Source organism: Puma concolor, chromosome C1 (assembly GCF_028749965.1).
Source record: "Puma concolor isolate L17-30 chromosome C1, mPumCon1.1.hap2, whole genome shotgun sequence".
In the NCBI taxonomy this organism is placed as follows: domain Eukaryota; kingdom Metazoa; phylum Chordata; class Mammalia; order Carnivora; family Felidae; genus Puma; species Puma concolor.
Window position 1 is genome coordinate 194994991 of NC_141674.1, and position 576716 is coordinate 195571706.

Here is a 576716-nt window from a genome sequence, read left to right on the forward strand (position 1 = left end):
AATGTCCATACATCCGTAAGTAGCAAAAACTGAATTGGCTGTAAAGACCATTCACAATTCTAACAAAAACAATTTTTTTTTAGATCAGTATATGGAAGAGATCAAAGAAGGCAAGGACCGAGGGCTCTGTAGAAGAGGTGTCAGAACTCAGGTCACTGGAATTGTGATAATTGCCGCGTCTACTGTTGTGATTAAAGGACCCTCGCGGGAAGAAGTGTGGCAGCAACAAACTACAGAATGTATCACGAGAACAAACCTTGCGCATCTTGCCTGACTGAGTTCTGGATGTTCTGGTGCATCATGCAAGGGGAGTTCTTGGGCTTGCCAAACGTGCATTACAGAGTAAGTGAGAGATTCTGTTCACCAGAGACAGAGGCAGAATCCAGACTCAGAGCCTGGCGACCTGTTTGCTGCCTCTACTTAGCCTTACGCAAAACACATTTGTCCTTATGAACTCAGCCCTCACGTGAGGAAAGCGTTTTACAAACCTTTATGAGCCAGGTAAGACGTGGTCCCCTCTGGTTTTGTATGTTTCGATTAACAACTGTTATTTCATGCAGTTGACAATGTTAAAAATCCATTATAAATGTATAAAAATAAAGAAATCCTCTCTAAAATTTCCTCTTATTGATAGTCTCGGGTCTCCCCTACCTTGGTGGCCCCAGAATTGGTAGAAGAATCGGCTCCATACATTTTAAAGACTTCCTCAACTGGAAGACTGTTCTGTTAAAAAAAACAACAGCACCAACAAATGTATTATCATGTCATGGTTTTTCTTTTATTGCGACACAAAGCAATTGTAGCTCCAACATGCACAGCATCATGCCTGGATAGCATGGGCACTAAATAAGTAATTTCTGAATAAGCAGGTGAATCAGAATCACCTGTATCCAATTATTTATGTCTTTCATTCTGTTGTTGTTTTTTTTTTTTTTGCCTTTTAAATGAAGGTTTTCACAATACCATACAGGCATAAAAGACTTTTTACTGTATCTTTAAAACCGGAACATTTAATATTAGTAAACCTTAAGCATTTAGGAAGAGCGGTTGAAAAATAAAATAAATATGCATTAATATCAAAATGCACATAAGTAAATATAAAATCCCCATATATGCAAACAGTGTTCTTTACCTTACCATTAAGATTCCAGCGTAAGATGATAAAATCATTGCTTCTCTTTCTTTCCGGTTTGGATATGTGGGTCTGCCATGAAATGGCATTTTCCTAAGGGGGAATAGGAGTAAATAACAATGGAAGGTTTATTTTTGGGTTTTTTGGACATCTATTAAGTTTATAATAATAATCCATAAGTAATCTCCAATGGCCATGTGTTATGCATCTATTTACAAAATTAATGTGGTGAGGGGCGCCTGGGTGGCGCAGTCGGTTAAGCGTCCGACTTCAGCCAGGTCACGATCTCGCGGTCCGGGAGTTCGAGCCCCGCGTCAGGCTCTGGGCTGATGGCTTAGAGCCTGGAGCCTGTTTCCGATTCTGTGTCTCCCTCTCTCTCTGCCCCTCCCCCGTTCATGCTCTGTCTCTCTCTGTCCCAAAAATAAATAAACATTGAAAAAAAAATTTTATAAAAAAAAAAAAAAAATTAATGTGGTGAATCTGCTCTCAGTAAAGTACACACTTAGAATTCTGAATCTTCCAACAATGGTGATGAATTTGCCTTCGTTGGTCCATGTTTTCACAGCTAGCAACCACTGGCCACTATGGTGGACACTTAATGGTTTTGCCAACCCATATCCTCTTCCCCTTCTTGATGGAGGGAACTGCTTTACCCACTGTAAGCCTATGTGCTTCTAGGGAAGCCATGAACACCCCTAGATTCCAAGGGTAAACACTGTGGACTAAGCTAGTCAGCGTATTCCATGCCCCCCACCCTCCACCTCCAGACAAATCAGGGGCTGAGGCACAATTGAGACACAATCCTGTGATTTTTTTAAAAAATCTATTCTCCTTTGGACTGGATGTTGCAATAAAATGGGCTGAAATTAAGAATAATGTCCACCCAGGGGAAATAGTCCAGAAGTAAATCCTGATGACACGATTTGAGTTTTGAATTAAGCCCTGCCTAATGCAGACCAACTCATGGACTTTTCAAATGCAAAGTTAATAAATTCCTTCTTCCCTCCTCTTTTGGGGGGTGAGGCTTGAGTCTGGATTTTCTGCTTATTACAACTAAACCCTAACTGATACAGCGAGCCAGGACAAGGTGTGTGTTCTAAGGCAATGGAACAGAAAAAATAACTGGCCTCTGGAATAAGCTATTCAATGCTGTCTTCATTAGTTCCTTATTTTTAAAAAAAAAATTTTTTTTCAACGTTTATTTATTTTTGGGACAGAGAGAGACAGAGCATGAACGGGGCAGGGGCAGAGAGAGAGGGAGACACAGAATCGGAAACAGGCTCCAGGCTCTGAGCCATCAGCCCAGAGCCCGACACGGGGCTCGAACTCACGGACCGCGAGATCGTGACCTGGCTGAAGTCGGACGCTTAACCGACTGCGCCACCCAGGCGCCCCAGTTCCTTATTTTTAATCAGTTGAGTGGGTCTGCCTGGCAAACATGGCAGAAAATGCCAATAATCCTGGAAAGGATTGACACAGCTGTAATTCAAACACCTCAGCCCAGGTAGATATTTAGCTAAATGCTTAAGAAATTGTGTTTGATAGTCCTTAGAAAGAGCCTTTACCCACAGAATTGACCGTTTTAAAAATCATGGCATGGGCACAGTAAAGTATGGTCCATATTTCTAAGACAGAACATTATGTGGGAGAAGGATCTTCATCCGACAGAAACCAATGCGTAGATACAAAATATACAAACAAGTATATGAGTTCTCCAAGTTGACAACTATAGGGTTTCTTCAGGTTTCTAGCTGGAAATGGATGGATACTCATCCTGCAGTGTTTTCAATGTTTTTTTTTTTTTAATGTTTATTTTTGAGAGAGAGAGAGAGAGAGCGTGCGTGCGAGCAGGGGAGGAGTGTGAAAGATGGGGACAGAGGATCTGAAGCAGCTTCTGTACTGACAGCAATGAGCCCGATGGGGGCTTGAACCCATGAACTGTGAGATCATGACCTGAGCCTAAATTGGACCCTCAATTGACTGAACCACCCAGGCTCCCCACCTTGCAGTATTTTCAAATCAGAGTGCCTCGTGGTGGATGATGCCAGATAGAAGTTTTCTCTATCACTACTCATAGTCATACATTTGAAAGAAAGAAAGAAAGAAAGAAAGAAAGAAAGAAAGAAAGAAAGAAAGAAAGAAAGAAAGAGAAAGAAAGAAAGAAAGAAAGAAAGAAAGAAAGAAAGAAACCATTTCCACTTACACTTTCTCCCACTCCAGCCAAGTGAAGTCTTCCAAGTGATCCAGCCATTGCAAAGCAACATTGATGGCCAAGTCATAGTGTGCCTGGGAGTGGGAAGCAGACAGAAAAGGGATGGGCTTAGACGTTGGCCGAAGCACTCCCTGGACCCAATGATAATGGCACTGCTAAGCCTATTCTACTACATTGTCACATCCACAAAGGTGAGGATCATCAGCTATGTCCAGTAACCTGATTCCCAGACAGAAATATTTAGGGATCTTCAGTCATTACATTTACCTCTCACTAGAACTGATTTTTGTTTTTGATTTATGGTGACAGGAAAAGAAAGGATGGATTCTTGGAAGGAAACGGGGAATCAGGGAATCTGGGTTCAAATCTAGGTATTGCCAACAACTCATGGCATATCTTCGGGTAAGCAATTGATGTTTTCAGCACCTCACTGTCCTCAAATTTTAACATAGGAAAAAGTGAAGGTGGGGGGAAGAGGGCCTCAGAGAACAATTTTGAATTCTGTGAACAGAACGTCAGAAATGTGCTCCCAGGGGCACCAGGGAAGTGGTGTGTCCACCTGGGGTGTCACGGAGATCCCGGGAGGCTTCAGAGAGAGGGCTCTGGTGGAGCTGGGGCTTGAAGTATGAGGAGAATTTCGACAGGTGGAGGACTCGAGGGTGGAGGGACCAGAATGAGCAAAGGACTAGAGGTAGACCCCAATGAGTGGCTTGCTAAGAGTCTAGTATGCAGTAAAAAGCTGAGGAGCACTTCAAATGTTCATTCCTTGCCTGCTGACCATCTTTTCCTGGTAATTTCTAAGCATATTCACCTTGTCCCCATCCAAATATTCTTTCTCCTCTCTCTACCCCGCCCCCCTTCAGAAAAGGGAAGGTTGGTTTTGTTTTCGGGGTTTTAGATGGGTTCTAAGGTTCTAACCTTTTCAAAACAATGTACAGTTGACCCTTGAACACCCAGGGGTTAGATGCACCCACCCCTAAAATCTGTGTACTGTGAATAGCCTGCTATGGACTGCTATGGACGGTAACATAAACTGTCAATCAACACATATTTTATATGTTGTGTATATTATATATTGCATTCTTATAATACAGTAAGCTAGAGAAAAGTTGATTAAGAAAATCATAACAGAAAATACATTTACAGTATTGTACTGTATTTATTAAAAAAATTCTGTGCATAAGTGGACCCACACAGTTCAAATCTGGGGTCAAATCAAGGGTCAACTGTACCTACTTCTTCCAGTGACTAAACAAAACTAGAGAGTGAACAACAACAGCAAAAAGAACTGTGATTGGTGGTTGAAACCTAATGGAAAGGTTGATGCAGGACTAGCTGTGTGGGCGTGGCCTGTTTGCTCATTACAAATACAAATTCCCCAGCCAGGCACCCCCAACTTCCGGAATCAAAAGGGCCTTGCGATGAGACCTCATTAAAGTTTGAAAGCACTTATCCGATCGATTTAAGTTCCCCATTTAACATGTGCACAGAGATGTACTTTAGAACACCAGGCCTAACTGTTTATTCAGCTCTAGGGAAGTCACGCAGGGACCAGGGACGGAGGGTAGGGCAGGGACACATCCTTTCTTCCTTAATAGTGCAAACAGGTAAGCATAAAGAAGCTGAGGATTTACTAATTTCTTGTGAATTAGGCCTTTACATAATTTCCGTGAAGGGAACTTTCATTACAGAACATGAATCTGAACTTCAACATTAACAATGATGAAGGATTTTGATTATTCCATTCTTTGGTTTTCTCCATGAATGCAAACGTAAGTAAGTAAATAAATAAATAAAATTAGAGAACTGCATAACTTATTTTGTCAAAAAAATTGTTGAACAACATGTATGTAACGTTTAACTTTGCATCCATTTTGCTTTTTAATCTTTTCTAGGAGAGAAATAGCCAAGAGCAAAGAGTCTTATAACTTGGACTTTCTCGTTATTTTTGCTTTCAGTGTAATGAGTCGAAAAGACGTTGTGGAGGACTCTAGGATGAGGACACTACGGGAGGATCAAGATTAGGCTTATTTAGGATATACATTAGGTCCTAGCTCTGTCCCCTGAACACAAAAAAACACAAATGTGACTTGCGTCGGCATGCCTTTCTTTACCATATCATCTAGAAAGGTGAGTTGCCTTCTTCCTTTTGGGTCAAATTCATTTTCCCGAAGTCTGATGCCAATATAATCTCCCCTTAAAAGCAAGAGAGCAGCATTGAACCATTGGGAAAGAGAGGGGAGCTCAGTTTGCCGAAGCGCGCTCTTTCCAGTGCCTCCCCTCCCCCACCAAAACCCAAGAGCTCTGGTAGCTCAGCCAATATTCACTTTGAGTTAAAAGGCAATTCTGCAACGGTGCAGGTTTAAATGTTCAACCACTATGAGCTTACCTCACATTTATCTAAAAATAAGACTCCCGTAGTCGGAACAGGATTCATGGGAAAGCAGGAGGCGGGGCTGCGTCACAAATTCCCACACGCCCGAAAAGGTTTTACAAAACCCAAAGGATTGAGATCCACTGTTTAAAACAAAAATTCCCTTGCTGCCCGTGTTAAACTCAGGCAGAATGTCCACAGTTGAAAAATTCCAGCTCTGTGATATTCTGTATGGATGTATTCTCTCGCCCTAAGGCCCCTTTTCCCCCATTAGAAAGCAAATACCCTGAGGAGGAGTTATACAGAAAAGCGTACCAGAAATTCCACTTTTAGTGTGTCCTGTGCGATCCTTCCCTACCAGTGATTTTAATGAGGGGTCCTGGCAGGAAAACAGAAAGTGGTTTACCGCTCCCCGCCCCCCACCCCGCCTTCCAGCCCCCCAGGGAGAAGAGCCAGAGGGACCTGATAAGGAAAAAGGATTCTGGCTCCCCGAGTCTATCTGCACACTTTTACATAAGGCCAGTTCTGTTTTCAAGGTCTTTACCAAGCACTATGGGCAAGTTACTGTGGGGGGTGGGGTGGGGTGGGGTGGGGGCTGGGGGTGGTAAGTTTGTGTCTGGTTTCTTAAAGTTCTGAGTCACTAGGCTAAGATTTAAAAAAAATTCTCAAATTTTTGCTTTCTAATTCCAAGGCAATTTATTTAAAGTAGCCTAAATGTATTCTTTAGATATAAAATTATACTTATATCAGTTTTGAAATGCCAGTTCTACATGGAGGAATTGACATTCCTGATAATAGGTTTTTTTTTATTATTATTATTATGTTGGCTTCCAAGCCCATACATGTAATTATGTGTAGTCCTACATATTTTATTCCAGTATTTCTTAAGGACTTGTTAAAACATAATTATCTTAGTAGGTAGAGAAAGGACATTGGATGAAGACTGTGATAAGGTCTTTGATAAAAAGGATATTATTGTTGTGCCTATAATATATATGAAACAGAACAGCCTTTTCTCCCCTTTTCATATGGTCTGTGATTTTCACCAACCTCTTAACAAAGTACCAAATCATAGAAAAGCTACCATAGGAGAAAAAAGATTTTTCCATGGGAGAACTTGGCTTTTTTTTTTTTTTTAAGTTCAAATGGCAAGAACAAGGAGATCAATTATTTAGTTGATAAGACTAACAATGAAAGAGGCAGGCTACACTTATAAATGTACCTTTGGGCACATTTTGCAGAAATCTCGCCTGTGTTCCTGGCAGGGCCCTTTCAAAGGCACACCCTGTCCAGTAGAGGCAGCCTGGCCTGGGGGTTCAGCTGTCAGGTTCCAGCATGGGGATGCCTCGGATGTGCAGTGCACGGTCTTGGCAGAAACATCTCTCCCAAGAGAGTCAGCATCCTGCTTTGCACCACATGTGAGGCTTCTCAGGCAGGAGGCAGAAGCCAGATCATCTAGCTTTCTCCTATAGTCCAGGAATCCATTCTTCTCTTAGATTTTTACCCTCTGCCAATATCCAAACCATCGATGACCTGAAACCCACCAAATGCCGAGTGTAATAAACGAAAGCTTATTCTCAATCATACTTACAGGAGTTTTTTCATTTCCTTCTTTAGGAGCTTTCTTTCCATGATTAAGGCTTGTCCAGATGAGCAGATATCTGTAGCTTACACTGCCCCTGATATCCTTGGGGAAGAGTCAGCCTCTTTGAGCCTACAAGCTACAGCAGCAAATCAGAGAGAATTTGAGTTAGGGATGCTATCACTCCAAATACCAGTCATGGAGTCCTAGACTCTGGAAGGGATCCGGGAGTGTGCAGAGCTCAGGCCTCTTATCCAGCCGGTTCCAGGTTGGAATTAAACTGGCTTGGGGGTGGGAGGGAGGTGCACTGTACCTTGAATTTGTCTGACACCTCTTATTCTTTCCAAGTTTCCCAACATTCACCATTTACTTATCTTTGCAATAAATAAGCAAGTAAAATAGTCATGGCTCATGTAATAGTAGATGAGACTATTTGGACAGAAACATCCAAACATGCTGTGATCTGAACATGTGAGTTCTGTGTGCATTCCACACAGTGACTCCCAGTGAATCCACCTTGGTACAATGGCTCATAATGGAGTTTTCTATACAACCTGTGTACAACTTCCTATGGCCGGTGGGTCCTGGAAAGAATACATCATCATGGCAAAGATGAGGCCATGTCTTCAATTCTTATCTCCACATTGAGCCAGAAACCGGAGTTTAGGTGATGGCATCAGAAGGCATTTGAGGTCACAAAAAGGAGTTTATTAAAAAAAAGCATCACTTTTAAATGGGACATCTAAAGAGAGGTATAAGTAGAATATCGACTATGTCCACAATGTTTTATTTCTTAAACAAGATGGAAAGCAAATTGTGATGGTTACTTTTATGTGTCAGCTTGGCTGGGCCACTGTGCCCATATATTTGGTCAAAAATTATGCTAGGTGTTTCTGTGAAGGTATTTTTTGTATGAGATTGACACTTAAATCGATCAACTTCGAGTTGAGCAGATTACCCTCCATTATGTGAATGGGCCTCATCCAATCAGTTGAAGGCTTGGATAGAAGAAAGATTGATTCCTCCCAAATAAGAAAAAATTCTGCCAGAATAACTCTCCTTCGAGTCTCCAGCCTGCCAGCTACCCCTTCAGATTTTGGACTGGCCAAGCCACCACAACCATGTGAGCCAATTCTTGACAGTAAGTTTCTCTTGTACATGTATATACATTATACATATATACATATATGCTCTGTTTCTCTGGAGAACCCTGAGAACAAATATAAAAAAATGTTAACATTTGTTGACTCTGGGAAGATGAATCTATAGGTGTTCATCATATTACCTTCTGTGCTTCTGAAATTGTGCATGTGTTTTTAAATTGCCACCCTAAGTACGGTTTGAATAAAACTTTAGAAACTTCTGGGAAAAAATGTAGTCTGTAAACTACATTAAACATGATGCTTGATTTGATTCAGCTCTCTAACAATAAGCGGAGAGAAGACAGGATGTCCTTAATTTACATGAATTCTTCACCAGACCAAATTAATTATTTTGGACCATTCTTGCTGCCACTGCATCTGCTTCAGTCTTGGATGGGATGTGGAAAAGATAAAAGCGGGGGGAACAAAGTAGGAACATTCCACAGGAAATGAATGAACTGTATAGACAGTGATATAGCTCTCTAGGAGAGTCAAGTGGGAGAGAATACTATAAGCCAGAGAGGGGACCTCATAACCGAGAGAAGGAAAAGCACTGGACGGGGGAGGCCAGATGCCAGGATGTAGTGTCTGCTGTACCACTGACTGACTGGCATGGCTGTGGCCAAGCTTCTTGGGTCTTCTGCATTCCGGTCTCAGGTGTTGTCTAAAAAATGATGAGCCTCGTTAATATCACCAAGAGCATTTTTCACCCTACCACTCGAAACTTCATAAAGGCTAGCACAAATTATGATTCTTCTGATTCACTGAGTTGGAAATGCATTTGTCGGCCGAACATTTGTCTTATTTCAATTCGTTCACAAGGGGGCAGATAGGCTCCCTTAGCTTTGATGCTTTTTTAAAAAGCAAAAGACTTAGCATTTGCTTTAACCCATTCTTGTTTGTAATTCTGAGCCAGCCCTTAGAATTTCAGACTTAAATTATAAAATATGCATTTCTTGCCCACTGTGATAACTTCCCCTTGGACCACCCTCCCCAACGCCATTCAACGTGGCATAATAAACAAAGGTTTAAATCTTAAAAATATGAGCGAGCCTCACCCCAAGGAGGTCCAAAGACCTAGTAAGCTAGCTGTGTCACCTTGGACAAGTGAATTTTCTCTGTGTTTTTCTGTTTCCTCTTCTGCAAAACAGTCATTGAATGATTGGAGAGGTCCCTTCTAGCTGTAGAGTTCAGTGACTTCGTACATTGAGTAGCTCTGTGTGGTTGAAAGGGGGCCATTTGCATAGACTATTTGGTTTAAATTTGAATTCAGCCAGTCATTCTTCTTTTCTGTCTACAGAGCTTTAACAAAAACCAAGACTCTGGCTGGAAATACACACAAAGGGTCTAATGGAAAGATGTTAGCTGTCTCAGGCATTAGCTGTTTCATAGAAAGAAACCCCCCAGAAGTCACAGCCCACATACTCTGTCAGAATATCATGCCCTGAATATCTGTAAATATCTGTATACTCCATGCAGATCCCTTCCCTGCACCCCTATAGCTATGATACAGGACTCTCAGATTGTGTTCTATTAGGTGCCCAGCCCTTAATAAATTCCCCTTTCAGAATCTCTTACCAACCAGAGACGGATTCTGGTGCTTTTGTTCTCTCCCTGCTTCTGGAGGCGTGCTGGAGCATTGAACATCATCGTCTTGGGCTGGTGCTCACAGACATCAGAAAAACACATGCCTTTTTTTTTTTTTTTTTTTTGGTTGCTAGGAAACAATGACTGAATGAAAATAATTTGTTTTTACCCATCCCCTCCCTTCCTCCAACCCCTGCCATCCTGCAGGGGAAAGAATGTCATATATTTAGACAGGGTTGTGATCCTGACCTGGAGTTCACGTATCTTTTTACCTGAACAGGCTTCGGTTTCCCACCTAAATGATTAATCGGAAAGCCTAGAGGATGCAAGAAGTCCCCCTCCCCTCCCCCAGGGTTTTTTATAGCACTTGGCTGCAGACCCAGGAGTCAACTGACTGAGCAGGGATTTCTGGGGAACGTATGCCCTGAAGCATTCAGGGTGATTCCACCTGATGACAGTGCGGTGGGAGTCCTGAAGAACCATCACCTTGGTGCAAGGCATCACCATTTCCCCCCTGCTAGGGGGTCTCCCTGCTCACACACTTGTCTCTTCATCCTGAGTACTTCTTCCCCTGCTTCAGGCTTGCTCACAGTTTTCCACCGCTCTTAGCGGAAGACCAAAACTTGCCACGGCCTGTGTGCAAGTCTCCCCCATACTCCTGGACAGAGCAGAGTTTGTTCTGGCCCACTGACACCTGGGCGTCTGTTATCAGGAGCACTTCCACTCCTCCCCACCGACCAAGTCTCTTGGTTACTTGATGTCTCAGGTGTTCTATGAGTGACAGTAAAAACTCTAGATCTGGACTTTTCTAGAACAGTTGTTCACTCCACAATGAATTTATGCTCTATCCAGACCTTTCCAGGTTTTATGAACCTAAAGTTTATACAGTTTGAATTTTATGCAATTTAAGAAAAAAATCATAAAATTGTGAATACAAAATCGAGTGTTTTTTAGAACCCTTGATCACAAGTTTCACTTTTTTTTTTTTTTTTTTTTTTTTTTAGAGAGAGAGAGAATCTTAAGCAGGCTCTATGTCCAACACAGAGCCCCACACGGGGCTTGATCCCATGACCCTGAGATCATGACTGAAATCAAAAGTTGGATGCTCAACCCACTGAGCCACCCCAGGTGTCTCAAGTTTTACATTTCAAAGAGTTGACAAATACCACACATTAAAAATATACAAAAAAAAAAAAAATCACAGTATTAATATTAACTTTATTATTAACTGACATGCCCTAAAATTCTTCTTCTTTTTTTTTTAACATAATACTCTTTGATTACTTCTTAATATGACCGAGATTTTGGGGTCACCTGGGTGGCTCAGTCAGTTAAGCGTCTGACTTCAGCTCAGTTCGTGAGTTTGAGCCCCGTGTCGGGCTCTGTGCTAACATCTCAGGGCCTGGGGCCTGCTTCAGATTCTGTGTCTCCCCCTCTCTCTGCTCCTCCCATGCTCATGCCCTGTCTCTCAATAATAAATAAATGTTAAAAACATTTTCTTTAAATACGACCGAGATTTTATAATATTATTTTCTATTGAGACATTAGAAAGACAATTCAGTCTTGCCTCTAGTGTGGCTGTTCACAATTATTTTTAATTGTAAATAAAATACTAGAATAAACTAGAATTTGTTTTTCAGCTTACTGACTCCTGTTGGTGATGCCTACTCTATAACGTTTGCCTCAGTTTTTTGCTCCCAAGATGCTCCTTGCCAGAGGGCAAACCCTGGAGAACTCCAGCCTTGACCTTGCTAGGTCTGTTCACCCCTGCCTCCCTTCCCCTCTCCCTATCACCACAGCTGAAGTCACTGCAGCTGGTCCAATAAGACTAAGATCTATCAATTGCAGTGCTCTCCTCCCCAGCTTCAGTCCTGGAAAACCCAGATAGGGTCTCGGTGCTCAATGGACCAACAGGGATTGCTTGTTGCTAAGACCCAGCATTGGCGGAGGTAATGGTAGCAATGTGCCTTGCACCAATGCCAGGGCAGCCACCAGGAAGGCATGGAGGGTGGTGCCTAGGCTGCCTAGGTTGCCTCTGCTCACTTCCCCCATGGGGAACTCGTGCAACCTTTGAAGAACCCAAGAAAGTGAGGAGCCCTCCACATTGGCTGCTTTAGCTTTGTGAGAAAACCCACTTCTTCTTATATTTCTTATTCTCAAGACATTAAATTCAAAACAAAATGCAACAGCCCAAAGCACTTTTCTACCACATCAAGAAATTCTCAGTTCTCACAGCACATCTTTGAGGCAGATATAAAAATAATATTCATGTTTTATACATAAGGAGACTAAGGGATAGAAAGGGCAATGATTTGTCGGAGGAAAAATCCACTTGGGGTCTGACTCCCCAAGGCGATGCATCTTCACCAGACTTTTTGATGTATTCTTCAAACTTTCTAAGATTCCTGTAGTATTCAAGATATCTGCATGTAATAATATTGACTTGATGTTGTGGAACATTTCCACAGAATGTAGATATGAATTTTTCATCGTCATCAAGACTTATATTTAAATTACTGAAAAGTAATACTATTACACAATAGACAACGGAGTGGCAAGTATGTGATTTTGGGTAAGTTGCTCAATTTCTGTACTTTATTTCCAACTTCTGTAAAGTGCAATGAAAATCTATCTCATAGGTTTCCAAATGTTAGAAATGTCGTATATTTGGCCTAGAACATTATAGGTCTGTTATAGGTTGTTGTTATTATTATTATAGTTTTGCAGCTTAATCAATTAAATTTATTCATCCTTTGTTCTTTAAAATGTATTCTTAGCAGATTTGTATTGAATCCCCTTAGATAGATGGTAAGCTCCCAAAGTGTAAACATTATGTTTTCTATCTTTGTGTTCCCCAAAAGAGAGGCACAATGATGCTTTGCACATATCACGATTCACTAAATATTGTCTGGCATGGGGAAATTTTTTATGTCCTGAACGTAATGTAAACTCTGAACACATTTAGCAAATAAAAGCTCTGCTCTCTCATCTGTAGGCATGTTCTTGCCCTTAGTGGTCGAACAACTGGGGAAGGGGGGTGGTCAGCAGGGGTTGACCAGATGGTAGTGTTTTTAGCATTTGCATTTGGTAAGGAGAAAAACCTGTATGCACATGTAAATAGCTTACGGCCAGCCACCATATGTGAGCATACAGGTTTTGCATGGGGGGGAAAAAAAGAGATGAGATTTAGTAATCTCTGTGAACACAAGAGACCAGACATTGGAGAGTTACAAAGCTCTGACTCTACTCACCCTAGGATTTAGACATGTCTGAGCAGATCTGGGCAAGTCAGGAGGGCCACAGATTTGTACACCAAGATTCCATTTGCATCAGTGGTTCTCAACATTGACTGTACTTTAGAATCACTCGAGGGGCTTTTAAAACTCCCTGGATCAATTAACTCAGAATCTCTGCGGGTAGGACTCAGGCATCCATATTCTTCAGATTTCTCCAGGGTTTGCAATATACAGATCAGGCTGAGAATTACTGGCCCGTGAAAGACTGAGGAATAGCCTAAGTATTTGGGGGTGCCATATTCAGATCCCTTTCACCTTGATAGTCACTGTGAGTGCAGAAGTGATATTTCCTTTGGTGGGCACCAGCTGCCATCTTTCCTTGGGGGCAGAGCCACCATTTTATTTTATTTTTAATAAAAAAAATAGTTTTTAATGTTTATTTATTTTTGAGAGAGGGAGAGACAGAGCGTGAGCAGGGGAGGGGCAGAGAGAGACACACACACAGAATCTGAAGCAGGCTCTGAGCTGTCAGCCCAGAGCTTGTCGCAGGGCTCAAATTCATGGACCACGAGATCATGTCCTGAGCCAAAATTGGGCACTTAACTGACTGAGCCACCCAGGCACCCCAAAGCCACCATTTTAGACTTAGCAAGATATGTTATACAGGACATTCGGCTGCATGTAACAGAAACAACCTTTACCTGTCAACTTTAAACAGGTATCTTATTTCTAGACCAACATGGATCCATATCTTTTTCTTCCTATCATTAGCTTGTGAACATCACATTTATATTACATTATAATTCAAGTATTTTTGGTATTAAATTTCAACAATTAAGATATACTACCATTTTTATAAACCTCTTTTGAGTTTTTTCTTCTTATTATGCTACAAGCCTCTAAACGTGGAAGTGCTGTACTATTCTGTGGCTGGCTTCATGAAAGATACACAACAACAGGGCAAGGACCATGACTTCAAGAAACAAACAGTGAAGAAGTAATAGGTAATATTGCCACCTTTATTTTTTTCCGAGCGAGGTTTTGGAAGCGTGGTAGGGATTGGGCTGACCCAGAGGTCATGGTTCTCAACCAACCTAAGGAGATAAATCATTCTGAAATACTGCTTTTGCAATAGTATTTCTTTTTTTAATGTTTATTTATTTATTTTGAGAGAGTGTGTGTGCATGAGCTGGGTACAGACAGAGAGAGAGAGAGAGAGAGAGAGGGAGGGAGAATCCCAAGCAGGCTCCACGTTGTCAGCGCAGAGCCCAACAGGGGGCTCAATCTCACCACACAAGATCAGGACCTGAGCAGATAACAAGAGTCTGACGCTCAACGGGATGAATCACTCAGGCTCCCCTTTAGTAGTCTTTCTTGAAACAACAAACAACTTAGAAATTAATCTACTAATCCAATAAGAAGGGATAAAGATCATGCTTCAAGTTACCATTGTTCTCTTATCTAAGAATAGATACTTTATAGAACTTGTTTTTTTTTTATTTGAGAGAGAGAGTATGTGTGTGCACGTGCAAGCAGGGGAGAGGGGCAGAGGGAGAGAGAGAGCACGCACACGTGAAGAGGGGTGGAGGGAGAATGGGGGAGAGAGAATCCCAAGCAGTTTCCACACCATCAGCACAGAGCCTGATGTGGGGCTGGAACTCATGAACCGTGAGATCACGACCTGAGCTAAAATCAAGAGTCCAACACTTAGCTGACTGAGCCCCCCAGGCACCCTGGACTTGGTTTTTAAATGTAACCTGGGTGTACATTTAACGCAGGGGCTGGGTTAAATATATTTAACAGGGGCCCCATTTAATGGGGCTGAGGTAGAGTTTGTAATAGGCTTCTAATTGTGATAAGGAGCAATGTTAATAGACTCGTTCTTTACCAGAGTTGAGGAAACCTCAGTTTCCCACAAACCCTCCCCCCAAAGCTCATAAAGTTCCACAGGGGCCTCCTGGGTGACTTGTGTAGTTTTATTCTGCCACTTCTGCAGTTGGTCTCTTGCTTCCCTGGTCACTGCCAACGTTTTCACTTTCACCTCCTTCAATCCGTGTGGCTTGAGACTCAGGTCACTCTCAGCTTCTTAGGACTGAACTGTAATGTCAACCCCCTTTCCTGGGCCAGACTCATCCTGCAGTCACCTCTCTCAGGTATGGAGAAACCAGCCCACACATACCCAGGTTCATTCCTCCTCACGGCTTACAATGCATTACAGTCTGATACTCTTGGTGACTCAGATTCTGATTATTTTTACTTCGTTGGATGTTGGTGTCTTAAATAGCTTTCTCTTTCTAAGCCTCTGTTATAAGTCTGTGTTTGAGAGCAACCTGAGAACTCCTGGGATTATCCATGTATATACTCACAAATGACTGCTCTCCTTCTTTTGCATGGTTCTGTAGAATCCTTGAACTAAGCTTGAATCCCTGAACCAAGTATTTTCACTTGGTTCATGGTATGGATTCTTTCTGTGGTCTCTTCCATTCCTGAAGCAATTAGATCCCAGGATCCTGGGTGAATATTCTCAGGAAACCCTAGGTATGTGTGAATTTGCCACAGTTATGTGATTTAGATTTTTCTCTCTGAGATCCCTGTTTCATAAAGAAGGTCTTTGTAGGGAAGTAAACAAGATTCGGGGAGGATAGTCAATATAGCCAATTTAATTATTTTTACATTTCTTTTTAAAAGCTATCGGTTAAAATGCTTCAAACAATGCTCAAACGCGCTCTTGCTAAAAACTCCAATGGCATGGGGGCGCCTGGGTGGCTCAGTCAGTTAAGCCTCCGACTTCAACTCAGGTCATGATCTCGCGGTCCGTGAGTTCGAGCCCCGTGTTGGGCTCTGGGCTGATGGCTCAGAGCCTGGAGCCTGCTTCCAATTCTGTGTCTCCCTCTCTCTCTGCCCCTCCCCCGTTCATGCTCTGTCTCTCTCTGTCTCAAAAATAAATAAACGTTAAAAAAAATTTAAAAAAAAACTCCAATGGCATGGAGATACATTAAGTCATGTGGCACAGCCTCCTTCCATCTCCCAGCAAACTTTTTTCCTCTAGTTGTAAGCATTATGAACATTTAAGTATGTGTCACTTGAGTCATAACACAAAGCCTTTACATACATAGGTAAATGTAGAAACACTTGTGACGTGTGTCTCTTTTCGTGTAATGGGATTATAGTGATATTCTGTATAGTTTCCCCACCCCCTTAAAACCTCCTTAGAAAGCTCTCCTTATTGGGATATATAAATCTGCCTCATTTCTTTGAACTGCTGTGTACATCCCATAATATTACATCATAATATATTTAACAGTTCCTCTAGAAAGAGACCTTTGGGTTGTGTCTAGTTGTTTGCTGCACTAAGCAATTCTGCAGTGGCATCTTTATATAAATACATATTTAGCTTTGTGAATAAGCATGCCCTTAAGATCGATTTCTTAAGTCGAAATTGCCGAAAGTGGAATTGCCAACTCAAGGGATAGGTACATTTAAATATCGATAGAAACTGTTAGAATTGCTGTCTCTATTTCCTCTTCCTCTGACAAGTGAGTGTAGAGTCTATCAACTAATTCTTCTGGTGCAATTGGCGGATCACCAGGATTTTGCATGAACAGCCAAGGAGCGATTTTGGCAAATATTTCAGAGTACGTTGGACTCTCGGGCAGTCTTTCAACTCCTCGGTTACGGATTCGGATCCAGACATGAAACAGGCTTTGTGCACCTCTGGTTTCTGCGGTAAGCATTTCCCTTCATGTCTGTGAGGTTTCTTTCATAATGCCGCGTTTTATTAATAATACTTGTAAGGCACACTTTCTAGCCTCAGCAGTAGTTTGTGTTCCGACAATAGTGTGGTTGTCAGGTCAGTTGTAAATATCTGACCTGGATTGTACTGAGAAAACCCTTTCCTTCCTTGTTAAAGACTCAGGCAGGGGCAACTGGAACAATTTTTCAATCTTAAAAATCATTCCCTTAGGCTTTCCCAGAGCTTACGAGGGAAGAGAGACCTGATCAATTCTCAGTTTACCTTCGGTGAATAGCGTCAACGCTGTTGAGTGTTGGCTTCCCATGACTGCTAAGTCCTTCTAAGTCTGCTGTCCTCTGGTCCCTGGAATAACCCCAGTCTCAACTCTGCAGGACTCTCCATGTTTCTTGAGCTGGGGAATTAAAATGCCATAGCCTGTATGACGCTTTGTGCCACTTCACCACAATACATTTTCTGTAGTGGGGGGAAAAGCTGTGGAAAATGAACGTGCACTCTCTACGTTACGTGGACTGGTGATGGGGGGGAGGGGATGGCGGTAAAAATGTGTGGAGTTTAGAGATACTTTAGACTCAGAAGTAGAAGGGTGAGGCAGCAAACATAACAGTTTAAGTGAATTAACGGAGCACTTGTCGAATGCTTGCTAGTTGCAGTATATGCTTATTTCTATTTCTGGGAACAACCTTATGAAGTAATGCCTTTTCTTCATTTTGAGATGTGACACTGAGGCTCACAGAGGCTATATGACATGTCCAGAGCCTCATGACTAGTAAGTCATTTGCAAGAGTCACGCTATATTTGTCTTATTTCAAAATCCTGGCAGATCTCACCACAATGCAGCGTGCACCAGTTTATTGTGATAAACAATAAATTATTTTTTTTAGTATAAGTATATCCCAAATATTCCATCTGGGTATACGTTACTAAAAAAAAATTATTCATCATTAAAAAATTATTCATCATTTATCTGAAATTCAAATTTAACTGGACACTCTATTTTCTTTCTTTTTTTTTGTTATGTTTTATTATTTTGGTTTGAGAGAGAGAGAGAGAGAGACAGTCCTAACAGGGGACGGGCAGAGAGACAGAGACAGAATCTGCAGCAGGCTCCAGGTTCCAAGTTGTCAGCATAGAGCTTGACTTGTGACTCAAACTCACAAGCAATGAGATCATGACCTGAGCCGAAGTCGGTCACTTAACTGATGGAGCCACCCAGGCACCCCAGGACATCCTGTGTTTTCATGTGCTCCCCCAGATGCCCTAACCTATTAAGAGTCTAGAACAGGGGTGGTGGATGGGAAGGGATGGAAATCTCTCTTCCCTCTCTCCATTTTCTCTTTCTTTCTTTTCTTTCTTTCTTTCTGTGCCCTCTTTATATTTCTTCCCCTGATTTCCCTCAAGGTAGCATGACCCATACCTTGTGATATTCTTGCCTATACTCCGGGTTTTGATTATAGTTCCTAGAAAGAATGTGGCTGTTTTCACTGACTTTTACCTTAAATCAACTGGCCTACTGAGGGCGGTATGAAGCCTCTCTCACTTCCACTTCGGACAGCAAGTTTAAAGATTGCCAATCTCCATTTTAGATAATGCAAGAGAGATGTTCTTTAGGATTAAAGTTGTCAGATTTTAGCTCGATACAAAAGCTGTTCTGAAGAGAGGATATGCAAGAGACATGGGGTAATTATGCCCGACTGTGATTAGATCCAGAATTCGTACTGATTGTAAATCAACCAATATCTGCAACCATGTGGCAAGCACTGTTTGTGGCTCTCTGCAGGATTCAGAGATAACATCCTAACCTTGAAAGGAAAATAAAGGCACTAAAAGAGAAATAGGTAGAGGGGCGCCTGGGTAACTCAGTTAAACGTCCCAGTCTTGATCTCAGCTCAGGTCACGATCTCACAGCTCATGGGTTCGAGCCCCGCGTCGGGCTCTGGGCTGACAGCTGGGAGCCCAGGAGTCCGCTTCAGGTTCTGTCTCAGTCTCTCTGTGCCCCTCCCCTGCTCACGCTCTGTCTCTCTGTTTCTCAAAACTAAATAAACATTAAAAAAATTTTAAAAATAGAGAGAAATATGTGGAAATAAATGGCGCTTTTCCAAAGCTTGAAGACATCTGTGGACACCAATCTGTGTGCCACTGGCACACCACCAAGATTGGGACATTTTAAAATGGTGGCTCCGGATGTTTAGAAGCGGTGACGTCACAGACTCATGTGGTCAGGCCAGGGATGTATCTGGGTCTCAGACAAACTTGTTAGTGATGCTTTTCTGTTTACCATCAACCTCAGCGTTAAAGAAACCTTTGTGACTGCCCGGCCCGGTTTGCTTCTGGCTGCTCTTAGCCCGGTAGCTGGTGAGGCCCAGGCGGGCCCAGGCACCGTGTCTACCCCCTGTGTCTCAGGGGCGAGTGGGAGTGTTGGCTGCAGCTCTGTCTGGCGCAGGGGAGTGGAGGACTGGTTGTCCAACCTCACTGCCGGTGCGCAGGGCCAAACTTAGGAAACCTGGGAAGCGGGAAGTTGGTCTTCAGCCCGCCTCCGTCTCGTGCCCCACCTCTGTCCTTTGGTCTAGCGTAGCTGTAGCTGTCACGTCTCTACTTCCTCCCTTCCAGGCAGCGAGCTGGGGAGCGCTGGTCAGGGAGGGCACTGGTGGTTCACCATTTATCGGGAACTCTTGGAAGCCTAAGCGTCCTAGCAATGCACAGGGAGGCGTCCTCGTGGTGGAATTTTAGACCCCGCGAAACCACTATTGACAACCTTCACGTCATCCTTCAGACGTGGAACTCAGAATCGCTTCTGCGGATCCTGAACATGACAGTCCAGGCCCTCGGGCCCCGAATGTCCCTGTGCTTCCCACAAACACATCTTTTATCCTCATCTCCATATTCCTGCTGCAGTTGGACATAAACTGTCCACCCATGTCAACAATATTAGCGTCTGCGATAACATCCCTTTAGATATGCTTCAAGAATTCCAAAGGACTTGGAAGAAACGTGGCATTCTGGTTTGGAAGGGTGCTATCAAACAGTTCTGAGTTTCCCTCTTTATTTTTGGGGGGGGGGGTCTGTGCCTCCGTGCTGCCTGAAAAACTATCGGTAGAAACAATCTTCCCTGAGTTATGATATGTGTGGACCGGTAAATGTACTTTGGCATAAGGGGCTATTATTGAAATAACATGAAAAAGGATTTGCCAGTCTTGAGCAATAATGCAAGATATTTGGAGTGTTCTGTTTTTACTCTCTTCTTTTCTTTTTTTTTTTAATGTTTATTTTTGAGGAACAAGAGACAGAGCATGAGTAAGGGGAGGGGCAGAGAGAGAGAGAGAGAGAAACACAATCCCAAGCAGGCTCCAGGCTCAGAGCCGTCAGCACAGACTCGGATGCGGGGCTTGAACCCGTGAACCATGAGATCATGATCTGAACCGAAGTCGGACACTTATCCAACTGAGACACACAGTCACCCCTACTATCTTCTTTTCTAGTTATAGAATTAATGCACATTTATTGGACCATTGTAATAATTACAGAAAAGGTATATCAAAAAAAAAAAATTCCTGTTCTTTAAAACCTTCTTTCTTCGGAAGGATAAGGACATTGTCTAGGTGTCTTCCATGCCTGTATACTCAACCTACTTAATATTACAGAATAGATAAAGTATCGCTTCTCGGCCTTTTGGCTAAGATCAAGTGCAGAATCGATAAAGAACAAAAGAAAATATACAAGGGCTAGAAAAATAAAGAGCTTTATTATTTTTTAATGGAACAAATTTTGACCCCCAAAGTGCTTTTTTTTTTTTTTTTATCATTCGAGTAGTGGAAAGTGTATTTGACACTTGACATCTCTGAAAAGATGAAATTTAGACTTTTAGATTGGCAGTGAGGTAACTTTGACCCCTAATCTCCAAAAAAAAGTTGTTTTCTTCAAACTAAAAACCTAGGCACTGATAACAAATAACCTTAGCCCACATCAATCTATCTTTGGAGGAGTGAGTTTAGGAAACAAAGTTGGAAATAAATTCTGAATAACTTCAAATTATTACGCTGGAAACGCTATGCGAGGCTCATCAACAGGCTCCAAAGGGAGTTCTAAAAGAATTTGCCTACAGGGGGCGCCTGGGTGGCTCAGTCAGTTGAGCATCCTACTTTGGCTCAGGTCATGATTTTGCAGTCTGTGGGTTCGAGTCCCGCATCAGGCTCTGTGCTGACAGCTCAGAGCCTGGAGCCTGCTTCAGATTCTGTGTCTCTGTCTCTCTCTCCTCCTCCCTGCTCGTTGTCTCTCTCTCTCTCTCTCTCTCTCTCTCTCTCTCTCAGAAATAGCCATTTGCAGCAACATGGATGGAACTGGAGGGTATTATGCTGAGTGAAATAAGTCAGTCAGAGAAGGACAGATGCCATATGTTTTCACTCATATGTAGAACTTGAGAAACTTAACAGAAGACCATGGGGGAAGAGAATGGGGGAAAAAATAGTTGCAAACATAAAGGGAGGGAGGCAAACCATAAGAAACTCTTAAATACAGAGAACAAACTGAGGGTTGATGTGGGGGAGTGGGGGATGGGGGAAAATGGGTGATGAGCTTTGAGGAGGGCCCTTGTTGGGATGAGCACTGGGTGTTGTATGTAAGTGATGAATCATGGGAATCTACCCCCAAAACCAAGAGCACACTGTATACACTGTATGTTAGCCAACTTGACAATAAATTATATTTTAAAAATAAATAAATAAATAAACATTAAAAAAAAAGAATTTGCCTACATATGTGTGATGATGGCACTCTGAGAATATTATGGCGCTGTTTCAAAGGGGTCTATTTAATTTTTTTAATGTTTATTTATTATTTTTGAGAGACAGAGCGTGAGCAGGGTAGGGGCAGAGAGAGAGGGAGAGACAGAATCCGAAGCAGGCTCCAGGCTCTGAGCTGTCAGCACAGAGCCTGACGTGGGGGTGGAACTCACAAACTGAGATCATGACCTGAGCTGAAGTTGGACATTTGACTGAGCCATCCAGGCGCCCCATGTTTATTCATCTTTGAGAGAGAGAGAGAGAGAGAGAGAGAGGGCAAGCATGAGCAGGGAAGGAGAAGAGAGAGAGGGAGACACAGAATCTGAAGTAGGTTCCAGGCTCTGAGTTGTCAGCCCAGAGCCTGAGGAGAGTCACAAACCCACAAATAGTGAGATAATGACCTGAGCGGAAGTCAGACGCTTAACTGACTGAGCCACCCAGTTGCCCCAGATCCTGTTGAAATAATTAATGGCAAAATGAAAGAATCTCTGTTCTTACACTAGCACCTTATCATTGATTGACTGTTTAATAACTGTCTATGCTAGTATTCTTTATTCTTTTACCAAATTTTCTGGACTATTCTTGCATGTTTTTCTTCCCAACAGAGTTTAATTGCTTTTTCAAATTTTCTCCCCTTTTGGCTTTTGATTGAAAAATGCATTCCACCTTTAAATTTGTGAATGCTGGACACTTTTATAGTATTGACCTACCATGTGCAAATACACTATATCTTTCCACTTATTAAAAAATCTTCTCATGCCCAAAAAGAGTGAGTTCTCATTTTTAACAGCAAAAGTATAGGCATTAAAATTACTGGAAGTAATTACTTCCAGTAATTTTAATCTATAAGAAATGAATTAGTTTCGGATTGGAAGTCTGGAGTCGTAGGTACTAGTTCCAATTTTACCATAGATTGTGTGGCTTCAGGATGTGGTCAAAGGATAACCAGAGTTCAAACTAACCTAGTCCATTATCAGCGGCTGGACTGGAAGGAAGCTGGGTCTGTAACGGTTGGATAAGCTTTAGGTAATCATTATTTTCTTCAAGAAGAGATGAAATACTACCTCCATGTCTGCAATACCTCTTCAGCAATTTTAAAATCTGAGCAGTTCTGAAAGCTGAAAGGTTTTAATAATGTAATCTGAATGGATATGAGGCTATAGATTTTAATCCGTCCCATAATGAGAAGATTCATGTCTGGTTGTAAATGTTTTGTGTTTGAGTACAGGCAACGAGACCCTTTTGCAGGTGGTTTGTAATATGCAGAATATACCCCTTGTGACCTTTCTAACACCTAAAATCGTGGCTCAAGTTTCAAATAAAGGATTCAGAATCTTTAGGGGCGTCTGGGTGGCTCAGTTGGTTAAGCGTTTGACTTCGGCTCAGGTCATGATCTCACAGTCCGTGAGTTCAAGCCCCACGTCGGGCTCTGTGCTGTCAGTTCAGAGCCTGGATTCTGTGTCTCCCTCTCTCTCTGCCCCTCCCCCACTCACGCTCTGTCTTTATCAAAAAATGAATAAACGTTAAGAAAAAAAAAAGGAATCTTTAGTTTAATAGATCGCCACACTTTAAATCTTTATGATGACTGTTTTAAAACCACAATTTCTGGGAACGGCTGTTTCTTGATTCAAGTGAAAAATTATTCAAGTGAAAAATTTCATTGAATAAATGTTCTTCGACATGGGCTTTGGTAAAGTTAATGAACTAAGTCTTTTTCTGGACACAAGCTCTAAGTGTTGAGTGCTGAAGAGTGCTTAAATCAGCCTTTCTGTATAAAAATAAATACCATCCAGTCTATTCAATGCCTCCACGATTTCTTCTAGACTTGATGCTAATTCTAAAGCCACATACTATTCTGGGCAATGCTCTGAAAGTGGAATTCTATAAAGAAGATCATTCAGAAAGATGACAGAGATGATAAATACTCTACTGTAACCCTCTCCACCACAGGGTTCAGACTGAACGAACTCACTATTATAATCACTATAACATAGCAGTATACAAATTAATCTGAGGAAATATTTAAGAATTTAGTGAGAGGATTTTTTTTCCCTCTAGCTTTCCTTTTCAGATTCCCATTTCCTAAGTCTCTAGTTACACATTCTCTAATTTATTATTTGCTTGGTTAAATCCAACTTCTCTGTTACCATTTTTTAAAGTTTATTTATCTGAGACCGAGAGAGTGGGAGAGGGACAGGGAGAGAGGGAGAGAGAGAATCCCAAGCAGGTTCCACGCTGTTTGTGTGGAGCCTGATTCGGGGCTCTATCCCATGAACCATGAGCCGAAACCAAGACTCAGATGCTTAACCTACCGAGCCACCCAGGCACCCCTCTGTTACCATTTTTTGAACAGGGCTTAGTCTCATTTCTGAGTGGGTTCCAACTCAGAGTGAAAGGTTGGTAGGTTCTGTAGGTTGTTTTAAAGGATACTTTTTATTGGTCTTCAGAGTGAGAAATGGATGTAGCGAGTGATGAGCACAAGCCCTGGAATAACAGAGACTGGCATTTTCATCATAGGTCCACCCGTTACCGCTGTAGGGTGGGGAGGCGGAGCTCAATTCAGCAGGGCCAGGCCTACTGTGATGCATATACAAGTTGTGCCTTGTTCTAGGTCCCACCTCACTGAGAGGGGTGTAATGGGTTGAGCTGTGGTCCCCCAAAAGATGTCAAGTCCTAACTTCTGGTATCCATAAATGTGACCTTGTTTGGAAAAAGGATCTTTGCAGATGGCACTAAATAAAGGACCTCGAGATGAGATCATTCTGATTAACTGGATGGGCCTTAAATTCAGTGACAAGTATCCTTATAAGAAGAAAGACATAGAGAAGAGAAACGTGGCAAAGTATTTCTTCACCTAAAGACATGGGTGAGGACTGGAGTGATGAGTCTACAAGCCATGGAAGGCCAAGGATCGCTGGAAGGCACCAGGAGCTAAGAGGGAGGCAGGGAATGATTCTCCCTCAGACCTTCCAGAGGGAATCAGTCCTGTGGACAATTGGATTTTAGACTTCTGGCTTCCCCAACTGTGAGAATAAATTCTCTTGTTTTAAGGCACGAAGTTTGTGGCGATTTGTTGCAGCAGCCCAGAAAATGAATACAGGTGCTTTTTCTAAGGCATTTCAGGGGGCAGGGAAGCCTTTTTATAAAATTGTGCAAAAGTTTCTGTAGAGCTAGCAGTGGTCCTGAGTCCCATTATGTGACCCCTGCCCACCTCTATGGTCACTGCCTGGCATTCTCTCTCTTCGCCCCCATTCTCTTGGCTAGGTCCTTTTTGCCAGGGACAACCTTCAAAATTCAGCTCAGGAAACTCCTCCTTTGGGAAGCGTTCCCTGAGTGCCATTTCCCTACCTCTAGTAACACATCCCCCTGAGTACCTCCAGGTCGCGTCTGTTCCGTCATCTACTTACAATATCACGTTGGGTTCTCTGTTTACCTGGCTTGCTCCTCCTGCGGTCTATGAGCTCCTTATGGACAGTGCGGATGCTCTTGGAGCTCTAGCACCTGGCAAAGCTCTTGCCTCATGGTAGGCACTTCCATGTTGATGGAACCAATGGAAGAAAGATTGGGTGGCAGGTCTACCAGGATTGTGAGTTGAGCATTGGCGAAAGCAACTCCAGCATGTGTTCTTGTCTTTCCACACCACCAAGCGATTCTCCACGTCTCAGCAGACACTGACCAGGTGTCCCACAAATTTAACTCAAGTCTGATACTATCTACCTGGAAATGGTATTGGGTCTCATAGGTTAAAGGCTTAGTCTCACAAGACTGCTGTCACTTCATATGCCTGTCACCAGTCCAGTTGTGTGTGACCTGTGCTTCTGACCGACTGGCTGTAAATCCACGATCCCCTCCCTGAATTCTATTAATTTGCCAGTGTAGCTCACAGAACTCAGGAAAACAGTGTATTTACTACATTACCAGCTTACTAGGATATAGGTCAGGAACCACCAGATGCAAAAGCTGCAGAGGGCAGGGTATGTGGGGAGAGGCACGGAGCTCCCATGACTTCTCTGAGAGCACCCCTCTCCCCAAATCTCCATGTGTTCACCAGTTGAGAAGCTCCCCAAACCAGGTACTTTGGGGATTTTTATGGAGGCTTCATCATGGAGGCATGATGGCTCATTAACTTGATTCGCAGCCCCTCTGCAGAGAATGGGGGCGTGCAGCTGAAAGTTCCAAGCTTTGGATCATGGCTTGGTCTTTCTGGGTACCGGCTCTACATACAGGAGCCCAACCGAAGTCGCCTCACTAGAACAAAAGATAGTCCTATCATCCTGGAAATTCCAGGGAATTTAGGAGTTCCTCATTAGGGATCAGGATCAAAGACCAGAATTAGAACAAAAGATGTTCCTGGTATTCTTTTCACTTATGAAATTACAAGGGTTTTAGAAGCTCTGTGCCAGGAACTGGGGGCAGAGACCAATACATATGTTTTCTATTATTTCACAGCAACAGAGGCTAAGCCATGAGATGCATCTGTCCAGTAGAAGGAGTGTCTTTTTCCAGTTCACTATGGAAGGTGCCTGTGGGCTAGAGATGGGCACATGGTGAATGGAGGATTGATTTATTTGGGGTAGTAGCAATGCTGTGGCTCCAGAATTTTTTTTTTCCTGTTAGTAAACTATCCTGGATAATTCACCAAGCAAAGATAGGACCCTTTAGGAAATTTATAGAATAAAAGTGTGGTTCCAACCTCAGTAAGTATGGAGAATTTCCTCAGTAGTAAACATTCGTGGAGTATTTCTAATAAACAGAAAGTTAGGAGGTCAGAAGTTCTGTAGAAGGAGAAGGAATGATAAGACTTGTTTTACTTCCAGGCTGCTTAACTAAATGTTTCCTACCAGCACTTTTCCCCAGTGAGCAGGTAGGGTTCTGATGTTGCCAATCCTTTCCTATTCATCTCCAAATTCTTTAAATTAAATTAATGTTGTGTATTTAAACAGTACTTGTAACCTTATTCTTCAGTTAACTTTGTAATGATTTCATCCCCATCATTGTGGCAAGAAACACAGGTCGTCACCCTAAAAATATGGGCTCTAAGTCAAACTACCTGGGTTTGAATTCTACCTTTGCCACTTACCATCTGTGGTGGCTTATATTTTCCCAGATGGCCACAACAGTTCTTCTGTCCCTTATGCTCATCTTAGAAGGAGATCTCAACACGTCTTAGAAGGAGATCTCAACACGACTCTCATCAAGGTTGGGTGGGGTGGGGGAGGGGCCAGGCAGAGGGCGAGGGGGGAGATTTCTCCCCTTGAATCGGGACAGGACTGTAATTATTATAGAAGTGAAATTGTATGACTTCCAAGATGAGGCCTTAAAAGGCACACATGGACTATTACTCAGCAGTAAAAGGAACCATCAGCCCTAACTATTGATGTGTGCACAGTTGGATGGATCTAAAGAGCAGTATATGTACTGAAAAAAGTCAGTCTCAAGAGGTTACATACTATCTAATTTTATTGAGGTAACATTCTTAAAGTGATAAAACTATAGAGATTGAGAATGGGTGGTTGCCAGGGGACAACTATGGGGCTGGAGAGAGGTAGGAGAAACTATAAAGGGATACATGAGGGAGTCCTTTGGTGGAACAGTTTTTTAGCTTGACTGTGGTGATTATATACATCGTAACATGAAATCAAATTGCACAGAACACAGACATACACGCATGTACACATGAGTACATGTAAAAACTGGTAAAACAGAGTAAGATCATAATCTAATTAATAGCATTGGGCAAATGTCAATTTCCGGGTTATGATACTGGTCCACAGTTAAAGAAAATCTCATACTTGGGGGAAACTGAGTGAAGGATTCATAGGACTCTATATTTGCAGCTTCCTGTTAATCTATAATAACTGAAAAAAATTTAAAGGCAGTACAGCTTAAAATTTTTTTTTCTTAACATTTATTCAGTTTTGAGAGGTGGGGGGCACAGAATGCTAGCAGGGGCGGGGCAGAGAGAGGGGAGACACAGAAACCGAAGCAGGCTCCAGGGTCCGAGCTGTCAACACAGAGCCCAATGTGGGACTCGAACTCCCAAACTATGACATCATGACCTGAGCTGAAGTCAGCGCTTAACCTCCTGAATCACCCAGGCACCCCAAGGCAGTACGGCTTTTACCTGTTCTCTAGAGACGCTTGCTTTTAAAGCCCAGCTGGGATGCAATGGAGGAAGTCCAGGCAATGTGGAAAGGTCATGTGTGGGGTTCTTGATGATGACCTCATCTTAGGTCCTAGCCACCAGATGCACGAGTGAGGGAACACGACAAGAAACGACTTCAGCCACAGCCACTGTCTGCAACTGCACAGCAGACCCCAAGCATGAATCCCAAAGTGAGAGCTGCCTAGCTGAGTCCAGTCGAGCTTTAGAACCAGGAGAGGTAACAATGAAGTAACTAATGTGGTCTTTACAAAAATGTTTATTCTGAGAGAGAGAGAATGCGGCGTGTGCACATGTGAGTAGGGAAGGCGCAGAGAGAAAGGGAGAGAATCCCAAGCTAACAGCACGAAGCCCTACTCGGCCTACAGGGGACTCACAAACTGCAAGATCATGATCTGAGCTAAAGTCAAGAGTCAGACGCTTAACTGACTGAGCCACCCAGGCGCCTCTAATCAATGTGGTTTTAGACCACTGTGTTTTGAGATAATTCACCATGCAACAAAAAGATGAGCGGAATACCATCAGTGTGATCCAGGCACGTCTGTGCCTCAGTTTCTTTATTTCTGAAATGAAGAAAATAGTAGTAGTACCTGCACCACAGGGCTATTGCAAACATGAAACAAGTAAGACTTGAAGGCAGTGTTTAGTGAGATTGATAAATATTAGCTATGGTTATTATTACTGTGGATCCAAATTATAACAAAAGGGCAAGCAAGATATGAAATAGCCCATTTCTCTCTGGGTCAGCTCCAGAATGACACTAAATGACTCGTCCTCTCTTATCCCCAGAGATTGAGAGTGAACAGCGAGAACTTGGCAATAGAGTGGCTTCTATCTTGAGCACATCCTTAGATGACCTCTATCCTCTGGTTTGCCTGGGGGATAAATATAAATATAAATGATGGTTTTATTAAGTTATCCCCTCCCCCTCAGCCTCAGAGGAAGTAACTTCTTTTCTTCTATATGGATAGAAACCTTTAGAGCTAAAAGTGTTTGTGGGTGCTAATCTGCTCCTTGCGGTCAAGGGATGTTCTTTTATGGAAAATATCTGCTGCTTGAACAACACTTGAACTATTTGGTAATACACAGCATTATGAAAGGCCTTACTAGCCCTTTGCCCGATATGTCATTTTGGTTAGAGAGGGAGGGAGCCAAAACATAAGAGACTCCTAAAAACTGAGAACAAACTGAGGGTTTATGGGGGGTGGGAGGTGGGCATTGAGGAGGGCACCTGTTGGGATGAGCACTGGGTGTTGTAGGGAAACCAATTTGACAATAAATTTCATATTGAAAAAAAAAAAAAGAAAGGCCTTACTTCTCATTTTCCAAGTTGAGCACAGGGTGTGCTAAATAAGATTATCTTAAGGTGCCCTCTTCACTATACCATTTATTTTAAAAGAATTACAATTCCCACCCTACCCTTATCTCCTGGCTACATAGTTCCTGCCAGTTTCCCTATGGGTCAGGCCAGGAGACAGACAACTTTGGAGAGAAGATCCACAAAAAAGGGAGGCAGGATTGATTACGAGGAGCCTGGAGCCCGGGGTCCTGAGACCACCCTCCCTAGGGAATCTGAATTTCCTTTCCAGGGCTAATGTCTGGTCAGAAAGTAAGGAGGGGCTGTTTCACCCAAGGGTGCTGCCTGCAGCCACCTGGGAGGGCAGGGGTGTGCTGTAGGAGCCCTCAGGAAGCATTTGGAAAAGTACTTAGACTTCAGACTTTGGAAAATGCCCAATCATTAATCCTTAGGTGGCAGTTCTTGCCCCTGATCTGTATGTGTTTTTCGAGGTTACCTTGGAATCTGGATCCACTCTGGCTAACTCAGGCCAGTCAATCTTGTCAGTAGTACTTAATCCCTAGATAGAAATGAGAGAAAATTGATGTGTGGGACTGAGGGGAAGTGGGGGGATGTGGAGACGAATAGTGGGGGAAGCAGAGGTCTAGACACACACACACACACACACACACACACACACACACACACACACAGATGATGGAACAGTTTCTGCATCACCAATTTGAACCCTGTTTATCTGAGTTATCACAAGCCAACATTAAAATATAACCTGGGTTTACTACATCTTCCTGCTGTAGTTGTCATGGTATTGATAATGTATTTACTGATGTATCTTTAAAAAAATTTTTTTTAATGTTTATTTTTGAGAGAGAGAGAGAGAGAGAGAGAGACAGAGTGTGAGCAGGCAAGGGGTAGAGAGAGAGGGTAGAGAGAGAGGGAGACACAGAATCTGAAGCAGGCTTCAGGCTCCGAGCTGTCAGCACAGAGCCCGACGCGGGGCTCGAGACCGCGAATTATGAGATCATGACCTGTGCCAAAGTTGTATGCCCAACCGACTGAGCCACCCAGGCGCCCCTCCTGCTGTATCTTTGATTAATGACCATTACCATTAAGGTTTTCACATCCAAAGTGGCCTTATTTTTTTAAATTTTTTAAAACATTTTATTAAAAGTTTAGTTATTTTGAGAAAGAGCATGCAAACAGGGGAGGGGCAGAGAGAGAGGGAAAGAGAGAAGCCCAGGCAGTCTCCACACTATCAGTGCAGAGAGCCTGATGTGGGGCTTGATCTCACGAACAGTGAGATCATGACCTGAGCTGAGACCAAGAGTGAGATACTCAAGCAACTGAGCCACCCAGGTGCTCCCCAAAGTGGCTTTAAATGCAAATGTGCATTTTATCCAGGAGATTCAGGGGTGGGGGGTGGGGGATATCATAGAGTTGCCTGCAAATGAGGACAAATATCCCAACAGCTAGAGAATCAAGAACTTCTGAGTTACAAATGACCCTGCTTTATAAAGGACCACAGCTGGCCCTGCCACTCTCCTGACCCCTGTATTGGGAGTTCTTAAAGGAATGACAGTGACACCAAATCCACTTTATTATTTGAGAGAGTTTCTGGGTCCAGAAGTGGAAGAAAGGAAAGAAGTTGAAAACAGTTTGGAAAGTGGACCTTAGAGAATCTCCCACAAACAAAAGCTGCCGATGCCAGCAGGGGGGTAAATAATACACCTTAAATCGGATCCATCAGGAATTACTAATCATCATCATCATCCTCTTTTTAGAAGGAATGCTATTAGCCAACCAAAACCTTGTGTAAATTTACTCTAGCTGGTGGCCTTTTCCTAAACCCTTTCCATAGTTCTCGAATTTTCCCATTCATAACAATCACCTAAGATGTTTGTTAACCTGGAGATTCCTGGAGTGCTGCCTTCAGAGGCTGGTTCACTAGGTGGGGCCCAGGAATCTGCATTTGTATATCCTATTGGGAGTCTCCAATTAAATTCTCCAATTGAGTGTTCTGCCCATCCTGGTGAGTCCTCTATGGGCCTTTGGCTCGTAATTTGGGAAACATTTTATCTAGATGCATGGAGAAAATGGTAGTTTGGCTTGTATTCTGCTACTTACTAGCTAACCCTGGGCACCTAAATTACTTTTATTCTCTGGGCTTCAGTTTCCTCCTGAGTAAAATGCAGTGAAAGATTGTGGTGGGAAAGAATTAAAAATGCATGTAACAGACCACACACACAAATGTGAATTCCCTCAACCTTTACCGCAGCTACAGACTGAAGGCTTACTCCACTGCTTCTGCAAGAAATGGTGTTCTAGTGCCAAACAACTGATTTATCCAAACTTTTGAAACGTGGTCTGATTGCAAGCTTGCTACTTGAACCTGGGACAAGGTTAACCTTATTTATGGAATCCCATGTGTCCAGAAACAACTTACTTTCTCTTTTTTTAAAAAATGTTTATGTATGTATGTATGTATAAATGTATTTATTTATAGAGAGAGTGAGCAAACGAGCAAGCAGGGGGTGGGGCAGAGAAAGAGAAGAGAGAAAATTCCAAGCGGGCTCTGTGCCTGTCAGTGCAGAGTCTGACACGGGGTTTGATCTCATCAACTGTGAGATCAGGACCTGAGCCGAAACCAAGAATCACCCAAACAACTGAGCCACCTAGGCACCCTGAAACAACTCATTTTCTAATGCTACAGATTGTCAGCATAAATGCTGAAGGCATTTATTTTGCAAAGAACTGTCTCTCTACTGCTTTTCCATAACTCGTTTCCATGGGGTATTTCCAATTATGCCTCCCCACCACTCCCACATGCCTGGAGTTTGTCACCCTCTCCCCCTCTCAGAACTCTGTAGGGATTCACTCTTTTCTTTGTATTTCTTTCCTAGTCCACCCTATCTCCCAAAATATTAACTGATTTATTTTCCATAAGGTTAACACATATACTTAAGACATAATCATGCCAATTGAGACTAAAAGTTCAAAAGTGCCTTGTCACTTTGTAGCCCACTGCCTAGGCTGGTGCCTGGCACACAGTGGGCCCTCAGATAGTTTTGTCGAATGAATGCATAAGTTTAGAGTTTCAGTAGGAGCCGGGGTTAAGAGCTTTATTCACTTGCTCAGGTGATGCCCTTTACTTTGTTCCCACACCGATAATGATTTATTTCATTGCCTTTGTTCAAGGTCATTCCTAATCAGAGATGGCAGAGAACGTCAGTTCTGAAGATGAGAATGTTGTAAGCTTCATACACATGAGTGAAACATTTATTTAAAAACCTTGGGATGAGGGACACAGGAGTACAGATGCATAGGGGCACTTGCACCCCAATGTTTATAGCTGCACTCTCAACAATAGCCAAATTATGGAAAGAGCCTAAATGTCCATCAACTGATGAATGGATAAAGAAATTGTGGTTTATATACACAGTGGAGTACTACATGGCAATGAGAAAGAACGAAATATGGCCCTTTGTAGCAACGTGGATGGAACTGGAGAGTGTGATGCTAAGTGAAATAAGCCATACAGAGAAAGATACCATATGTGTTCACTCTTATGTGGATCCTGAGAAACTTAACAGAAACCCATGGGGGAGGGGAAGGAAAAAAAAAAAAAAAAGAGGTTAGAATGGGAGAGAGCCAAAGCATAAGAGACTCTTAAAAACTGAGAACAAACTGAGGGTTGATGGGGGCTGGGAGGGAGGGGAGGGTGGGTGATGGGTATTGAGGAGGGCACCTTTTGGGATGAGCACTGGGTGTTGTATGGAAACCAATCTGACAATAAATTTCATATATTGAAAAAATAAAATAAAATAAAGTGTTATTTAATTGCAATAAAATAAAATAAAATAAAATAAAATAAAATAAAATAAAAACCTTGGGATGATCAAGAGTTGCCAGTGATTTTTTTTTTTAGTTTATGTTCACCTCGATCTCTAACATCTGAGTGCCTACCCCTTTCTGTGTGAGTTAGCTGTTCCTGTGACTTTGACACTGACCTACCCTGTCTTTCAGATTGTTCCTTCTTTGTCCTTCACAGATGTTTCTTCTGGCTTCCTAAACGTGGCCAACCAGTGACCATCTATTGTTGTCCTTTTGCCCCTTTTTTTCCTACAGAGGATCTGTTTGCAAGACTTCGACTATTGTCTGCACCTCTGGCCCTGACTTCAATCCTTCCTCAGATGCTGCTTGAAACTCCCCCGCTGGGTGTCCTGTCTCCAATTCATTGTCCATGACTGAGTTCGTCTTTGGTTTGGAAGCAGCCATCTTCTTGAGACTTCTCTTTTTTGATGGTGGTCCCTTAAGTGACTCACTCATCCAGCCTCAGAAAAACAGATCTTTAAAATGCATTTTCTTCTTTTTATTTTGAAGACTATCAGTGAAATCTCTGACTGCTGATTAGATAATGTAGAATCTAATATACTGCCACTCCAAAGACATGTAAAACAGCTTCTACCAAGATAGAAGATGTACTGAATGTTGTATATTGACTCTAAAAACACAGTTGAGGGGCGCCTGGGGAGCTCAGTCGGTTAAACACCCAACCTCAGCTCAGCTATGATCTCATGGTTTGTGGGTTCGAGCCCCACATCGGGCTCTGTGCTGACAGCTCAGGGCCTGGAGCCTGCTTAGGATTCTGTGTCTTCCCCTCTCTCTCTGCTGCTCCCCTGCTTGCACTCTGTCTCTTTCTCTCTCTCAAAAATAAATAAACATTAAAAGAAAAAAGGTTAAAAACAAAGCTGATAAAGAGATTAAACAAAATGGTTCAGAGCTCTAGACTATATAATACTTCTTCCTAATATGTTTACAATAGACATAAACTAAATAAGATAGATGCTGGATGTTTCATTGGGATATATCCATTGGCAGGTTTTTAGGCTGAACAGATTCTGGTAGCAAAGAAGGGAGTGCAACAGTAATCCAACCAGCCTCAGAAATCATTCCAATTGAAAGTCATTCCTACATATAGATTCAACTATTCTCAAGTGTATCAGGGCTATTTGAATATATCAATCCACTGCCTTCCAGGCTCCATGACTTCCGATGAGAAATCAGCTGTTAATCTTGTTGAGGATCCCTTCCTTATGCAAGACAAGTAGCTTCTCTCTTGCTTTCAAGATTTTCCCCTTGTCACTGACTTTTGATAGATTCTTCTTAACGGGCTGTGGTTATAGCTATTGCAGGACCAGATGACCTCACAGTTATTGCAGTGGCCTTATAACTTTAATCCGCGGCTTTGAACCATATGAGGTTTACATCAGAAAAAGCACACGGTATTAGCTGCGTAAAAGATAACCCACTGACTGGATCCTCCTATGCTATTTACATGCAAAATAGTTAGTGGCCTGCTATACCTCAAAGGTGACTGACACTTCATGTAATTAAAATAACCACCTGCAAACTATTTCAAGTGGAAAGGCTTACGTCTTTTGACTCTGAGAAGGTATCCCATGCGTGTCTTTGTTTCTTATGCAAGCACTAAAAGCATTCCAAATGTACTGAGAATCCAAATGGGTTACTGTCTCATGTACAATGCAAGCAGTAAGATTCAAATGCCACATCTGTATATAAAATCACTAATGAGTCCACTGCTGGAGACTTTGAGAAAGCTGTGGCCTGCAACCATTTCCCAAAATTGGAGAATTGGACTAGGAGTAAATGTGTGGGCAGGGAAATTCCATCCTTTGTCTCAAATCTCCTCCCATGTTCAGCTTCGAGTTTATGAAGCAATTGCATCAGGCCTGACACTTTTCCAGCAACTGACTGAGGAAGTGAAGCATCACCAAACCAGGTGAGTTAGTCCCAACTGTGCTAAAGGGCAAGGATTACAGCACTCATAGTCCAGATAAAGATATTGCTTGTCCTGCCATAGCTTTAGGAAATCTGGAGAATATATTCATGGAAAATGAGACCCAAGTTAACTCCAAATAAATTCTAAAAGTCATCCCCATTTTAGTAGTAGAGAATCTTACTAAGACACTGTAACAAAGTCAGTGACTCAAAACCCAAACTGCTTGGCTCCTAGAGCTAGGACAATGTGAGTACCTGGTATAGCCTGACCTGGAGGGAAGTACCCCCATCTAGAGGTTGTGGGTCTTTGGAGACACTGGTACACGAGAGATTGTCAGGATTAGAAGACATACTCCAATCTGTTTGTTGGGTGAATTGTGTTCAAAGATATAAGAAAAAAAAAGGCATATAAAGAATTTGATCCAGATGCCAGAACCAGATGAAAAACTTTGGCTGAGATCTAAGTTGTAAGTCTGGATGGAATAGTATAAGTAACTAATTTGCAGCAATGTGTAGGCTGCCTCAAACAATAAAAAGAGCCACGTGATTGAAAAAAATAAAGTCACTGAGTAATTCTAGCAAATGGGGTGACCGCAACCAGAAGATACGGCACATTTTAAATGGGTGAAAGTAGCTCTACGGTATTAGAATCAGAGTTCAGAGTGAAGGTTAAATGTTTAGTTTCTATTGTACGATGTAAACATTTCAAGGCTTACTTGGGAAGATCACAGTATTAAAACCCTGAAAGGCTCTTGAAGTAGGAAGGAAAGTAGGAGAAAAAAATTTCTAGGGATTTGAAAATAGGAAAATGGGATTCAGTTAGAAAATGTCTCTAAGCTTAGTCTCTGAACAGGTAAATAGTGCACAAGCACCTTGCAAAACAGAGCAAGGCCCACCAGCAAGAGGGGAATTCTTTTTTTTTTTTTTTTTTAATTTTTTTTTTTTTAACGTTTTATTTATTTTTGAGACAGAGACAGAGCATGAACGGGGGAGGGGCAGAGAGAGAGGGAGACACAGAATCGGAAACAGGCTCCAGGCTCTGAGCCATCAGCCCAGAGCCCGACGCGGGGCTCGAACTCACGGACCGCGAGATCGTGACCTGAGCTGAAGTCGGCCGCTTAACCGACTGAGCCACCCAGGCGCCCCAAGAGGGGAATTCTTAAAAAAAAAAAACAACATTTATTTATTGTTGAGAGACAGAGCATGAGCAGGGGAGGGGCAGAGAGAGAGAGAGAGAGAGAGAGAGAATCTGAAGCAGGCTCCAGGCTCTGAGCTGTCAGCACAGAGCCCAAAGCAGGGCTTGAACCCACCAACCACAACCCACCAACCACCTGAGCCAAAGTCAGATGCTTAACAGAATGAGCCACCCAGGTGCCTCTAGGGTGAGATGAATTCTTATGCAGAGATCACCTGAGTGCTCTACACCCAAATACTCCTAACAAGAAAGTGTCATGGATTCATCAAGGTGACAGAAGCAGGGTCCCAAAAGCCAACTAAGGATCCTCACACATATCTGCTCTTAATTCTTAGTGTGTGATCCAGGTGAAATTACAGGGAAAGAGCACCTTCTTAGAGAGACACCTCATAGCTTATGTTTGAAAAGGTTAGAGACAGTGTGACCAGCATATGTCACTCAGAGGCAAACCAGAGGCTTTGACAGGAGGGTAAGTGGACACTGGAGAAAAAGTTCTTGATTTGCCCCAGGAGAATGCGGCCCTGTGCAATTTGTCCAAGAGATTCAGAACAGGTTTCCTAATATATTTGTTAACCTTCTTATTGTGAAATAAAGTTGATAGAGTTAACCACATAAAGCAAATAGTTTATTACAAGGCACTCTTGTAATTATCACCCATGTGAAGAAACAGACACTGGAAGAACCCTTCAAGCTCTCCAAGTGCCTGTCACAATCATACTCTGCCCTTGCCCCCATTAATTATTACCCAAGTGTGCATCCCACACACTATACTTTAGCCTTGATAACAGAATTTAAAAATATACCCATCTCCCCAAAGGATCCAGGAATTAGTGACCCTCGCACTCTACTGCCTTCATTTGCTTCTAACCCACACCTGTCCATTAATGCTAGCATTAAATTGTTAAATAGGTCTCTAGCATCCAGAGAGCCATTTTGAAAATGACAGTATTCCAACACATTCTACAGAGCCAGTGGGGGTGGGGGTGCTGTGGGGTCGGGGGTAATGGAAAGGAAGGAAAGGACCAATACATTCTATTGGTAGAAAAGGAAGATCACATCTAAAGGCCCATCTCAGAGACAGTCTCACGGAGGTCTTCATGCTGCATAGCAAGCCGTATCAGTGTCTTTCTCTACTCAAGTGAATTGCTCGCAAAATGCTGTTACAATGCCAACAGGACCTGGTTTGATGAGATTGCCAATGGCCAAATCTGAGGCACTTTAAATATCAAAATATATTATGATAGTATTAGATTATAACCCATTGAATAACATTTTATTTATTTATGGGCTCATTAGCCCATATTGATATGACTGAATGAAAAAATAAGTGGGGATGTCTGTGTGTGCCTGGGTGGCTCAGTTGGTTAAACATCTGACTCTAGATCTTGGCTCAGGTCATAATCTCATAGTTTTGAGATCAAGCCCTGCATCAGGCTCTGTGCTGACAACATGGAGCCTGCTTGGGATTCTCTCTCCCTCTCTGCCCTCCTCCTGCTTGCATGCACGCTCGCTCTCTCAAAATAAATAAACTTAAAAAAATAAGTGGGAAGAAGGGACAATTGCTCTTTACAGTCAAATGTAATATTTATAATATATATGACAATTACAGAACACATGATGGAGTTATAAAATCATCAATGGATGTTAAACTATGGGCACACTGTGAGAATGAACAGTATAGTTACATAGCATCTCCCTACATGTAACTTCTGCTCAAGAAGGGGGAAAATAGTAAACTCACAGTGGAGAAGAAAGGCCAATGACTACCTTATCCTAATGAGCAAAGCCAGCTTCACCAATATTGGGACAAACCAATATATGTCCTTCTCCCTTTTTCCCACTGTAGTCCACTGTGGATACTATTATCACTTCAATGGTATTTCTGCCAGAAATGCAGAACTTGAATCTAATTACAAGGCAACATCAGATAAACCCAAATTGAGGGACATTCTACAAAATAACTAGGCTGTACTCTTCAAAAATGTCAAGGTCTAGAAAGACAAAGGAAGGCTTAGGAACTGTCATAGGCAAAAGGAGGCTTAAGGGATGACAACTAAATGATATGATCCTGGATTGGACCTTCAAAGGAAACCTGTAAAGATTATTGGAGCAGTTGCTGAGATTTGAATAGGGACTGTATCGTATTATATTAATGTTACATTTCCGGACTTTGATAATCATATTGTGGTCACATTAAGAGAATGTCCTTGTTCTTAGGAAATACACACTGGATTATCTAAGGGTAAAGGGGCACAATGTCTTCAAATCCCTCTGAAATGGTTCAGGAAAAAAAAAGTGTGTGTGTGTGTAGGAAGATGAGAAACAGAATAACAAATGGTGCAAAAGTAAAAAATAGGCAAGAGATTATGGGACTTCCTCATACTATTTTTCTGTAAGTGTGAAATAATATCAAAATGAAAAGTTACAAACAATGCTATGCTGTCTGCATACACTGAGTCTGAGATACCATCCAGTTATTCAAGTTTCTTGTTCCAGAGGAATTAGCAGTTTGGATGCTGTCTCCCTAATATTAAGAACAGGGACTATGAAATAAAATTTGATAGTAGACAGGTAATAAAAGTACAAAATTTTTAGCAGTATTTGTATAAACACTCAAAGTCATTCTTAATATTTTTTATATTAGTTTCCTATCTTACCTCCTGAACGGGAACAGACAAGACCCTTAATTTGGAAGAACTTTTCATGATAGAAATATTCAAGTGCAGGATGGGAAACCACTCGTCAGGAGTGACTTAGGAGGACTGTATGTATCCGGGAAAAGTACAGGGGAGCTGTGATTCTAACTGTGAAGATTAATTTTTAAGTATTCTCAGTTAAAATTCTACTTAAGAAACAGTGCTTGCAATTTAGGGAGTTTCAAAGTCTGGAACCCCTGCTTTCTGTCCCTGCATCCTGCCGCCTTCAGTGTTCTGCAAAGCCAACAGTCATTTTCCAGGTCAACAGTTCTGATCCTGATGTTGTTACAAAATAAACCATCAGCCTCTGGATGTATTGGTCAGCAGCTGTTCATTTGCTAATTATTTTAGGACATTAACTGGTTCATGGCCAAATACAGATCCTGATAGATAGACATGGGGGCGGGGCTTTGCAGCCATGATCACTCATTTGATCTTCAGGATGTTTGTGAGTGCTGGAGGGACTCATCCAATCCAATGTCATCACTCTGTTCCATGTGATGCTTTCTTTCTCCATCTAAACCTGCAAAAGGGCAGGTCTAGGAGAAAGAGCCCGAGCTTTGCTACAAGGATTCCTGGCTTCCAGGCCAAAATGGCCATTGATGTATCGTGTAAGCCTGATCAAAGCGCCTCTGGAGGCCTGTTTCCTTCCCCATAGTACATGGGTAATGCTGGGATGCTGACCAGCCTTTCTCCAGGTGGGAAACCTCCTTTCCCTCGTCCCCTGGGACCCACCAATCCCCATCCATTCTTTCCTCTTCTTGGAGACCCTGCTCCCTCCATCCCCAGTGCCATTGCCCCAGTTCAGAACCTCATCATTTCCCACCCGAAGTATTACAATACCCTTACAACTGGCCTTCCTTCCTTGACTGTGGCCACCACTCCCTCCTCCACTACTATCCGTTCTTCATAAAAGCTGTGCTATTTTTTTTTTAATTAAAATATGATCATGTCCCTCTCTGGCTTCCTATTCACTTCACTGGCTTCCTATTAACTTACATGATCATACCTATACTCCTTACCATGTGCCCAGACTTGATTCCCTAATATTCCAGTTACCCCTTTGTTCTGTCTTTGGTCTTCTTTCCCCTTCATGGTAGGATCTACCTCTTACTGTTCACACACCCATTTTCCCCACAGTAAACTCCTTCAGGGCAGAGACTTTTTAAGATCGAATTCCTGTGCCTAGGACTTAGCACGGTGCCTGGTACCTAAAATATACTCGGTAAATAAAAACCCAAGACTAGTCGTTAGCACTTGATTTTAATTAACATTAACAGTTCAGATGAAGAACAGACTAGAATAGTGTTTAATAATCAACTTCTGAAAAATCACATTTTATAGAAGGGAAATAAAACAGGCCAACAGAAGTCCAAAAAAGGTACAGCTTGTATTATTGCACTTGGAAGAAATACGCTGCTCAGGGTGGCAGAATACTCAGGCCACACAAGGCTGGGAGGATGAGACAAACACAGGGGACAACCCCCAGGTAGTATTTATTTTGGATTACAAATGCTCCGGTGGCCTCAAAAATATTTAGCTTTTTCCAAACATTCAAGAAGAGCTCATTACAAAAGTGACTGTGGCATCTCCAACACGTTTTAGTCACACCTATGCTCTTCGTCCCAAATTACAGGCAAGTTTAACATAACAGCTCTACCTCCTGTAATGGGACATCTGATACACCAAAACCACCCAGCGCCCGGGCCACGGAGAGCGGGGAAGGGAGTGAATTTTTACTTCACATATGTTTTAGGGAACGATACTATGACTAGAGGTTACCCTTTCAAGCACTCTTCATTTTGGTCATTTGTATGGGAACATGAGAAAAAGTGACAATGAGTACAAATGAGTATTAAAGTAATTCCTAGGCTACTAGTAGAAAATAAAATTTAAAAAAGTCCCCTGCCACGTTCACGAGGGTGGCCTAACCATATGTGTAAGAAAAAGGCTGTAAACTTATAGAAAAGATACACTCTGGCTTCTAAACAAATTACAAAATTGATTTTACCTTTACCCTTGAGTGTTATACAGGAAAATGTAAACCAGTGGACCTAGTTACCAAAAAAAACACATATCCTCCTTAGGTGAGGGACGGCCTTAAAGTTTGGCCTGAGCTAGTTTTATATTCAAGTTTTCTCCGAGTTTGTCCATGAACTCAAACGTATTCAAGTAGTCAGAACGCTGCACGCTAATAAAGGAGGAAAAAGAAAAGAAGGTTAATTAGTTGGTCTGTGATCTGGGAGCAAGTAGAGGAAAAGTCCTAGAAATGCTACGTAGGTGACATTTTATTTATGTCTAGAAGAAAACTATTTAATATTAAAACAAGCTATAAATGTATGGCTGATGACTGTGCCCAAGGCAGATGGGGCTGACCCAGGCTATAGACAGCAGGCCCGCACGCACCTTCATAGGATGTCTCTTGCCCTGAGTTCTTTGGGGGTGAAACTATCAGAGAGGTTCAGTTCAGACTAATGCTTGGGAGACCGAAATCATCCCACTTGTTATTCCTCTTCTTAAAAATAACAAAACCACTGGCCGCAGTCACTTACTGGATAAGGCATGAGCCTCCTTAAAAAGAATAAAACCTATTCAGGGTACAGCCATGCTTTTATCTACATTCCCACAAATTGTTACATGTCTTGAAAAAAGGTTTAACGCTCTTATTTTTATCATTGTCTTACTTAAAAAAATGTTTATATAAGGGACTGGCTAACATAATCATGCTGATAGGCTACAAAGATGGGGTGCCCGCGTGGCTGAGTCAGTTAAGCATCTGACTTCGGCTCAGGTCATGAACTCGCGGTTCGTGAGTTCGAGGCCCGTCCCGAGCCCTGTGCTGACAGCTCAGAGCCGGAGTCTGCTTTGGATTCTGTGCCTCCCTCTCTCTCTGTTCCTCCCCTGGCTCGCACTCTATCCCTCTCTCAAAAATAAAGATTAAAGAAATCAATAGCCTTGGAGGTCCCTTTCTTTCAACCGCCTATACTTTCTTGTTAAATAAAAACGGAACCTTGTCATCCAATAACTGTCAACTAGATCAGAGGTCAGCAAACTGCAGTTTGGCCCATGGACTCAACCCAGGCTACAGCCTGGTTTTGTACATAGTTTAATTGGAACACTGCCACATCCATTAGCTTTTGTGTCATTGGTGACTGTTTTCCTTCCACAGTGGCAAAGTTCAATAGCTGTATAGTTTTGAAAAGGCTCTATGTTCCACAAAGTCTGAAATGCTTACGGTAGACACTTTACATATAGTTTCTGTTGACCTCTCAACTAGGTAGTAAATAACAATTTGTTTATTTCTGAAAAGCACTGATGTTTTTGAGCCCAATAAAGATAAGTGGTAATTTGGCCACGGGGCTCAGGGAATCTCATACTTACTTGGGCAAACCTTTAATACAAGCAGCCAAGTCCTTGGTCATGAAGCCAGCCTCAATGGTCTCAATACAGACTTCTTCCAAAGCCTTTGCAAAGAAGCTGAGCTCTTTATTGTTATCAAGCTTAGCTCTGTGGGCTAATCCTCTGGTCCAGGCAAAAATGGAAGCTAAAAAAGCAAAACAAAACAGCACTCAGACCAGACCAAGAGGGATTCCCAAATGTTTCACAGTTCTCAAAAACAGAACAATTATTTTTTCTTTTTGTTTAGCTGACTGATTCCATTAGATGTTATCCACATAGGCTATAAGTTTTATAAGAATTGGAAATATTTTGGGGTGCCTGGGTGGCTCAGTCGGTTAAGCACCCAACTTCAGCTTAGGTAATGATCTTGTGGTTCATGATTTTGAGGCCTGCATTGGGCTGAGAGACTTGGAGCCTGCTTCGGATTCTGTGTCTCCCTCTTTCTGCCCTCCCCGGCTCGTGCTCAGTCTCCCCATCTCTCTCAAAAATAAGCATTAAAAAAAAAAAGAATTGGAAATATTTTACTGAGTAGAAACTTTAAAAAATGCCTGTCTTTTTGTAGAGATGTCTTGGGTTTTGTTAGAGCCTTAAAGCACATTTTCACAGTGTGCTTGTAACACTTGAAGCTTAAGGGATTTACTAATTTGGAATAGGTCACAATCTCTTCTCTCTCTTGTCTATGTTGGCCTCCCTTCCTCTTTCCAAGCTGTAATCTCTTTTTAAAGTGCTGCCCTTGAAACCCAGTTAGAAGGATCTATCTGTGTGGCTTTTAGATTCTTAGCCATCTGGGACGTTTCGCTGTACCAAAGGAAAAGGAAAATGCTTGCTGACAACATTCTTCTCTGTAATGTACATTCTACCACAAAACGGAAAAGCATATACTACATTATGTATATTTCAAGAAGCACATTCATGGGCGCCTGGGTGACTCAGTCGGTTAAGTGCCCAGCTCTTGATTTTGGCTCAGGTCAGGTTTGTGAGATTGAGCCCCGTACCGGGTTCTGTCCTGACAGTGTGGATCCTGCTTAGGATTCTCTTCCCCACCCCCACCTCCCCGCCTCTCTCTCAAAATAAATAAATTAATTAAAAAAAAAAATAGTACATTCAAACAGCTCTTACTAGAACAGACCCGATGCTTGGTGAGGACTTTATACACAAAGCATTGGGTAGCCAAAGGAACATGTCTGATTTCCTTTAGAGATCTCCACTCTCTGGCTGGAAATCAAGGTAGCAGAAAACACTATCTTACCAATGGGATTGGTGGACGTCTCTTGTCCTTTCTGATACATGCGGTAGTGACGTGTTACAGTCCCATGGGCAGCCTCTGCTTCCACTGTCTTGCCGTCTGGACAAACCAGCACGCTGGTCATCATGCCAAGAGAGCCATAACCTGTATGCGGCAGAGCGTGAAGTACTGGGTACAAGTGCGGGAAGAACACTGGGTCTCTCGGAGAGGAGAGGTCTCAGCAAAGCAAATAAACATAAGCATGTGTAGTCATCACCGATCCTTCTGCCTTTCAGAAAGACGGTCCCTGCTCCACACCCCAGGATCAGGGAGTCTGGAGGGGCTGCATTTCTTCCTCACTTATCTATCTCAGAAGCACCTGCCCCATGATGGAGAGCTCAGGGTCCACCTGCTTATACTGCACCCTAGTGCTGGGACTTCCTCGCTACTGGGGCTTGATTTTCTTATCTGTAAAATGGGAATAAAAGCACCTCCTTCATCGGGTTGTTGTGAGAATTAGATGAATATACATATTTTTGTGAATATATGTGAAAAGACTATATATTAACATTCCTTAGAATAGTACCTGCCACAGAGTAAGAGCTCTCAGTATATTGCTGCTATTCGTATGTGCAGATGCTCTGCCGTTCTGGGAAAATAAAGACTAATGGGATTTGTGTCCTGCCATCTTTCTGCTCAGATTCACTGAGACTGGAGAGAACAGCAGGTTGAAAACAGGATGAGATGATCCAAGCACATCCCTCTTGCCCTTGCTGTCTGTAACAGCCCCACAAACAGTCCTATTCTGTCAGAGAAGGACATTGCCACTTTTAAGTCCAGAAAATTGATTTTCCATCTTTTATTCATTTTTTTTTACCCTTGAATTCAAAGAATATTTTTCTCCATTTTTGCTACCTCCCAAGCCTCTGTAGAGTTAATAATGCAAATGTATCATAGGCTGTTACTTTTGTTTTCTGGCTTGACAGTACATAAATAAACAGTGGTTTTGTTTGTTTGTTTGTTTTCTTTTAAACTCATCTTTGAGTATCGTTACAAACTTCTGCAAGGGATTAGTAGCTCCTTTCATATCATTGTGTTGGTCTGAGGCTTTAGTAGACTCTCAAATGTTTATTGGTTGGAGAAGGTCAGGAATCATATCCATAGTGAGTCTGTCGATCTTTAATACTAGGAGACACTCAGTACCACTGTCAAAACTGGGGACAAGAAATGGTGAGTCCAAAGTAGTTCATACTCTAGAAAAGAATGCACGTGAGGACGGCCTTGCTGCCTTTTGACTGTTCAGCTGCACTGAGGTCTCATTTATCTATAGGCTCTGCTCCAGGTATCTCGTCAGTGCATTAATGGACAATACACTTCAGAAGTCCTATTCCAAAGTCCTTTGAAATATCTTGACAACATCCCTCCAGAGACACTCTTCGCTGCTACAAACAAGGACATTTAGAAACAGTGGAGAGATTTGGGTCCCTTTCCAAGAAATCCAAGAAAACAAGGAACAGTTTCCCTTATCCACCGTGGAAGCCTCGTAAAGCACCACTCCTTCCTCTAAGTACTCAGCACAAAGGATTATGAGGATGTGGAGAAACAGAAGGAGAGTAAAGAGAGTCGTCTAAGTCATTTATCGGACATCAAACTTCTCTTTAACTGGGTTCATCTACTGATTTTCAAACTGGTAGGAGATACTTAACTTTTCATAAGAGAAAAGAAAAAGTAGCACTTCCTGGGGAAAAGCAAACATAATTAAGGTTAACACACCATTTATCAGGGAAGATTCGAGTTTGCCATGGGTAACTGAAATTGAAGGGCAACTTGGTACTGAAGCAATCGGGGCAGAGAGAGTTTCTGCCAGAGAGTTTCTGCCGATCTGGCCCTTCCCTCTGGCATGGAGCCCCCGGTTCTTGGAATTTCTGTGAACAGCCCGGGGGCTTCTCTGCTCAATTCCTTGTGTCAGCTGAGAAGATGGAACAGAATGGCCTGCACTGCTAACACTTTGTGATTTTACAAACAATGGGCTGCAGAGAACTATCCCGCATGACCAACGTGATGCAGGCTGAGTTCCACCTCTACTTGGTCCTTCAGCTCCTTACCTTGGGCCACGGAGTCCGACTGCACATCGCCGTCATAGTTCTTACAGGCCCAGATGAAGCCCCCCTCGGATTTCATAGCTTGGGCCACCATGTCATCAATGAGCCTATGCTCATACCAAATATTTTGGGCTTCGAATTGGGATTTGTACTGCCTAAGAAGCAAGAGAGAAAAGGGAATTAAAAAGGAACTGGTTTTGGTAGGGACAGCACCTGCTTCTCCGAAGGGGGTGGGATGGGCCTAGAAGCAGCATTTTTTAGTGGCAGCAGCACAGACTTGAGAAGCTGATAGACCTAAGCTCAAATCCTGCCCATTTTCTAGCTGTGATCCCCCAAGTCCCCTGCCTGTCAGAGCAATCTCACCTCCTTTGCAGAGATGTGAGAATGTCCCCAGCATTATTTTTAGTTTTCACTACACTGCTGATCAGATTCTAGAGACATAGCTTACTTTAAGAATGTAATAATGTATCTCTTGGGAAACTAGGACAGCTCCTGGAGTTGGTATGGATGGGTAGCAGAAGAGGAATTAAGATGTCTTAAGAAAGATACCTAAAACCCAAGCCCTGGCCTCAACACGTGCACCTGAAAGGGAGTTGTGCCATCTTAAAAGTTAACACATGCTCCCGTGTTGTTGAACCTGAAGCTGTTATAAAAATAGACTTGAGTTCAAATAGCCCCCGCAGAGCTCTAAATCACAACAGGCTTCAGAAAGAGTGAAAATGTGCCCAACTTAGAAACTCATATGTTTGAAAAATCAGAATTTTCTTTTTATTTTTTTTAAAGATTTTATTTTTGAGTAATCTCTACACCCAACATGGAGATTGAACTCAATCCCGAGTTCAAGAGTTGCAGGCTCCACCAACTGAGCCAGCCAGGTGCCCCGAAAAATTAGAACTTTCTATCAGTCACAGGGCACCTGCATTCAAATATTAAACAATTCTGGCTCTGAAAAAAATAAACGTGGGACCCTTATTTGAAAACATTTACCTTGTAAAAGCAACTCAGAAGTGCTTTTGTTTCATGTCTGTTAAATCTTAGTTTTGCCCTTAACTTTATGAGACAGAGATGGTTTTCATTCCATTTGTCCCAGAATCAAAGGGATAAGGATGCAAATTCTATACTACAAATGCCAGCTTATTGTAGAAAAAGGAAAAAAGGAAAAAACTGTAGTTACTTGTCATATATTTCCTGAAAGATGTCTTTAAAACGTCCATCATATTTCTTCAGAATAGTGTTTTTGGTGCTCAGATACAAAGGCCAACTCTTAGACAGAGCCATCTGGAAAGAACTGTGTGCAAAATCTTCAATCGACTTATCTTGATTGTACATCCCCATGGCAACACCACCACCTTCTGTTGGGGGGGGGACACCAATGAGAGGAGAAAGGAGAAGGGTAAATGGGGTAGAGTTGTAACAAGTCCAAATCCACCTACCACCACCCAAGCACCCAATCCCCAGCTCCCATGTCTGGGCCCAGGCTTCCAAAAATCCCAGCCAGGCTTCAAACGTGAATATTCCATGAGTTCCTGGGGCAAGTGGTTGGAACAAAGTCACCTCTCAGTAAGAACATTCTAACTTGTTTTGAAAGGGCAATAGAAGAGAGAAAAACATGGTCTATAGGATCCTGAAGATATCAAGATATGAAAAACTACTGGTATGAACCAGAAATACACTCAAGAGGGGGTGAATATCTAGGCTGTCTTTCACACTTTTATTATTTTTTTAAGTTTATTTATTTTGAGAGAGAGAGAGAGGGAGCATGAGCAGGGGAGGGGCAGAGAAAGAGAGAGAGAGAGAGAGAGAGAGAGAGAGAGAGAGAATCCCAAGCACTGACAGTGCAGAGCCTGATGCAGGGCTGAAACTCACGAACCGTGAGATCATGACCTGGGCCGAAATCAAGGGTCAGATGCTTAACTGACTGAGCCATCCAGGTGCCCCTGTGTTTCACACTTTTAAAATTTCATGTGTTTTTTTTTTTTTAATTTTTTTTTTCAACGTTTATTTATTTTTGGGACAGAGAGAGACAGAGCATGAACGGGCGAGGGGCAGAGAGAGAGGGAGACACAGAATCGGAAACAGGCTCCAGGCTCTGAGCCATCAGCCCAGAGCCCGACGCGGGGCTCGAAGTCACGGACCGCGAGATCGTGACCTGGCTGAAGTCGGACGCTTAACCGACTGCGCCACCCAGGCGCCCCTAAAATTTCATGTGTTTTAAACTCTAAGTGTGTGCTCCATCCTCAGCCACTGAAAAAAATTTGCATTTCAAATACTGAATGAGAATTCTCATAATTTCCTGGAGGACACTGAAGATTCATACCCCACTGGCAGAAATAATTATGTTACATGTAACCACTAGTGTTTCATAACTCTTTATTAGTTGAACTCTGTAATTATTGGAAAGTTAGAACTTGAATCTGTGCCACTGCCCAGGGCCAATTTAGCCTCAAAATGTGCAAGGCCAAATCCTGCAGGACTAGATTCTATTAAAATGATATTATTTAGAGGAGGCAACAAGAACACAGGCTAAGTAGGCTTTGAGCTTTTGTTTGTGTGAGTGCTTTCAACAACTTCAATAGTGGAGAAAGAGGGTTCTCTGTTCTTTCAGCAAACTTTGGATGGCATTTGCCATAACGAACCTTTGAGACAGCAGGTGGGCAAGAAAAGGCACAAGACAAACGTTCACTTAAACTGAATAAATACTCGGACCAAGAAGAAAATTCAGCACATCTATAACGCAACCATTTTCAATACAAACCCTACCAGAGCAAACAGGCAGATTACATGACAGGTGACATGGGATTATTAATGTCTGATTCATACAATTTATGCACAACAGATTCCTGCCAACCTTCCCTCCATGTTTTAAGAGAAGTGCAAGTATCTACCTGTCTTTGCCCACATGCATTTCCAACTAAGTGGCTAGTGTCTCTTGTGTCTTTATTCCACACCGTGGGAAGGCACGGAAGTCAATTACTTCTCCATGCTAGATTTTGGGTCCTATAGAAATGTTGTAGATTCCAGGTTGTATTTTTGGCAGCCACATAACTAAGTTTTAAGAAACAGCAATGACATTGTCTAAATGATCTGTAAAAAATTAAAAGAGGGAGCTCGCGACGGACCTACCTTCAAAGTTGTGTACCAGGTATGTCATTTTTTTGGATCCATCACTTGACGTGTAGGTTATCTCTACTTTTCCAGGCCCAGGAACGACAAAATCAGTGGCTCTATACTGTGAAGGGGGCGGAAAAGGTATAAAGAAAATAAAATAGCCTTTCAAGAATTATAAGAAAAACAAAAATCACAGAATACAGAGCTGGAAGATACCTGGACCAAAAGGGCAGTGTGGCTCAACCTTCATATATTTGAGAGATGGGAAAAAAAAGGTCCAGAGCTTTCCCAAAGCAAGCTAATCCTAGCGTACGTTGAAAACCAGTATTTATTGGCTGCCTACCATGTACAGGGCAGTTTTCTGAGCATTGATAAAAAGAGAATAACATCAAGCATTTTCTCTTAGGAAGCTTATAACTCAATAAAGACATACGAAAGTGAGAAGCAACATAAGAGCTTTCAAATGGCAGAAAAGGGACTTAGATAAGAAATGCAACACGATGACAGAGAGAAAGAAATGACCATGACCTGGAGGTCAGGGGAGTATTCCCACAGGGGGGTGACAGCACACTAGCTACAACATTGATGGTGGTGAGACACAGCTAATGCTTTGTCCTCACTGACAGGCACTTTAAGTGACTGACTACAATTATCTCATTTCATCTGAGTATTACATTGGTCCTACAAGGAAGGAACTGTGATATGGTAGAGAGAACACATCTAACACATCTAGGGTCTAAAGACTTGGGATCCGATCCTTAGACCCACAGGACTCAGTCTACTATAATTCATGGTTGTTATTACTACCAACACCAGTCCAGGATTTATCCAAAAGCAGCAGTGATTGTGGAAGTAGCTGCGACACTTTGGTGGCCCTTAGGAAAGGACCTTACGAGGACAGTCATCTTGGCTCACCAGAGTGAGCTACTCTAGGGAAACACGTGCCCAGCCCATATTGGGCATCTGTCAACTTTTGCTGCACTGTACCCTCTTTGATGATTTAAATTAGAATAGTTTCACAGTCAGGTACCAGTCAACCCTACTTACTTACGTTTGTATACAGTAACACTGACAACGGCTGGTAGAAGAGCTGTAAATATCTTTTCTACCGAGAGTGTGTTTCTGCCACGTAAAGTTTTTCCCTATGGGTGGTCATTTATTCCCATTTCTCAAAAGGAAGACATGGAGGCACCAAAGCACCACGGATACTTTGTAGAGGTTTATGTACAGTTAAATGATTAGGGTTGAATCAACCTGAGGCTTAGAATTTTCAATCTGGACTTTAATAGAGAATGACCATTCTTCCAAGTGACTGATACCAAAACAATTGAGATAGGCAGGAGGAGGGGGACGGGGGAGGTGAAAAAGACAACGCTGCGCTCAGAAGAACTTAAGAGCAGTATTCCCAGGATTGGTGAGTTTGTAGCGCTGCGGTCTACATTTTTCTCTCTGGGGCCTCCAGGAGGGACCTGTGAAAGGTTTGGCCAGGACGAAGGGGTAGTTTGAACCACAGGGTGGAGCAGAGTGAACTGACCCTCAAGGACTGACCCAGTGACTCTGTCCCCAGGAACAGAGTGGTCAGCCTGGCCACACTGCTTTTGAGGATGGCTATGTCGAAGCCTCTGGATCTCAGTGTTCGAGGTTCTTGTTTGAAAGGCTCTTTCAAGACATAAGCCGTGCCTGCTTCGGCAGTACGTATACTAAAATTGGAACGATACGGAGAAGATTAGCCTGGCCCCTGCACGAGGATGACACACAAATTCGTGAAGCTTCCGTATTTTTACAGAGGGTTTCTGGAGGGGGATGGGCTAAATGGGTAAGGAGCACTAAGGAATCGACTCCTGAAATCATTGTTGCACGATACGCTAATTGGATGTAAATTTAAAACAACAACATAAATAAATAAAGCTAAAAAATAAAAGACATTAAGCCGCTTTTTATGAAAGACTGAAACCTCTCTTTCAGCACCGTGTTTATTCAGTTGGTAATTTTTCTGTTTAACTTGGTAATGAGCTGACTTGTGTGAAAGTACAGAAACTATACTTTTTTTGTCCCCCATGTAGGAAAAGGAATATTTTAAAGAGAATGCTTTCAACTACTGCATCAGTTTTTCTTTTTATGTATAAAGTCATGTTCAGTACAATCTTTGGTGGTTCTCAACCCTGCCTGCCTTCTGGAATCGCCTGGGAGCTTTAAAATGCCTGAAGCCCATGGAATTCTGATTCAGTTGGTGTAGGGTAAAACTCATGCACTGGAATTAAAACAAAAAAAAACCACATTTGTTTAAAAAGCAAAACAAAACGAAAACTGAAAAACCCAGAAAGGGATCTTATTGCATAGCCAGGGCCACTAAAGAGCCACTAAACTGGATTAACCATGGGAAAGGACACAAAAATGGCAATATAATACAGTTTAAGTGCAAAAACAGATACAGGAAGAAAAAAACCCATCTGAAAAAAAATCACTTGTGTTGACACAGGTACCTATCTGTAAGTTTATCTATATTTAGGTATACCTAAATATGCCTAAATATACAGATATACACATACACATTTCTCAATTTGGCATCTCGCTTAAAGGGAGTAGACACCAAAAGAATAAAACAGAAAACCAGAACTTCTAGGCAGCCACAGGTCATGAAAAAAAAAAAGCATGGAAAACCAAACCATGCCAACATGACTTACTTGATCCCCATAAGCATGACGACCTATGATGATAGGTTTTACCCAACCGCTCACAAGACGGGGGATATTTTTGCAGATGATAGCTTCCCTGAAGACAGTGCCGCCCAGAATATTTCGGATGGTGCCATTTGGTGACTTCCACATTTGCTTCAACTTGAACTCCTCAACCCTCTTCTCATCGGGGGTGATGGTAGCACATTTGACACCAACGTTGTACTTCTTTATAGCTTCTGCAGCATCCTTGGTGACCTGGTCGCCGGTGGCATCGCGATTCTCTATGCCTAAATCATAGCTGGGAGGGAAAAACCGTGAAGTGTAACTCTCCAGGCAAAGTGATGAGTGATGGAGGTACTATTGGTCTAAGGTAACTCATTAGTTACCATTCTATCACCACACACCATTCTATGCATGGTGATGGCACGCGGAGCCTGCCCCGCAGAACGTGATGGTTCAAAACACACCCAAATCTGCCAACCTTTAGGGTCAGTGCACCCTGGACACAGAAGATGGTTGTCAACCAAACAAAGCACAAAGAGAGGCTAAGACTCTGGGCCTCACCTGCCTGTGGTGTGGGAAGACGTTTAGAAGGCACCTGAATAGAAACCATTGTGCTCTGGCCCTTTGTGTGCTCTTTACCATAAAGAGGCAATAATAGCACAGGAGCAGACTTCCTTCCATAAAATTAGCATAAAAACAGAAGCCTAAGCACCTTATTTTTTCCTTGGTAAATATTGTGTGTAAAAATAAAGGGGTCAGAGGGTTTAAAGGATTTTTTGTATTCAAGTGCTGGGAGCTATACATGTGATAGCTCACTCAGAGAGTTATAGCTTAATATACACCAACTCCCAGGCCGCAGGTTATTCAGAACTGGAAAGAGTGCTGATTGTTCATCAGGCACAGAGAACAATTAAAGGCTTATCTAAAGTATGAAACAGTTTGTCAAAAACAGGAGAGACAAAACGGTGACATAACAATTCGTGTTGTTTTCTGAGGCTTTAAAAACGTTTTTCAGCTTTCAGAACTTGTGAAACCATTAACACTTTGTTTTTCAGTTCCTTTTAGTTTTTGTTTTCCTTTCCTTAGCTATCCCAACTTACAGTGTAAACGCCAAGGTAGCAATCTTAAGGTATTTCCAAATAAAAATTATTCCAAACTGCTTTGACCTTGGGTAATTCACAGAAGTCTAACAAATCCATGGACTCTCTTATCTTCTGGCATAGGAAATGCTGAATGTTTACAAATGTCTAATCCTAACTCAACTAGGGACTGCAGTCAGCACTTTTCATGTTCGTAGGAACCATTTTTCATCAGCAGCATCTACCAGCAAAGTAGTGGAATTTTTGCTTCTCTTTTAATATTTCTAACAGAAAAGAATGAGTAAGTGGTCTGGACCCCTGTATAGCCTGCAGAAAACAAAAAACAAATCACTCCACTCCCCTCAAAAAGAACCCATGATGTAATAATAATAGCAATTTTGAAACAACTTAAAACTTGTTTGAGCCTCCCAAAATTCTTTACTCTGCAGATAGTCACTGTTCTCCTTCTAGGCATAATGACTGTCCTCAAAAAAACTTTTTTACAATGTTTATTCATTTTTGAGAGATGGAGAGAGACAGAGTATGAGTGGGGGAGGAGCAGAGAGAGAGAGAGAGGGAGACACAGAATTCGAAGCAGGTTCCAGGCTCTGAGCTGTCAGCAGAGAGCCTGATGCAGGGCTCGAACCCATGAATCGCTAGATCTGAGCCGAAGTCGGATGCTTAACCAACTGAGCCACCCAGGCGCCCCCATAATGACTGTCCTTTAAAAGTCCTTATGCCCCTAAGGCTAATGAGGCTTAAAGCTTCTTTGCAGCTATTCTACAATTTGCAAATACTCTGCAAATTCACTTATTGCCATGTCAAGTCCTGAAACAGGAGAGTGCTCATAAAATGCTTCTTTAACCCACTTGGATGATGTTTTTTATGCTTCATTTCCTGTATGCTTGGTGTACCTCTGCAGGTATTTGCTTCTTCTCATGGTTGCAATATAGACCTTATCAACGGCTGAGGCTTAGAATAATTAAAAAGGGTGTCTAGTGACACCACGTGAATGAAGTATCTACACCTAAGCAAACAACAGGTCCTCAAGATACAGTCTTATGAATAATTCCGGGTCAACGCAAACACACTTAGAAGTGCCAGCAGTCCGGCTGAACTGTGTCGGTCAACATTTTGCCATGCCAGGCTTCAGCCACGGCCCCGTTGGAAAAATTCTGTCTCTACCTTGTTCAAATGCACACAGAGCATGAGCAAGGTTATGAAAATCACAGGGAACAAAGCAGAAAGAATTCCACAGAGACTTTCATGCCTATTTCCAAACATGGTAAAGACAGGGCAAAGGCTCAAATCTTTAGAACACAAAAGGTTTAAGGGATTGTCTACTGAAAGGTGGGGGTTGTGTTAGATAATTTCAAGGGTTCTTTCTGTGCTACAGTTGTGTGAAAAGGGCAAGAGCCAAGGAATGAACAGGGGGAGAGGTCCACTGACTAGTTAAGCAGAGTGATAGAAAACAGAGATAGGACAAAACTGTGTGAACTACATTTACTTTACTGTTCGGTAGAGAATGTACCTCTATTATTTTCCCTTCCACTGATACCTTGTGCTACTCTTAACCACTGATTTATATAAATAGAAGAGGCTTAGAAAGAGCTGAGAATCTTTGTTCCCACCACAATTCTCTTCTGTGGAACAATGACAAGTCCAGTTTTTCCAGCAGTATGTTAAAATTAAAACAGAAGATTCATGCATAGGCATCCCTCCCTCACAAGTTTTATTCCTAAGATACAGCGCTAGCTCTGTGAAACAGCTAGTTATATCCTGAAATCACTTAGATTATGCTTTCTGAGCTTGCTGCTTAGAAGACTGATTCATTTACCTGTGTAGGTCCAGTTCCACGTAGGGAAAAATGAGTTTTTCTTTAATCAACTCCCAAATGATTCGTGTCATTTCATCTCCTTGCATCTCTACCACAGAACCGCCACGGATTTTTTGAGACATTTTGACTTCAAGAAACCTCTCAGAAGAACAAAAGATAGGACACAGGTCTTCTCGTTTATTTCACTATAGTATAAAACAAATTCAAACATTTTGGTGACTCCTAAACACGAAACTGCATAAAAAACTATAACAATATATTTACCATTAGAATTCAGCACGTTCTCTGTAAAAAGCACTGTTATGTGCTTCATGTGTGGTTTTTGAGCCAGCCCTCACAACCCTGTAAGCTGGAAATTATTTTCCCACTTTGACAGAAGGAAAATAACTTTCTCAAGGTTGTCCCACTAGAGCGTGGGGGAACCAGATTCTAACATGTCCTTAATGATGTAATCATCACTCCTGATGGGTCATCTTGTAAAATGAGATTATTTCTGCAATACCATGTTTATTTGAATCCTTCTATCCAACTTCTCATTTTACTGTACCCTCAAAATGAGCAAAATGATAGGTGCTATTATTTCCCCTCCTTTAAGAGGCTGTTTTATTTAAAAACAAAACAAAACAGGGGCACTTGGGTGGCTCAGTTGGTTGAGTGTCTGACTCTTGATTTTGGCTCAGGTCATGATCTCATAGTTTGTGGGATCAAGCCCCATGTCGGGCTCTGTGTTGACAGTGCAGAACCTACTTGGGATTCTCTCTCTCTCTCTCTCTCTCTGCCCCTCCCCTGCTCATGCTCTCTCTTGCTCTCAAACAAATAAATACACATTAAAACAAACCAACCAAAATAAAACAACTATGATTGAAGGGATTCAATGAGTTCTTTAAACCACGTTTAAGACTAAAAGTAAAATATGAAAAATTTCTTGTGGAATTATGTTTTCCTAGAGACAAAATGGATATTGGGGATGTCACACTAAATATAGAAGTGATTTCTCAATTCAGAAAAATCTGTATATAGAAGGGCTGCTGCCCAGGACCCAAGCATGTCCTGTCCTGTTCCTCAGTATCCTAACTCCTGGACTGTTTCTGGGCAAATGTAAGCTGCCAGAAGGTGGGACAGAGAAATGGAAATTTTCCAGGAAGAGAGGTCTTCCTGGGATGTGAGGGTAGCAAATGCAAATTAATCTGATTCCCAGAAGGAACAGGGTACACCCTCTGGAAGAAGTCAAACTATGAGGCTTAACGGTAAACCGTGTCCTGGGTGTGTTTCCAGAGAGGAGGAGGGGCCCTGAGTCCACTGCAGGTAGGTATCTGTTCCCTTTCATGATGCTCTAATGGAAACTCTTTCCCCAGGACAATATAACTGAAAATTGCTTTTATCCTCTGAAGTTATCAATAAGACTGAGGCCTGAGAACTGTTTTAAGTAACTATTAGGTAAGGGGCTTATAAGCGGTATCACTTGACAAAGTTGAACTGAAGTAATTTGACCTTTTTTTTTTTTTTTAAGTTTCTTTATTTTTAAGAGAGAGAAAGCACAAGTGGGGGAGGGGCGCAGAGAGAGAGAGAGAGAGAGAGAGAGAGAGAGAGAATATCCCAAGCAGGCTCCACATTGCCAGCATGTAATTTACAAGTGTAATTTACAGTGGAGCTTTATATGATTCAGTCATGCTGAGCCCACTGTCACATCTGTCCTTGTATTTAAAACAAAACAAAACAAGAGGCAGCAAACTTATCTTAGTCTTGATACAGTTCCATGGCCACATTCCTACATAATATTATATAAGAGTTATGACTTGGCTATTTTTCCTTAATGGCAAATACAATTGATAGGTCATATAGCATCCTTGAAATTTTGATACTGAGTAATTGCATTTTTAAAACTACTTCCTTCTCAGTCAAAACAAACATTTACTGCAGTAATTTTTCTGTATCTTATAATGCATAACTGAAACATTTCAGGAGTTCCTCACATTATCCATTAAAATTTTACCACGTCCTAACTAAAAAAGTAAAGTCTTGGGGCGCCTGGGTGGTGCAGTCGGTTAAGTGTCAGACTTCAGCCAGGTCACGATCTCGCGGTCCGTGAGTTCGAGCCCCGCGTCGGGCTCTGGGCTGATGGCTCAGAGCCTGGAGTCTGTTTCCAATTCTGTGTCTCCCTCTCTCTCTGCCCCTCCCCCATTCATGCTCTGTCTCTCTCTGTCCCCAAAATAAAAAACGTTGAAAAAGTAAAGTCTTTTTGGGGTGCCTGCGTGGCTCAGTAGGTTAAGTGTCCAACTCTTGATTTCAGCCCAGGTCATGATCTCATGGTTTGTGAGTTCCAGTCCCACATCAGGCTCTGCACTGACTATGTGGAGCCTGCTGGGGTTCTCTCTTTCTCTCAAAATAAATACATAAACTTAAAAAAAAAAAAAAAAAGGTAAAGGTAAAGTTTTTTTTGTAGACCATGGTTTCTTTCAAGGTCGGATATTATTTCTTTTAGACTTAAATTCCATGGGGGTAGGCTTCAGGCCCCACTGGATTCATTTCTCTAACCCTTGCTCCCCAGATTCTCCCTCTCCACCCAAACCCTGACTTCAGAAGGAAGGACTTTTCCAACAGGCCAGTTTAGTGACTCTGAAAGCAGCTGAATTCCCATCTCCTGACACACTTGTGTAATTGCACAAGATACACCTGGACTAATACAGAGTAGTTTAAGGAGAAAGTTGCTTGAGCTTAATTTTCTTTGCATCAACCCCAAATTTTTAGCCACATTTTTTTTAAAAAGCAGAGTTCATGAACTACAGTAATTTCTCGGCCAAAAATAGTCTCTTGCAGAGAAGAGCTGCGCTGAAAGAAACAAGGAAGCAGTTGCAGTTTGTTGTTGGAAATATCCCTGACTCATTCCCTTGCAGTGCCTCCACCTACTCAAGACCTCCAGGACCAATTAAATGCAGCATTGCCACATCAAGAAGTACAGAAGGGGAGAAAGTACTAATTCTCACCTTTACAACTTCTAATCACCCCAACTTCCTTCAATCTTGCAGACTCAGATGAGTGCAGTTTATTTCCTAAAACAAAACAAAAGAGGAATAGAAAAACTTAACGATCAAAATACGCCTGTCAGGAGGACTTAGCTGTTTTTAATACCGGCCAGACAGCCCAGTTTATCTGGTTTAAAGTACAGAGCTGAGTGTACCCAGTGGACCAAAGGCCAGTTTTAGGTGCGCGGCACCTACCAAATAAAGGTTAAGAGCGCACAAATATCTCTGCCTGCCCACACACTGGAGGGCACGTCAGTGGGCGCGTCCCGGGTTCGTCGTCCGTTAGCGGTCTTGGGGTTTGCAGGTCCTTAGGTGACGCTGTGACCAGCGGGCTCTAGGCCTGCATGCGTCCTTGTGGACGTTGTGCAAGAGGGCTGCAACCACGCTTGCTCCGCTCCTCTCCCCAGGTCTGCAAGCCCACCCCTTCCTTCTGCTGCGCAGGAACCTTTAAACCTCTGGCGCCAGGAGCATGCCGGGGGAACTGGAGATCCGCTTGGGGGCGAAGGGGTCTCCTCCACCTCCACTCCGCCCCCTCCACGCCCCCGAGAGGACGCTTCCACTCTACCGCACTGCTAGTTCCAGCCACCTGAGTTCGCTGCACACGCCCAAGTCCATGGCTTCCACCTTTCTTTGCATGCAGCTCCCCACTGCCGCACGTTTTCTTCTCCCTAAACCCAAAACTTAGTCTTCCACGCATACTGGCATTCTCCCACCGCTCGATTTTCCTTTCTGCATGCAAACCCGGCCTTCTATGTGTCACTGCAAGCAACTCTGTGCCGCTCAATTTCACCTTTCCGAGACCAAGAGCGGGCCTTCTCCACACTCTGGCATCTAGGACCTTCTTCCCCACGTCTCTTTCCCATACACAGGGATCCAGCACCTTCCTCCTCCCCACGTCTCTTTCCCACTCCCAGCCTGGATTTCCCCCGCTTCCTTTCGACCAGGGCTCGCCGCTAAATTTCTCCCTCCAGACCCAAGATCTGAGCTTTCTTCCTTTTTTCCCCACTCCAGCCATTGGCGGGCTCTCAGAGCCTCCCCGCAAAAGCCAGGGGCCCGAGCTGCCCCTCGAAGTCTGCGGTTACCTGCAGGAGAAGGTACGCGGGAGATAAGCCGGGGGCGCCACAGCCACTCACACGTTGACGCTCACAAGGGTCTACACTGGTAATGCCAGCTGGGCCCCAGCTGTTTCGGCTTCTGACACCGCCTCCGCACCAACCCAGGAGGCGGCCGACAGGGCGGAGCCTTGGCAGGGACACGCTTTTGTCCCCTCCCAGGCCCGCCCCCTCAGCCCATCCTCCCGGAGCCCCGCCCCCTCCACACCGCCAATCATCGCGCGCCGATCGCTCTGGGTGGGCAGGGCCGGGTCCCGGAACTTCTGGGCGAGATCTGCTGCTGCCTTCTCTGCGCTCGCGGTGTGGGAAGGGGTCGCAGCGCCCCCTAGACTCGGCCCCGGAACCCGGCCGCGGAAGGACGTGAATGCCATTTGCAGTCTTGCGACCAGGGAGCGCCAGGGTTGTAGTCTAAGACCCACGCCGCCTAGGGCCTTGCGGAGTGAGTTTCCAGGTTCTCAGTGACTGCAAAGGAAAGACTTCCGGCGCTACTTGGGTGTGCGGTAGACCGGAACGAGCCTTTGGCAGAAGGAGGAGTGTGGGCGGGAGTAGGCAGTATGGGGTCGCTTTGGGGGCTTCTCGGAGCAACTAGAATGCAAAGAATTAAATACACAGGTAGGCATGCCACGGTAAATTTCCGCTACTACGTCTTCAGAACTTCTGTACCTATATTTCTAATTACTGCTAAGTACATACTATCAATAAGCCCAGGTGTCATTTGCATTAGAAGATAAATATAGGAGATTATTGTCTGGATTCCAGTGAAGTTGGAATAAAGATGCGAAGCCTTAGGAAACACTGGAATAAAAAAATTCTGTCAGCTACAGGAATTATTTTTGTGTATTCCTTACTCTTGAAAACATGGGGGAGGGGCATTTTAGACAGTGATTTGTAGTGGTTGTAATGCTTGTATATTACTGCCCAGGATTCAGTGTCCCAAAACTTATTTTAAAAAATTTTCTCGGGGCGCCTGGGTGGCTCAGTCTATTTAAACAGCCCACTTTGGCTCAGGCTCAGATCATGATCTTGGGGTTGTGGTCCTTGGGTTCCAGCCCTGCGCTGGGTTCTGTGCAGACAGCTCTCTGCCCCTGCGTCGTTCTCTCTCTCTCTCAAAAATGAATAAACATTAAAAAATAAATAAATAATAAAACATTTTTTTCTCTAATATCGGATTACAATTACTCTGAAGATAAACCGGTATGAAGGTCATTACACAAGGTACATTTTGAACACTAGAGGGCACTGATATTTTTCCCAAAAGAAAAGTAAAGGTGGGGGGGGATACATAGCATTGCATGTGCTCATTTTTTAAAAAAATATTTTATTTTCAAGTAATCTCCACACCCAAGGTGGGACTCAAACTCACAACCCCTAGATCAGGAGTCACATGCTATGCCACTGAGCCAGCCAGGTGCCCTGCACTTGATTTTTGAAGTGGATTAATGGAAAGTAGCAGTTACCTCCATTTATTCTTGTAGAAATGATTATAGAGGTATATAAGCTTGTATTTTCATCTAGAATCTGAGACCCAAAGTCACCTGAGATTGTAAACTTACTCTCATTTTATATCAGGTTCACCCTTTGCCTACTACTAAAAGTATATTCTTTCTTGTTTCAGAAAGGATTTAGGGAAGCCTTCAAAATAACACAATATAGCACGATAAAACACATTGAATATATGTGAGGAAAACGAGGAAAAGATAGAATACATATAGGAAATTATACAGAACCAAGATTAATTGAATCCCAAAATGTATTCCATCAAATCCTAAACACTTCTGGAGATGGGCTGCAAATTTGGCTCTGAGCCACTGTGGGACACCTATGGATGGGCATCTCAGCATCCTAAAACAGTGTTTCCTAAGCCAATAACACAGGGACTCCTTTTTCATTGAAAATATTTTCTTGTAGATCCCTAGAATTGATTTTTTTACTGCATATATGTATATGCAAAACTAGGTATATATATGCTCCTTATGCTGATAGCTCTTATACAACTAAAAAATAAATTTATAGACAAAATGACTAGAAACAAAACGATAAGATAATACATTACCCATTGACAACATTAACTAAATGTAACACATGATGTTTGCTTACATTCTTGCTGTTTTGAATTTAGCTTGCCTATTCTGGGTGTCGTGTGAGAATTCATTTAGCACACCATTTTTCTGTTTTGTTAATATTGCATGCCTTGACATCATTTGTTTTTCATTTGGCCAATGAAAAAATCTGGATATTTTAATAGGAGCTGGTCCTATTTACTGTTGTACACACAAATAGAAACATGGGCTATGAAATTTCTGTCAGTATTTGGTGATGAGACACTCATTCAGATAACAGGATTGTCAGAAATAGTCTAAGGCATTTGTGTTTTCATTTTGATGATCTAAAAAAAAAATGCAGTGAAACATTCTACCTTGTGGAAATTCACTTTATTGACATTTATTGGCCATGAAGATTATGAGAGAAAGGACAGTAAAGGTGATCTCTGGGCATGGGGTTTGGGTGACAGGGTGCCCTTCAACAAATACAGACAGAGTCACAGATTTTCATGAGTTGAGTTTAAGATGTGTTAAATCTGAGATGCCTGTGGGACAGCCAGATAGAGATGTTATGGAGGCATTTAGCTGCATCTGCAGTTCACGAGGGGTGTCTGGGCTAGAGAGAGAAATCTGAGACTCTTTAGCATTGTTATGGGCTAAAGTGTGTGTCCTTCTTTCCCTCAAATTCGTATGTTGTAGCACTGATCCCTAGTACCTCAGAACGTGACTGTGTTGGGAAAGAGGACCTTTAAAGAGGTAATTAAGGTTAAGTGAAGTGATATTGGTGGACCCTAATCCAATCTGACTAGTGTTTTTTTTTAAAGTTTATTTATTTTGAGGGGGGAGGGGCAGAGAGAGAGAGAGAGAGAGAGTGTGTGTGTATTAGAGCACTATCATAGAGCACTATCAGTGCAGAGCCTGGCATGGAGCTTGAACCCACAAACCATGAGATCATGACCTGAGCCAAAATCAAGAGTCAGACGTCAGATGCTTCACCAACTGAGCCACCCAGGCGCCCCTGGACTAGTGTCTTTATAAGAAGAGGAAGTTGGGACACATGTGCATGCACGGAGGGATGATCATGTCAAGAGGCTGCAAGAGGGTGGCCATTTATTTGCAACCAATGACAGAGGCCTCAGGAGAAAGTAACCCTTGCAGGCACCTTGATCTTGGACTTCCAACCTCCAGAACTGTGAGAAGTAAATTTCTGTTGTTTAAGTCACCCGATCTGTGGCATTTTGGTATGGCAGCCCTAGCAAACGAACAAGCACGTGTTGATAGTCGAAGCCATAGAATTTAAGAAGCCATAGAATTTAGTCATAAACTAGAAGTATACAGTAAGAAGAAAAGTCTACCTCAGTGAGAATTCTGTGGAATACTCAATACCTTTAACAGCTAAGTGGAGGAAAAGTGGCCCCCAGAAGACAATGGCAAGGATTATCTAGGAGGTGGTAGAAAAATCAGCACAGACTGATGGGAAACAAAGAGAAAGTTTCTAAAAAGGAGGGGGTACTACAGAGAGGGCAAGGAAGACAAAGCCTGAAATTAATTTTAGCAAGTGGGAAGACCTCACGAATGCACCTTAAGAAGCATAAATCTATCAGAAGGATTCTGCTAGAAGCCTTACTATAGAGGATTGAAGTTTGAAAGGGAGGTGAGGGAAGGGAGACAAAACTTTTTCAAGAAGATTGATCATGAAATGAAGAATGCTCTAGAAAGTCTTGGCATAATTTTTAATGATTGCCTAATTGCCCATCACTTGACTATATTACTTTCATGTTATTTGTGTTCATTGGAAATTTGTTTCCTTCTTTATTTATTACTGTTTTGAATAATTGTGAAAAACATATTTAGCTATACTTTGTACTCGACTCCGTTCCTTAGGCACGACTGATAGAATTGTAATTGTTGGATCAAGGAGTATGAACATTTTAAAGGCACTTGTTAGATCTGTCAAAGCATTTTCTAGGAGGGATATACCTATTTTTTTTTTTAAATAGTATTTATTTTTTATTATTTTATTTTATTTTTTTAATTTTTTTTTCAACATTTATTTATTTTTGGGACAGAGAGAGACAGAGCATGAACGGGGGAGGGGCAGAGAGAGAGGGAGACACAGAATCGGAAGCAGGCTCCAGGCTCCCAGCCATCAGCCCAGAGCCCGACGCGGGGCTCGAACTCACGGACCGTGAGATCGTGACCTGAGCTGAAGTCGGATGCTTAACCGACTGAGCCACCCAGGCGCCCCGGGATATACCTATTTATGTTTTCATGTGCAGTGAATGTGAGTGCCACTTTCATTACTTCCTAGCCAGAACTGAATTTCATGATTTTTTAAAAATGTTTATTTATTTTTGAGAGAGAGAAGGAGAGGGAGCATGAGCAGGGGAGGGGCAGAGAGAGAGGGGGGACACAGAATCTGAAGCAGGCTCCAGGTTCTGAACTGTCATCACAGAGCCCGACGCGGGGCTCGAACTCATGAAATGCAAGATCATGACCTGAGCTGAAGTCAGAAGCTCAACCCACTGAGCTACCCAGGTGCCCCTGAATTTCATGATTTTTAAAAATATCTTTGTGTTCCTACTAAAGAGAATCAGGGATCCTTACAGAACTAATTTTAGATCAAGGATAGTTCAAGATGAGTCTGGCATATTTTATTGGGTAAAAAAGTAAGGAAGTGCTCAAAAAGTGATGAAGGCATGTCAAATGTACACAGGAGCTGCTTGAAGGGGCTCTCACTGGGCAAATTAGGGACAACTTGACTATCAAAAAGAGTGGTGGCAGTAATGAATTATAACAGTGTAAAAAAAACCACAAGTCTGTACTGATACTGTTAAAAGATAAACTGAGGCATATTAAAATTTCTAAGAGTTTATTTGAGCAGGAATGGGACATTGCCAAATGCGAAATGATCGGAAGCACTCCACCGACAGGAGCTAGGGGAAAGACTTGTAGAGGCAGAAGCAAAGCAAGAACATTATTTGACTGACCACATCTTAGGCGGTTGCATATTTAGGAAAGCCTAGGTGGCTGTTGGTGATTGGTTGTCCTTAGGTTTCAAATTCATAACTTTTGAGGCATTCTAGGCTTCGGTTTTGGTAGCCTAAATCATTAGAACCATCTCATTCTGGGGCCTTCTAGGTTGGTTGGGCATCCCACTCTTGATTTCTACTCAGGTCATGATCCCAGGGTCCTGGAATTGAGCCCTGAGTTCGGTTCTGCACTGGGGCCTGCTTCTGCTTCGGATTCTCTCTCTCACTTCATCAGCCCCTCCCCAACACATGGGCATTCTCTTTCTCTCTCTAAAAAAAAAAAAAAGAAAAAAAGTCTCAGACTAATGGCCTGATGGCCTCCTTGTTTAATGAATTGAACAATACGAATCAATATAAAAAAGAAGAAAAGGAAAAGTTATTTTCAGTACACATACAACTAATACATAATACAGGAAGGAATATAAGCATAGTACCATCATAATAATAGAATCATAAATATGTGGGAGGTTTGTTAGAGGTCACACCCAATAGCTTGTGCCTTTTGACTCAGGTAGGTGAGATTCTCTGCTGAGATCAATAGTCAAGGTAATGGGGCACGAGGAACGGTGTGATGTGGAACAGTAGTGACGGAGGGGAGAGGGGGCAGACTACCCACTCTGAGGATGATTGCCGAGGGACCCAGCTGAGGATGGTGATCGGGATTTCCCTGTAGTGGTATCAGCCTTCAGGTTTTGACGCCATTCTCCATCCGCTGAGGAGGGCAACTCGAGGAAAACTGGGTAGAGATTTGCCAAAACTCTTGAGGAAAGGGCCTGGAGAATTGAATTAAAATAGCACCTCACTTTGGGTTTCATTAACTTTCTGACCTCCCTGCCAAGTCCCACCGTTGGGGTCAGCAGGTTTTGGCGTGTTGTCTTCAGCTAAGGGCACAACGCTCACAGCAGGACAAAAAGATGGATTAATGCTAGCCAGGCTGAGCAAGACCAGGCTTGGTAATTTTCTTGGCACCCAGTCTTGGCAACACACAACTTGAATGAAAACACTAGCTGTAGAGCTCCCATGACTTACTCTGGGTAAGGCGCTGTGCCAAAGGCTTTACGTGCCATGTTTTCCTTAATCTTCAAAAAAACTGTCCGTGAAGTGGGTATTGTTATCAGCCCCATTTTACAGTTAAGAGGGCAGGGGCCTAAGGAAGTTAGTAATTTGCTTAAGGCCACCTGGCCAGTTATTGACGGAGTCACTTAAGTGTGACAACAGTCGTCGCTCTCCTGAGTGTCAGTCCCTAGGAACGCTGAGAGCGGTAACATATTACGAGAGCCCATGTCATCGAACACATACGGTAACCGCGGTGGCCCAGCCAGCACCCGTCCGGTGACCCGACACGCGTGATGCTCACGCATGCAGTCGCCCTGCCTTCCTCTGGGAAGGAGGAGGCGGCCTAACCAGCCAAGCTGTCGAGGACGACTCTATCTGAACTCGACTCTTTTTGCCTGGGCGTCTGATCCAAACGTGGCGCGGACGGGAAGAAGAGGGCGGGGCCGGCGGCCGGGAGAATTGCGGATTGGAGAGAAGGAGGGACAGGGGGCGGAGCCTTCGGGGGAAGGGAGAAGCCGCATCAACCATGTAAGTGGCTTTGCTTCCTGCAGCAACCGCCGGCGGCCCGAGTACCCCCGTCGCTGCGCTCCGGAGCTGGCTTTCCGCGCCTGAACGGGGTGAAGCGGCGACCGGGGTGGAGGGTGGCCGGCGGGGCCCAGGCGGGAGGCGCAGGTAAGGGAGGGGGCCTGGCGCGCGGCCGGCTGGCGCTGAGAGTGAGGAAGAAGGCCGGTTTGGGGAGCTCCGGGGCCAGAGCCGAGGGGAAGGCTGAAGTGAAGGCGAGAGCTGAAGCTTCACCACCGTGGCTGGAGGCCGGACTGTGGCCGAGGCTGGGCAACGAAGGGCAGAGAACCGGTACCTGCAGCAAGCCGGCTCCCCGATTCCCCGGTTGCCCCTGGTCTGGGAGCCGGGTGCGGCTGTTCTTGAAGAGGTTTCCTTGGAAACATTTGAAGTTCTCTTGCCCCTCTCTTGTCCCACTCTCAGCTTATTTCGGAGGTGCACAGTCCCGTTCCTCCTCCTCCTCTGATGGATCAGCTCCTAGTCTGTGTGTCAGAGGTGCATCCGTAGACTGAAAAAGAAAGTTCTTGAGCTGCAGAAAACGACACCAGTAGTGGGTTTTCAAATATGAACAGACCTCTTTAAAAATATTTGTTTCTTCTACTTGAGTCCATCCCATTACTACCTATGTTTCAAAGTCTCTTGAGGAGGAGACTTGATTTCCCATTTAGTATTTTACCTTTGCTTATAATGTTCCCAGCAAAAGGGTGAGGATGAAATGCGATGGATGTTTTTAGAGAATTAAGATATGTCCAATATAGAGATTATTTTTAAGATATTCAAGAGATATGAGAAGTGCTAGAATTCTGTAGAAAGCAAGTTATTTATGTTTATCTGAGATGTGTAGGTATGTGTTAAATTATCATTTATTGATTCAGTGCATACTCTGTTTTAAAACCAGAGGTAGTGGTTTGATTTTGCACTCTCTTATTTCAAACTTATTTGAATCTCCTTTTCTGCCACTCCAAAACTTTCATTCTATCAGGATTCAAAAATAACCTTAGTTGTTTGTTTGTTTGTTTGTTTTGGTTGGGTTTGGGCTTTTGACAAAGATTGGGCAGGTCATCTGTTCTGTGGAGCAAAACAACTTTCCCTTTTTCTTTTCCTGTGGGCTCCCATTTTCTGCTTTCTGGGAAGAGTAATGTGGATCACGTTGTGGTCTTCCTTTAGTGTTTCTGTTGGCATGTTGGTAAAAAATTGAACAACAAAATCTTTGTTGATGGAAACTGACAATTCTAGTATTCAGCTGGCCTGCATTATTAGATATGTCTTGAGTATTTTTAAAAACTGTATTTAGAAATTATTCAGCTGATACTTGGATTTTTTCATCCACTATATTTTGAAATTGGCCAGTGGATCTGGCCTGTGTTCTACATGGAATACCTGATTAGCCTTCACATTGGCTTCATCACCGAGATAGTGTGTGGTGGGGTAGCCTTCAAAGAAGAGGCAAAGTACTGGCATTTGGAAGGCCAGGTTAATATTTCTAATTGCCTGTCAGCAAGGAGGCCTAGTTTATATCCCAGACAGTAATTAAGCTGCCAGAGAATAAGAGTTGTAAGGCAGTTTTTTCAAGATCCTGGTGTCATTATGAAATTGTTAAGATTAGCTATGTGATTGTGTTTATGTTTCAGAGACTGCACTTGCTGAGCGTTTTCGTGGTAATTTTTATGCTCACATCTCCAAAGCTTATTAATAGTTTTGTATATGGGTGACCCTCAGTAGTAACGCTGAGATTCTTCATGCAGATTGCTAACTCTGCTTCAGATGCTACTTATGTCACAGTAGAATGTGGACTGTTTTTCCAAGCCTGAGGGTGGTTGTTGCAATCACACAATCCTTTGTCTTTAGTACTCTTTTTTCTTCCCCTTCCCCCCCCCCCCCCATTTTGAGTTGACACGAATTCGTTTAGCAGCTTGCTTCAGAATCTTTTATGCTGGAATATGGATTGTCATGATGATTTAGAATTGTTGACTATTCTCCCCAATAGACGGTGGTATTAGAGACCCTTTCTGTCTCCCTCCATCTCCCTCACTCCCTCCCACCCTCTCCTCCTTTCTCCCTCCTTCCTCTCTCTTCTCCATCTCTCTCCTTCCTCCTTTTCCTCAACACTCCTTCCTCTTTTTCTTCCTCCTCTACTCCCCCCCCAATACCAATAAACATTTATTGCCAAATCATGTTCAAGTCCATGGTTTCATTTCTGCTTTAATCAAATTATTAATCAGGAATTTAGATAGGCTGGAATTGAAGTCTGTGAAGAGCTACAATAATAATTTCGATCTAAAGAGGAATTCTGGGATAAAACTTGGGGTGTAATTACAGTTCTACCACTGACTGACTAGTTGTGTGACCCTCAGGAAAGTCACTTTAGGTTCAGTGTGCATTGGTTGCCTCAAAGGCAAAGTGTAGTAAGGCCAGCTCTGTGCGCTTTCCAGGATTTTTGTAAAATTAAAACAAGGTGGTAGATACGATTTTGAAACTGAAAAGCGTTTTGTGGGAGTGTGATGTCCTCTTTGTAAGATATAAAGTAGATGACAAAAATCAAAAGTCATCTGTAGTACTTTAATGACTACAGTTATGCATAGTTCATGGTTGTCATTAATTTGAAGTGTTAAAGAGACATCAGTGTTTTTCTCTACCCTCCATCTGGTGATGTGCTTACCTTTACTACTTTGGTTCAACTATCATTTTTGGTTATTTAAAAAAAAAAGCTCTTTAAGATCTTCATTTTAATGTCTATATGAGGTTATGCTTAAAAGGAGAAAAACCAGATTCACGTGCCTAGGAGGAGAGATGACAGGAACAGCTTGTTGATTTGAATAGTTCTTGAGGAGATGAGGCACGGTTTGAAGAAATCTTTGAGGTTGTACAGAAATGTCATTAAGGGATGACTGTTTCATTTTCTTTTCTTGGAAATATTTATGTTTTATATTTTTAAAAGAAAAATTGAAATAAATTAAAAATTTTTTTTGAGGAATTAATATGGTTGTGTAAAACCAGTTTTCCTTATAACTTTAAGCAGCTGTTGAGTTATCTCTTTTTCCAAAAAAAATGTTAAAATGGAAAAGATATAAATTATGTGAAAATGCTTTTTATTTCTTTTTTCCTGCTCACATTTGTACCTTACCTCCAAATTACTAATAATTTTTATATTTTCTGTAGATTAAATAGCAATGTTGAAAATTAGATTGGCTGTGTAATCGTAGTTTCAGTTGTCTGACACCCTTCCTTATGATCTAGACTGCAGTGTTTTTAAGCCTTAATTTGCAATATATACTAAACTAGATTTATTTACTCTTTGGTTTCGGAGATCAGAGTTTTCAGAGTCAGATTTCCAGATATTTAGGTATGCTGTTTGGAATCAAATTTTGGGCTTCCTTAGGAACTCCTATCTTTTGTTTTTTAGACTCATGAAATGGCCACAGATGATAAGACTTCCCCAACATTGGACTCTGCTAATGATTTGCCTCGATCTCCTACTAGTCCTTCTCATCTCACACACTTTAAACCTTTGACTCCTGATCAGGACGAACCTCCTTTTAAATCAGCGTATAGTTCTTTTGTAAATCTCTTTCGATTTAACAAAGGTAAGACTTGTTCTTATGGATCAGAGAACCTGTAATTTTGATTTTCTAAAATTCTCTTGTTCAGCTCAGCTTTCATGCTGTGTTTTGCAAGAATGTGAAATATCAACAAGGAGATAGCTTTAATCATCGGTCACTGGGGTTTGCTGCTCAAGAGAAGAAAGCTAGAATTTTCCCTGTAATCTTATTAGTTATTGGTAACTGAAGATCTGAATTGAAAAATAATGTTAAAAGGAGATCCCTCTTTGAAGGTAGCATTTTTTTTCACCTTTCTTAATATGTTTCAACTTTCTTAAGTTCACAGAATGGACTTTGTTTTTATGGGGGTAAATAGCCAAAAGATTTTAATTAAAGCCATAAAACTAGAAGACTCAGCACCTGGGAGGAAAGATTCCTATTTTTCCAAAATTGAAACTGTTAGCACGCTTTTTGACTTAAACCTGTTAGATTAAGATGTAAGTGTAATAATATCAAGTGAAAAGATACTTTTTACCTATTTATATAAGGAAATTTAACATCATGCAGGACTTTTATTTAATCAACAGTCTATTCCAAACAAATGCATTGCCCTCAAAACTTCCATTCCAGGGTCAGGTCCAGGATTACATACTGCATATAGTTTTCATCTATCTTTTGTCTCCTATTCTCTGTCTTGTGAGATGGACATTTTTGTAGAGAACACGCCAAATATTTTACAAACTGTTCCTTAATTGGGATCTTGCTTATTTTTATTTCTTTAATTAAAGTATAGCTGACACCTAATGTTACATTAGTCTCAGGTGTACAACATAGTGATTTTGACAAGTCTATACATTATGCCCCACTCCCCCAAGTGTAGCTGTCATCTGTCACCATACAGCTTTACTGCAGTACCATTGACTATATTCCCTATGCTGTATCTTTTATATCCATGACTTGTTCATTCCATAACTAGAAGGGAAAAAGTACTTTTTAAGTGAGCTCTTTTGAAGTAAGGTATTTTTTACCTGGAAGAAAAATTTTAAAAAATAGGGGCGCCTTGGGTGGGTCATTCAGTTAAACATCTGACTCTTGACTTCAGCCTAAGTCATGATCTCACAGTTCCTGAGTTGGAGCCCTGCGTTGGGCTCCGCACTGCCAGCATGGAGTCTGCTTGGGATTCTCACTTTCTCTGCTGGTGTTTTCTTTCTCTCTCTGTCACTCAAATTAAGTAAATAAACATTAAAAGAAAAATTTAAAAAAATATGGCCTATTATCTCTGCTTTATATTTGGCTGTATTATTTGAAATGCATTAGAAAGTAATCCCTCTTGTAAGGAACTTGAGGGTTAATAGTTTAATTAGTTCAGAAGAAATTTTAATAGTATTAACAGACTTTTTTTTTTTTTTTAAGTTTGTTTATTTATTCATTCATTCAGAGAGCAGGGGAGGGGCAGAGGAGAGAAGGAGAACGAGAATCCCAGCAGGCTCAGCACTGTCAGCACAGAGCCTGACAGGGGACTTGATCCCATGAACTTGTGAGATCATGACCTGAGCCAAAACCAAGAGTTGGAACTGACTGTGCCAACCCAGGTGCTCCAGTATTAACTGACTTTTATTAGTAGTCAATTTAAAGTTCTATGAAATCTCCTCCTGTTAGTCCATTTTTAAGGTAATGACTTTTTAGAAAAATTTTATTGTTTGCTTTTAGATTTACAGAAAAATTGGGAAGATGGTACAGGATTCTCATATACCCCCACACCCAGTTTTCCCTGTTATTAACATCTCACGTTAGTATAGTGCACTTATTACAATTAATGAACCATTATTGACACAGTATTATAAACTAAAGTATGTGTTTTATTCATTCTTCAGTTTCTACCTAAAGTCCTTTTTCTGTTCCAGGATCTCATGTGGGATTACACATTATATTTAGTCATCATAAGACAATAATCTTTTTGTTTATTCAGCAAATGTTTATTGAGTGCCTATTATCCACTGTTGCACTGTTTTAATAGTGCATGGGATCTATCCCATAAACAAAGCAGATAAAAAAATTTTCGCCTTTGTGTGAAGCTTACATTCTATTTCCTTTAATATGCTCAAGGTACTTCTAATGAAAAAGTGAAACAAACTGAAGATCACATGCCAAGGAAGAAATATTGGCCCATAATTTTGCCACTTTCTTGAATATCTTTTTTTTAAGCTAATTTTTAGTTATGCATACATTACATATATACATTATCTTCAGAACAGTTTTATCTATTCCTTCTCTTTGCTGAACTCTGAGTCTTAGTTTTGCAAATAATGCCAAGCTTTCCTTTGCTACAGAGAGAGTGGAAGGGGGCCAAGGAGAGCAGCCGTCTCTAAGTGGAAGTTGGGCCAGCCCTCAGCTCCCTTCAAGAACACAGTCTGTGAGGTCACCTACACCTTATAAAAAACAGCTTAATGAGGAACTCCAGCGGCGATCTTCAGCAGTATTAGGTGAGACAGTGTTCTTATTTCATTCCTTTCTGTGTGTTAGATTTTTCCAGACATTGTGTTTCCCAGGTTATTTAGTGACTTAACTTTTCTGCTGTTTGGAATAGTCAGGTGCTCTTCAGAATTCATGAAACTGTTACCTAGATAGTGAAAGAATTTGTTGATACCTAAAAAAAAAAAATTCTTAAGCGTTTTGTTAAATTTTAACTTAGGCCAAGCACAGATATCTTGACTGTCTTTTTGATTAATTACTTGCTTGGGTTTCAGAAGAAAACAGTTTGCAACATCCCCAGGAGAATACAGGTTAGTTTCAACTTTGTGAATTAATTCTGCATCTGTTCTTGGGATGGCTAGTGTAATGTGGTGTGCATGCCTCTGGCTGCAGAACTCTCAACTCCGTTAGTGGGCTGCCCCTTGCTCTTGTCCTTCTGTCCTTGTTGGGATGCGGACTGTCATTGTGGCTGGAGGGATGCGGACTGTCATTGTGGCTGGATAAGCTGAGCTCTTGCCTGTTTGTTCTCTGTCCTGGTCTACTGTAGTCATCTCCTTCATTTTCATGCTTTTCTGATGAGTATAGGCTGGGGATCAGTGTCTGAATGAGAGACTAGACAAAGTCAGTTCTATGTTAGATTCTATGTTAGAGTTCTATGTTAGTCAGTTTCTGTTAGATTATTAAACTCAGCACAGTGGCTTGCCCAGCTCAAGGGGGCAAAAGAAAGGCAGTGAGAGGTGACATAATAGAGGGGGCAGCATTGGAAGTCAAGTGTCCCTGAACACCAGATCTTGTCTTGTCTGGCCAGTCTTCCCCGTGAGATCCTCCAGTGAAAAGTGGGCAGGCACAGGTAATGGTGGTTGGCGAGAGAGCTCTTCTAGCTAGTTCAGATTCAGTTTACGACCTCCTAAGGACTGGAGTGGGGCGGGCTGCATCACCACTGCAGGTTTCCCAGAGCAGTGAGCCTCTGCCTGGGTTACATCAGCCACTTGGAAGGAAGAATCAGAAGGTGGGAAGTGGGGGAGAGAGAAAGGAGGCCATCCTTACTTTAACCTTTAAGCTCAGTAAGCTCCTTTGCTTTTGAACCTGACCTCTGGCAACACTACTGTTTTTGTGGAGGGGTCTGACTAAATCCTATGCTGAATTAAGCATAGAATTTCTTTATTTGTCAAATTGAGGAGTTGGGCTAGAATCTGATCTCTTAGGGGTTACAAACTGACAGCCTACCACACCTTGTCGTGGTGTTTTGATGAACTTGAATTTAAATATCACAAGGTGGAGCTTGTAATGTCTAGTTTGCTGCAATCCCCACTACTCCTTACTTTCTTTCAACTCCGTTTGATTCTTTGATTGTACCTTAGCTGCTAGAAGCATTTAAGCTTCAGAAGCCTGAGACTGACCGATCAAGTTCATTTTTCTTTCTTTCTCTCTTTTTTTTAAATGTTTGCTTATTTTTGAGAGAGAGAGAGAGAGAGAGAGAGAGAGGGAGAAAACGAACATGAGCGGGGAGGGGCAGAGAGAGAGTGGGGGCCAGACGATCTGAAGCGGGATCTGCACTGACAGCAGAGAGCCCCATGTGGGGCTTGGACTCACGAACTGTGAGATCATGCCCTGATTTGAAGTCAGACACTTCACCAACTGAGCCACCCAGGTGCCCTCAAGTTCCTTTTTGTAACAAAAGGCTGCAATTCCACAATTTATTTGCTATGTGACTTTAGGAAAGTCATTTAATTATGCAATATCCATTTTACAGGAGAAACAACTAAGGTTATTTAGGGCAGAGTGCTAGACCAGATTTCCTCTCAGATCTCTGTCACCTCCATCGGATACTTGTGATTCTGTTGGTTCCAGGAACAGTGCCGCTCTTCCTTCTCCAGTGAATGATGCTATTAGTACTCTCTTATACCTCTAAGCAGCTAGAAGGGGCTTCACGATTATTTGTTGTCCCTGCATGGGAGCACAGCTATTGGAATTCTAACAGCTTCGTCTGCCTCTTTTTTCAACTCAAATTACAGAGAGTTGCTTTTTATTATATTGTGATATTCAAAATTTTGGTCATTCTAATACTTGTACCTTTTATTCTAGTAACAACACATCTGAGTTATCTGCTGAAATTAGGGTAATACTATTTATAGAAAGGTAAAGTTTTTAAGTTTTCTAACAGGTACAGTTTCAATAATCACTTCTGTGATTCAGTTGTCTTTGGAGTTCTTTGTCAGTTTAGAGGCCAACCTCTCATTTCTTGGTAATCCTTTCTGTCCCATCCAGCCCAGACAAAGAACAGCTAAGGCAACTAGCAAATAAGTGAGTTTGAGAAGATTTAAGGTGGTGTATTTTCCATCCTGATCTGCCATAGGTTATTAGGTTAATGAGTTTAAGCTAACAGAGATGTCAGCCTTTTTGTCAAGCCACCTTCGCTTGACTTAGGTTTTGTAACTGCCAGAGCCAGGAATAGGTGGTAGCTTCAGTGGTAATCTGGCTGCAAAATGAAATAACATGACAGCTTTGGTGGGCACACCCGTTTTGGCTACAAGACTGAATTTGGGTTTGTTTTACTATTGATAGGACTGGCATAAGTATTGCTATTTAAAGTGTAAGTGATCCCTTCCAGTTGGAGATGCAGGGTTAAGGAGGTGGCAGGAAAGGGTAGGATTGGAGTTCTAGCAATTCTTTGGCATTTTTATCTGTTTAGACTTGATGGAGGGACTTTTGTGGGTAAGTTACCACCCTGGATGTTCTGAACTCTGTCAGAGTCTTTGGGGGCTGGGTTATTAAACTTTCTGATCATCTGCTCAATGAGGCTTAGGTGGTTTGTGTGTAGACTGAACTGGACTGTTGCTTACTGTTTGACTATAGAGGCTAAGCTAGGTTAACTCACAGGGGTTGCCTTTTCTTCTGCTAAATTTCTAGCCGGTATTGATTATGGCTTGGGACCAAAGAGCCCAATAAATCATTAATGAATTTTGGGGCCATTTAAGCAGTACATCTGGCAGAGGCCTCAAAACTCTCAGTGGTCTTTTTAGACAGTGCTTGTGTTAGGTAGCCCTTACTTGCCTATGAAGCAATGTTTTACATGGTAGTAAGAAATACTTCCAACAGCCTCTTACCTTTATAAAGACTAGTTTTTTTTTTTTTTTTTTTTTAAATGTTTGCTTATTTTTGAGAGAGAGGGAGACAGAGCACGAGCGGGGAAGGGGCAGAGGGAGAAGGAGACACAGAATCAAAAGCTGGCTCCAGGCTCTGAGCTGTCAGCACAGAGCCCGACACGGGGCTTGAACTCATGTACTGTGAGATCATGACCTGAGCTGAAGTTGGATGCTTAATCGACTGAGCCACCTAGGCACCCCCTATAAAGACTAGTTTTAACTTTCAATCCATATCACTGGCTGGGAGAACATAAATTTATGTTAATAGTAAAAGGCACTATACATCACATATATATCTTCATATATGCCTTGTTTTTGCATAGACAGTAAGGACTAATAACAAGGTTGCTTTTTTTTTTTTTTTTTTTTTTTTGGTAAATCTGACTCAGACACAAGAAGGAAAGCAGAGCCTGCCTTTGGAGGTCATGACCCTCGTACAGCTGTTCAGCTTCGAAGCCTCAGCACAGTATTAAAACGCCTCAAGGAAATCATGGAGGGGAAAAGCCAGGTACTTGAGAAGATCATTTATCAAATATTTCTATGGGCCTCATGCCATACCCACTAAAACTGGCATAATGCCGTCTGAAAGAATGTCCAGTTAGTACTTCCTTCAGCTATGAATGTGTATTTTTACGTGTAAATTCTTAATTTTATAAATTTTTTTCTCCTTTATGGCTAGTGCTTTTTGTTTTAAGTTAAGTGCTTTTCTGTTTAAGAGGTATTTATTTAGCCCACCGTCAGCGAATAGTCTTCCATAGTTTCTTCAAGAAACTTCATTATTCATGTGAAGTTTTGGGGTCAAGCTTTATTTTTTTCTCATGGATGTCTAGAGGGACCCAGCACCAATTTTGGTTTTGAAAGACCATTCTTCACTGATGGCATTATAAATCTTCTCACGAGTCCACATAACATGTGTGCGGGTGTACCAGGGCTCTCTTTTCTGTTATATAGCTCCTGTTTTTTTCTATCCTTGAACTGATTTTCTGTCTAAAATTACCATAGTTTCAGAATAAATTTTGATGGCTGGTAATGTAAGTCCTTCAACTTTGTTTTTGTTTCAGATTGCCTTGGTCATTTTGGCCATTTCCATTCCCACATGAATTCTCGAAATGGTTTGTCAGTTTCTGCAAAAGAAACCTCGTAGGGTATTGATTAGCACTATATTTGTCATTGCATCTTTTCATATTTTCGATTTCGCATATTTTTATTGTTATAGGATAGCGACCTGAAGCAATACTGGATGCCAGACAGCCAATGTAAAGAGTGCTACGACTGTAGTGAGAAATTTACAACCTTTAGGCGCAGACACCATTGCCGCTTGTGTGGGCAGATTTTTTGCAGTCGTTGCTGTAATCAAGAAATCCCTGGAAAATTTATGGGCTATACAGGTAAATGCATTTCATTGAAAGTTTTACAGTTTTTAAAGATTGTAACTGTAAGTCGTTATAATACAGGACCAATGTGAAGCCAGTTTTTATTTTGGAGCTTCATGTGTGAGACATGGGGGACACAAGTGAGGGAGATACAGCTTTGTTTTAAAGGACTTTACAGTCAAATAATAAAGTAGGTGGACATGTTCATAAATAACTAGGGTAAAAGATAGTGTGCCATAGGTGCTAGCAAAGACCATAGGAGTGTTAATATTTGTTAGACAAGATGGTTAGGGGACATTACTAATGTATATTACCACGAGAGTTTTCATTTTACAAAGTGCAGATCTTCCTTGAGTTGTATGATACTGTGCTTTAGAAAATTGCATCTTACTCATGTTCTTTCATGAGTTGTAGCAATATGGAGATTTAAAATTATATGTTGAAGCAGAAAAAAATAATGATGTGTGGATTTATACAGTGATTTGGGAGTGCAAGGTGGACAGAAGTTTCCAAAAAGAGAAACCCTCTCGGCGTCTCTCAAATTATTTTTGTTACCATGCAGATCTTCCTCTTAGCTTTACTCATTTTTTTTCCCACCACTAAACTGCTACAGATTTCAGAGTTCAGTTGTCTCTCATCAGGATTATGGCTATAGCCTTTAAAAGATTTTTTTTTTACCTTTAGTTTTTTGTTTTGTCTAATTCCTTTTCCACATTCTGGTCATTATTCTTTGTTAAATGCTAATTTGATCATGTCAGGATATTCCCCTGCCTGAAACCCTTTCAGAGCGACCATTACCCTTAGGATAAAATCCAGTCTTGTTAATATGGTTGGTGTGTCAGTTTCCCAGGGCTGCCATAACAAAATACCACAAACTGAGCAGCTTACAACAACAGAAATTTACTTTCTCACAGTTCTGGAGGCCAGAACTACCATAATGGCTCTCACTCCACAGGTCAGGGAACTAATGTAGAGATTCTGCCATTTGCTGAGTATGTTTATTCCAATTATATATTTGAGAACTGAGGAATAACGACAGAATAACCACTGAACCCACTAGAAGATGGATCTCAGCTAAAATGCTGTTGATCAGCTGACCTCTGTAAGCCCCTACTCTGGCAGACTACAGTAAAATGTTGGGTCCCTTGGAATTAGTGTCACTTAAGAGCCAAAGTCCAGTAACTTCCCCAAAGTTTGACTGTTAACCTTTTTCTCAATGCACAGTCACCCTGATAAAAGGGTCCCTTTTGGGGAAGGCTGTATACATTTTTGGCAGTGTAGCGGAGTTCTTCCTCAAGGGGACCCAGCCTTCCTGCTTCATTCATGGAATTCGAGGTCTATAAATGGCTCAAGTCTGAGAATTGAAGGGCCATGACTGTTTTTGATTTAAGTTAGACTACTGTCCACTTGATCTAGAGTTCTTCTACAAATCAAGTAAGAATTTAGTGGACTGCCCATTGAATTCGCTTCTAGGAACACCATGATCAATGCCACAGGTCACTATAAGTCAGACTATTCTGGTTGCTGCTTTGACTCTACTGTCTATTGTGGTATGCATGCCCACCTTGTCATTGGCAATGAAGTGCCATCACTCGGCCCCCGCCACCCTGGGATCTAATGGTCTCTGTTGCATTTAGGTTTTCCAATTCAGTGGCAGCAGTTTTCCCACTGTAATTTCTGACCTACAGAGAACAGTGACCACAAAGCTCTACAGGGATGCTGGGGCTCTCCTCACAAATTTATTTCTCATGGTCATGAAAAGCATAGGCTCCAGATCCTCCTGGGTGAGTGAGCAGGTCTTGCTCACTCTTGACATTATAATCCTCTCTTGACATTATAATCTTCCTATTTCTTTGCATCCCTTCCTTCATTGTATACCAGGGCAGTTCTGGCCTTTCAGCTTCTTTTAGTATAGGCTGCTTTTGGTCCATGTTTTAGCCAGGCAACCAACCAACCAACCAACCAACCAGACTCTTAGAGCCCTTTTTTTTACCCCTCAAGCTACGATATTCCATCCAGAATCTTTGCTTAGTGGGCTCATATCAAAAATCAGCTTGGTCCTACTTTATGTTCTTTCCACTATTCTATATCTTTGATGTGTGCTTCCACACGTATTCCCTGAGTTTCTGTCCCTGTAAGTTTGAAAAATCATGTAGTTCTTTTGGAGTGTAGTGCACCTTCTCATGGGTCACACTATACCTTACCTTTCGGGGCTTGTGGGGACTTGAGTCATGTTATAACTCTAGAAGCAAAGAGGGTAGTGGGAGTGGGTCCTGAGGAGAATAAGCAGTATTTGGTAAGGTAGCAAACTCAGGCCATTTTGGATTTCTCAGGCAAAGCAGGGTTAATCTCTGACAGGGTGCGAAGGCTAAGAAAGGCAAACAAGACTCAGCAGAATTTTGGGGTTTAGTGTTCCCCGCTTCATCAGGATCTTTTCATATATCCCCATTCTACTTTTCAGGATTCCATTCCTTCCTAATCAGTGCCCTTATTTTAGTAGCAGTCATACTACAAGATTAATAATTCAGTGTGCGTTGTAATTTAGCCACTTGCAGGATGAAACTCTTAGTTTGATTTTCAGCTCTTTTGCTATAGGAGATAGTGGTTTCTTTCAGGGAAGACATAGGAACTTCTAGGTAATTTGTACAGTTCTTGACCTGGGAATTTGACTTCCTGAGGTCATCCTTTTCTTTCCCCCACTTTGTCTAGTGCAGTTAGGAGCAACCAGTCTATCTCATTATACCCGCTAAATTGACAAAAATCTTTTAAGATAGGAGGCCCACCCACTTTATGGAGGGTAATCTTAATGTCAACAGATTGTGTACGTTAATCATATCTATAAAAACCCTTCGCAGCAACAACTAGACTACTATTTGACCAAACATAAAGTTGACACATAAAATTAACCAACTCATTGCGAATGGGATAAGACATGCTGGATGCAATTGTATGTTGTAGTTGTGAATAAACGTAAAAGTACCCGGAATAATGTATGGCACATGGGAAGGGATGAATGAATATCGAACAGTTATTGGTGTAGTAGCAGTAATATCTCTGTATCTGTCATGTAACTTCTTCATTAGATGTGCCTTTCACCACAGCCGACAGTTCTTTGGTGGGAGAGCTGTCTCATCGATCTTTGTATCCCATCACATAACACAGGCATGTGTTCAGCAGGCACTTGCTGATGAAGATTCTTCATGAAATGAAAACTTTCAAGTTCAGGCTTGGCTGAACTGTGTTGGTCTGGTCATTTTTATTCTGATCGCTGACTGGTTAAGGGAGCTCTCCTTAGAGTAAGAAACAAACCAAGCCTTTGTTGTGGGAACTTAAAGACCTTTCTGCAGGATGTGATTTCACTTCCTTACTGCAATTCTACTTTGGTCAGCTGATGGTGGTATGTCCTAACACTGTCATTTATCCCAGACTGGAGGTCACTTTTTGTAGTCCTGTTTGCAGTGGATATATTTTTCTTTAGTTTTAATGCAACAAGTGGTATTTAATTTTGCTTAAAATATATGCATAACTTAACAAAAACTGAGCACTACGTAGTTGTAGTGTTAAAATGAAAAAAACCTAAAACACCATTTATTAATGTTTATTTATTTTTGAGGCAGGGAGAGAGCATGAGTGGGGGAGGGACAGAGAGAGAGGGTGGTACAGAATCTGAAGCAGGCTCCAGGCCCTGAGCTGACAGCATAGAGCCTGATGCGTGTCTTGAACTCACAAACCATGAGATCATGACCTGAGCCGAAGTCGGCCGCTTGACTGACTGAACCATCCAGGTGCCTCATAAAACACCATTTACTATACTTGGTAGTAATTATGGTAAAAACAGAGTACAGGTGCTTTTAAGAAATCTTCTGTTCCATGTCACTTCAGTTTTCTAATGCTAATGGTGAAAAAAATTAAGGTAGAATTGTTAAATAACATGTTATTTGTGAAGTTTAGTTATCTGACTTTTTTTTTTTTTTTAGTACACTAAACTGTTACAAAATCACATGAATAGTGGTTACAGAAAATCAGGGTAGAAATGAAAACATATTTGGGTGGGGCTGTGTTCTAAAAAAATTTACAATGTACGAGAGTATTAAATTACCTTGTTTGTTCTCTGAAGAATATTTCATTTCCATACTAACGTTCATTATAAGAATTTCTGTAATAGTTTCACCTATGTGCTTCATACTGTGTGTAAGCCCATTTTCTGTTTGTTTTTACAATGGTGCCCCCTTGTGGAGGCCCCTGTTAGGACTTCACAATGGAGACCTCCGTAATGCTTTCCTCTTTTCCTCTTTTCTTGCCGAGGAAAAATATGTTGTTTTCATTTGTATTGGTTATTTACTCTATTTGAATTTTTTTTTTCCTTGAGCCTACTGCCCCTTGTTTCACTTTTAGAATCTTGAAAAATACATTTTTTTTTTTTTTGAAAAATACTCTTTTTTTTTTAAGTTTATTTGTTTTTGACAGAGACAGAGTGCGAGCATGAGCTGGGGAGGGGCAGAGAGAGAGGGAGACACAGAATCTGAAGCAGGCTCCAGGTTTCGAGCTGTCAGCACAGAGCCTGACACGGGGCTCAAACTCACGAACTGCGAGATCATGACCTGGGCCAAAGTCAGATGCTTTTGACTGAGCCACCCACGCGCCCCGAAAAATACTCTTTTAAAAATAGAGTTTTCTAGTATCAGAGTGCTATTTTCTTAACTCATTAATAAATATTTGAGGTAATTTGGATGCGTGGGTGAATTTATCATAATGATGGTTTTTAAAATGTATAAATGAGCCAACAAAATTATTTTGCATTTTTAAAACCTCTGTTTTGGTGGTCTTTACTTGAAGACGTTTTCCTGTTACTCGAGTAACTGTTAACCCAAGAATTTAATGTGTTGTGTTAAATTGTTATTGTTATCTTTTGAGTTAATTTTCTTTTTTTGTTTTCCCTCTTAGGGGACCTCCGAGCTTGCACATACTGTAGAAAAATAGCCTTAAGTTATGCTCATTCCACAGACAGTAATTCCATTGGAGAAGACTTGAATGCTCTTTCAGATTCCGCTTCCTCTGTGTCTGTACTTGATCCAAATGAACCTCGAACACCTGTTGGAAGTAGAAAAGCCAGCCGCAACATATTTTTGGAGGATGATTTTGCTTGGCAAAGGTACTATCACTTAACTACAGTTTTATTTATATTTGAGAGCTACAGATAGTCTTGTGACCCATGAGAGCCTTCAGTTAATATTTATCTCCTTTTATTATTTCCTACAAATTCCCCACCTTTTTCTTTGGCTTTCTTCAAAAGGATCACAGAATGTTTATCGTGATTATATTGACTAATTAGGATGTAAGCTCTGCAAGAGGAGAGACTTTGTATCATTCTTGCTCACTGTTCTACCCACTGGCACCGAGAACAGTGTAAGGTGTATATGTGATCTTGATAATATTTCTTGAATAGGCAACAGAAGTTATTGGGATTAATGATTTCTTTTTGTTTTGAAGTTTATTTATTTTGAGAGAGGGAGAGGGGGAGAGAGCACGAGCCAGGGAGAGGGAGAGAGAGAGAATCCCAAGCAGGCTCTGTGTTGTCATAAATCTTGAGATCATGACCTGAGCTCAGATCAGAAGTCAGGTGCTTAACCAAATGAACCACCCAGACGCGCCCTGAGATTAATTTCTAATGTAGCTTTCTTAGAGAAACAGAATGCTGTTAAGGTTTGTTTTTATAATATGTGTAAATGGAATTATATTGCCTTCCTAAGGAACATTTCATGTTTTTCCATAGGTCTAAATATGCTACATCGTCTGCTAGTGAAGGATGTTTTTAACTTTTAGAAGTTACCTGGAATTGTTTGAATTAGAATCATAAATTCATCAGTTTCTGATTGTTTTTTGTTAGCTAAGTTATATTCTTATGCGTAACAGTAAATCTGGCCATGTCAAATAGCTTAGAGTTTTAATTAACTTCTTTCTTACAAGTTATTTTGTCAATCACCCCTTAAAGGTATGAGGAATTAATACATAACTAATGAAGTTAAACAGAAGTCAAGAATTACTATGTTACAGCTACATTCTATGTGTATGAATCTTAGGGACATAATGTGGAGCACAAAAGAAAGGCCCATATATAACAGTGATTATTTATGAGGTTCAAGAATATACAAAACCACACTGTCTAGGTATACAAACGTGGTAAACTTAAAGAAAAGGAACAAAATGCTATATACAAAATTTACAACCATAGTTTCATTCAGAGCCCAGAGGGTAACAGGATTGGGTAGGGGAATATAAGCATCTCGGAGTCAGTGCTAATGGTGCATTATTATTTGTGGCATCATGATTCTTTATACATTACATGTATTTTATAAATTTTAAAGATTGATTCTACACTTAATAGAACAATAAAAAATGTAGGAATTCTTAGTTCTTGCTTACATTAGCTAGTAATGCCTTTTAGTTGTACCTGGCCCTATTGTGTGAGCCCAGAATTGGCAAGTATCATCTAATAAACCAGATTTTGAAAGCTTCTTGAGAGATGTAGGATTAATGTCAAAGGTAGAATAATTTTAGTTCTGTGCTGATTGATGTTCATTCTCTTTTTGGTTTTCTCATCTCTGAGATAGGCACTGCTTTCTCCTTTTGACAGATGGAGAAGCTGAGGTTCAGAGAGATTGAGTGATGGACCCAAGTTCATACAGCTAGTCAGATGGAGAGCCTGCACTTGGACCTAGGTTTTTCCGATTCTGCAGTGCTATTCCAGCGGGTTATGGGGACTGAGAATAAAATACTTGAATTCAGGATTTCCCCCCAAGGTCACTTCAGTTTTGTGTATATGATTGATGAAGGAGTGCTGGGAGTACCCATCCAAGCAATGTATTATTTTAAGGGCATACTATATACTTAAACTACCAGTCTTTTGGCATTTGATGCACTTAATGTAAAAAAACATAGTTTCTACCTTAATTAAAATAAAATAAAACTGATGCATAATTTCATCATTGCAGGGGAAAACAATCAGCTTTTATTAAAAAAAAATTTTTTTTAATGTTTATTTTTGAGAGAAAGGGAGACAGAGCGCAAGTAGGGGAGGGGCAGAGAGAGAGGAAGACAGAATCCAAAGCAGGCTCCAGGCTCTGAGCTGTCAGCACAAAGCCTGATGAGGGGCTCCAACGCACGAACCACGAGATCATGACCTGAGTGGAGCCGAAGTTGGGCGCCCAACCTACTGAGACACCCAGGCGCCCCACAATCGCCTTTAAATGTTAAAGCACTTCATTGAAATTGGATTTGCTTGTTACTGTCCCAAAACACAAAAGCATCTCCATATTTTTCTACTTTCTTTATAGTTTGATTCATCCAGACTCCTCAAATACTCCTCTTTCAACAAGGCTTGTATCTGTTCAAGAAGATGCTGGGAAATCTCCTGCTCGAAATAGGTAAGCTGCCAAATGAAAGCTTTATATTCTGTGTTTGAATTTTTCTTTTTTTCATAGTAATGAGAAGAACAAACAGATGAAAATGGGTGAGATTGATTGTTATACTTTCTTAGCTCTAAAAGCTGAATTAAACTGTTGTTTTCCCTTTTGCTAGTTAGCTCTGGCTTGCATTCTCTTCAGTATCTCTTTTCTAGTATTTTCCACTGGCTTCAGATCTTGGAACCCACAGCCTCCTCTTTCTTCTAGCTTAGCAGATGGCCTTATTTTCTATTTCATAGGGAAGAGAGGAGGTAACAGATGGGCACTTCCTTAACTCTTACCACCACTTACCAACTTGATTACATTTAGAGCTAATTTTTTTTTTTTTTTTTTTCTTTTCTACCTCTTGACCAAGCTAATTCTCCATTTGTATTCTGGATCCCATCCCTGCTCATTTTTTATTAATTATCCTATTGATGTTTGTACATTAATAGTCATTTTGCTGACTTCTTACTGTTAGCATTTAAACAAACTCAGGTCACCTGTTAAAAACAAACAAAAATTTCTCCTTTATGGTTCATCTCTAGGGCCTATATTCTCAATTATTTCCTTTCTTCTTAGCCAAAGTCCTTGAAATAGTTGCCTGTAGTCGTTCTATACCTGCAAACTTCCTCCTCAGTTTTCACCTTACTAGATCTTACTAATGTTCACACCTTTTCACTGAAAATGCTTTCTTTTTTACAAGCTTAAGTGTTGACTAAGTAGTTATAAACCTGGAGAACTAGACATCTGAATGACTATGGTTTAACATACTTTCAATTTGTTCTTTCGACAAGTATCATTAAGTACCCATAAACTAGATAGTGGAATACAGCAGAGAGTCAAACACAAAAATTGAAAACACAAATAAGCAATAAAGCATAGGGGTAGAGGTTGAGATGTTAAATAGTGAGGTCAGGGAAGACCTCACTGAGAAGGTGACATTTGAGCAAAAACTCAAGGATGTGAGGGAATGAACCATGTGGAATGTTCACCATGTAGAAGAATGTACCGCAAAAACAGGAAACGACAAATTCCTAGAAGGAGCACACCTGGCAAAGGGTAACAAGAGGTCCCGTGTACCTGGACTACAGTGTTCTTACAGTTAAGTGTAAGGACTTTGTCATTTACTCTGGGTGAAATGGGAAGCTACTGGAGAGTCTGTTTTAAAAAACTTAAAAAAGAATTTTTTTTTTAATGTTTATTTTTGAGAGAGGGAGAGAGAGAGAGAGCATGAGCGGGGAAAGGGCAATGAGAGAAGGAATTAGAGGATCTGAAGCGGGCTCTATGCTCACAGCAGAGAGCCCAATGCAGGGCTCAAACCCATGGATCCTGAGATCATGAACTGAGCAGAAGTTGGAGCTTAACCAACTGAGCCACCCAGGCGTTCCACCCCTTAAGTTATTTTAAAAGGATCTTTATCTTTGACCTGGGGAGAGCAGTTTTTCAGTTAACACCTGGTTTTGAATGGCAGCCTTGTTATTAGCTGAGTTCTCTTAAATTACTTAATCTCTGATTCTTGATTTCTTTATATGTAGAATGGATTTACTAGTACCTACTCCATAGTGTGCCTGTGCAGATTAAATGAGTCATATAGTATCTATCTTACTGTAGATGCTCCTGCCTTTTTATCCTTTACATAGAAGCTAAAATTTGGGTTCAGTTTTTCTAAGTAGATGCTAACTAAATTTCTAGCTATAATTTTTTAATAAATAGAAGCTTGCTTGATGCTGTTGATATTCCACTTACAAATCATTTATCTGGTAACTTTGCCAAGAGACAAAATTAAGGATATTATGTCAGAATATAATAAGAGAGGAAACAAATTTTCACTCATTTTTTAATTGATCAAATTCAAAATATAATTGAGGATAACAACACAGGTCTAATAAGAAGAAAGGAATTATTTTGGGGGGTAACATTTGCTTAGTGGGGTTCAAAGTTAGTATTTTATCAGAACATTATAGATGTTCATCTAAAGACGCTCTTAGTTTATCTGGTATAACAAAAACTATTTAGTCTGTAGGCCATAGTTTGCTGTCGCTGATCTGCAAGATTATTTTTGCATTTAGTCTGTGATTCTTTATATTTGTCAGCTAAAAAAACAAAAACAAACAAAAAAACCGCACATGAATTTTCAGCATTTTAACAAGAATTTGTATATGTTTTCTTTGAAATATTACTGATATATGAACTACATTTGTCATTACTCTCCTGTAATCTTTCCATAGTGCCTTTCCTTTACACTTATTCTGAAGTAGTTTTAAACTAACATAGAAGTTGGAAATACAGTATAGAGAATTTTTAGATAACTTTTCTGTCAGCTTCTCCCAATGATAATATCATACATAGCCATCATAACTGCATTTAAAAGTACCCTTAATGTTGCCAAGTAAGCATTTATTTAAAAATGAATTTTCGCTGTAATTGATCGATGAAGAATTTACAATTGTGTTTTCACTTTTTGTTTTTATTTCCAGATCAGCCAGCATTACTAACCTGTCACTGGATCGATCTGGCTCTCCCATGGTGTCTTCATATGAGACATCTGTCAGTCCCCAGGCTAACCGGACATACGTTAGGACAGAGACCACTGAGGATGAACGCAAAATTCTTCTGGTACTGGTCCAGTATCTTTGACCCATTGCTAGTTTGAGCATGAAGATTGTTTATTTTATTGATTTTTCTTTTTAAGAAACCTACAAAAAGCTACTTAGCATATAAGTTAATAGAGGAAATAAAGTTTTTATTATAATCACCTAAGAAAGTGGTTAAGCATTGCATGCTCATATATTTGTATTAATATTTGCTTGACCCCTTTCATCTGGGAAGATCAGAATTCAGGTATCTATATAATAAGAGTTCCACTTTTAGTTAGGTCCCAGATTGCTTTTAAACTTTGAAAGATGTTTTGCATACACATGAAATGCTTTGCGTACATTTACTATTGTAGGTTTATATGAGATAATAATCAGTTGTTTATTGAATTTATCTGTGTGTCAGATAACCGTGTTTCATCCTGTGAGTGACTTAAAGAAATGAAAATGGCTTCTGTTCTCAAGCTTACAATTCAGAAGGTAGAATTGAGGCTGATGGACAGGTCCCAAATAGTAAAACAAGTAATACTTTAATAATAAGAAATACAAAGGTCCTTAGTAGTGAGGGAGTCAGGAAAGGCTTTCAACTGAAGGGCTTGACCCGGACCTTGAAGGATGGAATGGATTTAGGTAAGACAATGAGGAAAATAAATCTTATTTAAAGGTGTGACAGAGTATAGAGGTGAAAAGGAACATGACATTTTCCATGGACCAAAGTAGGGTTTATTAGTTAGGTGAGGTTGGGGGGAGAGATTAAGTTAGAGTCTGTGGGCAGTGAGAATGAAAGTTACTTGGGGTCACCTGGTAGAACATGGTGGGTGAATTCAGCCTTTACAAGTTTATTTTTGAATCTGTAGGTGCTGGGAGTGTTTTTGAGCAGGGAGTAATGCACTGAAGGCCTTTCTTCAGGAAAATTCACCAGACAGCTAAGTATAGGTGAGAATGGTGAGAAGCTGGTGGAGTGAAGGCCACAAGAAACAGATTAGTGTGACTGATGATTGTGTCCTCTTCCTTGCCCTGTCTCCAGCGAGGAGTATGCAGTGTTGTACTTAGATAACTAGGGGACTGATCATACACGCCATTGACTGAAAAAATTGATTAGGAATGGTGGCTTTTAAGAGAAAATGTTATGTTTGAAATTAGATGAGCTGAGTTCAAGCTGTTCCCCATGCACATGTCATTTCTGTTAAATCAAGGGAGTTAGCTCTGACAAATTCAAGTTGAATTTCCTTTTATGAGTCTAAAAATCACAGGAGAGAATTTGAAAAGGTATGTCATATCCTTCTCAGGAGTAATTATTTGCTTATAATGTGATTTTAGGACAGTGTTCAGTTAAAGGACCTGTGGAAGAAAATCTGCCATCACAGTAGTGGAATGGAGTTTCAGGATCACCGTTACTGGCTGAGAACGCATCCCAACTGCATTGTGGGAAAAGAATTAGTCAACTGGTTGATCCGAAATGGGCACATTGCTACAAGGTAATGTAATCTTAAGAAAGACTTTTTGACATTTATTTATTTATTTATTTATTTATTTATTTATTTATTTATTATGAGGCTATAACATTGAGATATAAGTAAGAGGAGCAAATGTTGTGTTTTGTGAATAGGGTGCTATTTGTTTCTGCATTTGGTGCTTAGGGTGCTAATTAGTCACCCCTTCTCCCTCCTGGCTTTTAGATAGCAGCAAATAGATGCAAGGAGCCAAATGGGGTCGCAATTTACCTTATTTATTAAAAGCAGAAGTTTGTAGTAATTCCCACAACACAAAGCTCTCTGATTAAGCAGGATGGGGGAATGTAGCTAGATATTAAAAAGCACAGTGGATTCTCCTGCTACTGTTCCCTAATCTGGACATTACAACCTATCTTGGGAATTGAGTCCATAAGTCATGCCTGGAGTGTCCTAGCTCGCCTCATGATTCATTTGTGAAGAAGAGACAGGTCCTGTTACCTTTCAAGATATCACATCCCTAAGCTGTTCTACTTGATTAGATTAGCTGTTGCTCCTTTCCTGGGAAGAAACAAGTATGTAGGAAGAGAGAGTAAAAGGGTTAGCAGTGAAGCCCTGGGTTCCAGTTGTGCCTGTATTTCTCTTAGTTTTGTGCTTTTACTCAGTTTATTTAATCTCTCTGAGACTTAGAGCTCTCAATTCCAATGTGAGGAAAATATATGGTCCTGTGAAGAAGCCCTGAGGATATTATTTCATAATATGGGCTAAAGAGATTTATAAATTGTGAAATGCCGTATAAATAAAATGTGTCTATTTCATGCATTTATGTATATATATTTCATACCTATGTCTGTAATACGTGGTATTGTCATCTCATCAAGACTGTAAGCTCCTTGAGGGCAGGAACCATGTTATCCTTTTTTTTTTTTATTCTAGTAAGTACAGAGGTATGCTCGCACTGAGCACTTGAGCACTTCATACGTGTTTGTTGTAAATAAAATTAGTTTTTGGTAGGACTGCCTTATCAGCAGGTTCTCCTTTATTCTGGTATCTGGAAAAATCTTTTAATATAGCTCCAGGTCTTGCTTCTTTTACCCCTCACCTCTCCATGGACCATCTGAAATTTCAAATGATTAGAATGGAAAGAAAATTCATCTTGTGTCTCATCTTGTGCCTGTGAAATTATCCTAACTTTTAAAAGTTTTAATTTTTTGGTCTTAATTCAGGGCACAAGCTATAGCAATCGGACAAGCCATGGTCGATGGACGTTGGCTGGACTGTGTCAGTCATCACGACCAGCTTTTCAGGGATGAGTATGCGCTGTACCGGCCATTGCAGGTAGTTTTCCGTGTCCGCCAGTGAGCACATAGCTCGCTTGGGAAGTCTTTCTTGATCAGTGGGAATAAAAAGTAGTTGAATTACTCACAGATACATTTTCCTAACATGTTTTCTCTGTTGTTTGAAAGTTAAACACAGGTTTACTTGGTAGCAGTGGTATGAAAAACCAATTGGAATGAGACACTTTTCAATTGGTATGGCTTTTCTTAAGCTTGACCCTGTATTATCGTTGCCTGTTATTTACCTTTAATGGTTTTCAGTTTTACTGTGCCTGTGGTTTCAGGACTAAGAGAGAGTATATGTAATTAAATGATTGAAAAAATTTAGTATCACCCATGCAGTAGATTTTGATGCATTAGCAGTATTGTATAGCAATGGTAAAATGATGGGTGTGTATATGTCTTTTAATTAGGGAAGTGGAAATTATTTAAAATAGAACTTTTTAAGCAGATAAGCTTTCACTTTTGGTTTATGTTAATTTGTTGTGTATAATGTTTAGTCGTACCTTTGTGAGCTAAAAGTGGAAACTCAAAGGTCAGAAAAGACAAAGGTATGGTATTATTTGTTAAAATTTAACAGTTGCTTTCCAGAATATGTCCTAGCATTGACATAGGATTAGAATAAATTCTAAGCCATGTTCACTCTCAGGACTAAAAAGGATGAAATGAAACACCGTAAAATCTGTATATTATGTTCTGCTCATAGTGTGCTGCCTAAATCTACTGATTAATGAGAATTATAATTTTAAGAGTGGAATTGTCAGCATAATGTTGGTTTGCAACTTAGTTTGTATTAATTAGCTTATTTTTATGTAAATCTCTTTAGTGGTTAGCTTTGTGGAAGTATTGGGCTAGCGTTTATTTGTAGTGTGACAGCCTCACACTGTTGCCGTTGAAAGTGAATGACTTGGCTTTTGTCTTGATCTTTCCAGAGTACAGAATTTTCCGAGACCCCTTCTCCAGACAGTGACTCCGTGAACTCTGTGGAAGGACACTCTGAGCCATCGTGGTTTAAAGACATAAAGTTTGATGACAGTGACACGGAACAGATAGCTGAAGAAGGTGACGATAATTTGACTAGTGAGTTTAAACTTTCTAACATTTTAATTTTTATGACTCATTACTGTGTATGTCTGAGAAAATGAATGTTTTGTTTGTTTAGTTGAAAGAATCCTACTTTAAGTATTTTGGCTCCAACTAAATGTAAACATCTGATAGCAATCCTTGTTCTAGATACAGTATTTTCTTAAGAAACCAACTTGTTAGGCTACTGGCGTTTTCAGATTTTGCCATAGTCTCTAGTTTGCAGCAGCTTAAAAATAACTCTGAGCTAATAATATCGCAGCAGACAACTTTCTCACCTCTTCACTATGATATCAGACTTTCTCTCTGCAGAACCTCCAATATATTTCTCCATTTAAAAAATTCATTTTATATTTAATATGTTCAAATTTTATTAAGGCTACACAGAAGTACGTGAAAATACTGTATCCATTTTGGTATTGCACATTGGGCTTGTATATTAAAAAAACATTTTTCTCCTTTCCTCCAATACCCTGATGAAACCCGTTTTTACTCCCCTCCTCTCCCTATATTTCTTTCCCCTCCCCAACACTAAAAGATTCTGCCAGTCCTAGCAAGCGCACATCAGTCAGCAGTTTCCAGTCCACAGTGGACAGTGACTCAGCCGCGTCCATCAGCCTGAACGTGGAGCTGGACAACGTGAACTTCCATATCAAGAAGCCCTCCAAGTACCCACATGTGCCCCCTCACCCTGCTGACCAAAAAGGTAGGAGGTAGTCACCGTCTGGAATCCAAGCACAGGCTGGAGAGCTGGGCCGTAGGATCTCACGCCAGCCTGTCCTTCTGGCTTCGTCGGTCCCACACGGCGGAGGGGACGTGGTGTGGGTTTTGTTCCACCCTTTCTCATTTTCCCCACACCCCCTCCCCACACTTTTTTTGGTCGGTTCCTTTTATTTCTCGTTTTCTCCCTCAGTACCACCACACCCAATTTAAATAAAGCTTGTAGTCTTTCAAAGGAACTACATCAGACTGCTCTTCCCTGTAGCATAATGTGCAACTTCCAAGGTGGCATTTCTTGGCATTTATAACATGGACGTTCTGCTCTATTCATTTCTCTTTCTTTTTTTAACGTTTTAAAGCCTATATGCTTGTGCTATTAACCAGTAATGTAGTATTTCACTAAACCTTTTCAGGTGCTTGAACTATATTCGGTGGGGGGCGGGGGGATATTCACCCATTCCAAAACATCTTTCTACTAGAATTTAAAATGCTTATTATGGAAAGAACAGACCGAGGATGCAAATTTATTTCCTGATATCATTGTATTTTTTCCATGGTTTCTAACTGTGAAGAAGCTTCTCACAGATATTTGTTTGCGGGGAAGGATTGTGTTGATCATACTCGCACGTGTACTTCCAGGCCACGTACTAGTCATTATTTCCCTTTGTTAATAAATATCATTCTTGTGTCCACCTCAGAAAAAATGCTTGTTATGTTTATGCCATATTTGTGAAAAAGTTTTCTTCTCTGAGTGATACAAAATGAATGCATTATTTTTAGCTGTCTTATTTGAAGCTGTATTCTACTGACTCACAAACAATAATGGCCATATTCAAAAGACATTTGGTATAAAAGGAAAAATAAGGTAAAGCATTGCTAAAATCCATTAGTGGCAGTACCTAAGAAATGAAATGCTTTTTTAAAATGGATGTTGAGGTTTACTCTTTTGGATATAATTAAAAGCCAAATTTGAGGTGCCTGGGTGGCTCAGTCGGTTAAGCATCTGACTTCAGCTCAGGTCATGATCTCATGGTTTTTGGGTTCGAGCCTGCATCGGGCTCTGTGCTGACAGCTCAGGGCCTGGAGCCTACTTCAGATTCTGTGTCTCCCTCTCTCGCTGCCCTTCCCCCGCTCGTGCTCTGCCCCCCCCCTCAAAAATAAACAAACATTAAAAAATGTTTTTAAAGCCAAATTAAATTTTAGCCCTAAAGAGGCATTATGTAAAAGTAAATAATGTAAAAGTAAAAAATACGTAAGTAAATAAATAATTGTGAGGTTTCATTATGTTGTAGTAACTAAAAAATCATTATTATAAAGATGAAACAATTTGTTCTATGATTTCACCTGAGGTTTGGATTTTAACATTTAGCTCTCTGAAGTTGAATTGTTGCCTCAGATTGGAAATGCTTGTGTAATTCCTTGCTACTTCTTATTTTGAGTGTAAAAATATGGTCAGAAAAGAGAAATTTTTGAACCTAAACATCTATGCTAAAATAATTGGAAACAAACCCCCATTTCTACAACAAATTTCTCATGGTTGTCAATATTTTTTTTCAAGTTTATTTATTTAGTTAGAGAGAGAGCATAAGCAGCTCCGTGCGGTCAGTGCAGAGCCTGACATGGGCTTGAACTCACTAACTGTGAGATCATGACCTAAGCCGATATTAAGAGTTGAGTGCTTAACTGACTGAGCCACCTACATGCCCCTCATCGTTGTCAATATTAACCATATTGACCAATATGGTTATAATAATAACCATAATAACCAATATTATCCTCAAGGAGTGGTAAAATAGCGTTTAAGAGTTACAGTAATGGGGGGGGAAGGGTAGCAAACCATAAGAGATTCTTAACGATAGAGAACAAACTGAGGGTTGGTGGGGGGAGGTGGGTGGGGGATGGGCTACATGGTGATGGGCATTAAGGAGGACACTTGTTGTGATGAGCGTTCTGTGTTGTATGTGAGTGACGGATCACTAAATTCTACTGAAGCTCATATACGCTATATGTTAACTAACTAGAATTTAAATAAAAACTTGAAACAACAAAAAAGTTACATTAATAAAAATGTTTGTCTTATTCAAAAATAGAAGTTTAGAGAGGATGCGGTAAAAGAGGAGACCTGACTGGCATTGAACATGAGTAAGATACAGGTCTTTATGGGAATCATCAAAAATTATAAAAACGGTGGAGAGCATTTGGGCGAGTGTGAAAGGACAGTCCACTAGACACGGACATTCTGGTGACATGAACGGTAGTCTGGTCCCCTGGAGCACACTGGGTGATGCTTTTGTATTGGAAATGACAGGCGTGGGTCAGAGGTGGCATCTGTTGTGACGGAGGATAGCTCTTCTCTGGACGAGTGTGTTGGCGATGCAGTCTTGTTTTGCTGAAAGTAGAATGTGAAATACATGTTTGACTTGATGTTGATTTCACATCTTGGAAAGTTAAGGAAATTATGAAAACCATGAAGAAAGTGACCGGTCATTATAGATTTCATTATAGCAAAAGGTGGACTGCTGGGCAGTTAGACAATTTGCTTTAGACGCCTGACCTTGTAATGTTGGGAGAGGAATGAAATAAGAAACTTCGATAATGAAATTTGTACGGTATTTTTACAACCTCAAATTGTATCCCTAAGGAATTTTAAAGGGGAAGCATCTGCAGTTGAAAAAAATCACCATGAATCTTTTGCAACCTCTCTGCTCTCAACCCTTTAAAAAGATGGTCTGCAAAAGTTGTGAGAGATAACCTTTATATGAGGATGAATCTGAAAGTGGGGGCTAGCACTTAAAAAAAAAAGGGATAGTAGAAGTCTAAATTGCGCTGATGGATGGACTAAATGCCAAGGGCATCTCAGAAAAGATTTGGTTTTTAATGTTTATTTTTTATTTTGGGGGGGGATGGGGGGAGGGGCGGGGGGCGGGGCAGAGGATCCAAAGTGGGCTCCACGATGACAGCAGAGAGCTGGATGTGGGGCTCAAACTCACAAACCATGAGATCATGACCTAAGCTGAAGTTGGATGCTCAACTGACTGAGCCACCCAGGTGCCCCTCAGAAAAGATTTTTAAAGTTGTGGTGTAAAGAAAGAAAAAATAATGCCAGTGATACGAGGAAGTTTATGTAATATTAATTTAAGCTTCCCCCCTCGCCTCCATTGAGATAATCTTATCAGGAAAGAACTTACATGGTTAAAAGGAAAGTGAAGTCCAAGATAATGAGAATATAGGGAATGCCAGGTTTTTAAAAAAAAATTTTAAAGTTTATTTATTTTGAGAGAGCAAGAGAGAGCAAGCACAAGCAAGGGAGAGGCAGAGAGTGAGGTAGTCGCGGAGTCCGACATGGGACTCTGTCCCACAGACTGCGAGATCATGGCCTGAGCTGAAATAAAGAGTTGGATGATTAACAGACTGAACCACCTAGGTGCCCCAAGAATGCCTGGTTATTTTAGTCTTTTGTCAGGTTCGGTCAAAATATATACTAGATTATTTAAAGAATTTAGAGCTGTGATCATGGGGGCCAGAGTTTGTTATCTTAGAATTGTGGAGAAAAGGAGAGGGTGGAGAAAAGGATGACTGTAGTGACAGAGGCAATAAACTTTTGAAAAAGTAGGTTCTTGATTTGACATTAGAAGTTGGCAAAATTGGGGGCGCCTGGGTGGCTCAGTCGGTTGAGCGTCCGACTTCGGCTCAGGTCATGATCTCACTGTCCGTGAGTTCGAGCCCCATGTCGGGCTCTGTGCTGACAGCTCAGAGCCTGGAGCCTGTTTCAGATTCTGTGTGTCCCTCTCTCTCTGACCCTCCCCCATTCATGCTCTGTCTCTCTCTGTCTCAAAAATAAATAAACGTTAAAAAAAAATTTAAAAAAAATTGGCAAAATTGTAGAAAAATTTAATGAAAAGAATGTACTGTTGTATTTAGAAAGGGGAGTGGTGGTGAGTGGGCACCAGTGTTGGTTTACTATAATAAGTCTTTTCAAAACAACCCTATTTCCTTCTTTTATGGTAGTAGGAGATTGGTAGGTCAGGAGACTGTGGTGGATCCTGTTGTCTTTGATGTTAATAAGACATTTAATGGTCTCAATAACTTTGTGGACAAAGAGGACAGTTTTGCACTTATATACTAAGGAGGTAGTTATAGACAATAGTCATGTTTACCTGTTAATAGCACAGACTCGAGTCTCTATGAGTCTCTGTACAAAAAACACACATAAAGAGATTAGTGTGTTTGGCAAATGTAGGAACTTAAGGATGTCACTCTTAATATAACACATGGATTTGTACTTTAATGGTTGTGCCAGATATTGAAAGAGTAACCTGATATCAACAGAAAAGGGATGCTCATAGGTTATGCTGTAGGGCTGTCTATCTGTATTCAGTTCTTGCTCAACAAGCTTGTTTTTTTTGGTCAGCACTTTTAATGTTTTCCAGATTCACAAATTTTTAAAATATGGAAAGAATAAATAGCACATTGGATAGCAGAATTGAAATCTAAATATCTTTATTTTCTTAAGCAATCGACTGAGGCTAATAAGATGAAATTTAACACCTTTAAACAAAAAATAATGTAATTAGGCTTAAAACATCTACTATTCATACTCTGGAGAAAGTTGTCCTTTTTTTAAAAAAAAATTTTTTTAATGTTTATTATTTTTGAGAGACCAGAGAGAGCGTGAGCAGGGGAGGGGCACAGAGAGAGGGAGACACAGAATCCGAAGCAGGCTCCAGGCTCTGAGCTGTCAGCACAGAGCCCAACGCAGGGCTCAAACTCACGAACCGTGAGATCATAACCTGAGCTGAAGTCAGATGCTCAACCGACTGAGCCACCCAGGCACCCCGAAAGTTGTTCTTAATAGTTCGTGTGATGTTGTCTGAGAGAAATTATATTTCTTTTGTATATGGCTGAAGGAGAAGCTAGGTTCAGGAGTTAGGAGTAGTGAGCTCTTGCTGCTGGGCGCTGGGGGTGCCCAGGTGGTGTTGAATGTCCACCTTTCAGAGTTATTGAGGATCGATGCCTACATTGGATGAAAGGTTAGGTACCTTGGTGACTTCTAAGTTTCCTTTTAATTCTGAATCTGAAAAGAGAAATCTAGATTTGACATTTTAAAAGAATGGTAAGGAATGTAAGGAATCCTTCAGCCTATTCAGTAAGAACAGAATAGAAGAGATTCAGCATCAGAAAGAAGGTAATTATTAAGGTCATTTGCAACCTAGAGAGTCTAAAATTTAAGGACTTTCTAGGTGTTCATGGACTTAATAAATGTTTCTGGCTTTCACAGTTCTCTCCTGTTAGTTTTTAGCATACTAACAAGAATTATCCTTTGTCTGCTTTTCTTGTGAAGTTGAAATACAGTATTGTGTTTCTTCTGCATTGTGGTTAAGATTAACACTGATTACCAGAAAGTAAATATCGTCAGAGTGAACTGGTAGTAAAGTGAAAGAATAAAACACTCCTCTGCCTCCGGTTTTCATTCCTCTAAAAATACAAATGGGAATGGGTGGTTTTTTAGCTTTCCATTGAAGTTAAAGGTAATATTTATTAACTCTTTTCTTAGGAATCATCCTCTATCTTCTGAGGCTAAGGAAATTTGGATTTCTAAAATTGATTGACATATCTGCACTTAAAAAACAATCTGCTGTTTTTTTATCTTATGTAAGCAAACCCCTCATTTTCATAAGCTCATAAAACTGAAACAGTGGGATCTTGTTTGATTAATTATTCACTGGTGGTAAAATTTGGAGAGTAGTACAATTAAAATACATTTTATTTTGTGTTGAAGCAGGATTCTGAACGAGTCTTGACAAGTTTGTGAGTAGAACCTAGAGAAGTGAAAATCATAGCTTCCATAAGCCTCTAGATCTAACTTCCCATTTACAGGAGAACATAGCAAGTTAAACTGCCCCATGAGGAAGCATTCCGATCAGATCCGGAATATGGGACATTCCACAGGACCTTTGGCCTGGGTTCTTTCAAAATTTAATATCATGACTAAGTAAAAAGGTAGGGAGTTTGCTCTGTTCTAAAAGAGAATGAAGGGAATGCAATGTGTGAATCTTAGTGGATCCAGGTTTGAGGCAAAAAATTTATTAAAGCATTTTAGGAACATAAATTCAAATGTGCACTAACTTGACAATATTAAGACATTGTCAGTTTTTTTGAGTGTATAAATGGTATTGTGGCTATGAGAAGAATGCCCTTATGTTAAACATTTTTTTAGTGTTTATTGTTGAGAGAGAGAGGGAAAGCGAGCAGGGGAGGGGCAGAGAGAGAGGGAGACAGAATCTGAAGCAGGCTTTGCGCTGTCAGTGCAGAGCCCGATGTGAACCCCTGAATTGTGAGATCATGAGCTGAGCTAAAGTCAGATGCTCAACCAACTGAGGCACCCAGGTGCCCCCAAGAATGCTCTTATTTTTAAGAGATGCACGCTGAAGTATTAGTGGTCAAGTGTCATGATGTGTATAATTTCAAATGGTTGGGGAAAAACATACATATATGTAGAAAGAAATCAGATGTGGTAAGTTAACAGTTGTTGAATATGGGTGAAGGGTATACAGGATATTCTGTATGTTTGAAAATGATCACTCCTGGGGGGGGGTTAGGAAATATATATTACATACGTACATATATATAAAAGTAAATGTATATGAAAAGTAAAGCTTGCAAAGCCAATATATTAGTTGAACAAACAGGTTGGCATTATTCATTCTGTGTGGGAGGTACAGAAATGAAGTATAACATCTATTTTTATTTGTCCACGTACTTGATTTATTGTATTTGAGTTGGCACACATGAATTTTCTATGTAAAACTTTTTCTCTGCTTTCTTGTTCAAAGGATGATCATATTGGCTTATAAACATAATGACTTCTGAAGCTTGTTTGTTATAAGTGAAATCTATTTAAAACACTTAAAATACGTTGTGGTTTAGTTTGCATAGTAGAAAGAACCTAGAAAAGTTACAGGGGAAGTGAAGAATAAGTTTCACTTGTAAGAGAAGTATTTAATATTCTGAAAGTTCTAAAAGCACACAGCGTGTATTCAGTTATCTTCTGGCAACTATTTGGCAGTGTTTGGTTAGAATTTTGAAAAACTGAAACTCTAATTCAGAAACTCCTAGAAATCCTGATGAGTTATCTCTATTCCCTGCCAGTGTCACTTGTGTATTAATTTGCTTTATAGCTTGTAGTCTGAAATTAAAAAAAAAAAAAAAAAAAAACCTTATATATTTTTTCAGGTGGCTTCTCTACCCAAGAACTACTTTGTGTATAGACAGAGTCATTATCTGTGAAATCATACAGCTGTTCATGAGAAAAATAGTGTAACTTTTTTGGCTTTTCATGCCTAAATTACTGAAGATCTCAATTTTTGTAAACTGGTTCAGCTTTGATAAGGGAAAAGCAATCTGTTAAAAGATTATCTGACTTTACTGCTTCAAGGTTCTTTTGAGTTAATTCAAGTCTTTCAAGTCTGTTAAGTTTAGTATGAAGTGTGTGGAATAAGTCTAAAGATGCTTTTTAGCCTAACGCTCTCTTGAATTGGCTGGGCAGTGTTGGGTTTAGTATGAGTAATACTTCGTGTGTAGGTGTGTTCTCTGTATAATTACGCTGGCAAGTTACAGTCATAAGTCTCTGCTTTTCTTCCCACTCTCTCTGCTCTCTCCCTGGTATGCAGAGTATTTGATATCTGACAATGGAGGACAACAACTCTCAATAAGTGACGCCTTCATCAAAGGTAATTTTCTCAAAAGCTGTACACGGGATATTGTGTCTTGTTTGTGAGGATGTGCTTAGGGCCTAGCACACTGATTGGCACAGAGTAGGTACCGCAAATAAATTTGATTGTTTTAATATAATGGGAACACAGTTTTTGATACGTATGGTGACTCTGAGAATGTTGGGAGTGAAGAATATAAACTTGGACTTGGTTTGAGACAGGCTATCTGATCTGAAGGGTAATTGTTTAAAAGCTTTTAAATAGAATTTGCATTTTATTCTTTTAAAATTTTTTTTTTTTTCTTAATTTTTTTATTTATCTTGAGACAGAGAGGGACAGAGCATGAACAGGGGAGGGGCAGAGAGAGAGGGAGACACAGAATCCGAAGCGGGCTCCAGGCTCTGAGCCATCAGTACAGAGCCCGATGCGGGGCTCGAACTCCTGAACCGCGAGATCGTGACCTGGGCCGAAGTCGGACGCTCAACCGACTGAGCCACCCAGGCGCCCCTGCATTTTATTCTTTTAAAGGCATACATAGCTTATGCTTTCCAAATCATGAATATAATATTAAGTATTGACATACATATCATCAAGGATTCTCAAACCTGTCAGAAAGCCTCCAAGGAGATCTCATCCAATTGAGGATGCTGCTTGCCCTGTGGAACTGGGAAGAGAAGTGGGCAGAGGAGATAAAGAACTGATTCTGCTGGTCCATATCTTGGGGACGGAAGGCAGTATGGAAGAGTAGTCTTCTCTTACACCTTCCCTACTTAGCTTACTGTGGAGTACTGACATGCTTAATTAGTTCATAACCCTCCACAGCCTAGACCTTAGACAGTGGGAGGGCTTCAAATAAAAGAGAAAAGGTGGGGCAGGCTGGTGCATGGGGGGCCATTCGCAGCTGATCTCAAAATTTAGCAGGGTTTCTATATTCACCTCTGAACACCTGGTTCAACCAGAAGTTGATAGGCCCGCTGTTTACATAATTAAAATGTACAGTTTTTGTTCCTTGCATGTGGACATGTTCTTTACTTCATAGTGCTGGATCGTTATGTTGGAAGCTGTTTTGTTTGGTTGGTTGGCTTTAAGAGGGGGGAAGGATGAGAGAATTTTTGTAAACGTTTCCCACCTCTCCATTTATTCAGTCACATTTTTCAGTAGTTATATAGTGAGCATTTTTTTTTTTTTGCAAAACTTTTAATGTTACCTATTTATTGTTTAGATCCACTTTCATTCTTTTTAAAAATTTAAAGATTTTACAAAATTTTACATAGATTGTTACCATGTTTTAATGTTTCTTTGTAGTTCATTTTTGGGTTTGACTTATAAAAATTTGGCTTAAAAAAGGCCTTTGTTTTTTATATTGAGAAAGAAACACTATTAAGAATTGTCTGGATAAACTTTCTACACTGTCACATGCTGGTTCAGACGTATCAGAGCTGAGCTTTTCTCTTTCAAGTTCAGCACCCACACTATCACATGTTGTTCTGCCAGCATTCAGAGTTGTGCTGAATGTAGTTTTTAGTTTGCGTTATTATAAGGAAAGCTGGCCTCCTTTTTTAATGTCCCCAGCTGAATAAAAGGACTATAAAAAAATCTCATTTGTTTCTCAGAAGCCATATTTAAAATTGTTGGCTTAAGAGTCCTAGTCACTTACGTAAATTTGCTTTCTGGTGTTCTGTCTCTGATTTTGGCTGTTATGAGTTGATGATCTAAGTCAGACTTAATTTTTTTATTTGTGTACTGACACATCCTTGCCTTTTTATACCAATAGTTTGAACTGACAGACTTTAAAAAATTTTAAAGGATAACTTGGCACTTTCTAAACCTGTAAGTATATGGTATAAAATGCAACAGCGAAATACAATTTCTTATTTTATACTTAGAATCCTTATTTAATCGTCGAGTTGAGGAAAAATCCAAAGAGCTGCCTTTCACACCTTTGGGTTGGCATCATAACAACCTGGAGCTGCTGAGGGAGGAGAATGGAGAGAAACAAGCCATGGAGAGGTTGCTGTAAGGCAGTGAGCTTTTTGATTTTAATTTTCCATTTTTATAATGTTCGGTGACTTGGTGGGCATATGCATAGTAGCTTTTCTTCCTCATGAAATCAAAAATACTAAGATTACTTAGGAAATAAAGCCTATTCTGATGAACTTTCTTGTAAGAGTCCTCAACTGTGATTGTCTGTGCCCACTGTAATTTGCGGGGTAAAATTTCATTGAATTAAAGGGGTTATCTTAATTGAATATACTCACAGATTTCTTAATTGAATATACTCACAGATTTCATTCCTGTGCAAGATCATTAAGGCGCAGATAAAATAAGATTGACTCAAACAGATCTTCAAGCCCTAATTCACATGCTTATTTCTTTGTAGAGTGCCTGTTGATTTTCAGAATTCTTGTCTCTGGCGGTATTAACTCTGCAAACTTCTTTCTTGTGACATTTTTGTAGCTCAGCTAATCATAACCACATGATGGCACTACTCCAACAGTTGCTCCATAATGAGTCATTGTCACCATCTTGGAGGGACATCATTGTATCACTGGTCTGCCAGGTTGTTCAGACAGTCCGACCTGATGTCAAGAACCGGGATGATGACATGGACATCCGTCAGTTTGTCCATATTAAAAAAGTGAGTTCCGCTAATGCTTTTCTAATGCTAGGTGCTGATCGGTGGGCCTGGCAGTAATTTGGCTCTTAATGGTCATCTAAAGGGGGTTCTCGGTGAGGAGGGGAAGGTTTTTCTGCCTGATATGTTTGTTAACAATGAACTCAGTGGTCATGGAAGCCACTCATAGGAAGTGAGAGGTGAATGGAAGGGGTGAGTTGGGCATGGAGTGAATTGGGAAACCAAGCCAATACGGTTTCTTCCTTTCTTGCTTCCTTTTGCTTGATGTGTCGCCTATGAGAAGACCTCTTCCCACAGATTACTGTCACTGTTCTGAGGAAAAGCAGTGTGTAATTACTTTATTTAGCTGGTAGTGGAGTCCTGTATATATTTTTTGCCTATGACGTTTGACTTAGTAATGGTTTTACTTGCCAATTTGTTCGGTCAGATTAGTATTTTAGAGCACCAGCTAATACTGTAGAGAGTGGGAAATGGGTAAATAGACAATCGTGCTAGATGCCATTAATTATTGGTTGAAAGGAAGAGCTATATTCTGGAACTTCTGTTCTGATTTGATTACATAATAGTTAAAATTAAAAATGGAACTAAATAATAACATCCAAACGACTGGATTCTAAGGATATATTACTGAGTTTTGTTTTATTTCATTAGATTCCAGGTGGAAAGAAGTTTGATTCTGTGGTTGTCAATGGATTTGTTTGTACCAAAAATATTGCACATAAAAAGGTAATGTGATCTTTTCCGACAGTGAAGGTCAGCAAACTATGATTGTGTACCAAGCCAACAAGTTGGGGTACTAACTTCTAATCATAGAAGAGAAGGAGAATGGATATCAAGGAGTAGTTTAGCAGTGTCTGCTATAGGGGTGAAATCTTGGAGGTTCAGGAAAGGTCTCCCAGAGCTGATGATGATTAGGATTTGGGTAATAGGAACTCATCGGACAAAAGAAGGTAGGGGGAGGGTGGGTCAGGCTTCCAGACCAACAGAATGATAGGATGCTAGTATCATTTCTCCCTTGACCCTGCCACATCTTAGGGAGACAAGGTTTCTCTAATAGCCTGGAGTCCTTCCAGAGGCCTAGAATTTTAAAACTTTGCTGTTTTAGGGCTGAGCTGCAGAATTATCACTGATATTCTGTTATCTTTCTTACCTTCTATCTCTGCCTTCAGGCCTGAGGCCTCTTTCTAGCACTAACACAAAGAAATGGGGTGAAATAACCTGGTGTGCTAAAGAATCTCTGAGATCCTAAGGTGCAAGATGAGAAAGGAGATGACGTTGGAGGAAGCAGGCAAGGGCTTTGTATCCCAGTAGGGGCCTTGAACTTTATTCTGAAGGCCACTGATTCTCAAAGTGCATAGTACATTAGGGTCACCTGTGGACATAGTTAAATATGTAGAGTCCTAAGCCCAACCCCTAGAAATTCTCATTCAGTATAAGGGAGTTGGTGGGGTGGGGAGGTGGGGTTGCTTTTAAAGTAGGTGTTCCAGATGTTTGCAGTGTCATTTGTTGCTCCTCACATTTTGAGAAGCCATCAGTCTAGCAGTGCTCTCAAACTTGCTGTGCTTCTGAATCACTATGGGAGCTTACTGCAAATAGAGATAACCTGACCCCCCACCTCTGGGAATACTGATTTGGTTACTATGAGAGCTTAGGCAGATTTCTAGCCTGAACGACTAGGTGGGTGAACTGCAGTCCTATCTTCACTCTTTTCTAAGCAGAGACTAATTCATTTTTGGTAAAGGCATTAGGCTCCTGAAAATTATTAGTGACCATAGATAAATAAAAGTACGCTTGGATTTGAACTATTGTCAGTATTTCTACATAGAATCTTATTAAACCAGGCACATTACCCATCAAAGTAGTAATTTAAGCCAAATGAAATGATCTGTGTTGAATTAAAAGGTAAGTATGTTGAGATTATCTCCAGAATTGAAAGTTATATGTGGGTGTGGTAGAAACATAGGCATGAATGACTGTCTTGCTCCACTGACCATATTTAGAGGTAGTCTTTAATTTGTAGTTGGTAAAAAATCCCTAAATGTAGTTCCCCAACTGATGAGTCACTGTTTCAAGATCATTTGCCAGTTTGGAGTCTACAAGCACGGTCAGTCTGAAACCTCCATTGCGGGACCCAGGCTCTTCTGCCTGTGGTTTTAGTTACATGGATAGGGTGTATTGTTGGAATCTGTGCTCCTGGATATGCTTTAAGGTTTTCCTTTTTAAACTTTTTACCCACTTTGGCTTGCCAGTTTATACTTTCTTGGAATCTATTCAGGGGGCATTTTCATTCTTTTCTCCCTCCTCTGTCCTTGAATTTTAGAAAGGTTAAGTTAGGCTTTCAAAGTTGCTGATTTCTATGAGTTTATAAAGTATCCTGTCTTTAAGCTCCTCTTCTCCATACCCAGGGCTTGATATCTTTTCTTGCAATATTAAAAAAACAAAAACCTTTTAAGAGAGTATAGAGCCAAGTTTTTAGAAGTCTGCATTGCTCTGAGCTCATTATTTGTTTTGAAAAAATATATAAGAGAATACCACAAAAGAACTAAATGAGAGTATTTCATTACAAATATAAGGAAATAATCTATTTAGGAGGAATTATAAACAGTGTGAGTTTAGTGATTAAAGGAGGTCTGTAACATAATAGACTTTAAAGTCTTTTAACAAACTTCATCTTTTGTAGATGAATTCTTGTATTAAAAATCCCAAAATTCTTCTGTTGAAATGTTCCATCGAGTATCTCTACAGAGAAGAAACTAAATTTACCTGCATTGATCCTATTGTGCTTCAGGTAAGAACTTCTTACTGAACAGTGATCTGGAGGGATGTTTGTGTACTGTAGTGCCTGCAAACACTTAGAACTCTTTCCAGCTGCTTAAATTGGAGGGGCAAAGAAACTCGATTGCATTTGTTTCATTAAAAACATTTTTTATAGGGGCGCCTGGGTGGCTCAGCTGGTTAACCATCTGACTCTTGATTCCAGCTCAGGTCATGATCTCATGGTAATGGGATCAAACCTCTTGTATGGCTCTGCACTGACAGCGCGGAGCCTGCTTGCGATTCTCTCTCTCTGCTCCTCCCCCGCCTATGCTCCCTCCCCTCCCGCCCAATAAATAAATAAACTTAAAAAAATTTTTTTTAATTTATTAAATAATTATAAAAGACATTTTTATGTATTACTTTGGAAGCTTACCAAAACCTCTGTCACTCCTCATTTTTTTTTTTTTTTTTTTAAATTTTTTTTTTTTCAACGTTTTTATTTATTTTTGGGACAGAGAGAGACAGAGCATGAACGGGGGAGGGGCAGAGAGAGAGGGAGACACAGAATCGGAAAGAGGCTCCAGGCTCTGAGCCATCAGCCCAGAGCCTGACGCGGGGCTCGAACTCACGGAGCGCGAGATCGTGACCTGGCTGAAGTCGGACGCTTAACCGACTGCGCCACCCAGGCGCCCCTGTCACTCCTCATTTTTATTTATATTTATTATTTTTTAAATGTTTATTTATTTTGAGAGAGTGCATGTACTTGCAAGCGGGGGATGGGGCAGAGAGAGAAAGAGAGAGAGAGGAGAGAGAGAGAATCTTAATCACTGGGCATGATCTCACATGCTCACATGTGAGCATGAGATCATGACCTGCGCCGAAATCAAGAGTTAGATGCTTAACCAACTGAGACACTGTGGCACCCCTGTCATTCCTTATTTTTAGAGTTTCAAAGTGTTAAGGGGAACCTAGAACTTTTTGGGAATATACGGAAGAAAAAGTGAAAATATGAATTCTGGCCTCTGTGCGCACCTGGGTTGTTGATTTACTTCAAGTATTTTTCTAACTTACCAGATTCCCAGTGGCAATACCTGGCTTTTCATATAGTCTGTTCTACTAAAACGCTTGTTTCTGGAACACCAGTTACCTTGTACACAGCTGGTAAAGGGGAGCAGCATCAGATGGAAGTTGTGTTGGTTTCTATGTGATTTTTCTTAGCTAAGGGGACCCAGCATGGCTGCAGTAGGATCATAACCGTCATAACCCTCAACTGGAAAGAAGAATCCGCCTCAGCTTGGCTGCTACCAAGGCAGGAACCCTTTTGGCTCTTTTTAAGAAATTCAAAGTGCTCTGCTGTTGGAAGGACTCTCTCCCTGGAGGGAAGCACCCCTAGCCCTGGGTGTTTCTTAATGGCTCCACTGCTCAGAGCTCCTTTTGTGGTTGTACTGTTGCAGTTGCTTTTGTACACTTAAAATTTCCCTTGAGGCATGAGGCAGCCTCCAGCTGTGCTGAGCTACCCATTGGGGCTGTCCACATTCTCTCTCAAAGTACTGATTATTTTTGTTAGCGCACTGGATATGAAGTTATATTGGTCTAAAAAGTTTTTTGCCCCGACTTCTTTTCTACCATAAATACTATTAATTTTAATCAGCAGTTGTTCAAAATGGGAGGTTTTCAGGAATGTGTCTGTAATATTATAGTAGAAACACATTCAGTTCCAGAAACATTTAGAGAAACTTGAAAATTCGTGGGTGATAGGCACATTTTTCTGAGAGTGGTAGGAGCAGTCACTTTTGTACTGAATTCATAGACACCAACAGAAGAAACTTCGTTGTGGTTTATGGAACTCTGCTCTATTGCTTAATGAACTCTGTTACTTGGGGCTCTTTCCTCTTTAGAATTCAGTTAGAAATAAGGGCAAATCAGGGGTTCTGCCTATATCATACCCTCTCTACTAGCTCTGATGTACTGTGCCTTCTCAGTGGTGACCTGAAATAAGGAATTAGGGGAAACACAATTACTGTTTGTGGAATCTCAGATTCTTTAATGCTGGGAATTTTCTTGATCTCAATGAAGCGGTCCGTGGAAAACTTTTATAGGATCAGATCACAACTGCATTGATTGTAAGGCTTATCCTGATTGCATTTGTTAAAATGTATAAAATTATAGGTCTTGTAATTGATGAATTGGGTAGCTGAAATCCACAGGTAATTATTTACAGAACATTTATACTTAAATTTGTTCACTCCATTTTAACTCCATTCTTGCAAGTAGGTTAACATACTAAGGTCTTTTTGTGTTAGAGAAGTTTGCTCTGGGCAAACATGTATCTAAGAGACATGATTTAATTCACATAACCTAAAGCATCTTGGTTGTGCTTTGAAACATAGTTTCTTATACCTCTAATACCTGCCCTATAGAAGTTTTTAGTTTGAATTAATATAAAGCATCAGCTTATTTTTTTTCCTCCTTTTTTGTTTGGTCCAATCAATGTGGAATAAGCAAAGAAGAAGCTGAAATTTTGGTTCATACAGGTGTACCTCAGAGATACTGCAAGTTCGGTTCCAGGCCACTGCAGTAAAGCCAGTATAGCGATAAAACAACTTAGGTGACTTGTTTGGTCTCTCAGTGCATATAAAAGTTATGTTTACACTGTACTGTAGTCTTTTAAGTGTGCTAATGGCATTATATCTAAAAAAAAAAAAAAAAGGTATACATGAATTAAAAACACTTTACTGCTAAAAAATGCTGACCATCATCTGAGCTTTCAGTGAGTTGTTCAAAATCACTGATTACAGAGTACCATAACAGATATAGTAAGAATGAAAAAGTGTAAAATGCTGTGAGAATTTCCAAAATGTGACACAGATATGAAATGAGCGAATGCTGTTGGAAAAATGGTGCCAATAGACTTGTTTGACACAGGGTCGCCACAGACCTTCAATTTGTAAAAAGTGCAGTACCTGCGAAGCACAGTGAAGCAAACTATAATAAACAAGGTATGCCTGTAATTAGAAAGAGGATGAGTGACAGAGGCCAAGCAGGTAATTACCCTGGGGCTTTACAGTGTCTTCACAAAGCTGGCACTACTGGTGAAATTATGATATTTGGAAGTTTTAGGTTTGAGAACAAACGGCTAAGAAAGAATTCTTGAGACGTTTTCGGTGTAAAGAGGTGATTTTCTTACAGCGTGGGGAGAAAGAGGGAAACAGAGGCAAAAGAAATGTAACTGAGCAGAAAGAGCTGCCCTGGGATTGTGAGGAGTGACTGATTATATACTTTTTAATTAGTGAGGGTTAGGGTTAGCACAAGTCTCTAAGGAATTTGGAAGCAAGACTTTCTGGACCTTGACGGGCTAGTTGCTGTTAAGATAAGGTTACATTTAGTCTTTAGTAAACCATAAACATTGAGGCACTAAGGCAGCCCTGAGTTCCTTGAAGAAGGTCACACTCTGCATGTTCAGGTATCAGTGTGCTGTAAGCTGTTAGGAAATTTAAGTTACAGTTCTTTTGCCTTTGTTTCCCTCATCACTACTAGGTCTGTTGGTGTGCCTCTGCTCCATTTCATGCTCATGGCCCACTTCCTGATATTCTGTCCTTGCTGGGCCTGGCCCAGGCCTCCTTTGAACATGGTGCTTCATGTGCAGTCACGATAGCTGATTATAGTTGGGACTGAGAGGAAGTGTATTTGCCATCCCTGTGCCAAAGGCCAGAAATTAAAAAAAAAAAAAAAATCAACTTATTATAGTTGCACTTTTGAAGCTGCACAGATAAAATCATTGAAAATGCCATTAAATGACCATTTGGTAAGTAGAGTAGGAAATTAACACGTTTCAAGGGAAAAAATCCATTTCGTTAATAATTGGAGATGTTGAAAACATACAGTAAACAGAAGTAAACAGAAGACGGTAGAAATGTACTTCATAGTGGTGGGTTCATTGCAGGGAGTAGGCTCATCCATTGCTGGCGGCACTGACCATGAATACAGACTTGCTCAAAAGACACTTCGGGCGTGTGGAGCAGAAGTGACAGACATGCACACACATTCAAGTGTCTCCTTTCTGGAGCCCATATATTTTATGAAACAGTCAGTGATTTGTATTGTTTTAACTCTGGTCATTGTTGGTAGTATTCATTTGCTTTGAAAATAAGCCTTCGTCAAGAAATTGTATTAAGTGGTATGTTTTAGGTCTTTATAGCTGTTCTAAGTAGAAGATGATCTTCTGGGAGATTGAAATGAGGAAGAAGCTGAAATAGCATCTGTTAGAGAGTTATTTATTCCAATACCAAAGAAGAGCTACTCTAGTTAATTTCAGAATGTAGTAGGGGGATTCTATATTTAAAGAATGAGAAATTGCTTTCATGGGGGAGTTAGGCTCACTGAGGTTAGGTTTGTTTGTTTTCTTTTAATCTCTAAGAGCAAACTAATTGGATTCTTGGCTTTCACATTATTAGTTATTAAGAATTGAAAATCCTTCAAAGTACAATTAGTGAGTCAGAAAATGGAATTTCTCCTAAAACCCTTTTTTATTAGCATAACCAACAGTTCAGATTTATGAATAATATTCTTGGTTGTGTTTGAACTGACTTGCTTATAGACTTATTTGGAGATGAAGAGACTTAGTCAAACCCTCCTGATGTTTTAATATTTGTAGATCTTGAATTGAAGCAGGTATAATATTTTTGATGTTTTTTTTTCCTTAGGAAAGGGAATTCTTGAAGAATTATGTTCAGCGAATAGTTGATGTTCGACCTACATTGGTTCTAGTTGAAAAAACAGTGTCTCGGATTGCCCAAGACATGTTACTAGAACATGGCATTACTTTGGTCATTAATGTAAAATCAGTGAGTGTTCCTATTTTTCTATCATTTAAAAAAAAATCTCTGTTTTTAAATTTATATGCATCATATTGATATGCAGGGATCTTTGATTATCTGTTTGGTCTTCCATATATATTGAAAGTAGGACAGTAAGCACAACAGTCGTTTCTTTATTTAAGACTAGAGAATCTCAGACTGGAGGAAAGGGTAATAAATTATATAGCACTCATTATGGTTGTAACACCAAAGATGTAATAGATAATTGGTAATGAGTAGTATTTGTTGAGCCTTTGTTTTGTTTGGGGAATTGTACAAGTAGAAGATGCTCTCTCTCCTGAAAAGCTACCCTCTTCAGAATAGAGGCCACTTCTAGGAAATTTCCTGTTTCCCCCAGTCCTGTGCCAATGCACAATGCTCACATGTCTTTTAATAATGTTATTAATACGAGTCTGGTTTGTTTTCGTGGGAACATATTGATCACTGAGCAACTACTTATAGTGTAATCTAGAATCAAAAATTATTATATAATTAAAATTAAGAAAATTAATTGTGAAGTTTATGTCTAAATTTTTCCTATTTTCCAGATAAAATTTACTAAGAATTTTATTCTCTAATTTTGTAATAAAACGTTTTTCTGTGTTCTAGCAAGTTTTAGAACGAATCAGTCGGATGACCCAAGGTGATTTAGTAATGTCGATGGACCAGCTGCTTACAAAACCCCACCTGGGCACCTGTCATAAATTTTATATGCAGATCTTTCAGTTGCCTAATGGTGAGTGATCGTTAGATAGATTGACCTGAGATTGGAGAATTGAAGAAATGAGTAAACTCATCAGTACTACAGTGTTTACTTTGTCCTAATTTCTAATAATCCATTAATAGTGTTTAGTTATAATACTAATATCTATTAGCAGTGGTTGTTAAATGAAGATTGGTAACTTTGGTCTTACTTGAAAGTTTTTCTTTTGTAGAGGTCAAGATAATGAAATAATTCTGTCTGGGCTTGTGGAATGCCAACTATGTCTTCTTAAACTTTTTATATGTTTATTTGTAGAGCAAACCAAAACACTGATGTTTTTTGAAGGCTGTCCACAGCACCTGGGCTGCACAATCAAGCTTAGAGGAGGCTCTGATTATGAGCTGGCTCGAGTTAAAGAGATCCTAATATTTATGATCTGTGTAGCTTATCATTCTCAACTAGAAATCTCCTTCCTCATGGATGAATTTGCTATGCCTCCTACGTTAACACAAAACCCTTCCTTCCATTCTCTGATTGAGGGGCGGGAGGATGAAGGGACCACACAAGAGCCATTCAGCGGAAGTCCCCTCCCCCGGGAGCCTGACTTTCCTTCAGAATTTCTGCCCTCCGATGATAGCAGTTTGCTAGAATCAAGGATTGTGTTTGAGAAGGGTGACCAGGAGAATAGAAGCATTCCACAGGATGTTGCCTGTTTGAAGCATCAAGAGTATGCCACAACGGCTTGCCCCACAGGGATCCCCTGTGCTCTCTTTCCATCGGTCCCAGAATCGTTGTTGCCTCTGCATGTGGACGACCAGCAGGATGCTGTGGGCTTGGAGCAGCCGGAGGCTTTGCAGCACCCAGATGAGCTACAGGATCCCAAAAGCCAGATGAGAGCCTTTAGAGACCCTTTGCAGGATGACACTGGATTGTATGTTACTGAGGAGGTTACCTCTTCTGAAGATAAACGAAAGACTTATTCTTTGGCCTTTAAACAGGAATTGAAAGACGTGATCCTCTGTATCTCCCCAGTAATCACATTCCGGGAGCCCTTCCTTTTAACTGAAAAAGGGATGAGATGCTCTACCCGAGATTATTTTGCAGAGCAGGTTTACTGGTCTCCTCTCCTCAATAAAGAGTTCAAAGAAGTGGAAAGCAGGCGGAAGAAGCAGCTGCTTAGGGATCTCTCTGGTCTTCAAGGCATGAACGGAAGTGTTCAGGCCAAGGCTATTCAAGTCTTGCCCTCGCACGAGCTAGTGAGCACTAGAATTGCTGAGCATCTTGGGGATAGCCAGAGCTTGGGTAGAATGCTGGCTGATTATCGGGCCAGAGGAGGAAGAATTCAGCAAAAAAATGTAGACCCTTTTGCTCATTCAAAGGATGTACCTGGTACTTCAAGTGGCAGATCAGGAAGCAAAACTGATGGTGACGAGGAGAAAGGGTTGATTCCGAGTGATGCAGTGTGGTCAACAAAGGTGAGGCAGACACTTTGGGAGCTTGTGCAAATTTAGAAAGTGTTGAAAAACTTGCTGTGGCAGGGTTAAAAAAAACCCATGAATATGACAGATTGCCTGCAGATTTATTATGTATTTCTTCTTTTAGTTTCGTTTTTTTTTTTTTTTTTTTTTTTTTTTTTTTTGCCTGGAGTCTGTTGGGTCATGTATTGCTTTCAAATGTATAGGGTAGGATGGGGCACCTGGGTGGCTCAGTTGGTTGAGCATCCGACTCGTGATTTTGGCTCAGGTCATGATCCCACGGTCATTGGATAGAGCCCTGGGTCGGGCTCTGTCCTGGGTGTGGAGCCTGCTTGGGATTCTCTCTCTCCTTCTCTCTCTGTCCCTCCCCTGCTCGTTCTCTCTCCCTTTCTCTCTCTCTCAAAATAAACATAAAAAAAAATAAGAGTAGGGGCGCCTGGGTGGCGCAGTTGGTTAAGCGTCCGACTTCAGCCAGGTCACGATCTCGTGGTTCGTGAGTTCGAGCCCCGCGTCGGGCTCTGGGCTGATGGCTCAGAGCCTGGAGCCTGTTTCCGATTCTGTGTCTCCCTCTCTCTCTGCCCCTCCCCCGTTCATGCTCTGTCTCTCTCTGTCCCAAAAATAAATAAACGTTGAAAAAAAAAAAAAAGTATAAAGTAATGAAACTTGAGTTTTGAACGTTTCATGCTGAGCTCACAATAAAGTAGGAAGAGCTTTGCCGTAGGGAGAAGGGTGGAGCCATGTCAAATTTGTGGCAGGGTAACTTGGGTGTGGTGTGATGCATCCTTGATCCTTTTAATGATTATGAGGGAGAGCAAGATGAAGGTTACTATAGAAAATTGATGTGTTTTTAGAAAATGTCAGATTTATTTAGCATAAAACACTTTGCATTATTTAACTATGAAAGTGCCCTTTTTTTTTTTTAACGTTTATTCATTTTTGAGAGACAGAGATAGAGTGTGAATGGGGGAGGGGCAGAGAGGGAGGGAGACAGAGAATCCAAAGCAGGCTCCAGGCTCTGAGCTGTCAGTACAGAGCCTGACGTGGGACTTGAACTCACGTAGCATGAGATCATGACCTGAGCTGAAGTTGGACACTTAACCCACTGGGCCACCCAGGCGCCCTATGCCCTTATTCTTTTTAAACAGAAATTGAGGGGAAATTAAGATTTGCTTATGGACATACTGATGGTGGTTGTAATAAAACTAATGAAAACATCCATCTCTAAATGAGGATATGAAGTTGTTTAATAGAATAAATAAGAAGATGTTTAATTTCACTGGTAGTTAGGGAAGTGCTAAATAATAATGGTATATACTATTTTCTGTTCGGTACATTATTGTTTGTGAGATTGGCAAAAAAAGAAAGTGGTAAGAGTCATGGTTAACATGGTGTGGAAAATAGCTATAATAAATTTTATGTAAATTTGTGTTTATATACATTTATGTAAATTTATAGAAGATGATAGGGAGATCTGTTTTAGTTTCTGTGTGTGTGTGTGTGTGTGTGTGTGTGTGTGTGTGTGTGTGTGTGTGTGTGTGTGTATACATACACACATACACATACCTATGGTCCAGGATTCCAATTTTTTAAAATTTTAATTTATATTTATCAAATTTTTATTTAAATTCTAGTTGGTTAACATGTAGTGTAATATTGGCTTCAGAAGTGATTAAGCACTTACATAGAACACCCAGTGCTCATCACAGGTGCCCTCCTTAATACCCGTCACCCATCTAACCCATCCCCACCCACCACCCCTCCATCAAACCCTAGTTTGTTCTCTGTCGTTAAGAGTGTCTTATGGTTTGTTTCGCTCACTCTTCCCGCCCCCCTTCCCATGCTTTCATCTGTTTTTCTTTTTAAATTCCACACATGAGTGAACTCATATGGTCTTTGTCTTTCTCTGACTTATTTCGCTTAGCATAATTCACTCTAGCTTTTCCATGTTGTTGCAAATGGCAAGATTTCATTCATTTTGATGGCTGAGTAACATTCTCATTTTATATATACATATATATATATACATACACACACATACATGTATACACACATATACACATACATACACACATATATATGTACATATATATAAATATATGTATGTGTATATATATGTATATATACCACATCTTCTTTATCCATTTATCATTCGATGGACATTTGGGCTCTCTCCATAGTTTGGCTGTTAATAGCATTGCTATAAACATTGAGGTGCATGTGCCCTTTCAGATCTATATTTTTGTATCCTTTGGGTAAACATCTAGTAGTGTAATTGCTGGGTCGTAGGGTAGTTCTATTTTTAACTTTTTGAGGAACCTCCATACTATTCTCCAGAGTGACTGCACCAGTTTGCATTCCCACGAACAGTGTGAGAGGGTTCCCCTTTTCCACATCCTTGTCAACACCTGTTGTTTCCTGTGTTGTTAATTGTAGCCATTCTCAGGATTCCCATCTTTTATAACCTATTCTGCAGATATAAGTAAGCATCTTATGTAAGGATGCTTACAGTTTGTAGGAATATATATGCGAGGATGTTTGCTGAAGCCTTGTTTCTAGTTTTTTGCAATAAAAAGGATGAGTTGGATCTCATTGAATAACCCAGGTAGAGCCTGTGATACATTTTCAAGGGTTAAAAAGCAAGTAGTGTTATATGCGGAATCCTCTCATTTTTATAAAAACACTATCACCTGTGTATTCTTATGTGGGTGTTTTTGTGTGTACATGCGTGCGAGCTAGCAAAAAGAGGTCATGTTTTTAACTGTATAATGAAAGCAATCACTTTGGGAGGTAGGGTGGCCTCAACAGAGGAGAGGCTTTATGTACTTCATGAATTTCTTCACTTAACTCTGTACTATTTGATTTTTGACAGAGAGCACCTGTTGCCTTTGTAATGATCAAGAACAGGTATAAAGTATAAGTAAATAAAGACCTGAGAGTTTTTCTCAGATTGATGTTATATCCAGCCATCAGTTCAGACTTTTTTTTTTAATGTTGATCTATTTTGAGAGAGAGAGTGCATGCGCTTGGGTACAAGCGTGAGCAAAGGAGGGGCGGGGGCGGAGGGGGAGAGAATCCCAGGCGGCTCCATGCTTCAGTGCAGAGCCTGACACGGGCCCAATCTCATGACTCTGGGATCGTGACCTGAGATGAAATCAAGAACCTGATGCTCAACCGACTGAGCCATCCAGGTGCCCCAGTTCAGACTGTATCATATGGACTATTTAGTCAACTATTTACTTCCCAAATAATTCAATGCACTTTTATAAGTAAAAAAGAGTATTGAAGAAAACAAGCTATACATCTGTGTGTATTTTTAAGTTAGCTTAAGGTTTTTGCACTGGTTTGTCTCAAAAATGAGCTGCTCTTCTTCCTTATATTTAGTTTCTGGTAGTTTTCAGTCCTCTGTGGAACCCTTACAGTGAGGACTGGAGGCTTCACAAGTCAAGAGGAATGTGTTGGATATTAGAAGCTTGCGTCGGGGTTGGAGCGTGGTGCCACTTGGGGTGCTCATCCGTTTCTTCCCTTTCAGGTGGACTGTCTGAACCCTGTTAACCACCAGAGACTGTGCGTGCTCTTCAGCAGCTCTTCTGCCCAGTCCAGCAATGCCCCCAGTGCCTGTGTCAGCCCTTGGTAGGGTTTTCCTCTTGCACTGTTGCATTGTATTTAAGAACAGAATTCCAGCAACTTAAAAAAAAAAAAAAAAAAAATCAGCCATTACGATCTGTTTTTAGGTTCATGGCATGCTGCTCGTTGTATATGAATTGAGAGAACTTTTAAACTTGTGAATTAAATATGAAATTTGTGTAGGTTCATGAGAAGTAAATGAAAGGTACCTTGAGTAAGAGTGAAAAGGATGTGAGGGATGGAAGGACATTTGTACTTGTAAAAGTGAGAAAGTTGATGCATAAGAGCTATTTTTTTTTTTTAAGATTTTTTATTTTTAAGTGATCTCTACACCCAACATGGGGCTCGAACTCACAACCCTGGAGATCAAGAGTCACACACTCTACCGACTGAGCCCACCAGGTGTGCCTGTAAAAGCTAGTTTTAAGCATTTTGATGATAATGTACAATTTAGGCAAGTTTTCCATAAGGCATCATTTTCAAAGAAGTGGTCAGTCTTTTGCCTTATTAACGGATTTTGTCCTAAAACTTAATTCTAAGTAGATTGATAGAAAAAGGCTACTTATTGCATAGTTTTATCTTTAGTTTTAAAAGTACTCTGGAATGTAGCTGCTTGTTTGTGGAGCACCGTTTCCTTGACAAAATGTGTTCTGTATTTAATCTTGGTCTCCAGAAACACTTATTGCTTCCAGTGAGATCAGGGATCCTTCTGGTTCCCGTATAGCTCTAGCGGACTGACTTGGGGCTGGGGAACCCACAGGAATTTTCTCTGGGGGTTTACGGACTCCTTAGGTCAAGGCTTGAATAAGATTTAGGCTACAGCAGGGCTATAACCAAATTCTCTTATTTGTGGGCATTTATAAGTCAGGAATTGGCTCTCCCGGAAGAATATGAGCTGCTGCTGTTCTTGCTCAGTAAAGGTATGAGGACCAGAGAGCAAGAGACAGGAGTTCTGTTTTATGGTGATAGAGCAGAGGGCTCTGTGAAGGAAGCTTTTATCTCTTCCTGGCTCATATCTATTTTACTCATTTAATGTTATTGTTTATGCATCCTGATGTAGTTTGATAAGATGCTAATGGACTGGGAACGGATAAGGAGCTAGTCCAAACCTGTTTTATCAGCTGAGGTCAAACCTGTTCTAGAAGAACAGCAAAATATTATCTACTCTAATACTGCCTTCTAGTCACATCTAACAAGTAATCAGTTTGTAGTCTCATGAAGTATCTTTGCTGTGTGGCAATTCTTACGATATGTTCCTGAGAAATGTTGTCTTCTTTTAGGATTGTAACAATGGAATTTTATGGAAAGAATGATCTTACATTAGGCATATTTTTAGAGAGATACTGTTTCAGGTAAGAACAAATTTTCTCTTTATGTTTCATGTATGCTTTTCAGATGCCCAGGATTTCAACCTAAAACGTGAACATTAGTTGGAGTATTGTGTGGCCTTCACTGTGATACCACACTCTGTATACCATACAGAGAAGGAATTTATTTCACATTCAACTCCAGGATATCTTATCCAGTTTGTTCCTCAGTCTTTGTCTAATTACACTGCCATCCCTAAGACTTTATTGTAGGATGTTTATCTAGAGAGTGATTGAAATGAGAGGCAGGAGAAGCATGAGAACAGCTAGACCTGGGTTTGAGTCTTAGTGCTGTCACCTGCCACTTAACATGATCAAGAGCAAGTGATTTTTACCAGCCCCCTTTACAGGGAATAACAAGCTCCAGATGTGTCATGGGCTTGACTAGGTAAAAAAAATGAGTTGATATTTTAAAAATGCTAAGCAAATAGAAGGTGCTCAATAACTGGAAACTATCACTGAGCTGTAGCTGAAGACAGGATGCTCGGCTGCAGACTCCAAGCAGTGTGGGTGGCACCCCGTGCGGATCGTCCACCGGTCAGCGTGACTCCGGAGAGGATGCTGCTCTTTCTGGAGATGGGGTCCAGTTAGCCAGTATTCATTCTACATTGCTCCTCGGTTTCATGGTTAATGTGAGGACTTTCTTTTTGTCAAAGGCCTTCTTATCAGTGTCCTAGCATGTTCTGTGATACCCCCATGGTGCATCATATTCGGCGCTTTGTCCATGGCCAAGGCTGTGTGCAGATAATTCTGAAGGAGTTAGATTCTCCAGTACCTGGATATCAACATACAATTCTTACCTATTCCTGGTGCAGAATCTGCAAACAGGTAAACGTGCCCTGTTACTGTAAATTTCATACAACATTATTTCTTTTTTTATTTGCATAGTTCTTTTGGGAGGGGGTGGTCTGTATTACTTTGGATTTATTTGTCATTGGGCTCTTATTTATTTTATCTTCCAGTGCTGTGTATTCCATTTAGTGTTTGTTTATTGAAGGTTCCATTTTAGAATTTATCAGTCATTATACAAAATATAAATACCTTGTTTGGTAAAATTATGGAGATTATATTTTGACAATTCTCAATTATGCTTATTTATTCAGCACTTATTTAAGCACCATCTATGTGCCAGGGACTGTGTAAGGGCTTGGCATGGCGTCTGTCCTCTGGGGAGGAGAAAGACTTGTAACACAGTAATTACAGCACGCCAGGATGTTTGTGGCTATTTGAGCCTATATCAACATTTCTATCTTAAGAGATACAGCTGAGACCACGTTTAAATTGATCTCTGCTGGTTTTCATGTGCCATGTGAAAAGGACCATATTTGAGAAAAAGGAGCATGTGTTTTATTTCTTCTTTTCTTGTTTAACTCTGGAGGAAATACTTGGTGACAATATTATGCTTTCAGTATTTACTTTTTATCCAAATTATTTGCAGCAAGCTTATGCCAACTTTAACCTCATTGGCTTATTTTGGAGTGTGTTTCCAGAAGACACATATGAGAATTACAGATAAAATAATAGTGTGACCTATGTCAGTATCAGTGGTTGAGGAAGCCAAAATCAAAGTCTTTTCCTTCTGCAGTAGCACACATATAGCCGTGAGATCATTTCTTGCAATGATCTTACTTTTTATACTTGTTCTTACAGGAACAAGTATGGTTCCTGTTAGACAGCTGGTAATATTTTGTTGCGGAATATGTGAACTTCTATAGATTGAGCAGTGAATTAAATGAATAACTTAAATTTGATTTTTATATCTTACATGCTTTGGTGTGTATACTTCATTTTAAAACAAAAACTTCTGCCTTTGGGGCTATGTTAGAAAGGAAAAGGTAAACAGTTTTTGTTACACAAAGATGAAAGATTTCCATGTGTAAAAAAGTTATAATATGACCAAAGAGTAATATACTTAATATTAAACTCCTGTAAGGCATGATAAAAAAAGGGCACAAAGCAGTTTCACACAAATGGCCAGTAGACGTATGCAAATAAATTTGAGTTGTTAGTAGAGAAGTGTAAATAAAACCAGTGAAGTGCGGTTTTATTTTGTTTTTAAGAAATCACATTTCAAAGATTTATAATTCCTGAGATTGGTAAGCAAGTGGGGAAATTGGTATTCTCAGATACTGTTGGAGATTGTGTAAACCAGTGCACCAATTTTGGAAGACAGTGTGGCAAAAAGTCTCCAAGACCGCATAAATATTCATGCCATTTGACCTACCAATCCCCACTTTTCTTAATTTATTCCAAGGCAATAATTATGGATATTTGTAAGTGTGTGTGTGTATATATATATATATTCATCGGAGCATCATCAGAATAAAGAAAATCTTGTAATGTCTTAAATGTATATCAATAGGGATTGGTTTAATGTGTCCGTATAATGGGATATTCTGTGGCCATTGAAATCAAGTTGTATAAGAGTATTTTATGTGGGAAAATATTTATGATACATTGTTAAGTAAAAATAATACAGGGTTATGAAACTAATTATAGGAAAGACTTTTTATTTACAAATATGCTGGCTGGGTACCTTCTATGAATTCATTTATTTGTATTTGTATGTATATATGTCATGAAAGTAAAATACTAGCATATTGCATGTCCAGCTATCCCTAACTCTATCCACTTTAAACCTTTCTTTCTTTTTCCAGTTTTCTGCAGTCAAAATATATTAGATTTGTACTAGAAAAGAAAAATTATTTTTTAAAAAAGAGATTCTCAGTATGTGGTTGCATAACAAGTGATTTATATGAATTTCAGGTAACACCAGTTGTTGCTCTTTCCAACGAGTCCTGGTCCATGTCATTTGCAAAATACCTTGAACTTAGGTTTTATGGGCACCAGTACACTCGCAGAGCCAATGCTGAGCCGTGTGGTCACTCCATCCACCATGATTATCACCAGTATTTCTCCTATAATCAGATGGTGGCATCTTTCAGGTAGGAAAGTGACCTTATACATAGTCACCTAGTCCCTAAAGGCTTTGTAACATTTCTTCTATAACTAGATCGAATTAATTTGTGGTGTGTGTTGTTCCCCACTCCCACCCTTGCAAATGCAGAGGGTCATACTCTGTGCTAAGAGCTTTCAGTGTTGTCATTTTATTTAATCCTTATTTTAAGAAATAGGTATTATTATTAACCTCACTTTTGAGCTTACAGGTCACCTAGAGAGCTGGCGAGGGATGAAGTTGTGATGTGAACTAGTAGATCTGCTGTACATGTTAATCTTAACCACTGTTTTACATGGAAGCATTGTCAGAATTTTTGTTGAGACATTAACTAGCATAAGGTTAATTGGATATTCCAGATAGAGCTAAAATCACCAGTTCAAAGAATGGGTCCACTGTGGTGCTAAATGATCTGAGAAAGCCTTCAGGTTCTGCCTTCAAAATATATCCAGAATCTGAACACTTGTTACCATCTCCGCCACTCCCACTCTGGACTGAGCCTCTGTTGCCTTTTGATAGATGATTGCAGTGGCCTCAACCAGTTTCCCTCTGGCCTTGCCCCCTGCAGTCTGATCTCAACAGCAGTCAAGTGATTTCCCTCAGTGAAAATCTGCTTAGGCCACTCCTCTGCTGTAGAGCCTTCTTCTGGGTGTCTGTTTCAGTGAGGGTGGAAGCCAGAGCCTATTTATGGGCCTGTGAGCTCCTGCAAGCTCTGACTGCTCAGTACCTCCTCTGGGTTCTCACCTCCTCCTCCTGTCCCCTCACTGCAGCCTCATTCGTACCAGGGAGGATCCTGCTTGGGAGCCTGGTGCTTGCCCTTCCTTCTCTGAACCGCCTACTCCCCAGATACCTGCCTGCTTTTCCTTACTTCCTGGGTCTTTGTTCATATTTTACCTGAGCTGACTCCTCACCCCTAGCACTCCCTGTCTCCCTTTCCTGCTTTATTTTTCTCTGTAGCACTTACCATCTGCAATAATGTATATTTTAAGTATTTGTTTATTCCTGAATCTCCTTATTTCTGAATCATGAGGGCAGGAATTCTGGCCCTTGTTGAATGCTGTATCCTCAGCATCTAAAATAACATCTGACACAAAATAGGCCTTCAGGAAATACTTAGAATTAGAGCTTATTTCCTTTGGGAGCAAGAGCTTTAACCGTGAACCTACTGTGTGGACAGGTTATAGCATTTATTAGACAACATAAACTCGTGGGTGGAAAGACTCTTAAGGGACTCATGAGAATAAAGACTGATGAGGAATCCTCAGGAGCTGGGAAAGTGATGTGCTCAGGAGCTAATTGTAGAAAGGGATTCCTCTCATTCATAAAGTTTATTTCCCAGCCATTGTTTTTTATTAGCCTCAAGGGATAAATGATGACATCACAGTACAGTGAAGAAATAAACAAGACAAAAACCCTTCTAGAATTGGGGAGGGTATTATAATGGATGAAGTTGTCTTCAATATTTTTATAATTGTTGTAAAATGCTATTTTACAGAAACTTTTTCTTCTGCCTCATAGGATTTATGATTACCTCTACTCAAGATATTAAAGTATTTTTTACTTTTCTACTATTACTTGTATTTTTTTCTCTCAGTTATTCTCCCATTCGGCTTCTTGAAGTATGTGTTCCACTCCCTAAGATATTCATTAAACGTCAGGCCCCATTAAAAGTGTCCCTTCTTCAGGATCTAAAGGACTTCTTTCAAAAGTAAGTTTTAGTTTCTTCGATCATCTTTTTTTACAGATTTAAAAAAAATTGTAAATATTTAAAAATGTCAGGTTTATTCATGTAGCTTTTTTTGAAATCATAAATATTTTTAAAGTTTTTATTTACTTATTACTTTTTAATATAATTTATTGACAAATTGGTTTCCATACAACACCCAGTGCTCATCCCAACAAGTGCCCTCCTCAGTGCCCATCACCCACTCTCCCCTCTCCCCCACCCCCCCATCCACCCTCAGTTTGTTCTCAGTATCCAAGAGTCTCTTATTACGATTGGCCTCCCTCACTGTAACTTTGTTTTCCCCCCTTCCCCTCCCCCATGGTCTTCTGTTAAGTTTCTCAAGATCTACCTATGAGTGAAAACATATGGTATCTGTCTTTCTCTGACTTATTTCACTTAGCATAATACCAACATAAATATTTTTCTAAATATATGTTGCATATATGCCTGTTACAAAAAAGAAGTAAGACTGCATAAAAGTATAAAAAAAAAATCAAACCATCTTAGACATAAAAACTGTTAAGATTTTGATGTACATCCCTTTAGGTCTTTTTTGTTTTGCAGAATTGTATATGATTCTTAATTAGGTTAAATATAGTTAAAGTTTTGTGTGTGTGGGGGCGCCTGGGTGGCTCAGTCGGTTGAGCAGCCGACTTCAGCTCAGGTTATGATCTCGCGGCCCGTGAGTTCGAGCCCTGTGCCAAGCTCTGTGCTGACAACTCAGAGCCTGGAGCCTGTTTCAGATTCTGTGTCTCCCTCTCTCTGACCCTCCCCCCTTCATGCTCTGTCTTTCTCTGTCTCAAAAATAAATAAACGTTAAAAAAAAAAAAAAAAAAAAGTTTTGTGTGTGTGATTTTTCTTTTGATAAGAGATTAGAAGATTTAATTCCAACTTTTCTGAAGTGTTTAACATCCGTGTTTTTATCAGAGTTTCACAGGTATATCTTGCTGTTGATGAAAGACTTGCATCTTTGAAAACCGATACGTTTAGCAAAACAAGAGAGGAAAAAATGGAAGATATCTTTGCACAAAAAGAGGTAATTCGTTTCTCTGACAGAAACTCAAAGGTTAACTGTTAACTGTTAATCAGAAGTTTCTTTTGGGGGTGTGTGTCCTCACCTGCCCGAATTGTTTCTGTTCCGTGTAGATGGAGGAAGGCGAGTTCAAGAACTGGGTGGAGAAGATGCAAGCCAGGCTCATGTCCTCCTCCGCGGATGCCCCACAGCAGCTGCAGTCTATCTTCGAGTCCCTCATTGCCAAGAAGCAGAGTCTGTGTGAAGTGCTTCAGGCTTGGAACAACAGGTATGCTTTGCGCGCCTGGGGCTTCTTTAATGTTTGTGCAAAATTTGCTCTGCCGTGATGTTTTTAATGTAAAGGCCTTTGTTAATAATGGATGTTACATTTTGCTCTCAAGTTGTAGAAGGTTTTGTTTTTCTGTCACCACCCCCCCTTCACTATTTAAAATATATGTGCTAGTCATGGGGCACCTGGGTGGCTCAGTTGGTTAAGTGTCCGACTTTGGCTTAGGTCATGATCTCGCGGTTCGTGAGCTCAGGCCCCTCATCAGGTCAGGCTCTGTGCTGACAACCCAGAGCCTGGAGCCTGCTTCGGATTCTGTGTCTCCCTCTCTCTCTGCCCTTCCCCCCCTCGTGCTCTCCATCTCTCAAATATGAATAAATGTTAAAAAAAATTTAAAAAATACATATGCTTATCTTTAGGTAGTTTGTAAAGATAAAGAAACAAAGATGAGAGCAGCTTTCAGTGCTGTTTCAGATACTGAGGAGTGTGTGTGCTTATTGCATGTGATGTAACTGAATTAGTATTCCATGGAGTGATTATTGGTTTTTAGGCTAGGGCTTTCAAGTATGTTATTTATTTATTTATTTTTTAACGTTTATTTATTTTTGAGACAGAGAGAGACAGAGCATGAACGGGGGAGGGTCAGAGAGAGGGAGACACAGAATCCGAAACAGGCTTCAGGCTCCAAGCTGTCAGCACAGAGCCCGATGCAGGGCTCGAACTCACGGACCGCGAGATCATGACCTGAGCCGAAGTCGGCTGCTTAACCGACTGAGCCACCCAGGCGCCCCAAGTTATTATTTTTCTTTTTTAATGTTTCTTTATTTATTTTTGAGAGAGAGAGAGAGAGCACAAAGAGGGGAGAGGCAGAGAGAGAGGGAGAGAGAATCCGAAGCAGGCTCCAGGCTCTAGGCTGTCAGTACGGAGCCCGACGTGGGTCTCAAACCCACGGACTGTGAGATCATGACCTGAGCCGGTCGGACGCTTAACCGACTGAGCCACCCAAGTGCCCCTCAAGTATGTTATTATTTATACCTTTATTTAAATGTTTATTTGGGGAGATATTTCCCTTTAATGTTTATTTAAAAGTCGAGTTGGATTATTATAGCATTTATTTATTGAGCACTTGCATTATGCTAAGCAATAAGTAAGGCACTAGGTGGACGTTTAATCTTTTTTTGGTCTTGTGAATCCTACAGTGTGTATATACTGTTTCCATTTTACAGAGGGGGAAACAGTATCTCTAAGAGACCAAGGCATTTACCCAAGTTGTGTAGTTACTAATTATCAGAGCTGGTTTGGAGCTCAGGTCTGTTGGTCACTCAAGCTAGTGTGTTTTGGTTACATTATGTTGTTTCTTATAATAACTTGCTGTTCTTTTATAACTATAGTCCTATCACTAATAGCTCTTGATTAGTTGATTAGAAAAAAACCAGAAACTTAGTTATACATAATTTTCATATCTATTGCAGTCAAAGTAGGAAATCTAATTGTTTTGGTTTCACAAAATTTGTAAATGTTATTCAGGATATTAGAAACAAACTATTCTCTTCCCCCCAACCCCTTTAATTATAGATTGCAGGACCTTTTCCAGCAGGAAAAGGGTAGAAAGCGACCTTCAGTTCCTCCAAGTCCTGGAAGACTGAGACAGGGGGAAGAAAGCAAGGTAATGAAATGTAGTCTTTGGTCTTCCATTGATATAAATATTATAGTTAATTTCATTTAAGACGCTCACAAGTAGTAATTTAATACGTAGATTTAATAATACTAAATAGTTTTTCATTTTGCAGTTGTGAGGTTTCCAAGAGACATGACCTGGATGAATTTTTTATCTTGCTTGAAATAAAATTGTTATAATTCGTTCATTTCAAACATTTGTCAAAAGCTACTGTCTATGGGCTTCACTGGAGAGAGCATCATGGTTGCAGTAGGTCTCTAAAGGAGAGATTTTGGACGTCCTGAGTGTATAATAGAGTCCTAATTTATTTTAATATATAGTTTTGTGTGTTCTTTATTTCTGTGCTTAAGTGGGAGGTTTTTCATGAGGGGTAGTTTTGCACATTGATTTCATTGGCTTTTCCTAACTGTATTAGTTTTCTCTTGTTACATAACAAATGACCACAAACTTTGTGGCCTAAAACACAAATTTATCTTCATGGAGGTCAGGAGTCTGGCACGGTGTGGCTGGGATCTCTGCTCAGTCTCACATAGCTCCAGACAAGATTTGGTTCAGGGCCGTTATCTGAGGCTCAGGGTCATCTTCCAGGGTCCAGGCTGTTGGTAAAATTTAGTTCCTAGTTGTTTTAGGACTGAGGTCTCACTTTTGCTGCTGGCAGTTGACCAGAGCCCATTCTCAACTCCTAGAGGCTGCTTGCTTTCCTTGCTGTGGGCCCCCTTTCATCTTCACACCTTCAACAATGCATGGAATCCTCATGCTTCAGATTCCTTAGTTCCTCTTCTCTGACCTTTAGATACAGATTTGAAAGGACTTGTGTGATCAGATCACTGCCTGGATAATCTCTCCCCATTTGAAGGTTAACCGATTTGGGACCTTGAATACATCTGCAAAATCCCTTCACAGCAGTATTTAGATTAGTGGGTGAATAACAGTGGATGGGGGATGTGTATGGTGGGGGGGGGCAGGATTCTCCGGGGCCATCTTAGAATTCTGCCTATCATACTAAGTAACCATATTTTCAGATAAGTTACTAATGTTAGTATAGTATAAGGACTTAATAATACGATGAGGGACTTTGAAAGAATTTTTTTTTTTTGTACAAGTGTGTAATAATATCTGTAGAGAAGTATTTTCATGGAATGATAAATTCAAGTGCCTTAGATCTGTGTGTTGTTTAGAAATACATAAATGAATTCTTCCTTTTTGTCTCATAGCTGTGTAGGAATTACTTTCCCTTAAAGTTAGGTGAGAGTAAGAGTGAGGGTTACTGAAGATGGTTTGTGTATTAGTATTTGCGAAGTAATCTGGGGCTATTAATGGCTAACACAGACTGTTAATGGCCTTCCATTTGCCCACAGAAGAAACGGCAAAGCTAGTTGTGTAAGACCTTTGATTATAATATGTACATGCAGAATTAAAAATACAAAATCATTTAGTAGATGATCATCTTTTTGAAGACTTGAAAGTTGATTTGAAAGTCTGTAGCACTGCCTGTATTTTCACTTGATAACTAGTTTTTGAATAATTTAGGCACTATTCTAGGTTCAAGACGTATAGCTGTGAACAAAGGCCATAGTTACTATCCTTGTGGAACATTTGTCTGATTAGGAGGAGACTGATGATAAACCAGTGGACAGTAAGCTTTTTAAAAAAATGGAAAAAAGGCTACGAAGAAAAAAATAAGGGAGATGGAGAGTATTGCTAAGGGAGTGGGTGGTGGTGGGTTATTTTATATAGGGTGGCTGGGGGTCTCTCTGGAATGGTGAGCAAATCTAAGAATGTTCTAAATAGCCATCTAAGAAATGACTTTGTAAACAAATTGTACACAGGATTTATAGTGATTCTAAATATATTTCACCTATGTGTAATGGGACTTGAGTAAGTCCAGTGGAAAATAAAAGATTACTAAATTTAATGGGTAATCCTAAGTAGTTCTTAGATGCTTTAATGCTAGGAAGTGAGCCACTGTTTAGAGCACTGTTCACAGAGTGTAGTTAAAGGACTCCTGAGGGTTTAAGTTACTTCCATGGCCTCTGCAAGATTTCCCTTTTTCAATTACGTATCTGTGTGAGGCTAGATTTTCTTTATATTTTTCAGTCATGATAATATAGCTCAATAGATGAAGTGCAGAAGCCAGAGATAATATCTAGCTGTCTGCTAGACATTAAAGTATTTGTAAAAGTGTCAAACAATGCTACTTTTACCAATTTTTGATAGGTATTTTTTAATTAAATGTTTACATTAACATGTAAGGGTTTATTATTTTTAAAATGAACTAATAAATGTATATTCTAAAACTTTCTCCGTTTTAATTTTTTTAAAAAAGTTTTATTTATTTATTTCGAGAGAGAGGGAGAGAGAGAGAGCAAGGGAGGGTCAGAGAGAGAGAGAGGGAGAGAGAGAATTCCAAGTAGATTCCATACTGTCAGCAAAGAGCCCGATTCAGGGCTCAAACTCACAAACCGTGAGATCATGACCTGAGCTGAAAGCAGGAGTCAGATCCTTAATCGAATGAGCCACCCAGGTGTCCCAGTTTTCATTTCTAATAAGGTAAAAATCAAAAGCTATAGCTCACATAAACAAAAGCTGAGTACCTTAATTCTTAAGAGGTTTAAGATAAGGGGCGCTTGGTGGCTCAGTTGGTTAAGCATCTGACCCTCGTAAGTATCTGATTCTTGGTTTTGGCTCAGGTCACAATCTCATGGTTCGTGGGTTTGAGCCCTGCATCAGGCTCTGTGCTGGTGGTATGGAGCATGGTTGGGATTCTCTGCCTCTTTCTCTGCCCCCTCCCCTTGTGCTCTTTCTCTTTCTCTCTCAAAATAAATAAATTAATTAAAAAAAAAAAAGGAAATTAGACAAAAAAAGAGGCTTAAGGTTAGAAAATTTTAAAAATGTGATTTTAATGTTTCCTTAAGAGTAAGGTATTTACTTCTCTGCAGATAAGTGCAATGGATGCGGCTCCACGAAATATTTCTCCAGGACTTCAAAATGGAGAAAAAGGTGGGTCCTTGACTCTGTAATCACTTGCCACTGGATTTAAAGAGATTCCTTAGTCTAGAAGTTGTTTCCATGGCTAATTTTGAGAAGATTTTCTGATGCAGTTGTTACAGACTTTTTTCTCCCTTCCTGTATTATAGCACTGTCAGTGTATCTTAGAGTATATAGCAAGAAGATCAATGAGGAGGTAGAAATAACACGATCTGTTAGGGGAAGAGCAAAGAAGAGAAAGAAATTGAATTTTTGTTTTGCTTGTTCCCAAGTCAGCAGGTTTCACTGCAAAAATATTAGAAAGTTTAATTTCTGTTTTCATGTCACTAAAATCTTTTTCTAGACCTAAGCTGTCTTTCACAGTATTTCGTTGAATAACTTGGTGCCATCCTAGAAAATTTGTAGGGACATTACCTTGGATCGTCTTTGTGGAATGTGAGCTCAACTCATAATTCTTGATATTTTTCTATTATGATTCAGTAAACTTTCCCCCTGAGAATGAGCACATGATTTTTTTCTTCCAATGGTGTCTTGATTTTATTCCCTATTAAGTTGAATGAACTGAGATTTAGGTAACCAGTTATGGTCTAGTCGTAAAGAATATTGATAGGAATCAGACTTGGGTGGCCAGCCACAGTGCTGTCACTAAGAGCTGACTGAGGTCAACTCATGTAACCTGTTTGGATATTTGTATCTATGTCTGTTAAAAAAATTTTTTTTTTAAGTTTATTTATTTATTTTGAGAGAGAGAGAGAGAGCATGAGCAGAGGAGGGGCAGAGAAAGGGAGAGAGAATCCCAAGCAGGTTCCGCACTGTCAGCGCAGAGCCTGATGCAGGGCTTGAACCCACAGACCCACGGGATCATGACCTGAGCCAAAACCAAGAGTTGGAGGCTTAACCGACTGAGCCACCCAGGCGCCCCTGTATCTATTTCTACACTTGATCTTAGCCAAAAGGCCGAGAAGCGATTCCCTGTATCTATTTCTAAAATGTGTGTTAAAATGGCCTAAGTCATTTTTAGGAAGCTAAAATTCTTTGGTTTAGGAGGCAGAAATATGAGTTGGCATTTAAAAAATATTCCTATTAGGTAGACATGGGCTCAGCGTTTTTGAATGACTCACTGAAGTCTGTTTTTCTTTAGAGGACCGCTTCCTGACCACCCTGTCCAGCCAGAGCCCCGCCAGCTCGGCGCATCTGCAGCTGCCTACCCCCCCGGAAGCCCTGCCCGAGCAGCTGGCGGGAGCACCCCCTGAGCTCGATACAGCCAGCAGTTCCGAAGGTACAGTTGAAGTCATTTTTACTGTACTTCATCCGAAAGAGAACACTGTGAATGCTTTGATACAACGCTTTCTTATCTCTTAGAGTTTGTACGTTTTATCTTTCCTGGAAGTGCTATTTTAGTTCCAGCTTTTTACCGTATCACTTCTTCAGTTGGCGCTCCTTGACATAGGAATATCTAAGGAGCAGAATGTTATTCTGCTTCATCTGTTTTCTGGGAATATTACTTTCTTGAGTCCCACAAAGCACATGGTTTTTGCCTTGTAAGAAAATAAGAGAAATTGCAGCCATTTCTCCCACAACAACTGTTTATTTCACTAATGGCAAATTTATGCCTCGTTTCTCTCTTTCCTTGCTTTCTGTTCAAAGCAGTAACTACTTAAGTAGTGTAAACTTTAAAAATAACTTTTAGTTTTTAATTTTTTTAAAAGTTCACTTATTTTCAGAGAGAGAGAGAACAAGTGTGCGACTGGGGGAGGAGCAGAGAGAGAGAGAGAGAGAGAGAGAGAGAGAGAGAGAGAGAGAGAAGAGAGAAGAGAAGCCCAAGCAGGCTGCATGCTGTGAGCGCAGAGCCCAATTCAGGCCTCGTGGCCTGTGAACTTGAGATCATGACTTGAGCTGAAATCAAGAGTAGGACGCTTAACTGACCGAACCACCCAGGTGCCCCCAAAATAACTTTTAAACTGCAGTTAAACTCCGATGTCACAGCCACAGTGCATATAACTGAGTTGAAGTGATAATAAGAAGAGCTGTGGCTACGTTCACGAATGCTCAGGCAGTAATTTCATCATGGCTGCTGCCCGGCCCCTGCAATGATAAAGCATCAATTATGGGATGGTTCCAATTTCAGAGAGGGTGAAATGTAAAACAGTGTGATCTTTGGAGTCAGTGCTATGTATGCTTCACTGTTGTTTCCTCTTTCATCCCCAAAGAGTCCTTATTCCTAGATCAGACATTTTGTACCATAATTGGTAATTATGGTGTGAATACATGTCTGTATTCCAAAACTGGCAAGGAATAATGTTGATACTTTATACTGTTTTTTACTTGTTCTGAATATTAACTTATAAGTAGAATATTTTTTATCCTAGATGTGTTTGATGGACATTTGTTGGGATCCACAGACAGCCAGGTGAAGGAAAAATCAACCATGAAAGCCATCTTTGCAAATTTGCTTCCAGGAAATAGCTACAACCCTATTCCATTTCCATTGTAAGTACTATAAAAGTCAGTGGCTGTTGTTGGGTGGTTTTGTTTTCACTTACTTTTAAACACCTCGTTCCAAATATTTATTCTTTACGTATTTAAATATATTTATTTAACATTATGCATACTTCTCAAATTATATTTCCATCATAGTAAAAGAAGTGTCTTTTGGTATAATGTAATTTATAGAATTATTATATAGCAACCATCATATATAGTAGATGAATGGGTGAGAAAAACATTAATGTTGCTTAATGCTTAAGATTACTAGTTCTGAAAATAATTGTTTATACCTATATATAAATATTATATCTATCTATATCTATCTGTCTGTCTATATTAAAGACATACTGCTACATCTATTGATCCCATAGTCATAAAAACATACTGCTGGTTGTGTATGAAGATGACAGTACTGACTTACAACTTTCTGGGACATGGTACTTTTCGGTCAATGAATTACAATGACCTGTACAAGTTTTCATGTGATCTTGTTTGTACTGGGCTCACTGAGTAGGAAAGAAAACAGTTTGGCTGTGAGTTTTTTCCCCACTGGTTGATCTGTGTAGCCATCAGATGCTGCTCCTTTATGCTGCTCCAAGTGCATCCAAAAGGTGGACATTTGTTCATAAGACCTTTGTTCTTAACTTTGTATTAATTTATTAGTCAATATTTAAATGTACTGAGTGCCAGTTCTCATGCCCCAGGATGTAGAACAAGATTAATACGGAAAATCACTGCTCTTGGGAGCTCACCGTCTCAGGGAGGAGACAAGTAGAGATTTACACTACAGTCTGTGAAAGTCCCTGTTTTCTCTACTTCAGACTTGACTTAGTTTCTTGACTAGGTTGTTGTTCCTCCTATTGTATGACCTTTGCCCATGCCCTCACTTTCTTCTTTTGTCATTACTCTGAATTCTTTTTCAGGGAAACTTTAGACTGTCCCCACTAGCTCCCTGCCTCAGCCAGATTAGGTCTCCTTGTTACATGCTCTCATGATTCCCTCGTGGCGCTTACCACAGATAGTGATTGTATTTATTTGCAGGATTATTTGATGCTTTCACATCTTGTTCATGTTAGGTGCTTAGTAATGGTTTTTCTTTTCTTTTTTTTTTTAATTTTTTTTTTTTTAACATTTATTTATCTTTTTGAGAGACAGAGACAGAATGTGAGTGGGAGAGAGGCAGAGAGAGAGAGGGAGACACAGAATCTGAAACAGGCTCCAGGCTCCGAGCTGTCAGCACAGAGTCTGACACGGGGCTTGAACTCACGAACCGCGAGATCATGACGTGAGCTGAAGTCAGAGGCTTAACCGACAGAGCCACCCAGGCGCCCCAGTAATAGTTTTTCTTAATATTGTGTTTCTGGCACAGCAAATAGCTGTTAACACGAATAAATGAATGCCTCCCTAGGAGCTTTAGGGTGGAGGTCAGGGGATCAAGATTTGGGTTAAAATGGAGTCACACCATTGAGTTTCCATATGATAAATAGGAGAATGGCTGTGTTAAATTATTTCTTGTTGGACTACTACTAGACTTGGAGCTGTGTTCATCTCAAAAAGTATTTATAATGGATAGCAGAAGTGTGAAAGATTTTGTTCTACTATAAGCCTGAACAAAAAGTCTTGTAGAAACTGTGTTATATTATTTCCTCTTGGAAACGTGGAAAGCGTTGTATAGAGTAACTATTCTGGAACCCTCCAATTTGAAAACCGATCTGACAATTTCCAATTACCTTTAAAAGCTTTCTGTTGATAACATTTTCCTTGGCTGTTTGGTTAAATTCTACATACATTTTGGCTTATTTAGTTATATTCTTGTTAATTATGCAGTATTTACCTAACTTAAAATTGTCATGAGATTTACTTATAATGTGTTAGTGGTTTGTGTAGATGATTTTATGCTAATTTTGTTCTTCTTTATTTGAAAATTTTGAACAGTGATCCAGATAAACACTACTTAATGTATGAACACGAACGGGTACCCATTGCTGTTTGTGAGAAGGAGCCCAGCTCCATCATTGCTTTTGCTCTCAGGTATTATTCATGGGACTTTTCACCTGTGATTAGATCTTTATATTTTATGTATATTTACTAACCATCTTATTGTTGAGTTCTTTTATAGAGAGTAGGGAAGAATGGTTAAATATAAACAAAAATACATATTCTTAGGGCACAATAGCTTGTTCTTTTTGTGTATGAAAGTGTATTCTGTACCCAGATAATAACAGGATGATTCTTAAGCAAGCTTCTACTTAGTAAATTGACTAGGCAAGTTATTTACTCACCTTTATATCCTCTAAACATTCTCTGTTCTACTGTGTATCCCTTCCTTACATTTACTTACTGATACACTAGAATGTCTTATGTCGTCTGAGTTCCTTTTTGTGCTCTCAATTTCCTTCTTGCTTCCCACACGTAGCAGGTAGTTTCCTTACTAGAGTAATGCCGTTCCTATGCCTTAACCCCTTACATGCTCACAGTTATCATGTGTTTTAAACAAGCATTCCTCTATAAAAGTATTTATATCTTCTGTCTAAAAAGACAGCACTTTTAATTTAATTTAATTTATTTATTTATAATGTTTTTAATGTTTACTTATCTCTGAGAGAGAGAGAGAGGGAGAGACGGAGCACAAGGTGGGGAGGGGCAGAGAGAGAGAGAGAGAGAGAGAGAGAGAGAGAGAGAGAGGGAGAGAGAGAGAGAGAGAGAGAATTCAAAACAGGCTCTAGGCTCTGGGCTGTCAGCACAGAGCTGGGAGATCATGACCTGAGCTGAAGTCAGACACTTAACCTGTTGAGCCACCCAGGCGCCCCTAAAAAGACAGCACAGACAATATCTTGGTAGTGACAGAACTTAGTTTAAGTATAATCTAAGATGTTTAATTAAAATTTTTTTTTCTGTTGGAAGACACTGAAATTTAAAATTTTCTTTTTATATATTATTTACAAGAAGGCTGCTTATTCAACAAATACTTAAATGTCTATAAGATGTGGTATACTAGGTATTGGATATGTAGAAGTAAACAAGGTAGATTTATATGCCTTAGCATTTATTAGAGTTCACGCGTTTGGGTAATGAGGAATTTCTTTCCTTTAGGAGATTCCATATGACAATTTTTTTTGTTTTGTTTTGCCTTTTGGCCTTTATGAAGTTAGTATTTGCTTCTTACTTTATTGCTTAGTCTTGCTACATTAATAGATAGAAAGGTAAGAAAGCCAACTAAATAAAAAATTCCTATTGTACTGTTAGGAATGGAGTATACTAGTAGAAGTCACTTTCTTCTAATGTCTTGGAAAAATAATACATGCTTATCTTGTTCCCTGACATCTGTCTAAATCAGGGCTCCCAGACTGCTAGTCTAAGAGTTGAATTTTTTTTTCTTCAAGTTTAGTACCTCTAAGTAGAAGAACATTCTCACGTTCCTTTTCACAGTTACACTAAAGTCTGAAGTTTTATACTTTAAATTACCTGTTGTATTCCTGAAGATATTTGGTCTAAATATTAATACAAAGGCTTTCACAATCACCGTTTAGGATATTGATACTGGTTGGTGTGTTGGTTTGTATTTTGCAGTATTATCTGTGAAGATGACCTTCTTCATGAAGCTTCTACTTGATAACTTTTGTTAGTTGACTCAAACATGTTTAGTTATGGGTACACAAAACGATTGTATTTCTGTAATGCAGAGCTTATTCTAAAGTATATGATTTATTTTGAAGAGAAGTTTAATGTTTAACATGTTGCAACCTATTTCTACCCTAAGTTGTAAAGAATACCGAAATGCCTTAGAGGAATTATCCAAAGCGACTCAGCGGAACAGTGCCGAAGAAGGGCTTCCAACAAATAGGTAATCTGTGATTGAGTAGAATTTATTTAATTTGGCTATATGTCATCATTTTTTTAGTTTTTTATTTTTATTAAGTTTATTTTGAGAGACAGAATGTGAGTGAGGAAAGGACAGAGAGAGAGGAAGACACAGAATCAGAGGCAGGCTGCAGGCTCTGAGGTGTCAGCACGGAGCCCGACATGGGGCTTGAACTCACGAAGTGTGAGATCGTGACCTGAGCTGAAATCAGAGGCTTAACCAACCGAAGCGCTCAGGCGCCCCTATGTCATCATTTTTTAAATGCTCATACTTCAATTTTATTGTAATAGATTATCAGCATGAAAGTTTCTAGGATACTGACAGTGGCATTCAAACTTTAGGCAACAATTAACAGAACAAAATTCAAGGATAGCAAAAGGCCTTCAGCGGTGCTTTTGGATAGTAGTTTTCTGATCATGGCCATAGACGTTCAGTGTATATTGCAGATTTAAACTTTCAGCATTTAAAATTCTCCTTATTGTTTTTATTTAAATAATAGTAACTTGTGAAATTAGTAACCCACTGCTTTACTTTGTAATTTAAACTACTTGTGAATTTTCAATAATAATTAAACGTTCTAATAGTTCAAAAACAAACCCCCCCCCCCCCCCCGCCAAACTGGTTCTTTTAGTATGTTCGTTATTTTACACATGTAGACAGAAATTGTCGTAGGCTCATTATTTTCTTATTGAAATAGGTTTTTGACTTTCACTAATGTGACACAATTTGATCTGATTTATTAATGTGGTAACGAGACTGAGAAATACGAAATTGGTATTTTCTGTAATTGTTTGACTTACAGGTGCTAATATAGCTCTAATGGACTTGGGGAAAGTATTATAAAAGGCTCTGCTGTCATATATTTTCTGTATACTTTCATAGTTACAACATTTTGCTTCAGAGGAAGATCTTTCTTCTGTGTTATAACCTGTGTTTGTATGACTTATGAATTGAATTTTGGATACTGTGGGTGGGGTTAGGTGGGGAGTTAATTAATGTAGGAACCATTTTCTGTGTGAGTAGTATGAATCTAACTTTTCCTTTTTTTTTTTTTTTTTTTCTTCAGTACTTTGGACAGCCGACCAAAGAGCAGCAGCCCTATTAGATTACCTGAGGTCAGCGGAGGACAGACAAACCGTACAGCAGAAGCAGAACCACAGCCAAGTAAGATTATACATAGAGGAGTAGTTATTATTAGTTTTATTTATAATTATGGTTTGAAGAAGAAAACATTAAATAAGAAATAGCATCTGGCAAGAATTTATTACTTCTGGTCTTTACAGTATTATATGCATTAATAAATTTTTGTATGCCCTCTTTTATACATACTTTGCTTTCGTTTGATCTTTACCTGATTTTTGGATTTGAAACTTCTAGAAACTCATAGGTCTCTGCAAAAAGAAGCAGAATCTGCCTCAGAGTTTTCAGTTTGAAGTATACAAGCTAAGAGTGGCTTTAAAAAACTTAAACTTTTGTGTTTTGAAACTTAAAAAAGTTTTTACAGTATTGTTAGCATTGTGAAAAGAACTTTTCATGGGTCATGTCCTTTAATCCCCATAATAACTACTAAGAATTATTGTATATATCCTCAGTTTTCAGAAAGTTAAACTTAAGTACCTTGCTCAAGATTACAGAAGTAGCTGGAAGGTGGGATTTGAGCATGGATCTCTTTGGCTTTGTCAGGAATCTATTCACTACAAATAGCAGAAGACTCAAGTGACTACTGGGGCTTAACCAAATAACAGTTTATTTTTCTAAAAAAGCAACATCCGGAGGCAGGCATTTGCTGGCATTGGTTCAGTTAGTCAGCATTGTCATGACAGTAGAGGGGGTAGTTTCTTTATGATTCTCTTAAATTTTCCTCATGATCAGAATGTTCCAGTTCATGTCTCCATTTAAGGCAGAGAGAAGGGAAGTAGGTATAAGCTGCAGCTGTTTCCTGTGATGAGGAATACAGAGGCTTCCCCTGCAGTCTCATTGGCTAGCGAGGAGTCTTGTGACCACCCCTTCCTGGAAGGAACAACAGCGCTGTCCTGGTTGCTTATACAAATCGTGATTCGTTTTCTGGGGTTCTCCACATTGCCACCCCAACCAGAATTGCAGTTCTTTCAGCAAGGAACAAGGTGGGCTTGGATATTAAGGAGGCCATAATGGGGTCTGCCACCCTAAACTAATAAGCACTTTATGAATGACATTTTATGTGGATTTTATAGATGGTAAATTGAACAAGATTAGAATCATATATGCTAAGCTCAGACATGATACATAGATGATATATATGTATATACCAAATTCAAAACTAGGAATAAAATTACAGAGTGAGCTAGGGCGCCTGGGTGGCTCAGTCGGTTGAATGTCCAACTCTTGATTTTGGCTCAGATCATGATCTCATGGTTGGTGGGATTGAGCCCCTGCCCTCCCTCCCCGCCCCCCGCCTCCGGGATCTGTACTGACGGTGCAGAGCCTGCGTGGGATTCTCTATTTCTATTTCTCCCTCTCTGTCTCTTCCTCTCCCCCCACCCCAAGTAAATACATTAAAAAAAGGTATGTAAGCTTTGGCCATCTTATACTAATTTCTGAAAAATGCTGAAAAAATCTTATATTTTGCTGTGTTAAAATATAGGAACACAAATGGTACAGAGATATTACCTTTAACTCTGAATTCTGTTTTTCTGTAGAATTTCTCATTTTGATATATAGCTACCTGAACACTGCTCTTCTTTTATGTTTCTGATAATAAAAGTGCTTGACTAACCACCTCCCCCCCAAACCCATAAAACATATGGAATAATGTTATTACCTTCGTGTAATGGGTTCTTGCTAAGAAAGGAATGAGTTGAAAATCGTTTTTTCCTTTTCACCTGTAGTGACCTGTACTGAATATGTTACCTTTTATTTTTAGCCAAAAAGACTTCTGGAATGCTGTCCTTCTTCCGAGGGACAGCAGGGAAAAGCCCTGATCTCTCTTCCCAGAAAAGAGAGACCTTACGTGGAGCAGACAGTGCTTACTACCAGGTTGGGCAGACGGGCAAGGAGGGGACGGAGAATCAAGGTGCTGAGTCTCAAGGTGTGTTAAAGGAAACCAAATGAGCTTATTTTAGCTGCTTGTGTTCTTTCTAGCCTTAAGTAGTTAATTCTTTTTTTTTTTTTTTTTCCAACGTTTATTTATTCTTGGGACAGAGAGAGACAGAGCATGAACGGGGGAGGGGCAGAGAGAGAGGGAGACACAGAATCGGAAACAGGCTCCAGGCTCTGAGCCATCAGCCCAGAGCCTGACGCGGGGCTCGAACTCACGGAGTGCGAGATCGTGACCTGGCTGAAGTCGGACGCTTAACCGACTGCGCCACCCAGGCGCCCCCTTAAGTAGTTAATTCTTACTGCTGAAACTCAGACATTCGCTGTCTTCTCATGCCTCAGTATGGCAGAGTGGAAAAAGCATGGTGCTGATAGAGGCCAGATGTTATTGCTGTCACTTACTGTGTGGTAGAATCAGAAATCCTTAGTTTCCATACCTGTAAGGTGGCAAAAGCAATGTCTTCTGAGGCTTACTAGGACTGAGTGACATTACACACGTAAAACATGTAAGTCACAGTATCTATTCAAATGTTTTCACTCCACTACCCCCTTAGACATTTCCTTTCTTTTCCAGTCTCTATAGGGTTGAGGGCATTGATGTCTGCCTTCATTTTGATATTTTAAAATGTGTCTACTTGATTGTGTTTGGATATGAGGTTAGACCAGACATAGGCAAATCATGCTCACCTGTTTTTGTAAGTAAACTTGTATTGGAACATAAGCACACCCATTCATTTACTTATTGTCTGGCTGCTTTCATGTTGTATTGAAAAATTGAGTAGTTTTGACTGAATAAAATACTTACCATCTGGCCCTTACAGAAATAGTTCGGTGACCCTGGGTTAGATCATGAATTAGTAGTCTACAAGATAGCATAATATATTTTCATTAGTACTTAAGCTATCTGTTTAGGATTCTGTAGGCTTCTGTTGGGCTGTAATCCTTGGAAGACATTGGTGCTTAGAAAACTAATTTTGAAATGTGAGACATAGAGGATTGTTTCTTCTAACTATTAAAGTATGTTCCAAACTTGCAATAATTAGAGTAGATCTAGACACACAAATCAAATATAAAAAATTGCTCTGAGGTAGACAGTAGTATATTTTATGTATTATATGTATATCTTAGCGTATAACAAAGAAAGCATCTGGGAATGCAAGCCGGTGCAGCCACCCTGGAAAACAGTATGGAGGTTCCTCAAAAAACTAAAAATAGAACTACCCTACGACCCAGGAATTGCACTACTAGGCATTTTTCCAAGGGATACAGGAGTGCTGTTTCGAAGGGACACATGCACCCCCATGTTTATAGCAGCACTATCAACAATAGCCAAAGTATGGAAAGAGCCCAAATGCCCATCAATGGATGAATGGATAAAGAAGATGTGGGATATATATACAATGGAGTATTACTCGGCAATCAAAAAAAAATGAAATCTTGCCATTTGCAGCTACATGGATGGAACTGGAGGGTATTACGCTAAGTGAAATTAGTCCGAGAAAGACAAAAATTGTATGACTCCACTCATATGAGGACTTTAAGAGACAAACCACATGAACATAAGGAAAGGGAAACAAAAATAATATCAAAACAGGGAGGGGGACTAAACAGAAGAGACTCATAAATATGGAGAACAAACAGAGGGTTGGTTACTGGAGGGGTTGTGGGAGGGGGGACGGGCTAAATGGGTAAGGGGCATTAAGGAATCTACCCCTGAAATCATTGCTTCACTGTATGCTAACTAATTTGGATGTAAATTTTAAAAAAACAAAACAAAATAAAATAAATACAAAAATACTAACTTTAAAAGATATATTCTCCCCTATGTTTATTGCAGCATTATTTACAATAGCCAAATTATGGAAGTAGCTCAGTGTTCATCAACAGATGAATGGATAAAGAAGTAGCATCTATACCATTTATATATGTATATATTGCAACAACATGGATGAATGTAGAGGCTATCATCCTAAGTGAAATAAGTCCGAGAAAGTCAAGTACCATATGATTTCACTCACATGTGGAATTTAAGAAAACAAATGAAGAGAGAAAGAAAGAAAAAAGACAAACATTCTTAACTATAGAGAACAAACTGATGGTTACCAGAAGGGAGGTGGGTGTGAGGATGGGTGAAATAGGAGAGGGGGATTAAAGAGTGTATTTATCATGATGAGCACTGTGTAATTGTTGAATCACTATATTGTACAACTGAAACTAATAAAACACTATATATTAACTACACTGGAATTAAAATTAAAAAAAGATTATCCATCAAAAAAAAAAGCATCTCAGGCTATTGGAGAAGCATTATTCCACACACAGGGAAGACAGTCATAAACTGAGAAAGAAGTAATGGAAACTTGATGTAAGAGCGGAGTTAGTATATTACTATCAGAGGCATCAAATACAAGAAAATTATTCTTCAACCTGAATTTCTCTATTTTTCATATGAAAATTGATGTTTCCAAAGGTACCTATATTTTTGTAATAGTCTACACAAGCTTGTACATATAATACTTTCTTGAGAGTGATTTGACCAGGATAACAGGGGGTTGACTTGTTAATTTTTATTATTATGTCGGGGAGGGGGGGAAGCAAAATGAACTGGTAACCCATTTAAAACTTTGGCTTAACTAACGATATTAAACCTTGTAGATGAGGTAGATGGAGGAGATACACAAAAGAAACAACTCATAAATCCTCACGTGGAGCTACGTAAGTAAGAGATAAAATACTGATGGTGCAGGGATGGGGACTGTAATTGAGCAAACTGTTATTTAAGGCTTCTAGTTTTATACTAGATAAATATCCTGTTTCTTAGAATAAATATTAAGTCTGTGTCCTGACATAAGCTTTATTTAATCTAGATTTAGTTTATAAAATAAACATTATTTAGTTTATACAGAAACTTAGTTTAAATTATAATTTATAATGATTTGATTTCTAACGTTTAAGTAATTATTATGTAGTCTAGAGCTATAGCCGTGACCAGGTGTCTAGCACTGTGTGTGTGTGTGTGTGTGTGTGTGTGTGTGTGTGTGTGCGCGCGCGCGCGCGCGCCAAAAACGTATCATCCAGAATATGTAGTAAAATTTAAGATGCACAATGAGGAAAATACAGTAACCTATAAAGTTAGAAATGGGTCTTATTTCATGGTTGATTTTTCTGTAAGGTCATAAGGTGCATTTTAATTTTCCTTGAGGGTTACTTTAACAGAACTGTGATGAACAGGGATGTAGATGTGGCGTGAGAAATGCTGTCATGAAGAAAACCAAATGGTCGCATTTGTTGGTGGTGGGAGTGAGCAAGAAGGAAGAGAGATTTTTGGCTCATAAAAGCCCCTCACCCCCCTTTTATCTTTAACACTTCTGTTTATAGAATTTTCTGACGCGAATGCCAAGTTTTACTGTCGGCTCTACTATGCGGGAGAGTTTCATAAGATGCGTGAGGTGATTCTGGGGAGCAGTGAAGAAGATTTCATTCGTTCTCTTTCCCACTCGTCGCCCTGGCAGGCCCGTGGGGGCAAATCAGGAGCTGCCTTCTATGCCACGGAAGGGAAGTCTTTTTATCTTCTACTGACTGAGTAGTAGCTATCTTTTGCCCTCAGATAATTTAGGACTCACTTAAATTGAGGTTGTATGATACTGCCAGTCGTCAAGCAAGGGTTTCTTTTTTTATGGTTGAAAGGATGTAATAATTTTTAAGAGTGTACATATGTGTGGTGTGTATTTAGAGACAGACATTGATCCGATCCTTGCTAAACTCTGATCTGGTCCTGACTTCTCCAAATGTAAATAGTAACAGAGAATTTCTAGAAGAGTCAAAAGGGGTACCTCAGAGCTGGTGAGAGAAAGATAAAAATACAAATACTTAACTTGAAAATCGGAAGGCCAGGTTCTTCACCTGCAGAGGTATTATAGAAGGTGATGACCGTTTGTACTTTATGTTCCGTTCTCCATACTCTGGGAGCAAAATTATTTGAGAAAATGCCGCAGGAGGAATGTTGCTTGATACAAGCTTCATAACTGTGACTTACTGCACTGTTAACAAAGGAGTTTATAAAATTTTACTTAGTAGTTAGCACTCAGTAAGTAGTTTTACTTAGTATCTAGTTATGAATTTACGTGTGGTTCTTGACTACATAAATCCTCAGGAACCTGTTGAGCCCTCAATTACTTGAGAACTATATTCTATTTATTTATTTGTTTGTTTGTTTATTTATTTTTGAGAGACTGAGAGAGAGAGACAGAGGATCCGTAGTGGCTCTATGCTGACAGCCGAACTCACGAACTGTGAGATCATGACCTGAGCTCATGTCAGATGCTTAACCGACTGAGCCACCCCAGGCGCCCCATTGAGAACTATATTCTGATTAAAATTTTCTCTTGACATTAGAAAATATCCCTTAAAGCTATGAAGCAAACAAATCATTTGGGATCTTTGGAATGATTTATTATAGATTACCTCAGGAAATACTGTGACTGAATAAACACATATGACACTTCTACCTTTTAGATGATAGATTCATTTTGAAGCAGATGCCTCGTCTGGAAGTCCAGTCTTTCCTTGACTTTGCACCACACTACTTCAATTATATTACAAATGCTGTTCAACAAAAGGTAGAAATCCCAAACCTTGGTCCGTAATTAGAGTTTTCTGGGCTTTTTCATATCCTGAGAATTCATCCCAATGGCAGTCTTTTCCATGCTAAAATAGGGACAGGACATGACTGGATCTCTGTTATGTTATTAAAGTGTGAGAGAATGTAGTCATTTCAAACCCTCTTTGCTACCTTTGCCAGCCAGGAACCAAGAGATCTTGAGCAGGTTGCATTTAGTGTGTGTGTGTGTGTGTGTGTGTGTGTGTGTGTGTGTGTGTGTGTGTGTGTAGAAACATTAAGATTGAATGATAATGCCTGCACATTAGAATTTGTAATTTTGTTAAGACAGAAACTAGAAGTGTTTGTTAAGACAGGTGTATGGATCCTTAGGTAGAAAGAGAGGCAACCAGTGGTTCAGGTTTGCCCACTTGACATTTAGCCATGATCTTCCCAGTGAGTGTATAAGGGAGTCACATAGATTGTTTTTCACTTATGGTTTATTGCATATTTTAGGGGAAATTATATGTCATAGTAAAATTTGTGATTTTGAGAAATTGTAAAGCCTTATCCTTTGGGCAAATATTAAGGATCATTAATGTTTTTATTGGCATTGCTGTTTTACTTTTCACTTGCTTCTGAGATTCAAGGGTTTAAGTTTCTTTCAAGGCCCTCTGGTCCTATTAATAGAACATTAGTTTGGATATTACATGGATAATCCAGATATGGGTATTAAATTACAAATAATCATTTTTGATAAGAGTTGACTTTCTTTTTTTTTTTTTTTTTCTTGATCAGAGGCCCACTGCATTGGCCAAAATTCTTGGAGTTTACAGAATTGGTTATAAGAATTCTCAGAACAATACTGAGAAGAAGTTAGATCTCCTTGTCATGGAAAATCTTTTCTATGGGAGAAAGATGGCACAGGTAAGGATATTGAACTATGCAAGCCACTTAGCTACTGGAAACTTTGGCACTTCTGGTTCCTGATTATAAGGAGTTAGAGAATAACATCTTATTTAATAGTATTAAGCCTTTGTTGCTAGGCCAAAGTTTGTTAACTTTGGAATTGTTGAACCCTGTAGGAAAGAATAAAGAGGAATATTGTAGATGGGTCCTAAAATTTAACCTCTCCAATATCCTAGAAACACAGAATTACAGAATTAGAAGGCAGATCTGTTTCCATCATCTCTGTTTTAAAGATGAAGAAACTAAGACCCAGAAAAATTTAAGTTTTTGACAGTCACACAGATACTACCAGCACTCAGGTTGTTTTAGATTCTAGAAAAGTACCTTTCGAGAGTGTTGGTCCTTGAACTGTTTGTCCCTAGTCTGGTGAGGTAAGGAGCTTATACTAGAATATAATTCAATGCACTGCTTTCTTCATTGAGAGTGTGGTGCTGTGCTGAATGAACAGTGTGCTTAATGATGCAACTGTTTCACATTCTAGCACTAGCTCCTTATGTTGTCATGAGCCAGCGACAATTGACTAGCATTAGTCTGCAGAATACACTTCATGTTGCACTGATCTAGGACCTAAGTCCCCTGACCTTTGAGTGTGTGGCTTTTACTACCCCAAAATTTCTAGAGACCTGCTGTTGCTTCTACATTGCCGTAAGTATTGCATAGGGTTTTGGTATCAAAGCTGTAAGTTTCCTAAGACTGTTTGCATCTGTATTTTAACTGCTTTACGATTCAGTGATATACTTTTGGAGTTATTTGTTAATGTTTCTTAAAGTTGATTAAGTGTGTTAGTATATTTCTGAAATGTTTGAGTAGTTGACCACCTAGGTATTAATTTTCAATGATGAATCATATCACCATTTATTTTATGTATTGAACAGTTATAATGCATGCATTTAATGGCTTCTATAAGTTATGATTAAGTTTTAAAATTAAATTTAACAGTGTATATAATGGTATGGGCTATAAAGAGTCTTTCTGCATTTCCAATTTAATTACATTAATTCATTGCACAACTCATGCATAAATAACAGAAAATTTCCTTTCTGCTAGGTTTTTGATTTGAAGGGTTCACTTAGGAATAGAAATGTAAAAACTGATACTGGGAAAGAGAGCTGTGATGTAGTCCTGCTGGATGAAAATCTCTTAAAGATGGTTCGAGACAACCCCCTGTATATCCGTTCTCATTCCAAAGCCGTGCTGAGAGCCTCGATCCGTAGTGATTCCCACTTCCTTTCTAGCCACCTCATTATAGATTATTCTTTGCTGGTTGGACGAGATGATACCAGCAATGAGCTGGTAGTCGGAATTATAGGTAAGTCGGCAAGCATACCTTCTAGTTCATGATTGAAGCCAGAGTATATTTGAAGATTATACTCAGCCTGATCTCGTAATAGCTTGTTAAATATTTTCACCAACTTACACTTGAAAATTCACAATCAATAGCTTTTAAATTCTAGTTACCTTGTATTCAGTGTCCTCATTTTCATTTTCATTATCTTTACCAAAAACAATCTGTATTGAAAAAGTTACTTGTAAATGAAGCGCTGTGAAGTTGTAATGAGGATTGAATGAATTAATATGGAGACAAACCTTGGGGACAGCACCTGGCAGTATTGTTAGCACTCAGTAAACATGGTAGAAGTAATAGTAATTCCTGTCGTTATTTTCTCACACTTACTAACGTAGCTTTACTGCCAATATTGCCTCCTGTAACAGATTATATTCGAACATTTACATGGGACAAAAAGCTTGAGATGGTTGTGAAATCAACAGGAATTTTAGGGGGACAAGGTGAGCAGAATTTTTGTTTATTCTTTAAACTGTTCTTCTGCCTTCCTTATCAGTTAACATTTAAAAAATGGATACTTTTTTGGGGCACCTGGGTGGCCTCAGTTGGTTGAGCATCTGACTCTTTTTTTTAAAAAAAAAAACTTTTCTAACGTTTATTTATTTTTGAGAGACAGAGCACGAGCAGGGAGGGGCAGAGAGAGAGGGAAACACGGAATCGGAAGCCGGCTCCAGGCTCCAGGCTCTAGGCTCTGAGCTGTCAGCACAGTGCCTGATGCGGGGCTCGAATTCCCGAACCATGAGATCTTGACCTGAGCCGAAGTCAGATGCTCAACTGACTGAGCCACCCAAATGCCCCAAGCATCTGACTCTTGATTTCGGCTCAGGTCATGATCCCAGGGTTGTAGGATCAAGTCCTGTGGCAGGCTCTGTGCTGAGCATGAATGGAGCCTCCTTAAGGTTCTCTCCCTCTCCCTCCCTCCCTCTGTCTCTCGCTCTCTCTCTTCCTCTTTCTTCCTCTCTCTCTCCCTCTCTCCCCACCCCCCCGCTGCCTCCCTCCCTCCCTTTCTCTTCCCGCTGCTCTCCCTGCTCATGCTCACTCTTTCTCTAAAATAAAAAAAAAAAAAAAAAAATTAAAAAAAACCCCCAGAAATAAAAAGTGGGTACTTTTTTAAATTCTAAAAAAGTAAGTGGTTATCTCTGATTTTATCATTTCCCAGATGATCAAATAATAAAGGGAATTGCGTAGGTGGGGGAATAATTGGCTTTAAATTTGTGTTAAGTTGCCAAGGGTTCTCAAGTTGAGAAGTTACCCAAAAAAGGCCATAGATTCTGAATAAGAGGTTGTCTCTAATTAACGCTTCAATCTTCAAAGTTCTCTGAGCACTGCCAGCTCCATTTGTGCTTTCAGACATTTCGCATCTCTAGGCAAGAGCCAGTCTTTTAAAATGGAACCCCCTAGCAGGAAGGACCTGTCCCATGTCATGGGGCACAGTGAACACCCCTCTGTCCTTTCTGAGACTGCTGTGGTGTGTGTGTCTTTATGGCAGTTTTCATGAAAGAACATAGCTGTTCAGATCAGTTGTTGATCAACTATGTAACAGCTTTTTCCCTTTGCTCTTTTCATAATCTCAGGTAAAATGCCCACCGTGGTCTCTCCAGAGTTGTACAGGACTAGATTTTGTGAAGCAATGGACAAGTACTTCCTGATGGTACCAGACCACTGGACAGGCTTAGGTCTGAACTGCTGAAATAGACCATGAGTGAAAAGGTGCCTGGAACAAAGGACCAAAAAATAAGCTACATGTTTTATTTCTTCATCACATTCTCCACAGTATGCCAAGGCCTTTCCGTTCTGTGGTTGTGTGGGCTCCGTGTACCTGAAGTGTTAAAACTCCATGGATTTGCACTTTGATTTTGATACCTACAAATTAGCTGTCCTTAGGCCGGGAGGTTGCATGAACATTTTTCCACTTAAGCGGGAATATAGACCCATTTCAAAGGATTAAAGACAAACGTGTGGTCAGAGATGAGATAGGATAAAAAACGGGTTGTCAGACTTGTTAACAATCCTGTTAAGAAAATAACGTCTCCTAGATTGTGAGTTTCCTGGCATCATGTTGGACGTATTCTTTACTTAGAAAGCATTTGTAGAGCTGGTGACTTTGTGTTTCTTATGTGACAATGTAATGTTATGTATTATCAGAATTTATGAAATCTTTAAAAAATTCCAAATTATACTATTAATGGCCAGTAAAACAGATTGACACAATCTGTTCTTGTTTTATTGAAGAATTTGACTTAAATTGGGAACCCTGTTGTATGTTCTTATCTTGCTCTGGTTTTCAGTATGCTTGATGTTTTTTAGGTTCTCTCTTCTCTGTGGATGACAGGAGACTATAGCTATTAACTCGAAGCCTTCTTTTGGAGCTGTTTTTTAAGCTTGTTTGTAACTTTTTTGCAATTAATATGTTCAACTACACTTATCTGCACCTGCTCATCTTGTAGGTTTTCCTCCACTTTCAGGGAAACAGTAAATGAGTCTATAGTGACTAAATTCCCAAAGGGAGAATTACTAAGGATTTTTTTAATGTAAAAAATGAATTAGACCTTATCCAAGAAATTGGGTGAGAGGTAGGCACTCGCTTGTTTTTTGTAAAGGTAAAGTGTCTTTTTCAATACAGATAGCAATTTAAGTGGCATCTATAAAACTAAGAGGTTTCTAGTGTGGACATCCCTGTTTCTTAACTTTCTGTGCCAGTTTCTAGGCCAGTTCTGATTATTGAGAAATGTTAAGAGATAAAATATTTGTAGTAAGGAACTTCTTGTTTAATAGAGTTTTGTTTGTTTTAAAATATGATCAGATAGAGTACTAAACTAACTATCTTTGGGGAAATAACAGAACGCCAAATATTTCCTCGTGGCTTCTTTCCCTAACAAGGATACTTGGGGGATTTATAAAGTTTTATATAAAGTTCTATTCTTTTCAGGCTTTCCTGTAAGAGCACATTTCTATTGTAACTTTCACGAAACAAGAAAAAGGAATCTGGGTACATTCCGGTTACAGAGACTTATAAGTATGTGAAATAGGAACATTTTGGAAAGTGTGCTTTAGAGAATGAAAACATTAGTTTGGTGTTTGGTGCTTATTGGAAACGTGGTTTCTTTTGAACTAGAAACAAGTTGGCCAAGGACTTAAAACTGATGATAAGCTTAAAAAAAAAAAAAAAAAAACAACCGGCAAAAACCTGGGTGTGCCTTTTGAAAACACACAGAACACTGGTGGTTTTAGAGGAGAAAAGGACTGCTTCCTGCAAGAGAAACATTGGAACATTGTTAACTTCTTGTGAGTCCAGGAACAATGGATCGTGCATCTCATTCTGAATGTAAACACGTTTTGTCTCTGTTCTTTTTTTCTGTCAGGATACTTGGGAGTATTTATCTTGTCCGTTTCCTGCACCCCCAGTCACGCACACCTCCACAAGGTATCTTCCCTCAGCTGTAATCAGGTCGTTTCTCAGTTTTAGTCTCAACACTATGTGTATGCGTAGCTTGGATCCTTCACTGGAATAACTCCTGATAATAATATGTCACGTTGATTTTGTTTGGCTTGCTCATGACTTGAAAGATTATTTTTTAAAGCACTGCTGCCTCTTAGATAATTCTGTGGCTAAAAAAATTCCAGGATAATATAGTCTTGAAGCAATACTTGCTGCCTTGCAAGGGTGACCTGTCCTTTTAAAACTGTCTTAATGCAAGGGAAATTAATTTGTCATGAGTGGTAGAACTATATCCTCAGCCCTTGCTGCTTTTGTTGAGGCCACTACCATATATATATACATATATATATATATATAAGGTGTTTCAAATAGCATGCTCTTCAGTGGTAAGCATTGAATGACTGCTCGCCTCTCTTGAATTCCCTTTCGAGGCTTGGACGATGTCAATGTTCGAAAGTTACAACTGAGGAAGATACCAGAGTACTTTCTTCCTTAGAATAAAATATGAATCCTAAGAATAACTGATAGTAGCACAAGAAAACTATGTGAATGTGTTGCATTGTATAAAAATACTATTTATAAATGTGAAGGTTGTTGATGCCATCAAAACTTTATGGAAAAATAAAAAGGATTTCCTTTTTTCTTATCCAAGCCTGAGAAAAATAAGGGGAACCAGCTATTGCAAGCCCTTTTGTAGTCTGTTGAATAATTTAAATTTCTAGACATTTAAAATTTCCTACAAAATATGCTGCTTATAATTTTTTTCTTGATCCAGTTGTGAGTGCTTTTCTAGCCTTGGCTTTTATTGGGTTTTGTAAATAGGGTCGTATTGGTTTTGGTGGCATCAGTGTCTCCTTGGCATTTTACCCATTAGCAGTGGGCCTGTATAAAACTGCCAAGGAAAAGTAACCTACCTGTAGAAAGTTTGCTTAGCTAGCAGAGTGAAACTGTTGTGAATGAGCCTGGTGGGGAAACAGGTCAGGCCATTCATTATTCCTCAAGTGTTAACATACTGACTTATGCAGTATTCAGACCATCTAGTGCAATGCCTTTTTGTTTGTTTGTTTTTGTAACACGGGTGCAGTGTATTATAGAAAAATAAAGATTACAATCATGAGCAGTTTTATTAATGCTGCTGTGCTGGTTTTGTAAAAAATGTACATTATGCCTTTTGACAGGTTTAATTTTAACTAGAGAAATGACATTGTAAATCACAATATCCTCTTTTAATTTAATATGAAAAATTCAATTAACAATATTGAAAATACTTACTGTATTATATTGTATATATTTCTCTACCTTGGTTCTAGCTGTTTTATATGATTGACATGTTATTTAAGAGATAAAACTGCCTTGACCTTTTGGAGACATACTATAAATAAAGAACACTTACAATAAACTGAGAATCAACTTCAGTTTGTTTTGAATCGGCTTCAGGAAATTAACAAGGGGAGATGGAGTTTGGGGCCCAAACCTCGCCCCTCGCCCCTCGCCCCTCGCCCCTCGCCCCTGGCCTCTAGCCTCAAAGCGTTGCCTTCTGTTCATTCTCTTCCCCATCATTTTTCCCCCTGGAGAATTTAAGTCTTTCACTAGTAAATAGCCCTTCCTTCTTAAGTCTCAGAAAGGGGGTCTTAAACCTGTGTGTTTGCGTCTACCACTAATGGCCTCGCCTCTTCTGTCCTCCTCCTGGTCTTCATGTGTTTCCGTTTTCCTGGCGGGACGCTCAGGAAAGCCAGGGAGGGCCGAATTCGCCTCTCTGGCAGGCTCTCAGCTGTTGGCTGCTCGCAGAAGTGTTCAGACAGGACCCGCCTGCCTGCGGTGGAACCGCTGTGCTGGTGGAACCGCTGTGCTGCAAGCTCGCAGCTGTGGAAGCGCGCTCCCCTTCACCGCGCCTGGGCTCCCCCGGGGCACAGCGTCGCCACCTGGCGGCCGCCACGTCGGCTCCTGCGGCCCCGCCTCTGCCCTGCGGGGAAAGAGACCGTGCAGGCACCTGCCAGCCAGTGCTCTGTTCCCACTAACGTGAAGGAAGTGTCTTGTGTTGGAAATTCATTTCTTGTACAATTCCTGGGTCAGTGCTTAACAAAGTTAAGATTGTTAACCCACGTTTAAAAACTGTGGTTAAGACAATCCCAAATGTATCATCTTCACCGCGTTTAAGTTTATACTTTAGTGGTGTTAACTATACTCACGTTGCACTTTATACCCCCAGCACGTACTCATCTTGCAGGCCTGCAACTGTATCCATTTAACAACTCTTCCTGCTCACCCTGGTCTCTCGTGACCATCCTGCTTTCTGTTCCCGTTAATCTGACCACTTCGGGTACTTTACGAGAAATCAGACAGGATTTGTCTCTCTGGGGCCGGCTTATGTTGCTTAGTGTACTATCCTCAAGATTCATTCATGTTGTAGCATTTCCTCCCTCTGTTAAGTGCTATTCCAGGTTGAATGATATTCCATTGTATGTAGGCACCACATTTCTTTTTTCATCATCAGTGCACCTTTGAAATTGCTTCTGCCTCTTGGCTGCTGTGAATAATGCTATCACAAACATGGAAATTCAAATGTATGTGCAAGATTCTTTTAAAAACTTCTTTTAGATAAATATGGAGAAGTGGGATTGCTGGATCACAAGGCAGTTCTATTTTTTTTTTTTAATGTTTTGAGGAACCTCCACACTGTTTCCCCTAGCAGCCCTACTGTTTTACGGTCCCACCCACTGTACACAAGGGTACCAATTTCTTCACATCCTTTTTTAACACTTAGATACTTATTTTGATGGTAGCCATCCTAATGAGTGTGACATAATATCTCATGTGCTTTTTCTAAGTTTTTTCTTTTTTAATTTTTGTTTTTAAATTTCTTTATTTTTGAGAGTCAGAGCACGAGCAGGGGAGGTGCAGAGAGAGAGGGAGACACAGAATCCAAAGCAAGCTTCAGGCTCTGAGCTGTCAGCACAGAGCCCGATGTGGGGCTTGAACTTACGGACCACGAGATGATGTCCTGAGCTGAACTTGGATGCTTAACCAGCTGAGCTACCCAGGTGCCCCTCTAAGTTTTATTTTGTTTTGTTTTGTTTTTAATTTATTTTATTATTTATTTTTGAGGGTGTGTGTGTGTGTGTGTGTGTGTGTGTGTGTGTGCGTATATGTGCACATTTGTGAGTTGGGGAGGGGCAGAGAGGGAGAGAGAGAATCCCAGGCAGGCTCTGCACTATCAAGGCAGAGCCAGATGCAGGGCTGGAACTCACGAACCACGAGATCATGACCTGAGGAAATCAGACACTTAACCCACTGAGCCACCCAGGAGCCCCTCATTGTGGTTTTGATTTGCATTCTTCTCATGATGAGTGATGTTGAACATGTTTTCATATGCTTGTGGATCATTTGTACATTATCTTTGGAGAAATGTCTATTCAAGTCCTTTTGCCATTTTTAATTAGACTCCTTGATTTTTTGTTGTTGGGTTGTAGGAGTTCTTACATGTTGTGGATGTTAACCCCTTACCAGACATAGGATTTGTTAGTATTGTCTCTCACCCCATAGACTGCCATTTCAATCTGTTGATGGTGTCCTTTGATATGCAAACGTTTTTAAGTTTGATGTAGTCCCGTTTGTCTCCTTTTGCTTGTGCTTTTGGTGTCATAACCAATAAATCTTTGCCAAATTCAGTATCTTGAAGCTTTCCCCCTGTTTTCTTCTAACTTCACAGTTTTAGGTCTTAATGTTTAGGTCTTATCAACCCTTTTGAGCTTTTTTATATGGTGTAAAATAAGGGTTCAACTTCACTCTTTTGCATGTGGATATCCGGTTTCTTAACACCGTTTGTTGAAGAGACTGTCTTTTCCCCATTAAGTGATTTTGGCACCCTTATCGAAGATCACTTGGCTATATAAGCAAGGGTTTATTTCTGAACTCTTTATTGTATCCCATTTATTTATGTATCTGTCCCTAGGCCAGTACTACACTGTTTGCTTCCTGTGGCTTTGTAATATATTTTGAAGTAAGGAAGTGTGAGATCTCCAACTTTTTTTTCTTTTTCAAAATTCTTTTGGCTATTTGAGGTCCTTTGAGATTCCAAATGTGTTTTAAGATGAAATTTTCTATTTTTACATTAAAAAAATGCCATTGTCATTTTGATAGGGATTATGTTGAATCTGTAGATAGGGATTATGTTGAATCTGCTTTGAGTAATATGGATATCTTTTTTTTTTTCTTTTTAAAAATATTTATTTATTTTGGGAGAGAGAGAGGGTGCAAGTGAGTGTGAGTTGGGGAGGGGCAGAGAGAGATATAGAGAATCCCAAGCAGGCTCCAGGCTGTCAGCGCAGAGACAGAGACAGAGAGAGAGATAATCCCAAGCAGGCTCTGCACTGTCAGCATACAGCCTGATGCCGGGCTCGATCTCTCAAACCGTGAGATCATGACCTGAGCTGAAATCAAGAATTGGACGCTTCACCAACTGAGCCACCCCAGGCTCCCCTGGACACCTTAACTATATTAAATCTTCCAACCTGTGATCATAAGATGTCTTTCCCCTTTTTTTGCTGCCTTTAATTTCTTTCCCCAGTGTTTTGTAGCTTTCAGAGTACAAGGCTTTCACTTTTTGGTTAGGTTTATTCTTAGTATTTTATTCTTTTTGATGCTGTTATAAATGAACTTGTTTTGTTAATTGCCTTTTCAGATTGTTCATTGTTAGTGTGTAGAAGCACAACTGATTTTAGTGTGTTGATTTCATATCCTGCAATTCTCCTGAATTTATTTTAACATGTTTTGTGTGTGTATATACTCTTCAGGGTTTTTTACATATAAGATGATGTCAATTGCAAATAGATCTTTTTATTTCTTCCTTTTTAATTAACATGCTTTTCTTTTGCTTTCTTGCCTAATTGCTCTGGCCAGGGCTTCAGTACTATTTTGGATATAAATGGTGAATGTGCACATTCTTGCCTTGTTTCTGACTTTGGGGAAAAGGTTTCAGTGATGCTAGCTGTGGACTCTTCATATATGACCTTTATTATGTGGAGGTAGTTTCTTTTTTTTTAAATTTTTTTTTTCCAACATTTATTTATTTTTGGGACAGAGAGAGACAGAGCATGAACGGGGGAGGGGCAGAGAGAGAGGGAGACACAGAATCGGAAACAGGCTCCAGGCTCTGAGCCATCAGCCCAGAGCCCGACGCGGGGCTCGAACTCACGGACCGCGAGATCGTGACCTGGCTGAAGTCGGACGCTTAACCGACTGCGCCACCCAGGCGCCCCTGTGGAGGTAGTTTCTTTATTTGCAGTTTGTTGAGTGTTTTTATCATGAAAGTGTGTTCAGTATTGTCAGATGCTTTTTCTGCATCGATTGAAATGGTTAAGTGGTTTTTATTCGTTCTATTAATGTGGTATAGTGCGTTGATTGATTTTTGCGTTAATTAAAGCATCCTTGCCTCCTGAGGATAAATCCCATTTAGTCCTGGTGTCTGATCCTTTTAATGTACTGTTAAATTCAGTTTGCTAGTATTTTGTTGAGGATTTTTGCATCTATATTATCAGGGATAGTGGCCTATAGCTTTTTTTTTTTCTTGTTATGTCTTTCTTGGGCTTTGACATCAGGGTAATGCTGGCCTTATAAAATCAGTTTGGGAGTATTTTCATTTCTTCAGTTTTTAGGAAGTGTTGGTATAGGGTTGGCATTACTTCTTTGAATCATTGGTAGAATTCAGCAGTGAAGCCGTCTGGTCCTGGATTTTCTTTGTTGGGAGGTTTTTGATTATTGATTCAGTCTCTTTACTATTTATAGGTCTGTTCAGACTCTCTTTGATTCAGTGTTGGTAGATTATATATTTCTAGGAAATTACCATTTCTTGTAGATTACCCAGTTTTTTGGCCTATAATTGTTCATAGTATTCGCTTACGATCCTTTTCATTTCTGTGACATTAGTTGTACTGCCCCTCCTTTCATTTGTGATTTTACATATTTGAGTCTTTTTTCTTGTTTTCTTATTTTTTTTTTCCAACGTTTATTTATTTTTAGGACAGAGAGAGACAGAGCATGAACAGGGGAGGGGCAGAGAGAGAGGGAGACACAGAATCGGAAACAGGCTCCAGGCTCTGAGCCATCAGCCCAGAGCCCGACGCGGGGCTCGAACTCACGGACCGCGAGATCGTGACCTGGCTGAAGTCGGACGCTCAACCGACTGCGCCACCCAGGCGCCCCTTTTCTTGTTTTGTTAATCCAGCTGAGGGATTGTCAATTTTGTTGATCTTTCCCAAAACCCAGCCCTTTTGTTTTTTTCTTAACAATTTTTTTTCATGTTTATTTAATTTGGAGAGAGAGCAAGAGAGAGACAGAGCGTGAGCAGAGGTGGAGTAGAGAGAGAGGGAGACACAGAATCTGAAGCAGGCTCCAGGCTCTGACCTGTCAGCGTAGAGTCCGATGCGGGGCTTGAACTCACAAACTGTGAGATCATAACCTGAACTGAAGTCAGATGTTTAACCGAATGAGCCACCCAGGCACCCCTGTGGTGTTTTTTCTATTCTCTACTTTATCTCTGTTGTCAATCCTTATTTCCTTCCATCTGCCAATTTTGGGTTTTGTTCTTTTTCTAGTTCGTTGAGATGTAAAGCTATGTTGTTGATGTGAGACCTTCCTTTTTCGGTGTACGTGTTCATGCCTGTGAACTTCCCTCTTCATTCTGCTTTCACTACATCCCATAAGTTTTGGTATGTTGTGTCTGCCTGTTGATTTGTCTCAAGATATTTTCTAATCTCTCTTGTGATTTCTTCCTTGAACTTGTGGTTGTTCAAGTGCATGCTGTTTATTAATTCTTGTGTATTTATGAATTTTCCAGTTTCCCTACTGCTGTTGATGTGTAGTTTTATTCCATCATGGTTGATAAGGATACTTGGTATGATTCCAATCTTAACAATTTGTGCCCAAAAGAGAACTTCTGTTCTAGAACATGTATTCTGATGTCTTAGGTTAAAACAAAAGAGAAGGTAGATATCCAAGGAAAGTGTTTTGAAATTGAATGTCATGGAGTGAGAAAGTGACTAAATTACCAGTTGTTAACCCAGGAATTTTCCCCAGTGTCTTCACCTATTGAAAGAAGTTTCTTTTCCTTTTTTTAAAATCTCTATTCCTGATTTAAAAAAATTTTTTTTAAATACTTATTTATTTTTGAGAAAGAGAGACAGAGCATGAGTGGGAGAGGGGTAGAGAGAGGGGGAAACACAGAATCTGAAGCAGGCTCCAGGCTCTGAGCTGTCAACACAGAACTTGACACAGGGCTCAAACCCACGAACCATGAGATCATGACCCGAACCGAAGCTGGAGGCTTTAACCGACTGACACCCAGGCGCCCCTCTATTCCTGATTTTTAAAACTGAAAACAAAAGCTATGAGATGATAATTTTACTGTAGTAAATGTCCTTTAATGCATCCTTGGAGTTAGCTGTCTTGAATTTGGCTCTGATCGGTTATTATTTACTGACTGATTACATTTAAACTTTTCAAGTTTGTCAGAATATGTGTAACAGGACTGAGAAAACTTTTAACTTTATAAATTCTCACCTTTAAGACATTGATTGCACTTATATGGCTCTTAGCAAAGTATCATAAAAGCTGCCCCTGCTTTTATGGTTGAGGGAGGAAGGTATTTTCAGGGAGTTGGCTAGGGTTAGAAATGAACCCAAATGAGGTTGCAATGGTGAGGAGAGGCCAGTAGAGGGCTCTGAAGTACTTGGTTCTAAGATTTCTGAATTCTTTAGAGCAATAGGAAACCCCTGAGACAAGGGGACCCAAGTCCCAAAAATCTTTACCAGAGTCCCAAGTGCCTTCTAGGCTTCTTTTTGACAAGAGTCTGTTATATCTTAGAATATTTAGTTTTCAGATGGAGGTGTAAGTTAGAAATAGTTTAATATTTTCTACTCAGAATTGTAATTCTTTTTTTCAAATGAAGGTAGCATTAACAGCTTTTCATTTGAAAGAGCACGTATTTGATAAATTTGCTGTCCATACACCACTGAAATAGAGTCATAAGTACAAATGAGTGACTATCAGAAAAAGGACATTAGGAAAAATTAGGAAAATCTCACAATATGAACTTTAATTAATAAGAATATCAGTATTGGTTCATTGTGACAATCGCCCCTTAGTAAATGTAAGATATCAATAGTAGGGGAAGCTGGGGGTATGGAAACTGTCTATACTACCTTTGTAATTATTTTTCTGAAACAAAAAAACAAAAAATCCAAAACAAATAAGTGATGATATTGTAGATAGGAATAACCTCACTTTAGAGATGTGATCTTAATGAAATTAAATGGGGAGGGGAGGTCTTTTTGTCCTTTACTGCTATTATCCTATTAAAATACTTTCTTCCTTCCCCAATTCAAAGAACCAACCGTTCTTTAGAAGGATATAGGCAAGTGAAAAGAGAATACACTTCCATTTCTGATGGCTTCTTCCCACCATCTTGCCGTGGGCAGTTTCCTCGTGTAGGTAAGAGCAGTGCTGTGCTGGGTACCTATCAACTGCAGATCTCTGGGGCTCTCTCGCTGCGAGGCCCTCTCCCTTCCAGACTCTGTCCCATGAACTCAGCTGCCTTAGGTCTTCCCCCAAGGACTAGAACAGGATCCTCCTCAGTTGCCCCTTTCTCTGCTTTGACCTAAAAGCTTTTTGGGCATAATCTGGGATAAACTGGGCTCAACCTCATTTGTTTCTCACCTCTCAAGGATCCGCTGTCCTATATCAAATGTTTTCACTCATGTGGATCTTGAGAAACTTAACAGAAGACCATGGGGGAAGGGAAGGGGAAAAAAAAAGTTACAGAGAGGGAGGGAGGCCAACCATAAGAGACTCTTAAATAGAACAAACTGAGGGTGGATGGGGGAAGTATGGGAGAGGGGAAATGGGTGATGGGCATTGAGGAGGGTACTTGTTGGGATGAGCCCTGGGTGTTGTATGTAAGCCAATTTGACAATAAATTATATTCATAAAAAAACCGTTCAATATGTTTAAAAATTCTAAATAAATGGTTTAAAAACAAAAAAGGATCCACTTTTTTTTTTCCTTTTCCTTTGCTGGCTGATAACCAGTTTTGAAAAACATTGTTCTATGTATTTTTCCTGGTTTTCATGATGGCTTCAGAAAATCTGGACCCTCCTACCTCACTTTGGTGGAAGCAGGAGCCCAAAGCAGATGGAATTTATAAAGATTATATCTAAGTGCTGTGTTGAAATTGATACAATGTTCCTCTGTCAAAGTAAAAAGTAATACCCTATTTATGACTGTTTTAAAAATGATTAAAAAAAACCCTATCTCAGGGGCGCCTCAGTGGCACAGTCGGTTAAGCGTCCGACTTCAGCCAGGTCACGATCTCACGGTCCGTGAGTTTGAGCCCTGCGTCAGGCTCTGGGCTGATGGCTCGGAGCCTGGAGCCTGTTTCCGATTCTGTGTCTCCCTCTCTCTCTGCCCCTCCCCCGTTCATGCTCTGTCTTTCTCTGTCCCAAAAATAAATAAAAAAACATGGAAAAAAAAATAAAAAATAAAAAAACCCTATCTCTTCTAATTGAAGTCCTATTATCTGCAACAAATTAAAATAGAGAGATAATAATGTAACTAGGAGAGAAGATTTAAATTCAGTGTGCAATTATATGCCTTGAGGTACCAGCAGATAATTGTCATCCTGTACACAGGTACGCATTATCACCTGGGCAGAGCATGTTCCGGGGAGCAAAGAACCCTGAGCCAGATTCCTGGTGTTGCCACCATGTCTGCCTTTTAGCTTCTCATCTTGAAAATGCTGGGGAACTTCAAGGTTGTTTAAGAATATATAGGCATAACTAATTGCTCTGTAGCTTATTGGCCACAGACCTTGGTAGGTACTTCTAGATTTTTCCACAGAGAATTTCATGGGCATTTCTATTGCTAACGTGCCGCGTGATCGGAGAGAAACCCATTTGGCAGTTCCAGCCAGCCCCCCCCCCCAATACTCTGATTGTCATCATTGCCTACGGTAATATCACATAAAGTACCAAACTACAACATACCATTAAGGAAGTGCTCCGTAGGAGAGACCAGCTCAAACTGCTAGCGGGAGAGAACACCCTGATTTTCTAGAAGTGATTCCTGTAGCAACATCTGTTTCAACTGGTTTCACACCACCAGTGTAGAGGGGCCCTCTTTTATCTTCTCTGTGCGCACCTCTAAAGACCCATCGGCGGAAATTGGAGAAATTTTGCTCTTTATATCAGAGATCTTGCCTTTTCCTTCTGCCTTTCAGAAGTGAATGCATTGTAAGTAATGCTAAATAAAATGGATGTGATGGCTCTGAGAGATCCAAGCTCTTCAATTGTAACAGAAGGTGGACACTCACCACCTTCGTCTTAGTCCAAGCCTGGAAGCTGCTGTCCAGTACATTCTGTCTGGCGGCTGCAGGAGTGGGACTTTTATCTGCTAGTCCCCATGAACGTGGTGTGTGCAATTCACAATAGTGAATCAGCCACACATTTCTGTTGTCTGCTGCTGGTAATTAATACTTTCGCTCGTTCAGTCAAGAAACTTGCATGGAACATGTACTTTGGACTGGTTCCTGCTGCTGCGGAGATAAGAGTCCCCACTCTCAGTCTCAAGGAGCTTACAGTTCAGTGGTGGAAATGGATATAAAACAAATAACCAGATGATTACTTGGAGTAAAGTCGGATAAATGTCTGTTTTGTTAGTGGAGGTGAACTTTATTCTCTGGGAATGTTTATTCAATTGGCTACATGCAAATTTGCCGATTTGAAGTATGCTATGTTTAAGTGACTTGAGAAGAGATTTGTTTTTACTGTTTTTTAAAATGACTTTATTTTATTTAGAGAGAGAAAGAGTGCATGTGTGCAAGTGGAGAAGGGACAGTGAGAGAGGAGGAGAGAGAGAGAGGAGAGAGGATCCCAAGCAGGCTCCGCTCTGTCAGACCAGAGCCCGACGTGGGGCTCGAACTCATGAACTGTAAGATCGTGACCTGAGCTGAAATCAAGAGTCGGATGTTTAACCAACTGAGCCACCAAGCACCGCTTACTTTTTTAATTTTAGAGAATGTTAGTTACAAAAATATTTTATTTTTTTCTTGAAGATGTACACTTGAGGCAGTTTTCCTTGTAAAGTATTGCGTTTCCCCATGTGAATGTCAAGGAAGAGAGAGCTTAACACGAACAGCTAATTTTAAGCATCTGTCATGGAACCTGAGTTGCTCAGTGAGGAAGGTTCTCTAGGCTAACGCAGGAGGATAACTCAAAACCCTTGTGAAGATGCCTAAGTGTCCCTGTGAAGGCAGGGACCTTTCTTTGCTTCTTGTGTCCTCCAAAGCAGTTCTCTGCATAGTTGAACTGGAGACAAGGCCGTGGCACTCTCAGGACAGAGCGCTAATTATGCACTCACGGTTTCTTCCATGTGAGCTCCCCTGGTTTGACTTGGTTTTTATCATGACCCTTACTGGTTGACCCAACACATCTTTATGCCCCAAGCAACTCTCCAAATAGGCTACATGTACAGAGTCCACCAGCCTAGGAGATGATCTAGTTTGAGGAGTCTGCCCAGTAGAAAGACTCCATGTTGGATGGTACCCAGTGGATTCAGTCAGATTCTCTTTTTTGGTCATTTTGATTTGCAGAGGAGGCAGTGGAAGCAGGGACTGTGTGTAAGCTGAGGCAGCAGAGGGGGAAACGGAGAGGGCGTCTGGGTCATGAATATAGTGGGCTCAGTAGAGGAGGGGGTGAGAGAAAGCTGGCTTCTGAGGGGCTGACTGGATGTTGTGTCTCGAGCACTTGTTCGAGTTGTCTGAGCGGCCACTCTCTCATGAATAAGGATGACTTTTCTAGCTCCGCAAGCCCATAAAGATCCTAGGGTTTCCTTTCTTTCTGGCATGTGCATAACAGATGCCCATCAGATGAGGTGGGCATTGCCTACTCCTCATAGTCTGTAAGAGGCTAACACAATATTTAGACAGTGATAATTCTAAAAGGAATTATTAATGCTTCCATTACCATATTACACATTGTAACAACATGCCGACCTCTCTGTCCTATTCACATTTAGCCTTATGCTGACTCTGTGTTTGCAAATCAGTAATGCTTGCATTTTTGCCAATTTATTTTATTTTATTTTTTTTATATATGAAATTTATTGTCAAATTGGTTTCCATACAACACCCAGTGCTCATCCCAAAAGGTGCCCTCCTCAGTACCCATCACCCACCCTCTCCTCCCTCCCACCCCCCATCAACCCTTAGTTTGTTCTCAGTTCTCAACAGTCTCTTATGCTTTGGCTCTCTCCCACTCTAACCTCTTTTTTTTTTTTTTTCCTTCCCCTCCCCCATGGGTTCCTGTTAAGTTTCTCAGGATCCACATAAGAGTGAAACCATATGGTATCTGTCTTTCTCTGTATGGCTTATTTCACTTAGCATCACACTCTCCAGTTCCATCCACGTTGCTACAAAAGGCCATATTTCATTTTTTCTCATTGCCACGTAGTACTCCATTGTGTATATAAACCACAATTTCTTTATCCATTCATCAGTTGATGGACATTTAGGCTCTTTCCATAATTTGGCTATTGTTGAGAGTGCTGCTATGAACATTGGGGTACAAGTGCCCCTATGCATCAGTACTCCTGTGTCCCTTGGATAAATTCCTAGCAGTGCTATTGCTGGGTCATAGGGTAGGTCTATTTTTAATTTTCTGAGGAACCTCCACACTGCTTTCCAGAGCGGCTGCACCAATTTGCATTCCCACCAACAGTGCAAGAGGGTTCCCGTTTCTCCACATCCTCTCCAGCATCTATAGTCTCCTGATTTGTTCATTTTGGCCACTCTGACTGGCGTGAGGTGATATCTGAGTGTGGTTTTGATTTGTATTTCCCTGATAAGGAGCGACGCTGAACATCTTTTCATGTGCCTGTTGGCCATCCGGATGTCTTCTTTAGAGAAGTGTCTATTCATGTTTTCTGCCCATTTCTTCACTGGGTTATTTGCTTTTCGGGTGTGGAGTTTGGTGAGCTCTTTATATATTTTGGATACTAGCCCTTTGTCCGATATGTCATTTGCAAATATCTTTTCCCATTCCGTTGGTTGCCTTTTAGTTTTGTTGGTTGTTTCCTTTGCTGTGCAGAAGCTTTTTATCTTCATAAGGTCCCAGTAATTCACTTTTGCTTTTAATTCCCTTGCCTTTGGGGATGTGTCGAGTAAGAGATTGCTACGGCTGAGGTCAGAGAGGTCTTTTCCTGCTTTCTCCTCTAAGGTTTTGATGGTTTCCTGTCTCACATTCAGGTCCTTTATCCATTTTGAGTTTATTTTTGTGAATGGTGTGAGAAAGTGGTCTAGTTTCAACCTTCTGCATGTTGCTGTCCAGTTCTCCCAGCACCATTTGTTAAAGAGACTGTCTTTTTTCCATTGGATGTTCTTTCCTGCTTTGTCAAAGATGAGTTGGCCATATGTTTGTGGGTCTAGTTCTGGGGTTTCTATTCTATTCCATTGGTCTATGTGTCTGTTTTTCTGCCAATACCATGCTGTCTTGATGATGACAGCTTTGTAGTAGAGGCTAAAGTCTGGGATTGTGATGCCTCCTGCTTTGGTCTTCTTCTTCAAAATTACTTTGGCTATTCGGGGCCTTTTGTGGTTCCATATGAATTTTAGGATTGCTTGTTCTAGTTTCGAGAAGAATGCTGGTGCAATTTTGATTGGGATTGCATTGAATGTGTAGATAGCTTTGGGTAGTATTGACATTTTGATAATATTTATTCTTCCAATCCATGAGCAGGGAATGTCTTTCCATTTCTTTAAATCTTCTTCAATTACCTTCATAAGCTTTCTATAGTTTTCAGCATACAGATCCTTTACATCTTTGGTTAGATTTATTCCTAGGTATTTTATGCTTCTTGGTGCAATTGTGAATGGGATCAGTTTCTTTATTTGTCTTTCTGTTGCTTCATTGTTAGTGTATAAGAATGCAACTGATTTCTGTACATTGATTTTGTATCCTGCAACTTTGCTGAATTCATGTATCAGTTCTAGCAGACTTTTGGTGGAGTCTATCGGATTTTCCATGTATAATATCATGTCATCTGCAAAGAGCGAAAGCTTGACTTCATCTTTGCCAATTTTGATGCCTTTGATTTCCTTTTGTTGTCTGATTGCTGATGCTAGAACTTCCAGCACTATGTTAAACAACAGCGGTGAGAGTGGGCATCCCTGTCGTGTTCCTGATCTCAGGGAAAAAGCTCTCAGTTTTTCCCTGTTGAGGATGATGTTAGCTGTGGGCTTTTCATAAATGGCTTTTATGATCTTTAAGTATGTTCCTTCTATCCCGACTTTCTCAAGTGTTTTTATTAAGAAAGGGTGCTGGATTTTGTCGAAGGCCTTTTCTGCATCGATTGACAGGATCATATGGTTTTTCTCTTTTTTTTTGTTAATGTGATGTATCACGTTGATTGATTTGCGAATGTTGAACCAGCCCTGCATCCCAGGAATGAATCCCACTTGATCATGGTGAATAATTCTTTTTATATGCCGTTGAATTCGATTTGCTAGTATCTTATTGAGAATTTTTGCATCCATATTCATCAGGGATATTGGCCTGTAGTTCTCTTTTTTTACTGGGTCTCTGTCTGGTTTAGGAATCAAAGTAATACTGGCTTCATAGAATGAGTCTGGAAGTTTTCCTTCCCTTTCTATTTCTTGGAATAGCTTGAGAAGGATAGGTATTATCTCTGCTTTAAACGTCTGGTAGAACTCCCCTGGGAAGCCATCTGGTCCTGGACTCTTATTTGTTGGGAGATTTTTGATAACCGATTCAATTTCTTCGCTGGTTATGGGTCTGTTCAAGCTTTCTATTTCCTCCTGATTGAGTTTTGGAAGAGTGTGGGTGTTCAGGAATTTGTCCATTTCTTCCAGGTTGTCCAATTTGTTGGCATATAATTTTTCATAGTATTCCCTGATAATTGTTTGTATCTCTGAGGGATTGGTTGTAATCATTCCATTTTCATTCATGATTTTATCTATTTGGGTCATCTCCCTTTTCTTTTTGAGAAGCCTGGCTAGAGGTTTGTCAATTTTGTTTATTTTTTCAAAAAACCAACTCTTGGTTTCGTTGATCTGCTCTACAGTTTTTTTAGATTCTATATTGTTTATTTCTGCTCTGATCTTTATTATTTCTCTTCTTCTGCTGGGTTTAGGCTGCCTTTGCTGTTCTGCTTCTATTTCCTTTAGGTGTGCTGTTAGATTTTGTATTTGGGATTTTTCTTGTTTCTTGAGATAGGCCTGGATTGCAATGTATTTTCCTCTCAGGACTGCCTTCGCTGCGTCCCAAAGCGTTTGGATTGTTGTATTTTCATTTTCGTTTGTTTCCATATATTTTTTAATTTCTTCTCTAATTGCCTGGTTGACCCACTCATTTGTTAGTAGGGTGTTCTTTAACCTCCATGCTTTTGGAGGTTTTCCAGACTTTTTTCTGTGGTTGATTTCAAGCTTCATAGCATTGTGGTCTGAAAGTATGCATGGTATGATTTCAATTCTTGTAAACTTATGAAGGGCTGTTTTGTGACCCAGTATATGATCTATCTTGGAGAATGTTCCATGTGCACTCGAGAAGAAAGTATATTCTGTTGCTTTGGGATGCAGAGTTCTAAATATATCTGTCAAGTCCATCCGATCCAATGTCTCATTCAGGGCCCTTGTTTCTTTATTGACCGTGTGTCTAGTTGATCTATCCATTTCTGTAAGTGGGGTGTTAAAGTCCCCTGCAATTACCACATTCTTCTCAATAAGGTTGCTTATGTTTATGAGTAATTGTTTTATATATTTGGGCGCTCCGGTATTCGGCGCATAGACATTTATAATTGTTAGCTCTTCCTGATGGATAGACCCTGTCACTATTATATAATGTCCTTCTTCATCTCTTGTTACAGCCTTTAATTTAAAGTCTAGTTTGTCTGATATAAGGATGGCTACTCCAGCTTTCTTTTGGCTTCCAGTAGCATGATAAATAGATCTCCATCCCCTCACTCTCAATCTAAAGGTGTCCTCAGGTCTAAAATGAGTCTCTTGTAGACAGCAAATAGATGGGTCTTGTTTTTTTATCCATTCTGATACCCTATGTCTTTTGGTTGGCGCACTTAGTCCATTTACATTCAGTGTTATTATAGAAAGATATGGGTTTAGAGTCATTGTGATGTCTGTATGTTTTATGCTTGTAGTGATGTCTCTGGTACTTTGTCTCACAGGGTCCCCCTTAGGATCTCTTGTAGGGCTGGTTTAGTGGTGACAAATTCCTTCAGTTTTTGTTTGTTTGGGAAGACCTTTATCTCTCCTTCTATTCTAAATGACAGACTTGCTGGATAAAGGATTCTCGGCTGCATGTTTTTTCTGTCTAGCACACTGAAAATCTCGTGCCAATTCTTTCTGGCCTGCCAAGTTTCAAAAGAGAGATCAGTCACGAGTCTTATAGGTCTCCCTTTATATGTGAGGGCACGTTTACCCCTTGCTGCTTTCAGAATTTTCTCTTTATCCTTGTATTTTGCCAGTTTCACTATGATATGTCGTGCAGAAGATCGATTCAAGTTACGTCTGAAGGGAGTTCTCTGTGCCTCTTGGATTTCAATGCCTTTTTCCTTCCCCAGTTCAGGGAAGTTCTCAGCTATTATTTCTTCAAGTACCCCTTCAGCACCTTTCCCTCTCTCTTCCTCCTCTGGGATACCTATTATGCGTAGATTATTTCTTTTTAGTGTATCACTTAGTTCTCTAATTTTCCCCTCTTATTCCTGGATTTTTTTATCCCTCTTTTTCTCAGCTTCCTCTTTTTCCATAACTTTATCTTCTAGTTCACCTATTCTCTCCTCTGCCTCTTCAATCCGAGCCGTGGTGGTTTCCATTTTGTTATGCATTTCGTTTAAAGCGTTTTTCAGCTCCTTGTGACTGTTCCTTAGTCCCTTGATCTCTGTAGCAAGAGATTCTCTGCTGTCCGCTATACTGTTTTCAAGCCCAGCGATTAATTTTATGACTATTATTCTAAATTCACTTTCTGTTATATTATTTAAATCCTTTTTGATCAGCTCATTAGCTGTTGTTATTTCCTGGAGATTCTTCTGAGGGGAATTCTTCCGCTTGGTCATTTTGGATAGTCCCTGGCGTGGTGAGGACCTGCAGGGCACTTCCCCTGTGCTCTGTGTTTGCAAATCAGTAATGCTTGCATTTTTGCCAATTTAAAAGAGTGTTAAACTGTATTGCTTGAAATACTGTGATTTTAATGTAAGCTAGCACTTTAAAAAGTATTACAAAATTAACCAGGTAAGCCTGAGAAAGGATTTTATTGTCCATCTTATTTTAGAATAGTTTTATTTTATTAAAAAATATTTTTTAATATTTTTATTTATTTTTGAGAGAGACAGAGACAGAATGCGAATGGGTTAGGGCAGAGAGAGAGGGAGACACAGAAGCAGAAGCAGGCTCCAGGCTCTGAGCTGTCAGCACAGAGCCCGACCCGGGGCTCGAACTCACGAGCTGTGAGATCATGACCTGAGCCGAAGTCGGACACTCAACTGACTGAGCCACCCAGGCGCCCCTAGAATAGTTTTATTTAAATCAAAATGCCTGCTGTTCTATTTTAATGCGTTTTGTACATTTAATTAAAATCAGGACTGGGGGCGCCTGGGTGACTTAGTTAAGCATTCGACTTTGGCTCAGGTGATAATCTCCTGGCTTGTGGGTTCAAGTCCCATATCAGGCTCTGTACTGACAGCGTAGAGTCTGGAGCCTGCTTTGGATTCTGTGTCTTCATCTCTCTCTGCCCCGGTCCCTGCTCTCTCTCTCTCTCTCCCTCCCTCTCTCTGTCTCAAAAATAAATAAACATTAAAAAAATTTAAATCAGGTCTGGAAAATCTAACGATTTTCATCAGATAGGAAAATGCTTTTGTAACACTTGTCCTTGTTTGAAATTGAAATTTCATGTTTCTGTAAGAATTGATCAGCAGAAGCTCAGGTACAATCAGTAAATTGATCTGTAAAAGAGTACCCGCAGGGTTTTAACTATTTTTGGAATTGCTTCCCAGCCCACACAGGCAATTAAGTAAGAGTAAGAAAAAAAGGAAACACTCATCTGAATCCTCTATTAAAGTCTAGGTTCCACTCCAAGACACAACATTTTATTTTTTGATCTCATAATATTTAGCATATGTGTCGGTCATATTCACATGTATGGGCTCTGTTTTCTGCAGTATTCCAATTCTCCTTCTAGCTTTCCTTATTATGCACTCCCATTCCCTTCCACCTCCTTGTGAATAAAAATGCCTCTTTCAAATATCTAAATTACATTTCATTGATAACTACGTTCAGTTCAGCACCTAACGCCTCCTCTCTCAGGAACTTGAGAACATGTGTTTTTTTTTTTTTTTTATTATTATTTTTTTAACGTTTATTTATTTTTGAGACAGAGAGAGACACAGCATGAACGGGGGAGGGGCAGAGAGAGAGGGAGACACAGAATCGGAAGCAGGCTCCAGGCTCTGAGCCATCAGCCCAGAGCCTGACGCGGGGCTCGAACTCGCGGACCGCGAGATAGTGACCTGAGCTGAAGTCGGACGCTTAACCGACTGAGCCACCCAGGCGCCCCCTTTTTTTTTTTTTTTTTAATGCAGTATCCATGAACATAAAACCAGGAATTCAGAGTAAAATGAGGGAAAATTCAGTTATTCAGCTATATTTGGTCTCCCAGACAGAGCTGGTATCCTTCCTTAGTGCTAAAGACTGACTTGAACTCTAACAGAATTCAGATCTCTTTTAATTTAAGTATAGAGCCAACTCAGTGGCCATGACATTCTAGGGCTTCCAGGTAGAATTGACTTTGCAAGGCATCTGATAATGTATGTGCTTTCCCTAGTCCCCACTGCTCTGTGAATTTAAAAACATTTAGCAAACATTTAAAAATGATCAACCCAGGCTTTTCACATGCAAATGTTATAAAAATTAAAAAACATATAAGTATATACACTGGAAATATAGTGGCCTTTTCATGGAAGTTTAAGAATTTCATAATGACATGGAAAAATACAGGAAGGCAGGGTGCCTGGGTGGCTCAGTTGAGTGTCTGATTTCGGTTCAGGGCATGATCTCACGGTTCGTGGGTTCCAGCCCTGCATTGGACTCAATGCTATCAGTGCAAGCCCTCTTGGGATCCTCTGTCCCTCCCCTCTCCTCTGCCACCCCTTCCCCACTCACACACACACACACACACACACACTCTCTCTCTCTCTCTCAAAAATAAACAAACATTAAAAAAAAAATACAGGAAGGCAAGAAGGTAGCCAAATTATTAAGAGTTGTTGCTACATTTGTATTGGGCTCCTGCTAAATTAGCTTAAATCCTGAAATCACAGGCAAGCATTTACGGCTAAGTTAAGACGATGGACGTTCTAAATAGAGCCCAGTCTATCATTGTGTAGATTTTGGCATTTCTCTTTTTTGTTTGGTATCTTGTTTTTGATTCATCTAGTTGTCAAATCTTTACTGACTGAAAATAATGACTCACATATAAGGAAGACCCTCTTCTGCAATGGAAAGTTATTTCTGTTCCAATAAAATTCAATAATAGCTACTTCCTCTCAAACAGGAGTAATGCAGTACATTATAGAGACACCTGTTCTCAGCTATTCTCTTTGGATTCTAACCAGTTGTTACTACAAAGGATGTAAAAGATTCCTTTGGTGCAATCAAGATTTTTGTTCTAATCAACCATCGGCTTCATAAATCATTAAGATAGTTTCCATCTTAAATTAGAGGTAAAATCACGGCCTATTTGTATTAATCAAAGTGTATAATTATTTTGTTGTTTTCCTAGAAAACAATTTTGTGTTCATTTGCTGTTTGTTTGCTAGCATAATATTACAGACCTGTATAGCCTACCTTTAGTAATTTCTCTATTCTGTAGATAAACATAAACCTCTCTAGAGGATAGTAAAATTACTGAAGGTAGGTTCTACAGTATAATATTATGCTAGCAAACAAATTGCAAGTGAATGTAAAATTTTTCCAGGAGGGAGGGGGGAGGTATTGTTTAACTTATGACATCGACCCAAGTAACTGTGTTCTATTTGTTCCCAAACCAGTCTTGAAAGGAGAATTTGGTCTCCATTAAGCTTGAGCAGAATACTTCCAGTAATGATTGTACAGCCTCCATTTTCATGAAGTCACCATCATAGAAAATTGATTAGGCATATTAAATATTTCCAGGCTTTAATAAAATAACAAACGTGAATGGTGTTAAAATCAGTACAATGAAAATCTTCAGAAAAATATGGTTTACTTGATAATGAAGCATTAAAAAGGATGTCTCCTTTCATTTTTCTGACTACTTCCTTCTTAAGCTAAACTTGGATTGAAATTTTTTTTTTTCCTAAGGAGGCACCATAACATGATGGGACGGGATAGCATGATGGGATACCAGGTTTGGTAGGGAGGAGGGGACAGCACCCCTGGGTTTCGATTTCAGCACCCACCACAGACGAATGCTGTGGCCTTGGCAAGTCACTTACCTTCACTGAGCCTTGGTTTACTTGTTTATAAAATGGGGGCAATAATAGCTACCTTATTAAGTAAATACATAGGAGTGGAATTGCTAGGTCCTGTGGTTAAGTATATGTTTATAACGAGAAGGAGTTACCAAACTGTTTTTTACAATGGTTTTACCACACTTGATTTTTAAAAGAAGTCATAGATTAGCTATTTTGATGCTGTATGTCCACCACCTTAGAGAATCAAATAGCCTCCCGATCAGTGTGGGAAATTGTGTGGGAAATGCATGGAGAGTGTGGATGGACGAAGCAGGTGCACAGGAAACTTGGGCTGGAAAGTTTTGCTTTAGTTTCCTTATCCCGCTGCATTCCAGAGTCAGATCTCTACTCACAAGCAGACGGATTCTTCAGCCTTCAGGCCCTTTTCTGCTCTAGTAACTGAACCATCAGTTGGAGGCAGGAAGAGCGTAAGCTCTTCCAGGGAAATTTTGGATGGCTGTACAGGTCACCCCAGCTGCCAGCTCAGCTGGACATTTATTAGTTCAGTGCTGACTAGTATTCTGTTACTGTCTGAGGTTCGCTTCCTGCCGTTGGTGTGTGCCCTGGGTCATAAGGCTGGGTCCTCAGCAGTGACTCCACGCCAAGCTCCTTGCTGCACCTTCCCATTGCCGTCCCCTTGGGAGACCTGGGGCTTCGGCTTATCATTGTTATTAGTCCCTTCTGCCCAAGAACTGCACCTACACACTAATCAGTTCCCTCTTTCTGTTTCACCCTGATGGGCAGACTTAGGGATGTACGGAAACCTTTCTGCAGTAAAACTGTTAGGTTGTCTAGAAATTCATCAATGAGAAAAATACCTGAAGGGAAGTAGTCAGAAGCTGTAAGGTGCTAAATATTTTTCTTTCTTTTAAGTGTAATGTTTATCAATTGGTTTTTAAACCTTGGGCAGAAATTTGTCAGAGGGTACGGATGTGAAATGAAGGTGTGTCTGTGTTGGTTTGCAGCCTCGGGAGTTCCCTATCTGAATCTGAACCTGGCCCCCGTGCATGGGATACAAGAAGACACTGAAGAAAGGGGCAGACCACTTCACGTTGGTAGGTGGCAGTTTTGATACTCGAGGAAACTTACATAGGGGGCTTCTCTTGGGCAGTTGCAAGATGAGTGGATCTCTACAGCCTGGCCCCCTGCTCCCCACTCTCACCGTGCCCACCAGAATCTTAAAAGTTTATATAGAGGCCTTAACTGGGTTCGGTCGTGTATACCACCCAAATGCTCTCAACCACACATTATTCTCTCAAGGTTGCATCCTTGAAATGGCTCCAGCTATGGGAATGGGGGGCAGAATGTACATTTCAAGGATATGAGAGATGGTGAGTTTTGTGGGTCCAGCTTGCATGTCAGCCGGTGGTCATGTGGTCTCGATGACCTCCTCCAGCGATTTGCTGTCTCTGTTGAACTGCTCACTGGTCACCACGAAGAGAAATTTAGGGGAGTGGTGTTCACAGCTGAAGAGAGATAACATTATCAGGGACCCCACGGCACTTTAGAATATGTAAGGAATTCCTTAAATTTTCTGGTAGAATTACTGCAAAAGGTAGAAATGCTTAGATTCTTCTGAAACTCATACCTCATGCTGTGATGACTCTAACAACTCTAAAGCTTGATTTTATTCTGGCCACATTTTGCAGCATAGAAAAGCACGGGTACTTTTAACCTCTTTACCTAAAATTTTTTCTGACCTGTAAATGATCCCAGGAAAGCAATCTAGAAATACAACGTTCCACTGAAGTAATGAATCGGGAACATGTAGCTTGCCAACAGCTAAACTTGAGCATGATTATATGAGTGTGAGGACTGGTGTTCATCATCCCTGTGAAAACGGGTTGCTGTCACTTCCCTGCTGAGACCCGGGGCGCATCCCAGTCCCATTACTGAGCCTCAGGGGGGACCCACATGCTCGGGGCAAGACTGATCTCCTCCATGTTGAATGACTATTTGCCACGATGAAGGTAGTATTCTGAGAGGAGCAAATGGAGAGTGAGACATGGGAAAAAGTCAGGCTTTTCCATCTAATTAGGACCCTTTCTGTGTCAGCTAATAGTAAGGAATGAATGTTTCCACCTAACATTTACTGTGAAAACTAGCTGTCCAAACCAGAGAGCATCTGACCAAGCAATTGCACGTGTCGCATGGAAATAAGTGCACAAACCTGTTAGCAGAGTGAGCTCTGTGTGGGGCACACAGGTATGAGCAGGTGTTTTGGTTCAGGTAGGGCTTGGCCAGGTGCTTGACCAGGGTTTGGATTGGTGGGAAGAAAGGGTAGGTGTCTCATGCCAAAACCCAGCCATGCCAGTGGATTTGAGGACAAGTGAGTAGTTATTTGTGTCAGAAAACCCAGTAAAAGTAGGGCATGGTGATATGGAATCCTTGAAAGTAGGGAGGCTCGATATCCAGTTTGAGGCATGTTGACGAGGGGCTCTGGAGATCTGAAGAGAGACCTGTGAAAGCTTTTTCAAAGTCTGAAGTTGGTCAGCAGAATGAGTAAACCCCAAACATCTGCCCCTTCTGTTACCTCTCCCACGAGGAATAGCACCCCTGCTAACAACTTGGTGTAAAGACACACACACACACACACACACACACACACATTTTTCTCTTGAGAATGTTTCTTTTAGATGAATTGTTTTTTAAATTAAAAAGTGACATAGTCCCATAAAAGAACGAAGCAGTTAGGTGCTCACCCCCAAAGGAGAGATTATTGTTATGTCTGTATGGCAAACGGATTCCGGTTGAGAGTTTTGGACTGAAATAAAAGAGCGTAAGTGAAAACAGCAGGAACATTTGAAAACCACACATCTCTCTTCCGGCACTCCCTTCCTAGAACAGAAATAAAAGACTTGTGCTTTAAAATATTGGATAGAGAAATTTTATTTGTACTTGCCGTTCTCCAAGTTACAATCACTACCTGATAGTGGTAATACTTTTGTTTAGTACCCTTCTTTAAAAAATACAGGGGAAGTGACCTGTTCCAAGAAACGGTGTCCTTTAACTCAATTGTGTGTGTGCTGTGATTATTTTTAAAGTGGCCTATTGAGTAAAGGATATGAACAGGTCACTTACAAAACAAGCAGTAAATGTGGCTAATAAACGTGTTAAAAAACGTTCCTTCACTAATACTCAAAGAAATGCAAATTAAAATAATGACATGCCATTTTTGCCTGTCAAATTAATATTTCTGAAAATTGTTGCATAAATTTTATGGCTAGGATTGCAAGCCAACACATTTTGGGCAATGGAGGCACATAATAAAAACTCTAAAGATGTTCCTGTGCTTTGACCCAGCATTCCTACTTCTAGACTTTGCTCTGTGGTCATCTGGGAGAAAGCCTGATGAGGTCCAGAGGTGTCAGAGCAAAGCAGTCCTTCCCTCCCCTGGGCTGTAATCTTTTTTTGCAGTGGTTGATCCTCTAATTTTCAGTAATACCAGTCAAGCTCCTAAGTCAGATCTTTTTATAGGACTCTGGATTTGAAGTCGAATCAGGCTTTTAAACGTGCTGTGGCTTCTCCTGGCTTCATTGTAAAAAACCTCTGAAGAGCTAGACACAGAAGATAAAAAAACAAAAACAAAAAACAAGAATCCTTGACAAATAATTTATTGCCAAAATTACTAAATACTTGGTCAATAGGGCGAAACGGAGGAAAAACTGTAAAGAAGCTTTCTCTTATTAAACAAAACAACTCTACTCATTTGAAACACACGTGAAGAAACCGACCACCCTTTTGCCTTGACTCAGAGACCCAAATTTCTGGGCATTCATTTTCACCAGATTCTGTGAGTAATGACTTTTAGCAGCTAGATCACTGTTCCCCCACTCGCGATTCTCCTGTGTCTCTTCAGATACAGAAAGTTCCTGAAAATATTTGAATCATCAAATCTTTGATTCATTTCATATATCTGGCACAAAGAGGTGTTCTCATTATCTTATGCCAGAGAGAGTGAGATTTAGACTTATGTTCGTTGTTGTATTCATCTTCTGGACATATGAATTAAGCCCTGATGAGGTGTACTCACTTAACTCACATTGACATGTGTATACGTATATGACATTGTATTTGTATTGTGATGTATTTAGATGGAGGTACACACAGATGACGATACAAGTAGATGCAGGCATAGTATTGACATAGATACAGCACAACTGTGTAATTACATATGTATTTCATATACATCTAGACTGTATCCACACCAATACCTTATTGAGTTGTGAGGCATAAATAAGTTGATACATGTGAAGCTCTTAGCATAGCACTTGGCACATTGCAATCAATAATAGTTAGAGAAAGAGAGACCGAAAGATAGATGCAGAGAGAGGCAGGGAGAGACAGACACAGAGAGAACCTGCTAATAAATGTAATTGATTTGGTCATATCTTAGTTTAGGCTGCTGCAATAAAATATGGAATGAATGGCTTACACAACAGACATTTCTCAGTTCTGGAGGCTGGGAGGTCCAAGATCACGGTGCTGGAAGATTTGGTTCCTTCTTCCTGGTTTGTAGGTGGCCACCTTTTTGCTGTATCTTCCCATGGCGGATATCTATCTATCTGTTTACCAATGATCATGTATCTATCTATCTATCTATCTATCTATCTAACCTAATCTAATCTGTCTATCTACGGATATCAGCTTTCTTGTGTCTAAGAGCTAATCTCATCATGGGGGCTCCACCTTCATGACCTAATTAGCTCCTGAAGGCTCCATCTCCAAATACATCACATTGGGGGTTACATATAAGTTTTGGGGAGACCAAACATTCAAACCCATAGCAGATAAGGCTTTAATTTTAAGGTTAAATGGCAATTTGTAGTCTATGTTCTCTCTTTAAAAAAAATTCTTCTACTTTTCAGTTCTTGAACTTCCATAGGCAAAGGAACAACAGTTTGACTAAATGTTTCTGCTTTTTGAGATCTGGATTGTTATTTGGACTACTATAATCATGAGCATCCTATAGTCTTATATTTGCAGAGATGGCACCTTGTATTTTTAAAACAGTTTTATTATTTTTTTTATTATTATTTTTTTTTCAACGTTTATTTATTTTTGGGACAGAGAGAGACAGAGCATGAACGGGGGAGGGGCAGAGAGAGAGGGAGACACAGAATCGGAAACAGGCTCCAGCCTCTGAGCCATCAGCCCAGAGCCCGACGCGGGGCTCGAACTCACGGACCGCGAGATCGTGACCTGGCTCAAGTCGGACGCTTAACTGACTGTGCCACCCAGGCGCCCCGAAAAACAGTTTTATATGTTGTGTCAAATTTGGTTTCTCATGAAACGTTCTATGAGGTAGAAAAGACATATATATTTATTTCACAGATAAGCTCCCGGTGGAGTCCAGGGTGCGTTAGATTACACAGCTAGAACATAGTGGTGCTAAATCCTAAATAAACAGGACTTTGTCCCAATGCACATTTGTGTGTCCCCATCCCATGAGGCAGTACATTGCACCCTCAAAGGAACACCCTCCTGAAAGTCTCTACCCTATTCTACTCTTTGTCCCTACCTTCCTGATTGCTGAAGCCCCTGACTACTGTTCTAGTTCCTTTAGAAAAGGGCCTCAGAAATGAGGAGTCACTTAATTACATTAGAACTTTATCCCCCTCTTAAAAGTGTGGCTCCATTCTTTGCAATTAGATGATCATTTTCCATAATGAAAATGACTGAGGCAAAATATCGCTCAGGTGCTTTTGCTTCTTTATTCTGCCATCATACTGTTATTACCTAGAGGATGTCACACTATTGAAATCTTTTCACTTGACTGTTCTCTGAAGGGGAATTAACGACATCTGTCTCAGTCACTAATTACATCATTGCAACAACTCTGATCCAGACGTCCCTCCCCACCCCCTCACCCCTTCATTTTACAAAGAACAGGAAACCGGTGGACAGGTGTTAAATAACTTCTCCCAGGATCACAGATGACTCCGGCAGTGGCAGAACCTGGATGTGGGTGCAGGGCTATCCCACTCAAAGTCAGTCCCCCAATACTATGCCATGCTTCCTCAGAACATAGGCTACACGGCTGGGGATGGAGGCCATGAGTGAACTCGTAACAGTTGAAGACTTCACCCTTCAGTCTGCGTTGGTCCCAACACCATCGAAGCTACAATTCCACATATGATTTCTGTAAGGTGTTGCCTTGGGTGATGTTCCAGGCCTTTGCTCAACACTGTCTGTCATAGATAGCTTTTTTTCTGTTGCGTCCACTCCTGGGTTCCATTCCATCAAGGCTTGAAATAACCTGTTAGATCGTATTTATTTTCCTATCTACCTACTACTATGTGGGTACATAGCTATTGTAAATCCTGAAGTCCTCTATCTTTGCATAAAATGCATCATTATAAATTGTGTGCATTGAATGTCCAAGTAATAGTAATTTCTCTGCTACAGACATGTTGACATAAGAATCGCATTATTTAGGCAAAATGGAAATGGTGTACTAAACACGACTTTTGAAAGAAAGCTGTCAAGGGATGCCTGGGTGGCCCAGCTGGTTAAGCGTCCGACTTCAGCTCAGGTCATGATCTCATGGTTCGTGAGTTTGAGCCCTGCATTGGGCTCATCAGCACAGAGCCCAGAGCCTGCTTCAGATTCTGTGTCTCCCTCTTTCTCTGCCCCTCCCCTGTTCATGCTCTGTCTCTCAAAAATGAGTAAACATTTAAAAAAAAAATTTTTTAAAGAAGAAAGAAAGCTGTCAAAGACTGTGGCCAAACTATTAGGAGAAGATACTGCAACTCACTGCTCAATATCCTTAAATTTCTGCTTCTCTTGATGTTTGGTTGAAATTCTACCCCCAGCAGTTTCAAATGCAATTTTTAGAGGAGAGAATACAAACCCAGGGTCTGGTACCCAGTCTGGTACTCATGGACATAACCAGCAAAATCCTGTAGCACAGACTCCTTGGAGCATAGCACACACTTAGAAAAGCAATGGAAGATTATTTGAACATTTCATGAATATGTTGAATTGAATTAAGTAGCCTTAGCATCAACATCCTTGCCCCCTTCTTCTTAGAATCAAGAGATTCTGATTAATAATTATAGGGTGTTCATAATGGAGATGGTCTCATTATATCTGAATTTAAGCATTAGAGAATATTACACATTCAAGATGTTAGAAAAGACTAAATTTCTATTAGGCTATTTTCCATTACTAAGAATGTTAGAAATATGCCATGCTTTTTACAGCGGTACATTAAAAGCAAGCACACACATAATTTATTAGGAAAAAAATCTCTAAATAGATTGTCTATACTCCTTAGTGTAGGTCTACAGCATTATGCACCATTTCATTAAAATTCTTCTCATTATTTTTAGCTCTTGCCAATTGTTCTGCTTAATTAACTCAATCAATTGTGGATTACTGCCAGTTCTGTTTGCAGAAACCATGGCAGTTTATTAACTCTCATAAATGCCAAAAGATAGCAGAAGCACTGGAGGACTGATAATTAAATGCATCTTTTAATTTCTAGCCTACAAATACAATTTAGTGCATGTTAATTTGCAGGTTGTCAATGGAAAGCAGGTTGACTCTGGAGTGGCACTTTCCTCAAAGTCTAAGCTGTATGTGGCCCATGAGGAGAAGTTAGTGTATCAGGGTTAAGGTGACTCTGGCTAACATAGTGTTCTCAACACTGATGTATTTGTTTCTTAGGGAGAGAAAGCGTGAGCACTAGAGGAAGAGAGAGAATCTTAAGCAGACTCCACGCCCAGTGTGGAGTCCGATGCGGGGCTCTGAGTCATGACCCTGAGATCATGACCAGAGCTGAAATCGAGTCGGACACTCAACGGACAGAGCCACCCACATGCCTCTAACATTGATGTTTTATTGCAAATCATCAAAGAGAAAATTTTTAAGATTCTTGAAAGAAGATTTTTAAAAAAAATAGCTATATTGCAATAATCTAGAATAGCCATCAGCACATAGTAAGTGTTAAAGAAATATTTGTTGGAAAGATGAACACATTGCTTTTAGTCCTGTCTTTGAGAGGGTACTAATATTTTTCTTGGTCTCCAAATACCATGTACCAGAAAATAGTTGTTGAAAGTAAATATTTTTTATCCAGTGAATAATAATCATTGTAATACATGTGATTTATGACTAGAAAGCAATTTATTCATCCAGTCTAAAAATAATGCTCAACAATAGAAACTTAATTTTTGGGGTCTTTGTTTCTTAAGATTCTTTAAGCCATAGAAATCTTGGAAAACACTGAATTTACCACCCTAAGCACTTCATTCAAAGATACTAGTTTCTTTTTCTTTTAGAATGATGTATTTTAAGTTTTAGTGCACATGTATCTTCTTGAAATGGTAATGTTTACTTAATTTTTAATATGTAGCATTTAGGTCCCACACTTAGCACTCCTTGGTATTGTCTAGAAGGATCTGTTGCCAGATGGCCGTGAAAGCCAAACACGTCCTGTGCAAGAAATGGACTGACAAATTCACTGTGGGTTTATAGAAATGCTTGGTTGGAAGTGTTTATTTGTTTGTTGAAGCTAGATCAGTGTTCCACCCATTTCCAATTACTGTGGTGATTTAGTGGATGGGTTAGATGTATGTCCTTAGACATAGAGCCTGAAAAAAGGAAGAAAGCATTCAAAAAGAAAAGCTTTTTAAGGCTCATGATATCATTATTAAGGGAGTCCTTTTAGAGCCAGTATATGAGGTATATGGACGTGGTTTAGGAACATAATTAGACTGCTCTGTTAAAAATATTTAAGGGGACTTCTCTCTTCCCCAAAGTTATTGTATTACTAATTAATTTGCTATCTTGATTTTGTGCCATTTGATACATACCTGGGACAATTTGGTTCTTAAGGCAGAGAAGAGTTGTCTCATTGACCTGTGTCCCTTGTGATAACATAGCAAAGGCTTGAATTATCACATTACACCGTCTTGAATACTAGCTCTTAACCAGCACTAAACTTGACCAATGATTCAAAAGATCAGGCGAACACCAGGCACAAATAAAATAGTCTTTTCTTGGAGAAGTTTGAGACCATTCAGTATGGCTTTTAAAATGGTCCTACTCTTATGCAGTAGGAGGAGCTTTGGTTTAGATGTAATAGACAAGACTCTTCCTAAGCAGGGTATGTAGAAACATTGTTCAAACAAAGGGAGTCATTTGGGTTAGGGAACATCTCTTCTTCATATCCCATTGATTAACTGTTTGCATGAACAGCCCTTGTTTTGCAACGAATTGTACCACCAATAAATCTGCAAATGCTAAGTGTATTTGTAATAGACAACCTACATAATTAAGACAAGTCCTCCCAAAACATTCTGCAGATACAGATCATCTTTCCACTCCTAGTAAGTACCATTAGTAAGTTTACTGGGAAGTCTGGTCATCAGTGTATGTGCAGGAATGGGTTAACTCAGTAGGCTTGGGGTGCTCAAACCCTGCACATTCCCAAAAAAGTTCCTGGGAGATGAGATCTGAGTTTTTGGAATGTTCTTCTGGATAAGAGTGGTTTTGTATGCCTTAGTTTGAGCAGATAGTTTATGCTAAAAATGTGATCCCAGGCAAATGCCTATTTTTGCTTCAGTAGGTGGGAGGCTGGAGTAGGTTTCAGTAAAAACCATGGGCCCCAAAGCTTGGGTGAGTGTCCTTGGTTTGCAGTGCTCCTCATGAGTTGTCACGTTTCATTTGTGGGAGAAGTAAGCTTGTCTGTGCAACTCTACTGGGAGAAGACGCCTGGAAGCTTGTGTTTGATTCCTCCTGAACTTTGTTTTGTACTGCGTCCCTTTGTTGAATTTCATCTGTATCCTTTTACTGCCATGAACTGAGACCATGAGTATAACAGCTTCTGAGTCCTCTGAGTCCTTCTAGCAAATCACCCAGAGTGAAGATGGTGTGCTTGGAGACCCCCAACACAGCACATTTGAAAGAGAGTTGAGGTTTGACTTTTCTTTCAAAAAAAAAATTTTTTTTTAATGTTTATTTATTTTTGAGAGAAAGACAGAGCTCGTGGGAGGGGCAGAGAGAGAGGGAGACAGAGGATCTGAAGCGGGCTCCCTGCTCAGAGTGGAGAGCCCAATTTGGGGCTTGAACTCATGAACCATGAGATCATGACCTGAGCCGAAGTCAGACACTTAACCAAGGTTCCCCCGACTTTCTTTTCTGATAGAAAGTTTGCCTGCCTTCAACTTAACCTTTTCTTTCTCAGCGTGGAGCTCCAAATCCCTGTGTAATGTCCCTCCAGCCCTTTATATTGACATTCTACTCCCTCTGTCTCTAGAGACTTAAACCTTCATTAATAATCCCATAGGGGGAAAAAAAAAGCACTTATTTCAATAGATCCTCAATCTCTAGCTGTTACTTTTAGTTATTTGGCCCATGTTGTTTCTGCAGACAATGCTGCTCTTTATAGCCTACTAAAATAAATATTATGGTGGTTATATGTCCAGAGGCTGGTAGCATACTTGCTTATGGCCAACAAAACAAAATATGAATTCTAAATAGTAATGTTCGAATTTCCCGAAATGTAAGGGGATAGAATTGACTTCAGTAGACTTTTCTCTTTAGTAATATAATATCCTGAGAAGCAGTTGCCAAAAAATCTGCTTAGTTATTTAATTAGTCATCAGTACCTATCTTTGGGACCACCTAAAATGAAAAGATATGTTTATTTATACTGCAGTGGGATATTCTTAAATTTTCAAAAATGGCAAGAGCTATTTGAATGTCTCATTAGAACCTTTTTTCCCCTAATATTAGTTTAGCCTGGTAATGCAGTAAAAACAGCAACATTGCCCAGATTGCTAAGGGATGGCTCTGAATAAATTATATTAGTGGTTACATTGGTATTAGGTTTATTATATTATCTATAACTTTTTCTACAGACCCCATTGATTTAATTTAGGGAAACTTATTTTAGATATGGAAAAAATCAGACAATAACTTAATTTTATCTAAATATTTTCAAATTAAGCCAATGAGAGTTCAATAAATAATTGCTAAGAATAATTTCTTTAATTTTTCAGCCTATTTATGTTTTATTGGAAATAGGATGTATGTGTGTTATGTTCAACTGAGCAAGGTAGTTTTTTATCAAAAGATATTTGGTGTCTAAATGGATATTTAACTACATGTATTTGTATCTCTCATATCTTTCCTAAAAAGCAAAACAAAGTTTTTTGGAGAAGATAAATGCACATTTCATAGTAAATCTTAATAAATATTTGACAAGTGTTGACTTCGTATTTGTGGAGTAGAAACCAACTGGATAGGATACGAGAGGCGGTGGGCCTGTTTTTGTAGCACTCTGCTCGCCCGTCCATTACCCCAGGTGTGTGAACGATGCATAACAGGGTTATGCCATGCTTGGGTATACTGGATGTGTGTATACAAATTATACAAGGAAGTCATTTGTATTCTTGCGTACATTGAGTTTCTTCAAGTAATTCATCCACTCTGTGGTCTCAGCCTCCGCTTGTATCAGGACTGTTCCTAAATCTGTCTTCAGGTCTGTCATGGTGGCCCCACTCCGATTCCACGTTCTCCTCTGTTGCCATTCTCCCCCTCCTGCCACCTGTATGTTCCAACGGTCCCGAAACACAACATCAAGTGTTAAAGATGAGCATTTCTCCCCTGGCAAAGCAGTATCCTTTCCTGCCTTCAACACTGTTCCCATACTTTTGGGCTCCAAGACTTGCAAAAGGTATTGAAAAAATTTTTTATTTATTCTGAGAGAGAGAATGCGCATGAGTAGGGGAGGGACAGAGAGAATCCTAAGCAGGCTGAGCACTGACAGTGCATAGCCCGATTTGGGACTCCACATGAGGCTGGATGTGGGGCTTAAATTCATAAACCCATGAGGTCATGACCTGAGCCAAGATAAAGAATCTGATGCTTAACCAACTGAGCCACCCAGGCATCCCCGAAGGGGATTTTATATATATACACACACACACACATATATATATCTATGTGTGTGTGTGTATATATATATACATATATATATATATATAATGTATATATATATTTTAATTCAATTTTTATTTTTTAAAATTTACATCCAAATTAGTTAGCATATAGTGCAACAATGATTTCAGGAGTAGATCCCTTAGTGCCCCTTACCTATTTAGCCCATTCCCCTCCCACAACCCCTCCAGTAACCCTCTGTTTGTTCTCCATATTTAAGAGTCTCTTATGTTTTTGTCCCCCTCCCTGTTTTTATATTATTTTTGTTTCTCTCCCCTATGTTCATCTGTTTTATATCTTAAAGTCCTCATATGAGTGAAGTCATATGATTTTTGTCTTTCTCTGACTGACTAATTTCACTTAGCATAATACCCTCCAGTTCCATCCACATAGCTGCAAATGGCAAGATTTCATTCTTTTTGATTGCCGAGTAATACTCCATTATATATATATATATATATATATATATATATATATATATATGTGTGTGTGTGTGTGTGTGTATATATATATATATATATATATATATATATATATATACCACCTCTTCTTTATCCATTCAGCCATTGATGGACATGTGGGCTCTTTCCATACTTTGGCTATTGTTGATAGTGCTGCTATAAAAATGGGGGTGCATGTGTCCCTTCAAAATAGCACACCTGTATCCCTTGGATAAATGCCCAGTAGTGCAATTGCTGGGTCGTAGGGTAGTTCTATTTTTAGTTTTTTAAGGAACCTCCATCCTGTTTTCCAGAGTGGCTGCACCAGCTTGCATTCCCACCAACAGTACAAAAGAGATCCTGTTTCTTCGCATCCTCGCCAACATCTGTTGTTGCCTGAGTTGTTAACGTTAGCCATTCTGACAAGTGTGAGGTGGTATCTTATTGTGGTTTTGATTTGTATTTCCCTGATGATGAGTGATGTTGAGCATTTTTTCATGTGTTGGTTGGCCATCTGGATGTCGTCTTTGGAGAAGTGTCTATTCATGTCTTTTGCCCATTTCTTCACTGGATTATTTGTTTTTTGGGTGCTGAGTTTGATAAGCTCTTTATAGATTTTGGATACTAACACTTTATCTGATATGTCATTTGCAAATATCTTCTCCCATTCTGCTGGTTGCCTTTTAGTTTTGCTGATTGTTTCCTTCGCTGTGCAGAAGCTTTTTATTTTGATGAGGTCCCAATAGTTCACTTTTGATTTTGTTTCCTTTGCCTCCAGAGACGTGTTCAGTAAGAAGTTGCTGCCGCCAAGATCAAAGAGGTCTTTGCCTGCTTTCTCCTTGAGGATTTTGATGTCTTCCTGTCTTCCATTGAGATCTTTCATCCATTTTGAGTTTATTTTTGTGTCTGGTGTAAGAAAGTAGTCCAGGTTCATTCTTCTGCATGTCGCTGTCCAGTTTTCCCAGCACCACTTGCTGAAGAGACTGTCTTTATTCCATTGGCTATTCTTTCCTGCTTTGTCAAAGATTAGTTGGCCATACGTTTGTGGGTCCATTTCTGGGTTCTCTATTCTGTTCCATTGATCTGAGTGTCTGTTCTTGTGCCAGTACCATACTGTCTTGATGGTTACAGCTTTGTAGTATAGCTTGAAGTCTGGGATTGTGATGCCTCCTGCTTTGGTTTTCTTTTTCAAGATTGCTTTGGCTATTCGGGGTCTTTTCTGGTTCCATACAAATTTTAGGATTATTTGTTCTAGCTCTGTGAAGAATGCTGGTGTTATTTTGATAGGGAGTGCATTGGATATGTAGATTGCTTTGGTAGTATCAACATTTTAATAATATTTGTTCTTCCTACGCAGGAGTGTGGAATCTTTTCCATTTTTTATTTTGTATCTTCTTCAATTTCTTTCATAAGCTTTCTACAGTTTTCAGCATATAGATTTTTCACCTCATTGGTTAGATTTCTTCCTAGGTATTTTATGGTTTTTTGTGCAACTGTAAATGGGATCAATTCCCTGATTTCTCTTTCTGTCACTTCATTGTTGGTGTATAGGAATGCAACCGATTTCTGTGCATTGATTTTATATCCTGCAACTTTGCTGAATTCATGAATCAATTCTAGCAGTTTTTTGGTGGCATATTTGGGTTTTCCATATAGAGTATCATGTGTTCTGCGAAGAGTGAAAGTTTGACCTCCTCCTGGCCAATTTGGATGCCTTTTATTTCTTTGTGTTGCCTGATTGCAGAGGCTAAGACTTCCAATACTATGTTGAATAACAGTGGTGAGAGTGTCTTGTTCCTGACCTTAGGGGGAGAGCTCTCAGTTTTTGCCCATTGAGGATGATAGTAGTGTGAGCTTTTCATATATGGCTTTTATGATGTTAAAGTATGTTCCTTCTATTCGGACTTTCTTGAGGGTTTTTATTAAGAAAGGATCCTGTATTTTGTCAAATGCTTTCTCTGAATCTATTGACAGGATCATATGGTTCTTATCCTTCCTTTTATTAATGTGATGTATCACACTGATTGATTTGTGAGTATTGAAGCAGCCCTGCAGTCCAAGTATAAATCCCACTTGGTCATGGTGAATAATTTTTTTAATGTATTGTTGGAGCCAGTTGGCTAATATCTTGTTGAGGATTTTTGCATCCATGTTCATCAGGGAAATTGGTCTATGGTTCTCCTTTTTAGTGGCGTCTCTGTCTGGTTTTGGAATCAAGGTAATGCAGGCTTCATAGAAAGAGTTTGAAAGTTTTCCTTCCGTTTCTACTTTTTGGAGCAGCTTCAAGAGAATAGGATAATAATAAGGAAGAATAAGGAAGAATTAACTCTTCCTTAAATGTTTGGTAGAATTCCCCTGGAAAGCCATCTGGCCTTGGACTCTTGTTTTTTGGCAGATTTTTGATTACTAATTCAATTTCCTTTTTTATGGGTCTGTTCAAATTTTCTATTTCTTCCTGTTTCAGTTTTGGTAGGGTATATGTTTCTAGGAATTTGTCCATTTCTTCCAGATTGCCCATTTTATTGGCATAGAATTGCTCGTAATGTTCTCTTATTATTGTTTTTATTTATGCTGTGTTGGTTGTGATCTCTCCTCTTTCACTCTTGATTTTATTTATTTGGGTCCTTTCCTTTTTCTTTTTGATCAAACTGGCTAGTGGTTTATCAATTTTGTTAATTCTTTCAAAGAACCAGCTTCTGGTTTTGTTGATCTGTTCTGTTTTTTGGTTTTTTTTTTTTTTTGTTTTGATAGCATTAATTTCTGCTCTATTCTTTATTATTTCCTGTCTTCTGCTGGTTTTGGGTTTTATTTGCTGTTCTTTTTCCAGCTTCTTAAGGTGTAAAGTTAGGTTGTGTATCTGAGAACTTTCTTCCTTCTTTAGGAAAGCCTGGATTGCTATATACTTTCCTCTTATGACCACCTTTGCTGCGTCCCAGAGGTTTTGGGTTGTGGTGTTATCATTTTCATTGACTTCCATATACTTTTTAATTTCCTCTTTAACTGCTTGGTTAGCCCATTCATCTTTAGTAGGATGTTCTTCAGTGTCCAAGTATTTGATGCCTTTCCAAATTTTTTCTTGTTGATTTTGAGTTTCATAGCATTGTGGTCTAAAAATATGCACGGTATGATGTCAATCTTTTTGTACTTACTTAGGGATGATTTGTGTCCCAGTATATGGTCTATTCTGGAGAACGTTCCACGTGCACTGGAGAAGAATGTATGTTCTGCTGCTTTAGGATGAAATGTTCTGAATATATCTGTTAAGTCCATCTGGTCCAGTGTGTCATATAAAGCCACTGTTTCCTTGTTGATTTAAAAAAAAATTTTTTTTTTAATTTTTTTAATGTTTATTTTATTTTTGAGACAGAGAGAGACAGAGCATGAATGGGGGAGGGTCAGAGAGAGGGAGACACAGAATCCGAAACAGGCTCCAGGCTCTGAGCTGTCAGCACAGTGCCCGACGCGGGGCTCGAACTCACAGACTGTAAGATCATGACCTGAGCCGAAGTCGGCCGCTCAACCAACTGAGCCACCCAGGCGCCCCTCCTTGTTGATTTTTTGAGTAGATGATCTGTCCATTGCTGTCAGTGGGGTATTGAAGTCTCCTATTATTATGGTATTACTATCAATGAGTTTCTTTATGTTTGTGATTAATTGATTTATATATTTGGGTGCTGCCACATTCGCCACATAAATGTTTACAATTGTTAGGTCTTCTTGGTGGATAGACCCCTTGGTTATGATATAATGCCCTTCTGCATCTCTTGATACAGTCTTTATTTTAAAGTCTAGATTGTCTGATAAAAGTATGGGTACTCTGGCTTTCTTTTGTTGCCATTAGCATGATAGATGGTTCTCCATTCCCTTATTTTTGATCTGAAGGTATCTTTAGGTCTAAAGTGGGTCTCTTGTAAACAGCATATAGATGGATCTTGTTTTCTTATCTATTCTGTTACCCTGTGTCTTTTGATTGCAGCATTGAATCCATTGATGTTTAGGGTGAATACTGAAAGATATCAATTTATTGCCATTATGATGCTTGTAGAGTAGGAGTTTCTGGTGGTCTTCTCTGGTCCTTACTAATCTTTGTTGCTTTTGATATATATATATATTATATATATATATATATAATATATGTATATATTATATATATATATATATATAATATATATGTATAATTTTTTTTCATCTTTTCTCCCCTCAGAGATTCCCCCTTAAAATTTTTTGCAGGGCTAGTTTAGTGGTCACAAGCTCCTTTAATTTTTGTTTGTCTGGGAAACTTTTTATCTCTCCTATTTTGAATGACAGCCTTGCTGGATAAAGAATTCTTGGCTGCCTATTTTTCTGATTCAGCACACTGAATATATCCTACCACTCCTTTCTGGCATGCCAACTTTCTGTGGACAGGTCTGCTGCAAACCTGATCTGTCTTCCTTGTAGGTTAGGGGACTGTTTTTCCCTTGCTGCTTTCATGATTTTCTCCTTGCCTAAGTATTTTGTGAATTTGACTATGATATGCCTTGTTGATGAATCTAATGGGGGTCCTCTGTGCTTCCTGGATTTTGATGTTTGTGTGTTTCCCTAGGTTAGGAAAGTTTTCTGCTATGATTTGTTCACATAACCCTTCTACCCTGTTTGTCTCTCTTCCTCTTCTGGGACCCCTATGATTCTGATGTTGTTCCTTTTTAATGAGTCACTGATTTCTCTAATTCTTAAATCATGCTCTTTTGCCTTAATCTCCCTCTTTTTTTCTGCTTCATTATTCTCTATAAGTTTGTCCTCTATATCGCTGATTCTCTGTTCTGCCTCATCCATCCTTGCCGCCACTGCATCCATCCGTGATTGCAGCTCAGTTATAGCATTTTTAATTTCATTCTGGCTATTTTTTTACTTCTTTTATCTCTGCAGAAAGGGATTCTAATCTATTTTCAACTCCAGCTAGTATTCTTATTATCACGATTCTGAATTCTGGTTCAGACATCTTGCTTGTATCTGTGTTGGTTAAATCCCTGGCTGTCGATTCTTCATGTTCTTTTTTGGGGGTGAATTCCTTCGTTCTGTCATTTTGAAGGGAGAAAAGGAATTAATGAGGTAGAAAAATTAAAAAAATATTAAAATTAAAAAAATATTAAAATTAAAAAATAAAAACACACACACACAAATCGAATAAATGATGCTAGATCCTAGGTGTGTTTTGGTCTGGGTGTTGAAAGTGGTTTGACAGATTAGAGAAAAAAAAAGTGGGGGAGAAAAAAAGGAAATCGTTTGAGAATTTGAAAAAGTGAATACACTGAAGTAGACTAAAATGAGATGATGGAAGTAAAATAGAATTTGAAAAAATATACACAAAGTAAAGAATATAGTAGAAAAAAATTAAAGAAAAATATTTTTAATAAAAATTAAAAATAAAAATGGATATTTTCTTTTTCTATATTCAAGAAAAGAAACAAAAAAGAGAAAAAAGTAAAAAACAAAGGGAAATCACTTGAAAATTTGAAAAATCCGGGGTGCCTGGGTGGCTTAGTCGGTTGAGCGTCCAACTTCTGCTCAGGTCATGATCTCACGGTCCGTGGGTTCGGGCCCTGCATCAGGCTCTGTGCTGACAGCTCGGAGCCTGGAGCCTGTTCTGGATTCTGTGTGTCCCTGTCTCTCTGACCCTCCCCCATTCATGCTCTGTCTCTCTGTCTCAAGAAAATAAATAAACGTGAAAAAAATTTTTTTTAAAAAAAGAAAATTTGAAAAAGTGAATACACTGTAGTAGACTAAAATAAAATGATGGAAGTAAAATAGAATTTGAAAAAAATTACCCAAAAGCAAAAAATATAGAAAAAAATTAAAGAAAAATATTTTTAATAGAATTGAAAGTAAAAATGAGGTTTTTCTCTTTTTGCATTCAAGAAAAAGAAAAGAATAAAAAAAGAGAAAAAAGAAAAAAAGGAAATAGTTTGAAAATTTGAAAAGGTGAATAGACTGAAGTAGACTAAAATAAACTGATGGAAGTAAAAGAGAATTTGAAAAAACTTACACAAATTTAAGAATATAGTAATAAAAATTAATGAAAAATATTTTTAATAAAAATTGAAAATGAAAATTTTTTTCTCTTTCTGTATTCAAGAAAAAGAAGTGTAAAAGAGAAAAAAAAAAGAAAATTGAATAGATGGACCTGCTAACAGATTGAAGTAGGACTGAAATTACTTCATTTTTCCCTAGAAGTCAGACTTGTAGCTGTTTATAGTCCATAAACTAAGCAGGCGGGGAGACTTGTGTTCTTGAAGAGCGAAGTTGGCCCAGTTGGTCGGGGCTCAGGGTAAAGGCTCCGCTCTCCACTAGATGGCGCTGCTAGCCTACTGGGGTGGATTGTTGCAGGGCTCATAGGTGCATGTGCATATGCGCATGCGCGGGAGGGGTGAAGCGGCGCCACCCAGCCACCCACTCTGTTCTCCCAGATCAGCAGTCGTGCACCTGTCCTCTGTCTTCAGCTCTCGTCCACTCCCTGCTTTTTCACTCTCTGTGACCAGGCCCCAGACAGTACCTCTCTCCCGAGTTTTATCTCAAATGCGGCTGTTTTCCCTGGCCCCTTACTTCTGAAGGACTGTGGCTTTGACCCGTTCCGGCCCTCTGTGCGAGGGTCTCACTGAGCAATGGCTGAGTGAGCAATGGCCGAATGTCAGCTGCACCCCGGAACGCCCGCTGGACCCTGCTGTTGCCAGTGCCCTGAGACTGCGGCCAGGTGCCAGCCCGCCCCAGAAAAAGTTCACGAGACAGTGTAGCAGCAGCTTTTCAGGGATTATGGAAAATCACAACACACATCTGGCACCAGGCTTCACCCTTAAGGACCTTGTTCCAGCACCAGCGAATGTGGCCGTTTTCTGGGGTCTGCTGGGACCAGGTGGCTTCAACAGTCTCTACCAAATGTCCTTCCGGCAGTGGAACCGCTTTTGCCCGTGTGGCCTGAGAACCTCCTGGACCGCACTCTGTTCCTGGGGATTCGCCCTTCCCACCAGAGCACCGCCAGGTATGGAGCTGCGGAGTTGCAGCCTTTGCGCTCCCCTTGCTTACAGTCTTAATGGAATTTAAACCCTCTCCTTTCTCCCTTTTAAGTTTAGCCCCTGCGGCTGTTTCTGATTTTCCACTTTCTCTCCAGCTGCTTTTGGAGAGGGGTGCTTTTCCCGTATTCTTCCCCCCACCCTACCCCATTCTCGGTCCTCTCTCGCTTGCAAAAGCACCTCCCTTCCTGCTCCTTCTCGCTCCCCAAGTTCACGTCTCTGCGCCGCGTACCTGCTGAATTCTGTGGTTCAGGTTGTGCAGATGGTTGTGTTCATCCTCCAATCAGTTTTCTAGGTGTGCAAGATGGTCTAGTGTTGGTCTGGCTGTATTTCATGGACGCGAGACACACAAAAAACTTCCATGCTGTTCCGCCCTCTTGGCTCCTTCTCCTGCTGAAGGGGATTGTTTTTAACCCCATCATCCTTTTTACCCTCTTCGGCCTCCTCTGTTAACTTAGGCATAGCCACTCTGCACGCTCAGTCCCCATGTTTCCTCTGAAATCCTCTGTCACCTGCACAGGGTTTGGTGTCCCTCTTGGGAAAGCATTGGAGACAACAGGATTGTTTCCTTCGAAGCTGTCGTGCCCGACACACAGTGCCTGCTCTGTTCTAGTTCCTCCTAGGAATGGCTGGCTGACACTAGTCCATGGTTCCCCCTCACTGCATCCGTTCTACACAGAGCAAACGGAACTTTTCCCATGCAAACATTTAAAAAAACTATTTATTTTAAGGGAGGGAGGGAGGGAGGGAGAGGATGAGTGGGGAAGGGCAGAAAGAGAGAGGGAGAGAGAGAATCCCAAGCAGGCTCCATGCTCCGTGCAGAGCCAGAAGCAGGGTTCCATCTCATGACCATGAGATCACAACCTGAGCAGAAATCAAGAGTGGGAGGCTTAAGCCACCCAGGCACCCCTCCCACGCAAACGTTTTCGTGTCTTAACTTTGCAGTGGCACGTGACTGGCTGCCATGCCATTCCCAATTCCGTGTCTTAGCCAGGGATTGAGGGACTCCCAGCCCCTGCTACTTCTCATCTTCCTGTCCTTACTGGCAAGGCCATTTTCCTCTTGTTTCCTTGTACACATTCTGTAATATGGTTCTATTCTGTAATATTTATATGATATAAATATTATAAATCCACCCAGCTTCGTGGTGAGTTCATGCCATGGGAAACACATAAATGCCCTCTCCCTTTGTCATATCACCTCAAAAGCTTTGCAAATCTTCGCACCTCCTAGAAACCTTCTTCAGGTATCCTTAGCCCCAACCCGATTACTCCCTCGCTCTGTAGCCTGTAGTTATTTTTGTAAGACATTATTTTGGCTATGTTGATATTTTGCTTTGTTATATACATTCTTTAGGCCACAAAGAATATGTTCTATTTCTTTATCAACATTTACTTCTTTTTTTATTAAAAAAAATTTTTTTAAAAAAAAAATTTTTTTTTTTCAACGTTTATTTTTGGGACAGAGAGAGACAGAGCATGAACGGGGGAGGGGCAGAGAGAGAGGGAGACACAGAATCTGAAACAGGCTCTGAGCCATCAGCCCAGAGCCCGACGTGGGACTCGAACTCACAGAGTGCGAGATCGTGACCTGGCTGAAGTCGGACGCTTAACCGACTGCGCCACCCAGGCGCCCCATATTAAAAAAATTTTTAACGTTTCTTTGCTTTTGAGAGAGAGAGAGAGGGAGGGAGGGAGGGAGGGAGGGAGGGAGGGAAAGGGGCAGAGAGAGGGAGACACAGAACCTGAAGCAGGCTCCAGGCTCTGAGCTGTCAGCCCAGAGCTCGACATGGGGCTTGAACTCACAAGTCGTGGGCTCATGACCTGAACCAAAGTCAGATGCTTAACCAACTGAGCCATCCAGGCACCCCAATATTTTCTTCTTAACAGTGAGCATCAGTGTCTAGAAAGCAGTTAGTGTAGATTGCTAACAAACTGTCATGACTCCTGAAGGCCTAAAAGTTTTAATGAGATTGCCTTCTTCAAGATTTTTTGAGCACCCCCCCTTTTTTTAAATAAATAGAGAAACAATTACATGAAACATCTCAATGTTCTTTCCTAATCCGTCTCCAAATTAAAGGGTCATTCTTCTTCTTATCAAGGTTAAATTTCTCTTTTAAGTGTTATTTTGTACATTCTTGGGAGCATATGGCTCCCTCTGCTGAGAGACTCAAAAAATAAATCACTCATAGATATGACATACTGCCTGAAGTGTGACTAACTCTTTAGTTTAACCAGAATCTCTTTAAAAACAATGTGATTCTCGTAGAAAATTGTCTTTGTGGGAGAAATGAGAAGATGAATGAGGAGGCACTTAGTAGGTCTGTGGAGTTTTATGCAGATACTAAAGTGCATTGCAGAAGGGTAGGGTAGGCTGGTAGGCAAAGTGATGGATGTGGAAACAGAAGACCTGGGCTGTGGTCTCTACCTCCTGCTGTGTGTCCTTCTGCGAGTCACTTAACCTCTCTCTGTGTTGCAGTTTCCTGGTTTAAATGGTACCGTCACCAAAATGGGTGCCTTAGTCCTCATCTCGTAGGGCTGTTTGGGCTGTTTTGCTGACACAAACATTTTGCAAGATATGGATGTATGAAGGGAATTTATAAAATGTGTAGATATTTTATAGAGCACTATAAAATACAAGTCCTTGTCATCGTCACTTGTGGCCATTTAATCTATGCTGTTGGTTAGTCCAGTCAGGTGTTTTCCATGTAAATCTCACTACCCCAGGTATCCTTTTATTGAGGAAATATGGCTATAGATTTGTAGAGGTGATTTATATATTAGGATGAAGTTCTCAGATTTTTCAACTACTCATATTCTGTGGCATTTCTAAAGAAGAATCTCAGTTCTTAGAAATTCTTGACAAAAGAATGAGTCAATTCTGAGGAGGCCATATGATTTTGGAAAGACAAAATGGAGTGTTAGGGTAGAAGGGGTTACCTGTCCAGTCAACATTTGGCCAGGGTTGAGTCATGGTCACAAGTGAGCTAACAATGAAACCAAATTGTTCTCATATCCCATGCCGGCAGCTAGATGAAAAATTTTAAAAGACTTTATTATTTTTTTAGAGCAGTTTTAGGTCTACAACAAACTTAAGAGGAAGGCACAGAGATCTCCCTTATGCCCACTTCCCCCACACATGCATAGCCTCAGTTTTGTCAGTGTTCCAGATTTTGGCTATTCTAAAAGATGTATTTCATTGTTATACTTTGACTATCTCATTGTTATAATTTTTATTTTATTTTATTTTATTTTATTTTATTTTATTTTATTTTATTTTATTTTATTTTATTTTATTTTAGTACCTATGTATGTGAGAGAGTGAGAGTGGGGGAGGAGCAGAAAGATAGGGAGAAAGCTGGAGCCTGATGCGGGCTCACACTGGAAGATCATGATCTGAGTCGAAATCAGGAGTTGGATGCTTAACCGACTGAGCCACCCAGGTTCCCCTGAATTTTCCTAAGGACATTGATACTGGTTTTTCAGAGCAGTACTTTTTAATTTTAGTGAAGTCCAGCTCATCGCTTATTTCTTTCATGGATCATGTCCTTGGAGTTGCATCTAAAAGCCACCACCATACCCACGGTCATCTAGGTTTTCTCCTATGTTATCTTCTAGGAGTTTTATGATTTTGCATTTTACATTTAAGTCTATGATCCACTTTGAGCTAATTTTTGAAATGGGTGTAAGTTCTGTGTGTAGATTAATTTTTTTGCATGTGGCTGTTGAGTTGTTCCAGCTCTATTTGTTGAAGAGACAATCTTTGCTCCATTGAATTGCCTTTGCTCCTTTGTCAAAGATCAGTGAGACCCTATTTGTGGGGGTCTGTTTCTGGGCTGTCTATTGGGTTCCACGGATGTATTGTCTATTCCTTTGCCAATACCACACTGTCTTGATTATTGTAGCTTTACAGTAGGTCTTAAAGTTGTGTTCTCCAACTTTTTTTCTCCTTCAATATCTTGTAGGCTATTCTGGGTCAGTTGATGGTGGCATCGTGTTCAGTTATTGCTTTGTGACAAGCTAACCTAAATCTTTCTTTTTTTTTAAATGTTTATTTATTGTTGACAGGGAGAGAGAGAGAGAGAAAAAACATGAGTGGGGGAGGGGAAGAAAGAGAGAGGGAGGCACAGAATCTGAAGGAGCCTCCAGGCTCTGAGCTGTCAGCACAGAGCCCAACACAGGGCTTGACCCTACGAACAGTGAGATCATGATCTGAGCTGAAGTCGGTTGCTTAACTGACTGAACCACCCGGGCGCCCCAGGCTAACCCAAATCTTAATGACTTAAAGGAACTACCACCACTAATGAGCTCAGAAATCTGTAATTTGATCAGGGCCCATCTCTGCTTCACAGAGCAGTAGCTGAGGCAGCTCGCCTTGGGCCAGAGGATCTATTTCGGACACGGCTCACTCTTGTGGCTCCTGAGTTGGTGACAGTTGTTGCCCGGAGTGTCAGTCAGAGTTGAGAGCTGAAGTCCTCAGTTGTCTCCATGTGAGTTTCGCTGTGGGCTTTTTGGACTTCCTCAGAGCATGGTGGCTAAATTCCAAGAGTGAAAGGGAGTCCTTAGAAGTGGAAGCTTCCAGTTTCTTAAGGCTAGGGTTCACTTTCACTGTATTTGTTGAACAGTCACAGAACCCAGAATCAAGGGAAGGAGACATAGAACCCCACCCCCCCGACCCCCAACCTCTCAGATGTTTCAAAGAATTTTGGGGACATATTTTAAAACCTCTACAGATAGAGCATATAGAAAGAAAAAACAGAGGGCAGAAGTCTTGGAGGAAGAGCTCGGGGTATGAGTTAGATACTGGGAAAGAGGTTCGCATCTAATTTTCAAGAAACAAGTGAAAACCACTGGGCATTTAACAAGCGAGGGCAAAGGGAAATTTGAGAGAGAGGAAGTGGGATGGTGCCACACACATAATTGCCCAACTTCTTAATTTTCCTTAGGCTTAATCTTGACTGAGGTGGGCTTTGAGTTTTTTAATTACTCCCTTTAATCCTCAGCAGGAAAAACTTAATATTTGCTGTTGCTTCCTTTTCATTATTTTCCCTTAAGCTACAAATTAATTACCGAATATTTTAGAAGACTTTGCATATTAACAACTGTAACTCGAATGTGATCGCTGTATGAAAGTGTCCTGTAAATACTGTCTCACTGTCCTTTGTGTAATTTTGTACAGCTGATAAGTTTCTTTGACATCGTTGCCTCACTTAATTCTCACATGAACATTTGAAGCCAGTTATTAATAATAACAACCATCCCAGATTAAACAGACGGAAAGCCACATGCATATGAGCCCTTGCACATCAGCTTGGGGTCCAGGCAGAGGCTCCCTCCTTGTGGAACATTTTTTCTCTTCCGAGTAGCTGACCTACACCTGTGTATAGATGGCCAGGCTTTTCCTTGCTGCTATCTGCCTACTTCCTGAATGCCAGCCCGAAAGTCCCCTGATCTAAACCTTGGAGGCTTCATTTCTTCCAGCTTCCCAAGTCGAACTGTTACATGCTCAGAAGGAACACTGCCAACAGCTTGACAGGGGCCTCTGACATCTGGGTTTGATGAATGGGATTCTATCCTGGGTAAAATGGAGAGATGCTCTCTTAAACTCTCTGCAAGCTCTGCTTTAATTTATAAGCCCCTTCTAACATAGCAACCTTATGTGGTGCTGAGGTTGTGATTTTAGAGCCATCAGCAAACTTTCACCCTCTGTCCCCCCTTCGAAATGTCTTTCCCATTAAAAAGATGGATTCTTGAACACATCATGCTATGTTAACATATTAGGTACCTGGGAAAACTGTTAAATCGCCATTTAAAATATCTGCTACTTCAAAAAAAAGTTTAAGTGTAGAGTTATGAAATAGTGAAAAAGAACTAGAAAAAACCTGATGACAAGATATTTTATTTATTTATTTTTTAAATGTTTATCTATTTTTGAGAGAGAGGGATGGGGGCGGGGGTGGGTATAGAGAGAGGGAGACAGAGGATCTGAAGCAGGCTCCTCACTGTCAGTGCAGAGCCCGATGCGGACTCGAACTCACAAACTATGAGATCATGATCTGAGCCGAAGTCTGACATTTACCTGACTGAGTGTCCGAGGTACCCCTGATGAAAAGATATTTTAATTTTTAGTGTGCAATTTCTTTCTTGGCATAGAAACTAAGGAAGGAACTATCAAAGAAAACATTGATAGATTCAGATACATAAAAGCTTTTAAAAATTTTCTGCACTGATTAAGCATTACAAGTGTTTAATTGTACAAATAATTAGGCTGAATATAGCGTTAGAACAATATTTTGGTATTTATACCAGAGAAAGATTCAATAGTCTAAATATAGACAGTGGTTTTCTACATAAGTAGGAAAATTCAGACTCAGCAGAGTCCTTTGCCCATTCTGAAACTATGGTCACAAGACAAATCATTGATAACAATAATGATTAATACTAATCAATACTAATACAATACTACTCATAATAGCTAACATTTATTAAGTATTTCCCCTGGATTAGACTTTGCTTTTCATACTTTGTGTTTGTTAACTCATTTAACTTTTCGAACAAACTTTTGCTCGGGGTTACACAGCTAAGACACAGCTAGGATTTCAAACGCAGGCTATCTGGCTTCAGATAAATGCCACTTCATTTCTTCCATCAAGAGGAAAGAAAAGATTTTCAAAAGAACGAATGCAATTAATTACCCAATAAATATATACAACAGGCAACTGTATTAGCAAACTAAAAAATAGAATTAAGGCAATAATGACATATCATCCTTGTTAAATGGATGGGAGTCTAAAAAAATAATAATACTAATGAAAGCAAGAGTGTAGGAAAATGCTCTACTGAGATTACAAATAAGTTCACTTTGTAAATACATGTATACACGATAAACTTTAAATTTAAGCATATGGTTAACAAAAACTTTGATTTAAAATTTTAAGATAATATTCAATGATTTACATTAAAATACCTGTTCAAGGAAGTTACCACAGTGATATTTTTGTTTCTAGAATATTTTTTATAACTTTTTGCTTCCAGAATATGTTATCATACAATAAACATATAGAAAGTATGGAAAATTAAATAATAAAACTGATCCAGCCCAACATTCTTATTGAGTCTGTTTGTTTCTCCTCCTTTAAAAAATGTTATATACACTAAAAGGCCAATTTTACTTTAAAATAATTATGTGTAGACACAAAATTAGATAAAGGAATTTTGGTTGATTTTTATTCTCTTTATGATTTTTCTGCATTCTCAAAATTTGCTTTTGGAGCAGATATTATTTAAAAAAGTGTGACTAAGAATATGTATGTATGTATGTATATATGTATTTATTTATTAGACTCAGGGAAGGGGGAAGAGGGAGAGAGAGAATTCTAAGCAGGTTCCTTACTCAGCACGGAGCCTGTTATGGGGCTCGATACCACAACCCTGGGATCATGACCTGAGCTTAAATCAAGAGTCAGACACTCAACCAACTGAGCCACCCAGGTGCCCCAAGAATTTAAAAATATATTTTAACTTGGGTTTCCAGAAAACGATAGTAGGCTGGGAATATATATTTGTTTCTACTTCCTGTGTAAAGCCTCATTGAAATGAGAGAAAACATATATATAATTGACCCTTGAACATCATGATTGAACTACAAGGGTCCACTTATATGTGGATTTTTTTGGTAAATCCAATTTAGTACTGTAAGTGTATTTTCTCTTCCTTCCTTTTCTCAATAGCATTCTTTTGTGAAATAGCATTCTTTTCTCTAGCTTATTTTATTGTTAAGAATACAGTATTTAATACATATAACATACAAAAATACACATTAATTGACTGTTTAAGCTATTAGTAGTTAAATTTGGGGAAGTCAAAAGTTATACATGGATTTTTTTTTTTTTTATTTTTAAATTTTTTTTTTTCAACGTTTATTTATTTTTGGGACAGAGAGAGACAGAGCATGAACAGGGGAGGGGCAGAGAGAGGGAGACACAGAATCGGAAACAGGCTCCAGGCTCTGAGCCATCAGCCCAGAGCCCGACGCCGGGCTCGAACTCACGGACCGCGAGATCGTGACCTGGCTGAAGCCGGACGCTTAACCGACTGCACCACCCAGGCGCCCCTATACATGGATTTTTGACTGACTAGGGTTCAGTGCCCCTAACCCCTGCATTGTACAGGGGTCAACTCTGTACAATGCAGGGGTCAACTCTGTATTAAAATTGTTTTTCTTTAATGTTTATTTATTTTTGAGAGAGAGAGAGAGAGAGAGACAGACGATGAGTGGGGAAGGGCAGAGAGAGAGGGAGACACAGAATCCGAAGCAGGCTCCAGGCTCTGAGCTGTCCACATAGGGCCTGATGTGGGGCTCAAACCCACAAACCATGAGATCACGACCTGAGCCAAAATCGGACGCTTAACCCACTGAGCCACCCAGGTGCCCCTGTGTTTTTAAAGAATCAAACTTCATCCTACTGGAAAACATCAAAGACTGAGATTGGTACACTAGAGTTTTTGAGAAATTTCTGGAATGCTGAAAGCAGATACAACTGCAAATACACACACGGACACAGACCCACACACACTCACAGACACGCACATACACACAGACACACAGAGACACAGACACAATCAGAGACACAGCAACAACAGCAAAAACCATACACAAACTTGGGATCAAAAAGCTTGAAGGGACTTAAACAAGTCATTAAGGCAATTAAATCACATTGATTAATTAATCTCAATTTAGTTAATTATTTTAGCACTTTCGTTGCCCTTTCCCCAAATCTAGAGCAGCTGATAGCAGGGATCTTTGCTCCTAGAATAAAGCTTTTCCAGTTAGTCCCTAGAGACAGTGTGTGGGTTTGCTCAAGAGCAGCTCAGAAAGGAGCACTGGAGCTTGAGCAAGCAGAGCAGAGCTTGGGAAGACACCTACACTCAGAAATGGAGTAACAACAACCAAAACAAAAGTGGTCTTCCTTACAATAAGGCTGTTCTTGTGCAATTGAGGAAGTCGGGCTAACACCCTCCTGTCCCCATATCTCCGCTTTACAAAGTAGGCTGCAAACGACATATCAGATAAGGGTTAGTATCCAAAATCTATAAAGAACTTATCAAACTCAGCACCCAAAAAACAAATAATCCAGTGAAGAAATGGGTAAAAGACATGAATAGGCACTTCTCCAAAGAAGACATCCAGATGGCCAACCGACAGATGAAAAAATGCTCAACATCACTCATCATCAGGGAAATACAAATCAAAACCACAATGAGATACCACCTTACACCTGTCAGAATGGCAACATTAACAACTCAGGCAACAACAGATGTTGGTGAGGATGCGGAGAAAGAGGATCTCTTTTGCATTGTTGGTGGGAATGCAAGCTGGTGCAGCCACTCTGGAAAACAGGATGGAGGTTCCTCAAAAAACTAAAAATAGAACTACCCTACGACCCAGCAATTGCACTACTGGGCATTTATCCAAGGGATACAGGTGTGCTGTTTCAAAGGGACACATGCACCCCCATGTTTATAGCAGCACTATCAACAATAGCCAAAGTATGGAAAGAGCCCACATGTCCATCAATGGATAAATGGATAAAGAAGATGTGGTATGTATGTGTGTATATATATATATATACATATATATATATATATATATACATACACATATATATGTATATATATATGTGTGTGTGTGTGTGTATATATATATATATATATACACACAGTATTACTCGGCAATCAAAAAGAATGAAATCTTGCCATTTGCAGCTATGTGGATGGAACTGGACAGTATTATGCTAAGCAAAATTAGATAAAGACAAAAATCATATGACTTCACTCGTATGAGGACTTTAAGAGACAAAACAGATGAACATAAGGGAAGGGGAACAAAAATAATATCAAAACAGGGAGGGGGACAAAACATAAGAGACTCTTTTTACTTATTTATTTTTTTAGTTTTTAAAATTTACATCCAAATTAGTTAGCATATAGTGCAACAATGATTTCAGGAGTAGATTCCTTAGTGCCCCTTACCCATTTAGCCCATCCCCCCTCCCACAGCTCCTCCAGTAACCCTCTGTTTGTTCTCCATATTTGTGAGTCTCTTCTGTTTTGTCCCCCTCCCTGTAAATTAAAAAACAAACAAACAAAACAAAACAAAGTAGGCTGTTGAGCCACCACCCCGGCCCCTTTGTCGCAGAGGATAGTGCACTTTTCATGGAAGAGAGGTAAGTATTGGGCTATCAGACCTCACAACTGCCCCGGGGAGCCCGCGCCAGCTGCATGTACCAGTCTAAACAGTGGTGCTGAAACTTCATCTTGTATGAGAATTACCAGGAGCTTGTAAAAATGTAGATTTCCAAGTGCCATCCCTGGAGATAGGGGTTCAGCAGGTCTGAGGTAAAGTCAAGAATGTGCATTTTTTAACAAGCATGCCAGCTAATTCTGACACAGGTCAGTATGTGACATAGGGGACCTACAAAAGACAACAATGAACAACTGCAAAAACAAACAAAACAAAACTGCCAGAAGTCAGATCATTTCCTTGGGGCTATGATTTGCTTGGGATTGAATCCCTTTAATGATCAAGACCCTGTTTTTCATTGTGGGATGATCAGAGCTGTCACTTACCTTTCATTGATTTTAAGGCTTGACAAGATATAATTTGCAAAGAGATTTGTTGGGTAAGTCACTCCATCAACTCAACATAAAGGGTTTTTTTTTTTTTGTTTTTTGTTTTTTGTTTTTTTTTAAGTTATTGGTTTATAACTGAGCTTAACTAATTGCTCCTAGTTTACCCACAATATCAGCAATTTAATATTTTCCAGCAAGGGTCACAAATATCCTGATGATCTCATAGCAGTTTGTGTTATTATTTTTTATTTTACCTAACTTTTTCATGTAGCATGATTTAATATCTTCAAAATTTTGAATAAATTTAGTCTAGAGCCTGGGGATTTTTACCTGTTTGTATGAATGAACCATTTAAATAGCATAAGTTTTACACAAATTGATTGTAAGTTCCAATATATAGGCCTGTTTTATTTTACTGAACATCTAGTTAATAAACAGCTGACAGTTTTGGGTACCCTTTTTACTGTAATGCAGGGTTTCTCAACCTTGTCACTATTGACGTTTGGGGACAGGGATTTGTCTGTCACGAGAAGCTGTCCTGTGGATTGTGGGATGTGTGCCAGCATCCCTGGCCTCTACCCATGGCATGCTAGTACTGTGTAGTGTGCCACATGAAACATGTGTCCAGACACTGCCAGGTGTCCCCTGGGGGGCAAAATTATCCTTGGCTCAGAACCACTGCTGTAATGTGCGGTAAATCATTTTCAAGTTTAGGGAGGGCAAACAAAGAAAAATAAAATCTGGCTGGAAAAGTGTTTCTGGTTTTGTGAATTCTAAGGAATATGGAAAAAAAATCTGTAATAATACTTTTGCACAAATAGAGGGGCACATGATTAGTAGTGACACAACAATAGAATATCTGGACCTTGGGGCACTGGGGTGGCTCAGTCGATTAAGCATCTGGCTCTTGATTTCGGCTCAGATCATGATTTTACAGTTCCTGAGATTGAGCACTGCATTGGGCTCCGTGCTGACAGTGTGGAGCCTGCTTGGGATTCTCTCTCCCTCTCTCAAAGTAAATAAATACACTTAAGAAAATAAGAATATTTGGACCTTGGGCAAATGACTTACTGTCTGTTTCCTTATCTGTAAATATGGCTAACAATAATGCCTATCTCTCACAGTTAATGGAAAGATTAGTTTTAGGTAAAGTTCTTAGAAGAATAATGGGAATGGAATAAATGACTTAATGCTATCTATCAGTATTATTGCTATTGCCATTCTTTCTTTTTTTTTTTTTAATTTTTTTTTCAACGTTTATTTATTTTTGGGACAGAGAGAGACAGAGCATGAACGGGGGAGGGGCAGAGAGAGAGGGAGACACAGAATCGGAAACAGGCTCCAGGCTCCGAGCCATCAGCCCAGAGCCTGACGCGGGGCTCGAACTCACGGACCGCGAGATCGTGACCTGGCTGAAGTCGGACGCTTAACCGACTGCGCCACCCAGGCGCCCCGATATTGCCATTATTTCTTGCTAGAGTAGGATAATATAACAGGTAATAATTCTAAATAATTTAATCAAACTGAAGATGTTAGATAATAATCACCACAGAGAGTGAATAAATCTTTGATAGAATAAATAGGAAGTGAACTATACTTGGTAATTTTACAGGTGTGTGCCTGTGTGTATGTTGTATAATTTAGATTTTGCTGCTTCCGAAGAGCACGTGAGATTTTTCACAATACGTATACATAATATAAACAGTGCTATTAAAATAGATAGGAGTAAACATTTTTAGACATGTAGAAACAGACATAAAAGTTATCCCTTTCTAGTGTTTTACAGTGGTCAACCATTAATAATCTACAAATTTTAAAAGCAAACCCAGTTTTCACTTTGGCACTCCCGTGAAAGCCAATTGTGACAAATCTCAGATCTTCATTGTCAAGAGGAGAGGGAATTATTTTGTTTCCTCTATAAGAATCATTCTTTCTCAACTGGGTCAGATCCTGGGAGACTGAATATTCCTGAACTCAATGTCTGTAAAGCAAGGTCTTTGGCATCTTTTATGCCTGTAAGAAAAATAAGGAACAGGTTTTGTCCCAGATGAAGATGTTTACACACACACACACACAACTATAAACGAATGTCAGTTGCGTTTCTTTAATGTCTGGACCCAAAACTCAAAATGATGCAAAGAAATTTTGACCCAGAGATTTCTGCTGGAGTAGAATCTCTCCCACACCCTCCCCCTCTCTTCCTCCTTTCCCCCTTCCTTCTCTCTCTCTCTCTCTCTCTCTCCCTCCCTCTCCTTCTCTCCCTCCCTCTCTCCCTCCCTCCCTCTCCTTCCCTCCCCCTCCCGCCCCCCACAATTATTATAAACAGTGGTTAGGAGAAAGGCAAGCAGAGAACTTGAGAGGGTTGTGGACAGTGCTTAGCACACAGGTGCAGCACACCACACTACCCAGGGCCTGCCTTGGCTGGTGGCTCTTCTGGATAGCAGGGAACTTTGAGACCACTCCCCGAGGACCCAGGGCTCCCCAAGAGACAGCGGGTTGGAAGCCGGTAGAGTGGACAGAAGTAGAGACGGCGGGAGCTGCGGGTGGCGGCAGCAGCGCCCAGGGTCCGTGGCCCTCGGGTCCTCTGGGCTGCGGGACGCAGAGACTTTGAGGAGGAGCGCGAGCGTCCCCCCTCCCCTCCTGCCTCCACGCGGGGCGCGCCGGGATCGGGGGCGGGGGGGTGGTGGTGGTCCGAGAGCGCCCCCCTCTCCCACGCGGGCCTCGCGGGGCGGTGAGTCAAGGCCGGGAGCCGAGCCGCTCTCCCCTGCAGACCCGACCGAGGCGCGGGCGGCGGCGCGCAGGACGGGCATCCGAGACGCGCTCCCGCCGCCCCAGCTGCGCTGCGCTCCCGGCCACAAGTTTGCCCCGCGTTGGCCAAGTTGCGAGTGGGGAGCCTCTCCGGGCTCCGGGGTGAGCGTCCGTCTTCTCGCTCGGGCTGGTCCGGGCATGGCCGGGCCGGGAGCCTCGCCCCACGTCTGGGGGTGGCTGCTGCTCGGAGGTTGCCTTCTCGTCGGAGCCCAGGTAAGAGTCCGTGCCCCGCGGCATCTGCTTCCCGGAGCCTCGGGACGTGGCGTTAGGGAGACGGAGACCGAGGCGCGTTGGGCTCACGCTGACACATCCGGGCACACACACACACACACACACACACACACACACACGTGCACCCAGCAGGGTTTGACAGGCATTTAGTGGAGCTGCAAAGAATTACTTTCGGTGAGGGTCCTGGGGTGGGTACTATTCAGACCACCGTCTTGGCATATGCAAGGTGAAGGGATATTCACGGGTTCTGGATCAGGAAGCGACGCTGGGAGGTGAATGAACTTTTCTTCCCCTTACACTCCTTGGTTCTCATTTAATTAATCCAAATTATTTTTGTCTGCTGGCAATTTACTGTCACTTTTGAGAACTTAAACTTCTAGGATTGATAGTAACTACTACTGAAAGCCGGGATAACCGGCTTTCCCTGATAGAGAATCACGTATCATTAATGCGAAGATGTTAGATAGAAGAGAAATACAGTGTTAAATAAGGCTCAGTTTGCTAATGTTAAGAATCAGTGATAGTTGTCATTTTGTACCGCTAGTACTGTTTAGAGATTTTCTGGGTGAATTTTTTGAATGGAACCTCTATAATGTGCAAATTACAATTCAACGTCACATTTTTTTGAGTCAAATAAAATGTAGGGTTTACACTCAGCTTTTCAGATGAACTGTAAGGAGATGCGTGTAGTTGTGGGTGTAATGCAGAAGAGCCCTGTGAATTTAAGCTGTATCAACATTATTTCTCTCTTCTTTTCAGCAGGGGGCGCACCTTGACCATCAAATGGAGCCCCAAGTGTTTCTGTGTTGTGTTTTGTTTTTTTGTGTTAGTTTTTTTGTTTTACGTTCTTTAACCATGAGAAAATCAAGGCATTGATTTATGTACTGATACTGTCCAAACTTACTACTATGTTTTTGGCTTTCAGATGACCAGTTTATGTGTCAATTATCCTAACAGCGCTAAGGTAAAGGGAATAGTGTTCTGCTAAATACTGGGCTTTTCCTAGCATGACCAGGATGTCTAATGCAAACTACTTATGTTAAAAAATCAGTCAAACAATATGTGTGTTTTATCTTGACTAATACTATTAGCAATTGTAGGGTATGCTCAAACCTGAAAATTTTCACTAACACAACAGAAGGAATATGAGCAAATGGGAAAAAAAGACACGCTAAGAATTTGTGGTGACAGCTATGGAACTCTGGTGATCTCTAATATATTTCCTGTGTTTCTGTCTCATAAAATACGAATAATGTGCTTAAAAACATTGCTTCCTTGTATAAAGGAAAAATTAACCATTTGTTTTATTCAGTGTTCTAGATTGCTTTTTCTAAGGGAATGGGGAGATATCGATTAGCACAACCCCCCACCCCCACCCCCAATCACTATGGGATTGTGGGAAGAATTTTTCCTTTACTTTTAGCTTTCAATAAAACAATAAGGACATTTGGATGCTTTTTCTGTAATTTTAAACTATTTACATCTTGAGCCATATAATTCCTTGTTGTGGGGAGTGTCTTGTTCATGTAGGGTATTTAGCAGCGCCCCGTCCTTCCCACTAGATGCCCGTAGCATCCCCTGACACCTGCCCAGTTTTGACAACCAAAAATGTCTCTAGATTTTGCCACATGTCCCTTGGGAGGCAAAGTTAGCTCTGGTTAAGACACATTGCTTTAAACTGACTTCAGTTTATATTTATAAATTAAGAATTGTATGAAATGACAGTTTGTGATAATATGTTACATTTTTGGCCCCTTAAGCAAAATCTGAAGGTTAAGCGAAATCTGGAAGTGAAAAGAAAGTGATTTAGGTCAACACACTGACACCTTCTCTGATATTCAGTTTCTTCGTCTTCATTCCCAGCTAATATGTATATTGAATTTAGAGAATATATTGAAGGGAATGCATCAAAGCAGAAAAGCTTGTGTAGAACAAATGTTTAACATTCAGTAAACATTGGATCACATCCCAAAATAGATAATATAGACTAGTATCTGTCAATTGTTTTTAAATATCTCTGTGATTTTTGGTTGGTGAAATTGCTGCCTTGGCCTGAACGCACAGTTCAAAACCCATGCATTCACGCCCCAGGTGTTATTACAGTGCCCAGTAATGCCTTTCCTAAAGGCAGCTGATCATGTGGCAATGGGGAGCACTGTATAAATATGTGTAGTATTTTGTTTACTGTGTCAGTGGGTCCTTCTGGACACAGGCTCTGAGATGGAACTAGTGTTACAATTAGATTTATTTGGTGGGGGGATAATGCCTCTGAAAGAGAAGGGAGTGAGAAAGTAGGATCGGACAGGGAGAGCTTCACATCAGGATGCAAATCTGCCAGAGTCTCGGCCAACCTCACACAGACCTCAGGGGTAAAGGTTGCCCATCGGAGGAGTCCCACGTGGTGATAAAGTGGCCAGCTCCTAGTACTCCCACTGTTGCTTATTTACTAGCTCAGGGTTGTTTGTGTAATTGTATACTTGGCCCCAGATCTGAGACTGGCATTTGAAAGTCCGGCAGCTGGAGGCTGTCAGGCAACCATACTTCTTACAGACAAATGGTTGATTCTTTCTTGAATGACTATCTCAGTGTCTGCCTTCCTTACAAAATTATCAAGGAACAACATTGGGTTTGCTGGGCTCGAGAGTCAGCTGACTCCACATGATTCAGTCACCTACACCAGGCTCCATGGCTGCAGATCAGTGTGGCTCTGACAGTGTATGGGCAGGGAAGTGAATGCAAATCCATCATCACAACTGGAGAAAATTCCTAGAAGATCATGACATAGTGGATGGAAGTATATATGTTCTATAGAGTACTAGGTTTGAGCAGATACCAATGGGCAGGTTTTATTTTTCAGTAATCATTTCAGGGACATTCTGGTGTGGGGGAAGGAGCAGTAGCCTCGGAACCCAAAAACCATGTTCAAATTCCTCCTCTGATAACATGAAACCTCCTTGGGCATGAAACTTATTCTCTCTACTCTTCTTTTGTTCACTAAGAAGGATAAGCTATACTGACCTTCTAGTGTAAAGATTCAGAGTCTACTGGGGAATCAAATCTCTTACTTGTGGGGAGGGGATGATAATCAGTGATAATATTTATTTACCTACCAAGTACTAAATACTGTGCTAAACATTTTAATCTATTATAATCTCATTTAATTCTCACGGTAACTTTATGAGATAGGCACTGTAATTATCCATTTCATGAGAAAATGGAGCTAAAATATGTTAGGTAATATTCTCAAGTCACACAGGTAACAAGTAGAGTAGTTATGATTTAGACCCTAGCTTCTACTCTGAAATTCTCCCTCTCACTCCCCCCAGATTGATGCTCTCATTGTGGAGATCAGTTTGGCACTGCTTAGCTAAATTATGTCTATTCATACTTTCTGTCCCAACAGTATTCACCCCTGTGTATATATCCCAAGGAATTTCTCACACAAGTCCATAGTGGTTATTGCAATAATTCTGTGGTGTTGGGGTCAACTGGGTGTTCTTAATGGGATACTGTGAAACTTAAAAAGCAGTAGATTCAAGGTACACAAAATAGCATATATGAGATCCTTTCAAAGAGGATAAGATATGGCATATAAACAATGAGATCTATGACATAATTCCATTTACATACATTTAAATACAAGCACACGAAGCAGCAATATATATTGTATAAACATCGAGATAAAAGATATATGTGTATATGTCTATTCACACAAGTGGTTGCATTTGGGAAGGTAGAGAAGTAGGAGTGGGGTATAGAGGTAAAAGGGGATAGATCGATAAATAAATAAAATGAGTAAGCCTACAGCCTGTATGTCAATCTCTGTGTCAGTTGGAGATTGTGGTGATAACAGATGTAACTACCAACAAGCCATCATTGGTAGATTTAAGAAGGAGGACAGGGGCGCCTGGGTGGCGCAGTCGGTTAAGCGTCCGACTTCAGCCAGGTCACGATCTTGCGGTCCGTGAGTTCGAGCCCCGCGTCAGGCTCTGGGCTGATGGCTCGGAGCCTGGAGCCTGTTTCCGATTCTGTGTCTCCCTCTCTCTCTGCCCCTCCCCCGTTCATGCTCTGTCTCTCTCTGTCCCAAAGATAAAATAAACGTTGAAAAAAAAAATAAAAAAAAAAAAAAAAGAAGGAGGACAGAATGAGGACATAGGCAGCTTCTCCAAGATGGTAAGCTAAGGGACTGTTCTTAGCAAAATCAAGCTGAAACTTGCCTGGATTATGTCTGCATTGTACTTGTTTCCATAAGCACTACTGTAGTTAAAGATCCAGTGGTTGGTTGGTTGTCCTTCTGTCCTGTTGACAGCCAGGATGGTTTCATTGTCTTCTAGTCATAGGGGAAGCCTTGTAGCCCTAAGGCGGTGGACTTCTCTGTGGCTGCACTGTGGGTAGAATCTTCAGCCCTGGCAGCCCAGAAGCTCCAAGATGGAAGGGAGCTAGATATGGCCTTTTCCTGCCAATGCACAGAGAGGTTTCATGTCTTTGGAACTTCATCAATTCTTTGTGAATAAAAATACTATCTTTCACTGATGTTCACACATTCCATTTATTTTCCCGTCTTGAGCTTCAGTTGGTTTTGTCATGTACTAGAATCCATGTTCTTTCTTTCTTCTGGGGTTTTTGCCTTCTTCCTGAGTTACTCTTTATATCTTTTAACAGCAATGTGACTTTAGGCAGCCCATTGTACCTTTTGAGTCTTCGTTTCCTCCATTCTAAAGTGATGGGCAATAATGGTGTTTATCTCATGGGATGTGAGAATATTGAATTGAAAAGTATGCAAACCGGGGCGCCTGGGTGGCTTAGTTGGTTAAGCAACTGACTCTTGATTTTGGCTCAGGGCATGATCTTACGGTGTGAGATTGAGTCCCACGTCATAGAGCCTGCTTGGGATTCTCTCTCTCCCTGTCTCTCTCTCTCTCTGCCACTCACCTGCGCATGCTCTCTCTCTCTCTCTCTCTGTCTCAAAAAAATAAACTTTTTCTTTGAAAAAAGAAAAAAAAGAAAAATATGCAAACATGCAAAAGCCTTAAGGCATCTAATAATGAAAATGCCAGATCTTTTCTATAAGTAGATTGGCTAAGGGCTTTTTATTGGATAATTATTAGATTGAGATTTTTAAAATTTATTTTATTTATTTTTTATTTTTGAGAGTGAGAGCGCAGGAGCACAAGTCAGGGAGGTACAGAGAGAGAGAATCCTAAGCACCCTGTCAGAGTGGAGCCAGACATGGGGCTCAGTCCTACGAACCACGGTATCATGACCTGAGCAAGCTACTGAGACATCCAGGCACCCCAGATTGAGATTATTTCTAAACATGACTGGGAGCCACTAAAGGCTTTACGTGTGTGTGTGTGTGTGTGTGTGTGTGTGTGAATTTTTCAAGGTTATTTTCTGCCTCCAACACTGTTCCTTCTATTCCTTACAGTTTCTCCTTCAGAACCCAATTATATTCTGACAGCAATTGGACATTTTATTCATAGTGTTTATTAATTTATTAACAAATTATCTTCTGAGTATTTATTAATGTGAGTACTTGATTAATATCTGTCTTCCCCTTTCAAGAAACCATTCTGAAGACAGAGCAGCTAATCAGAAGGCAGTTGCACTCATTCTGATAACACTGGTGTGTCTTTGTAGAATTGGAGATGCAAGTAAGCAGAGGGAATCAAGAGGTAGTTAGAAGGTACATTCAGGTGAAGGAAGAGTGGGTCGGGGCAGATATGATGAGTGAAATTTTTAGATAAGCTGTGTGTGAGGTACCTGAGTTATTTAGTAGATGGTTGGATATTATAAAGCTTAAGAAAAGCTCTGGATTAACATCAGCACTTCATAGGGGGTCCCTGAAACCACATGTGTGAATGATATTCTCAACGAGACTACAATGGAATTAAAAGCGCTGGCTAACTTGTTTAAAAGAGGGTATGCAGATAGGTTTTTTTGTAAGATTACCCCTGGATTGTAAACTCACAGGGGACAAGGGACTAATAAACAATTTGGAACACCTTGTGACAATTAGCATGGTGCCTTTGGGTAGCATACATGTTTGAATGAGATCATTTGTATTTCTTTCATTTTAAGAAAACTCATCCTCTTTGATCCCACTTGGAACTGAAGTCTCTAAGCATTTACTTCAGTTTTAATTTTAAAAATTAAACACTCTCTTTTAAGGGACAGAAGTAACTGCCCTGGGTACAAAGGATGTCACAGAACCTGCATCTTTCTAGTCATGGAGATGGAGAGAAAAGTGCTGTTGGTCTCTAAGAGAGTTCAATGTTTCCAGAGCTCTCTTGTCCTAATAAGTGATAAACAAGCAGGCTCAGTGTTGAGTCTGACTGTTATTCTATTGGCTGATGGAATTTTATAGATGCTCAAAGAAAGTAAATCATAGCTTTTTGGAGGGGGACAAAAGTATATAAAATGGTTAAGATGATGGACTTTGATATAAGAACTGAATTTGGAATCTATGTTTCCTACTCTCTAGCTATCACTTAGCATCTCAAAAACTCAGTGTCTCCATTTGAAAAATGGGGATGACCTAAGGCCAAATTTATTGAGTTGGTGTGTGGGTTACACATCATGAAAACCTCAGGAGAAGCATTTAATGTAGTACATGTCACAGAGTTTGCTCATTCTCCCTGCCATCATCGTCATCATCATCATCATTTTGATTATGTTTTCTAATTAGCTACTGTTGGTATAGAGAAACTGTTATTTTTAGTTATTGATTCATACCTACCAAGTTTATTCTGGAGCAGTAACAATTTTCTCCAATAACTATATCTGTTACTTCTTTTTATCTTTTGTCTTATTGCATTAGTTAGAACTCCCAATGTAATATTGAATGGTAGTAATTATTATAGGCATTCTATCTTGTTTATTATTATTACTTCAACTGGGACTTCTTCTAAAGTTTTATCAAGTATAATATTTGCTCGTGTTCATCAGTGCTAATTTTATTGGTTTGTTAAATGTATGGCTCATGTAGAAAGTTCTGAATTACATCATGTATGATTTTTGTTTTAAAATCATAAATGATATGCTATTTCTTTAAAAAATGTCTAAAAATAGCTGTTTTGATGTTCTGCCACAGATAGTGGACTACATGAGGGCAAGAACTGATTCTTAATAACTTTCTACAGAATATGGTACCTAGTAGATACTCATTGAATATTGGTAAGTGTTTGCATGATCGTAGATAGAAGAAGTATTATATATTGCTACTTGAATTAGCAAATAAGTCAAATACTCTTGTTAATGATAACATACGTATTGGGTGCCCCTGTGTGGCTCAGTTGGTTAAGTGTTTGACTCTTGACTTTGGCTCAGGTTATGATCTTACAATTCATGTGTTTGAGTCCTGCGTTGGGCTCTGCACTGACAGTACAGAATCTGCTTGCTATTCTCTCCTCTCTCTCTCTCTCCTTCTCTCTCTGCCCCTCCCCTGCTGGTGCTCGCTCTCTCTCTCACTCTCTCAAAATACATAAATAAATAAAAAAAAATAAAAAAAACAAGATACGTAGCTATAATATATTTAAACACCTAGCAAACAAACAGAAGTGTTGCTTAACACTCTGGCCAAATATTCGTGTGACTAGATTGGAATGGACTTCTATGTGTCATTAAGGCAAACTTCTGTCTTTCCTTTATGAAACCATTTACATCAAATTGCAAACTGGTTGCAATTTCTTGAATAAGAATAGTTTATATTACTTGTCACTTTCCTTACTTATATAATGAGGCTAGTGCTGTTTTCTATGAGAAAAAAAATTCAGTTATTTTTTAAAAATACACTTTCTGAGAGCAAAGATTATGTTTAACAATGCATTTAAACCAATTTTGTGGGCATGAGATATGTCTAAGCTTGCATATCCTTCTGCCCACACTACAAGAGAATCTACCTTCAGAAAGGCACTCATGCATATAATGAGCCCAAGGTGGAACTTCTCCTCTGAGCATATATTCTGGCATCTTATTTCCTAGATGAATAAAATCAGTAAGACATGACATCCGGAAGCTTTTGGGTAGTCATGTAAGTGAAAGTTGAGCACAGTTTTCATGTGGATTAATTGAAGTTAGAGATATCTAAAAATTAGAAGAAACCATAGGTGGACACATGGGGCTTTCCCGCAGTCTTAAAAATGCCTTTTAAAAATCAATCCACAAAATGCAATATACTTCTGTTTCTCACCAGATTGGTCATATATAAGTAATGGCATTTTGTCTGTGGGTCTATCACATTTTTTTTTTTTTTTTTTTTTTTTACCACTCATGCTAATTGTGTAGTAAGTGCCCAAGAGCCACACTGTAGCTCCTGACCTACCTGAGGGCCAGATCCATGGCTAGGGTTTCTTTTATTTCTATCTTCTGCCACAGTGTCTATAAGTAGTGTTTTTTCCATGAAAGGTCTTGGTAGATACTTGTAGAATAAATATACTCAACAATCCTCGCTGCAAAACCAGCACAATGAGTGGTGTCGAATGAGTAGAAAACTGGCTGACATCTTTTCTGTGAACAGGAGGTACCCTGCAAATAAAATCCTTTTTCCCTAGGTCTTCTTGTTTTCAATTTAGCAAAATTACAGTGGGCTACTAGGTATTACCTTTATGGTGTAGGCTCTCAAAGGGATTAAGACATGGCCTCGTTCTCCAAGGAGCTTCCACTCTAGAGGAGACCGAATGCCAACAATGCAAAGAGGAGTTCTGTGCCTTCTGTCTCCCATCCGGTGACATCTGTCCATTCTCCTTCTCTCGTGTATTTTGTCTTTTACTTCAGTTGTTTGTGCAGTGTAGACAGAAGGTCCTCAACTAGAGATGGGAAAGGCCTGCCGATCTCTGCCAAAGGTTCTCATGTTCAGCACTTTTTTTTCTTTTTTGCTTCATTAAGTTTATGTTGGTCAAATATATGTAGAAAGTGATAAAAGTATAGACTTGGTGGGGCACCTGGCTGGGTCAGTTGGTGGAGCGTGTGACTCGATCTCAGGGTTGTGAGTTCTAGCTCCATATTGGGTGTAGTGATTACTTAAAAAATAAAATCTTTTAAAAAAGTATAGGCTTCATAATACTAGTTAATATTTATGCAGTGTTCACCATATAAAGGCCTTTAACTAGATTCTTTATATGGATTACTTTCTTTAATCCTCACAACAACTTTAAGAGGAAGGCAAGAAGCATTTAACTAATTATTTTTATTAAAACATTTTTTAAACATTTATTCATTTTTGAGAGACAGAGTGTGAGTGGGGGTGGGGCAGAGAGAGAGGGAGACACAGAATCTGAAGCAGGCTCCAGGCTCTGAGCTGTCAGTGCAGAGCCTGATGTGGGGCTTGAACTCACAGACTGTGAGATCATGACCTGACCTGAAGCTGGATGCTTAACTGACTGAGCCACCGAGGCGCCCCAAGAAACACTTTTTGAAAGTGTTTATTTTTGAGAGACTGCAAGTTGGGGAGGGACAGAAAAAGGGGGGCAGAGGATTGGAAGCAGGCTCTGAGCTGACAGCAGCAAGCCCATTGTGGGGCTTGAACTCACAAACCACAAGATCATGACCTGAGACACAGTTGGACGCTCAACAGACTGGGCCACCCAGGCGCCCTGGCAAGGAGCATTATTATTACCTTTCCAACATCCATTTAATTCCTCAGCAACTTTGTGGCAAACAAAGACAAGTGGTAGAGGAAGGATGCACAGTGGAAAAAAAAATCCAAACCTGAAAATCCCTACCCTTGTGAACTTTACATTCTGTCATTCTTTTGAAGCCTGCTCTACCTGTGGTTTCAGATATATGTGCCAAGAAATTTCCCTAGGTTATCTAGTCAGATGTATATTGGCACAATTTTACATTGAAAGCAAGATAAGATTTGTGCTTTAATTATACAGATACAGGAAAACAAAGAATACCTTATCCATTGAACAACATCTTTCTATTTAAGTTTCAGCTATGTGAGGTGAACAAGTTCTAGAGGTCTGCAGGACAATATGGTGCTTATAGTCAGCAACATGGTATTGTGCACTTCAAAGTTTAAGAGGGTAGATCTCATGTTAACTCTTTGTACCACAAAAAACAAAAACCAAACAAGAATCACAAGGACACTTTGGAAGATGTTGGCTACGTCTATTACCTTGATTTGGGTGATGGTATCATAAATGTTTGCATATGTCCAAACCCATTGAATTGTACCCATTAAATATATGCAGTTCTTTGTATTTTAATAGTGCTGTTAAAAAAAAAACCACACACACACACCAAAATACCTTACCCAACAAACAAACAAAAAACCCCAAACAGGGCAAAATGGGTGAAGGTTGTCAAAATAACAAGTTTTAAAATAAGTTTTAAAAGTTTTAAAATAAGTTTTAAAATAAGTAAGTCATGGGTTCCTGGGTTGCTCAGTCTGTTGAGGGTCCAGTTCTTGATCTTGGCTCAGGTCTTGATCTCAGGGTTGTGAGTTCAAGCCTTGCCTTGGTCTCTGTGCTGGGCATGAAGCCTACTTGAAAAAAAAAAGTCTTTTAAATAAGTAAGTCATGAGGATGTAATGTATAGAATGGTGACTATAGTTATAATACTGTCTCGAATATTTGAAGGTTGCTAAGAGGATAGATTTTAAAATTTCTTATCACAAGAAAAAGAATTTTGTAAATGTATGGTAATGGATGTTAACTGTATGATTTGATATTTGTATATATTGTGGAATGACAAATCATTATGCTATATACCTGGAACTAATACAACATGTTCCACATGAGTGAAGTCAGATGATATTTGTCTCTCTGACTAATTTTGCTTAGCATAACACATTTTATTTCCATCCACGTTGTTGCAAATGGCAAGATTTCATTCTTTTTTGATTGCTGAGTAATATTCCATTGTGTGTGTGTGTATATATATATATATATATATATATATATATATATATATACACACACACACACACATATACATACATGTATATGTGTATATATGTACATATGTATGTATATACATATATGTATATGTGTGTGTGTGTGTGTGTGTGTATACCATATCTTATTTATCCATCCATTCATCCATCAATGGACATTTGGGCTCTTTCCATACTTTGGCTATTGTTGATAGTGTTGCTATAAACAGTGGGGTGCATGTGCCCCTTTGAATCTGTACTTTTGTATCCTTTAGATAAATACCTATTAGTGCAATTGCTGGGTTGTAGGGCAGTTCTATTTTTAATTTTTTGAGGAATCTCCATACTGTTTTTCAGAGTGGCTGCACCAGTTTGCATTCCCACCAGCAGTGCAAAAGGGTTCCTCTTTCTCCACATCCTCACCAACATCTGTCATTTCCTGAGTTGTTAATTGCAGCCATTCTAACAGGTGTGAGGTGGTATCTCATTGTGGTTTTGATTTATATTTCCCTGGTGATGAGTGATGTTGAGCATTTTTTCATGTGTCTGTTAGTCATCTGGTTGTCTTCTTTGGAATGGACATGTCTATTCATGTCTTTCGTCCATGTCTTTACTGCATTATTTGTTTTTTGGGAGTTGAGTTTGGTAAGTTCTTTATAGATTTTGGATACTAACCCTTTATCTGATATGTCATTTGCAAATATCTTCTCCCATTCCATCAGTTGCATTTTATTTTGTTGATTATTTTCTTCACTTTGCAGAAGGTTTTTATCTTGATGAGGTCCCAATACTTCATTTTTGCTTTTGTTTCCCTTGCCTCCAGAGACATGTTGAGTAAGAAGTTGCTGTGGCCAAGGTCAAAGAGGTTTTTGTCTGCTTTCTTCTCTAGGATTTTGATGGCTTCCTGTCTTATTTTTAGGTCTTTCATGCATTTTGAGTTTATTTTTGTGTATGGTGTAAGAAAGCGGTCCAGGTTCATTCTTCTGCTTGTCACTGTCAAGTTTTCCCCTTGCTAGTTTTTGTTTGTCTGAGAAACTCTTTATCCCTCCTTGTATTTTGAATAACAGCCTTGCTTGATAAAGAATTGTTGGCTGCGTATCTTTTTGATTCATCACATTGAATATATCCTGCCACTCCTTTCTGGCCTGCCAAGTTTCTGTGGATAGGTCTGCTGTGAAACTGATCTGTCTTCTCTTGTAGGTTAAGGATGTTTTTCCCCTTGCTGCTTTTATAATTCTTTCCTTGTCTGTGTATTTTGTGAATTTGACTATGATATGCCTTATTGATGGCCAGTTTTTATTGAATCTACTGGGAGTTCTCTGTGCTTCGTGGATTTTGATGTCTGTGTCTTTCTCCAGATTAGGAAAGTTTTCTGCTGTGATTTGCTCACAAAAACCTTCTACCCCCTTTTTCTCTCTCTTCATTTTCTGGGACTCCTATGACTTAGATGTTATTCCTTTTTAATAAGTCACTGAGTTCTCTAATTCTTAAATCATGCTCTTTTGCCTTAGTTTCCCTCTTTTTTTTTCTGCTTCATTATTCGCCATAGTTTTGTCTTCTATATCACTAATTCACTGCTCTGTTTCATCCATCCTTGCCACTGTGACATCTATTTGAGATTGTTATCTCGGTTATAGCATTTTTAATTTAGTCATGATTAGATTTTACCTCTTTTATCTCTGCAGAAAGGGATTCTATGCTTTTTTTCTACCCCATCTAGTATTCTTATTATCATGGTTCTAAATTCTAGAATACATCTTGCTTATATCTGTATTGATTAAGCCCTGGCTGTCATTTCTTCCTGTTCTTTTTTTGGGGTGAATTCCTTTGTTTTATCATTTTGGAGATGAAAAAGAATTAATAAAATAAAAAATGAAAATTAAAAAATTAAAAACAACACAAAAAATCAAATAAAGGAAGCTAAATCCTAGGTGTGTTTTGGTCTGCTTGTTAAAAGAAACTTGATAGAATAGAGAAAACAGGGAAAGAAAAGGAAAAAAGTAAGAAAAAGTTTAAAAATTAAAAAAGTATATACAATAAAATGGAATAAAATGAAATGAAGAAAGTGACATAGAATTAAAAAATTACAAAAAACAAAAACATAGTAAGTAGAATTTAAAAAATTATTTAAAAAAAATGAAAAGAATAAATTTTTTCTTTCTGTATCCAAGAAAAAGAAAAGAGAGGAGAACAAAGAAAAAAAAATAGACCAGCAAACAGAATGAAACCTGAATGAAGTTACATCTAGTTTCCCCTAAAATTCAAGCTATGAATCACTTTATAGTCCATATACTCAGCAGGCAGAGAGACTTGTGATGGTCCTCTAGGGCATTTGCTGTGAGGGTGCAGTTGGGCGGGGCTTGGTGTAATGGCTCTGTTCTCCACTAGGTGGCCCTTCTTAGCTTACTGGGGTGGATCAGTGAGGTGTGCGTATGCATCTATGTGCACACACAGGAGAAGTGAAAATGGATTCACCCAGCTTCCTAGTCTCTGGCACAGGAACTCTGAGCTCTGAAATTTCTGACTCTGTGCACCCCTGTTTATAGAGTCCTAATGGTATTGAAACCCTCTTCTTTCTCCCTGTCAATGGTTTTGGGGAACAGATTTCTTGTTCAGTCCCTGGTAAGTGTTTCCACTCTTTCTCTTTCCACTCTTTTGGAGGGAGAGCTTTTCCTGCACTCTTCTCCCCTTTCTCTGTTCTGTCTCTGCAAAACCAGCTCCCTACTTGGGGCGCCTGGGTGGCTCAGTCGGTTAAGCCTCCAACTTTGGCTTGGGTCATGATCTCATGGTTCATGGGTTCAAGCCCTGCGTCGGGCTCTGTGCTGACAGGTTGGAGCCTGGAGCCTGCTTTAGATTCTGTCTCTGTCTCTCTGCCCCTCCCCTACTCTCTCTCTCTCTCAAATATAAAAAACAAAACGTTAAAAAAACCCCACACGAAACAGCTCCCTACCCTCCGTGGCTTCTCTCTCCCCCAGTTCACCTCTCCTCACAGCATACTTGCCAAGTTCTGTGGCTCAAGTTATGCAGATTGTTGTGTTAATTCTCAGATCAATTTCCTAGGTGTGCAAAATGGTTTGGTGATGATCTAACTGCATTTCAGGGATGAGAGAAGCCAAGAACTTCCTTGCTGCTCTGCCTTCTTGGCCCTTCCGCCTGTCTCTCCATTTATCTGTCCAAATGTTTGTGTCCCAAACTACACGGATCTCACACTGTCTTGTCAAATATAGCTCTCTCCCACTCCCCTATCCCCCCACCCCCACCCCACTGGGTTAAATTTTACTTTACCTCCAATAAGACCATGTGGATTCACACTTCTTCCTGATTTAGAAACCCTTTATTATTCCCGTATCTGCTGAGTAAATTCCTCATTACTTGTTATCTCTTCCTCCTCCTCCTCCTCCTCCTCCCCACTATTACTCATTCAACTAAGAACAGTCACACCTTGCCTCCTCTCTTTCATCCATAAAGCCAGCTATTATGTGATTGGTGGTTACATCCTTGTATCAGAAATCAAGGAAACCAGAGTTTAGTTCCAACATTCATCCCCCCTGTTTTTTGAGGGGTCATAGATGGTTTCATTTACAAGCTCTCATAGTAATTTTCCTTTATTCTCTTAATGTACATGCATAATTGTTATAGCTAATGAGTGCACAGAGTTTCTACTATGTGAAACTTACCTTATAGTTTGTGGGCCTTATTATTGATGGTGATTTTTACCTCATTGCTTTTGCTGGAAATTAGCCTTCTCATTCTCATTGGATATCAACCATGTATTTTTCCCAGTCACTACTCCTTCCCAGGAATCCACAGCTATGCTGCATGACAGATGTGTTGCCTCGGGTGGTGACACCATAGATGCAAATGGATGGAATGTTGGCCAATGCAATTTGGCCTGCAGCCTGATTTTCTGTATCTCAAATTCTTGTTGCCAACTGCTTGAAGGAAACAGTCATCCTCTTGATGATTTGTTATGTCCCCAAATAGGGCAACACTGTTTTTTTGGGTGAAAGTAGCTTATTTATTTTGTATTGTACTGTTTTTTTTAGGTTGTACAATGTGATTCTTTCAAAGGTGTACAACATGATGATTTCATGTATGTCTACATTGTGACATGATTATCATTATCAAGGTCATTAGCACATCCATCACTCACTTTTTCGTTCATTCTTTTTTTTATTTTTATTTTTTATGGTGAAACACTTAAGATTGACAGACTTACCTTGGAGATATTATGGGTTTGGTTGCAGACCATTGCAATAAAGTGAATATTGCAATAAAGTGAATCAAAAGAATTATTGGGTTTCCCAGTGAATATAAAAGTTATATTTACACTATACTGTAGTATATGAAGTATATAATAGCATTATGTCTGAAAAAAACAATGTACATATCTTAATTACGAATACTTTATTAATAAAAAAATGCTAACCATAATCTGAGCTTTCAGTGAGTCATAATCACTGATCACAGATAACCATAACTAATATAATAATAAATGAAAGAGTTTGAAATATTGCAAGTATTACCAGAATGACACAGAGACATGAAGTGAGCAAATGCTGTTGGAAAAATGGTGCTGAAAGACTCACTTGATGCAGGGTCACCCCAAACGTTTAATTTGTAAAAAAAAAAAAAAGTATCTGAGAAGCGCAATAAAGTGAGGTATGCCTGTATTTGAAATCATGTGTTTCCCCCTAATTGCAGAGACCTCATTCAAAGCTTTTGACCTCATTCAGCTTTTCTATGTTCATAGAAAACTTCTCAAATTCTTAGTGTGGAAAGATTTTGAAAGCCATTTCAGATGTAACTAACTAATTAGGTTTTTAAATAACTAAAAATCTTGAGCCAACTTTGCTGAGATTTGAAAAGGGAGCTTTTGCCTTGAGGATTGAATGTTGCACAAACCTGCCTGATCTTATGTGCATAGTTTTTAACTTGGCTACCTCTGAATTTATGTTTTGATGGCAACTTTGTGTAAAATAAGTAAATTACTTTTGAGGAAGATACACATAGTTACTTCATTTGATTGTCAAGGGAGTTATTTTAAATTAGTTGATGAGTAATAGTTGACAATTAGTTTCTTGCTTAGGAGATCTGGTAATGGGTGGGAATTTAAAAATTCTCAGTTCTAATTGGGTTTCATTGAGAATAATAGGGAACCTTTCATATTTATAGAAGTCTGTAAATTATGGGGAGCTACCTAATGCGTGGTTTCTTTTGCATTCACATTCTTTGCCAAGTAGTCTTATTATATTTGAACTTAATTTCTTCAAATTAATAGATTCTATTATGTTTCATTTAACATTTAGTTGATCTGTCATGGTTATAATCATTAATAAACTAAATACAATTCACTAAAAACTATTATATGAATTAAAAAGCTATTTTGAGAAAATTGTAGATTCACATGCAGTGTAAGAAATAATACAGGGATACTGTATACCTGTCACCCAATTTCTCCCAGTGGTGACATCTTTCATAACTATAGTACAATAACCTAAGCAGGAAATTGATATTGATGGAATCTGCCTCTTTAATTCAGATGTCACTGGTTTTGTATATATTCATTGGGCATGTGCGTGTGGGGGGCAGTTTTATGTAGTTTTATCACACGTAAGCAGATACACGAGACTTACCACCACAGTTAAAATACAGAACAGTTTCAACACAGGAATCCCTTCTGCTCTCCTTCTATGGCCACAACCTCTTCCTTCTCTTCCCTTGTCCCTCCCTCCCCCAATACCTAGCAATGGCTGATCTGTTCTTTACCTCTATCATCATGAAATTACTTAAGAAACTAACATTGCTTTTTCTAAGTAGTAATTGGACTCTACACATACGTAATAAATTCATGTGGTTAAAATGAAAGAGAAAGGGTGAATGACAGGTGTGAAAAATGACAGTTCTGTGTGATCACATTTCTGGTGTTGCCTTCTTAACTGATTTTGAGCCACATCACAGATAGATACATTATATTCTTTTTTAATATTTATTTAGTTTGAGAGAGAGAGCATGAGAGAGTAGGGGAGGGACAGAGAGAGAGAGAGAGAGAGAGAGAGAGAGAGAGAATCCTAAGCAGGCTCCTTGCTGTCAGCACAAAGCCCGATGTGGGGCTCCATCCTATGAACTGTGAGATCATGACCTGAGCCAAGATCAAGAGTCAGACACTCAACTGACTGAGCCCCCAGGTGTCCCTGGATACATTATATTCTTAAACTGCTTTCAGTTTGTTTCCTGAATGAACAGAGTCATGGGAAGTTTTATGGTTGCCTAATGTGAAAAATGGACTGGACTTTGGATTAGCTCTGAGTTAGAGGACAGTTTGTGAAAGGATTAAAAATCTTGAAGGGTGACTGGGTGGCTCAGTCAACAAAGCGTCTGACTCTTGATCTTGGCTCAGGTCATGATCTCATGGTGTGAGATCCAGCCCCGTGTTGGGCTCTGTGCTGATGGTGTGGAGACTGCTTGGGATTCTCTCTCTCTCCCTCTCTGTCTCTGACCCTCCCCCACTTATGCTCACTCTCATTCTCTCTCTCTTGAAATAAATAAACAAACAAAAATCTTGAGAAGTCTGGACGCTTATGTTGTGGTGTGTGTGTGTGTGTGTGTGTGTGTGTGTGTGTGTGTGTTTATTCTGTGTATTTTATCCATATAACTTGTTTTACTTTGAATTAAAAAAGGACAAATGGGGAAACACTTTCATAGTTGGTGTTTTAATTAAAGGTGGATGGTTCAAAGCTATCATTTTCCTTTTCTTTGTTAGAACCCAATATTACAGACAATAAATTCTAAATAATTAAAAACATGTTTCATTCTCCATCTCACTTCACAAAATAAAAACTTTGCCTGCTCTCAGGGACGCACACTCCTGAGAGTGAAATCAGTATTTAAGAAAGTAAAATAAAATATTAATAGGTCTATATGAACTCTTTTGAGGCCTGTGTGAAAACACGGAGTAGAAAGTTAATAAAACTGATTTATTATTTGGCCCAGGAAACTAGACTATATGAAAAGTCCTGAATTCCAAACAAATTTTTTTATTATAGACAAGCTCACCTTCCTTTTGGAGTATGGAAAGTAGAATGTCTAAAGAAATTCATTCTCTTTAAACATTCTTTCAATCCTTTCTGACTTAGAGTCAGATTTGGTATATAAATATTACAATAACTTCCTAAGAAGGCATTATATACATTAAGGAAACTTCATTTTATAAAGGAGATATTTTTGCAAAATTATAAAATCATCTTTGTTTTTTGCAACCTTTGTACCTTTGTTTTTTGCAACCACCTTGTGGCAAATCTTCATTTACTAGAATGAGGTAATATTTTAAAATATTATATTGTGTTTTTTCAAGTTAGGTGGATTCTTTTTTAAAATATTAACTTATTGAGATAATTGTAGATTCATATGCATTTATAAGAAATAATACAGAGTGAACCCTGTACCCTCTACTCAATTTCTCCCAGTGGTAACATCTTACAAAACTATAGTACAATATCACAACCAGCATATTGACATTGATCCAGTCAAGATACAGATATATTCCATCTCCAAAAGAATTGCCTTTGTTGCCATTCTATAGCCTCCCTCACATCTCCTTCTCCTCAGCCCTGGGGCAACCACTAATCTTTTCTCCATTTCTATAATTCACTTTGTGTCCTCTCTCTTTTTTTCTTTGTCCGCTTGCTAGAAGTTTGTCAATTTTATCATCTTTTCAAAGACATAGCTCTTTGTTTCATTGACATTCTCTACTGTGTTTTTTTTGTTTGTTTTAATTTTATTGATTTCTGTTTTTATCTGTATTATGTCTTTTTTTCTACTTGTTTTATTGTTAGTTTGCTCTCCTTTTTCCAGATTCTTGGGGTGGAACATTGTGTTATGAGACTTTTCTTCTTTTGCAATGTAGGTATTTAGTGCTGTAAATTTCTCTCAGCGTTGCTTTAGCTATGCCTTATGCATTTGGATATTTTGTGTTTTCATTTTCATTTAGTTCAGTGTATTGTTTTGATTTCCCTTGAGCCTTCCTTTTTGACCCATGGATTATTTAGAAGTGTGTTGTTTAGTTTCCAAGTGTTTGGAGATTTTCCTGTTATTCTGTTTTTGATTTCTAGTTTGATCCCATTGTGGTCTGAGAACATACTCTGTATGATTTCAGTTCTTCTAAACTTGTTGAGATCTGTTTTATGGCCAGGGATGTGGTCTGCCTTGATACATATTCTGTGAGCACTTGGAAAGAATGTGTATTCTGCCTTGTTGAGTGAAGTGTTCTATAAATGTCTATTAGATCTCTTGGTTGGTGGTCTTGTTGAGTTCTTTTATCTCTTTGTTGCTTTTCTGTATAGTTGTTCTATCAATGGAGAAAGGAGTATTGAAATTTTAAACTGTAATTGTGGATTTGTCTATTTCCTCTTTCAATTCTATCAATTTTTGCTTCACTTTTTTTTTTTTTTTTTTTTTTTTTTTTTTTTGATGCATGCACTTTTACGATAGCTGTGTTTTCTTGGTGGAATGACCCTTTTGTCTTCATGCAGTGTCCGTCTTGGTCTCTGGTAAGTTTGTTTTCTCTGAAGTATACTTTATCTGGTATTAATATAGTTGGGGAAATAAGGGTGTCAATAGAAGTTAAGGTTCCCCAGCCAGCTGCTGTTGGCACCTAAGATGGGGCTCCTTGTTACTGATGGGTGGGGACGGGAGTTGTAGGCTGTTGGCACCTAAGATGGGGCTCCTTGTTACTGATGGGTGGGGATGGGAGTTGTAGGCCCTATGTGGTCTCCACTGACACCACAATGGGGTGGCCTTGTTGCAGGCTGACTTACTTGCTACTCGCTACTCAGTCTTTTCTGACAGCACCCCAGAGGGCGGATGGAGGGATACCTTGTTACTGCCAGCAGGGGGTGGAAGTCCAGGCTCCCCAGTAACACTGGAAAGGCGAAGGCACTTGTCCCAGAGCAGTGTGGGTGAATGTCCTGGCTCTCTACTTTGCTCTGAAACTATGTCTGGAGAGAGTGTAGGGTCACTTCCTTACAGTCCGCCAAGGGTAGAAGACTAGGCGCTCCACTTGGCCTTTGAGGTGTCAGGATAAAACTGCAGCTTTTCTCCTGTGGTGTTTGGCTTAGATTGGGCTATTATTGTGTGAGAGTTTTCTGTCTCGTCAGGCTCCTCCTTTCCTTCTTGGCTATAGAGAGCAAGGTTTTCTGGAGGCCTTTTTTTTTTTTTTTTGGTCAGTGTCTCTTGGTGTTTCTGAGTTACCAGCTTCTCACCTCCAAGTCCCAAATACATGAGGCAAAAAGAAAACCCAGAGAATTCACCACTGTGTTGTTCTTTGGGATCTGAGGTCCCTAGCTGGTCTGCCTTCTGCTCTTCACATTTCAGAATTTTATCTTATGTTCATTTTATGTATAATGTCTAGGGTTTTTAGTTGTACTTACTGAAAGAAATAGAGAAAAGTATATCTACCCCATCATGCCAGAAGTAGAAGTTCCAGAATGCTTCTTTTCAAAAACATCTAATTTATGGGTGCATGTTTACTTAAAAATGGAATAAATGTGAATATTGAAATTATGAAGATTTGCATATTCTGACTTTAACCAGTCAGTATCTGTAACAAGAACGTTAAGTACTTTCAGTAAAATACATCGTTTTCTTTCACATTGTAAATGATCACTTGCCCAGGAAAAATTACTAACATCTTGTTTTTACTAAATGTGCCATTTTGTTTTGGATGCAATCGTTGCTTTTGGAGTAATAGGCATTGAACATCAAAACTCCTCTTCTGTTTTAAGCACACTATGATTTTACTGTCTCTCTATGGTGAAGAACACTTGTAACTGTAACTAAGGAGGGAGAGAAAGTCATATAAAAGATGTTAAACATTTCCTTATTCTCAGTTGGAATGACTAAAGAGGAATTTAAAAGTTCATGAATTAGCACATTCTACTCAAACTTGCTCCTGGTTAAATTGGCCACATGTGTAGAGTAAAATATCTGTAGAAGCTAAAGTTTATATGATGCTTATGTTCCTGAAAAGATGATCCCAATAAAAAGGCTAAGTCTGCACAAAAGAAAACAAAAGCCTCATTTGTTCAAATAAAAATTTACAAGGGGTGATTTGCAATGTTCATGTTTGATAACTGAAGTCAAATTTCTCTGAATCAAATTTTTAGTTTTGAATGTTGGGCACAGCTTACCCAGTGTTTTCTAGGATTGAGGTACAAGAAAATAACTATTGAATTGGAAAAAAAACAAACAACCCAGCCAAAAAGTAAAGCAAAACAAAATGTGAATGGTGCCTGGCTGTTTCTGGGGAATGAATGGGAAGAAGTTAATTTTCCTATCATGCTCACTTAGATGACTCATCGGCTTCCATTTCATTCTCCCTTTTGGTACGTGAGATTTTTATGGCTCACTTTTAGTGTAGCTACTTTTAACTGAGAATCTGTATTGTGTTTGCTTGATAACTAAATTATGGTATGTATTCCAATCCAAAAAAATCAGTTTTTGTTTGTTCTCTCATTTCATAAGTATTATTAAAATAAATGTGAGAATTTGAACTATGAATATTATCCAGAAATCTCTAAAACTATATTCCAGACTATTCACTGAGCAACTCTGTATTGTAAATATGTTAGGAAATAATAAACTCATAGTTTTCAGAAATAAGACTTATTTTTGATGCTGATATGAGTTCTTACGATAGATATTTTCTGTCTTTCCCATTTCAAGTTAACCTGCCAGTGTATCATTTTATATGTTATTTAAAATCATAATTATTAGTAATCTCTAGGTGTTTTTATGCCTAATACAAACATCCATTTCTAATGTTCAGTCCCTAATGTCTTATTGCAAAACATAAAAAGGTTTGTTTTCCTTATTTCCTTAAAGGAATGATTCTAGAGAGTAAGTATTTACAACCAAAAATTAAAGATTCAAGGTTTACAAAGGATTGTGTTATTGGGAGTTTGTCACCTAGGTAAATTGATAGGTTTTTCATCTCATTTGATTTAAGATGAATGGATAAAGGAAATGTGGTGTATATATATATATATATATATATATATATACACACACACACACACACATATATATATATATACACACACACACACACACACACACACACACACACAATGGAGTACTACTTGGAGATCCAAAAGAATGAAATCTTGCCATTGGCAACAATGTGAATGGAACTAGAGTGTATTATGCTAAGCGAAGTAAGTCGGTCAGACAAAGACAAATAGCATATGATTTCACTCATATGTGGAATTTAAGAAATAAAACAGATGAACACAGGGGAAGAGAAGGAAAAATAAGGTAAAAACAGAGAGGGAGGCAAACCATAACAGACTCTTTTTTTTTTTTTTTTTTCAAAAATAAGGTAAAAACAGAGAGGGAGGCAAACCATAATAGACTCTTTTTTTTTTTTTCAACGTTTACTTATTTTTTTTGGGACAGAGAGAGACAGAGCATGAACGGGGGAGGGGCAGAGAGAGAGGGAGACACAGAATTGGAAACAGGCTCCAGGCTCTGAGCCATCAGCCCAGAGCCCGACGCGGGGCTCGAACTCACGAACCACGAGATCATGACCTGGCTGAAGTCGGACGCTTAACCAACTGCGCCACCCAGGCGCCCCAAAACAGACTCTTAAAGACAGAGAACAATCTGAGGGTTGCTTGAGGCGGAAGGTCGGGGCGGGGGAGATGGGCTAAATAGGTGATGGGCATTAAGGAGGACACTTGTTGGGATGAGCCCTGGGTGTCATATGTAAATGAAGAATCACTTCTGGGTTCTACTCTGGAAGCCAATACTACAGTGCATGTTAATTAACTTGAAATAAATAAATAAATAAATAAATAAATAAATAAAATCTCTAAGCCCCTAGGAGAAAACAGAAATGCAAAGTTCTGGACCCTACTATTGTTAATAAATCTACAAAAACCACAATACTCAGTATTCTCATTCTGGAAAATAGATGAGCACCTGCAGAAAATTGCAGTTGACTACAGATACATTTATAAATTTTTTGACACCTCCCTTTAAAAGGTACAGATTAATTCCTCTCCCCCTGAGTGAGACTTGGTGGCTTGCTTTTTAGCTAATGGAATATGATGGGAATGACCATGAGTGACATCTGAGAGTAGATCATAAAAGGCATGGTGGCTTTCTCCTTGCTTTCTGGACTCACTCATCTGGTGGGAGCCAATTGTCATGTTGTAAAGACACTTAAGCACCCATAGAGAACCGTAGGGTGAGGAACTAATGTTTCCTCTTAGCCGTTGAGAAACTTAAGCCCTCTGCCAATACCTGTGTGAGTGGACCACCTTGGCAGTGGATCCTCTAGTCCCAATCAAGTCTAGGTAACCACATCTGTGGCTGAAGTCTTGGCTGAAACCTCATAAGAGACTGAGTCCAAAACCACCTAGCTAAGCTTATCCCAAGCTGTGAGATAATTAATGCTTGTTGGAAGCCACAGAGTTTTGGGTCAATTTGTTATACAGCTAGAGATGACAAATACAGATTTTTTTGCTCCTTAAATTCTGTTCTTTTGGAATCACTCTCAGTACCAAACGAATTGTATCATGTTAGATGGAGCGTGACTTTGTATTGAGTTTTCTGGAAATTAATTGTGGTTTAAAGAGATATGTGTGGGTGCCAAGTTGACAGAGGTAGATTTTGGTGGCTTTGTAATGTGTCAGCTTAGCTGTTTAAACTGCATTTCCCAGAATCCCCATTCCCTTTATGTTTCTGGTTAGGGTGACACACAAGACATGCTTTCATGAGTGTTGGAAGGCAGAAGTGAGGCAGCAGCCATTTTGTTTTTTACACTCAGATGGTCAAGGGAGGTGCTTTTGTATCTCACACGCATTGTTGGCTGTCTATTGGCTCATCTCATTGTGGGGGATAGCAGCCAGGCCTGCAGCAGATTCATATTTTCCTGGCTTCTTCTTTAACTTCTCTGATTCCTGGGCTGAGTGTGTTTAGGTCCATGATAAAGAATGCCAGTTTCTGTGGGACACCTACAACATGAAGGCTGGAGGCCCCGAGAACTCACGTGCATTCTACTGTGTCCTCATGGTTCCAAGTTCTTCCTACTCTCTCCCTCTCTTTATATTCATCTCTTTTTAACTGCCTGACCTGCAGATTTCTAGCTCCAGCATCAGACCAAAAAAAAAAAAAAAAAAAAAAAAAAGGCCTTCTAGAAACTATTTAGTCACCTCCCACAACTGTTTAGTCAAATCCTTGTAACAAGTACTTACTTATTCTATTCTATCTTTACTTCTATTTCTCTATAAATCCTAATCTCTTATAGTTCTGCTTCTCTGATTGAAACTTGACTAATAGAATGATCTTCACCATTATCTTGTACCTTCAAGTATGTTGGTTGTCAAACCCATTAAAGTTAGTGCAAGAACCACAAAGTGTCCCTGGGAAACACAAGGATTACCAGTCCACCACCTCCAGAAATAAATTCTGACTCACTGAGTCTGATGTGCAGCATAAAGATCTACATTTTATATATGCATCAGATTCAGGTTGTCCAAGCAATAGAATCTGAACAAACAATTATGAATATTTGGTCATATTTAAAATATATTTCATTGAAATAAGGTTTTCCAATAGTAGAATTTCCTCTCCATTACTGGTGGTGCTAAAGCCAAATCTAGATGAACTCATCCAAGAAGAATTTATTATTCACTTGCTGTAGGTTAGAAGCATGTTTCAGGGTGGGAATCGGTATCAATGTATCTGATGAAAGATATCTTGTAGAATGTTTGACTCAGATAAAAGACTATTTCAGATAGCTGGCTATCAAAACTTTAATTTTCAACTGTATCAGTATATAATGAAAGGTTATATCATGGCTTAAAAAATGTAATGGAAATATTGTTCTGTTTGTATTTTGTTCATTTCTACAGCTGGATTCTGGTGGCACCATTACCATGGAGGAGCAGATTGTCCTTGTCCTGAAAGCTAAAGTACAATGTGAGCTCAACATCACAGCTCAGCCCCAGGGAGGAGGTAAAGGTGCTGAAAACATCGTGTCTCCTTGTGTCCCTACCTCAGTCCTCCCAAAGACTTCAAATTCCCCTTTGGAGTTGGTAGTAGGGAGTTCCTCATCACTCATTGCATGTTTCTATGTGGAAGGGCGTGGTAGCAGAATCGTGTTCTTCTCATCTCCTTCACTCCAAGCTCTTCCCTTCCAATGGACGGAGTGACTTGCCTGGTTTCTGAATTTCAGAATAGCCTCTGAGCATGTGCACATCGGTTTCTTTCTCAGGCCTCTCTTTGGGATCTGTTTGCCTGCAGAGAGTGTGCTCGCTGGTCTGCCCTTAACGTAAGCTTGGAGGGGCAGGCTCTGTTCTGGTGGGTATTGCTTGCAGTTTTAGGTAGTACATATAAAGATCAGAAGAACAAACAAGCAGGCCCTTTTATATGTACCTAGGCCCTGTTCTCAAAAAACATTTTCTCCTTAATAAGGTGATTATTTAATTTCCATCTGCCTGACTCTTTATGCAATTTCTCAATTAATTCCAAATTCAAGTGGGAAACTGAAAAAACAGAACTACAACACTACAGGTGAGCTTGCGGTGGCTTTGACGCTCTTGGATTGCTCTACTGTTGGAGCTGTACAGGAACTATGGCTCGTGGTGGTCCTCACAGCCTGGTGGTCACTCATAGTTTACACTGGGGCCATTGAGAAAAGCTGTTTATTGGAATATTTGGAGGAGTGGGAAAACTATAATGTTTTATATAGGAAAATGCCTTGCCTTAATAGTTGAATATATTTAAAGAGTCTTTTTTTTTTTTTTAATAAAGGGAGCTGCAGTTTACTGAGCTTCCCTAAATTCCCAACATTCTGAATGCAGCAGGTAATATCTTTAAAGCTATGCCCTATAGTGAAATATCTGGTTTGATCTACTTCATTCTAGTCTCCAAATATTTAAGAAAGTTTAAAGTTTATCAATAACTTCTCCTGCTTGAATAATATAAGCAATTTGAAATACTTTAATTGCTTCCAAATTGTATGCTATTGTCATATAATTTTTAAAACTTTTTTTTATGTTTTTATTTTATTTTTGAGAGAGACAGAGTGTGAATGGGGGAGGGGCAGAGAAAGAGGGAGACACAGAATCTGAAGCAGGCTCCAGGCTCTGAGCTGTCGGCACAAATCCTGATGCGGGACTCAGACTCACAGACTGTGAGATCATGACCTGAGCTGAAGTCGGCTGCTTAACTGACTGAGCCACCCAGCGCCCCGTATTGTCATATTATCTTATGTTAATTAAGTCATATGATTTTATATTAATTGTATATTATAATTTTTGTTCAAGCTGAAATATGTCTTGCAAAATTTCTTTCTGTTAGAACTTACTTGCAGCAAATGCTCTCAGTTTTTGTTTGGCTGAAAAGGTGTTTATTTCAGTCTCAATCTTCAAAGATACACTTTTTCTGGACATGTGACCCTTGGTTGGGAATTATTTACTTTTAGCACCTGAATACTATTTCATTTTCCCCCTAGCTTCCACTGTTATTGGTGACAAATCAGTTTTTGGTCTTTTTTTTTTTTTTTTTTTAATTTTTTTTTCAACATTTATTTATTTTTGGGACAGAGAGAGACAGAGCATGAACGGGGGAGGGGCAGAGAGAGAGGGAGACACAGAATCGGAAACAGGCTCCAGGCTCTGAGCCATCAGCCCAGAGCCCGACGCAGGGCTCGAACTCACGGACCGCGAGATCGTGACCTGGCTGAAGTCGGACGCTTAACCGACTGCGCCACCCAGGCGCCCCAGTTTTTGGTCTTTGATGATGGTTAGTTTTTCCTCTCCGACTCCTTTAAGAGCTTCTATTTGACTTTGATGTTCTACAGTTTTATTCTGTATCTACCTGTGGATTAATTTGATTTCTAGCGTCTGAGGGTCTGTGTCTTTATTCAGTGGTGGGAATATTTTGCTATTTTGTCTTTGAAACTTTGTTTTCCCCCGTTCTCCTATTGTGTCCATCTGGAACTTTATTTAGACAAATGTAGGACCTTCTTATGCTACTCTTTGTGTCTTCATGTCTTATGTATTTACCTTTTCTTTGTTTCTCTACTGCTATTTTGGGAATTTCTTCAGATATGTTTTCCAGTGTGCTGACTCTTTGTTCAACTTTGTCTAATGGCTGTTTAATCCATCTACTAAGTTAATTTTGATTATCCATTTTTCGCATTCTAGAATCTTCATATTTAATTTTGATAGTCTTTTTATCTTCAATATCTTTTCAACTTATTCTTTTTTTCTTAAACATATTTTATATTCTGCATTTGATAATTCTAATATCCATAGACTTTGCTTGTCAATGCGTATTATCATACATGGTGGCTTTATTTCCTGTGTGTCCAATGATTTATGATAAAGAACTCATGAGGTCCTCATTTAAAGCACATTTTTCCAGAGACAATTTCTGTCTGCTTCTGTGAGGTGCCTATTGACCTACCTATGTCTATTTTAAAATATATTTAGGCTACACATGAGTGTGAGCTTGTGGTTAGAAATTTTCAAAGATTTTTTTCTATAGTTTTCTATTCATTTTTTAAAATTATTATAATAGTTTTCCATTCGAATTCTAAATGGAGCCAGGAGTGAAACAAGCCAATCTCTTTCTGAAGGAAAGCTTTGTTTCTTGTTCCTTCACTAAAGGGGTCATTTTTTTGGGGGGGATCCTGTTATACAGGGGTTTTCTGTTCAATTTTTTGACTACATCAGGCTTCAGGCTCATCTTTTGTTACCTGAACACAATCATAATCCAAGCTGTAAGCCAGCAAATCAGTAGAGGCCTCCAGGGTAAAGCCCCAAATGCAATGCCTGCTGAGCCTATGGAATAATTTCTAGCCTCAGTGTTATTCCATTCATTTATAAATTTTTTTGACATTTATTTATTTTTGAGAGACAGAGAGAGGCAGACTGCAAGTGGGGGAGGGGCAGAGAGAGAGGGAGACACAGAATCCAAAGCAGGCTCTGAGCTGACAGCACAGACCCGGACGCAGGGCTCGAACCCACAAACCGTGAGATCATGACCTGAGCTGAAATTGGATGCTTAACCGACTGAGCCACCTAGGTGCCCCTTATTCCATTCATTTATAGCTAGCAAAACTGTGTTTTAAGAAAGCAAGTTTTTGTATTAATCCAGTCTTTGTAGTTGCCTTATACTAGAAAGGAGCTCTCTGACACTAAAAGTGTCAGAAAAGAGATTTATTCATGCCACCTGTGAAGAACACTGATTCTGATATCTCAAACATGCGGGGCTACTAACAAGAAGTGACATCACCATAAAGGGATTTATAAAGATTATTATCTATCAAGGCTAAATGAGCTATTTTCTATGGAGTCTCATGAAATTTTGAGCTGGAAGATGGAGACTAGCTAGTCCAACATTGTTATCTTCAGTGTCCCTTTAAGAGTTCAAGAAATATATTCTGTGCTTACCGTGTATTGCTTCTGTAGTAAGCACTGGAAACAATGAATTGTTTCTGTCCTTCCCCATGATGATGTCCTTGCCCCATGAGGTGATGACCTAGTAAGGGAGGTAGACATCTTTCAGTATGGTGTGTGAGTTTAACAACAGAAGCATCCTAACTACGGAACCAGTGAAAAAGTATCTTAATTGATTGGGGATGAATGGAGGAGGCTTCCTGGAGGAATAATCATCTCATTTTAAGAGTAAAGGAGCAGGAATTAGATGTGTAGAGGAGAGTAAAAGGACATTCCTGGCAGAGGGAATAGGATGGGCAAAGGCAAGCAACTATGAATTGGTGACATATCACGTGAGTGACACGTAAAAAGAATAAATGATCTGGATATAAACTTATGTAACATCTAAAATTTCTGAAGGTGTGAATCATGTGAAACATGTAGATGAATAAATATCAGAAGAGAAAAGATCCTTTCTGTGAGACCTTTTCCCATACAAATAGGATAGAATTAAATCTGGTCAAACTTTGATTTACTTTTCAGTGAAAAATTATGTGTAATTATATGTAAATTGACTCAAAATTTCTTCAATTTGTGTGTAAGAAACTAGAATGACATTTTGAATTCACTGGCTAATTTAAGAAATTTCCATTTTTAAATTCTCTTAAAGTTGAGAGATGCATATCAAAATATTTAGGAGTGAGGTGTTATGCTGTCTGCAATTCACTTTAAAAAGCCCACAGCAAAAAATAAATTCGATGAAATAAATATGGTAAAATATTAACAGGTCAGTTCTAGGTAATGTATATATATGCAATATTCCCTGTTTTATTTATGAAAAAAATTTTGTAATAAAAGGAAACATTTTCCCATGTCTATGAAAGAAAAGGAAAAGTAAATGCAAATACCTAGTTATAAAACGATTCAAGTAGTTAAAAACAAAACTCAAAATATTAATGGTCCTGGTTCGATTTCACAAATGTGGGGTTATATTGTGTTATGGGTAACTGTAGAAATGAAAAGAGACAAAGTTGGAGTCTCCAAATTTTAGATTGTTCTGTGTAAATATCACGGTTTGAGGAGCTTCACTAATAAGTAGTTTGTCCTGGCATACGGAAAAGATTACGAGGAATGTAATTAATGGTGTAATTTGTAAAGTGAGTCATCAGGCAATTAATTAGTTTCTTGCTAACTAATGAAAGTATTTACTCACATGAAATGTGAAATGATGATCAAAGAGGAGATGTTAATTTAAGATCTCTCTGTATTATCTTTGTGAGGTCATGGCTTCCCCAATCCTTTCAACCTTTGTGAATATTTATTATTATCTTTGTCAAAGGGCCACCAGAGAGATGAACACAATCTACAGAAACATTATTTTTGGGGGATGTTGGTTTTCTGAATTTTGGGGGGTATGTGTGTATGTGTGTCGGGTAGTATCTTGCAGGGAACTAGAAAAGTGTCCCCTTTAGAGCATGAAGAAAATGTCAGCAGATTTGGCTCCATAGCAGTTTAAAAACTACATAATTATAGAATAAACTGGTCATTGGATTTTAAACTTATAGTAAGACCTTATTCCATCATGTGACTAACTCTTGTCAGAAAATATCAAATGACATTGCAGCATACATTGTATAGGGACAACTTGTTACCAGAACACAGGAACGCACAAGAAATGTTTGTCCACGTCCAATTTATGTAGATTGCACAATAGATATCCAGTAAAGGATCGGACAGTCCAGATAAATAAGGATGCATGACTTGTTAAAGACAAAGTGAATGGATGGGAAGCCATGTGGAATGTTATCAAAATACAGAAGAGTGCTTAGGGTAAAGTTGATAAAACAGACTGATTCATTGCACTCTGCTTACACAAGAAAGGAAAACAAAATGCAGGTAATGGTAGAAAGAAGCCGGTGAAGCTGTGCACCAGAAGCAGGAGCCAGTGTGATGGGTTCCTGGGTTGCTTGTGACATGTAAAGGCCAGGCTTTTATTATGTGAACAAAGTGAGGCTGTTTCCAAGAAAACGTTCTCTTTTATAGGAACAGTGTGGGCGAGGGAAGACATTTTCTTTTTCTTCTTGCTTCAGCGGTCCCCAAAGCAAATCAAGTCATTTGTTTCCATGTGATATGGAGGACACTAAGAAGATAATTTCAGGTTTATGCTGGATTCTTTTCTGTACAGATCAGTGTTTGCATGACTATTCAAAATTGAACAAACAAGTTGACATCATGAACATTAGCTAGAACAAAATTCCTCAGCTACAGTTAGTGCAACTGGTAACTGAAAAATTGAGAGAGTTATAATGGATAGTACCTGTAGTAGCAGAATAAGGGTACCCAAAGATGTCCGTACCCTAATATCTGGTGTTATGCCTGTGTGTGCTATGTTACATGGCACAGGGGCATTGCAGGTGGGATTATGGTTACGGGCCTTAAAAATAGGGAGATTATCCTAGATTATCTGGGTGGGCTCGGTGTAATCTCATGGTTTCTTCAAAGTGGCAGGAGAAGGTGGGCAAATAAGTAAGGGAAAAGGAGAGTGGAGGAGACACTTGAAATGTGAGAAGAGTTTGACCTGCCTCCTGACTTTGAAGATGGAGGAAGGGGTCATGACCAAGGAATGCAAGTTGCTGCTAGAAGCTGATAGCCAGCAAGGAAAGGGGGAGCTCAGTCCTAGTTCAACTCACTGGGCTTCTGACTTCAAGAAATAGTGAGATAGTAAGTTTGGGTTATTTGAAGCCATTACGCTTGTGGTAATTTATTTTGGTAGCAATAGAAAAATGAATACAGCACTCATTACAAGTACTCTTATTTTGAAATGGAGGATATGTTCTCTTCTTGGAAGTTTCCACACAGGTAATGGAGAGGAGTCCTGAAGAACACAGTGTTGGCACTGACTGACTTTATCAAGTCCATGTCAAGTGCTGGGTGGCTAATGCGTGGAATAAAACAGAATTCCCCACCTTCAGGGTCCCTGTGGTTTCAGAAACCAATACTAAAATAACACTTCAGGGGCGCCTGGGTGGCGCAGTCGGTTAAGCGTCCGACTTCAGCCAGGTCGCGATCTCGCGGTCCGGGAGTTCGAGCCCCGCGTCAGGCTCTGGGCTGATGGCTCAGAGCCTGGAGCCTGTTTCCGATTCTGTGTCTCCCTCTCTCTCTGCCCCTCCCCCGTTCATGCTCTGTCTCTCTCTGTCCCAAAAATAAATAAACGTTGAAAAAAAAAATTAAAAAAAATAAATAAAATAACACTTCATATTGGAAAGCAATGACAGCTCAGGCAAAAATATAGCAGGAAAGGGGATAAAGAGTGTTTTGAATGTAATTCTAAATGGGGAAAGTTTACTCAGAAGTAGCAATGTGAGTAAAAGTCTGTAGGATGGAGGGTGCTAAGTGTTGAGGCCATGGGGGAATTGAACTGAGAGGAGAGCAGGAGGACTTTAGCTAAGATAAATAAATAGTGGGATCTTGAGGGGCTTTCAAACATTTATAATGTCTTTATAAGTCTTTAATGTCTTTGTAAGACTTGGCTTCTGCTGGGAGTGAGATGGGAAGCCTTTTGGAAGATTTTGGCCTGTTTTGTGAATAACTGAAAGGAGAGGAAGAACGAATCTGGAAGCCAGATTTATGTTTCAATGAAAAATTTCTTCAATTTATGTGTAAAAAACTAGAATGGCATTTTGAATTCACTAGCTAATGTAAGAAATTTAAATTTTCAAATTCTCTTAAAGTTTGAGATGCATATTAAAATATTTAGGAGTCAGCTGTTATGCTGTCTGCAATTTACATTAAAATACCATAGCAAAAAATAAATTAGATGAAATAAATACGGTAAACTATTAGCAAGTGTCAATTCTAGGTGATGTATATATGTATGTATGTATATATATACACACATACACACACACACTCACATATATACACTATTGTCTGCTTTACTTATGAAAAAAATTGTAATAGAAAGAGAACAAGCATTTTCCTCATGTGTATGAAAGAAAAGAAAATGGAAATGCAAAAACCTAGTTATAAAATGATTCAAATAGTTAAAAGCAAAACCCCAAATATTGATCCCAGTTTGACTTCACTAATGTGTGGTTATATTGTGTTGTGAGTAACTATAGAACTGAAAAGAGAAAGTTGGAGTCTCCAAATTTCATTTCATTTTTTTTAAGTTTATTTATTTATTTTGAGAGAGAGAGAAAGAGAGGCAGAGAAAGAGGGAGAGAGAGAATCCCAAGTAGGCTCCACACTGTTAGCACAAACTGACATAGGACTTGATCTCACCAACTGTAAGATCATGACGTGAACCAAAATCTAGAGTTGGACGCTTGACTGACTGAGTCATGCAGGTGCCCCAGGAGTTTCCAAGTTTTAGGTTGTTCTGTGTAAATATCATGGCTTGACAAGTTTAGACCATGGGTGTGACAGTGGAGATTGTGAGAAGTGATTGGGTTCTGGATGCATTTTGTCCATTCAGTCCCCTCCCCACGCCCGCCCCCCCCCCCCCCCCGCCACCCCACTCTGTATCTTTATACTTGATTCTTGAAGAAAGTAGATTTTGTGAGAATTTTGTTTAAGATGAGTGTTAGACTTAAACAAATGTCTAGAATTATTGGTAAAAAAAAAAAAAAAAAAAGGATCACTGGTAAAAAGGCAAATCCAAATCTTGGAGCTTATCTGTGAAGCTCAATCTGTTTCATATATCATATTTTTTAACATCAATTTTTTAAAATCTAGAGTAAAAAAATGTAGCTACAACTGTAGAAGCTGTTCACAATGAATTCCAATGTTTCTTATATATAGTAATTGCTATAACTCATATATACTGGAATCACTAAAATATTTTTAATTTATGCAAACCAAATGTTCTTATTAGTGGACCTTTAAGGAGGCTGTGTGGATGAATCTTAGGACATTTGCACCTAGTTTCACAACTACTAATTTGTTTTACATTTTGCTGCAGGTATTTTGAGTGCATTTAGTGTCTGGTTCCAATTGCATTTTTGTTTATTTGCTTTTTAATTTTTTCCTTTATTAGAGGGAAATTGTTTCCCAGAATGGGATGGACTCATTTGTTGGCCCAGAGGAACAGTGGGGAAAATATTGGCTGTCCCATGCCCTCCTTATATTTATGACTTCAATCATAAAGGTATTGAATTTTTCTGCAATGATTAATTTGGAATAGAAATGTACTTTTCCCCCTAATGGATGCCAAGGGAACTGAGCAATCTCAATGTTTTTCTTCGTGTCTTTACAGGAGTTGCTTTCCGACACTGTAACCCCAATGGGACGTGGGATTTTATGTACAGTTTAAATAAAACATGGGCTAATTATTCAGAGTGCCTTCGCTTTCTGCAGCCAGATATCAGCATAGGAAAGGTAATGATATTGGGGTGTCTGGGTGGCTCAGTCGGTTAGGGATCTGATGATTTCGGCTCAGGTCATGATCTCACGGTTTTTAAGTTTAGCCCTGTGTCTGGCTCCACACTGTCAGTGTGTTTGGGATCCTCTCTGTCTGCTCCTCCCCATCCTATCAAAATAAATAAACTTAAAAAAAAAAGGGAAAGGTAATCATATTTTTGTATTTGCAAACCCCTAAGGGAAAACAGAATAATATTTTTATGCAGTTCTTGGTTGTCAACTACTATATGTAAAAACCTTTTTATTCTGGGACACAAAGATTATAAAAGATAAAAGTAAGTTTGGAATCTTTTTAGATATCTAGTTAAGGAAAGGTGTAGGACCTAAAACATTCTGTATTTTCTTTAGGCTAGAGTTATCTGGCTGAGATACAGGCATATATACTAATAAATATGTGTCGGTGTCTATTATGTTATAGCACATTATGTTTATGTTATATTGTATTATGCTATATTACATTATATTATGTGTAAAAATTGAGATAGGTAGTCAGCAGCAGGATTCATGACTTGTTTTGTTACCTATGAATGGTTCCATCTCATTTCACTCTATATTCCTGAAGGAGATTTGTATTTTTAAGATGTATTTTTCATTTCATAAGATTAGCCAGTAGATGATTTCATTAGTATATGAAAGATTAGAGTTGTAGAATTACAGAGCAGCAAGGGCATCCTATAGGTCTTCCAGACGACGCCTTAATTTTACACGTGAGTCAACTCAGAAGCAGAGACTTTGGGTGTTAGATTGACCCAGCTCGCTGATGACAGGATCTAAAGTGGAATCCTGTTCTCCAGATTTCTCATCAGTGCTGTTTACAGTATAGCAATCATATGTAAACTTTGGAAACTTCTAGATAATCAATTTTAAGTGATATATATGCTGTAAAAGTCATGCTTAAATTCCTATCACTCAGCCCTCGTAAGTAAAATTCTTGACGTATATGCATATGATGTTAGGAGTGAATATGATAAATGGATGTATAAATTATTTCTATGGTGGACCTGAGAACAGTCTATAATACATAAACTGCCAGCATTAGACATTTTTCTTTATGCTTCATTTTTTTTTTTTTTTAGTCGGGGGTGGTGAGTAGGGAGAGCAGGAAGGGAAGCGGTGAGTTGAAGATGTCTTTGATTTTGCACTACTAGGATTTCCTTTCTTAACTTTCTTCTTTTCTGACACATAGTGCTATCACCTTAATGAACTCTAGTAAGTTGCTGAAAGAACTTCAGCTTTATATTTCATTGTTGACAAGCTTCTTGCATAAAATTAGTCAATGTGAGGAGATGGTGTATTCCACTATGGAGCTAAAACTAACAATGAGTTAATATTAAATGCTTCAAAATAATTTTAATTTCATTGACACAAGTAAACAGTATTTACTGTGATGAATTTATTTGTGCATTAAATGATGATGCAAATCTTCCACAGGTTTTAAATGGCCATTCAGTTAAATCATGGTTTTATTTACACTGAACTCTACCCTTACAACCACTCTTTGTGATTACTATATATTCCTACAACCAAAGTAGCCAAGGATGGTAATACACCCAACTATGTACTAGTTCATGTGAAAATGATCTAAACATTAGCTGAGGAGCACTTGGGTGGCTCGGTCAGGTAAGCATCCAACTCTTGATTTTGGCTTAGGGAGTGATCTCCAATGTTTGTGAGTTCGAGCCTCATGTTGTGCTCTGCACTGACAGTGGGGAGCCTGCTTGGGATTCTGTCTCCCTGTCTCTCTGTTCCACCCTGATTGCTATCTCTCTCAAAATAAATAAAAAATAAGCTTAAAAATTAACTAAAAATCTTGATGAATTTTGTTAGCATAAATAATTTTATCTCCTTAATTAAAAATATAAAGAGTGTTTTCTATTGTTTACAACCTTTAAGCAATAATTTGAGAAAACTTAAGAAAACTAAATATCCCCTACTAAGAAAACTGGATATCTCCTGAAGTTTTGATATACTCTAGGGCAAAGTGATATTACTTATTTATGAGGTATTAATTCTTAATGGTTGTAAGGAGAGCTTTTTATAAGGAATAAGAAGTAAAAACCAAAAGAGTGTGCATTAAGAATAAACATTTCTATTGAGGAAAATAAGATGAAGATATTTTACACATCTATTGTTTTGTTCCTTAAATAATTTCCTTATTGTTGGCTTGACAAAATGAGACAGTTACTATTAGTAAAAAGATGGGAAGGAACTCTTATGATAAGCCGTAAGGTTATTAAATTTTTGAGAGTATTATACTTAAAATAGTAGTATACTCTAAAAATTACCATATAATACATCTCATTTCTAAAGGCTAAATGAACTTCTGGGAAGCAATTTAGCAATATATATGAAAAACACTTCAAAGTGGTCATAACCTTTCATCTTATAATGTTATGTCTAAGGTTCGAGTATAAAGATTTGGACTGGGGGGAATTGAATGGACAAAATGTTCATTGAACCACTAATTATTATAGTGAATATTCTGAAGAATATAAGTTTTCAGTGAAGCACCTTCCAGAGGTGCTTATATATTATAAGCTTATATTAAATAAGCTTATATAAATGTTTTTTATAAAGACTTTGTGGCCTTAGGAAGTTCCTTTGTTATACAGTTCACAGAAAAAAAAAAAACAGGTAATAAAGTTGTATGTATATTAAGAATGTAGATGTTCAAAACAATAGAAAATGCTTCATAGAGATAGAATGAAAAGAAATACACAAAATACAATGCTTCTTTTTGGTTGGTAGGAATTCAGGAGATTTTTGCTCCCCTCTCTTTTATATTTTACACATTATCCAAATATTTTCTATAGAAGGTTTTAATATTTTATTAATTGATAATAAAATGTAGTAAACATTTTTAAAAAGGAACAAGAGGCAAAATCTTTTGTTTCCAGTTAGGATGTAGGAAGCTGTAGGATGTAGGAATATATTGAATAAGATGCAAAATTGTTAATTTGTAATAACTCATGATGAGCTACGGATGCCAAGAACTCTAAATGATCCTAATTCTGCAAGTGGGAAAGCCCTTCCTATAAGAGACCTGTGACTGCTGTTTATCGCTGGGTTTGTAGCAGAAGAAGAACAACCACACCATCGAAGGGGACAGAAAGAAAAGAGCCAGGCTTTTAAACCAACTTTTAACAGACAAGGGTTGGCACGAGGGCTTAGATTTCCAAGAAGTGAGCCACATTCACAGTGAGCTTTCACCCAGCAACCAGTTGTTTCCCATGGGGCCTCACTGAGTGTGTGGAGGCTGTGTGCCAAAGGCTGGGGGTAGCACAAGTGGGCTAAAGGAAATCCCCCAAGAGTGTATAGGGCTCTCAGAATGAGAGGCAGCAGTTAGCCAAAGGCATAGGACAGAACAGAGGCCCCGTGGGGCCTTCACTAGATGCATAATTGTACAGCCCATATGCCAGGGAAGGGCAGGAGAGCAAAGCAAGATCGCTAGCAACTCAAAATGCCGACGGATGGTTCAAATAGCTGCACAAGTTCTGTGGCTTGGAAAATGTCAAGTGTGCTAAAATCCATATAATGGCCACTAGAGGCTGCTGGTGCTAAGATCTCCAGGTCTGCTGAAGGAATCTTGATTCTGCTCTCGAAACCTAAAACCAGGATAAAAGGAATCACAAAAAACATAAAACAAAAAACTACAGCAGAGCTCAACTCAGCTTAGCAACAGAGTAACTCAGCCTCCCTAAAGAGCCCTGACAGAGGAAAAGGCCTGCCCTTTTCAGGCTGTTACCATCTTATACTTTAGTACCTGTTATTCAGTTACTTACGGGGCCTGGAATGTAACACAAATTATAAGGCAGGAACCCAAAATCTCTAGTAAAAATAACAGCAGAAAAAAACCCCAGATGATCCAGATGTTGGAATTTGCAGATGAGTACTTAATAATAACTATTAGAAATATGTTAGATGATTTAGTGAAAAAGGTACATAACAGATGGAAAAATCAGATAAATAAAAACTTTAAAAAATAACAAATTCTAGGGGTGCCTGGGTGGCGCAGTCGGTTAAGCGTCCGACTTCAGCCAGGTCACGATCCCGCGGTCCGGGAGTTCGAGCCCCGCGTCAGGCTCTGGGCTGATGGCTCAGAGCCTGGAGCCTGTTTCCGATTCTGTGTCTCCCTCTCTCTCTGCCCCTCCCCCGTTCATGCTCTGTCTCTCTCTGTCCCAAAAATAAATAAAAAACGTTGAAAAAAAATAAAAAAAAATAACAAATTCTAAAATTGAAATATTCAGTTCAAAAATGAATTCATTTGATATTCAACAACACACTGGATACAGCATGGTAAAGGATCAATGCACTTAGGGGCGCCTGGGTGGCTCAATAGGTTAAGCGTCAGGCTCTTGATTTTGGCTCAGATCATGATCTCAGGGGATCATTACTTTGAGCTTCAAGTCGAGCTCTGTGCTGACAGTATGGAGCCTGCTTGGGATTCTCTCTCTCTCCCTCTTTCTACTCCTCCCCCACTTGCTCTCTCTCTCTCTCTCTCTCTCAAAATAAATAAGTAAACTTAAAAAAAAAAAGAAAATCTTAAAAGCAGAAAAAGAAAAATGGCACATTATATCCAAGGGAATAGCAATAAAAAAGATGCCTGCCTTTTAGTCAGAAACAATGGAGGCCAGAATACAATGGGATAACATCTTTAAAGTGATCACATGCATTAAGATAAAAGTAAGAAAATGATGCATTGCAGACAAAAAATATGAGAGAATCTTTCTCATACCTTCAGTATAGGAAATAGTCAAGAAAGTTCTCTAGGGTAAAGAGAACTTTACCAGACGGGAGCATAGATAGGTAGGAAGGAATGAGAGGTACCAGAATGGGTATAAATGTGGATAAAAATGACAGACTAGGGGCACCTGGGTAGCTCAGTCGGTTAGGCGTCTGACTTTGGCTCAGGTCATGATCTCCCAGCTCATGAGTTTGAGCCTCATGTCGGGCTCTGTGCTGACAGCTCAGAGCCTGGAGCCTGCTTCAGATTCTGTGTCTCCCTCTCTCTGCCCCTCCCCAACTTGCTCTCTCTCTCTCTCTCTCTCTCCCTCAAAAATAAATAAACATTAAAAATTTTTTTTTAAATGACAGACTAAATCAATAAACAAAACTATTCTTATTTATTGCTGTTTTATATCTAATCTTTATATCTGTGTCTATAATTTAATTCATTTAAAAGTCTATTGACTGCTTAAGGCAAACATAATAGTCTCTTATTAGGGTTTATAAATTATGTAGACAAAATCTAAAAGGGACATAGTCTGGGAAGCAAAATTGAGTATACAATTGGAAACTTTAGTTTGTGAGATAGTTCAATATTATGTAATGTAGGCTCTGATGAGTTCCAGATGCATAATTGCTAAAAAATAACACAAGTGCAGTTTTAAGAAATAATTGGACCTCCACTCCACAAATGGAAGGTAAAGAAGTAGGTATAGAGGAACGAAGAAAAGGTAAGACATCCAGAATGCAAATACCAATGTGTTATATTTAAACCCAACCTTAGCAATGATTGTATTCAATGTAAATGAAGTAAACAGTCACTTAAAAGGCAGAATGGGTAATAAAAGTATGGCTTAATTATATACAGTCTTAAAGAAATGTACTCTAAATAGAAAGATACAGATGAATGTGAAGATAATAGATTTGTTGATATCAAAAGGGGGGATAAGTTATATGCAGAGCATACCTTAAGCATAAGAGAGTTGGTGTGACTAACTAGACTTTTTTTTTTAACCAAACAAAATTTTATTTGTTTTTAAAGGTTCTTTTCTCCTCACTCTGCATTTGACCTTGTAGCCTCCCAAATGGTTGACACATATCTATGGGTAAAGACCCAGCACAAATTCATGCTGAATGTGTTTATAGTCAGGGTTTTTTTCAGACACATTTTTTTAATTTATTTTATTTTATTTTTTAAATTTATATCCAAATTAGTTAGCATATAGTGCAACAAGGATTTCAGGAGTAGGTCCCTTAATGCCCCTTACCCATTTAGCCCATCCTCCCTCCCCAAATCCCTCCAGTAACCCTCTGTTTATTCTCCATATTTAAGAGTGTGACTAAGTAGACTTTAAGACAGTATTATCTATGTGGAAGGACATATAAGAATGATAAAAGAATCCATTTGCCAGGAGGAAATAACAATCCTAAATATGCATGCATCTAGGGGCTTCATAAAACAAAAATTGTCAAAGCTAAAGGGAGACATCATCAAATCCCATCATATTGGAATTTATAAAAATGCCATTCTGTCAGTAATTGGTAAAACAACTAGGTAAAAACTTCCATAGAATATCTTTCAAATAATTTGATTAAAATGACATTTATAGAATACAATAGCCAAACACTACAAAATTCACATTCACATTCACATTGATTAAATTCACATTTAATCAAATAATTTGATTAAAATGACATTTATAGAATACAATAGCCAAACACTACAAAATTCACATTCTTTTAAATTACACACCAAAGGTTCAAGTGTCAATAAATCTCAAGATTAAAATCATACAGAGTCTATTTTCTCAACACAAAAGAACTAATTGAATTCAACTAAAATAAAATATGTAGACAGTTGACAATATGTGTTGGAAATATGTGACCCATGGCAAAAGTTTAAACTGAATAATTATCAAAGCTGAATATATCAAAAATTGGGGGAAACAGTAAAAACAGAGCTTTTTTATAGCATTCAATGCTTAATTAGAAAAGAAGAAAGGTAACCATTCAATAATCAAAAGTTCCACATTAAACTGTACACAGTAATACCTACAACAAAAGGAGACATCAAAATGGAATTCTACAAAATTTTCAAGTAACCCCACAGCGTGGCAGGAAAAATAAAACAGAGAAATGAAAAATAGAACAACAGAAAACAAAAAAAATAAAATAATGGACTTAGCCTTAACATATCAATATTATATTTGAAAAATGGTTTAAATATACCAATTAACAGAGATTGAAGAAATCTATTAAAAAACACGATCCAAATGTATGCTGTTTACAAAGTTTGGAACATTTCAAATATAATGCTATACATAGGTTACATACGTACCATACAATACTATTTGGCATAAGAAAGAACAAACTTGATACATGCAACAGCTTGAATGGATCTTGAGGTCATTACTCTGAGTGAAAAAACCAATCTCAAAAGGTCTCACACTGTATGATTCTATTTCTATAACATTCATGGAATTACAAAATTTTTTAAACTTAAAAATTTTTAAATATTTATTTTTGAGAGAGACAGACAGAGCACGAGTTGGGGAGGGGCAGAGAGAGAGGGAGACACAGAATCTGAAGCAGGCTCTAGGCTCTAAGCTGTCAGCACAGAGCCTGAACGGGGGCTTGAACTCACAGACCGTGAGATCATGACCCGAGCCGAAGTCGGAGGCTTAACCGACTGAGCCACCCAGACGCCCCTGAAATGACAAAATTATAAAGGTAGAAAACAGATTAATGGTTGCTAGGTGTCAGGGATGCTGGGGAAGAGGGGGGTAAATGTGACTCTAAGGGACCCCACTCTGTGGTGGTAGAATAGTTCTGTATCTTGATTGAATTGCTGGTTACAAAAATTTACATATGTGGTAAAATGATGTAGAATTATAAACACACACATTGCACCATGTCAAATTTCTGCCTTTGACATTTTAGTATAATTACGTTAAGATGTAACCACTGGGGGATACTGAGTGAAGGATACATTGGACGTTTTTTACTATCTTTTCCAGTTTTTGTGAATTTATAATCACTTAAAAAAATTAAAAAGGAATGGATCATTGATTCATGTAACAATATTGGTGAATATAAAAAACAGTATGTTGACAAAAACAGTATATACTATTTAATTCTTAGTCTAAGAACGGTCAAAAAATACATGAAGCACATGAACAGATGATGCCAATTTGTGATGACAGAAATTGGAACAGTAGTTACAAGGGGATGAATGGTGGGTGGGTTTCTGGACTCTCAAGGGGCACAGCACAGCTGGTTTGTCAAACCCATCAAACAGTTCATTTGAGATCTGTATTTTATGTAAATGACAGCTCAATAAAAACTTAAAGAAAGCTAGAAATAGTATTCCAAAAATGACATCGTTTTTACCAGTTTCCTCTTAGAATAGCCATGTAATATGTGTTTTGTTTACTTCAAATATCACATTAGATATACAGCTCCACTAATTAAAGTGGACAGCACAAAAATTCATGAATATTGCAACATTTAATTTTCCCTCAATTAAGCAAGAAATGTCAAAGATTATTATATCTTTAACTCTGACTTGAATTTAGGAAGTAAAAGAAAGATCAGATGGATAATCAATGTTCTGTAAATGGGATAACACATTGCCTGTCTGTAAACAGGGGAAGACATGATTCTTAAGTTTATGCACATCTACTTATTTGTTGAAACCTGTTTTTCTAATTAAATCTCTTCCCCTTCAGCAAGAATTCTTCGAACGCCTCTATGTCATGTACACAATTGGATATTCTGTCTCCTTCGGTTCCTTGGCTGTGGCTATTCTCATCATTGGTTACTTCAGGTGAGTGATCCCTTACCCCTTTTTCTGTGAAGGGACAGGTTCTGTTTCCTATGTATAGAAGATGTAAAGGTGTCAAAATTTCTGCCCCCAAATATTTTTCTCAGTGCAAGTTTTTGAATTCAGCCTAGTGTTATGATATCATTTGGCTTTGAAGATTTATTTTTATGAGGAAATTCAGGGTTTTTGTTTTTGTTATTGTTTAAAAACTAAAAAAATCTTTAAAAGCATCAAAGCAGTATGAAACCAGTAAGCCAACAGATCTGCAGGACAGTGTATTGTTTGCAAAGTGATGCATGCAAAGTGGAGCAGAATGAGTTACAAAAATTTTCATTCCTGGTGCAAAGACTTCATTTTTCCCAAATGATTTTCGTGCCATTGGACAGAAATTCATTTAAAATGATTTCCCAAATTATCTGATGAGATAATCATATTTATTGCTTCTGTTGTGGTTTATTTTTTATCCACTGGGACTTTTGCCCGATTCAATTCAACTTAATCTAAATCAATACAAAATTTTGAGCACCAGTATGGAGATTAAACAGTGCACAGCATGTATGGGAAAGGTATACTCATGATGTTTGCAGCTAGTTTGTGACTCAAGTAGCTGAGAAAACAACTAGTATACAGTGTGAGAAGTGCTATGATTCAGGTGGTGGATGGTAATTTGGGAGGGCAGAGTAAGAAGAGGAGGAAAGACCTCCCAAATGAAGTGAAATCTCAAAAGACACAGGAGTATAAATAAGATTTAACCAAAAAGGACCATTGGGGAACAGAGTTTATATCAAGAAAAGATTATATCAGGAAAAGCATGGAATATTTGAGAATTCAGAGTTGTGGTGTAGGTAAGTGATGGGCAGTGAGTGAGACAGGAGAGGTAAGCATGGTTGAGGATGTTTTGAGACCTGAAGGTTATATGAAGAAATTTGAACTTTATCCAAAGACCAATGAGGAGCCATTGAAGAATTTTAAGCCGAAGAGTGACATGAAAGGTCACTTGTAAGGTGGAGGGTGAGTTGGTGGGGAGCAAGATAGGAAGCTCATTTGGAAAAGGCTGTCAGAATAACTCCGGACAAGAAGATTGTGGCCTGGCCAACAGCAGTGGCTTTGAGGATTGGCTAGAAATGGAAGGTTTTGAGGTACATTCATTAAGACAATACGATTTTAAGAATTTAGTGCTAAGTTGTGTGTGGGAAAAGAGATGAAGGTAGATGACATATTTAAACAACAAAATGTTTTATGCTTTGTTTCTGACCATCTTACAATCCCCTCTTCCTTGAAAGTTCTCATATGTATTTCCTGTTTTGTCTTTCTCTTTTGATTTATCATTATCTAATGTACTATCTGATGTTTTACTTATCTTTTTATTTATCTCTTCCTCTAGAATGTAAAGCTACATACGAGCATTAATTTTTTTCTGTTTGCTCATTGTAGCATTCTTAGTAGCTGCAATGTACTTGATATGTAGTGGTGCTTAGTAAATATTTGTTGAATTAATAAATAAATGACTAGTTTAATATTCCAACTACTTCTTCTAAAATGATTACTCCTATTATGGTAGTATAGTTTACATTTTCAAAACTTTTTCTTTATTGATTCGCTAGTCCATCTACTCAACAAGCATTTTTCTCTACCATATGATAGACTGTTTTTAGTACTGATGGAGGACAAGTTAAGATATGTTGCAGACTGGAAAAGGAGTATATACACCATTGAGAGAGACTGACTCATTAAATGATTATCAAATCAAATAATGTTAATACTATAATACAGGTTTTTATAAAGGGTATTGGGAACACCAAGGAGCTAGTCCAAAACTGACTAGATGACAGAGAGAGACTTCCCAGAACAATTGACATGTGAACTGATATCGCAATGATGAGAAGGAATTCAGTACATTCCAGAAGATGGGAACGGAATGTGCAAAACTCAGAGACAGGAAGGAGCAGAGTAGATGCTGGGAACATAGAAGAGTCCAATGTGAAGGCAGCATTTGATTCATAGGGAGAAGTGGCCAGGTAGTAATGGCCAGGAAGAAACTAGATTTAGTGGCACTGGGTTTTGCAGGCCCTTGTCAAAGGCTTTGAGTTTTGTCTTGTAAGGGTAGAGAATAGGGAGCTAATGAAAATTTTAAAGTAGAAAGGGAACACAATAAGATCTGTAAAATTATGAAGCGGTTCTCAAAACAGCCTTGTGAAATTGGCTTGGCAGTATTATCCCATTTTAGAGACCAAGTAACTGAAGCTCAGTGTCCAAGGTCACAAGGTCACAGGTGGTCCAGTTGGAAACAGAACCTTCATCTTCCAACTCCTATCCAGAGTCCATTCCATTATACTAAGTGTAGCTCTGGTTGTTTAGAATAATAGGTGAATATTTATGAGGAAAAAAGCTACATAGAATTTCGGGAGGATACAAATCACTAAGTAGTAATTCTTCAATTTACATGGTAATTTATTACTCTATTTAACAAATTCTTTCTAGATAGTACTTTTTATACAGCTACTGTATTGTATAGAATGGTATACAAAAATTTGAGAAACTCTGTCTCACAAAACAAAGTACTTTTTTATAGGATAGTAAATCATGTTGAGTCTTCTAAAAGTCAATACCTATTTATACACTCTGATGGCACTATTCTCAGTCAGTGGTTTCCACAGACACCTGAAAACCTATCTGGTCAAATCCCACTTGCTTGTGAACAAACTCTCCCAAAAGAATCAGTGAGGAGGACTATCTGGGCAGAAAGGACATGCATACATGTCCCTAACATCCTAACAAAACACTTCCAAAATGTCCAAATTTAGCTCATTCTTATTTGGCCTACCCCCTCCTATGTTATGAAATATAAAAATATGTTATTGGATTAAAAATGTCTTGCTACCTTACCTTTGTGTACTTTGTCTTTTCTGTAAGAGAAGTAGGATTGTGTCCATTGTACAGGGAGATTGTACTGTCTCACAGTCAAGCAATGGTAGAGCTGAAGCAGATTATACATCCTTTCCTAAGTGTCGTTTTTTTTTCTCCATCAAACTTAAAAAAAAAAGGTCTCTTTTGGAGTTAGCTTTTTGCAAAGGAAATTAGTAGTACGGTACCTACTTCTAAGTAAGTTATGACTTGTGTCTAAGATTCTTTTATGAACTCAAAGCTTTTTCTATTAAAGTAAGCTTGTTTACTCTTTAACATTACTTGGAAATAAAGTTGTGTAATGCTAGCAAAATATTTTACTTTTTCTTACAGAGAATGTATTGAAAATGTGAAAGTTCCACTGTTAATATTTATCCCTTTTCAAAATGGTTCTTCATTAACCATTTATTACTTTAATATATAGTTTAGTATAATGCTACAGTATAATATAGTATAATAATTAACTGCTAGATCAGAAGAAACATGGTAGCAGATCAGGATAAATTTGAAATCATTATCTCAAAAAGTTACATTTTAGTTTTTGATCCCAGTTGTTTCTATTGGAAATATATAGTAATGGGTTTCTGTCTTTGTTCACACGTACTATATTTTATCCTTTTGTGGAGGAGTGTGGGCTCATTTATGTATTTTCTTTCCCCATTTCTAATTTCATCCAAATCGAAGTACTGAATTTTTTTTTTTCCATAGACGATTACATTGCACTAGGAACTATATCCACATGCACCTGTTTGTGTCTTTCATGCTGAGAGCCGTAAGCATCTTCGTCAAGGACAAAGTGGTCCATACTCACATAGGAGTAAAGGAGCTGCAGTCTCTGGTAATGCAGGGTGACCTGCAGAGTTCCATGGAAGTGCCTTCTGTGGACAAGTCACAGTATGTAAGTGTTTTCACCATCTTCTCTCATTACTGATTCATGTAACGTTATAGATATGTTACATTTTATAGTCCACTAAATATTAACTTGTTTGGGCTTATCTCATCTCTGAGTTAACAAAAATAGATGACCAATTTGTATAATGTTTACTACCTCAGTTCTGTCCTCAAGCTTCACACCTAGTTACTCATCATTGTAGACTATTAAAAGTGTTTGGGCTCTTTCCTCCAGAACATTCTGGCATGGAAACATCAAAAATCACATGACTGGAGTGCATTTGGTGTATGGCTTCTAGCCGCTGTCGTGGCTTTCAAAAGTAAAAAGCCCACTTGCAAAACCAGAAGTGTGGGATTTAAAAGCCCACAACATTTAGTTTCTTTATTGTAGACTCAAAGACTTGTTCAAATATAAGACGACAGAGTACTTGATTCTGTTCTCAAATGTCCCGGGGTTATTTAGTGACCAGAATCACACAATATATTACACAATAATTCAGTTAATTAGATCACTGATGCAATATATCTGGAAATCAAGGATACTAGTTTATATGCCTTGATGGTATGAATTGATACCTTTTCTGTGTCTTTGGCCTTTGCCCTGTAACTTTGTAGGCCCTCCTGATTCTGATTCTGGGCTGGCTTTGTGACTTGTTTTATCCAATAGGATGAAGTAGACGTGGTAGTGTGACAGTCGAGGGTAGAGCTCTGTGAGTGAGCCCAGCCAAGATTAGCTGAACCTGGCCCAGATCAGCAGAATCACGTAGTCAGTCCACAGAATCATAAGATGTATTAAATGTTTATTGTTTTAGCCATTGACTTCTGGGGCATAAAAAAGACAAGAATAAAATAAACTTATGGTAGAATAATGGCTAATATTTCTTCTTTATGCTCTTCTGTACTTTCCTAATTTTTTCTGATGATTAAGTCTTATTTTGATAAACAGGAGAAATTAAGGAAAAGTGATTTTTTGGTAACTTCTAATCTTATTTTAAAAAAATAGAATCAAGCCCATAGTCTTAGAGATGCGGTCTTAAAATAACTTTGTTCTCTCTTCCAGCAGTCTTGGCTTTCCTAGACACAGGAAATAGATTATAAAAAAGAAATGGAGAACTGCTTTTTGGTGGTCTGATATTGCATCTAGCACAGTTTAGGGTTCTAATATGATGCAATTCTGGTTTATTTGTAACAGATTGGGTGCAAGATTGCTGTTGTGATGTTTATTTACTTCTTGGCTACAAATTACTATTGGATCTTGGTGGAAGGTCTCTACCTGCATAGTCTAATCTTTGTGGCATTCTTTTCGGACACCAAATACCTGTGGGGCTTCACCTTGATAGGCTGGGGTAAGGTATTTATGTCTCCTTTCCATTTAAACTGGATTGTGGATTTGAGGACTTTCTGTTAAGCCTATCCTTAGCATACTTTCAGCCATTTTCCTGAAATCTCTCCCCATTTTATCTTTATACCTCCTTTTTTCTCTTCCATTGTTCATTGGGGAAAGTTATTAAGATCAACTCTGTAAGCCCCTCAGTGGTAAGAAACTTTTCGTGTTTAACTTATGGTTGGTGTTCTTAGGCCAGATTCTTGAGAGAATTCTTTGGCAGGAATATAAAAGACCACATTGTTAGCCATAGACATTTAGAACTGCTATGCTCATGTCTTATGTCAATGTCCTGATTTAGCAATAATTTCATTCTAAATATTTTGATTTTTAAATTTCGAAACTGTACTGATACATCATTGGTAAGTTGGTGAGAATTCCAGGAAGGAATTTATGAGATTGCATCTCCATTGCATTTAATGATACAAATTACAAGCTAATTATGTGGACTTATCACATCTTTTGGAAAAAAATATTCAAATTACTTTATGCATATGTAATTAAAAAAAAAGGATAATCAGCTCACATTCCAAAAATGCCTTATCAGTACTAGACTGGACTAGGCACTAACTCAACATGACATGGGGAAAAGGATGTTGCTTTTTTGTCCAAATTTAAGAGAACTTAAAACTCTTATGTGGCTGCAATTAAGAAACCTCATGATCAACAATTGCAGATCTCAATTGTTATTTTATTTTATTTTTTTAAAGCTTATTTATTTTGAGAGAGAGAACACACACACACACACACACACAAACGCAGGCGCGCGAGAGTGGGGGAGGGGCATAGATAGAGGGAGAGAGAATCCCAAGCAGGCTCCTCACTGTTAGTGCAGAGCCCTATGTGGGGCTTGAACTCACAAACCGTGAGATCATGACCAGAGCTGAAATCAAGAGTTGGACGCTTAATCGACTGAACCACCCAGGCGTCCTTCAATTGCTGTTTTAATATTCAGATTATGAGGTGCTTGGCATTGGAAAAAAATTAACTAGGTGGTTCAAGATTACATTTGAAGGGCTTTTTTTTTTCCTTGTCCAAAATAAGAATATTTCTTTGCTTGTTTTGCCTTAATATTGTTTTAACATTTGAAAATGTGAAGTAAGGAATATTGAATTTCCTGCTAGTTAAGGAATAAGATTTAAGAAAGCAAAGGGTCTATTTACTATAAAATTTCATTTATTATGAAATGATTGTTGTGAATAAAGTTTTATTTCTGAAGGCAGCTTGTCTGTTTTAAAGCTCTCCCTTTGACTACCAGTTACTAAAAATAAAAAAAAGATGCCATTTTATTTTTTTAGAGTACTTTGGAAATTTCCTCAATAGTGTTTGGCAGTTTGCCTTCAAATCAAAATTACATCTGTGTACGTACATAATTACTAGAAGTTGTAAAGGTGTTGATAGAAAACATTTGTCTGAGTTACATTTTATATTTTGGATTTCAACACCACTGGTCACACATAATAAATTCTTTTTTCTCTGTTTACTTATTGGTTTGATGGTTAACTCCCCTATTAACTCTTATTTGGTGAGGGGCACCTAGGTGGCTCAGTTGGTTAAGCCTCCAACTATGGCTCAGATCAACATCTTGCAGTTTGTAAATTTGAGCCCCGTGTCGGGCTCTGTGCTGACAGCTCAGAGCCTGGAGCCTGCTTGGGATTCTGTGTCTCCCTCTGTGCCCCTCTCCCTCTCACTCATGCTCTGTCTTTGTCTCTGTCTCTGTCTCTCTCCAAAATAAATAAACATTAAAAAATTTTTAAAAAACAGAATTTTAAAAAACAGTCCAGTGAGCTTCCATGCAAGTATGAATTTCATACCTTCCTTTACAACTCTTACTCAATTGTCCACAAGAACTTTGACATTGGAATTATACCTACAGTAGAGAAGCATCATTACTTGAAATCTTCTTTTTATCAAATGGTTTAAGAACAAACATGAAATCAAGTAGGCTTCACATGGAAACTTTCTTTGAAAAGCATTTTACATGGATATGTCATGTGCACTTAACCACAGTCTGAAACACTAATAACCAATCGTTATAGAATTACAGTTCTCCACTTAGTCTACCTTCTGACTCTCTTTGCAACTCCATTAAAAAAAATGCTCTAACCCTCAAAATGCTCTCCTCATTGTCACTCGTCTTGCTTGTTCAATAATATATAATAAAAAAAATGCTCTAGTCTAGGGCATATATAATTATAGGTGTATATTTTTAAAAATCTCTCTCCAATACTTAAATGCAGTTACCATTTAATGAAGTAAATGACTAAGACCATTTAAGTGATAGACTATTTTTCCCTTAGCGCTGACAGTCTGATTGGAAAATATCATTTTTATTTCTGACTCATTTTTCTAAATTCCTATAAGAAAAACAATGATCAACAACATTATAGCTGCTTTGCAGGATCCTTGGCTGGAAATAGTTTAGGGTGAATCCAATTTTGTGCTTTCTTCCACTGATGTGACTTATGAGCTTCATTAGAGAAGAGAACTTGCTTGGATTCCTATGTTACTCATTGGACCCAGTCATTATAACTTTAAGCTCTCTTTGGCTAAATAAATACTCAGAACATTATTGCTCACATTATGGTGATGTGTGCAGCTCTATCATTTACATTGATTTTGCTGATTCTTAAGAATAAATTGGAAAGGAAGGAAATTACAGTCTAAAGAAGAAGAGATGCCATATCTGACCTTTAGTAAATTGAAGGCAAATGTTTAAAATAACTGTTTTTACACATCTTCATCACAAAACAAGATGTATACCAAGGAGTAAAGGCAAATTCTGATGATGACTACATTTCTTTTCTTTCAACCAACCACATTTGTAATTTTTCCTATTCCTGCTTCAGTTTTCTCATAAACTGGGCGCTTTATTCTTGGTTCCATTTTGTTCTTTCATGAATGCATTATTTTTCTATATATTTAATTCTATATTGAAAAGGTATCAGTCTTATTCATTCATCCTTATTGAATGTAGTCATTTACCTCTATAGTAGCAACCATTCTTTTTTTTAAATTTTTTTTTAATGTTTATTTATTTTTGAGAGAAAGAGACAGAGCATGAGGGGGAGAGGGACCGAGAGAGAGGGAGACACAGAATTGGAAGCAGGCTCCAGGTTCTGAGCTGTCAGCACAGAGCCCGATGTGGGGCTCGAACTCACGAACCGTGAGATCATGACCTGAGCTGAAGTCAGACACTCAACTGACTGAGCCACCCAGGTGGCCCTAGTAGCAACCATTCTTAATTTTCAACTGTTAGATAAGGTGCCAGGATGTACATATTATCATATAAGATCACCTATCCTGGTTCTACCAATTAGTCATGTCTCTTTTGCCAAGCTTTCATGTAGAATATTTTCATATTCTGTATTCTCTGAAAATAATCAGGAGAATAGTCTGTATAAGCTGATGTCAATTCAGCAAATATTTTTTTGATTATCCAGTTGGGAGTAAATATAATTGAAATACAGAGATATGTCGTAAAGACTACACAAGAAACATGCAGTCTGACCAGTAGGTCATTTTGTTTTGTGTTTGCCTGTTCTGATCAGATGTATTATATTCAAAATATTTGATCTATAAGACCTGTTCTCCACAAAAATTATTTTTGTAGTCAAATGATACCTTTACACAATTAAAAATCTAGAAATGCCATTTCTCCCATCCTTCATGATTTTTAATTCCCTTATTATTTCTACTGAAGATTGTCTTAAAATTACATTTAACAGAGTCAATAAAAGATCTATATTTTAGCCTTACCTTATGTAAGGTACAGAACAAGGTTTTCAGATGTAATTTGAAGTTTTACTCCTAACCATTTAAAATTACAGGCGCCTGGGTGGCTCAGTTGGTTAAGCTTCCGCCTTCAGCTCAGTGCACAATCTCATGGTTTGTGAGTTCAAGCCCCACGTCGGGCTCTGTACTGGCAGCTTAGAGTCTGGAGCCTGCTTCGGATTCTATGTCTCCCTCTCTCTGTCTCTGCTCCTCCCTGGCTCTCTCTCTCTCTCTCTCTCTCTCTCTCTCTCTCTCTCAGAAATGGGTAAACATTAAAAAAAATTAAAATTATGTGGATGATTACCTCTTTAAAAGAAAACAAATTATGGTCAAGTTTAGATTTCCGTACATAGCGATTATGTAGGTTTATCTCAGTGGGTTCACCTGGTTTTAAGATTTCACCTCATCTCCACCAGTTTGACCTACAGTTTCTGCCCACTGGCAATATTTAATTCAGTAAGCATATTTTCTTTTTTATTGTAACTCTTTTATTTCAGACTGTCCTTTCCTGCAGTACATTACTGCATTTTTTTGGGTTATAATAAAATATATTTTTATATATATTTAGTAATAATATATATATATATTTTAATTTTGTTTAAATGTTTTTATTTTAAAAAAAATGTTTTTATTTATTTTTGAGAGAGAGAGAGAGATAGAGCATGAGCAGGGGAAGGGCAGAGAGAGAGGGAGGCACAGAATCTGAAGCAGGCTCCAGGCTCTGAGCTGTCACCACAGAGCCTGACATGGGGCTCGAACTCACGATCTGTGAGATCATGACCTGAGGTGAAGTCGGACGCTTCACCGACTGAGCCACCCATGCGCCCCAATAATAAAATATACTTAAAACAAATTCTTCTGTTTCCTGTAGCAATTCCATCTCAGGAGGAGGTAGCTCTTCTAAAGTTTCAGAAGTAGACACTCTTCCTTGTAACAATGGAAGACTTTCAAAGGTTTTGCAATTTTCCTGACAAAAAGATGTGCTCATTCAGTATTGGCTTCAAATCTCCTCAGAGTTGAGAATGATTCTGCCAAAATCATAATGGAGCCACTTCTAAGTTCCTTAAAGAGATAGATAGGCAATGGAAATGGAATTCCAGCATTCTGTGGTGGGTAGAGCGGGAACTGGGGGTATAGCCTGGAACTTCATGTCTGAGCAGTCAATATGTTGACTAGATTCCCTGGGGAATCAAGATTTCTGGTTATTAAGATATTGTGTGTCTATAGCTATTCCAGGAATCCCATGTCACGATGGGTCTCTAATTTTTAGAACTAACTTTACACTTCATGATCAACCTATTTTACTATTGTAAAATAGTACTGGCACCACAGGAGGAGAATAAGGATGAGGCAGGGCTTTATGAAGCCTATGAAGTATCCAAAACGAGATGAAACTCCATAGACCAAGACGAGAAGATCCTATTTACTGCCTTTGGCTTCAAAGCCTCCCTGTTTTATGTGTGGACTGCTGCCCAAGTTTTTATTTGAAGAAAGGTTTTAATTGCCTAAGCATTTTTGACTACTGTTAATTAGTCCCAAACTTCATTTTAGTTTTTTAATTTTTTAATTTTCTTATTATTAAATTTTTTAAAATTTTTATTTGTTTTTGAGGGACAGAGACAGAATGTGAGTGGGGGAGAGACAGAGAGAGAGAGGGAGACACAGAATCCAAAGCAGGCTCCAGGCTCTGAGCTCTCAGCACAGAGCCTGATGCAGGGCTCGAACTCATGATCTGTGAGATCATGACCTGAGTGTAGTCTGTTGCCCAACTGACTGAGCCACCCAGGTGCCCCCAAAACTTCATTTTAAAGGGGAATAGTAATGGAGCCACATGAGAACCCATGTCTATTTTTTTTTTAATTTTTTAATGTTTATTTATTTATTTTGAGACAGAGAGCATGAGCAGGGGAGGGGCAGAGAGAAAGGGAGGGAGAGAGAATCATAAGCAGGCTCTGCACTGTCAGCATAGAGCCCAATGCAGGGCTTGAACTCAAGAACTGTGAGCTGAACTCAGGAACCTTGAGCTTGAACTCAAGAACCTGAGCTGAAATCAAGAGTCAGATACTCAACCTAGTGAACCACCCAGGCGCCCTCCACCCCTGTGTTTACTTATTTTTAGACCAGAGATTGCTTCCCTCTCAGAGTCACTTATTTATACTGACATTTTATGAAGATTACTCAGCTCTCAAGGTAAATGTATATATTGAGTAACATTTGAATTTACAGTAAATTTACTTAAATTGGCATTCAGACTCAAAATAACATCTGAATTTCAAGCATTTTCCTCTATACTTATGTGTTCCCAATTATGTAATGATGTGATACCAAGATTGGTAATCAAAAATCCTTAAATCCCCAAAATGGTTTCAATTCTTTTTTCCTCCATGGTTGCCTCTGTGCTAGCATTGTGAGTGAGAGTCTTCCAAGAGGATGAGAAAAGTAATTTCATGAAGACATAGTGTCTGATAGAAGATATTTGTTATAATGATCATCTAAAGCAGATTTCCAGCTCAATCGTCCTTGATCGATGTGTATAGAACATTATTCAGGAAATTGCTTGTTTGGGAGATTGTAAAGGAAACAAAAGATAAAGACCTGTAAATGAGAAAATGTGAAAATTCTGATCAAAGGCAGACACTTTTTTAAAATAGCCAAGGCAGCAGAACAGTAAAGAGAGCTATGTCAGGGCTCTTTGAACCACCCTGGCAGAAGGGGCCAGGCCGTCTTCGTTACACAGCATCATTCTTGTTTCCTCCTCAGGGTGCTGACTGATAACTGAAGTTATGTTATTGATTTTGCATCTCCCTACAGAATATGCCTCAGAAAAATGGGAATATTGTTGATCTGTTTATTGTTTTATTTTCTGAAAGTAGAATAATCCTTGACACATACATGGGCACTTAATAAATGCTTACTGGGTGGATGGTTGGAAGGATGGTTGGATGGATGGATGGATGGATGGATGGATAGGTAGATGAGTAGATAGATGGATGGAGAGATAGATAAAATATGTGAACTGAACCTAAGAAATAATCAGAATTGGGTAGATCTATTTTTTTTGTTTATTTATTTTTGAGAAAGAGATAAAGAGACAGAGCATGAGCAGGGGAGGGACAGAGAGAGAGAGACGGAGACATAGAATCCCAAGCAAGCTCCAGGCTCTGAACTGTCAGCACAGAGCCTGACGCAGAGCTCGAACTTGCCAACCATGAGATCATGAGCTGAGCTGAAGTTGGAAGCTTAACTGACTGAGCCACCCAGGTGCCCCCTGGGTAGATCTATTTTGATAAAAAACAATTTTCTGGAACATAGAATTTGAAATTTAGATGTTGTATGCAAGCAATAAATAAAATTGGAATACGGAGTTATAAAATTAAATAACCACACAGTCAGGCTGCCGTGCTGAGGTTAAATTCAATGAGATGATCACCAGGGAGGCCAAAACTTTCTCTATTACAGGGCACCATCTTATTTTCACTTTTAATGGCATTTTTCTTCATCTGAACCTATTATTTTTCACTTTTTTGCTAAAAAGGAAAACTCAAAAAATTACAAATGTGTTTTTAAAAGTAAAGAATTTAATATTGTGTTTAATAAAAATGTCCTAAGTTAGATTAAAACTTTTTCTCTCCCCTTGTAAAGTGCTTCCTAACTTCTGCAATGTTTTCATTATGCTCTGTCTTTCCTTTCTTCAAACCACTTTCATAAATTCCACAGAATGAGAAGCTGTCCATCCAAGCCTTTGGTCCTGTTTTGTCATGTTCCATAAAAGTTATGGTTTGCGATTTTTTTTGTGATGTCAGAGTCTAATCAACTATAACATGGACTGAACAGTCAGCCTTTACTGTGGGCACACTTTATACACTTGTGGAAAGTCAGTGTAATAGATTTGACATTGCAAGCTCACTTGGTGTTTATCATTTATGAAGGACACATATTTCAGCGCTCAAAGCCTCAAAGTAACATAGGGTTCACCCTTCGCTATGGTCTTAATGCATACATATGCTTGTCTTGAGCCAACATGAACCCCCCTCAAAAGAAGAGGCTACACAGATTAAAACTTCCTAGTATAGCTTCTCTAATGGCTTGCACATTTAGAATGGCAAAGCTCTAATTTTGAACAATAATAGCCTCCCTGTAGCATCTCATGAAGTCTGTGGCTTCATTCCTCCGTGAAGGCTTGTAGCTATCAGTTTGGCAAGAATCAAAGTCCAAAGCTCCAACTGCTACCTGCTTCTGACTCCAGGAACTTCTGTCCCCTCCCCATATGGCTTGATCCTACATCCCTCAAGGGGACATTGGGCCAACCTTCAAATCTTCACACTCTCAGGGGCAAATGACAGCAATGTACCTGGCTCATTTCTCAGGGGGGTCAAGAGGAAAACTAAGAAGAATTTTGTGTTGATATACCCATATTTTTTCATGTCTATTTTCCTCTCTAAACTTTTAGTAGTATATTTTTATGTGTGCTGAGTATGAGATTAAAAATTCCTTTAATCTTAAAGCAAGTATGGTCCCTGAATCCCTTTTTGATTACAGGGTTCCCGGCAGCATTTGTTGCAGCCTGGGCTGTGGCGCGAGCAACTCTGGCTGACGCAAGGTGAGTGAAAAAGAAGAGGTAAAGAGAGAGCCTAAAATTTCCTAAGACTCAGTCTTCCTGCCTGGAATTTACACTGGCTGCTGTTGTGGACCACATTTCCTTTTATGGACATCATGTAGGAAATTACCTTGGTGGAATTATAGCCTTTGATACATTACCAGCAAGCTATCCATCCCAGAGGTCTTGGGACAGAAAGACTCACAGACCAGATTAGGATGCTTGACCTCTCTGGTTTGTAATATCATTTTAAAACATATTGTAAGAATTCAAGGGGAAGGAGATAGGTAAGTTAACATGCTTAAGATAATGGTGCAAGCATGTGGAAGGATCGCACCACATGAGTCATGGGACAGGCAATATTCAGATCTCCTCTCTCAATCTGTCCATGTCAGCCGTCCCCACTTGATGGTGTGGTTTTGAAGACCAGAGATGTGGTTGCAGCAAGGAGACCCACAGACAGAAGGTGCCCTGGGCCAATGACACACAATTGCTTTCTCGTATTGATGAGAAGAAAGTATACTTGTTCATAGTTATAGCTGGCCAGTTAGCCTGCTAAACAGCTTTGGGTTTTATTTGTGTTCCTTGGGCAAAAAATACATGGGCACGGGTTTCACCAATCAGTGGTGGAATTAAGATGTCAAGGATATTGAGCACTTCCTGTCTATCAGGGGTATTTTGTGTCTCATATATATGGTGTATCATGAATATATAGTGCCCAGTTATACTTATGTTTAACATGCATGGGCTCCACTTATTACATACTTATCTCTATTTGATGCAAACTATGGGTTTCATCCAACCCGTTTGGGGTTTTTTGGTCTTTTATAGCATAATTAAATGTTTTCAAAAAATAAATGCACATTGGAAGTGATTCACTAGGATTACCAAGTAGCCTGGGGCTAATTTGAAGTACAATTTTATTATTATTATTATTTATTATTATTAATATTTAATGTTTATTTGAGAGAGAGAGAGCAAGTGTGTGCGAGTGCATGAGGGAGGGGCAGAGAGAGAGGAAGACAGAGGATCTGAAGCAGGCTATGTGCTGACAGCAGTGAGCCTAATGTGGAACTTGAACTCATGAACTATGAGATCGTGACTTGAGCTGAATGAAGTCCAATGCTTAATCAACTGAGCCATGCAGGTGCCCCTGAAGTAGCATTTTAAAGTACAGTGCAGTGATGGTGAATGATGGTAAAAGACCTTATTTTTAGACTTACACAGACCTGAGTTCAAATCTTGGTTTAGCTGCTGTTAGCTTCAAGACCATGGGAAACACACATGACCTCTTTGTACATCCGTTTCTTAATATAAAACAGAGATAATAATGTATACATGACATTAATACAGACAAAACGCTTAGCACAGCCTGGTAGCTGACAGGCACTAAATGCGGACATAATGAGGAAGGGTTCAGGTGCAGGTAACTCACAGGCCTGTTCTACCACTTGTTGGTCTGTGACAACAGATGTACTACCTGGCCTCTTTCATCAATGAAGTGCAGGTAAAATGAATATTACTCTTCACGGCATTGTTGTAAGATTGAATGGGAATGTATGTAAAATACCTAGGGTTTTGGAATAGAGTTTGGAATAGTAAGTACTAAATACTTATTAGCAAGTATTATTCCCTTATTTCATTAATTTATACCTATATGTAATGTCTGACCAAAAATAATGTTTTTGTTATGTTATTCCATTAGAAAGCAGGACTTATGTTTTCATTAATCCTAACTGATGGTATTTATCCTATCAAGCCAGCGGAGCCTTGATTCTGCTAAAGTTAGAGCTTAAAAATGAAGCTGGAGGGGCGCCTGGGTGGCGCAGTCGGTTAAGCGTCCGACTTCAGCCAGGTCACGATCTCGCGGTCCGTGAGTTCGAGCCCCGCGTCGGGCTCTGGGCTCTGAGCCTGTTTCCGATTCTGTGTCTCCCTCTCTCTCTGCCCCTCCCCCGTTCATGCTCTGTCTCTCTCTGTCCCAAAAATAAATAAACGTTGGAAAAAAAAATTAAAAAAAAAAAATAAAATATGAAGCTGGAGAAGAGATGGGGGCCACATCTTCCAGATCTTTATAGGTTACATTAGGATGGTTGTTTTCTTTTTTTTTCCTTTCAGTGACAATGACAACAGATTTGCATTTTATAAAGATCATTACCAGCATGAAGGGAAAAATGGGAGAAAAGTAATAATAAAGATGACAGCTAGCATTTTTTAAAAAAATTATTTACTTATTTTGAGGGGAGTGGGGAGAGGGGCAGAGAGAGAGAGGGAGAGAGAGAATCCTAAGCAGTTTCCATGTTAGGGTGAGCCCAATGCAGGGCTCGATCTCACAAATCGTGACATCATGACACGAGCTGAAATCAGCAGTCAGATGCTTAACTGACTGAGCCACCTAGGCACTCCAGTAGCTAGCATTTTTGAATGATACCCACATTCCAGGCACTTTCTAAGGGTTCTGTAACTATTAGTTTAATTGAACTTCATAACAACTCTATGAGACTGAGGCCAGAATAGTTGTACCCAACATTGCACAGCCACAAGTGGTAGAGAAGGAATTTGTCTAGACAGTCGGGCTCCAGAGGCTCTCAATAAATACCATGAGCAGAGTAGATGTTTCTTTTAAGACTAGTGGTATTTTTATTTTCTGTGGGGGAGGAGTGTTGTAGAGGGATTCCTTTTACATTATCACTGACAGCTGCTCACCCTTCAGTTGCTTCAACACCTCTGGTAATGAGGGATGCAGAGGGGACAATGCCCATTGTACCCTGGGCAGTTTTTCATGCCTTCATTATATCTGCGTTTTGTCCTTCTACCACTTGTAGTTCTATTCTCTAAATCAGAAATAATTCATCGCCTATGATGGACTTTTTAATAGTTCACATTTTTTTGCAAGGTATGAGCTCATGCTGGGGCATCGGTGTTGTATGTAAACATACAGAGCTATTTACTAGCACGTGTTTCTCTCATTCACATGATACGATTAAATCTACATTTCATGGTGTTCAGAAAGGAAAACCATAACTACAAGTAGTCTGCAACTTCAGTATGTTTTGAACTCACTATCCCACCATGTAAAATCTTCCTTATCAAATTCCTGTAGCATTTTGTATGTATATTCTGTTATTTTCCCTTTCTTACATACTATCTTATTTCTCTTGATGTGCATGTATAACTGTCAGATTTGAAAAAAAAAAAAAACCTATGAATTACAAACGGGTAGGAGTGAATGTCTCTGTTTTATAATAGAGAACTCTTCAATGCTTGCTGATCAGTTGTTATGGATCTATTTGGCCACTTTCCTCCATTTGCTAAGTGTCCCTTGAGCAAGATAAAGTCTGACTCGATGCAAACTGTGAGTTACCAGGAGATGCATTTTCTCGTCCGTTTGTTAATTGTGGCTATTTCCCTTAGCCTCAGACTTCCCATTTGTAAAATGAAAATATTCTTGGTGATGAGTAAGGTTGTGAGTCTGCAGGGGGTAGATTTGAAAATCAGATGAGAGCCCGTTTATGAAAGGGCTTTGCAAACTCCAACTTCTATGCAAACATTAAATTTGCTAATAATTGAGGGTTAATGTTATCAGCATTATCATTATTGCTATATGTATACGATGATACTGGAAATGTCAAAGAAAACTTACAGTGTCTGCTATTTGATTTCTTGCGGGGTGGGTTGAGTCAGCAAAGAGGTACTAAATAATGCTAAATAATTTTACCCTGAGATGTGTAACCATATAAATTAGATTCGGAATTTTAGAGAAAATAGATCCTAAGGTATTTTTTCGTTCAATCCTCTCATTTGAGAGATGAATAAAATGCCTCCCAGAGACATCAGGTTACATCTCCAAAACCTACGGTCAGCCTGTAGCAATTTTGACTCATTCATCGGTTCAACAGATATTCCAAGCCTTGAGCATAGAAAGCAAGCAAAAATATTCACAATGCATTTTATATTGAATTAGATAATTAGTTTTCTTAGCGATCTTTTATACTTTCTTGAAAATCATAAACTGAATCATACACCATTAACAGTCATATGTATTTTTTTTTTAAGAAAAAAAGAATTATACGTCTATTGTTTTTGAGGCAAAACATCCTTTAGGTACACAATATTTCAAAAAGTACAACTGATACTGAATATTGCTCTGAAACAGTTGAATTAATGCCAAAAAATTAAATATAAGTTAGATCATGTGACTCCTCTGTGCAAAACATTTATTCCTGCCTTACTCAGAATAAAATTTTGAATTTTATAGTGTCCTGATCTGAACGTGATAATTGGGTTAAGGGGTCAGTTTATATTTATTTTGCATATAAAATAAAACTGTATTATCACATACATAGCATGATTTCAAAGTTGCCTAACTTGATTTTTCATGAAATTCAGCTTGTCTCTGGATAGAAAGTTTTTGTGGGTTTTCTTGAGGGTAATCTGACCTACAGAGAGTGCTCTGCCACAAAGTTCAGCTTTGGAGCCAGCTTGGGGCATCCTCAAAGGATGAATGGGATCTCTGCTCCTGTCTCTAATATTTGAGATTCTTCTTTTTTCTAATCTGGCCTTCCAAAGCTAGAACTCTGATTTTCTCTGTAGCCTTGCCTATTAGAGGTAAGCCGACCAGACTCAGTTTTGGAAGATCCTCTAAATGCTACTGAATACACAAAAGAAGTCTTACAGTTCTAAAATTCTATCAAGTTATTTGGCTAAGCTAGGGTAAGAAAATTGAGTAGTTTTGATTGGACAAATGAGCTTAAAAAGTGAGTATATTTGTTTCTCTTTATTTTTACTTAATGAAAGCAACCCCCCCCTCCCCATTAGCTACCTTATTACCTTCTCCCTGCTCATTCAAAGGAGATGAGATGCCAACAGGCAAGGTGGGACCCAGTGGTGCAAAGAACCAAGAACGATAGCTTCTACCATTTCGAGGAAATCTGCATGGTTCCCAGGGCTTCTGCACTTCCCCTGCTCTTGTCACATTGTGAGTTGTGGGTACAATGTGCTGTTCGGTCAGCCGACTCCCTGGATCTGTTCTGGCAGAACAGTGCCTCTCCTATTCCCGGTTCTGGCTCCAGGAAGTCCTAGTTCCTAGTTTCTAGTCAGACCCTTGTGCCTCATGCTCACTACTCAGAACTGCATTTTTAGTTACATTCATTTCCGCATTTTTGAGAGTGTTAAAATTTAATTTGTGAAGTCTGAACAGAGGGTAGTTTCTGAGCCATGTTAACAAACACAGCATGAGCTGGGACATTGAGGAATGAATGAATGAAAAGCAAGGATTAATAGTGTTTTCTTAAAAAAAAAATCTGACATCTCAGTTGCCTTTCATATCAAAGGGTGAATTTGAAACTTTGACATTGAAAATTATCAAAGTCAAGTTTTTCCTGTTTCCAGAGGTAGCTGGTTTTGACCTAGTTCCAAATAGAAGTATTTTATAGAGCTGCAATTGTACAACTGAACTGAAGTGTGTTAGGAGACACCGTGATGAAATGTCATTGAGGCAAAGAAAGAAGATTGTGGAGATATTACCAAAAGTCAAAGCAAAAAGAAAATTTACAGAATTCAAGAACTTTGCAGCTAGTGAATCAGTGTTCAATTTATATTCATACAATATATGCCACTTTCCATTTAGTAGGAAGCGTTTTTCGGGTAGCGTGATAGACATTCTGCACAACTCAGTCACGCTTATCTTTCCTGTATGGTTGAATAACGTGAAAAATACATGCATGCAAATAATGCTAGGAAAGGCTTAATAATGTGCGAGTGCAAAATCTCCCTGTCTTTGATTTCCATGTTATTCAAACTTCAAGTCCATTGATTCTGCAGATTGCAGTGTATCAGGGTCAGGATTATACTTTGGTCTTGGGGTCTAGTTGATTCTACTGTGGTATATCTTTCTAATGGAATGCTGTGCTACTGAGCTGTCTTGGTACCGATAGGAAAAGAAATAAAAAATGTACTGTTAAAAGGAAAGAGCCAGTTGCAGAACAGAGTATACATTGCACTTTTCATAGGGTAGGGGAAAATAAGATATAATGTTTGGATTTGAATATGCATAAGAAAACACTAGAAACATATACAATAAAGTAATAAAAGATGTGATGTATACGGAGAGAGATGGGCAGAGGAAAATAGGAAGATGGGAAGAACTGAGATGTCTCAATGGCTGTCTTTTCATATAGTTTGATTTTTCAAATGGGAATGTATCACCTGTATGAAAATGTTAAAATTTAAAACTATATGGTCATTACATATATACTGAAAATGTTTTACCTTCAAGAGGTAGTTGAAATTGCTTTGTATTATCCATAACTTATTCATTAATTTAAAAGTGACTTTTTGATAAGTTTATCATCTAGAATTAAAAAATTATCCTTATATCCTTAATATTTTTTATATAATTTCATTTATTGTCCCTACAACTGATGCTAGGTTTTGTCTAAGGAGAGAAAACCCAAGAAAGAAGCTTTTAGTTATGTATCTTTAATGTATAAAAACTGTTTAAAGTGCTACATTAAAGTTTCAAGCAGAATTAGTTTTTCTCAACGCTGTTCCATTTATTCCAATTTCACCCAATCCCAAACCAGCCTGGGTGAGACTGAGTGAACTTACTTTCGATTCAATTCAATCCAAAAATATTTGTCAACTACCTACATGCTCCATATTATTCTAGGCACTTATACTACATCAGAAAATAAGAAAAACGTTCCCTGTTCATGTAGAAACTAAATTCTAGTTGGGATGGCAGTTGAGCAGAAGATAAACATAACAAATAGGTAAATCATATAGTGTTTTTATCAAGTACTGCTAAAAACAGGCTTTTTACAGTCAAAGGTAAAATCATGGATTTTATGCTAATGTAAAATGAGCGTTGTCAAAGATCTTTAATTCACTAATTAATGAGGGAACGAGTAAGATGTTATAACTGGTTCAAAGAAGAAATATAGGAATCACACGCTTATATTTAGCAAAATGAACACTGAATAAATTTATAAATACATGCAAAAATTCAGTCTTCATAAGGCAATAATCAATCATATTCCACCAAACACAACTAGTTTTCATTTCTATGTATAAAAATCACTTGCTTCTAGTTTTCTAACGCATATCTGTCAACAAGGATCATTTGCATTACTGTCAGTTTTTAATGTTTATTTTTGAGAGAGAAAGAGCATGAGCAGGGGAGAGACAGAGAGAGAGGGAGACACAGAATTCAAAGCAGGCTCCAGGCTCTGAGCTGTCAGCACAGAGCCCAGCTTGGGACTCGGACTCACGAACTGCGAGAGCCGGTAACGTGAGCCAAAGTTGGATGCTTAACTGATTGAGCCACCCACTGTCAGCTTTTTATTGCATTTCGATGGATAAGAATGATTCACATTATTGTCAGTATTCTACAGCATGTGGAGTTACAGAATTGCTGGAACTTTCGGAAGTGAGAAGACTTTCTCATTCCAGTGATAAGAAAATGAAGTATCAGGTGTACCACATTTAGAAGACAATAATTTTTTGTGGTTCTGGAACTGTGGTTTTGACTCTTGTTGATATAAAATTAAACAATATTTATAATGCTCCACAGTTCATCGTATGGAAACCAAGACCCATTACACATTTTTTCACTAGTTTGGGTATTTAATGAGATGTGTGTGTGTGTGTCTACTTATCTTTCAATCAAAAGCTTGGGACGGGGGGGAGGGGGGTGCGCCTGGGTGGCTCAGTTGGTTAAACATCCAACTTTGGCTCAGCTCATGATCTCACAGTTGGTGAGTTCAAGCCCCACATCAGGCTCTATGCTGATAACTCAGAGCCTGGAGCCTGCTTCAGATTTGTGTCTCCCTCTCTCTCTCTGCCCCTCCCCTGCTTGCATTCTGTCTCTCCCTCTCAAAAATAAATAAACATTAAAAAAAAAGCTTGGGACAGGAATGTTCAGTAAAACTTAAAATGCTACTTGGTTCTCACTGCCTATTTGCTTGTCAATTTATTCATGAAAATTCTTTTCATATCTCAGATGCTGGGAACTTAGTGCTGGAAACATCAAGTGGATTTATCAAGCTCCAATCTTAGCAGCTATCGGGGTGAGTGTAAAAAGCCTGTGTAGTAGAAAGAAAGGAATAGGATGCATAATTAAGTTGCTGCTAAAACTGAGAGAGAGTGTGTCTGTCTCTTTCTTCTACAAAGGTTTAGGAGACTCGCACATTATAGCAATAGCTGTTGGGAGAGTCTGGGCTAGGATCATACCAGTACTTGTGGCTGATGCTGAGATCTATGCAGAAAGCACAGACCTTGCTTTAATCAGCTAGCACATGGTTAAATTCCAGGGCTTCAAGATATCTGTGACCATTTACATGTTCAAGGAGTTGGAAGGTCCTAAAACTCTTCTTTCTTTACATCTGTTATATTATAGCTCCACTTTACTGTTCTGATCACCTGGTAGTAAGTAGGTCAGGAGGAGAGGACAAATAGTGGGAGAACAGAGGAATTACTGGGAGAAAGAAAAATGATAGGACGCTTCATTATAAAGCATTGACTAAACCTCTTCCTTGGCATAATGTCTTCCAGTAGTTAAGAGGATGCTATGTGGAGACATATTCCACAGAATCCTGTCTGATATGTAATAGAAAAAGACTGGAGTAGGCAATGTGTATTGCATGGACCTTATCTGCCTATAATATTTCACGGGTGTATTATATCTGTGTTGTGAAAGAAAACAAAGTTACACTTCTTTGTGTCTGACAAAACTCACCAAAATGTTTACTCTTGACTTTCCTTGAAGGCTTTATCGCTTCTCTGTGGTTTGGTGAAGAAATTATACCATCTCATGTTTCTTGTGTTAATTCAAGATTATAAACATCTTAATACAATGACTTATGTTCCCATATTAACTGTGAAATCATTTGAAAGTAATGTAGGAGTCTAATTCTTAATGATTTTCTTTTTTTTGTCTTTCTTTGTTCTCCAGTTTCTTACTTTTCTCATTTTGTTTTCTGTAGCTCAATGCATCACCCAGTTTGTCATTATGTTGCCACACTGGATACAGAGGGACAGCTATTAATGGGACTGAGGTTTTGTAGTATTTATCCAGACTCAGAGAAAAGCTTGTTTATCTCATAGGAAAAATGCAGAAAGAAAAATAGAAAAGATTGAAAAGGACTCTTCATTTCAAAAGCCCATTGGTGTAAGTGCTTATGGGGGAAATAAAATGTAGAACACTTTTAGAGAAGCCGGTTTGTATCCTTGAGAAAACAGCATATTAGCAAAGTAGAACAGATTCTATGTCATAGGAGAAGCTATAAACGGACTGTGGGTAAATGAATGAACGACTTACATTTATAAACTCTTATCATTTAATTTTAATTTTAATGAAGGGCTGCTTTCTTAGTCTGGGGATAAACCACCCCATCAAACCATTTGGTGATAAACTATATCCCTGGGGGAACATGAATGAAGTTAAAGATACAAGTTCACTTTATGAAGTAAGGTCTGGTGTTTACCACTCTGATTTCCCTTTTATCCTCTAATACTCTATCCTCATCTGTGCTTCCCCACCTTTCATTTTCTTTCCTCCTAGTTCCTCCTCTACTGGGTTCGCTCATCCATCACTTACCATCCTCTTTTTAAGGGGTCTTCTTACTTTTAGTGTCTTCAGTGCTTTGTACTAGAATTGTGAAATAAGATATAATTAAACATTATATGAAAATGTAGGTGAGTTTAAGAACATCAAGTGTGAGTTTTCATTTGCTGGAAAGAAAAGACCTGTGAAAAGTCTAAGAGATCCTCGCAAAATTAATAACTGAAGCAGAGGACAGTGGAGAAAAGTAAATCATAGGACGTCTTCCATTGAAACCGTTGATTTAAAATTTTTTAAATGTTTATTTACATTTTAGAGAGAGAAAGAGAGAGAGAGCGCACAAGCAGGGGAGGGGCAGAGACAGAGGGAGATGCAGAATCCAAAGCAGGCTCCAGGCTGTCAGCACAGAGCCTGACCAGGGGCTCCAACTCACAAACTGTGAGATCATGACCTGATCTGGGAACGCTTAACTGACTGGGACAAAGTGGGATGCTTAACCAACTGAGCCACCCAGGCACCCCCAAAACCATTGATTTTTTAGCCAAAGCTTTGTGTTTTTGTGTTTGTTTGTTTGCAGATCTTAGTTACATTGTCAACATGGATGAGAAGTTTATTTGCTGAGGTTTCTAAACTGAAAAGTAAAACAGTAAAGTTAGGTGATTATGGAGGTTCTTAGAAGATTCCCCATTGGGGAAAGAGAGCTAGAAATGATGGTACACTCAATGCATTTTGAAGAAAACTTAGGGGGAAGCCACTTTCATATTCTCGAACTAAAATTATGACAGCTCCAAAGCAAGAATTCTTAAATGTTTTTCCAATATCACAACACCCATTTTTTCTCATGAATCAGAGAAGATTCAAGAGAAGCTTTGTGTTCTTTGAGCGACCATTTTGTTTTAGTATTACAATTCAGTTATCACAGTTCCCTTTAAGATCCTCTCATTTCACTGTAGAACCAGTCTGTAAGGAAAGAGGTGTGCCTGAACCTTGTCCTCGTGTTCTGAGCGATAAGGCTCCCTCCTCTCAGCTCCTCAGTGTCCTGAAGCTGGGAAGCATGACAAATAACAGCAAACACTGCCCAGTGCTTACCTTGCAGTGGGCACTGTTTTAAGTGCTTTATTTACATAGATTTATCTAATCTTCCAGAAGAGGAAACTGCCCGAGGTCACACAGCTAGTAAGTGATGGAGTAAGTGGCTAGTAAGTGGGGATTCTAACTTCAGGCCCACTGTCTCTACCCAATGAACTCCTTGCACGTATAATAAAATCTAATGTTGCTGATAGTCTAGAGAAGCCTCCGGTCACTAGTGCCTGCACCATTTACATGCAGTACCTCAGCCACATTGTTTTCCTTTCAGATCCTTGAACTTGTCCACCTCTGCCTCCTCAGGGCTTTCCCACATTCTGCTCTGTACCCCTGGAAGGTGGGGATGTGCTTTCTTCCGTTCCTCACTTTAAATGCCACTTCTTCATTGTGGCCTCCTTGATGCCTCCAGTCTAAATTAGGTCACACCTGTCATAACCCACAGAGCAAGGTGAGGTTTTTTTCCTTCTCAAGATCATCACAATGTATGAAGCTCCTAATTGTTGAGCGTCCATCTTGCCCTCTAAGCTGCAAGGATTATGTGATCAAGAACCATATTTTCCCTAAAATTCTATATTTCTAGTGCCTAGCAGGTTTCCTGGTGCAGAGTGGCCACTCAATAAATATTTGTTGAAAAAATAAAACTGTGTGCGAAGTAGATGCCCCGGGGAACTGGTAAGAGGGAAGAAGTGAAATGAGAGCACCAAGCAAAGTGCTGTGTAATTTCAGAACCTCTGCATTTCCTGTAACCTTTTCATTTCCAGAGAAGGTAACTAGAGTCCACACAGATAAAGGTCACAGACAGTGTGACAAAATAAGACTAAGCACGGTTTTGACCATGTTCTTGTCACTTGCACTCCAAAACGTGTCAAGATTGTTTCTTGAATTTATGGGAAAAAGGTCTTTCAATTTTTAAGGCAATATTTATAGTTTTTACATATTAACTTTGGAGAAAATATTTGTTTTTCAAACTTGCATTGCATGTGGCAGGGTTTTATGTAATTAGATATGCTCCATATACGCTCTCAGAAATTATTTGCCAAGAATTTTAAATATAGGTTGGATCCCTCACTTAATTCTGGCTTTGGATACTGGAATAGCAGAGATTCTATTAATTGGAATTTTGTGTATCTGGGAGTAAAATCTGGGAGTAAATGTGATCAGAAGTTCTAAGCTATATATAAAGCAAACTGAATTTAAGAGAACATAGGAGTTTATAGAGAATAAGCATTTATAGGTTCTAACTTGAAGAAGTCATATCGAGAGAATCGAATTTTAGAGACTTTAGTATAAATTTAGGATGAACCACTGTATTTTGGAATCACACAATCTAAAATTATAGCACTGTTGTTGGCTTTGTTTTATTCACAAGTGTTAAAACCATGTTTAAGAGAACATCAGAAAACATTAGAAAACATTCATTTTTTTTGTTCTGAAAATAAACATCTGCCAATATAACAATTTGTTATTCACCTGCAACACGCTGTTGATTTGAGGATGATTAAGAAAAAATTCTTCTGTATAACATCAAACTCTGAGAGGAATACTTCCTGGTCGACAGCAGAGACGGAGCGTTGTTTTGGTGCTGGGCCTTCCAGAACATCGATGGAAGGAAGAAGAGGGCACGCAGGGCAGCATGGTCTGGAAGAAGTGGTAAAGATTTAGTTGGCGGATGTAATCCATCCTGACCAAGGGGGCCACCGCCCCCGGAGACAGGAGGATCTACATTCACACAGGAGGCTAAGGGGCAGACTCCTAACCCTGGAGATGCTGCAGGACAAGTGTGCTCCTGGCGAGCTCCCAAGGCAAAGAAGGATGGGCCAGGTCAAACAAAGTCCATATTCTTCCCACATTTGCTCATTAAATACTCAGGTTTGTCTCCTTCAGGGCTGGAGAGAGTGAAGGGGAGAACGGAAGTGCACGTCAGTTGAGCAGCGCCCCCTGGCAGGGACAATCGGGACCAGGAGGAAGCACCCCTCCCCCGCATGTGTCCAAAGGCAGAGATGAAAATTGCAGGGGCCCAGAGATGGGTTTATAGAGGTTTTACAACAGTGGGCTTTCCTATACATAAATTCTGACTTCTTTCTCTGAGCATGTCTTTTATGATAGACACATAGAAGTGAACACTCTACATGAAAGGGGGATATGCTGATTTCCCAGAATATAACTAGGGCTTGGAGAGGGCATATCTCACGCAATTATTCATTCACTCATTTAACAAGTCCCGATTAAACACCGAGAACATTGCGGGTGCTGGGTGAGGCAATGGCGGTGATACGGTGGGGCGACATACACCAGTTCCTCCTGAAGCTTAAGCAGAGTGGGTGAGGCAAACATTTAAACGTGACAAGTGCTGGGGTGAGGTTGGAACAGCTTCCGAGGAAAGCTGACATTCAGCCTGAAGCCTAGGAAAATGAGCTACCCTCGTGAGGGAGGGGGGGCAGAGGGAGTGAGAGAAGGATCCCGGCCAAGAGGGCTCTGGGAACAAAGTCTCAGAGATAGCCTGCGGGGCCAGAGGTTTCCAGGCTGAAGTTTTGAGTTCTTTGTTTTAATTCATCTGTGCTTCACTTTGAATCCATCTTTAAATTTTTAATTGAGAGAGAATCTAATGTTTACATTTGCATTATTTAAAAACCACATTTGCATAAAATTGATTCTATATGTGACTGGTTTTAATGCTGACGAGGGGGTCATTTTATTCACCTTCTCGGTTTTGGTTTTTTTCTTTGTTTTATCTGTGCTTTGCCTGAAGTAGACCTTTAAGCAAAATTTTACAAGAGGTTCACATGAGAGATGCGAGGACTCTCTAATTTTCTCTTAGAATCGTGTCTTCATCTTCTAAAATAAAATTGAAGAATCTCACCAGGACGCTTCTTCTTGGTCTCGTTCTTTTATCATTCCATTTGCCCCGCGTATAACGTCATTTTTCTGTCTACAGGCTCAGATCTTCCTTTGGCGCAGGGACTTCTCCCTCTTATATTTTTATTGGTTTGTTCAATTTATCATTATCTTTTCTGCAGAAGGAGAAATAAATCTGCAAGATAACTTGCAATTCCCTGTCATCCACACAGGCACCTCTCCCCTCATTGTGTGGGTGGTTCTCTCTGTTCTTTACCTCCGGTGTGGGAAGCATCTTCAGTGGTCTTCCACATTGCTGGATGTGTTCTCCTGCTTTGTTAGATCTGCTGTTTGCTGTTTCGAATACTGATTTTAAGACTTGATTATATCTTATTTTATTTAATTAATTAATTTATTTAAAACTTTTTTTAATGTTTATTTATTTTTTGAGACACACACACACACACACACACACACACACACACACACATGCACACACAGTCAGGGATGAGTGGGGGAGGGACTGAGAGAGAGAGAGACACACACACACACAGAATCCGAAACAGGCTCCAGGCTCTGAGCCGTCAGCACAGAGGCTGACTTGGGGCTCGAGCTCATGAAACGTAAGATCATGACCTGAGCAGAAGTCAGATGCTTAACCGACGGAGCCATCCAGGCTCCCCAAACTTGATTATAGTTTAGATTCTTTACAATCTTTTCTTAATCCACCCTGCTCTTTAAGTTTCTGTCTCCATCTCAATCTGCGGTAACTCAACTCTATTTTACGGACAGTACGGTGCAGTGGTTGAGTGCATGCTATTGCGTCCAGGCGGCAAGGGCCTCAGGAGGCCTCTGTCACGTGCTGGCTGTGTGACTGGGAATAATTTGTGTAAACTGTTACTCAGGTTCCTCATCTGTAAAATGGGGCAATAATATGCCTATCTCCTGTGAAGACTGAGTCACTTTGCGTAATACACTTAAGTGGTCAATAACTTAGTTTCTAATTACCCTTTATTCTATACTTTCCTAAATTATTCACAGTAATTATTTGGAATGTCACCCAACTATTGTCGCAGGTATCGGCATATTTCGTTAGCTGATCTTTTAAGGCAGCACATTTTACTCAATCTTAGTTTTTCTTAATTCTTTCCATAATCCACTTCCTTGTCCTTAAATGCATCGTCTTAGTTATTAAACTGATGTATTGGATGTGTGTATTTTCTGTAGTCAAATTCTTGGGAGTTTTCAGTATTTATTTAGTGTGGTCCGCTGGCCAATTCCTGGTCGTGAGCTTTTTAATATGGATGGAGTTTAAGGTTGGCCTGCCTGAAGCCATCTACAATTTTTCCTTTTCCAGGAATGGGAAATGACAAGTGATAGTCCCCAGTTGGCATTGCTTCCATAGCTATGCCAGCTTTAGTTCCTACCACTTCGTCCTTTAAGGGTAATTACACATCATCGCTTCTCACCAGTTTGACTCCCAGCTGCACTGTATCGCCTGGGGCTGAAGTCATAGGGAGAGTAGAATTAATGAGGCCTGACATGAGTGACTGTTCACAAAGTAGCACTCATGTGACATCTGTGAGCAGCTCTCACCCTCTTATTGAAAAAGATTTTGTGTCTTAGGCACCGGCGTGGCTCAGTCGGTTGAGCATCTGACTTTGGCCCAGGTCATGATCTCACTGTTCTGGAGTTGGAGCCCCTCATCAGGCTTGCTGCTGTCAGCACAGAGCCTGCTTGGGAGTCTCTGTCCCCCTCTCTTTACCCCTCCCCTGCTCATGCATGCTCTCTCTCTCTCTCTCTCTGTCTCAAAAATAAACAAACATTAAAAAAAAAAAGAGAAAATGATTTTACGTCTGGAGCCAGGTGTTGCGGTGGGTGAGGATGAATGGAGGTCCTCAGCTCTCATGTTTTGCATTTTTTTTTATCCTCCTGAAGAGAAGGTATAAGATAGTGGTTAAGAATTCACACAGACCTGGGTCAGATTCCCCTGATAGCTGGGTAGCTTAGGTCAAATCAATTGATCTCTTTGGGCTGAAGTTTCTTCATCCATAATAAAGGGACCTATGCTTGTCCCATATTCCTGTGAGCATTTAAACTCAGGTGTTCAATAAATGGCAGTTGTTACTGGCCTGAAAAATCCTTATTCTTCCACCAGCTCACAGTGCACCTGTGTCCTTCCTCCAGGGTATGGGGCTCAAGTCTCAGCCCCTAGTTCTTGTACGAAGTGTGAAATCAGTGAGAGGTGAGAGCATAGTCAGTAGGTAGGATGGCAAAGAAGGTGGCAGGGGGCTGAGGGCTGATGGAGACGATCAGCTGGACCCAGGAGAGGGGCACATGAATCACCCCACAACCCAAATTCTTCGAATTCCAGAAATGGTTGAAAACTCGGCAAGTTTTATTTTCCAAGATCCAGAACTTGATCAGTCCTCTCTTCCTGCTGTTCATCTGCCGCTAACACAAGCCCACTCTTGGCAACCCACATTACCGTTATTCCTAAGTAGTGACACTTTCTGGACTGCAGGCATCTCCAGGGCCTCAGGCCTCTACTTCCCTATGACCCTAGACCTGGAGATCTTTTCTTTTTCTTCATTTTGGATCTCTTTTCTGATTCTTGTGGCCCTCAGACATAAAAGGGCTTATCCTACCAGCACCTCCCCAACATTTTTAAAACCAGAACTTGATTGTCTCTGGGGTTCTCACACCTGTAATATTTCAAATTCAATCTAACTGCCTCCAGTGGGGACCTATTCTTAGACAGCATCTTGTTTTGTGTGTGCCTGAGAAGTGTTTTTAAAATATTGTTTTAATTGAAGTGTACATGACATACAGTGTTAGTTTTAGGCGTACAACTTAATAGTTTAACAATTATGTACATTACTCAGTGCTCATCAAGATAAGTGTGCTCTTAATCCCTTTTATCTATTTCATCCATGCCCCACATCATTTGTTTTTTTTTAAACGTATATACTTCACTCAGTACTTTTCATATGTCATAAGAAGGACAGCATCCCCCAAACAACTCTATACAGAACTGTATAACAACTGTATAACAACTTTATACAGAAGCTGGGAACTCATTTCAAAAAGGGCAGGTAGTTACATTTGTATAACTATTATCCTTTATTCTGCCAGTCTGCCACAGGACTTCATCTGAACTTGGGTTTGGAAATTCCCTATGGATTCTGGCAGATCATCCTCTGGCATTTTTAGTTTCCAGTGCTGTTGCAACTTTTTATCTCTGTGTTTTCATGAGGGCAACTCAAGAATCACTAGCTGTCCAGTATCTTATCTCAGAGTCCCTCTTTCACATATATGGAGTGGGTAATTTATGGTTTTTGAATACAAAGAAGTTCAATTTGTATAACTTTTTATAAACATCTTGATGGCTAAGTTAATAATTCTTTGTAATATTACCTTCTCTTTCAGCTCAATTTTATTCTGTTTCTGAATACGGTTAGAGTTCTGGCTACCAAAATCTGGGAGACCAATGCAGTTGGGCATGACACAAAAAAGCAATACAGGTAATTCCAGGACAGGCATCTACCAGAGGAAATATTTTGGTTACTATTTAGAGTAAAGAACAGGTATTGATTGATCTGAAATGTCTCTGAGAGATAAATTTGTGAATATGAATTTTCACTTGGTTTAGTTATGCCATTTATCAGAAATGCATAGATATATTTTAGGAAAATCTAAGTAATCCAGAACCTTCCTAATGTGCTTACATTTTAAGTATTAAGTATAATTTTTTTTTATCTGTTCTTAGCAGATTGGGATTTTCCCATAAACAATGTGACTACCCAGAAAATCTCTTGTTGATGATCTTAGCAGACAATTTTATCTGTGTTCTTTTTTTTTTTTAATGTTTATTTATTTTTGAGAGAGACAGAGAGAGCAAGTGGGGGAAGGGCAGAGAGAGAAGGAGATAGAATCTGAAGCAGGCTCCAGGGTCTGAGCTGTCAGCACAAAGCCCAACACAGGGCTCGAACCCACCAGCCGTGAGATCATGACCTGAGCTGAAGTCGGATATCTAACCGACTGAGCCACCCAGGGGCCCCTCTGTGTTCTTAAAATAATATGTCATAACTGAAAATATCAAGAAGGTGGGTTTGCTGTATTGTTTCCAATCTGTCCATCAAACTGGCCCCTACCAAATATAAATTTTTAAGAACGTTCAAATACACTGAGCAAGACACATTATTCAGTCTTTCATGAAGAAAAGGGCAAATTGAATGTTTATGATCATTATCAAGCTATCTTAAGGGTATTCCCACTTTTCCCAATGACAATTTTGGGAGTCCCGAATAATAACAGCCTCTATCCAATTGTGCACACATCCAGTGGTCAGGTGGATGTGGATTGATCTTTATAATCCCAAAGTAATAACCACTTCTTTCTGTCTTGGATTGTTAGGAAGTGCTGTCTGAGACACAGAAAGGAAGAAACCATAGTCAGTATTTTGGTTCAGTGTCACAACTGTTCTCGAAGCCCTTTGTTGAATTATTTCCCTCTACTGTGTAGGCAACTTTCACTGTCAGGCAGAAAAGATGATGGGTGTAGACTGGAGTCTGGGATAAGACACACACTGAACAAACCAGTAGCTGCAGGCTCCAATTATTTTTAATGTGCTGCAAGCAGTATTATTATAATATAAATTGTGCCTAAGAGTTTACAGTGAAGGACCTTTGCCATACTAATATAGCCTGTCTCCTGTCACATCCCACTGATGAAGACAAAGGCCAGGGGATGACAGAACAGTGGAAAATGTAAATAGCTCTTCAATTTTCTCCATAAAGTGGAAAAGTACAAAGGTTTTTGAAAGCTGCTTATTTCTCTAGTTCTGAATAAAACCTCCTTATTTTTATAGTTCTAAATGATGTGAACTTGAACTCTCAGTTAAAAGTTACCAAAGAGACTTGAGAAAAAATTCTGGAGAGAACAAGGGGTGAATTATCTTAAAACATAGTTTGAATAGACAATATTTTGAGTTCATGCATGGGAGAGTAGTTCTCAAAACAATGGAAGAGAAAAATTCATCAAGGATTAAAATAATGTATTCAGAATTCAGAACAAATTTTTAAATAATCTGGGGCCCAGAAGTGTTTTAAGTTTGAAGTGATTAATTTGAACAGAGTCTAGACTAATGTCAGGTAGTCAGGGAAAGTATTTTCCAGCCACATACATTTTTTTTTTAATAACGGAAACACCCTTCGTATTCTTACTAGTGTCTAAAGTTCAAAATGTGGTGAGGAAAGGCTCTGTCTTTCTTTTTATTTACCACATCAGTTATTTTAAAACAAGACTGGTGTGTAGAAAATTAAATAATATATCAGATTTAACAGCAAGGCTGATGCATTTTTTGCTTTTTTAAAAAAAAAATTAAATGTTTATTTAATTTCGAGAGAGAGGGAGGGAGGGAGGGAGGGAAGGAGGGAGAGAGAGAGAGAGAGAGAGCGAGCATGAGCAGGGGAGGGGCAGAGAGAGAGGGAGACACAGAATCTGAAGCGGGCTCCAGGCTCTGAGCTGTCAGTGCAGAGCCTGAAGCAAGGCTCAAACTCACAAACTGTGAGATCATGACCTGAGTTGAAGTCAGATGCTTAACTGACTGAGCAACCCAGGCACCCCTGCATTTTTTGTTTTAAATTAGAACTCAATCCCCTTGCAAAGTAAGAAAAGATTGCCAGAAGTGGAAGAACATGAGCTATGAGAAATGCAAGATTGAATGGACAAGAACATTGGAATGTTTTGGCTAATTTGACTTTCCATTCAATGTTAGACAAAAATCGTATTTATTGTTTATTATTTTTGGAATAAATTCAACCAATGTCTATTATGCAGTATGATAGTAAAGAGGGCAGATTTTAAGGCTGAATCCTGTAGTCATTGTCTGACTTTAGGCGAATACTTTGCTTTTCCGAGCCTCTGTCCTCATCAGGCTATGGGATGATAACGGCTCTTACATGGTTGGCAGAATAAAAGGAGGCAGCCAGTATAGTATGTAACAGGGGCGTCGTAGGCAACAGCTTCATTGACTGAGTGCCCTTTTTGTGCCACACAAGAATTCAAAGTATAAGAAGACATGGTTTCTGTGTGCAAAAAAATTTAAGTGAGTGGTGAGAGAGAGAGAGAGAGAGAGAGAGAGAGAGAGAGAGAGAGAGAGATTTAATTAAACAAAGTGAGGACAGTACCCAGTAGAGATGCACTTACAAAGTGTTAGGTGTATAGATAAAAGGAGAAGATTAATTCAAGCTCAAGAGGGATCGAAAAAGGCTTCAGGGAAATAGTAGTTTTTTTCAAAAAGCTAAGTTGACTCCGACAAGGAAAGTAGAGATCTTCCAACACTTTTCACCTGGGGAGAGAGCTGTTGCAAGAATTGAGTATCTATTTTCTAAATAGGACACTGAGTCCCACAGACCCTTCGATTCCTTTACATTCCTCTCATGGCTTTGCCCTTGGAGGCAGAGCCGCCACCGTGTTTTCAGCAAGCCAGAAGGCCACGTTCAGTTGGTGCGTCCCTGATCATCTCACTAGGCAGCTGTGCCTTTTCAGAGAGCCGGGCTGCGAAGATGTACAGTGTGCGTGAGTGACCAGATGGACGCCGAACAAATCAGTGCCCAGGATTGCTGAAGGATTTGATGCGAGTGCAAAAATCCATCTTTATAAGCGAACAGATGACCCATGTATCCATCGGCCTGGTACATGCCCCTGCTTCAACTTACCCCTGGCACTGGAGGATAAATTTTCAAAGAGGATGTAATCATAACTTTTATACAAATATAAATGAACACACTTCAAAGATCTTACTTAAGTCATTAATGAAGGAACTGGTAAGACATTACACATGCTTAAAAGGGAATCATGAAGGCTGAAATGAATTTACAAATGGATGCAAATTAGTAAAACTTGTTAATATCAACAGGGCTAAAATTAGTGACGTTCCACTGGGCACAATTTACATTTCTGTGGACAGGAATTATTTGCACTACTACGGTAGGCCAATTTCTAAGATACATACTTCACCTTCCCCACCCCCTCCCCTGCTCCACCAAGATTACCTTCCCCCTGGTGTACATGCCTCTATAATCATCCTCCATACCCCTTCTTGAGCAAGACCTGTGATAGGACAGTTTCTCCCTTGCTTAGGTTACATTACAAGGCAAAAGTGATGGGGTAGTGACTCCTGTGAGTGACAGCCTGGAGAGAGATCCTCCTGCTGGCTTTGAAGAAGTAATCCCACGTGTTGTGAAGGCATATGGCTAGGACCTGAGGACAGTCTGAGGGCAGCCTGTAGGAACCGAATGATCCCTGGCCAATAGCCAGCTCCCAGTCCTACAACTTCAAGGAGCTGAGATCTGCTAGCAGTATGCATGAACTTGGAGAAGAGCCCTGAGGTCCAGATGAAAACACAATCCTGGTGGCTGACACCTTGATTTTGGCCTTGTGACACCCTGAGCAGAAGATCTATGTACATCATGCCTGGACGTGAGGCATATAGAAACTGAGAGTGAATAAATGGATATTGTTTATGTCACTAAACTTGTGATAATATGTTACATAGCAATAGAAAATAAATTCAATTATCATGTTTGCTACAAATTAACTTTTACCTCTACAGAGTTGTAAAAGAGCCTAGTCATAGAAAAAGAGAAAAAACAGATGGCTGAGCTAGCAGGATTCCCACTAAATTGCAGTCTTTGACAACTGTTTCTTGCTCTGCTTTGAACCAAACTGTCCCTAAAATTTTATATTTGTGCTCATTTCACAATGTGTTGCACTTCTTTCCTCCCCCTTCCCTTCCCTTCCCTTCCCTTCCCTTCCCTTCCCTTCCCTTCCCTTCCCCTCCCTTCGCCTCCCTTCTCCTCTCCTCTCCTTTCTTTCTTTCTTTCTTTCTTTCTTTCTTTCTTTCTTTCTTTCTTTCTTTCTTTCTTTCTTTCTTTCTCTTTCTTTCTTTCTTCTTTTTCTTTCCTGTTTTAACCTAGTTTATGGCTCCTAGTCACACACAATAGGAACAATCAAAGTTAGCTTGAGTTTGAGAATATCTCCAGGGGGATTTATCCATTCATCTTAAAAATATTTTTTTAACTTAATGTTTATTTATTTTGAGAGAGAGAGAGAGAGTGAGCAGGAGAGGGGCAGAGGGAGAGAGAGACATAGAATCTGAAGCAGGCTCCAGGCTTTGAGCTGTCAGCACAGAGCCCCACGCAGGGCTCAAACTCACGAGCTGTGAGATCATGACCTGAGCCGAAGTTGGACACTCAATGGATTCAGCCACCCAGGTGCCCCTATTCAATCATCTTAAAAGAGTAAATGCAATTTCCTTTTCAGGGTCATGTTAAACAAGACTTGTAAAGTTCTACAAATGTAGTTAGTGCTGTCCCCCTTTATCTGATTAGACTGAATTCCGATGTCATGAAGTTACTCACAGTGTCTTGCTCATTTATGCAGTGATGGAAAAGGATAGTCACTTGTCAGGGTTCAGGAGGACAGGCATATCCCAAGGAGCCTCTGAAAGTTGAAAGGTTTAGTTAGGTCAGAGAAATCCATGGTCTTACCATGGATGCTGCCTTGAATGAAACAGACTTAAGGTAGAATTTTCAAACTAAGTAGACTGTAGATGAGTCAAAGTATGAAGTGTGGGGCTAGAACAGCACAGGGGAAAGCCCATAGGCCACTGGGGAAACTGTGAGCCTGAGGCAGAGCAGATGGCTCTGAGACAAGAGGAGCAGATGGTCTAGGCACTACTGAGAGATACAAGAGGCAGAGGAGAATGAGATGGGACACATATGCAACTCTAAATGTCTAAGTTAGGCTTTTGAATATGATTTTGTGGGACACCCAGGTCCTGCAGGAACTGATAAGATGGTTATGATAGGAAAGTGGATGTGTCTGGAAGATGATCCCTATGAAAGCCTTAGACTATTATAGCTCTTATAAACTTCTGGGCTCTGTAACTCATTTTAGAGGAAAGAAAACCGAATCCCAGTCACTTAGGAAGTTAATGGCAAATCTGGAATCTGAATCCAGTTCTGTTTAGTTTTAGTCCATTGTGATCTCTGCTTATCCACACTGTTTATTTCTAAGAAGGAAACTAGGTAATTATATACATAAGTAAACAAATAAAGAAGGAAGGAAGGAATGAAGGAAGGAAAGAAAGAAGGAAGGGAGGGAGGGAGAAAGAAAAGTAGCTGGAGGAAAGACCAGTAAGAAAGGGAGAAGGTTACAATTGTTTGAGATTACTGGGGCATAAATGATTTCCAAATAAGGGAATATTTGAGGAATAAGAAAGAAGCCAGGGGCACCTGGGTAGCTCAGTCAGTTAAGCATCTGACTTTGGCTCAGGTCATGATCTCGCAGTCCGTGAGTTCGAGCCCCGCGTCGGGCTCTGTGCTGACAGCTCAGAGCCTGGAGCCTGTTTCAGATTCTGTGTCTCCCTCTCTCTCCGACCCTCCCCCGTTCATGCTGTCTCTCCCTGTCTCAAAAATAAATAAATGTTAAAAAAAAAATTAAAAAAAAAGAAAGAAGAAGCCAGATTTGGCAGATTCTTGGATAAAAAGTACAAAAGAACCCCCTCTCCCCCAAAACCCCAAAGCCAAACACCAGAAAATGATGTGCTGGGGTGTACTAGTTATCTACTGTGCAAATGAATTACCACAAACATAAGTGGCTTAAAACAAAAAAAAAAAAAACTTGCTATTTTAACGTTTCGGTAGGTCAGAAATCTGAGCATGGTTTACATGGACCTCCTCCCTCAGGATCTTTTATAAGGGTCAACTGAGATGTCAATCAGGGCTACAGGCTTATCTTAAGGTTGGACTGGGGAAGAATCTGCTTCCAAGTTTATGAGATTATTGACAGAATTCAGTTTTTTCTTGGCTGTTCGCTGATGCCACCCCACCTTGCCACATGGGCCACTCAGTAGACTAGCTCACAACATGGTTGCTTGCTTCATTGGACCAAACAAGGGAGAGGCTTTGCTATTAAGATGAAAGTTACAATCTTATGAAATGTAATCACAGAAGTGACATCCCATCATTTTGCCTGTAGTCTGTCAATTAGAAACAAGTCCTAGGTTTCTGTCTATACTCAAAGGAAGGGGATTAACAAGAATGTAAATATTAGGTGGGGAATCACTGGGGGCCATTTTAGAGTCAACCAACATACTGGAAACCTGGGGTTCCTCCAGATACACAAGAAAATATATATGAAAAAAGTAGTTAAGGGAAATAAAGTCAAATTGCTTAGCTTGCCAAATAAAGGCACACAACCTAGAACTGTAGATAATTTGTAGAATATTTACAGACAGCAAAAAACATTGGCCATATGCAGCTTATAAGAAAATATGAAATGATTAATGGAGATCCAACTGATGAAGAAACTAGGGAGCAGTTAATTTTATTTTAATTAAAAAAAATTTAGTGTTTATTTATATTTAAGAGAGAGAGAGAGACTGAGCACAAGCAGGAGAGGGGTGGAGAGGGAGATAGAATCTGAGGCAGGGAGTGAGCTCTTGAGCTGAGCTGTGAGGTCATGACATAAACGGAAATTAAGAGTTGGACACTTAAGTGATTGAGCTACCCACGTGCCCTGGGAGTAGTTAATTTTAAAATGAACAAAACAAATCAAAATGTGGTCTGTGGAAAGTAAAGATAATTAACATGGATGGAAGTAATACTTGTTTAAGTCTCAAACATAGAAGTTACAGTAAATTTAGGGCAGCAACAAAGGGCATTTCATAGCTTTATGAAAACAGGATCTGTTAATCCAGGAGAGTGGAAATGAGATTAGAGAGAATTAAGGGATAATAATCATGGGAAGTAAGAATAAACAATTTGATTTAGTATAAAAAATTTAGCTTTTAAAAAAAGTACTATTTCCCTTATGCCTTTCTCAGTCCCTCTCGAGCTTGAATTAATCGTTCCGTTTTTTCTATTTAGTATAAATGTGACAGGAAGAGGAGGGAGGGGGAAAAATATCTAGCAGAAGCCACGGGATCTAAAGAGACGGGGAAAAAGTCAGCCTCTCCTAAGCTTGGTTTTTTTTGCAAGCCATCTCCACGGACCGGCACTCTAAGTTGGTTAATAAAAAGGCTTCTTTCAGGAAACTCGCCAAATCGACCCTGGTCCTGGTGCTGGTCTTTGGAGTGCACTACATCGTGTTCCTGTGCCTGCCCCACTCCTTCGCTGGGCTGGGCTGGGAGGTCCGGATGCACTGTGAGCTCTTCTTCAATTCCTTTCAGGTAGACAGCTCCGGCTCTTGCATTGTGGTACCCACCCCCCCCCCCCCCGCCCCCGCAACTTTTTTCTCTGCTCCTCTCTCAGACTTTCATGCACCTGTCTCCCAGGGGGCCACGGAAGGGCGTTATTCTCTGGAGCCTATGCTTTTAACCTCTGCCCACAGCAGGAGCTGCTTCTCACCAAGTCTGGGCGGTGAGACAAGAAAGCATATTGCTGTAAAATATGGAACACGTACAGAGCAGGGACTTCTGCATGTGTGTATGGAAAATAAACGAAAGTCAAAGAAAAACAAGGCAGGGAGGAGGCAAAAAAGGGAAAGGGAGACAAAGAAGGAGAAGTAGCTGCTACCCGTTTTATCTCATTTGAAAATATGATTACTGTCATCACTTACATGGCTTACTGCGGACACCTCCTTCCTCTGGGGCACTCGCTCGCTGCCACCTCCGGTCGCCTTAAATCTAGTCTCCATATATAGTCTGGAGGATCTTAAAAATAAATTTGATCGTGTCACTCATCTACCTGAAGTACCCAGAGTTTTCCCATTGCACTCAGAATAACATCCAAATGCCATTTGCTGGTGTGCACAGCCCTATGTGGCAGGGATCCTGCCCGACTGTGACCTCGCGTCACACTGTGCTCCCTGTCACCCACTGAGTTTGAGTCACGCTCCTGCTTCCACACTCTCTGTTCCTCAAACTCATTCCCATCTCAGGGGCTCATACTTGCCGTTGCCTTTGTCTGGAGGGCTCTCCCCACAGCATCCCCAATATTCACAAGGCCTGGCTTCTTCTTGTCGCTCAAACCAGCTTAAATGCTATCTCTTCAAAGCGCTCTTCATTGAGTTACCCATTCAATATACCTTCTCCATTCCTCTCTTTCACATTTTGTCTGCATAGCCCTTATTATCTTACAATTTTCCAGCGTGGCTAGGTGTTTATGTTTTATCCATCTGTATTTCCTTCTAGAATGTAAGCTCTAAGGGAAGAGGGACCCTGTCTGTCTTGATTAAATTGTTCACCCCTGGCATGCTGAGCAGTTTGCACTGTAGAGGCTCAATAAATACTTTTGAATGAGTGACACAGAAGTTTCTTTGTCTTTTTGCCATATGATAGCCTATGTCTGTAGTTTCCAGCATTCACAATGTATAAATACCTAGTACTCACCAGGTGCTATTCTGTGATCCTTGAGTGACAACATACATGAAGCTAATAAAATGGGAATCAATTCTTTATGGATCTTACAGTGTTTTATTCAGTTACTTGTTTGGTTCAGCTGACACCAAGGAAGGATCTCAGACAAATATAACATAAACTTAAAGATTTGGAAACATCAGGAGAGAGTAGTTCATATAATTTTCTGAAGGAATCATACCACCACCCAGTTTTTCAATTTATATATTTTGACACAAGACACGTCAGTGCTGTGATCGTCATGAACTGTCAGCATGCTAACGTTCTGTTTTGTTCCCCAGGGTTTCTTTGTGTCTATCATCTACTGCTACTGCAACGGGGAGGTAGGTTTGATGGAGCCCCGGACACCCCACAGGTGTAGGTCCGAGTCAGCTTGTAAATGGCCATCACAGTGTGGCCTGAATCTCTTCAGGATCCCCAGGAGTGACAGGAAAAAATGAGCAGGGAGAAAGGGGATATTTCGATCATAAACTATTTTGAGAAAGCAAGAATGAATGGAAATAAGCTAAAGTCTTCCTCTTCTAGCACTTTTCAATGTTAATTCAGTTGCAAACCCTGATATCAGAAACAAAAACAAAAACCCAAACACCATGCAACTCGTTGGAATGTAAATTGATACTTGGAAGGACAGTGAATTTCATATTCCAGTTAATACATAAACTTACATTCAATTTCGAGTCCTATAAGAAGCTAAAAAATAAGTTTTCTTGGGACAAGTCCATGAGAATATTTTGATATTTTAAAAACCACACGATGGTGACGGGACACTTTTAGTTCATTGAGGGGTTGGCTGGAGAGCATTAGCCATGCTGTTATCAGCTTACCAGGTTTCCACTGCTTTCCATGGAAATTCCAACTAAGCTCTCTTCTGGTAAATGGTAATAGCAGGAGAACTGAAACCTCAACCACAAGATTGGGAGCAAGAGCCCCACCCTATTAAGAAGTCATTTGCAGTGCCTGTTTTTCGTGGTACGGGCTTCTTTCCCATTTTTTCCTCCCTCAGTATGCCTGTGCAAAGTCACAGTATTACATTTCAAGTTGAGTACCTTCCATGCCATTCCTCGGGCACAGCTGGCACTATTTACCCCCCCCCTTCCACCCAGAATCCTCTGTTCCCTCTCCCACAAGTCAGATGTTTCTATGGGCTGCATGTCAGCTTATATTAAAATACTGATCTTGGACAGGACCCTTTACCTCTCTCGGAGCCAGTAATAATATGTAGAGGTTTTCTGAGGTTGAGGGAGAATATGTACATCATTCCCTGGCACACCGTGGAAACTCGGCGATTACTATCACTGAAGGGCAAATATCCGTCTAACAAGGCTTCAGGCTCCCTGATGGTTTCTGACGCACAATATTTCCTGTGACAGGTTCAGTCCGAGGTGAAGAAGTTGTGGGGCCGGTGGAATCTCTCCATCGACTGGAAAAGGACGCCCCCATGCGGCGGCCACCGATACGGCTCCGTGCTCACCACCTTGACCCACAGCACCAGCAGCCAGTCGCAGGTGGCTGCCAGCGCTCGCATGGTGCTCATCTCTGGCAAAGCCACCAAGACAGCCGGCCACCAGCCCGACAGCCACATGACGTTACCCGGCTATGTCTGGAGTAACTCGGAGCAGGACTGCCTGCCACACTTGATCCACGAGGAGACCAAGGAAGGTAACGCCAGGCGAGGAGATGAGATTCCAATGGCGGAGTCTCCCAGGCGGTTGGAATTCAACCCAGACCCTGAAGGAAGCAGAGGAGAAACGGAGGATGTTCTCTGAGTCAACATCTGTGACTTTAAAGAGCTGGTCCCTCAGGTTGTGTGAGAGAAGCTTGGCTGGCATTCCTCTGCTTGCGCCCCAGAACTGAAAATTCAGGGTTCAAAGTGTTATTTCACAAAAATTTTCAGGTTGCATGAATTTGATCCTATAAATCCTAAAGACACAAAAGAAGAAGTGTCAGTGGAGTAGTTTATTCTCTTATGTTGGCATCAAGTTCTCTTCCAAATTGTTGTGCGACAAATTGCTCTGTGATTGTTCATTTTTCTGCTGCTCTTGTGTAGAAAACGTTTCACTCACTTGGCTCTGGTTTTCTCTCATAAATATCACCCTAAGTATGATAGAGATCATTCAGTATGTGTCGTTTCCCTTTTCAGATATGAGCATTCTGTTTTTCTCTTTCTCATTTTAAGGTACTTCTACCGTTGCATTTCTTTGGGGGATGCAGGGGAGCAATTAGGGTCTGAAGATGTACGTTGAAACGTGAGCTAAGAACACACACACACTGGAAAATAAGGGGCTGGGCTTTGATAAGATAATACATTTGTGACATATTTGTTTCTTTCTAGGAACAAGGAGAATTACTCAAAAAAGTATTGCACATATTCCTTCTTTTGAATGTCTCCTTTGTGACCAGCCAAATCTCAGGTCTTCTTCACTCCTCTGTAAAGCTTGACATGTCACACGGTTTTCCCTGTTAGCTTGTGTCTGCAGGCTGATTGTGTTTGTAATCATTTGTATCGCTGGTAAGACACACAGCATCCGTGCCTTTTGTTCTTTGTTCTGTTGCTACATTCCAAATGGCATGTGGGATAAATTAAAAGTTTGTTTTAAAAATACATTTTGGGTGAATTGTAAAAATTTTCCCTCGGCATCTAACTTTGTTTTTGAGAACCAACTCAACATTCTTTCTTCAAATCGATGGAGACTGGCATGTACCTCCAGCACGTCCCTGAACTTGAAACCTCAGTATATTGCAGCAGTGGAACATTGACTGAGTGTATGTTAGGTACCCAGCATCCCGTTGGTTTTTATTTACAAGCATTAACTTAATTTAATCCTCACTACAAACTTACTGTTAAGTTGTGTCACTGTCACCCTTATTACAGATGGCAATGTGACTCACCGAGGTGGAGTAACTTGCCCACGAGTGGCACAGCTAGTCATGACAGAACGTGGCTTAAGATACAGAACTACGGACTTGAACCCCTGTTCATGACCATTAGGCTCCACTGTAACCAATATATATGTTGCCCATTAACCAATCAAAACATTCAATTAATTTCTTCTGGGTAGAGAGTGCTTAAGAACCCTTATTATGTCTTAGCCTCTGAACTTCATGAAGTTTCCACTCTAGTGGAGGAGACAAATGTATGTAGGACATGAAAATATTACAGAGCAATGCGTTTCTAAGTGAAACAACACAGGTCAAGCTGATCTATCTCATTTTGCTGAATGATTTACCCAACATGCCACTAGTGTCATGATGAATAAGGTACGCTGAGGTCCACACACTTTTTCAAAAATATACTTTCCTGCTATGTTCATTCTTGCCTTCCTCTTCTGTGCCACACAGAGGTAATTTCCTTCTCATCCTGTTTATGGAGGTGCCATTTGCAGATTTAATTTATTTGAGTCTATGCTTTAATGTCACACGCCATGCTGTCTCCTTGTCAGGAGAGAACCATCATGGGCTGACAGATTCAGTTCTATAGCTAGTTTTCTGTAAGTCTTTATAATGTCACTTAACTTCATTTGTTCAAGTTTTCTATCTTTACAATGAAGGTGGGGCACCTGGGTGGCTCAGTTGATTAAGCGTTGGACTCTTCATTTCAGCTCAGGTCATGATCTCACAGTTTGTGAGATCAAGCCCTAGGTTGGGCTCTGGGCTGACAGCATGAAGCCTACTTTGGATTCTCTCTCTTCTCTGTCTCTGCCCCTCCCCTGCCTATGTGCTCTCTTTCTCTCTCTCAAAAGAAATAAATAAAAAAATAAACTCTTTAAAAAATTAAATGAAGATAATACCTGTCTGCCTTACAGAAATGTTCTGATGATAAGAAAAATCATATATTGAAAGCACTTTGTAACATAAAAATATCATACAAATATGTGGTTTGGGTTGTTGTTATATTATACTTTCAAGTTAAAATCTGGCTTTGCCCCATTATAAAAGACCTCCTTGGTCAGTGCGACATAATAAATTTTAGAATACATATATTTTGATAACATGGAAAATATTAAGGGTTCTTACTTTCTAAGCCAACCCCACATTCTAAAGCTACATCACTTGGGGTACCTGGGGGCTCAGTCGGTTAAGCATCCAACTTTGGCTCAGGTCACGATATCACGGTATGAGTTCAAGCCCTGCACCAGGCTCTGTGCTGACAATCAGAGCCTGGAGCCTTCTTTGGATTCTGTGTCTCCCTCTCTCTCTGCCCTTTCCTTGCTAGTACTCTGTCTCTCTCTCTCTCAAAATTAAACATTAAAAAAATTCTAAAGCTATGTCACTACTTCTTTATGGTAACAAGTGTGAGTATAATTCTTTATGTTAACAAGTGTGAGAGTAACCTAAGTTTTCTGTATTTAAAAATTTTTGTTATTTTATTTATTTTTTATTTTTTTAATTTTATTTTTTTAATTTTTAAAATTTACATCCAAATTAGTTGGCATATAGTGCAACAATGATTTCAGGAGTAGATTCCTTAGTGCCCCTTCCCCATTTAGCCCATCCCCCTCCCACAACCCCTCCAGTAACCCTCAGTTTGTTCTCTGTATTTATGAATCTCTTCTGTTTTGTCCCCCTCCCTGTTTTTATTTTTGTTTCCCTTCCCTTAGGTTCATCTGTTTTGTCTCTTAAAGTCCTCATATGAGTGAAGTCATATGATTTTTGTTTTTCTCTGACTAATTTCACTTAGCATAATACCCTCCAGTTCCATCCACATAGTGGCAAATGGCAAGATTTCATTCTTTTTGATTGCCGAGTAATACTCCATTGTATATATGTATCACATCTTCTTTATCCATTCATCCATTGATGGACATGTGGGCTCTTTCCATACTTTGGCTATTGTTGATAGTGCTGCTATGAACATGGGGGTGCATGTGTCTCTTTGAAACAGCACACCTGTATCCCATGGATAAATGCCTAGTGGTGCAATTGCTGGGTTGTAGGGTAGTTCTATTTTTAGTTTTTTTTGAGGAAACTCCATACTGTTTTCCAGAGTGGCTGCATCAGTTTGCATTCCCACCAACAGTGCAAAAGAGATCCTCTTTCTCCGCATCCTCACCAACATCTGTTGTGCCTGAGTTGTTAATGTTAGCCATTCTGACAGGTGTAAGGTGGTATCTCATTGTGGTTTTGATTTGTATTTCCCTGATGATGTGTGATGCTGAGCATTTTTTCATGTGTCAGTTGGCCATCTGGATGTCTTCTTTGGAGAAGTGTCTATTCATGTCTTTTGCCCATTTCTTCACTGGATTATTTGTTTTTTGGGTTCTGAGTTTGATAAGTTCTTTATAGATTTTGGATACTAACCCTTTATCTGATATGTCATTTGCAAATATCTTCTCCCATTCTGCTGGTTGCCTTTTAGTTTTGCTGATTCTCTCCTTCACTGTGCAGAAGCTTTTTATTTTGATGAGGTCCCAGTAGTTCATTTTTGTTTTTGTTTCCCTTGCCTCCGGAGATGTGTTGAGTAAGAAGTTGCTGCGGCCAAGATCAAAGAGGTCTTTGCCTGCTTTCTCCTCGAGGATTTTGATGGCTTCCTGTCTTACATTGAGGTCTTTCATCCATTTTGAGTTTATTTTTGTGTCTGGTGTAAGAAAGTGGTCCAGGTTCATTCTTCTGCATGTTGCTGTCCAGTTTTCCCAGCACCACTTGCTGAAGAGACTGCCTTTATTCCGTTAGATATTCTTTCCTGCTTTGTCAAAGATTAGTTGGCCATACGTTTGTGGGTCCATTTCTGGGTTCTCTATTCTGTTCCATTGATCTGAGTGTCTGTTCTTGTGCCAGTACCATACTGTCTTGATGGTTACAGCTTTGTAGTATAGCTTGAAGTCTGGGATTGTGATGCCTCCTGCTTTGGTTTTCTTTTTCAAGATTGCTTTGGCTATTTGGGGTCTTTTCTGGTTCCATACAAATTTTAGGATTATTTGTTCTAGCTCTGTGAAGAATGCTGGTGTTATTTTGATAGGGAGTGCATTGGATATGTAGATTGCTTTGGTAGTATCAACATTTTAATAATATTTGTTCTTCCTACGCAGGAGTGTGGAATCTTTTCCATTTTTTATTTTGTATCTTCTTCAATTTCTTTCATAAGCTTTCTATAGTTTTCAGCATATAGATTTTTCACCTCATTGGTTAGATTTCTTCCTAGGTATTTTATGGTTTTTTGTGCAACTGTAGATGGGATCAATTCCCTGATTTCTCTTTCTGTCACTTCATTGTTGGTGTATAGGAATGCAACCGATTTCTGTGCGTTGATTTTATATCCTGCAACTTTGCTGAATTCATGAATCAATTCTAGCAGTTTTTTGGTGGCATATTTGGGTTTTCCATATAGAGTATCATGTGTTCTGCGAAGAGTGAAAGTTTGACCTCCTCCTGGCCAATTTGGATGCCTTTTATTTCTTTGTGTTGCCTGATTGCAGAGGCTAAGACTTCCAATACTATGTTGAATAACAGTGGCGAGAGTGGACATCCCTGTCTTGTACCTGACCTTAGGGGGAAAGCTCTCAGTTTTTGCCCATTGAGGATGACATTAGCACTGGGTCATTCATATATGGCTTGTATGATCTCGAGGTATGCTCCTTCTATCCCGACTTTCTTGAAGGTTTTTATCAAGGAAGGATGCTGTACTTTGTCAAATGCTTTCTCTGCATCTATTGAGAGGATCATAAGGTTCTTGTCCTTTCTCTTACTGATGTGATGAATCGCGTTAATTGTTTTGCAGATATTGAACCAGCCCTGCATCCCAGGTATAAATCCCACTTGGTCGTGGTGAATAATTTTTTTAACGTATTGTTGGAACCAGTTGGCTAATATCTTGTTGAGGATTTTTGCATCCATGTTCATCAGGGAAATTGGTCTATAGTTCTCCTTTTTAGTGGGGTCTCTGTCTGGTTTTGAAATCAAGGTAATGCAGGCTTCATAGAAAGAGTTTGGAAGTTTTCCTTCCATTTCTATTTTTTGGAACAGCTTCAAGAGAATAGGTGTTAACTCTTCCTTAAATGTTTGGTAGAATTCCCCTGGAAAGCCGTCTGGCCCTGGACTCTTGTTTTTTGGCAGATTTTTGATTACTAATTTGATTTCTTTACTGGTTATGGGTCTGTTCAAATTTTCTTTTTCTTCCTGTTTCAGTTTTGGTAGGGTATATGTTTCTAGGAATTTGTCCATTTCTTCCAGATTTACCATATTATCGGCATATAATTGCTCATAATATTCTCTTCTTATTGTTTTTATTTCTGCTGTGTTGGTTGTGATCTCTCCTCTTTCACTCTTGATTTTATTTATTTGGGTCCTTTCCTTTTTCTTTTTGATCAAACTGGCTAGGGGTTTATCAATTTTGTTAATTCTTTCAAAGAACCAGCTTCTGGTTTCTTTGATCTGTTCTACTGTTTTTTGTTTGTTTTGTTTTGTTTCGATAGGATTAATTTCTGCTCTAATCTTTATTATTTCCTGTCTTTTGCTGGTTTTGGGTTTTATTTGTTGTTCTTTTTCCAGCTCCTTAAGACGTAAAGTTAGGCTGAGTATCTGAGATCTTTCTTCCTTCTTTAGGAAGGCCTGGATTGCTATATACTTTCCTCTTATGACCACCTTTGCTGTGTCCCAGAGGTTTTGGATGTGGTGTTATCATTTTCATTGACTTCCGTATACTTTTTAATTTCCTCTTTAACTGCTGGTTGGCCCATTAATTCTTTAGTATGATGTTCTTCAGTCTCTAAGTATTTGTTGACTTTCCAAATTTTTTCTTGTGGTTCATTTCGAGTTTCATAGCATTGTGGTCTGAAAATATGCATGGTATGATCTTGATCTTTTTGTACCTACTTAGGGCAGATTTGTGTCCCAGTATATGGTCTATTCTGGAGAACGTTCCATGTACACTGGAGAAGAATGTATATTCTGCTGGTTTAGGATGAAATGTTTTGAATATATCTGTTAAGTCCATCTGGTCCAGTGTGTCATTCAAAGCCATTGTTTCCTTGTTGATTTTTTGATTAGATGATCTGTCCATTGCTGTGAGTGGGGTGTTGAAGTCTCCTACTATTATGGTATTACTATCGATGAGTTTCTTTATGTTTGTGATTAATTGATTTATATATTTGGGTGCTGCCACATTTGGCGCATAAATGTTTACAATTGTTAGATCTTCTTGGTGGATAGATTCCTTGGTTATGATATAATGCCCTTCTGCATCTCTTGATACAGTCTTTATTTTAAAGTCTAGATTGTCTGATAGAAGTATGGCTATTCCGGCTTTCTTTTGTTGACCATTAGCATGATAGATGGTTCTCCATTAGCTTATTTTTGATCCAAAGGAGTCTTTAGGCCTAAAGTGGGTCTCTTGCAAACAGCATATAGATGGATCTTGTTTTCTTATCTATTCTGTTACCCTGTGTCTTTTGATTGGAGCATTGAGTCCATTGACATTTAGAGTGAATACTGAAAGATATGAATTTATTGCCATTATGATGCTTGTAGAGTTGAAGTTTCTGGTGGTGTTCTCTGGTCGTTTCTAATCTTTGTTGCTTTATATATATATATATTTATATTTATATATATTTATATATATATATTTTATATATATATATATATAAATATATATATATATATATATAAATATATATATATATATATATATATATATATATATATATATATATATATATCTTTTCTCCCCTCAGAGAGTCCCCCTTAAAATTTCTTGCAAGGCTGGTTTAGTGGTCACAAACTCCTTTAATTTTTGTTTGTCTGGGAAACTTTTTATCTCTCCTTCTATTTTGAATGACAGCCTTGCTGGATAAAGAATCCTTGGCTGCATATTTTCCTGATCAGCACATTGAATATATCCTGCCATTCCTTTCTGGCCTGCCAACTTTCTGTCGATAGGTCTGCTGCAAACCTGATCTGTCTTCCTTGTAGGTTAGGGAACTGTTTTTCCCTTGCTGCTTTCATGATTCTCTCCTTGCCTGAGTATTTTGTGAATTTGACTATGATATGCCTTGTTGATGGTCGGTTTTGTTGAATCTAATGGGGGTCCTCTGTGCTTCCTTGATTTTGATGTCTGTGTGTTTCCCCAGGTTAGGAAAGTTTTCTCCTATGATTTGTCCACATAACCTTTCTACCCCTATTTGTCTCTCTTCCTCTTCTGGGACCCGTATGATTCTGATGTTGTTCCTTGTTAATGAGTCACTGAGTTCTCTAATTCTTAAATTGTGCTCTTTAGCCTTAATCTCCCTCTTTTTTCCTGCTTCATTATTCTCTGTAAGTTTGTCCTCTATATCGCGGATTCTCTGTTCTGCTTCATCCATCCTTGCTGCCGCGGCATCCCATCCGTGATTGCAGCTTAGTCATAGCATTTTTAATTTCATTATGGCTACTTTTTACTTCTTTTATCTCTGCAGAAGGGGATTCTAATCTATTTTCGACTCCAGCTAGTATTCTTATTATCGTGATTCTAAATTCTGGTTCCGACATCTTGCTTGTATCTGGGTTGGTTACATCCCAGGCTGTCATTTCTCTGTGCTCTTTCTTTTGAGGTGAATTCCTTCGTTCTGTCATTTTGAAGGGAGAAAAGGAATTAATGAGGTAGAAAAATTAAAATTAAAAAATATTAAAATTTAAAAATTAAAAACACACACACACACACAAATTGAATAAATGATGCTAGATCCTAGGTGTGTTTTGGTTTGGGTGTTGAACGTGGTTTGACAGGAAAAAAAAAAAGGGTTGGGGGAAGAAAAAAAACAAAATAAGGAAATCGTTTGAGAATTTGAAAAAAATGAATACACTGAGGTAGACTAAAATGATGGGAGTAAAATAGAATTTGAAAAAATATACACAAAAGTAAAGAATATAGTAGAAAAAAATTAAAGAAAAATATTTTTAATAAAAATTAAAAATAAAAATGAATTATTCTTTTTCTGTATTCAAGAAAAAGAAAAGAAAAAGAGAAAAAAGATTAAAAAAAGAAAAAAGGAAATCGTTCGAAAATTTGAAAAGTGAATACACTGTAGTAGACTAAAATAATGATGGAAGGGAAAGAGAATTTGAAAAAATTTACATAAACGCAGAAAATATAATAAAAAAATTAAAAATATATTTTTAATAGAAATTGAAGGTAAAAACGAAGTTTTTCTCTTTCTGCATTCAAGAAAAAAAAAAGAAAAGAAAAAGAGAAAAAAAAGGAAATCGTTTGAAAATTTGAAAAGTAGAAGTAGACTATAATAAAATGATGGAAGTAAAATAGAATTTGAAAAAATTTACACAAACATAAAAAATATAGTAATAAAAATTAAAGGAAAATATTTTTAATAGAAATTGAAAGTAAAAATGAAGTTTTTCTCTTTCTGCATTCAAGAAAAGAAACAAAAAAAAGAGAAAAAAAGAAAAAAAAGGAAATCGTTTGAAAATTTGAAACGGTGAGTAGACTGAAGTAGACTAAAATAAACTGATGGAAGTAAAATAGAATTTGAAAAAAATTACCCAAAAGTAAAAAATATATTAATAAAAATTAAAGAAAAATATTTTTAATAAAAATTGAAAATGAAAATGAATTTTTTCTCTTTTTGTATTCAAGGAAAAGAAAAGAAGTGTAAAAGAGAAAAAAAAAAAGAAAATTGAATAGATGGGCCTGCTAACAGATTGATGTAGGACTGAGATTACTTCATTTTTCCCTAGAAGTCAGTCTTGTAGCTCTTTATAGTCCATAAACTAAGCAGGCTGGGAGACTTGTGTTCTTGAAAAGCGGAAGTTGGCCCAGTTGGGCGGGGCTCAGTGTAACAGCTCCGCTCTCCACTAGATGGCGCTGCTAGCCTACTGGGGCGGAGTATTGCAGTGCTCGTAGGTGCGTGTGGGTATGTGCATGCGCGGGAGGGTGAAAATGGCGCCACCCAGCCACCCACTCTGTTCTCCCAGATCAGCAGTCGTGCACCTGTCCTCTGTCTTCAGCTCTCGTCCACTCCCTGCTTTTTCACTCTCCGTGACCAGGCCCCAGACAGTACCTCTCTCCCAAGTTTTGTCTCAGCTGCGGCTGTTTTCCCTGGCCCCTTATTTCTGAAGGACTGTGGCTTTGACCCGTTCCGCCCCTCTGTGTGAGGGTCTCACTGAGCAATGGCCGAGTGAGCAATGGCCGAATGTCAGCTGCACCCCGGAACGCCCACTGGACCCTGCTGTTGCCAGTGCCCTGAGACTGCGGCCAGGTGCCAGCCCGCCCCAGAAAAAGTTCACGAGACAGTGTAGCAGCAGCTTTTCAGGGATTATGGAAAATCACAACACACATCTGGCACCAGGCTTCACCCTTAAGGACCTTGTTCCAGCACCAGCGTATGTGGCCGTTTTCTGGGGTCTGCTGGGACCAGGTGGCTTCAACAGTCTCTACCAAATATCCTTCCGGCAGTGGAACCACTTTTGTCTGTGTGGCCTGAGAACCTCCCGGACCGCACTCTGTTCCTGGGGATTCACCCTTCCCACCAGAGCACCGCCAGGTATGGAGCTGCGGAGTTGCAGCCTTTGCGCTCCCCTTGTTTACAGTCTTAATGGAATTTAAACCCTCTCCTTTCTCCCTTTTTAGTTTAGCCCCTGCGGCTGTTTCCGATTTTCCACTTTCTCTCCAGCTGCTTTTGGGGAGAGGTGCTTTTCCCGTATTCTCCCCCCGCACCCCATCTCTGTCTTCTGTCCTCGCCCAAAGCACCTCCCTTCCTGCTCCTTCTCGCTCCCCAAGTTCAGCTCTCCACACCGCATACCTTCTGAATTCTGTGGTTCAGGTTGTGTAGATTGTAGTGTTAATCCTCTAATCAGTTTTCTAGGTGTGCAGGATGGTTTAGTGTTGGTCTGGCTGTATTTCATGGACGCGAGACACACAAAAATCTTCCATGCTGTTCTGCCGTCTTGTCTCCTCCCTCTAAAATTTTTATTTTATTTTATTTTTATTTTTTTAACATTTATTTATTTTTTAGACAGAGAGAGACAGAGCATGAACGGGGGAGGGTCAGAGAGAGGGAGACACAGAATCTGAAACAGGCTCCAGGCTCCGAGCTGTCAGCACAGAGCCCGACGCGGGGCTTGAACTCACGAACCGCGAGATCATGACCTGAGCCGAAGTCGGCCGCCCAACCGACTGAGCCACCCAGGCGCCCCTAAAATTTTTATTTTTTAAAAAATGTTTACTTATTTATTTTTGAGAGACTTATTTTGTGAGAGAATGCATAAGCGGGGCAAGGACAGAGAGAGAGAGAGAGAGAGAGAGGGAGACACAGAATCTGAAGGAGGCCTCAGGCTCTGAGCTGTCAGCACAGAGCCTGATGCAGGGTTCGAACTCATGAACTGTGAGATCATAACCTGAGCAGAAGTCAAACACTTAACCGACTGAGCCACCCAGGTGTCCCACCAATGTTTTCTTTAAAGTTCAGGTACTCATTAATTAAATAAGCCTTCACTTAAATCCTATTACGTGACAGATACTATGCTGTGTGCTGGGGCCATGACAGAACATAAGGCACAATGTATTCCCTGGAAGGAACAAAGAACACCTCAGGTACATGCTAAGGCTCTTTGCCTCATCTGTGTACACACATGTTTCTTCTAGGTTTTGATGTTTGCATCCACTTAGACAATAGGTTATACCAGTCTTGATTTTATCAACTAAAATATCAGGTAGTTATTAAGGATTGTCTTATCTACATTCAGAGGCCCATTATTAAGTTGCCGACCTTGAAAATATGAATGATTCCACATAAAAATTATGTTTGCTGAATTATGAAAATATCAGACAATCATATGAGCCAACAGCTGCTAGAGCTGGGTGGTGGCTGGCCTCTACAGACGGGACAGCAATGGAGCGAGTGCACCAGATGCCCACCTGGCTTCATCCATTATTTCTGTGACCTGTCTGGGCTCCAGACCCCTTTAATCTACATCTCCTGATGTAGGCAGTACCTTACATCAGACTTTAACAACAGTTTTCTAAAATGTTCTTGTGGGGTGGAAATGCAAGCTGGTGCAGCCACTATGGAAAACAGTATGAAGGTTCCTCAAAAGAACTAAAAATAGAACTCCCCTATGACCCAGCAATTGCACTACTAGGTATTTATCCAAGGGATACAGGTGTGCTGTTTTGAAGGGACACAGGCACCCCCATGTTTATAGCAGCACTATCAACAATAGCCAAAGTATGGAAGGAGCCCAAATCTCCATCAGTGGAAGAATGGATAAAGTAGATGTGGTGTGTGTGTGTGTGTGTGTGTGTGTATATACACACACACATATACACAATATACATATACAATGTATATGTACATACATATGTATGTATATACATATATAATATATACATATACATATATATACATATATAATATATACATATACATATATATATACATATATATATACGCACACACACACAGACACACACACACACATACACAATCGAGTATTACTCGGCAATCAAAAAGAATGAAGTCTTGCCATTTGCAGCTATGTGGATGGAACTGGAGGGTATTATGCTAAGCAAAATTAGAGAAAGACAAATATCATATGACTTCACTCATATGAGGACTTTTTTTTTTTTCAACTTTTTTTTAAATTTATTTTTGGGACAGAGAGAGACAGAGCATGAACGGGGGAGGGGCAGAGAGAGAGGGAGACACAGAATCGGAAACAGGCTCCAGGCTCCGAGCCATCAGCCCAGTGCCTGACGCGGGGCTCGAACTCACGGACCGTGAGATCGTGACCTGGCTGAAGTCGGACGCTTAACCGACTGCGCCACCCAGGCGCCCCCGTATGAGGACTTTAAGAGACAAAACAGATGAACATAAGGGAAGGGAAACAAAAATAATATAAAAACAGGGAGGGGACAAAGCATAAGAGACTTATAAATATGGAGAACAAACAGAGGGCTACTGGAGGGGTTGTGGGAGGGGGAATGGGCTAAATGGGTAAGGGGCATTAAGGAATCTGCTCCTAAAATCATTGTTGCACTATATGCTAACTAATTTGGATGTAATTCAAAAAATAAAATTAAAAAAAATGTGCTTGTGGGGGTGTCTGGGTGGTTCAGTTGGTTAAACATCCGAATTCGGCTCAGGTCAGGATCTCATGGTTCATAAATTTGAGCCCTTCATTGAGCTCTGTGCTGACAGCTCAGAGCCTGGAGCCTTTTTTGGATTCTGTGTCTTCCTCTCTCTGCCCCTTTCCTGCTTGCACTCTGTCTCTCTCTCTCTTTCAAAAATAAATAAACATTAAAAAAATTTTTAAGTGTTCTTGGGGAGTGAAATTCTATATCATTTTAATTTGTCTAATAAAGTTAAGCAACCAAGTGTGTTTTTGTTTGTTTGTTTGTTTTGCAACCAAGTATTTTTATGTGTAGTGGTATTTAGGCTTGAAACCACAGTTGTGTTTAGATGAGTGTATTAAAAGAAAAATTCATTCCACGATTTCTGTGCTTTCATACCCCAACCACACTATTTATAGCTTCATTTTCTAAGTCATCTCTCTGACTTGTTGCCAATGTAACAGATATTTTTCTCTTTGGAAATACAGTAAGTTCTAGATGCAAAAAGGACTAAATTGTATGGTAGGTTACAGGGGTGGCTTGTTGACATGGATATTATATTTTGAAACCCTGTTTTCCCCGTAGCCGAAGGAAGTCTGATATCAGAGACAACAAAATTCCATTGCCTAGTGTAAACAAGAATGATTCTGGTCACATAACTCTTACTGTCATGGCATCGTCTCTTTCTGCTCTTGTTAAATAGAATGGAAATACCTTTGCTAAAGTTGCTGAAAAGTTCCACGGTTTTTAAATTGTTGGAAGAAAATGCACGAGGTATGTTTGAGTTGGGGTCTATTATTTACAGCTAGAGATTAAAAGTATATAATTCAGAGGTGATCTTCCTTGGAGATTATGGCAGGTAGAATAACCCCTCCCCCCAAGATATTTGCCCACTAATTCCCAGAATCTGTGACTAAGTGGGGCTCCTTGGCAAAGAAGAATTAGGTTGTATAAGGATTGCTAATCAGTTAACCTTAAAATAAATGGATTACTTGGGGGTCCTTAAAAGTAGAAGAGGGAGGCAGAAGAGGAAGTCAGAGTGATGTAACATGAGGACTGCCTCTTGTTGCCAGCTTTGAAGATGGCAGAAGGGGCCATAGGCAATCTCTAGAAACTGGAAAAGGCAAAGAAACAAATTCCCCCCTAGAACTGCAGGAATGCAGCCATATTGACACCTTGAGTTTAGCTCAGTGAGACCCTTGTTGGACTTCTAACTTACAGAACTGTAAAATAATCAGTTCGCATTGTGTTAAGCCACTGAGTTTGTGGTGATATGTTATGGCGCACCCATAGAAGCCTATTACAGAGCTTTATATAGATGACCTGCCTGGGAAGAATTATAATGGTTGGTTAGAATTACGCTGAATAACTGCTATTTGTCTGTTTGCTTCATGAAGATCACTTATTTTGCTAGTGTTTATGGTGTTTTATGTGCTGCACTTACAGGGAGGAAAGTTGTCTCTTTGCCATTTAACTATAACTCTTTTTTTTTTTTTTACCAGTGATTTTCATTTTAGAAACATACTTTTTTTTTTTTTTTAAATCTATAAAGGGCATTCTCATCTTTTCTAAAGAGTTGCCAAGTATCTTGTTTTATGAGTTGGATTTCATTCGTTGTCTGTCTTTGGACCTGCTCTGCATATGTCCTCCACCTTCAGTCCCCCTCCATGAGACACACAGGGACTCAGTTGCTCAGTAAAGCTCTCACCTGCTCATTTAGGGATGTTCAAAGCTGAAAAGATGGCCCACCCTGTGGGTAGTTTAGAAATAGCATAGGAACTGAGCTCAGCCTTTTCTGTATTTTGTATTGTATAATCATAACACGCTGTGAAGTTACCACCATTTCAAAAATGTAGAGAAGTTAGATGATTTGCTCCAGATCAAAGGGGCTGAATCTGGATTTGAACCCAGTTCAGTTTGACTCCAAGGGCTTTGATTCTTCTCTCATGCATATGGACCTTTTTACTTTCTTTATCAACAAACTAGTAGTATGCCAAGTAACCAAAGAATAAATAAGAATTCGTTTTAACTGTTGTGATAGCAAATTATTAATAGTTATGGAAATGTGAAAAATAATAGCATGATTATAGTTTTTGGTAAGAACATTTTAATTTCCCAGTATCTTATAGCTATCAGAATAAAAAGTAACTTTTTAGTCTCAATTCTTTTTTTAATTCTAGCCAGAATCTCTAAGTACAGATATGGAGATCTCAATCCTGTTCTTAAGCTGCCTCATGAGACCATGGAAAACTTGCCCACGTATTGTTGTAAGATGACTTTGAACAATTTATCTTCAGATTACTCATCTTTATGGCATTTAAAGATAGCTTTTATGTGGGTTTCCACTTATTCACTATTACAGAAACCACTCAGAGCAATGGAACTATCTCTAAATGGTGCAGAAGCCAGGCACAATGGCAAACGTCCTCTTTCACTGACTCTTAGTTTGATGTTGTTAGCATTTCAATTTTGCTCCTACTTAGACCCATAATCTCTTCCAATGCCACATTTCATTTTGGGAGCATACAGGCTCATTTGATTAATGATTTAAATGGCTGAATAGGAAAACAAATTTAGTATATGAAGCCATGAGTTTGTGTAACCTTTTTTTCCACCTCTCTAGGACCAGTGGATTCAGCAGGTTCATGCTGATCAAAGACATTTCTTAAGTCTGCCCACTTTAACCTCCCCAGAGCATGTCAACAGAGATCTCTGTCTCAGAAAAATGCCAGTCTGAGAAGGCAAAAAGAGTCGGTACCCCTGAGTTGCCTTAACTTATGCAGCACTGGACGCTTTCCCTTCCATTCCAGTTGGCTATCATAGCATCTAACATTTTCAAAATTACTGTAAGTTGTAAGAATGCCTCAGTAAATCATAAGAACTCTTTAAAATTTGTGCATCAAAATATAACAATGTGTGATTTAATCTTGTTGGATCTCGTTTTGGGGGGGGGTCTCATTATGGACAGAATAAACCAGAAACCAAGAAGATTTTCACAGTCTTTTTTTTTTTTTTTTGCACACAAAGAAAACGGTTTCTTAAAATAGGACTACTTAAGCAAGTAATATTTCCCTTAAAAATCTCATATTGCCTCAGTTCGGTCATGAGAAAAACAATAGGCAAACCTAGTTTGGGGACATTTTACAGTGTATGTGGCCAAGTACCTCTCAAGGTTGTCAAGGTCATGAAAAGAGAGGATAGACTGAGAAACTGTCTTGGTCAGAGGAGACTGGAGAAACATGACAAGTAAATGCAATGTGTCACCCTTACTGGGATCCTGGGACAGAAAGAGAACAATAATGTAAAAATTGGTAAAATCCAAACAAAGTCTAGAGGTTAGTTAATAGTAAATATGCCAATGTTAGTTTCTGAGTTTTGACAATTCTGTAATGGTGATTAATATAAAATGTTAACAAAGGGGAAACCCATTGTCAGGTGAGGGCTATACATGAACTCTCTGTACTATCTTTGTGAATTTTTCTGTAAATATAAAGCTATTCCAAAATCAAATTCTCAAAAAATCTCATTTTAATAAATTAGGAATCAATTTAGGAAATTAGTATGGATATTATCTAATTCCACTTGAAATTTTCCATATCAAATATCTAATATGATTTCATTGAACTATAACAAAAAGCACACACCAGCATCTTTGGTTTACAAATATATCTAATATTAATCCCACTTTTGAGAATAATAATTACTGAATGCCTTTACCTGAAAATGTTAAATATTTGTTTTTAGCTCTTCCCATAACAAACCTTCTACCTCTTTCACATTCACTAATTATAATGCAAATTTTCTAGTTATAATTCAGTCTTAGGATTTTGAAACCCTTGGGGAAAAATAGCAAATGCTGAAAGTGTGGTCTGGAAACCTTAATTTTTGGAGTAGTCATTCATTTTGTTACTATTTCCTCTCTGGTAAAGCTCCCCTCCCCCAACCTTTTGAATGCTATCTTTATTCTAGTTGAATTTCTGTTACATTGAAGAGACTGGAAAGGAACTCAACTCCTGTAGTTTTATTGTGTCAGTTGGAACTTCATCAAGCATACAACACGCATTCTTCTGTGTGTTTCCTATTTGACAAGTCCCCTTTTGTGAAGGTATCCATTTCTATATTGTAATCTAGATCACATATTCCCCTTTGGAAAAAAGTGGTCAAAAGAATTCCATTGTTTTCCTCTTGCTATAATTCTCATAGATAGATAATACTTAGGAAAACATTTATACATACATTTATACATTCTGTTATTAAAGTTACATTTATACATTCAGTGACTACAGTTGGAGTTAAGTAATGTGTAGAAGTTCTTTGTAGAGTTTTAGGCTGTGCCCTTGCAATCTTGGAAATTTCCACCTGAGCGACAGTGATATACATCAGCTCTTTGGTTTAATCAACATCCATTGAACTCTGATTGAAAGCCATACATTTAAGATAGGGAAATAACAGACTGTCCCTACTCTCAAGAAGCTCACAATCAAATGTAAAGACTGTTATGAGAGAAGATAGTTATGGGGCCACAAAGGGGAAGTAGTTGGTTCAGACATGGAATAAGAGGCAGGCCTCTTTGGGGAAGTAAAGCAGAGTCTAAAGAAGAGTAAAAGTGCTAGAAACTTCTCTCAGGAGGAAGGTGTTCCAGGCAGTTGAACTTGCAGGTGGAAAGCTACAAAGGTGTGGGAGAATGTGGTACGTTTGGGGATCTTTCATGAAGTATAAGCTGGGAAGACAGAGATATCAGAGATGTGGCTGCAGAGGGAGGCAGGGAAAATACTGGTAAGGACTTCTGTTCCTTCTATCTATAATCTAAAAGGAATCCCTAACAGAGGTAAGCAGGAAGGGAGCAGGTATATATTTCTAAGATAACTCTCTGTATGAGATGAACTAGAAAAGTTTAAATAAGTGTGAGGAAAAGCAGTTAGGAGGTGAGATACAGGAGTCTGAGGGGTATGAGAGATACAGGGGTATGAGGAGATCAGTGGAAATGGGGGGAGAAGGTATTTAAGAGGTAGAAGGCAGGTGGAGGAACTAAAGAGGAAAACTGGTAATTCCAGAGTTGGATGTGCTGAGTTCGAGAGCTCTGTAAGTCAAAGGAGCCTGCGGATGGAAGCAGAAGAGAAGACAGAGGAAAGTCCTCTAAGGGGGCGACATGACTCTCTGTCGTGGCTTCAGCAATCCTCAGCAGCAAAAGTCTACCTCCCAGCCTGCTGAGCAAGCATTTTCCAGAGTTCTTCTGGCTATGCCACTGAGGCTTTTCTAAGTATTATCTATCAGGTTCCAGCTCAAAAAAAAGAGCCATAGTCTAATAATTCAAGGCTGCCAGAAGAGGGAACGAGCCTCCATGGGAGTGATGATCTGCCTCCCTTTGGAGGCTTGGGCAGAGTAGCAACCAGTTGTTAGGAGCTGTATGAATATTCATGAACAACCAAAGGAATATTGAATAACATAGCCTCTGCACTCCTTTCTGTCTTCCTCATTCTGATCAGAAGTAGCAGATCTGTGTCAGCCTAAATAATATTCACATAAAAAGGAGAGGTTTGTATCAAGCTATGATTGGTTCCAGTTAATGGATCAGAAGAAAAATACTGTAGAGGGCATCCTGTGGTTGACGCCCATCACCTGTTCTCTTTCCTTCTGGTAACAACACCCCCCAGGTTCCTTTGGGAAACCACCCCCTCCTGCATCCTTAGTCATGTGATTTGGGTGGAATTGACTCTACTTACAAGTCCCAGATGGGACCTGTTAGGCTACAATCAAACAACTTATTTCTTCCCCCTGGCCAGTTATTGGGTTATTGGCCATCCCATCTGGCCAGATGAGGGTATAACCAGGGAGAAATCGGTTGGGCTCCCAGGAAAAAGAAGCTGTCTCCCTTACTGGACTGATTGTTAAGACACGTGCCGGGAGCATAGTTTGACAGTAAAGCCAGCCCCGAAGAGGCAAAGCTGACGCATGTATCCTGGTGGCTTTGTTTCAGGTAGCAATTCCTTTACCTCACATATAATCTCTTAAATCCTGAAACCAATCAGTGCCTGATTTTATTTACTTATTTGCCAGTTGAAGGCTGTCTGCCATTTTCAACCCAAAGTTATGTTGATATGAAAAGTCACACTTTATTTAGAAGGTTATTTTATTCATTCAGCAAATATTTATCATGTGCCAGGTTGTGTCCCAGGATTTGGGATTAAGGCAGTGGATGAGACAGACAGACTCTTTATTCTCAAGAAAATTGTATTCTTTGGGAAAAGATAGCACAGACTGCAAATAAATGAAGTCTTGCACAGACGAGATAACCCCAGATTGAGTTAGCTGTTATGAAGAACATTAACAGGGTGATGTGATAGAGAATAATGTTGGGGGAAATGCTTAAGATACAGTAGGTCAGACAAGGCCTTTTACTGAGGATGTAGTTTCTGGGTTGAGACAAAAAAGCAGGCTATGGAAATATGTTTGAGGGAGATGGCATATAGCAAGAGCAAAATTCTTTATCAGGAAAGAGCTTTCAGTATTCTAAAAATGTAATGAAAATCAGTATTAATTGAAGATAATGAGCAAGCAAGAGAGAAGGCGTGACTGGAGAGGTGGGTTTGGTATACTCCTCTAATGAATAAAAATGACCCTCTATTTTTAACCCTGATGGATTTCCATTTCATTCATAAGTCATTCATTTGACTAATACTTATGCCTTTTATGTACCAGGTTCTGGGATACATACAACAAATAAAGGAATTAATAACTCAGAATTCCTGTTTCAGAGGATCTCATCATCTCTAAAATCTCTTTTCACCCAGAGCCTCTAGAATCTCATGCACTTTGCTGTTCAGTGTTAACAGCCCAGGGTTTGTAACTTGAGGACTGTCTCCTCACATTCCTCACTAGCTCTGCCAAGCACTGTGGTTCCTGCTTCACATCCTATTACATCTTCTGTGTTACTTTCTCATACCTAAACCTTTCCTTACAGTTGAGCTCCCCACTTTCCCCACTTGTAAGCAGTTTTCTAATGCAAAGACTGATGTGCTTTCAGCACAAATGCAACCAAATATGGCATATAATTTGTTGTCATAGTGGTCGGTGATCTTAGCATACACATGCTTCACAATGTAATATATATTATGCATATCTTTTTAAGGTTGTCTCATGTTTTTAACAACAAATTCAGGAATTCCATACAGAATCTAAAACTATTCTAATGGTGTTAATGAAGATTATATGTTTATGAGATTTTCTATAGATTTTCTAAGGCAACTTAAAGCCAGACTGACAGATTATGAAAAATAACTAAAGAAATTTGCATACGCACATAAATCTGCCATCAAAATGGGGAGGCCCAGAAAAAGTAGCCTTCATGTTTTTAGCACTGCTACAAGCAGCTTTATATATTAGTATCAGAGAGAATATGAGAAAAGCGATGATTAAGACAAACAAGATAATCTTCACTGGCAAACAATTATCAGTTGTTACTTTATAAAAAGTTCTTGAGCAAGATTAAGTGATACATGCCTTTCAATGGACATAATTTTATAATAATGAAAATAATATTTAAAGACAAAATGTTGAAGAATCATGAGGCAAATCCAAATGTTGAAAAAGTTTGAAAGCTCTGGAATACCAAATTTGATTTCATGTAGTCATTCAGAATGCTGAGACAAGTGGTTCACCCCAATGTAGCCATTGTCCAAGTGTAAAAATGAATATGAATTTAATTAGCTTCACCTGACTTTCCCTCATTTATTAACTGTCTTTAGGTTTCTAAAAAATGTCATAAAGTAGTAGTATGCATTTAGCTCTGTAACTATAAATTTTATATTCATGTAGATAGATGGATTTAATGAATAGGCCCTTTATCTAACTGCCACCTCTGTTATGCTTTTTTTTTTCTTGAGGGTGACCTGTATATTTATTAATGTTTTTTTAAATATATGAAATTTATTGTCAAATTGGTTTCCATGCAACACCCAGTGCTCATCTCAAAAGATGCCCTCGTCAATACCCGTCACCCACCCTCTCCTCCCTCCCATCCCCCATCAGCCCTCAGTTTATTCTCAGTTTTTAAGAGTCTATCTTATGCTTTGGCTCTCTCCCACTCTAACTTCTCTCTTTTTTTTCCTTCCCCTCCCCCAGGTTCCTGTTAAGTTTCTTAGGATCCACATAAGAGTGAAAACATATGGTATCTGTCTTTCTCTGTATGGCTTATTTCACTTAGTATAACACTCTCCAGTTCCATCCACGTTGCTACAAAGGACCATATTTCATTCTTTCTCATTGCCACATAGTACTCCATTGTGTATATAAACCACAACTTCTTTATCCATTCATCAGTTGATGGACATTTAGGCTCTTTCCATAATTTGGCTATTGTTGAGAGTGCTGCTATAAACATTGGGGTACAAGTGCCCCTATGCATCAGTACTCTTGTATCCCTTGGGTAAAATCCTAGCAGTGCTATTGCTGGGTCATAGGGTAGGTCTATTTTTAATTTTCTGAGGAACCTCCACACTGCTTTCCAGAGCGGCTGCACCAATTTGCATTCCCACCAACAGTGCAAGAGGGTTCCCGTTTCTCCACATCCTCTCCAGCATCTATAGTCTCCTGATTTGTTCATTTTGGCCACTCTGACTGGCGTGAGGTGATACCTGAGTGTGGTTTTGATTTGTATTTCCCTGATAAGGAGCGACGTTGAACATCTTTTCATGTGCCTGTTGGCCATCCGGATGTCTTCTTTAGAGAAGTGTCTATTCATGTTTTCTGCCCATTTCTTCACTGGGTTATTTGTTTTTCGGGTGTGGAGTTTGGTGAGCTCTTTATAGATTTTGGATACTAGCCCTTTGTCCGATATGTCATTTGCAAATATCTTTTCCCATTCCGTTGGTTGCCTTTTAGTTTTGTTGGTTGTTTCCTTTGCTGTGCAGAAGCTTTTTATCTTCATAAGGTCCCAGTAATTCACTTTTGCTTTTAATTCCCTTGCCTTTGGGGATGTGTCAAGTAAGAGATTGCTACGGCTGAGGTCAGAGAGGTCTTTTCCTGCTTTCTCCTCTAAGGTTTTGATGGTTTCCTGTCTCACATTCAGGTCCTTTATGCATTTTGAGTTTATTTTTGTGAATGGTATGAGAAAGTGGTCTAATTTCAACCTTCTTCATGTTGCTGTCCAGTTCTCCCAGCACCATTTGTTAAAGAGACTGTCTTTTTTCCATTGGATATTCTTTCCTGCTTTGTCAAAGATTAGTTGGCCATACGTTTGTGGGTCTAGTTCTGGGGTTTCTATTCTATTCCATTGGTCTATATGTCTGTTTTTGTGCCAATACCATGCTGTCTTGAGGATTACAGCTTTGTAGTAGAGGCTAAAGTCTGGGATTGTGATGCTTCCTGCTTTGGTCTTCTTCTTCAAAATTACTTTGGCTATTCGGGGCCTTTTGTGGTTCCATATGAATTTTAGGATTGCTTGTTCTAGCTTCGAGAAGAATGCTGGTGCAATTTTGATTGGGATTGAATTGAATGTGTAGATAGCTTTGGGTAGTGTTGACATTTTGACAATATTTATTCTTCCAACTCATGAGCATGGAATGTTTTTCCATTTCTTTATATCTTCTTCAATTTCCTTCATAAGCTTTCTATAGTTTTCAGCACACAGATCTTTTACATCTTTGGTTAGATTTATCCCTAGGTATTTTATGCTTCTTGGTGCAATTGTGAATGGGATCAGTTTCTTTATTTGTCTTTCTGTTGCTTCATTATTAGTGTATAAGAATGCAACTGATTTCTGTACATTGATTTTGTATCCTGCAACTTTGCTGAATTCATGTATCAGTTCTAGCAGACTTTTGGTGGAGTCTGTCGAATTTTCCATGTATAATATCATGTCATCTGCAAAAAGCGAAAGTTTGACTTCATCTTTGCCAATTTTGATGCCTTTGATTTCCTTTTGTTGTCTGATTGCTGATGCTAGAACTTCCAACACTATGTTAAATAACAGCGGTGAGAGTGGACATCCCTGTCGTGTTCCTGATCTCACGGAAAAATCTCTCAGTTTTTCCCCATTGAGGATATTAGCTGTGGGCTTTTCATAAATGGCTTTTATGATGTTTAAGTACGTTCCTTCTATCCCAACTTTCTGGAGGGTTTTTATTAAGAAAGGATGCTGAATTTTGTCAAATGCTTTTTCTTCATCGATTGACAGGATCATATGGTGCTTATCTTTTCTTTTATTAATGTGATGTATCATGTTGATTGATTTGCGAATGTTGAACCAGCCCTGCATCCCAGGAATGAATCCCACTTGATCATGGTGAATAATTCTTTTTATATGCTGTTGAATTCGATTTGCTAGTATCTTATTGAGAATTTTTGCATCCATAGTCATCAGGGATATTGGCCTGTAGTTATCTTTTTTTTACTGGGTCTCTGTCTGGTTTAGGAATCAAAGTAATACTGGCTTCATAGAATGAGTCTGGAAGTTTTCCTTCCCTTTCTATTTTTTGGAATAGCTTGAGAAGGATAGGTATTATCTCTGCTTTAAATGTCTGGTAGAACTTCCCTGGGAAACCGTCTGATCCTGGACCCTTATTTGTTGGGAGATTTTTGATAACTGATTCAATTTCTTCGCTGGTTATGGGTCTGTTCAGGCTTTCTATTTCCTCCTGATTGAGTTTTGGAAGTGTGTGGGTGTTTAGGAATTTGTCCATTTTTTCCAAGCTGTCCAGTTTGTTGGCATATAGTTTTTCATAGTATTCCATGGTAATTGCTTGTATTTCTGAGGGATTGGTTGTAGTAATTCCATTTTCATTCATGATCTTATCTATTTGGGTCATCTCCCTTTTCTTTTTGAGAAGCCTGGCTAGAGGTTTGTCAATTTTGTTTATGTTTTCAAAAAACCAACTTTTGGTTTCATTGATCTGCTCTACAGATTTTTAAATTCTATATTTATTTCTGTTCTAATCTTTATTATTTCTCTTCTTCTGCTGGGTTTAGGGTATCTTTGCTGTTCTGCTTCTATTCCTTCAGGTGTGCTGTTAGATTTTGTATTTGAGATTTTTCTTGTTTCTTGAGATAGGCCTGGATTGCAATGTATTTTCCTCTCAGGACTGCCTTCGCTGCGTCCCAAAGCGTTTGGATTGTTGTATTTTCATTTTCATTTGTTTCCATATATTTTTTAATTTCTTCTCTAATTGCCTGGTTGACCCATTCATTCTGTAGTAGGGTGTTCTTTAACCCCCATGCTTTTGGAGGTTTTCCAGACTTTTTCCTGTGGTTGATTTCAAGCTTCATAGCATTGTGGTCTGAAAGTATGCATGGTATGATCTCAATTCTTGTGTACTTATGAAGCGCTGTTTTGTGACCCAGTATGTGATCTATCTTGCCACCTCCGTTATTCTTGATTCTACTGGAATCTAGTAGGGGCACATCATAACATTACAGTGAAAATTTGTGATGTTCAAAAGAAATAAATAACGTTCTAAACAACGATTAAGCATGAAATATAGCATATAAATTCAACCATGTAAACTGTGAGACACAAGCTGCAGTTTGATAGGGAGTTTGTGTAAACATCAACACTGCATGTCAAGATGGAGAGAAAAAACAAAGATAAACAAAGATATGCCCTCTCATAGCATGACCTAGCAACAGTGTGCCAGGCATATGGACTGTGCAGCTATAATCAGCCTCTGCTTGTGACTTGACTAGGGTGCGGGTGGGGACATGTGTAACAGGGTGAGGGAACATGGTGGTGATCAGAACCCCCTCCTGCACTCATAATGAGCTACTACAACCTATTTTGTTTGTGGTCAAATTGTTACTCTCGCCAAATGATATCGTTGTGATTGTAGCAACATTTATTTTTATTTTTATTTTTTTAAAGGTTTCATTTTTAAGTAATCCCCCCCACCCCCAATGTGGGGCTCCAACTCACAACCCCAAGTTCAAGAGTCACACATTCCACAGACTGAGCCAGCCAGTCGCCCTGTAACATTTTATTTAAAAGTCTCTGACTCCATATTACTGTAACCAAAAGCAGAATTTTTGAAAATCCACATTTTTTAGGCTGTTTTCCAGTGACTTCATTTCCTCAAAAAGGACTTTGTTGTGTTAACATAAAATGAAATTCACCTATTTTCATTATGCCACAAAGTGAGTTTTGACAAAAGCTCAGCCCTGTCCACTACCACCGCCCTCAGCAATATTTTCTTCACCTGGAAGAGTTTAATTTGTGCCCCCCCCCATCACTGCCCTGCTGCTCATTGAACTAGACAACCACTAATCTCCCTTTAGTCACTACAGACTACATTTGCCTTTCCAGTGTTCCATACAGAAGTCATCACACATCACGCTGAATTCTCCTGCTCAGCACAATGCTTTTTTACATTCCGCCATGTTGCTGAGGCACCAGTAGCTCGTTCCATTTATTGCCGAGTACTATTCCATCACATGGATGTATAATAAATTTTTTTTTATTCAGCTGTTGATGAAATGATGCACGTCTCCAGTCATGGCTATTCCAAAAATAAAGCTGCTATTCATATATGTAAACAAGTCTTTGTGTGAATATGTGTTATTTCTCTTAGGTAAGTATGGAGGAGGGGAATTCTAGTCCTGTGTGAGGTGTGTATTTAACTTCATAAGTAACTATTAAGCTGTGTTCCAAGTTTGGTTGTATTATTTTGTACTCACACTAGCCACATACGAAAGACTTTAACTTGGGCCATTCTGCTGGGCACAGAGTAAAATCTTACTTTAGTTTTCATCAGAAGTTCCATGAAGACAAGTGATGTTGAATATGTTTTTTCATATTAACTGTCTGTTCATGTATCATTTTTTATGAAGTAACTATTCATATATTATTTTTCATTTTTATTAGGCTGTCTTTGAATTGTTGAACTGTAAGACTTTTTTTAAATTTAAAAAAATTTTATATTTTAGAGAGAGTGGGACAGGGGCAGGGGAGAGAGAGAGAGAGAGAGAGAGAGAGAGAGAGAGAGAGAGAGAGAGAGAATCTTAAACAGGCTCCACACTCAGCACAGAGCATGATGGAGAGCTCAGTCCCATGGCCCTGGGATCATGGCCTGAGCTGAAATCAAGAGTTGGGCATTCAACTGACTGAGCCACTGAGGTACCCCAAGAATTCTTAATATATTCTGTATACTACTCATTTTTAGATAAAAGATTTGTGGTTTTGTGAATATTTTCTGTCGGTGCTTACCTTTGTATTTCCTAAATGATGTCTTTTGAAGAGTAGAAGGTTTCAATTTTGATGAAATGCAATTTGTCAAAATGTTTTCTTTTAATGATTTATGGGTCTTGTGGCCTGAAGAAATCTATGCCTACTCGAAGGTCACAGGAATTTTCTCCTATGCTTTCTTCTAGACGTGTTAGGGTTTATTTTTTTTAAGTTTATTTATTTTGAGAGAGAGAGAAAGAGAACATGTATGTTCGCAAGCAGGGGAGGGAGAGAGAGAATCCCAAGCAGACTCTGTGCTGTCAGTGCAGAGACTGACATGGGGCTTGATCTCATGAACTGTGAGATCATGACCTGAGCAGAAATCCAGAGTCCCATGCTTAACAGAATGAATCCCTTGCTGAAAGTTTTTATTGCAAAAGGTTTTTAAATTTTGTCAAATATTTTTTCTATTTCCAATGAGATGTGTATCATCTTTGTTTTTCAATATGATGAATTATATTAATCAATTCCCTAATGGTAAACCAGTACTGCATTCCTGAAAAAAGCCTTTTTGGTCATGGTATATTATTATTTTTATAGCTTGCTCTTAAAGACATTTGCAACTGAATTCATGAGGACTATGTTTGCTAGTTTTGGTATCAGGTCACTCAATATCGGCCTCATAAAATGAGCCAAGGTCTTCCTTCTTTCTCTGTTTTTTGAAATAAGTTGTATAGTCTTGGTATTATTTCTTCCTTAAATGTCTGCTATAATTTACTAATTAAGTCTCTGCATGTGAAATTTACTAATGAAAATGTTTTACATTATGAATTCAATCATTTTAATATTCAATATGGGACAATTTGGCTTCTCTACTTCCTTTTGACTCACTTTGATCATTTGTGGTAAGGTATTAATAAATATGTGTTAATAAATATTAAGGTATTTATTACTTTATCTAAGATATCAAATTTACTAGCATAATTTTATTCATAATTCCTTAATTATCCTCTTAATGTCTGTAGTTATTATGTAGTTATGTTCCCTCTTTCATTCCTTGTTTTGCTAATTTGTATTTTCTTTCTTTATTCTTAGTACAGCTAGATGTTTACAAAAAATTTCAAGGCTTTCAAAGAACCAGTTTTTAATTTCCTCGACTTTTCTCTATCTTTTGACCACTTTTTATTTCATTGAATTCTGCTCTTCATTATTTTCTTTCTATTTTGGGATCAATTTATTCCTATTTTTGTAGGTTCATAAAGTAGAGACATTCATTTTAGAACTTTCTTTTCTAAATAAGCACTTAAGGTCACAAATTTCTTTTCAGGCACTGCTTATTAGCGCTGCATATATTTTAATATGTTGTATTTTACTTATTTTTATTCTTTAAAAAAAGAGCTTAATTTGTAGAGTAATTTTAGGTTCAGCAAAATTGAGAGGATGATTCAGAGCTATCCTCTATTTCCTTTGCCCCTTCATTATCAACATCTCCCACCAGAGTGGTACGTTTGTCACAACTGATGAATCTATAATGACATAGTGTCACCTAAAGTTCATAGTTTACACTAGGGTTTGGTCTTGGTGTTTATACATTTGTCCAAACCCATAGAATATATGGGACATGTTTCTACCCTCACAGTATAACACCGAGTAGTTTCACTACCCTAAAAATCCTCTGTGTGATGCCTGTGCATGCCACCCTCCGCTGCCTAAACTCTGGCAACCACTGATCCTTTTACTGTCTCCTTATTTTGCCTTTTTCAGAATGTCATATAGTTGGAGTCACACAGTATATATAGCCTTTTTGTATTGGCTCCTTTTACCTCTTATTGTGCATTTAAAACCTTCCGTGTCTTTTCATGGTTTGACAACTCATTACCTTTTAGCTCTGAATAATATTTCGTTGTCTGGATGCAGCAGTTTACTTATCAATTTACCTACTGAAAGATGTTTTCGTTGCTTCCAAGATTTGGCAATTATGAATAAAGCTGCTATAAACATCTGTGTGTAGGTTTTGTGTGGAGTTAAGTTGTCAACTCCTTTGGGCAAATACCAAGGAGCATGATGTTTTGCACTGTATGGCAAGAGTATGTTTAGTTTTGTAAGAAATCACCAAATTCTTTTTTGAAGTGGCTATACTATTTTGCATTCCCACTAGCATCCTCATCAGCATTTAATATTGTCCCTGTTCTGGATTTTGGTCATTCTAATAGATGTATAGTGTTATTTTATTGTTGTTACTTTATTTTATTTATATATTTTTTAATTGTTTTAATTTGCAATTTTCTGATGGCATATGATGTGGAGCATCTTTAAAGATGTTTATTTGCTATCTGTATGCTTTGGTGAAGTGTCTGTTAAGGTCTTTGGCTCATTTTTAAAATTGGATTGCTTTCATATTGTTGAGTTTTAAGAATTCTTTGTATATTTTGGGTAACAGTTCTTTCTCAGATATGCCTTTTGCAAATATTTACTCCCTGCCTATGGCTTGTCTTCTAAGTCTCTTGACAGTATCTTTCATAGACAGAAAATTTTAATTTTAATTAAGTCCAGCTTACTAATTACTTCTTTCACAGATTATGCCTTTAGTGGTGTATCTAAAAAGTTATTGTCAAATCCAAGGTCATGTATATTTTCTCTTATGCTATGTTTCAGGGTTTTTATAGTTTTGCATTTACATTTAGGTCTGTGATTCATTTTGTTACTTTTTATGAAGGGTATAATATGTGTGTTTGAATGTATTTTTTGCATGTGGATGTCTAGTTTTTCCAGTGCCATTTGTTGAAAAGACTATCGTTGCTCCACTGTATTGTCTTTTCTCCTTTGTCAAAGATCAGTTGGCTGTAGTGTGTGAGTCTATTTCCAGGCTCTCTATTCTGTTCCATTGATCTATTAGTCTGTTCTTCTGCCCATACCACACTGTCTTGATTACTGTCACTTTATAATAAGCCCTAAAGTCAGGTAGCATCTGTCTTCCAACTCTTTTCTTCTTCTCCAATATTGTATTGGCTATTCTGGGTCTTTTGTTTCTCCATATAAACTTTAGAAGCATTTTGGCAATATCTACAAAATCATTTTCTGGGATTTTGATTGAGAGTGCATTGAATCTGTAGATCAAATTGGGAGAATTGACAACTTGACATTAATGAGTCTTTCTATCCATAAACGTAGAACCTGTCTCCATTTATTTAGTTTTTTGATTTCTCTTACCAGTTTTATAGTTTTCCTTGTAGAGACCTTGTATATTTTTATTAGATTTATGTCCAAGTATTTCATTTTTGGGAGTGCTAATGCAAATGACAATGTGTTTTCAATTTGAAATTTTACTTGTTCATTGATGGATGTGGGAAAGTGACTTTTGTGTCTACAAAAGGTTATATTCTATAACCTTGCTATAATTGCTTATTATTTCAAAGACTGCTTTTTGTGGCTTCTCTCAGATTTTCTACATAGATAGCCATGTGATCTGTGAACAAAGGCAGTTTTATGTTTTCTGTCCCATTCAGTTGTCTTACGGCATTAGCTAGGACTTCTGATATGATATTGACATGGAGTGATGACATCCTTGCCTTGTTCCTCATCTCGGTGGGAAAGTTTCTAATTTCTGAGGATTAAGTATGATGTTAGTAGGTTTTTTTTTTTGTTATTATTCACAAGTTGAGGAAGTTCCTCTCTATTCCTGGTTTACTGAGAATTTTTATCATAGACGGGATTTGGATTTTGTCAAATGCTTTTCCTGCATCTATTGATATGATTGTGTGATTTTTTTTTAGCCTGTTGATATGATAGATTACATTAATCAATTTTCCAATGTTGAACCACCTGTGAATATTTGAGATTAACTTCATTTGGCTTTCGTATATAATTCTTTTTACACATTGTTGGATTCAGTTTGCTAATATTTGGTTGAGTATCTTTGCATCTGCTTTCATGAGATATATTGCTCTGTGTTCTTTTCCCATAATGTCTTTGTCTGGTTTGGTATTAGGGTGTTGCTGGCCTTTTAGAATGAGTTTCTTCTTTAAAAACATTTTCTAAACTGGACAGTTACATGCAAAAGAATGAAACTGGACCATCTTCTTACACCATACACAAAAATAAACTCCAGATGGCTTAAAGACCTAAATGTGAGTCCTGAAACCATACAAATCCTTGAAGAGAGCACAGGCAGTAATTTCTCTGACATCGGCTGTAGCAACATTTTTCTAGATATGTTTCCTGAGGCGAGGGAAACAAAAAACACAAACTTTTGGGACTACATCAAAATAAAAATTTTCTGCACAGTAAAGAAACAGCCAAGAAAACTAAAAGGCAACCGATGGAATGGGAGAATATATTTGCAGATGACATATCCAATAAAGGATTATTATCCAAAATATATAAAGAACTGATACAATGCAATACCCTAAAACCAAATAATCCAATTTAAAAATGAGCAGAAGACATGAACAGACATTTCTTCAAAGAGACGTACAGATGTCCAACACATGAAAAGATGCTCAACATCACTCATCATCAGGGAAATATAAATCAAAACTACAATAAAGTATCACCTCACAGCTGTCAGAATGGCTAAAATTAACAAAAGAAACAACAGGTGTTGGCAGGGATGTGGAGAAAAAGGAACACTCTTGCACTGTTGGTGGGAATGCAAACTGATACAGCACTGTGGAAAACAGGATGGAGGTTCCTCAAAAAATTAAAAATAGAACTAACTACCCTATGATCCAGTAATTGGACTACTGAGTATTTATGCCCCAAATACAAAAACACTCATTCAAAGGGATGCATGCACCCCTATGTTTATTGCACTATTATTTACAATAGCCAAACTGGAAGCAGCCTAAGTGTCCATCAATAGGTGAATGGATAAAGAAACTGTATGTATGTGTACACACACACACACACACACACACACAGGAATATTATTCAGCCATAAAAAAGAATGAAATCTTGCAATTTGCAATTACATGGATGGAGCTAGAATATAATACTAAGCAAAATAAGTCCGTAAATGAAAGACGAATACCATATGATCTCACTTATATGTGGAATTCAAGAAACAAAACAAAGGAGAGAGAGAGAGAGAGAGAGAGAGAAACCAAAAAATAGACTTCTAACCATAGAGAACAAAGTGATGGTTACCAGAGGGGAGATGGGTGGGGAAATGGCTGAAATGGGTGACAGGGATTAAAGAGTACACTTATCATTATAAAAAAAAAAGAATGAATAAAAATATTTTGTAATTTCTCTTGCAATTTCTTTAAAATTTTTTTTTAAAAAATGTTTATTTATTTTTGAAAGACAGACAGAATATGAGTGGGGGAGGGGCAGAGAGAGAGAGAGACACAGAATCTGAAGCAGGCTCCAGGCTCTGAGCCATCAGCACAGAGCCCAATGTGGGGCTTGAACTCACGTGCCATGAGATCATGACCTAAATTGGACGCTTAGCCAACTGAGCCACCCAGGTGCCCCTCTCTTGCAATTTCTTGTTTGACCAGTGAATTACTTAAAAATGTGCTGTTTAACTTCCAAGTATTTGGAAGACTTTTCAGATATAGTTCTAATTTCTAATTTACTTTCATTGTAATCAGTGAACATATGTGTTCTGCTTCCTTTCTTTTACATTTATTGACTTATTTTATGAAACGTCATGTGGCTTATCTTTGCTAATATCCCACATCCACTTGGAAACAATGTAAATTCTGCCATTGTTAAAGAATTAATTGTAGTGAATATGGAGTTAAATCAACGTTGTATGGTTAGGCATAGAATATTGTAATATTAGTCACTGAGGCACTCATTATTAACATTTTTTGATGGGACTTTTGGGGCTCTCATAGGAGATGCTTTTAATTTTAAGGTGCACCCATGGATTAATTAATAATCCATGTGATTTTCATCTGGAAATGATTAAGGAAGCAGGTGTCTTTGAATATTTGAAGAGCAGTGTAGTCACACTCAATTTGCACCCAAATCCACCATAGCTGCTAAAAATGGTTTTGTCCTTAATTAAATTCTTATTTTGAGTGGAAACAGTTTTTCCTACCAGCTAGGGAAAAGCTAGGGCCATATGCTTGGAAACTGTGACAGTGGCCTTTATGTCATGCCTCAATAAGAGACGTAATCTCACATGGCATAGGCATTAATATAAACCACATAAAATAATATTTTTACAAACCCAGAACCAGAGCAGTGCTCTGGGGAGGGGAGATTGACAGGAAATGAATATAAGAGAATTTTCTAGAGACATGGAAATATTTTAGTTCATGATAAGGTATATACAGGTGTATATATTTGTTAAAATTGTACATATAAGATTTCTTAAAACGTATTTGTTTAAAGCAAAAAAAAAACACCCCAGTATATTGTAAGATTTACAACATGTAGAATTTTACTTCATAAAATAAGTATAAAATGATAAAAAAATTTAAAACCTTACTGTGCGCATTAATTTTCTGGGAGTCTGATTGATTAGGCCTATCATAAAACCTAGGAATTGGCATGCTTAGCAATCATTCTGGGTGCTTCTTTTGAAGATAGTTCCGTGGCTCATATTTTGAGAGATAATGGACAGAAAAAATTACAAAGAGGGAGGACGCTTTCTGAAAGAAGTAGGAGTTTAGGTAGGTATTGTAGAATAGGAATAGTTAGATAAGCAGCAAGCAGTTACATCCATTTTGAAGAGAAACACTCATTGCCTGAAAATTCTAACATGTAAGGACCCATCCACTTCGTAAATTTCAGTCCTATTGTTATTTGGTTTATAGCAAATTAAGAAAAACACAATAAGCTGGCTACTGACCCGTGTGTAACCATGGTAACCTTTTTAAAAGCATAATTTTCCTGAAAAGAAAGTAGCAAAAATGGCTATGTAACCAACAAAATATCTCTTTGAAACATCCAAATGAAAATTAGAGAGGAATTGGATGTAGTGAAGCATGGAATTGCAACTCAAAGAAATATAAGATGGTTTGTCTACTAATCTTTCCACAACTCTCACTTAGGGATAACAGGCAAGATAAGACGTTTTCTTCTTTTCTTCAAATATGTCATCATGATTAATAGTGAGTTAGAGGTGTCCTGAGCTGCATTACAGTGAAGGACTGAACTTTGTACTGGTGCATTTAGAACTTGAGGATGAACATGGGTATATAATTCATCTACAAAGGATGTGTAATTCATATTACAGTAGGTACATCATGTATTAAAACTGAATGGTGATTTCCATATCAGTTAGGATAGGTGATTAAGAGGTTTGAGGAAATGTCAGGGAGCATCATGTTACTCTCTAAATCTAGTGGTGTTTCATATTCAAAGCCTATGTACTTATTTGTTAGTAACATAAAAAGCACACATAATCATTACAGTAATGGAAAAAAGCCATGACTCTAAATTAGGAAGACCTGAATTCAGATACAAAGGAAACAAGCATAAACCATTTTCCCTCTTTCTCATTTTTACTGTGTGTGTGTGTGTGTGTGTGTGTGTGTGTGGCTGTCTATATTTGTATGCTTTTAATTTTATTTTTAGTTTTTTTTAAGAGAGAGAGCACACAAGCCGGGGGAGGGGCAGAGGGAAAGTTAGCATCCCAAGCAGCCCCCATGCCTAGAGTGGGGCTCATTCCTACAATCCTAGCATGACCCCAGCTGAAACCAAGAGTTGGATGTTCAGCTGAGTCACCCAGGCACCCCTGTATTTGTATGCTTTTGAATGAAGTTGGTGAGAGAGTTATAAGTATAGATAAGGAAGTTTTACATAACTTACCAAATGCAGTGTCATTTAGATAAACATGGTAAATATGTAGTGATTTTATTAAAAGCTGAAAATTAAAAAAACTAATCAAAGATAGCTTAATTAACACAGAAATACATTCGAATTTATTTAAAAGATGTCACATTTAGTAAAAATATTCCACAGTAACTGTGTGTACAAATAAGTAACAAATAAGTAAGTACTGTGATTAGTTTTAAAATTTATGCATAGATTTAAAAACCTGAAGCACCCAGAGCATGTCACAATGACACTGTATTGGAAGTGACGTGTCCTCCTCAGATAAGGTGCATAATGTTAAATTAGTGGCTTGTTGAAAGATACTGTTAAAAAATAGGATATTAAAGCACAATACTCAAATACCTGTGCACGTTCACACACAGTGACATTAAGAATCTAAAAAAAAAAAAAAAAAAAAAAAAAAAAAAGAATCATTATTCCTGAATAAGAATAAGGGGATTTAAGACATTTCAGAATTCTAATCCAGTGAGAACTGGTTACTTCTTTTCATGGTGTCCTTTCATTCAAGAAAATGATGAAACCTTGGGGGGACATGAGGGCCTGAACATGAATGGGGGAGCAAAACATGAAATATATTTAAATATGAGAGATGACCAATGAGTGCCCAATGCAGAAAGTCCCTAAATCAGGGTCTATATGGGAAAGGAAAACAATATTTTTATCATGTTGCTTTGATCAGTCCTTACTGGATTATCACTGGGTTTAAAGTTCTATGCTCTACATAAAAGCTCAAGGTTTCAAGGAGTTGCTGCTGAGACCTAAAAACTTCCTTCTTTTCCATCACTGTTTATATGACTACAATTGCATTCTATCTATAGCTTGAATGAAATATTTCTTTTGTGAACAATAAATAACACCACTTCTTATGAAACTACCTTAGGCCAGCGGCTCAGTGCTCTCTGGGTACTAATCCTTCACAACCCCCCTTCACATAATGAAATTGATGCCTACTGTGTGACCAGGCAGGATTTAAACTTCATTACCCATAGGTTATTAATAAATAATATTGCTAATGATAATTGACTTGCTCTAATTGCAATCTCCTTGTTCAACAGGACTTAAACCAGAACGCTGGGGAATTAACCTCATTTAAGTGGAAACAGTACAGGGCTGGGAGCCACAGGCTGTGTTCTAATTCAGCTCTGGAGCAAGCTGGCTATTCAACCGCCATGAGCTTGCAAGGTATTCTATTTTAAAACAGGTAGGTCACTTTTCAAGCTTTTTATCTGAAACTTCATGTCTAAGAATATTCTATCTGGATAATACCTAATATTTCCATTTGGAAAATGATTCAGTAAATGATTGGACTTAGTGATGTATTTTTAATGAGGCTTTGTTTTGTTCTGTCATGACTTTTGGGGGACTATTTCCACATCTTGCTCTGACTTTTGTTACCAGTTACCCTGGTGGTGGACAGCGGGGTGGAATGTGGGTCCTCCAGGAGTGGGGGCCCAGAGCAGGAGCTCTGTGCAGCACAATTTGCCTCTTTTTTAGGGCACTTTGACGCTGGCAGGCAGTGATCACACGATAGCACTGGTTTTAGATATTTGGTTTGCTCTCGTGTAGGCAGTCATTTGTCTAGTTTTTAGATGATCCCAGTGTTCCACAGATGAGCAATAATTAAACACTTTGTCAGAAATTGTTGGTTGCCTTAAATCATGAATTAATAAAATATAATTTAATTAGAACATTTCCTGATAAAAGGATCAGTGATAGGGGTGCCTGGGTGGCTCAGTTGGTTAAGCTTCTGACTCTTGGTTTCGGCTCAGGTCATGATCTCGTAGTTTGTGAGTTTGAGCCCCATGTTGGACTCCATGCTGTCAGCCTGGGACTCTCTCTCTCCTTCTCCTTCTGCCCTTCCTCTGCCCTCTCTGTCTCTCAAAATAAATAAACTTAAAATTTTTTTTAAAAGATTAAAAAAATGAAAAAAAGGATCAATGATAATTCTTAAGGTATGAATGTGATATTAGTACATATAATTTATACATTTTGTATATAATTTTATACATTTATACATTATACATTATACTTATTGAAGCAGTGAATCTATTCTTGTGACAAAATATGCAGAAGTGATTTCCTTTAGAAAACTCACTGACAAAACCTTTGACACCACTTCCTGGAATATGGGGCTACTAAGATTCTATGTCGAAGCAAAGTGGTCCCAGTTAATATTAGGTTCAAGGGGATGAAGATAAGCTTGGTTTCCCTTATCTTTGTTGTCAATTTGAATATTACTCCAATCAGGCCCTTATTTGGTCCTTGGCAAATAAAAGCTTAGTATTTTGTAGTTGGATTCATAAGACCGAGTTATGTGTTAATGTAATTGTATGTGTTCTCTATTTTAAATAAAGCCGTTTGTATTTTGGTGTTGCTCTCCTGAGTAATGTTTTATTACAAACATGGAGGAAGACTAAATGTATTCTCCATCTTTTATTTATTTATTTAAAAAAATTTTTTTTTCTTCAACGTTTTTATTTTATTTTTGGGACAGAGAGAGACAGAGCATGAACGGGGGAGGGGTAGAGAGAGAGGGAGACACAGAATCGGAAACAGGCTCCAGGCTCCGAGCGATCAGCCCAGAGCCTGACCTGGGGCTCGAACTCACGGACCGCGAGATCGTGACCTGGCTGAAGTCGGACGCTTAACCGACTGCGCCACCCAGGCGCCCCTCTCCATCTTTTAAAAGCCTCACATTTTAAAATGAAGTAGATCTCTAAAATAGTTGTTAAATCAAGGAAGAAAGAGATTTTAAAAGTGTAGGGAAAATGGAAAGTCTCATGAAATTAGGGTACATGGATGCAGGCTTTTAATGCTCACTGTGTTAAGCATACCTCAATATTTTGTTTGTAACTTCTTACTATGAACCAGCCAAAGAAGTCTTAGGGATGATGCTGTTCATTATATCATTGCGAGCAGAGCCTGCATTACAAAGAGGAGATTTTGGTATTATTAGGGCTGGAAATATCTATCATTCTGTATACTTCTATTATAATATTTTATCATGCTCCCAGGGAAATACACTTTCCCTAATAGGTAAAATTGTCCAATAACTCAAATTATAGATTTTATTTTCCGTTTCTGTGGGTTGTTTTGTTTCTATGTATTTTTCTTCTCATCTATTTCTATTCACACAGGTGCAACCACATTGCTTCCCATTCCTGAGAAAGTGAATGGAGCTAGAAAGATGTGTTTTTCATTTGTTTTGTTTCAGAGACTGCACTCTTACAGCAAGCATTTTACTAAAGGGGCAGGACTTATGTAAAAAAAAATTCCCAACTGACACTACAATACGGGAAAATATGGGCCCTTCTAATTTTGCTGCCAGGAACAGTTTGCCTCTCAGGCATGAATTTTAAGGGCTTAGTCAGAACTATAGGTATGGAAAACATTCTTTTATTTTGTATAACTAGGGTAACTCCTCCATGTCAACCAGTTGGCTTTAGAGTGGCTGTTCTCAAGGTGAGTTCCCAGGACCACTGGAATGTCCTCAAGACCTTTTTTTCAGGTCCATGAGGTTCTGGTTTTTCTAACCATGTATCTTGGTGAGGCTGGTTTTCTTCATATGCATCACCCCAAAACAACACATCACAATAAATTGGATGCAAAAGCAGGTATTAAAACCCAGACATTAAATAGATTTTATAAAAACATAAGAGCTATTCTTACTATTTTGTTTTGTTTCTCACTATTTTTTTCCTTTACATTTTAATTTAAATTTCAGCTAGTTAACATACAATGTGATATTAGTTTCAGGTGTAGAATTTAGTGATACATCATGTACATACAAATCCAGTGCTCACAAAAAGTGCCCTCCTTGATGCCCATCACCTGTTTAACCCATCCCCTACCACCTCCTTTCTGGTAATCCTCAGTTTACACTCTATAGTTAAGAGTCTGTTTCTTGGTTTGCCTCTCCTCCCTCCCCACCACGTTCATTTGTTTTGTTTCTTAAATTCGCATGTGAGTGAGATCATGTGGAATTTGTTTTTCACTTATTGCCTTATTTTGCTTAGCATAACACACTCTAGTTCCATCTGTGTCATTGCAAGTGGCAAGATTTCATTCTTTTTGATGGCTGAATAATGTCCCAATGTCCCAATAATGTCCCAATATATATATATATATATATATATATATATATATATACATACACATACACACACACACACACACACACACACACACACACGTTCATACCACATCTTCTTTATTCATTCATTAGTTGATGTACACTGGGGCCATTTCCATAATTTGGCTATTGTAGATAATTCGTGCTGTAAATATCTGGGTGCATGTATCCCTTTGAGTCAGTATTTTTGTATCCTTTGCTTAAATACCTAACAGTGCAATTGCTGGATCATAGGTTAATTCTATTTTGAACTTTTTGAGAAGACTCCATACTGTTTTCCAGAGTGGATGCACCAGTTTGCATTCCCACCAACAGGGCACGAGGGTTCCCCCTTCTCCACATCCTCTCCAGCACTTGTTGTCTCTTGTGTTGTTGACTAGCCATTCTGGCTAGTGTGAGGTGATAGCTCATTGTAGTTTTGATGATCAGTGATGGTGAGTGTCTTCTCATGGGTCTGTTGGCCATCCGTGCGTCTTCTGTGAAAAATGTCTACTCATGTTTTCTGCCCATTTATAATTGGATTATTGGTTTTTGGGTGTTGAGTTTTGTTTAGAAGTTCTTTATAGATTTTGGTACCCTTTATCCAATCTGTCATTTGCAAATATCTTCTCCCATTTGGTGGGTTGCCTTTTAGTTTTGTTGGTTATTTCCTTAGCTGTGCAGAGCTTTTTACTTTGGTGAAGTCTCCACAGTTTATTTTTGCTTTTGTTTCCCTTACCTCAGGAAACATAGCTGGAAAGAAGTTGCTATCACTGATGTAAAACAGGTTACTGCCTGTGTTCTTCTCTAGGATTTTGATGGTGTCCTGTCTCACATTTAGGTTTTTAATCCATTTTGAATTATTTTTGTGTATGATGTAAGAAAGTGGTTCCGTTTCACTTGTTTTGCATGTAGCCCTCCAGTTTCCCAGCACTATTTGCTGAAGAAACTGTCTTTTTTCCATTGGATATTCTCTCCTGCTTTGCCAAAGATTAATTGACCATATAATTGTGGGCCTATTTTTAGTTTTAATATTCTGCTTCATTGATCTATGTATCTGTTTTTGTGCCAGTGCCATACTGTTTTGATTACTACAGCTTTGTGATACAAATTGAGGTCTAGAATTGTGATACCTCCAGTTTTGTTTCTGTTTTTCTTTTTTTTTTTTAATTTATTTTGAGAGAGTCTATGAGCAGCGGAGGGACAGAGGAAGAGAGAGAGAGAGAGAACAAGAGAGAGAGAGAGAGAGAATCCTAAGCAGTCTCCGTGTTGTCAGTGCAGACCCTAACATGGGGCTCGAACTCAGGAACAGTGAGATCACGACCTGAACCAAAATCAAGAGTCGGATGCTCAACTGAGTCACCCAGGCACCCCTGTTTTTCTTTTTTCGAGATTGCTTTGGCTATTCAGGGTCTTTTGTGGTCCCATACAAATTTTAGGATTGTTTGTTCTAGTTCTAAAAACAAAAAATGCTATTGGTATTTTGATAGGGATTGCATTAAATGTAGGGATTTCTTTGGGCAGTATAGACATTTTAACAGTATTTGTTCTTACAGTCCAGTAAGCATGGAATGTCTTTCCATCTGTGTCATCTTCAATTTCTTTTATCATTGTTTTATAGTTTTTAAAGTACAGGCCTTTCATGTCTTGGGTTAAGTTTATAATATCCTCATTATTTCTTGAGCATTTGATAACTACAAGACCAGTAAGTTTTTATGCCAAAGGGATGATTTTTCATTCATTGATTTCACCATTCCATTTGAAATTTGATTCAAAGTCTTTCATGCTTTTTTCTTTCAGGAGAAATAAAAAGACAAGGAAATGGATCATTTCCAAGAGTCCAGGGAAAGCTTTGCATTGTGTAACATAATAGATTCTTGAAGATGAGGGCTTTGAGATCTTTGTGTTTTTGATTAATGTAAATAGTCCAAATCTGTAATAACTTACTGACTCAATATTTAGAGTTGTGAGTATTGTCAAATATGAATAGAAAAAGTCACTCTCTTAAATTATATTGTCAACATCTTTACCATTACTTAGAGAATAAAGTCCCTTCTGTTACATTCTGCTGGTCATAGAAAGTCAGAAACCCAGACCAGATGCAAAGAGTAGGAAATGAATCCTGTTTTTTAAGAGGAACTGCAAAAATCATATGGCAAAAGGACTGGAAATGAAGATTTGCAGCTACTATTACAATTTACTGGAGTCCTTATGAGTGTCCTTTTCTCATTTTGTAGTTGAGAAAACAAGGCCGATCAAGGCTAAGCAAGCTGTCCAGGGAGATACAGTAAGTGGCACCCCTGGAAATGGACTTTGGGTCCAGTAACCATATTATTTCACCATGCTGTCCCTCCAAAGGAGTGGTAACATTTTAACTAATGTGTTTGGTGTTTAAGCTCCAGAAAGGAAAAACTAGGGGACATTAGGGCTCATGATAAGTAAACTTGCTTACTCATTTTTGGAAAGATGGTGATCTTAGACACCAGTTAAATTTCTTATACCATTAGTAAGTTTTGCCTACATCAGGTATTTTCTCTGATTTTGCATGGATAGTAAATTGGCTAATAGAGAACTACTAGCACCCATAATTCCCCTTTCTCTTGTCATTATTACCCAGGATATTATAATATTATACTAATAATGCTGAGTCAAATATCCTCAAACAAGATTAATCAGGGTGGACTTGAAGTTGATGTCTTATTTCATTTATAAGCATTTCTGAACCAAATGTTATGTCTGTGTGGCAAGGTTAACATGTCAGAGGGAACATCTGGGAACAGGTTCAAAGGGATCTCTTCTCTATTGCATGTAATTATAATGTCATTCTGTTTTCTTGGAGAGAGTAGTATTACCTACTGTAATAAATTATATTCCTAATGAGCAACATAGGTCACACTATGATTTTTCCCCTTTGTCTTCTTTCAGTGGACAGTAATCACAATTGCATAATTTCATAGTTTTGACTATTCTTACTCTATTTTAGCCTCTCCAAAGTTAGTCTGTTTCATGGCATATTATCCTTTTCTCATGGTGAATGGTTCTGAGTTTGATGAGCCTCTCATTAGTGTGCTGTGAATAAAACACTCCAAAATCCTAGGCCAATGGCAAACTCTCCACACTGATGTCCTCAGACTTTAAAATAAAACCTGTCCTCCATATCTTCTCAAAAGTTAGCCAGTGATTCCATTTTAAGCAGGAGGAGGAACAGATAAGAAACATGAAAGTAGTAGTGATTAAACATAAACCAATTTCTGACCCAGGGGTAACTGGGAACGTCACCAGAACCTCAGTCATCTGACTCATGGCCTGTCCCTTAACACTATTCTTTGCCATTTAGAATCCTGGGAGGTGTCTTTTTTGTGTTGTTGAATGGCACCTGCCTCCTGACCATGTTGGGGCATCCTTTTCTTTCCAATAATCACTGAATGGCTAGTGTGTGCTTCCTAAAGCTGCTTCAGCACCTTTCTCTCATTGTGGTGGCCGTTCTTTTGCCGTGCTCCCCTGGTCACTGCATCGAACTAGATGGGAATCATTCCCCTGTTCCCCCATTTGTATAAAACCACCTCCCAGCCCAAACAGACTTGGTCTGTGGGCCTTCAGTTTCTCAGATATTTCTCATGATGTTGTTCTCTTCAAACACTGATTGATCTAATTTATTGTCACTTTCCCTCTCCACATTGTCTCTACCTCCATTGTTATCCAGAACTTTGGCAAGTTTCCTAGGGGCTGAATCAGATGATGACTTGAAGAACTCAAAATTATTACTCTATCCAAAAATCCAACCAGAATTCTAAGAGCAGGGGCTCAGTGAGGTTAAGCATCCAACTCTTGATTTCAGCTCAGGTCATGATCTCACAGTCTGTGAGTTCGAGCCCCATGTCAGGCTCTGAGTTGACAGCATGGGATTCTCTCTCTCCCTCTCTCTCTCTGCCCCTCCCCAGTGCACATGTGTGCTGCTTTCTCTTTCTCTCAAAATAAAAAACTGGGGTGACTGGGTGGCTCGGTCAGTTAAGTGTCCGACTTTGGCTCTGGTCATGATCTCGTGGTCCATGGGTTCAAGCCCTGCATTGAGCTCTGGGCTGATAGCTCAGAGCCTGGAGCCTGCTTTGGATTCTGTGTCTTCCTCCCCCTCCCCTGCTCGTGCTTTGTCTCTCTCTCCCAAAAATAAGTAAACATTAAAAAAAACATTTAAAAAAGAATTTATTTATTTATTTATTTATTTATTTATTTATTTACTTTTGAGAGAGAGAGAGAGAGAGAGAGAGAGAGAGAGAGAGAGAGAGAGAATATGAACTGGGCAGGGGCAGAAAGAGAGGGAGACACAGAATTTGAAGCAGGATCGAGGCTCTGAGCTGTCAGCCCCGCATCGGCGAGGCTCGAACTCACAGACTGCAAGATCATGACCTGAGCCCAAGTTGGATGCTTAACCAACTTAGCCACTCAGGCACCCCCTATCCCCCTGCCTCCCCCCCAAAAAAAAAGAATTCTAAGGGCAAACTAAATTTATGTACCTAGTCTGTGTCCTCACTTACAATGACCTTCCTTCTCTTCCAATCCTCTGTTATACAACCAAGGAGGGTAAGGGGCAACCACTGTTTTCTCTTTGGGCTATATTAGCCCAAAGACTCTAAATCACTGTGTTCCTTCTAAGGCTTACTATGTCTGCTGCAGCCCACCTGCTTCTGTTTCCTGAGGCACTCCAAATGGTGTAAGGGAAGACTGTAGTGGTAGGATCTCTGACTCAGTAGACTCATCTGAACAAACTCTGTATAAACTCTTCCTCTCTTAGCCATGTTGTCTCTTGCTTTATTAAATTGTCATTGTAAATTCCTACCCACTGACATATTGGGTGTACCTGAATCCCCAGATGTTGCAATGATCAAATCACTGTAATTTCTGACAGCTGGATCGGGAAATATCCAACCTTTGTCCAGCAAACCTGCCCAGATAAATGAATCACAATCAAACTGACCTGAGGGCTGTATAAATCAAGCTACACTTCACAGATTTAAGAAGAAAGTATCTTTAAGCCCTTAAGTTGATGAGAGAGGGAACTGAGACGAAGGCACTCGGTTCTCAAATACTGACTCTGGATAGGGCTATCCTCATTCTAGAATGGATGAATAAAACCATCCAGAGAAGCTTGATCTCAGAGAGTGCCTTGCTATGATTAACAAAAATGTTAGAAAACATTTTTTGAGGCCTTACAAAGATGCAGAATACATGGCTGAAATGAGACAGCAGCAGGAACCTTGCAGTGAGAGATGTGGAAAATTATCTGTCCCATATAGGAAAACAATACAATGACTTCTTTTTGTGCCATTAATGTAGATTAGACATGCTATAGGCTCCAGAAGTGCTGAAAAATACAGCTAATATCCTTTAAATACTTGAATTCATGAGAGAGTAAGAGAAATCTCAGAGGAGACAAAATTTATTAGGAAATTCATACTACATCATTTGCTTAATTTTGTTCTAAACACCTGTTGGTTGGTACAATGACATGTTTTCATAAAATAAGTAATTTAATAAATAATTCAGGAAATAGAAGGTGATAGAAAGGTGGAAGAAATTGGAACATATTTTGATTAATCACACTAATGTTTTAATTTTTAATTGTATGTGTTAATTCTGCATTTGATAAAAATGATACCTTTTAGTTTTTTCAGCTCATTGCATGCTATCTTAAAATGGTAGTCTATTATTGGAATAGTCAGTCTCTTTATAAAAAAGGTATTTCATTCTTGCTAGCAAATATATGGTGTTTTATATTCTTCATCCCCTCCAGATATGTTTCTTTGAAGTTCTTCAAATAAAATGTCTACTTTTGAGCTGATACAACAGTTAGTTTTATTGTAAGATACATCATCAGTGCGGCAGACTTTTGTCAACTTCAGAGCTGCTGACCCTTTTGTGAATACTTTTCACAAAATATTTCCCACACAGTTCGTGTTGCTGTCTGAAGTTAGAAGCCAACTCAGTCTCTCCGAATCACTTTCGTATGAGCAGAGACATGTGATCTGAGGTCTGTCAATCAGACAAACTCACAAGGCTTCCGTGAGGCAGTGAATACCCTGAAGAAGCAGGCTCTTCACAGAATGGAGCTTATAGGTTCATGTTAAGACGGTGCTTCTGGCTGGTGGGCTTCTGGCTCCTCTGCCCCCAAATGAACCCTGAACAAACTATAAAGTAAAGGAGATGTATAAATTCTGGAAACTCAGAGTAACAGAATCAACAATACTGAAGGAAGCCCTGGGGAAGCTGGAGATTAGTGGAGAGCTGTGAGGACCTGTTTCCACAAGGGCAGTCAAGGGAGACAAACTTTTGAGTTGTGCTCTTGCCTCTCTCCCTGACTTTGCTCTGGTGCGGTCATTATCTGCCTCTTCACTATGTTGCCGGCAGGGAAAAATCAGGACAGTGCAAAACTTTGCTAGGCTGGATCTCTAGCCCCTCCACTTTACAAAAGGCAAGTACCAGGCAGAGTGGTGTCAGAAGAAAACACAGGCTCACCATCCCAAACGACAAGACACCTGAGGACTACAGCTATCATGAAGAAGGAATAACGGCTAAGCAGCATATGCCCTCTCAAACTGGATTGATAGTAGAAACAGAACAAAAATAAAAAATAAAGCATATTAAGAATCCTTGAGTAGATAAGGAAGACATTAGCAAATGAAAACAAGAAATTTAAGGACAATGAGAAATTACAAGGAAATGGAAATATAACTTAGGAAAAATCTACTGGTAAAAATAAAGCATAAGACAAAAAGCGGGAGGGACACAGGTAAAGAATAAGTGACTTGGAAGATTAGCAGTCTCTCAGAAGGCAAGAGGAATGCATAAAATAAAAGAAAATCTAAATATATTGATGACGTAAAGTGCCAGCATATAGGTAAAAAGGGTGCTAAGAGGCGAGGTAAAGAACACAGAGAAATGAAAACATTTGAAGGAATGATTAGGATAAGATTCTCAGGATTTAAAAAATATTCTCAGGATGAGAATATTTTTGGAGTGTCAGGTAAGAGAGAGGAAGAAAAACTAATACCTCTACATACATTACAATAACATTTAAGAGAATTGCCAAGTGTAATTCTCAAAAGTTAAATATGTGGTTCTTACACAAATATAGAATGGGCAGTGTCATCAAAGACTTTTTTCAGCTAATGAATGAGGAGACTCGTATGATGGTAAGTTTATTCAGAGCATTTGAGGGACAAAGATTTATATGTGGATTAGGAAAAACATTTTTAACAAAAGAATGTTAGAATGAGACTGCTAAGTTTATACAAAATAGTTAATGTTTTATAGGATGATAAAACCATAACCTGTGTGGCTATCTTTTTCTAAAGGACAGAAGTCTACAAGTTTACATGTAACTTCAGGGTCTGAGCTATAGTAAAAGTAAAGAGGAAAGTCAAACACTGGTATATCCCCTAAGTAACTAATCCTTAAGGATTATTAAACAGTGTCCCAGGATGACACGGGGAGGACATGCCTCCCACATTTGCCTTATTTCCCAATTGGATATTTTTCTTCCTATCTGGTCATGGATATAGAGGTAACAAATAGATTTCAAGTAAATAGATCCTCCAAGCTGTCATTCTTTGTGTTGACCTCTCTAGATCATTCTTACCTAAATCTTTTTTACCTAATCATTCTTACCTAAATCTCTCTTTTGTTGTTATTTCTGTTTTTATCATGTCACTTTGGGCAAGTGTTCGCATACATTGGCCTGATTTTAAACATTGTAATTCTCTACAAGGGAGAGTCGCAGTACCAGACAATTTCCTTGAGTACCGTGAACTCAGCAAAGCTAAACTTAATTCTTTTCACTGTACCATTTAATAATATAGGAGTTAAAGTAGTTTCGTATGCACCAGACTTCACTCAGGAGACTTGTTTTCGAATTCCCATTTAGTGGATATGGGGTGGTGGCTAGTATCTTGTATTTTTAGCAAGAAGACCCAGGAAATTTTGAAGACTGTCCTCTCACATTTGAGAAATATTGATTTAGGTTCTCTCAGTAACTTATAAGCAGGGTCTATTTTCAGTATGCCCTAGGATCATTGTGTTAAAATCAAGTCCTGTTTATTCAGGGCAGTATGGGACATAAAGAATGTAGAGGCCACTGATTTTCAGATGTAAGTCCTTTGAAATTGGCTGGGAGCCTATAAAAAAATGCAGGTCCCTAGGGTTCAGCTTCTTAAAAAATATGATTTAGGAAGGGTGATATGGGTTGTGTAAAACTGAATTTTTAACAAGCAGCTCAAATATGACTCTTTTTTGAAAATGTTTATTTTATTTCATTTTATTTTTTGAGGGGGGGAGGGGGCTGAGCTGTCAGCACAGAGCCAGATATGGGGCTTGAACCCAGAAACTGCAAGGTCATGACCTGAGCCGAAGTCGGACACTCCACCAACTGAACCATCCAGGTGCCCTTCAAATATGATTCTTATGAAAGTAAAGACCAAACTTTGGAAATGCTAGTGGCAATCAGTAAAATTTGTCAGTAGTACTCATAGCCTCCTTCCCCCAAAGACTGTATTAAAACAAACAAAAGAAAAAAGTTTCATTTCCCCTCTAGAGATAGTGCTAATAAGATGTAAGGAAAAGAGTTTGCTAATGAAAGGAAGAGAAGCAATGGTTATGTATAACTTGGGTTAGATAAGCTCTAATGACTTCTAAGTTCATTATAAATGTTTTCACCATGTCCATTAAGCATGTTAGGATTATTAACACTTTTCAGAGCCTGATGATTCTATTTTTTCATGTTAATAAAGGCTAATAATTCAAATATACCTCTGTTTTAATAGAGAACATTGGGTAAATACCTAGAAGCACAATTGATGGATCATATGGTGAGATAAACTCTAGCTTTGTAAGCAAACTGTCTTGCTGCCCCAAACTGTCTTGCCAAGTGGTTGCAACATATTGGATTCTCACCAGCAATGGATGAGAGTTCCTTTCGTTCTTCATTGCCACACACAACTGGTATTGTCAGGTGTTGTAGATTTTGGCCATTCTACTGGTGTATGATGCTATCTCATTGTTGTATTAATTTGCATTTCCCTAGTAATAAATGTTGTCGAACATCTTTTCATACGCTTGATTGCCATCCGTGTATCTTTTCTGGTATGGTGTCTGTTCAGATCTCTTGTCCATTTTAAAAATTGGGTTCTTAATTTTTTCATGGTAAAGTTTCAGAATTTTTGTATATTTTGAATACAAGTCCTTTATCAAATAGGAAGTTTGAAACTATTTTCTTCTATCTGATTTAAAAGACAATTGCATAAAATTTTCCAAATAAGGTCACATTGTGAGGTACTAAGACTTAGGACTTCTGTAGAAATTTGAGGGGACACAGTTCAACCCACAACAACCAGCCTAGATCAGTTGACAGCTGGACTTCCTCTAGACATGTGAACCAGCCCAGCAAAAATCAGCAGAACCACCAGGCTTTATTGAATAATTCACGAATCAGGCCATAGGCTCAGTAGTGATAGAAAGGACTTCCAGAGGGCTACAGAAGGGGAGAGAGTTTTAAAGGCAGAGAAAAGTTGGGACAAGGAAGTCACAAATTTAAAAAAGGATTATTTTGGGCAAGGTCCCCTTTCTTTGGCAGAATGTTAGGGTCTATGAGGAAGATTACCTCATTGATGCTAGCTAGAAAATTTCCAACTGGCTGGTTAGGATTACATATTGGGGAAAGGTTGAAACTGCGGTTGGGTCAGGTATTAAATGTTGGGTTGATGTTGTGGGCCTAACCCAAGTGCCACACATTTTGGGCCCATTGCTTTTTTTTTTTTTTTTAACAGTTCATTTATTTTTTGTTTTTTTTTAAAGCATCACAAAAATTATTTTAAATCTTTGTGTTTTTTCTGAGTCTTAAATGAGACATTGTCTATATAATAGTAAAATTCAAGATTAGATTTCATCGAATGACATTTGGTAAGAAGAAAATGACCTTCAAAAACTGTTGGACTCTGGGTCTGTATCGAAGAAAAAAGAACCTGAGGGAAGTGAGGCATTGCTGGGCAATGTGATTTTGCTTCAGAGAAGTCATCCATTACTTGAATTTAGTCTAATCTAAGGGTCGTGTTTACTTTTCGCTTTTCATTTGTTTCATCCTTTTATTGAAACAGAAGACTTAGGTTCTTTAGTGAATGAGGACACAACCTTCTAAATAGGCCTGTGACCCCAAGATGAAATCTTGGGGGTCTTGCAATAGAAATTCTGTTGTGAATGGCATCCTGGCTTGAGTTTCCTTTGTGGTTCTGACTCCAGTAGAGAGAAGTAAGTGCCCTGCCAAACGCAGCAAAACTACATGTGAGTGGTCAAGGTAATGAAGAGTATCTCCATCCCCTCTCCACCCAAGAAAACGAATCAGGACACTTACAACAACAAAACAACAATAAAATGCAGTACACTGAAGCCTGAAAAGTGACCAACAGATAAAAATTCAGAGCAGCCCAATACCTCCACTATGTGTAAAGTCCCAGGGACTGTGTTGGAATCATTATTTTTGACCAAGATTCTTTCAAAAATCCTATATCTAGGATATAGGATTATATCCATTATCTATTGCTATATTATGAACAACCACAAAACCTCAAGAAGCATTTTGCACCCACATCTGTAGGTTGAAAGGGGAGTTGGCTGATCTGGGGTGAGGATTGACTGGCAGCTCTGCTAATCTTGTCTGGGCTTTCACATTCACCTGGGAATCAGCTGAACTAGGTTGGGCTTAGCTGGCTGAACTTGGGTCTGCTCCATTGATCTCTCATCCTCCTCCTGAGACCACCCCAGCTAGGCCAAACATATTCCCCCCGTGGCAATGGAAGAAAGGCCAGTGTGCAAGCTAGATCACTTAGGTGTTCTTTCAAGGCTCTGCCTGTGTCCCATCTGGTAACATCCCATTGGTTAAAACAAGTCACATGGCTCAGCAGAAACCAAGGGGTGGGAAAGCATGGCCCATCCACAGTGGGAAGGCATTGCATACTTAAGTGGCAAAGGAGAGGACTTGGAACAACTCTCTAGACAATCACATTGAGACTGAGAGATACAAGTTTTTCACAGCCACTCCAGCTGATTCTCTACACCCTGAAATTTGGGAACTTCAGGCTTAGTGCTGTGGTTCTCAGTGCTAACTGAATCATCCAGGGACTTGAAATTTTCTGATGCTTAAACTCCAACCCCCAGAGATTTTAATTTAATGGGACGTGGACATTGGAATTTTAGAAAGAAAAAAAGATTCCTGGTTAAGAACTACTCTCCTAGAAGAATTTGAGTTTCAGAGGAAATCACTGCTATGTTTTTCTGCTCTGCTGCAATTTTAATAGGGATAAATCAGGGGAAAGTATGAATGGAGAACCAAATCTCAGAAAAGGAGCTCTAAAGACAAGTCAAAAACAAGGCTTTACTGAATATCTCCTTTATGCTCCTGGTGTTTGCTGGCCACCAGGGAAATTGTGGCAGATCCTAGAGGTACAGACTTGCCCACATGAAGCTCAGAGAATCCCCAAGAAAATGGATGATCAGTAAATATTTACAAATTATTAAATAATCACAAGCATGCAAAGTGCTGCAAAATACAAGTACAAGCTGCTCTGAGAGCAAGTAACAGAGACCTGTTTTCAAAATGCAAATCCATCAATCCCCGGAAGGAAGATAGAATAGCTGAACAGGAAAGAAAGGAGATATATTAAAAAGCCAGAGGTATAGCTCTACTTTATAACTAGTGTCTCCTCTCAAACTGTTTTTGTGCCATTCCTACTTAGCCAGCCTGTCTTAAATTGCATACATGCAGGAGTCACTTAGAATCTCTAAGAAATGTGAGAGCTGGACCATTAATAACACCTTTGCTTTGGCGATGAGCTGGAATCCGGGCAGTCTGTCAGATTTAACTTCCTTGTTGATCTCCAGCTCCCTAAAGACTAAAGGTTTTTATATGATGTAATGTCTGTCATGTGAACTGCATTGTGCCTAATTATGTGATTCTAAAGCTGACCCCAGCTTCACAAGCGAGACTTGGCAAAATTTGTGACCTTTAAATCAGAAGTAGGATTATAATTCACTCAATCTGGCTAGGCTGCTATTTGGGGTGGTATTCCTAACATAGGAATATGTTAGGTGAGAATCCTAACATAAAAATTCAGCCCGAAGAGAAGTATTGTCAGCAAAAAGAGATTTTTTTTGTTGTTGTTATTGTTCTAGAATAATGCATCTGTCCTGCCACTTTACTTCAAAAATTATTATAAGACTTTTAGTTACTCCATATTTAATCAAATCTATGTTTTCTACTTCATTAGCAATGTGTTCATTGCCATGCTAATTATTAGAGACATTAACTGTGATATTCTAAATGACTTTTTGCTATTTTACCTTCTTTGAACATTTAAAAAATTATTTAAACATTTTAAATTGAAAGATGCCAATATTTTCAATTTTGCCAAACCATGGTCAGAAAATATATATAGTGCCATTCAATAGTTGAAGCAAAGTTTTTTTTTTTAATTTAATTTCAAGTTAACATATAGCATAGTATTGGTTTCAAGAGAATTTAGTGACTCATCACTTACATGTAACACCCAGTGCTCATCACAAGAGCCCTCCTTAATGCCCATCACCCATTTAGCCCATCTCTTAACCATCTCCTCTCCAGCAACCCTCAGTTTGTTCTCTGTTAAGAGTCTTTTATGGTTTGCCTCCCTCTCTGTTTTTATCTTATTTTATTTTTCCTTCCCTTCCCCTGTGTTCATCTGTTTGAAACAAACTTTACATTAGCCTTGCCACAATAATAATTATTTTTCCCTCATGGAATCATAACCTTTAAAAAATCTTAACTCTATTTTTAGGCTGCTGCACTTATCAAATTTAACATTTAAATTTGACATGTGTATTAGATTTCTATTGCTGTGTGACAAATTACCACAAACTTAGTGGCTTAACACAATACACATTAATTATATCATAGTTTCAGTGGATCAGGGATCCAATTAAGGCTTAGCGGGGCCCTCCATGGTAGGGCTTCTCAGAGGGCTGTAATCAAGATGCTGCCTGGGGGGTGGGTTCTTATCTGGGGGCTTTGCCCTCTTCCATGCTCAGGTGGCAAAATGTATTTCTGGCAGCTGTAGAACTCAGGGAAGTTTACTTCTTCAGGGCCAATAGGGGCCTATCTTTCTGAGGTTGCACCTTTGAAAGCCTAATATAGTTCTAAAATGTCCTCTGATTAGATCAGGCCTGCTCAGGATGATATCCCAGTTGATTAACTGCTAAGTAACCTGGTCACAGGAGTAAAATCCTATTATGTTCACAGTTTCTGCCCACATTTGAAGGGAGAGGATTATATAGGGTGAGTACGATGGTGGGTGGGAATCTTGGGGGCTTGTGGGATCTGAATGTCCCCAACATTCGTATGTTGAAATTCTAACCCACAAAAATGATGGTATTAGGAGGTGGGGACTTTGGAAAGTGCCTATGTCACGAGGGCAAGGCTCACACGAATGGGATTAGTGCTTTTATAAATGAGGCTCAGGGGACATACTTTGCCCCCTGAACTTGGAGAGAACTTGGAGAGAAGTTGAGAACTTGGAGAGAAATATTTTCGACACAGAAGAGGGCCCTCGCTCAACCATGCTGGCACCCTAATCTTGGCCTTCCAGCCTCCAAACCATGAGTAATAAATTTCTGTTGATAAGCTGCCCAGTCTGTAGTATTTAGTTACAGTAGCTGGAATAGACTAAGACAGGGGCCATGTTAAAATTCTGCCTATCACAGAGTGAAACTAAGATTTCATCTTTCAAAGAAAAAATTTTAACTTGGGGTTTTAAAAAGTTTTATTAAATTCATGTACAATATGTACCCTATGTATTTATTATGTTTTACTTTGCAATTCACACATACACACACACACATACACAAATACTCATTCAGAAGTGCACTTGTATGCTATAGTGTAGTCAGTGATCATTCAGAAGAGAATATTTGGTGAATGACTTCTTTCAACTGTTCTTGAGCCCACGTTCTCAATGCACTTTAAATCAAAGGCCAATTTCAAGGGTTTATAAAAAAGGAATTTAGTTGTTCATCAGCTTGTTGAAGGGTGGAGGGAATACTGAATCAAGTCAGTAACCAGTTGCTTGATGAGTAAAATGTTATTTTCATTCAAAAATGACATGTGGCTAAAGTTGAATCATTTTCTTCTGCAAATATGTTTACCTTACCAAAAAACAGTCTCTCCAAGAAACTAACACAAAATCCATTAGGAAGTCAATAGAGTCTGATTAGGAATTACTTCCTAATGTGTGTGTATGCATCTTTTCAGGGGGAAAAAAAAAGACTTGCCTATTTTTCCAACATCATTATTAAAATATATTACTAATAAGAAAATACTGTTTGGAGACCATTGAAAATTATTCTGGGGCTCCTGGGTGGCTCAGTAGGTTAAGTGACCAACTCTTGATTTTGGCTCAGGTCATGATCTCATTGTTTCCTGGGTTTGAGCCCCTTGTTGGGCTCTGTGCTGACAACACAAGGCCTACTTGGGATCCTCTCTCTCCCTTGCTCTCTGCCCCTCCCTGATCATGCTGTCTCTGTCTCTTTCAAAAATAAATAAATAACATTTTTTAAAAAAGAAAATCATTCCAGCTCATGAAAAAAGATCATTTTGGAATTTCATATTCCTGTAGGGTTTAACTACACTTTCCTAAAATTGGTCTTCCCATGCTTTTTGCAGAAATAAACCCAAATAAATATATTAATTTTAATTTAATTATTTGACTGGTATGAAAACTATTTTAGGAAGACTCTTAAAGGTATCTTTATAAGTGATCTGAAGAGTTCTTTTAGAATTCTTTGTATCACAAAATAAAAATTGATAGATTTTCATGGCTTTATTTGTTTTTCTTTTTTTTAAAAATAGTTTTATCTGTTGGGGTGCCTGGGTGGCTCAGTCGGTTAAGCGTCCGACTTCGGCTCAGGTCATGATCTCACAGTCTGTGAGTTTGAGCCCTGCGTCTGGCTCTGGGCTGACAGCTCAGAGCCTAGAACCTACTTTGGATTCTGTCTCCTTCTCTCTCTGCCCCTCCCCACTTGTGCTCTCTCTGTCTCTCAAAAATAAATAAATGAAAAAAAAAGTTTTATCTGTTAACCATGAAATATAAGTTACATCCTTGCTAATATTTCACAAATTTAAAGAATGGAATTAAGGGAGGTAATGAAAATTAATATAATAAAATTGCAAAATAAAAAAAATATTAATTGGAAAGTCATGACAGAACACAAAGGAGGAAGGCAGCTGGAGTTGAGGTTAAAAGATAGGTCTCTAGTTTGGTGTTAAGCATTCTTGAAGCCAGTGAAAAGGGGAAATTGAATCTTAATATTGATGCAGGCAGGCTATGTCCGAGGACCCAGAAGCGGGGGTCCCATAGGACCAGCCAAGAGGGTCCTTGGCCTCATGCAGGATAGAAATCAAAAGAAATCAGAGAAAGTGAAAGTAGAGTGAACCAGAGAAAGTATAAGCAGAGTTGATTGAATGGAGTAAGTGACAGAGGATAGCAGATGGAGTGTCTGTGAGACTCAGAAATGAAAGAAGCACGAGTCTTGTTGTTACTTGGAGTTAGGGGTTTATACTGGAAAGGGACCTAGGGTACGTGTTCCTTCAGGATCCAGGGTAGTGTCTAATCAAAGGCAAATGCCAAGTGAACAATAGGTGTTATTCCATAAATCACCAAAGGTAGGGGATGTTGATGCCAGTGGCAGAGAGGTTTGTTCAAAGCTAATGTCCTGGAACAGGTTTGGGATCTGGCTCTTAGATGTTATTAGGTGTTTGGGACCTAGGACAAAACTCAGAGAATGACTAACTTTTTTGCTTTCTCCTTAAAGTGGGAACATAGCTTCTTTGGCTTTCAGAAATGGGGCCTGGCAAAAACAAAAACAAAAACAAAAACAAAAACAAAAACAAAAACAAACAACAAAAACACCCCGCAAAGATGGAGCCTTTCTAAGATGGAGTCCCTTCAGCTTTCCTATATCAATATGAACACAGAGAAAATTTTCACCCTCTAGATCCTTAGAGAGAGATTCAGTATGATTCATTCATTCATTTCAAAAATGTTTCTGAGTGACAACTATATATCAGGCACTGTTTTAGATGTTAGAGTTATAGCAAAACAAAAGTAGGAAATTCCTGCTCGTATGAAGTTTACATTTACATTCTATTTCAAGGCAGAAGATAATGTTTTTTAAAAGGTGTATGTCAAATGGTGATAAGTGCTATGAAGAAAAAAAAATGAAGGCAGATAAATGGGAGTGGAGAGAACGGGTAGATGGGAAAGTGGTGGTCAATGAAGAGTTCCATGATGAATAACATACTTGAACCCATACTTGAACCCATACTTGAAAGCACAAGGGATTGAACCATGTGGTTATTTGGGCAAAGAGTTTTCCAGGCCAAAGGGAAAGCAAAAACAGAGGCCATGAGGAGGGAGCATGTATCAGTGGTTCTATGAATAGCAAAAAGGCCAGTGCAGTTGGAAGGGAGTGAAACATTTCATTCTTAATGAGATGGGAAGCCATTTGGAAGGTTTAGGTAAGTAAATGACATGACTTAACTTACATTAAAATTTTTAAAAAATATTTATTTTTGAGAGAGAGAGCGTGCACACATGCGCGCACGAGTAGGGGAGGGGCAGAGAGAGACGGAGACATAGAATCTGAAGCAGGCTCCAGGCTCTGAGCTGTCAGCACAGAACCCAACGCGGGGCTTGAACTCACTAGCTGTGAGATCGTGACCTGAGCCGAAGTTGGACACTTAACCGACTGAGCCACTCAGGCGCTCCCTGAATATATTTTGAATAGAGAGGCAATTAGTTGCTTGTGGAGTATTAGAGAAAGAGAAGAGTCCAGGAGGGATTTTGGTTTGGGATGATAAATTTGAAATGCTGATTAGACATGTAAGTGGATATATGAAAGAGACATTTGACTATTCAAGTTTGAAGGTCCAGAGAGAGATCAAAGCTAGAGATATAAATTTAGGAAACATCAATGTGTGCGTTCTCTTTAAGGTATGGAACCAAATGACTAAGTGGTGTGGATAATGAGGAGGAAGAGTCCTAAGATTGAGACCCTGTGGCAATTTAACATTTGGAGAAGGTGATCAATTGTTCAGCAAGTTGAGACCTAAGAACTTCTCACTCTACTTGTTAAATAGAGGTCCTAGTCACTGGTGACATTGACAAGAACACTTGCTTTGGAGTTATGTGGATACAGTCTTGATTGGGGTGAGATCAAGACCGAACAGAGGGAGAGGAAATAAGGGTGGCAAGTCAAGAAAATTTGTTTAAGGTTTTGCTTTAAATAGAGCAGAGAAATAAGGCAGTGTTTGGGAGGAGAGAGGTGGACAAAAAAAAAAAAAGCTTTAAGATGAGAGATGTTACAGAATGTTGTGTACTGAAAGCAATAATCCAGTAGACGGAAAAAATAATGGAAGAGCCAAAAAGAAGGGTAGATGATGCTCAGAAGAGCTTGCACTGGTGTGATGCATAGACTGATGTAGAAGGGAGGGTTGGCTTGATCCTGCATGAATGTGCCTGTTCTCCAACAGTCCCAAAAAGAGTGAGTAGAACCAATGGGTGAAACCTTCTTTTTCTGGAGAATGGGAAAGGAGCTTGCCTCCCTAGAGGCTTCAGAGGGGTCTAGCACTGCCAGCTGGCCTACAACTGACCCACAGTACTCATAGTCCCGCGTCATTCTTTGTCGTAGACTCCAGGTCTGAAGTGCTCTCTTGTCCAGCAACATAGCAGATGCAGGATTAAAATGCAAGAAGGCTAATGTCCAGGAGGAGACAAGAGCCCTGAGTAAGAGTCCTTGCTCTGTTTTTATTAGGATCAGAAGGCTTACAAGTGTGATGGACTTGCACAAAGAGACAATGGAATCGTGAACATTAACTCATGGGTGTGGGGAAAAGGGGTTTTGAAGATATGCGGGGTTAGGGGTTTGGGTCAATACAAAACAAAATCCTGGAGCTGGGTGGAAGGTTGTTTACAGCAGACATGAAGCACCACCTCGGTTTACCTAAACTGGCCTAGGGGACAAGGACAGAGCCTGCTACCTCAGGGTCAGCAAGGCACCTTTCTTTTGCTAATTAGCTCCAGCTCTGGGCAACTTTGTGCTGCTACAGTCTAAAGTCCTGTTTTTCTGTTTTTGTCCTTCCTTCCTGTGAAAGCAGCTTTCTGCTATTATACTAAATTGGGGGGCGTTTCTGCCCTGAATGCCTAATCTTGTTTAACTCATTTTTGATGCTTTCATCCTGAGGCTTCCTATTCCTATACCTTTGTCCTATACTGGGGGCCTTTGCCCAGTTTGCCTAATCTTATTTACCTAATCTTGTTTACCCAAATTTGGGTGTGTATATCCTATGACTTTCTAATTCTTTATGCCTTGTTAACACATGGTGCAATCCCAAACAGGCTCCACACCATCAGTGCAGAACCCAATGTGGGGCTCAAACTCACGAACTGTGAGATCATGACCTAAGCCAAAACCAAGATTTGGGTTCTTAACTGACTGAGCCACCCAGGTGCCCCCTCCCTCATTCTTTATCTTTTCCATATTCTGCATTACAAAAGCTGGGGCCAGAGAAGAACATAGGATTCTCTGTATAGGATGAGGCATGTAAAAAATGGAGCAAAATTCTCAGTGTTGTCACCACTTTACTCAGATAATTGCCAATGTCTCTGTCAAGCCTAGTGTAGAGCCTTACCCTAGAATAAACATAAATCAGCATCAGGAATGACATAGTATCTCCACAGAGTAACTCTATGAAAGGGAGGTTTGAGGAGCCTTTTTCCCTGGTGTCTCATAGAGACTTTAGACTTCAAGCTATTATTAGTCTGGTAGGAAGAGCTCTTGACAGGTCTTAATAATATGAATGAGTAAGTAGCACTGTCCAAATGGGCCTTTGCTTTTCAGGAAAAGAACACTGAAGTGCTTTCAAGTCTTGCTTACTAGATTCTGAGCGTTTTGTTGGCTGCTCTCTTGGGAGTGCCCTCGAGTGCCTGTAAAATCCCATGTGGTGACAGAGAGCTCTGAGCATGCAGACAAATGTCCCCAGGTGCATTATGATTCACACCTTAATTGGATCCTACTTGCTAGGTAAACTCTATAATCAAAAGCTAAATGGAATAAATTAGCTATGAACTCTTGGTGTCTTCTCATTCCTGGGCTACCCCCCGTAGTTTCACGATCACAGGGAGTTTTGTATTTATCCCAAAGTACTAATTTTCCAAACCAATAATTTCAGGCTGTAGAAATCAGGCTTGATTGCATCATTATTTCTCCCACTACTTCTCAAATTCTTTTCTTTTTAGCAATGCAACTTTTCAAAAGAAAGATTACTGATATAAAGCTAATATAAAACTAATCAAAAATAGGTAAGAGCAGATGGACATGATTTCACAGTTTAATCCTAATTTGGATGATATGTATCACTGTTTAAGAAGCATACCCTGAAACTTCTGTTCTCCATATGTATATGTCTATAATAATTTTATGATTTGAATTCTATCTTCTACATACTTTTGCACAGTTCTGTTTTTTTTCAAGTTTATTTATTTTGAGAGAGACATGGTGTGAGCATGGGAGGGCCAGAAAAAATGAGAGAGAGAGAGAGAGAGAGAGAGAGAATCCCAAGCAAGTTCAGTGAGGTCAGTGCACAGAGTGCGATGTAGGGCTTGAACTCAGAAACTGTGAGATCACGACCTGAGCCAAAATCGGGAGATGGAGGCTTAACACACTACACTACCCAGACGCCCCAACAGTTCTTAAACTTATGCAGTAAATAAGAAAGACACAAGAAGATTTTCATTTAGCAGCTATGTCGTCAGAAGACCCGTGGTCCAAGTCCCAGGTCCACCTCTTACATGTTGTGTGACTTCGGTGAATCACTTGATGACACAAAACCAGGCTCCATCTATCCACTAACCTAGAGTGTGCACTTCCTTTTTGACTTTTGCTCTTGCTCCACTTGTTGATGTTTTTCTCCCCATAGAGACAAAGGAGAAAGGTTTATAAAGGAAATAAGAAAAATAGTAAATAATGATTGAGAGAGAAGATCAAAGTTACACTGTTTGAAAAAAAATATGCAGTGGAGGTGGCCTCTCTCATCTCATTCTTACGTAGCAGTTCTTTTCTTTCCTAGAATGACTCCTTCTTCATAGAATAGAAATAAGGGCACCTGGGTGGCTCAGTTGGTTAAGCATCTGACTTCGGCTCAGGTCATGATCTCACGGTTCATGGGTTCAAGCCCATGTAGGGCTCTGTGCTGACAGTGTGGAGCCTGGAGCCTGCTTCCGATTCTGTGTCTCCCTCTCTCTCTCTGTCCTTCCCCTGCTCATTCTCTGTCTGTCTCTCTCTCTCAAAAATAAATAAACAATAAAAAAATTTAAAAAAAGAAACAAAGGTCTTCAAAATCACATGTACTTTTGTAAGATGAATACAAATCTAAAAAGGGAAAAAGTGGAATTTTTAAGGAGCAAAAGATTTCCCCTCTTTTTTTTCTTAGAGTGTTTAGAAAACTTTTATTTTTGCATTCTTTCTTTGTTCCTTTGATATATATGTAAATCTTTCTTTTTTTTTTTTCAATGTTTATTTATTTTTGGGACAGAGAGAGACAGAGCATGAACGGGCGAGGGGCAGAGAGAGAGGGAGACACAGAATCGGAAACAGGCTCCAGGCTCCGAGCCATCAGCCCAGAGCCCGACGCGGGGCTCGAACTCACGGACCGCGAGATCGTGACCTGGCTGAAGTCGGACGCTTAACCGACTGCGCCACCCAGGCGCCCCTGTAAATCTTTCTAAAAACCAAAAAGACTTTTGCCAGCTTTTCAATCGCACCATGCATTTTTCAGGAACTTGGGAACTATCTCTTTGAACGTAAATCTCAAGGAAGAGAAAACCTCTGTTTCCCTATCTTCACAGACATTTGACTTTGAATGCTGGCTCCAAATTGTGACTACCTTTCATAGAGTTGGGAGAACTTTTATTCTTTTGGATAAAGGCAATTAGTGAACACAAATTGCCCTTCAATTAACATGTGAATTTAAGATGAGCTATATGTAACACGTGGTGCTGTCAAAGTCCCCCTACTTGAAGATTAGCTGTTGTTTATTTTGGGAAATGGTCTTCTACACAGCCTTTGACTCCTACACCAAGGGGCCTTAAGCCTGAAACACTTCCTTACCTGGAGATAAAGAGTTCTCACTACCTGTTCTGGGCTTATCACCTTGTGTGGGAATATCTTTCCCCATTTCAGGCTAAGTGTGTGTTTCTTTATTTTGCATAAGCATGCACACATATAGCACCTGGCCAACCCCACTAATATAGATGATCCTTGACTTTTGAAGTTTCAACTTATTGTTTTTCTGCTTTATGATGGAGCAAGAGTAATACCCATTTGGTAGAAACTACTTTGAATTTTGAGTAGTGTATGGCTAAACAACCCATATACTTACAATCCTTACAACCATTCTGTTTTTCATGTTCAGTACAATATTCAATACATTACACGATCTCATGTAAATTATTACATCAAGTCAACACATATTATAAAATAGGCTTTGTGTTAGATGATTATACCCAACTGTGGGCTGATGAAAGTGTTCTAAGCACATTTAAAGAACACTAGGCTAAGCTATGATGTTTGGTATATTGGGTGTATTAAGTGCCTTTTCAACTCCCATATTTTCAATTTATAGTGGGTTTACTGGGACATAATCCCATCGTAAGTCAAAGAAGATCTGTATAAGTAACTAAAGGTCTTTTTTCATTTTTGCCTTGTTGCTTTAACTGGCTACTCCAAAACCTTGCCACTCAGCTCACTCTCCTCCAGCCCAACTGAGCTCTTACAGAGTAATGGCATTATTTTTCAGAGACAAAAGAACAAAGTCTTGCTTACAAAGGCAAGCATTGGTTGAATTTAGGCCAAGGGAAAGTGAAGGTATTAAACTACACTTTGGCTATTAAAATGAAGAGAAACATAATGCCCAAGTAAAGAAAAAAATTTAAATTTCTACTGTAAAAGAAAACTTTAAACTTCAAAGATAAGTGAGATTGAAAATAAAAAACACATCACAATTCTGTGTTGCATATGTGTATGCATATGTATGCATGTGTATTGTTTAATACCAGTCACTCTTCATTTATGATGCCTTTGTGACTTTCTTGTTTATAGAATGAATTGGTATTAAAATAATATGAAAGCATTTCTAGAAAATGCTCCTTGACAAGAACTTGATTTGCTTATGTACTTCATAATACAGAACCAATCCCTCTCAGTCCAGACATGGTTATTGAATATTCTCTATGTGTCTGAAACCATTAAGTCTTCTGATAGGGGGAGGAGTTGTTATAAACTTAACCTTTGACCTCAAGAGTTTAAAGAAACCATAGTAAGAGCACTGAAACAAATAGAAGCCAGTTGGATTGTGCTGGCAACAAATTACTTAGAGCTTGATTAGAGCTGGAGATCGGGAGGATTCCAGGAATCTGATGGGCATTCACCAGAAGGCATCCCTCTTCCTCCTCCTCTTCACTGCCTCACTTCCCAACTAGAATTACTCTATTCTTTTATTTTAGAGAGAAAGTGAGAGCAAGCGGGAAAGCAAGGCAGAGGGAGAGTGAGAATCTTATGCAGGCTTCACACTGAGAGTGGGGCTCAATCCCATGACCCTGGGATCATGACCTGAGTCCAAATCAGGAGTCCGGCACTCAACCAACTGAGCCATCCAGGCATCCCTTAAAAATACTCTATTTTATTATTATTTTTTAAAAGTTTATTTATCTATTTTGAGAGAGACACAGCATGAGAAGGGCAGGGGCATAGAGAGAGGGAGAGAGGGAGAATCCCAAGCAGGTTCTGCACTGCCAGCACAGAGCTGGACGTGGGGCTCAAACTCATGAAGCCATGAGGTCATGACCTGAGCCAAAACCAAGAGTTGGATGCTTAACCAACTGAGCTACCCAGGCACCCCAGAAATTCTCTATTTTAAATAATTAAGGCTTTAACTTCAAATAGGATACATGGGGTACATGTTAAAAGGAAGGTCCCTCACTGCTTTGGTCAGTGTCCCTGCTGTTCCTTATCTTCTCTCTCTTTCCACGTTTCCACGTGTAGTAAAAGGAAATAGATTGCCACTTCCACCCTGAGTATCAGAGAGACATCATCCTTGTATACGTTTCCTTCACACCATGGGGTGGCCTCTCAGGGGCTATATTGTGGATCATTGCTGGACTATTCTGCCCATGACAGATCCTTCTAAGATTGAGGACCCAGGGCAAGACAGAATATTCCTCCTTTTCAATAGAATTTTAATGTACTCACTGCACATTATTTTTGCATACAATGTGTTATTTGGAGGGTGAATGGTAGCATAATGCTTGAGTTGGCATAACAAAGATCAGCTCATTTTCTCATCTTGTGCCTCATCCTTGATTACTGCTTTGTACCAGTTGAGATATGTGACTAATAGTTTTCAGTGTATCAATGACCCATTATGAAAAATACCTTTTTTCTCTAGTTATTCTCTAGTTATTGACGTAGACAAGCTTAGTTCTGCTATTTTTGAAATTGTTTATTTTTATTTCATTTATTTATTTATTTATTTATTTATTTATTTATTTATTTATTTATTTATTTAAATGTTTATTTCGTTTTGAGACAGAAACAGAGCATGAGTCGGGGGAGGGGCAGAAAGAGAAGGAGACACAGAATCCGAAGCAGGCTCCAGGCTCCCAGCTGTCAGCACAGAGACCGCCCCGGGGCTTGAATCCACAAACCATGAGATCATGACCTGAGCTGAAGTCGAACACTCAATGACTGAGCTACCCAGGCACCCCAAAATTGTCTATTTTTAAAATTCAGTCTACTTAACCATTATTGTGGACTTTTGCTTAATTTTCAAAAAAATTAAAAACCATACAGTACACAAATTCTTGTTTTATTTCTGAAGAGAAAATTAGGACAACAGCCTTGAGAGACAGAACATAAAAAAAAATCATACCTTTTGAACAATGCATCTTTAAAAAAATAGTCATCCTTTTCCTTTTCTGGAATGTATGTATGTGTGTCTCAAAACAGTGACTGAGACTATTCTTTTACTGAGATTGACTCTTCATGAAACTGCATTTCTCCAGATAAAATTTTGTAAATGTTATTTATTAATCTTATAAGTGACCTATTAATATCATCTGTTTAAATATTGCATTGCAAGATGTAATAAATATATGCCATTTAGCCATAAAAACTTTTAATATTTAACAATTCTTTTTCCAGAGTTGTATTCTCAACAGTCCTAAGTAAAAGCAGCTTTTGTTGTTGTTGGCCATGTTATCTTTATGAGAAAATACAAACACAACGTTTTTCTGAATTTTAGAAGACTGGTAATGCTTTACATAAGTACACTCTAGTCACTATATTCCTCTTGAGGAAGAAGAGCATCTCCGCCTTAATTATGCCAGAAGGCCTGCGCCCACTCACTCCCCAGCCACAAGCCCTTAAGGGAGCAGGAGTTTCTAGTCTGAGTCAGCCCCCTGAGTAGTCTTGGTTCACGGCAAGCTGGGTCACTGTGTTATGCATCTGCACTGTTCACTGTGTTTCTCTTGACCTTCATGCTTGTCACGTTTCTAGGCGGCACTTGATTCCTCAGGGAAGAATGTTCACTTTCTACATCTTCCACTTCATCCCGCAGAAATGTCAAAGCAAATCAGCCCCAAACGTTTTGGAGCCTAGGCTGTCTTTCTCTGTTCTCATGAGAACTCCTCCATGGGAATACTAGAATTTTCCACTCCCATAATTTATAGTTTGAGAGGAAAGGGGGATTTAAGGGTGTAAATTATAAACCATTTGGCCCTGCTTCATGAGGTTGACCTCTACAAATGTTGTCACTTGGGCCTCTGGATGGATTCAGCCAGGGAGAGGCACTGACAGGAGATTGGAGTATGGGAGCCAGGTAAGTTTGAGATAGTCTTCTCTTTTCCCCCAGGTTGGCCAAGGTTTGGGCACTGGCTACATTTCCGCAGATGATGATTCCTGTTAGCCTCGTTTCTAAGGTTCTCACTGTGTTCTAGTTTTCCCCCTTGACCCATCAGGCCTAGAATGATAAAATATTCCTGTTGTTACTAGTCCCTGGGTACCTCATCTTCCCTTGTTTCCTTAACCTTGTCCAAACTTCTCTAAATAGTCTCTTCAGGAGATTTTCTTTTGTTCAACCCTTTGCGTGTATACTGGTTTCCTGCCAGAATCATGGCTGATAAAGCGTAAGTCGGTTTAATTATTTAAGTATAAGCTCAGGTATCCCAATGTAATTTTAACTGAGAGTTCATCTCTGTGGAACTTGTACTTTCATTAGTGATTTGTACTTAGAGTTCCCAGGAAAAGAGGGATGGTTTGCAGGGCTGGATTCTGGCATTCCTGGGTCCCTGGCAAACGTCACATCCTAGTACTGACCAGACATCACCCTTGACTTCTTATCTTCATTGTTTCTGAACTTTGACATTTCCTGGTACATACCAGGCATTCAGTAAATAATAATGAAGTGAATGAATGTTTTCACGAAGTTATACATTGTCATATTCATATGGCACATGCAACTTTGTATTTTTTCACTCGACATTAGAGCACAATAATTTCTTGTTATTAAAGAAAATTTGACAGATATTTAATGGATATATGGCAGTTCAATATACATATGTAGATGGCACAACAGATCAGTCCTCTTCATTCTTTTGCTGAAAGGAGAAATGCTTGTCTTATCACTCTTGAGAGAGAGAAACTCCCAATTTTATTTCATAGTTAACTAATGTATGGGTCTCAGAGACCAAATAATTCATATACGAGTCATGCCATTCAATTCTATTTTCCAAAATTGATATGCCAGCCTTCCCCATTAAACAGCCAGTGCAGGAAGTCACATTGCTAGTATCAAACTAAAAAAACAAATAACCAGTTATTTTTGTAGCAGAAAATGGGTTTATTCAGGAAGAGCAGACACTTGTAATTCAGGACATGCAAGCAATGGCAGAACCTTAGGTAAGTATGAAGAGTCAAAGGGAAGGTCAGCTTTTATTATGTTTTAGGAGGACAGTGGGGAGGGTTGTTTTGAACAGAAGTTCATTGGAGAAGAACAAGAGTTCAAGGTTGTGGTGGTTTCTCATTGGCTGTAAGCCGTACTTAGTGTGCTGTTGCTGGGACACAGAGAGATCTTCCTTTTTTTTAAAAAAAGCAGAAGAGAAATTTTCTTCCTCATTTTTTTTTTTATTTTTTATATATTCTCAAATTAGTTAACATACAGTGTAGTCTTGGCTTCAGGAGTAGAACCCAGTGATTCATCTCTTACATATGACACCCAGTGCTCATCCAGAAAAGTGCCCTCCTTATTGCCTGTCACCCATTTAATACACCCCCCACCCCCATAAACCCTCAGTTTGTTCTCTGTATTTAAGTCTCTTATGGTTTGCCTCCCTCTCTGTTTTTATCTCATTTTTCCTTCCCTTCCCCTATGTTTGTCTGTTGTGTTTATTAAATTCCACACATGAATGAAATCATATGTTATCTGTCTTTCTTTGACTGACTTATTTCACTTAGTATAATACCCTCCATTTCCATCCACATTGTTGCAAATGGCAAGATTTCATTCTTTTTCACCACTGAGTAGTATTCCATTGTGTGTGTGTGTGTGTGTGTGTGTGTGTGTGTGTGTGTACATACACATCTTAATCCATCCATTAATTGATGGACATTTGGGCTCGTTCCATAATTTGTCTATTGTTTATAGCACTGCTACAAACATTGGGGTGCATGTGACCCAGAAGAGAAATTTTTATATGAAAAGTATCCTCCCTTGTTAAGATAAGAATGATCTTCCTTTTCTCTGCTGGTTGTGCAGTCTACAATGAGTGATATGTGCACATGAACTCCCCCTTCAGGGCCTCTGGACTCCACTTTATTTATTTATTTATTTATTTTAAATTATCTTTTTTTTTTTAAGTTTATTTATTTTTGAGACAGAGAGAGACAGAGCATGAGACAGAGAGAGACAGAGAGAGACAGAGGGGGCAGAGAGAGAGGGAGACACAGAATCGGAAGCAGGCTCCAGGCTTTGAGCCATCAGCCCAGAGCCCGACGCGGGGCTGGAACTCATGGACCGCGAGATCGTGACCTGAGCTGAAGTCGGACGCTTAACCGACTGAGCCACCCAGGCGCCCCTGGATTCCACTTCAAATGAGGCTTTTGTTAAACTCATTTTTCACACCAGTTATGTCACTTGCAAAACAAAACAGGAGGAGCATCATTGTTGCAGCCTCACTTGTAAGATGTGTTTGCACAGCGATTTACTGCCTGTTCACAAAGTGGCAGGACAGTGGTCCAGGAGGCCAGCCGAGAGAGGGAACATCACTGCTCTGTGTGAATCCTGGACTGGCCGGGTCTTCACAGACCTGGGTGTACACCAGCAGACCCACATTAACCTGATCCATAAGAGAGACATTAGGCTGGCATCCAGCTACCCCGCAGCCTCTCAACCCACTCCCAATTCCTGGAATTCTATTTTGAAAGTGGCGGTTCTCAAAGCACAGCACCCTGAACAGAAACATCAGCATCACCTGAAGAATTTTTAACATACAAAAATTTGGGCTCCTCTTCGGACTTGTTGAATCAGAAAATCCGGATGGGATCCAGCAATCTGTGTTTTAACAACCCCTTCAGGTAATTCAGATGCTGAAGTTTGAGAACCGTTTGCTTAAAGCACTGGTACTTAAAAGACAAGTATTCATTAATGGAATGTGGACGTTCGGAGTAGTTTTGAGAGGAGATGGAAGGAAGTCGGAGGAGGGATCTGGTTTTGAAGTGGAAAGAGGTCTAATGAAGTGGTAAAAAGTAGGCTTTCAGGGAAGCAAATGCCTCAGTTCATTTTCTTTACTTCACAGAGAAAGTAGCTGAAAAAGTTGTACTTGACTATTATAGTGAGTTTAAAATGGTCCTTTCTTGGCAGGAAATGAAAAATGAGACAGGGAAGGACAATAGGTTCCAGAAGGGAAGATATTAGTTGACATGTGTGTGTCCAGGCATCCAGCACTATGACGTCCATCCTTCCAAGAGAGGGAGGCTTTGTGGGTCACCCCAGCCTTTCCAGACTCTCCAGACCCGGGTCCGTTGAGTTGTCTCAAGACTACTTTTCCTCCCTGAGCAACCTCTGCAAATACCATGAAGTCTTGAGAGCACAGGGACCCATTCCTCGATGCTGTAGGGCCTACATCAAGTTGAGATATTATGTGGACAGAGATAATTATGGTAGGATTTACAGAAAACCCACTCCTTTACCTGCCCTGGGTGATAGGGTGCCCTTCCTATAAGATCTATCACCACATAATACAAGTACCATATTATTAACAAATATAATAGTAATAAGTACAATTTTTGTAATCATCACTAGTATAATCAGAGCTGGTTGATAGCCCCCTGAGCTCTGTTGAGCACTGCTTCTCAGTCATTAGTGCCCATGAGAATTGCCTGGATCTAGTTGCAGTGCGGATTCTGATTTAGTACCATCTGGATCATGACCCAAATTGGGGCCAATAATGTGGAGTCCCTGGACCACACTGTGAGTAACAAAGATATGGAGAATGAGAGCTATGCCAAGTTCTTTTCCTAGTGGAAAAAAATAGAGCATATTTCTGCTCATCACAGTTTCTCTGGCAAGAGGACTTTGTGGTGGGTATTATGGGATGTACAGGTTAATTTGTACCAATTTTGCATGGAGCCAAAGAATAAATGGGCATGTCAGTCCTGCTTTACATTCAAAATCAGAAATCACTGGTGATTAATGGTAGAATAATTAAGCTTCTGTCATAAATTGTGAAAGCTTCAGTTCTCAAGCCAGCTTTTATCCTGTAGAACTCTTGCAGAAGCAATCCTCTCTTCAAAGCAGTGGGGCAACAATGAAAGGGACCATTGTAGCCCGTGTATACTAGAAAGCATCAAGACAGTATACTTTGGTTTTTTTAAAGTTCATTTATTTATCTTGAGAGAGAGCTGGGTAGGGACAGAGGGAGAGAAGAAGAGTGAGAGAATCCCAAGTAGGTTCCATACTGTCAGTGCAGAGCCAGATGTGGGGCTCAAACTCACGAACTGAGATTGTGACCTGAGTCGAAGTCAAGAGTTGGATGCTTAACCAACTGAGCTGCTCAGTTGCCCCAAGACAGTGATACTTTCTAAACGTCAGTCCTGGGGAATTAGGTTAGTACTTTCAGATTTAATTCGACAGGGCCTGCCATACCAGAAGTCCTGATTGACAATTAAGATCTAACGTTGGTGCTTACTAGCTATGGAGAATTAGCTAGTAACGAAGTTGAAGGTGCATGTAGTGTCATGAATTAGATGAAGAACTTCTAAAAACTGAGTGATTCACCCTGTTCCTGCCTGCTGATGGGACATTATTCAGTTGACTTTTAGTGGCTGTAACAATCCAACAAAATGTTCTCCTTTTGAATTTTACTTAAGACTGCCTCTGATGCAAATCAGATGATTGTGGAGTTATACAAACAGAATAAATATCAGTTAAAGTAATTTCCTTTTTACTGTTTCATACTTAACTCGTGATGACTATGTATGGTATGTATATGTGTGTGTATATATACATATACATACATATACTTTGCCAAAGAGATAAGTTAACTATTGACCTTATTTTAAAGAGAAAGGCATTGCCCTAATGTCACAGATTTGTATGGTATTTACTGAATAAAAATTTAGAGTAAGAGGCTCCCAGTGTGGTGCAAAGCATGTATCATGCTGTTCTTCTGAGAAGAGTAAATAGCTTAGGTGAGGAGGAACAGAGAAGACGAACCAATCGTGAAAGCTACAATTATATTGATCTAGTAGTAACCATTTCACTATAACTCAATGTCAGTAGAGTTTCTTTAATATTCATTTTATGGTCTGAATATTCATTTATCCTCTTAGTTCTCATTTGTATATAGAGCTGTTGTGGAAGCTGTTGTGGAAGTCGTGAATGAGGGGAGGCCAGAATACCTGTGGTAGGCAGAATTTTAAGATGGCCCCCAAGATTCCTACTCCCTGGTGTAAGTGCCCTGTCTAATCCCTCTCCTTGAGGGTAGGCATGACCCATGAATGGGTTGGAATTTAACTTCCATGATTAGGTTACATTTTACAGCATAGATAAAGAGATATGGAAGGTATAATTAAGGTTTCAAGTCAGTTGATTTTGAGCTCATCAGAAGGGAGCTTGTTCTGGGCAGCCTGAATTAGTCAGATGAAAGCCTTAGAAGACTGGGCTCCTCATAGAGGGACAGATGATCTCCTACAGGTCATGAAGAAACCTGTCATGAACTGCCTGCAGAGAGTGACCACCTCTGGGAAACAGGGTCTCAGTCCCACAACTGCAAGGAACTGAATTGTACCAGCAACCTAATAACAAAATGCAGCTCTCTGTCTCTGAAAGATTTAGATCTGAAATAAAATGATATACACTGGTTGAAAACCAAGAAATTGGACATAAAATTGTACTTCTAGTATCATGGAGGACTTCCTGCTATAGAGTAAATGAATTCCACACAGGCAAAACTTCTGCATTCATTGATGGATATCCAACAGAATGCCGTGGAGACAAAACAAAATAGAGCTAGGATTGGGGGACAAGGCAGTAGTCTTCTGGGTGGCATGGGCTTGCCCTGGAGATGACCATGTATGTAAAATCATAGTTTAGCGTATGAATCTTGAGCTAAGTATTGGAAAAGTTGAGTTTGGTATTAAAAGTAGAAATAGTAAGCTAGAATGTAGAAGGTAAAGTATGTGTAAAAGTGGTCCCAATATTACCAGCAGAATCAAACCGTCTTTGGAGGAAAATTTTTCTAACCCATATGGAGTAATTAAATAAAAATAAATCATCACTAAGGAATGAAGGTAACCCATCAAGTGTAGGAGTCAGTGGAAACAACAGGATCCAAGACCTACAATGTTGGAATTTTAAGATGTCGTGTATATTAGCTATCCAGAAACTTATTTATTTATCTACCTATTTGTTATTTTACTTATTTATAATAAAATAAGTAAATAACAGCACACTATGAATATTTTTGTGCCAATAAATTTAAACTTAGACAAAATACATAAATAAATACACAAATATTTGCAGTCAGCTGACTCATCTGACTCACAGGTAAAGAGGGAGACAATATCTTAGAACTTTTTCAAGATTCCAAGAGTGAAACATTTTCTTATAATGAACTTCCCAGATCCACTGGGTTTTTAAAGGCATATTCTAACCCACTTCCAAGAAATAGATCTGTCCAATCTTAAATAAAACCTTTTAGAGAATTGACAACGAATTCACTAATTAATCCTGTTATTTGTATAACAAATACTTTGGTTCCAAAGTAGAAGAGTACCAAATTAAAAGAAATTTATTTTATTTTATTTTAATTATTTTTAAAAAATTTATCTAAATCCAGTTTGTTAACATATAGTGTAATAATGGTTTCAGGAGTAGACACCCAGTGCTCATCCCAAGTGTCCTCCTTAATGCCCATCGCCCATTTAGTTAATCCCCCCCTCCAGCAACCCTCAGTTTGTTCTCTGTATTTAAGAGTCTCTTATGGTTTGCTTCCCTCTCTGTTTTCATCTTATTTTTGCTTTCCTTCCCCTATGTTCATCTGCTTTGTTTCTTAAATTCTACATATGAGTGAAATCATATGATGTTTATCTTTCTCTGACTTATTTCACTTAGCATAATACACTACAGTTCCATCCACATTATTGCAAATGGCAAAATTTCATTCTTTTTGATGGCTGAGCAACATTCCACTATATATATATATAATATTCATATATATACAGATGTATATGTATATACACCACTTCTTCTTTATCCGTTCATCAGTTGATGGACATTTGGGCTCTTTCCATGTTTCGGCTATTGTTGATAGTGCTGCTATAAACAGTGGGGTGCATGTGCCCCTTTGAATCTGTATTTTTGTATCCTTTGCATAAATACCTAAGTAGTGCAATTGCTGGGTTGTAGGCTAGTTCTATTTTTAATTTTTTGAGGAACCTCCATACTATTTTCCAGATTGGCTGCACCAGTTTGCATTCCCACCAGAAGTGCAAAAGCATTCCGCTTTCTCAGCATCCTTGCCAACATCTGTCATTTTCCTGAATTGTTAATTTTAGTCGTTCTGACAGGTGTGAGGTGGTATCTTATTGTGGTTTTTATTTGTATTTCCCTGATGATGAGTGATGTTGAGCATGTTTTCATGTATTTCTTGGCCATCTGGATGTCTTCTTTGGAGAAGTATCTATTCATGTCTTTTGCCCATTCTTCACTGGATTATTTGTTTTTTGGGTGTTGAGTTTGGTAAGTTCTTTATGGATTTTGGATACTAACCCTTTATCTGATATGTCATTTGCAAATATCTTCTCCCATTCCATCAATTGCATTTTATTTTGTTGATTGTTTTCTTCACTTCGCAGAAGGTTTTTTATCTTGATGAGGTCCAAATAGTTCATTTGTGCTTTTGTTTGCCTTGCCTCTGGAGACATGTTGAGTAAGAAGTTGCTGTGGCCAAGATCAAAGAGGTTTTTGCCTGTTTTCTCCTCTAGGATTTTGATAATTTCCTGTCTTACATTTAGGTCTTTCATCCATTCTGAGTTTATTTTTGTGTAGAGTGTAAGAAAGTGGTCCAGGTTCATTCTTTTGCATTTTGCTTTCCAGTCCAAATAAAAGAAATTTAAAAGAAAAGAAACCAATCTTAAACCAGTGAGATATGAGGAAGATAATATACCACGATGAATTAGTATTTATCTCAGGAATGGAAGGGCACTTTAATATTAGCGAACCTATGAATATTATTCAACACGTGAACTCATGAAAGGAGGAAAATATATAATTATCACTTTAAACATAAAGAAATATAATAAAATTCGAACCCACTTATAATAAAATAATAATAATAAAAACTAGGAAGAGCAAAAAAATATCCTGAACCTGATAAATTTTATCTACTACCAGTGAATGAAGAAACATCATTCCTAAAGGAAAATCACAGAAACCATTTCCTATAGAATCAAAAAAAACCAAGAATGCCTACACTTACAGCTTCTATTTATCATTTAACTGAATGTTTGAGACAGTGTAGTAAAACATAAAAAGGAACTTAAATATAAGGATTGAAAAGAAAAAAATGTTATTTTGAAGATAAGATCATCTACATAGAAAACCCAAAATAATCTGACATATTGTCAGAAATAAGAGAGTATATTATAAGATAGTACACCGAGAGTATGAACATAGTAAGGTGGCAAGCCTTTAGATCAATACAAATGTATTAATAAGGAGTCCTTTCTAATAAATGATGACAATTTCAGGTATGGGGAATGGTCCACAGGACATAGTTTCATTTTTCAGGAAGATCAATCTCCCTATGCCAGGTGGAAAATCATCTTTAAAATCCTAGATTTCTGTAATTTCTTTTTTCTTTGCACCTTTCATCTTCAGATCAGTGGTGAGGTTCTGGATACCAATGTTTCTTCTGGTTTTCTAGTCTTTATTCACTAAAGGATTCCATCTTTCTTTCTGTCTCCTGGGACATGTAGAAAAGAGCTCTCTATTCTAACAAGAGTTGACCTTCATGATGTTATTTTCCAAAGGAGGCATGTTCTTCCCATTCCCCTCTCAGACATCCTCTTGTGACTTGGAGATCAGTGCTTCCCAACTTTGTGAATTTGTTTCAAAGAAAGTTCATGGGTTAGTGGCACCTCAGCAGAACATGAGGACAAACACATTGAGCTGGAAGTCAGGTCCATCGCTAAGTGTGTCGATGTTCTTCATCCAATGCTCTAGGGTTCAAAAGACCTGAGTTCTAGATTCATGGAAAATCAATTCATCCCACTGACCCTCTGTTACCTCAACTGTAGAAAAGGTTTGCTTGTCTCATGGAGGTTAGAAACAAATAAATGATATTATAAATGTGACTGAATTTTGTGTACTAAAATTCTGAATTAATTGAGAGTTATATGGTTATATGGGTTATTCCTTTATTTTCTGTCCAGTGCCATCCACTGGTAAGATAGACATAATAATTGCAAAGAATAAAGTAGCCTGGCTTCAACTATCATGTGATGGAATTAAAAAGACTATGTGTCTATAATCCTGAGATACAAATATGTATCATTAAACTAACTTAGAATCATGATCTCAACTTTGCATCTCAGGGAAATTATGTTAAGGTTGCCAAGAAAATTCTTCTTCCTATTTTACAGATGTGGAAAAGAGTAAAACAGTTTGCCTAGATTTTTGGAAATTGGGTGTGTAGGAGATGTATAATCCTGTTTTGGTAGAATTCTTCTTAAATATATTTTCTTCAGAAATAAATTGCCTCACTCCCAGTTTGTTCGTAAAGCACAATTACTCTGAATAACTACTTTGGCTAGTCTAGAGATTATGAAGCTATATTATTCAGTGTACTGAACAAAAAAACCCACTAACCAAATAAACAGATGAAAATGCTTGGTTTGCCCTGTATAATGACGAATTTCTTGGGCGCCTGGGTGGCTCAGTTGGTTAAGAGTCTAACTCTTGATTTTGGCTTAGGTCATGATCTCATGGTTCATGGGTTTGACCCCTGCATTGAGCTCTGTGCTGACAGTGCAGAGCTTGCTTGGGATTCTCTCTCTCTCCCTCTCTCTCGTACCCCCTCTCTCTATCCCTCCCCAGCTCACACTCTCTCAAAATAAATAAACTTAAAAAAATGATGAATTTCCACCAGTTTCCATGGAGGGCTTGAAAATACTTTATCACTAACATAGCTATAACTGTCACTCATTTGACTCTTTTCTTCTGGTGAAGGCAGAAAATTTAAATTGTTGAACGAAACTCCAGACTTCTAATGTAGACTTTGTTGAACAAGTGCTGTTCTCTGGGGAATATATGTAGATGTTTCATGTCATTCAGAGTAGTTCTTATTCAAATGTGAGACACTATGTTACCTCCATTATTAGCTTATATTCTTATACTTTGCTTCAGCATATAAATTAGATACCACTTAAATATCTTAAATTGAAGAAAGACAATCTTACAAGAATGTTAACATGAATAATTGGCTCAAGTTTGTTAAAATTCTTCTTTTGTGTTTCTTAACTGAATATTTTTGTGCTCGTTGTGGTAGTTAAACTGACTGAACTCATGAGCAATGTTTTTTTAAAAATGCTGGGAGTTTGGAAAGAATTTTTTATGCAAGATAGATTAAAAGAAAATATTTGTAAAATAAAATTATACTTTTTCTTTTATGAGTTCACAAATATGTAATTTTATTTTTATAATATTTTGTAATTATAAAATTATATTTAAAAATTTAATTGTATAATTGTAATTAAGTTTTAAATTCTAAAGCTATATCTTTACTGTTTAATTATTACGTTATAAAATTATAATTTAAATGTGGAGTGAGTGGCAAAACCATATGGAGTAATTATCTAATTTACTTTAAATGTAATTTCATTGTTCATCTCAGTAAGGTATATCCCAGGGACAAAAAGAACTATAAAAATGCCATACACTGGTTTCTTTAATTACAATGTTTAGGATAGTTTTGTTTTTGTTACTTTGAGGCCATTTCATGTGAATTATAGGATAACCCACATGAATAATTATGAGAATAAGTAGTTTCAGTGTGGGTAAGAGGCTACACAGTTGTAATATCAGAATTTAAGTAAAACTTGTAATCTTGAATTTGAGTTGGAACTGTCTATCAGTATGAACTTAGGATGCATTTTATCTTTAAACCAAACAAAAGTTTTTAAAGAACCTATTTATTTCTATCTAATGAAAAGGCCTAAAAACAATGGCCAACACAGTAAGAATGATCACCCCCCACTGCATGAGTTGTGGTATCTAAATACCATCATTCATTAAAGAAATTAAGAGTCCTTTGGAAAAATGGTTGGACCCAGGTTTGGAGAAAAAATTTAAAAATATAAAAGATGAGCCTTGAATGTCTTGTCAAACCGGAAAGTGAGAAAACCATCAAAGGACTCAGAAGACATCATTAAGAGACTTCCATTGGCAGAAGATGGGACACCTTCAATGTCACTAAGACTAATACCATCAATTTATTATTTTTAAAAAATGTTTGTTTATTTTTAAGAGAGAGAAAGAGAGAGAGAGAGTGGTGAGGGGGCAGGGGTGGCAAAAAGAGGCAGACACAGAATCCAAAGCAGGCTTCAGGCTCTGAGCTGTCAGCACAGAGCCCAATGTGGGGCTCAAACTCACAAACTGAAATCATGACCTGAGCTAAGTCTGACATTTAACCAACTAAGCCACCCAGGCACCCCACCATCAGTTCATTATTATACTAAAAATTATTGGTTGCATTTGGACGATAGTAGGGAGTAAGTCATTATTCTGAAAAAAAAATAGTAAATAAAGAGAAAAAATTGAATATTTGTCTTGCTTTTTCTTTATGGATTGATACAGGGAGAAAGGTTTTCCATATAGAGGTCTTCAGTTAACAAGTAGAAAAGGAACAATAGATTCAGAGCATTACTATTCTGGAAACCTTAATGAAATGATGAACGTTATCAAGAATTTTCAATAGCTGCTAATATACAAAGCAAGAGACAACCAGGTATTTTCTGCCTCCTGATGGATGTACCCAATACAGCATCTGAAGTATTCTTGCCAAAATTCAACCCCGAATTTGATCACTTATCCGGATCTAACTACTAATTTATGAGAAACACAGGATATAGGATTGTGTTAAGCAATGTGGGTGAAATCACTAAAATCTATACTCTGGAAAAGTAGGAAAAACAACTCAGGTTTTTTTTTTAACAAGTTAATTGCAAATAAAAAAGAGGATAAGTTATAGATTAAAAGTGCTGTATGAAAAAAGCCGCTATGAAATGTGTGCCTTCTTTGGATCTTGATTTACAAACAAACTGTAACCTGTTTGTCTGTGTGTTGTTTTACTGGAGAAATCTTAGCAGATGATATCTCCTTACTCACATTTGTATATGAGTGGCATTTTCTTTGTGTCTCTTGCTGGTATGAATGACTCATTCTATGTCATCTGATAGACGGTCATTTTCACCATGAAGGTGAACTTTTTTGGGTTCAGATTCCTGCATGTGTCTCAAGCGTTCCCCTGGGGAATATAATCATAGTCTTGTGCTAGCTCAGCTACTGGGGCTGTCTACTTCAGCCATGTGGGCTGCAGCTTATAGTGATTAAATTCACTGTCTGTGACATCACAGACGTAGAAACCCTCCTAGGGATTCACCATTAGGGGCCAGTTTTCTTCTTGAACCCTCAATACATTAAGGCAGAGGACACACTAAAATGGAATAACTGAAGGGGTTTAAAAAGGAGACAAAGGGGAAAGATGTGGGCAGGGCTTAGGAAAAACAACAAGGGATAGTGTGGAATGTGGAAGCAAGAAATAATGAGGAAGTTTCCATAATCCACATTGGCCTTGCTGACAGCCTCCAGTAGAAGGCAAAGGATAAATCTATCTGTAATCATTATAAGATCCCTGGGAAGGAAAAATTACTCTTAGTCATTAAGAATGTTGTATTAGATACTTTTCTTGGGCCCTCCCAGTTGCCTCTCTGGCCCTCTATTGTCTCATTCAAAGATGTCCAAACAAGATGTAAAGAGGCTACTTTGAAAATGATTGCACATTTTGCAAATTAGAGCCTCATTGTTATATTGAAAGACTTGCTTTGAAAAAGTTTAATTGGGTTTTAAGTCCATTCACATGATCACAATAATTTTCAACATTACAGTTGTCTATGACTGAAAAGAACAATTCTTTATGTCCAATTGTAAATGTTAATATTGAATTGTAGTAAAAAATTGTGTTATTTTCTGGTCACTGTCTTAGAAAATAATGTTTCTTATCTATAGAGTGTGTCTAGAGGTGAAGAGAATAGAAAAAGACTGTGTACAGCCACTTTAAACCTCAAACATGTATTTGCAGAACCAGGTTCAAAGTTATCAAAGTTTTAGAAATATTTATTTGGAAGTTTTACACACATTTAATATTAAGTATCTTCCCTAATACTTAGTCTTTCTTCTCTTAATTGTATAATATAAAGATCTACTCTCTGCAAATTTCAAGTATTCAGTATTAACTATAATCAACATACTGTACATGAGATTCCCTAGAACTCATTCACCTTATAAAAGAAAATGTGTATCATCTGACCATTATCTTTTCATTCCCCCCACCCCCCAACAATCACCATTCTTCTCTGTGGTAACTATGTGAGCTGATGATGTGTTAAGTAACTTGATGAAATAATCATTTCATAATATGTATGTATATTAAATCATCACATTGTACACCTTAAAGCATCACATTGTACAACAGAAATATAGGCAATTTTTGTCAATCATACTTCAATAAAGCCCCCAAATACTGTTTTATATGCAAAAAATTAGAATGAATTTGCACCAAAGCCTATATTTTCCCAAATCACCACCAATTTATACCAGCATCCTGTCAAACTTTGTCATTTACTGTATCTGAAAAAAAACCTTTGCAAAGTACTGCAATAGATCACATTAAGAGCCAGTGACTGACTTAAGAGAGAAATTTCTCCCAGGCTTTAGTTGAGATTTCTTTCACTTCAGGTTTCTCACTGTCAGAGAAAGGAGTTGCAAATAAGGAAGCAGAGAAGGGCTAGAATGAACACTGTGGTGTTGGATTGGAAATGGAGGTATCAGGATATTCTGATGGTTTTTAATACAGTTAGCTATAAAGGTAAATGTTAAAGCAGATCTATCTATCTATCTATCTATCTATCTATCTATCTAGTGATGTATATGTTTATGTGTGCTTATGCATACAAATATATCCTACCTCTGCCTGCTAAGCACCGACACACAGTACCTGTGAGCACACTTGACACTCAGATTTTGGTTCTAGCTACCACTCTCTAATAGAAAGAACCAGGACTCTTTGGACAAATGGCTGATTTCAGGGCTGAAGTAGGGAAAGTACAAGATTAGCCTGGAACATATTGTGCCAAAAGTTAAGAAAGTGATAAAAAATGATGGGCATATGTTAAAAAACATAGGAGCCAACTGAAGCCCCCAATGGCCATCATAAAATAATGATAATAATGAATTATAACCTATTCAATAAAATATGAATTCACGAGTTCGAAGTAATATAAGTAATTTTAAAAAATCAGTGGAAGAGAAGAGAAGGCTCTTCCTTAAAACAGAGTTCCAAGGATTAAATAGAGAGAATGACAAAAGCAGAAAATGTCATTTGGCAAACACCACAGTAATTGCTTCCGGTAAGAATCCCCAAAGGATGCTGGAATTAGTGGCTGAAAGTGTGGTGGAAAACAAAATACTGGAACTATGAACTCTTAATTTATTTCCCCATAAGATACATATTAACTACAAAGGGAAAAACAGTCATTTTATGGTGGAAAATTAGACAGCACCTGTTGTGGGTTGAATTGTGTTCCCCCTCTCCAAATTCATATGTTGAAATCTTTATCCCCACTGCCTCAGAATTTGATCTTAACTGGAAACAGGGTCATTGCAAATGGAGTTAGAATGAGGTCACACTGGAGTAGGATGGGCACCTAATTCAACATGACTGGTGTCTTTATAAAACAGAGAAGTGTGGACACAGATATACAGAGATGCCATGTGAAGATGTAGGCAGGATCAGGATGAGGCCTCTAAATGCCAAAGAATGACAAAAATTGCCAGCAAACCATCAGAAGCTAGGAAGAGGCACAGAACAGGTTCTTTCTCACTGCCCTCGGTAGGAACCACCACTGCCAACAACTTGCTCTCAGACTGCTAGCTTTCAGAGCTCTGAGACAATCAGTTTCTGTTATTGAAACCACTCAGTGTGCTGTACTTTGTCATAGCAGCTCTAGCAAATGAGTACACGGCCTTAACCGTGTGATCATATTTAACATCACCAGCAGTGCAACAAATAGACATTATGTTTTCCCCACAGAATGTGCCAAAAAGACACAACATCATTTCTGTGGGATTTTGCCAATAATGCATAACCTGAATTTCACAACGATGAAATGATAGATAAATCCACATTGAGGGACATTCTATAAGATAACGGGACAGTATCCTTCATAAGTGTATTGGTCATGAAAAACGAAGACTAAGGAATTGTTCTAGATGAAAGAAGAGAGAGGGGTGACATATAAATAGAATGCTGGTTCTAGGTTGGATACAAGACCAGAAATAAGTCATTTAGTGGAGCTATTGGAAAACTTTGAAGGAAGTCTCTAGATCAGCTGATATTATTATATCAATATTAATTTCCTCATCTTGATAATTATACTATAGTTATATAAGATGTTAATATTTAGAGAATCTTGAAGGAGGGTGTACAGATATTCTTGTACTATTTTACACCTTTGTGACTAATAGTTTTCAAAGTAAAAGTAAGAACACTAAAACAAAATGAAACAAACCCCAAAACAAAAAGTTATGCTTTAGATGCAAACCAACAGAGAAAAAGATTTTCCCTTTATCAATCTGCAAATTAAACCCTTACAATCCTGTGAGTGGGTTAGAAGCAATTCTGCAAAATTATGTGTTACCCCCCATGGCCTTATGCAATACTATATCCAAGCCATCAGAGCCCAATAATTTGGAAATAAGATTCAAATATTAATTTCCTCTTTTATGTCATTTACAATTCTTTTTCCAAGACTACTTCTGTGATTTTTAAGTTGTTTTAAACTCATTCAAAGATAAGAATCAACTCTTCTGATTGTCCAAAATTGCATTTAAACATGGTAAAATTGAAGGTATGTCTCATTATCTTGGGAAGGACTTCACAACTTTCATAGCCACAGAGAAGTTTATTGGCCTTTCAGATAATTAGGCAACCCTGGTGGTAGACAGAAAATGTTTTTTTTTTTTTTTAATTTTTTTTTTTTTTACGTTTATTTATTTTTGAGACAGAGAGAGACAGAGCATGAACGGGGGAGGGGCAGAGAGAGAGGGAGACACAGAATCGGAAGCAGACTCCAGGCTCCGAGCCATCAGCCCAGAGCCCGACGCGGGGCTGGAACTCACGGACTGTGAGATCGTGACCTGAGCTGAAGTCGGACGCTCAACCGACTGAGTCACCCAGGCGCCCCCAGAAAATGTTTTGATGTAGCCACATGATTTCTTTTTTTTCCTTCCTCATTTTTTTTCCTCCCAAGATTTTATTTAAATTCAAGTTAGTTAACATACAGCGTAGCATTGGATTCAGGAGTAGAATTTAGTGATTCATCACTTACATACAACACATCACAAGTGCCCTCCTTAATGCCCATCACCCACTAACTCATCCCCCTCTAGCAACCCTCAGTTTGTTCTCTGTATTTAAGAGTCTCTTATGGTTTGCCTCCCTCTCTGTTTTTCTCTTTCTTTTCCTTTTCTTCCCTTACGTTCATCTGTGTTTCTTCAATTCCACATATGAGTGAAATCATGTGGTATCTGTCTTTCTCTGAGTGACTTATTCGCTTATCACAATACACTCTAGTTCCATCTGTGTCATTGCAAATGGCAAAATTTCATTCTTTAATGGCTGAGAAATATGCCATTGTGTGGTGTATATATACCACATCTTCTTTATCCATTCATCAGTTGATGGACACTTGGCTATTGTTGATAGTGCTGCTATAAACATTGGGGTGCATGTACCTCTTCAAGTCTGTACTTTGTATCCTTTGGATAAATGCCTAGTAGTGCAATTGCTGGGTCGCAGGGTAGTTCTATTTTTAAAAATTGTTTGTTTATTTATTTTGAGAGAGAGAGAGAGAGAGAGAGAGAGAGAGAAAATGAACACGAGTGGGGGAGGGGCAGGAGGGAGAGAGAGAGAATCCCAAGTAAGCTCCATGCTGTCAGTGCCGAGCCCGCTGATGCAGGGCTTGATCTCATGAACCATGAGAGCATGACCTGATGCAAGATCAGGAGTTGGACACTTAATCAACTGAGCCACCCAGGCACCCCAGGGTAGTTCTATTTTTAACTTTTTGAGGATCCTTCATACCGTTAAAGCCACCACATGATTTCTTAACATAGCATGGTATCTTCAGCAGAATTCCTGATGAAGAGAGTTTGAGTCTCTTTTCAGGGAGCAGCGATCCTTTTGGATAGAAAGGTTGATGGTACGTACAGCGTGCACACAAAATAAAGAAAGAATTTTCAGCCTTTTCAAAATGGGAACTTTTAGTCTTCTATATAGGCTGGACTTCTCAGACCTTATTTTTGTTTTGTTTTTGTTTGTTTGTTTTTGTGGGGCCCAAGGGGATGTGTGGTAAGGTTTCAGAAATGTCTGGAACCATAAATGAAGCACATCTAACATACAGATAAATAATATTTCTCAGTATGTTTGGGTATTTGGTGTTGTCACAATGGCGGCTGGTAGACGGTCCCTACCATGTCACACAATTAACTTACAGTTAAGTTTCTGAGATGATGTCTGCAACTGAGAGCAAGAGAGAGGCTGTATCCCGAGACACTCAGGTGGATAGATTAGAGGAACCATGACTTGGGTTGAGTTCCCTAGAAGGGAAAATAATTACCATATCTGTGTGTTCATTCAGGTTGGGATGTCATTTATTTGCCGTAGGACTGTGATACACATCTTTCTATTGGTGATATGAGTGGTTATGTTCTTGTGGTGGCCACATCCTAACATGACCCCCAGTGAGTCACACCTTTGTATAATATCCTCCACTGGAGTGTGGTTGGGTCCTGTGACTTGCTTCTAACCAATAGAATAGGGCAAAAGTGATGGGATGTCACTCCCTAGATTAGGTTACACTATATAAGACTTCCTCTTAGCAGATTAATAGACTTTCCTTACTGGCGTTGAACAAGTCAGCTGCCATGTGCTCCGGGCCTGTGGAAAGGATTGAGAGTGGCTTTTGGTGAATAGCCAGCAGTAACACAGGGACCTCACTCCTCTAGGTGCAAAGAGATGAATTCTTCCAATCACCCGAGGAAGGCTGGCAGTGGATCCTTCCAGTAGAGCCCTGGATGAGAATATAGCCCCAGCTAACACCTTAATTTTGAGTAGTAAGATCCTGAAGTGGAGAGCCCAGCTAAGTATACCCAGATTCCAGACCCAAGGAAACCCAAGAGATACTACATGAGGGTTGCAAGCCATTAAATTTGTGGTAATTTATTATGCATCAGTTGAAAACACACTCTCTCCCTGCCCAAATCCTTGTATTAATTACCATGAAATACTTGACCTTACTTGAATAGATGGCCACTTATTTGTCATTCACAAGAGGCATGGAGCGGTTCCTGGTTGTTTTTTGTTTTGTCTTGTTTTTGCTAACAGATAGAAATGGTAGATATTATTGTAAATTTAAATGTAATCAATTATACACAAAAAATGGTAGCTTCTCCAGCACTAAAGATCAGGCATTTAAGGAATGTTCACTGACATGAGAAAATGCCTGTGGCAAAAAAATCATACTGTTCACCATACACTCCATATGTTTTCCACTTCTCACCCCCCTCCCAGGGGCCATGTGACTATTCCATGCCATTTACAGTAAGCAGAAATAAGTTTACTTCCAGATTGAGGTAGTGAAAAGCCTTTGTATGAGGTTAATTCTTTCTTCTCCTGTGATGACTACTGCTGTGGCCTCATGTTCCAGATGGCCCAGCTAATGATGCAACGGCCCTCAGCCTCTATCCTGGAGACACTTTCGGAGAGAAGTGTCTGCTGTCCTGTATGGTGCATCTAGCTTGATAAAAAAAATTAAAGATTTGTTATCATAAATCACTGGGATTTGGCGGTTGCTTCTATAGCATAATCTAACTTATCCTTAGTAAGTCAAATGCTGTTATAGTAAGTTTAACATACATGATAAAACATTGTTTCATACAGAGAAAAACTAAAACAAATAGAAAGAGGATGGATATTTACTAAGAGGTCAATAGCGGCTATTTCTAGTTGGTGAGCTGAATGGTGAGACTGCAAGCAATGGCTAATTTCTTTGTCATATGACAAGTTTTCCAAAATATTTGTGGTAAACACACTTGCATGGTGCATGTATAAACACACACATGTATTATTATCTAAAAAATAAAGGTTATTTTTTTTTCAACTAGAATCCCCAATGAGATACCATAATGTTTGTTTACTTAAAGTTTTCTTTTTATATCTAAGTCTTCCTAAGTACTAAATTTTACCAATCACCAGGGTAACATGCTATCCCACACCAAGATACAAAGGAACCGTTTGATATTAGTGTTACCATGAAACTGTTCGTGTATATTTTCAAGGCTTTCACAAATAAAAATAAAGACCTAGGTTTCACTGGGAAGGAATAATAAAGGAAAAGTGGGGGTATGATAAAATTATCTTACCTCCTGGAGCAAAACTGTAAGCCATTGCTTTCTTTTTCTTGTTCAAGACTCCAAAACACCAAAGGCTAATGAAATCTAAAAAAAATAATGTAGCAACTACTTAGGGGTATAATTTCTGACAATTTTTAAAATTCTGAAGTCTTCAGATTTCACCAGGGGTGGATAATGTCTGAAAGGCACCTCTTTAAATATTTGAAATAGCTAACTTTGGTTCATTCTAGATAGAGTTAATATTCCCATCCAAATTCTCTGCAATTAAAAGAACTTGATCACAGATGGAGGGAACCAAAGACAAGGAGCAATGGATTCTGACCTTTAGCAGCATCTCACTTGTCAATCTGTCACTTTTAACTAGCAGATATTTTTTTTTTGCCATTTCATGAGAGTAATCCCTGTTTTTAGCTTAAAATCAGAGAAATGCTAGGTAATACAGTATAAAACTTTTATAAAAAATAGACTATTTGATAGAACATTGTACCTAGCCAAACTATTTCTCACCCAAGGAAATGGAGCAGACAAGTCTGGGTCTTTTCTGAGGACTTCTCAACTGAATAAACCAAATGGGTTTTATCTTGAGACTGTGCTTTGGGACCTGTCTCCCTTTTGAAGGCAACCACACACACACATTCAGTCACTCACTCACTTATACATTTTATGGGTAAGAATACCTAGAATTTAAGGAGCGCCTGGGTTGCTCAGTAGGTTGGGCATCTGACTTTGGCTCAGGTCATGATCTCACAGTTTGTGAGTTCAAGCCCTGCGTTAGGCTCTGTGCTGACAGCTCAGAGCCTGGAACCTGCTTGGGATTCTCTGTCTCCCTCTCTCTTGCTGCCCCCCCCCACCCCCCACCGACTCATGCTCTGTTTCTCTCTCTTCAAAAGTAAATAAACATTAAGAAAAAAAAAACATACCTAGAATTTGAGAGCAGCAGAAATGTGTCTTTGACCTTCATTACTCTATAAGAAGTTTACCAGAAACTGGATTTATAGTCAATTGTGCTGGATTGAACCACGTGTATAAAGAATGATTCAGATTATTTAGAGATTCTTGCTGGTGTTTTCATTCTATGCTTCAAACATAGTTAACATTCCAATTCTAGAAAGATGACTTCTACTTCTGGCTCAACTACATTCTGATTTATGAAACGATCCATAAAGTATCACATATCACAGTACATTCTTTGATTCCACTGGCATGGTTAGCAAAGGATCAAATGCCAAGCTGGCATTACCTCATAAGGAAAAAGATGTTTGCACACTATTTCTCATGGAATGAAGGAATCAAGCACTCTTGTTTTCTTCCATTGCTATGGCCCTTCAAGCAACACCAATGAAAATGGAAAATTCTGGCTTTCTAAGTTAGCTGATGACTATTACAGCACTTGGGGTTTTTCGGGGGAGTGATTCTAAGTGTGTTTTCGCTGCTATCTGGTTGAGTGCTAGCTCTAATATAAACTCACTTGTATAAAAGACACAGTTTTCCCAGCCTTCTTTTCTCTCCAACCTGGAGTTCTGACTTTATTATCTATGCTTTCGTATGACTGATGAAAGAACCAAGTCATTTTCCTAATTGTTCAGTTTTTACTAGCAAATATCCAGTCTTGAACAGAGGAACTACGTGCAGAAATGAATGAAAGCAGGGGTGTTCAGCAGAACTCAAATGAATTGCTTACTTATATCCTATATATATTTCTTAGTTAATGAGACCTACTGGCTGCTGGAAAGACAATTGATGAGAATTCGGACACAATAGATTGCTCTCCTCTGTTCAATATTTTAGTAGCTGAAGTGGAGTGGCGAATGTGTTACAGGCAATTTTTTTTCACTAATTGACCACTGATTTTATATTGTGCTTAAATAGAAACAATATAAAGACACAATTCTACTACGTTCAAGTTAAAATAAATTTTATAAAACTTGATGCTAGCACAGGTGAACAAACGGGGCATTTAAAGAGGTGGATAAACAGGGCATATCTACAGAGCCAGATCAAATATTTTAAGCGGTTTTGGTTTTTCTGTGAGAAAGTGAATTTCTGTACTTTACCCCAGAGACCCCATTCCTTCCCTTTTTATCTGCATGGATTATATTTACATTGTTCACCTGCAAATAGATCTGTGGGCTCTGGAGGTTCTGTCAATATCAATGTTCTATAGCATTGGAGGAGGGGGTGGGAGAGAATGAGAGAGAAAGAGCGAGTGAGAGAGAGAGAGAGAGAGAGGGAGCTAGTCCAAGTGCAATGACTACTTCCACTACTGAGGGGTCTGCGGAAGGTCGGGTTTACTGTGTTCCTGGTATACTAATATCTAATGTGTGGAATCACTAGTGTTAGGCCATAGAGGACAAATTTGTTCTCTGATTGGCTTATCCTGCCCCACAACTAAGCAGCAAAATAGTGCCTTATAAATGAGATACTTTATTCAGTGGATGCCCTCCACCGAAGGTTTATGAGCTCTGAGGTTTATGTATCCCTTTCACTAAAATCCCTGTTGCGCATTGTGAAAGAAGGCAGGATTGTTTCAGTAGCCGCCTAAGTCAGAGATTCTTCAAATTCACCTGCACCTTAGACCCACATGGGACCCGTGTATATTAACCTAGAACCTCAGGGCACATGTTGAATGTAAGTATTTTGTCCATCTGTTCCAGCTATGTCTAATGAGAGGCAAGATTGAGAATCCTTGCACTTGAAAATGCTCATGGAAGGCAAATTGGGGAAAGAGCACTAGCAACGCAGGGTAACATGGCCTGACTCCAGTGCTCGGCTGTGCCTGGGCAGAGGAGACCTCCAGACACTGGGAGCAACAGGGGCACCTGGCTTTCCAGGTTCCACAGAAGAAACAGGCAGTACTGGGGTCAGTAGGCTCCAGCATGGCTTTAGGGATGTTGGACGACAGTGCCCTTGATAGGACCAGCTGGGTTCTGGACTTCAGTGAGTAGCAGGAGCGGTGACCACGCTGAGATGGCTCACACAGCATCCAGCCATAGAATTCTCTGTTACAGATGTGGCTGGGGAGATCCCACAGGGGAGGAACAAAGGGGAAAATGTCACATCTGTAACACATGTGAGATGTGCCCTGGAGATACCAAAAAATGACTTCAGGAAGAGCTACAGGGCTTGAAATAATGAGCAGGAACAAGAAACATAAATGCTGTTAGTTACAGCTAATATGATCATATTTTCCCCTGGGCTGAAGGGGCCTATTTATTGATACAGGGTAATATACTCAAATATAAGTTTTAAAGTAGTAAACAAACTTTGCTCAGTGACTCATTAGGCAGATAACAAAAGTTATTCAACACACCATGGTTTGGCACAGACAATACACCTGTGCTAATCCTGTTTGCCTGCTTGAAAAAAAAAAAGGTGTTAATGTAGGTGTAAGAAGCTGCCTGCCTTAGTGGTTAAAGAGCATGGTCTGGAATTAATCTGAGTTCTGGCTCTTACAATTAGCGATGTAACAGTATTTCAACGTTTTCATCATTGAATTGTGGAAATTAAATGAGATAACACAGTTTGGTGTTCAGTTAGTACCCGGTACATAGTAAATTTTCAATAAATAATTAGTTTTTTTCATATGCTTTAATATAATTCAGTGAACAAGACGGATTTAGAATCTTAATATTTGGATTTGGCTTGTTCTGCTTGGGTGTTGTCCTATTTTCCAAACATAGAGTATGAAATACACATGGTAAGTTGCAAGCTATTTTTTAGTGGTTATGATAATAAAGTGTGCATCTTTAACTTATCATGATATATTTTTGGCTAATATTACAGTGCTTTATAAACAATGTCAGAACTTGATACCAGTATGATTTCATTTTCTCCTCTCCCTGCCCTTTGTGATACTTTCAAAAGTAATAAACTTCACAACATATTGTTATTATATATATATTTTTAAATCAGAACATAGCCTTTTAAAAATATGAATATAAATTCTGACTATATATAGAAAATATGTGTTAAAATATTATATATTTGTATTCTGAGTATATACATTGACTATGTATTAAAATTATTGCTATAGACATATTTTGCTTTGGTCTTACTGATTTTCTAAGATATTTTGATTGATATCTTTCATAAATCTTGGAAAATTCTTGACTATTCTCTGTTTTGATACTGTCCCAAAGATCCTGATATATATATATGTATATATGTATGTATATACATATATACATATATATATTTATATATATACATATATATGTATATATATAAATGTTTATTTTTGAGAGAGAGAAAGAGACAGAGAATGCAAGTGGGGGAGGGGCAAAGAGAGAGGAGACACAGAATCTGAAGCAGGTTCCAGGCTCTGAGCTGTCAGCACAGAGCCCGAGGAGGGACTCAAACCCACGAACTGTGAGATTATGATCTGAGCCGAAGTTGGATGCTTAACCAACTAAGCCACCCAGTCGCCACTTGATACTTCTATTTTTTATTCCCTTTGGGGAGAGGGGGCAATTAGTTTGTGTAATTTCTGTTGATCTCTTTCCAAAGTCACTGAGGCTTTTTTTTCTGCTGTGTCCAATCTGATATGCCTTCAAATGAGTTTACTGATCAATGTGAAAATTATAACTTCATATCTAGCATTTTCATTTGTTTGTTTTTCAGAGTTTTCTTTCTCTGCTGGCATTCTTGGTCTGTTCTTTAATATGACATGCAGTGTAGAGAACATTTCTATCTCCCTAAAACCCTCCTTATGGCCCATTGTAGGTGATCCTGTCTGTCCATTAGCACTGGGCCTGAGGCATCTACTGATTTGCTTTCTTTCACTATAGCTTGTCTCTTCTATTTATCTTTCCACTTATTTAAGTCAATCACTTTTTAAAATACTTTGTAGTTCTTAGGGTATTCATCTTACATATCTTCTTAAAAATATGTTCCTAAAAAGTTTTGATGCTGTCGTACCAAGAGATACACGAAAAGGTGTTCAACATCACTGACTAATTGTCAGAAAAATGTGAATCAACACCACACTGAGATATGATCTCATACTTGTTAGGAGGGCTATTCTCAAAAAAATAGAAGGTAAGAAATATTGGTGGTACACAGAGAAACTGGAAACCTTTTACACTGCTGGTGGAGATGTAAAATGGTACAGTTGCTATGGAAAACAGTATGGAGTTTCCTCAAAAAAATTAAAAATAGAAGTACCATATGATCCAACAATTCCATTTCTGGGTATATACTCAAAGGAATTGAAATTAGGATCTTGAAGAGACATCTGCATCCCCAAGTTCATGCAACACTATTAACAACGACCAAGTTATGAAATAATCCAAATGTCCATATACAGATGAATGGATAAAGGAAATGTAGTATATACATACAATAGAATATTGTCCAGCCTTCAAAAAGAAAGAAATCTTGTCATTTGGAACAACATAGATGAACCTGGAGAACATTAGGCTGAGTGAAATACTTAGTTATAGAAGAACAAACAAGTTGCATGGTTTCTCTTATATAAGTCACCTGAAATAGTCAAACTTATATAAGCAGAGAATAGAGTGGTGGTTGCCAGGAGCTAGGGTGACTGAGAAATGGGAAGCTGTTCAATTGGTATAAAGTTTCATTGTGTACTGAGATATATGTTGAATAGCATTGTGACTGTACTCAACAATTTTGTTCACTTAAAAATTTGATAAAATGCTGATTCGAAGGGGCACATGCACCCCAATGTTTATAGCAGCACTATCAACAATAGCCAAATTATGGAAAGAGCCCAAATGTTCATCAACTGATGAATGGATAAAGAAGATGTGGTATATATCTACACAATGGAATATTACTCGGTGATGAAAAACAACGAAATCTTGCCAATTGCAACAACGTGGTTGGAACTAAGAATGTATTATGCTAAGTGAAATAAGTTAGAGAAAGACAGATATCATATGATTTCACTCACATGTGGAATTTGAGAAACTTGACAGATGGATATAGGGGAAGGGAAGGAAAAATAAGATAAAAACAGAGAGGGAAGCAAATCACAAAAAGAGACTCTCAAATACAGAGGACAAACTGAGGGCTGCTGGAAAGGATGTCAGTGGGGGGATGGGTTAAATGGTTGATGGACATTAAGGAGGGCATTTTGGGATGAGCACTGGGTGTCATATGTAAGAGATGAATTATTGGATTCTATTCCTGGAGCCAAGGCTACACTATATGTTAACTAACTTGAATTTAAATAAAAAAAATTGATAAGGGTAGGTAAGTCTCACGTTTAGTGTTCTTACCACAAAAAAGAAGACAAGTAAACAAAAAAGGAGACACAAAGAAACTTTTGAAAGTGATGGATATATCTATTATCTTGATTGTGGTGATGTTTTTCAAGGGTGTGTGCATATGTCTAATCTCATCAAATATGTATAGTTTTTGTATATCAATTATATTTTAATAATATATTTGAAATTTCATTTTCTTACTGTTTGTTACAAATATACACAATTACAACTAAATTTGTAAAAACATTTACCTTGCATCCTGTTATCTTGCTAAATTTAATTATAGTAACTTACAGATATGTTAGGATTTTCTACATAAGTAATCATTAAATCTGTGTGATTGTTTTATTTTCTTCTCCCATCTTTGTGACTTTTTTCTTTTTCTTACATTATTACACTAGCAAGGATCTTCAGGGTCATAATAAATTAAAATAATGAGATGAATAGCCTTGCCTTGCTCCTAACCTAAGGTAAAGAGCTGGAATTTCAGTACCGAGTGTGATGTTACCTATAGATTTTATTTTGTAGATATTTTTAACTGGTTGAGGAAATCCATGCTATTCCTAATTTGCTGACAACTTTTACCATAATTAACAGTGGAATTTATCATATGCTTTTACGACATCTATTAGATTGATTACATGGGTTGTCTTCTTCTTTTTAATGACTACTTTTTTTAAGAGCGGTTTTAAAATTGAGAGGAAGGTACAGAGATATTCCAAATACTCCCTACCCATCCCACCCCACCCCACATGTATAGCCTTTCCTATTATCAACATCCCCCACCACAGTGGTATATTTGTTGCAGTTGATGAGTGTACATCATAATATTCATAGATAATGGTATTGTCATTCAGACAATATATATCAAGTCATTGATATATGATATCTAAAATAAACTAAAAACCTTATACAAATCTAGATTAAATTCAAGAAGAAAATCACCATTAGTTACAAAATATTATCAACACATCTTTGTTCATTGAGAAAACATTTTATTAACCAGGAATGTTAGATAAAGGTTTAAATAAGAATCCATTTAAAAGATAGCATTTTTTGGGATATATTATTGATTGAAACTTAGGTTGATTAAAAAAAATTATGTTTATTTATTTTTGAGAGAGAGAGAGACAGAGTATGAGTGGAGACACACATTCAGAGACACAGAATCCGAAGCAGGCTCCAGGCTCTGAGCTGTCAGCACAGAGCCTGATGTGGGGCTTGAACCCACAGACTGGGAGATCATGACCTGAGCTGAAGTCAGAGGCTTAATCGACTGAGCCACCCAGGCACTCTTAGGGTGATTTTTTAACAAAGCTAAATTATTGTAATTATAGTTATAGTCATTTCATTTAGAAATGACTTTAGCTTTAGTGTTTTATTTATTATTGTAGTTTAAAACTTAAAATAATACCAATTAGTCTTTTAAATGTGAATAAAATGCCTCTTTTCAGAATGTTAATCCTTTATTCCACAGAAAAAGATTGTTGTTTTTGTCCTAATACTCTGTGTGTGTGTGTGTGTTTAAATTTATCTCCAGCTGTCAACTTCTAAATCAGTATGATAAAGCATTCTGAGGGGAAGTCATATTTTTGATAACTTATCAAGTCATAGATATTCCAAGGAACATTTTCTTATTTCCAAAAGTCAATGTTAGCAAAAGACAAATATTTATGTGTTTTAAACTTCAGCTTATTTTGTTTGTCTCTCAGCTAAAAATGTAAGCAAGAAGAAAGAAATGGTTATCTCAGTGATGCAGGAGAGCAATGTAAGAAAGTAAGCTATAAAAATAATAAATATAAGTTGGAAAATAACATTAAGTTTTGACATCACAGAAATATACACAGAAATCCCAGGACAGCCTGATTTATAGTTTTGCTGTGTCTAAATGGTTATTGATAATAATCATTGAGGAAAAGTTTTCACTTCCCATATCTCAACTGTAGACTTTTGGTTTTATAATCCATCTAGTTCAGCTACCTCATTTAACAGATAAAATTATTGAAACTCAAAGATTAAGCAATTTACTCATGATTACATAATTGTTTAGAAATAGCTGGTCATGGGCTTCTGACTTCCAATTTCATTAAACTTGACTGTGTCTTACCTCTTTGATTCCAGTACATTTAATCTTGTTGTTTCTAAGTATTCTTTTAACTGTATTTGTTGTGCTTAGATATTTCTCATTTAAGAAACATATATTTTTTCACAGATCAAGCCCTCAGTTTTCTTAGGGACCTACTGTCCAGTGTTGGTTCATAGCATGGCCTATATAGTGAAACAAACCTGAGTTAGAATCAAGGCCCCACCACAGTACTGTTTTTGTGATTTAGGGAAATTATTTAACCTTTATAAACTTAAGTTTCCCCAAAGCTGTTAAGGCCAAACTATTGCTTTTATTTATCAGGTAAAATAGAAAAACTACACGAGCTATTATTATATCACTCAATCGGCCTGTGTACTGTAAACCTTCGATAAATATGATTTCAGATATTTTGGTGAAAAGACCAGAAAATCAAATAACTTACTTTTAGATAATGCCACTCAGTACTATTTGTTTTGTAAGTGTGTATATACTTGCAAAGTACATACTTGCAAGTGTGCTATAATAAAATTAAAAAACAAAGTAATATTTGTATCTTCCTTGAGGAGTGCCTTACTTACTGAACACAGCTCATGAAGATAGAATATAGGGATATGGAGCTGGGGTTCAACAGATATTTGAGAAGTGTTAATTTGGGTCAGGTTCATGGAGGATGTAAACTGAAAGAAGAAGAGCACACATTTTGCCAACATAAAGGAAGAAGGACATTCTAAATAGTAATAAAAGCAGGTGAATTAGCTCAAAACTTTGATTAGGGAAACCAGGTGTATAGTTTCTGACTATAGGATACATCACCCAAAATAAGTTTTTAAATTTATTTATTCCTTATTTCCACTGTTTTAAGACAATAAAAACAAAGATCTCATAAAGCAACATAAAAATAAGAATAAAGTGATAAGAGAGTCAGAGGGAGAGGTTCTTGACCATATTTACTGCCAAGAGAAACTTTTTTTGAACAACTATTGCTGTCATGGGAAGCTTTGTTGTGTCTGGATCTTTCTCCAGCCCATTTATTGTGTTCTTAACTTCCTTATCCTCCATTGTTATTCCACTGCCAAATAAATTTTGAGTCAGTAATTGTTTCTTATCCATATTAACATGGTATTTGAACACAAAGAATACTAAACTAAGGTGGTCAAAATCAGATTGGGGTTTAAGACTATTATATTGCTTATGTGATAATTTACTTTAAAATACTCCATTTGAATTATATGATGCTAGTGGCTAGGTATTTTACCTTTAATATATAACCTTGTATATATTGTAGTATACACACTACAGTAGGATAGTAGCATTTGGAAGATCTTAGCTAGAATATCTTACTCCAATTTTGTTTTCATATATTCTTTAAATATTTCAACAATCTACTCTAAAAGATTCACTAATTAGTTTGAAGAATGTTAAAAATTTAATTGGTGAAATGAGTGAAGTTCAAGATATAAGACTGGCTAAAACAGTGGTATATGCACTATTACCTTCCATGATCCAAGTACAAGATCATTAAGCCTGGCTGCCTAGCACTTATACAGTGTAGTGTTGCAGACCTTAGAGATTTATTTAGTAGTGTGTATCCTGCATGTTGCCTGTTGCTTGTCCCCAAAATGTTGGATGACCTATCAGGATATTTTTTATACATAAAATTATAAGATATATCTGTCTTTATCTGTCTGTCTGTCTGTCTATCTTAGAATGAGGATCTCCTGCATCCTGTCGTGGGCTTGTTGGAGTGAATCTGGATTGGAATTTCTTAGTGGCTGAGCATAAAAAACAGGCTGCGTGGCTTTTTTTTGTATCTTGCTAATAAATGTTCATAAGTTTGTCATTTGCTTTTACTATAATGTAACAGAGAGATTATTGGAGAAGGAGGTGCCTAAATTTTTCTTTCTTCTAATCACCAGAGGTCACTGATACTTATCCTAAAGAACTTGGTATTACTAACTGCCAAATGAGCTTGGTAAGTGCACAGCGCAAAATCTTTGAAAAAGTATGAGAATACATTCCATATTTTCCCCTAGAACCTGAATGTCTAGCTGCCTGTTGATGACCTGACTTTTTATGCCTTCTCCCCATGATCATTCATAACATGTGAGGTCAACTATAGAAAGAACTATATCACATACTTCTTTTAAAGCATATTTTAATAGAAAACAAACTATGGACCTGAAGTAGAATTGTAACTTTTTTTAGTACAGATATACGAAGATCTATTGAAAGAAATGAAGGACATCAAGCTGTTGGACTTCGAAATTTTTGAGATTTTATTGGCCAGTAGGATGAGACCAGGAAAAGATAGAAGTCATGACACAAAAGAACAAAGATGATCACTTTGAACAACAGAGTTTTTCTAAGTCCCTGCTGTATAGAGAAACACTGGCAGAGAGGTAGAAGATCTAAAATAGAACTTCGTGCCTTTAAGGGGTGACAACAACAGGAATGTAAGTAGAAGACAATGAGGAAGTCTTAGATGAGAAATCACTGTGTGGTTAAGTCTTAGAAGAAGACTTAAACAGAGTGTTTTCTTTCCCTTTTCTTCGTTTAATTAAGGAGTTTCATCTCCTCTACAGAAAAGAGATGGCGTTAAGAAACTTATTTGGAATTGGGGTATTAAGAAGTATAAGGACTGACTGAAATGACTGTAAATGGGGCAAGGATCTCTCCAAAAAGATCCCTTCTACCTTTGGTTCCTATTGTCTGTTTTGAGAGCACTCTGGCTTTTGGTCCTTTTATTTCTGATCAGTATTTCTTGGACCCAAAGTGCACTCAACACCCAAATATAATTTTAATATCAATGAATGAAAGCCAGAATAAAACTGGCTAGTACTCAACTGCTTTATCTACTTCCAAGAAATCATTCTTTCAGGAAATAGGAAGTGAGACTTTTTAAAATTAAAAACTGGGGTGAAGAATTATTCTTTTCACTTTTGGTTGAACGAGCTCTGACCTTTATAGTGTATTATTCAAAGATCTGAGATTTTAATAGCACACCCCTCTAGCTATGTTTCTTAGCTTTTTAATGAAAGCTAAAAATGCCCTTCTTTCTTCTCCTTTTTCCATATAAAAAGATGTATTTTTTAGTTGCTGAAGATCTGAAATCCTATAAGATCTACTTTCCCAGTTTAAACCTTATCTAAGGCATTTAGCACTTTACATTTTAAAACATGTATATCAAATGAGATAAGATTAAGGCAAGAATCTAAAAGGGGAGAATCTGTAATGTGACTCCTAGATTAGTCTAGAATACCCCATGGTACAAATTTAAAATACCTTCTGATATCTCTGGTACTTTTCACGTCTAAATCATTGATAAGTATTGCTTGAATATTAATTATGTGCTCCTTTCTCTTCTATATAATTAAATAATAGGAAGTGAAGGATAAGAAATGGTCTATGCATTCTCAGCCGCTTCTGACCTGTTGGAGTTTATTCTCCTGTATTGCTCATATGTAGAGACCTTGCATACATAGTCCAATATTCCCCGAGTATTATAGTATTCTGGGACCTCCCTTTGCTTTGATGTCCTAATGAAAGAGTTCACACTCTGTGTCATGCAAAAATGGAAAGCAGAATCCTTTGTTTATATTTTTCAAGATTCTACCTGGTGATTTTCTATCACTTCTTGCCTTGAATTTCTCTTCCTTACTCAGTTGATTCCTATCTGTGAAGATACCTTCTTAGGCTGCTGTCCCACTTTATTTTGTTCTTCAAGTGTCCTCTTCAGCTTCATTTCTTATAGTACCACTAACACGAGGCTCTCGTGTAACAGTCTTTTGCTGGAGATTAGTAGATAATAGGAAGACTTAAGCAAAGCACAGAAACAAATGAAAACAAGATCAAATATCTTGAATTTCACCATTCAGTTCCTTTTCAGAAAATTGGTTTCCTTTTTTTGCCCTGGCTGCTACCCTGGTTACTGGACTCCTTTACTGAGTTTCTTTCTTTCTCTCTTTTCTCACTCTGTCAATTTTTCTCACACGTTTTCCTCTTCAAATCCCAAAGCAACCAAAACTTCTATCTTGAGCGCCTCATCAGTCACTTTACAAGTCTGTTTTATCCAAATCAAGAAATTCAATTTCTTTTTAAAATGTATTCTCTTATGTCCATATTTGTTCTGGGCTTTCACTTTCACACAAAATAACCCCAAGCAGATCTTTCCAAACTAAAAGCAGTATTTACTGAAATGAGGAAATCAGTTTGAAGATGGGTTCCATTTTAAATGGTGCCATTTTGTTTTACCTACCGGCATATATACACGATTGTAAATTACAAACAGTTTATATATACTGTTTACTGAATTCTTAAGAGAACACTGTGGATAAGTATAATACTTCCGCTGGAGATTGTACACAGGCATTCCACATTTATTCCCAGCACCTTCTAGTGCTTGTTGTGTGGGGGCTAAAAGTCCAAGAACTGCATTTTCCCAACTCCTTTGTCAGAAGGGTTGTGCCAACTGGATGCATTACACAAAATTTGGAAGATAGAAGGGAGGTAGCAGTCAGTTTTCCTCCAACACCAGTGGGCTTTGGCAGGCAGAATTTATGTAGCAACAAACCTCCTCATTTCCCTACTAATACTGGTTTTGGGGAATGTCTAGAAGTGGTGTCCTGAAATTTTCTGAATATGGATTTAGTGGTTTTCCAGCTCTTCCAACAAGTTTGTAGTATTTAATTTCCACACTTAGATCTGTACCAGTTAGTTTTGTCTTTATAAATGTTACTTAATAATTCACCCCAAAATTCAGGGGCTTAAAACAACTCATGTATCTGCAGTTTGTCTCAGGTTGGCTGACCTAAGCTGTGTGTGACTAAGCAGTGTGGTTCTGTTTTAAGTTATCTGTCCAGCTGGGCTTGGCTTGGGCAACTCTATGCCATGTATGTGCAATCTTGGCTCTCTGTGGAAGATGCAGAAGCTACCTAGCTGGAGAGGAATTCTTATGGCAGTGGCAGAAGTACAAGGGGGCAAACAGAGACATGCAAGGGTTCTTAAATCCTGGTTCAGAATGCTACCTTGGTACTTTTGTCTACATATCACTGGCCAATGCAACTTACATGTCTAAGCTCAAAGCCAAGAGCTGGTGGAGCATAGTTTTTGCAGCAGTTATGCCAATGGTGTTAGTAACAAATATCCAAATTTATGGAAAAGACTTCTGAGACGCTGCCGAATATATTCCTGCAACATTTTAGTAACAAAAGGGTACAGTGAAGCAGGAGAAAGAAAGCACAAACACATTAAAGAGGGCCAAGTTGCTCGGGATAAACTTGGTTTTTGCATCATAAACCACTAGGAGATGCATGAGATACCTTGATTTCAAAGAAGTCATAGTCTCATCTGAGGAAGAAAGGTCTTTTATACCCCACTGGCCATATAGCTAAAGGCAACCTGTGTGATCAAACTCAATGAGAGAAATTCACAGAACATAACAAAGCCAAGAGTAAACCACCAATGCATGTATTTCCTATAAAAAAAATACTGACAAGTTCACACAGGCTTCTGTTTGGTATGTTCTGAACTCTAGCACAGGACTACGCTAATGATTTGTTTGTATATTCTCTTCAGGTCTTGTTAAGGGTCAATACCATGATTCCACAATTTCTCGGAGAAAAGCACAAGGTTGTAATGCACACACTCTGTTAATGTCGAGGTCATGGCAAAGATGTGGAGAATTGAAATCTGATGCTATCTCCAGACTGATCATGTCAGAAGTGAGCTGATGTGTGCTGGTGTCTGAGAATTGCTTGTTTGTGTGGGGAAAAAACCTCCACACATTTGGTGATCACTATGAGCACCGGATTACATTCATGTGAGAATCCACTTCAAAATTTCTCATTGCTTCTGTTTTTCTAAGAACAAAGTCCAAGCTGCTCACCATTGCTTACTAAAACCTTTTTCATTTGCCTTCTACATGCCTCTCTAGCTCTATCTCTCACTGTGACCCCTTTATTCTACCCTCTTGACACAGGGAACCACCTATACGGATTTCTAGGATTACCTCAGTTGTGTCCTGCTTGCCCATATTTGTTTACGTTATCTTCTCTACCTGGAATGCCTAGATCCCTTTCCTTCACCTGCCCAACCTCTGCTCACTATTTCTGATCATTTCCCAGCTGCTTAGATGCCTCCAAAGCACCTTTTTTTATAGTTCTGGCATAGGCACTATTATACCTCATCATAATATTCTTCTAGTCAGTATGTGTGCTTGGAGACTGAACTATTTAAAGACAATGGAATGCTCTTTTACACCCTAATTCCCAGTGCCTAACACAGCAATTGATGTTTATCTTTTTTCAGCAAATATTTATTGAGCAAATACTATGTACCTGCTGCTGGGCTAGGTTCATGAAATGCACCATCAACAAGATGCTCAATGACCTCCCAACAGGTGAAATAGGCCATAAACAGGAATTTGGAATGCCAGTTAGCCAATGAGAGCTGCTATAAGATCATAGAAGCGAAGATGTAGTTTGCTTCCTGTAGCTCTGAGAATTATTAGAAGGAATCTGGCAGGCAATGAAAGGGGGGCTTAAGTTAATACTATATTTGTGGGCTGACTGAACAATTGAATGAATTACCTGGATGAATAAATGAATGAAGAGGGAGCTTTATCTTCGTGAATAATTTTTTCCCCCCCAGGAACCAGTGAAAATGACAGGCTTCAAAAATAAGAAGTTCTATTCATAGGGCCCTGAAAGCCACTTTTTTTTTTTAATGGCTTTCCAACAGAGATAATGTTGGCTCATAATGACAAGATTTGAGAGCTTGCCTCTTACAGGTTAATTTGAGTTACGATGATTTAATAAGGGTATCTGGTTATTTCCTTATATCAATGAAGTTTCCTGTAGATAGATAGGTATCAGAACTAAAGAAAAGGATTCAAAGACTACAAAATACATTATGGAATACTTGTATAGAGGATGCTAAAGAAAGTTAGCAATATGCTTCATGCATTTCCTTAGAGATAGGCATTCCATATACATATTAACATTATTGTCAAATATTAAAATGCAATATGTGGTAAGGTGAAAATCCCTTAGATCTGTAGGGTGTGAACTCCCTCTAATTAGCTAGTTTTCTACTCTGAATTTCAAGTTCTCTATTAATTATTTGTGCTCCATCATGGAATATTTTTGTTGTTGTTGTTCTAAAATTTAGTGTCTCTGATAGAGTGGGTGCATTAATTTTCTACTGTTACATGACAAATTACCACAAACTAGTAGTTCAAGGCAACACGGTTTTGTTAATATTGCACAAAATGTTAAAATATCTCATGTTCTTCAGGACACTATTCAGGGGGGCTCAGCTGGGTTCTCCATGTAGGGTCTTAGGAGCTCACTCAGGTTGTTGACGGAATTTAGTGTCTTGTGGCTTTAGAACCGAGGTTCCTGTTTTTGTATGAACTGTTGGCCCAGAAGCCTGCTCTCAGCTCCTGGAGACCATTCTTAGGTTCTTTTAATGTAGCCTGCTCCATCTTCAAAGCCAGCAAAGGGGTGCCACCTTCTTCTTGTGCTTCAAATCTTTCTGTCTTCTGCAACCAGACGCAAATACTCTCTTTGCTTTTACGGGGCTCACATGATTGGGGACCACACCATAACCACATGTTCCACCTACACTCGAGGAGAGAAAGTTATTCAAGGGCAAGGGTCATTTTGGGGTCATTTTAGAATTCTGTGTACCACAATGGGGGTGAAGAAAAGTCTGTGGGTAAACCTTACTTCCACCTAGAGGAATGTTGCACCCAACCTGTGTCCTCTGAATGTCTCATCTTAAAAAGGGAAAACCCCAGTCTTTCCCTCCTATTGTAGGAGAAAAAAAATCCTCAGTTCAGTCTATGCCCTGTATGTTTCTTCCCTGTGAGTTTCCTTTACTTTTACATAAATACTTCACTTCTGACACTTCTGATTACCAAATGTGTGGAGATTTTTTTCCCCACACAAACCAGCAATTCTCAGACACCAGCAGACATCAGTTCAATTCTGACACTATCTACCTGGAGACGGCATCAGATTTCACAGATTAAGGGCTCATCCCACATGACTTCCCCCTGGCCCCCCAACTTCAGATGCCAATAGCAAGCCCAGATTGTCACGCCGGCTTCTGATCAACCAGCTGTAGATCAGAGGTTCCAAAGATTCCTCCTCAGGTTTGATTAATTTACTAGAGAGGCCCACAGAACTCAGAGAAAATTTAATTTACTTTTACCAGGTTTTTATAAGAGGATATGATAAAGGATACAGTTGCCCATCCAGATGGAATGGAGATGAGTATGGCAAGGAATGTGGGAAAGGATGCGGGGCTTCCCTGGCCTCTTTGGATGCACCACTTTTCCAGGACCCTCTGTGTTCACCAACACAGAAGGTTTCCAAACCCTGTCCTTTTGTTTTTTTTATAGTGGCTTCTTTATACAGTCATGATTTATTAAATCAGTAGCCATTGGCAATTGATTCAACCTCCAGCCTCTCTTGCCCTGGAGGTTGGAGGGGTGGAACTTAAATTTCCAGTTCTCTAATCACAAGATTTGTTCCCTGGCAACCAGCCCCCATTCTCAGGGCCAGTCCAAAAGTCACCTAATTAACATTACAAAATCCATTTAAATTGCTCTCCTCCCTTAGGAATTTCCAAGGGTTTTAGGAGGTCTGTGCCAGGAACTGGTGGGCAGAAAACAATATGTATTTTCTATTATCTCACACATCTGAAAGGGCCACCCAGGGAATTTGCCAACCGAGAGCTGCTAATTTCACAGGGAGGAATGTTTCTGAAGAGGTAACTCCATTTCTGATACAGGGCTTGATTTTCCCAAAGGAGAGCTGCTGTTACCAAGGCTTAAGATAGAAATCAGAAAATGTGTACTCTGTTCTCACTTCTGTTACAAATCGAGGAAGATCTTGTATAAGCCACATATATATTCTGCTCCCTATTTATTCAGGGAGTAGATCTTCTTGGCATTATCAAGAAGTTAAAAGATCAAATTTAAGAATCAATTTGGAGTAGGAAATGAAAGAGATTATGAAGAATAAGTTTGTGTTGGATTACAAAGTGTGAAAACTTCCAACTCTTTGACCTTAGAAATGTGATAAAAACTCTCAAAGCATTCTTTGATTTTGATCAAGGTACCGTTTAGGAACTTTGAGTCACTGCACAGAATTTTATTTGACTAAGTAAGCGTCCAGCTAGTTTCTAAGTTCTATATGCTCTTGGCTAGTTATAATGAAGTCCTTCAGTTTGTCAACACAGGCCACATGCTGAATTCCTGCTGGAGTTTTACTTTAAGAAAAAAGTCTATCTCTAGAAATGACTGAATCTGCTTTTACTTGTCAGAAAATGAAAGTTGTACAATGAAACCAAGCTCATTGCTCAAATGCTTTAATTTTTAATTTTAATTTTTTACATTTATTTATTTTTGAGAGACAGAACACAAGTGGGGGAGGTGCAGAGAGAGGGTGACACAGAATCCAAAGCAGGCTCCAGACCCTGAGCTGTCAGCACAGAGCCTGTCGCGGGGCTCGAACTCACAAACCGTGAGATCATGACCTGAGCTGAAGTCGGACGCTCAACCGACAGAGCAGCCCAGGCGCCCCTCAACTGCTTTAAATCAACTCTACTATCTTTGTTTTATGTCAAATGGACTCAAGTCCATTTTAAAGCAAGAAGTTTGTTCTTTTGAAAATCTCACAATATTCCAATCTTTTAGGAATCTCTTTTACTTTCAAAAAGAGGCTTGACATAACTTTTCAGGAATATATACTGAAAAATCTGAGAAAAATGCTTACAGCTTCCTATCAGAAAGAAAAATCATTCTTTGTCTCCCCTAGGCCCTAGAAAATGTGCAGTCTTCTCTGAGAATGAAGTCTGAACTACATAGGTTATATAATACTTAAAAGATGCATTTGTCATCACCAATATAAAGAAGGTTTGTAATGGGAAGCCTCATTTTCTGCATGCAAAAAGGCAAAAAGGAGAGAGAACTTCTGAGTTAATGAAAATGAATTTCAATCAATTATCTATTTACAATTACTTGCAAGAAATCCCTTCCCATTGCCCAGACAGAGCACTAAAAATTTATTCTTTTCCTATACCATAGAAGCATCTTATGTGAAACTTCAAATTTAGTGTAACTTTTTTTCCACATTGACTATCCCCTCCCCTTTCAACAATTCCTTCTTTCATACCATCCCTTCTACCATCTACTTCTTCATCATGTTCTTTTCTTATTGTTTATAATGTTTTATTTATTTTTGAGAGAGAGAGGAAGAGTGCGAGCAGGGGAGAGGCAGAGAGAGGGGAGACACAGAATCCAAAGCAGGCTCCAGGCTCTGAGCTGTCAGCACAGAGCCTGAAGCGGGGCTCGAACTCACGGACTTAGAGATCATGACCTGAGCCGAAGTCGGACACTCAACCACTCAACCCAGGCGCCCCTTCATCATGTTATTTTTAAAAAAGTATTAAAATTCAATAGATACATCCTCTTTACAACCCACCTATATACAGATACATTTTCACAGGAAATTATTAAAGATCCAAAAGCTTTCAAAACCCAAGGAAATCTTCTCTCATGTCAGGCTGTCATTATGATAGACAGTGGGGAAAAGTTAATTATCAATTTATTGTTTCAGTTTTTAACACGTTTTCCAAGAATGGGAGGCAGGTTATTTTCATGTATCTACTCAAATCACAGGGGGGAAAATACATTCACACATAGCTTCTCCATAGTCTCATTTCATTTTTTTAACTAAAAATGGTGTTCCCCACGCAACTTATTCAACTTATTCAAAAGTCTTGGTTGGTGCCGAGTATATTTGGGTTATTTCCATACAATGATTCCAAATCAAGTAAGAAATTTGTTCTCATGGACAGTAGTCAAAAGAATGCATCAAAAGCTATAATGGCATTTCCAAAAGAAAGTAATCCCCAAAGCCCTTCTGAAAAATGGCAGTATTATTGGAAACTTTATTTATTTACTTTTTTATTCATTCATTCATTCATTCATTCATTTATTTATTGTTTATTTTTATTTTTTTGAGAGAGTGAGAGAGAGAGAGAGAGGGCAGGGGAAGGGCAGAGAGCACAGAGCCAGACTTGGGGCTCGATTTCAGGAAACAGGAGATCATGACCTGAGCTGAAATCAAGAGGATGTTTAACTGACTGAGCCCCCAGGCACCATATAAGCATTGTTTAACTACCCAGCAGAGCTACTTTGAAAAGCCAGTACACATGTTTTTAATTAACTTGTTTAAACACTGAGACATATACTATATATATTAAAAATTCAGTGATGTGAACTTCTGACATTTTTCTTAGGTGGAGCATGAACTCTTGATGCCTGACTACATAATACATGAAAAACACATCTGAATTCTTACCTTCTGAAGTTTGCTGATGGCCTTTGGAAAATTCAGTGGAGGGAGTTCCATTCCTGTCTCTGACCAGCCCCCTCTTCTACAACTGTGAGTTGTGCAAAGAAGGGACTCCAGACTATTCTTAACTCTGACTTAAATTTTTAAAAGAAAGAGGGAATTTTGTCCATTTTCTTGCATTATTTTAAGTAAAGCCACTTGTATTTTCCTGTGTAAAGATTTCTTTTAAAAATGGGATTGTTTCTGATCTTTCAAGACTTGTAAAGACTTAATTCAAAACCTAGTTGCAATCAGGATGTTGATCATACCCACAATGGAAACGCACATATATACTTGAGTTAGTGTTGTCTGGAGACCTGACTGTATCATTTAGGAAGTTTTTATTTGCAAGTTACAGAATACTCAATCTAAATTGAAAGAAAAAAAGTGAATTTTATGTAATTCAACAGTCCAAGACTAGATATACCTTTAGCCAAGTTTAATCAGCCAAATCCTGATTAAATCCATGATTTAATCAATGCAACTAGTTCCAGTTTCTTTCTTTATCTCAATGTCTTGCTGTGTTCAGACAGTCAAGATTTTATTAGAAAATGACTCTGAGGGGTGCCTGGGTGGCGCAGTCGGTTAAGCGTCCGACTTCAGCCAGGTCACGATCTCGCGGTCCGTGAGTTCGAGCCCCGCATCGGGCTCTGGGCTGATGGCTCAGAGCCTGGAGCCTGCTTCCGATTCTGTGTCTCCCTCTCTCTCTGCCCCTCCCCCGTTCATGCTCTGTCTCTCTCTGTCCCAAAAATAAATAAAAAACGTTGAAAAAGAATTTAAAAAAAAAAAAAAAAAAGAAAGAAAATGACTCTGAGATGTGATTAAATGTGCAAGGATATTATTAGGGGAAGTGACTATGTGAATGGAAATGGGAGGAAAGCTGGGAGTATCTAGAGAGCCATCAGACTTCAATGCTGCGAAGGCCAAAGAGAGAGAGACAGAGACAGAGATAGAAACACAGAGAGAAAATTGGTAGAAGTGTCCTAGACATCTGTGCAATGTAAGGAAGTCTCAGTAAAGCTTTCTGGGAGTCCCTGAGCTAAAGTCAATGAGCAAAAAATATTCTGTGTCTCCTAGGAGCTCAATCACCAGTGGGGAGCAGTGCTTGGTACATCAGACCTTGTCACAAGTCCAGTAATGAGTTTCAAAATGCAGCTCCTGAAGTTCCCTGTCGTGTTCGTATGGTAGGAGGTCTGTAGGCTCATTCTGTTGGCAAGTTGTCCCATCACAATTCCAAGAGAGCTGCCAGTAGACCTAGGGCAATGAGGATTCTTATTTATATTCATTGAGAAATAAAAATAAAGTCAATGTCCCCCAAAGTTTAAGGTTCAGATTCAAACCCCTTTAATGGTGATTGGCCCCCCCTGGTGATATGCTCAATCTTGACCTACTCGCTATAGCTGGGGTCTGGATACAGTTATTGGCTTAAACCCAAGAGGGCATCTCTGGAACTGAAAGAGATAGTCCTTCCCTGTATCTGTTGCTTAGCAACCCTGGATAGGTTGTTTTTGACTACATGTGAGAGAAACTGCAGCTCAAATTAGCTTAAAAATGAAGATAGTTATGATTTTGTGTAATAGAAAAAAAGAGAACGTGGGTTCTGGGAATGGTTCAAATATTAACTCCATCTATTCACAATTATCTAGCAATTAACTTTATTAACAGGCTTATTTCTCATGAGGTTTCAAGATGTCTATCAGTAGCAACTGAGGTAAAATGCTCCCTTCGTTCATACCAAGCATAAGAACCAACCATGGAATGAAAGACAGTCACCTCAGCCTAGTTGGGCCACATGTTCATCATATACCTATTCTTGAACAAATAAGGGCTTACAGGAGAATTCTATATTCGTTTGGCTCACACCTGGCTTCTAAGGTAACCACTGGAAAAGAGGACAGGACCACTATGATTGAGTTGTAACAATCAGCATCTGACCTTGAGCTGGTGATGAGATCAGTTTCCTTGAGCCATACGGACAGGGCGATAGTTACTTTTATGTGTCAACCTGGCTAGGCTGTGGTGCCCAGTTGTTTGGTCTGCACATCAGTCTTGTGAAGATAGCTTTTATGTGTGGTTAAACATTTTATCAGTCAACTTTGAATAAAGTAGATTACCCTCTATAATATGGATGGGCCTCATCCAATCAGTTAAAGGCTTTAAGACCAAGGACTGAGGTTTCTCAAAGAAGAAATTCTGCCTCAACTTTGCAACTTAGAAATCTTTCCTGGGTTTCCAGTCTGCTGGTCTGCTCTTCAGATTTCATTCACAAGGACTACATTAGCTCTAATTTGAATTTTCAGCCTGCCTGCCTGCCATACAGTTTTGACATGTCAACCCTCATAGTGGTATGAGCCAGTTCCTTAAAATAAATCTCTCTCTCTCTCTCTCTCTCTCTCTCTCTCTGTCTCTCAATCATTAGTTCTGTTTTTCTGGAGAGCCCTGACTTAAAGACCACATGGGAGAGGATTAAATACTAGAACAGAATTTTGATTTCTACGAGAAGCAAAATGGAGGAAATGGCTGTACAGTTGTCAATAATAACATTTCTTACACTGCTAGTAACTCCCATCAGGAAATTTAGAAAGGAAGGAAGAATACAAACAGGTGCACTGACAACAAATGGTCCTACAACAATGTAGGGTTTTCCTATCAAATTTTGTTGATAAAATGAATTAAACTTTAGTACATTTTGATAACTGAGGACTAATCACTCCTAAAACAAAACACCTATAGATTTCAATTTCAGTTACATTATAAAGGAAAGGCTCAGCTCACCTAGTTTTGGTTTGAGTCTTAGGACATGCAAAGACAATCTGACACACCATTTGTGAGAGAAAGAAGCAGGAAAATGTAACTGGTACTTGAAAAAATTAAATAAATGACATGTAATAAACTGTGCAGGTTAATCTCTAAAATTATTGTACTTATTGTCATTATTATCTGATTTTATGATGGCTAAACCATTTTCTCACAAATGATATTCTTTTTAGTCTTGGTTCCTGTGATGGAGAGAGCACACACGTTAGACCAGAATCATGCTTCTTGCATGGAAGGTGCACCTTTCCACCATTTCCAACCTGCTACTTCTTGCTCTTGACCTTGGAGGTTCCTAAGAGGGGTCATTGGAACAGAATTTGACAGTCCCTGATGAAAAGAAGTAACTTTTTATTTTTTATTATTTATTTATTTATTTTTACTTTGACACATGTATTTACTGTGTAGGATGACTACTGCATCCTAAGGATCTACACTTTTTTTGAAAATTTTATTTATTTACTTATTCATTCTAGAATAAACCAGCTCCTCTGTGTTCAGTCACACCTTTTGTCCTGCAAAAGGTCACTTCTTTCTGCTGAATGCAGTCATTTCTTCAGTGTTTATTCCCTGATTCCTAAAAGAAAGATTTCCAATTCACTCTAGTACCTGTTCCGTGTTACGTCATACTGAGTGGCAATAGTGGCTGTGGCTAAAAGACAAAGTAACCCAGAATTCGCTTACTCAGATCAGACCAGCTCTCAGTTCAACCACTCACTGTCCTTTCCCTGCAGAATCCTTTGGGTTTATTTCCTTCCCTTTCTTCCCCTGATTAGCTCATCATGCTTCTGGTTTAAAAGAAAGAAAAGAAAAAGAATGGGGCTAGTATAAATGACATTTTAAAAGTAGATATTAAATCCTGAAGTTACTATGAGAGCATTTCCTGGACTGTGAAATAATTTACCTGTGAATTTAAAATAGAAATGCATTAGGTGAAATCCTATCAATATGTCAGGAGGCATTACCAGAGTTCAGAGAACCAAGAATTTCTGTTCTAGGATATTCTTGTCTTATTTTATGTCAGTATTGCCAGTTCAGGTTTTCAGGGAAAACCAACTATGGTAGGCTGATTTTTACTTTTCAAGTATCCTATCAAACTAATATAGTATTCTATAAGTTTCAAGTACACTAACTCTAAATAAAGAAAAGAAATTAACCTCACATTTATTGGGCCCTTACTCTGTGCCAGACACTGTGTTTCTCTCAATATCTCCATTTTACTGATGAGACAACAGAGGCTCAACAGAGGTTAAGCAAACTGCCAAGTTCACACCAATGTCAGTCTTCTATAGTCTGCTGAGCTGAATATTCCAGTGCCTTTAAATGTGTTTCATTGTGAATCCCCAGATTAATAGAGCAGTCATTTTCAGGGAGATGAGAAAGTCACCCCCAGATATTGAACAGCCAGTTTTCAACAAGGGGGCAGATTCATATACAGCATCATACATTTCACCAAGGGGGGCAGATTTGTATACGGCATCTTACATTTACTTTCTAGATGATGAAACTAATAGTTTGAGAAAGTAGGTAGGGAGCCCAGAATCATGTGGGTGTGAGTAAGGAGCAAGGAATTAAAACCAAATACTTCTGACCTCACTTTCCTCCACTGGGCAAAAGAGGCATCACCTTGGGTTAAAGTGTTTGAGACTTCAATGTACCATTGTTACTGGGACTAAGTGATTAGTATCCTTGAATATCATTTTGTAAAATTTGCAAAGCACTTAAGAGCAAGTAATGATAAAGACCAAGAAGAGGTATGTAGAAATTCAGAGACTGAGAAACATATCATGTCCTCTCCCCACATATGGATAGGCCAAGAAAGGTTGGGTCCCGTGAAAGCAGTTTAGAAAATGCTCCATACTCTTGTGTTCATAAATCCAATATAGTTAAGTAAAATATTAATCGGGTTGGAAGAATCCATTTTCCTCCATGCATGCTCCTTCTCCCTGTCTTATATGATGTCAATATCAGGGCATTTTCATTGTGAAATAGCAGCTTTGAAAGAATTAATTAGGGTCTTCCTTACAATGCATTAGGCCATCCCACCTTCCTTAGCATTACTGTGGATACAACACACATATAAGGAAAACCCTAAGTATGTTTGAATTGTCTTTTATAGCAAGATCTGAAAGTTATGTGACTATATTTCTATACTAACACATACTATGAGAGTGGACAATTTTAATTATTCTAACAATTACTTTTCAGTTTATTCCACCGTAACAAATATTTTTGGATACCTTTCATGTTTCACGTACCAGACTAATGGCTAGAGATGTTTAGGTAAGCAAAGCAGCACCTGTGCAGCTGTCCTTAAGGAGACAGATGGATAAACAGATGGTTCCCACATGCTGGGGTAGAGATAAGAGAAAGATATAGGAGAGCACAGGAAGGTGGGAATATACAGCTGGTAGACTTTCTTGGATCAGATGATTCAGATTCTGAATTCATAGACTTGTTCATGGTCTGATCTCTCTGTGGCTCTTGGCTCTTAGTGAAAGAGGACATGAGCGTTCTAAGTTCTGCTTCCTTGCATATATTATTTTTGTGTTTGCGTCTTTCTTAGATAACTTGTAAGTTAACTTAGAAGGGGGAACAATGTGGGTTTTTAAAATTATTTTTAGAATTTATGATAAACAATTAGTTACATCAGGAAAATATTTAATACATTCAGAAACTGACCTGAATTTTGAGCTCCTATTTAGTATTCTGTAAAGTGTTAGAATTTTTCTTTTCTTCCCCCTTTTTTAAAAATTGAAGTTGAAGTGTGCCTGGGTGGCTCAGTTGGTTATGCGTCTGACCCTTGGTTGGGGCTCAGGTCATGATCTCACAGTTCGTGGGTTTGCGCCCTGCATCAGGCTTTGTGCTGATGGTGTAGAGCCTGCTTGGGATTCTCTCGACCCCTGTCTCTGCCCCTCCCCTGCTCATTCACTCTCTCTCTCTCTCTCTCTCTCTCTCTCACTCAATAAATAAATAAATAAACAAACTTAAAAAAATTGCAGTTAACACAATGTTACCTTATTTCAGGTGCAAAACATGGTGAAGAATGTGGTTTTTAATGTGGGTTATTCTGAGTAAGATGTACTTCTAATATTACACTGAGATGAATGTAACCATTAAGTGTACACCACATGTGTGATATGAATTGTATGTTAAATTTGATCTGGAGATTTATAAATTTTTTTAATGTTTATTTATTTTTGACAGAGAGAGAGAGAGACAGACCATGAGCCGGGGAGGGGCAGAGAGGGAGAGAGGGAGACACAGAATCCAAAGCAGGCTCCAGGCTCTGAGCTGTCAGCACAGAGCCCATCGTGGGGCTTGAACTCACCAATCATGAAGTCATGACCTGAGCTGAAGTCAGACGCTCAACCAACTGAGCCACCCAGGCATCCCTGAGCTGGAGATATATAATTTGATCCTATAAAGCTGATTTTCAAGTTACTATTTGTGGAGAATCAACCTTTGCAATTTATCTCATTCCCATTGTTCAGTAAATGGGCTATTTAGGTCTTAAATCAGAGCAAAGGTTTTTACAAGACCAATAATGTTCATTAGCTGTTACAAAAATAGTTCATTAAGAGAGTGAGGATGTAAAGAAGTTAATAAATAGGTCAAAATTTGGGGAAGCTTACCTTAAATCAGGATTTAAGTTATCTCCATGTCTTTGTTGGATGTGCTCAAGTATTCTAATAAACATGCTAATGGTGGACAGGAAAGCAAAGTTTTCGATGAAGTCACAAATAGGAGGATACCTAGCCATCTGAAAAGATACTCCACCTCATTCATAAGAGAGATGTAAAATAAAACAATACCGATACATTAGCTTTTCCTTTTATATGGGAAAATGCAGCATTTCAACAACACACTCTATGGGAAAGAATAAATAGATACTATGATATGTTGATGTTGAGATTGCAAAATGGTGCAATACCAGTGGGGGAGGATTTGGCAGTTATGTGGTGTATAAATTGATTACTGATGGCTAGCAAACTACACTGAAACTTTGTAGCTTCAAACAACACATTTATTCAGCTTACAGTTCTGTGGGTTGGAGATTTAGGCTGCACTCTAATCATGGCTTAGCTCTCACATGTCTGTCATCAGCTGAGGGCCAGCTTTGCTGATCATGACTTACACATCTCACATATCTGGAGCACTGGCTGAGAAAAGCAAGTTGACATGGTTCTGTCCCAGGTGGTCTTTTAGACTTCAATAGACTTGACTGAGCTTGTTCACCTGATGGAGGCAATGATCCCAAGAAAGTGAGCAGAAGTGTCGCAAAACCTTTTGAGGACTGGAATCAAAATTTCATGTAGTTCACTTTCACCACATTATACCGGCCAAAGCAAGGTAAAAAGCCAGTCCTGATTCAACCAGTAGGGAGATAGCCTCTATTTGTTGAAGGGAAGATTTGAAAAATCTCAAGACAAGAGTGTATAAATGCTATACATAGGAGAATAGTTGAGTTCATTTTTGCAAATAATGTACCATATCCAGTAAAATGACAATTGCCTTTACCCTTTGACAAAGAAATCCCAAGTCTAGGCATTTACTTTATAGGAAACATGAAAAAGTCATATGTATAAAACTGTTTATTGGAACACTATTTATTGTCTTCTAGAAAAAGACAAAAAACAGCCCAACAGTCCATCGATAGTCAATTTGCTCAATAAAATATAGTGGACCCACTCAATGGCATATTGGGCAAGAGTACAGGGGAAATAAGTGATAGGAGTTCAACATTGTTGATTAGTTTTTTTTCTCTACTTTCACATGTGTATCAACCGTTTCATAATAAAGAGGAAAAAGTGGACATGATTCCTTTTTTTGTGACCAGATACACACAAAATTAAAAATAAATGAAATAGAAACTGAACCCCGTAATCAACTTCTTGTCAGAGGATAATGTCTTGTTTCCTAGAGGTAAGCTATTTACATCTCAGGTGCTGTAAACAACTTAGCAGCATTCCAGAAATACTCATCAAAATTCAAGTTTTCTTGGCTGAGGGAAAGTTTCTTCAATCAGTAAGACTGACAGCATCTCCCTAGGGGTACAAATGTTACAGGAAGAAAATAATTGCATGTTCAGAGTAAACATTCTCCAACTTTTCGACAGCCCACATCTTGTTAAATAAACTACTTGAAGTGAGTTTTAGAAACCAGCAGTTGATGTAAAACAATATGGTTTTCCCTTTTTGACATGTCTTTTTTTCTTTGCCTTTGTTATATCAGCACTTTGTGTAAAACATAAACTGCTACTGTTTATTAAGACACCACACATCCAAAAGTTTAGCTCTTATCCTGAACATAGATTGTCCATAGATTTTTTTCAAAATAACCCTCTTCTCATATCTCAAGTTTCATGAAGAGCTGCTCTCATCCAACTATTTGACAAATATTTCCAACCACACAAGTTGCCATAAAATATCAGAAGTGTCATATATTTAAGAGGGAAAAATCTCTCCCCTGGAGTCCCTCTTGGGGCTGAGGAGAAGGATTCTGTTGTATCCCATTTTTGGAATGGGAATTTATTCTGAGGACTGAGCAAAGGCCTATAGATGCGTTGACCAGTCAATAAAGTAGAAAGCATTTTGTGTTTCCAGTTTGCCAAGTTATCCTTCTAGACTTACAACACTGAATATTATAACAGTTCCAGAGAATCATTACTTGGGCTTGAGATTATCTGACCTGTTTTGGTAGGTGAATGAGTGCAGTGAGCAGACAGCAAGGCAACATTAAAATTTTTTTAATGTTTAATTTTTGAGAGAGAGAGAGACAGGGCATGAGTGAGGAGATCAGAGAGAGAGAGAGAGGGAGACACAGAACCCCAGGCAGGCTCCAGGCTCTGAGTTATCCACACAGAGCCCAATGTGGGGCTGGAACTCATGAACCATGAGATCATGACCTAAGCCATAGTCAGATTCTTAACTGGATGAGCCACCTAGGTGCCCCAGGAGGCTGCATTTTACAGTGACTTTGAGTTTTTTTTAACCATTTGCAACTGATCTCTTCATTCACTATGCTATTAAAACTTTTAATGATTACCAGATTGTGTAGCTTCTTCTCCATATTTATTTTCAGTTGATTGCCATTTAATTTTTTTTCATCAATTTACTTCCATTAGCTCACCAGGAGCCTCCCTTATCTGTAAACTCCCCCCTTGTTCATCCCACACTCTCCTTGAACATCTCTGACCTGTTTATGGGTTAGCCATCAAACTGATCCTTGAGTTTACTTATAAGCAATAACATGAAGCATATGGTAGCCAAAAATGTATAAAATATCTTACACTTCCAAAACAAAGTATTTCTTTGTGAAGCACTGAAAAACAATTATCTGGATGAGGGCATTGGATCATATGGATCTCTAGTCTTTGAAAACACAAATTGCAGCTGTGATAAAAAATGCATTCACCAAAAAGAAATTCTGATGTTAAGGCAGATGGGGGTAAAGAGAGAGAATAAAAGAATAAAAAATTGAAGTTTATGGATTTTAATTCTATTTTATAATTGCTAAGCTATTTTAACCAAAGGACCAAAATATAATAAATTTCAACTATCTTATTTCATATTATTTTACAGAATGAAAAGTAAATCCAAAACCGGAAATCACAAAAAGGAACAGGATTAGTGATTGTAGATTTTTTGGGGGGGAGGGGCTTGCTATTAACATACTCATTTTAACAAACTTGGTCCTTAAAGAAGTTAATCAGAAGGAAAGATGTGACTAAAAAAGAATTTCAGTGGAAGTCAAGTTCTCATCTGACACTCAACTTCTTTGAATTACCAGCATTAATATCCTTAGTAGAATCATCCCCATGACACGGATGTCAGCAAGAACATCAAAGTATTTTTAAAACCTAGAGAAATGTGTGCCGATCAATTAACTTGTTTTTAATCTGTGATTCTCTTGTATGTTAAATTAAATAGGTAATTTTGTGTAAAGCAGACTCCTAAAAAATTGAAGTCTGTGTTTTTGAAGAAGGAAAATGAAAATACTGAATTGAGGTTAAAGTTAGCTTAGAGTCCAAATAAAATACAAGAAATTTTATCATGTAAAAAAGTGAGAACATAACTAGTATGATTTTGGCCAAAGATACTGTGGCAGAGAATATTTAACATGAGTCAGAATTGTGTTGCTAATTAGCTGAATGACTCTAGGTAGCTCAAGTCAAGGCTCACATTTTCCTTCCTACAAAATAAAAAGTTCAAGCTATTTAAGCTTATAGAATATCTTCAAGATATAAAAATCTATTATTTCATTTTATCATAGGGGAAGATTTAAAATTTATCAGCCAGGGGTGCCTGAGTGGCTCAGTGGGTTAACCTTCTGACTCAGGCTCAGGTCATGATCTCACAGTTTTGTGAATTTGAGTCCTGCATTGGGCTCTGTGTTGGCAGCACAGAGCCTACTTGGGATTCTCTATCTCTTTCTCTCTGCCCCTCCCTCACTTGCACTGTCTCTGTCCCTCTCAAAATAAATTTAAAAAAACTTTAAAAAAATCCCGAAATGCAGCATCCATATGAATATACACTTGTGGTTGTATTGGGCTACCTTTTTACATGGGATGTTTCTCAGATTACCTCTGATTTTAACAGGCAAATTAACTCATCATTCTGATGAAGATCTCATTAACAGAAAAGTATTGTTCCTTAGAAAAAGGTGTTTCAAAAGCCTTACATAATTTTAATGGATCTCAAAATAATTATTCTACCTACTCTATCAGGGAAATGAAGTAACTTCATGATTAATATTTTGCTCTTTGTGAATATCTCCTTTCCAAGTTCCACCATAGTTAACTCTAATGTCCAAAATTTTTCTCAAATATTGCCCCAATATTTTCCTTAAATAACTTCTACCTGAAACATGAGACTTGTTTATCTATAGCAGAGTTAAATCACCATGATTATAAATTTTTTAACAGTAAAAGTTAAAAGTGGAGTCAATGAATTATTCTTGATTATTAAAATTCAGAAAGAAGAGTAAAGTCTCCATAAGGAATATGAAGTGATGAAAAACAAAATTCTTTAATAGCTACTGTATTTAACAAAATAAATGTGTATATTATATAGTATGTTAAAGGTGATTAGTACTACAGAAAAAAGAAAGTACAAAACAGGGGAGAGTGATCAGTAAAGCAGGGGGAGGGGCAGAGAGGAGAGAATCAGTTTCAGATTTAAATGGAATGCTCAGGAAAGCCCACATTGCACAGATATCTGAACAAACACTTTAGAGATCAAAGAGTTAGTCATGAGGGCTTATAAGGAGAAGAGCATTCCTGATGGAGTGCAAGCAGTGCTTGCAAAGGCTGTAAATGAATCTGGTTCATGGGAGAAACAGCAAAAAAGAACATTGGGGCTGGCAAACAAAGCAAAGAATGGTAAGAATAAGGATCCGATAGATAACAGGGAAGGAAGAGTCTTTGAAAAGCATTGTAAAGACTTGGCTTTTGTTCTGAGTGAAACATGGGGCCTTTGGAAAATTTGAACAAAAAAGTAATAAGATCTGACTTGCATTTTAAAAGGATCAAATTTTTGTTGGTTGTATTGATAATGGATTGAATGAAGCGGCAAGAGCAGAATCAAGGAGCCCAGTCAGGAGGCAACGTCAGTAATCTAAGGATAAAATGATGGTGGCTCAGAACAACATGATAGCTCAGAAGTCATGAGCAATAGTCAGATATTGATCATGCTCTGAAAGTAGAACCAAAGGATGGTTGTATTTACTTCCTGGGGAAGGCTGAGCTTATACCAAGTGTTCTGGTACTGAACTGAATTCCCATGATAGAGTTGAAACTCCAAGTGCTTGGGCATCCTCTCCTTTTCTAATGAGGGTGGAAGGTCTGGAGGAGCCATGTTCTTAGGCCAGTGTAGGGTCATTTTGGACCCCAGTTGGGTTGGGATGAATTCACTCCATATGTTGTCTTCATCATGCACCCTCCTGATGGATGTTCTTTTATCAAAATAAGAAATGTATTTCATGTTAATGTGAAATCAAAACTTATTTAGTAAAGGAAGTCAGTTGCAATCCTCTATACATAATTATTATAAAATGTTGTCCACTAAAGCATCTAGAGGCAGTATAGAGTAGAGGTTAATGAATGGCATGACTTCAACAGCCAGACTTGCCAGTTACAAATTCTGGTGCTGATATTTTACTGGCCTATCTTACTTACCTTATTAATCCTATCTTACACCATTGTGCATTGTAGATTAATTTACACATGTAAAGAACTTAAAACATTTTCTACATAATGATAAGCACTATATAAGTATATGCAAGTATTATTATTTCCTTTTGATGCTGGGTAAATGTGATGTTATATTACAGTGCTACCACTGTCATCGAACACTTCTCATCAAACCTTCTCCAAACTCATTAGATCCCCAGCTAATTCCTCATCTATGAAGATAGTTAATCGCTACCTTTTGCTCTTCTTTGCACATGTATACACCAAAAAAACCTGGTTACTGTATGACTTCAACTCCACAAGAATGACTTTAAATCAACTACCTACAGGTAGTCCCAGTTAGAGGTCCTACGATTATCCAAAACATATTTTAAATTTTTTAAACGTTTATTCATTTTTTGAGAGACAGAGAGAGACAAAGCATTAGTGGGGAAGGGGCAGAAAGAGAGAGAAACAGAATCCGAAGCAGGCTCCAGGCTCTGAGCTGTCAGCAAAGAGCCCGACACAGGGCTCGAACTCACGAACTGTGAGATAGTGACTTGAGCCGAAGACAGTCACTCAACCAACTGAGCCACCCAGGTGCCCCTCCAAAACATATTTTAAACTAAATTTAGAGATTTTTGTTGTTGACAATATGGCACACTAAATATTATGAAAAGTTCCTGGTACCTGAAGTCAAAAAATGCTCAATAAAAAGATTTTTAAATTGCCATTTTAAATGAATTGATAAGCTTACAAGTAATCTGCTGAGTGCTAGATAAAGGCCACATTCTTGGAATAATTTCACCCCACCCCTGATGGAAGTCAAGAATGCCACCAAACATCCAAGAAAGATATTACATTTTAATCTTATGTAATTACTTACAGAGAATAGAGAATAGAAAAAGGGAACACTGTAACTTATTAGCTTGCAAAACCTCAATACCAAAATTTGATAAATAGAATTTAATATCATTCAAGAACAGAGATATAAAGATCCTAAACAAACAATGGATCCAGTACTGAATGAAAAAATGATCTTATGTTATCAATGAAGTGGGGTTTATTCTACGAATGTAAATTAGATTTAGTATTGTATAAACAAGTAATGCAGTTTCCCTAGGAATATGTAAATGGAGTAAACTACATTAATATTTTACTAGATGCAAAAGACATTTAATAAAACCAACATACATTCATGATGAAATCTCTTAGCAAACTAGAATTAGAAAGGAAAGTCATTAATATGGTCAAGAGACTATACAAAAAAAAAAAGCAAAAGTCGATCATGAAGCATTGAAAAGTTTCCTTTTGAGATCAGGGACAAGACAAGAAAGTCTACCTCTACTCCACTTCTATTCACTCTTGAACTGGTAATCTCAGCCATACATTAAGTTAAAGAAAAAGACATAAAAAATATAGGATTAAAAAAGAAAGGTGAAAAGCTATCATTTTTGCTTTACAGATAACATGATTTTGTACAAAATATTGGAATCAATAAGAGAGTTTTACAAAGTAGCTGGACACAAAATTCAGTTTGAGAAATTTGTTGCATGTGATATATTTCTACAAACCAATTATAAAGGTTTAGAAAATATAGTTTTTTAAAAAGGTAAACACTTAAAATAGTACCAAGAATAAATATAAGGACAGATGTTCAAGGTCAATAATATACAAAATAATATCAATACAGTGTGATAATAAAAAGAAAAACTATCAGAAACCTTGTTAGTCTTGAGCAAATCCTTCACAAAAGAAGAAATCCAACTCAGTAATAATCTTATGGAAAGAAGGCATTACTTTAGTAGTGATTAGAGAGATGCAAAATAAAAACACCCAGCGGTTACACAAAAAATACTGACCATCATGTGTTGTTGAAGATACTCATCAAAGAGATTTCTCCCACAGTGCTGGTACAACCACAGTGGAAAAGAGTTTACTTAGAAAAGTTGAAAATATGCATAATCTCTGACCTGGTAATTCCAGTCCAAGAGAAGGTTTCTTACGTGTGCACCAAGAAAAAAATATAAAAATGTTTATAAAAGTCCCAAGATGAAAACAACCCATTTGTCTATTGATGGTAACCAGATAAATAGTTTAGGGTACATTCATACAGCAAAATACCATATGGCACTGGAAATAAAACTATAGCTGCTCACTAACTTAGATTAAGCTCACAAACAAAATGGAGGCTAAAAGCAACAAGTTACAAAGGGAAGCGTGTAATCAGAATTCATTCATAAACAAATTTTAAAATCAGACAACATTAAATTGTATTGTTTAGTAATGTGTGGTAAACCATAAAGAAAAATAAGGACCTTCTTATACAAAAAGAATAGTGGTTACCTTTACAGGATGGAAAATGGGATATAATCTAGGAAAGGTAGGCAGTGGGGGTGGCTTCTAAAATATTAGTAATGTTGGAGCACCTGGGTGGCTCAGTCGATTGAACATCTGAGTCTTAATTTTGGCTCAGGTCATGATCCCAGGGTCGTGGATCCAGCTCTGCGCTAGAGCTGCTTAAGATTCTCTCTCTTCCTCTGCCCCTCTTCCTGGCTGGCACTCTCTCCCTTTCTAACATACATACATACATACATACATACATACATACAATTTTAAAATAATAAAAAAATAAAATCTTAGTGATGTTGTGTTTTATAACCAAGGTAATGATAGCAGGGGATTCCACCGATGATTATTTTATTTATCTATTTGTCTATGTATGTATCCATCCATCCATATATACATGTATCTATTCATCTGTTCATCCATCACTAATCTATCTAATATCTATCTATCTATCTATCTATCTATCTATCTATCTATCTACTACCTATTTATCTATCCATCTCTCTTCTTCTGGAAATATTTCACAATTGAAGAAGATTTTTTAAAATTCTAATAGCTATGTGCTAATTAGGTAAACTATGTGCTTATTTATTTATTTATTTTAACGTTTATTTATTTTTGAGACAGAGAGAGACAGAGCATGAATGGGAGAGTCAGAGAGAGAGGGAGACACAGGATCTGAAACAGGCAACAGGCTCTGAGTGGTCAGCACAGAGCCTGACGCTGAGCTCGAACTCACGGACCGCGAGATCGTGACCTGAGCCAGAGTCGGACGCTTAACCGACTGAGCCACCCAGGCGCCCCAACTATGTGCTAATTAAGAAAACTCCTTTAGAATGTCAACTTACTTGCCAGATTTTTCTGAGGTATTCTGTATTAATATCCCCCCTGGATGACTAAATCATTGTAAAGGAAAAGTTTCTGTAAAGTGATGTAATATAGTATTTGAAAAGATAACCTTCAAAGATGAGGCTTTGCAAAATGCAAATTATTATCTTGCTTTGAAAATAATTGCAGTGGCCTGTCATTACTCTTTTTTTTCATATAAAATAAAGGCAAATTGGAAAATATGGTTATAATTTAAAAGAATTAATTTTTAATTATTAATTTTATTAAGCAGTCATATGTATGTATTACTTTTCACAGACATTTAAAGCTAAAATATATTATTTTTGCTTCTTTTCTAGCTACTGTTAAGATTTAATTAAATGAATGTCAACAGTAAACAAACCATCTCTAAAGGCTGTCATGAATCATAGGAAAATCTCAAAGACACTTGATTTGAATTCTCTCAAGTACAAAAATAATAAATTCAGTCTCACAAACTTACAGTGAATGAGTGATTTAAAAAAAACAAACAAACTTGAAAGACCTATTTTCAGAAAAATTCCAAGTGACAGAGGTTTCAATTGATCTATGGGGGAGAATATTTTTCTCTCCCAAGTGTCTCTCTTAAATTGGCCAACACAGACACTTATTATTAGATCTCTCCTACAACCTATGTTGAGATATGCGCTAATGAAATGTAAAAATTTACCTTCCCTTGAAGTAGATTCAAGAGTCAATGGTATGTGTGCCATTTCCTAGCAATGATCTCCAAGGACTTTGGGACTCAACCCTTCAACTAGAAATTAAGTGAAATCCCATTCTTTATTTGTGGTGTAAAATTTACTTTTGAAACTCTTCATTTTTAAATATAAATGCATTGTGAAGGAATATAGACAAATCTAAGGAAGGTTTGGTGTAGTTTTTTATATGTGTATACAAGATGCATTTTGAATGACCAGGTGTGGACCACTAGATCCTAGGTTATTAGAAAAGAAATCCAAATGGAATTAGAAGTTGTATCCACTGCTTGAAAGTACCTCCCAATGGAAAGGAGAAGGCACAGACCTTGCAAACTACAAGATGAATATGGTAATGGGCATAGACACCAAGGCAGCAAGGGTGATTCTAGAAGAATGAGCCAGAGACCCACATAGAAGGCAGTGTATGGCCCAATGCCACCTAGGGCTCAACACTGTCAGGTCTGAGGGTTTGAGAATGCACCTGGTTTTAGCATTTCACTGTTTATATTTTCCCAACACAAACAACTCTTGAGTCATCAGAGAAAATGACATTGTCTTTTTTTTTTTCATTTGGGGAACAGAACCTACATTTTTGGGTCAAAGTACCTTTTTCATTTTAACCTAAAAGCTGTTATCACCTGTTAAGTCAGCACATTGTGATGCAACAGAGAAGACAAGTTTGTTGGATATGAGTATGTGAGAGATTTGGTAGGCAGGGAGTAGGTTCCATTAATGCAGCAACTATCATTTCATTTGTAATTAAAAATACAAATGTCAAATAGTAGTGAAAAAATGAATTTGCAGGGGAGAAGATATGAATTGGAAGCTGTCTTATCTACTGCTGATTGGTACCTGAAGAGAGATACCAAAACCAAAGTAAGTTAGGTTGCATCTTCTGAATTCTTTACATTAGATTCTTAACATAAAGGATAGGACATTTTCTAGACCCTGTGACCACTGTTAACTCCATAACACAAGAATTATGGTTGAAATTAAATATTTACCCTCACTCATACTTCAGATTTATATTTGAGATAAACATCATGAAATCAGACATTCTGAGGCAGATCCAGCATAGAGAAAAATATTCATTTTTTTCCTTAACTTATTGACATTTAATTTATTTACTATGAAATATAAGTATACGCTTTGATGGATTTTGGCAAACATATATACTCATCTAAAACAACAACAGTCAAGAATAGGGAACATTTCTTTTTTTTTTTTAATTTCTTTTATTTATTTATTTATTTATTTATTTATTTATTTATTTAATATATGAAATTTATTGTCAAATTGGTTTCCATACAGCACCCAGTGCTCATCCCAACAGGTGCCCTCCTCAATACCCATTAGCCACCCTCCTCTCCCTCCCAGCCCGTATCAGCCCTCAGTTTGTTCTCAGTTTTTAAGAGTCTCTTATGCTTTGGTTCTCTCCCACTCTAACCTCTTTTTTTTTTTTTTTTCCTTCCCCTCCCCCATGGGTTCCTATTAAGTTTCTCAGGATCCACATAAGAGTGAACACATATGGTATCTGTCTTTCTCTGTATGGCTTATTTCACTTAGCATAACACTCTCCAGTTCCATCCACGTTGCTACAAAGGGCCATATTTCATTCTTTCTCATTGCCACGTAGTACTCCATTGTGTATATAAACCACAATTTCTTAATCCATTCATCAGTTGATGGACATTTAGTCTCTTTCCATAATTTGGCTATTGTTGAGAGTGCTGCTATAAACATTGGGGTGCAAGTGCCCCTATGCATCAGTACTCCTGTATCCCTTGGGTAAATTCCTAGCAGTGCTACTGTTGGGTCATAGGATAGGTCTATTTTTAATTTTTTGAGGAACCTCCACACTGTTTTCCAGAGCGGCTGTACCAGTTTGCATTCCCACCAACAGTGCAAGAGGGTTAAGAATAGGGAACATTTCGGGGCGCCTGGGTGGCTTGGTCGGTGAAGTGTCTGACTTCGGCTCAGGTCATGATCTCACGGTCCGTGAGTTAGAGCCCCGCATCGGGCTCTGTGCTGACAGCTCAGAGCCTGGAGCCTGCTTCGGATTCTGTGTCTCCGTCTCTCTCTGCTCCTCCCCTGTTCATGCTCTCTCTGTGTCTCAAAAATAAATAAAACGTTAAAAAGAAAATTAAAACTAAAAAAAAAAAAAAGAAAAAAAAGAATAGGGAACATTTCTACCACCATAGAAGGTCCCCGTGCCCCTTTTCAGTCAATATCCCCTTCTCTCTGACCTCAGGAATCATTTTTTGGATTTCTACCACTATAGATCAATTTTGCCTATTCTAAAACATCATATAAATGGAATCATTATGCATTATTTTGTGGCTGGCTTCTTTTGCTTAATATAATATTGAGCAATTCACCCATGTTGTGCATTTCGGTGATTCATTCCGTTTCGTTGCTGAGAAATACTCCAGCAATATATGTGGTACATATGAATATACCACAATTTATTTATTTTCCTGTGGTTGAAAATTTTAGGTTGTTCCAATTTTAGCCATTGTGAATACAGTGGGGTTGTGACTTTGTTAAATTACCATGTGTTAAGTAGAGCCCCAGGGTGTGAAAGGGTGAGCCAGGTTTCATCAGACAACAGCAAGGGAAAGTGAAATAGAGTGTATTACTCACAGGAAGGGAAGGAGGTACACAGGCAAGCCATTCGGGGAGATCAAGGCAGGGTCCAGGGAGAGAGAGCAGGGCAGGACCTGGGCCCCATGTCTTCATTGGTGTCTTGAGGGTGAAGTGCTTTAGAGTTCCCAAGCTAAGGCAGAATTTGACAATTTAAAACAGTAAGTGGGATTTTGGTAAGCTTTGGGTGGGGTGGAGTGGGGTGTCCCTTCTAAGGGAAGGGCATTGACAAGGGTCATTGAGGTAGTTGTATCAGGAACTTATATTTACCTGTGACCCTGCAGGCTGTTCCCTAGGTCATGCACCTCCTGGAGGGGCTAGCAGCCAGTTCAAAGCTCCTGCATGGTTCCTTGGCCACAGGAAATAGATGAAATGGATGCGGAGGCAGCAATATTATGTAGTTCAGCTAAACTCCCAACAAATGGCTACTAGTATCTTTGGACAATTCATTTTGAGAATAGGTTTAATTATACAAGAAAATGACAAGTAATTTTCAAAAGTCAAGTTTGTCATTTTTCGTCTTACAAATGATAGAAGAGATCCATTTGTTCTACAGGCTCACCATTTGGTATTTCCAGTCTTTCTAACAGCAGCAACTCTAGTGCATATGTAGTGATATTTCAGTGTGGTTCTAATTTGCATTTTATTGATGACTAATTCCATTGAGCAACTGTATATGTGCAAAACAGCCAATCTGATTATCTTCTTTTGTGAAATATCTCTTTTATACATTCCATAAATAGAGTTGTTAAAATTCTGAATTTTGATGAAGTCTACTTTATCAATTTTTCTTTTATGGGTATGCTTTCTGTGGCCTAGGAAATTTTTGCTTGCTTCAAGGTTACAAAAATATTCTCCTGTTTCTTTTATGAGCTTTACAGTGTTGACTTATGTTTAGGTCTATGATCCATGTCAAAATAATTTTTGTGTATCATGTGGGGTAGGGTTGAGCTTTTATTTTTCTTTCTAAAACAAGGATTTGAAGTCATTCCTGCACCATTTGTTGAAAAGGTTTTTCTTTTTCTTTACTCATTGAATTGCATAGTAACATTGCTGATAATTTATTTTACACTGTTGAGAATATATTGATCAAATATGAGTGTGTCTGTGGTTCCATTGATCTATTTGTCTATCTTTACACTAATACCTCACTGATTTAACTTTATCGTAAATGTGAAATTCTGATAATATAGGCATTCCAACTTTGATCTCTCTTTTAAAGATTGTTTTGCTATTGTAGGTCATTTTAATTTCAGTATAAATCATGTAATCAACTTTTCAACTTCTACCAAGAAATCTGTTGAGATTTTCTTTTCTTTTTGTCTTTTTAAATGATTATTTATTTATTTTGGGAGAGAGAGTGTGAGTAGAGGAGGGGCAGAAAGAGAGGGAGAGAGAGAAGATACCAAGCAGGCTTCGCGCTGTTAGCACGGGAGCCCGATGTGGGGCTCAAACTCAGGAACGGTGAGATCATGACTTTAACAAAAACCAAGAGTTGGACACTAACTGACTGAGCCACCCAGGTGTCCCTGTTAAGACTTTCTTTGAGGAGGTATTTGCATATTGTTATCTTAACGATATTAAGTCTTGTCATATATGAACATAGTTTAGCGCTCCATTTAATTAGATCTGTATTTTCTCTCAGCAATGTTTTATAGTTTTCAATATGGTAGTCTTTCATATTTTTTTTAAATTTCTTCCTAAGATTTTATATTTTTGCTTACTAATGAAAATTAGTTCCTCATTTTTATTTCATTTTATAATCATTTCTAATGTACAATTTTTTTTTTAATCCTGGATCCTACAACTGTTTTAAGTAACTTTTAGTTTTATTAGATATTCTAGGAATTTCTATTGATGCAACTATGATATCTGCAAATAGAGACTGTTTTACTTTTTTGTTTCTAAGTTTTATGCCTTTTTTTTTCTTTCTTCTTTGTACTATATTTCACTGGCTAGTGAAATATTGCACAGAGATTTGGAGGGGGAGTATTCATTAATTCACTATGCTGTTAGCTACACATTTTTATGGATGACTCATATCAGAATGAGTTTTTTTCTGTCCTTAGCTTGCTGAGAATTTTTTTCATGATTAGTTTGAATTGTTTCAAATGCTTTTTCCACATTTCTTGAGATAATCACATGGTTCTCTCTCTCTCTCTTTTTATATCACGGTGAATTATACTGATTTTATTTGAAATGATAGACCTTGCATTACAGAGATAAACTCCACTTGGTCATGATGTATTATCCTTTTCACATATTGCTAGATTTAATTTGCTAATATTTGATCAAGGACTGTTGTATTCATGAAGTTTATTCTGTTAGTTTATACTTGCCTCATTGAACAGGTCAAGAAGTATAACTTCTCTGCTTTCTAAAGGAATATTTTTGCATATTTGATATTATTTCCCCCTTAATTATTTGATAGATTTCACCAATGAAATTATCTGGGTTTGGAGTTCCCTTGGTGTGAAGGTTTTGGTTATGAATTCAACTTCCTAAGAGCCATTCAGACTTTCTATTTCTTTTTTTTTTTTTTAGTAACTTGTGCTTATGAAGGACTTTGTCCATTTCTTCCAGTTTTAAGTGTATCGTCATCAAGTATTATAACATTCTTTTATTATTCTTTAGATATTTGCAGGATCTTTGTAGTGATACTTCCTCCTTTTTCCTTATACTGGTTATTTTCTGTAAGATTTGGTGTCAGGGCCTATGATGTGGTTGATCCTTTAAAAACAGCATTCTTTCTGTGGCCTTTCCATTGCAAAGCATCAGAAGGCCCCCTCTGGATCTGCCCCTACCTAGGTGGGCCTGATAGAATTGCTATAAAATGAGTGAACTGCAAATATTAACCAGCATGTAACAACATAAGCTAAAGGGGTACCTGGAGGACTGGGCATTTTGTTGATTAATTCAGGGGGCATAAGGTTGAGAAAGGGAGATATTATGGGCTTGAGGGCACTTTCTCAGGACACAGTACTGAATACCTAGCAAACATCCCAGTAGATGGTTCCAACTTGCTGCCCCTGGGGGCCTGGAGATAGTAATGGCTCATCCAAAGTGATGTTGCAATGCTTAAATTCCTGTGGGAGAAAGTGATGAAGAGACTAAAAGGGCCAGGGAAGTGAGAATGCTGAAGTGGATAAATTATGTGAGAACAAAGGACATATTCAAGTGTTACATTTCCCAGAAGACATCCATTTGCACTGGTAAGAGAGTCACCAGCATGTTCAGTTGTAGCTGGTTAGGCCAGCACTGTTGGTCTGAGAAGATTCATGGGGTTTGGTTTGTTAATGGAAAGGAGTATGAAGAGAGGATGCAGTTAATGGCTCTTAACCACCCAATGCAAGGTGTTTTCATCATTGCAATGACCAGCAAGATCAATGGTCTTTACCTTCAGAGGAACATGGAGATGGTAAATGGAACATGGCCTTCCTAGAAGAAATAGATGGACAGTTAACAAGAGTACTGCTTAATTTGCAAGATCAAAAGAAAAACAGAAGGGAGCTGTGAGGTTACTGTTAATGGATAAAACAGAGCCAAAGGATATTAATTGATATCCTTACAATGTGTCCCTTTCATCATATTACTAACCATGTGAGCCCCTCATGATATTTCATTAGATGTTTGATGTGGGAGATTCAGGAGAGAAGCATCAAAGGGAAAGGCTGGAGAAGGTGCAAGGCCTTAGGACATGTTTGCATAGCTGAATGCAGCTGCAGCTCCTAAGGAATGCCTAGAGCCATTAACATTGTCCAAGACCAGATTCTCCTTCACACCTGACCCTTCCTAGTGATATAGAAACCAGTTAACTCAAATTCAACCTTGAAAAGCTAAACCATTAGATTGATTAACATACTTGCTTAACTGACTTTATGTAGTCTTTAGCAATTATCCTAATAAAAAGAACCTTCATTCTGGAGCTCATTCCTACTTGAGTATTAGGACCTTCACTTAACTGCACTTTGTTTGCAGACTCATCTTTTTCGACTCCGGCTATACTCCCTGCTACAGTTATGCCTTTATTTATCCAGGTTTCTCCCATTTCATCAGTCAGTTGGCTCTTAAGCATATTGAAATTTAATTAATAAACAATTCACTTCAGTTTTTCCTGTGAAACTGTTCTCAAGTCTTTGAATCACAGAGCTCTGATGCTTATTAATTTAAGTTTTCATTGTACTGACAACCACAGTTTTTAATTCTGCACTTACATACCGGGTAGCAATTGGCTCTTGTTTACTACTGGGAATACAGTGGTAACGGAAATTTCCAAGTCTGCATATGTTTTGATACGTGGCTCTTACCACTGTCTGTCTCATTTCTTTATATTTATTTATTATGAATAAAATTATAATATCTATGCCAAGATAGCAAGCATGGTTCTATCCAAACTAAGGATTTATTTTTATTTCACTCTACTGCACCTTTCAAAATCTCTGGGATAGCAGGACAATAACAAGAATGATTTTCTCCTTTTTTATCTTCTTGATCCTTCTTTATTTGCCATTGTACTCAGGTACTTTCTGCTTTGTCATTTTAAGAGTTGAATAACTTTGGCTTTGGCCTTGGGTAATGATTTTTATATATTGATTACTTAATTTATTGGATTTAATGTTGCTTAACAAGTTTCTATTTTATAGCTAACACTTAAGTGAGTGCTTAAGGCAGAATTGTTGCTAATCCTCCTTTCAAGACCATTTCTTATTTTTTTAGTTTTATTAAAAAAAATTTTTTGAGACATTGAGACAGAGCATAAGCAGGGGAGGAGCCTAGAGAGAGGGAGACACAGAACCTGAAGCAGGCTCCAGGCTCTGACCTGTCAGCACAGAACCCAACGCACTGCTCAAACTCACAAACTATGAGATTGTGACCTGAGTGGAAGTCAGACACTTAACCAACTGAGCCACCCAGGCGGGATTTCCTTTTTTATTCCACATTTAATTATTAAAAAATACTAAGATATTTATGTTAAGATGGTTATTTTTCCCCAGCAGAGAAAGTATTTGCATTTGAAAGTAGCCATTAAGATGAAACACTTTTGATGTTAAGGAAGCCTTGTCATGGGGCACCTGGGTGGCTCAGTAGGTTAAGCACTCAACTTTTGGTTTCAGCTCAGGTCATAATCTCACAGTTCATGGTTTCAGTTCCTGTGTCAGGCTCTGTGCTGATAACTGTGGAGACTTCCTGGGATTCTCTGTCTCCCTCTCTCTCTGCCCCTCCCTGTTCATATTCTCTCTCAAAATAAATAAACATTAAAAAAAAAGGAATCCATGTCATTTAAAGCAGAATAATTCTACTTAACTCTGTGGAAAGTAAATTCTCTTCTATTTTTATCTTCAACCTTCCAAATCTGTGTATCCAACATATAAAATAGGTTCCGTCCCAACCCTCCCCTCCAACGTCATCAACCACCAAGTTGAACGATGTGAAGTAACATAAAATTGAACAAGTGGCCTGTCAGCTGAAGGCAGTCATTCTTGTCAACACTGAGCAGAACACTTCTACAGAATCAATAACAAACTCAATTTGCTATAGGGTACATATAGTAGATAGATAAGACAAAGGGGAAGGAAATGACCATATTAAGAAAGAAAGCCATATGTAAAACTAGTAATGACTTTTCCATTGAATTGGTAATTTCTGATTTATCACAGACACGTGGCTGAGCAGTACTATTCCAGCTTTCTCTTCAGTCTGAATTTCTGGAAAGAGAAAATAATGGATGATTCACAGTTATATTTCAGATTGTATTAATAATCCTCATCTGCAAGTGATCAAAACCTAATTTAAATCAGCTTAAGCAAAGAAAGGGATTTATTACCTCATATAAATGGAAACCCCAAAGGAGGCAGCTATTCAGATGTGGCTGGATCTTAGTGTTCAAACAATGTCATCAAGTCTTTATGTCTTCATCTTTCAGCTGTCCTTCGTCTGTATTGATGTCATTTTCAGACAGGCACTCCCATGGTGGAAAAGGAGTCTCTCACAGCTCCAGGCTCTTACATTTACTGTTTAGTAACATGGGGAGGGAAAGAGCTTCTACTCTGCTAGCTCTGACGGAAAATGCAAAACAAGATTCTATTTGATCTGGATTGGGTCATGTGGGCAGAAGAACAGAGGTCAGACTACCCTGCCTGCTCAAAATACCCTCATGAAATAAAGAGTATGTTACCAAAAAAATGGAAAAGGAATATTAGACTGGCAAAGCTGGAGGTCTCTACAAACGCCCACTTCTCCTACCCTTGAACTATCCCTCCTTTCCCGGTGGGTGAACCGTTACGTTATGATCTGTAAATTGGGAGAGCACATTTTGCATAACTGGTGCTACAGCAGCCAGTTCCAGCCTTAAGGAAAGGTAGAAAAAGAGTTGTTGCCCTAGGTGGAGAGCAGAGAGGCTGGAGCTTCTTTGTACTCTCTGTGCATCTATAACAATCTCTGTATATACTTCTACCCCATTGTATTCAGATTTCTGCTGCCCATATGTCTTCTTCACTATGCCAAGAATGTTTCCAAAGTAGGGAATCTGGCTATTCATCTACGTATCATGGGTGTTTAGCCCAGCCTCTGACAGTAGGTTCTGATATGCTTGTTGAATAAATATATAAATGCCAAAATAAATAATTTTTAAAAAGGCAAAGTTTTTATTTTTATTTTTTTGTATATAAAAGAGGATTCTATTTATACAGCATTCTAGGAAATTCCAACTAACACATACCAATGCAAATTTTATTTTAATTACATCAGTGTCATGACTAAAATGGGAGAAAGAGGCCTGTCAGTCTTATTTCAGAATTTATGAATCCAATATTTTAGTACCAAAGATTTCATTCTTATTGTTGTAAATGAGAATAGAAAGCCCTTAAATTTGTATGGTACTTCACGTTTTCTTCAAGGAACCTTTACTACCATTAGCTTTTTTGGTCTGAAACAATTAGTTTCTTTATCTTTGATTTTCTGTAGTTTGAAAATAATATACCTAAGGCACAGTGGTGTTTGTTTGTTTGTTTGTTTGTTTGTTTTGTATTTTTCCTGCTTGGTATTCTCTGAGCTTCCTGGATCTGTGGTTTGGTGTCTGACATTGGGGAAATTCTCAGTCATTATTGTTTCAAATATTTCTTCCGTTCCTTTCTCTCTTTCTTCTCCTTCTGGTATTCTCATTATGTATATATTATGCCTTTTGTAGTTGCCCCACAGTCCTTGGATATTCTGTTCTGGTTTTTTTTTTTTTTTTTTTCTTTTTTTCTCAGTCTTTGATCTCTGCTTTTTGGATTTTCAAGAATTCAATTAGTGTATCCTGTAGTTCAGAGATTCTTTCCTTAGCTGTGTCCAGTCTACTAATAAGCCCATCAAAGGCATTTTTCATTTCTGTTACAGTATATTTTTATCCTTAGCATTTCTTTTTGGTTCTTTCTTAGGATTTCCATCTCTCTGCTTACATTATTTATCTGTTCTCATATGCTGGTTCTTTTATCCATTAAAGCCCTTGGCATATTAATTAAAGTTGTTTTAAATTCCTAATCTGATAATTCCAACATCTCTGCCTGGTCTGGTTTTGATGCGTGTTCTCTTTAATATTTTGTTTTTCCTTTTAGTATGCCTTGTTATTTTTCTTTATAGCCAGGCATGATGTACTGGGTAAAAAGAACTGCTGGGGCCCTTAGTAGGTTAAGCATCAGACTGTTGATCACAGCTCAGGTCTGGATCTCAGGGTCTTGAGTTGAAACCCCACATTGGGTTCTGCATTGGGTGTGAGGCTTACTTTAAACAAACAAACAAACAAACAAACAAACAAACAAACACTGTTGCAAATAGGCCCTTAGTGATATGGTGGTAAGGTGTGTGGGGAGGGGAAGTGTTCTACAGTTGGTCTCAGTTGTTTAGTGAGCCTAAGCTTCTGAACTGTGAACTTCACAAGTGTTTCTCAGTTTTTTCCTCCCTGGTTAGGTGGGGCAGGATGGGTAGGGTGGGTTGAAGTTTGGTACTTCTCTTTCCCCAAGTCAGCTAGGCTCTGATCATACCTCCTGCAGATTAGGCTTTGGTTAGCTATTTTCTTCTGAGGGCAGTCCCTGTTAAGAACAGAGTGCTTGCTCTGGCATATTTCAGAATTTTTCCTTATTCCCTGTTATTGCCAGAAGACCTAAGGCATTTTTCTCCAGTTAAAAACTGTGGGAACCTGGCTGAACTCCTGGAGGTAAATCTCACAGTATTGTAGGGCACCCCCTACAACTGGGTCTCCCTGGACTTTATAACTCTCAGAATTGTCTGCACTGAGCCTCCAGTATTTTGCCAATTACGAGTCAGGTTTTCTTTCTTCCTCTAGCTCTGGTTTCTGTGACAGTTTTTACTTGTAAGTCTCTGCTCCAGTGAGCTGTGACTTGTGGTATTCACCTGTCTTTCCAGTTTTGGAGGCAGTGGTTTGCCTTGCATCCCTCTCCCCACCCCCTTCTCTTATAGATCCAAGAAGAGTTATTGAATTTTCAGTCTGTTCAGCTTTTGCTTGTTGTTAGGACAGAATGGTAATTTCTAAGCTCCTTACGTGTGGAACCAAAAACCAGAAGTCCAATAAGTTTCTCAGAGCTGTAATTATAATTTTTATATTGCAGATGAGGTACAGTGAATTTAAGACAGATTACTGTGGGTGCACAGCTAATAAGTATTTAAGCCAGTAGAAAAGCTAAATATTCTTGTTCTATAATGGATTGGGTTTGTCCCGTGGTTCTTCTCCATTATGGGTAGTATATTGCAGCATGAGATCCCAGGACATCTGAAAATAAATAAAAGCCCTGAAAAGTAGGAAAATGTGAAAAAGGGGATGAGTGAAGTCAGCAAAGTTACAATGCCATTGATTCATGCTCTATATTAAGAAAACACACACACACACACACACACACACACACACACACACACACATACACACACATACACACACACATTTCCTAGACTGAAGACAAAAGTTTAATCAGTCATTCATAGAAACATAGATCAAGATTTTCCTTGGGAAAGTATATTGAGAGCTTTTCACATTGTTGTGGTCCAGAAATCAAGTGACCATAATGTAGAAAAAAAGAATACAAAAAGAAAGATGACTAGGATGCAGAGACCCTAACCATTCCAGAATACATGACACGTAGAGTTGTTATTAACAACTTAAAGGCTCAGTTTGGGCTTGAACAACACTAATATCAAGATTATTCAAACAGAATATCTTGATATGAGCACTTCACTCATATTACTAGTAAAAATATAAAGGTCAAATACTGCTCATCTCAAGGTATGATCTTTGCTGGTCACTGGAGATTTAAATAATCACAGAAATGAGTGCGAACTACAATGGGCAAATTTGGGCATGAGAAATGGAAGCATAGCTCAAAGGTGGCAAAGCTGAGCATTTTTAATGGTGCTGCCTGACGAGCATTCCTCTTCTCTATTTAAAAGATGGAATGAGTATGTAAATAGCTTGGCAATAAAGCCTTTCATAAATAGAATCTGACCAGGGTGTCCAGGATCTGTCCCAGCCCCATCTCTCACTTTGTGAAGTAGGACTCAGGGCTACTGACAAACAATAGTCAATAGGGATCTCTGTGGTGATGGATGGTGGCTTAATAGATCTTGGTGAGCAGGATTCTTTAATCCTGAGTATGTGTGTAAGATCCAGGGGATAAATGGATACCTCAAACTGGACAAAAATGTTGTTTGCATGAACTTGGAGATATTGAAAGAGAGGAAATAGAGCTTTCTTTATAATATCGAAGACATTTTTGGCAAAAAGTTTAAGAACCACTGTTGTGGATTTTCACTGACTGTCCTCATAACACCTCTTGCAATGTAATTACTCTAAATCTCACATGCTTCACCTATAACATTACTATTAATCATTTCTATCTCCCATTTCCCCAAAGCCATGCCTAATATTACATATATTAATTTCAACACTAAATATTACATTACATTCTAAAACTATTTTTTCTATATGAATGAGTTTGCATTTATGTAGTCTGACATGCATTCTAATATTTCCTGGACTATTTGAATAATGTCCAGTTTTCATATAATTACTTTCTCTCTTTTTTGCCATTACTCCCAAAGGTACTCAGGTTGCTATTTAAATTCCAGATATCCAGGAGAAAGACTAAATGGAGACAATGACTGTAGTTTTTCTCCCTTTTAATGTCTTTTCACTTGGGACACATGCATTCTCAACATTGACAACCAGCTGCCATGTGTAACTGAGATAAGGGCTTTCTTTGATCACCCCCCAGCCTGAAGCCCTATCTCCTTGGGAACAGTGACACTCTTAAATCTTTGCCAGTTGATAACTGATCGCTTTCTGCTGTTCCTCATGACATATGTTTTCTTTCATTATCATCTTTTTTATTTTGTCTTATTTGCTGCATAACATTTTCACACATGCATATCTTTTTTTCTCCTCATAAGTTACACACTATTAAAATGAAAGAATCATAACTCTTCCTACATTGTATGTTTCCTAGTTCTTAATATAATGGATACCAGGCATTTTATTTATCAAGTAAAATATATCAATGTTCTCATGCCCTATAATCTTTGCATCCATTAAATTGATCACTTCTTCCTCAACTCTCCTTAAGAAAAGAATTAGCAAGAATTTGGTTAGAATTTTAGGATTTGGTTCCATATCTACTATAAGCCATAGGTCAAAGCCTACAGGTTAGCAATTCCACGTTTCTTTCTCACTGCTATCTTTAAAAAAATTTTTTGTTAATGTTTATTCATTTTTGAGAGACAGAGTGTGAGTGGGGGAGGGGCAGAGAGAGAGAGGGAGACATAGAATCTGAAGCAGGCTCCAGGTTCTGAGCTGACAGCACAGAGCTTGATGTGAGGCTTGAACTCACCAACCATGAAATTATGAACTGAGCTGAAGTTGGATGTTTAACCTACTGAGCCACCCAGGCTCCCCTTACTACTATCTTTTAAATAGTGAGTCTCAAATTCAAATGCCTACAGAGGCCAAGCAGATGACCTGTGTGTGTATTTATGATGAAGCTTTTAATAATTCCCAGGATACTCAGTGCTATCATAAAACAAAGGAGCTAGAAAAATGAACATCCCTGATGCTGTACTATGTATGTGTAGGAATTAGATAAAATGTTCTTTGAAGAGAGAAGAATAGCTCATTAGTGGCCTCAATTAGGTCAGCCTATTAATCTCACAGAGTGGCAGTTCCACAGCTGAAGCCAAATGAAAGAACCTTCAGAGACATTCACAGGAATCCAGGAGTCCAGAGGTCCTGTGTTATCATCAGATGTTTTCTGGTCCATTAAACAATCACTGTGACCTCAGGGGTGCATCAGGGAGAAGAGTAATAACAGGAAGACAATAAAATTGCCTAATTGGGTATTCATGATGACAGTTGAGATCCTCCTTCAGGCACAAAACACAAAAATGTGGTTGAATCAGTCAGTAACAAAGGGAGAGAAAACAGAAGGGTAAATGTTCAACACATAGGTAAGCTATACACAAAGGAGGCTGGATTGGCATGGGAGAAATTAAAGGAAGATTTGGAAAACCATGCAGATCTTCATAGCTCTTTAGGAACATATTCTATTCTCTAAAAAGGATCAAGATAGTTTAAAATCAAAGAATGGTTCTAGCTGAGGTTAAATATAATATGAAAAGTAAAACACTGATATTTTATTTTTTATGCTTTTCTGTATTTTTTTTTACATAAGCATGTAAAAACACTGATTATGTAAATCATTAGTTTTATGTTTTTATGTTGTTGTGTAATGATCAAACATAGAAAAGGCTTTCTCATGGGGTTTTTGGGAGACAATTCTCCACAGGTCTCCCAAATTTCTATATAGTTTCTGAGCAGTTGTACTGACTGCCCTTTGTTCTAGACTATCTTTCAAGAATGCTTGTATAGTCCATAGCTTGGGTTACATAGATAGTTTCTTTCCTGGAACCAGGAGAGGGTTTGATTATAGCCTTGGATAATGGAGATAGTTTCTCTCTGAGCAAAGGGCAGGCATGCTTACTGCCCATTTTGAGTTCCCTAAGCTCTGGGTTCCTCTCCTGTAACACAATCTATCATGTGTTCAGTTACCATCTGGCCGTCTTCATTTCCCTCTGTGGGAATTAGACTCAAGGAATCACTGCAAAAAATGCTGATAAGTTGACCTCCATTATTGCTGAGTAATAAACTGTTTCTTGTCTCTATTTCAGAAGTCTTGTGTCTTCTATCAATGTCCATAAAATCATATATTTAAACTATTCACAGCTCTTGATAAAGTTTAATTACTCCTTAGGATATATCTTAGCACCTTCTTTCAATGAGTTGACAAAAAGCACATATAGTACATGGCTATGTACTCTTTGGCTAAAGCATAGGGCTTCCTTTTTCTTTCTCTTTCTTTCTTTCTTTCTTTCTTTCTTTCTTTCTTTCTTATCTTAGTTTACTCTTACTTGTCTTGTCTGATATTCAATGAACTGTATCTTTGGTTCCTTTTCAGTGATAGAAAATCATTTATTCAAGTTGCCATTTTATCAGAAAAACAATAGGTTAGGGTATTAGCACAGTTTAGTTGTATTTCAACTTGTTTTACCTACCTAGACTGGAGTAGGTTTATAATTACTTTAAAATCTAAGACTATCATTTTTGTGTGTGATTCCTATGTCAGCTATTCCATTAAGAATTTATCTAATCATTTAAAAATTTCCAAAGGAAAGAATTGTCTTTTTGCTTGCTTGTATTTCTTTAAATAAATTTAGAAAATACTTCAAGAGTTACCATTACACAACTAAAAAGCTAAAAGTAAAGATGGAGAAGCAAGAACACTTAAAAATCCAAGGAAAGTCTTCTTTTACCAGTAGTCCCAATTGGCTGGCAAAAAAAAAAAAAAAAAAAAAGGGAAACACTCCAGTTTTGAGGTGGGTGGAAATGTCTACTTAATATTTAGCTACTAATAAGTCCATAATCTATGCTCTATATTAGTGTTTGTTTATTAACTATTGCAATACATAACCATAAATCTCAGTTACTTAACAAACAGGGCAAACCTTACTGTATTCTCGTCCGATATTAGTTGATTAGTTGATGGATAGGCTCAGGCTCCAGGGAGGCCCTTAGGTACCAAGGATTCATTATGTGACTACTCCACCTACTAAGATCTCCAGCAAATCCTCTACATAAGTCTGTCAGCCCAGAGAAGAGAAAGAGAGGAAATCAGATCTGCTTTCCATTATGGTGGCAGGATGGGTTCCTTAGGAAGAACCCTCGGAGATGAAGATCTGTGTTCAAGAAGTTTCCTGGGGAGTGCTTTTGGAATCAAAACCTGGAAAAGAATGAAGGAAGTATAACTGGGCAGAAAGAAGACTTAAGCTGTGATGCCGTCAAAATAAAGGCTTCTGCTGACCCACAGGGAACCCTGGAACTCAGATTTGTCCAGAATTTAGAGTAAAAGGCCAGGACTTTCTACCCATACAGCGTTATCACTGAATGTGGTTGTCCCCAAGAAGCAAATGCAGTCCTTGGAGGAAGTGCAGCTCTCTTCAGGTGAGAGCCATCACTGGAAGAGGCTATTTAGCTGTGAGCATTGAACTGTCAACACTGACAGCAGGTAGCAGAGTGAGGGCTTCAGTGCTGAAAAGGGAGATCCGAGTGGCACAACACAGTGTTCACTACAAATATCTTGGCTGGAGTTGACTTGTATCACTTCTGCTCACATTGCAGTAGTGAGACCTAGTCACATGTCCCCAACAAGCTCTGAGGAGTTGGGGGAGTGCTGTCTACAACAGTGCTGCTCAAAGTAAACTGTTCTACTAAATCCTTGAGACTTAAATGAAAATATAAATCAACACATTACTTCCTTCATTGGTAAAGTTTTTCTGGGGAAAAAATGTTAGCTGAACTTAACTGTGTGCTTAGTGATGTAGTTGATTCATAGTCTGCTCTTAGTTCTTTATTTTTGTTTATTTGTTTATTTTGAGAGAGAGAGAGAGTGCATGTGAATGTGCTTGCGCTTGCACCTGAGTCGGGTAGGGGCAGAGAGAAAGAGAGTATCCCAAGCAGGCTCTATGCTGTCTGTGCAGAGGCCATCTTGGGACTTGATCTCATGAACCACGAGATCATGACCTGAACTGAAATCTAGAGTCAGTAGATTAATTGACTGAACCACCCAGGTGCCCCTGGTCTTATCTCTTCACAGCATTATGAGTTACAGAGTTCATAGAACAGTGCCAAGCACCACACACTGAGGACTAGCTGTGTGCCCAGGAAGAGGAGAAGGCATGGATATAGTGAGTGCTACTGATCTCTACCACTTCCTGGTATGTCTGCCAGCTAGCTTCTGCCTGTACCATTCTGCTCTGTCCCCCATCTTGATTGAGTCTCCTTGCGTCTCAATTAATTTTATAATCTGAGATCACCAGTTGTCTCTTCTCTTCTCTTTGCTGATGTTACATTGACTTTCAGCTGCTGGTGAGATGCTACTCTTGCTGTTCCTTATTTCCTAACTCCACAACACAGGAGGTGCTGTGAACTTTGGCGAAAGGACTTATGAAGATTATTCATACAGCATTGGGACAATGATGCTGGAGGCAGGTATAGGAGATTCTGGAAAATCAGGGGAAGAAAATAAATGTGTATGATTTCATTTTAAATGTTTAAATTTGTTTTAAAGGCCAACTGTTCCTCAGTCTGCTCTTTCACCTATTTTCAAAAAATAGGTAGTCCTAAGATTCTTTTATTAAGTTCATTGGGATGATCTTGGAAACTGAAATCCAACAAAGTCAGATGATTTTCATGTATAATAGATTTATGCCTCTTAACTATTTGATAGACCCTACTACAGAGAAATCTCTATTGGAGTTTGAGTAGTTTCAGGAGGTTGGAGAAAATACAAGAAGAGAATAATTTAGGATTTGGACACAGAAGCCATTTATAAAAGAATGGACAGAATGTCACTGAATGGTGTCAACAGATTCTACCAGACAGACCACATGCTTAGATCAATGGTGACTGCAGAATAAAAAGCTCTGACGCTGTTTGATGGGCTGTTATTCAACTAATGTAAGAAAATTTTGTGCACCAAATAATGACAAAGTGGAAAGGATTGAAGTCCTTAAAAGACTGCCCTGCATAGTGGTAACCCACTATCAAGAAACACTCACCTAGGTACTACACTATGAAAGAAAAACGTGTTTATTGTCAGACATATTTAGGTGACCTTGGACAACGTCTTCTTAGCTCGACTATCAAACATTCAGTATATTTGATGGTCAGATTCTCAGAGGTGTTAAGTTTCTCTCAACTTTATTCCACACATCTTCGTGTCCTAAATAAAAGGTGAATTTTTCTTATTTGACTAAATAGTGTCTTTTACATTTTCATTCTAATTTATGCAATTTCATGATAATAAAAATAAGGAGTTTGTTTGTATGTTTGTTTGTTTGTTTGTTTGTTTATTTATTTATTTATTTATTTATTTATTTATATTGCTTAGGGATCCTTTAATCTTAACTCCTAACTTGTGACAAATGTTTTTATTTTATTATTTTATTTTATTTTATTTTATTTTATTTTATTTTATTTATTATTTTTACCTTGCAATGACGAATACTCATCCCAAATTTTGCTACACTGGTGTGTGGCATTATGAAATTTGTGCCCATAAACTTTATAGCTATTTTGGGGTAGTTTCTTTTTTCTAAAGAACAAGAGTCTCGCATCATTCAGTTATACTATTGTTTATCACCTATCAATTCTTCTCTGCAGAAATGAATTCACTGAGATAACTACAGTATGATTATTTCTAATGACCAGACATTTAGAAATGACATTTTAACCTAATGTGGCATAGCTTCTTTTAGAAAAAATCTAAAACATAAAATTGTAAATACGTTTTGATTCAATCAGTGTTGGCATACAAGGTTCTGATCAAATGGGATGCATTTGAAAAGCTGTAGGTTTTCAAACATAAATTCAGACTGCAATTATACATTTTTATCTTTTATCCTCCAAAGAAGCTCCATGAAAGAGCAAACCTTCTGTTGCCAGTCACTTCACTTCTGATGAATGGAAAAAGACATACAGCTTCAGAACCAACTATGCTAGTTTAGTTAAAAAATTACTCAGAAAGTATCCTCAAAATTGAATCGGATGACCACATCAAAAAAGTCAACATGTCTTTTTAGTTGCTGGATGACTTTGTACTCTTAAAGATTATTGAAGACTTTTGTTCATGTGGATTATATTTATAATATTTATTATATTACAAATTGAAAGTGAGAAGCTTAAAACTATGAAGCTTAAAAACTATTTATTTATGAAGAAAATCCTGCTTTATCAGATATGTATAGTTGGAAAAGGTAGTTGTATTTCAACAAGTTTTTCCGATAATTTCAGAAATATACACCAAATCTCAATAAGTAGTGGCTCCCTAAAGATGAGTTCCAAAATCCAAAATCAAAAAGCATATCACTGAACTATGCTACATTAAAATATGTTGTTTTATCTTGTACTTCAAATAGATCTTTCAACCATGTAAGATTTTGAAACATCCGGCATTGGTTATTTTGGTTATCATGGGTTATGTATTTGGTCGTCCTGAGTTACACCGATCTTCCTAATGTCAAATTTAATTATTAACATCAAAAAATAGTTAGGATCCAAATGCATTCAACATAGTTAAGGTTTTATTTATGTGTTTTGCGTTGTCTGAGAATTAAGACTCTTAATATTTATTTTTCATTTAATTAGATCTACCTAACCCCAGAGAATGTAAGTAGAAGCCATATGATATGAATCAGCTATCATGTGAGATTGGAGGCTATGTATAATAATACTAAGCCTGGGGCACCTGGATGACTCAATTGTTTAAGGATCCGACTCTTGATTTTGGCTCAGGTCATGATCCCTGGGATTGTAAATTTGAACCCTGTATTGGGTCCATGCTGTGGAGCCTGCTTGGGATTCTGTTACCCTCCCCCCTCTCTGCCCCTCCCCTGCTAGCTCCCTATCTCTCTCTCAAATAATTAAATAAACATTAAAAAATTAAAAAAATAGTAAGCCTGTTAGCATATATAGAAATAATAGATTTTTTCTTAAATTCCACCTTTCTATCTCATTATGAAAATGTAAAATATATTGTGTCCCTCTGCATCACCTGAGATGCTCAAATTTATGTTCTTTTTTGTTTTTTATAGTTGCAGAAAAGTAATTGAAACCTAGCACCAAAAGGGCACAAAGTGGAAAGTCAATGGAGGGTAAGATGCTGACCACTCATAAATTCCACATTCTACTTAAATTTGTAATGGTAAAAAGTACAGGTATAGTCCCTTGCTCACCTGATCACTAAACACCAGGGTTGACCACAGTCCTGGGTTCATACCACTTCTCACCACTCAATGCCCAGGTTCTACGTACTGAAACTCTAGCCACCATCATTTTTCTCTCTAGAAAACCTCTCTTAGTGTCACTGGGGATTGTTTGTAATTCTTCAAAACCATGAAAATGTATAAATCAAAGATCCAATAATACAGAAAAGAGCTAATACCATGAGCCAGACACTGTTTTAAACAGTTTATTAGATTAGTTAATCCTCGTGATTACATGAAAACCTATTATTATTTCCATTTCATAGATTGGGAAATTAAGGCAGAGAGAGGTTAGCTTACTCACAGTCAACCACATGGAAAATGGGAGGGTCAGAATTCAAACAGAAGCAATCTGATACCCAAGCTCTCACTCATAAACTTATGCGATATTAAGAAAAAGGTCTGGTTAAAGTGAGAAAGTTACTTCTAAGCAGAACAAATACCCCTATTTTCATCTTAGTATATAGTTTTTAACTACCTAAGTCTTTTTATTTTGTTTTACTATTTTACTTACAACATTATTTTATGCCTGATATTCCAAAATTTCGTATTTAGTTAATTTGTCAAACTATGATTTTTTTTCAGGTCTTTAGCAAATAGGGCAACATACTATTTTGGAAATTTATATTTTAGTGTAATGTTAAACTTACAGAAAAGTTGCAAGAATAGGACAAAGAACTCAATATAGCTTTTCCAAAATTCACCCTTTGTTAACATTTTCCCTAATTTTTCATCATTCTCTCTTTCCTTCATTGTTTTGGTTTTTTTTTTTTTTTGAGACATTTGAGATTGAATTGCTGAAATGATGGTTTTTCACTCCTCAATCTTTCACAGTGTATTTCCTAAGGATATTCCCTTGCAAAATTACAGTTCAATTATTAAAATGAGGAAATCTACATTGGTACAATACTATTAATACAAGTAAATGTTCAAATGTTGACAATTGATCCAATAATCAACTCTATTATTCTAGTTTGCTTTTTCCAAGTCCAGCATCAATCATGAATCACATTTAGCTGTGATCTTTCCTGAGTCTTTTGATCTGGAACAGTTCTTCAGCCTTTCTTTCCCTTTCCCTTTCTTCCCTTTTCCCTTTCTTTCTTGATCTTGACAGTTTTATGTGTCAAGTAATTTTGTATCATGTTTCTCAAATTTGGCTTGTCTGATATTTCCTCACAGTTGGATTCAGCATATTCATTTACAGATGGAATATCACAAAATGTGTTTTTCTCTGTATCACATCAGAAGCCACATGATGCTGGTTAGTTCCATTAGTTGAGGTGGACTTTGATGACTGGGTGATGTTCTCCAGGTTTCTCTGCAGTAAAATTACTATCTTCCCCCTCTATAATTGCTAATTAATTTGTAGGGAGTTATTTCAAGACTGCCATGTAAATATTCTCTTCTTTATCAAATATCAGTTTTTGTTTGTTTGTTTGTTTGTTTGTTTGTTTACCTCCACTCCTTTTTCATTTGTCTCTTTGGTGTCTGGGTTCCAGCCAGGACACCTTGCCTCCCTCCCTGTATATTGCTTTCATTCTAAGATCATCTGTGACCTCCTCCATGGCAATTTCAGGGGATTTGTTTTTATCTTCATTTGTTTAAATGCCCTGACAGTTCTTAACACTATTGACTTTCTAACTTCTGAAACTCTTCATCCGTCATTTATATAATACTCACTTTTTCTTTCTTTTTTTTTTTTGCCTATCTCCCCTGCGCCCCACCCCCCACTACGCCCCATATCTTTCATCATATCTTTACTGTGGATATTTCCAAATGCCTCACTGTGGGAACTTCTCTCAATGGTTTCACCTCCTCTGAATGTTGGCCTTCGGTGTATCCAGTTTATTCGTCTGGATCAGTGGAGAAATAGTATGGAATAAGGAAAAAAATATGGTTGCTAAAAAGAGAGGTTGTGTAGAGAGATGTCTTCCTTTAAATCCTCATTCTTCAACCTACTATCCCTGTAGTGTTGGTATTTTATTAAAATTTGCAAAGCCTTAGTTCTCTGGGTTCTTTGTGGTATCCCTTTTCTATACTGTGTCACCTGAAACATGGAAAGCAGACCCTTTCAATCACACATCTACAATCACTTACATTTTCTATTATTTTCTCTTTATCAGAGAAATAAGGAAATGAATCTTGGTTATATAAATTCTTGAAAGTCCTTCAGCCTTCCCTGGTTTCTAAAACTCCCTACTTCTGTATTTCCAGGTACCCCTTCCTTAGGCTCCTGGTCAAATTCAATTTCTCGCCCTTTATGAGACAAAGCTCTTTAACTCCACAGTCTCTTCTCTGCTCCAGGAACTACTCCTGCCCATGTAGACCCTCTCCTGGGCCCTGCAGACCATGTACCCTCCTGTGGTCCAGAACCGATGATGCAGGGATTTTCATCTTTCCTGATTCCTACCCTCACTGATGTTAAAGAGATTTACCCACCTACTCCTACTAATGTGAATCTGCAACATCCCTTAGAAGACAGAGTTACAGTCTTGGCATATCATATCATTTTTGTATATACAAATATATATTTCTATAAAGAGCTTTAGAAAATATTGAATTTAGAAATACTTAGAAATATTTAGAGAATATTAAATAGAGCTTATATCTCTAGGCTGTGTGACTGTAAGATTTTTATGTTCTTTATGCTTCAAATTATCTATTTTGCAATGGGCGCATGTTACTTCTATAATCAGGAATTAAAGTAAGGAAAAACTCTCCCGTCCTCCCATCTTCCCTGGCCTTCAGTTCTGTATTTCCAAGAGACGATGAGATGCCTCCCCCGGGCTTATCAGAATTCACAAACATGCCTGTTCTGTCAAATTAGCTTTGCTTCCCACCAACTCCATTAAGCCTCCTTTCATCTTTATTTTCCCTATTATAACAGACCCTGTGCTCAGTGCCGGGCCAATCTGTGAAATCGTACATTTTCCTTCTTTTTATGTGTTCCCATAATAAGTAACAAGAGAGGTATTCTGGCATTTAAAAAACAATAGTGTGAGACCTGGAATTTAAAAACTCTTCCAAGCACTAAAATGAGTTATATATGTGAACAGTGTTTCCACTGTAGAGTGCTGTAAGTCATATGTTGGTATATATTAGTTTTTATTTTCAAGAGTTTTGAAACTCCTCAAAGGTTTTGTTTAAGGAGTTGCATTTTGGGAAATATGGCCCAAAATAGTTTGAAGAAAGATGTTGATAAGAGGCTGGAAATGATGAAACATACCAATGTTTGTTGTAGGCAACCTCTAAGATGGCCCACAGTGACCTCCACCTCCTAGTATTCAGGCCTTTCTCATGTAATTCCCTCCCTCTGATAGTGGGCTGGTGACTAGAAGTGACTCACTTCTAACACATAGAATATAGCAAAAGTCATATATATGTCATTTATGAGATTAGGTCATGGAAAGGCTATGTTCTCTCTCTCTTTCTCTCTTTCTCTGTCTGGGGAGCAAGCAGCTATGTTGTGAGCACTTCTATAGAGAGGCCCACACATCAAGGAACTGATGTCTTTGACTAACACTCACTGAGGACCTGAGGTCACTCAACAACCACATGAATGAGCTTGAGAGTAGATCCTCCCTGAGTTGAGCCTTGAGATGGTTGGAATCCTGGCCAATGCCTTGAATGCAGCCTAGGAGAGACACTGAGTGAGAGAACCTAGATGTCATGTCAAGATTCTGGATCCATAGAAACTATGCAATTATAAATGTTTGTCCTTAAAAGCTGCTAAATTTTGGTCAGTTTGTTACATAGCAAGTATATTCATATGGCCTGGTGAAAAATTACACTTTATATATACTGCATAAAATAAATGTTAAATGTTTTATACTTATTTAAAAATTTTTTTAATGTTTATTTATCTTTGAGAGAGATGGAGACAATGTGAGTGGGTTAGGGGCAGAGAGAGAGGGAAGCACAGAATCTGAAGCAGCCTCCAGCTCCAAACTGTCACCACAGAGCCCAACGCAGGGCTTGAACCCATGAGCTGTGAGATCATGACCTGAGCTGAAGTCAGACCTCAACTGACTGAGCCACCCAGGTGCCCCAAATGTTTTATATTTATTATGGCGTGCAAGTGAACAAGCTAATTATTCAATATTTTTGAACTGGCATATAATATTTTCCATACACATTTGTCTGTATAGTCTACATGTTTATAAGTTTACCGGCCATGTGGTAATATCAAGATACATCTGAATTTTCATAATGATTAAGAGTGCATTCTCTAGAACCAGACTGCCTGAGTTTTATCCCGGTGACCTTCTGCAAGTTTCTTTACCTCTCTGTGAAATTGAGAGACTAATAATGTTTGTCACATAGGTTTGTTGTAAGGATTACATAAATTAACACAGGTGAAGTGTTTGAAATAGAGCCTAGCACATAGTAAAAGTTTCAATGAATGTTAACTAATTTTTCTTCTTCCTTTGTTCTCCTCCTGTTGGATGGTTTAGTTGCATCCAACTTGTGATGCCTTTTGACCTGCATCACTGATGCCAGCTGGTTGGCTGCTTCTGGATTTCTTGTGGCCCTTTTGTCAGGGTGTCTTGTCAGAACACTTGGCAAATGTGTATCAAATGCCCAATGCCTGCCACGTTCTTGAACGGCAGCTGTACAGAAGAAGTAGAAGAAGTCAAGAGAGATCTGACTCCAAACTCACGTCTGCTGCTTCCTGGCTTTGTGATTGGGCAAATCGCTTTCCTTTTCAGTTTCCTTGTCTAGAAGTGGGGCTAATCGTCATGGTCTCTTAGGGTTGTTAAAAGTATTGGAGGCGGGGAATATGAAGATAATGTAAGTTGAGCCTGTGGCATATGGTCAGTGCTCAATAAGTTGAAGCTGCTACTTCTCAGCATGTGGCTAAACCCTCCAGATGCTGTACCTTTCCATCTACGTCAGGCTCCTTCCCAGGGCCTTCAGCTGGGACTGCTTCTTTCTCCGTGGCTTATTCTTTATGATATGAATAAGTCACTAAAGGGCTTTGTTTATTTATAAATGGTAACTTACTCTCTCAAGTGGCTGTAGTAGGACAGATGTCTTCATGTTAAAAGTAATCGCTTCTCAAAAGATGTCAAGGGTAGAATTTGTGAGGCCTGTTATATAGTTCATAACGTGTGTCCGATAGAGTCATCCGAGGATATTTTTGAGATGGACTACCCAAGGCCCTAAAAAAAAGGATTGTGATTCAGCAGGTGTGGGATGGCATTTGTGTTTCAGAAACAATTTAAAGCAAGATACTCAGAGCAAATCAATTCTCAGCTCCTGTGAGGTTTCTCTAATCTGGAATCAGATGAAAAACACTGATGCCCCGTCTGAAATTTTCAAGGCTGCATTTGAAAATGTTCTCTCCCCTCAGAGTAAGTTTGAACACTTGACACTAAAATATTTTGGCACTTACTGATTTTTAAATCAGAAAGCAATTCTAAAGTTTTATTAACAAAGCCATATTTCAGGAGAGCAACAGTAGCCAATAACACCAAACATATATTTAAAGTAAACCCTAAATGCTGATTATGACAAAAAATCCAATAGTTTTTATTTAAACCATATTGACTGGCAGGGCATTCACTTTAGTGAAGACCAATGGTTCTCAAATTTGAGGGAGCTTCAAAAATCTCCTGGAGGCTTGTTAAAATAGATAGCTGCAGCTCATGGCCAGAGTTCCTGATTCACCAGGTCTTGGGCAATGCCCAGGAATTTGCATTACGAACCAGTTTCCAGGTGATACCGATGCTGCTGGTAAGGGACCACACTGTGAGAACACTGCCCTAGCCAAAACGTGAGGATAGATTCCTATTGGAGAATGGTGACAAAAGTCTCTCTCAGCTGTCAGGTAGACAGAGGACTACTGACAGTCTTGGGAGGAAATTTACTTGTGATTCATCTATATTTTGTAAAATGTTCAGTATTTCCTTTTGGGAGAAAGAACTGAAACGACAAAAGAACATAGATTTTTTTTCCCCAAAAAATCTTAAAAGGGAGGACCCTGGAAATAAACATTTTTGTGCTTCCTTCAGGAGTTTTTATTATGCAGTGCAGACAACTCATAGATTCAATCATTTCCCAAGTTATATTGGCTCCCCTGTGCTCTGTTGAACACATGGAGGCACACAACATGCCTGCTCTCTGTGTGGCAGCTTGTGGTTTCTAAGAGCTCATGATCCTCTCTGATGCCCAGCCTGAAGAGAGAAAATCTGCAGCTTTGCTCGCAAGCCCGGAAAACACTGCCCCACCCCCAACCCCCCAATAATCCAATGCTGAAGGGGTTTCAATTGAAAAGTCTTCTTGTCACTCAAAGTTCTTTCCCTGACCACCTGAAGGTCTGCTGGGAGATCATTAATAATTAATAATCAATTAATTATTAATCAACCTAATTAGCAAATTGGCTGACTCTTAGAATGAGTCACTATAAATAAGCAATAATACATCTTGGTTGGATTATGTTTCCCCAAAAGATGTTGAAGTCCTAACTTTCAGTACTTGTGAATGTATTTATTTGAAAATAGGCTCTTTTTAGACAATCAAATTAAGATAGGGACATTTGTTCTCCGTATTTAAGAGTCTCTTATGGTTTGCCTCCCTCCCTCTCTGTAACTGTTTTTTCTCCTTCCCTTCCTCCATGGTCTTCTGTTAAGTTTCTCAAGTTCCGCATATGAGTGAAAACATATGATATCTGTGTTCTCTGACTTATCTCACTTAGCATAATACCTTCCAGTTCCATCCACGTTGCTACAAAATTTCACTCTTTCTCATTGCCACATAGTATTCCATTGTATATATAAACCACATCTTCTTTATCCATTTGTCAGTTGATGGACATTTAGGCTCTTTCCATACTTTGGCTATTGTTGAAAGTGCTGCTATAAACATGGGGGTACATGTGCCCCTATGAATCAGCACTTTTGTATCCTTTGGATAAATTCCTAGTAGTGCTATTGCTGGGTTGTAGGGTAGTTCTATTTTTACTTTTTTGAGGAACCTCCACACTGTTTTCCAGAGTGGCTGCACCGGTTTGCATTCCCACCAGCAGTACAAGAGGGTTCCTGTTTCTCCACATCCTCACCAGCATCTGTTGTTTCCTGAGTTGTTCATTTTAGCTACTCTGACTGGTGCGAGATGGTATCTCAATGTGGCTTTGATTTGTATTTTCCTGATTAGGAGTGATATATATTTTTTTAAGTAGGCACCACGCCCAATGTGGGGCTCCAACTCATGACCCTAAGATCAAGAGTTGCATGTTCCACTGACTGACCCAGCCAGGTGCCCCTAAGCTACCTAGTTTGTGGCATCAGGTTATGGCAGTTCTAGAAACTAACATGGCATTTATTTATGAATACAAATATTATTGTTACCCATGATATTGTCATATTTCCACTTCATTAAAACTTTTCTAATTTTTTCTCACTGTTAGTTTTATTTGGTATTAACTGTCAGGGAAAGCAGAGTGCATTTTAATAAATAGTTGTTAATATGATTTGCCGTGTACTTTGAGTGGGGAAAAAAGTGTTCTGAGTGTATTTCTGTACTTGTTTTACTTCTATAGGCACTTGTGGCCTTAGGTAATTAACACTGCTTACACATGTTTTTGCCTAAAATGAAACTCACTTGTCAATATATTTAGGCAGATCCTAACTTTACAAATCTTTCTCCTCAGAGCAAAAGGCATTTTTTTTTTTGTAGGACAGGCATAAAATTTATTTTTCTAAGTGGTGAGTCAATTGTCCCAAAACCACTTAAATGTTAGCTTCTATTTCCTTATGAGACACTCTCTAAAGGAAGCAAATTTTATCTTCAGTAGGTTAAGAGATAAAGGTTTTTGTTTTTGTTTTTGTTTGAAAGTTCATGTCCTAAGGGAGAGAAAAGTCAGAAGAAGAAAGTCTATCAGATGAAAATGTCAGCCAACTATTTCATATTTTACCCACCAAAATGTGTCCTTTCTTCCTCATTCATTCTCTCATCTTCCCCCACTCTCATACCTTAAAGACCACAGTGTAAACAATATTAAAGGAACAGTATCTCACTTTTCTTCAATAAAGACCCAAATAATAAACCAGTTTTCAATTTTTTTTTTGAAGCGCCAAAACCCTCTAAAATTGTTTTATGGCACTTTGTGTAGTGAGTCATATCATGTAGAGGTCATGGGTGCTGTAATTAAATTTTTTGTGCAGTGAGCTCTAGAAAATTTCCACCAAACCTGTCATTTCTTTGGAACTCTTTGGGATTCACTGGTATAATAGCATTCTCCAAATAATTTCTTTTTTTTTTTTTTTTTGAAATTTTGGTTCCTTATTAATTCCTACAGGTAAAAATGATACATTTTCTGATCTCTCAGTGAGGTGAAAGGCATACAGTTGTTTGTTGCCTCAGACTCCACCGACTGGTAATACTGGAGGAGATTCAGGTTTCTGTCTTCGAAGAGCTACACATCTTCTCAAATGTCAGTGTAATGGTGATGTTCTGACCAAACTGCCAAGTCTACGGTTAAAACCCAAGAATCTGGCTGGCATATGACAAGTTTTCTCAAGATCATGTCTTGTCTGAAAAAAAAAATCAGAACATAAAGTTATTCAGAGAGCAAAACATTTGCCATTTCTGATTTTGAATTTTGTTAAATGCTTGGGAAGTTTTTGCCACCAGGATGAATCCACAAGCCAAGCTTTAAAAACTTTGACCTTCAATTTATTGCTTCTAGGCTTTTTGTCTCCCTGTGCATCCCTCTCTCTCTCTAACCCACTGAACTTATAGGCCCATAGGAGCTGTAACCACAGAGCCTCTGGTTCTGTGATTTTCAGAGCAAAGTTTTCTAGGTTCTTCTCAGTTTTTTGATTATTCTTCATCAACATCTATGAAATACTTTGTGCATTTGTGATTTACACAAAATATTATCCCTTTTCCTGGTTGTTGGGATAATTTGTCCTTGTGGACTTGAGAGAAGCTGGATATGGTAGACACCCCAGAAGACCTTTTATTCGTTTCAAGACTAAGAGATTAAAACCCAAGAAAAGAACCCTGTTATTCTGATCCTTCATTCTGCCCGCAGTGCTAATCATTGCCTCTTCATAAGCCAAGAAGGAGAATTGCTTATGTTCACCCTCATCTGAACTCCCACCCACAGAAGTCACATATTATCTTCAAAACAGGGTCATCTTATTGTTTAAATGTAGGTCATATGCTAGGAAATATAGCGCTAAATCAATGATCTGTTTTCCAGCTCTCCACCATGAAAGAAAAATCATATGAATTTTACTTTCTGTGGGGGATAAGCTTAGGAATCCCCTGGGCTTACACAATGGGTTAACAAGGCATAAAGAAATACAAAGCCATAAAATGCTCACACCCGAGTTTGGGTAAACCAGATTGGCACCTCAAGAATGGGGGGGGGGGGGGAGGTGCAAAGACACCTAGAGAATAGGGAGGCACAAAGGTGCCAGGAATAGGGAGGTGCAAAGGCACCCCAAAATAGGAAGTGCTGAGCTCCCAAAAATGTATAGAGAGAGGCAAAGGCCTGAAATAGAAACAGTGCAAAGGTGCTCAATACATAGGAATAACAAGATTAGGTATTCAGGGTGAAAGCACCCCAAGTTTAGTACTATAGCAGAAAGCTGCTTTCATAGGAGAATAGGGCCAGGTTGGTGAATTGGACTATGGACCACTGTGCTGCTGGCAAAGCAGCCCGGAGTGGAGATGGTTAACAAAAGAAAAGGTGTCTTGTTAACCCTGAGGTTATTCCCCCTGTCTGTCTCATCCCCAAGACTGGCAAAGATAAACAGGCATGGCACCTCCTGTCTGCTATTAACAAACATACACTCATCTTCCCAGTGTCTGGAATTTGTTTTATATTGACCCAAACCCCAAACATTGTATATCTTCAAAGCCCCCTTTTCCCCCTCACATCCTCAAGTTAATGTTCACAGTTTCTTTTGTTTCTTTGTGCACACCCATCACATTTGTAAGCCTTCTGATCTGAGTAAATACCAGGCAAGGACACTTATTTGGGGCTCTTGTCTTTTCCCCAGACATTGGCCATCTCTTGTTTTAATCCTGCATGTGGTCTTTTGCTGGCCAAAAGAGAAATTTAGACCCAGAGTCTATGACAACTTTCTAAAAGAAAGGGCACAATCATAAGTAAATCTAAGAAAAACAAAATCACAAATTCTTATAGAAGTTGTTTGATACTATTTTGTTTTGTGCATATTATATGTTGTTTGAAGTCTGAGGACCTTCCTGGTATTGGCTTTCCTCTCACAGAGAATCTATCCATTAAGAATCAGTGTGGTTTTTTTGTTTTTTGTTTGTTTTTTTGTTTTTGTCACTGAAAGGTAGGTACAAAGGCATCAGTGTAATTTAAAATGAACTTGCCCTACCATGTACCAAAAAATGCCTCGTTTGATGGGGAACCTAGTTGGCTCAGTTTGTGAAGCGTGCAGCTCTTAATCTTGGGGTTGTGAGTTCGAGCCTCACACTGGGTGTAGAGATTACTTAAAAAGATAAAATCTTGAAGAAAATGGCTCAATTGAAAGCTCAAGGCTTTGGAAAGGCTTATTCTAAAGAACTTGCTCGTTATGTCGCCTGATTTTTTTCAGTTTTAGAAAACTACCTTTGTTGTCTGTTAAAGAACAAACATTTGCGGAATGAATTTGAAGATCTAATTTCCTTTATTCGGTGATTCATGAGTGGGGGGAGTGGGCAGTGTCCCTTCTAGTAAATGGATAGGTACTCAGAGGAGCTATACAAAGTGAACGTTTTTTAACAGGCAGAAGGAGGGGTAGGGGTCAAGGAGGTTGTTAGCAAAAGGAAAGATTTTTTTCAGGCCATGCCATCTTTTTGGGAGGGTGGGAATGGGAGGGGTTTTATTATGCAGATGACCTCACTAGTACTGATCAAGAAATTGAAGATTGACTGTTTAAAGGTGACATCTCTGGGGGCGCCTGGGTGGCGCAGTCAGTTGAGCGTCCGACTTTGACTCAGGTCATGATCTCGCGGTCTGTGAGTTCGAGCCCCGCGTCGGGCTCTGGGCTGACAGCTCGGAGCCTGGAGCCTGCTTCCGATTCTGTGTCTCCCTCTCTCTCTGCCCCTCCCCCGTTCATGCTCTGTCTCTCTCTGTCCCAAAAATAAATAAACGTTGAAAAAAAAAAAAATTAAAGGTGACATCTCTGGGCAAGGTTGAAACTGCAATTAAGTCTTGGTTTACTGTCATGGGGACAAACAACTCTATTTAGGGCCAAATGAGAACCAACACAGTCTATTCAGAGTTTTCTAGAGCAAGAGAGTTAGCTGCCATCACTTGTGTTTGGTAGAGGCTCAAAGGCAGGCAGGGGTGAGGGAAAGTTTTATAGTGACAAAAAGGAAGATCTTACGTATATTCTGATTGGAGGTTGTATACATGGAGAAGCTGGAGGCAGATTAATGAGAAGGGTTATGGGATTTGTTTGGGAGCACATTTGGCTTTCTCTGGTTGATCCTGAGTTGCAAGCATGGACAAAAAATTAAGGAAGCTAGCAGTCACTAAGTCCTGATCATTTTGGGCTGATGCCTGCAGAGGTTGCTGCTTGCGTCAGAGGTCTGTTGTCATATGTAGTCTGGCCATTGTCCATTTATGTATTCAATGTCTGGTATAATATATTGAGCCATCGTCCTTTTGATGAAAATTTCCGTGTTTTATTTTTTTATGCTCTATTATAAGTAATGCGGGTATTTCAACTTGATGAAATTAAATGAGTGTCTCAATCAACAGATATGCAAATTCCTTTGTTTCAACAGATACTTTTATCTGGCCCTCAAAACTGCCCTTCTAATTTACCTAATTATACAATTGTGAAGCTTCGTTTCAAATAGATGAGTTTGAGAATGCTCTTCTCTTCTAAAACATTGATTGATGAAGATTGAGTTAGACATATTCTATTGACATTAATTCTAATGAGATAATTTACAAGTGAAAAAGAAATTAGGAATCATAAAGCATCAATAAAGTGATAAATGGATTAGGTCAGTTTGGCTATTTTCCATTTACTACTTCTGTGTTGTACTAAAGAAGAGCATTGGCAGTTAGGATGAGATTTCATAATCCAGTTGGAAAGAGCATAAATACTTTTTTAAATAGTAAAACCCAAAATGCCTGGAGTAAGAGCCAAAGGAATAAAGATACTTTATACACAATTAATGGAACAAGTATGAGAGGAAATGAGAAATGAGATACAGGCAAGAGATAATAAATGGGCTTTAAAATATTAAAAGACACCTGGAATGGAACAGAATGTAAAAATTGGAAAAAGCAGTGTTTTAAACATTTGAAAAAAAAAAAGGATGATACGATTCTGAGTGTCTCCTTATGAAACATTATGCTATAGGAGGCATTAAGAAAATCAGAGGTTCTAATCTCAGAAACCTCACAATTTGATTAACATAAGAAATGTCAATGGTATAAGTAAATAGAAACCAACTCAGACTTCCTAAAAGAATAAAGAAATTTATTCACTCATGTGTCTGCAAAGCCAAGAAGAAAAGCAAATGCCAAGGTGGTTTGACACAGTGGCTCAGCAAAATCAATAAGAATCTGGGGACTATTTGGTTTATTTGTTTTTATTTTCTTCACTTCAACTTTCGTAATGTCACCTTCATTGTAAAAATGTCTTTCCTCCTGAACCAGATGCTTTTGTGCCAATAGCTCTCCAAACAACTTGTTTTGTCTCCAGACGTTGAAGGAAGACCTGAGTTTTGCCTTCATAAGCTAACTTTGGTTCATTTGTCCATCCATGAACCAACTGCTTATGACAAAGAGGATGGGAATGTGTGACGTGTCTTAGACCAGTCAGGGCTCACACCTGAAGTTCTGAATGGGGACCATGCAGCCATGTGTCCTGGCTGTTACACAATGGAGGAGGGCAGGTTCTTAAAGGAAAATCTGGGCGCTGTAGGCAAAGGGGAAGGGAGGATTGATGATGGAGCTAGACTGGCAACTAAAACATGTCCACTACCCTATCCCGGTTGAGGGCAGTAGTCGAGTGTGTAGATAACCCCAACCCCCGGTGGACAGAGTGTAGCAAGTGTTCTTTTTTTTAAATTTTTTTTTTCAACGTTTTTATTTATTTTTGGGACAGAGAGAGACAGAGCATGAACGGGGGAGGGACAGAGAGAGAGGGAGACACAGAATCGGAAACAGGCTCCAGGCTCTGAGCCATCAGCCCAGAGCCAGACGCGGGGCTCGAAGTCACGGACCGCGAGATCGTGACCTGGCTGAAGTCGGACGCTTAACCGACTGCGCCACCCAGGTGCCCCGCAAGTGTTCTAAAGTCAAACGAATATGCATGGGAGGGGTCCACATTTACATGAGACCGTTTTGCTTAAATTTTGTCAAAGTAAGCTCCTTTGACTTTTATGTTATTTGTTTAGTATCTTCCTATTGCTAAAAGACCATTTTCAAAGTAGGGTAAAATCAGGACTCTTGTACACATCTTGTACAGATTAATGAACGCAAGTTAAAGATTTTCTTTAACTCATTAATGAGGAGATCTATAAGGTATTATAACCAGTTCCAAGTAAAAGTTCAGAAAGTACAAACTTATTTAGAGTAAAGGAATACTGAAGTGAGTACACAAATGAGGACAAAACTAGCTAGGAAAGTCTATTGAACAGAAAAGAATTTGCGTGTCTGTAGACAAGAATTATTTTCCACTGTTATCAGTTATTGATAATTTACAAAGGTGCAAAATGGCTCCCATAGAGTCACAGTCATAAAGAGCAAATGGGTGAGCTATAAGTAATGCATAATTTTCTCCCGAAGCACACATTTTCCTATACTGTGGCTCCAAGAACATTCAGGTTAAAAAAATTATTTTAATGTTTATTTATTTTTGAGAGAGAGAGAGAATGGGGGAGGAACAGAGAGAGCCAGGGACACAGAATCTGAAGCAGGCTCCAGGCTCTGAGCTGTCAGCACAGAGCCCAATGCGGGCTCCAATCCATGAGTTGTGAGATCTTGACCTGAGCCCAAGTCAGATGCTTAACTGACTGAGCCACCCAGGCATCCATACATACATCCAGGTTAAAAAAAAAAAAAGTCCGTTAACCTTCCTGAAAGGGAGGTTACACTCAATATTTCTTTATTCCCCAATCATGGATGTAAATTTATTCGCTATATATACCAGTGAAAGGAAGAGTGGTGTGTGTTCATTTGGAACACAGTTCAAGTGTAAAAGGCAATAAGATTACAAAGTGGCTAGAATTAAATCAAGACCATCATTATTGGCAAAATTATAAGACTTCCATTTTGTGAAATTTAAATACAAAAATATAAAGATTTAAGGGCTTTTTCATAGGCTTAGTGCCAAATCGATGAAATTATTTAACCCCTAATCACTATGCTGCAGATTTCATTAAGCTTGCATGTAGTTTTGAAATAAAAGTGCTTGATTGAATTAAAGGACAGTTCAAACACAGGTCAGAGATTTTAGCTGATTGTAGTGTAGGAGGATGGTTATTAAGGACCCTAAGGAAGTTCCATCCCTGGAGACTTCCCACAGGAGAAAGCCTATTCCTTGCCTGTTCAGCTTGCTCCAGGGGCATCTCTCTTTGTAGCTTAGCACTAAAGCCACTCTCAGGTAATTTGCTACAGCATAGGGAGAGAGTGCAAGAGTGGACTTGCCTTTCTTTGCTTCTACCTCCATAACCTCTGGAGCAGAGAAAAGAACAGAAATATGTTTCTCAAGAATGAGAGAAAATAAACCAAACGTTTTAATCAAGCAAACAGAATTAGGAAATAGAATCATTCTCTTCTCAAGAGACGATGCTCTTTAAAATTTGACTTTGCTAAAGAAACAAGCATGAATGCTTCCTTTCCATTTTCAAGGTGCAACATCTTTATATACACAAAGGCATTCAAGCTTAAAAGGAGAGGCTGAAAGAGTCTGAATGCCTGTTTGAGTTTAGATACAGCATCTGAAGCAACCCACAGGTAAAGCGGATTCTAATCAGATACCCCAATTACCAATTACCCAGACCTGGATTTGTGTGTGTGTGTGTGTGTGTGTGTGTGTGTGTGTGTGTGCGCGCGCGAATGTGAATGTTGTTTCCTTCTAAATTAATCTTTTTTCCCTTCCAACTACAGTTTCTTTTTTTTTTTTTAATTTTTTTTTCAACGTTTTTATTTATTTTTGGGGCAGAGAGAGACAGAGCATGAACGGGGGAGGGGCAGAGAGAGAGGGAGACACAGAATCGGAAACAGGCTCCAGGCTCCGAGCCATCATCCCACAGCCTGACGCAGGGCTCGAACTCACGGACCGCGAGATCGTGACCTGGCTGAAGCCGGACGCTTAACCGACTGCGCCACCCAGGCGCCCCCCAACTACAGTTTCAATTCAAACAGAATCCTAGCTGTACTTTGTCTTTCACTACCTCCAAAAGAGGCCACAGAAATGGGGAGAGAGCTAGCAATCATTCCTCTCTCTATGAACCGCCATCTCCAGAAATTTCCCTAAAGGGTCAGTCTACACTTTTGGAAACCAAGATAAGCTTATCTCCAAAGGTATGTGGGTTTTTTCCTATACTGATTTCTATAAATTTTTCCAGCTGGCTGGAAAGCAGGTACAAAATATACTTTTACACTGATATATTTGATGCTCTAAACTTCTTTCCTGTGGCAAATATTCTACTGATGTATCTATGCTACAACTTGCTTCAATTATTCTGCAGGGTGTGCCAAAGACTCTGAGGAAGGGGATGGGCTCAGAAAGTCTTTGCTGCTCATTTGCCTTCCGAGTTGAGAACAGTCGCCACCTTGACTTTAGCGTAGGATAATCAAACTGTATTATCCAGAGTTCTGCTTACATTTTTATAGGAATGAGTACTTTTGCATCTGTAATCCAATTCATATTACATATTTAATATGCATCATTCACCTGTTTGGCCCATCTCTCCACTCCCCTGCTCTGACAACCACCAGTTTGTTTTCTCTGTATTTATGAGTCTGTTCCTGTTTTTGTTTGTTTCTTTGTTTTGTAGTTTAGATTCCACATATAAGTGAAATCATATGGTATTTGCCTTTCTCTGATGTATTTCACTTAGGTCTCTGCCCCCCACCCCCAGATCTATCCATTTGTTACATATGGCAAGACCTCATTCCTTTTTATAGCTGAGTAATATTCCATTATATATCACATATATAACACATCTTCTTTGTCTAGTTATCTATTGATGGATATTTGGGTTGCTTCCATGTCTTGGCTATTGTAAATAATGCAGTAAATGCAGGGGTGCATATATCTTTTTGAATTAGTGTTTTTATTTTCTTTGGATAAATACCCAATAGTGGAATTATTAAATCATATGATATTTTTATTTTTAATTTTTTGAAGAACCTCCATATTGTTCTCCACAGTATTTTCATCAATTTATATTCCCACTATGAGGGTTACCCTTTCTCTGCATCCTTGCCAACATTTGTTATTTCCTGTCTTTTTCATATTAGCCATTCTAACTGGTGTGAAATGATGATATCTTGTGGTTTTGATGTGCATTTTCTTGGTATTTAGTGATATTGAGCATCTTTTCATGTGTCAATCAGCTATCTGTATGTATTCTTTGGAAAAATATTTATTCAGGGCCTCTCTCCAGTTTTCAGTTGGATTTTATTTTATTTTATTTTATTTTTTTGGTGTTGAGTTGTGTAGGTTTTTTATATATTTTGGACATTAACCCATTATCAGATATATCATTTGCAAATATCTTCTCTCATTCAGTAGGTTGCCTTTTTGTTTTGTTGATGATTTCCTTTACTGTGCAAGAGTTTTTTATTTTAGTGTAGTCCAAATAGTTTACTTTTGCTTTTGTTTCCCTTGCCTAAGAAGACATATCCATAAATAATGTTGTTAAAGCCAATGAATAAGAGATTACTGCCTATGTTTTCTTCTAGGGGATTTATGGTTTCAGGTCTCAAATTTAGGTCTTTAATCCATTTTGAGTTTATTTTTGTGTATGGTGCAAGAAAGTGGCCGAGTTTCAGTATAGCATTGTTGAAACACTATATTGTAAACCTGAAACTAATAGAATACTGCATGTTAACTATACTGAAAAGAAGGACAGAAAGAAAAAGAGAAAGACAAAAAAGAGAAAGTAGTCCAGTTTTTCCAGCACTGTTTGTTGGAGAGACTGCTGTTTCCCCATTGTATACTCTTGCTTTCTTTGTTGTAGATTAATTGGCCATATAAGTATGGGTTTATTTCTGAGCTCTCTATCTTGTTCCATTGATCTATGTGTCTATTTTTGTGTCTTTTTTGGTGATTTTATGGAAATTTTAGTGTTTAGACCTTTTATAATGCTGTTGCAGCGTTTGCTTCTTTAAGTGCTATTAAAGTTGATACAAAACAAAACTACATAATTCTATAAAACCTAATCAACTCATTTATGTAAAGTATATGGGATGATTATGCAAGAACAAGTTGTGTTTTTGCCCCAAATCACCAGTATCTATGATAACAATGGAAGAACATAATTCATATTCATGAAACATCCTTTAAGCTGCTGAAAGCCTTCATTTCATTTGTGGATAATATTATTTTGTGTCAGTTTTGAGCAAAAGGTGAAATATAAAAAGTGCTTTTAATCCCACATATAAAGTATTCTGTTGTTACTTCAGAGCTTTGTTTTGTAATATTAACAACTGAACATAGATGTGACAGGTTTACGCAGATTCAAATTAATCCCAGGAAAAGAAGACACTTCAGGAAATTACTATCCATACTGAATGGGGTAAAATAATACAAGGGCAGGGTCAAAGTTGGAAATGAGAAGGCAGCTGCTAAATGAAGTTATTAAATGCCTCTGCCCTGAAGAAGAAAGGCTTATTTAAGCAGAAAACTGCTTGGAAAACAATGTTCAGTTAAATAGAGTGAGACAACAACTACATTTGCTAAAACTGAGACATGGATCTTTCTTTAAATATTTTCTTCTTGTTAATAAGTCTAAATTTTGAAGCTGTGCTCAATAACGCCTTCCATGTGTGTTGTTTTAGATTTCATGAAGCTTTGTGTATCTGCACACTAATTGCAGATCAGAAAACTAAGCTTCTGAGAAAAGAGATGGTGATTGAGTAATTTATCCAACATCATGAATGTATTTACTACCACTGAACTGTATGCTTACAAACTGTTAAGATGGTAAATTTTATGATATGTGTATTTTGCCACAATAAAAAAAGGAAAGAAAAAAGAACAAGCAAGGAGATGGCCCAAAGCCTGAAAATGAGGCTCCCTTGCATTTTGTGAGCTACTTAGTCTATTTCTGTAATTCATATCCCCCTTTTTTAAAAAAAATGTTCATTTATTTTTGAGAGAGAGAAAGAGAGTGCAAGCAGGGGAGGCGCAGAGAGAGAGAGAGAGAGAGAGAGAGAGAAAGAGAGAGAGAGAGAGACAGAGGATCCAAGGTGGGCTGCACGCTGACGGCAGAGAGCCTGATGTGGGGATGGGGGGCTCAAACTCACGAGCTGTGAATTCATGACCTGAGATGAAGCTGGCCACTTAACCGACTGAGCCACCCAGATGCCCCTCATGCCCTCTTTTGTATTAGATTATTTTAGCAGATGTCCCACTAAGCCTGAAAAGTAAGTGTAAATCGTTAAGCCCATTTTATAGATAAGAGACTGAGCATTTTAGTTGATTTTTGAAGTGTAACAGACTGTCACAAAATGGTTTATGACCAAAAGAAATTTATTTTCCTTACTCATAGGTCTGTGGGTTCAACGGAGTTTGGCTGCTTCAGCTGGGCAAGTCCCAGACTGCTTGTCAGGCTCAGGTCTGTTTTCCTGAAACATCTTCTCACAGCCGTTGGCAGAAGTACATGAGAGTAAGCAGAAAAATGCATTATCTGGAAGGCCTCAGTTTGGAACAGTGCCCTGTTCCTATCCCCACCTTCCACTGATCACTGCCAAGCTCATAGTGTTTGTCATTAAATTACCGATTCTGCGCTCCAAACCTACCTTTCTATGCTCTGATCTATGTTGCTGGATCTGGGGCCATTTTTCTACTTTGTCAGATGGCTCCCAGCCTGGGCTCATTAACTGGAATTACCAGAGGGGATTTGAAGACTGGAGAAGAGATACTCATTCCCCTGTTTTCTTGTTCCTGACACTCCTCCCCAGGAAAGTTTCTTCACCCTGACAACGGCAGTTGGCTCCAGTGTTTAGTTTAAAAAATTTTTGCCACATATCACCAGAAAAAGTCTCATTGATGCTCCCTCACGATACCGTCACTAGCCGGGCATCATTTCTCTTCAGAGGCCTGAACCCCCCAAAATGGGCCCCTCCTCTAATCAAGAGAACCAGCAGCAGTTGGGCAACACCTTCAAGCCATGTTTGGGCATCACATTCCATACCTTCAGACTCTGACTGCAGGAACTCTCCTCCTTGTGTTCCTACATTCCCAGAACCTTGTCATCCACCAGAGCTGGGATGGGGTGAGGTGAGTGAGGTGTTACAGGAGTCCTTTGTTGGACATAGCCTTCATTTGAAACTTGCTGTTTTGTTTACTGTGGATTTTCACATTCATATTTTTTATGTTGCTTTCTGAGGTTTTTGGTGTCCTTTTACATTTTTCCCCTGAGGGCAGTGCCTCCCCTGCCTGATTGTAGTCCCTGATGGGTAAGGCACAGGTGCCCACTGCAGATGTCCCAACACTCTCTTATCTAGTTACTGTTTCTCAACACTAGCTCAGTATTTGTGATGACGGAACCACATTTCAAAAGGAAGGCGTTCCTTCTGCCTGCTTGCATGTGAAGCTGACTTCCAGAGTCTGTCTCAGTCCTGTTTCAGGTGTTGAAAACAAACCCAACCATGAATGTTTTCCGCATAACTTTGTCAACCTTGATGCCTTTTTTGCCCTTGGCACTAACTACAACTTCCAGTATGTTGTTGAATAGGAGTCATTAAAATGAAAATGTTTGCTTGATTCCTGATTTATACGTGGGTTTTAAAAAGAGGTTTTTAAAAGAATGGCCCTTAAAAAAACCCATAGAGATGTGGTGTTCCAATCAGCAGAACCTCAGGCGGTGGACCCGGCCATCTACTTTGCCGAAAGTTTTATGCTACGTTGCTACAGGAATTTAATGGATTTTTTCCTGCAATAACTTGAAGAGTACTTGCTTGTCTTGAAGAGGTCTATTGATTCTTATGCATTACTTTTGTAATTAAGAGACATGAAACATTTTATTTCTAAATTTGTTCATGTTTTCTGAGTACACATTTAGCTTTTTTTTTTTTTTTTTTAACGTTTATTTATTTTTGAGACAGAGACAGAGCATGAACGGGGGAGGGGCAGAGAGAGAGGGAGACACAGAATCGGAAGCAGGCTCCAGGCTCCGAGCCATCAGCCCAGAGCCCGAGGCACCAACTCGGGGACCGCGAGATCATGACCTGAGTCGAAGTCAGACGCTTAACCAACCGAGCCACCCAGGCGCCCCCACATTTAGCTATTGAATTGAATTAAATGAAAATATTTCTTAACAAAATAAACTTTATTTGTATTCTCGGAATTTGTTCATCCTCATCATGGTACATTCTAGTTCTAAAATACTGCTGAGAGATATCTCCTAATACTTTATTCAGATTTGCTGTCTCTATGTTCATAAATGTGATTTACCTATAGGTTTCTGTCTTTGTGGTAATTTTCAGCTTTGGGTGTCTGTGTTATTCTGGCTTTATAAAACATTGGGAGATTTCTTTTACTTTTTACCACTTAAAATGTTTAAACTGTATGGCCATATAGTGTTTCTTGAAGGCTTAGGAAAATTTATCTTTGAAACAATTTGGGGCTTTAGATTTTTTTTTTTGGTAAGGAACAGTTAGTCAACTCTAATGGGCTTCATTAAAGTTGATTCCTACCACTATTGATTCTTAGAAATAATTTGTATTATCCAAATGGTAAAATTCATTTGCTTTGCAATTTGCATGGTACTTTTATTATTATTTTTTTAATATTCCCCATGTATTTGGTTATTTCCCATTACTTTTTTTATTTAGTATACTTTGGTTTTTACTCTTTTTTACTTCATGTGGCTGGCTGGTGATCATTGTATTTTGCTACTTTTTTTTCTTTTTGTTTTCAGACACAAAATGTTAGTTTTATATATCTGTCCTAATTCTTTTTTTATTTTAAATTTACTTATTTTATGTATCCTTTACAATTTGCTTTTTTTATGTTTACAATTTGCTTTTACTTTCCATAGATTTACTTGTGATTTTTCTTAATTTTTTGAGATCAATAGTTTATATATTTTTATTATTTCTTATTTATCAAGCAAGATTGAAGACTATCAAGTACACGTGGTTTTTAGTATATATTATAAAAATCCTGAATTTTACATTTTTTTTCTTGACCTCAATGTTCAGAGATTATTTTCTAAATTCTAGTTTGTTTCTAATGATTCTTAAAATATTTTGATCATTTTATTGTCTTGTATCTGAGAACACAAGTTCTCATATTTCTACCTTTTGAATTCAATGACTTTTTTCTTTTGATTCAGTGTATGATCATTTTTTTCTCTAAACCCTGTGGATCTGAAGTAGGTGGGCCCGTCCAAGGACCCCGAGGACCAGCCGAGGACCTTGGCTTCCCCTAGGATAAAAATCAAAGATGAGCCAGAAGGAAGTGAAAGCAGAGTTTATTGAATAGGGTAAGTAAGTGATAGATTATAGTACATGGAGTGTCTGGGAGACTCAGAAAAAAAAAAAAGGAGAGTAAGTCTTGTCATCGCTTGGGGTTTGGAGTTTATATTGGAAAGGCGTCTAGGGTATGTGATCCTTCAGGAATCCAGGGTAATGTCTGATCAAAGGCAAGTGACAAGTGAGTAGTAGATGCTATTTCATAAATCACTGAAGGTAGATGCCAGCATGGGCCAAGGTTTGTTTGAAGCTGAAGTCCTAAAGTTTTAAGCTAAAGATCCCATGTTTGGGATCCAGTTGGATCCGGTGTTGGGGGCCCAGGATGAAACTCAGATTAACTTTCTTGTTTCCCCCTTGGAGGGGGAAATCGTTATTATGGTTTATTCAGAATCAAGGTGAAATGTAGAACATGAATAAATGGGGCCTAGCAGAAAAGCAGCAGAGATGGAGCCTTCCTAAAAATGAAGTCAGAAACTGAGGGGTCAGTTTCCCTTTCTCATATCCTTCAAAAACAGTATGTTCTTTGTGTTCAACTTAAACTAGCCAGGATAATCATATTCAGATTTTCTACACCTTTCATAAATCTTTTTCTACTTGATTTGCTACAGGCTAATAAGTGAGAGGTATTGTCTCCTACTACCCCGAGATTTATTTTGATATTCACTATGGCATTTTTTTCCCTTTTGTCCACTATTATGTCTGACTGGTGCATTGTCATTGTGAATTGCTCTTTTTTTTTTTATCATTTTCAATGACTTTTTTTCCCCCTCATTTAACTTTTTTCCCCCCTTGAGTTCGAACTTACCTGACATTGTCCTGGTGAGTTGGGCTTTGATTTCCTTAGCATTTGCCAAGCATATTTTTTCATTCTTTGACTTCCATCCTTTGGGGCTTTAAATGCAGCATTTGTATGAGGCAGGTAGTTAAGTTCTACTTTTTAACTCCCTCCTTTCAAAAATACACATTTGGTTTTTTTTTTTTTTCTTTTCTTTTTTGGTGTATCTACAATCCCACTCATCTCATTCTTTTATTTAATTATCTATCATCCCTTTTTTCATAGATTTAATGTTCTTTTCAATTTTCTCCAAATGGCATGTTTATGGCAAATTCCACCCTTATCACATAGGGTGTTGCTGTTATAGCGGATTCTCTATCTCTTTTGTGGGTTATATTCATTCCCTGTTATTTTTCCTCCTCAGAATCTAGCTGGGGTTGCACACAATCATAATTGAATAGGTTTGGTTTCTGCTATATATTTTTCCCATAATTTTTTAAAAGTTATTTTTCAGAGTTTATGTTTTTCTCTTCTGCCATCTATTCTTATCCCCCTGGGGTTGCTCACAGATTTTCAAGCAACTCTCAAATTTGGGTGAGACTTTACTAACATAATCAAAACAGTAGGCATTTAGTGTTTATTCTGCCCTTACCACATATGTCAACAGCCTGTCTTTGGAAGCCCTATTCATCCTGCTCCAGGTGCACAAGAGAAAACCTGGACCTAACATGTTCTGTGTCCACAGCATTAGTGATCCACATGGAAGGAGGAAAGGTCAGTCCTTTCCTGTGCCCCCATTAGTTGTTCCTGTAGTTGGCTGTTTCTCTTCCATCCTGATAAATTACAGTAACTCTGTTGTTGGAGACCATTGGCCCTGAGTATTATTCTCTTTCCTGTATGTCTTAGCAGCAGGTGCTAATAAAAAGGAAGCCCTGGAAGATTTTCCTGTCCTTGGTGAGACTCTTATAATTCATGGTGTCAAAGAAGCTTTTCCCTAAGACTGCCTATTCATTCCCTGTAGGCCACTTATTTCATCCAGGGACTCTCATGAGATTTTTTTTCATTAAGTACCTACTTTTCCCCCTTATTGGTAGACAGGCATTTTTTTTTAATGTTTATTTATTTTTGAGAGAGAGAGAGACAGACATGAACGGGGGAGGGGCAGAGAGAGAGAGAGAGAGAGAGAGACACAGAATTGGAAGCAGGCTCCAGGCTCCGAGCCATCAGCCCAGAGCCCGACGCGGGGCTCGAACTCACGGACCGCAAGACCGTGACCTAAGCTGAAGTCGGACGCTTAACTGACTGAGCCACCCAGGTGCCCTGGCAGACAGGCATTTTTTTTTTGCCATGTGCATTTTTCCTTCCTCTTACTTTGAACTCAGATACAAGAGCTGGAGAGATAACAGTCATACTAAGACCAACCGACAGAATTGTAGAGACTGGCCATGCTATTACTCTGGAAGTGTTGAACTGATGCTTGCAAACAAGGTGACCTAGTGTGGAATCCTACTAGGTGTGAAGAGAGGTCCCTGAGCTCCATGTACTTTTGGAACTGCCTCTTCCCTTCACTTCAACCCTTTTCTCAGCAGGGGTACAGAGGAACCCAGAGCTGGTGGAAACATTCACAACCTGCTGGTAGGTTAACTTTTCATTCATGCTCACTAGCCTCATGAGGGCCCTTAGTGCTACCCAGAAATCATTTCCTGACATACTTTTTCCTGATAGATTCATTCTCCTTTTCTCCTAAGTGATGATTTCATTATTCTCTCCTTATTCCTCCAGCACCACAACCCCCTCTCAGATGATGACCTAATTTCTAATCTTCCCTGGGAAATGAAAGCAAGCGGGAGAGGATTTCCATAGATGCCCACAGTCATGCCTCCCACCTACTTGCATCTATAGTCAGAGGTCCTGCCTTCTCTGTTTTTATAATAGATGAATTTAAATAATAATTCAATTCATCTTGCTCAGAACGGATGTTCTTAAAGTCTCCCACCTCTACCAATCATTTCTGAGATTCCTTGTGGGCACCCAGGCTTTCTGAGTTCCTCAGTCAGTCATTATGCTCTTTCCTGGGTCCACCACATTCTGTTAGTAGGATACTCTGGCATGGCCGCCAGCAATATGGTGCCCGAGAGAGTTTTTAATGGAAGTCTGTTTCCTTTTCACTCACAGCATCTTTGCTCTCTACTGGATTCAGACAGAAGTCCCTTTAGGTCACGTAAGGCAATTCCCAGTACCATAGCTAGGAATGACTTTGTAATAGTTTCTCACCTCTGGCAAATAAACTCAGTTTTCTTCCTAGGCCAGTTACTTCTTTGCTCATGGATGAGTTCTTTCCAAGGGAGCTCCTCAGACTTCCCTACAAGTACAGTATCGATAAGCCTCCTTTACCAACTGATTCAGCAAACTCAGATATATATGAATCAAACCCATGGTTTCCAAATCTTATTTTACCCTTCTACCCATTGCAGAGAAAATAAAGGAAATTCTTTTATGAGTAACTTCTACTTTCTTTTATTATTATTATTATTTTAGAGAGAGAGAGAGAGAGAGAGTTTGAGTAGGGGAGAGGGGCAGAGAGAGAGAGAGGGAGAGAGGGAGAATCTTAAGCAGACTCCACACCCAGCTCAGAACCCAAGTTGGAGCTCGATCCCACAACCCTGAGATCATGACCTGAGACAAAAATCAAGAGTTGGACGCCCCCTAGGCACCCCTGAATGCACTCCTGAGTAACTTCTACTTTCAAACAAAACTGTTGCTATGGTGCCTATAAGTGAAGGTACTGTCCATACAACCACCCTCCCTTTTCTCCCAAAGACAGGGGACCATGTTGACACTCAGCTATTGTTTTCTTAAGACAGTACCAGAATCAAAGAAAAGGCAAACTGAAAACTTTATCTCCAAGTCCAGAAAAGAGAGGGATGATCAGCAGCATCATACCCACCCTCTCAAATGAACTGGCTTTCCTCTGTTCCATTCCCAGTATTCTTTCTTAGGTACGGGTAGCTTTATGCATTGAGGCTACCAATTCATAGTGAACAACCCCACACAGGAAGTATGAACAGAATAGAGATCTTATCACCATATTGCAATTACTCACAACAATTTTCTCCTTTGCTTGTGCATCTCTCCCTTTCTCTTTCTACTAAGCATATTTAGTCATAGCCTCCTTGAAAGTGGTTTTCCCTAACTGGCTCCCCAGAGGCTGCTGAAGCAATGGAGAAGTAGGAAGAGGGTTCTTATCCACTTAACATTGCCATTTAGTGCCATGTAAACTGGGTTAAGGTGCTTGACAAGGGTAGAGTGTAGGACCAGATGCTGGCTTACATAGCTGGCTGAGGGCATCCTTCCATGTTAAGGAAATTTAGTCAGGGAAAGAAACAATGGAAAAGTAAAGAAGGTAAGTTTCACTATTATTAACGTTTCTTTGGGGTGCCTGGGTGGCTCAGTTGGTTAAGCATCCCACTCTTGATTTTGGCTCAGGTCATGATCTCATGGTTTGAGTTTGAGCCCTGCATTGGTCTCTGTGCTGACATTGTAGAGCCTGCTTGGGATTCTCTCTCTACCACCCCCCCACCCCACCCCCTGCCGTGCCCCTACCCCACTTGCTCTTTCTCTCTCTCAAAATAAATAAATAAACTTAATTAAAAAAATTAAAGAAGTTTTTTTCACAGCCTTGAAAGGCAATTTGTGTGGGTGTCATCTATTTTTTACCATTGTATTCCTTCCATCAAAATAAGTTGTCTGCCTTCATTTCTACCATTCAGAAGGGAATCACTTTCATTTTTAAAACAGCTAGTTCTCTGTAGATATTCCCTGTATAAAGCTGCATCAGTATCTGCTAAATCATAATTTGGGGTTAAAAGTAGTAACATTGCATGATCCCTAACTTATGTTACTCTTAACCTCCCATACATGCTTCTGTATATGGTGTATATTAGTTTTTATCTCTAAAGGTTATGTGGTGATGTTACTCATTGATGTGCAGGAAAATATGTTTTGCTTTTTCTTTTTTTTAGTGGTGATTGAAGGGTTAGTCTAGGCATTCAGATTCTTTAGCCAAGAATTCCCATTTAAAGAAAATATATTATGCATTTATATTTTGAGTTGACTAGGCCATTATCAACACCATAGAAATATATTTCATGGAAGCAAACTTAAAAGTTAATTTTAACTTCAAAAGTTTTCTGTTTTGCTTTTAATTTTCATTTACCTTCTTTGGTAAGCCTAAAGCAGATATAATAGAAAAGGGAAGATTCTGGACATAGTTAATTAAGAGAGTTGAGAATTCTCTTCCAGCCATATTATACAAGGTATTATACATCATGAATAAAGCTGTAGGATGGCCATTGTCGTTGCTATAGCCTTAAAGTTTGTGCCCCCTCCTAAATTCATATGTTGAAATCAAATCCCCAGTGCAATGGCATTCGGGGGTGGGATCTTTGGAAGGTGATTAGGTTATAAAGGCAGAGCCCTCATGAATGGTATTAGTGGATTAGTGCCTTTATAAAGGAAATCCCAAATCCCAAAGAGTTCCCTTGCCCTTTTGGCCATGTGAGGACACAATGAGAAGGTGCTATCTATGAACCAAAAAAGGGAGCTCTCCCCAGACACTGAATCTGTTGGTGACTTGATCTTAGACCTCCCAGCCTCCAAAACTGTGAGCAATAAATTTCTGTGTTGTGTATAAGCAAACTATCTCTGTTATTATGTTACAGCAGGCCAAAATGTCTAATATAGTCATATTGCAATAACATTTCTTTGAAGTTACTAATTTAAAAAAAATCGTTTGGTGTCAACATTTTCAGAGGAAAACACTGTCTTCTGGTATTTTATATAATACGTCATGACTAAATAAATGACATTTAACCCAAGAACATAAGGTTGTGTTAGCATTTAAAAATCAATCAATTTAATCCATCATATTAACAGACAAAAAAAAAAGTTTAAAAGTAGAATATGGTCATCTCATGAAACACAGAGATAGTAATTGTCAAAACCCCGTATCATTTATGAGGAAAAACAAAAACAAAAATGCAACAACTCAGTAAATAAGAACAGGAAGGAACTTCCTCAATATGATAAAGGACATCTATAAAAACCCACATAGCTAGTATCCTATTTAATGGTGCAAGATTAAATACTTTCCTGAAGATTAGAAGCAAGGTAAAAATATGTGCTGTCACCACATGTAGTTAATGTTCTAGAAATGGTTTTAGCCAGAGCAATAAGGCAAGTAAAAGAAAGAATGTGAATAAAACTGGACTCAGAGAGACTTAATCATCTATGCTGAAATTCTATGGAAACTACAAAAAAGTTCCTAGAACTAATAAAGGAGTTTAGCAAGATTGGAGGGTGTAAAATCAATAAACAAAAGTTAATTATATTACTATAAATTCGATAAAAGCATTTAGAAATAGAAATAAAAATAACAAAAACACAGTAGCATCAGTAAATATGAAATAGTGATAATTTGACAAAAATATTTAATACTTATACATTGAAAACTACTAAATATTGCTGAGAGATGTTAAAGAAGATGTAACTGGAGAATTATACCATTTCCATGGATAGGAAGGTAGCATTATTATTATTATTATTTAATTTTTTTTAATGTTTATTTATTTTTGAGAGAGACAGAGACAGACTGTGAGTGGGTTAGAGGCAAAGGGAGACACAGAATCCAAAGCAGGCTCCAGGCTCTGAGCTGTCAGCACAGAGCCCGACAGAGCTGGACAGAACCTGACGCGGGGCTCAAACCCAGGAGCCGTGAGATCATGACCCAAGCCGAAGTCGGATGCTCAACTGACTGAACCACCCAGGCGCCCCGGAAGGGAGCATTATTATTAACGTGACAAACGTATTTCCTTGGCATTTTCATATAGATTTTTGAATTGGTTTGGCAATTTCTTTCCTGTTGGAGTTTTTATTCGGACTGTATACTCCATTTGTTAATAACTATTTGTTTTTATCATCATTCAATTTCTATTGTTGATAAATTTATAAGATAAGATGTTTGTTAGACAATTCAGCTGAAGAATTTGTGGAATATATAGTTTCATTTCTTTCTTATATATAATTTTCTTTTTTTTTTTTTTTTTTTTTGAGAAAGAGAGCATGAGAGCAGGGGAGGGGCAGACAGAGAGGGAGGGAGAATCTTCAGCAAGCTTAGCGCTCATCACACGGAGCTCCATGTCACAACCCTGAGATCATGGCCTGAGCTGAAATTAAGAATTGGATGCTTAACTGACTGAGCCTCATCTGTGCCCTATAGTTTCATTTTTTTTCATGTTAAGGCTATCTGGTGATTGGTCAGATTTGTTAAGTGCTAGCCAACTTGGAAATAAAATTACTTCTTAGGGAAAGTTACTTATTTATTATCACTTAAAAAATGATCATCATTAGCTAAGTGAAAGGGTCTTATTGTTTGTATTATAAAACTGACTTAGATTCAAGAAAAAAAATGCTCTTAGCCTTTAATTTGTAATTTTATTTTGCATTTTATTGAATTAATGATTTGTTTAGATCTTAGAATCTGGGAGGCAACAAGGGAGTTTCGTCTTGGAAATGATTCACTCTAAAATAATAAATGTCTCCCTGGGCCTTCAGATTAAAGATTAGATAATTTGAGAAGTAATTTGAGTTTTAGTGTTTACAATTTATCATAGAAGGTGGTTGCCAAAGTAGCAATAACATTTGTGAGGAACTGAAGAACTAAAAAGAATAATTCATACTGGTAGGAAAATATATAAGTCAAAATAATTTAACCTACAATAGAAAGTTACTGAAAGCAAAAATTTGAAAGGATACTTATCTTAAAAAGAAATTTTTGGGGGAGGTGCCTGAGTGACTCAGTTGGTTAAGTGTCCGACTTCAGCTCACATCTGATCTCACCATTTATGAGTTCAAGTCCCGCATTGGGCTCTGTGCTGACAGCTCAGAGCCTGGAGCCCGCTTCAGATTCTGTGTCTTCCGCTCTCTCTGACTCTCCCCCCTCTCCCCCTGCACTCTGTATGTATGTGTCTCTGTCTCTCAAATATAAACATTAAAAAAAAAACTTAAAAAGAAAATTTTTTTTGGATTTATGTCATGTGTCACATGTTTTATATCTGGAGTTATGTTACATAAAACAATAAATATAGATCAACCAATGATTAAGTCCTGGCTGTGGCTAGTTTACTGTTACTGATTCATTCATTCATCAAATATTTATTTATTTATTTATTTATTTATTTATTAAAAACAATTTTTTTCAACGTTTATTTATTTTTGGGACAGAGAGAGACAGAGCATGAACGGGGGAGGGGCAGAGAGAGAGGGAGACACAGAATCGGAAACAGGCTCCAGGCTCTGAGCCATCAGCCCAGAGCCTGACGCGGGGCTCGAACTCACGGACCGCGAGATCGTGACCTGGCTGAAGTCGGACGCTTAACCGACTGCGCCACCCAGGCGCCCCCATCAAATATTTATTAAGTGCCCACTATGTGCCAGTTTCTATGTTGGTGAAAGGTTGAATTAAAATAGCTTTACATTTCACAAGGAGCTCACAATGAGGTTTAAGGCAACTAGGGTCCCTTGGATTGGCTGTGTATTATAAATGAATTTCTGAAAAACCGTGGTTGTCTAGAATGGTTAATCTGGCAGACAAAGAATAATGAATTCATGTATAGCCTAGAGTGAGTTTAAATAATTAAACTAAGATTGCCTAAGGAAAACCATGAAATAAATAGCTTATCTCTGGCAGACCACATGTCCAAAATGTAACAAATATAAGAATACTATCTGAAGGCGCAGCCAAAGATCCAAGAGCAATCTTTGTATATAATGGATGGAAGAGGACAAGAGAGAGTGGGTGTGTACGTTTGTATTTTTCAGTAATGTTTTCCCTAGTTATACTAGCACATAGCAATCATATTAGTAAAAAATAGGGCTTACGTAGAGCTGTGGTATCTGTGCCATAAGATTATATCTGAAAATGGCTGGAATAGAGAGATTAACTGGTAATTTAAAAAATAAATTTTTTGGGGCGCCTGGGTGGCGCAGTCGGTTAAGCGTCCGACTTCAGCCAGGTCACGATCTCGCGGTCCGTGAGTTCGAGCCCCGCGTCGGGCTCTGGGCTGATGGCTCAGAGCCTGGAGCCTGTTTCCGATTCTGTGTCTCCCTCTCTCTCTGCCCCTCCCCCGTTCATGCTCTGTCTCTCTCTGTTCCAAAAATAAATAAAAACCGTTTGGAAAAAAAAAAAAAAAATTAAAAAAAAAAATAAAAAAAAAAAATAAATTTTTTATTGGATATTATCATCTGTTCAGAAAATACACATGAGATGAAGAACATGTGAGCATTACATTGTGATGTGTATTTCTGTAGTCTTTTCCTCCAGTGTGAGATCTGTCTTTCTATTTGGAGATGATTCTATGTATATATATCTAGTCTCTGTGAAGGAATATAGAACTATGGGTTGGCAATACACTCACTCCCTTCTGTGCCTATCCCCAAATCAGAGAACATTTGGGAGCTACATTTTGGAGACTTTTTTTTGTCAGCAGAGTTGTGTTTAAACCCCACTTAATTAGGCATTCACACCACATCTGAAAGGTAGACGTGAAGCAAAAGTCATTATCCCTTCCTCTAGCAGCAGCTGGCAAATTCACAGCCTTTGTCAAATACGAGATTTTACAGCAGTCTCTAGGCGTTCCCCCTCAAATCCTACATGTGGGTGCTGAAACGCAAGCGACTGATAATAAACAATCTCATAAGATTATGGCCAAAGCCACATTATCTACCTCCAGCATGTCGAAAGGCTAGCAAAAACCTGAGGACTAGAAACTCTTCTCATTATTCATAAGCATCTAGTTCTTCTTCTTCTTCTTTTTTAAAAATTAAACCTCTTCCAATTGAAACACTCAGAGAGGGTTCTCTTTTTCTGCCTCAGTCCTGACTGATACACAGGAAATGGCCTACCCTTCACTATGGGATCCAGAAAAGCAGAGTCCTCCCACTGCTTTTCCTGTGGGAGCTAAGGCTTAAGTCCCACACTTGGCTCATTGCTGGGAGGTGAAGCTCAAGTGGATAATTCACTGGTGACAGCAGCAGAGACGTGGCCAGTGGCAGAAACATCAAAGTCCGGTGATAGCGGATATGTCCAGACGAGCCTTATTCCTGACAAAAGAGATTTGCTTTGCTAGTTGATCCTTCTGAACTGTGAAGTGTTTGACTAGCTTTTCATGCCTGTTCTATCAGTTGTCTAAACCCTGTATATCTTTCTAAATACAATTTTAAAAATTTTAGTCAAAGCCCAAGAATCGTAACTAATATAACATCACCAAGGGACAACTCATACCATATAAACCATCTGTAATAATGGAAGCCCAGACATCAGCCTTCAGTGAGAAGTATTGTGGATATACAGGATGCTGATTTGCTAAATCTATAACACATCCTGCCTTCTTATAATTACATCACTTGAATGAGGTTGTTTTATCTTCCTTGTCTTTATATAAGAGTTAGAAACTGTTTCCAAAACTCTAAAGACATATTTATGTCAATTAATATCTTGAAAGTTGAAACGATAAAATTTAGTCCATGTAGACCACATTTTAGCATATGGGATTATTGCGAAGCATTATTGGTAAACCTAATGTCTGATGACACTAAGAACTCTAACAATTGGTTTATTGCAAGATAAGTTTGTCAAAGATATGTATTACCAAGTGGAGGACAATGATGATATAATGTCCATGTAGAAACATTTCTTATTCTAATCTCCTAATAATTTTCAATAAATGTTTTGCTTAGATTTGTCATTCAGTTATCAAATGTTTTTCATTTTTTTAACGTTTATTTTTGAAAGAGAGAGACAGAGCATGAATGGGGGAGGGGCAGAAAGAAAGAGGGAGACACAGAATCTGAAGCCAGCTCCAAGCTCCAAGTTGTCAGCACAGAGTCCAATGTGGGGCTCAAACTCACGAACTGTGAGATCATGACCTGAGCCAAAGTTGGATGCTTAACCCACTGAGCCACCCAGATATCTCTGCTTTTCAAGTTTTTAAATTAAATGGCAATAATTTTTTTCTATTCTTGGACATATGTGGATCAATTTTTCTAAAGTTTTTTCAAAGACTGGAAACTTAGCAAACTTATTTTCCAATTTATTTTGTGCTATTTATTTTGAAGTATTTTAAGTTTTTTTGAGATTTCAAAATTACTTTTCCCAAATGAATACACTGTGCCTTTTATACATATCAGGTTAGAAGATGTTTTTTACCCTACTTGAGAGTGAGTCAGGAGATGAATCATAAATAAAGTGTTTCTTGCTCTGACTTATAAGTTTTCATTTCCTTGTGTTTAATCCATCTTTTGTTTTGCTAACTATTTAGAAATTCATATGATTTTTCTTGGGGCTCTTATTCAGTTAATAATATTTCTCCAGTTTAAATATTTTAAATCATAATTTTCATTTAAAACACAACCTATTTTGCATGTAGACATCCTTAAGTAATAATCTGCAAGTTTTGGGATCAAAATCTTAATGAAGCTGTTATTTGCAAAACAACTTTAAGCATGATGTAGGAGAAAGTATATAGGATCTAAAGTCACTATGGTCTAGTCCAGCTTTTATGGTTGTTATCAAAGCTCTGTATGCGTGTGTTCTCTTGGGGAAATTATCTAAACTCTCTTAACTCCAAGTACTTTACTTGAAAAATGAGTATGGTAAGGTCTACCTTTCAAAGTTGTTTTAAAAGTTAAATTATAACACAGAGCAGATATTAAAGAATCATTAGTTGTCTAAAGTTTAATTGTTAGGGAAAAGCAGTAACTATGGAAATGGTAATATTGAAGAAAGCCACTTCTGGAAAAGAATGTTAATAAAACCTTAGATTTTGTTATAAATTACACAGGTTCATTGTAAGATAAATTTTGGTCCCCTTGTGGAGTATGAGCATACCTTTCTTGGTTCAAGAGACAAGGTGATGAGCGTTATGATTAGCAAAGCCATTGGAGAAAATGTCTCAGACAAAAAGCCCAGAGGCTCAGTTATATGGTTTATTAGTGCATAGGACTGCTCAGCCAATGGATTCTGGTCATTTTAGAAGATTCCAAGTTTTGAACAAAGTAACATCAAGTTATCTTTAGCTGTTTAAACAGAGAAGAAGGAGGTAGTAGAAGGGGAGAGGTTTAGTATGACAAGTACTGTTACTCAATACCTGAAGCAGGTAAAGGCAGGACTTCTCTGGGTGAGAGTTGGCTGCAAGTTCAGAAACCTACCTTCTCTGGGCTGATTTCTCTGCTCAGAGGCCTCCCATGAAGATATAAGATATCCTGATATCCTGAGATAAGGAGAGGAAAACAGGGAAATGTGGAAACGAAAGTCCAGCTAGAAGGCTTCCTTAAACAAGGGGAAAAAATCTGTAAGAGGAAAGAGAAAGAGGTGATAATAGAGAACAGATTAATATATAAGATGTAATTTATTGCCAGCAATAGGCATAAACAGAAGGGAAAAGCTTTAATTAAAATAATGCATTTTGAAAGATAAATTTTTGAATTACCATAGACTCATGGAAGAGATATTTGACAGTGAGAGGTCTTCTATCATACTCCAGAGATAACTGCTCACTTCAAAAATATATGTACTCAAATTCCTGAAAATAGCCCTAGTACATGGTATTCATTGAAACATGTATTTCAGAATAAAAATAATTTGGGTTTGAGTCATGGGTCAGTCATTAAGAGTTTTGAGACTTTGAGCAAGTTACTTACTGTAGTATTATCTTTAAAATATGAGTATATAATAATACCTTCTTCATGGAGTTGCTATGAGAGTTACATGAGGTAATGCATGTAAAGTACTTGACATGGTTTCTGAATACTCTAAGTAATTAATAAAAGATATCTATTAGCTAGGATTTCTGTGGAATTGCTGTATCAATAACCAGGATTCTGGCTCAGCTTCATGTTAAAGAATTAAAAGGGAATTTATTTCAATTAATTCAAGAACAAAATGTACTGGAAAATAAGAAATATATACACTCAAAGTAGTCTGCTAGCTGTTCACAATTTTATTAAATAATGAAAAATACAAGAATAGAAGTAAGAATATATGGCAAGAAATTCCAGAAAAAGGAATTTGGAAGAGAGTAAGATATACTGAATTCTGCTCATAACATGTTTGAAATGCATTAGTTCTGAAGATGTGCTGCAAAGAATGTCTTTCAAAATTATGACTGTTATTCACAGAACATTCTCAGAATAGATCACTAGGTCACAAGTCAGGCCCCAGCAAGTACAAAAAAGATTGAGATCATACCATGCATATTTTCTGACCACAAAACTATAAAACTTGAAGTCAACCACAAGAAAAAAATTGGAAAGACCACAAATATATGGAAGTTAAACAACATGCTACTAAATAATGAATGGGTCAACCAGGAAATCAAAGAAGAAATAAAAAATACGTGGAAACAAATGATCATGAAAACATGGTGTTCCAAAACCGTTGGGATGCAGCAAAAGCGGTCCTAAGAGGAAAGTATGTAGCAAAACAGGTCTACCTTAAGAAGCAGGAAAAATCTCAAATAAACAACCTAACATTACACCTAAAGGAGCTAGGAAAAGAGAAAAAAAAAACAAAGCCTAAAGCCAGGAGATGAGAAATAATGAGGATTAGAGCAGAAAGAAATGATGTAGAAACCAAAAAATACCAGTAGAACAGATAAATGAAACCAGGGGCTGGTTTTTTGAAAAAATAAAAAAAATTGATAACCCCCGAGGCAGACTTATCAAAAAGAAAAGAGAAAGAGCCCAAATAAATAAAATCACGAATGAGAAAGGAGAACAGAATACCACAGAAATGCAAACAATTATAAGAGAGCATTATGAAAAACTATATGGCAACAAACTAGACAATCTGGAAGAAACGGATAAATTCGTAGAAACATATAAACTACCAACACTGAAACAAGAAGAAATAGAAAACTTGAACAGACCAATAACCAGCAAAGAAATGGAATCAGTAATCAAAAAACTCCCAACAAACAAAACTTTAGGACTGGATGCCTTCACAGGTGAATTTTACCAAACATCTAAAGAAAAGTTAATACCTATTCTTCTCAAACTATTTCAAAAAATAGAAATGAGGGAAAACTTCCAAATTCATTCTATGAGGCCAGCATTACTGATACCAAAACCACATAAAGACTCCACTAAGAAAAAAAAAGATTTACAGGGCAATATCCCTGATGAATGTGGATGCAAAAATTTTCAGTACATGAAGAGAATCATTCACGACTATCAAGTGGGATTTATTCCTGGACTGCAATGATGGTTCAATATCCACCAATCGATCAGCATGATACTCCACATTAATAAAAAGATAGAAACTATATGATCCTTTTAACAGATGCAGAAAAAGCATTTGACAAAGTACAACATCCATTCATGATAAAATACTCAACAAAGTGGGATTAGAGAAAACATACTTCAACATAATAAAGGCCATATATGAAAAACTTGCAGGTGATATCATCCTCAATGGGAAAAAACTGAGAGGTTTTCCTTTATGGTCAGAAACAAGACAGGGATGCCCACTATCACTACTGTTATTTAACATAGTACTGGAGGTTCTACCCACAGCAATCAGACAATACAAATAAATAAAAGTCATCTAAATCAGCAAAGGAGAAGTCAAACTTTCACTTTTTGCAAATGACATAATACTCTATGTAGAAAACCCAAAAGACTCCACCAAACTATGGCATGAACTGATATGTGATGCTTTACTGATAAAGTCGCAGGATACAAAATCAACATGCAGAAATCTGTTGCATTTCTATATACCAATAGTGAAGTAGTAGAAAGGGAAATCAAGGAATTGATCCCATTTACAATTGTACCAAAAACCATAAGATACCCAGGAATAAACCTAACAAAAGTGGTAAAAGATCTGTACTCTAAAAACTATAGAACACTTATGAAAGAAATTGAAGAGGACACAAAGAAATGGAAAAAAAAACATTCCATGCTCATGAATTGGAAGAACAAATATTGGTAAAATATCTATATTACCCAAAGCAATATACACATTTAATGCAACCCCTATTAAAATACACCAGCATTTTTCAGAGCTAGAACAAACTATTCTAAAATCTGTATGGAACCACAAAAGACCCTGAATAGTGAAAGAAATCCTGAAAAAGAAAACTCAAAGCTGGAGGTATCACAATTCTGAACTTTAATTTATGTTACAAAGCTATAGTAATCAATACAGTATGGTATTGGCACAAAAATAGACACATAGATCAAAAGAACAGATTAGAAAACCCAGAAATGAATCCACAACTATATGGTCAGTTAATCTTCAATAAAGCAGGAAAGAATATCAGACAGTCTCTTCAACAAATGGTGTTGGGAAAATTGGACAGCAACATGCAAAATAATGAGCCTGGACCACTTTCTTACTCCATACACAAAAATAAACTCAAAATGGATTAAAGACCTAAATGTGAGACATGGAATCATTAAAATCCTAGAGGAGAACACAGGCAGTAACCTCTTTGACAATAGCCACAGCAACTTCTTAGTAGATATGTCTCTTGAGGCAAGGGAAGCAAAAGCAAAATAAACTGTTGGGACATCATCAAAATAAAAAGCTTCTGCACAGCAAAGGAAACAATCAACAAAACTAACAGGCAACCTATGGAATGGGAGAAGATATTTGCAAATGACATGTCTGATAAAGGGTTAGTATCCAAAATATATAAAGAACTTATAAAACTCAACACCCAGAAAAACAATTCGGTTAAAAAGGGAACAGAAGACACGAATAGATATTTTTCCAAAGAAAACATACAGATGACCAACAGACATATGAAAAGATGCTCAATGTCACTCATCATCAAGGAAATGCAAATCAAAACTATAATGAGATATCACCTCACATAAGTTAGAATGGCTAAAATTAACAACACAAGAGACAACAGGTGTTGGTGAGGATGTGGAGAAAGGGGAACACTTGTGCATTGTTGGTGGGAATGCAAACCTGAGCAGACACTCTAGAAAACAGTGTGGAGGGTCCTCAAAAAGTTAAAAATAGAAACACCCAATGATCTAGCAATTACACTACTAGATATTTACCCTAAGGATACAAAAATACTAATTTAAAGGGATACATGCACCCTGATATTTATAGAAATACTGTCAACAATAGGCAAACTATGGAGAGAGCCCAAATGTCCATTGACTGATGGATAAAGATGTGGACACACTAGAATACTACTCAGCCATAAAAAAGAATGAGATCTTGCCTTTTGCAATGACATGGATGGAGCTAGAGAGGATTAGGTTAAGTGAAATATGTCAGTCAGAGAAAGAAAAACTTCATGTGATTTCACTCATATGTTGAATTTACAAAACAAAACAATTGATCATAGTGGAAAAAAAAAGAGAGGCAAACCAAGAAACAGACTCTTAACTATAGAGAATGAACCGATGGTTACCAGAGGGGAGGTGCGTGATGGGATGAGTGAAATTAGTAATTGGGATTAAGAAGTGTACTTGTGATGAGCACCAGCTGATGTATGGAAGTGTTGAATCACTAAATTGTACGCTTGAAGCTAATTCTACACTGTATGTTACCTAACTGGAATGTAAATAAAAACTACAAAAAAGTTCTGACTGTGATTATTTAATATTGGTGAAATAAAGAAAATAGAAAACAGAAATGAAGCCTATGAGGCTCTGATCATGTTTATTATGAGGACTTTTCCACAGAATATGTCTTATGGTTATCAAACTTTAGATAATGAGAATTAAACTCGATGTTGAATATGTTAGATATTGAGTACTTTTTCCTTTAAAATGAATATGAAAGCCAGGCTACAAGGATCATATAAACAGATAAAGTAGATGAGCCATTAATACCCCACTAACTCGTTCTTAATAGAAAGTGAGTTAATGAAAGAAAAACTCCCACTTCAGATTTAACATTTATGAGAAAATCTGCTTGTCATAAACAAAGGTCTTTTGGGCCTTTGAGAGACCAGATATAGGAAATAAGTGAGCCCAATCTTCTGTAACACTAAGGACTAATTCAGAGGACAGAATGACTATTTTTTGAAGTCTAATTAGAACCCAGTGAGACTCCCTGAAACAACCATTTGTAATCCAAGAATGCTTACTAACATGTGATCTGTACCCAGTCATATTCATTCCCAGTGAGAATGGCTGGGCCAGACAAGTGCCCTATCCTGAGGACAGAGCATAGGCAAAAGGGCAGTTGGTGCCACTTCTGTTCCTATCTTGATACAACTCACCTAAAAGAGTCTTCCCCATCTTTTTAAGTGCAGAGTGCTAACATGGGCTCAATTCAGTTGAAATAGGCTGAAACAAGAGGGAAAATCTGATAAGGTAGCCAGAAGCCATTCTGTGTAACATGCGTTTATTTCATTAGTTAGAACCAATGCATCTGACCAGGAACTTGAGTCTTTTTGTCTCATTCTGTTTCAATACATTAACACTTGCCTTCTGTTAATAATAAAGAATACTTCATCAGGAAGAGGTTTTCATACTGCCTTTACTCCCAAGTTGTCATTAAAATATCTCCAAAGAACAATAAAAATATAACTAATAAAACTATAGAAAGAGAGTGAAAAAGCCAGTAATCATATTTATTTATAGAGCAGAAAATCATCCTTCCAAGATTGTTATTTTTCTCTTATAAACACGTAAGTTCTTAAAAATAATTTGACAGGTTAGAAGTGTTTGTGGCTTACATCAGCTTATTTCCCTCTGCCCACAATGAGAGACAAAATGTAGGACACAAAAAACCTGTAAAACCTGTTGTATTTCATATACCTTAGGAAGACTGCTTGACAGCAAAATCATATTTTTAATTGTTCAAAAAATAAACATTATAGCTTGTTAGAGCAAGATCATAAACCAAGTTCTGCATAAGTGTTTTGCACAAGATGTATTTGTAACTGCAAGGTGACATTGGAGTGGAAAAAATTTCCTTGAAGGAGTGTTTCTGCCATTCTCGTATCAAATTTCTTTAGATTATTGTGACCTCAACCCTGCTTTATGTTTATGTTCTTTGTGTTCTTGTTCTGAAGGGCATGTACTTTGTTTATACAAAGACTCGAAAACTGTGGTTCTCAAACCTAGTCCCAAGACTAGCAATTATCAACATCACCTGGAACTTGTTAGAAAGGCAAATCTTGGCCCTATCCCAGCCCCACTGAACCGGGATCATGGGAGTGAGGCTCAGGAACTATGTTTTATCCAGCTTTCCGTGGGATTCTTACACATACTAAAGTTTGAGAACCACTGCTCTGGACACCATCACAAAAGAGCCATAAGCCAATGGGAGAAGACTACCCTAGTGAGGTACATGTATATTTTGGTATAATTCAGAAAAAAATTTCTCTAGTAACTTAACACTTCTGAAGTAATTTTGAAAGATGGTTTGTAAATGTCACACATTTTGTTTGGTCATCTTTGTTGATTTCTTAATTAGTGGGAAATCCATGGCATATGGATTCATTAAGACCCCATTAGCTCATCCATATTTAACCTATCCATCACTAATGAACACATTTATTTTCTCTCTTTTTTAAAACATGTTAATCTTTTTATCTCTCCTAATCACCTATTAATTATCAAGATTTTTTATTAAACCACTGATTGCTTAATTCTGTCTGGAAGATAAACATCCTTCCATGTTCAGATACAAGAAGTTGCTTCAGATCTATTGATAGTTTAAGTTCATATGTGGCTGAGTATTTGTAGTTCCTATGTTGCTTTCTTCTATAATTATTCTCTAAGAAAACCATTGGTTTCTGGTTTAATATTATCCATCTATGTTATTTATGTTATTTTATTTATTTCTTGTTAAAGTAGTCAGATTTTACTTTCTTAATTCTTATTTAGCTGCAGATACAAATATAAAATTCATGATTTCAAAGTAATTAATTGGTTGTAATTATTATTAATGCCAATGGAAGCATGTATGGAGTATTTACTATATTCATAGTCCTTTAATATCCTGCTAAGCACATTGTATGGGTGATCACGTTTTTTTAAGAGGGTCTTAGATTTTCTAATAAGTATCACAATTGAGTACATATTAGTGCCACTATATCGATGTAAAGTTGACACTGTTTTAGAAATAATACTTTCCTTTTTTAAAAATTTACATCCAAGTTAGTTAGCATACAGTGCAATAATGATTTCAGGAGTAGAGTTCAGTGATTCATTCCCTATATATAATGCCCATCCCCACAAGTGTCTTCCTTAATGCCATCTACCCATTTAACCATGCCCTCACCCACAACCCCTCCAGCAACCCTCAGTTTGTTCTCTATATTTAAGAGCCTCTCTGTTTTTATATTATTTTTGCTTCCCTTCCCCTATGTTCATCTGTTTTATATCCTAAATTCCACATATGAGTGAAGTCATATGATATTTGTCTTTCTCTAACATAATACCCTCTAGTTCCATCCACATAGTTGGAAATGGCAAGATTTCATTTCTTTGGATTACTGAGTAATACTCCACTGTATATATATATACCACATCATCTTTATCTGTTCATCTGTTGATGGACATTTGGGGTCTTTCCATACTTTGGCTATTGTCGATATAACTGCTATAAACATTGAGGCGAATGTGCCCCTTTGAAAGAGCACACCTGTATTATTTGGATAAATACCTAGTAGTGCAACTGCTAGGCCATAGGGTATTTTTATTTTTAATTTTTTTGAGGAACTTCTGTACTGTTTTCCAGAGTGGCTGCACCAGTTTGCATTCCCACCAGCAGGGCAAAAGAGTATCCCTTTTTCTGCATCATTTGTCGTTGTTGCCTGAGTTGTTAATTTTAGCCATTCTGACTGGTGTGAGGTGGTATATCATTATGATTTTGATTTGTATTTCCCAGATGATGAGTGATGTTGAGCATTTTTTCATGTGTCTCTTAGCCATCTGGATGTCTTCTTTGGAAAAGTGTCTTATCACATCTTTTGCCCATTTCTTCACTGGATTATTTGTTTTTTGGGTGTTGAGTTCAATAAATTCTTTATAGATTTTGGACACTAATCTTTTATCTGATATGTCATTTGCAAATATCTTCTCCCATTCCTTCGGTTGTCTTTTAGTTTTGCTGACTGTTTCCTTCACTGTACAGAAGCTTTTTATCTTGATGAGGTTCCAGTAGTTCATTTTTGCTTTTGTTTCCATTGCCTCTGGAGACGTGCAGAGTAGGAAGTTGTGGCGGCCGTCAGAGGTTTTTTCCTGCTCTCCCCTCGAGGACTTTGAAGGCTTCTTGTCTTACATTTAGGTCTTTCATCCACTTTGAGTTTATTTTTGTGTATGGTGTAAGAAAGTGGTCCAGGTTCATTCTTTTGCATGTCGCTGTCCAGTTTTCCCAGCACCCCTTGCTGAAGAGACTGCCTTTATTCCATTAGATATTCTTTCCTGCTTTGTCAAAGATTAGTTGGCCATATGTTTGTGGGTCCATTTCTGGGTTCTCTATTCTGTTCCATTGATCTGAGTGTCTGTTCTTGTGCCAGTACCATACTGTCTTGATGGTTACAGCTTTGTAGTATAGCTTGAAGTCTGGGATTGTGATGCCTCCTGCTTTGGTTTTCTTTTTCAGGATTCCTTTTGCTATTTGGGGTCTTTTCTGGTTCCATACAAATTTTAGGATTGTTTGTTCTAGCTCTATGAAGAATGCTGGTGTTAATTTGATAGGGATTGCATTAAATAGGTAGATTGCTTTGGGTAATATTGACATTTTAACAATATTTGTTCTTCCTATCCAGGAGCATGGAATATTTTTCCATTTTTTTTGTGTCTTCAATTTCTTTCGTAAGCTTTCTATAGTTTTCAGTGTATAATTTTTTCACCTCTTTGGTTAGGTTTATTCCTAGTATTTTATGGGTTTTGGTGCAATTGTCAGTGGGATTGATTCCTTGATTTCTCTTTCTGTTGCTTCAGTATTGGTGTGTCGAAATGCAACTATTTTCTGTGCATTGATTTTATATCCTGTGACTTTGCTGAATTCATGAACTAGTTCTAGCAGTTTTTTGGTGGAAATCTTTTGGGTTTTCCATATAGAATATTATGTCATCTGTGAAGAGTGAAAGTTTGACTTCCTCTTTGCTGATTTGGATGCCTTTTATTCCTTTGTGTTGTCTAATTGCTAAGGCTAGGACTTCCAATATTACGTTGAATAACAGTGGTGAGAGTGGACATCCTTGTTGTATTCCTGATCTTAGGGGGAAAGCTCTCAGTTTTTCCCCATAGAGAATAATATTAGTGGTGAATCTCTAATATATGGCATTTATGATCTCAAGGTATGATGCTTCTATCCCTGCTTTCTTGAGGTTTTTGTTATTATTATTATTATTATTATTATTATTAAGAAATGCTGTATTTTATCAAATGCTTTCTCTGCACCAATTGAGAAAATCATGTGGTTCTTGTCCTTTCTTTTATTAATATGATGTATCACATTGATTGATTTGCGGATATTGAACCAGCCCTGCATCCCAGGTATAAATCCCGCTTGGTCGTGGTGAATAATTTTTTTAATGTATTGTTGGATCCAGTTGGCTAATATCTTTTTGAGGATTTTTGCATCCATGTTCATCAGGAAAATTGGGCTATAGTTCTCCTTTTTAGTGTGGTCTCTGTCTGGTTTTGGAATCAAGGTAATGCTGGCTTCATAGAAAGAGTTTGGGAGTTTTCCTTCCATTTCTACTTTTTGGAACAGTTTCAAGAGAATAGGTATTAACTCTTCCTTAAATGTTTGGTAGAATTCCCCTGGAAAGCCATCTGGCCCTAGACTCTTGATTTTTGGCAGATTTTTTATTACTAATTCAATTTCCTTACTGGTTTTGGGTCTGTTCAAATTTTCTATTTCTTCCTGTTTCAGTTTTGGTAGTGTATATGTTTTTAGGAATTTGTCCATTTCTTCCAGACTGCCCAGTTTATTGGCATATAATTGCTCATAATATTCTCTTATTGTTTTTATTTCTGTTGTGTTGGTTGTAATCTCTCCTCTTTCATTCTTGATTTTATTTCTTTGGGTCCTTTCTTTTTTCTTTTTGATCAAACTGGCTAGGAGTTTATCAATTTTGTTAATTCTTTCAAAGAACCAGCTCCTGGTTTCATTGATCTGTTCTGTTTTTTTTTGATTTTGATAGTATTGATTTCTGCTCTAATCTTTTTTATTTCCTGTCTTCTGCTGTTTGGGGGTTTTGTTTGCTGTTATTTTTTCCAGATCTTTAGGCTGTAAGGTTAGGTTGTGTATCTGAGACCTTTCTTCTTTCATTAGGAAGGCCTAGATTACTATATACTTCCCTCTTAAGTTGACCTTTGCTGCATCTGAGAGGTTTTGGATGTGCTGTTATCATTTTCATTGGCTTTCATGTACTTTTAAATTTCCTCTTTAACTTCTTGGTTAATCCATTCATTCTTTAGTAGGATGTTCTTTAGTCTCTAAGTATTTTTGTCTTTCCAATTTTTTTCTTGTGGTTGACTTTGAGTTTCATAGTGTTGTGGTATGAAAATACGCACGGTATGATCTTTATCTTTTTTTACTTTTTGAGGTATGATTTGTGTCCTAGCATGTGATCTATTCTAAAGTATGTTCCATGTGCACTAGAGAAGAATGTGTATTCTGCTGCTTTAGGATGAAATGTTCTGATAATATCTATTAAGTCCATCTGGTCCAGTGTGTCATTCAAAGCTATTGTTTCCTTATGGATTTTCTGCTTAGATGATCCGTCCATTGTTGTAAGTGGGGTATTGAAGTCCTCCACTATTATGATATCATTGTCAATGAGTTTTTTTTATGTTTGTAACTAATTGATTTATATATCTGGGTTTTCTATTTTGGGGACATAAATGTTTACAATTGTTAGATCTTCCTGGTGGATAGACCCCTAATGATGAAATAATTGCCCTTCTTCATCTCTTGTTGCAGTCTTTGTTTTAAAATCTACTTTGTCTCAGGGTGCCTGGGTGGTTCAGTCAGCTAAGTGTCTGACTCTTGGTTTCTGCTCAGGTCATGATCTCATGGCTTATGAATTCAAGACCTGCATTACACTTTGTGCTGACAGCTCAGAGCCTGGAGACTGTTCAGATTCTGTGTCTCCCTCTCTTTCTGCCCCTCCCCTGCTTATGTTCTGTCTCTCTCTCTCTCAAAAATAAATAAACATTAAAAAAATAAAAAAAAATAAATTCTAGTGTGTCTGATATAAATATGGCTATTACAGCTTTCTTTTCGTGACCATTAGCATGATAGATGGTTCTTCATCCCCTTAATTTCAATATGAAAGTGACTTTAGGTCTAAAATGGGTCTGTTGCAAACAGAATTTAGATGGATCTTATTTTCTTATCCATTCTGGTACCCTATGTCTTTTGATTGGAGCATTTAATCCATTGACATTTAGAGTGAGTACTGAAAGATATGAGTTTATTGCCATTATGTTTCTTGTAGAGTTGGAATTTCTAGTGGTGTTTCTGGCCCCTTATAGTCTTTGTTTCTTTTGGTCTTTTTGTTTTGTTACATTTTTCTCCCCTCAGAGAGTCCCCCTTAAAATTTCTTGCAGGGTAGGTTTAGTGGTCATGAAGTCCTTTAGTTTTTGTTTTTCTGGGAAACTCTCCCTCCTTCTATTTTTGAATGACAGCCTTGCTGGATAAAGAATTCTTGGCTGCATATTTTTCTGATTCATCACATTGACTACATCCTGCCAATCCTTTATGGCCGGCCAAGTTTCTGTGGCTAGGTCTGCTGCAAACCTGATCTGTCTTCCTTTATGGGTAAAGGGCTTTTTTTCCTTGCTGCTTTCATAATTCTTTCCTTGTTTGTGTATTTTGTGAATTTGATGATAATACGCCTTGTTGATGGTCGGTTTTTGTTGAATCTAATTGGAGTTTTCTGTGATTCCTGGATTATGATGTCTATGTCTTTCCCCAGGTTAGGAAAGTTTTCTGCTATGATTTGCTCACATAAACCTCTACCCCTATTTCTCTCTCTTCATCTTCTGGGACCCCTATGATTTGGATGTTATTCCTTTTTAATGAGTCACTGAGTTATCTAATTCTTGTATCATGATTTTTTACCATTGTTTTCCTTTTTTTCCCTGCTTCATTATCCTCTGTAAGTTTGTCTTCTATATAGCTGATTTGTTGCTGTGCTTCATCCATCCTTGCCACCATGGCATCCTTTCGAGATTGCATCTCTGTTATGAAACTCTGTTATTAATTTTATCCTGACTAGATTTTACTTCTTTTATCTCCACAGAAAGGGATTCTATGCTTTTTTTCAACCCCTTCTGGTATTCTTATTATTGTGATTCTAAATTCTGGTCAGACATCTTGCTTATATCAGTGTTGATTGAGTTCCTATCATTTCTTCCTGTTCTTTCTTTTGGGGTGAATTCCTTTGTTTGTCATTTTGGAGGAAGAAATAGAATTAACAAAATAAAAAATAAAATAAAAAATATTAAAAACAATACCCCCAAAAAATCAAATAAAGGAAGCTAGATCCTAGATGTGTTTTGGTCTGGTGTTGAAAGAATCTTGATAGAATAGAGAAAAAAGGGAAAGGAAAGAAAAGAAAAAAAGGGGAAAAATGTAAGAAAAAGTTAAAAAAAATTTAAAATATATACAATAAAATAGAATAAAATGAAATGAAGAAAGTAAAATAGACTAGGAAATTATAAAAATAATTAAACAGTAGAAAAGAAATTAAAGAAAAATCTTTTTCATAAATATGGAATATAAAAATATTTTTTTCTCTTTCTGTAGCAAAGAATAAGAAAAGAAAAAAATAATAGATGGATCAGCAAATAGAATGAAATCTAAATGAAATTACATGTAGTTTCCCCTAGAGGTCAAATTATGAAGCACTTTATAGTCTGTAAACTAAGCAGATGGAGAGACTTATGGTGGTCCTCTAGGGCTTGGTTGGCGTAGTTGGATTGGTCTTGGTGTAACGGCTCTGTTCTCCACTAGGCGGCACTGCTTAGCTTACTGGGGTAGATTGTTGTGGTGTGTGTAGGCCTGTATGCACATGTCTGGGAAAGGTGAAAATGGCATCATCCAGCTTCTCAGCCTCTAGCATCAGAACTCTGTGCTCTTGCCAACCTGTAATCAAGCACCCCTCCTTTGTCTCCAGCTTCCATCCACTCCCGGCTTCTACACTGTCTGTGACCATGCTGTCAGTCTGCCAAGCAACAGTCCTCAGATCAATCTTCAAGGTATGTGAAATGGTTTGGTGCTGATCTAGCTGCATTTCAGGGATGAGAGGAGCAGAGAATTTCCATGCTGCTGCACCATCTTGGTCCCCTCCCCTGGATTTTCACTTTTAATGTCACAATTATTAACCTACAAAAACCAAATACACACACTATTGATTTGTATATTTTATATGCAAAGAGTGATTGAATTTTTTACGTTTACTTATTTATTTTGAGAGAAAGAGAGAGAGACAGGAGGGGCAGCAAGACAGAGGGAGAGAGAGAGAGAATCCCAAGCAGTCTCCGCACCATCAGTGCAGAGCCCAATGTGGAGCTTGAACTCATGAACCTTGAGATCATGACCTGAGCCAAGACCAAGAGTTGAATGCTCAACTGACTGAGCCACCCAGCACCCCGATATGTATACTTTAGAATCTAGATTTGAACTAGTGTTTTAATGCCTCCAAACATGAATACAAATATATCATGACCTTGAGACATCTTTAGAACCATTTTATGAATCACATGGAAATTCTGCCTCATTATTTTGGGTACATAAAAGGGAGTTCTTACCCAATAGCCTAGCATTCAGTGTTCTGATTTACTTAATTTTATAACCATGGCTCCAACAAGATTTGACTCTTTTCCAGAACCAGATTCGCCTTCACATCTGTCTCTATTATAATTATTTATACTAATGTGAATGCCTTGAAAGTGTAAGGGCCCATGGGTACATTTCATTAGAAAAGGAAAAGAGCAGAATGGCACTGAATATAGCCTTGGGAGTCAATAAATTGAATTTTAGTTTTTACTCTCCACTTGGGCAATTCAGAAAGCCTCAATTTCCTTATCTGTAGAGATGTCCTGAGATGTCATGACATAAGGTTGTCATGAGGATGACATGACACAGAACATGTCTGTAGGTCTTCCACAGTGGGGGAAACATGTGGGGGAAACACATTAAAAAAGGAGTCAAAGGCATGAGGACTGAGGACTTTCTGGAATTGGAGATGGGAGCTAGAGTAGAGAAGATAAAGATGGATATTGGAAGGAGAGAAAGGAAAGGGTGAATGAATTAGTATTACTGTGGCCATGTCTATGTTTCCTGGAAGATAATAATAAAGAACTTGAGTTATTTTGAAATAGTTTTAGTGACATGGACTATTTTTATTTATCAGAACATTTTTTCTTCACAGGTACGGAATGTAGTTTCAGTTTTCCATTTGTGTGGACACAGCTACCAGATGCATTTCTGAGTTCTTATTTACAACATAGTGAAAATGATTTTCTGAAGGTAGAAATTCAAAACAAGAACTCTGTATTTCCATTATATAATTTATAATTAAAAAAAAGATAGGATTTATATATTCAACCAAACAATGCTTAACAACTATGCGTTATTTAGCTTTAAAAATTGTTATCTAAATCTCAGAATGAGTGCAGGTTTTCAGAAGCACCTTTACATGATTTGATGCTTCTTATTCCCTAACGATATTTCCACCACTAGTAGTACAAAGTTCTAAAGCAGCTAGCCAGGTTCTGTTTGTAACTCATGCATATGAAATGGAGAATGGCAAGAGGTTATCTCCAGCTTTCAGAGTTACTGTTTTTTTTCTCTAAGCTCTCTTGATCATATGAGTGCATGTGTGTTTGATTGGCATAAGCAGTAACCTAGGGATATTCTATACATCACAGCAGCTGTCCCTAAAATCCAGGAAAATTGGAAATTTGATGGGAATTCATGTATAATTAGAACGAGAAGGCAGTTGAATGGCTGGTTTGGCCCAGTTTTGCATAATCCTGAGAAACTACAATATAAACATATTATTAAAAAATGTAAAAATTTATATTTTCAGCACAAAATAATGTTTCTTTAGGTACGTAAATAGTACCAAGAGACATGCTGTTTTCAAAGATGTTTTCTTGTACAAAATCAACCTACAGTTTAAAAATCCATATAAAATAATAACACATTTAAATGAAGTCTTCTTTCATATCTGAGTCATCCAGATAACAAGTAATAAGAGACATTAACTGCACTGATGTCTGATATTTGTCATGTAAAGCAACAGAAAAATAAAAGAAAGCAAAAGACATAGAGGGGCATTGATTCATCTTCTAATATGGATTAGGTTTTGTGTTTGATGCTATTATATACATTATACATCTTAATTCCCAAAATAACCCTTGAAGTGGTTATTAGTCCCATTTTAAATGAAAGTAATTAGGCTCAGTGAATTAACATGACTAGTTCAAGGTCATATATTTGATGCATTCAGTTTTTCCAGAGCATCATAAAAATAGAACCATACAGAATGCACTCTTTTGTGTCCTTTTTTTCCCTCAGCATAATTTTAGCCCTAAAACCTCATTGAAAACAAAAATGTAGTTCCATTTAATAAAAATCAATGCCAGCATGTGAAACAAAACTTGTCAAATTTCAAAGTCCGTGCTGTTTTTTTTTTTTTTTTTTACTACAGGGACAGAAAGCTAATGTGTGATATATCTTTGATTTCTTTAGGAGATATGAAAAACAAAACATATGAAAAAGGCCTTCAATAACATTGATGATCATGTACAGAGAATTAAAATCAGATATGACTAATCAGATATGACTGGGTGTCTCAGTCAGTTGAACATCCAGCTCTTGATTACGGCTCAGATCATGATTCCAGGGTCATGGCATCGAGTCCTGGGTTGGGCTCTTCAATTCAGTAAATTGATATAACAGGTTTTAGAAAACAATTTGGCATTATTTAGTAAGTTTGAAGATTTGCATTTTTTATAAACCAGCTATTTCACTTGTAGGACATGTGTGTGTATATTAAAGGAACGCTTTCATAATTATACCAAGATACATGCAAAAAAAAAAAGCCCTGAAAGTATTGTTTTCAAGAGCACATAACTAAAAATAGCTCACAACTATTGTAGCCCCAAACTGAAATTATCCTAAATATCTATCAAGAGGAGAATGGACCTATGAACTGTTGTACATTCATACAATCAATTTTATATAGTGATGAAAATGAATGAAGTACAGTTATATATATGAATGGTGCTCCTCAAAATGCTGACTTAAAGGGCATGACACAAAGTGTATTTCTACAGGATATTTCATTTATATTAATTTCAAAGACAGGCATAATGTATTTTTTAGATAAGCATCTATAATTGACAGAAGTCTAAAGGAAAATCAATAAAATTAATAGTCACAAAGTCAGGATGGTGATTACCTTGAGAAGAAAGACAAGAGAAGGAAAAAATGAATATTGATTAGTAGGGCCTTAGGAATATGTAAATGTTCTTTTCCTTGATCTGGTTGTTTCCATGACTATTTGCTTTAAAATGATTTTTAAATATGTACACACTTGTGTGTATGTTATCTTACAAATTTTAAGTGAAAAAATAAAAAACAAACAAAAAAGAAATGACAAACTTCCCATCCAGAGACAAAGAAAAATTAGATCCCCTGAAAAGAACTTTGATCAATAGTGTGACTAGGAGAAAAACAAGAAAAACAACAAAAAGAGAAATAGGAAGATGAAAATCTCTCAATTCATTACAGGAAACAAGAACACTCATATGCAAAAATTAAACAACTATACCAATTATGAATATCGATGTAAAAACTAAATATAAAATATTAAAAAATTAAATACTGTATTAAAATATTAATTCATTTTGAACAAATTAGATTCATTCCAAAAATGAAAAAAGAGAAATTCAATGTGAGAAAATTTATTATTGGATGGCTAAATATAATGCCAAAGAAATTATTAAAACTCTAAGCAGACCAAAAATAGAACACTTCTATCACCTTGTAAACTGTATGTAACAGAAATCTGACAAACCAGATAAATGTGAACCATGTGAAGTAAGTCATCAAATTCAGGAATAAATTAGCAATTCCTGTAATCTCCACATCTATTTAGCTTGACACTCTAGCCAATGTAATAAGCCAAGGATAGTGAATAAGAGGCGTCAATATTAAAAAGAAAAAGATTGGGGCTCCTGGGTGGCTCAGTCGGTTAAGCATCGACTGTGGCTCAGGTCATTATCTCACAGTTCATGAGCTGGAGCCCCACCTCAAACTCTGTGCTGACAGCTTGGAGCCTAGAACCTACTTTGGATTCTATGTCTCCCTTTCTTTCTGCCCCTCCCCCACTCACACTTTGTCTCTCCCTCTTGCTCTCAAAAATAAATAAACATTAAAAAAACAAAAAAAATAAAAAGAAAAATGCCATAATTTAAATTCTATATAAGCATTTTCCTAGAAAATTCATAGAAACAAGTAAAAAACTTAGAAATAATAATTCAATTCCTTCAAAGAGGAAACTGCATGCATTTTCAGTGATGGTAAACCTTCCCTTTCTGAAAATACTACCAATACTACAAATAAACTGACCATTAGATAAAATATGGGCCAACATGTATTACACACATTCAAAATCTGACTTCCAATAGTATGATGACCCACATAAGTGTATTAAAAAGGGCATTTTCCATGAAATACTGCCATTTGGTATTCACCAAGAATACTGGTCCTTTATTGAACCAAACTATTGTTCTCGTTTATATAACTACAAATATGTATATTTATATATATGTTCTGAAAATGATAGATTTGACAAAGATTGGGCAGAGTTTGCTAATATAAATGAACTTTCTTTCAATTCTCTAGAGGTCATTTATGAAAATGAGATTCATCATTTTGGGCTCATAGTTTTTAAAACTATCTTCAAAGATTCAAAATGATTTCCTTGAGACTTATTTCTGGAAAACTATGATCTAAGTTTTAACTCCCTTACACAGTACAGAGAAAATACCCATGCAAAATACAATCATTTTTACTCACTTTGTATTTATTTGATAACCCTTCATTTCAGATGTAGAATTATTCACTATAAAAATTCTATAATTAGCCTAATTGCCATTCATGTATGAGAGCAAATAACAATAAGAAGGCAGCCTCAGACATGTAGACCTTCACATTTATCTTTCTTTAAAACAAAGCAAACAGAAATATTCACCTCAGCTGACTGACTTTTGAATCAAAACCAAAGTTTAAAAAAAAATCTAATTCTCAAGAATGATGGGTTCAACAGTGAAATCAATTGAGTGTATAAATTTAGGCTTGAAAACTGTAAATATGTTCCTGAAAAAATGTTATTTGACAATAATAATTCATAGGTAATGTAAATTTAATAATTTAAAGGAAAATACTGTTTGCAGGTAATATGATTGTGACATAGGACAGCCAGTAGTATCTACTATACGTATATATAACTAATAAAAGAATTCAGTAACTTGGCTAGATTAAAAATCAATAGCAAAAGTCAATAACCTTTCTGTGTTTCAGCAGTGGTCAGTTAGAACATTTAAAATACTATTCACCATAGAAACAATCAGCAGAGGGGCGCCTGGGTGGCTCAGTCGATTAAGCACCCGACTTCAGCTCAGGTCACGATCTCGCGGTCCGTGAGTTCGAGCCCCGCGTCGGGCTCTGGGCTGATGGCTCAGAGCCTGGAGGCTGCTTCCAATTCTGTCTCCCTCTCTCTCTGCCCCTCCCCCGTTCATGCTCTGTCTCTCTCTGTCTCAAAAATAAATAAAACGTTAAAAAAATTAAAAAAAAAGAAACAGCAGCAAATTTAAGTCAGCTGGGAAATATAGATAGAAGGGAGATATGCATGCATACTCAGTCTGTGCTTTTGAGCCACTTCTATACTATGTCATATATATGGTATTTAGTTAGAAAGAGCTTCATGGATCTTGTAGATATAATTCATTCATTTTACTATAAATGCCTATTAAAGAGTTACATAACTTAGCAAGGGTCATTCCACATTTTGTTTTACTGAGACATTATTCCCTAGTCTTTGCTTGACCTGTGTTATCAGTTCCAAATATTTGAACTAGTAGGGTCCCCTGATATACATCATTTCTCCTCAATCACATTTTATCTCTTCTACCTTCATGTAACCACATACTTGTTTATATTTTCCACTCATCCAATGGTTGCTTGTTGTCTCCATCTTGTTTTTTATCTTATGATAGTTATTATACTGCTAAGAAACTCTGTACCTTTGAACATCTTCAAGTATTTTTTTTAAATAAGCATTATCTTGTGTAAATCTGTTAATAGTATAATGTGTTACTGTTGGAATTTGTTTATAAAATTCTTTAGTTGCAACTTTTAAAAAATTTTTATTTATGTATTTTAATGTTTACTTATTTTTGAGAGAGAGAGAGACAGAGCATGAGCGGAGGAAGGGCAGAGAGAGAGGGAGAACAGAATCTGAAGCAGGCTTCAGACTCCGAGCCATCAGCATAGAGCCCAACGTGGGGCTGGAACTCATGGACCATGAGATCATGATCTGGGTCTAAATCAGTCAGACGCTCAAACCGACTGAGCTGCCCAGGCGCCCCTAGTGGCAACTTTTAAATGAAAAGTTTTGTAATAATTTTCCCATTGTATTTTGGCATCTAATACTGCAGACAAAATATCTTAGAACATCATAATATTTACATTTTGTGATTCTTTTTAGAATACTGATTTTGTTTGTTTATGTGTACTTTTGTTGTTTTTTAATTCTTTTAATCTTTATAGTGCAAATATATTGCCAAAACTTTTGTCTAGGTACGGGTTTATTTCATCATTTTTTCCCATGTTTAAACCTATGAATCAACTCAATTTGAAGGCACAGGTCTTGCTTTAACTCTGGTGATTATTTGAAATCTGTCAGTCTACTCGTTCTCTTTCTTTTTCTTTCCAAAATATCTGTTTAAATATTCTCCTTATTGCTTATCTTTCTGTAGGGATTTTTATTTTTTTACCCTTTTCTTAGACGTCTATTTTTATCCTTCCTGTCACTGATTTCTTTAGGTATTTAATGTCCTTAAGTTATGTGACTATGCATAGACCAACAATTGTAAGCTGGAGGATCCTATGTACTATCTGGGCTTATGCCTCAGTTTTGCATAGAAGGACAGAGTGAAATGGATTCTGAGTAGGCAATAACTGCTACCATTTTAAAAAGTGAGGCAATTTCACACAATAAACCCAGACTTTGGATTTCTAATGAAAACTCAGAAACTCTGGGAGCAAAGGACTGTATTACCAAAGAAAACACTGGCTAGTGTTGCAAAATTCAATGACGACCGCCCTCTTGGGATACATTCTTGCTTCTGTTGGCTCTGCTTCCAAAGATTTTTTTATGGTCGTTTTTTTGTACCTTGTTCACTTTACTCCTTTAAATCACTTGGCCATTGTAGGTATTTATGGGCATTACTTCTCCTGTATTTTCTCTTCCCAAATAATGCAATTTCCTCTAAACTTATTTTGAGATTCCTTTATTCTAACATTGTATTTCTTTTGGGAGAGTTTCTACAAATTTCACTTACATATGGGGTCCAGATTTAAAATGCTTAAAATCAGTTTGACTTTTTTTCAGGAAAAAACTTTTCATTTGAAGCTTATATTTATATCTTAGCTGTATCTATCATCATCTAGAGCAAATCTATGTCATCTATATCAATGCCTATTTTTATAAATGGGAGACAATTTCAGCAGAATTCTGTTGTCATCTACAGTTACCAGATAGTAAAGAACCACACAATCTTTTCTACTTATTCCTTTGAATAAAGATTGTTTTTTAATTTGAGATATGCCAATATTTATTCGTTATTTGTTATTACTAGTAATTATTACTTACTATTTATTATTTACTAGTTATCTATCATTTTTCAGTTGGCAATACACGCTAAAACACTGTTCTGTGCTTTTCAAATATGTGCTGCTTTCATTCTCCATCCTAAGGTACATCTAATAGAAAGAATTTTTATGTATGAATCTAAATAGTAATCAGAGTAACAGTTTAGAATTCCTCTTCTTGATCATAATACACCCTGGAAAGAGTTTGGTATGGGCTGAAATCCAGAGGGGTAGGAAATATCATTTTAGGTGTTGTAAGTTGTAGCTTCTGTATTTATATGCTATTTTTTCTTGATTTGAGTATAATGACACAATGTTACAATCGCTTCAGGCATATAACAGTGATTCTACAAGTCTATACATTATTCCCTGCTCACCACAACCGTAGCTACCATCTGCCGCCATACGACACTATTACAATACCATTGACTATATTCCCAGTGCTCTACCTTGTATTCCCATGACGGATTCAGTCCTTAACTGGAAGTCTGTATCTCCCTCTCTTTCACCCATTTTGCCTATCTTCCCACCCCCCCCCACCCCTCTGGCAACCGTCAGTTTATTCTCTGTATTATAGGGTTGGTTCTGCATTCTGTTTGCTTGTTTGTTTGTTTTCTTTTTTAAATTCCACATATCAGTGAAATCATGGTATTTGTCTTTGTATGACTTATTTCACTTAGCATCATATCCTCTAGGTCTGTCCATGTTGTCACAAATGGCAAGATTTCATTCTTTTTTATGGCGGAGTAATATTCCACATCATATATATACTACATCTACCTATCTACACCGTATGTATACCGTATCTATCTATCTATCTATGTATCTATCTATCATCTATCTATCTATCTACCACATCTTCTTTATCCATTCATCTGTTGATGGACACTGAGGTTGTTTCCATAATTTGGCTGTTGTAGATAATGCTGTGATAAACATAGGGATACATATATCTTTTTAAATTAGTGTTTTCATTTTCTTTGGGTAAATACCCAGTAGTGGAATTATGGGATCATATGGCAATGTACACTAATGATTTTTATTTATATTTGTCCTTAAATATATATTTCCTCTGATTTAGTCATCTTTAAGGCTGATGATATTTGAAGATGATAATGTCTTTTATGTGTCTGGATTATGAACATCATAGAAATTATAAATAACTTTTTGAAGGTACAGACATGCTGAGTGAAAGGAATTCAGTGGATCATTTACAGTTACTTCTTCAGATACTGTTCTGGAAATAAGTTGATTTTTTTTTTTTTTAATTTTTTTTTTCAACATTTATTTATTCTTCGGACAGAGAGAGAGACAGAGCATGAACGGGGGAGGGGCAGAGAGAGAGGGAGACACAGAATCGGAAACAGGCTCCAGGCTCTGAGCCATCAGCCCAGAGCCTGACACGGGGCTCGAACCCACGGACCGCGAGATCGTGACCTGGCTGAAGTCGGACGCTCAACCGACTGCGCCACCCAGGTGCCCCAATAAGTTGATTTTTAAAGAAGCCAGTTCTTCCCAGGCTTTGGAATACTGTGACTTTCTTCATCCTTCAGTTAAAGTCAATGATTTGTTCAGAAGAAATAAATATTATTGGTTTAAGTAAAACGCAGAACTTCATGATAATAAAGTGCTTTGTAACAAAAATCTTCCCATAGGTAATGATTTTTCATATAAAACCATTTAAGAAATGCACGTCTTAAAAACATGTTTTGTTCCATGAAAGATATGATTCAACCTAGTACAGAGTTACGCATTTTTCTTATTTGCACTAGCCATCTGTTTTACCTCTCTAGGAGGCAGAACTTTCCATAGTTTAGAAAATTATGATAGGAAAAACTTAGAACCAAAGTTATTTGAGTGGCATTGTTCATTAAACTGAACATTTTCTAATTGAATAATTCTATTTTTCCTATTAAGCTACTTCTTTCCAGCTCCCCTTGAAATCACACAGTAATGTTTAAAAGGATAAGGGCATTTTTGGGGGAGGCACCTGAGTGGCTCAATTGGTTAAGTGTCAGACTTCAGCTCAGGTCATGATCTCGCGGTTCGTGGGTTCCAGCCTCACATCGGGCTCTGTGCTGACAGCTCGGAGCCTGGAGCCTGCTTCAGATTCTGTGTCTCCCTCTCTCTCTGTCCCTCTGCTGCTTGTGCTCTCTGTGTGTCTCCCTCTTTCTCTCAAAAATAAATAAGCATGAAAAAAAATTAAAAAAAAAATAAAATAAAAGGATTAGAGCGTTTTTAAGTGAAATTTATGGAAGTATGGTTTTCATACAAGAAAACACTCCAATTTTAATTCTTTTTAATGTTTGTTTCTGAAAGTGAGAGCTTTCCCCTGTGAGCAGGGGAGGGGCAGAGAGAGAAGGAGACACAAGATTTGAAACAGGCTCTAGGGTCTGAGCTGTCAGCACAGAGCCCGCTTAGAGGGAGCCCATTCTTAGCTCCTTTTTTTTTGCTGACATTGGCCTCTGTCCCACACAATCTGACAGTCATGATCACCTCCAGCAGTATCACTCCAAGTGCCAAAGGACAACAGCAGGGTGCTGCACAAAGGTCTCCTCAGGAGTCTCCAGGACATGCAGTTGAAAGAAGGGGACGCCTTGTTAGTGTCTTGGTAACCCTGTTTATTCACATCCCGCTTTGGCTGGCCCTGCCACTGTTGTGTCGGGGCTTTGCTGGACATTTCCTGTGCTTCTGCCTAAGCTCCGTAGGCAGCAGGCATATCAAGCCTGTTCTAATGCTAACGGACTGACTACGTGGCAGGATCTCATGGTCACTGTGTCTCTTTGTGCATTTATTATTACTGCTGTTGAGGGATAATTAGTTTTATTCTTTTCCCCCTAGTTTTAGTATGATACAACTGACACACATCTTTGCATGAATTTAAGGTATACAGCATAATGGTTTGACTTACATGTATTGTGAAGCAGTCACTGCAGTAGATTCAGTTAGCATCCATCATCTCAGAAAGACACAAGAAAAAGAGCAAAAAGAGAGAGAAAAAAATCTCTTTGTGCATTTGAAGTCGAATGCAAGCGTAAGTGGCACAAAGAAACCGGGTAAAATATCCTTGAGAAATATGAGCTCTCCAGCCATGGTGGACATGCTCAGAGCCTTCCGGGTTAGTCTAGGGCTGAGTGTTGCTTCTGGTGGCATGCCTCATTCCCCCACGGGAGCAGGGTTTTGTCGGCTGCTTCTCTTCAGCACGGTGTGTGCCTTTCGCTACAGTATTTCCACAACAGCTTTCTGCACTAGCTTGCCACTGAAAACCACTGAGTGAATATAGAGTTACTCTGGAATGAATCAACCACGGTTTATTTGCTTAATGTCAAAGGCTTTTCTCATTTTTTAAAATGAGTCTTCAAAATTATCTGTGATGGACGTGTGTGTGTATGTGAGTAGACACGTGTATATTCATCGATATATTTCTGGGTGATTCACGCTGAAATGGTGTTTAATTTGTTTGTCTTTTCTTAACCAAGATCCGTTAAGCAAAAAGGAAAGCTAAAATTGTGTGTAAAGAAGCTATTTCTGTTTCTGAGCTTATTCATTTATGTAACAGTGTGAGCAAGCTGCTGACTCAGAAGACTTCATGCTTAAATGATCTTATAGAAAGGTTTACACATTTTAATTTTAATCGTATTAGCTGTCATGTTCACAGATTTTTAAAGTTGCATACTAACACATTTATATAATATTTTTCCAGAAAAAAGGTTTATATATACATGAATATATAGAACACATGTTTATTATATATATGTGTGTGTATATATATATATATATATGTATTATACATATATATATACATATATAGTTTATATGTAAGAATTAAGAATTTGTTCGTTGTCAGGGAGAAAAGATTTCAGAATTGTATTTTCATTTCTACTTTTCAGATTAGCCACTGAAACAAGACAAAATATAATTCAGAAATTATATTTATATAATATTTTATTCAACATATGAAGTGGATACACTCATTCATAATATATTCTTATTATCTTTAGTCCCGTTCCAAAGGAGGAAGAATCTCTCCTGTGTTTTCTTTTGCTCTTGATCCTTTTCTCTCTCATCTCCTGCTGGATTTTATTTTTTCCCCAAAGTAATAGGTCTTATTTTTTTCATACCTTCAAATTCTCCTGCTTTATCTGTTCATTCCTCTCTATATGCACAGATTTCAGTTACCTTTTCCTCAAACAATTAAAGTCTCCTTCAATCTTACACTAAATCAGCTCTCTCTCTCTTCTTTTCATTACAGAACTTTGAGAAGGTCTTTACTACTTTGACTAAGTGTTTTTTCACCCACTGCTTCCTGGCCCCATCAGACCCCACTGACTTTTCAAAGATTACCTATAACCTTTGACCTAACACAACTGTGAAATCCAATAATCTCAAATGCGTGTTAACTCTGCTTATTACTGAAGTCATTTATTTTTCAAAGCTACTAAATTTAAAAAAAAAATTTTAATGTTTATTTATTTTTGAGAAAGAGAGGGACAGGGTGCAAGCCGGGGAGGGGCAGAGTGAGAGAGGGAGACACAGAATCTGAAGCAGGCTCCAGGCTCTGAGCTGTCAGCATGGAGCCTGATGCGGGACTCAAACGCACAAATTGTGAGATCATGACCTGAGCCGAAGTCAGATGCTTAACTGAGCCACCCTGATGCCCAAAAGCAACTAAATTTAGAAAGTAGCATGTCTTAAGTACTCTGGGCACTGGTGTTATAAAGATACTGCTCATTGACTCAAGGCACTTAGAGTTCAGTGAGGACAATGGACATGAAACAAGCATGAAATGTAAGGTAACAACTCATAAAGGTTTATTTTCTTGACAGAGGCACGATACTCATTATATGCTAATCAAGAATGTTTACTTATATAGGGACATGAATATTTTCTAATGTAAAGAATTCCATAATTTATTGGAACTTAAGAGATATGTTAAACCTGGAAAATGATATTATTTACAAAAACTTTGATTTCTTAGATATAAACCATGTATTTTCAATTCAGTAACTGTTTAACATAAGCAAATAACAGCATTACACTTTTAAAAAATTAAGGCAAGTTGTTTAATTCTCCAAATAACTGTTTTTCTATGCCATGGAAATGCACGTGTTGTACCTTCTAGAATTCTCTCATAGTTTGTTAAAACCTGATTATTATCTTTCAACTGCTTAAATCCATATGACACATGGTCGAGAATTCTGTAATATTTAGTGTATTTGTATTTGTATAGAGATATAGATAAATAGATAACACACAGTTTCCTAGGTAAAGTGATACATGTCATTTTAAGAAGTCAGGTGGTTACCCATTTTAAAAAATTTGTATGCCCTATGATAAATCAAACTCTGATTATTTCAGGAAGGGAAATTTTATAAACCTACAGAGGAAGGATAACCTACAGCTCTTATGAAGACAGTGTAAGTAAGATCCTACACTGAAGACTCTGAATAATGGGTCAAGACCGAAATCTCCTTGAAAACAGGAATTTTCCTTGATCATTTTTATAATCTGTGTAATACAGAACCTTGCATAACTGTGCAGGAAACAAACCCACAAAACACTAAGTGCCTGCTGGGGTTGTGCTCCCATCTGAATAATGTGGCCCCAAGCAGTTTCTTTACAATTCACCAAAAGTTTGTCATGTGTTTTGGCTTCCATGGGCACAGCTGATTGACCAAACTCTTTAGCCAACAGACATTGTCTATATAGGCTAGATATCCAGAGCCCATAGACGGTGAGGTAACTGAGTTTGAGAACTCTGCTCGTGTGGAATGGAGACTATAAGGATACTCATTCATACCTCTCTTTTGATTTCAGGAGAGAGGAGTAGAATAAGGAACTGTATTGCAGAATCAAGGATAATGGTAGAGTCAAAAACAGGAAAGAAACTTGGTCATAATTACTGGGAAATCAATAGAGTGGGAGGAATCAAAAACTGGCTTCTAAAAAGATGGCAGGCAGGTGCCCAGGGTTTCTTTTGGGTCACAAGGGTAGTCATAGTAACTGGAATGGTTTCAATTATTGTTTCAGTTCTCCAAGGCATCAAAAGATGTTTGGATTTTCTTAGTTCGTTGTGTTCGGATAATAAGTGCCAAACAGTTTACCTGGCCACGTCCTGTTCCTTACAACTTGAAAATGCCTAATGGCAATATTTATGCACTATTTAGAATTGAATGGACACTCTACTGTTGTCTCACGCATTGGAACAACAGGCCAACCTTACACCATATTATTAACATATAGCTTTATGCTTCTTCTAGTACTTTCCCATCAGCAATGATTATATTTTGCCAAATAATATGCAAAGCATTATGTGCTATTGGTTGAAATTCTGTGCTTCTCTATAAAAGCTGATAATGTAAAAATGCATTACAAAGAAGCCTAACCAATTAGAAGGACTTTTATAATACAGATGCTCTTAGAAAAGTTAGAGTTTAAATGAAAACATCTGCTTTTATTGTATTTTTTATAAATTCCAATAAAACTATAGAAACAAACATGATTTTTGCTAGATGGGGTCTAAATTATTGGAGATTAGATATTTTTGTAAAACTTGGTTGTGTGCATTTGAAATTTTATGTTATCACATGAATCATCAGAAGCAAATTTACATTATGCAAATTTATTTGGGGGGAATTTTTGAGGTTTTAGCTGTTGTTTTCGCACTTGTTCCCCAACCCACAGAGGTAATTAAATAGTATGACTATAGGGGCGCCTGGGTGGCTCAGTTGGTTAGGCATCTTAGTTTGGCTCAGGTCATGAACTCGAGATCTGTGAGTTTGAGCCTTGACTCTGTGCTGACAGCTCAGAGCCTGGAGCCTGCTTTGTATTCTGTGGCTCCCTCTCTTTCTGCCCCTCCCCCGCTCATGCTCTGTCTTTCTCGTTTCTCAAAAATGAATAAACGTTAAAAAAATTTAAATAGTATGATTATAAAGGGGAAACCTTTATCTGAATCATTTCTTTAAAAAATTTTTTTAATGTTTTTTTATATTTGAGAGAGAGAGAAAGAGTGTGAGTATGGGAGAGACAGAAACAGAATCCAAAGCAGACTCCAGGCTCTGAGCTGTCAGCACAGAGCCCTTATAATGTAAGCCTAAATCGTAGGCTGAACCGAAGTCAGATGTGTAACCGACTGAGCCACCCAGGCGTCCCTGAAGCATCTCTTTAAATTGATGTTTCACTTGGTAGCAGAGCATACAATTTTGGTATCTCATGTTATCTAGCATAGCATCTCAATCATATTAATGTCTTAAGAATGTAGACTTATGAACTCTATTCTTTGAATTATTTTGGACTGGTTTTTACTTCCCCATGTGATGTGCTCCTATGCCCACCATCAGTCTGTTAATATCCTTTAATGAAAAAAATGCATTTTTCAATTTGGTAAAGCACACATTGGTTTCTGATTTTTTGCTTTTGACACCTAATGGTGTCCTAGTGATTGAGACAATCATTATTTGCACAGTAAGATCAGGAATTCAAAGTAAAATGGAAAAAAGTCACTCAATTACTCAGAGACATTTGATTTCATACAGGTGATACCCATTTGTGGTGTTAAAGTTTGACTAGAGGTCTAACATAAGATATCCTATGTCACTGTTTTAGATTAGTTGAATTTAATTATTAACCCAACTCAGGGGTATTAGCATTTTATTGCTCCTAGACAGAACTCTCTGTATTAATTATTATAAATAAACTGACAACTCTCTTCATGATTATTAATAGAACATGTGATTTCTTCCATTTTTCAGTTATATTTTTATATTTTAAACTGATAATTCTGCACTTGAAATGTGAATTAAACCCCTTAAGTGTTCTTATGCTCATTTTTTTTTTTTTTTAGAAATGGTATTAGAACTTTCTTGAAGAAATTGCTACATACAAAATCCTTGACAGGTAAATGTCACAAAAAGCATTTCTGACATTGTAGCTTCAAAAAAAATCATAAAAATATCTTTGAAGTAAAAATGAGGGGAAAAGGCAGCAAGAGAAATAGACCAAAAAAGTTAAGAAAAACTGAACAAATAGGAGAGAGAAAAATAGATTATATGGCATATAGGATCATATAATACTTTTTAAAAATTTATGTTTTACATTTTTTTTTTAGTTTAAAGGAAGAATTTTTATGTCTGAAAAATGGAATAGAAAACAAACTTTAGAAATAGACACAACATGTAGTTCAGTTGGAAGACAATTAGTTGCAGGATTTAAAGTAATGACATCAAATGGAAACAAAAATTTATTAATTTACAGACTTCTTCCCCAAGATTTTGTGGTCCTGGTCTTAAGCAGAAAAATTTGTTATATGAATGTACATTTATACTTAGACTATGAAGGAGCATTTTTATGAATGTCTGAAATAATTTTATTTTTTATTGTGATCTTTTTTTGTTTCAAGTTTTTATTTAAATTCTGGTTAGTTAACATGTAGTGTAATATTGGTTTTAGGAGTAGAATTTAGTGATTCATCATCTACATACAACATGCAGTGCTCATCACATGTGCCTTCCTTAATACCCATCACCCATTTAGCCCATCCCCCACCCACCGCCCCTCCAGCAACCCTCAGTTTGTTCTCTATAGTTAAGTGTTTCTTATGGTTTGCTTCCCTCTCTCTTTTTTTTCTTCCCATATATTTATGTTTTGCTTCTTAAATTCCACATATAAGTGAAAGCATATGGTATTTGTCTTTCTCTGACTGACTGGTTTCACTTAGCATAAGGCACTCTAGCTCCACCCATGTTGTTGCAAATGGCAAGATTTCATTCTCTTTGATGGATGAGTAATATTCCATTGTGTATACACACACACACACACACACACACACACACACACACACACACACATATATATGTATATACATACACCACATCTATGAAGGACCATTCAGAATTTTCAGTCTAAAAAAATATAGAATTTTAACCGTTCTAAAAATGTTAAATTGTACACATTGAATCATAAATGAGAAAGCATATTGCTTTATTATATAGTAGAAATGCTATTAACCACAGCAAAATAATCATTTAATTTTAGGAAAGACATATTAAGCAGAAATTTTTGTCCCCTGTTGGCCGTTGTACATTATAACACTGAGCACTTATAATATAACTACTTGAAGGCTAAATGAAACATCTTGGGGAAGACACTGTGTAATAAGAAATAACATCTCATGAAATCTAAACAGCAATACTAGAGCTGTCCCAAATCTCCATTTTGTCAAATGAAATCCAGAGCGATAATTGGGACTTAATTCTTTAAATTCGAGGACAGATTGGTATTTAATATGGTTAAGGTATCACTAAAAAGGTATAAAAGAAAGAAGTGTGATTTATTTTTTCATCAGTCAGGGTCTCAGGAGGTAAAAAAGTCAGGTAATTTATTTAAATGGAGAGAGTTTAATAAAGGGACTACTTACAGAAGAGTACACAGGGCTAAGGAAAAAGAAAGAGATGTTGATACATGCAGGAATTAGCAATGGTGTCCTCTCAGCACTCCTGGGACTAGACCTTTCAGGGGAGGAAATGTAGCTACAATTACCTTGTCAGATCACCAACCATGGAAGACAGTCTGCCCTGCAGGAGCTACAATCACAGAAGAATGTAGTTGTGTTCAGAGAAGCTCTCTGAGACAAGGCATGGAACAACAACAACAACAAAATGCCCCGAGCTTTGTCTCTCTCTGGTTGTTTTGTACATAGCTTACATTGGTAGAACCCAGTCTCAAGCCAGCCAGCAAGGGAGCCTGTATGTACAGCCTCCAAGGACACAGAGAGGGGAGAATACAATTGAAAAATTCCTCGAGAGAGGGGGAAAAAGGGAAGGAGCACCATGAGAAAGAATCAGCATCACTATTGAGAATAGGTTTTGCATTGGATTATGAAATTGTCTTCCTGCATCTTTCTCATTCATACATTCAATCAAATCTTGTTAAGTTTATCAAGTACCTACAGAAGACAAGGCCCTGGACTTCCATTTCATATTAAAAGATTTACATGGGCATGGAAGCTCTTGATTTTCTTAACATTGACAGCACATTTGATCATATCACGAGCAATATTTACAGACAGTGTAAGGGATTATGCAACCAAAATGTGGGCTTTTGTGGGAACTTATAGGATGTAACTAATAACGACAAAAATAGTAAAGCATATGATTTATTTCCATAGAAGATGCATCTAGTCTACGTAACATGCTTTTTTGGTGCATGTATTGACAATAATTGTGTGTGTGTGTGTGTGTGTGTGTGTGTGTGTGTGTGTGCGTTTTTAAGAAATAGAGAAAATAAAGAGAAGAGTAAGCTGTCAGATGATAATTATATTTTAAACTAGAAATGAACTTAGACCCACTAAAGAAATTGTGTGCATCATGTACTGTGTGCAAACACCATTTAAGTATTTTACATCAAGGAGGGGACTTAAACTGGAGGGGGCAGGCTTTAAAAATAGAATAGTACCCACATAGGCAGAAAGGAGCAAAGGAGCGTTAGCACAATTTGATTTAATATCAGACATGAGATTAGTATCAGTAAGAATTATTCGTTACAATAATAGTCAAGTCCATTATATGCTGAATGGGAATGATTCTTCTTATAATACATAATTTTATATTATGGCCAATGGCTGTCTATGAGATGAAAAGTAAGTAGTTGATGGTAATGGTTGGACCAAAAAATGAGTAAAATAAATAATTGTTAAAATTGAAAACATGATTTAGTTCAATTACTGGAATTTCTATTGAATTAGTACATTTATCAGGTAGTCTTGTGAAAATACACCTAACTGAAGAATTAACTATAGCATATTCTTTTCCTATATCTTTCCTCAACATGCTACCTTTCCCACCATTTATTTCCTCTTTTACTGAAATAAATAGGATGGTATACTTTTGTATAACTTTCACTGAATATATAAGAAATAAGAAACAGTATTTGTAAGGTTGAATGATCTATGGATTTGACTATAAGGAATCATTTACAGTATATTGGGTTGAGGTAAGTCTTTATAATTATTTTTTTATTTATATTCTAGCTGGACACACTGACTTTTGCACTTTTTTTTTTAAAAAAGTTTATTTTTGAGAGAGAGAGATAGCATGAGTTGGGGAGGGACAGAGAGAGAGAAAGAAGGGAGAGAGAGAATCTCAAGCAGGCTCTCTGCTCTACACAAAACCTGGCGTGGGGCTTGAACTCATGAACCATGAGATCATGACTTGAACTGAAATCAAGAGTCAGACACTTAACTGACTGAGCCACCCAGTGCCCTGACTTTTGTACTTTTTAAGCCCATTGTCAATATTTACAGAAGGAAAGAGTGTTCTTTTAAGTTTTGTTTTTGCAACATTGAAAAGAATATGACCAGTGACCAATTTCAGATCAACCACTGGGCAAATATTGCACTAATGGTTAAAAGTGGAATAGAAGAAACATTAAGTCTAAAGGCATGACCCCGCAATCTCAGATCACTCAACACTTTGAGCACATTAAACCTGAATTTTTCTCCAGCTTTTCATGCAAGAAAGTTATTTTTTGTTGATTTATTATGCTGTCTGAGGTGTTTCCTAGACATTTTACCCAGTGGGTTTCAATTTTACAAATTAATTTACAGTAGGTCACCAGATTTAGCTTCGAGGATATGTATTTGACATTATAATTTTTACATTTATAATTTCATGGTATAAGTTTTTAAATCTCTGACAAAAAAAGCCACAAAAGTGAAATATAAATTCTATGGTTTATTCTTCACCAGAGTATTATTTTCAAAAGTCAAGTTGTAAATAATACCTAAATGCTGAGAAGCAACATACTGAAATAATCAGCTGCTGAATTTGGATGTGAGTAAGGCTTAAAATTCAAAAGTGTCATAGTATAATTTTATTTGCATTATAAAATATACAGAGGCCAGCTTTATTCATATTTATGTTTTTATTAACATTTTATATTATCCATATTTATGTATTTTATTAACGGAAATCTAAAGTTATGGCTTTCTATTTTTCATCAATATTTTCAGAAACCCAGAATTCACTTGCAGGTATTGCCAACATAGAGCTTTTGTTATATCTTCTAGAAAGAAAACCCTGAGACCAGGATTTGAATGCAAAGTTTTTGTTTTGTTTCTGTTTTTTTTTTTTTTTTTTTTTTTTTTTGGAAGAGTGTAGGACACAGGTTGATGATTAGTTTTATGAGTTAATTTGGCTAGGTTATAATGCTGATGTTGTTTGTTCAAACACAGTCTAGATATTGCTGTGAAAATATTTGAAAGATGTGATTAACACTAAAATCAGAAGATTTTGAATAATTGCCCTCCTTAACATGGGTGGGCCTCATCCAAGTAGTTGAAGGCCTTGAAAGCAGCCAGAGGATCCAGGAAGGGGATGCAATTCTGTTTCCATGTTGCAACATAGAAATTCTGCATGAGTTTTCCAGCCTTTGGACTCAAGACTCCAACATCAACTCTTGCCACAATTTTGAGGCTGCCAGCCTGCCTTGAAAATTTTGGACTTGTTACCCCCTCCCCCCGCACTCACGTGAGCTAGTTCCTTAAAGTGTCTGTCTATCTATCTATCTATCTATCTCTATCAATGGATCAATCGATCTATCAATCTAGCTATTTCTGTGTAGTTGGAAAATGTGATGAATACAACTGGAAAGGAAGTTGACAAGTCATAAAGGAAGGGAAGGCAGCCAACAAAGAGCATATTATTAAGGCAATAACCAAAGTAGGCAACTGCAATGTAATTTCTGTAGAGAAACTCAAGGATGTCATTTAGATACATGCCTCAGAATCATCTCACCCAAGACAAGGAGGCTGAGATACTTAGATACAATACTGGTTGGGGGCTGCTTCTAGGAGCTGTTAATTCCTCAGCACCTCTATCTGTCTGTCCCCATAGACAAAGCAGCCCCCATAGTCCTGAAGAAAAACTTCAGAGAGAGAGATGTCTATGCTGGTAGTTGGGAACCAACCGAGGATACATACAATGTATAAGGTCTGCAGGTTGTGAGCACAGCACTGTGACAGCCATGGGGCTACACTACTCAAATCTCCTTTCAAGACAGAACCTGCCAAGAGGAATGAAATTGTGGATACTCTCCAGCTGCAGTACCTTTAGCATCTGATGCAGCATTCTGGCAAAGGACACACTCCCTTTGAGTAGCTCCAGCGACTCATTGAGCATGGCAGGAATAGTAGGGTCTGGCCATTTATGCCCCCCACTAGACTTTCTAAAGGAAAATCTTTGCTCTGAATTCCCACATTCAGCTGACTGTGATTTTCTGAAGTGTTGTAACATGGTTTGAGTCTTTTTCTACCCGATCTTCCTTTCTTCCCCCTCTCCTTTCACAGACGATAGACACATATCATGGTCTGAGATCTTTCTTCCTTATTCCTGCTAATTCTCCACTTTATCATGTATTAGCCCCAATGAATGTCTTGCATTTCTAACTCTGCTTTGGCCTCTGTTTTCTGGAGGAAGTGTGAAGCAGTTTGGACTGTCTTCAGATATCTTACAGAGTATCACACTGATTTATAACGTTGATGACATTATTTTGATGGGGCAGGATTATTAAGAGGTGTCTAACATGCTCAGTAAGACACATGTGCTCCAGAGGATGAGAGATAAATGGTTCAAAGATCCAGACACCTGCCCTTTCAGTGAAGATTTTAGAAATCCAGCAGTAGGAGCATATCAAGATATCTCTTCCAAAGCAAAAAGCAAATTGCTGCATTTTGCAATCCCTACTATAAAGAAAGAAGCATGATGCTTTCCAAACTTCTTCAGGTTCTAGAAAAAGCACATTCAATATCTAGTAATACTTCTTATATGTGGGGTGAAATAGAAGACTCATATTTGAGAAGAGCCTGGCAGAGGAAAGGGCAGTGAAGCAGGTTGTGGTCCAATCAGCCTTGCTGACTTGACAAGATAAATGTCTCTGAACATGAGGCGAAGGCAGGTTTTGTTATACAATGGAGGCAGGGAGGGGTATGCATGGAACTCCTACCACTCCCTTGCCTGACCGTGAGTGGACATAAATAACAAACCTTCCCGCAAAAGAGTATATTAACCAATGGCCTAGATGTCCTCAGAAATGAGGGTTTAAGTAGCTCTGCCAGGGAAGACAAGAACTGTAGAGGTGAAAGGTCAGAATTAGACGAACTCAGAATGGATAACGCAGGAGGGAGAGGATGGGTATTAGGTGTAGTCCGGGACGATCTGCAATCATGAGAGCTTTACTTCTTTCCACTACCCTCCCTTTTCCAAGTTCCTCTCAAGAAATGAGGATCACAGAAGTTGCTACCCAATGTGTAAGAAGGAGTGGATTTGCGTAACACAAGATGTAGTCTGTAGCAGCTCTGAAGTACAGCTCTCTCCAATTACACGTATAGTAAACTGCTTGATACTATCCTAGAGTCTACTGGACCTTTATTTTTCTCAACATTTTCTCTCTTTGCTTTTTAGACTCAATAATTACTTTCTCCCTCCCTCTCTCTTCCTCCCTCCCTCTCCCTCTCTCTCTCTCTCTCCCTGTCTTCAATTTCACATTTATTCTATCATGTCTAATGTCTTAAGACCTCTAACTGTATTTTATATTTCAGATAGTCTCCTTTTCATTTCTATAACATGTATTTGGTGTTTAAAAGTTGTTTCTGGTTTTTTTTCTGCTAAAATTTACCAGTGCTATCATTATGACCATCTTTTTCTTTAAATCCCTAAACATTCAAATTTTAATAGTTTTGAAGACCTGTGTGATGATTTCCTCACCAGGGTCATCTTGTGGTTGATTTCTATTATTTTCTTTTGAATATGGGTCATATTTTCCTGTTGCTTCTCATATCTAGAAATTTTTAACTGCTCATGTAGTGTGTATCAAGGTTACTAAGACTGCAGCGTCTGCTACCTTCTACATAGTTCTATTCATTCTGGCAGTTAATGTGGCTCAGTTCAAACTCTAAACAGTCTCCCTGTGGTGAGCAGCAGGCGAGATTTCAACTCAGGTTCTTTATCCTTTCATTTATTACTTAGAGGTTGTCAGTTTACTCTATGCAGGTATATAATTCAGGAATCGGCCCCGGACTTGGATACAGTTTAAAAACTGATTTTGTGGTTCCTTTTACTGTGGCTACTTCCCACTGGAAATTCTCCCCTTAGTTTACTTGCAATTGTTTTGCAGCCCCGAGCTCTATCTTTCTGACTCTTCAAGGCATTAAATATTTCTGAGCATTTCCACAGTGTGAAGTTTAAAGAGTGTATACCAGTGAAAAGCTACACAAATCTCAATCTTACAAAGTGCAGTTTCTTGTTTAAAGGGTAAGATTTACTTCCATTTCTACCTGCATTCATCATTCTCCAGTACCATCAATAATTTTTTTTTCCCAGAGACTATAATCAAGATCTGCAGGAGGGCAAGTCCAATATAAGCTATTTTGCCATTTTGATGAGCAAAATGAGTCTGTTCATACCAATGCAATTGATAACATCTTTTCTCTTAGAGCTATTTTATTATTTTTTCTATTGGTTTCACTTGTTTCTTTTACATTTTACCTCCATCCTTATATTTTACTGAATAATCAAATAATCTGTCATTAACTTTATCATTATGTTTTCCTTTTTATTATAATAATCACAAGTTATTTATTACCTTACTATATATTAGTGGTCATTCTAAAGATTGCCTCATGCATCCATGGCTATTAAAGTTTAATATAAATAATTTTACCACCTCATAAACAATGTCAGGAATTTATAACTCTAATTCACTTTCTCTACCACCTAATTTTTGTGCTAATATTCTTGTGCATTTAATTCTTCATATGTTTTACATTAGACACAATTTGTTAGTTTTGCTATATATAGTTAATAGGCACTTATGTATACCAACACATTTTCTCTTTCCATTCCTCTTTATTCTTTATGTATATATGTGCTTCAGTCTAGCACTGTTTTTTTTTCTGCTTGAAACTTTTCCGTGACTATTACTTTTAATTATCTCAGTATTTTTTGATAGAAAGTATCTTAATTTCCTGTCATTTTCCAGTTTGTTTTCACTGAATATTGAAATAGAGGTTGAGATTTATTTTAGTTTATCACTAAAAGATGCTATTCCGTAGTCCTTTGACTTACATCATTTGTGTTAAAAGTCTACTATAAATGTTATGGTGCTTCCCTGGAGAGAATGTGTCTTCTCTTCTGTAGCTACTTTTATATATTATTTGTTTTTCATTTTCCTCTGTTTAAATATCACGTACCTAAATGTATACTAATATGGCTTCTTTTCAGTGTCTCCTAACTCTTCTCTTTTTAGAGCTGCAATTACACAGATGGTTGACATTTTAACTGTTTTTCTTTTTGAAAAAAATATTTTATTTCTTCATATTTTAGTCTTTTTCCTGTCTTCTTCATCTAAACATTTTCTGTTGACCTGTCTTTCAGTTAACTATACTCTCTTTTACTGTGTCTAATTTTCCTTGAACCTATCTATTAAAAATTGTAACTTATGGTAATTTTAAATTATGTCATTTCCATTTTATTCTTAATTTTTTTGACTCTGAATACTTTCCAACTCATATCTTATATATCTTTTGGCTGTTTTGATGATGAAAACCATAGTTAAATGTAAGGTTTTTTTTAATGTTTATTTTTGAGACAGAGAGAGACAGAGCACGAGCAGGGAAGGGGCAGAGAGAGAGGGAGACACAGAATGTGAAGCAGGCTCCAGGCTCTGAGCTGTCAGCACAGAGCCGGATGCAGGGCTCGAACTCGTCAATTGTGAGGTCATGACCTGAGCCGAAGTCAGACACTCAACCGACTGAGCCACCCAGGTGCCCCTTAAATGTAAGTTTTATTATGGGTCATTTATATTCTTTATTACTTCCATTTTCTCTATTATGTCCTGGGTTTTAAATATTTCTTCAATCCCTTGTCATAACTGTGAATTAAAAACTATATACCATTTAATAATTTAGCAGTGGTGGGTAACATTACTTTCCCTCTTCATTAGGGAGATAGAATGGAGGTGGGTCCCCTTAATCTAACCAAGAATCCACAAGACTCCAACTTGCATTAAAGTTTGATAAGGATTTGTCCACTTGTAATTTGTCCCTCACCTCCCTTTCTCTAGGGTGTAGCCTTCCAAGGATTGCAAACCCTAGGGAAGTCACAGTGGCCACTCTACCATGCACCTGTTCTCTTGAGTAATATGAGGTTGCTTAAAACTACATCCTGCTCTTCTGAATGTTTAGCTTGGCTTCTATTTAAACTGCTTTCTGCCCGGCTTTAGAATACATCATTTTGTCACAGTTAAAACAGCAGCGAGATCGATTCTCCAATATTCCTCCTTATTTAACCTTCATGTCTCCAGTTTTTATGTTTTCAGACTCAAAAAACTTCCATAATTTCTGCCAGTTTTCTGTGTTTCATAGTGGAAATTACCTGACTTGTTTGCTGCATCCTCAGCCTCTTGACCTCAGCCCAGAATCTGCAAATACTGAAAGAACACAGCCACTTCAGAATGTTGGCTTTCCTCTCTGTGCAATTCAATCATCTGCATGACTTTCTCATTCGAAGTTCTGGTCATCTCAACAATTCTCTCATCCCTTCAAACACCCAGCTTTTCCTTGCCTTGCCTTGCCTTGCCTTGCCTTGCCTTTCCTTTCCTTTCCTTTCCTTTCCTTTCCTTTCCTTTCCTTTCCTTTCCTTTCCTTTCCTTTCCTTTCCTTTCCTTTCTTTCCCTCTCCTTTGCTTTGCTTTCCTTTCTTCTTCTTCTTCTTTTTTTGCTTTTTTTCTAGTTGTCATCCAAGGAAGGTGTACTATGGCCACTTTATCATAGCCTTGACTGGTGCTTTGGTATCCTATTTTAAAAGAACAAAGCAATTTGAAATAAGAATATTTCTATCTTCTCCAGCTAGTAGTTTATGATGGCACCTTATAAACATGAAGTGAACACATCAAACAACTGATAAGTTTTTGTTAAATTAGATTATGCAAATCAACCTTCACTAAAGTGCACAGTTTCTTAGAGCTATAAAAGCATGTGTGTTCTTTTAAAGATTTTGTTGTCTCCATGAGTTAGATCTCCACGGATTGCACTTCTTTTAATGAAATTTTCATTGCCTTTGTGCCTACTTATGCAATAGATAAAAAAAACCATGTTTTTTTTTTTCCTGTTAATGCTGTGGGCTGATGATTTCCTCTTGTCACAGCTGCTAATTGTTTAGGAAAGATCTTTAAAGTATCTGAACATTGGTAGAAGTATAATTGCTTCAGTGATTTTTTGATTTCCAAGCCATTTATATCTTGAACGTCTTCTACTTCAGTATCTTTAAGTACAATTAGATAGTCTGACATGTCCTTGTTTTTAAAGAGATGAGATAATGTGCACACTCTAACTTTGTTCTTTGGGAGATAGATATCACTTACTAGTGTCTCACATTATATTTCAGTCAATATAATGTTTTCTTTTGATCACTCTAAAGCAACTTGTCTTTGCTTTTTTTCATATTTTTCATAATTTACTGTTTTTGTGAAGAATGCCAACTCTTCACAATTTTACACTTGCCAATAAGTATGAGATTAATGTCTTCAAATTCGTAATGAGGTAGGATTTCTGTCTTTCTTGCTCCTTCCTCATCAGGAAATCTGGGCTGAAAAAGATGTGACTTCAATTAATGTGAACATTCAAGATCTTTCAGTTAATGTCAAGTGGGACCTCTAGGTGTCACTGTTTCATTTGTAAACTATTCTATAGACACTCAATCGCCGTTTCTCATCCAAAGATCTATATAAATAGTTAATCACCTTCTTACTAAGAAGTTTTCAAATGTTTATTGATTTATGAACACTGGACTTATTTTACTTATAAGAGAGATAAGCGGGAGTATTGTTAAGATTATACTTTGTCTCTACCATGTGAAAATAAGACTCTAATGAAAGGTTCTTTCATAGACTTTGATTTCCTGTAATAACTAATTACAAATGAAAGAGGCACTTAAACAGCAAAATAAATGATGCCATAAAATAAAGAAGCTCTCATAAAACATAAAGATAGGGCTATGTCAAAGGGACAAAGGAACCACCTGAAAGAACTATCAATAGCCAAGCTGGAATAATTTGAGCAAAAAATAAATAATATAGTACTGAGTTATATCTCAAAGTATGAAATAAATATATATGAGTCCATGTTGGTATAAATACATAAATCACTATATAAATAGATATGGGAGAATGGATAAATCTTCCTTACAGAAGAATTCCAAATAATTTATTTAGATATTCTAATTTTTCTCAACCCCCTTGAGTGCAAGCTGGAATCTGTGACTTCCTTCAAAAAACCTAGAATGTGTAAAGAGGAAAAAAAGTAATTTTACAGTAGAAAAACCCAACAAACATTGCTTTGGTCAAGAGATAAAGGTTAACATCATCAGTCATAAGTCATGTTGATAGTATCTTCATATAATGTGGTAAGAAGGTTGCCTCACCTCTGTGGTATCTGTTTAAAAAACCTATAACCCTACTGTAACCATAAAAAATCAGATAAGCCCAAGTTGAAGGTGATTCAACAGAATACCCAACCAGTACTCCTCAAAACTCTCAAGATCATGAAGAACAAGGAGGACTGAGAAACTATAGTAGGCCAGAAGAAACTGAAGAGACATGATACCTATAATAATGTGTTATCCTAATGGGCTTCTAGAATGGAACTAGGACATTAGGGGAAACACTAATAAAATTTGAATACAGTCTGGAGTTTAATTAAAAGAAATGAAATAAAACATTACATGTGGCTTAACAAGCCATAGTTTGACTAATAGTGTACGTATTATATAGAAAAATTTTGAGCATTTGTATACATATTAATATGGAGAGTTTTGAGTTGCACAGGTATAGAATTAATAAGTTATAGTTTTTACCTTTGTTAAATTTAATTTCTATCATCTTCCTGTAGATTATGTAATAATGATCATTGATAATTTTTATAGGCAAAGTGGGATTTAATAGAGGTACCATGCACAAATCACCATCTGTATAAATATGCCAAAAAAAATCATAATACTCATGGAAGTTTTATCACGTCAGTAACAGAGAAGGCACTCATCAGTCTCTAGTCCCACACTTGGTTATCACTATAGCAATGACACAACAAACTAGCATTAAACCAGAAGTGTCCCCTGTGCCCAGAACTGATATCTAGATAATTATTTTTACCCTTACCTACAATTTTTGTTCTAGAAAAAAATACTTAAAGATGGAAAAAATAAAACTTAGTCGTTAAAAAATTTACTTGAGTATTACTTTGGATGAGAATTTCCATCTCCTATTGTGTATGTATATATACACCTATTTGCCTAGATACTTTTTTTAACACCAACCTCACCATGCTGTGTGATGTCTTATCCATTTTAGCTTTCTTTTCACAATGGAATGTTTGTAATAGTGAATTTATTTTCTTAAATTGATTTTTGAGGGAGTCATATCCAACACAATACTAACTGTCAGATTTGATTCACTCAAGTCAGATCTTACCTAGCATTAAGGTTTACTAATAATTTCAGGGATACAATCAAAAGGCATTGGCAGAGAATTCAAGAGCAGCTCTCCAGATCTTATCTTCCTTGATTAGACACCCACTCACTGGTGGTGGTGTCTCAATGTAAGGTAAAATTTATTATCTCATATAGTGGGAACATTTAGTGTTTGAAACTTACCTATTTTATACCCTAGTCAGCTAGCTTTTATGACATTTTCTAAGGTGTCATGCCCATAAATCCACACATCTTAGTTTTGTTTATCATAAATGATCCTAAAGTTGGGACCTGCAACTAAGATATATTTTATCAGGCTCTTTTAAGTGTTCCTCTGGTTATGCTAATAATGTTAACATAATTAGTCTAACTGCTATGATGTCAATTATCGCATGTTTATAAAGAAACTACACTAGGCCATCTGCCATCTTTTTTTCTCAAGAAATCCCCTCAGTATTCAAGAAAGAAATGAATCATTGGTCAGTGCTTCAACCTTTTTTCTCCAATGCCATTCACAAAATTAATGGGAGCGCTATTTTCAGAAAAGTAAATTCCTGTTTATAACTACAACTTTTCACCAAGATTTCCTTAAATCCTACCAACTCTCCAATCAAATTATAATTATTTAAGCCATTAAACCATTTTCCAGGGACAGTATGTAGTTTTATGTTAATTAATTATTAGAAATTAGCATATCTTAAAATGTGAAAGCAGATGGAAATGAAATGATAAAAAAGTAGATCATGATTGATCATAAAAAATATTGAGGCTTTGCTAATGAGTTTAAAATGACAGATTCTATTAAGTTATTGTAATCAGCAAAATAAAGCTATAGAATAAATCAGATTAACTAGGTACAACCCTAAAATTGGATGCAATATTTACAACATGTTTATGAAAATTGACTCTGATTAATGTCAAAAAGCTATAATTACAGATTCAACATTCAAAATAGGTAGATCTTATCAATTCACAGGGCATGTTTAGCTCTTTGAGCACTGTCCTACACTAAACAATATTACATTGAATTCTTCTTTTCTTTTATCCTTGAAACTTTTCAAACAGTAAGGGAAATCAACAGGCAGAAAGCAAGTTCCAAATTCTAGCCACATGCTGCCTTCTCCTAGCAAATGATTCTCAATCCTGGTAAAATATAGGCTATTAAGGCCTCTACTTAGCTATACATATCCACATAACTCACTGCTCTTTACCTCACAGGTCCATCTTCCAGGTTGGGTGTGTGAGAGTTATGTGGTCTCATAAAACAAATGAGGAAGTATTTTCCCTTTTTCGATTCTCCGGGAGAATTTGCGAAGGACTGTGTGAAATTATTTCTTTTTTATATATTTGAAGAGATTCCTCTGTGAATGAGAAACTGTCTGGAGCTGAAGTTTACTTTGTGGAAACGTTTTGAAATTATAAACTCAAATTCTTTAGTAGATTAAAAATATTTAGATGTTTGTATCTTTTTTGGCAGTTTTAGAAATTTATTTTTCAAGGTAATTTTCCTTTCATCTAAATAGTTGAAATTGTTGATAAATAGCGTTTTATTCATTCCTTTTAAAGACTTTTTCATGTCTGTTGGATCAGTAATGATGATGCCTTTTATATTTCTGCTATTGGTAATTTGTATTTTCTCTCATTTTTCTCCTTTGGTTTGCTAGCACTTACGTATTTTGTTAAATTTTTCAAAGAACCACATTTTTATTGAGTTTATCTTTTTTATTGTATATCTAGATTTTTTTCTATTGCATATATGCTTTCTATCTTATTGGTCTCTGTTCAGTTTTTAAAATATCTCTTTCCCTTTATATACTTTGGGTTTAATTTGCTCTGCTTTTTCTAGCTTATGAGATAGAAGCTTAAATCATTGATTTTTCAACTTTTCTTCTTTTTAACACGTACATTAAGAACTAAAATACCAAAATATCTAAAAAATCTCTAAATGCTGTTTTAACTGCATTTTATGATAATACCATCTATTTATCATCGCTTAGTTTTAAATATATTCTAAATTCCATTATGATTGCTTTGTTGATCTAATTACATAGAAGTGGGTTGCTTAATTTTCAAATGTTTGGAAAATTCCCTGAATCTGTTAGCCCAAGGATTTAACTCAGAAAGCTATTTTCTAATCCTCAGAAAGTATTTTCTCCTATTATTCTTAATGATTATGGTGCTTTGTACCCAATTTGTAATATACAAATAGATACTTGCCACTGTCTCTGAAAGGTGTCTAATAACTGAATGTCCATAGAACTAAAACAAAAATTTCATGCCAGAGATGGCTCATTGAACTTGTGGATTTCTAGCGATGGTTGTTTGTGTCTTCTTTTCCTGTCTCTCTTGATTTACTCAGTCAAGAAAAAATAATACCAACAAGAACAAATGAAATTTCCAAAATGAAAAAAAGTAACTTTCATAAAGAAGAATTGAATGTGTCAGAAATAATTAAAACATTTTTTAATGTTTATTTATTTTGGAGAGAGAGAGAACGAGAGAGCAGGGGAGGGGCAGAGAGAGAGGGAGACACAGAATCCGAAGCAGGCTCCAGGCTCTGAGCTGTCAGCAGGAGCCCACATGGGGCTCAAACTCATGAGTAGTGAGATCATGACCTGAGCAGAAATCAGATGCTTAACTGACTGAGCCACCCAGGTGCCCAGAAAAATTTTTTATTTCAATGAACATGTAACAATGATGGAAGATTCTGATTTGGCTCCCATTACTTATTCCAGCTCTATCCCTAATTATTCTATTTTAAATCAAAATCCTTAACTACATCCTTTTTGTTCATTTCAAAATCTTTGTTCACATGGAGAAATAAAAATGATTTCCGTCACTTACCCCATTAACAACATTTTATATAAAACAAAATCCTTGAAAGAACACAAGAGAGTTTAGACTATATCTTAGAATGCATCTTTAGAGTACATGTTTTGCACTTTATGTCTTTAAAAGCTCATCCAAAAACCTTTGGTATTCATGATTACCCAAAGCTATGGAATGAGAAGGCATTTTCCATGGGTTTTTCTCTGGCTCTGCTATGTTTTAGCCTTGTGTTCTTGCAAACATAACAAGTCTGGAAAAAAGAGCAGCAGGACTCATGCATTTCACAGTTGCATTTAATAACCTCTAACAGAATTTCTTTCTGTTTCTAAATCGAGAACTTTGGGCTATGCTGATTGATGTGGTCTTAGTGCCCAAGGGACACTGCTTGCACAAGGAGATACAATAATGTTTCTGTTGAATTGGCAATTGAGAATAACTGGTAATTTTTGAATTTTTCATGGCATTGAACTATAAGTCCAAAAAAAAAAAAAAAAGAGCAAAGGGTTACTGTGTTGGCTGGATTGTTTGATACTGAAAATTGTAGGGAAATATGGCTGCCACAAATGAGATTGGAGGGAAATTCATATCACATCAAAGAGATCCCCTTGGGCATCTCCTAGTACTGTCTCAACCAATCATAAAGGTTAAAGAATAGTGACAGGAAATCAATGCATACAGCACAATGGAGCTAGGATTTATACTTATCTATAATTTCTTCTTTATTCTTAGCTTTATACATATATATATATATATACACCAATTTATTTAATGTCTTTCCTCTAACATTTTATATACTCTTCAGCTGATGTCAGTACTGGTTATCTTTATAACTTTGTACATTTCTCATTATCAGTGTGTAATCATTACTAAATTGCAAGAGGCATGACAATCACTTGGAAATAAAGGCAGAAATTGTTAGGAATTTAGGTCTCCCCTCTTTGGGAGATAGTAAACAATTTGCATTTGTATGTGGGATGGTTGCATAATGTTGAGTGGAAGCACATTGTAGTTATTGCTGTTTAGAACCTTTCAACCTTAAGTTGAAAAATCAACTCTTCATACTCTACTCCCAACATGTTGGTGGTAATAGGTTAAGTGTGTGAAATCTCCATTTGGAAAAGAAAATAGAAAACACACAGACTCTTCCAGAGCACACACTGGCACTTGCTAACACTGCTAATGAAGGAAGCTCTGGGGATGTGTTTGATACTTTTTTGACTGAAACTGACCATTCTGAAAATTACCAGCATTCTGACCAACTGCTGCTGGTTGACACAGCCTATCTTTAGATGTGTTAGTTCAAGATGGCTCCTCTAATTTGTAAATTTATATGTAAATTATGTACTTAAGCCAAAAATAAAAATTACAACTGCTGTTCTAGTGTAAATATTAACATAATGAGACACCAGTTCCCAACAGCACCTGTAGTAGCTTTTGGATCAGAGGATGGCCCCTGAGTGACATTCAGAGGACTCCTAGAGGGCATCGATAGTTTAGGCATGAGCACTTAGACAGCTGTTGCCTTTGTTCTGCAACACATGCTCCTCTGTATCTTGAGTAAATGTTATGCAGAAAAAATATTCAGAAAAGGAACAAACAGCAGGGGGAAAAAAAAGGTAGAGATGCATGGGTCCAGGTGGCCAAACAGCTCTTGATTAGCACATAGAATGCTGCCATCTCAAAGTGACGATAAAGAATAATTTAGGCAGATATTAATGTGTTTTCAATGATCACCCCGGCTACTGTAGCCGCTGATGGAAATTGCCTTTTTCTGACCAGCATAGCAATTTAAAGCTCAGTGGTTATAGTTTAGCAGTAGTTCAATAACGTGCTTCAAAATGGCCCATCATAGCATTCATGTTTCCAAGCAACTATTTCTTATAGCAGGGTTCTACCAACCTATGATTAAATAAATTAGTCCTCTCTGCATATGAGGGCTGAGTAATAGCCTTTTGGGAAATTTGAAATTCACGAAAAATTTTGCATCCTGATTCTTATTTTGGCACTTTATTAGTTTCATCCAGTTTGCATTTAAGATATTAGAAATTCAGGTGTGTTACATGGAGGGGAAAACACACATATGAATTCCAATTAAAAGTACCAGCAAAGGGGCGAGAAGTGAGACAACTGGCTATGTGATGATTAAAACATGTTTTGGTTTCATATGCATATGCACAGAGTTTAGGCAGAAAGCAGTGTTTGATTAGCTGCTTTTGGACTGTGAACTATCAGACTTTATTTTTATTTATTTATTTATTTATTTATTTATTTATTTATTTAATTTTTTTAAACTTATTTTTTAATTTTTTTTAATATGAAATTTATTTTCAAATTGGTTTCCATACAACACCTAGTGCTCATTCCAACAGGTGCCCTCCTCAATACCCATCACCCACCCTCCCCTCCCTCCCACCCCCCATCAACCCTCAGTTTGTTCTCAGTTTTTAAGAGTCTCTTATGTTTTGGCTCCCTCCCTCTCTAATCTCTCTCTTTTTTTTTATTGGACTTTAATAGTGTAGGTAGATGAACCATAACTTCAGGTCTCCCATGTGCATATCATTCTCAGACAGGAAAGCTTGGGAGAACACTTTGAAGTTGAATCAGCCAGTAATGGTGTCCATGTGAAAGTTGACAATGAAATGAGGAATGAAATAATAAATAAATAACTATAAGACTTACTTGGAATTTTGTGCTTTGTGATAGTTGCCATACCATATTTTTTCATGAGTCAGTAAGGTTGAATGGAACCCCAAATTAGTATGAAGAAATTACTAAAGCAAAAAACCCAAAAAGGTAGAAAGGTATGGGTCAAGGTGGCTGAATGGTTATCGAACTATGAATAATCTAGGCGGGTATTAGTGTATTCTCAGTTATCGCCCCGCGTTGCTGTAGCTGTTGCTAGAAATGACCTTGTCCTTAACGTCTCACAGATTGAAGCTTGGTGGTTATAGTTAAATAAAGTGCTTAGTGCTTCCAAATAATGTTTTTGAATAACCTCAGTTTACAGGTGAGAGAAACTTTAAAGTAACAAAGTAGAAGAACAAACTAGACTGCAGCTCAGTTCTTTCAGGGAAGGAAGAATATTAATGAGAGGAATGGAATAATAAATGAATCCTAGAATGTCTGGGTAATAAAAACATATCTGAAATAATGTAGTAATGTATTTACAGCGTTTTTTTTAAAGAGATCATGCATGTGCAATGTTATCTATATATAGAACAGATACAACAAATTTTCTTTATTCAGCAGCACATAAGATTGCCGGAAGTAAACAGTTTGGAAGTTTGATTTCACCTAAATTCTTATACTCACTGAGAATCGATGATTGATAAAATAGGAAAACAGTGTTACACTGAGAAATTGAAGTACTTCCCCCCAAACCTTTGATGCATTCCATACTAAAGTGTTTGCATACTTAGAAATTATGCACTTTTTCCTCTGTGCTTCTTCCTGAACCCAGAGTGGGTCCAATAATCCAGGCAAGGAAGGCAATGCAAGCAGAAGATGGCCTGGGTGACTATGCATCCTTACCCAGGGCACTAGGAGAGAGAGAATTTGTTTTTTACTTATCTAGAGATTCTACTTTTTAGGGCTTTCTGCCCAGTTATGATGGTGGAGAAGATCAGGTGAAACAAGGAGGTTCTAGAATTACCTGACTTGAAACAACGCTGACTCCAAAAAAAGTCTATGGAAGAAGACACAAAGTTCTCTTAAGCACCAAAGTCAAGTTATCATTTATATCCATTAGTCATAATGTTTCTCTTTATAATGTCATTTTGCATGTGGAACAAATATCTCCCTAATTTCTTCAGATGTTTCCGCAGGCTTGAGTATCGATACCACATGTAGCCCTTTCTCTAATCAGTGCATATTTCCTGTGCATGTAATTTTTCTATATATAAACTCATTCCTCAAGGAGGTTAACTGGGAGTAGAGAGTGTAAAAGGTCACTTTGATTTAGACATTCAGCCCTCCCTAGGATAAAATAAATTCTTGGTTTCTTTTGCTCCTGGAATTAAGAAAATGGAAAACATTTTATATTCCTGCTAGCTTTCTTCTCTACTTCCTCCTCCTCCTCCTCCTTCTTCTTTTCTTTTCTTTTCTTTTCTTTTCTTTTCTTTTCTTTTCTTTTCTTTTCTTTTCTTTTCTTTTCTTCTTCTTCTCCAGGCTCTCTCTCTCTCTCTCTCTCTCTCTTTAGGTTATTCATTCCTCATAGTCATCCCTAGTCCTATTGGTCATCTGTTTTACCTACTGAGTGATTTGGGCAGATGGCTCTTTAGCATAAAGGGAACAATAACACCTGTCATTGGCTGCTATTTTGACACATTCAGAGACCATCAAAAGTTTGATAAAAAAAGAGGAAGTAGACAGTAGGGAAAATTCAGTACTGTCTGATAATGTCACAAGCAGGCCAGAGAGGAAAATGTATAGAGAACAAGGGCATAGGCAGAATGGCTGGGTTCTAAGATGGAGAGCAGAAGGTGCCTGAGAGAGCAAGTTGGCCAATATTTTCTACTCAACCTACTCACCTATCATGGCATAAATACTTTGTTTCACAGTTGTCTTAGCTCAGGCTGCCATAACAAAACACCATGGACTGAGTGTTTTAAGCAACAGAAATTTATTTTCTCACAGTTCTGGAGGCTGGAAGTGTGAGATCAGGGTGGTAGAATGATCGGGTTTGGGTGAAGAGCTCTTTTCCTGGCTTGTAGATGGCTGTCTTCTCATTGTGTCCTCACAGAGCAGAGAGCACAAGCTCTCTGGTATTTATTTTTATAAGGTCACTAATCCCATCTAATAAGGCCCTTACTCTCAAGACCTCATCTAAACCTAATTATCTCCCAAAGGCTCCATCTCCAAATACCACCACATTGGGATTAGGGTTTCAACATACGAATTGGGGGTGGAGAGGGGCACAACTCAGTCCACAGCAAATGTTTTCCAACTATGCCATAAAGAAGAGATGTTCAAAAGTACAAATGAGAAGAGAATTTGCAATCTTTATCCAAATGCTCTCACATCAGGTCAAGAACCAAGCTGAAAATGTGTTTTGTGAGTCGGGGAGTGGAGATTGCCCCAGCATCTCACTGCTTGATGACACTTATAATTTCAGGGACCTAATTCAAAACAAGGAAACTCTGTGTTTCCATGTTTACACCAGTGCTGAAATAAATTCTTGAAGCTGAGTATTTAAACATGATTCAGGTGTACTTATTAAATAAGTTTATTATTCTACAAATGTTTTTCCCACGCCTTGGTTAATTTTTTCATGTGTTTAACTTTTGCATTCTGTTTTTTGCATGATAATTAAATTACTTTGCAGAAAGATACACAAAATTTACTAGTAAATTATTAAGATTATTAACTACTTTTGATGACTAATGAAGCTTTGCTTCATAGGTAGAATGATAACTGGGACGTTTTAAATGCCGAATTATATTTGGTTATTTAGCTTTTGGAATATAATGAGAATTTCTCATCTTATTTATAAAAGCCTATACATTATGGAAACTATCTTATAGAAATTCTTAAATTCTTCACTTTGTAAAAGTATTAACATAGAATATCAAATAATATCAAAATAGGATATGATGTGTGTTAGTTATTGTGTCTAAGTTTTTTTTTTTTTAATTTTTTTTAACATTTATTTATTTTTGAGACAGAGAGAGAGCATGAACAGGGGAGGGTCAGAGAAAGAGGGAGACACAGAATCTGAAACAGGCTCCAGGCTCTGAGCTGTCAGCACAGAGCCCCACGCGGGGCTCGAACCCACGACCGGGAGATCATGACCTGAGCCCAAGTCGGAAGCTTAACCAACTGAGCCACCCAGGCGCCCCTATTGTGTCTAAGTTTTAAAACTTGGTTTCTGATTTCACCTCAAAGTTGTATTCATTACAATGATCAACTTTCATGAAATCTCCATGATTCGGCTTTTGTTTAACCATGATTTGTTTCCGGACTCTGTGCTGACAGTGTGGAGCCTGCTTGGATTCTCTCTCCCCATTCTCTCTCTGCCCTCTCCTACTTGTGCGCGCTCTCTCTCTCTCTCTCTCAAAAAATAAATAAACTTTAAAAAGTATATTTTAAAAAAAAACATGATTTGTTTCTATGTAGGAATCAACCCGTCTAGCAATACTCTCCCAGTAAACTAACATGTGGCTAAAATAGAAGAGAAGAAAAATGGCTGACAGAAGGATGGCAGTTTTACATTGTCCCTTTTCTAATGAAGCAGGCACAGCTGTGTATGCAACAGCCATGCAGCAAATGAGGTATTATTCTCATTAGTGTTGTGCTTCTATAGCTTTTACGACATTCTCCTCACTATCAGTAGATCATAAGAATTCTAGGAATTACAGCCAAGAAGTATATTAAAAAAATACAAGGAAAAATAGAAACTTGTGTTGCTTAGTTTATTTTGAACTTAAAGAGGAGAGGGAAGATGGCGGCGTAGGAGGACGCTGGGCTCACCGCGCGTCCTGCCGATCACTTAGATTCCACCTACACCTGCCTAAATAACCCAGAAAACCACCAGAGGATTAGCAGAACGGAGTCGCCGGAGCCAAGCGCAGACGAGAGGCCCACGGAAGAGGGTAGGAAGGGCGGCAAGGCGGTGCGCGCTCCACGGACTGGCGGGAGGGAGCCGGGGCGGAGGGGCGGCTCGCCGGCCAAGCAGAGCCCCCGAGTCTGGCTTGCAAAAAGCGGAGGGGCCTGACGGACTGTGTTCCGACAGCAAGCGCGACTTAGCGTCTGGGAGGTCATAAGTTAACAGCTCTGCTCAGAAAGCGGGAAGGCTGGGGGACAAAGGGAAGGAGAGCTGCTGAGCCCCCGGACGACAGAGCTCAGTTTGGTGGGGAACAAAGGCGCTCGCCAGCGCCATCTCCCCCGCCCATCCCCCAGCCAAAATCCCAAAGAGAACCAGTTCCTGCCAGGGAACTTGCTCGCTCCGTGCGCAAACACCCAACTCTGCGCTTCTGCGGAGCCAAACCTCCGGCAGCGGATCTGACTCCCTCCTGCTGCCACAGGGCCCCTCCTGAAGAGGATCACCTAAGGAGAAGCAAGCTAAGCCTGCCCCTCCTGCCCCTGTGCACCTTGCCTACCCACCCCAGCTAAGACGCCAGATCCCCAGCATCACAAGCCTGGCAGTCTGCAAGTAGCCCAGACAGGCCACCCCACCCCACAGTGAATCCCGCCCATAGGAGAGGGGAAGAGAAGGCACGCACCAGTCTGACTGTGGACACAGCGGTGGGCTGGGGGCAGACATCAGGTCTGACTGCGGCTCCGCCCACGAACTCCAGTTATACACCACAGCACAGGGGAAGTGCCCTGCAGGTCCTCACCACGCCAGGGACTATCCAAAATGACGAAGCGGAAGAATTCCCCTCAGAAGAATCTCCAGGAAATAACAACAGCTAATGAGCTGATCAAAAAGGATTTAAATAATATAACAGAAAGTGAATTTAGAATAATAGTCATAAAATTAATCGCTGGGCTTGAAAACAGTATAGCGGACAGCAGAGAATCTCTTGCTACAGAGATCAAGGGACTAAGGAACAGTCACGAGGAGCTGAAAAACGCTTTAAACGAAATGCATAACAAAATGGAAACCACCACAGCTCGGATTGAAGAGGCAGAGGAGAGAATAGGTGAACTAGAAGATAAAGTTATGGAAAAAGAGGAAGCTGAGAAAAAGAGAGATAAAAAAATCCAGGAGTACGAGGGGAAAATTAGAGAACTAAGTGATACACTAAAAAGAAATAATATACGCATTATTGGTATCCCAGAGGAGGAAGAGAGAGGGAAAGGTGCTGAAGGGGTACTTGAAGAAATAATAGCTGAGAACTTCCCTGAACTGGGGAAGGAAAAAGGCATTGAAATCCAAGAGGCACACAGAACTCCCTTCAGACGTAACTTGAATCGATCTTCTGCACGACATATCATAGTGAAACTGGCAAAATACAAGGATAAAGAGAAAATTCTGAAAGCAGCAAGGGGTAAACGTGCCCTCACATATAAAGGGAGACCTATAAGACTCGTGACTGATCTCTCTTTTGAAACTTGGCAGGCCAGAAAGAATTGGCACGAGATTTTCAGTATGCTAGACAGAAAAAATATGCAGCCGAGAATCCTTTATCCAGCAAGTCTGTCATTTAGAATCGAAGGAGAGATAAAGGTCTTCCCAAACAAACAAAAACTGAAGGAATTTGTCACCACTAAACCAGCCCTCCAAGAGATCCTAAGGGGGACCCTGTGAGACAAAGTACCAGAGACATCACTACAAGCATAAAACATACAGACATCACAATGACTCTAAACCCATACCTTTCTATAATAACACTGAATGTAAATGGATTAAATGCGCCAACCAAAAGACTTAGGGTATCAGAATGGATAAAAAAACAAGACCCATCTATTTGCTGTCTACAAGAGACTCATTTTAGACCTGAGGACACCTTTAGATTGAGAGTGAGGGGATGGAGATCTATTTATCATGCTACTGGAAGCCAAAAGAAAGCTGGAGTAGCCATCCTTATATCAGACAAACTAGACTTTAAATTAAAGGCTGTAACAAGAGATGAAGAAGGACATTATATAATAGTGACAGGGTCTATCCATCAGGAAGAGCTAACAATTATAAATGTCTATGCACCGAATACCGGAGCGCCCAAATATATAAAACAATTACTCATAAACATAAGCAACCTTATTGATAAGAATGTGGTAATTGCAGGGGACTTTAACACCCCACTTACAGAAATGGATAGATCAACTAGACACACGGTCAATAAAGAAACAAGGGCCCTGAATGAGACATTGGATCAGATGGACTTGACAGATATATTTAGAACTCTGCATCCCAAAGCAACAGAATATACTTTCTTCTCGAGTGCACATGGAACATTCTCCAAGATAGATCATATACTGGGTCACAAAACAGCCCTTCATAAGTTTACAAGAATTGAAATCATACCATGCATACTTTCAGACCACAATGCTATGAAGCTTGAAATCAACCACAGAAAAAAGTCTGGAAAACCTCCAAAAGCATGGAGGTTAAAGAACACCCTACTAACGAATGAGTGGGTCAACCAGGCAATTAGAGAAGAAATTTAAAAATATATGGAAACAAACGAAAATGAAAATACAACAATCCAAACGCTTTGGGACGCAGCGAAGGCAGTCCTGAGAGGAAAATACATTGCAATCCAGGCCTATCTCAAGAAACAAGAAAAATCCCAAATACAAAATCTAACAGCACACCTAAAGGAAATAGAAGCAGAACAGCAAAGGCAGCCTAAACCCAGCAGAAGAAGAGAAATAATAAAGATCAGAGCAGAAATAAACAATATAGAATCTAAAAAAACTGTAGAGCAGATCAACGAAACCAAGAGTTGGTTTTTTGAAAAAATAAACAAAATTGACAAACCTCTAGCCAGGCTTCTCAAAAAGAAAAGGGAGATGACCCAAATAAATAAAATCATGAATGAAAATGGAATTATTACAACCAATCCCTCAGAGATACAAACAATTATCAGGGAATACTATGAAAAATTATATGCCAACAAATTGGACAACCTGGAAGAAATGGACAAATTCCTGAACACCCACACTCTTCCAAAACTCAACCAGGAGGAAATAGAAAGCTTGAACAGACCCATCACCAGCGAAGAAATTGAATCGGTTATCAAAAATCTCCCAACAAATAAGAGTCCAGGACCAGATGGCTTCCCAGGGGAGTTCTACCAGACGTTTAAAGCAGAGATAATACCTATCCTTCTCAAGCTATTCCAAGAAATAGAAAGGGGAGGAAAACTTCCAGACTCATTCTATGAAGCCAGTATTACTTTGATTCCTAAACCAGACAGAGACCCAGTAAAAAAAGAGAACTACAGGCCAATATCCCTGATGAATATGGATGCAAAAATTCTCAATAAGATACTAGCAAATCGAATTCAACGGCATATAAAAAGAATTATTCACCATGATCAAGTGGGATTCATTCCTGGGATGCAGGGCTGGTTCAACATTCGCAAATCAATCAACGTGATACATCACATTAACAAAAAAAAGGAGAAAAACCATATGATCCTGTCAATCGATGCAGAAAAGGCCTTCGACAAAATCCAGCACCCTTTCTTAATAAAAACTCTTGAGAAAGTCGGGATAGAAGGAACATACTTAAAGATCATAAAAGCCATTTATGAAAAGCCCACAGCTAACATCATCCTCAACGGGGAAAAACTGAGAGCTTTTTCCCTGAGATCAGGAACACGACAGGGATGCCCACTCTCACCGCTGTTATTTAACATAGTGCTGGAAGTTCTAGCAACAGCAATCAGACAACAAAAGGAAATCAAAGGCGTCAAAATTGGCAAAGATGAAGTCAAGCTTTCGCTCTTTGCAGATGACATGATATTATACATGGAAAATCCGATAGACTCCACCAAAAGTCTGCTAGAACTGATACATGAATTCAGCAAAGTTGCAGGATACAAAATCAATGTACAGAAATCAGTTGCATTCTTATACACTAACAATGAAGCAACAGAAAGACAAATAAAGAAACGGATCCCATTCACAATTGCACCAAGAAGCATAAAATACCTAGGAATAAATCTAACCAAAGATGTAAAGGATCTGTATGCTGAAAACTATAGAAAGCTTATGAAGGTAATTGAAGAAGATTTAAAGAAATGGAAAGACATTCCCTGCTCATGGATTGGAAGAATAAATATTATCAAAATGTCAATACTACCCAAAGCTATCTACACATTCAATGCAATCCCAATCAAAATTGCACCAGCATTCTTCTCGAAACTAGAACAAGCAATCCTAAAATTCATATGGAACCACAAAAGGCCCCGAATAGCCAAAGTAATTTTGAAGAAGAAGACCAAAGCAGGAGGCATCACAATCCCAGACTTTAGCCTCTACTACAAAGCTGTCATCATCAAGACAGCATGGTATTGGCAGAAAAACAGACACATAGACCAATGGAATAGAATAGAAACCCCAGAACTAGACCCACAAACGTATGGCCAACTCATCTTTGACAAAGCAGGAAAGAACATCCAATGGAAAAAAGACAGTCTCTTTAACAAATGGTGCTGGGAGAACTGGACAGCAACATGCAGAAGGTTGAAACTAGACCACTTTCTCACACCATTCACAAAAATAAACTCAAAATGGATAAAGGACCTGAATGTGAGACAGGAAACCATCAAAACCTTCGAGGAGAAAGCAGGAAAAGACCTCTCTGACCTCAGCCGTAGCAATCTCTTACTTGACACATCCCCAAAGGCAAGGGAATTAAAAGCAAAAGTGAATTACTGGGACCTTATGAAGATAAAAAGCTTCTGCACAGCAAAGGAAACAACCAACAAAACTAAAAGGCAACCAACGGAATGGGAAAAGATATTTGCAAATGACATATCGGACAAAGGGCTAGTCTCCAAAATCTATAAAGAGCTCACCAAACTCCACACCCGAAAAGCAAATAACCCAGTGAAGAAATGGGCAGAAAACATGAATAGACACTTCTCTAAAGAAGACATCCGGATGGCCAACAGGCACATGAAAAGATGTTCAGCGTCGCTCCTTATCAGGGAAATACAAATCAAAACCACACTCAGATATCACCTCACGCCAGTCAGAGTGGCCAAAATGAACAAATCAGGAGACTATAGATGCTGGAGAGGATGTGGAGAAACGGGAACCCTCTTGCACTGTTGGTGGGAATGCAAATTGGTGCAGCCGCTCTGGAAAGCAGTGTGGAGGTTCCTCAGAAAATTAAAAATAGACCTACCCTATGACCCAGCAATAGCACTGCTAGGAATTTATCCAAGGGACACAGGAGTACTGATGCATAGGGGCACTTGTACCCCAATGTTCATAGCAGCACTCTCAACAATAGCCAAATTATGGAAAGAGCCTAAATGTCCATCAACTGATGAATGGATAAAGAAATTGTGGTTTATATACACTATGGAGTACTACGTGGCAATGAGAAAAAATGAAATATGGCCTTTTGTAGCAACGTGGATGGAACTGGAGAGTGTGATGCTAAGTGAAATAAGCCATACAGAGAAAGACAGATACCATATGGTTTCACTCTTATGTGGATCCTGAGAAACTTAAGAGAAACCCATGGGGGAGGGGAACAAAAAAAAAAAAAAAAAAGAGGTTAGAGTGGGAGAGAGCCAAAGCATAAGAGACTGTTGAGAACTGAGAACAAACTAAGGGTTGATGGGGGGTGGGAGGGAGGAGAGGGTGGGTGATGGGTACTGAGGAGGGCACCTTTTGGGATGAGCACTGGGTGTTGTATGGAAACCAATTTGACAATAAATTTCATATAAAAAAAATAATAATAAAAAAAAATAAATAAATAAAAAAAAAAAAAAAAAAAAAAAACAGGGCAGATCTTACGGTTCCAGGTAGGATAGAATAGGTTGTGACAGGCCAAAGTTCCCACTGCAACAACTAAAAGAAGCTGGGTGAATTATAAAACTATTTTAAAAGGCCTAAGAATAAAATAGAAGCAATGAGGACTCGATGAACTAAATTCCAGACAGTGGAGAATCCTTTCTTTTTTTTTAAATTTTTTTTTTTTTTTCAACGTTTATTTATTTTTGGGATAGAGAGAGACAGAGCATGAACGGGGGAGGGGCAGAGAGAGAGGGAGACACAGAATCGGAAACAGGCTCCAGGCTCTGAGCTATCAGCCCAGAGCCTGACGCGGGGCTCGAACTCACGGAGCGCGAGATCGTGACCTGGCTGAAGTCGGACGCTCAACCGACTGCGCCACCCAGGCGCCCCAGTGGAGAATCCTTTCAAATTGAGCTGATAATCACAATTGTTTCCTGAGGACATGTACTCATTCTGGTGGGAGCTCAGACTTGGAATCTGCATAGGCAGATTCTCACAATGCATCATCTTGATTCTTCTGTCTGCTTCCTTTGTGCCAGATCTAAAGTGGTGCTAAAGTTAAGAGAATCTACCTATCCTGACTTGGTCAAATCTGTTCGCTGTTTCCATGTACTCTGTCAGCACTATAGCCACAATCTTTCTGTGTGTGTGTGTGTGTGTGTGTGTGTGTGTGTGTGTGTGTCAGAAAGAAAGAGAGAGAGAGAGATTTTATTTGGATGTAACTGCTGATCCATGTCCCGTTTTAAGAAACTATCATTTTAATGTCATTTTACAATATTTGTACAATATAAAATATATTGCTCTTGTTTGAGATGTTGAAAGATGAATGAATCAGTTATAATGATCATAGCCAAATCAAACTTCCTCGTGATTAACTATCCACATTCTTTAGGAAAAATATATTTAAAACCACAGTTGTTAGTATGCTTTTGGCCCTGAAAGATTTGTTGCAGTGAAATGGCTACATCTTCACTAAAAGAAATAAAAATGACTATGTTCAAGTGAATATGGTGGAAGTTGTGAATTGAAATGTGCCTGTTGACTAGCCTCAGATTTATTTGAGTCTAGCTTATGTCTCCTGAATTTTGCATTGACAATTTCCACCTCCAGAAACTCCGACCACCAGGTCTAGCCTACAGCCTGGTTTTACCAGGTGACCCCATATTATCCTGTTACAACAGCACACTTTGAGACATTATTCAGGTGTTTTTGTTTCAAATGTTTTCGAATGAATGCGAGACATTTCACTGGTAGAATTTTCTTCTGGTAACTGTGGTACTAAAGGTAAGCCTAAGTAGTTATGTCTGAAGTTTTAAAATTAAACTCCTACATATCTAACACTGTGACCCAGGAGAAGAAATAAGTAGCAAGGTCTAAAAGGTAAAATGATTATCTAAGGAAGCCCAAAGCCAAGTAGGAAAGAAAGACAGATAGACCATGATGTCAATGCCGAATAATATATGCTCCAGTACAAAAATCTTTGAGATGTCATGTATATTTCAAAAGTAAAAATATAAATATGATACTTTCTGTCTATATTGGGTGAGGGAAATTCAAGTGAAGAGAAGAGACATCTTGTGGTGGACATGTCAGCATTAAGGACAGCTTCATTGAGAAGATGAGTGTGTCCTTTAATTTTTTTTTTAATTTATTTTTGAGAGACAGAGCATGAGTGGGGGAGGGACAGAGATAGAGGGAGACAAAGAATGCAAAGCAGACTCCGAGTTGTCAGCACACAGCCCAACGCGGGGCTTGAACTCACAAACGCGATATCGTGACCTGAGCCAAAGTCTGACACTTAACCAACTGAGCCACCCAGGGACCCTGTGAACATGTTCTTCTAAGTAAGATTCTTCAGGAGAAAAATAGTGATGTTTTGTTTTGTTTTTGTTTTTGTTTTTACAAGCAATGGTGTATTATCATCATCAATACAGATAAATTATACTTCTGTATATGTATACAGGTATTAATGGATGATGGGTGAATTTATACTAAGGAAATAGCACAGTATGGGCCATTTCTGTTCATGGTAAATTTTTTCACCCTGGGAAGAGTATTTCTTCTGGGATATTATAAAAATGCTATTATGCTGTCAGTTGATTCTTGACAAAGGAACCAGTGTGATATAATGTGAAAAGGAAAACTGTGTTGCTGGACCAACTGAATATCCATATGGAAAAAAAAAAAACTATCTTCATCCTCTATCTCACACATACACAAAAATTAATTTGGGATGGACCAGAGACTGAAAAGTAAAACCATAAATCTTTCAGAAAAAATAAAATAGAATAACCTTATGACTTGAGAATAGACAACGTTGTCTTAGGACACACACTTTTCTGTGTGGTCACTGTTGTTTTTATGAGGAGTGGGAGTAGACTGGTAGAAAATGTACTTTAGCACTCATAAATAGAATTTGATTTCTTGATGTCATCCTTTTCTATTTTTTTTAAAGTTTATTTATTTATTTTGAGAGCGAGAGAGAGAGAGAAGAGTAGGGGAAGTGAGAGGAGAGAGAGAATCCCAGGCAGGCTCTGCTCTGTCCAACGTGGAGCTCTGTCCCACAAACCATGATATTATGACCTGAGCCGAAACCAAGAGTCAGATGCTTGACCAACTGAACCACCCAGGCGCTCTGATGTCATCCTTTCTTAAACAAATAACTAGCAATTTAATTGGTTTAATTAGTAAGATGATAAAAGATATTCACTTTTGTATATAATTGATCATCAGATTCCTTGGGAAGAATATTAATCAATCTCTGGAGAATTTTAGATGAGCTACAATAGAGCTAAACCCCACACTGAGTTCATATAAATGCTTCAAAGGGAATTACACTTCCATTGTCAGAAATAAACATTTATTGAATATTTACTGTATTATGTGAAGAAAGGTGTCTGTATTTTAAATGATGACAAACTCAGCTTTAAATTATTATGAAAGTATGGTTTTAATAAATTGGAGCTACTCAATTACACTTCTAAGTTTTACTTCTTTATTGCTATGTATGACAAGAAGCACAATAAATAAATGTTATTAGTGTAAGGCCTAAAGCATTTCCTTAAAAAGTGAAAAAAAAATAAACATTTGAAGACCAACTGTTTCAATATAAATAATTTTGTTTTCTTAACAATTTAAAGAGTGGTTTCTCTTGCTTACAGAAATTCAAGAAAACTTAAGTAATATAAATTATGTCTCTGTAGAGATATTGATATGCTCTATGGCAAAATGATATTACTTAACTAAAACAGTTTAGCTATTTTATAATAGTTTATAATTGTTTTATAAAAATCTTACAAAACAAGGTCAGAGGAAAATAATGTGTGTGTGTGTGTGTATACATATATATATATATATATATATATATATATATATATATAACTCATTTTATCGTGTGTGTGTGTGTGTGTATATATATGCGCATATATATATATACATATATATATGTATATATGCGTATATATATATACGTATATATATATATACACACACACACACACACACACACGATAAAATGAGTTTCTTCATTGGAGAAAGATGATTGGGAAATTTGGAATACTTACTACATTATGGTCTGAACTATGATGCAGCCATTTTTGAAAAGAAGCAAAATATTTTTAAGCTAGACCACAAGATGATCAAAAGTACTTGTGTCATGATAATATAATCAGAAGGCAATGTCACACCTTACAATACAATATATTTTCTTTCCAAAGAATAGGTTCCTTTGGAACGCATTTTGACAAAATATGTCAAAAACCTTCAAAGGACTTAGATCTTTTGACACTGTAATTTAACTTCTAGTAATCTAGCCTAAGGAAATATTGAAAACATGAGGCATTTAAAAGAGAGGGGAAAAGGGGGAAACTGCATAAAGAGATTTAATTTCTAAGAAAATAAATGGAAAATAAGTTAGTACAATGGGATGTGGCCATTAAAAATTATGAGGCTAGGGGCGCCTGGGTGGCTCACTCAGTTAAGTGTTCGACTTCAGCTCAGGTCATGATCTCACGATTCATGGGTTCGAGCCCCACGTCAGGCCCTATGCTGACAGCTCAGAGCCTGGAGCCTGCTTCGGATCCTGTGTCTCCCTCTCTCTCTGCCCCTCTCCCTGCTTGCACTGTGTGTGTCTCTCTCTCAAAAATAAATCAACATTAAAAGAAATTATAAAAATTATGAGTCTGAAGAGTTTCTAATGGATGTGAACTTTGTTCTTGTTATACAGTTAGCTAGAAAAAAAAGCAGCATACACACTTGAATATAATTTGTAAACCGAACTGTTTGAAACCAAAATAAATTATTCATAGAAAAAGGTGAAAGGAAATAAAATGTTGACAGTTTTTTGTTGTTGGTGTGAATTTGGGAAGTTACTGTACTTTTTTCTTTGTATCTTACACATTATGTCTATAGAGAGGTTTTACTTTTAAAGAATTCACAACAATGTGTAAAAAATCATTGTTCAAGAAAAAAAAAGGAATATTGCAAATGTAGCCTATGCTTTCGACTTCTTTCTTTCCCCAGCATAACAGGGAGAAATTAGCACAAAGGCAGACTTTCTAACTTCTAATTCTTTCTCTCCAGCAGGAGCTCACTGAATATTTGTCCATCATGTACACTGTTGGATATGCCATTTCTCTGAGTTCTGAAGCTGTGGATTTTCTCCTTATTGGTATTTTGGGTGAGCAATTGCCAATCAATGTCTTTTCACAATGGGACAAGTTTTGTTTTTTATTATTGAGAAACTAAAAGTTCTCAGAAACTGCTGCACAACAAAACATCTCACCAAATTGCTTTTAGTCAGTGTATTGTTATTCCATTATTTCACTTGAGAAACAAACCCTTATTGCACAGACTTCCGCGTTTAGCCAAGATGGTGTAACGGACCATTTACTCTCCTGCCTGAAACAACCACAAAACTAGGCAAAATATATGAAGCAATAGTTTTTAAGACAATAGACACCAGGCAATAAAGGACAGTGATGTCTGGGAGATGAGACTCATCCCCAAGTGAATTTTGTACCATTGGGCAGAAATTTGACCTGAAATACAGAAAAAGAAACATATGTAAAACATGCACATAAGTAATACAATGCTATACAGTGTCAACTGCAGTGTTATTTATTTATTTATTTATTTATTTATTTATGTATTTATATATTTATTTCAGGCATTCAAACTTTTGTTCAGTTCATAGCAATGCAGAAGACAAGCTAGGAAATGTATGAATGAATGTCTATGACTTCAATAGGTCTGCTTTACTTAGTAAACTCAACTATCTCTGTTTTAAAATTGTCTCTTTCTAAACACTTAAGTAATTTGTGTTTTCAGTTCTGGAAATGGGAAGTCATGTTAGTATGTTCACTGAACAAAAAAGTAATGTATATGAGGACTGGTATTTTTGCAATCAAGCATTGGTAGTAGAGTTGGACCTATTTGCCAGGTTATTAGGTATATTCTATAATACTTGTTTTTTTTTCTAAAAAAATTTTTAATGTTTATTTATTTTTGAGAGAGACAGAGTGTGAGTTGGGAAGGGGCAGAGAGACAGACACAGAATCCAAAGCAGGCTCCAGGCTCTGAGCTGTCTGCACAGAGCCCAATGCGGGGCTTGAACCCACGAACTGTGAGATGATGACCTGAGCTGTAGTCAGAAGGTGAACGCACTGAGCCACCCAGATGCCCCAATAATACTTTCTTTTTTTCAAAATGAAATTCATGAATTCTCTTTTCTTTATAGACTTAGATCTCTATATTAGAAATTAATGGCTCTGAGCCAACTCTTGACTGTTAATGCCTAATTTGTAAAGGTCCTTTAAATTCCAAAGGTATTTATGCTAACTCTAAGCTTTTTTTCTTGATTCTATTTAATTTTGTATACTTGCAAGAAATACATTTCAACAGCTTTTAAAAAAAGAAACTAAAGCTTCTCAATTTTCTTTAATGAAGAATGGACAGACAATGTGAAAAATTCTAGTTTTAACATTTAGCTTCTTTTTTATGATGGTTCTCTTTGACCATTATTAACTGATACCGAACAATTCTGAGATATTTCTTGCTATTTTACTATAAAGTAGGGTTAAAATGAAAATAGAGTGGGGTCACGTTGAAAATAGTAATGGAAAGAGAAAAGGTACAAGTGAGACCTCCATCTCCATAAAAAAGCAGAAATTTAGTAAACCTGATTAAAGGAAAAAGAAAAATAGTACTCTGTGCTTCCAGTGAAAACAACTAGACTAAAACTACCATGCGATTGTTCAGCATTGTCCTGGGGTTCCGGTAATAACTATCATCCACCTCGTCCACTGGTAGCAGAGAGTTCTAAATATTTCCACAACTGTCCCCAGGTGCATTGTGATTCATACCCAAATTGGATCCTATTGCTATGTAAATAGTATAATCTGAAGTTGAAGGAGAGTAAATTAACTATAAACCCTATGTGTCTTCTGATTCCTCAGAACCCCCTATAGTTTAATGAACAGAGAAGTTTTATATTAATTCCAAAGTGCCAATTATCCACAAGGACAATTTCAGTTAGTAAATAACAGACTTAATATTGATGGTGTCTTTACTTCTATTTTTCCCCCAAACATTTTTTAGCAGTGAAATATGTTTAAAAAGAAAGAATGGTAATATATTAAACAAATCAAAGCAAATGGACATGATTCCACAGATTAAATTTTATTTTATTTTATTTTATGTTTATTTTTGAGAGAGAGGGAGAGAGACAGAGCATGAGTGGTGGAGGGGCAGAGAGAGAGGGAGACACAGGATCCGAAGCAGGCTCCAGGCTCTGAGCTGTCAACACAAAGCCCTACACGTGGCTTGAACCCACAAACCGTGAGATCATGACCTGAGCGGAAGTCCGATGCTTAACTGACTGAGCCACCCAGGCGCCCCTCCACTGATTAAATTTTAGTTGTTTGCCTGAAAATATATTACTGGTTAATGAATCTGGGAACTTCTGAGGAAAAGCAGAACTCAGTAAACACTGCTCTTTATATATATATATACATATATATATATATATACATATATATATGTGTGTGTGTGTGTGTGTGTGTGTGTGTGTGTGTGTTTAAAAAGACTTCAATTCTACTCTCTTTCTCTCTCTCTCTCTTCTGCACCATTCCTCTCGACTTAAATTTATACACCTAAGCTAGAAAGATGAAAAGAAAAATTCATGTGTAACAAAACAGATATGTCATCAAAACACCTAAGGTCCAGGTTTCAGTTTAGTCATTCACACTTTGCAGGACCCTTGGACTCTTCAAGATTTGGATTACTAATGATAACAAATTCAGGTTATGCTCATTCTAGACATGCATACTTGCCCAGTTTTTCAGATGGAGAAGTTCTAGAAATGGCTTGTGTTTGGCTAAGATCTGGAGCCGGGGTGATCCTGCTGCACCCCATGCAGTGCCCACTGGCCGAGAGTTCTGACTCTGTGCATCCCTGTGCACTGACAGATCTTTGGGACTGTTGCTTCTCAGACAGCTCCTTGGAGAAGTCAGGTAACACAACCAGGGAGTGTGAAAGATTTAACTTGGACTAATGAGAGACAGGGGATAGGAGGAAGTCAGTGCACAAATTCTCCTCTCTTTTCTCCAAAGCCCCTGGATTACTCTCCATGAGTACGTGTTAGGAGGACTTCTCTTGACATTGAGAAACCAAATGCATTCATGACGATGTAACCGGCTCAGTAAGATTGCCCTCATATTCACTTTTTCTGTCTCATTCTTCCTTTTCCCCCACCCTTCCATCCTGGAATCACTCTACCTTCAAATATTATTAAATAAGCTAACTTTGAAGGATATGCTTTCTCAGCCATCCAGAGAAAGGCATTCCTAAAAGCAATTCATCTAGGAGATCAAAATGATAACCTAATTACTAAATAGTTGTCAAGATCAAAGAGATTAATTAAATGAATAAAAGCATGAGTGGATGGACAGATTTATTCATTTACTCAGCAAATATTTATTGAATGCTTACTTTGTATCAAGCATTGCGATGGCAAATGGAGATTCAGCAGAAAACAAACCGAAAATATGTTCTGCTTTCGTGGAGCTCACGTTCTAGGGACAGAGATGTTGTGTGTGCCCTAGTTTCTCTGCCCATGTGGAGACAGTTTTGCCTTTGCCTTCTCAACCTTCTCTCCCTTACCCATATTCTATCCTCTTTTCCATATAGTCCTAGACATCATGGTAAGGATTGTTTGCACCAAGAGAAGGATATAAAAAAGGTAAAGCTAGAAAGGCGGAAGGAAAATGTGAATGGCAGTGAACTGGTATTTTTATTTTTCTTTTTCAAATGTTTATTTACTTTGAGAGAGAGAAAGAGACTGGGGGAGGGGCAGAGAGAGAGAGAGAAGGAGAGAGACACAGAGAGAGAGAATCCCAAACAGGCTCTGTGCTCTCAATACACAGCCCAATGCAGGGCTTGATCCCACAAACCATGAGACCATGACCTGAGCCAAAATCAAGAGTTGGGCGCTCAACAGACCAGGCTACCCAGGTGCTCCTGAACTGGTGATTTTGATGGGCTTTAAGCAAAGAGAGTGTGGGGGAAGAGAGGGAGATCTGCTGAGCTCCTGAGTGTGGCTGTATAACTATAAGAGAATTGGGGTGCAGAGGAAAGGGGATGTTTGCAAGCATTCCTATTATTCATTTATTGGACTCCCATTAGTGAACATCAGTAGACACAAGTTTGAAATCAGTGATGGTTTGTTTTTTTAATTACTTCTGAGTACTAAGATGTACTTCAGTGTGAGAGCATTCGGTTCTGGGCCATAGAATTTAAAAATGGATACATGGAAAACGTGCGGCATAGCTTTGAAAATGGGTCATTGGAGCTACATATATTGGTTGTCAATGATATTCTTTTCAGTCTTTCCAATTTTACCAAAATCTTATACTTCCTATTTGATTTTCACTCTTTCCTTACCTCTTGAGGAAACATACTTTCTTGGTAAATTTTCATATATATGGAAAAGTAGAAGAGATAAAAGGGAAAAGGAATGTAGAGAAATGTTGGAAATGAAAAGAGAAGGGTGGAGTTAAGCTGTTCCAAAGAAAAAAGACACAGAACAGAGACTTTCCTTCTTCCTCAGCAGGAGTTCTCTTTTCTACAGCATGACTTTTTCACAAGGAGATAACATATTTTTCAGAATTTGGCTTTCTTTTGTTTGCCACTTCCTATTCTTACTCCACTGGTTGTTCTGTCGAACAAGATCACTTAGGCCATAGGGAACACGTACACAGCAAAACTAGATCCATAGATTATGAGAATGATTTATGTAAGATGGAAGCAAAGAGGAACAGAGCGGAAGGGAAAGAAAAGACCAAAAAAGCTACACCAACATTCTAAATTTACTTTAAGAACTAAAAGCGGGCCATTTTATTTTAGGCCATCCATCCCTCCTCCCCAATGATATCTGTTTTGCATGAAGAGCAAGAAATCAAGAAAGGATGAGGGAACAAAAAGAATATTCTTCCCTGCCAGTGGCTGCACCACCTACCTAAGCAAAGTGATCGCATGGCTGGGACCACAGGTGTATGATTGCTTCAGGTGAGTGGTGAGGTGTAAACATTTGCAAGGCTTTTCCCTTTTACCTCCATCTGGTGAGGAAAATGTAAACAAGAACAAACAAGTAAACAAAAAGAGCCCATGAGAATGTCAAATTACGTTAGTAGTCACAGTGTATCCATGTGCCAAATCCATAGAGAGTTGTCAACCTGAATGTAAGTGGGTTCTCAAAATTCATTCTCAATGTGAAATATGAGTTGGAAGAAATGTGTGATTTCTGGTGTAAGAAAATTAAGAGTGGATTTGTCTCATCCCTGTTCTTTACCTTGCTCACATGGATGAGGTGTGGGAGATGCCTGTAAGGTGATTGAATTGCGCAAAGAAAACTGCCAGTGTCCAATTCCTACTTCTGGTATATCCCTGGAAAAAGACCACAAAGTCAAGTCCATAAAAGTCACATTTAGGTCTTTGGAAAAAATCACCTCCTCTGATTTCAAACTAGGGCTAGGGTTAGGGTTGGGCTTGGGCTTGGAATTGGGGATGGAGTTAGGATTAAGGGTAGAGTGAGATTTTTAATCTTACAGGGTGACTGAGGAATAAGTATATCATGTTCCTTTTCAGCAGAAATCAATAAGGATTGTAAATTTTATCATTTCCCAGCACCAATAACAGGTCGTTATCCCTCCCTGTCTCAAGCTATTTCTCTTGAGGAAAACATTAGTGTGAATATTGGAGCCTTAGATATGACGTTTATAAGATGCTCAGAATATATTATATGAATACTTTGCTGAATAGTGAATAAAGCACAGCTTCCCATATTTGCAGGAAGCATAGCTCTGAAGCCAGCCTCTTTATCGCAGTATTCCCACCTTAGCTAGTCTCCAGGCGAAGCAGTGACTCCAGAGGAAGGGAGCCCCTGTGGCTGGTGTCCAGGAGAAAGCAGCAAGACCACAATACTTTCCTAGTGATCTGTAAATTGAGCACTTTCAGATTTCATTTAATAGAGCTTGCCTGCCCAGAAACACTGAAAGTCAATTATGTTATAAAACTAATGTTCAGAGCTATTGAGAATTAGACATAAAGAACATCTAAAAATGCAATTGCTCAAGCTGCTCCTGGGTCTTAATACGAGATTGTTTACTTTTTAGTGACTATGATAATAAAATTAATTTTTGGTCTTTTTAATCACAATTAAAAATCTTACACTAATGCAAGGCAGATGGTTCTAGATTTATATACACAAGGCAAAAATCAGTTAATTTCCTTTTTAATATGCATATTTTAACCATGATTACAATATGTATTTGCAACATGATTAAGAAATATTTTGCTTAGTTTCATAAGGAAAATATTGCCTCAATGCCAATATTAAATGGACCAAAATTCAGAGTGTGTGGCTTTCATTACTGAGCAATAATGTGCTATATTACCTACCAGGGACATAATCCGTGGAGTTTTAAACGAGTTGAGAACAATACCACAGTAACATGATAATGAAAGTTGTAACTTATTGATATAGTAAATAATTCTCTTACCATGGCTCAACTTCCACAGAGCAACTTTAAAGAAGGCAGAAAGTGATTTCTTCTTACCCTGTTTTCTCGTCCTCATTTTTGTGTCTTTAGTTTTCTACCCAGGTTCTGACATGTTTAGGGAAGTTTTTTGCTGGGGTACAAGGAGGGAAGGATAGGATGCCACATTCTCTGCCTCTGATGGGAGCTCCGCTGAATGTAGTTCTCCTCCCACATTTCTGACATAATTAGGGGCACAGAAACCTCTTCAAGTGTTCTTTCAAGAACCAAATGACAGAACAGAACCTACGAAATTTCTTTCTAAGCCTCAGAATGAAGCACAGAATAATGGAATTCACAGCTAAACCAATAACCAAGATTTTTCATCTAGAAAATAAACATGTTTGGCTCTGGGAATGGAAAGGCAAGGGTTGGCTGTGGAAAAAAAACATGATCAGTAAAAATGTTTTTTTTTTTTTCAACTTGAAATATGTAGCTAAGCTGGGGAATGAGGAAACAAAGTTAAATCAAATTGTCACTCAACTTTTTTTTTGGTAAGCTATTTATAATACCGAAGAAGAAGCTCTGAAATAGAACCTAATTTCAAGATAGTAATGAGCAGGAAATGTCAGGAATGGAAGGAAGAAGAAGAAAAAGGATACAAGGAGACTTCTTACTCAAAGTATGATTTCAAATGGAAATTCTAAAACATATAAATGAAAAAAGGCTGTGATAGCAAAAAAAGAAGACAGAGATTTATGTATAGGATATATTTTTGTCTGGCTGAAATTAAAATATGAGAGATGTCTGAAAAATTAAATGTACTTTAGATTCTAGAAGAGACAAATTAAAAAATGACAATAATAAAAAAGAATGATAATATTATTAACATTTATATCAAAAACATTATGTGCCAGACATATTCTATGAGTTTTATGTGTAACAGCTTAATAATTTTTACAACAACCCTAAGAAAAAAATTCCCATTTTGCAAATGGAGAAACTGAGATGTGGGAAGTTTAAGTGATTTGCCCAATCTAACACAGTAAGTGGTGGGGATCAACTTTTTTTTTTTTTAATTTTTTAAAATGTTTATCTACTCCTGAGAGAGAGAGAGACAGCATGAACAGGGGGTGGGCAGAGGCAGAGGGACATACAGAATCTGCAGCAGGCTCCAGGCTCTGAGCTGTCAGCACAGAGCCTGATGCAGGGCTTGAACCCACGAACCATGAAATCATGACCTGAGCCGAAGTTGGACACCCAACCGACTGAGCCACCCAGGTGTGGTGGGGCTCAACTTTGATCCCATGTAATCTGACTCCAGAAACTGGGTTCTTCACCACTGTATGCCAGAAATTTAAAAATAAAAAAATAAATACAGAAAGAAAAGAGTGAACTGAAATGGAATAAGTATTAATAAATATAAAAATAATCAAAGAAGAAAGGTTGGCAATGAAAAATTTAGTCAGTGAAATAAAGAGGCATGAACAAGATAACCTTCAGTTTTCATGTAAAAAGAAAGAATAATTTGGGAAAAAGAATTGAGGAACTGATTAGAATGCATCCAGATAAACAGTGAGATAAAATGTCTATTATTTTCAAACAGCTAAAAGAGATTTAGAAACTCTAAGATCCAAAGGCATTAGAGAAGAAGAACAGAGAAAACAGTGGTGAAGAAAAAACTGAAGAGATAGATCATGAGAAATTTCTACAAATTAAAAAAGCGTGAGTTCAAAATTAAAAGTTCACTTCAACTATAAATTCTCATCATTTATTTATCTCCTATGTATGTGTCTCTACAAATAGAGACAGTTTAATTTTTTCCTTTCCAACACATATGCCATTTATTTCCTTTTCTTACCTAATTGCACTGGCGAGAATATCTTGCACTATGCTGAATAAGCCTGGTGAGAGTAAACATGTGACATTTTCCCAATCGTAAGGAGAAAGCATTCAGTCCTTTTCCATTATGTATTATGTTATCTATAGGCTTTTTGTAGATGCTATTTATCAAGTTGAGGAAGTTCTTCTTTATTTTTATTCCTTCAAAAGTTTTTTTTTATCATGAATGTGTTAAATTTGTCAAATATTTTCTTGTGTGTGTGTGTTAACTGATACAATCATGTACTTTTTTCAGTATGGTGGATTACATTGATTGATTTCGGAATGTTGCATCTTTTCTATGAACCCTATCAGGTAATTACATATAATTTTTAATATATTTTCCAAATTCTATTTGCTAATATATTTTTTTTTTCAACGTTTATTTATTTTTGGGACAGAGAGAGACAGAGCATGAACAGGCGAGGGGCAGAGAGAGAGGGAGACACAGAATCGGAAACAGGCTCCAGGCTCTGAGCCATCAGCCCAGAGCCTGACGCGGGGCTCGAACTCACGGACCGTGAGATCGTGACCTGGTTGAAGTCGGACGCTTAACCGACTGCGCCACCCAGGCGCCCCTGCTAATATATTTAAGGATTTTTGCATTTATATTTATGAGGAATATTAGTTTGCAGTTTTATTTGTTGTACTGTTTTTTGTCTGGTTTTGGTGTCAGCTTCATAAAATGAAATGAGTTCTATCCTCATATTTTCTGGAAGATATTTTGTAGAACTGGTGTTAATTCTTTACATGTGTGGTAGAATTTTCTACTGAAATCATTTGGATCTGAAAATTTCATTTTGGGGAGAGTCTTTTAAAATTATAAATTGAGGATGCCTGGGTGTCTCAGTAGGTTAGGTGTCTGACTATATTCCAGCTCAGGTCATGTCTCATGGTTTGTGGGATAGAGCCCTGCATCAGGCTCTGTGCTGGAGCCTGCTTTGGATTCTCTCACTCATTTCTCTGTCCCTCCCTCCCACCCCCTCTCTTTCAAAATAAATAAGTAAACATAAAAAAATAAAATTAAAAATTGAATTATCTCAATAATTATTGACTCAGTAGTTATTGCATATTGAAATTATTTTACATACAGTCAGTATAGTAATTTTGTTTCTAAAGAATTAAGCCATTTAGGGGCGCCTCGGTGGCGCAGTCGGTTAAGCGCCCGACTTCAGCCAGGTCACGATCTCGCGGTCCGTGAGTTCGAGCCCCGCGTCAGGCTCTGGGCGGATGGCTCAGAGCCTGGAGCCTGTTTCCGATTCTGTGTCTCCCTCTCTCTCTGCCCCTCCCCCGTTCATGCTCTGTCTCTCTCTGTCCCAAAAATAAATAAACGTTGAAAAAAAAATTAAAAAAAAAAAAAAAAAAAAAAAAAAAAAAAAAAAAAAGAATTAAGCCATTTAAAAAAAGCTTTTTTAGTGTTTACTTATTTTTGAGAGAGAGAGAGACAGAGCATGAGAAGGGGAGGGGCAGAGACAGGAAGAGACAGAATCTGAAGCAGGTTCCAGGCTCTGAGCTGTCAGCACAGGCCCCAACGCAGGGCTCAAACTCATGAACTGTGAGATCATGACCTGAGCCGAAGTCGGACATTTAACCGACTGAAACACCCAGGAGCCCCCCAAAGAAGTGATCCATTTTGTCTAAGTTGTAAAAATATGTGTATATAGTTGTTTGTAGAATTCCCTTATTATTATTTTTATGTCTGCAGGGTCTGTAGTGATATTCTTTCTTTCATTCCTGATACAGGGATTTGTGTCTTCTCTCTTTTCCTTAGTAGTTTTGCTAGGGGTTTTCTTCCTCTTTCTAGCCTCTTTGGTTAGAGAAAGTAGTCTTTGCTAGGGCACTTTTGTCTGGGCTTTCTGGTTGTTTCCAGGCTGCTGGCTTCTTCAGCCCCCAGTCTGGGATATATGAGGAGAAAACCAAAACCTGATGAACTCCCCATCATGTTATTCCTTTTTTACTTTATGGGAGCAGTATGGGAGGAATAGGGAATAGGATGTCTACTTTATATTCCTGGAAAGGGAAATCCTCTTACAATTGTTTTAAAGAAGGAAACTTCGGGCTTTTTCTGTTTTTTGTCTTTCAGCAACAGATAATTAAAACACGCGCCAGCTTATTCTGTGAGGTTTATCAGCTTCATAGACAAGGACACTATGAAAATTGAAAAATCAAGCTCATCTTCTATTTGTCCATACCCATTCTCTCAACACCAAGGTGGCCAGGATTCTAGTGGTCCCTCAGCTCTGGCGTGAGCTGCATTCGCCAGGCTTCCTTGGCCTGAGAAGACCAACCTCTAATAGTATCTCTGTGGTCTCCTTAATTCACAAGTACAGTGGGAACTGTCAAGACACTCACTGCTCCATTGCAATGCCCTAAGCTGAGTCACTTGGTGTCAGCCAGCTGTACTGTGTCTTGTTGCCCTTCATGAATAAGAAGCCCATAGAGACTTAGGAGGGGTTGATGTCTCAGGTGCTCAGTGCAGCCCAACAGGCTCAGGAATTGGTGGGCAGAGTGGCTGTGAGAACACGCTTCCACAGAGAGGACTTGAAGCTCTGTCTTTACATTTAAAAAAATTTTTAATTTTAGTAGAGTTAACATATAGTATTATATTAGTTTTAGGTATACAATATAGTGATTCAACAATTCCATACATTACTCAGTGTTCATCATGATAAATGTAGTCTTAATCCCCTTCACCTATTTCATTCACCCCCACCCCCACCCCTCCCCTCTGGTAACCACTGGTTTCCCCTGTATAGTTGAGTCTGTTTTTTTGGTTTGTCTGTTTTTTGTTGTTGTTCATTTGTTTTGTTTCTTAAATTCTACAGATGAGTGAAATAATATGATATTTATCTCTCCGATTAACTTAGTTCATTTAACATTATACCCTCTATATCCATCCATGTTGTTGCAAATGGCAAGATTTTATTCCTTTCTATGGCTGACTAATATTCCATTGTATATAAATACGACTTCTTTTTTATCCATTCATCAATTGATGGACACTTGGGCTGCTTTCATATTTTGGCTATTATAAATAATGCTGCAGTAAACAAATGGGTGCATATATCTTTTTAAATTAGTGTTTTCATTTTCCCTAGGTAAATATCCAGTAGTGGAATTACTGGGTCATAGGGTAGATCTATTTCTAACGTTTTGAGGAAACTCCATACTGTTTTCCACAGTGGCTACACCAGTTTGCATTCCCACTAACGGTGCAAGAGGGTTAGTTTTTCTCTACATCCTCACCAACACTTGTTTCTTGAGTTTTTTATTTTAGCCACTCTGATAGGTGTGAGGTGATATCTTACGGTGGTTTGATTTCCCTGATGATGAAAAGATGAAGGAGAAATGTCTATTCATGTCTTCTGTCCATTTTTTAATTGGATCATTTGTTGTTTTGGTGTTGAGTTATAGAAGTTTCCTACATATTTTGGATACTAAGTCTTTATTAGATATGCCATTTGTAAATATCTTCTTCCATTCCATAGGTTGTCTTTTAGTTTTGTTGGTTGTTTTGTTTTTGTTTTTGTTTTGCTGTGCAGAAGCTTTTTATTTTGATGTAGTCTCAATAGCTCATTTTTGCATTTGTTTCTCTTGCCTTAGGAGACATATCTAAAAGGATGTTGCTACAACCAATATTAGAGAAATTCCTGCCTGTGCTCTCTTCTAAGATTTTTATGGTTTCAGGCCTCACATTTATGTCTTTAATCCAGTTTGAGTTATTTTTGTGTATGGTGTTAGAAAATGGTCTGGTTTCATTCTCTTGCATGTAGCTGTCCAGTTCTCCCAACACCATTTGTTGAACAGACTGTCTTTTTCCCACTGCATATACTTGCCTCCTTTGTTGTAGACTAATTGACCATATTAATGAGGGTTTATTTCTGGACTCTCTATTCTGCTCTATTTTTGTGCCAGTACAATACTCTTTTGATTACTACAACTTTGTAGTATATCTTTAAATCTGAGGTTCTAATACCTCCAGGTTGGTTTTTTCTTTCTCAAGATTGCTTTGGCTATGCTGGGTCTCATGTGGTTTCATACAAATTTTAGGATTATTTGTTCTAGTTCTGTGAAACATGCTGTTAGTATTTTGATAGGGCTTGTATTAAATCTGCAGATATCATTGGATAGTATGGACATGTTAACAATATTTGTTTTTCCAATCCCTGACCATGGAATATCTTTCCTTTTGTTTGTGTCATTTTCAGTGTCTTTCATCAGTGTTTTGTACTTTTAAGAGTATGGGTCTTTCACCCTTTGGTTAACTTGATTTCTCAGAATTTTATTATTTTTTGGTGCAATTGTAAATGGGATTGTTTTCTTAATTTCGCTCTCTGCTTCTTCATTATTAGCGTATATAATGCAACAGATTCTCTATATTGATTTTGTATCCTGTGACATTACTGAATTCATTTATCAATTCCGTGCTTTGATTCTGATCCTTGGGCCTGATTCCTGTAATTTTTCCTTCCTGGAGGAGCTCTGGTCCATGAAACATGCAAAGATGTGTATATATAACTAGTTAGAGGACATTCTAGATAAAGCTGAATGAGCCAGGTGTGTGTCAGGTCAGGGGTCAGTTGTGTTGTTCTGAAGAACTGGTAGGGGCTGTTTGGAAGAAGTTTGGGGTAGTTTTTTTGGCGGAATCTTTAGGATTTTCTATATATGGTTTCATGTCCTCTGCAAATAGTGAGTTTTTCTTACCAGTAGGGATGCATTTCATTTCTGGTCTGATTTCTGTGGCTAGGACTTTCAGTACTATGTTGAATAAAAGTGGTGAGAGTGGACATCCTTGTCTTATTCCTGATCTTAGGGAAAAACCTTTCCATTTTTCACCACTGAATATGATGTTAGCTGACTGTCTTTGCATGCTTTTGATGCTTCTGCCTTTTTGAGGCATCTGCACTAGCTGCAATGTGACCAGTCTAACAGGCCTTCTGCTGGTGACAGCTTCACCTTTATTTTGAACTACTTGATTTGAAAAAAAAGTTTGACTGAATTATAATTTTAGTTGTATTTTCACAAACTCAAAGCATGGATTTCATTTGCTTCTCACTTCATGCTATTTTTCTTGTCCATCAGTTGAACTGCCTGGCGTGTGGCTCCATTACACATGTGCAATGCTGAGTGGGTCTGGTGAAAGAGAGGGGTGATGATGAAGACGAAGAGAGAAGATGGGCTACCAAGGATGATAAGATCTTCTGGCACAAAGTCTCATGATTCTAACAGAAGTCACCAGAGGGATTTGCACTGTGGCCTATTAAGTACATTTGCTCAAACAGCAAATGAAGTCCCCTTAACAAAGTTGCTGTTTTGGCTGGGCTGGGTTAGGAGCCATCTGGAAAAGTTATACGTATCAACCGTCAAACCCACACTCCTCTTTCATTTTACCTTTCACAAACTCTTCCTCTCTGACTTTCAGCTAACCAGGGAGAATGACATTTTCTGATTATCCAAAATTGCTTTTAAACGTGGTGGAACTAAAAGCACTTTTCAGGAATCCGAAAGGGAATTTTACAGAGATGTTTACTGACCTTTCAGATAATGAAGCTACCTGAGTGGGTAGAAGAATACAGACTGTCCTCAAGTTAAATAAAAAGAAATCCGTCTCGCAGCATGGTCTATTCAGCCCCATTTCTGACAAAAAAAGGAGGTCATATCCCTAGTAGAGCCACACTTAGTGAAAGATCTTACTGTATAATGGTTTGTATGATTTTTAAACACTGTGCTTCTTCTATTACATCATAGTCATCCTATAAAATCTCTGATTATGGTAATCAATTCAGCATGGTGTGATACAGTATGCAGTAACAAAAATTCATCACCAGACTCATTCCTTGCAAAATTCTGACCCCTAATCAGTGTTCCAAGAAAAGTAATATATGTTAAGGGAAAATAAACACATGGAGAAATACCTTGTTTAAGTAAACTATGTGTGCATAGCTTACTTCAAAGTCAAATTCGATTCCAATATCCTGGAAATTTGTATGCAAATGTTACTCTTTCAATGTGTGGCTATGTGTTCTATACTATTTTAATGTTCTACTCTAATATTAATATTGTTTTAAAGAGAAATCTAGCATAACTGACAAAATTAAATAAATTTGATGTCATAAAAATAAAACTGAGGCTGAAATGAAACTGACCTTTTGAGGATTTAAGGCTGAAATCCTTTCAAAATTTGTCAGTTTGGTTGTTTACTTGTTTGTTTGTGGTAGGTCAGGGATTCTAATGCATCTAAAATTTAAGCTTTTCAAATAGATAGCAAAAGCATGGAGTCTTTCACTGGCATTTTCCCGAAAAGTTATATTATATCATATCATGAATAAAATTATCCCCTACGTGTAATGCTAAGGCAAAGGAAAGTCTCCAAATTTCTAAATAACTCCATGACTGCTACAGCATATGGATTTTTCCTGTAGTACTCTGATATCCCGTGGAGTGCTAACCCAGAATAGTTGTAAGTTTCACTCACCTGCACTGACAAAAAGCGAGGTTTATTCCTCCTTGTTTTCTCTGTCACTTCATTCGATACACTGCTTGCATGGTACTGGCATGAAAGGACCCAGTCAGTATCTAAATTTCCAATAATTACAGGAGGATATTCAAACGTGGAGAGGGAGATCATATAGTAGAAAAGATAAAATAGAAAATGGAAGTGTTCAGCTGAACTCATAAAGGATTTCTTTATTTTGTCCCCTTTAATTTTCAGAAAAGCAGATTAATGGTAGAGACAGCTTATTAGGGAATGAAACCTTCCATCAACTGGAAAGACAACCATGCGTGAGAACTCTGACACAATCAGATGCTGTCTACATTCAATATTTCAATACTCAGGATGGTGTGGTGATGGAGGCATAAGCTATTCTTTCTTACTAATTGGTGACTGCTATTATTTTTTTAAAAAGGAAGATCAAATAAAGATACTCCTTCTATTAAATGAGAGTCAAAATAAACTCTAACAAACTTGATTTTAGCAAATGTTTGCCCTTAGTTTATAAGCAAGAAATTGGCCACCCCAAAATTCAGACCAACTATTAATAAATGTATTTGCTTCTCCTATGAGGAAATAATAAACCATTTCAAATGAACTAACTCTTCTCAGGTCTCAGAATACCTTTCAGAAATTATCTCTTATGAGACCAATTCATGTTAATTTACTCTGATGTGTCTACGAAACTATGCATAACATCTATGTAAAGATATGTTCACTGTGCATTTTCCTTAAGTGTTTCAACAGAGGCCACCTACTAGATTTATTCTCCTGATATGCTAAAATTTTGAAATGAATATAGAAAATGGTAGACAATCTGTTCAGGTTTGGGTGTTGTGACCTCAGTGTTCAGGGAGCTTTCCAAGTTAAGGAAGAGTGTGCTGTTAATTATGTGAGAATTTTGCTCACTTTTAAATAAAGGTCAACATTATCCCAAAAGGCTGATGTAAAGAGAGGAAAACAGTACAGTAGTGTGTGACAAATTGGATATATCGTTTTTAGTAATTCAATACTTTATGGAAAATCCCCAAGGTATCATTCTTTCATGCTTGACTGAGAATGTATTGTTTTCCCACAACAAATTCTTTTTTTTTTCCAGGAATAGAATTTAGTGACTCATCACTTACATATAATACCCAGTGTTCATCCCAGCAAGTATCCTCCTTAATGTCCCTTGCCCATTTAGCCCATCCTACCACCCAAAACCCTTCCAGCAACCCTCAGTTTGCTCTCTGTGTTTAAGAATCTCTTATGCTTTGTTTCCCTCTCTGTTTTTATATTAATTTTGCTTCCTCTCCTTTATGTTCACCTGCTTTGTATCTTAAATTCCACATATGAGTGAAGTCATATGATATTTATCTTTCTCTAATTTTGCTTAACATAATACACTCTAGTTCCTTCCACATTATTGAAAATGGCAAGATTTCATTCTTTTTGAGCACCAAGTAATATTTCATCATGTATATATATACCACATCTTCTTTATCAATTCATCAGTTGATGGGCATTTGGGCTCTTTCCATACTTTGGTTGGATAAACTATAGCGCTGCTATAAACATTAGGGTGAAAATGCCCCTTCGAAACAGCACTCCTGTGTCCTTTGGATAAATACCTAGAAGTGCAATTGCTGGGTTGTAGGGTAGTTCTATTTTTAATTTCTTAAGGAACTTCTATACTGTTTTCCAGAGTGCCTGCACCAGTTTGCATTCCCACCAGCAGTGCAAAAGGCTTCCTCTTTCTCCACATCCTCACCAACATCTGTTGTTGCCTGAGTTGTTCATTTTAGCCATTTTCACAGGTATGAGGGGGTATCTCATTGTGATTTTGATTTATATTTCCCTTATGATGAGTGATGTTGAGCATTTTTTCATGTGTCTGTTAGCTATCTGGATGTCCTCTTTGGAAAAGTGTCTATGGATGTCTTTTGTCCATTTCTTCACTGGATTATTTGCTTTTTGGGTGTTGAATTTGATTAAGTTCTTTACAGATTCTAGATAGTAACTCTTTATCTATGCAAATATCTTCTCCCATTCCATCAGTTCCCCTTTAGTTTTGCAGATTGCTTCCTTCACTATGCAGAAGTTTCTTTATCTTGATAAGGTCCCAATAGTTCATTTTTGCTTTTGTTTCCCTTGCCTCTGGAGACATGTCAAGTAAGAAGTTGCTGTGGCCAGGGTCAAAGAGGTTTTTGCCTGCTTTCTCCTTGAGGGTTTTGATGGCTTCCTGCCTTACATTGAGGTCTTTCATCCATTTTGAGTTTATTTTTGTGTATGGTGTAAGAAAGTGGTCCAGGTTCATTCTTCTTCATGTCACTGTCAAGTTTGCTAAAGAGACCTTCTTTTTTTTTTTTTTTCATTGGAAATTCTCTCCTGCTTTGTCAAAGATTAGTTAGCCATAGTTTGTGGGTCCATTTCTGGGTTCTCTGTTCTATTCCATTGATCTCTGTGTCTGTTTTTGTGCCAGTACCATACTGTTTTGATGATTACAGCTTTGTAATACAGCTTGAAGTCTGGAATTGTGAAAACCAAAGCTGGAGGCATCACAATCCCACAAAAAATTTCTAACTACCCCAGAGATCCTGAAGAGGTTAAGAATCTACCACTTGGAAAGAGAGAACTTTGCTTATGAAATGCCTTAGCAACACCAGGATGCCTGTGGGAAGGTGGTGCTGATGTGCCCAAGATATATCTTGCAATACCAGTATTGCAATACTTGATATCAGGAAACAGTAGGTTGTAAAACCCAAGATTGGTTCTCTGCCTCACACATCCTACCTAATATCAACTGATAATATAGGGCCACAAAAGAGACAATTAATGCAAAGAATTAAGGTATAGATCCAGGTTTTGTGGATATAGAAGATTATACACACTGGGGAAACTTCTTTAAGAAAAAGAATCTAGGGTCACCTGGGTGGCTCAGTCAGTAAAGCATCCAACTTCGGCTCAGGCCATGATCTCGCAGTCTGTGAGTTCGAGCCCCAGGTTGGGCTCTGTGCTGACAGCTCAGAGCCTGGAGCTTGCTTCAGATTCTGTGTCACCCCTCTATCTCTCTGTGTCTCCCTCACTCATGCTCTGTGTCACTCTCTGTCTCTCAAAAATAAATAAACATTAAAAAAATTTTTTTAAAAGAAAAAAAATCTAAAATCACAAGTACAGCATCAGATACAAAATGAATTCTTATTTATAGTGAAGAAATAAATCACTATAAACTAGATTATTATAATTATTTTTATTGAGGTATAACTTGTATTAAACCAGATATTTTAGTAAGATGACACATACCATAAATATCATAAAATCCAGACAAATATAATATTCTTATTAACTGCCTAACTCAGTCTTTTATATCTTTTTTTTCTTAATCTTTTGATTGCATATTTTTTACATTTTCTTAATATGTCAATGATTTCATATTAGTATTTTCCAGTGGAGAAAAAGAAGAGAACCCCACCTTTAATGTGGTGATCCTGACTCGTTCATTTCCAACCTGGTTTCTTCTCCATGGCTCACATGCCTATTTCCAGGGCTGGGTGCCATAGGACATGCTCCAATAGCACAATGACCTGTGTCTCTGCACCCTCATGTCCCCAGGTAAGTGGGCACAGCTGACATTGGCATGTTTCCAGAAGCCTTCCCTGCTTTGAGACTGCCAGCAGTAACTTCACGATCACACGGGAGGCACACATACATGTACCCCACATAATCAGAACTAAATGTAAACACAAATCTGCTTTCCCTTTGGCCACATGTCAGAAAGCCTTTGATAATTTCAACCCCTCAGCAAAAGGTCTTAACCAATGGCATATAAGGAATAGCATTTTAAATAAGTTTTACAGGAACCTATGGCTACATGAACAATTCATTAGTTTCATTATCTTCATGCTGAACATGCCTTGGTGCCCCTGCAGTTTTGTTTATGGATTCTAGAAGTACAATTTTGTTAGGAATATTTTGCCAAGACAAAACTGCAATATGATTTTTTTGTCCTTCCCCCTTTAACCTATTCATAAATCTTATAATTATTTTAGAGGAAAATGTACATTTCTCCTTCTGTTAAAATAAATTGCTGGGGCGCCTGGGTGGCGCAGTTGGTTAAGCGTCCGACTTCAGCCAGGTCACGATCCCGCGGTCCGGGAGTTCGAGCCCCGCGTCGGGCTCTGGGCTGATGGCTCGGAGCCTGGAGCCTGTTTCTGATTCTGTGTCTCCCTCTCTCTCTGCCCCTCGCCCGTTCATGCTCTGTCTCTCTCTGTCGCAAAAATAAATAAATGTTGAAAAAAAAAAGAATACTTGAGCCCTAAAAAAAAAAAAATAAATAAATAAATAAATACATAAATAAATAAATTGCTAAAAATGTTCCCATTATCAACACAATTTGTGCTGTACTGAATTGGCTAGAGGTTAAGTGTGGAACAGCCTTGTCAGTTTCTCTCATTTTACCCAGGGTAACTAGTAATCCAGTGTGAAACCATTGGCTTAGGTTAATGTGAATATTTATAAATATGTGTTATATCTTTTCCTTAGATGAGAAGAAATCCAATTAATTAAAACATTTTAATGAGTTTGTTTTCACTTTTCTGCCCTTTTAGCAATCGAAAATGATGCATAGTATGTCACAGCTTATGATTGTGACCCCCTGTGGACAATTTCTGGACCTTGCATTTGCAGGCTGAAGTGGGACCCAAGAAGGCAGTTGGAGGAGCAGAGAGATGCCAGGTGAGACTGTCCTGCAGCATGTGGCTTTAAAATCATTGAACAAGCATCTGCCCCATCACCCAGGAAAAAAGAACGTGATTGTCTCAAACCTTTCCCATAAAACGAGTCTATATGGTTGAGAAAGAGGGAATAGAAAAGCAATAAAGAAGGTGAAGTTTGTTGTACTCTGCATATACTTACAATGAAACTACCTACTTATGTTCTCAATTATTCGGATGCTTTGATGGATTTTTAAAGGAAAGTCTACTGGGATGATTTTAATGAACTCCACTTTCTGTTAAAGAAACTAAGGTATCATTTTAAACTTTCTGGGGATTTGATTATTTATTTATTTATTTATTTATTTATTTATTTAAAGTTTATTTGTTTTGAGGCAGAGAGAGAGAGACAGAGACAGAGAGACAGAGAACACAAGCAGAGGGGAGGCAGAGAGAGAAGGAGAGAGAGAGAGAGAATCCCAAGCAAGCTCCCACTGGATGTGGGGCTCTAACTCATGAACTGTGAGATCATGACCTGAGCCAAAGTTCAGAGCAGGCACTTAACTGTCCGAGCCATCCAGATGCCTACTTTCTGGGTATTTTAAAGACTTGACTGTGCCACCATTCTCATAACAGTCCACTTTAAATTAGAGGAAGTGAGCAAAAAGAAAATCCATTAAAACTCTAATGAAGTTTCTTAAAGAAGCCATACCAATTTAGATACCTCAAGTCTACAAGGTCTTTTCATAATTTATACCAGCTGTGTTCTACACTGGTGTCTGTTGTCTAGTATTCCCCATTGTTATTTAGGCAATGAAACATAAACTATATTCTATAAGCAAAGATGAATTTTAAAATTGTATCTTTTTTATAGTGTATTTGTGATTTATTTGTTACAAATTGCATCCATTTTCAAGAAAGCAACCATCATGTGATTATTGTGAAAAATGTCATCTTTTAAAAATTGATGTTCTATGTTTTTGTGGAGGTTTCCATAATATATTGTTTTTTACTAAGGATGAGTGGGACGGCCTTAGGCATCTCTGGTAAGGGCGTGTTATGGTTTTTCAAAATCATTTCCTGCATTGTTATTATAAGTTTGTGAGCTTAGAGTAAAAATAAAAATATAAAAAGAATGTAAATAATAAAGACATCATGCCTTTGACTTTATCCGCTAGGAAGGCTGCTGTAACATCAATGTAATAGTACACGGTAGGTAGAACTGGTTCTCTTTCCAGACCAAAAAAAGAAAAAAAAAAAAGAAAGAATCCAGAGTAGCTACTCACAAAATAAGAGGTAAATACCACCACCGATAATGAATAAAACTAAAGAGAGGGAATACACTGTGACTCTCTGACTTTCCATACAAACAAAAGAGGAGGCTGGCATTATTTGACAGCTATCATTATCTTTCCACTTCATTTGTGGCACCGGAGATAATACAGCCAAGCCATGTTCTCCACAGCGATTTAAGTATGACTGGGCAGAACACTGAGCCAGCTACTACAAATTCACCAAAGTTTTTCTAGGAAAAAAAAGCTTTTTTTTTTTTTCTTCTTTCTTAAGGAGTGAGACAGTCAGGCATGAAACTTGCCTTATCAATTCTTTGGCTGTGAGAGAGATGAGGTGATTGTGAATACAGTTACAGAATGGGATACTTCAGCTCTGGGATTATTTCTGGCATCCTGGGAGATGCCAGGAAAACCAACCAAAAGAAGCATGCACGCTGCTGACCACGTGGCAGACTGGCACATGGGGGAGAATTGCATCCGTGTCCCTCTAACTCTGGGGTTTTTGTGTATGCAGTTATGTTATCTATTTTTATTTCAGAATACAGTAAAGAAAGTGTTACCATATTCTGTTATTAAAGAAGACATTGGGTCTACCGGAGTTGAGAATTACGAAGATATAACATGAAGTCATATAGAAATCATACAGCAATAGGTAAGTTGTGAGTTCAGTAGCCGTTCAATAAAAATCAGGCATGCTATGCTGGTGAAAGTTTGGATAAAAAGCAGAGGGTCCAGCATTAGAAAGTTCGTGTTATACTCCATGTCATATTAACATGGTAAAATATCATGGCACTACTGAAGTTTATACATGGGAGTTCTAGAAATGTGTTTATAATATGATGTTATAAGAACATAATGAAATAAATACAGTATGTACCTATGATTGGATCAATGAAAAATTAAGTGTCCAGGTAGGAGGTAATAGGTAAAACCATGACAGTGAAGGGATGGTGACAATATGAATAGCTATAGCATTTTATTATTTTGCAATATTGTGTTTTCTTTTAAATGAGGAAACAATGAGAAATGTTAAGTTGTTGTCTCTAGAAGGGAGAGATGAATGAAAGTCAGTCAAAAAATACAACTGAAATTTCATAGAAGTGATAATCAGAGGAGAATTTGCCCTCAAGATCAATAAAACTCAAATAAGCAAACTAATCAGAAGAGTCAGAAAGAAAAGGAAAGTTATTTCACGAAGGGAAATAGGCTGCTTTGTATGGGGTCACCAGGCTGGAAAAGAGAACTGTTCTCACTTTCCATTGGAAAATTCAATCAGAATTCAGTGAAGCTAGAAATGGCATGGATTATCCTCCGAGTGGGCGGCGGAACTGATAATCATCGCATCCCGTTTTATCTGGTTTGTGTCATGATTTTGAAATGGATGACGAACACCAAAGGAGTCATGAGTAGGATTTTCAAGGCAAAAACACTTTGGTTCCTAGGTAAGCCTACATGAAACACTGTACTACAGTCAAAAGACAACTGTCCTTGTCAAATGACCAGTGTCAAGCCATCCCCAGTATCTGCAGGGCACGCATTTGGACTTTGTGAGCTGTCACCTTTTCACTCCCCTTTGTGTGACAGCATAAGTGATTTGATGTCACACATCAAATAAAGCCTTTGTCGCTTTATTCCTATCATGATTCATTAATTGATTTAATCAGTATTCGCTGAAGTTTTTCTTCTTGCCAGATATTCTTTAAAACAGGGGTTAGACCCGTGAACAGTAACAAAGTAAAATCTCTCTCTCATGGAACTTACATTCTATTTAGGGCTGGGGGTAAATCAAAAGAAACAAACTATAAACAACTAGCATAACAATAAGGAAACTGTACAATGTTTTTCTGATGCTAAAAATAAAGAAGCCTCAATATCCTATAAGTTTTTTTCATAACTTAAGTCTAGTTTGAAGCAAGAGAGACTATCTCACACTGAGCTAATGAATAAAGTACCAAATATAGAGAAAAGGATCAATAATTTCAATCGTAGATCAGAGCAGGATTCTCATGCATAAGATATATTTCTAATATTATTAAATATTTTATATCAAAAACAATTCAATAAATTACTATTTCCTGAATATTTGTGTTCATAAATATTTACATGCAATCAAATATTAAAATAAGTATATAGATAGATAGTCTTATATAGTTGCCAAATACTATTATAAATTTACTCTTGTAAATCAGTTTCTCTTTTTTTCAACTGTTATATCAGTTTCAAATCCTCCAGAGCTGCTGGGTCTGTGGTCCTAATTGATTAGTTTTCCTCGCTCACTCTCTAATTCTCTCTTACATATTTAGTTGGTTTCCATTCCTGATGAATATTTCTTTGGGCTCTACAATTCCATGTTTTTAATAGGGTGGGAGTAGGGAGAAAAGATGTTAATTATCTATGTCAAGGAACGTCAAAACAAATTTTTAACAATTTGTTTTGCATCTGGTAAGGAGATCTTGTAAAACCACCACCTGACAAAACCTAATTTGTAGCAAAGACTGTGCTTCTAGAAGTGATCTCATTCCCGGTAAAGAAACTGGATATTTGAACCACCACTCAGAAAGGAGGTGTTGCTAAGAGACCAAGTTCTACACTGCACACAAGAAAATCTAGCTTTGCCCTCAGCTAACCATGACTGGTCCTTGTTCTGCACCTCCATTCATTAGTAATGAAGGTCTTATCAACCTCACGATTAAATAATCAAACTTAAGAACCAATTGGAGAATAACGAATAAGACAAAGTGATCAGCTTTAGTGACTAGTGAAAAACGTGTTGGATTAACCATTGTAAAAAAAATTCTGGAGCGCCTGGGTTGCTCAGTTGGTTAAGCATCCAATTTCGGCTCAGGTCATGATCTCCAGATTTGTGAGTTGGAGCCCCCCATCAGACTCTGCACTAATAGTGCTTGGGATTCTCTTTTGCTCCCCCTCTCTCAGCCCCCCCCCCACTTATGCAAGTGCACACTCTTGGGCTACGTGCGTGCTCGCTCTCTCTCTCAAAATAAATAAACTTAAAAAAAAATCCCAAGGCTTTATGTCTTATCAATGCAATTAAAATATATAGGCATATTCTTTTGCATTTGGATCGAATTTCTGTTTTAGTATTTTAAATCACTGCATAGGGTTTATTTACTTGCTTAACGCTTTCTCCTCTCCTGTTCACAGGCTATTCATCCATAGTTCAGTGTTCTTCCTTTGTAAACAAGGGATTAAATTCTTGTTTGAGATTGCCACTAAAAAAGCCCATCTCTAGATATGAATGTGTCTCCTATTTTTGAATAAAAATAAAGGCTCTATAGTCCATTACATTTCTCTTATTTATAGTAACTATCAGAAAGCTTGGAGGTAAACTTCCTACCAAATACTTTAAATCTCATCCTCCTGCATACATTTTGATTCATTTCTTTGGGCTCTGTTTGGCTTTAGCTTTAAAAATTTTTTTTCACACTATATTTTATTTTCTAAGCCATCTCTAGCCCTTTCAGAATGAGACAGGACATAAATCCCCAGGACATAATACTGGATAGAGCTGGAAAAACTTCGTACAGGAAAAGTGTTTTTGTTGTTGTTGTTTTGTTTTGTTTTTTTGTTCCTCCTATGCCATAAAAAACGTGCATCTTCCTGAGGGGAAAATTGAAAGTTAACTTTAATGCAACACCTAGGCATCTCTAATGTGTCCTGCTTCTCTTTCCCCTTCTGCAAAAGAGCCGGCAACTGTGTTAATTCAAGGATGGCATTCAGCTGCAGGCATCAAAAGCAAAAACCAAAATACCTGTAGAGTTCAGAGGTCCTACGAATACTTTGATTCTGTTTTGCCTTCTATCGCCTTTTGTACTTTGATGTTCTTTGAAACTCAAAGTGATAAACTGTATGTTAAACAAAATTAAGTTGTGTTCAATTTATTAATCAGTTCTTCATGGTAAGATTTTTACCCATTCAATAGACGATGGGAAGAGGTGTAGAAAGAGAAAAAATTAGAAGGCGTGTTGTAAAATTCCAAGATAGAAGAATCACACTCTATTACCGCAATTTAACGAAATCGTAATCCAATGATTCTCTAATTTGAGATCCTTTTGAGGATTTCAACAGTGGAATCATTCCAGAAAAATATTTGTGTGCAAGTATTTAGGCCCAGACTCTTCTTGAAATCTTTACATATATGTTCACTTTATTCAACTTTATAGTCATAGCATGTGCTCAATGTATACTTAAAAAGAGGCTGTCCTAAATCTGTTTCTAATTAGAAAAGAAATTCCTAATTTTCTTAGTTAATGCATTGGACTAAGGAAATGGTTTGAAGGCTGTTTCCTGTGGCTCCCTGGGGCTTCTCCAAAGTGCCTTCATGCCATCCCAAAAAGCAACTGAAAGAGGAGTTGCCAACACCCTCTACTCTCTAGAATAACTTTTACCTGTCGAATAGAACAGAGAAAACATATGATTTTCTTTGAAAGTGGCTAGAAATAATATTTTGTTAAAAGAAAAATTCGGAAACCATTAGGTTAATGTATTGTGCAGACACTCCTTCCTTTTAAATGTGAATGTATTACCAAGGAACCACAATATGGAGAGAAATTATCATTTATAAAGCATATCAGGGTAAACATGTTTACATGGTTGGTATATGCTATTTCCAAATGGAAAGACTGTTATTTAGAAAATTAAGCCGATGAGGGCTTCTGGAGCACAGAAACTGGAAAATGTCTGGCTCGTGTCACAATTCTCAAAAAAGCAAGACTGATTGGGCGTTCCCATGGGAGAACCTGGCAGCCAGATCTCAGCTCAGGATGCAGAGCCCCATGGCCAGGGATTCTGCGGGGCTGGGGGAAAGAACGTGCTGCACATGGGCTTTCACAGATGGCCGGTTGGATATTGACAATGACTTCAGTTTAGGCTCTAGTTTCAATGTTTTCAAATGACTCTTTTAGTGATATCTGAGGACGTGCTTAGACCTTTTATTTTTTTTGTCACCCCGAATTATTTAGTCATCTGCGATACTTTTCACTTCTGAACATAACATCAAGCTTACAATATGCAAAGCTTTTTGCCTAATAGGTTCCTTTCTAAGTAGAGGCTTCCAGGATTCAACATAAACAGTACATATTTTTTTCATGAAGTTGGAAAATCTTGATGAAATCCTTTTATTTTCCTGTTGACCTCTAAAGACAGCATAAGAATTTAGCAGGCGTAAAATCTACTTTTGCCCCCCTCTCCCCAAGTCCCTTTTGATAATCAAGTTTATGATGGAGTTGGGGGGTATTTTAAGAAGAAAATGTTGTAAAATGATGCACACAGAGACTTGCAAAAAGTTCAAAACTGTCCTGAGGAATTTGGCAGAGAAAATGGACAACTGTGCCCTCAAACTACTTTCAGCGAAAGCTTTTTGGCGTGTTTCTCAAGGAATGTGGCAAACTTAACCCTTTAAGGAATAAGCAGCAGGTACTGTTTATTATTTTAATGTATCTGATTAACAGTGAAGCTGTTTACACCCAAGAATCAAACAACACGTTTTCTAGTGAGTATATTTCTTACTGAAGTGTTCTTCAAGCACGCTGAGGATCACACATATGTCCTACACAAGATCACACACAATTCAGTAATCGAGATGCTCTGCAGTAGAGGCAACTGTAGCTCCCTGACACCAGTCACAGGAAAGCAGTGAAGTTCCCAATAAATAGAGTGTGATTATCAGCATGTTATGCAAGCTGCAGCAGAGGGCATGTCTTTTACTATCCCCATGGAAACCTCTCCCATAAAGGCCATAGAAATCATTTGCAAATATAAATATGAATGGAACTGTACTTACTTTTGATGTTTGTAGCATCCATATTAATAGCAGTAAATCATATAAAGACAATTCGCTTTCTGTTTCCATTTGCAAAAAAATATGAAATGCATACTATCCAATAAGCAACAGGTACATAAAATGCCATTTGCGTCAGCGTGCTGAGAAAGGTAACACACATGTAACTCAGTTGCAAAGCACTGCAAAAGAGATGTCAAATGCAAGCACTGTATCACAAATATATTTTTCAAAGCATGGGTTACATCTGTAAGGAAAGTATGATGGAGAGGAATTCTGACAGGAAAGGGGCGAGAAGAAAATAACCCAAAATTAAATTAACAGAAAGTTATTAGTTCTGTTTGCAGTTACTAAATTATTTTTAAAGATATGAAACTGTAATAAATCTAAACTGTTACATTTCATGTAATTCCAAAGAAAAAGAAGAAAACACAAACAAAACCCAGGGAGAAAAATTGGCAGTCTTGGGTTATTAAGTTTTCTAGCCATTAACAAATTCCCGTGACTTAGTTACAGTTCAACTAAGAATTAAAAACAAAACCAGGAAGGGGCGCCTGGGTGGCGCAGTCGGTTAAGCGGCCGACTTCAGCCAGGTCACGATCTTGCGGTCCGTGAGTTCGAGCCCCGCGTCAGACTCTGGGCTGATGGCTCAGAGCCTGGAGCCTGTTTCCGATTCTGTGTCTCCCTCTCTCTCTGCCCCTCCCCCGTTCATGCTCTGTCTCTCTCTGTCCCCAAAATAAATAAACGTTGAAAAAAAAAATTTTTAATAAAAAAACAAAACCAGGAAAAAAATGCTTATAGCCAGCAGCAGTTATCCAAGACCTATGAGATATCAAAATCTAAGCAAACTAGAAATTTCAGTGGGAGTCTACTTATATTCCTACTTTCCTTCTTTGTTCTACTGATGCTGGCTGGTATCCTTTGGAACAGCTTCCTTATGTGAGAGAAATGGGTAAGCAATTTTAAACATCCTATGCAATAGACAAAAGTATATATTGAATGGGTGAAGTATATATTGAATGGGTGAATATATACAAAAGTATATATTGAATGGGTGAAGAGGTTTCTTTTTCATATTTTAATACTAGACAGGCACATACAAAGCAATCCTCTCCAAAACTTTTATTTGTTTTCAGGAAAAGAAATAGAAATGCAGACTGCAGGCTGAAGCTTACTTAGTGAAAATAACAAGCAAACAAAAAAAGCAGGAAATTTGTCATCAAGATGGAAAAAATAAACACTTATTATTCCAAGGACATTGTGACAGAGAGCAATTTATACTAGATTTTGACACGTTAGTTGGAAGTTCTGGCAGTAATTAGCAGCATGATCTTAGGTGACTCAAATAAACTTTCTAGTTTCTCTACAAAGGGAGGGAGTTAAACCAAATGATTTCAAAATCTTTTCAAATCTTAACGCTAATATTTTACTTTACAACAAGGTAAAGGAAAATTCAAAAATAAACATTCCAAATGGCTTTATGAATCTTTTTTTTTTTTTGTAGAAAATATGGTTTCAAAAATCAGCTTCATTTGGTGGCTTGTATTTTTTAGATTACATCTAATTTTAACAGATAAAAATCTACTGGGCACTCTGAGATAGATTTATGTAACAAAGTACTATTATTCTTTAAAGAAAATTACTTCAAAAGCCTGTTATTGTCTTAGTGTCATGACAATTAAATTGTCTACCCTTAACGATCAATACAGTTGGTTAATCAGCAGTCATGATCAAAATTTTGCTCTTAAAAAATATTTCCCTCTCATGTTACTGCAGAGCAAATATTTAATTTCTGAAATGTTTTGCAAGTGGCATCTTGCTCTTAACTTTTTTCCTCTACCAGGAAAGGCTATAGCTCATCTATTTGACCTGAAGTTAAATAATCATTGTTAGTAAGTCTTAACGTAATATAAAAGTAAAAAAATAAGTTAAGATGTTATATTTTGTAATATTAAGATTCATAAAGAAAGTGACTTCACTAGAAAGAATATAAAGACAATGGGAATGTAAAATATTGTAAGATAGATTTTTCATTCAACAGCATCTGAGCCCCTGGGCGATACGGTCTTTTCAGCCCCAAATGCTGCACTTGGCTATTTACTGTCAGAATTGAACAAGAGAGTACCAAGAGGTGACAGAGAGGGTCACCTGGACACCAAATATATTCCTTGAGTCTGCATTACGTAACCGCATCCTGCTTCCTCCTGGGAAGGCCAGGACTATACTTCCTGCCTGCTTGTCCATGGACACATGGACTCAGGCAACAACCTTAGCCGACAGTTTAAAAAACCCATGTTCCAAACCTTGATATAAGGGTTCATCCTTTAGGAACCAGAATATCTAACCCTGGAGCCCAGCACTGTGGGGACAATAGACACAGGTCTTTGGGAAGGATGATAAGTGGGGTCATTTCGACTTCCATCCCTGAAGATCCAGACACCACGGGGTACAGACAAATCATCCATACTGTGCCCTACCCAACTTCCTCACCCACAGAATCCTTGTGCTTGAAGATAGCTGTTTTAGATGACTAAGTGTTGGGGTGGTTTATCATGATAGCAGCAGTAGTATTGGTTTTAGTATTAAGAGCGGAGTGCTAAGATGATAAAAACCTAAAATATGCAGCACTGGCTTTGGGACTGGGAAGAAGTTGGGAAAGCTTTCAGGAGATTGTTAGTCCAAGTTGGACAAAAGAGGACACTTGTTACGCACAGGCAAAATTTCAGCAAAACTATTTTCTGCAATAACGGCTAATAGAAAATATACCTGAGGAATATGGTGACCTGGCTAGATTAACAAGCAGTGTTGAAACTGTATTTGGTTATCAGCCGCTAACTTAGAAAATGAGAGAGAAGAGAGATGAGCTAAAAGAGTAAGTTAAAGGAGCCAGCACTTACAGGGTATGAAAATAAAGCTGCTTCTCATTCTCACAATTGGATGAGTCTTGAGGACGTCATAGGAAAATATAAGTGTATCTTCATGCAAGGGACAGGTGAATTGTAAGCCTATGGGAAGACTACAATATATTGTATTTTCAAAAGATGGCCACACCAGTCTACACCCTACCCAAGATGCTATTTTTGCAATGAGATTGTGATGCTCCTCCTCCTATAAAAAGGCTGGGTCTATGCGGCACCACCTGAAATCTCCTGGACTTTTGTGACTTCCTTGGTCAATAGCAGAGGGGAAAGATAACGCTATGTGATCTCTGGGGTCAATCATAAAATGTCATGCATCCAAGTTTGCTTTTGGAGAAGGCTTGCTCTCAGTAACCATTTGCATACTGTAAGGGAGTCCAAAGTAGCCATTTAGAGAGACCACAGAAGAAGGTCACTGGTAAATGTTCTATTTGAAAGCTCACCTGAGATCCAAGATACAGTTGGCACTAACAGCCTCACATGTGAGTGAAAACACCACCATTTCCTTCCAGTCACCATCTGTCAGGTGAACTCGGCTTTTGAGTCTCCCCAGCTAAGGCTCCAGAGACAATTTGTTCTCACGGTGTGCTATTCTTAGCTCTAACACAAAGAATGCAAGTATTGTTTTATGCTACTAAACCTGGAGTGGTTTGTTTGTAATAGATAACTGACAAACTCTGAAGCAATTTTGAAAAACGAATCAACCACACTTTAATGTTTACATTTTTGTTCATTAGATGTTTACTTTGAAAAGATTTCAGTTCTGCTTTCTTATAAATATAGAGGTTTTCTTACAAATCTGACATAGGACCAACACAGTGGTCATGTGTTTTAAAATACATGAACATAGTTTTCCTTAGCGAAATAGGGAATTTTGCATTTTTCTTCATGAGCTCAGATTTCTCTTATATACTCCTTAAGGGGTGCCTCAGCGATTCAGTCGGTTGAGCGTCCAACTTCAGCTCAGTCATGATCTCATGGTTTGTGGGTTCAAGCCCTGCATTGTGCTCTGTGCTGACAGCTCGGAGCCTGGAGCCTGCTTCGGATTCTGTGTCTCCCTCTCTTTTTGCCCCTCCCCTGCTCATGCTCTCTCTCTCTCTCTCTCTCTCTGTCAAAAATGAATAAACATTAAGAGAAAATTTTTAAAAATATTATACTAATGTAACCTAAGTGTCTTCAACTATTTTTGACAGCCTTTTGGAGCATTAAAATTTGGGGGTAGATATTTTGTGAAGGAGGCTTAAACTATACCAACTCCGCCTCCTCAAGTTGCTAGAAGTATTACCTGATGACTTGTGAAGCTGTAATTATGTGCGGGAGCAGTGTCTCACCATGCGAACCTTGCTCCAATTCAAACACTGCTATACAATTATAGGCAAACACCATGTACACTTCATAAAAGTAATTTATTAATTTGTTTTTTACGATGCTGTAATTTTTCAGGGCAAAGAATGGGGTAAAGAGAAACTTCCCGGAATCAAATTCCAGTTCAATACAGTATAGGACAGGGGAAGCTGACATCACAAATGGAATTTTATACCTCAGATTCAGTAGCGATTTCCTAAGAACTCTGGATACCTTCTTAATGTTTTATCAACAAGACAATGACACGCTATCAGCATAAAAATGTATAAATCCCCAAACCCAAATCTATAGGTAAGCTGGAGATACGCTGTTATTTTCAGTATTTGCATAATACTCTCTGGGAGGTGGTATGCACATTGGATAGGGGAGGAGCTTTGGGAATAAAATCCTTTGAGGAAAGCAATTACATCAGTGAGAACTCCTTTGGTTAGAGAAAATATAAACATATTTAGAGATATCTGTCTATCTATCTATCTATCTATCTATCTCACATCTTATAAAGAATTATTAAAAATCCAAACCAAACTGTCGCAAACACATTGTTATTTGACATACAGTGTGAGTCTGGTCCGTTAGTGGCGTTGAGCTAACACAGTTCCGTTTATCAAGAGGAAGACGTTCCCTTCCTCCGTTGTTGGTTTTCAACCCTAGGTTGACAGAAGAGTGTGAGACTGGGGTTATTCCAGGACAGGGACATGCAGTGACACTCAGTGGGTAGAGAACAGGTAATCTGAAAGTCTCACAATCCTGAGGACAGAACCCATAATGAACAATTGTGATATACACATTCAATACAAGTAAGACACTGAGAAAAATGCCTGCCATGTAGAAAATGATCAGTAACAATTAGATATTACTATTATTATTATTTGTATTACCATCATCTTCATCATCATCCTCCCCATTTCACATGTATGGGAAACAAGACACAATGAACTGTTCATACATAATATGTATGCAACTCTTTCCCATTCCATTGTTAGACTTTCTGACATGTGAGTTCGTTGTCGTTCTCACATAAATCTCTCTGGTGCCTAGTAGATTTCCTGGAACTGATTGTTTATATCAGTACTCATCCTTTGCCTGATCTAATTCCCTAGCAGCTCCCTTTCAGTTCCGTTGTGCTCTAGATTTCTCATGCTGATGCTGCTTTTACCCATTTTGTGTATGCTATAAATTCTGGATAGAGTGGTCTTTGCAAGACCCTAGATAAGGTCACAGGACACTCAGCTATGACTCAGCTATGGCCTGGCTTACCTAGTCTCCAGTCTGTACCTGCGTGAGATTTGGAAATTGTGAAGGAACTGGAACGCAGAAAAGATATTGTATCAGAACCTCACTCTTCGGCTTCCAGAAGAGTCAAGAGCAGTGAATTGATGAACTGCCTGCTTATTACACCCATGTCTATCACTTATTGCATTTTTCAAGAACCTGCATGGATTTCAAGGGGAACTGCCGTATATAACGATTTATATTTGTTGGACAAGAGACAAAGTCATCAAGTGTGTTAAAAAAAGAGATCTGGGGGCACCTGGGTGGCTCAGTCGGTTGAGTGTCCCACTTCTGATTTTGACTCAGGTCATGATCCCAGGGTCGTGGGATGGAGCCCCGTATTAGGCTCTGTGCTGAGCATGAAGCCTGCTTGAGATTCTCTCTCTCTTCCTCTCTCTCTCTCTCTCCCTCTGCCCCTCTCCCCCACACTCTCTCTCTTTCTCTAAAATTAAAAGCATATATATAAAAAGAGATCTAAATTAAATTTTGAAATAAATTTAAATTGGTATTTTTAATAGAAGAGATTCGTCTGTCAGAAACTTGATTTCTTTTTCTCAAATATAATCATCTCCTTGTAATATCACTTAACTTAAACTAGACAGTTGGGTTTGCAGTCATTTTCAATTCTAGCTTTTTATTTTTTATTTAAAAAAATTTTTTAATGTTTATTTTTGAGACAGAGCATGAACAGGGGAGGGGCAGAGAGAGAGAGAAAGAGACACAGAATCTGAAGCAGGCTCCAGGCTCTGAGCTGTCAGCACAGAGCCCGATGCAGGGCTCGAACTCACGGACCTTGAGATCATGACCTGAGCTGAAGTTGAATACTTAACCGACCGAGCCACCCAGGTGCCCGTAGCTGATTTTTTAAAAATCTAGTGTACATTTGAATTTAATGTCACACATCCTTACCAACAGCCATTGATCTCTTTGCCCCATACCTCCAGATAATACCTTTTATTTTCTTTACAAATGTCATGCATAGTTCAATCCCCAAGCCCTCAAATGATTTGTCTTTAGAAAATGCATTGCTGTTTGTAACATTACATATTTATGTGTGCACACAAGGATGTATGCCTCACTGTTGGGGTCAATGTCCTAGAAGCACTGTAATAAGAGCTCACAGCTGGTGGCAAACAACAATCTTGAGAAATGTGCTTCTTGCTACTGAAAGTTTTGCATTTGCTGACCTAATCTCAGAGCCTGGTGGAGCCAGGGAGAATAACACCAACGTTCCAATTCAAAATGTCCTTTCTAATTTGAGTCACTTCATTCCTTCCTTTCCCCAATCACACCCTTCCACACTCCTGCCCTCTTTCCCACACATTTTTGAAATTTATATCTCCAAAGAGAAGACAAAGAGAAAGAAGACAGCCAGCAGAGCAGCCCTGAAACAACCTTTAAAAAGAAGAAAGAGAAAAGGATTAGGTAAATCATGGATGTTCCTTTTCATCATTTTAAAAAGGGGGTAAAAAAAAATACAGGAGTAAAGACTAAAACTCATAAAAAGGCAAAATTCATCCCTTCTCATTTCCTCATGCCCCACACTCCACTCCCATCAACCTTTATTTTTCCTGTATTTCAAAACTCTGAATATTTATCTTATCTTTCAAGTTGTTTGTGGAGCACTTACAGGGAATATTATTTGCCAGTGAACAAGTGCCCCTCACTCCGCAACAAGCAGTTCACGGCTTAAGTTTGCTTCACCTCGAAATCCCACTCCTATCATCTTTGCATGGCTGCACATCCTAATTAATCTAAGGTAGCATTAATCCTGGAGCTTCGAGGTGATCTACAAAGTCGCACCCCCCTTTCCTCCGGAGCCCAGAGCCAGCGACCGGCTCCAGGGGGACACGCGGAGAAGCCGGGATTGACACTTCAGGACAGTTCAGCTCACCTAGGCCGGTAGCACGGAGACCCTTCTCCCGCCTTTGCCCCGCGGAGGCTCCCTCTGCCGGTGAGAAACCGGGCGAGGGAGTGCAGAACGCCCTAGACAGCACGAGAGTGATGACAGATCTTTCACCTGGGCGCAAATCGGGAGATTGCCGCGGTGCTCGCTGAGACTACTGCTGGACCTGGAGAAAGAGTGCTCTAGGGGAAAGAAAAAAAAAGCGTGAGGCCGGTAATGGATGAGGAGCAAGAGGGGTAGAAGAGAAAGAAGCGGAAGGGAGAAGGAGGATGCTGCAGTTGTTGCCAGCGTAGCAGCGCGCGCCTCCAGAGCGACCGGCCTAGCTGTCCGGGCCCCGCCTTCCTGCTCACCCGCCCCGCCCCGGCCCCGGCCCGGCCCCGGCCCGGCCCCGGCCCGGCCCCGGCCCGGCCCCGGCCCGGCCCCGGCCCGGCCCCGGCCCGGCCCCGCCTCCCCACTCGGTGGCCCCGCCTCCCCACTCGGTGGCCCCGCCTCCCCACTCGGTGGCCCCGCCTAGGCCCTGCCTCCCCGCGCCCCCGCCCCAGCGCCGGCCCCGCCTCCCCATCCGACCTCCCCACCCCGGCCCCTCCTCACCTTGCGGCGGCCGCCCGGGGGCGGGAGGGTGGTGCCCCCGCCTCAGTGTCCGGGAAGGGGGGACGCGGCAGCCCCACCTCCTGCCGCAGCTAGCCCGCCGCCCTGCGGGGACCGCGAGAGTGGCAGCCACCTAGAGCCTGCCAAGCCCCGGAATTCCAGAGAATTCCCGCTCCGCCGCCAAAGGGAGACCAGCGCCCTCGGAACGGAGGCACCCGAGAGACCTTCTTCTCTGACTACTTAGGGAAATGGGGGTTCCCCATAAATGCCCGCCTCTCCTTTCTCTGTCACTGCGAGGCGAGGGTTCCCGTCCTCTCCACCCCCCCCCCCCCCCCCCAGCCATGGAGAAGGCCCGTTGGACTTGCCTCCACAAACCTGACAACAGTTGAATCCAGAAAACATCTCTCGCCAGTATAAAAGGTGCAATAGAAAAGTTTGTAGAACTGAAGAAATGAATTCTGTTCCCCGTTTTCCTAATCAGATTCGTTGGTTAATCCTACAAAATGTTATTAACACCTACTAGGTGCCGCGCGTTGTTCCAGGCACTGGGGATACATGAGTGAACAAAGTAGACAAAATCGCCTGTCCTTTTTGGAGCTTCTCTTCTTGTGAACTAAGTTGTGATTCAGGGACAAGCCACTCAGCTTCTCTCTTTCTCTTTTAGCTGGAAAATAACGCCTGTCCCACACACCTCACGCAGTAAATGTAAGAAGATAATGACCTAATGAATAAGAGCGCAGAAGTCTCTGAAGACTATAAAGAACTCTACAAACCTAACACATCAGGCTGCAGAGCTCAATCTTACCCATTTTTAGAGTTCAAAGTCCAACTGAGAAAATGAGCAAAAAATAACGATAGCGTCTGGCACGTTGGCTCTGATCAGTTGGAAAGCCTAACCAGCAAAAACTGAAATTCTTAGTTTACTTTAAATTTTGAGTACTTGGATTTCTCTCCTGTCCACAGAGGACAATCGCAGAACTCCCCCCCCCCCCCATAATTAATTGTCTTGGCTTTAGCTCTCCTTAATTGAGACATTGCACTCTTCCTGTTTTGAAAAATGACTCAAATAAACAGAGAGGTGGGTGGTGAAAATTTTCCATAAACAGTATCAAGAATTCACAGAGGGTCACAATGCTGGATTATGTCAAGGAATTTAGGGAAGAAATTCAAATTTAGAATTTGGCTATATTACATATAAGTCCCATCATCTACTTTTTCGCATAGGTGGTGGTGGTTATGAAATTTCATGAAGCAGTTAAGACTGCCAAAGTCCCCCTCAGGCTAATTCACAATCAACTTTCAAACAGACCGTGACTCCTGGAATTATCGCCCATAAAGTACCAGTTTAACAGAGGTTAACACTACAGTGACCATCGGAACAACAGCATCTGGAGATGCCTTCCATGTTGTAGGAGTCTGAGAATATTTACGGTCAAGTGTGACTCACAGGCTGAGGCTTCCACTGAAGTTTAATTAGCTTCAAAATTATAATAAGGTTCTGCACTACCTTCTGCCTACTCTATTTCTCTCCCAAATATATACTTGTATCCCTGTAAGAAAACAAAGAATTTGGAAAGTAGGGAATTGAGATGAGATGCCCCCAAGACTCTTGCAAAATCTACTGCAATAATTCAATAATAATGGCAAACTATCCTGTGTTGTTTATATATTTACTAATTTAATACTTATAATAACCTCATAAGGTAGATGGATCAGGGACATGGGTTTTTGGCCCAGACTGAATTCAGAGAATATGCTCATAACCACTCGGCCACATTGCCTCCCAGCAAAAACTAAATGACGATAAACCTGTGAGGGTTGATGTTATGTCAACTTGACCGGGCCATGGGTTACCCAGATATTTGGTTCAACATTATTCTGAATGTGTCTGTAAGGATGTTTCCGAATGAGATTAACATTTGAATTGTTAGACTAGAGACTGCCCTCCCCAATTTGGGGTGGGGGGGGGGGCTTCATCCTGTACTTTAAAGGTCTGAATAGAATAAGAGGCTGAGTAAGGGAGAATTTGCTTTCTCTGCATCTTCAAGCTGGGACACTGGTTTTCTGCTCCGTTCAGACTCAAACTTGGACTGGAACTATCCTCTTAGCTCTCCTGGTTCTCCAGCTTGTGAATTGCAGACCTGGAACTTCTCAGCCTCCATACCCGTGTCTGTCAATTCCTTATTATAAATTTCTCTGTGTGTTTCTCTCTTTCTCTTTGAGAAACAGAACCAGTGGGATGTTTCTCTGGAGAACCCTGACAAATACAAAACCCATAGGCTTACTATCAACCCAGAGCATGCCTGCCCACACTATTAGAGACAAGAAGCCCCTGAATCTTCCTCTAAGGTCATGTGTGTGATGAAAACGATATGATTTCTGCTTTATTTTTTCCTCTAGATCCAGATGCAGATCAAAGCACAAAACAGACAATCCCAAGAGAGGCATGTGCTTCACCGTGTGTACTAGGTTAAAGTTGCATCAAAAACGTTTCTGAATGCAAGACAGTACACAGAGTTAAAAGGTAAAGTACAGATTCTTTCTGATAGACTAGACTTTTTTCAGTAGAAAGTTGGATATTCGACTTTGTTTTATTAATTTTTTCATTTTTTTCTCTTCAAAGTTTTATTTAAATTCTAGTTAGTTAACTTAGAGTGCATTTTCAGGTTTCAGTGGTTCATCTCTTACAGTGCTCATCACAAGTGCCCTCCTTAATACCCATCACCCTATTAGCCCGTTCCCCACCCACATCCCTCCGTCAACACTGTTCTTTATCCTTAAGAGTCCCTTATGGTTTGCTTCCCTTTCTCTCCTTAACCCACTTCCCATATGTTCACCTGTTTTGTTTCTGAAATTTCATGTATGAGTGAAATCATATATTTGTCCTTCTCTGCCTGACTTATTTCGCTTAGCATGATATACGCTAGCTGCATCCACTTAGTTGTAAATGGCAAGATTTCATTCTTTTTGATAGCTGAGTAACATTCCATTGTGAATCTTTATATACCACATCTTCTTTATCCATTCATCAGTTAATGGACACTTGGGCCCTTTCCGTAATTTATTGTTGATAATGCTGGTTTAAACATTGGGGTGCATGTACCCCTTTGAATGTATTTTTGTATCCTTTGGATAAATACCTAGCACTGCAATTGGTGGGTCGTCGGGTAGTTTTATTTTTAACTTTTTGAGGAACCTCCATACTGTTCTCCAGAGTGGCTGCACCACTTGCATTTCCATCAACAGTGTAAGAGGATTCCCCTTTTTCGAATCCTTGCCAACACCTGTCTTCTGTATTGTTAATTTTAGCCATTCCGACAGGTATGAAGCAGTATCTCATCATGGTTTTAATATAATCTCTAGTTCTTTCTCTTAAGGGATTCAGCGGAGATAAACATCAGTACTTATTTGTAAAGGCAACAGACTATGTCAGAGTTATCACCACCTTTGAAATAGAAATGATCCATCAACTTATGGGTATTTTATGCGGATATGCACATAAAAGTGAAAATGCTTACATTATGTTTATCTCTGTATGTATGAAATAGAAGAACCTGTGTGTTCTCTGCTGAGTGGCCGCATGCTACCAGTGATATTGTCTGTCTGATCTGCTTCTTTTACTCCCTTATTGCGGGAACTTGTAGGAGTTCTGTTAATAATTGCTGTTTTTAGTGTCTACAGTTGAGAATGTTAGTGAAATCCACTTTGTGAGGTTTCCTCTGATCAGCTCCACAGACAGAAGCTTCAATATCTACGTTCTCTGTAATAAATTCATTATAATTCCTATCACATTAATGGAAACTGTCTATGTATATTTTAATTATATTGTAAACTCTTTGAAAACATGGAGCACAATCCTTTCTTATACATTTATGAGAATTAAAAGATTGAATTTTTAAGAAATATCTAGAGATCGAAAGAGTTTAAGCCAAGATTTATAAAAGAGGGTCTAATAAAATCCCTCATTACTACTGTGAAAGAAAGAAATCTGACTCAATCCAAAATCTTTCTTTTATTATACTAATTTGAAAGCATTAAACAGAATTGCTCTGGGTGAAGCGGGGTGGTTGCATCTGGGCTTTGTCTCCTTTGCAGCACCCCTGCCAAGAGGCTCCATACAATACAGTCTGAGAACTGCTGTCTTACAGGAAGCTGGAAATGATGGTTGCAAAAGTGCAGGTGCGAGTGTCATCTAGGGAGGAAGAAGGAATATTTATTCATCTGAGATAAGAATAAAAAAGAGGTGAGAACAGAGAGTACATTCACAGAAGTACTTGAATACATTGCTTCTAAGGGGTATTTGCATATGGTGGGATTTGAGGTACAACTGTAGACAGGGGAGATATTTTAGCACAGGGGACCTATTACCTATGATCATATTGTGAAAGCGACTGCCTGGTTTACCATGTAAAATTAGCTCCGAGGTACCCATTGGAAGTCAGTCACATTTTATAGTTTTTATAAGCATCCATTTGGTGTCAGAAAAATAAGAGTTTGAATTTCTTAATATTGTGTAACTGAACAATTTTCTCAAAGTTATCATCTATAAAGTCCATTTATGTAATAAAGTTTACCTCATGGGGTAGAGTAAACCATTATATAATTCTTGAGAAGCACTGAGTGTTCAATAAATGCTGGTATTGGCTACATGAAAAAGTTACTGCTGTGCCAATAAAGAGATTAACTTAGGTTTTCTTCAATTAAAGAATTAGAAGAAGCAGCTCTTTCCAGAGAAGTGAAGGTAGGAGAATCATGCCATGGCAGGTGGAAATTAAACATATGTATGCGTGTCTATATATAATATATACGTGTATAAAATATAATTATACACAATACACAGATATCACACACACACACACACACACACACACACACACACACACACAGATACGTGGCATATATAGAGATCTTGTTATATCTGTTAATAATTCACAATTTTTGTTAGGGTTTCACAAACAAAATTGAAGGAAAATACTCCAAAAAAAGCAGTCAAGAGTTTTAAGAAACATTTTGGCAGCAGGTAAGAAATATGGTTAGTTCTGACTGTAATACATTTCCCATATCCGAACATGTGTGCCATAAAAAAAATCTTAAAAATTCTTATTGTGATGACTTCATTTTGATGAGATGAAGAGAAAGGGTAAGAAGGTAGTGGCCTGTGAGTATGGGGAAATCCCCACAGAATATTGGTATTATTACCTACCCTTGGAAAAATGGAAGTAAAACCAATATTGAATATTTCAAGTTTAAACATCAAGTGTATTTTATTCAAATATGAATAAGAACATCTGGTTGGCAAATGTTTTGATCCTTCAAGTAAGATAATATAGTAGTGATAATAATTTTCCGCTTACAAGGACTTGAGTGAACCAATGAGGGGCAAGTTTCTACTTCTGATGGAATTACCTTGGGAAAATGGAACTATTTATAAAAAGGCCTGTTTCTGATGGACAAATGTATGTGTGTAGGAGTGGCACCCCCTAACTGTGGGAATAGTGGGTTTCTGTGAAGCAAAGTGTGCCTATGTAGACAATGCTTCAACAACTGGACCTCTTCTGCGATTCCCTTGTGAAATCCACATCATAATCTAAGAACACCATTGACATCCCATGTGTCCCCAGCCATATTTAGCTTGAGAAAGGAATATCTGGGCCAGACAAATATCCTTACCTCAGGGAAAATAGCTAAGGCAAAGGGTGTTTTCATTTCTACCTTGTCTATAGCACCCCTTAAAAATCCTTTTCTCCCTTTCAATTTTGCGTCGAGATGCTCAAGTCTACTGAACCAAGTTGCAATAGAGAGGCTTTGACAGAGTACTAAAGCCATCATGTAACATGCTGATTCTGTTTATGAAAGTCAAACGCTCTAAACCAGGAACTTAAGAGTACCAGAGGCCCAATTATTGGTGCTAAGTAAATGGATTCTTGGCTTCTATTAAGAATAGTGATGCTTTAGTCTATAAAGTGGTGTTTCTATTACCCTTATCCCTGAGCTCCTATGTGAAATCAACTCAAGAGGACAAGTTAAATGGGAATTAGAAAAAAAGAGATTGTCATCTTGCTACCTTTTAGGACTTAGGCATTCTTATACATTTATACATTGCTATACATTCTTTTAAAAATAATTTGAGGGGCGCCTGGGTGGCGCAGTCGGTTAAGCGGCCGACTTCAGCCAGGTCACGATCTCGCGGTCCGGGAGTTCGAGCCCCGCGTCGGGCTCTGGGCTGATGGCTCAGAGCCTGGAGCCTGTTTCTGATTCTGTGTCTCCCTCTCTCTCTGCCCCTCCCCCGTTCATGCTCTGTCTCTCTCTGTCCCAAAAATAAAATAAATAAACGTTGAAAAAAAAATTTAAAAAAAAAATAATAAAAATAATTTGAATTTCTGAAGTGTTGTGACTGAGACCAACTTTTTTTCACTAACTTAAGAAATGAATTTTAAAATCTAAAAGTAAAAAAGAGATTGTAATCCACTGAAGTCTCTCTCAATTATATTAAAAAGATTGAATTAGAGACAATATTTTTTACATTATATCAATTATATTAAAAAGATTGAATTATAAAAAGATTTTACATTATATCGAGTATTTGGGCATGGTATTACACTAAGTTAAATTCTTCCTGAGAATGGTTTAAGGGTATAAACTTAGAACAAGTAGTACATAAGCCATAATGATCCAATGCACAGTATAATGAATATAAATAATATTGTACTATAATTATGTAATGTGATAGATGTTGCTAAAAATGGCAATCATATTACAATATCTAAATGTAACATGCTATACACCTAAAATTTATACAATGTTGTATGTGAAATACATTCAGCAGAAAAATTCTTCGTGAATGTTAATGCAGAAGTACTATAGGTTTTGGATAGAGATAAATTTAAAGTAAGCATCAAAGATGAAAAGAATATTATATGAACTATTCCATTAAAAATCCTCACCTTATTATTTTGAATCTCATCTTTGCTTTTGAAAGGATATTTTTTGCTTATTCTTGCCCTTGAATATATGTATTCTCTTTCAAGTTAAGTAATCTATTTGTTACTACAGTCTATTAGCTGGACTGTCTTAAAAGAATCAAGATGTTCTCACAGCCATCCCTTTGAGCTAATGGAAGAGGGAAATGCTTCTAATGCCTCCCCTCAAAGGGACACATATATTTGTGCAATTAGGAAAGTTTCTATTAGTAACTAAACATTTTTGAAGCAATTTTGAAAGATGACTTCCAAATGTCATACATTTTATTTGATTAACTTTATTAAAATTTTAATTAGTAGAAAACCTTTGGTATATGGATTTGTTAGCAACCCATTAGGTCAACCGTATTTAAACAAACCATGTCCATTTTCTTTCCACTAAAATCGGTTTCTCTCATCTAATTGCCTGCCAATTTAGGTAATGACATTTTTCATAAATGATGTCAAATCACTTCCTGAAAGATAAATCATTATCCTGTTTGTGCAAATGCTCTAGATTTGTTGATGGTTTTAAACTCGAGTTTTTTTCCCTAATTAGGTGGTTATTTTTGAAAGTCTCTTACGAACTTACTTCCTTTTGTTTTTGCATTCACCTGGCCACTTAGTAAGGTAGTTAGTTTATATAAATGTATCTTCCATTTTTATCATTCTTATCAAAATAAATCTAATCTTACAACCCCCAAATCTATAATGGCACAAATGACGTGTACAATTTATGATTATAAAGAAATAGAGTTCTGATTCAAGAGAGTGACGTAGGAAGACTCTGAACTCCCCTCCTCCAGGAACACACCAAATTATACCTATTAATAGAACAATTCCTCCTGAAGAGCTGAGGACTGATTGGACAGCTACTGAACCACCAAAGATAGAATGGGAAGAGAACAGTAATAGAGAGGAGACATGATAATAAAGGGAAACCTCACCCCCAATGTTGCAAATGGCATGGGAGGGATAGTACTGAAGGATTGGGAATAGATCTTTCTGTCCTAGAGCACAGAAAAGGTGTCATGCCTTAAAAAAGCAACTAGCATATAAAAGAGACAATGCTAGAAATTCTGCCAAGTGGTGCATGAGCTGTAGGAAAGCTCTCCAGGTCAGAGGGACTGGAGAGCAACAAGGTTTATGATCCCAACTCACCTTGGAAGCCTGTACTGGAGCAGAGTCCAGACACTGTGGGCTCATTGTCTCTGTGGGCTTGTGATTTCAGCAAACCCAGGGTCCATAAGCCCATACAAGCCCTAGATGCACTGGGACACAGAAAAAGAAGCAGAAATTCAAAAGGGCCGAGGAACTGTGGGAACACTTTTTCCCCCTCCACTTTAAAAGCCCAGATTGGAGATGGGTCTGGATGCCATAATTCGTGGATCCCCACGCCGTAACTGGCAGGTCAGATCATCACAGACAGCTTGTGACCTCAGTGAGTCCAGGATAGGCAAGCCCACACCAGCCCTACTACTACTAGGATGCAGTGGTTTAAGAGAGCCTAGGAACTGTGGGAATGTTCTCTTCCATGCCTGCTTGAAAGCCCAGACCAGAGCTGAGTCTGGAACCTGAAAGGGTGGGGCTGGACTCCATAATTGAAGGGTCCCCATGCTGTAAGGGGTTGATCCAGATGCCAAACTGGTGGGTCCAGTCGTCACAGGGACCTTGCGACCTCAGCAAGTCCAAGGCCCTCAAGCCCACATAAGCTTCCCTGTTGTGCTGAGACACAGAAAACAAGCCTCAGTTTTGTGTTGGTTTTCTAAAAAAATTTTACTTTCTAATATAGTATTATTTTTTACTTAAAAAATTAATCTTGTCTTGCTTTGTTATGGATTGATTGATTGGGGTTTGTTCTTTTCTTTCTTATTCTCTTTTTCTTTCTTATATTTTTCTTTTTTAGTTTTTTCTTTTCCTTTTATATTTTACTACTTTCTTTTTTCTTTAATATTATTTTTATTCTTTCTGTAAAAAGCCATGGTTTAAAAGAGACACTAGCATATACAACCACAGCTCTAGCCAGCCAACAACAGTCACCAAGCACACAAAATCTGCATGGGGGACATCATACACAAGACCACTCCTTCAAGTGTAAGATAAGTTGCCATTTTGCCTAGATCATAGAACCAAATACAGAAAGCTAAACAAAAGGAGGAGACAGAGAATATGCTCCAAAAGAAAGAGAAAAAAATTTCAGAAAAAGAAGTGAAACAGAGATAAGTAATAGGCCTGATGAAGAATTTAAAATATGATTGCAAAGATACTGAGCTTCAGAAAAAAGTGGAAGACTCAGTGAGACCTTCAAAAAAGATAGAAAATATTAAGAAGAACCAATTAGAACACAATACCATACAAGAAGAATACAATAACTGAAATTTAAAAAAACGCACTAGAAGAAATCAACAGATTAGAGGATGCAGAAAGTATCAATGATCTGAAAGAGTAATGGAATGTACACAAGCTGAACAGCAAAAAGAGAAAAGTTTTTAAAATATGAGGATAGATTAAGAGATCCTTTGGATAACATCAAGCAAACAAATATTTGCATTATAAAAGTCCCAGAGAATAAAAGAGAAAGGTGTAGAAAACTTACCTGAAGAAATAATGACTGAAAACTTTGCTAATCTAAGGAAGGAAATAAACATCCATGTCCAAGAAGCAGACAGAGTTCCAAACAAGATGAACCCAAGGAGATCCACACCACAGCACATAATAATTAACATGTCAAAGATTAAAGATAAAACCAGAATCTTAAAAGCAGAAAGAAGGAAACTAAAATTTACCTACAAGGGAAAATCAATAAAGCTATAAGCTGATTTTTTAGCAGAAGTTTTGCAAGCTGAAGGGAGTGGCATGATACATTCAAAATGCTAAAAGAAAAAAAAAGCTACAACCAAGAGTACTCTACTCAGCAAAGTTATTCAGATTTGAAGGAGATAGTTTCCCAGACAAACAAAATATAAAGAAGTTTATCACCACTAAGCCAGTCTTACAAGAAATGTTAAAGGGACTTTTTTGTTGTTGTTGTTGTTTGTTTGTTTTTTTTTTTTAATTTTTTTTTTTCAACGTTTATTTATTTTTGGGACAGGGAGAGACAGAGCATGAACGAGGGAGGGTCAGAGAGAGAGGGAGACAGAGAATCGGAAACAGGCTCCAGGCTCTGAGCCCTCAGCCCAGAGCCTGACGCGGGGCTCGAACTCACGGACCGTGAGATCGTGACCTGGCTGAAGTCGGACGCTTAACCGACTGCGCCACCCAGGCGCCCCTAAAGGGACTTTTTTTAAGTGAAAAAAAAAATGATCATAATTAGACATAAGAAAAGTATGAATGAAAAGATGTAAAATATGATAACGTATACATAAAATGTTGAAAAAGGAGTAAAAAGGGAAGAGAAGGAGAAAGAAAGAAAGATTTATTCTTTTTCTGTTTTTCTTTTTTAAATTTAGAATGTGTATTAACCTAAATGACCATCAAATTAATATCAACTACTGTTTACTGAGGATATTATATATAAACATAATGGTTACCACAAATCCAAAACCTATGACAGATATACAAAAATTAATCAGAAAGAAAGCCAAACAAAAACACTTTAGATATTCCTTGATCACAAAGAAAATAAGCAGGAGAAAAAGAAAGGAACAAAGCAGAATAACAAAATGACCAGAAAACAAATTTTAAAATGGCAATAAGTATGTCCCTATCAATAATTACTTTAAATGTAAATTGCCTAAATGCTCCAGTCAAATGATATAGAGTGGCAGAATGGATAAAAGAACAAAACCTATTTATATGCTGCCTACAAAAGACTCATCTTAGACCTAAAGAGGCATACAGACTGAAAAGGAAGGGATGGAAACACATTCACTATGCAAAAAGAAGGGGAAAAAAAGCTGCGGTAGCAATACTTAATGAGATGAAATAAACTTTAAAACAAAAACTGTAATAAGAGACAAAGAATGACATTACATAATGATAAAGGGATGAAACCAACAAGAGGATATAACAATTGTAAATATCCACCCAAAACTGGAGCACTTTAATACATAAAACAGATATTAATGCATATAAAGAGAGAAATTGATGGTAGTACAATAATAATAGGGAATGTTAACACTCCACTTACATCAATGGATAGATCATCCAGACAGAAAATCAATAAAGAAACAATGCTTTTGAATGAGATATTGGACCAGATGGACATAGCAGATATATACAAAACATTCCATCCAAAACCAACAGAATACCCATTCTTTTCAAGGACACTTGGTACATTCTCCAGAATAGATCACATATTATGTCATAAAAGAAACCTCAATACATTTAAGAAGCTTTAAATCATATCATGAATTTTTTCCAACCACAACAGTATAAAACTAGAAATAAATCACAAGAAAAAAACTGGAAAAAACATAAACGTGGCAGGCTAGACAACATGACACTGAACAATGAAACAATCAAAGAAATTAAAAAATACATGGAGAGAAATGAAAATGAAAACACAACAACCCCACATCTCTGAAACATAGCCAAAGCAGTTCTAAGAGAAAATTATGTAGAAATATGGGACTATGTCAAGAAATAAGAAAAAATTCAAATTAACAAACTATCCTTACACCTAAATAAGAACAAACAAAACCCAAGGTGAGTAGAAGAAAGGAAATAATAGGATTCAGAGCAGAAATAAATGATGTAGAGACTAAAACAAAAAATAGAAAATATCAATGAAACCAACTTAGTTCTTTGAAAAGATAAACAAAATGGGCAAATTCTTAGCCAGACATCAAGAAAAAAAGAGAAAAGACCCAAATAAACAAAACCATGAATGGGAGAGGAGAAGTTACAGCTGATACCAGAGAAATACAAAAGATTATAAGTGAATGCTCTGAAAAATTACATGCCAACAAACTGGACAACCTAGAAGAAATGGATACATTCCTGGATACATATAATATTCCAAAACTGAACCAGAAGGGAATAGAAAATATTAACAGACTGATTACAGGTAAGTGAATTGAATTGTAATCAAAAACTACCAAAAAATAAAAGTCCAGGACCAGATGAATTCACAGGTGAATTCTATCAGACATTTAAGGAAGAGTTAATATGTATTCTCAAAAAATAAAAGAGGAAGGAAAGCATCCAAATGCATTGTACAAGGTCAGCATTACCCTGATAACAAAACCAGACAAAGACACCACAAAACAGAAAACTTCAGGCCAATATCTCTGATGAACATAGATGCAAAAATTCTCAACAAAATATTAGCAAACCTCATACAACAATACATTAAAAAGATCAATCACCAGGTTTGCTCCAGGATGCAAAGATGGTTCAATATTCACAAATCAATTACTACAGTAACCTGAGTAACTCAGGTAACCTGAGAGGGAACATGCCTCAACATAATAAAGGCCATTTATGAAATAACACAGCTAAAATCATCCTCAAGGATGAACAACTGAGAGCTTTCCTTCTAACGTCAGGAACAAGACAAGGATGTCCAGTCTCACCACTTTAATTCAACCTACTACTGGAAATCCTTAGCCACAGCAATCAGGCAAGAAAAAGAAATAAGAGGCACCAATATTGGTAACAAAGAAGTTTAACTCTTACTATTTGTAGATAAAATAATACTATACATAAAAAATCCTAAAGACTCCACCAAAAAACTATTAGAAGTAAAAAACCAATGCAACAAAGTGGCAGAATACAGAAGTAATAATCATAAATCAGTAGGTAGCATTTCTGTACACTAACAACAAAATTGCAGAAAGAGAAATTAAAAAAAAAAACATTTAAAACTGCATCAAAAATTTTAATTCTATTTTTTTTTTAACGTTTATTTCTTTTTTGAGACAGAGAGAGACAGAGCATGAACAGGGGAGGGGCAGACACAGAATCTGAAACAGGCTCCAGGCTCTGAGCCGTCAGCACAGAGCCCGACGCGGGGCTCGAACTCACGGGCCGTGAGATCATGACCTGAGCCGAAGTCAGACGCTCAACTGACCGAGCCACCCAGGCGCCCCCAAAATTTTAAAAATACCTACGAATAAACTTAACCAAAGAGGTGAAAGACTTGAACTCCGAAGACTATAAAACATAGATGAAAGAAAATGAAGATGACACAACAAATTGAAAGATATTCCATGCTCATGGATTAGAAGAATTAGTGTTGCCAAAATGTCCATATTACTCAAAGGAATCTACTTATTCAATGCAATCCCTGACAAAATATCAACAGCATTTTCCACAAAACTAAAACACATAAAACGAAAATTTGAATGGAACCACAGAAGACCCTGAATAGCCAAAGCAATTCTGAGAAAGAAAACTAATGCTGGAGGTATCATAATCCAGATTTCAAGATATACTACAATGCTATAGTAAAAAAAAAACACTATGGTACTGGCACAAAAAGAGACACATAGATCAATAGAACAGAATAGATATCCTAGAAATAAAACAACATTTATATGATCAATTGATCTATGACAAAGAAGGCAAGAATATACAATAGGGAAAAGATAATCTTTTCAAAAAATGGTGTTGGGAAAACTGGACAGCTACATGTAAAAGAAAGACACTGGACTACTCTCTAACACTGTACATAAAAATAAACTCAAAATGCATTAAAGACCTAAACATGAGACCTGAGATCATAAAAATCCCAGAAGGGAGCACAGGCTGTAATTTCTATGGCATCAGCCATAGCGACATTTTTCTAGGTATGTCTCCAGAGGCAAGGGAAACAAAAGCAAAAATGAACTATTGGGACTACATCAAAAGAAAACAAAAACAAAAACTTTTGATCAGTGAAGTAAACCATCAACAAAACAAAAAGACAACCTACTGAATAGGAGAAGAAATGTACAAATGATTTATCCAATAAGGGGTTAAAATCCAAAATACATAAAGAACTTATACAACTCAACATGAAAAAATACAAATGCTCCCATTTAAAAATGGGCAGAAGACCTCAATAGACAGTTTTTCCAAAAAAAGACATAGATGGCCAACAGATACATGAAAAGATGCTCAACTCCACTAATCATCAGGGAAATGGAAATCAAAACCACAATGACAAATCACCTCACACCTGTTAGAATGTCTAAAGTCAAGAAGACTAGAAACAAAGGGCGCCTGGGTGGCTCAGTTGGTTAAGCATCCAACTCCGGCTCAGGTCATGATCTCGTGGTTCGTGAATTTGAGCCCCACACTGGGCTCCGTGCTGACAACTCAGAGCTTGGAGCCTGCTTCAGATTCTGTGTCTGCTGTCTCCCTGCCCTCCCCTGCTTGCACTCTGTGCTCTCTCTTAAAAATAAACATTAAAAATTAAAAAAAAGAAGAAGACTAGAAGCAAAAGTGCTTGTGAGGATGTGAGAAAAATGAACCCTCAAGTGCTCTTGGTGGGAAAATAAGTTGGTGTGGCCACTGTGGAAAACAGTATAAAGTTTCCCCAAAAAATTTAAAATAGAAATATCATATTATCCAATAATTCCATTATTGGGTATTTACCCAGAGAAAATGAAAACACTAACTCAAAAAGATAAATGCAGCTCTATGTATATTGAATCATTATTTATAATAGCCAAGACATAGAAGTAACCTAGTAACTATCAATAGACGGATGGATAAAGAAAATGTGGGGGACCTAGGAGAGATGGCAGCGTAGGAAGACGCTGGGCTCAACGCGTCCTGGGATCACTTAGATTCCACCCACACCTGCCTAAATAACCCAGAAAATCGCCAGAAGACTAGCAGAACGGAGTCTCTGGAGACAAGCACAGATGAGAGGCCCATAGAAGAGGGTAGGAAGGGCAGAGAGACAGTGCGCTCTACACGGACTGGTGGGAGGGAGCCAGGGCAGAGGGGCAGCCTGCCACCCAAGCAGAGACCCCGAGTCTGGCTTGTAAAAGCAGAGGGGCCAGACGGAGTGTGTTCGGACAGCAAGCGGGACTTAACATCTGTAAGGTTGTAAGCTAACAGCTCTGCTCGGAGAACGGGAGGGCTGGAGGACAACGGGAGGGAGAGTTGTAGAGCACCGGACAACAGAGCACAGCTTGGCAGGGAACAAAGGCGCTCACCAGTGCCATCTCCCTCGCCCATCCCCCAGCCAAAATCCCAAAGGGAACCAGTTCCTGCCAGGGAACTTGCTTGCACGGCGCAAACACCCAACGCTGTGCTTCTGTGGATCCATCCCTCCGGCATGTCTGACTCCCTCCCAGTGCCACAGTGCCCCTCCTGAAGGGGATCTCTGAAGGAAAAGCGAGCTGAGCCTGCCCCTCCCGCCCCTGTGCACCTTGCCGATCCACCCCAGCTAATACACCAGATCCCCAGCACCACAGGCCTGGCAGTGTGCAAGTAGCCCAGACGGGCCACAGTGAATCCCGCCCCTAGAAGAGGGAAAGAGAAAGCACACACCAGTCTGACTGTGGCCCCAGCGGTGGGCTGGGGGCAGACATCAGGTCTGACTGCGGCCCTGCCCACCAATGCAAGTTATTCAAGACAGCACAGGGGAAGTGCCCTGCAGTTCCGCACCACTCCAGGGACTATCCAAAATGACGAAACGGAAGAATTCCTCTCAAAAAAAACCTCCAGGAAATAACGACAGCTAACGAACTGATCAAAAAACGACTTAAACAATATAACAGAAAGTGAATTGAGAATAATAGTCATAAAATTAATCGCCGGGCTTGAAAACAGTATAAAGGACAGCAGAGAATCTATTGCTACAGAGATCAAGGGACTAAGGAACAGTCAGGAGGAGCTAAAACATGCTATTAATGAGCTGCAAAATAAAATAGAGACGACCACTGCTCGGACTGAAGAGGCAGAGGAGAGAGTAGGTGAACTAGAAGATAAAATTATGGAAAAGGAAGAAGCTGAGGAAAAGAGAGATAAAAAAATACAGGAGTATGAGGGGAAAATTAGAGAACTAAGTGATGCACCAAAGAGAAATAATCTATGTATAATTGGTATTCCAGAGGAGGAAGAGAGAGGGAAAGGTGCTGAAGGTGTACTTGAAGAAATAATAGCTGAGAACTTCCCTGATCTGGGGAAGGAAAAAGGCATTGAAATCCAAGAGGCACAGAGAACTCCCTTCAGACGTAACTTGAATCGATCTTCTGCACGACATATCATAGTGAAACTGGCAAAATACAAGGATAAAGAGAAAATTCTGAAAGCAGCTAGGGATAAACGTGCTCTAACATATAAAGGGAGACCTATAAGACTCGTGACTGATCTCTCTACTGAAACTTGGCAGGCCAGAAAGGAATGGCAGGAAATCTTCAATGTGAAGAACAGAAAAAATATGCAGCCGAGAATCCTTTATCCAGCAAGTCTGTCATTTAGAATAGAAGGAGAGGGGCGCCTGGGTGGCGCAGTCGTTAAGCGTCTGACTTCAGCCAGGTCACGATCTCGCGGTCCGTGAGTTTGAGCCCCGCGTCAGGCTCTGGGCTGATGGCTCAGAGCCTGGAGCCTGTTTCCGATTCTGAGTCTCCCTCTCTCTCTGCCCCTCCCCCGTTCATGCTCTGTCTCTCTCTGTCCCAAAAATAAATAAACGTTGAAAAAAAAAAAAAAACCTTTAAAAAAAAAAAAAAGAATAGAAGGAGAGATAAAGGTCTTCCCAAACAAACAAAAACTGAAGGAATTCATCACCACTAAACCAGCCCTACAAGAGATCCTAAGGGGGACCCTGTGAGACAAAGTACCAGAGACATCGCTACAAGCATGAAACCTACGTACATCACAATGACTTTACCCATATCTTTCTATAATACTGAATGTAAATGGACTAAATGCACCAACCAAAAGATACAGGGTATCAGAATGGCTAAAAAACCAAGACCCATCTATTTTGCTGTCTACAAGAGACTCATTTTAGACCTGAGGACACCTTCAGATTGAGAGTGAGGGGATGGAGAACTATTTGTCATACCACTGGAAGTCAAAAGAAAGCTGGAGTAGCCATCCTTATATCAGACAAACTAGACTTTAAATTAAAGGCTGTAACAAGAGATGAAGAAGGGCATTATATAATAATCACAGGATCTATCCATCAGGAAGAGCTAACAATTATAAATGTCTATGTGCCGAATACAGGAGCCCCCAAATATATAAAACAATTACTCACAAACATAAGCAACCTTATAGAAACAAGGGCCCTGAATGATACATTGGATCAGATGGACTTGACAGATGTATTTAGAACTCTGCATCCCAAAGCAACAGAATATACTTTCTTCTCGAGTGCACATGGAACATTCTCCAAGACAGATCACATACTGGGTCACAAAACAGCCCTTCATAAGTATACAAGAATTGAAATCATAACATGCATACTTTCAGACCACAATGCTATGAAGCTTGAAATCAACCACAGGAAAAAGTCTGGAAAACCTCCAAAAGCATGGAGGTTAAAGAACACCCTACTAAAGAATGAATGGGTCAACCAGGCAATTAGAGAAGAAATTAAAAAATATATGGAAACAAACGAAAACGAAAATACAACAATCGAAACGCTTTGGGATGCAGTGAAGGCAGTCCTGAGAGGAAAATACATTGCAGTCCAGGCCTATCTCAAGAAACAAGAAAAATCCCAAATACAAAATCAAACAGCACACCTAAAGGAAATAGAAGCAGAACAGCAAAGACAGCCTAAACCCAGCAGAAGAAGAGAAATAATAAAGATCAGAGCAGAAATAAACAATATAGAATCTAAAAAAACTGTAGAGCAGATCAATGAAACCAAGAGTTGGTTTTTTGAAAAAATAAACAAAAATTGATAAACCTCTAGCCAGGCTTCTCAAAAAGAAAAGGGAGATGACCCAAATAGATAAAATCATGAATGAAAATGGAATTATTACAACCAATCCGTCAGAGATACAAGCAATTATCAGGGAATACTATGACAAATTATATGCCAACAAACTGGACAACCTGGAAGAAATGGACAAATTCCTAAACACCCACACACTTCAAAACTCAATCAGGAGGAAATAGAAAGCTTGAACAGACATGTAACCAGCAAAGAAATTGAATCAGTAATCAAAAATCTCCCAACAAATAAGAGTCCAGGACCAGATGGCTTCCCAGGGGAGTTCTACCAGACGTTTAAAGCAGAGATAATACCTATCCTTCTCAAGCTATTCCAAAAAATAGAAAGGGAAGGAAAACTTCCAGACTCATTCTATGAAGCCAGAATTACTTTGATTCCTAAACCAGACAGAGACCCAGTAAAAAAATAAAACTACAGGCCAATATCCCTGATGAATATGGATGCAAAAATTCTCAATAAGATACTAGCAAATCGAATTCAACAGCATATAAAAAGAATTATTCACCATGATCAAGTGGGATTCATTCCTGGGCTGCAGGGCTGGTTCAATATTTGCAAATCAATCAATGTGATACATCACATTAATAAAAGAAAAGATAAGAACCATATGATCCTGTCAATCGATGCAGAAAAAGCATTTGACAAAATTCAGCAACATTTCTTAATAAAAACCCTCCAGAAAGGCAGGATAGAAGGAACATACTTAAAGATATAAAAGCCACTTATGAAAAGCCCACAGGTAACATCATCCTCAATGGGGAAAAACTGAGAGCTTTTTCCCTGAGATCAGGAACACGACAGGGATGTCCACTCTCACCGCTGTTGTTTAACATAGTGTTGGAAGTGCTAGCATCAGCAATCAGACAACAAAAGGAAATCAAAGGCATCAAAATTGGCAAAGATGAAGTCAGGATTTCACTTTTTGCAGATAATATGATATTATACATGGAAAATCCGATAGACTCCACCAAAAGTCTGCTAGAACTGATACATGAATTTAGCAAAGTTGCAGGATACAAAATCAATGTACAGAAATCAGTTGCATTCTTATACACTAATAATGAAGCAACAGAAAGACAAATAAAGAAACTGATCCCATTCACAATTGCACCAAGAGGCATAAAATACCTAGGAATAAATGTAACCAAAGATGTAAAAGATCTGTATGCTGAAAACTATAGAAAGCTTATGAAGGAAATTGAAGAAGACATAAAGAAATGGAAAAACATTCCATTTTCATGGGTTGGTAGAATAAATATTGTTAATAATATTGACATTATTAATAATAATGATATTATTAATAATGTCAATACTACCCAAAGCTATCTACACATTCAATGCAATCCCAATCAAAATTGCACCAGCATTCTTCTCAAAGATAGAACAAGCAATCCTAAAATTCATATGGAACCACAAAAGGCCCCGAATAGCCAAAGTAATTTTGAAGAAGAAGACCAGAGCAGGAGACATCACAATACCAGACTTTAGCTTCTACTACAAAGCTGTAATCATCAAGACAGCATGGTATTGGCACAAAAACAGACATATAGACCAATGAAATAGAATAGAAACCCCAGAACTAGACCCACAAATGTATGGCCAACTAATCTTTGACAAAGCAGGAAAGAATATCCAATGGAAAAAAGACAGTCTCTTTAACAAATGGTGCTGGGAGAACTGGACAGCAACATGCAGAAGATTGAAACTAGACCACTTTCTCACACCATTCACAAAAATAAACTCAAAATGGATAAAGGACCTGAATGTGAGACAGGAAACCATCAAAATCCTAGAGGAGAAAGCAGGAAAAGACCTCTCTGACCTCAGCTGTAGCAGTTTCTTACTTGACACATCCCCAAAGGCAAGGAAATTAAAAGCAAAAATGAACTACTGGGACCTTATGAAGATAAAAAGCTTCTGCACTGCAAAGGAAACAACCAACAAAACTAAAAGGCAACCAACGGAATGGGAAAAGATATTTACAAATGACATATCGGACAAAGGGCTAGTATCCAAAATCTATAAAGAGCTCACCAAACTCCACACCCGAAAAACAAATAACCCAGTGAAGAAATGGGCAGAAAACATGAATAGACACTTCTCTAAAGAAGACACCCAGATGGCCAACATGCACATGAAAAGATGCTCAACGTCGCTCCTTATCAGGGAAATACGAATCAAAACCACACTCAGATATCACCTCACGCCAGTCAGAGTGGCCAAAATGAACAAATCAGGAGACTATAGATGCTGGCGAGGATGTGGAGAAATGGGAACCCAAACCCAAACTGTGGGAATGCAAACTGGTGCAGCCGCTCTGGAAAACAGTGTGGAGGTTCCTCAAAAAATTAAAAATAGATCTACCCTATGACCCAGCAATAGCACTGCTAGGAATTGACCCAAGGGATACAGGAGTGCTGATGCACAGGGGCACTTGTACCCCAATGTTTAGAGCAGCACTTTCAACAATAGCCAAATTATGGAAAGAGCCTAAATGTCCATCAACTGATGAATGGATTAAGAAATTGTGGTTTATATACACAATGGAGTACTACGTGGCAATGAGAAAGAATGAAATATGGCCCTTTGTAGCAACGTGGATGGAACTGGAGAGTGTTATGCTAAGTGAAATAAGCCATACAGAGAAAGACAGATACCATATGGTTTCACTCTTATGTGGATCCTGAGAAACTTAACAGAAACCCATGGGGGAGGGGAATGAAGAAAAAAAAGAGGTTAGAGGGGGAGAGAGCCAAAGCATAAGAGACTCTTAAAAACTGAGAACAAACTGAGGGTTGATGGGGGGTGGGAGGGTGGGGAGGGTGGGTGATGGGTATTGAGGAGGGCACCTTTTGGGATGAGCACTGGCTGTTTTATGGAAACCAATTTGACAATAAATTTCATATACTGAAAAAAAAAGAAAATGTGGTATATATATACAGTGGAATATTATGCAGCAATAAAAAACGACATGATACTATTTGAGAGAACATGGATGGACCTAGAGGGTGTTATGCTAAGTGAAATAAGTCAGAAAGACAAATACCATATGATTCCACTCCTAAAAGTAATAAAAAAAATAAAAAGGAAAACTAGAACAATTTTTACAGAGAACAAACTGATGATACCATAAGGGGAGGGGTCTTTGGGGCCTTGTGCAAAATGGGTGAAAGGGAGAGGGAGATATTGGTTTCCAGCTACAGAATGAGTAAGTCAGGGGAATAAGAAGCAGAATATAAGGAATATAGTCAATGATATTTTAATAGTGATGTAATGGGACAGATGGGTCTACTTGTGGTGAATAATGTATAAACTTGTCAAATCACTAAGTTGTATACCTGAAACTAATGTAACGTTGTTTGTCAACTATACTTAAATAAAAATATTTAAAAATTGAAAAATAAAACCTCCTCTGGTAAGCACTTTATATTATTTATTTTAACCTCATAATCCTTTTGTTTTGGTAAAAGCCACTAAAATAGCATCTTAGTAATACATATATGTAAATATGTGCATTTTATGTAAAGGTATGTATGTTTATGTATATATATATAAATATCCTAAATGCTGAGTGTTTGTTGCTTTATTGCTTCTATAAAACAATGGCAAATAATAGCATGCATAAATTTGGATATGTATGCTTTTAAAAGAGTCACCTTAGAAAGCTATATCGTTATTCCAATATGTGTCTTTGTTAGCATATTACATCATTTATGACTTGCCTTTAGAATCAGCTCTTGAATCACACAGAAAGCTCTTTATTATTTTTTATCCATGCCTTCCTGTTTACCCAAATCTGTATTGTCCAGTATAATGAACTACTTTGTTCCCTACTCTTGGCTCAAAAAAAAATGTTGTCTTTATAAGCATCAGATCCGCCTTCTAATTAGCACATTTTGTCTCAATTAAATTACTTGGGATGAGAAGTATGTTTCGAAATATGTGTATAGTTATGAAGTTTTTGTTTTGCTTTTAGTACAAAGGAAGCAGAGAATACTGGTTAAGAACATGGCCTGAGAAATCAGACAGGCCAGAATCCTCAAAGTTAAAATCTTTAATAATTTTATAATTAGATATTTGGTGTTTTTAAGAAATGAAAGCAACATGGGTGCACTTGTAATAAATACACTTCTAGTTTTTTTTTCTTCTTTTATTAGTAGTGACATAGATGTTAGTGAAGATCCGCCCACCTTCCTTATTGAATTGCTTTTTACAATGTAGTGGGTATGTTTTGCAAGTTGGAGTATTAGAACTTTCCCAAAGTATTTCTATTAGGTACTACATAATTTACTAAAATCACGATTTACAAACTTGACCACATTTTCAGAGGTTACCTGATTATAGGTGCTAAAAAACATTCCTAAATTATTGAATTCACAACAATCATTGAAAATCAAGATGATTCATTGTATCTGTGGCCTCTCTATTTCATTCAATGTTTCTCCTACGCTGAATATGATTATAAACTTTTGTAGCAGTGGACCACATTTGGATACAATCTGTGTCTGTGATATTACAGGCTTTTTCATGACTTGAATCTTTGCTCTCGTGTTCATTAGTTTTTACTCTAAGTGAGAGATCCTGACTTTCCCTCCCCCTCCACTTTCTCCCTCCAGAGTGCTTACCTCCCCCTCCACACTGTGTGTTTCCGTGTACTCAAGTATAAATCTAGGTTATTTTTATAAATCACAACATATTGACTCCAACATCATAAAAACTGCAAGGGGGTGTTGAATTAGTATAATGTTGATTAATAAAGCAATGTGTTGACTTAATACTATTTTGTACAATCCTAGGGAATTGCAGAAACAAATACATTGTTCTAAAAGCAACAATAGAATCATATTCATTCAAATATTTCAATAGTACCATGAAGAAATTATTCACAAATACTGTGCTGGTTTCAAAGTTGTTTTCTTTTGCAATACTGTTTGACATTTCATAGCAAGCAGCAAAAGTATGTTGGGATGAATTGTGTCTTCTTTGCACTGTCTTTGAGAGCAAGCAATATCGTATTTTAGCTGCAGAGAATTCTGGCATCTGTCACATAGAACAACAGAAAAAAAAAAAAAAAAAGCAAAGAGAAAAAGAGAAAAGAAGACAGTTCCAGGGCTCAGAAATGTGTTAAATGCTATCATCTACACTGTCCACTTAAAATTAGAAACATCATATGAATTGCTTATTACTTACATTTTAAAGGATAAAACAGTCTCAGCAAGTTAAGGTGGCTTGTTCAAGTTCATACATCTGATAAAAAGCAGAGCTGGTGCCTGTCTAATTTTAATGTGCACTATACTATTGAGTTTGAAGATGATACATGTCATGATAAATATTTATTGAAACCTTAACTAGATTTGGCTGCATGTTTGCTTTACTTAAATAAAAATATACTGAAAATTATAAATTTCATGAAAAATATTTAATACAATTTCAAAGTTCATCATATCTAGGTAAAAAACAACAGACTGAGTAATTATGCTTCCTTTCTCCCCTCCATGAAACATCTTTGAAACTAGAATGTATATATTTGTAATATTTTTTTAACGTTTATTTATTTTTGAGACAGAGAGAGACAGAGCATGAGTGGGGCAGGGGCAGAGACAGGGAGACACAGACTCTGAAGCAGGCTCCAGGCTCTGAGCTGTCAGCACAGAGCCCGACACAGGGCTAGAACTCTTGAACTGTGAGATCATGACCTGAGCCAAAGTCTGGTGCTCAGTCAATTGAGCTACTCAGGTGCCCCTAGAATATATACATTTTTAAAGTCCATAACCTAAAGGAAAGGAAAAAGGCTATTAGTTGTGGATTAGATATTTGGGGAATACCTGAAAAGTGAAAAGTAAACTGATTTGGCTTAAATGCAAATATTGCAAAACAAAAGTAGCACTTTAAAAACAGGAACAACTGTATGTAATGTCCAAGTTTCAATATTCCTTATAATCAGAGGGGAAGAGAAGCATAATAGCACTTAGAAGAATTGTTGACTCATGAACCACATACATCAGTGCTAATCAGTAAGTATTATATTTATTTTCAGTAGCTAGAGAACTGAGCGTTAGTAATTAGGTGGGAGAAAGAGGGTCATGTTCCAGGTGGCTGGTAAAAACCCATAGAAATGGAGAGACCTCTCTGAAGGAAACAAGTATTATTGGTTATTGTGCCTAACACCATGATTTCTGGTCTTCTTTCTTTTTTTATTAAAATTTTTTAACATTTATTTATTTTCGAGAGACAGAGAGAGACAGAGCATGAGCAGGGGAGGGGCAGAGAGACAGGGAGACACAGAATCTGAAGCAGTCCCCAGGCTCTGAGCTGTCAGCACAGAGCCAGTCACGGGGCTCAAACCCACGAACCATGAGATCACGCCCTGAGCCAAAGTCGCACACTCAACCGATTGATCCACCCAGGCGCCCCTTGGTCTTCTTCTTCTTCTTCTTCTTTTTTAATATGAAATTTATTGTCAAATTGGTTTCCATACAGCATCCAGTGCTCATCCCAACAGGTGCCCTCCTCAATACCCATCACCCACCCTCCCGTCACTCCCACCCCTCATCAACCTTCAGTTGTCAGTTTTTAAGAGTCTCTTATGTTTTGGCTCCCTCCCTCTCTAACCTCTTTTTTGTTTCTTCCCCTCCCCCATGGTCTTCTGTTAAGTTTCTCAGGATCCACATAAGAGTGAAAACATATGGTATCTGTCTTTCTCTGTATGGCTTATTTCACTTAGCATCACACTCTCCAGTTCCATCCACGTTGCTACAAAGGTCCATATTTCATTCTTTCTCATTGCCACGTAGTATTCTATTGTGTATATAAACCACAATTTCTTTATCCATTCATCAGTTGATGGACATTTAGGCTCTTTCCATAATTTGGCTATTGTTGAAAGTGCTGCTCTAAACATTGGGGTACAAGTGCCCCTGTGCATCAGCACTCCTGTATCCCTTGGGTCAATTCCTAGCAGTGCTATTGCTGGGTCATAGGGTAGATCTATTTTTAATTTTTTGAGGAACCTCCACACTGTTTTCCAGAGCGGCTGCACCAGTTTGCATTCCCACAGTTTGGGTTTGGGTTCCCGTTTCTCCACATCCTCGCCAGCATCTATAGTCTCCTGATTTGTTCATTTTAGCCACTCTGACTGGCATGAGGTGGTATCTCAGTGTGGTTTTGATTTGTATTTCCCTGATGAGGAGCGACGTTGAGCATCTTTCATGTGCCTGTTGGCCATCTGGATGTCTTCTTTAGAGAAGACATGTTTTCTGCCCATTTCTTCACTGGATTATTTGTTTTTGGGGTGTGGAGTTTGGTGAGTTCTTTACAGATTTTGGATATTAGCCCTTTGTCCAATATGTCATTTGTAAATATCTTTTCCCATTCCATCGGTTGCCTTTTAGTTTTGTTGATTGTTTCCTTTGCAGTACAGAAGATTTTTATCTTCATGGGGTCCCAATAGTTCATTTTTACTTTTAATTCCCTTACCTTTGGGGATGTGTCAAGTAAGAAATTGCTGTGGCTGAGGTCAAAGAGGTTTTTTCCTGCTTTCTTCCCTAGGATTTTGATGGTTTCCTGTCTCACATTCTGGTTCTTTATGCATTTTGAGTTTATTTTTGTGAATGGTGTAAGAAAGTGGTCTAGTTTCATCCATCTGCATGTTGCTGTCCAGTTCTCCGAGCACCATTTGTTAAAGAGACTGTCTTTTTTCCATTGGATATTCTTTCCTGCTTTGTCAAAGATTAGTTGGCCATACTTTTGTGGGTCCAATTCTGGAGTTTCTATTCTATTCCATTGGTTTATGTGTCTGTTTTTGTGCTATGGTCTTCTTTCCATCAGCCACTAATCATTAGAGTCTGGCCATAGTAAACCTAAACAGTACCATAGCGTGGCAAATAAAAAATGCCAAAAACCAAAATGGACATAAAGAACCATTGGATATTTGAGGAAAACCAATACCCAGCAAAAGTAACAAACTAAACAAACTAAATAAGAATGTAGAGAAAGAGATTCAAAGAAGTGTAATTTATATTTTTATACAGATACTTTGGGACACAGTGTCTATTAAGAGGAATAAGATGTGATAAAAATCTAAATTTATACATCATATAAATTTAAATATTTGAAAAGAGGGTTAAATAGTGATGTACCCTCCTTAAGTGTGAATACAAGAGTTGAAAGAAGCAACAGAATGAAGAATTCTGTAGGAATATGGTGCAAAGTTCAAAAGGAAAAAAATAGGAGCTGTTGAGGAAAAATGAAAAAAGTTGCAATATGCATCTGATTAGAGGTGCAAGAAATGGAGAAAAAGAAAGTGCATAAGAAACCTCAAGCAGGAGGATACTGGCCCTCAAGTTGAAAGGAATTACTTGGGACTTAGAAAGATACATTTAAGGGGTGCTTGGGTGGCTCAGTCAGTTGAGCCTCCCACTTCAGCTCAGGTCATGATATCATGGTTGATGGGTTGACGGGTTCGAGCCCCGCGTCGGGCTCTGTGCTGACAGCTCGGAGCCTGGAACCTGCTTCAGATTCTGTGTCTCCCTCTCTCTGCCCCTCCCCTGCTCATGCTCTGTCTCTTCTGTCTCAAAAATAAGTACAAACATTTAAAAAATTAAAAAAAGAAAGATACATTTAAAAGACTAACATGTTGAAAATTTGGAAAATCAAGGATAAACAGAAAGTTGTAAACCCTTTTAAATGTAGAAGAAAATGAGAAAAAGAAGATCTAATGAAGACTAATTTAGAATTCTATTGATATCAGGTTTCTTATCACCAATTTTGGATCTAGGAAGACAGTGGGGCAATGTCTTCAGAATCCTGGGGAAATGTGATTTGCTATAATAATTGTGCCGTCAAACTAGAATTTAAGTGCGGGAAAGAATTCTCACACATTTATGGATGCAGAACATTTATCAGCAGTGGTTATATATTATTTGTGGGGCAAATATAGGGACTGATCAGCTGTGATGTTAGAAAGTATGTATAGACACATATTATTAAAATTTAATGTTGGAAATGTGTAGGAAGACAGCGAGAGAGTGGCAGTTTTTCAGTCTCCCTGAATTCT

At 38.5% G+C, this 576716-nt stretch overlaps 4 protein-coding genes, 2 long non-coding RNA genes and 1 other non-coding gene across 26 annotated transcripts in view; 4 read left to right on the plus strand and 3 right to left on the minus strand.

Moving 5' to 3' along the window:
• The window catches only part of CC1H2orf80 (chromosome C1 C2orf80 homolog), a 27089-nt gene extending 16948 nt beyond the window's left edge, over positions 1–10141 (minus strand). For 4 of the 8 annotated variants that reach the window (XM_086719470.1, XM_086719473.1, XM_086719472.1 and 1 more), the window contains exons 1-6: positions 10021–10141; positions 7310–7439; positions 5459–5540; positions 3336–3418; positions 1138–1225; positions 652–723 (exon numbers count right to left, since the gene is read on the minus strand). In XM_086719470.1, coding sequence (XP_086575596.1) covers positions 652–723; positions 1138–1225; positions 3336–3418; positions 5459–5540; positions 7310–7350 — 366 coding nt within the window. In that variant the 5' untranslated portion in view covers positions 7351–7439; positions 10021–10141. Of the gene's footprint in view, positions 1–651; positions 724–1132; positions 1226–3335; positions 3419–5458; positions 5541–7309; positions 7440–10020 lie in introns of those variants that run through there. The other 4 variants (XM_086719469.1, XM_086719471.1, XM_086719475.1 and 1 more) reach the window with 4 other exon arrangements.
• Positions 10142–40188: 30047 nt separating this feature from the next.
• Positions 40189–58638, minus strand: IDH1 (isocitrate dehydrogenase (NADP(+)) 1). Of its 3 annotated transcripts, none has more exons than XM_086719487.1 (10): positions 58532–58638; positions 57360–57425; positions 54376–54560; positions 51463–51754; positions 48794–48899; positions 46845–47022; positions 45674–45825; positions 43593–43733; positions 42326–42488; positions 40189–41135 (listed from the first exon to the last, which is right to left on the minus strand). In XM_086719487.1, the coding sequence occupies exons 3-10, from the start codon at positions 54495–54497 to the stop codon at positions 41045–41047; spliced, it is 1245 nt and encodes a 414-aa protein (XP_086575613.1). In that variant the 5' UTR covers positions 54498–54560; positions 57360–57425; positions 58532–58638; the 3' UTR covers positions 40189–41044. The 3 variants fall into 3 exon arrangements, with proteins under 3 accessions (XP_086575613.1, XP_025768372.1, XP_086575614.1); XM_025912587.2 differs by having other exon boundaries at positions 58481–58638; XM_086719488.1 differs by lacking the exon at positions 58532–58638 and adding an exon at positions 57594–57739.
• On the plus strand, positions 50455–50561 carry LOC112849036 (U6 spliceosomal RNA). Its single transcript, XR_003222487.2, has one exon. It is a non-coding gene; the product is annotated as a U6 spliceosomal RNA (small nuclear RNA).
• A 144-nt stretch (positions 58639–58782) lies between the features above and the next one.
• Positions 58783–147320, plus strand: PIKFYVE (phosphoinositide kinase, FYVE-type zinc finger containing). 9 transcript variants are annotated; one of them, XM_086719480.1, is made up of 43 exons: positions 58783–59122; positions 68602–68782; positions 71068–71220; positions 71485–71520; positions 74745–74863; positions 75572–75743; positions 80673–80880; positions 83063–83152; positions 85651–85789; positions 87088–87245; positions 88445–88556; positions 89488–89635; positions 90177–90344; positions 98029–98088; positions 99957–100086; positions 100528–100708; positions 101357–101431; positions 103386–103493; positions 108166–108306; positions 108928–109054; positions 109337–110496; positions 114026–114126; positions 115401–115472; positions 116144–116315; positions 118254–118432; positions 120038–120151; positions 121097–121205; positions 121316–121470; positions 123043–123133; positions 126085–126145; positions 127275–127412; positions 128503–128623; positions 130556–130651; positions 132381–132464; positions 133549–133646; positions 135385–135549; positions 138213–138272; positions 138936–139110; positions 140071–140176; positions 140953–141081; positions 142171–142432; positions 142837–142911; positions 144043–147320. In XM_086719480.1, exons 2-43 carry the CDS (start codon positions 68611–68613, stop codon positions 144156–144158), a joined length of 6336 nt encoding a protein of 2111 aa, XP_086575606.1. In that variant the 5' UTR covers positions 58783–59122; positions 68602–68610; the 3' UTR covers positions 144159–147320. The 9 variants fall into 9 exon arrangements, with proteins under 9 accessions (XP_086575606.1, XP_086575609.1, XP_086575602.1 ...); XM_086719476.1 differs by lacking the exon at positions 58783–59122 and adding an exon at positions 65029–65168; XM_086719479.1 differs by lacking the exon at positions 58783–59122 and adding an exon at positions 65175–65312.
• On the minus strand, positions 63404–65085 carry LOC147578651 (uncharacterized). The gene is made up of 2 exons (XR_015255511.1): positions 64614–65085; positions 63404–63854 (listed from the first exon to the last, which is right to left on the minus strand). It is a non-coding gene; the product is annotated as an uncharacterized LOC147578651 (long non-coding RNA).
• LOC147578652 (uncharacterized) lies at positions 91537–92180 on the plus strand. The gene is made up of 2 exons (XR_015254324.1): positions 91537–92070; positions 92141–92180. It is a non-coding gene; the product is annotated as an uncharacterized LOC147578652 (long non-coding RNA).
• Positions 147321–147408: 88 nt separating the features above from the next.
• Positions 147409–283934, plus strand: PTH2R (parathyroid hormone 2 receptor). Of its 3 annotated transcripts, none has more exons than XM_086719486.1 (14): positions 147409–148948; positions 167438–167527; positions 224373–224475; positions 232945–233055; positions 233164–233285; positions 241781–241878; positions 245488–245677; positions 246863–247016; positions 255368–255428; positions 263425–263491; positions 272335–272429; positions 280006–280144; positions 281614–281655; positions 282703–283934. In XM_086719486.1, the coding sequence occupies exons 2-14, from the start codon at positions 167480–167482 to the stop codon at positions 283096–283098; spliced, it is 1626 nt and encodes a 541-aa protein (XP_086575612.1). In that variant the 5' UTR covers positions 147409–148948; positions 167438–167479; the 3' UTR covers positions 283099–283934. The 3 variants fall into 3 exon arrangements, with proteins under 3 accessions (XP_086575612.1, XP_086575611.1, XP_086575610.1); XM_086719485.1 differs by lacking the exon at positions 147409–148948 and adding an exon at positions 165453–165701; XM_086719484.1 differs by lacking the exons at positions 147409–148948; positions 167438–167527 and adding an exon at positions 198858–199559.
• Positions 283935–576716: the final 292782 nt, after the last annotated feature.

Coding starts and splice junctions, on each gene's coding strand:
- IDH1 (XM_086719487.1), bottom strand. CDS start 54,497: ATGTCTCAAAAAATCCGTGGCGGTTCTGTGGTAGAGATGCAAGGAGAT. Junction 47,023..48,793: donor CCTGGTACACAACTTTGAAG/GTAGGTCCGTCG, acceptor CCCCCCCAACAG/AAGGTGGTGGTGTTGCCATG. Junction 43,734..45,673: donor GTCGGACTCCGTGGCCCAAG/GTAAGGAGCTGA, acceptor TGCCGCATACAG/GTTATGGCTCTCTTGGCATG.
- PIKFYVE (XM_086719480.1), top strand. CDS start 68,611: ATGGCCACAGATGATAAGACTTCCCCAACATTGGACTCTGCTAATGAT. Junction 83,153..85,650: donor AAATCTCCTGCTCGAAATAG/GTAAGCTGCCAA, acceptor TTTTATTTCCAG/ATCAGCCAGCATTACTAACC. Junction 138,273..138,935: donor AAATCCTCACGTGGAGCTAC/GTAAGTAAGAGA, acceptor TTCTGTTTATAG/AATTTTCTGACGCGAATGCC.
- PTH2R (XM_086719484.1), top strand. CDS start 199,485: ATGGCCGGGCCGGGAGCCTCGCCCCACGTCTGGGGGTGGCTGCTGCTC. Junction 233,286..241,780: donor CAGATATCAGCATAGGAAAG/GTAATGATATTG, acceptor CTTCCCCTTCAG/CAAGAATTCTTCGAACGCCT. Junction 255,429..263,424: donor GCAACTCTGGCTGACGCAAG/GTGAGTGAAAAA, acceptor TTCATATCTCAG/ATGCTGGGAACTTAGTGCTG.